This window comes from Gopherus flavomarginatus, chromosome 1, assembly GCF_025201925.1.
Source record: "Gopherus flavomarginatus isolate rGopFla2 chromosome 1, rGopFla2.mat.asm, whole genome shotgun sequence".
Classification (NCBI taxonomy): domain Eukaryota; kingdom Metazoa; phylum Chordata; order Testudines; family Testudinidae; genus Gopherus; species Gopherus flavomarginatus.
Genome location: NC_066617.1, coordinates 285577219 through 286153934, shown reverse-complemented (window position 1 = coordinate 286153934; position 576716 = coordinate 285577219).

Below are 576716 nucleotides of genomic sequence, written 5' to 3'. Positions count from 1 at the left end.
CAGGAACCGGATTGTGGTTGAGGTAGAAATTTGGTTCGTTGTCTATGTCTGGGGTAGCACCACTATGGGGTGCCTTTTGCTCATAGCTCACAAAGCCACCTTCTACCCCATATACTTGCATAACACACTAATGAACTATTGAGACTCATATTAATTGGTTTTGTTCACCAAGCAAACAAACAAAAAAAGCCAAGCAACACCATCTATGAAATGAACTTGATGTACATATCTGCAGAATGACCAGGGCAGTGGAGGCATGAGGGATCTTTCACAGGCTACTGAAATGAAAGGGCCCTGACTGAGAGTGCTGGGTTTTATTTTATTTTTTTAAGGCACATATTGAAGATCTTGTCACATTTCTGGGATTTGCAGTGCATTAGATCTCTGATGAGCACTAGTAATTTCTGAGATCAGAAGCTGAAAAAAAATAAAATCAGAGTCTCTGAAAATTACTCCTTTTGAAGGATAGGGAGAAGGAGAAAATGTGTGTTTTCCATTCCTGGATGGCCATTAAGCTCCTACTGATCACGACATCTATTTAAAACACTGAATACTGAGCTTCTGTATTTGAATCTGTCAAGCTGTGTTTTGAGCCATCTAAAAGAAATCATCTTATACTTCATCCAGGAGGATCCCAAAAGATTCCCCTGTGCAGGGCTATAACCTACGTGAAGGAACAGAAACATCCCACATCATCCCCAAAGAAATAACTGCAAATATGATGGAGAGGAAGACACGTAGAGGGGAGCATAGCCTATTTATTGGAATTACTTGGAAACCATTTGTCCAACATTTAAATGCTGCCTTCTCTGGGGTATAACGGAGCAAATGTTTATCAGTGCACAGCAGCATTACTTAACACATTTAGGACAGCATGTGAAATTGCTATATATAATGGAACTTTCATGAGGAATTTTAGATAAGCAGAATGCAAACTACTGCAACCTTGAGAGGTGTACTAGATTATAGCCTTTCCCTTTTTGTCCCTGAAATCAGAAGAATTACATCACAAATAAAGTTTCAGAATTGCAGGTTTTTCTGCAAGATTCTTGCATTTTCTGCTTTTAGCATGGTTTAAAATTCCACAACAGGCTTTCCCATAATGTATAAAGGCACATCGTCAACCACTATCATACCTGAGCTCAGTGCTAGTATATCATAGTGCTGGAATCAAGTAATCCTCTCTTCCCCCCTGTGCATACCCATTTACAGTGTTTCCAGCCTTGACTGTCATAGTAAGAGATATTTGGATTCAGGTCAATCTCTATTCTTTTGGTTCTTTGAAAATAACAAAATCATCTTCCTTCAAAATATATTTTTGAAAAGAGTTATTCTGACGGAAAAATATAGAAACAATGAAATGTCATTGATTCTAGGTCCTAAAGGTGACACTGCTTCCTTACAAAATATCTATGTTCAGTCTCAATATCATACATTTTCAGAAGAAAAATGGAACAATTAGAGGTGAGTGCTATGCATTTTATATCCCATCTGTTAGTTATCATGAGACATACAACTATGCAAGGTAAAGGCAAGAAAATCAAAAGCCATCTATAATCCACAGAACATCTTTACTATTCTTTTCCTACTAGAAATGTAAATGCACTAATACCATAAGTAATTCTTCTACTAGATTACTCAATAAAAGACTACTCCAGAGAAAAATATCAGACAAACCTCAAGACTTCTACAAGATAGCAAATGCTTTCATAGTGGGTGTTAGGTATTGATACAATTCTAAAAATCCCGCCAGACACCTATCTATATCTTTAGTGCCTAAAGACCTGAACAGATCCAGCTTTAAGAATCTAACTTACTTTTGAAAATAGAACTTCACCATCTAAATCACTTAGGCCTTGCAACACTGAACAGAACAATCCTTAAAAAAATTACCATAGTGAGTTTCAGAGACTGTTCAGTCAGCTACCATGTATACAATTTCATCTCCATTAAAGAGACATACAGCTGGAGACGGGATTAAAAATACTTTCAAGAACTGCAGAATTACTGAAAATTATCAAATTTCATCTCCAGTCTTGCAATTTGATCCATGTAGATGGAACCCTATGCCTATGCAAAACCCCATTAACATCAGTAGGACTGAGTCTGTCCGCATGGATCACATAGTGTGATCAGGGGGTTTAAATGTGTTAAGCAGCTCTCCAAAGCCTTTCCCAAGTGTCCCACTTCAAGGGGAAGGCATGTTCTTTTTAAAAAGCTGGGTACACATTTCTGTCCTGTTCTGCTGGATAAATATGTCCCCCTTCCTGAACGGTTTCTCTTTCCCTTCTACACCCTCCGGGTTCTATTGTTGGTTAACTTCCGTTTTGTCTACCTCCCAGACAACATTACCTGTTCCCATACTTTTAACTTTCACTTTCCTTTTCATCTTAGTCACTACTTGACTCCTGGGTCAATGATGCTTGGTATTCACCACAGCATATTATAAGTCAACATCTGCTCTTGTCAGTGACTCTTTTGCTAAGAATTTTTTGAAGTGGCTAGCGATTTTAACTCCCTCAATTTTGGGTGCCTAATCTGAGACATCTTAAAGATACCTGATTATCAGAAAGTGTTGGTCACTTCTCTTCTATAAACGAAGCCCTTACACTAATCACTTTTGAAAATCCTAATCTTTACATCTCTAAAATGAGAGAGTGAGCAAGAGATTATTAATGGGATAATTAGACTAGGGCTCATTTTTAATCTGAAACGCGAACAAAAATATAGCTTGGGACCAACTAGGATTACTGGCAACAAAATCCTTTTCAGGTAACAAATAGAGGCATCACAGGTGTCTCCAAATGCTCAGAACAATTTTTGTAGATGTCCTTCTTAGGAGAAGATCTATAGATGAACTCTTCTAGAGATACACAGCAGCAGCAAATGACAAATTTGTATGATACTGCACATTTTCCATCTGCTGTGGGTATTATAAACTGTTTACATACTTATCAAACCAGGGTCTCAAAACCAAGTTGTAAAAAACAGACATCATTTCATTCCATAGCTAAGCAAGTTGCCTCTGATTCAAACTATCGAACACCAGATGTAGCCGTAATATACGCATGGTTATGTCATTGTGACTCATTCTCAAGTTCTCTGATATTGCTAATAGATTTGGAAATGGAGCACTTAAAGGTAAGTAGCTACTAGGGAACTATTACCAGTTGTTTTGTAATCTTAACTTTTAATGGCTTGATTGTGCCTTTAAGGCACAGCACATCAAGGGCAGTAGTGTGGAGCTGGACATCTACAAGGTAAGCATTAGTGCTCTCCAGGGCACAGAAAGAGTTTGCACATCTTCACATTTCTGTATGAGGTGCAGCACACACCCCTGCTGCACTGGTCCTGGTCCTACTTTGTAGGACAGGGTGAATCAGGGATGGGAACATGACCTTGCCTTAACCCCGCCCCTTATGGTATGTCATGCATCTCAGAACACAAGGGCAGCATTCTGCCTATTCCTTATCAGAGCCAGAATTCCAAGCAGGTGCTTGGGATGGCAATCTGCAAGGGTCAGAAGTCCATGTATTTTTGCCCCCAAGCAGCACGCCAAATTGCCACCATGGAAGGTGGGGGCAGTCCGTGTGCCTTTAGGGCGGCATGCACATTTCCGCGGCAGCGGCAATTTGGCAGCAGCTTCTGTGTTCAGCTGTCAGTGGTGGCGCAGTTTCTGTCTTCTGGCTGAAGACAGACGCTGCCGCTCAATTGCCGCCACTGCGGAAACGTGCGTGCCACCCTAACGGCACAAAGTCTGCCCCTGCCATCTGCGGCAGCAATTCGGCGAGCTGCTTGGGGTGGCGAAAATAGTAGAACCGGCCCTGTTTCTTATGCAGGCCATCTGGGATTGTGGAAGTTCCTAATTAAAGGTTCTTAATCGGCCCTTCATTAACAATATGTAGGATTCTGCCAACTAACTGAGCATTAGATTAGTCTGTGTGACACCTCATTGAAATCACTGAATCTATTCAAAGAATAAATTAATATTTATAATGAGTAACTATGACAGAATCTGCACCTATTTTGTTTTGTTTTGTTTAAATATCAAGACTTTCCTTCTGAAAAACTGATCTTTTATAACCCCTCTTTCATTTCTCCAATTTCCCATAGCATTACAATTATATTGCATTTACAAAGAACCACCAAATTGGTTGCTGAAAATGTAGTTTGGCTTCTTTAGCTTTCTTTTTAAGAGCAATCTAGTGAGTCTTAGTAATGCATTATGTATGTAAATATCTCAGCAAATGAAATGAGATATTCTGCTAGGTAAAGCATGCAAGCACTTTTGCATTAGTGTATTTTGGAACATGGACTATTAGTTAAAGAAGTGTGAAAGACAAATGTTAAACTAAAGTTATCAAATTCTAGCTTGATTGTCCATTCACTGCATCTGTTGATCAAGTAATATGAGAACAGGATTATTTTAATAGTTCTAAAATACCAGAAAATCACTGTTACGTTTTAGTGTCTCTGGACCAAATATTGGTCCTAGTGGTCAGGTTTTACCATAGGCTGTTCAATAGAGGCAAGCAGAGAAGCAGTCATTTGCCAGGATATGGGACCTCCTGATTCCACTCCTGTCCCGGCCTCCAAAATCTTTCTGCATGCTGGGAAATAAAAAGCCTCCACAGAAGACAACTCTATAATGTATAGGGGATGTGCAACTTCCAGCGTCCTCTTCTGCAGCTCCTATTAAAGGAATCATACCATGTCCATTGCAAAAAGGGAGCTCCCTAACTGTAGAGGAAGGGTGGGGGCCCAGAATTTACCCTTATATAAAATATGCCCTCACATCAGTATTTCTTTTTTACCTGGGTCAAGCTCACCTGTTCTTATTTCTGTTTTCCTATGCACTTCTGTGTTTAGTAATAATAGTTTGTGGCTCTTGAGGGAGAAGAAAATAATGTTGCTTCAGGCAAATTCTCAACAGACATTTCTACTGAATCCTCACTCTGAGATGCAGAATTTTTTTAGAAGTGCATGTAAGTGATTTCTATATATACTGAAGAACAGTTAGGAAACATTTTGCTGCCAATGGTGCTGTGTCAATAGCTGCTGAAATCCTTGTATTAGACATGGTATTACTGACACCACTTTTTCTGCATTACCTTCCATCTCAACACAACTCTGTATTTCTCCAGGCCATTACAGACAGACCTAATGTATATTAGGATCTCTCATTCACCATATACCTCCACAATGGTGTAAGCCCCCTTTGAGGCTTGCTTTGTGTTGCTTTCTAATTCCTTTTCAGCTCCCAGGGGCTCTACAAAGTGTCCAATGCACCACTGAGATGTTCCTTTTCTTGTCTCCTTATATTCTCTCTGTTATTCTCTTCCCCAAGTGCATCTCTCTGCAGGCTCATGAGTAGTGTCGAGTGGAAAATTTTGGATGGAAAAAAAATCATCAGAAAATGCTATTTTGTCAAAACCAAAATATTTTGTGGAAACAGTTGGATGTCAATGCCATTTTTTATAGGAAAGCTTTTGCTATCTAGAGCTGACTCTCTGGTTAATTCCAAAGAGAGACAGAGAAATCTGAATCAAATAAAAAACCTGGCCTAGTCATTGGAGCAGGGACTCAAACTGGCGTTCTTAAAGCTAAGATGTGTGCCCTACCCACTGACCTATAGCACCACATGTGATGGGACTAGTAAATAGTTGTGTCTTTTATATAAAGTGGAACAGCTTCAACAGGCAAGACTTAGCATTTTTCACCTGAAAATACCCCATACCCCAGTGGTTAGGACATTCATGAGAGAGATGTGGGTTAAAGTCCCTATTCTAATATCAAGGAGAGTGAACTGCCATCTCCTACATCTTGGGTGAGTGTGCTCATCACTGTGATACTGAGTAAAAGGGAGACATCTATTCCTCCTCTGGCGTGGTTTTGTGAGGCAGTTTGATTCAGCAGATGGTCTCTGAACACTCTCTGGGATTGGACCATTCAGGCAACTTAGGTGGGGAATGCCTAACGAGGCTCTCACTGGTGCTCAGGCATGAGCTAGCCATGGGCACCAGGACTAAGGCAGCTGTGCTCATATTCACTGGTGGAAGTATAGGTGACTAGGGCTGTTTACCAGTGACAACTTAGGCATCTAGGGAATTTAGGCACTTACAGAGTTAGATGGCAGCTGAATGGGGCATTGAAGATTTTGGTACCCAAGGTGGCAGAATGTGCCTAAATCCCTTTGTGGATTTAGCCACTAGCAGGCTGTCTATCTTAAGATTTTGAATTGCCACTTATCCCCATGATTTCTGAGCACCTTCCACATAAAATATATTGTCAATATTGAAGTCTCTAGTGGACTTCATGGAGTCTCTGACTCTTCTCCTTTTAGGGACATAGAAAACTCTGCTTGGTGTAGGGAGGGAAGTGGAGGTTGGAGGAGGCTAATGGTTAATGTTGTGAACGTCATTCTATTTATGATGGAAATGTTTTATCAAATAAGAAGCTTTTGGATTGTTTTCTAAAGGAGGTCAGATTCAAGGGTCATCTAATCTCCTCCACAAATTAATTCCACAGCTAGATACCCTCTACTGTGAACACATTATCCCTGGCTCTTATGTGCTTTATTCTGGGGTTTGGCATCTGCATTATCCAAGATGAACACAGCTGTCTTGGGGGTTAGTGGATGTAAACTATTAATATTTTAATTATCTGGACACAGTTGTGAAAACATAAACTATGCATTTGGGTCCCACTTAAATAAGAGAACCACTAACTACAAAAGTAAGCCAATGAAAATGGTCTTCAGTTTGGAGAGGTATATATTCTTAAATCCAGTTGAGCTACAAGTAATATGGGTACTTTCCTAGGTATAACAACCATATAGAGACTTCTTTATCAGGGAATATTAAAAAAAATCTGCAACTTTATTATACGTGTAATAATTCAATTGTTCCTATTTTTTCCAATTACTTTTAAATAATGCATTTTGTTTCTAAGATACTAAAGCATAGACTGAAATAATTTCTTTTCTTTTTTTTTTTCTGGAACTGCTCAACTGAATTTACCAGGCTGACAGAGACTGACTAGCTCTGCTTAGAAAATAATGTGTGGCAGAGCATCATCAGTTACACCTGTTCAGAATTTCATCTTAGCCTGGAGATGAATTTCCATATTGCAACAAGAACTCATACTATGCTGTCTATCTAATCACGTGGATTACAATTTGTTATTTGCTTTCCAGCATCAAATAAGATCTATGACAATGGTGGTGAGGGAAAAATGAACAGTGTGGTTATATGCATTTCAGAACTGTCAGAAATTCCAGTTTGAGTTTCTAATCTACTCACAGCTCTGTGAACAAAATTTAATGCTGTACCCTGATCACACTGGTGACAGCTATCCAAACCTGAAATGGCTACACATCAAGAGATAAGTTGTAAATCAATCAGCTTACCATTTCAGGCTTAAGGGGATTTTTTCTTGGGAGAGACAACAAATCCTGCCAATTCTTCTGAAGTTTGATGGCTTTATCATATCGGCTATAATGCACTAGGAGAATCAGTGAGACAACCATTATCACGTCACTTACAAGATCAGACTTGACTGCCATATGATTCCAATCCAGTGATCACTGATTTATTCACTATCCTCCTATTCATCTCATTTGTATCATAATTAATATTCACTGGTACAGTGCCTCATTTCTAACTGTTGATAATATTTTCTATTTTTAGAACTGGATTGACTAACTGCCACATTAGGTGCCTAGAATCACATAATCAGACCCACTGGGATTCACAAAACCCCTGCCTAGTTGTTTCTGAGCCAAAATCACTTGAGACCTAAATTTTGTCTGTAAAATTTCCCTTAGCACCATTCTGCCTTTGGGCACATGCATTGCTGGCCTACACCAGATGTCCATATGCCTAAACTCCAGTGTGACGCAGAAACCAGGAGAAATTAGGCATTCCTCCACTGGTAAGCATGGTCAGAGCTCACCTACCAGAAGAAATGAGCTTACATGTGAAGGAGAACTTCCCTCATAACTTTTTAGACTAGTGGTTAGGGTACTTGCATATGGAGCTGACTCTGGCTTTTTTGCCGCCCCAAGCAAAAAATCATCTGCAGGCTGGCTAGAACAACGAAGGGGGCGGGAGCAGGAGTGGGAGTGGGATGGGCTGGCTGGAGCAGCGGGCAGGGGAGAAAAAAAACAAAAAGAAAACCTGTGGGGTGGACAGAGCACAGGTGCAGGGGGACTCCCGGCTCTGCAGATGTGCCCCGGGCAGCAGGGGGAGAGAGAGAAGGAGGGCAGCCAGGGCTTCCTTCAGTGGGGTGCTCGCCACGCCGCCTGCCAGGAGGACTCCGCGCCGCTCCAGTCAGCAGGCGGGGAGGACACGGGCTGCCCTGCTGGGCTTGCTACTGACTTGGCATCACTCCCAGTAGGGCGCTCCCGTCCTCTGCGCTGCTGCCCCCTACAGCGCAGCCGAAGCAGCGAACCAAAAAGAAAAAAAAACAAACCCTGCAGAAGTGGCGAAGCAAAAAAAAAAAAGGATTTTCGGGAATGCCACCCCATAGAATCTGCTGCCCCAAACACTAGCTTGCTTGGCTGGTGCCTGGAGCCGGCCCTGCTTGCATAGTATGTGAGACAACCTCCCATCCCACTTCAAGTTCCCCTTCACCTGTGTGGAAGAGGAGATTTAAACAGGGTGCTGCCACCTGTCAGATAAGTGTCTGAGTCACTAGACTATGGGATATTCTTATGGAGGGCTCCCACAAGTCTCTCCCGTTGAAGTTGTTTCACTGTGAAAAATAAATAGATAAAATAATTTAAAAAAAGTGGAGCAAGGGGAATGGATCCTGGATCTCCTACTTCAGTGCACTAGCCACCAAGCTACAACGTCTATTTCTCACTCTCTGTTTCTTTTGCTGTCTCTTTCCCCCCAGTATTGAAGCTGTTGCATTGTGGCTAAATAATTAAAAACTCATTGGGACTGAGAGATAGAGAGAGAGAGAGGGAGAAATTAATTCATATTCTGAATAAGCCCTTGTGATACAGCCTCTGACATTCTTGATATGCACCACTGATACGCAGCAGCTTCAATTTCACTTCAAAATCTGTGTGTTCTGTGTCTCCTAAATTAAAGGAACATAAGAATATTTCCAAGTGTTTGCGTGCATGCAGTAGTGTGATTTATTTTGAAACAGTAATAATCACCAAAAACTGAGGTCAATAAAATTAAGTAGGGATAGTCGGCCACCTATTGTGAACAATTCCTCAACTTGAACATACTGGATATGCATATTGAAAGCTAGTGATTCAGTTAGAATTCAGTATCCTTCAAGAATATCAATTATTATGAAATGCAATATAATGATAGGCTGATGTTCCCTATCTTCTCTAATTCTTTATGGGAGCTTATGAAAATAGAAATCAGGATGTGCATTATTTCACATGCCCAAATGACTCATGTAAGCCAGACATTAAAACTGTAAGGATTAGAAAAAATAGGCAAGATAAATAAATCACTGTAAAAATACTGGTGTGTTTATATTGAACTCGCTATATTAATCTGACCCATTTATTCTCAAATTATAATGCCAATGTGTAGCGATCTGACAATAGAGACTGAAAAAAGTTTGTTAGAACTAGAATCTCAGGTTTGGAAAACATTGTGACTATGGTCAAAGCAAGCCCAAAGGGAAATTTGAACAGGGAGGCAGGTGGGGTTCAATATTGGTAGATATAATTGAAAAGTACAAAGCACTGAAAGTTATTCCAGCAATTAAAAATAATGAGGACTAAATATAACCAGTTAAACATTTTTTTGAAGTTAACATTTTTCTCCAGATTTATAAATGTTTCTCAAATTTGTTTAGCAACTCTCACTGCAAGAGGATTTTGAGCAATTTTATCATATAATCTTAGAGACCTATCTTACAAAGGGGAATAAATTTGCAAAAAGGCCAAGATCAGTTAGAAATATGGCAAATGGTAGATAGAATTTCAAATCTGTGAACTAAGCTGCTTGCTGATACTGTAAGGGATAAAGGATTTTCACCCCCTCTTGTTGTACAGAAAAGGATTAACTTTGGGAGATACACATTCATAAGCAAAAAAAATTAAAAATGTAAGTTAAAGTTGGAATATATACATCTAGTTTTAGATTTTGTTAAATGTTCATATTCTGAACATATAAATGCATTAAGCTACAAATCCACCCCTGTACAGAATTGATAGTCAGAAAAGCCAAAGTTACAGAATTCTATGAAAAAAGAATTCTACCTTGCAATATATGACTCACTGAAAGAACGAATGATCAAAGGAATCATATATTAAACTAAAATCAGAGGCAGATCTAGGGATGAGCATAAATGATAAAATGTTGGATCAGATACTTGATCTCACTTAAACCTCTTTTCTTGCAAACACTATGTATTTAAGTTCACTGGGGCTACTAGTGTACATAGAGTTAAGCATAGGATTGGTGCCTACTACTCTATGAATAAATTAACTGGATTAATAAACATTCCTCTCTTTTTAAAGTAGCAAAAGGAAGAATTGCTTTGGAATAGGGAGAAGATATTGATGCCCCTAATTCATCCAAATCCACAAAGGAAGATAAGGATTTAAACTGTTACAAAAATGAATAGTTTAGGTTTCAAACTTTGTAGTTCATGTGTTGTTTAGAATAGACTTGTTGTCTTAATGTGATTAATATTATCTTGGTTTTAAATTCTCCCTGGTCTTATTGTTCTTATTGGTTCCTTCATGTCAAAGGAAGCCATGAAGGAAATCTACTGGCACTGCGCTAGGTTTGTGTAAGCATCATAGTGACAGCCCCCTTGCCTGATACAATGCTAAACATGTGCCTCTGAAATAGATGAGTGTGTAAACAAAAAATAAAGTTAAGGAAAAGTATAACACTCATTCACAGTTATTTTTATGCAAATAAATGGGCCATGCCTGCAAGTTGCTGATCGCCAGCTATAAGGTGATATAGACTTGATGGTGCACCCCTTGAAGTCAGTGAGTATTTTACCATCGATTTGCCCTCACCTTCCATTTTAGTTCAGTGCAAGAGAATTCAGTATCTTACAGAGTAGAGGTGCAGCATATTAATCTCTTGTCATAATTATTATCGTTACTTTTTTCTTACAGTGCCTTGCATCCAAGAATCATCCAGTACTTTACAAATACAAGTAATATTTCAGAATATGCCTAATTTCTCTTTTGATTTTGTTTCTGATGCCCAGGCACTGAACAACTAAAGCTAGATCTTTAATTATCTTACATGTCTATATACTTTGTGATGTAACAGTTGTACAGAAAATCCTTAGCATATATTTAGGAAATAAAGTTTCAGATTTTCCTGTAAATAGCTCTGACATGGAAAGCTTCACTGACAGAAATAGTTTGTTCCAATACTCATCTAGGAATCCAAGGGAGAAAACAAATGCACAAAAACAAATACTATTTTTTTTTCATTCTTTAGTGAATTTGACCTGGATTTTTCCACACAGGGACACAGCTAGACCCTGCACAGCTAACTCACATCACAATTCACACAATGCTCCAAAATGGAATGACACTCTTTTTTCTCCCCTTAGACATTCACACTTTTTAAAAACGAGATCTTACTGAATAAATTCGACATACAGACATTGGGGTATATGCTCAGCTGAGCTGTGAGGCAGACAGGAGATTTAAATGGGATTTAATACTTTGGAAGGAGGCAGAAGTTGTGTCTCTGGCATATGCTTCCCCTCACGGCACCAAGGGTCTAGGTATCATTCACTGGGACAGAAAGGAGAAATGCAGGAAGAGAAGTTGATCCCTGCAGCATGGTCCCCTCAGGAATCAGTGGGTGTCTTTGTGAAAGTTAGTATGGCTTCTTGTAGTCGTTATCCTCCTCTCTATGTAAGTTTCCTATTGCAAAGCGACTCTTTTTTTTTTTTTTTTTTTTTTGCATTGGTGGACAAGCAATTTTTCAGCATGGCTTCTGTGAGAAATGTAGTGCCAAAAATCAGGAGAGATTAAGGCTTTGCCTATACTGCAAACTGAATGACAAAACCATCCCGACGCCCCGAATGACAAAAGTTTTGCCAATGAGAATCACTAGTGTATCTAAAATCTACAGGTTTATTCAAAGAAAGAAAGAAAGAATCAAATATATACAGTAATTGCAAAGTTATTGCTTCAGGCTTGTAGCAGTAATGGAATAAACTGTTGACTTTATGTGTTCCAAATCATTGGAAGGACCTCAGTCCCTTGGTTAGAATGCTCCCATTGGTATAAGTCCATAGTCCAGAGGGTTGAGCAAGAAAGAGGCAAAATGGAGGTGTTTCCAGGGCCTTTTATATCTTCAGACATGTGGAAGGAATCCCATTGTTCCTACTGTGGAAAATTATAGTAACAAGTTAGTGTTTAGAGTCACATGGACAAGTCACATGTTCATGCATGATTACGCCTAGTCACAGCAGGTAAGTCCATTAAGAGCAGATAGGTGTCTTCCATTGCAATTTAAGTGTCCTTTAATGCAGGAGTTCTCAGTCTTTTTCTTTCTGAGGCACCCCAGCATTCTACAAAAACTCCATGACCCACATGTGCCACAATAACTGGTTTTCTGCATATAAAAGGCAGGGCTGGCATTAGAGGGTGGCAAGCCAGACAATTGCCTGGGGCCCCATGTCACACGGACCCTCACAAAGCTACATTGCTCAGCTTTCAGCTTCAGCCCCCAGTGGCAGAACTCAGGGCCACAGGCTTCAGCCCCATGCAGTGGGGCTTCATATTTCTACTCTGGGCCCTAGCAACTCTAATGCTGGCCCTGCTTGGCAGCCCCTTTGAAACATGCTCATGGCCCCCCAGGGGATCCTAGACCCCTGGTTGAAAACCACTGCTTTAATGGACCATTCTACTTGAATAGTTCCTTCAAGATGTGCAGGATAAATACCTTGTGCATGTAACCCCAGGAGCAAACATTTGAAATACAGGTATAAAGCCAATACTTACAATTTCAAATACAAAAATGATACATGCATATAAATAGCATAATCATATTCAGCAAATCATAACATTTTCATAGACATCTTACATGCCACATTTTGTACAAGATTGTACAACACCACATCACAATGAGCAAACTATAAAACAGATATAAAAATGAGGGCCCAGTAAACCCTGCAAGGTGAATCTTGCACAGTTTCTGACTTGTGCTTCACACAGTTTTAGAAAGGTGCTCTGCATATTTCCCCTGCAGTACTGAGATGCTGTCCTATGACACCTGGTCCTCCTTAGGGCAAGGTTAGCATGTCAAAGGCAGGGCCAGTATGTGATGCACTCTGAGGTCCTCACTGATGACGTAGTCCCTTGAAGACTACAGCAAATTAAGGTAGCTCTGAGGCTACCTTAATTTGCACCTAGGACTACTTTGTTTTTGTCTGCATGCAAGATCAAGAGTGCAGAAAGATGTACTAAAGCTATGTGTGCATCCCTGCCCACTTGCTAGTGTTAAAAAAATCGTAATAATTTTTTTATTTACTAGTAGAATCTATGCCATACTAGGCACTCTCCAGTCAGAAAAGAGCTAGTACTCTTATAAGGAGTTCATCATTTGCGCACACAGAAATTTGATTCATTTAACATCTTTGTTTTTTTTAATTTTGTCACGTGTATGTGTTGTTGCCCTGGATGTGTAGATAATTTGTTCCATCATCCAAGACTGCCCTGAAATTCTGTAACTATAATTTTAAACTTTATGAACTCTGTTGCTAGGAGGATAACATATTTCAGTACTTTAATGACCCTGCTGTAGTGCAGTAGATAATGAGAAAGCGTTTCATCTCTAGCTTATTTGTACTGCAAAGAGAAAATATTTTCAAAATCTGTTACAATAGATTTACTGTCAGTGTTCTGAATCTTGAAGAATTGTATAACATGTATCTATTTATTTGCAAATATTTCATAGCATTGTGAGATCCAATATGTAATTTATTCAAGTGAAAGGTGGTATTTAATAAAGGCAAGCCCCATGTTATGTGTAGGATTAATTTTTTGTGATACAGTGTAAAACAGAATGGCTTAGATAAATTAATAAAAATATAGTATATATATCTAGCTGCCTTGCTACTCTTATCCATTTTTATCCCTAATAATCACATATCCGAAAATTTAACAGAACTACAGTACTAAATATTTTGCCTATTACAATACAGTTGTAAGTTTAAACAAATACAGTTTTGAACATTTTGACAGTGCTTATAAAAAGATATTCTAGAATTGTATATTTGCTTTAGCTAATTTGATATGATAAAAGTTATTAAACATATATTGTAAGGCATTTTTGGACAAAATTCTGTTTTGAGTAGAATTTAGTCCATATTCTGTAAAATACAGATAACCGTGTCTTTAAAATTATTGGTGCTGCTATATTTTTTTGCTCTTCTAGGGGCTTAGATTTTGAAGGAAATTAGCACTTCCTGAGAGGTCCTCAACATCTTAGCCAATGGCAATTTAAGGCACTGAGCATAGCCCTAAGACATTCAGCATTTTGCTGATCAGTCCCTAAGGTAAGAAGTTTGTTTAAAATTATTTTTTTCAGGTTTTAATACTCTACACCAGGGGTGACCAACCTATGGTCCACAGGTCATGCATGGCCCATCAGAGCACTTCATAAGGCCTAGGGCCTGTTTCAACACCATATACAAACAGTAGATTAATTAGCATTTTGTCTTCATGTTTGCATCCTAGATTACACAAGTGTGTAAATAGACAATATCACACATAGAAACAAACCATCTAAATATATATGAAACAAGCTGAACTTAAAATTAGGGCTAAGCAATTAAATAATTAATCGTGATTAATCATGTGATTTTAAAAAATCATTAATCACATGAATAATTGCACTGTTAAACAATAGAATACTATTTATTTAAATAATTTTGATATTTTCTACATTTTCAAATATACTGATTTTAGTTAGAACACAAAATACAAAATATACAGTACTCACTATATATTATTTTTATTACAAATATTTGCACTGTAAAAAAACAAAATAAATAGTATTTTTCAATTCACCTAATACAAGTACTGTAGTGCAATCTCTTTATCATGAAAGTTGAATTTACAAATGTAGACTTATGTACAAAAAAACCCTGCACTCAAAAATAAAACAATGTAAAACTTTAGAGACTACAAGTCTACTCAGTCCTAATTCTCGTTCCGCCACTTGCTCAAACAAGTTTGGTCTTATTTACAGGAGACAATGCTGCCTCCTTCTTGTTTACAATGTCACCTGAAAGTAAGAACAGGTGTTCACATAGCACTGTTGTAACTGGCGTCGCAAAATATTTATGTGCCAGATACACTAAAGATTCATATGTCCCTTCATGCTTCAACCACAATTCCAGAGGACATCCACTCTGCTGATGATCAGGGCCGGCTTTAGCAAGTGTGAGGCCTGATTCGTACACACTCAATGGCACTCCGGGTCTTTGGCGGCACTTCGGCAGGGGGTCCTTCACTCGCTCTGGGTCTTCGGCGGCACTCAAGGACCCGCCACCAAAATGCCACCAAAGACCTGGAGAGAGTGAAGGACCTGCCGCCGAAATGCTACCAAAGACCCGGAGTGCCATCGGATGAATAAAAATTAAAAAGGCACCAGCGCGGGGCCCGATTCCTGGGAATCGGGCAAATCGATCTAAAGCTGGTCCTGCCAATGATGGGTTCTGCTTAATAATGATCCAAAGTGGGGTGGATCAATGCACTTTCATTTTCATTATCTGAGTCAGATGCCATCAGCAGAAGGTTGATTTTTTTTGGTGGTTTAGGTTCAGTAGTTTCTGCATCAGAGTGTTGCTCTTTTTACTCTTCTGAAAGCATGTTCCACACCTCCTCCTTATCAGATTTTGGAAGACATTTCAGATTTTTAAACCTTGTGTTGAGTGCTATAGCTATCTTTAGAAATCTTATATTGGTACCTTCTTTGTGTTTTGTCAAATCTGCAGTGAAAGTGTTCTTAACATGAACAACATGTGCGGGGTCATCATCTGAGACTGCTGTAACATGACATGTATGGGATAATGTGAGTAAAACGGGGCAGAGAACATGCAATTCTCCTGCAAGGAGTTCAGTCACAAATTTCATTAGCACGTTTTTTTAAACCATCATCATCAGCATGGAAGTGTAACTTCTGGAATGGTGATCAAAGCATGAAGGGGAATATGAATGTTTAGCATATCTAGCATGTAAATACCTTGCAATGCTGGTTACAAAAGTGCCTTGTGAACACCTGTTCTCACTTTCAGGTGACATTATAAATAAGAAGTAGGCAGCATTATCTCCGGTAAATCTCTGAGCGAGTGGCTGAACAAGAAGTAGGACTGAGTGGACTTGTAGTCACTAAAATTTTACATTATTACTGCACTCAAAAATAAAACAAAAAAATCTACATTTGTACTTTGCACTTTCATGATAAAGAGATTGCATTACAGTACTTGTATAAGTTGAATTAAAAAATACTATTTTTGTATTGTTATAGTGCAAATATTTGTAATAAAAGTAATGTAAAGTAAACACCATACAATTTGTATTCAGTGTTGTAATAGGAATCAATATATTTGAAAGTGTAGAAAAAACATCCATAAATATTTAATAAATTTCAATTGGCATTCTATTGTTTAACAGTGTGATTAAAAGTGTGATTAATCCCGATTAATTTTTTAAACCACAAATAATTTTTTGAGTTAATCATGTGAGTTAACTGAGATTAATCAACAGCTCTACTTAAAAATATAAATCAATACAGGTGACTTTAACTCTTATTAAAATATATAGAATCTCTTTGGCCCACACAAGGTTGTGCTCAGGCTTATGCAAGCCCTCTTGTGTAATAAAGTTGGGCACCACAGCTCTACACCTTAACTCAGTGGTTCCCTATCATTTCTTAGCTCTTGGCAACATATTTTCTGAACAGAGAATGTATTGGTTTATGAAAAGAATTCATGAAAGAATTTAAGAATGCACATATATTTAAACATGTGAACAGTATCATGAAATTGTATTGGAAGCAGTCTCAGTTGGAATTAAGATACCAATTTTGTGGTCCTTACTCATGTTTGTGAACTCACACAACTAGACCCATTAGAGTTGATGGGATTCCTTGCAGGAGTAATGGTTCCACAAGTAGCTCCTATTTCTTCAATTACTTAATTCTTCAATTACTGAGATTAAAGGAAGAAGGATGGATCTCAGATAAATAGTGTTTCTACCCCATCCCACCTCACTCCCAAACGATACTTGTAATAGATAAGACTGTTTAGGCCCAGATCTTGTGTATTTAATTATAGATTCTGACTGGAAAAATCTGGATTATCAAAAGCCATGATAAAGAATTTATTTTTATATTTTATTTCCCCCCTATATCTACAGGCTACTTTGCAGTAAATGACAGTAGTCTTTTTAGAAGTATAGGACCCAATCATTTGTTGGTGTAAGTTGGCAAGCTCCTGTACCAATGTATACCAATGAACAATTTGGCCCTCAATTTTGCTGGCAAAACAATTACCCCAAAGAATACCTCCTGCATAATGTTGCTTTATTTACATCAAACCTGCTTGTATTTAATTTTCTTGTCATTTAGTGATTTTCCATATGGGAAGCCTATTAACATAGATTTATATTAGAAAAGTTAAGTCATCCTTCCAATTTCCCTGAACCTAGGGATTTAAGGGTTATATTGTTTCTTAAATTGCCATATAAAGGGAGACAATTTAAGAAGGAAAGGAAGACAGAAGTATGTGAAACAATCTGCATATTATACAATAGTCAAGGGAAAAATCATCTTTATCAAAGCCACTCTGCTTATCAAGGTTAAAGGGAAAGTTATCCATCTATCTATTTAAATACGAGCCATTATTTATTATTAAATGCTGAGAATGCTTTAAATACTTTGAAGACACAAAACACTCATAGGCCTTGCTCTGAAGAGTTACACTAGCTGACGACCTGGACTTTTGTCTTGAGCTTCATGTAATTTTCTCCATGCTTAAGTCTGCTGTAAAAGTTTTACGTAAGTTGATTTAATATGATTAAACAGGTTAAAATATTAAAATGTACCTTATGAGCCAACAAGGCTGACTTTGCATTGTTCAGACAGACATTGGATAATTATTATTCTGCAAGTAAGGCAGGTGAACTTTTGACCTGACAACTAAAGAAAAATTAAGGCAGTCTTGGGTATACTAACTTTTCTTGGCAACAACCACAAGGCCATCTGTTTTGCTTCACCTTCCATACTACATCTCTACCACTTGTCCTAGTGTGCAAAGCCAGATCTAGTTTGCAGGGTCTGGGGATGGGAAGGGGAAGTGCGATAAAAGAAATCCAGACCTCTCTTTCACACAAATGAGGAAATATCCACACATGGAGGGGGAGGAGGCATGGTTTGGCTTTACCAAATATCATATACTGAATAGATATGTGATCTTCTTTACACAGAAAAATCCAAATCAAGGTAGCAATTACACTGTACTGGTTCCATCCTGACCACAAACTTTCTTCTAATATTCTGGCTGACATCTTAAGTAAAATTATAGGAAATGAATGACTGAAAATGAGGCAGAATTTGTTCCACAAAAGTAAGCAGTGGGTAATCCCTAACCACTACTTACCACTATATAGTCTATAGATAGCTTACAGACATTAGTAGACATAGCATTAAACACAGAAAAGGTCTTTGATAGCACTGAATGGCAGTATTAAAATTATGACCTAAATCTTTTGTCCAGAGTTAAAGTTAAGTTAAAGACTTCCACAGATTTGAACTGGTTTTGGATCAGGCCCATAGTGAAAATATAATACAGACAAATACCTTAAGAAATCATTTCTTTCTCTCTTGCTTAAGTAGGCAGGATTGCACCTTACAATTGCTTTTTGCATAAGTTTTAGAATGCTAGCAATCACTATCAGAAGCAGAGAGGATATATCAGATAGAGTGGGTGGCTGACTATACAAGTTACTTCTGTAGGTTGATGACATCCTGTTACTATTTTTCTATAGTTCAGTTTTGCTGAATAAAAATGTATTTCATTTTGAAATTCAGATAGAAAAGATCTTTAAATATGATAGTTCACTAAAAGTGGGATATAATCCTGGAAACTCAGTAAGGTACAGATAGAGAGTTTAAATTCTGTTTAATCCATTTTAAAATACTTTATCCAACTTCAAGCAGCCTATTCAGATATGGCTTTTTAAGGACAATCGGTATAGGATGCCTCAAGCAAATAATTCTGATATTTGCCATTTCCTATACTCATGCCTATATATACAATCAGTCTGGACTCAAGTCCTGCAAAGAAAGGAGACAATTGTGAGAAGTTATAGAGAAGCAATGACTCATGGGTGTGGCAACCCCTGCTGGTTGTCTGGGAATTAGCTCTTTTACAGCTCCAGAGCACCCTCTGCTGGCTGGTATCCCACCAGCCACTGGTCCCATGTTCCTCCCAGACCCCAGTGACCCTTACCCAGGGGTTCTCCCCCTGCAGTACCCCCACACACTGGGTCTCCCCTCACAGGGGAACCTCCACTTTACCTCAGTAGCTACTGCCACTCATCATCTAGCCACCTCACTGCAGTCTGTAACAGTTACTCATCATTGTCAAGGGGTTAGGACCTGCTGCCTTTACCTATCCCTGGGCTGCCCCTCTGCAGCCCCAGTACCTTCTGTAGGCCTTCACCAAGGCCTGCAGCCTGAGGGTTTACCAGGCTGGCACTCTCCAGCTCCCTTTGCCCTTCCCCAGCACTGCTCCACCTCAGGTACCTTTCTCTCAGGCAGCTAGCGCTTCCCACTCCAGGGCTAGAGTGAGACTCCCACAGCTTCTGGTGCACAGCCCTCTTATTAGGGCCAGCTGGGGCTGTTTCCCCAATCCGCCTACCCATTCACAGCTGCGGCCCTCTCCAGAGCTGCTTTTAACCCTTGTTATTTCAGGAATGGGCATCTGCTCCCCTATAAAAGTATAATATTTTACTCTAGTAGTGTTACTTTTGCATGATGTCATTGACTTTAAAATGTATTGCATTGAACCATGAAGTTGATTCTGTTAGCAATATTATCTACAAAAAGATTATTGTTGCATAAATGGCAGAATCCAAATTCATTGCCATACCAGGACTGAATTTGGTATATGAGATAAACCAATTTTGGGGCAGAACTGATCTACAGATTGAATAATGAGCAGGAAAAATGTCAACATTTAAGGGAACAATTTCTGAAAATACAGATTAATTTAAATGAGTGAGAAAGAAAAATTAGTCCCTAATAGTACATGAGTATTGAAACATCATTTTTTTATTTTTTTATTTTTTATCTCTTTTTTCAGTGTTCATATCATGAAGCTTTAGAAAAAGGGAAAATTAGAGTGATAGTTTCATACTGATATTATTTCTAAAGAAATATTATATATATACATCAACCTACTCATCTAATCTTAGGGTATTGAATTGCATGAAAATAGATTGGCAATGGAAAAATCCCTGGCTTTTTTCTCTTTTGAGGTTATATATAAACCAAGCTTGGGGGGAATCTTTGTTTTGTGCAGGGGTCAAATGGTGAATGAGGACCAGCTGGTGCTGTGATTGTCATTCTGGTTATGGTGGGAAAAATGGTACCTGTTAAGAAAGTTTTTCAGCATTTCCTAAAAGTGGCCACACTCTGGCACTATCTAATCTCCTTTGGAAGGTAATTCTACAGAGACCCTTTCCATTAAATGAGAATGCTTTGTTAGAAAAAATATGAAATCCAGTAGGTAATTTGAATTCCCTTTGTCTTTTTCAGTCATCTTTGGTGTTTCATTCTTTGTGCATTTTTGTTGTGTGTATACAATAATAAAAGAGAAAAGTACAAAACAAGGAAAACATATTGCAAATATATAAATTATATTCCTATGAATTATGTACCAATATACCAAGATGCAAGAATTAGACTTAATGAATTTCTATATGTCTTATGTGTGTCCAGTTTTTCTATCAATGCAACATTTCAATAATTGCCATGTCAACCATTCATTGAAAGATAAATAAAAATGCCTTTTCATTAAAACTGAAGAAGTCTCCCATTATATCTATGATGAATCTACACCTTTAGACAGGTTCTTAGACTATGAAAGAACAAACTATATTAGCAAATTTTAGGTGGGTAGCAGATATGTTCCGTTGCTAGAGATAAACCCATAAATCACTGGATGATAGGCATAGGACCCAAAAGGACTGGATGAAAAGGGCAAAATAATTATACCCATCATCATAAGTGCCAGCTGCATGGGTGCTTTGGGGCTGGAGCAGCCACAAGTAAAAAATGCTGAGCATCGACTGGCAGCCCTGCTATCAGCACGTCCCCCTCCACCCAGCAGCTACTGCCTACCAGCGGGCCCTGCCAATCAGCGCCTCCCCGTTCCTACCAGCTATGGTGACCAGACAGCAAGTGTGAAAAATTGGGATGGGGGTGGGTGGTAACAGGTCCCAATTATCGGGACAGTCCTTATAAAATCAGGACATCTGGTCACCTTACTCCTAGTGCTTCCCGCCCACCACAATCAGCTGTTTTGAGGTGTGTAGGAGGCTGTGGCAGGTAGGAGGCAGAAGCGAAGATTGTGCATGCTTGGGGGAGGGGGCAGAACAGAGTAGGAAGAGGTGGAACAGGGATGTAATGGGGGTGAGAAGAGGTGGGGCCTTGGGGAAAGAGGTGGAGTGGGGGTAGGGCCTGAGCCAAAGCCACGGGCCGAGCACCCCCTGGCACACTGAAAGTCGGGGGCCTATGCCCATGGTCACTCCTTACCTTCATCAATAAGTAATTTGTTTTACTCAGTCGTAATGTTTTCTGAGTAAACTCCCATTAATTTCAAGAGGGCCAAGATTTCACCTTTAAATTTTTTCTGGACTCTACAGTTAGTAATAAGGAAGAAGCAGGGATGTGGTTTTCATATGCACTATTTGATGTTGTCACAGATATATGAGAGAGAACTCGCATGAAGTAGCTGTTGTATTCTGATTCCATTTGTACTGTTGAAATATTATTGGCAATGCACTTTGTAAGGCAGGGATTGGCAACCTTTGGCACGCAGCTCACCAGTGTAAGCACCCTTGCAGGCCGGGCTGGTTTGTTTACCTGCCCTGTCCACAGGTTCGGCCGATCGCAGCTCCCACTGGCCACTGTTCTCCGCTCCGGGCCAATGGGGGCTGTGGGAAGCGGCAGCCAGCACATCTCTCAACCCATGCCGCTTTGCTCATTTTCTCCTGGAGGTCGTATGCATATGCCCGGATAGTTTCAGCAGGTTCCTGTTTTTGCTCAAAGAATTCCTTTAGTCGGGTTCCAATAGGTATCTTGTCTCCATACACGTCTAGGAGGAGTTCAAATACCTTTTCCTCATCTTTCTTGTGTATCATTGCCATGAACTTTACTGTGGCCTTAGCCTGGCCCTTATGGTGCTCCTCTGTGAAATCCACATGATCTTCTTCAGGTACTCTTAGCACACGCAGAGCCGCCATCACAGACTTGACCCACTCGTCTACCGTAATGTCTCCTGGCCAATCGGAAAGCCACCAAACTCTGTGACCTTCCGCTTCCGTGGGACATAAATAGTAGGGGGTTTCTTAGCTTGGTCTATTACTGCCTTAGCCAGTGATAAGGCTTCTCTCTGTTCAGTTATAGTTTGTTATAATGCCTCCCCTTGGTCTGATAATCTGCGCTTTCACTGCTAAAGCCCTTGGGAGTTTCCTATCACTACAATCAGGGAGACAACAGGAGGAATAGAAATATGCAAAAGAAGGTTAATAGAAGGTCTGTGGTTAGGGAATCCTTAATTTAAATGGAATCAGAAGCCCCACTTCTTATTAGAGTAATGACTATAGCAAGCTGAAATTATGAGAATGCAGTTTGGAAAGGGGAAAAAATGTTGTAACCCCATGTCAAGTCATTAGTGAATATGAATATAATTTGTTTTACTGCAATTTGAAAATACATGCATAAAAAGTATGTCAGAGTTCTAAAAAGTCCATATAATCAATTTCTGGTGCTCAGAGCTCCTAGATAAAGTATGTATCTCGAACAGCAAGCTCTTACCTTCAGAAGCACTTTTCAGCATGTCACCTTTTTATTAAAAAAAAGTTTCAGCTTTTTTGCCCTAAGATGACAAGATAGAATGATTAGCTACTAGAAGTAGTCTCTGTCAATATTGAGCTGTGAAGTCAACTGAAAAAAAATGCATCCAGCAAAATATTATGATGACATCTGCATATCTTGTTCATGGAGCTAACTAAAGCCTAAAATGTTAAAATCCTGTTGCATAAAGAAAATATGCAAATGCCACTAAACATGAGGGGCTACAGTTTCAAATAAAATGACTTGCAGAATACACAACTTGTCATGTTGCTCTTGATCTCTAATTTTCCCTTCTCCATTTCAGCTACCCAGTTCTTTCTGTGACAGCTTATTTTAAACTCTGGCTGTCTCTGATCCTGATTCATGTGAGTCCTGCAGTCTATTTGGGTATGTCTACACTGCAGTGTAAACCCAGGACTAGTGGGACTTAAGTCATCTGATCCCTGTTTTATGATCTGGTGCTTGATTGCCTACACTGATTCTTAACCCTACATTAATAATTTTCTAACCTGATCTTGAATGTGGGCTTCTGGCATCCACACTACAGCAAGCAAACCTGAGTGAAACCAATCATATCCCAGACTTGTTAGCATCCTCCCAAAATATGGCTGCTTTAGCCTTTTGATGGTGGTCCTCTGTAGGAAAACTTTACTGCCAACCCAGCACATTACAGGACATTTGAACAGCTGCCAACACAGTCTGCTGAACAACTTTTCAAGAAGTTCTCCAGTTTGTGCTTTCACTTCTGTATCAAGAAACACGCAGAACTTCCATGAGATGCTGGGTAGGCATTCTTGCAGTGTTTTCTGACTCATCAAAGGCACCTGACAGATCTTTGGATGGATTGGGGTGGGAGGCAGAGGATGAAGAGTATCCTGTCATGGCAGATTCACACTGGCTGACACTGCTCAGTACATTTGGTATAGCCATTGATGCCCGCTATGTAGAATGGTGCTTCTGGTACGGGGCCACAAGCACTGACTGGTGGGATCACATCATCATGCAGATCTGGGATGACCAGCAGTGGGTCCAGATTTTTGCATTAAGAAAGCTACATTTCTGGAGTTTGTGAGCAGCTTTCCCCAACCCTCCAGCATAAAGACACATGTGTGAGGGTTACAATAGCTATCTGGAAGCTGGCTACCCCGGACTGCTACAGGACACTTGTGAATCAGTTTGGCATTGGAAAGTTGCTGCACTGGGAAAATTAATTATGCCAGGATTTTTCAGTGATCAGGAGACCAGAAACATAGACAGGATGGGACACTATTCCCACCAAATGACATTGCTATAAATGGAGTTACTATCCCCACCATTATTCTGAGAGACCATGCTCAGACTCCTAACTGTGTTTGATACTCTGTCCTAACTTCAGGCCAGAGCCCCATGCTGTATGTTGCCCGGCTAATTCCCAAATGGTGGGTGACACATAGAGATAGCGAGGCAGGGTGGCCTCCCATAGACCCAGAAGGGGAAGGAGGACAACTAGCACCAACCCACTATACACACCTATGTGCTAATCTGAGCATACAAATGTACATTTTGTTCACCTACTTGAATCACTAAATTTATCTGAATGTTAGATTTTTTTTGTTTCCTTTGTCTCAAAACATATTTCTAGATATTGCAGAATATGTGGCTTTCAATAAAAAAAAAGAATTACTGCAGATACTATATACCATTGACAATTTTCTCAGAAGGTCCATCTCAGACTATATTAGATTTTGGGATTTGTTGCCTATTTGTTTTAATTATGAATGGAGTCATTCTTGAGTTATTAAATTAAAATTACACCTATCTTAAAATGACTCAGGTCTTAACTACTTCAGGGAGAGCAGGCAATCAAAATTAAAACTTGTTACACATATAGATAAGAACACAAAAGGCTTTTAAAAATGTCATTTTTTAAAAAAATATGTTTCATTAAATATACACACACAACATGGCAATAGCATATAAAAATAAAGTTCAATGTTTATCATCTGAAAAACCTGGGGACAAAAAAACCCAGAAGCCATTAATGCCATGCAAGGCATTAATTCTTGAAGTGACTAAAAAGATAAGTGATAACATAGTCTACAAATATCAGGGACTAATATACACTAAACTGCAGAGATACTCAATAGTTTCATGTGTTTCCAGTCATTCTCGTATTTCTCGACGTGTTTCTATTAGTCATTTTTCCTATTAAAGCAGTAGTAGAGAGCTCATTCAGCATATAAGGGAGGAATTGCAGATTTCCATTTTCTCAAAATATCTCTTTTGGCCACTAGAATAGTCACTATAACTCATTTCTGAATGTTCTAGTAATTCCAGCTTATCCAGTTCCCTAAAATACACAGGCTTGGAGAAGGAAAAATAGTTGTATGCTATGCTGTAGTTATGTTGCTCCCAGGATATTAGAGAGACAAGGTGGGTGAGGTAATCTCTTTTTTGGACCAACTAGCTTTTTTGGACCTAACACAGAGATGTTCTTTACATCTGTGAAAGACCTGAAGGAGAGTACCCCCTTGAAAGCTCAAAAGCTTGTTTCACCAACAGAAGAATACAAAATATCACCTCACCCAACCTCTCTCTCATGGGGAAAAAGTGACACAGTTCAAGACAGCACTGAATATAGTATTCCAGTACACATTTTTTACAGATATAAAGGATTTACAAAAAGTTGCATGTGGCTTTTTGCACTTCCAACACTCACTGTATGTTTTCAATCTAGCCTGAAACAATGCCCTGCAATCCAGTAGTACCTACTTAATATCTTGTTCTGGAAGAATCACAGGTATAAAGAACTTGAAGAATCTTTCATATTAAACCAGATACGCTCTCAGATTTCTGTTGAGATAGTAAGACTTTCATTCTCCCATTTTTCTTTTAGACTGATTGTGAGATATGTATATTTACACAGTGTCTAATGAGTGAATTAATTCCTAGATGCTTACTGTACCTTCCATTTAATGCTGTTCATCATTCTGTCCTACTTTAATAATATTATCATGTTGCTAAGTCTAAGATTAATGAGGCAGTTATTAGAATCAAAAAAGCTAGCATAGCTAGCTTTCTTCTATTAATCACATGGGAAAAATATCTTTTAATTTTTTACTTTGGGGAAATTATACCTGTAGTTAAATTCTGTAGTTCTTCTCCAAGGGAATATAAAATGTTTGCCTTGATTGTGATAAAAAGATCCTGTGCAACATAATTTTGAACTGTAGTCACAAAGTGAAACCTATGTAAAAATATATGGAAAGGATTTAGTTTGTATGCTTGGGTTTTTGTAGAAAATTAAGTGTATTCTATATATAAATCATGAACCAGGTGCTACCATCTGAACTATCTGAATTTAGCCCATAGTGTACAAAGTAAGTTTATATCTATTTCAGTAAATATATGTTTAATATATTCCATATATAAAAGAGAATCCATAACTTGCCCTAAGCAACTCAGTACATTTATTGAAATGTGCAAAAACTATTTCTGTACAGTATTATCAAATTCAGATATTTCTAATGGCAACATCTGATTCATTATTTATACATAGAATGAACTCGCTTTTCTTCAATAACTTTCACACTTTTTAAAAATACGCTACACAGATTAATTGCAGTTTAAAAATATGTTGCAGAACTATTTTAACGATCAAGGCAAAAATAACAGCTATAGATCAAACTATAAAATAAAAAAAAATACAAATTTTGAGTGCTCCAGTTTTTGGATACCCAATTTGAGACTTCCTAAAGAGGCTTAAAGAGAGGAAGGTGACAAAGAAAGGCAATTCTCTTCTCCTATTCCCTGACCCCACCCCAAAGCCCTGAATAGCTTGTGGCCCATGAAATATCTTCAACTGGATTGAGGGAAAGGGACGACCCTGCTACAGAGCTGTACTTTATATCTTCCTTCTCCACAACAGCTGCAGGTCTGTACTCTCAGTGACTCATGCAAGTAGAGGGGAGCATTTGGGATTGAATTTATTTTAAAAACTATCCCCAACTGGGGAATTGAATTTGTCACCTTCCTATGCAAAAGTTCCTTAGCATAAGGATTGATTTCCTAAACCAGCTTTGCTGGATAGATAGGAAGACTGGTTGAACTAACAATGATTATACGTATTAAAAGTATGTGTGGAAGGAAAGGTACATTATCTGACCATTATGATAACAGCACAAGAATCTTCTGCACATGCGGAGGCCAATGCAGAGTGCTAGTTTTAAGTAACTCTCATCAATCTATACAGATTCTTTAAAGGTTCTATTTGTTAAAATTTAGATGTTTTAGAGCCTGACCATTTCCTATTGAAATCAATGGGTATAGGATTAGGCCCCAAGTGTCCAAAGTGTAATTAGAATTTAAAAGCCTGAATGCAGTTGTTTCATTTCTCTACAAAGTGAGAAAAAGGTTCATAATTGTCTTTGATTAAAATTTTTATCCATCCTCAATTTTAACGTGTCCACACACCCATATAATAATATATGGAGAGATATACCTATCTCATAGAACTGGAAGGGACCTTAAAAGGTCATTTGGTCCAGCTCCCTTCCTTCACCAGCAGGACCAACTATTGATTTTATCCCAAACCCCTAAGTGGCCCCCTCAAATATTGAACTCACAAGGCTAGGTTTAGTAGGCCAGTGCTCAAACCACTGAGCTACGCCTGTCCGTGTTTCCTTGTGTGTAATTTCTGCTAAGTGTTTTCTGCATGTTGCTCTCTCTTGTGACCAGTAAACTCTGGATATAAGATGGTATTTATATTTGATGAAAAGAGGTTGTAGCAGAGTGCAGCAGGTCCCCTCTGGCTCCTAACTCTGCTATATCCACAGAGTCACTGTGGGACCCTGGGATTAGTAACCACTCACGCAGTTTATTTGTAGGCTTGTTCCCACCACCATTTCACCATGTACAGTTGGCCCTTCACTGTCTGCAGGCAGGATGGAAGGAAGAGCTACCTCCCTGCTTCCACTCCCTGCTTTTCCCCTTTCTTTCTGCTCTTCCTCCTGGTTTCCTTCCCCTGAGGCTTTTATATAGCCCCAAGCTAATTAGAAGGCAGCTGTCTCTGCCTCCTCAATTAAAGATCTCCAGGCAGCTCTAATCTATACCCTTAATACCTAGCACCCTGTCAGACCTCTCCCCCCAATTCCAACTGCCAACTTCACGTCTCAGTGTCCTCTCCTTCCTCTATCAGGGAAGGGGGCCTCTGTGGGGGAGTCTCTTATCCTTTCTCAGGTCAGTTCCAGGGTTTGCCATACAGGATTATTTCATCCACTATGCACAGATACAACTTTGTTTGGGGGCTGGACAGCTCCACCACAACCCACAGGTCCTCACATCTCCCAGCCCCGTGGGTGTTCCCATGCTTTCCCCCCTTCCTTTCTGTCAGGAGTTCAGAATTGGTCCTGGCCCTCTCCTGGATGCTCAGTAATTCCTGTCCCCCAAGCTCATCCAGTGGGGCCTGGGTCTCTTCCTTTTGGGGTCTGCTAGGCTTTGCTGACCAGTCAAGGACCCTGGAATGGATGTTTTGCCCATAGCTTCCCTTTCTCTTCTCGGGCTCTGTTGTCTAGAGGTTTTCTGCTCAGGGGTCTCTACCCCCATCTTCATGGAATCTTTCCTTTTTCTTATCTTGTGCTTTCTCCCTTTGCTCACCTTCCCTCCAGGGAAGGGGTCCCCGTCTGTACCCACTGCCAATGGATAAAGAAGACCCTTTACTATCCTAACCCATTGCCACTTAAACCTGCCCCAAAGCTTAAGGTGACCCTGGGCCATAGGGTATTGTCTCCTATCTCCATGGATGCATTCTATATCCATCTTCACACTGGGAATCCACCAGTGCAGCCTCACCAGCTTCCTCTGTATCAGAGAGCAGGCCGAGTCCGAGCCCGCCTGGCCTAGCTAGGGTTTCCTTCCAACCACTATTGGAATGGTGGAAAGCTTTGGCCCATTTCCCTACCCTCCAGCATTTGCTCAACCACAAAGCTCTTCCCATCCATATCCATGGGCGAGCAGTTCCCCTTCTTGTGCCCCGGTCATCTGCACTGTCAGCAAACAACCAGTTTGGATCCCAGGGGAGCCCCTCGGGAGTCCTCCCATTTGTTCTCTGGGCCCTTCCTGGGTGAGGGTTCTCTGGGCCTTTTCCTGGTCTCCACTTCCCTGCTCGGCTGTCCCTCCTTCCTGGGGAATATTGGTAGGGATCCAGCTCCCTCCTCACTCAGTTTCCAGACACAATTCACTAGAAAATAAGAGTCTAGCATCCAGTCTGCAGGTAATGAAATGAGTTTATTGGGGCTGAACTAGCAAGTGTATTCCAAAGCCCTTCACGCCAGTTAGGCTTATCGCTATTTCCTGATAGAGATTTCCTCTTCTCTTCCCCAAACTAGGGTTCTATACACCGACAGAACACTTTCTTCTCCTAACCCCTAGCTCCGCAAGCTAACAAAGATCCCTCTTCTTCGCAAACTTAATTATACTTGTAGTGCCCCACCCCAGGTGCCACCCCTTTCAGCATAAGGTCATGTTCCATTCCGTGGGGTCTTGAGTCTAGGGTCAGTAAGACCATCTCTTTCATATCTGATGGGAGGGGTAAGGAGCAGGATTACTTTTGGCCATAGTCACTCTCTAGCAGACTTAATGTCTCTTCCTTACATCTTCCCCTCATGTTTAGCCATGGTGGTGTGGGGGTTTTTTTGGTCCTCTGACTTTTTTTTTATTTATTATTGACAAGGGGTATATATAGCTTGAGCATCTATTATGGCATTTTTAAATATTCCTGCAGTTTTCAGGCATTTCATTCTGGTGATTGTTCCTTTTAATAGCCAATTGCTGTTTTAGCTAGCCTCAGTTTTGTGTAGTTCCCTTTTGAAGTTGAATGTTACTGTGTTGGGTTTCTTTGGTTTTCCCCCCTCCCTCCAAGGATGTTTACATTTAATTATATTGTTGTCTCTGTTACTGATTGGTTCAGCTACAGTCACCTCTTGGACCAGGTGCTATGCTCCCCTAAAGACTAAATCAAGAACTGGCTTTCCCTTTGTGGGTTCCAGAATTAGCTTCTCCAAGAAACAGTCATTAATGGTGCCTAGAAATTTTATCTCAATCCCATCCTGAAGTGACATGTTCCTAGTCAATATGGGATCAACATTACTGGGTTTTCTGTTTTTTTGAGCCTCTCATCTCCCTGAGCATTTCACATTCACTGTTATCATCCTGGTGCCAGGTGGTTGCTAGTATATTCCTACTGCTATACATGTAGTATTCAAGCATGGAATTTTGTCCATACAGATTCTAGGGTACTGCTTGAATCATTTAAGATTTGTACTCTATTTTCTTCTATGGTTCCTTTCACATATAATGTCACTACCTTACCAGTATAACCTAAACTGTCATTCCTAGACAGAAATAAGCCTGTAGGGACTGGGAACAGAGATTAAGGGGCAGACTTCAGAGGAAATAAAGGCTGAAGCACGTTTTGTTTTTTCAGATTTTTGTTATGGAGTCTTGTATGAGCTTTTGTAATAAACAAGCCCCAAGGAGGGTATTGAGTCAAGTTTCAAGAGTGCCTGAAGGACATCAAGACAGGGAGTCCCTGTAGCACCACAGTTAAGCTCAGGAGGGGTGCTAAAGAATGGGCAAGTTATATGACACCCTAAAAAAAACACCTGGTTTAGAAGGAAAGTGAAGGCAACTATAAAAGTAAAAATGGAGGAGAAGGAGAAGTATTTCCAGAGACAGGCTGATTTGTTGTGTGCCATGGAAAGAAACAATTCAAGGTTATTGTTGGCATTCGTGGAGCAGCTGCACACAGTGGATTGCCAGTTTTTGGCCTGAGAAACAAGTCTTGACTGGTGGAATTGTATCATTATGCAGGTAAGATATGCATGAGCAGTTGCTGCAGAACTTTTGCATTTGGAAAGACACATTCCTGGAACAGCTCATCCCGACCCTCCAGTGCCATGACACCAAATTGAGAAGTGAGTGTGTATTGCTGTGTGGAAGCTTTCCATGCCTGATTGCTATTGTGCAGGAATCAATTTGGAGATGGAAAATCCACAGTGAGGGATTGCTGGGTTGCAAGTATACAAAGTCATTGATCACATCTGTCATAGGTCTCACCCACACTCTGAACTTTAGGGTACAGATGTGGGGACCTGCATGGACATTTCTAAGCTTAATTACAAGCTTAGATCTGGTCTCGCTGCCACCATCCAGTTTTCTGAGTACCTGGAACACTCTCTTTACCCCCAAAACCTTCCCCTCCCTGGGAGCCTGGAGAGACTCCTCCACCAATTCCCTGGTGAGTCCAGATCCAATTCCCTTGGATCTCAAAGACAAGGAAGAATTCAATCAGGTTCTTAAAAAGAAGACTTTTAATTAAAGAAAAGAAAGGTAAAAGAAAGAAAGAAAAAAAATACCTTGAGAGACAGCATACCAGCTAATCTCACAGAAAATAGATAGAAAACACAGGATGTTCCCTTGGGCAAAACCTTAATACACACAAGAATACCCAGTTTGATAATTCTCCTAATTGCACCAAGACAAGTTACAAAAGAAAATAAACATAAACCTATTTATCCCTTTCTAAAACTTACTACTCTGATAAGAGGCTGATTTCTTGATCTTTTTCACTCCGGCTGAAACTGACTAAACAAATGAAACTTCCCTCCTTTCTTTTGAAACATCTTGTTCCCCTATTGGTTCCTCTGGTCACTTGTCAGCTAGACTAGGTGAACTTCTTAACCCTTTACAGGTAAAAGAGGCATTAACCCTTAACTATCTGTTTATGACAACATCCTACTATGAAGGACTGTGACTCTAGGCAATGTGTGCAAAATAGCAGAAGGTTTTGCAGCAATGAGGGTTCCCTAACTGCCTGGGAGGTGTGTGGGGGGAGGATAGATGGAATGCATATCCCTATTTTGGCACTAGACCACCTTGCCACTGAATACATCAAACAGAAAAGGTTACCTTTCTATGGTATTGCAAGTGCTGGTGACTCACCAGTGTCATTTCACCAACATCAATGTAGACTGCTCAGGGAAGGTGCATGACACACATATCTTTAAGAGCACACCCTACCAATGTATCTGGTGAACTAATTAAGTTTCCGTAAATAGACTTTTATTCTAAACCCATGCAAACAGACATATTGAAAACTGAATGAAACATTATAAATACAGGGAAAAGAACATTTGAAGTGGAAAGACCAGTCATTTCATTTTCACAAACACATACACCTACCAGGTCTCACAGGTCAGTATATGTGCAGCTGTGATGATCTGTACTCTTTCTTCGGATGGAGTGGTAGTGGTATTGCACTGGCCCCGGATGCCATGTGGTGTGGGTGGGGCATGTAGGGAGATGCCAGAATGCCCTTCTCCATTGGCTGCAGGGGCAGGCAAGCACAGACCTGTTGAGCCTGAAGGTCAGTCAGAGACCACAGCATGTCTGTGTGCTCCCTGAGAAGTGCAATCATCTCTTGCTGTCCATTTCTCCTATCCTCACTATATCTGTCCATTCTGTCCTTAAGTCTCATCCTCCAAGACCTCAGCTTGGTATCCAAAGCAGCAGAGGCTTGCAGGATCTCCAGGAACATGTTATTCCCTTGTATACTCATCTGGGTGAGCTGTTCTGCTGGTGGATAGACTTGACTTGTGTACTTGGACTTTCAGAAAGCCTTTGGCAAGGCCCCTTACTACTGGCTCTTAAGAAGTATGAGCAGTCATGAGTGTGATGCTGGCAGACCAGGTGCGAGTTCATGCCAAGACCCCTAGGTCTCAACTGAACATTGACAAATACAAGGCTGGAATCAGTCTGGCTAGTATTGTTAAAAAAGGAATTAGAATTATAAAATATGTTTAAACTTTATTAAATGCTTGCATATAGCTGAATCCATTAATCTCACTTATAATATCTGTATGCCATGTTATAAGGAAATATTTGAGTGTCTGCATTGTAATCCTCTGAAAATGTGTAAATCGCCAACTAAGAGAAAGAAATTAGCTTGCGTAAAATGCTGGCTTCCAGAACTTCAAGTCATCATGAATAGCTCTGTGAAAACATATGTTAAGTGTGCAGTGGCAGACAAAAAAAGCTAACAGAATAATAGGAACCATTAGGAAAGGGATAGGTCACAAGACAGAAAATACCATAATGCTTCCGTATAAATCCATGGTATGCACACACCTTAAATACTACATGCAGTTTGTCACCCTATCTCAAAAATAGATATTAGAACAGGGACAGATACAGGGGTGTGGATCAGCTTCTTTATGAGGAGAGATTAAAAAGACTGGGACTGTTTAGGTTGGGAAAGAGATGACTAAGAGGGGATATGATAGAAGTCTATAAAATCTTGACCGGCATGGGGAAAGTTAATAAGGTAGCATGATTTACTCCTTCACATAACACAAGAACCAGTCTCATTCAGTGAAATGACTAGGTAGTAGATTTAAAACAAACTTAAGGAAGTACGTCCTCACACAATGCACAGTTAACCTTTGGAACTCATTGCCAGGTGTGAAGGCAAAAAGTATAACAGGGTTCAAAAAAGAACTAGATAAGTTCATGGAGGATAGGTCTATCAATGGCTATTAGTGAAGATGGCAAGGATGAACCCCATGCTCTGGGTATCCCTAGTATCCTTTTGCCAGAAGTTGGTAGTGGACAACGGGAGATTAATTACTTGATTGCCTGTTCTGTTTGTTCTCGCTGAAGTATCTGGCACTGGCCACTGTGAGAGGGATGCGGGGGAGGAATCGCTCAGAGGTTTCAGCATTGGCCTGCGAAATCCAGCGTTGTGAGTTCAGTCCTTGAGGGGGCCATTTAGGGATCTGGGGCAAAAATCTGTCTGGGCTTGATCCTGCTTTGAGCAGGGGGTTGGACTAGATCAGGGTCAGAAAGCTCTGGCACACAGCTCACCAGGGTAAGCCCCCTGGCAGGCCAGGCCAGTTTGTTTACTTGCTGCATCACCAGGTTCAGCCAAACACAGCTCCCACTGTCTGCGGTTCACCATCCCAGGCCAATGGGGGTGGCAGGAAGCCGCATGCACTACTTCCCGCCCCCATTGGCCTGGGACAGCAAACTGCAGCCAGTGGGAGCTGCAGTCAGCCAAACCTGCCAATGCAGCAGATAAACAAACTGTCCCAGCCCACCAGGGCGCTTACACTGGCAAGCCACATGCCAGAGGTTGCCAACCCCTGGACTAGATGATCTCCTGAGGTCCCTGCCAACCCTGATATTCTATGATTCTAAGACAGGATAAAGGGTTAGATACACCATTGGTCTGATCCAGTATGGCTATTCTTAAGACCCTGGGGATCTCTGCTTCCGCTTTGTTGTTCCAGATCTCTGAGAGTTCAAACAACAAAAGAGATAAAAAAAATTCTTGTCAGCTATCTTTATTTGCTTATTCCATAATTTAAGCTGATAGGATGAGCCCTTTGGTTCTTGACCTTTTTCATGGATGTGAACAGGCGATTAATAAATTCTTTGTATTGTGATGTCCCACAATCATCCATTTAGTTTTGATAGGCCTTTTTGATGAGCAGGAGACAATCCCTCCTGACAGGTTCACAGTTCCAGAGCCATTTTTTGTTAACCTTATAAAGCAAAAACTTATATTACCTTATATTATGTGATAAAAATATTATACATGAGATTAGTGCATGCAACAATTTACAAGCATTTCATAAAGTGTATACACTAAACACATTGTTATAAGCTCACTTACCCATTTTATCCCTACTACCAAAAGTGAAACAGGCAGGTTTCCAGCAATGAATTTGTCAGTGCTCAGCTGAGGCCTAAAACCTGGGCAAGAACCAGCGCCTAGTTTGCCAGCATAAGTTATCCTTCAATCATCTGGTACAGAGGCTTATTGAATAGTTACACACCATAGTTAGTACTTCTTCGATTTCATATTTGAGTTCCTTCAGAACTAATGGATGTATACCATCTGGTCCTGTTGACACAGAATTGTTTAATTTATCAGTTTTTCCAGTACCACCTCTGTCGACACGTCAGTTTGGGAAAGTTCCTCAGATTTGTCCCCTAAAAAGAATAGATCTGTTGAGAAAACTTTCCTCACACACCCTGCAGTGAAGACCAATAGAAATAATTCATTTAGTTTCTCTACAATGACCTTATCTTCCTTGAGTTAGGGTTACCATATTTCAAGTTCCCAAATAGAGGACACTGCCAGAGGGAGAAGGAACTGGGTGTGGAGTGTACAGAAGCTGCCCTCCATTGGACACCCAGCTCTGAAGGCAGTCCCACTTCCAGGAGCAGTGCAGAAGTAAGGGTGGCAATACCAAATCACAGACATTTGTTCATATTTCAAAAATCTCCAGGATGGAAATGAGAAGACCAAAAAAAGAGGTCACATCCTGGAAAACCCAGACATATGGTAACCCTACCCTGAGAGCTTCTTTAACACATCGATTGTCCCATATCTTCTCTGATTGTTTGGCAGGCTGCCTGCTTCTGATGTACTTAAAAAATTGTTTTTGCTGTTAGTTTGTGTCTTTTGCTAGTTGCTTTTCAAATTCTTTATTGGCCTGCCTACTTACATGTTTACACTAGACTTGGTAGAGTTTACACTGATTTCTATTTTCCTCACTAGATTTTGACTTCTAATTTTGAAATAATGTCCTTTTGCCTCTGCCAATTCTACTCTGCTATTTAGCCATCATGGGATTTTTTTGATCCTCTGACCATTTTTATGATTAATTATTATTATTATTTATTATTTGGGGTATATATGTAGTTTGAAATTTTATGGTGTTTTTACAATAACTTCCATGCTGCTTTCAGGCATTTCATGTCTGTGATGGTCATTTAAATGGAAATTAAATGAATTTCCTCATTTTTGTATACTTCCTCTTTTGAATTTGAATGCTACTGCAGCAGAGTTCTTCGGGATCCCCCAAGTATATTTAAATCTAATTGCATTGTATACCAAGCTGTTCAGCTACAGTCATCTCTTGGACCAGATCCTATGCTCCTCTTAAAACTAAATCAATAATTGCCTCTTCCATTATGGGTTCCAGGACTATCTGGTCCAAGAAGCAGTTATTAATGGTATCTAGAAATTTTCTCTCTGCATCCCAAATTAAGTGAACAAGTTCCTAATCAATATAGAGATAGTTGAAATCTTCCTTTATTATTGAGCTTTCTCTTTTTTGTAGCCTGTCATCTCCCTGAGCATTTCACAATCCTTGTCACCATCCTGGTCAAGTGATCGCTAGTATACTCCTACTGCTATACTCCTAATTTTCAAGCAAGGAATTTCCACCAACAAATTATATGGTACAATTTGATTAATTTAATATTCTGATATCTGACTCTATGCTTTCTTTCACATATAGTGCCACATCCCCACCAACACAACATACTCTTATTCCTATATTTTGTACCCTGATATTACTGTAGCTCGATTACAATAATTCCACCAAGTTTCTATGATGCTTATTATATCAATATCCTCTTCAATACTAGGCATTCAAGTTCACCCATCTTAGTACATCAATTTCTTGCTGTTTGGGATCAGTCCATTCCTACTCAACATCCTGTCTTGTGAGCTGACATATGGATTCTGCTAATGCAGCCAGATGTGGACAGAACTTGGACAGAAAGCTTATCATTCCTATGAGATGCTATACTGGGCTTACATCCACTGGAGCTGGCATGTCTGACTGTCTTGATCTTTTGGGATCTGCTTTCAGTCTCCGTGCATATTCTGAGTAGCTGTCCAATGTATGTTACCTCACACTGTTTTGAGAAGCATATTTTTCTGGGCTCAGTTTTGTTTATGACCCTGCATTGCTGTAGAAAAGCTTGTCACTTTCTGTCATGGTCTTGTTCAGCTTCTTTATCGTTGCTAGGGTAAACATATTTCCCAATGCTGAATATAGGATACCTGGCAAAATTACTCGTACTCAGATAAGTTCAACAGCAATCAATCAGAACTATGTAGTACAAACATTCAAATTAATATCAAGTTGACTGAGATTCTGTTAAAAATAAATACTGTGTAGTTGGATTCTTTTTATTTACCTTCTTATATTTAAGAATGGGAAGGAAAGACCCCCCACACACACACTTCAGTACACCTCTCTCACACGGGGGTGGCGGGGAGGGGAGGGGAGGGTGACCGACCTACCTGACCATCTCTGCCAGGTGCTCTCCTCTCTCCACACCTGGCTGGGCACCTGGGACAGAACCTGCTCCAGGGGCTGCTGTGAAGTCTGCAAGTTCTGGGTGGGAACAGGCTGGAAATGACATCCTCTGATCCCCACTACAGAGCTTAGCTGAGGGCATCAGAGGCTTCCCTGTACCAGTGTTGTGCAGGGCTTTAGCACACACAGAGCTTGGCTTCTGGCCCGTGCCCTGGGCCAGAGGGTCTTGGGCTTTCCTGGGGCACTAGCCCAGCCACAGGCAGTGAGGAAAGGAAGGAGCCTGCTGGCTAGGCTGTTGGTCAGCTGAGTGCTCCGACCAGGGGCTGGCTTTCCTCACAGCACTGGGAGGGGGATGCACCTTGCTGGAGGATATAATGGAGGAGCAGCAGAGCTAGGGGGGGATGAAGGGGCAAAGCAGGGCGAGGACAGAGAGAGTTGGAGCATGTAAAGGGCCAATGGGTGTGCAGCAGAGGAAACACATAACTGGCTGCCGCCTGGCATCCGGCCAGCAGCAGGACTTGGTTGTACTGATCAGGGGAGTCAGAAAATAAGAGACAATTTGCCCATTTTAAGAAAAAGTCAGGTTCCTGCAGGAGGGCTTAAATACAGGACTTTCCCTTTAAAAGTGGGACTTCTGGTCACCTTAACCATTGCTCCCTTCACCTATAATAAGGATTGCATCTGCAATAATCTTTGCCCTAGGTAGTCATTCCTGCACTTGGGTGAGTCTCCTCTGGTGTTGTGCTCATGCCCATTGGCACGCACAGCTATCTGTAGTGACCAAATGGCATAGCAAAGGTGGTCAGCATGCTGGATTCCCTATCCAGGCTTATGCGCCAAAACCCATTCCTCACATCAGACCATAAACATTCTGGCTTTAGAAAATTCTGCTAAGATGTCATCAATTGTGGGCAGTGGAAAGTGGTATCTTTTCAATGCCCAGTTCAGCAGCTTTGGGACTATGTAGATGCATAATTTGCCTGATGGCTTCTCCATCACCATGATGCTACTTACCCAGACCCTATAGGTGCTCTAAACTAGCACTAGCCAAAGTAAAGAGTCTTCTGGGATTTAATATAATTGCAAATATTGTATTGGTTCATATGTATGCTTTCCATTCAAGAATTCAATTGGATTTGTTGGGAGCAAGAGGAAAGGTGTTGTAGCTTCAACTTTTTAATATAGATTACACATTTTCTGACTTGGTAAGAGGATCAGAAGGACTATTATAGCAGTAATCCAACCTTTATCTGTCAATATTACCTATATATAATTTATTCATTTCTGTCAAATTTTAGAAAGCACATAAATGTGTTAAATGTTTGTATTTGAATTAAATATAAATCAAACATCAGCAAATATTTGAGGAACAATCTGATAACAAAGTTAATTGATCCAGAATCACTTGTCACAGTATGATGATATTTGTTTCAAAGATTAACAGAATTATTTTGGGGAAGTTCTGTGGTCTATATTATACAGGAGGTCATACTTGATTATCACAACTGTCGCTTCTGACCGTGGAATCTATTAATCTATTTTTGGTCTTTCTTGTGCTTTCTAAGCCAGTTCCACTGTAACTTAGTTCTGTAGTGACCAGAAAAATGAATTACAATACCATATTTGCAGGATATATGAAACAGTGTTTCTAATGTGTCACTTGGGGCCCTATCCAAAGCCCATTTTGTCTACTGATTGCAATCAGGACCTTCCTGATTGATACAATTAATTTCCATATTCCTGTTGAACTGAAATCTTGAAATTTGGTGCATCTAATTAACTGTGGGATGCTGAGTACACCAGAAAATCTCAGATAGGAAATCTGATTTTCCATTAAAGTTCACAAAAAGGTCATTTATACTGTATTTGATTTTCAGCTGATCAAGTATCTTTACATAAGTAACAGGAGTAACAACTGACAAAACATGATTGATGTCTTCAGTTAGCGGGTGTCATAAAGGGTAAAGGTTTCTAGATTGGAAAAATGAAAATCACATGAGGTTATCAGTTCTTTTTATAAGATATTAGCCAAGAAAATATCTAAATGTTTGAGTGAGCAGTGACAAAACTGAAATTATTTCAGTGTTACACATTACTGTCTTAGGGACATATTCTTCCAACTTTACTCACATTAAGTAGCGGCATACTATGTGAGTCCCATCAGAATGGTAGATTCTGGTTCTCAGACAGTTTGCTTTTGGGCAGTTGTATATTGCAATAGGGTGAGTGTCATACGACCTATTAGGATGCTCTGGACCAAAAACATTATAAAGACAGGGACCTGGAGCATTCTCCGTATTTTTCAGCTTAGTCTTTCCAAGCATGTAAAAAGGCCCAAGCAATATTATACTCTTGTGATAGTTATATAATCTGTGTACCAGTTTTACAATTATTTGAGGTCTGGTGAAGTTATTTCATTACATTTTACAGTGGCTGCACTTAAATCTTTTGTTTTTTATTTATTTTATTTTAGTAATTACTGGCTTCCATTTTATTTAAAGGGATATCTCAAAAGTAGTAGAATGATGTATGGGACAATGATCACTCAGTACAATAAAGAGTCAGAAGCAGCATTACCAGGAGGCAGAAAATCTGCTAATTATAAATAAGGGACTGATAATGATATGAAGAGACAAGTCTAGTCCTCCCTCTTAAATACTGTCCATTAGTGAAGCGATGACTTAAAGCTGCCCCTATGACAGAAGATAAGGATTCCCCAGCCAAATCAGTCCTACACTGGACACTCTTGATCTGACTTAGTTGGCTGAAGAGCCCCTAGAGAACTACTTTAACGAACAATTTAGAGCAGCCCTGGGGTTGCTTGTACTTGTGCTGGAGGAATAGGAAGGAGGGAATGGCTTTCAACAGCCCTCAAAATGAATGCAAAGCCACTTAGTGCCCATTTCTCCTCAAACATGCCAAGTGTTTCACACCTAGGGATATAGTCTAAAAGCCTTGTTATGTTGACCACTGGCCACTTTGTTGTTTAGTTTCATTATTTCAATCCAATATCACAATGTACAAAAGTCATCTTATTGCAGACAAGCAAGTATGTTTCAGTCACTGATGTTGATACCACATCCACCCAAAGGCAGGATTCTCATTATAAATATTATAGAATAAGTTATTCCTGTAAAGATCCCCAATTTAAACAAGCTTTTGTTTCCTCCTAATTCTTCATTGTAGTTTCATGAACTTTAGATTGTAAGCATACTGTAAATATATCTGCATTTCTCTGCCTCAGTATGCATTTTTAAGCAGTTTTCCTAATTGTGTTTATTACATGTGACTTACCAGAATTACTTTAATCCAGAATATCAGACATTGCGTGCATAGTCACTATCATGTGATTTAGTAAGTCTACAGTTCAAATGTCTAGTGTGCAAAAAGTGAGTATATGAGGTATCCATGGCATTCGTGAATAAGAATAGCCTAGTGGCATTAAGGACCAAATACAATGTCCATTGAAGAGGGTTACAGAACTTCAGTTGACTTAATGGCCCCTAATGGTGCTGCCCCCAACTACCACTCATATCAATTCACTTGATCCTCACTATCTTTAAAACAGTTCAGAAAATACAGAAGAGGACAGAATTTGATGGGGAATCTGGAATATTGTCTTAACATGAAGCAAAATGTCAGTGCTTAATCTATTAGCACTGACCTACAGTCATTACTATAACATCAAATGTAAAAATAATTGTAGTAGGTATTGTCAGAGAAATTTAGATACAGTTATATAATGTAGGAAGATTCTTGTTCTCTTTGCGGGGGGGTTAAGAGTTGAAAAACTCTGATTTCCATGAAATATGTATATTCTGATCTGGCCAGAGGAATGATGTTCAGACTATGTGGATCTTGAGTTCAATTTATCTGGTGTCAAAATGTTTGTTGCAGTCATGAAACGCTGTGCCCTAGAGGACTTTCAGATGAATAGATGTAAAATCCCTATAGATTTTTAGGAAAGATTATGGACAGACCAAGCCTGGTCTTTGCATGGATGTGCAGGAAAGGAGGGGGGTATAAGAAGTCTCCCCTGCCATATTGCATTCTTTCCCCTACACTGGTAGAGGGCACAAAGGCAGTCCCTATATCCAGCAAAACACAGAGGCTACTTATTATTCTTATTACCTATCCTTCTTGTCTCCAGGGGAGAGAGACATCCCAGAAGGATTCCCTGATACTGACAGGTAAGTAAAGCAATGGTTTCATGTTCCAATTACTAAATGAGGTGTTATTGTGTTAAAATCCTCCTGGAGTTTTAGTCCTATTAAGATTTCGACTGTTTTCTCCTTGCATCCATGCCATTATAGTATATTACCAGCTACTATCAACTTTTTTTGCTTTGCTAAAGAATACTTTACATGTAAGGAAAGCCAGGTTGGAAAAAGAAAAGTGACAGTGTTAACAGCAGTGCCTGTGACTAAAGAAAAACTCAGCCATATAAAAAACGCAATAGTGTCTATAAAATCAGCTGTATAAAAACATCTTTTTTTTTTTTAGTTTCTATATGGCAAAATTCCTATTTTATTTTATATATGCCCCAGATCAGACACTGTTCCAGGCCATCATTTTGTAAATCTTTTTTAAAACATTGAAAAATCTTATTTTACAGTATCTGCTTTCCTCCATTGTTCAGCGTGCATCTTGAAAACATATGTCACTTCCCTATTTCTCCTTTGGAAAAAAATTATTCATACAAGACATCCTTGATCTTAGGGTTTCAAAATCCATGTTTTTATTTTACTGCTCAAAATGTGTAAGTAAAAAATTAGAAATAAAAAAGCCACTTTCTCAGACCTTACCAACTCATTTATATACAATAAATGCTCCCGTATTTCAAAACTTTTCCTTGAAATATTTTCATTTAAACCTTATTGTTGGTGTCCGTAAAACACTGATCTGCTTGTAGGAACTAGAGGCTGACATTTATGTTGCCAGAACTGGTCTTTGGAGCTAGTGAAGCCCATAGTCACATCTTATGAGGAATACCATCAATTTGTATGCCAAAATTATAGTATTCTACACAGATTAGATGTATCTTAAATGTATTGCTGACCATTTACATCAGGAATGAAGAATCATTGCGCTGAGGTTATAGAACGGCATTTACATTAAAAGAAGGAATGCCATGTAATTTTAAATTTCCCATGTAATTAGATATTTTCATGTCTATTTGTGACTGTCACATTATGGCCCACATTTTAATCATGTAGCAGGCTGAGAAGTGTGCCCACAGCTGTGGATCTCCTCTCCCCTTCATTCCAAAATTCGGATATGATACACAGACTAAGCTCTCACCTTGCATTCATTAAAAAAAGAAGTTTAGTCCTTTTCCCGATGAAGATTGCCTTGAAAATGTAAAATGATTGCTAAGCTTGAAAGTTTGTCATTGTTTGTTCAGTTATTCCCAGACAACACATCTGTTCTGCAAGCAGTGTATCCCCTGGTAACAAGAGATGCAGCTCAATGAGAGATGCAGACTAGTCCTAAGCGTGAGATTTAATGCATAGGATTCCTGTGGCTAATATCACTCTGAAATTACTAAGAACACAGAAAATGTCAAACACTTAGGCCAAAATATTCAAAAGTATTAACTACCTTTGGCTGTGTTGGTTTGAGTGTCCAGTGTGAGGCACCTTGAGTCTGATTTTCAGAAGTGCTGAATACCCACCATTCCCTTTTCGCATGAGCAGAAGTTAGCAAAATCTGGATGCACAAATAATTGTATTACAGGCCCATATCCAAAATGCTCAGGCTGGCCTTGGATGTCAGCCAAAGTATTGCTTGTGCCAGATATATTTCCAGTAGTGACATCACTGTCTAGGCACATTTGTACTGGTGGCTGAAAAGCAGTTTCACGCAGTTTAAGAAACCCTGAAAGCTAGAATGAGTCAATATAGATTGCCTTAAATGCCTGCAGGATTGTATAAATCCTTCAGTGCAAAGAAACTGTACTGTGCAACTGTTTCTACAGATGTCAATGGAACAACCAACTTCAGGCAAAGTAAGTCAACCTGTTGAATTATATGAGGGACATCATATTTCTGCTTTGTTTCTATGGCAAGCAAGCCAAACAAAAAGACACCGTGCACCTTCAACCAGTTCTGTCATCAGTGCTCTTAACAAAATATTTTGTATCTTATGAATAAAAAGTGTTTACCGTGATTGCCATTCTAGCTAGTCATATTTATTAAAGCTTTTAATATAAAAGCAAAATAAATGGCCAGTCTGTATTTCCCTCAGGGCTCCCCTTTTTGGTAAGCCTCATCTCTTTTCTCTCTTTTCATTTTCTCAGTGAATAGAGGTGTCAGACCAATTTAATCCCAGGTGTAACTCCTCTGATGACAATGAAGTTGCATCAGGGATCAATCAGCCAATCTTGCTTGTGTCTGACATTTTTTGCACTCTATTTTGGGTACATGATAAAGATACATGGGCTTGTTATAGCAAGCTGGGATCTGCCCTCAAACTTCAGAAGTGTATACATTTAGTCAGGAAATGTGTAAGCAACCTATGCTTTCCAGCATGAGAAATGACAATAAAATTAGCATACATTTCTTAACCTACACTAACTAAATACATAAATCATCAAGTTCTATCTATTCATAAGCAAAACGAATGGTGTCTGAAGGGGGAAACGCAGAAGGTTCCACGACTGAGGCATGCAAATAATTCCTATTCACTAAGAAAAATATAAGCATGGTGGAATAAGGATGACTTCTAAAAAATTGACATGATTCAAAAAATACTGGCACATTCAATTTTAAAATAGACTTTAAATTGTGGTCGTAACCACTCTGAACCCATTATTTATACTTCATGAATTCTTCTCAGTTCTATAAAAAGAAATGTTGGCTGAGTCTTGCTTAATTTGTTTAGGTATTTCTTTATAAATCAAGATGACTTTAGGATCAGTGATTCAGACCATATCTAACTAAGCTTGATTTTCTTTTTAAAAAGACTTATGACTGCAAAATTAACAGGCACAAGCCATGTGACAAAATCCATAGGTCTTTAAAATTATTAATAAAGTTCTTTGTGACAGGCCCCTACTTAACCTAAAAAGTTAATGATCCAAGGCCAGAGTACAGGATTAGATAAGGAATAATCAGAACCAGAGCATTTGTGGTAATATTTATTTAAAATGGGGTAAATAGGTATGCATGGCCCTATCCTTAGTTTTTACATATCCAGAACTCTCACTGGCTTGACTTTGCAGTACAAGGATTGCAAAATTCAGTCCTTAAACTTGTCTATGAACATAGAAAGTGCCATACCTTTTCAGACTTTGTTGCCCAGGGCTGGTCTACACTGTAACCTTACCTCAGCCGCTGTATCCCCAAGGTGTGAAAAATCCACACCCTGAGAGACATAGCTATGTTAACCTAACCAATGTAGACAGTGCTAGGTCAATGGAAGAATTCTTCTATCCACCTACCTACAACCTCTTTGGGAGGAGGATTAACTACAGCAATGGGAGAACCCCTCCCATTGCTGTAGGGAGCTCTGTGAAAGATTGAAAACTTGCATCTCTCACCAACGAAAGTTAATCCAATAAAAGATATTACCTCGCCCACCTTGTCTCTCTAACACTTAATGCTACAGCAGTAGCATTTTAAGTATAGACTTACCACCAGTAGGCATCTTATCTCAGATGGTGAACAGTATCTGATGCTTCAGAAGAAGGTGTAAGAGACCCCATATGAGAGAAAAAAAGAGAGAGATATCACTGCCTGCAGTAGACATGAAACTTGGAACAGGTTTGCTAAATGAGCTACCAAGAGACACTTAGCATGGAGACAGACCAACAAGCCGCTAGTTCCTTATAAGTGGGCCAAAGCAGTTGTTTGGGGGAGCTGACTCTGGTAAGTTTACCAGGGAGTCAGTTCTGAGCAGGAGAGCTGCAAGCCAAACTCCCAGGCATGTCACCACTAACAACTTGTAAAAGAGGATAAGGACTAGATGAAAAAACCCTCTCATTCATCCAGGCTTTGCGGTAAGAGCCCTGACTCGAGACAGATTTTTGGGACTCTGGGTTTTACTTCAGAGTTGCCATCTGAATAAACCCAAAGCCCTGTGAAGGTGGCGATTGGACAAGCAAGTGTGTGGAGTCTTTGTAAAAGGATCTAGAAGAGGGATAGAAATGGGAAAAGCAGAGACAGCCTAGCCACATGGGGACAGTCCACTCATTCACACTCCATAATAGACAAATATAGAACACCTTGTGCATGGAGACATTTGTCTAATTAGACAGACAGACAATTTGTGGTTAGTGTCTGCATTGAGGAATGCTTTATATACTTTATAAATCCTTCTATCTATGTAACTGTAGGCGATTCTGCATCTAAAATATATATTTGTTTTATTGCTGCTAACCTTTTGAAATTAATATCTTGTGATAGTGAGTTTCACACCTTAATGATTAAAACTATGTAAATAACTGATTTTGCTTTGGTGGCTTAATCAAAAAAGGTTGAGACAAACAGTGTTTTGCTTGAGCCGCTGTAAAAAGAAAATGTAAAATCCAAAATAACCATTTTAAATACAAAAAAAAATAATCAAAACTGTTTCAAAAGTGTCAAAATGAACTATTGATTTTGGGGGGAAACTGACTGAGAAAATTAATAAATTTGGCATTGATCCATGAAGTGTTTTGGGTTATACAAATCTGACTATTTTGGCTGAAAAAATTTTTCCAAGATGTATTAAGAATATCTTATAATGTAATTCTATAGGATAATTATGCATTATGTATAAAATATTTGTCAGTTTTATATTTGTCATATTTTAATTTAGTTTCCTATAAAATTAGAGAGCTAATGAATAACTTTCTTTAAAGTACACATTTTATATATCTGACTCCCTCTTTAATCTTCTTGCTTGTAGTCTTAACCTTTGACATGGTACACTATATAGCACACATTAATCCAAAATTATGTCATTTAGGACTTCCAGAGAACATATTGCTTATGCTTGGTGGGCGATAGGATATGGGTTGAGGGAATATCCTGACATCTTAGGTTTTGAATCTGTAGGTTTCACAAACTTACTTTGAATCTTGGGTCATTTTTCTTGTGACTTAAAAAGAATGTGTCCCACCCCTAGCAGGGTGACTGTTTTAAAATGTTCTTTCCGCCACCTCCACCTCCTCCAGCTAAACAGAAGTTGGAGTTGGCTCCAGTTGGCCTCCATGTGGGTACAGGTCTCTACCTATGTATATGCTGTTCAACATGGCCTTTGATTCAATTTCCCCACTTGTAAATGGGATTAAATTTATTTCCTTTTTCACCTTTTTTTCCCTGAAGTTTTTATTTAGAGTGTAAATTCTTGTAGGCAGGGATGGCAACTTACTATGTGTTTGCATGATGTCTAGTACAATGGAGTCCTCATCTTTGCTGGAGCCTACAGGTACTAAAATAAATATTTTGTTTTATACACTACAACTGTAAACGAGCACACTTGTCAGCCCATTTCAATTCAACCTATAAACATTACACATCAGTATCTCATTGTTCAATTACTTCTATAGTTTTCATGACAGACTCTGTAAGCTCTATATGAAGATGCTGTACAAAATAGATTCCTTCTGGGAAGCTTCAAAAAAAAAAAAAAAGGTAGAATCATCCCCAAGTACCACTATTATGTCAGAGGGCAATGAAGTCAATTTCTAATCCCCAGAGTGTCTGTAATCCCAAAATTTGGACAAAAATACACTGCAAAAAACAGATGTTTGAGACATCTGCACAACATCAACCACTGGCATAATTGATCAGGAAACAAGATGTTGAAATCAGCAGATCTGAAAGGCTATCAGCTAAACAAGAGCAACTACAGAGACAGATGTGCACTGAAAAAATTAAACAGCTTGCTCTAAATTAAGTATCTATGAGATATCCATCTGCTTTAAGTATCAGTTACCTATTCCAGTACAAAAAAATAGGTACAGGTAATTAACAACAAGAGGTAGGAAAAGGCAGCAAGAATACCTGTGGAACACAGCAGAGGATACTAACAACAGAACTAAATGACGCTTAAAAAATTGCCATACAATTTCTTTAACCAAATATGCAGGCAAGCTGTGGAGAATTAAAAAAGGAAAAATCCAAAAGGAACAGATTTCAGTATAAACATATCAAAATTCCAAACTGTCAGGAATATATAATAACTTTGTTTAAAACCTCTTGTTTATGATAAGTCCTGGATTCCTGTTAAAGAGACAAAACCAGATCATAAGACAAATTACTTCATAAAAATATTATATGTGTTTGGTATGTTAAGGGATATGTTCCACTAAGTGAACAACATTCGTTATGAGTCATTCAGGAATAAGTGACAACTCCTGTTACACTTTTATTAATTTCAAAATGACTTGTCAATGTCAATTTCTCTCTCTCATCTCAGCTTGAGAGCAGTGCACACAAGCTGGTACAAGCACGCACAACAATATCAAAGAAAAAACATAAAAGTGTATATAAAATCTTCATTCACATCTGAGATGCAAAACTTGCCCTACTCTTTCAGGCTGTTCCTGTGCACTGAATGCTCTAACATATCCTGGAAAATTTCATTATAGAAAAAAGAAACATTATTGAAATACAAACACTGTAGATAATACAATTCAAATCCTCTTAACTCTCACACAGCATAAGTCAGCACTTACTTCCTATGACCAACATTAATGAGTTGTATAGCTGTTCTCTGTACATCATGCTGCACATTGTTATGCATTATTTATGTAGGTTCTTTCAAAAGCTTTGAAGTATTTTTAAAGAATGAAACTGTACATAATGTCTCACCCATCACCAGTGGTGCTGCATTTATTAACAGTAATTAATACTTCTCTTTCCTGTAAAGGCTTTGGAATGTCATTCTGTAGCATCACAAAAAAAAAAACAAAAAAATCCCCCTCAATAAGCACATATTGAATTATAAAGGCTAGGGATGAATAAATAATATGAACTGAATATGAATCCAATTATTAAAGGTCCCTTATCCTCCAGCAATCCCCACAATAGTTCTATCCCATTGTTATTTCTGCATAAGGCATCTGGGGCATTAGCTCAAGGGATGAAGGACAGTTGTTTTCCCTGTCATTTCAGAATTCAATGGGGAAACATCTACCCAGTGGTTCATGACCTTTGCAATGGGACATATAATATAAATTAAATTTAGACTGATGCCCCTGAAGATCCAGAACATGAGCAGCAATGGAGTGAGTGAATAGGTTTTGCTGGTGACCAGACAATCCCTCCAGAAAGCAAAGATTAGTGTGAGAGGAGGCTTGCTAGGATCTGAGAAGAGGAGATACTGGGTTTCAGAGGGTGGAGTAGAAGCTGTGCTTTCCAGCACTTTGTCAAACCAGAAAGCTCTATTAACCACCATTTTTTATGTCTCCCAATACAAATCTTCAATCTAGTAACTGGGACTAGCACACTGCCCAGGAGGTTATGTAATTGCACATTCTGCACTCTGTTTTTATGCCAAAGAGGCAGAGACAAGTAAGCAAGCTGATATCAGGGATTTATTCCAAAAAGCAGCTCCCTGGGTGTGGCATAGGGTCATAACAGTTTCAGCCCAATCTCCTACACGTTCTGCATCTACAATGTAGATTGAAAAATAATGCAGACTGTCATTTATTTTGGAGAGTTTTGTTATACATGTGAAGTGCCTAGCACAATAAAGTCTGGCTCCATGGCTAGTGCCTCTAAGCACAACAAAACAATATCCGGAGACATTGCAACCCACCAAACAGACCATTTGGAATTTTGTATTATTTCATTTATTGATCCTTAATAAAGGTTCTCAACCTATTTATCATTGTGTGCCACATATTCATCCCTCAAAGTCCTATCTGGGCTGCAGATTGAGAACCACAGTGTCCCCCACCTAATCCCACCCTCAACCTCTCTGCCTAGCACCCTTTGCTCAGAGACCCCTCTGCAGCGTGGGGCCAGGAGCAGATACTCAGGTGCGGGTCAGGGAGCAGGGACCCTGGACCCCATCGTGCAGACTTAGGACTCAGACCCCACCACAAACATGAACCCACTGTGTGGGGCCGTGTGGCAACCAGCAGCCCAGAGCCTGGAGCCTATTGTGGGGGCTGGGCAGCAGCCCACCGCATGAAGCCAGCAGCAGTTGGCAGCCCAGGCCCCAGAGCCCGCCACGCGGCAGGGCAGGCAGGATCCCAGAGCCCACTGTGTGGCAGGGCAGCCAGACCTGACGCACATGACCTTGAGCCCAAAGGTGAGCTGGGTCACAACCGTGTGCCTATTGGGCTGCATGCGGCACACAGATCATGGGTTGAGAAGCACTCCTCTAAAGAGAAGCCCTCTAACAAAATAGCCTAGTTTGAAAACTGAAAGATAATATTGGGAAAAACTAGTAAAAGGTGTTTTGAGTGACTCTTGGTGAATTCAGGTTGTGACGTGTGGCTAGAAAGGATGAAATGGCTTGCAGGCTGAATGACCCAAAGCCCACCTTTAAAGTCATATTAGAGGGTATGGGAATGATAATTAGGATCATTCATGCTAAATAGACTAGAACTTTGAAAACCTATATTGTTAGAATTAGTACTAATTACACTGCTCTACAGCTAAAATGCTTCTGAAATAAATGTAGTCCAGCTTTACTAATTCTGGGTCACTGAGAACGAAAATGATGCTTAAAATTGTTGATTGGCTCTAGTTTTCAAGATATGCTATTGGGTCAGTATATACGACCCTTGACTTGGGAATGGCAGAGGATAAATGAGTTATTAAGGGAAGGGATCTCAGTTTAAACCAGAAATGACTAAAATACATCTTTGACTGGATCTATGAATAAATCTATGACTGGGTTTGGACAGTACTTGCTTTTTAGGCAAAACAATGAATAATGCAATCTGAAGCTGGTATTGTGTCATACATGATATGAATTGCATCATGTTATTCCTAGAAGTCATGGATGATGCAATCATAATGAAGCTTACATCACTCTGCTGAACAAATTGCCCTATATCAGCTTTAGAAATTACACAATGTCGTGCTCTCTTATTTGTCGGTGTTTGATTTTGCAAAGGAACACATTTCTGTTTAGCCAAAGTGAGCAGAGATGCCTCATACTTGTGTGAACAGTGCAGATAACGTCTGCTATGTTTGTGGTGAAGTGACTGTTGCATAACAAAAAAATGCAGTATAACCACTATGGTTAAGAAAGCCTATCACCTTTATTTTGGCTGCAAAATTGGAGATCAGGACAAGAGGTGGGCCCCACACATATGCTGCAACACTTGTGCAACAAATCTTCGCCAGTGGTTGAACAGGAAAAGGAAATCTATGCCTTTTGCAGTGCCAATGATCTGGAGAGAGCCAACAGATCATACCAGCAATTGTTACTTCTGCATGGTGCCTCCAGTTGGGAAAGGTGTGTCAAAGAAGAAAAAGTGGACTGTCCATTATCCGAACATTCCATCAGCTATACGCCCAGTACCCCACGGAGAAGGACTGCCGGTTCCTGATGCACCAGATTCCTTCTCACTTGAGTCAGACGAGGAAGAGGAAGAGGATGAAACTTCTGGTCCTGAACCATCAATGTCACAGGACCCACATTTTCTCCCATCCTCCTCCTCTGAACCACACCTCATAAGACAAGGTGAACTGAATGACCTTGTCAGGGATTTGGAACTACCCAAGAGTAAGGCAGAGCTGTTGGGCTCCAGACTACAGCAGTGGAATCTCCTGGCAGACTATCAGGGCAAATGGAGCCCATCAATGCTTGCAGACTATTGCTGGACAGTGACAAGAGATGCTCCATTTAATGAATGCAAGAGACAAGCCAAGAAGCGCCGAGTAGACACTGAATAGGACTAAACTATGTACATAATAGATTTTTGCCTTTTGTTTCATAATAAATTTTAGTTATATAACCCTTTTGCTGATTTTTAAAGTGTTACATAAACAGGAAAGGTGAAATATTATCATGTAAAGCAACCATAAACACATGAAAAGACCTAGGTTTACAATTTATGATTAAAACTCTACTATCTACACAATATACATAAACATAAAATGTAAAAACTTAAATATTTTAAAAACAGTAGCCAATCAGTTGTTTTAACTGTCATATTTGAATTCAGCACATGAAAATAGGTAATAAATAGCACATTTTATCTCTGAAGCAGACGACTTCTCAAAAATTGTAGACCAGTGTTATGTGTACCTTAGACGCTTCCCATAAACAGACAGTTCCTGTTTGTCACTATAACTATTGATTCAGAGATCAAAAGGGAATATTAACATTTGGATTAATCTTGGGTAAAATAACGTCATTGTCTATATGAGTCTTTGAAGTTTGTAATAGACTGCCTAATGGAAAAATTGTCCTATGTTAATTTGTGTAACTAATTACTCGTGGTGTTTAGAAAGCAAAAGGTTACATCAAAAGCCTATTGTTTAACCAGGATTGGGTGCTCAAGTGGATGCTATAAGACTGTATAAAAAGACCCTTGGGTCCTGATTGTGTCATCTCAGATGTGCTTAGGCTTCATCAGGGGAAGTTTGAGTTACAAGACTGAGGTCCCAGTTATGCTGATATGCCCTGAAAGAGATTTGAACATGGGACTATGACCTATGAACTGATTTCTAAAGGAACTCTGCAACTAAAAAGCTCTGCTGTGAATCAGAACCTCAGTGATTTGAACAGATGTCTGTATGTACATTGAGCTTTTAACCATACTCTCTCTATTTTGTTTTTTTAATAAATTTTACCTAAGTTAATAAGAATTGACTGTAGCATGTATTTGGGTAAGATCTGAAACATTTGTTAACCTGGGAGGTAATGTGTCCAATCCTTTGAGATTGGGAGAACCTTTTCTTTTATATGATGAAATAAGATTTACAGATATTTTCATCATATTTGACATGGGTACCTGGATGGAGGCCTGAAGCTGTATCACTTTGAGGGAACTGTGTTGTTTAGACTTCTGAGTAACCAGTAAGGTATAAAGAAGCTGTTTTATGCTGGCTTGGTGAATCTAAGTATTGAAATATCCACCAGCTTTATGGGAATTGTCTGCCCATTTTTTGCAGTTCACCCTAATTGAGTGACCACAGCTGGCTCCCCACTAGGACTCTGGTCACACAGGTATTTACTGAAGAAAATTGAAAGAACATAATTAATTCTGGCAAAGAAAATAAAGATTGAAAAATCTTTAAAAAAAACCAAACTCAATTTTATATTGAATTGTACACTTTGTTCTCCATACAGTTAATCTTCCACCAAGAAGTTCTTACATCTCACTATCAGCAAGCTGCTGGAGATTTAGTTCCTTTCTTTGTTAAAGCCACATATCTGCTGCTAAAGCAGAAAATAAAAACACTTAAACAATAATGAACTTACTTTTGAGATCCTCGAAGTCCCCTAACTTGATCCCAGTAGATTTGCAATATTGCTTTAATTAATGACAACTGTATACTTCTGAGACCATCTGTCCATTTGTACAGAATAGCTAAGCCTTATTAGATAGAAAAAGGTCAGCGGTACCATCTTCCCGTAGCTTAACTGATTTTTATATGGCTGTTTTGTGTATGAAGAGCTTAAAAGCAAATCAAGTAACTACTACCATATAATATTAATTTAGCACCAAGGAAGTGCCCTGTGATGTATAAAACACAGAATAAAGAATCTCTGCTCTGAAAAGCTTACCAGATACTATACACTGGGAAACTCACAGGAGGGACTAGCTTATTTTAAATTACTGTTATGAACTCAAACCTTATGGGAACTCCCACCCCATCCTGCTCTACCCATTTTTTCCTCCACTATGACTCCCAGTGGTTTCCTGCCAATGTGACTCCTATAGGGCTTCCCCTGCCTGCAACATTGCCAAGGGATTTCACAACAAATGGGGAAAAGGCAATAAATGTCACAGGGTGGGGGGAAAGATTTTGTCTCCATGTCTGTCTCTATATTTATCCCGCTCCTGTCCATTCCTTATGCAAACCTTCTGGAGGTGCTTCTGTGGCAGAGAGAGGTAAATAGTGGAACTCCCCAAGGATCTATATTGGGACTACAGCTGTTCAACATATTCATAAAAATCTGGAAATGGGGTAAATAGTGAAGTGGCAAAGTTTGCAGATGATACAAAATTACTCAAGATAGTTAAATGCAAAGCAGATTATGCAGAGTTACAAAGGATCTAACAAGACTGGGCAACAGAATGGCAGATTAAATTGAATGCTGATAAATGTAAATTGATGTACATTGGAAAACATAATCCCAATGATACATACAAAATGAGGGTATAAAGTAGCAGCTACCACTGAAAAAGGTCTTTGTGTCATCATGGATTGTTCCCTGAAAACATCTACACAATGTGTAGTGACAGTTAATACTGTTAAGAACCATTAGGAAAGGGACATATAATAAAACAGAAAATATCATAATGCCACCATATAAATTGATGGTACCGCCACACTTTGAATACTTCATGCCGTTCTGGTCACTCCATTTCAAAAATATAGAAAAGGGCAACAAAATGATTAGGGGTATGGAACAGCTTCCATATGAGGAGAAATTTAAAAAGACTGGGACTGTTCATCTTAGAAAAGGGATGACTGAGGTTTGAAATATAAGGAAGTAGTATGTCACACAATGCTCAGTTAACCTGTGGAACTCATTGTCAGGGGATATTGTGAAGATCAAATATATAACTGAGTTTAAAAAATAAGAATTAGATAAATTCAGGAAGGATTTCTCCATCAAAGGCTATTAGCCAAGAGAGTCAGGGATGCCACCCCTTGCTCTGGGTGTCCCTAAACCTCTGACTGCCAGAAGCTGGGACTGGACAACAGGGTATGGATCACTAGAAAATTACCCTATCCTCTTCAATCCCTCTGAAGCATTTGGCATTCGTCACTATTGGCAGACAGAATATTGGTCTACATGAACCATTGGTGTGACTCAATATGGCCATTCTTATGTTCTTATGCTAATATTCCAACACAAACCTTGTCCAGAAGAGAGCACTATCTTCATGGCTCCATATTCCTTATCTATATTTTCAAGATCTTCAAGTGGACATAATTCAGAATGAGGATTAACAAATTACAATATTTTATTTTAAAAATACCAAAAAGCTTCTGAAATCTTTATATAACATTTTGCTTCTCTATAAAATTATCAGCTTTCCCTGCACTCAATCCTGTAAGATGCTGAGAACGCACAACTCCCCAGGGCAGTGCTCAGTAGCGCTCAGGATCAGTTCCTTAAAACTTAAGGACCATTTGTGTAAAGGTTTATTACATGCTTTGCTTAGGTATGGATGAAATTAACTTTTGATTATTGGAGCATGACCTCTAAAAGAAGATGATGCAAAAACTACCTCATCAGTTTTATCCTAACCCTTTTCAAGTCCATAATAAGATAGGAAACTAGTTATTTTCTAACGTACGCTACACATTATAAAGCCTGCTCTGTTCTACTGGAGGTATATTATGCCCTCAGTCTTGAGTATAGGGCATGTGCCCAATCAGTAGAGTAAGACTATATTGGGTGATGGGGAGTCAATGTACCAATAAAGCTATTCCACAAAATGCAACAACTGCAGGTCTCTGGTTTGACTTTTGTTTTTGAAAGATCTCAAGGAAATGAGTTGACATTTTAACAAGGAACTTGCAAAATGTATAGGAACTTGTTAAAATGGCTTAGACCATAGACCAATATTCTATAGATTACAGGCTGTCACAACCCACACTTCTGTAAGCGGCACTATTGGGATCTAATGGATACCAGTCCTGGGAGCATAAAGGAAGGGTCAGATTTATTTTTTAAAGTTATTTAGGTGCCTAAAGATGCAGATCAGCATCTAGTAGGATTTTCAAACATGTCCAGGTGTGTAGCTGCATCTTAAAGCACCATTTAATAAAAAATCTGACCAGAAGTACTGCCTCAATGTCATAGAAGTGGCCTGGCCAGCGTCGCTTCCTGCAGTTCCTATTGGCCGGGAACGGCGAACCGCAGCCACTGGGAGCTGCAAGTGGATGCTGAGGTAAACAAAGTGTCTCGCGGCCCACCAGGGGTTTACCCTGAACAAGCTGTGAACCAAGTTTGGGAACCCCTGCTCTAAACTGTGAAAACTGCATATTTATTGCTATCCTTTGTTTCCTATCTTTTAACCAGTTACTGATTCATGAGAGGTTCTTCCCTCTTAACTCATTACTGCTTACTTTGCTTAAGAGCCATTGGTGAAGGACCTTGTCAAAGTTTTTTGAACATCCAAGTACACCATATCCACTTGATCATCCTTGTCCACACGTTTGTTAACCCCCCCAAAGAATTCTAACATGTTGGTGAGGAATGATTTCCCTTTTCAAAAGCCCTATTGACTCTTCCCAAACATCTTTTGTTCATCTCTTTTATCTGTTTAATCAAATCTGAAGCTGAATTGGAATTAGGGCTCCAGTTTAAATTCAGTGGCGTTAAAATCTCACAAGCTGTTTTCAGAATCAGAGCCACAGCAGCAGATCTGTATCCAGTAATTCAAACCTAAACTTATCTTTTCCAAAATTCAGAAGTTTGGATTTGTTTCCTCTTAACTCTTATTTTAAACTGGACTACTGGGTGGATGTATGTGATTCGTTATGAGATACACAACCTTTCACTTTTAGGTCACTGAAACAAATCTGGCCCAACTCACTATGGACTAAAAGTTCTTCTTCGAGTGATTGCTCACATCCATTCCAGTTAGCTGAATCCCAGTTAGGTGTGCGCGCCACGCGTGCACGTTCGTCGGAAACTTTTTACCCTAGCAACTCCAGTGGGCCGGCAGGTCGCCCCCTAGAGTGGCGCCGCCATGGCGCTCGATATATACCCCTGCCGGCCCACCCGCTCCTCAGTTCCTTCTTACCGCCGTGTCGGTCGTTGGAACTGTGGAGCGCGGCATAGCTGTCCTCCACGTCCCTAGCTCTCCTTGTTAACTACCGTTATTGTTACAGTTGTTAGTTAGATCGTTAAGTGTAGTTAGTTAAGTAATTAGGTGTAAATAGTATTGTAGATAGTTGTTCGCCGGTCTGGGCTGTAGCCCTTCCCGGCACCCGGCACCGGGCTCATGCCTGGTTCGCCGGGCTTTAAGCAGTGTGCGGCCTGTAAGAAGCCTATGCCTACCAGCGACCCCCACGACGCGTGTCTGAAGTGCCTGGGGGAATCGCACAGGTCGGACAAGTGCCGCATCTGCAAGGCTTTTAAGCTCAGGACAAAGAAGGAGAGAGACCAAAGACTCAGGACTCTCCTCATGGAGGCGGCACTTGACCCGGCAGCTTCACAGGCCGTGATCTCGGCGCCTGCACCGGATCGCACTGGCACCGGGAAGACTCCCCGGCACCGACCTTCCCCGGCACCGGGTGCAGAGGTGAGACCGTCAGCGTCTGCTACTCCAGCCAGGCAGACCCGATTGGAGCGCCCGGCATCGACATCGGCCGCGGCACCACCGGCACCGTCGACTCCGGGCCCGGTGGGTCCGTCTAGTCCGGTGCCGCCAAGCTCCCCCATAAGATCGGGGGTTGAGCTATTGGTCCCATCCACTCCGGAGACCTTCGCCTCGGCACGGGACCTTATCGCCCTAACTGAGTCTACTCAGCTGCCACCCCCGGTACCTCCGGTGCGGGTTGCATCTAGAGGCAAGCCCATGATGACGGCACCGTCTCGGGACTCGTGCTCGCGATCCAGGTCCCGACGCCATGGTCGCTCGAGATCCCGCCGCCGCTCGCAGTCCCGGCACCGCTCCCCTCGGCGGTACCGGTCGCACTCGCGGCACCGATCGACCTCCAGACGGTCGCGGTCTGACTCCAGCCGTCGATACTGGCACCGTGACTCTAGGAGCCAGTCCCGCCGTCACTCGCCGCGCCGGTCGACCTCCCGGCACCAAGCTGGTGGCAGGTCCCGGTCCCGATCCCGGCACCGAAGCAGTGGCCGGTACCGTTCCAGATCCCGGCACCGAGACAGAACCCGGTCCCGATCCCGGCACCGCTATGACTCCCGGTACCGATCCCCGGCACCGAGAAGATCTTCGGTGCCGACCCGTGCAGACCCTTACCAGCCGGGGTCGGCCCCGCCATGGCCTTCTAGGCAGCCGTCGGTGTCTTCTCAAGCAGACAGCGTGTATGCGCTGGGCACCGACAGGCAGGCGGCATTGTTTCAAGACCCTCCGCAACAGGACCAAGGTCCACAGCAGTGGGGGTTTTGGACCCCCTGGGCATACCATCAAGCCCAGGGCCCCCAACAGCTTCCTGCTAGGCCTGCAACGACGGAGCACAGGGTGCCGGAGGCTTCGTTGTCTCGCCCCCCTCCCTCCCCGGATGGAGAGGAAGGATCCAAGCAGCAAGACCCTGCTCTTGCTCCTGAGACAGAGGCGAGGGCTGAGGGGGACCCCCCACTGGACACTTTCTTGCCGGGGGTCTCCTCATCCTCCTCCCCTGATGAAGCGGTGGCTGGCACCTCCTCCAGTAGCCCTCCTCCGCTGGATCTCAGAGCGCACCAAGACCTCCTTAGGCGAGTAGCTCAGAATCTGAGCCTGCAAGCCGAGGAGGTCTCTGAGATCGAGGACCCTATCGTCACCATCCTCTCGTCTGATGCTCCCACCAGGGTCGCCCTACCCTTCATTAGGACGATCCAGGCCAACACCAATACAATCTGGCAGTCACCGGCCTCCATCCCCCCTACGGCGAGGGGCGTCTAGAGGAAGTACATGGCCCCCTCCAAGGGCTATGAGTACCTCCACGTCCACCCGACACCGTGTTCCCTGGTGGTGCAGTCGGTGAACGAGAGGGAGCGTCATGGGCAGGAAGCTCCAGCCCCCAAATCCAAGGAGGCCAGACGTATGGACCTCCTTGGCCTCAAGGTCTACTCAGCTGCGGCCCTTCAGCTCACGGTTTCAAACCAACAAGCCCTGCTCAGCAGATACGCTTTTAACTCGTGGGTGGCAGCGGACAAATTCAAAGAGCTGCTGCCACAGGAGGCCCGCCAAGAATTTGCGGCCATTCTGGACGAGGGCAAGAAGGTTGCACGAACCTCGTTGCAAGCTTCTTTGGACGCTGCAGACTCGGCTGCCCGCACCCTCGCCTCGAGGGTAACGATGCGCCGTATCTCCTGGCTTCAGGTCTCTGGCCTTCCACCGGAGCTCCAATATACCATCCAGGACCTCCCGTTCCAAGGCCAGGGCCTGTTTTCAGAAAAGACAGACCCCAGACTTAAGAGTCTCAAAGACAATCGGGTCATTATGCGCTCCCTCGGGATGCACACGCCGGGAACGCAGCGCAGACCCTTCCGGCCACAGCAGCAACAGCAGCGCAGGCCATACCCCCAGTTCCGCCAACGGCAGGACCTCAATAGGCGCCGTGGCAGGAATGGAAGGCGTAGGCATTCGGGGAACCAGGGGGGGCAGAATCAAAGCTCCTCTAAGCCCCCGCCTGGACCCAAGCCTTCGTTTTGAAGGTGCGCCCGAGGGCGCAGTAACAGTTTCCCCCACGGATCCTTCCCCCCCATTTTCCAACCACCTTTCGTTTTTCCTCCCAGCGTGGACCCAAATAACATCGGACCGCTGGGTCTTGCGCACGATGCAGACGGGATACCGCCTGCAGTTTATATCGTTTCCTCCTTCCCGCCCCCCTTCCTCGTCCCTCTTCAGGGACCCCTCTCACGAGCAATTCGTTCGACAGGAGGTACAGACGCTCCTCAACAAAGGAGCTATAGAGGCGATTCCGGAAAACGAGAAAGGCAAGGGGTTTTATTCCCGCTACTTTCTGATCCCCAAGGCCAAGGGAGGCCTCAGGCCTATCCTCGACCTGCGAGAGCTCAACAAATACCTAGTGAAGTTGAAGTTCCGCATGGTATCCCTGGGGACCATTATCCCATCCCTGGATCCGGGAGACTGGTACGCCGCCCTCGACATGCAGGACGCTTATTTTCACATTGCCATTTGGCCACACCACAGACGTTTCCTTCGATTCATGGTGGGCCGCCTTCACTATCAATTTGCAGTCCTCCCATTTGGCCTTTCTACGGCCCCGAGAGTATTTACAAAATGCATGGCAGTCGTTGTGGCACATCTCCGGCGCAGTCGTATCCACGTGTTCCCTTACCTGGACGATTGGTTAATTCGGGGCACGTCGGAGCTACAGGTTTCCAGCCACATCCGCAAGATCACCGGCCTGTTTGCTACCTTGGGCCTCATGATCAATATAGACAAGTCCACCCTGCTCCCCACGCAGAGGGTGGAGTTCATCGGGGCCGTCCTGGACTCCACCGTGGCCAGGGCTCTTCTGCCGTTACCGAGGTTCCAGGCATTGTCGGCGATCGTTCAGCGATTGCGGGCAGCCCCCTTGACATCAATACGGACATGTCTAACCCTGTTAGGCCACATGGCAGCATGCACATTTGTGACCGGTTACGCTCGGCTCCGCATGAGGCCCATCCAGTTGTGGCTCATCGCACATTACCGGCCGGCAAGGCAACCACTAGACATGCTCATCACAATCCCCCAGGGGGTGTTAGATTCTCTCAGCTGGTGGCTAGACCAGTCCGTAGTGTGTGCGGGGCTCCCTTTCCACCCACCTCAGCCTTCGGTGTCCCTAACAACGGATGCCTCAGATCTCGGCTGGGAGGCCCACCTGGGAACCCTGAGAACACAGGGCCTGTGGTCCCCGCAGGAGGTGAAGCTGCACATCAACATGCGGGAGTTGAGAGCGGTCCGCCTTGCTTGGTGACAGCTTCGAGGTTGTTGTGTCGCGGTGTTTACCAACAACACGACGACCATGTACTATATCAACAAGCAGGGCAGCACCAGATCCTCTCCCCTATGTCACGAGGCGATGCGACTATGGGACTTTTGTGTAGCCCACTCCATTCACCTCACGGCTTCCTTCCTCCCCGGAGCACGGAACACGCTGGCGGATCGCCTGAGCAGATCCTTCCTGTCACACGAGTGGTCCCTTCGCCCGGACGTCGCCCTCTCAATTTTCCAGAGGTGGGGTTATCCCCGTGTGGACCTCTTCGCGTCTGGGGGGAACAAGAAGTGCCAGGCGTTCTGCTCCTTTCAGGGCAGGGAACCCGGGTCTATAGCGGATGCCTTCCTTATTCCGTGGACGACCCGCTTGTACTACGCCTTTCCTCCGTTCCCACTGGTCCACAGGGTTCTTCTGAAGGTGCGCAGGGACAGGGCTCGCGTGATCATGGTAGCCCCGGCGTGGCCCAGGCAACATTGGTACCCCATGCTGCTGGACCTGGCCATAGCTGACCCAGTTCCCCTGCCCCTTCACTCGGACCTGATTACCCAGGAACACGGGACTCTCTGTCACTCGGACCTGCAGTCGCTGCACCTAGCGGCGTGGCTCCTGCGTGGCTGACCGGTTCTGAACTGCGCTGCTCCACCCCGGTACGGGAGGTACTTCTGGGCAGCAGGAAGCCTTCCACTAGAGCGACATACTCGGCCAAGTGGAAGCGTTTCTCCTGTTGGTGCGTGGAGAAAGGTCTCCGCCCTATGGAAGTTTCGGTGGCCAATATCTTAGACTATGTTTGGTCCCTCAAACAACAGGGCCTGGCGATATCGTCCTTGCGGGTCCACCTGGCAGCTATCTCCACCTTTCACCCGGGTGGGGATGGCCGCTCCGTTTTTTCCCACCCGACGGTGACTAGATTCCTGAAGGGGCTGGAACGTTTATACCCTAACGTCCGTCTCCCTGCTCCAACCTGGGATCTTAACCTGGTGTTATCTCGGGTCATGGGGCCCCCCTTTGAGCCGTTAGCTACTTGCTCCCTACTCTATCTCTCTTGGAAGACTGCTTTTCTAGTAGCTATCACCTCAGCTAGGTGGGTGTCAGAACTCCGGGCTCTCGTGGTAGACCCCCCGTATACAGTCTTCCACAAAGATAAGGTGCAGCTGAGGCCACACCCTGCCTTTCTCCCCAAGGTGGTCTCGACCTTCCACATCAACCAAGAGATATTCCTCCTGGTTTTTTTCCCAAAACCTCACTCTTCAGGCAGGGAGCAACAGCTCCACTCGCTTGATGTCCGTAGGGCTCTCGCGTTCTATGTGGAGAGGACCAAACCGTTCCGCAAATCCCCCCAGCTTTTCGTGGCAGTAGCGGACCGCATGAAGGAGCTTCCCATCTCCTCGCAGAGGTTATCCTCATAGGTAACGTCCTGTATCAGGACCTGCTATGAGCTGGCCCATGTTCCTACGGGCCGTGTGACTGCGCATTCTACCAGGGCGCAGGCGTCGTCGCTGGCTTTCCTCGCCCGTGTGCCCATCCAGGAAATCTGTCGGGCAGCGACCTGGTCATCGGTCCACACCTTTGCTTCCCACTACGCCCTGGTCCAGCAGTCCAGAGAGGACGCGGCCTTCGGATCTGCAGTGCTCCATGCCGCGACTTCTCACTCCGACCCCACCGCCTAGGTATGGCTTGGGATTCACCTAACTGGAATGGATGTGAGCAATCACTCGAAGAAGAAAAGACGGTTACTCACCTTTGTAACTGTTGTTCTTCGAGATGTGTTGCTCACATCCATTCCACACCCGCCCTCCTTCCTCACTGTCGGAGTAGCCGGCAAGAAGGAACTGAGGAGCGGGTGGGCCGTCAGGGGTATATATCGAGCGCCATGGCGGCGCCACTCTAGGGGGCGACCTGCCGGCCCACTGGAGTTGCTAGGGTAAAAAGTTTCCGACGAACGTGCACGCGCGGCGCGCACACCTAACTGGGATTCACCTAACTGGAATGGATGTGAGCAACACATCTCGAAGAACAACAGTTACAAAGGTGAGTAACCGTCTTTTCCTATAGTCTGACAGCTCTTCAGCAGCATAAGTGACACCTGAGATGGTGGTGTCTATCTAGTTTCTAATGAATAGTGTCCACCTCACAAATCACCATGATAATCAGGGTATTATTCATAATTTGTACTGCAGTAGCATCGAGAATGCACAACTAAGTTTAGGGTCCTATCGAGCTAGACCAGGAGTCGGCATCTTCTGGCACGCGGCTCACCAGGGTAAGCACCCTGGCAGGCCGGGCCAGTTTGTTTATCTGCTGCGTTGGCAGGTTCTGCCGATTGCGGCTCCCATTGGCTGCGGTTCACCGTCCCAGGCCAATGGGGGAAGCGGGAAGGGCCACGGGCTGAGGAATGTACTGGCCGCAGCTTCCTGCCTCCCGCATTGACCTGGAATGGCGAACAGCAGCCAGTGGGAGCCTCGATCGGCCGAACCTGCGGACGCGGCAGATAAATAAACTGGTCCGGTCTGCCAGGGTGCTTACCCTGGCGAGCCACGTGTCAGAGGTTGCCGACCCCTGAGCTAGACACTGTACAGTGTGTGAATGTACACTGTCAGTCCCTCCTCCAGAGAGAGTACACTCTAGACAAGAGAGGCAAAGCAGAAGCACAAACAGGTGAAGTGAATTTCCCAAGTTTGTGCAGCAGGACAATGACAGACTCAGGAATACAGTTCATGTTTCCTAATTCCATCTCTATGCCCTATCCATGGACCACATTGCCTCTCACTTAGTATTATAATTATTCTACTCTTGTATTATGGTAGCACCCAAAGCCCCATTGGAGATTGGGGACCTCCTTGTGCTGGGCACTGTACAAAAACTGAAAGATAATCCCTATCCTGAAGGGTTTACAGCCTAAAGACAAACAGATGAAAGGTAGACGATGTTGATAGTCTTAGCAGAATATCTAAAGCCAGAGTTATAGAACACTGGGCCAGCTTGGGAAAACATGTGAGCCTCCTTCCCATGTTGTACCTCTTCTCAGTAAACCGAGGAACTTAAAAATAGGGTTGCTTTATCTTACTGCTAGTTTAATCACATGTATTTGCATCACTGCTCAGAAATTTGGCTCTGTGCCTTGCCCTACATATCATTCTGATTATCCTCCTCCATTAGCTTAGTGCATTTGTTCATCTGGTATCACTAAAGTCACAATGTTTTATAATTCAGTGAAGTGGCTATGATGTCTTATCTTTGTTGATGTCTGTAAAATTAATGTCTGTGTTTTTGAGAAGCTTTAGTGTCTCCAAAATACTGAAAGGAGATTAATTCTCAGACACAATGAAGTTTGCCTAATGAACTTTTTATCAGAGGCCAATGCCAAATTAAACAAAGTGCTTAAAGCATTAAATCCTGCAAGGAATTATTATGAGTAATAATTTTAGCAGATTTAACTCTGAATTGATTATAGGAAATAGCCATTTTCTTACAGAAATAATTAATCTTGCTCTTTTAAGAAATCTGCCAAACTAGTTTTGGAAAAGTACAATTTGCACTTAGTTCCAGTCAAGGATATTTCTGGGTCATAACTTACTCCATGAATATTCTGATTTCAGACAGGCTAGTTGAGGACTCAGATATATTAATGTAAGGAAGGATGGTATAAATGGCACAGTTACTGTTACAGTTTGTACCCCTTTACAAAACTATGACACATTTTGTACAAAGCATGCCTTGTGAGGTATCATTCAAAAACAAATAACCTGCTAATCATTAATGTCTGGTAAAATATGTGTGGCAACATCACATGTAAGATTAGAGGATTCCTCTGTATGGTATTACTAGACATCTTCCAAGTCTGGGAGGAGCAGCCACAAACTACTTCCCCAGAGACAAAAGGCTAGCCAACTCCTCAGCTAGTTGTCAACCAAATTAAATGAACCATCAGCTGGTTAACTGGCCATTCTTTGTCAAGAGAGAGGATGTGAGTGAAAATCTACATCTTGACAAAGAAACAGGTGGGGTTCCCATCCACACAGACTTTCTCTTTCCTGAACCTCAGCTGGAGATGTTTCTCAAAGAGGAGAGCTGGGCAGTGCATGATGTACATTTCTGGTGAAAATATGGGACTGGGAATTTGCTGGTGTTTACACTGCACTGTAATGCATGAATGGCTGGATACAGCAGTCCCTATAACTGGGAGTAACTTACATTCTGAAGGCTGTGTCTGAGCAGACCAAGAGTGATAGTTCTCACAGTAAAACAGCATAAAAGGCACCTCAGATTGGGGAACTGAAGGGACACAGCTATTTATCAATCCAGATTGTATCCTGAGTAATGTCACAGTTATGAACATCAAGGGGTTATAAGCATGAACCCCAAATTCAGGGAAGAGATGTTATTTTCTATGCTTCACAGAAGAATAGTTTTCATACTTGAGAAACAATATATTGATTAAATGCAGACTCTTGCAGACAGGGAGTTCTCTGATGTCATCTGGTGTATAATGAAGTATGGAGTTAACTTTATGTAACCATTATGTCCCCAAGAGGGGACAAATCTACTGATTCCACCTGTCTCATTAATGGCTCACCTTTGGAACAGTGGGCTATGAGTTCTCTGTGTGCCTTTTTATCCCTTCAAGAGAAACCAAAGAGATGTGTCTGCTCCTGTTACTGGAAGCCAACTATGTGCAGTCAAGTCCTTTCTTCCAACGTGAAAGGTCTCTGCTCAGTTCACTTTTCTGGATGGTCCCATGATGTGTAAACTATCCAGGGCTTGCAACTGGATGCCCTGGCTTGTCAGACTTCTCTCCCAGCCCCCACAGGTTATTTGCATTTTAGGCACCTGAAAAAAAAGATTTTTGGGATCCTGGTGAGTGGGGACCGTTGTCTCTGGAGCTTTCAAAATAGCAAGGTCCTACCATTCCATAAGGATTCAATACAGGAAATTACATGTAGAATTAAGATGTAAGGTAGTAGACTCACCACCCATAGCACCCCTCTTGTGTCCTCATCTGTAGCACCTCATCTGCTTCTCGCTGGATCTTCCATGGCTAGATCCTCTAGCCAAGTCACATAAAGTTCAGTCCCCTTCCAAGCTAACAAAACATCTAAGTGAAAGTCCACAGTAAATATCCAAATAATTCTTCAACCTCTGTCAGGCTTCACTGAAACATTTTTACTCGCTCTCCCTCAGGGCTTCTCCCAGAGGACCCTAATCTACTCTTGCCTTGGGGTTTCCATGACCCATCCTCAAGGGTTAGATGGGGACCCAGGCCCACTCTCTACCTTGGTTTCCAGATCAATGACCATGTATTAAGAAACTAGGTCTACTTTCTCAGACACACTGCTGGTCCCACTCTACCTCTAAGCCCCCTTATGCTTATTCCCACAGCTTGTGTTTAACATAATCTTCCTTTGGTTCTCAGGCCTCTGACTTCTCCCTAGATTCTCCCAGCTTCTCTTTTATCTACTGAACTAATCCATTTCAGGCTTCACTGATGCACTTTTAACTGACCCTACCTCAGAGCATTCTCCACACGATCCTGACCAGCTATTTGTAGGTTCCTCTCTATGGAAGAATCCTACCTTCTCTACAGTTTCCTAACTAGTGAGCTTCCTCTGGTTCCTTATAAGGTCTAGGTGCTTAATGCTCCTTACCTAGCTCTGCCCCCTCTCACCACGAGACAGTCAGTCAGTCAGTCACAGGTGCACTAACTGGCTCTTAACTCCTTGCCTAACAGGTGATGGAAGTAAGCTGCATCACAGAAGTGTTTTGAAAGTGTTCTAGCACAGACCTCTTGAAAAAAAATTGTTGGTTTGAGGAAATTTTGTTCTTAGATGACCATAACTGCAACGTGTCAAGATTATAGTTTCCTAGCACTAAGTACAATTTTGAAGGAACAGTAATATCAGGAAATGATTAAAATAAATCTTACATTCCACTTAAATACTATGCTCTTACATAGCTTCTTTAATCAAAGTAAATCAGAGTGCTGTACAAAAATGGGTACTTACTACTGTGCCAGACGTGGCGCTGTTGTGTAATAATCGAAGAACACTGCTCAGTAAGAATTTTATGAATACTGTGTTGTCAGTGAGATAAAGTTACTGTAGAGCTATAGTGCATTACTAAAATTTCCTGTATGAATGTATTGATGTAATTTATATTGGAAATAATAGAATGTTTACTGTATGCCTATAATGCTTGAATTCAAGGAAGATTTTCCCCAGAAAGAATACAATAGCCTCAGATAAGAACATGCCTCATCACATATTTGAAAGACAATAGTCAAAAATTTGGCTTCAAGTATCTTACATTCTGTCTACAGCAAGTTTCAAACCTGTTCTGACAGTGCTGAGAACTAACATCACAGGCCTATGAACAGTTACAAAAGTGACTTGGTCTCAGGATTAAGGAGTGATCAAAAGGATTGTTAAATGACTTTTTCCCTTAGACTGATAGAGAAATTGTGAATTAAGGGAACAGACTAGGCCTAACATATTTTAGAAGTCTTCGGGGGGAGAGGCTACAAGAAGTGTAGACCTACCTGAATCCTCATGTGGAAGATGGTTAGATAACAGATAATCTACACCTGCATATTTATTAAGAGCGGTTTTCTCTTCAGTGCTTTTGAGCTAAACACATACTTTACTTTAAAGAAGTTTGGCTACAGGTTACCACTCTCATTGCTCCCAAAGAGAACAGAATTTTCGTCCTACCGTAAGTCAAATCCACCTGAGATAAGCACAGCTATCTGACTGCAACCCAAAGCCCAGGGTGAGAGTGGGAGAATTGCTTGATTCCACCCCAAGACAGAGATCACGGCTAGAGGTCTGAGGTGCAGATGTGTCCTCAAAGTGATCTGAAGGGGTCAGAGATGTAGTTAGCCCAGGAAATTGACAATTACACCCATTTTGCGATAAGAAAATTGAGACTCAGACAGGTGAATGTGACTTTGGAAGGTCACACACCAAGTCAGTGTCAGGGCTGTGGTTAAAACCTAGGTTTCCTGATTGTTAGTCTTCTGCTCTATCCACTAAACATTATTGCCTTCTTAATTACAATGCTAATATTTCACTTAATCTCTGCATAAGACCATGCTATCCAAATGTATCTCTTTTGGAGGTTAATATATAGTTAATGATAACTGCAGAGCAACTGTGTTTCCTACAGTACTTTTTTTTATTCTTAAATATAGACTGGTATCCTCATGTAAATGTTTTTAACAGTTATTTCCACTTCTTCTCCTCAGTTACTTTAGTTTCTGTAAGTCACAGCCTCTTAAAGTGCTAAAATATCTCTGCTAGTTGATATCTCTTCCTGATACCTCAAATGGAATTTTCTTCTTGAGTCATTACATTTGGTTTTCCTTACTTCTGCATCAGGTGATACCTCATTACTACATATATTAACATTGTAAATTCACTGAACCTCATATTGGTGATCTTACATGGTTTTCCATAACCAAATATACTACTATATTTAATATGCTTACAAAAAATGAAGATTTGCAGATCAGGAGTCAGGTGCTAAAAAAAATGCAAAACAAAAAACACTAAAATGCATTTATTTTGTTCAGGTGAAAGTTTTCACTGCTTAATTTAAATTAAATAAGCATTAGCAAAGATATTCTCAACTGTACATTTTAGAATTCAGTTGAAATGTGACAGGTGGGCTGTTCCGAATAATTGCTTTTTAGTTTTAAATATATTGGATCACAAGTACTGGAAAAATGGAGATAGATACCTTTAGCTACAAATATATATATAAGAAGAATTCACACAAACCTTTCCTCAGATATTAAGCCTGAGGGAAATAGAATTTGAGGGTCTAAATGTGGTTAGCTTTTATGAATTTTAGGATATATCTAGACTGTGGGATTTCAGAGCCTGGGCTCCAGCCCAGGCCCAAACATCTATACTGACATTTTATAGCTCCACAACCTAAACCCTCTGAGCCGAGTCAGCAAACCCACGCCAGTTGTGGCTGTGCAATGGGTCTTTTATCACAATGTAAATGTACCTTACTTTCATACACCTCTGTTTGTTGTCTCTAGCTAAGACCTGAAGCAAGGATGTCCAAAGTCCATGAGATAAGTTGTTCTTCTGAAATTTCTAGCCCTATTTTGCGGACAGAAGAAACTCAGATAAATATATAAACTTTTGGGGTTATATCTGAACTAAACTTCTCAATAGTTTGCATATGCACACCTGGTGAAATCTATATGTAAATCCATATGCATTCATGGTTATAACTAGAATATACAGTGATTGATACAAAACTACAATGTGATGTGATTCTGCAAATCATCATACCATCACTTTGCAACTATGGAGGGCTTAAGCTGCAAATTAGCATCAAGGTCCTACCATCAATGTGACTAAAATCCCTTATTACTGTTGTTCACTTTGTCACCTACAATAGTACGGTTCTTGTAGTAGTATTTAAGGAATGTCTTGGAAGAATGCTTCAGCCAGCCAGCCTGCCACCCTTGAATTATACTGCAGAGCCACACCAGCAAATTCAGTCCCAGACTGGTCCTCAGAATGGATGTCTTGTACTGTCCAGCTCTTTCATTTTGGATAATTCAAGCTCAAAGAAAAGTCATAATTTTATTAATAGAAAATGATAGGTGTCTGTTACAGCTATCCCTCTATTCCATTTTGTTTCTTACAGCTGTCCCCATACTCCATTTTGTTTTTGTTCTCCTCCTGTGGCCGCTCTTCCCTGGCTGTTAAGTTGTTTACCAGGGCCACTGCCCTTCTCAAAGGGAGGGCCCCTTAAGTTGTTTAACAAGAGCCATTGCCCTTCTCAAAGGGATGGCCACTTGTGCTGCGTGCTAAATGGGACCACTGCCCTGTTCAAAGGGTTAGTCCTGTTATCACCTCGTTGAACCTGGGCTCGGTGTAGGGCAGGCAATGTCCAGAGCTGCAAGACCTATTGTGTTTTTAAGATCCTGGGCATGAGTCATAGGCCTCATGTGCTTTTGAGTCACCCATTGCACAGGACTCTGCCCAGACATGTTTCTGTGCTCACCTGCAGTCTTTTTCCCTGTGCCTCCACCCCTGTGACAGAGGGAGCCTATCAGGATTACTGGCGGGAAACTGCCTGAGTTTGCCTTTAAAAACAGACATTTTTGAAACCAACATCAAAGGTTCCTGCATTGCTGCCTGGTCTGATCAGCTAGGGGTTCTAGGGGGTCCTTTCTCCGCTCTCGTTTTATTTTTTGAGCATACCCCCATTTTTTGAACCCTCTGCCACGAAGAATGAATTGCTACCCGAGAGATCTCCTGATTGTTGCAGGGGGCAACAGTTGGGGTTCGTTTGCCCGGTGTGCATATCCCCAATGACCACCCCGGAGTGGAGAAGCAAGTATCTTTATTTGAGTCAAATAAGGTGCAAGGAGATATAAAATCTCAGATCATGCACGAATCATTATCCTTTTCCCCACCTTATATACCCCACTTGTTTACAAAGATGCTCACAGGTGCCATAATTCATCATTTACAATTCATTAAGTGCCGGATCCTTTAATTAAACTATATCCTTTACCCACACTACAGAGCCCCCCTTTGCTCGATTACATTTTATACTATAAACAAAAGAACAAAAGAAAATGATAAATGATTATATGTACTCATGCTAGCTTTAAAGGAACATATTGATTAATCTAAGGGGTAATCTAAGGGTGATGGCAGGCCTGAGAATGTAAACTTTTAACCCCACGCCATATTGCCAATTATTCGGGGCCTGGCCCCCCCCAACAATCCCCCCTTTGAGAATACTCAAAGGCCTTCCGTTGAGTTTTCTCATATTCATTACTTAGAACAAGGTTAAAAGGTAGGCCACCCGATGTTGGTAGCGAGACTGCCCTAAGGGGGTACATTTGGCAGACAGACAACTTTTACAACAAGGCACTCCTAACTGCAGACCACAGCAGAAGTGCAAACCAATCGCTATCACTACTAGCAGGGAGGTAAAAATGCTTTTAAGCCACCCAAACCAATTACCAAAACCCCAAGAACCCCACCAATCATTGTCACTATTTTGAGTTATGTGAGTGACAATGTCACGCAACTTAGCTAGTCTATTTTCAATGCTTTGGCTGTGATCAGAAAGGTTAAAGCAACAGAGACCTTTAAATTCCTCACAGCCATGATTATGCCTTAAGAGGAGGTAATCTATTGCAGCGCAATTTTGGAGTACCCCTTCTCGGACCCCTGTAAGTTCCGAGGCCAAGTCAGAGATTAAAGTGGAAGTTAGATTAATGGACTTGGCAAGGGCACAGGCCACTTTAGCAAGCTGGAGCTCTGCATCTAAGGCCAGGCCTGGGACTCCGACCAATGAAGTAGCAAGGGCTATAGCCTGAGATTTAGACACCAGATTCACCTGAGAATCATATGTTTCGTCCAGAGGCAGGCCACGCCGAGCCCTCCGGGCTCGGGTAGGTCCAAGTGTCTTTAGAACTAGAGCATGGCCAAGGACAACCCCCATGGTTAATCGTCCGAGAAAACAAGGGCCTCCCGAACTGTTAGCTGGGACATAGGTGAATGCAGTTAGTCCGCAGAGCAAAAACCACCCACGGTGAATAAAGATGTGAATAAATGTGAATAAAGATAGGAAGTTGAGGTAGGAACAACAGAACAATTCATCTCATGATTTGTTAAATTAATAACAGCCTTTTGAGCAGCTACCACAATAAAACAGGAAGTAACATTTGAGGATATGGCCATTAGCCGAATTTGAAGGCGATGCTGGTTTGTATAGGGCTTAGGATGTGAAATAGAGCCAAAATCAGACAGCTGCTGGGCCTTCAACTTAATATTGTAAGTAGCAAGTTCAGTATAGTTGTGAATATCTTGCAAGGGCATAGCTACTCCCACAAAACAAGTAGTAAATACAGACCCTAAAGAGTAACCGCTCCCTACACAAAAGTGGGAAGAATTAGAGGCTGTGACAGCTAAAAGGGCCCACCAGTTATTTTCTGGGGAACGGAAAGATAAAGGGGCCAACTGTCCAGAAACAGTAAACACCCATACAAGTATTAAAAACGTGGCCAAGTTAGAATGATTTGTGTTTAAACAATAACTTGAGTCCCAAATCTTCCGATTCTCCGGTTCCCGTAGGCTGAACCGTCCACTGCTTAGTGTCGGGATTCTGCGGTGGAGGTACAGCTTTTAATCGGGAGTAGTGAATCCAGCTCTTGTGTCCTACTTTCGCTGCCATGTGGGAAACTAGTAAGACACGATAGGGTCCTTTCCACTTTTCCTGGAGGGGTTCATCCTTCCAGGTATGGACGAGGACGAAGTCACCAGGCTGTAGGGAATCGACAGGTGCATCCAAAGGGAGTGGCTGAGAGTCCCTCACGTACCTGTGAAGAGAACATAGAACAGCAGACAGAGAACACATATATTGAGACAAATATCCACACCCAACCTCCCATTCCCCTAGTAGGATCGGGGTACCATTCATATCTGTGTGCCCCCTGGGGTAATCGTTCCCCTTGACAGTAGCTTTCTTGCTTTCTGCCAGTTCCATCCATTTGGCTCCAATTTCCCCCGCCTCAGCGATATCTTTGGGATTTCCATCTTGTATGTACCGTGTGATGTCTTCAGGAACACCATCCAAGAACTGCTCCATTTGTATGAGGAGGTTCAGTTCTTCCAAGGTTTGAATGTTGTTTCCTGTTATCCAGGCCTCATAGTTTTTTGCAATGTAGTAGGCGTGTTTGGGAAATGACACCTCTGGTTTCCACTTTTGGGTTCTGAAGCGCCGACGGGCATGATCTGGGGTTATCCCCATTCTGTATCTGGCCTTGGTTTGAAAAAGTTTATAGTCATTCATTTGCTGCTTAGGCATTTCAGCTGCCACCTCTGCTAAAGGTCCACTGAGCTGTGACCTTAATTCTACCATGTACTGGTCTTCGGGAATGCTGTACCCAAGACAGGCTCTTTCAAAATTTTCCAAGAAGGCCTCGGTGTCATCACCTGCCTTGTAGGTGGGAAATTTCCTGTGCTGTGGAGCAATAATGGGCGCCGGGTTGTTAGGGTTGGCTGGCACATGCAGCACAGCTTTTGCCAACTCCAGTTCATGTTTTCTCTGTTTTTCCTTCTCTTCATTCTCTTTTTGTTGTTTTTCCATTTCTTTTTGGTGCTTTTCCATTTCTCGGCGGTGGGCCAACACTTCTTCTGCTTGTTTCCTTCGGTAGGCCACCTCTTCTTCTTCTAGTTTTCTTTTGTGTGCTGCCTCTTGGGCTGCCTGTTCTCTTTGGAAGGCTGCCAGTTTCATGCTTTCTTCCTTTTCTTTCATCTCCATCTCTCGCCTGTGTTCAGCTTCTTTGAGTTGCTCTTCGGCCTCAATTTTTGCCTTAGAAGTCATGATTCCTGTTTTTTTGTGTTGGGGTGCCTTCCGGTGTTTATCTTCTGAACTGCAGGTTCTGTTGCCTCCTGAAGTCTGCCTAGCAACAGTGCTTTTTTCCTTTTCTCTCTCTAGCTAATGTTCAATGAAAGGAAACCAGAAAAACCACTTTATTTGCATGCATATAAGTGCTGGTACTTGCCTCCTAATGGGAGGGCTATTGCATGACAAAAGACCCTCAACAGTCTCTTAATGGCTTCTCGCTTAACATGCAAGCCACAAACTGCCAGAGAGAGCAGAAAAAAAAATTCTCTCTGGTTCCCTTTTAAAACCAACTGTTTCTCTCTGCTAAAAAGCCCTTAGCAGAGAAGAGAAAAATATAATATTCCTACTGGCTTCTGGATTCTGTCTATATCCCACCAGCTGCACACCATATCATAACCTTAGTCCCAGATCTGGACCTTAGCGTCCAAAATATGGGGGTTAGTATGAAAACCTCCAAGCTTAGTTACCAGCTTGGACCTGGTACCTGCTGCCACCACCCAAAAAATTAGAGTGTTTTGGGGCACTCTGGTCCCCCTGAAAAACCTTCCCTGGGACCCCAAGACCCAAATCCCTTGAGTCTCACAACAAAGGGAAATAATCCTTTTTCCCTTCCCCCCTCCAGGTGCTCCTGAAGAGATACACAGACACAAGCTCTGTGAAACTACACAGAGGGACTCCCCCTCTCTGTTTCCAATCCTGGAAACAAATAGTACTTTCCTATTCCCCCAGAGGGAATGCAAAATCAGGCTAGCAATCCAACACACAGATCTCCCCTTGATTTCTTCCTCCCACCAATTCCCTGGTGAGTACAGACTCAATTTCCCTGAAGTAAAGAAAAACTTCAACAGGTCTTAAAAGAAAGCTTTATATAAAAAGAAAGAAAAATACATACAAATAGTCTCTCTGTATTAAGATGATACAATACAGGGTAAATTGCTTAAAAGAATATTGAATAAACAGCCTTATTCAAAAAGAATACAAATCAAAGCACTCCAGCACTTATATTCATGCAAATACCAAAGAAAAGAAACCATAGAACTTACTATCTGATCTCTTTGTCCTTACACTTAGAAACAGAAGACTAGAAAGAAAAACTACTTCTCCAAAGCTCAGAGAAAACAGGCAGGCAGACAAAAGACCCAGACACAAACTTCCCTCCACCCAAAGTTGAAAAAATCCGGTTTCCTGATTGGTCCTCTGGTCAGGTGCTTCAGGTGAAAGAGACATTAACCCTTAGCTATCTGTTTATGACACCTTCCAAACATAATCTCGAAGGGGCTTAAACCAGTTCTTCCCTTAAGAAGAGCTCGAATGTGGAGTAAAACCAAAGGTAGGGCATCGGGCCACTTTAAAGATGCTTCCTGACATATTTTGGCTAGGTGCCTTTTGAGTGTCTGATTAGTGCATTCTACCACTCCACTGGCCTGTGGCATCCAAGGGGTGTGAAGTTTCCAGTTGAGCTGGAGGATATCCGAGACATTCTGGACAATTTTTGAGGTGAAGTGTGTTCCCTGGTCAGACTCCATCCATCGAGGCAGGCCAAATCTAGGAAAAATCTCTTTAACAAGTTTAAGAGCCACAGTCTTAGCAGTGTTATTTCGGCAAGAAAAAGCTTCAGGCCACCCACTGAAACGATCCATGAGGACGAGGAGGTATCTATACCCCTGGGCTCGAGGAAGGTCCGTGAAGTCAATTTGCCACACTAGCCCGGGGCCTGGAGTGGGTTCTAGGGTAGCTGGTATAACTGGATTCCCTGGTCGAGGATTATTTTTCTGGCAAGTAAGGCACTCCGCAGATATCTGGGACGCTAGGGGCTGAAGTCCTTAGGTGATGAAATACTTTTGTGCAAGCTGAGTCAAAGCTTCCCTGCCCGCATGAGAGGTCTGGTGTAGTTTTTGTAATACTGGTCGCATCATACACCTTGGTAACAGGACCTTTCCCTCCGTGGAATGGAATCATCCTTTTTCCTTCTGAAGCCCAAGAGATTCAGCCCATTCTAACTCCTCCCTCGTATACTGTGGGGTAGGGAGGTCCCCTAGTGATGGAATCAAGGCTTGAAGATGGACACCCTCGGCTAGTCCCAGTTCTAAAGTGGCAACCCGCTTGGCTTCTTTATCCGCCCTGGCATTGCCTCGATTAACACTGTGGTCCTCCTTTTGGTGAGCCCTGCAGTGCATTACTGCTACCTCTAAGGGGAGTTGTACAGCTTCCAAAAGCTGAAGAATTTGTAACCTGTGCTTGACCGGGGAGCCCTGAGCAGTCAGTAATCCCCTTTGTTTCCACAAACCTGCGTGGACATGTAGTACACCAAAAGCATATTTAGAGTCCGTGAAGATATTAACTCTTTTCCCTTTTGACAATTCAAGGGCACGAGTTAAAGCCACTATTTCGGCTAGTTGGTCTGAGGTTCCAGGGGGCAGGCTTTTTGCCTCCACAGTTTCATGGAGAGACACAACAGCATAGCCCACCTTTCTAAGTCCATTTAAAACAGTGCTACTGCCATCCGTATACCACTCGTAGTCTGCGTTAGGGAAAGGTTGATCTTTTAAATCCTGACGGCTGGAATACTGGGCATCTATAACTTCCAAGCAGTCATGTTCTTGGCCATCTGTTTCTGGCAGCAAGGTGGCTGGGTTAAGGGAGGGGCAAGCCTGCAGGGTAACTTCGGGGTTCTCTAAGAGCTTAGCCTGATACCGGGCTACTCGAGCTTGGGTGAGCCAGAGACCCCCCTTTGTGTCCAGTAAAGCTTGGACCATATGTGGAGTGTATACTTGAACAGCTCCCCCCAAAGTCAGTTTTTCTGCTTCCTCTAACACCAGAGCTGTAGCTGCAACAGCCCGTAAGCATGCCGTCCACCCCTTAGCAACCTGATCCAATTGTTTGGAGAAATAAGCCACTGGACGTTTCCAAAAGCCCAATAACTGTGTAAGGAGTCCCAGGGCCACCCCCTTTCGTTCATGTACATACAATTGAAAGGGCTTAGAAAGATCGGGCAGACCCAGGGCTGGGGTTTCCATCAATTTTCTTTTTATTAAGGTAAAGGCATTATTTGCCTCTGTTGTCCAGTAAAATGGTTCCTGATCGGTCCCTTTAACACATTCATACAGTGGCTTAGCTAGTAGTCCAAAATCTGGAATCCATATGCGGCAAAATCCTGCCATTCTCAGGAATGCTCTGAGCTGCTTGCGATTCCGGGGAGTAGAAACTCAGCAAATAGCTTCAAGCCTCCCCCTTGAGAGCTGGCGTTCCCCCTGTCTGATCTGGAAGCCTAGGTAATGTACTTCAGGGAGGGCAACTTGGGCTTTATTTCTTGACACACGATACCCCCGCAGCCCGAGAAAGTTTAAAAGACTTACGGTTGCCCGGAGACATACTTCTAGTCCCACCGCTGCTATTAATAAATCATCAACGTACTGCAGGAGAAGGAGTTTGTTCTCATTTTCCCATCCTTCCAAGTCCCGAGATAAAGCTTGGCCGAAGAGAGTGGGGGAGTTCTTAAATCCTTGTGCCAGCACCGTCCAACACAGCTGCCTTTTATTCCTGTTCGCATCTTCCCATTCGAAGGAGAAAATTTCCTGGGACTGTGGGTCCACCGGGATCGTGAAAAAGGCATCCTTTAAATCAAGAACTGAGAAATATGAATACTGTCCCCCCACAGAGGCTAGCAGCGTATATGGGTTGGGCACCAGGGGGTGTAGAGTCTTAACCCGCTCGTTGATGGCTCTTAAATCCTGCACCAATCGATAACTGCCATCAGGTTTCTGGACTGGTAAGATAGGGGTATTTCAAGCCGAGTGACACTCCCGTAATACCCCACACTGCAGGAATTTATCTATGATTTTCTGTAGTTCCTCCCTGGCCTCCTTCTTGATGGGGTACTGCTTAATCTGAATTGGCCCCTTTCCTGGCAAGAGCTGCACCGTTATAGGACTTAAATGAGCAGCTTTTCCTGGGGTCCCTGAAGCCCAGACCAAAGGGTACACCTGGCCTTCCCACTCCTCCCATTCTGGGGCACAGGTAATTGTAGATTCAGATTCAGATTCCAAAACCATAACCCAGGCATTTTCAGGGGGTAGAGTGAGAACAATTTCATCTTGAGAGAAGTGCAACGTGGCCCCTAACCGGCATAGGAGGTCCCGTCCTAGCAACGGAGTGGGGCATTTAGGGAGATAAACAAGCCGGTGTGAAATAGTCTTCTCCCCCAGAGCACATTCAGCAGGGGCATAAACCGAGCACGAAGCTGCTTTTCCAACCGCCTCGGTTACCACCAGGGAGCTCTCTATGGGCAAGGGGAGGGGCTGGTTTACAGCAGTTCGGGCTGCTCCTGAATCTACCAAAAAGTCCATTTCGGTGTTTCCTACCCTCATTTTTACTTGGGGCTCCGGGGATAGGGTAATCCATTTCCCCTGACCCCCCTAATCTGTCAGGGTCCCTGCTGTCATCTGGGGGATACACTCCCAGTTTGGACACTCATTCTTCCAACGTCCTTCCTATCGGCAGAGCGCACACTGCTCTCAACCCAGCCATCTTTCTTGGGAACCAGGGCGCCCTTGACCACGACCCCTGTATCCACGGCCCCTTCCACCCACAGGGGGCCGCCCTCGGCCAGCCTGAACTGCCGTGACCATCATTTTTACCTGCCTCTTCTCCTTTTCTACATCCCGAAGACTATAAGCCTTGTTAGCTGTTTCCAGGATCTGAGCCATAGTCATTCCCATGAGATCTTCCTTCTTTTGTAATTTTCTTTTAATATCTGGGGCAGCCCGACTGGTAAAAATACCCTTTATGACTGCCTCAATCTCCGGGCTCTCAGGGTTGGCTGTTATATGCTGTCTAATTGCATCCCGGATGCGCTGTAGAAAGGCTACCGGACTCTCCTTTGGCTCCTGTACTATCTCATAAGGCTTTGCCCAGTTGTTATGGCGAACTGCCGAGTGACATAAGCCAAACAGCAACAGTTCTTTGTAATTAGTTAAAGGACCCATACCTTCAGGCTTATTAGGGTTCCACTGGGAGTCAGTAAAAGGGACCTGATCTTTTGCCTCCTTATAGGCAGCCGGATCTTGTTCATGTCTCCGTTCTGCCTCTGCCCGTGTCTTAGCTAAAACTTGGTTCCACTCTACTTCCGAGAGGAGTGTTCGCAGAAGTACCTGGCAGTCATCCCAGTCAGGTTTATGACTAACCAGACAGCCTTCAAAAACTGAAACAAATCGGGAGGGGTTGGTAGAGAATTCCCCTGCCTGCGCTTTAAAAGCTGCTAGATCCACAGGATTAAAAGGAACATGAGAGTACACCTGCATAGTGGTTGCATCCTGAGTACCTGTAGCATTGCGAGCGATTCTCGTTTCAGTAATTAAAGGGTACAAACCTGTGGAGGGCTCAATTGATGGGGCTGAGGGAACTTTGTCACCATACGGTGGGGGTGCTGTGGCCGAATGTGATCCCGCTCCTGCTATTACAGTGGAGTTTGGAACATTTTCACAACTCTTTCCTAAGCCTGTTGGAATCAAATTACACTGCTTCAAAATATCCGTTCTGTTCCATAATGACATAAATATCTGACCATACATATGCTCATTGCATTTACCAGTTCGTCGACAAAATAAAAGAAGTTGGAGGATCGTATTATAATTAATCGAACCCTCCGGTGGCCACCGTTCCTGATCCTCCAGCTGATATTGAGGCCAGTCTATTGTACAATATCTTTTTAGTTTACCCTTAGTTAGTGGATCCATTCCAAAGATTTTCCAGTTAACCAGAAAGCATTCTAGAGGCGTGCACGCTACCTTATCCTGTGACTGTCCCTGTCCCATTCCTTACCGGGAGACCCTGGGCGTCCCCAGGTCTTAGCAGGTGACAGATTAAACCTTTTAACTTATATCCTACCTTATCCCCGAGACCGGTTCCTCACCATCGCTTGGGACCAAAGCTTCTCCACCTTCTGGGGCGTTGCACCGTTGTGCCTCCCAGGGTCAACCGTACTAGACTTCGCCGAGGCCCACGGTGAAAGCACCGGTGCGCGCTGGGCATCAGCGATTGTCTCAGTCCGTCGGCCACCGGAGAGGGTCCGGGCCAGGCTAATTTTCAGCCTCAGAGGTCCTGCCGTGGTCACCAAAGCTGTTGCAGGGGGCAACAGTTGGGGTTCGTTTGCCCGGTGTGCGTATCCCCAATGACCACACTGGAGTGGAGAAGCAAGTATCTTTATTTGAGTCAAATAAGGTGCAAGGAGATATAAAATCTCAGATCATGCATGAATCACTATCCTTTTCCCCACCTTATATACCCCACTTGTTTACAAAGATGCTCACAGGTGCCACAATTCATCATTTACAATTCATTAAGTACCGGATCCTTTAATTAAACTATATCCTTTACCCACACTACAGAGCCCCCCTTTGCTCGATTACATTTTATACTATAAACAAAAGAACAAAAGAAAATGATAAATGATTATATGTACTCATGCTAGCTTTAAAGGAACATATTGATTAATCTAAGGGGTAATTCGAGGGTGATGGCAGACCTGAGAATGTAAACTTTTAACCCCATGCCATATTGCCAAGTATTCGGGGCCTGGCCCCCCCAACATGATTATCACAACCGTACTGAGCCTTCTGATGTTCTTGCTGCTTCTGCCTTTGCTGCTGCCTTGGGGACTGGTAAGAATCCCTCTGTGAAACTTTCCCTACTTTTATTTTATTATTTTAGCTGCTGGCTCTATTTGCCCAGCACACAGACTCAAGCTAAAACTTGGTCTGTGTCTTAAAACCTCTCTTAAACTCCGCTGCGCTTTGCTGCTAAAAATAAGTTTGTGCTGCTGCTAAGCTCTGTTCCTGTGGGCTTTGCCTCGGGGCTCCCTGCTTTCAGCTGTATCCCTTGGCTTCCTTGGGAGCTGTATCCTGGACACATACCACTCTGCCCTCTGTGACTTCCCCATAGCATAAGGTGCACCATAGGTTTAGTTTTTTTAGTTTAATAAGTCATAGTTTGTTAAAATTGTAGAGCTTGTAAATTTCACCTGCCTTGTTATACTTTACTGTTTTGTTGCTCCGTATAGTTGCTTGTTATAGTTTTGCTTAGGATTGTGATATTTGTTGTTTTGCCTAGTCGTTGGTTAAAATAGATAAGGTTTTTGCTGCTTAAATTCGTCATTCCACTGTCCCGATCTCTCCCTGAACTTTCCCGTGTCTGTTTTTCCCCCGCTCCAATCTCCCCCTCTGTGTACTTCTCCGTGTCTATAGACAAGGTTTTTGCAGCTTGAATTCATGTCTGTTTTTCCCCCGCTCCAATCTCCCCCTCTGTGTGCTTCTCCGTGTCTCCCTGTTATAACCCTTTGCTGCTCCCCCCCCCTCGGATCTGCACTCTCTCCGAACTTCCCAACTCCTTGCTGCTTGGCACCCCACCTGTGTGGTAATTGCTCCCCAAGATCCCATATGCCTGCAGACAGGGACAATAGGCACAAACCTCGTTATCTCAAATGGCATTTTCCAAACACTTCAATCCAAACACACTGGCCTAGCTAAAAAAATAAAAAAAGTTTATTAACTACAGAAAGAGAGTTTTTTTAAGTGATTACAAATAATGAGGGATCAGTCAGAATGGGTTACACATAAATTAAAGATGAAATGTAAATTAATACCTAACTTAACAGGCTAAGAGAATTTAAAGCAAACAGATTTTTCTCCTCACACCACTTGTAGCAGTCTGGCTAGATGCCTTTTAGCCAGATCCCCTTCCCCAGTCAAATATTACTTTTCTTGTCCTTCAGCATTGTGGGCAACAGGGACATAGAGAAAGAGAGGATATAGGTGATTTGGGGCCTCTGTTCCTCATTTTTATCTCTTTTCCTCCTCTTTAAAAATCATCTCCAGATGAGATTCAAGAGATAGAAAGTCTGTTTGCCAACTTGTAAATTTGTCACTCATACTATTCTTACTGCCAAAGAATAGCCATTTAACTAGGTGATAGGCCCCTTGCTTATGCTGTCACTTGGCTGAGGTGCTGCCTAGACTTTTGTCTTGGGGGAACTGGTCTGAAGCTGCTTTCCTAGACTTGGAACATGTGTGTAGGAAGTTGTGGCCTTCTCTGACTGTCAGTCTTGGAAGGAGGTTATGCACCCTCCCTCTTGTGCCCCTATGAGGGTAACGGTTGCTGGAGAATTAGCAATCTGTGAAACCCTGGCCCTTGTCTCAAGCAGTCTGTATTCTGGAGCCCTGACCCCAAGCAGGGAAGAGCACCCAACAGTCTAGGAGCTGACATCCTCACTTGGCAGATGGCAGACAAACATAGGCCTTTTGACCAAAAGTGGGGAGGCTGCCACCTCAGGGGTTTGGTTGTGTTGGCAGCAGAAATTAGGGGGACCCTGGCCCACCATACTCCAATGTAGGAGTCCCAGCCCAAGGCTCTAACAGTGGCTGATGGTTCCACCACTGGGTCAGCAGGGATCCCAGCACAACACACTGACCAATATTCTGGCCACACAACTGGACTATCCTCTGGTGTCCCTGGGACACTTCCTACAACTCCCTCACTGTACCTGTGCATCATGGGTGCCTTCTGTCTCCCCGGGGTATACTGCTATCAGCATTCCCAGCAGCTCCTGAGTTTTCTTGTTGACTGGCAATTCCAGCCATCCTTTTCAGCTCCTCAATGCTGCAAAGGTCCTCTTCAAGCTTCTGCTCTGGCAGTGGATAGGAGGTATCCATCTCCTTCACCAGCTCCAGCTGAACTGAGCTACAGTGCCCACCTTTTATACTTCCTGTCCTGCCCTTCTGATTCCAGTGGGGCAGGTGTGGCTTGCCTGGGTCCTGCCACCAGAGGTTAGGCACAGATTCCTCCCCATCAGTCTCATAGGGAAGCCACAGCCCCTTGTTACGATGTCTTAGCAATGTTAGACAGTAGAATTATATAACTTTACATACAATGTTGCTACAGATATTTTAACAGGACAATAATGATCAGCAAATTTTGATTTTTCAAATGATACCTCACAAGACATACTTTGTACAAAATTTATCATAGTCTTGTAAAAAGGGTGAACATAAGAGTAAAGACTGTCACAGAAGGCTCTCTATATGAAAATAAAGAGGAAGGCTATCAATGATTGGTTTGGAATAAGAGACAAACTGTCATGAATGAGGGAATGGTAGGTGGTTTTTGGCAAATGTGTTTTTCTAAAGCCTAATGCTTCTCCCAGTCTAGTCAGTTAGAATAATTCTGTTGGGTATAGGTTTAGAACTGTGATGGTGTATAGTTACCCTTCACTGGCCTAAAGTTAAAACAGAAACAAAAATCTTTAGAGTGTAAATATTGCCATTACTGTATTAGAAGGCAATAAGAAAGATCACTAAGGGATACATTTATAGAAAATTATCTATTTTTTATTTTAAATAAATTCCTGAAATTGACTATTAGATACCACTATGATAATATACCACATACCATATACCACCCTAGCCACAATTCTGTCCTCTGTTACAACAGGATATGCTGACAGCAGACTTTGGCCCTAGATATACAAAGTGCCAATTAAACCCTGTGACAGGGTGCTGGGCAGAGGGCTGCTGATTCAGCCCTTTGTCGTGCCAGCTCTCATTTAGGAGAATAGAATAGATCTGGCTGGAGATAACTTGGCCCTAATTGGGGAGGCAAAGACAACTTCTGCCTAATTAGCCTGGGTCTGTACGAAAGCCTGAGAGGAAGGAAGCCGGGGGTGGGGGGGGAGGAGAAAGAAAGGGAAAAAGGCAGGGAGTTGAAGCAGAGAGGTAGCCCCCCTTTCCTGTCTGCAGACAGTGAATGGCCAACTGAAACGATGACAGGAACAAGCCTGTAAATAAACTGCACCTATGGTTACTAACCCCAGGGTCTCAGAGTGACTTTGCAGACCTAGCAGAGGCAGGAGCCAAGGGAGCCCTGTCGCGCTCTGCTACACATGGTAGTTTGTCTGGGATCTGTGCTAGAGCAAGCGTTTGGCAGCCTGGAGATGCAGGAGATCCTGAAATGGCTGGTTAAGGAGCAGGAGCAGGTGCAGAAGGTAATGCAGATTTTTCAGCAAGCCCACCAGCTGGAGAGACAGGCCTTGCTTACCCTGCAGGCAGAACAGCAGACAATTCTGCCGGACTTCATTTGTGAGCAGGTCGGCATCCAACAGCAGCTCCTGCAGAAAGTGATGAGTCCCACCGGAGGGGATGGTGCTGGGCTTAGGACTGTGCAAAATGGGCCTGACAGATGACACTGATGCCTTCCTAGGCACATTTAAGTGGATAGCCTCAGAGGCTGGATGAGGTAACTAACCTGGGCCCTGTGACTGGTTCCTTACCTAGCCAGCGAAGCCAAGCAGCCTACATAGCTCTAAGTGAAGAACAGGTCAGGAATTATGAAGCGGTAAAGGCAGCCATCCTGGGTCATGTGGGGTTGTCTGCAGAGAAATTCTGCCAGAAGTTCCAGTTGGCAAGATGGATGGGTGGTTGCAGCCCCTGGAATTTGCCCCAAATTTAATTGACTGGGCCACCCGCTGGCTGAGGCCAGATACCCAAACAGTAGGGGAGATCATGGATGCGCTCATCCTAGAGCAATTTTTACAGGGCCTCCATAAGAACATAAAGTTGTGGGTCAGGAGTCACCTCCCAAATACTGTTGAGGCATCTGTAAGGCTTACAGAGGAGTACGTGTAGAAAGACTTCCCTGTTACGAGAATGTGAAGTAAGTAGGGTAACGTCTAAACAATAATAATCTTGCTTCTGGCCATGTTTTTAATTTAAACATGCTAAATAAGCAAGTAAGAGAAGGTAAGTGAAAGCACAAGGCTGCACACATAAAGTCCCTCCCCACCCCCACGCGAGCTGAGAGCCTTGCCTTTCCGTAACAAGCAAAAGTAAGGGGATGTAATCGAGCAAGGGGTTGCTATGGTAACCAAGCAGCTGGAATAAAAGACGTGGTTAGAAAAGGCAATGTCTTTTAAAGATTGGAAGTAAAAGCCTACTGACGAAAATAGAAAAGAATATAAACTCTGGTAAGCCAAGTGTAAAAGTTTAATTAGGACAATTGAGCTGCTAAATGTGCATTTAAGGAAGATGAGGCCACTGTGGAGAAGTTAAATGAATTCTTTACATTAGTCTTCATGGCAGAGGATGCGAGGGAGATTTCCCTCAACAGAGCCATTCTTTTTAGGTGACAAATCTGAGGAACTTTCACAGATTGAGGTGTCAATAGGAGGTTTTGGAATAAATTGATGAATTAAACAGTAATCAGTCACCAGAATAGATGGCATTCACTGAAGAGTTATGAAGGAACTCATATATGAAATTGCAAAACTACTAACTGTGGCATGTAACCTATCAGCCTCTGTCTCAGATAACTGGAGGATAAGTAATGTAATGCTGATTTTAAGAGAGGCTCCAGATGTGATCTTGGCAATTACAGGCTGGTAAATCTAATTTCAATAAAAGGCAAATTGGTGAAACTATAGTGAAGAACAGAATTATCAGACACACACAGTTGAACACCTATGTTAGGGAAAAGTCAACATGGCTTTTCAAAAGTGAAATCATGACTCACTATTAGAATTCTCGGAAGGAATCAATGAGAGTGATCAAGTGGATACAGTGTACTTACCATAACAATGTTTCTTAAGCAATGTAAGCAGTCATGAGCAAGAGGGAAGGTCCTACATGAGAAGGAAGATAGGTGGCAAAGGGTAGGAATAAATGATCCATTTTCAAAATGAAAAAAAGAGGTAAATAGTGGGGTCCCCAAGGTTCTATACTGGGATCAGAACTGCTCAAGATATGCATAAATTATATGGAAAAAGAAGTAAACAGTAAGGTGATAAAGTTTGCAGCCAATACAAAATTACTCAAGATAGTTAAGTCCAAAGCAGATTGCGAAGAGTTACAAATAGATCTGGGTGACTGAGCAATACAATGGAAGATGAAATTCACTTTTGATAAATACAAAGTAATGCACTTCGGGTAACACAATCCCAACTACACATACAAAATGATGGGATCTAATTTAGCTGTCACCACTCAAAAATTCTCAGAGTCATTATGGATAGTTCTGTTAAAACATCTGTTTGGTGTGCAGTGGCAGTCAAAAATACCTAACAGAATGTTAGGAACGATTAAAGGTCTAGATCATAAGATGGAAAATATAATGACAGTATATAAATTCATTTATTATAAAAATACATTGAATACTGCATGCAGTTCTGGTCATCCCATCTCAAAAAAGATATATTAGAATTGCAAAAGTACAGAGAAGGGCAACAAAAGTGATCAGAAGTATGGAACAACTTTTGGGTAAGCAGAGTTTGAATGAGCTCTACCCTGACATCTAGTGGCCAGCTATGGAAAAGGACTTTAGGATCTGATCTCATTTGAATGGACACACTCACCCTGCCTAAGTGCTCAACATGATCGGACTGCTTGCCCAAATGATCACTTATACCTAGTGTTGGATCTCCAGTATCCTTGTTATTGGGGCAGGAGTAATAAAGAGTTGTTATCCTTTTGTTAACCTAGGGCAGCAGAATTGTACCTGGCATACCCCAATGGAGGGACTCACCCTCAACTGAACGGCACTTGTTAGGCAGGGGACATGGATTCCAAAGCCCAATGAGTTGAGAAAGGGTGGGGACAGGTGTTCTGTGCCCCATTTAAGGGTCTTAGATACCATATGACCCATTCTCTCCCCCATGGTATAATAAAAGAGTTAATTTAGACTCAATTGAGAGTTTTGTTACATGCTGCAAAGCTGAAATCACTGATTCCAAGGTCTAAGTATTTGATCTATTTTGGCAAAGTGTCTCTCTTGCAAGAGACTGCCAAGTGTGCACCAGTAGTGAGGCTCCCCCACTAAGAGCTGAAATCATTGAAAGCTGTGTTAAGTGGTGGCCCCAGGGTGGCTGGCAGAGAGGGCCAGAGCTGAGGCAAGCAGTAATCAACTGTTGAGGTGATGAGCGAGTGCCTGAGCAGCAGCATGTGTAAGGTGCCTCGTACCTCTTCCACCCAGGGTGGGAGGTGAACTCTGCAGATGAACCTCTGAACTCGGGGCCTGCAACGGCCAAGGACAGCAACTGTGAGAGGGGTGCAGAGAAGGGATAGGAATGTTAAAATGACTTTTGGGTTGCTGGACTTAAGAACCTGAGGGGAAAAGGTCACTGCCCAACTTACTTGGGGTGGGTCTTTTGTTCATGAACCCTAGTTGCAGTGTTTTCCCAAATTAATGCTGAGTTACTTCTCTCCTTTTAGTAAAAATTTTTGCTACACTCAGACTCTGTGCTTCTGAGAGGAGAAGTATTGCCTCTTAGAAGTGCCCAGAGGCTGGTGTGTAATTGTCTCAGGTCACTGGGTGAAGACTCAAGCTGGTTTTGTGTTGTATAGTTGAAAAGGAACCCCTAGATACTGAACCTGGGCCTTGTGGCTGCTGGCTCCACCTGGCAGAAGGGTTACATTTGTATGAGGAGACATCAAAATAGAGGGGACTGTTCAGCTTAGAAAAGAGATGGTTGGGTGGGAGAGATATGATGGAGGTCTATGAAATCATGATTGGTATGGAGGAAGTGGTGTTTATCTCTTCACATAACACATGAACCAGAGGTCAACCATGAAATTAACAGGTAGCATAAGGAAGCCGATGTCATCAGGATATGTGAAACAAGAAGAACAAAAGATCTCACTGCACAATGTAAAAGTGGAGAGCAAGTATTCCTAGGAAGATCATTTGACAATAGAGCAAGGACTGGAGGTGTTGGATTCATTGTCAGTAAAGAAACAGTCCTAAGGATAGTCAGCTGTGACATCATATCACCCCATAGCAGTTCTCATATTTCAGATAATACAAATAAGAATGATTAAAATTATTCAAGTGTATGCTCCCATGCAGCAAGTGGAAGACAAATAAATTGAACATTTTTACCAAGAGCTGGAGGAGGTAATGCAAAAAAGATCCACATGCAAAATTATCCAAGGGGACTTCAATGTAATAGTAGGTGCAAAGGAGAGTGAGAAAGAAAAATATGGGGGAAAAATTGGTAAATGTGTAAGAAGTGATCCCAGAACATGTCCAGTTGCATTCACAGAGGCAAACAGTCTCCACATAATTTAAAAAAAAATGTGTCAGCAGGGAACATGGAAAAGCCAAGATGGAGTCACATTGAATCAGATTGATTATGTAATGATGGATACAAGAATCTTCTATGATGTAGCAATAATAGAAGAATGAATCATTTTCACAGGCTCAGACCATTGTATATTGCACACAAAACTATGCATTTACAATGTCTATGAAGACAGAGAGAAGAGTTAAGAGAAGCCAGAAACCGAAGGAAAAATGGCACTTCGACTAAGCAGAATTTGCACAGAAAGTGAATGAAATGGACCTCGAGTGTAAGGTCAACAAGGATAATCGATGAGGACGACAAACATTTTATCTCGCAGATAATCTCAGCAGCTAAAAAGGCAAGGGCTCTGAAAATGCTGGGATGCTGTCATGGTATAATTCCCCAATCTGAACCTTAGAGTCCAAAAAATGGGGTATCAGCTTGAATTCCTCTAAGCTTAATTACCAGCTTAGATCTGATAAGCTTCTACCACCTAAAAACATAGTGTTTTGGGGCACTTTGGTCCCCCCAAAACCTTCCCCGGGGACCCCAAGACCCATATCCCTTGAGTTTTACAACAAAGGGGAATAAACCATTTCCCCTCCTTCTCCTTTCTTCCTCCCAGCTCTTTCCCGCCCTGGGTACACTGTGATTTAAACTCCTTGAATCACAACATAGAGAAATCAGGTTTTTGTTTTCCCACTTCTCTCCCGCTCCCAGGCATTCCCTCCCTGGGCTATCCTGGAGAGATAGACAGATTCAAGCTCCGTGAATCTAAACAAAGGGATTCCACCTTCCTCCCTCCCTTCTTTCTCCCTGACTTCCACCAATTTCCCGGTAAGTACAGACTCAATTCCCTTGAGCCTCAACAAGGGGAAAAAATCAAACAGGTCTTAAAAAGCAAAACTTTTAATAAAAAGAAAGAAAAAAAAGTAAAAGTTGTCTCTGTAATTTAGATGGTAAAAGTTACAGGGTCTTTCAGCTTATAGACACTAGAGAGAAGCCTCCCCCTAGCAAAATACAATTTAAAATACCTCCAGCAAAATACACATTTGCAAATACAGAAAACAATCAAAAGACTAAACTCACCTTTTTCCTGGTACTTACTAAAATTAGAACAGAAGAGATTTTTTTCAGAAAGATTGGAGGAATCTGCTTACATGTCTAGTCCCTCTCAGAATCCAGGGAGAACAAAGCAAAACCCAAAAAATACAAACAAAGGCTTCCCTCCACAGAGATTTGAAAGTATCTTGTTTCCTGATTGGTCCTCTGGTCAGGTGTTTTTGGTTCTCTGTTTGTTAACCCTTTACAGGTAAAAGAGACATTAACCCTTAACTATATGTTTATGAATGACAGATGCAAGCAGAGGATCAGTGACGAAACTGTGAATCTGATGGTGAGGAGGGCACACATGAAATTAGAAGAAAAGATGGGCAAAGAATACAGAACACTGTGCAAAGAAATTAATGTGAAGATCAAAGAAGACTACAAAGACTTTAGAAAGAAGAAATTGAGAGAGGTGGCTGAAAAGAATGAGAGTCTGAAGAAGGTAGAAAGAGATAGTAGGCTGGAACAGATTATCCTGGCAGTGCTGAAAGAAGAAAATGGTGAAAGGACATCAGAAAGGAGCCATCTACATTAATAGAGAGCATGTTCCAGATGCATGGAAGAAATCAAAAACAATATATTGGTGAAAAAAGGTGATCCAGAAGAACTGAGCACTCCTCTTGCAAATGTATAAAGTTTTCACCCACATCATACTCAAATCGGATTAAGAAGGATCTTGAAATAAACGAAAGCAGAGAACAAGCTGGTTTCCGCTCATGTTATTTGACAATTGATCACATCCACTCAGTTTGACAACTCATTGAAAAATGCAAGGAATACAAATTACTATTGTGTATTGCATTTGTCAACTACAAAAAAGCATTAGACTCAGTAGAGATTAGCATTGTACTCAACACACTCAATGAAATTGAAATCGACCCAAAGTACATCCACCTGCTGGAAGAAATTAACCACAATTGTTCAACAGAGATAACATTATTCAGTGTCCCCTGCATTATTACTATATACAGAAAAGTCAGACAAGGCAACACAATCTCACCAAAGCTGTTTTTAGCAGTACTGGATTAGCTGTTCAAGAAATTGAACTGGGAAGAAGGAATCAGAATTGATGGAGAACAGTTAACATAACTTCTCTTTACTGATGACTGTGTAATACTGGCAAAGGACACAGCAGAAATGGAGAACAAATTGCAGCAACTGCAAACACTTTTGCATGATATCAGGTTGGAAGTGAATATGTCGAAGATGAAGTGCATGCGGAATGAGCATTGCGCAGAAGAAATCATTACTGTAAATGGGAAAGAAACCAAGGAGGTTGATAAATATATTTACCTGGGTCAGTAGCTGAGCAGAGGTAACTCATTTGAAGAGGAATGTAGTAGGAGGTGAAAGGGGAGGTGGGCAAGTTTAAACAAAGTAAAGATATCTCTAATGGATGATGAACTGCCCATGAAGAAAAGGAAAGAACTGTTTAACTCCACTGTGATGCCAGCAATGATATACAGAGCAGAAAGCTGGTCAACAACAAAAGCGGAGGAAGAATAATTTGCTGTCACCCAGAAAGCAATGGAAAGGCAAATGTGTAAGATATCTCTCCATGATCATATACTGAATGAGGAGATCAGAAGGTGTGCAGAGGTGACCAATGTAGTGTAAGCAATGTAAGATGCAAAGCAAAGACGGGTGAGTTATGTAGTCCACAGGCAAGACAATAGATAGACAACCCGCATCAAAGACTGGATCCCCAGAGATCACAAGCGACCACTGGGCAGAACAAAAACTTGCTGGGCCAATCCCAAGACAAAACTCTTTGGCCAGAAATGGAAAGAACATGGTCACAACAAAATAGAATGGAGTGGCATCGACTTGCGTTCATGGAGGGACGGACGAGGACAAGTTGGACAAAGGTGAAGGAGATAAGGAAGTGCTTCTTCACACAATGCACAGTCTACCTGTGGAGTTTGTTATCAAGGAATGTTGTGAAGGCCAAAAGTAGAACTGGTTTAAAAAAAATAAAATTTATGAAGAATAGGTCCATCAAAGACTATTAGTGAAGATGGTAAGGGACAGAACCCCATGCTCTAAAGTTTTACTTTGTTTTGTTTCTGAGTGCAGTTATGTAAAAAAAAAAAAACCCTCAACATTTCTAAGTTGCACTTTCACGATAAAGAGATTGCACTACAGTACATGTATGAGTTGAATTAAAAAATAATATTTCTTTTATCTTTCTTCCAGTGCAAATATTTATAATAAAATAATGTAAAGCGAGCATTGTAAGCTTTGTATTCTGTGTTTTAATTGAAATCAATATATTTTAAAATGTAGACAAAAATCCAAAGATTTATTATAAATTTAAATTGTAATTCTATTATTCTTTTAGAGTGCTATTAAAACTGCAATGAATTGTGACTATTTTTAAATCTAGTTAAATTGTTTTGCATTAATTGCTTGCATTAACTGCAGTTTATTTACAGTCCTAGTCTTTATTTAAAAATATAAAACAAATGCGGAATAACTGAAAATCACTGCATGAAACTTTTTTTTGTGCTAAGTCATATCAAAATAAAACATTCTTCCTAGCAAAGTATCCAAAATGTGCCTTATGATGTGCTTTATACCGCTGAGTGGCAGAGAATGAGTTAACTGGAGTCAGAGAGCAATTAGTGCACCCAGTTTAGGATTAGGCCCTCCTCACGAGTGTCTGGGTCGCTGAATTTAAGAATGAGTTCCAGCTGAGAGGAGTGATGGTGGTGGCGACTAGTAGAGGAAGCACTTCAGGGCAGTAGAAGGAGGGAAGTAAGTCTAGCATCTTCTCCTGGGAGAGGAGAGTCCTGTTAGAGGGCCAAGACAGACACTAGGGAGCTTTTGGGGTAAACCTTGACAAATAGGGAAAATGACAGAGAGGTATCCTGCATACTGGGTTTCAGGAGGAAAGACACATGGACACACAGAGAGACTTGAGAGACAGTTAGGAGTTGGGAGTCTAGGAACAAACTTCTGGGAGATCTTGCTTGGTACAGAATTTCCCAGAATTGTGACACTAGTTTCAGGTGGGTTTGAGAAAGCAAATAGTTGTCATAGTAATATCTCATAGCTTGAATAAAAATAGCAGTGAATGTCTCTCGCTCTCTCTTTATTGGTTATACCTTACATTCAATAGCTCTACCAAAATTTTAATTTGGATATTTCTATTACAGACCAACTGACAATTTCAAATATATTTATTCATGTTTAAAAAGTAAGTGTCTATTATTTTCTCAATAATTGCATCATTCCAAATTCTGCTTTCATATGCACATCAGAAGCTTCTATTTATTTAGATAGGAATTGTGCACTCACTTGTGGGCAAAACAAGAAATCTGATCCAAATTCCACTGAAGTCTTTCCATTCACTTCAATGGACAGTGAATCATGCCCTAAACTTACACGATGAACACCTCTACCTCGATATAATGTGACTCAATATAACACAAATTTGGATATAATGTGGTAAAGCAGTTCTCTGGGGGGGGGCACAGCTGTGCACTCCCGTGGATCAAAGCAAGTTCAATATAACATGGTTTCACCTATAATGCAGTTAGATTTTTCCTGAGGACCGTGTTATATCGGGGTAGAGGTGTAATATGATAGCTTGATGCTGAAAGGAATTTATAGGCCTGGTCCAAAGGCCACTGAAGACAAGGGTGCCTATAACCATGTACGCTGCTACAGGCTGCTATAATGTACGCTAGTTGACAAAGTTCCTCAGGCAACTGAGTGTCAGAGGAAGATCCAGAGCACACAACATTCTAGCCAAACCTGTTCTACACACTTTCCCATCCAGGAAATGCCCTTATAGTGAAAGCTACCTGGATTTATGCATGATGGAATCTCCTCCACATTTGAATCCCCAGCCTAGGAGGTTGTGATAGATCTCCATTCCTTTCATTCCACTCAGTAGTGTACAAAGAAAACAGGTGAGGGCTGAGCCCCCCCAAGCCTCTCCAAAACACAACACTGCCCCCCAGCGCCACCCACCCGATTTGTCATCTTCCCATGAAATAAGAGGAGGGGAAAAGGGGGACAGTTTGAAGGGATTTTCTGGTGCTATGAACTAAGCTGGGGAAGGGAAAGGGGGGCAGTGTGAAGGGATTGCATGCGACTGTCCAACACACAAATGCAGGGGCAGCAGAAAGCCCTGGAGTGGAGAGCAATGTGATAGGGGCTGGGGAGGGGGAAGGTCCCTGGACCAGGGAAGGAGACATGTGCTGGTCACAGCTTCCCCCCTCCTCCATTGTCCTGGGACAGCGAACTGTGGCCAGTGGGACCCGCAGTTGGCAGTACCTCCCGATGCAGCAGGTAAACAAACTGGCCTGGCCCCCCCGGGTGCTTACCCTGGCGAGCCACGTGCCAGAGGTTGCGGACTCCTGTCGTAGAGCCTCAGTTTTATGAACACCAGTCTTATGAATGACCATGTTATATGAACCATTTTTTCCTGATTGAGGGGGGAGGGAATCAAATAACAAATGGCATGAAGCCACCTATACATTTGAAGTTGGATTCAGCCAGAGTGATGTGTGTTAGCCTGGCCTCCTGAACTCCATGGAGAAGAACAAGAAGTCAATATCCTTTTATGTTGTGATACCTTTAATGCAGGGGTCGGCAACTTCTGGTACAGGGCTCGACAGGGTAAGCACCCTGGTGGGCTGGGCCGGTTTGTTTACCTGCCTCAGTTCACTGGCCACGATTCGCCACTCCAGGCCAATGGAGGCTGTGGGAAGCAGTGCAGGCTGAGGGATGTGCTGGGCACAGCTTCCTGCCCCCCCCATTGGCCTGGAGAGGTGAACCATGGTCAGTGGGCGCTGCCATCAGCCAAACCTGCGGATGTGGCAGGTAAACAAACTGGCCCAGCTCGCCAGAGTGCTTACCTTGGAGTCCCACATGCCAAAGGTTGCCGACCCCTGATCTAAAATTTGCAAAATACTCAAATCATGAACATTCAACATAAATCTTTAGTCATCTTTCCCCTATATTTATGCCTAGGTACAATTTTTTAAGAAGCCTGTGACAAGATGAAAATGTTGAGCAAGATGTGTAGTACTGTGGTTCTAAGGAAAGGTTGTGCTGTAACGTAGTATAAAATGAAAAAGCCCTGCCACCAGTAGTAGATAGTTTCACTTTAGGAGCAGTCAATTGGTTCTAGAAAGCTGTCTGGAGGGAACAAGTTGGCTGATAACTTGAAATTAGATCCATTATCAAGCACTGTTGTGTGACTTCAGTCAAAAGTAAGTAGTAAAATGTTAAAATCGACACACTATATTACGAGACAGGCAGCCAGTGGAGTTCACTTGGCAGAATGGTAACAGGGACCAGATTTTTTTTTTAATCAACTACAGTACCTAATGAAAGAGCAGCTACATTTCATATAAGCTTAAGATGAATTGGGAAGACTGCAGCAATTTATGAGTTTACGCTGCATAAGCTTTATATAGGGTAAAACGGCTTTATTTGGGGTTTGGACCCAACTGGGAGTTGGACATCTGGGTGTTAAAGACAGGAACACTTCTTAAGTTGCTTTCAGTTAAGCTGGCAGGAAAAGCAGGGGCAGAAGTAGTCACATGTGCATGCATCATTCTACTTAGACACAATAGAAGCCATTACTTACACCTCAAACAGCACATTCACCGGAAAGTCCATTCAGGGTAGTTGGGCATCTTCCATTATGTTCCATAACTTTGCACAGACTCAGTTTATCTCATTACCTCATTTGTGTACCCATTTAACACACTATGCATAAATCACTATAACTTTAATATTTTTGCTTATGCTGCTAAAATTTACTTTTATCCTCTATCAACCTGTTGCCTGGTCTTTAGATTATGTATTAATTATACATAATTAATTACTTAAGAATCCCCAGTTATCATTTTGAGGGTTGCCAGGTTCTTGCCCCAAGATCAGACCCAGTATTATTCAAATTATTATATGGTTGGGAACCTGATGTGCACAGTTGAAAGACTCACACTATAGGAATTCTTCTATATTTACACATATAGGTTATTAATACATTTAGCACAGTCACAAAAACCCAACTCAGTAAGGTAGATAGAGACACTACAGAATTTACCTCTGCACATCCATATATTCACATCATCTCCTGTAGAACAACCTGAAATGTTTGCCATCATCTTCCTCCTCCCCATCCCCCAGCCCCTCATCACCAGTGGCCATCATTCTGTCACTTCTCAAGGACTACATCTCTCCTACCGCCCCTAGACTGGGATGCCACTTTTATAATAGGTTACCCTGACGCTGCTATGTTTGATACATATTCAGTAGGAGATTTTTCCCTCTTTTCCTTATTTGTATTTCCTCAACTTACTAATGTTGGGGTGTCTTTTTCTCAACTTATTATCATATATGTCTGTTCGTTACCATGGCCCTTTTGTGGTTAGGTATGACATTTGTTATTTCTGTCCTAACTGGTTATTTCAGTTCTTTCCAAGTTGTGTCATATCTGTTAAGTTTAAAAGGGTAGGAATTTAAGAACTCCCCTAGGCCAGCCTGCTTTAAAACATCCTCTATGTTAAAGGTTGCAGCTATACATGGACCTTATGCTTTAGCTCTTCACCATCTATCTAGGTGAAAGGTCCCAAACATATGTATGCTAACTTTACCTTAGCTCACCATGCAGGATGTGGCCTGCAGGTCTCTTGTGTTTCAGCCAGAAATATACTGTAATATAGGCCCATAAACTTCTTATAAAATAATCAAACCCAAAAGAAAATAAGAAACTTATAAGAAAAGTTATATAGGCAAGCAAGCAGGCTAGCCTTAAATGTATCTTATGTACATCAGTTCATTGCCGGGACATTTCTGTGGTTGAATTATTTACCTGTGGTCAGAACTTCCCCTTGAATTCTATTTTCAGCTCCCCAAATACTTGGGGTTTTCTGTTGGGCTGTTTATCTGTTCAAAGGTCTCAAGCCTTATGTTAACTTGCTGAAGCTAATGTCTTACAGGGTACAGGCCTATAGGTTTCTTGCATTACTGCTGAATATAATGCAAAGCAGTAAATATAATTGTAGTGAGGTGAGACCAGCAGGAGGCATCGTGCCGGTGAGTCATCTTGGGAATTAGCTCTCCAGCATATGAAGTACCTCCTCCTGGCCAATGTCTCACCTGCTGCTGGCCCCCGTGTCCTTCCCGGATACTGGTGCCCATTTTCCTGGGGGTGCTAGCCCCTGGCAGTGACCCTACACTGTGGGTCTCCCCTCCCAGGGGATCCCCCAACCCTTGCTTAGATGGCTACTGCCAGTCATCATCTAGCCCCTACTCACTGGGGCAGACTCAGTCTGTCAACTACTCATCACTGGCAAGGGGAGGGTTGGACCTGCTGGCTTTCCCTGCAGCCCAGTACCTCTCTTTAGGCCTTGAACAAGGCTTGCAGCCTGGGGAGTTGCCAGCTGCAACCCTAGCTCCTCTTGCCTTTCCCTAGCACTTCTCAACCTCTAGTACCTTGCTCCAAGGCAGCTAGGTCCTTCTCTCTCCACCACTTTTAGAGAGAGACTCTTAGCTCCTGACTCACAGCCTTTTTGTAGGGCCAGCTGTGGCCTGACTGGGGTGTGGCCCCAGCTGTGGTTGCTTTCCCAATTAGCCTAGCCTTTTCTCTCAGGAGCCCCACTACAACAATAAAGGCTGTCATAAACAGATAGTTAAGGGTTAATGCCCCTTTTACCTGTAAAGGGTTAAGAAGTTCAACTAGCCTAGCTGACCCCTGACCAGAGGAACCAATGGGTGAACAAGATGTTCAAAAGGAAGGAGGGAAGTTTCCTTTGTTTAGAGTCAGTTTCAGTTTCAGCCGAAGTGAAAAAGATCAAGGAACCAGCCTCTTATCAGAGTAGTAAGTTTTAGAAAAGAATAAATAAGTTTATGTTTATTTTCTTTTTGTAACTTGTCTTGGCATCAGGGGAATAATCAAGTGTGGGTATTCTTGTGTGTAATAAGGCTTTTGCCCAGGGTAACATCCTGTGTTTTAAATCTGTTGTCTGTGAGATCGGCTTGTATGCTAGGGGATTGGATCTGGACTCACCAGGGATTGGTGGCGGGGGAAGGAGGGGGAATGAGTAATTCTTCCTTGTTTTAAGATCCAAGGGGTTTGGATCAGTGTTCACCAGGGAATTGGTGAAGAAGTCTCTCAAGACTACGCAGGGAAGGGAGTTAGTACTTGGGAGTGGTGGCAGCAAAACTAGATCTAAGGTGGTAATTAAGCTTAGGGCTTGTCATGCAGGTCCATACATCTATACTCTAAAGTCCAGAGTGGGGGTGAAACCTATGACAAAGGCAAACTAGCCCAGTGGGCTACAAACGTCACTGTCTCTAAGCAGTTTTTACCTTACAATAGTTGTTCTCCTTACTGGTCTGTTTTTGCAGCTTTCGTGTTTTGCTTGTTAGCTTATCTTAGGTGGCACTGGACGTTAATAATTCCCTTATGACACTCCTTCACCCTGCTATTTACAAAGATTTTACAAAGAAAACACAGAAACCTTTTTCAGGGTTTATACAGTCCTGAAGCAGTGTCAGCCAAGTTCTGAAATGCAGCATAAGCAGACACACACACGCACACACAAAGCAAAAAAATCTTTTATATCTTCTTATAATACTTTAATATTCATTTTTCTAACATAATTTAGTACATATTTTTGACTAACACACATCATTACACAATTTTCTAACCATCTTCACTCAGACAAGGGTCCTAACCTCTGGACTATGGGTGGGAAACTGTGCATTTCAATGATTGGAGTTGTTCCAGTCAGTATTAAATAATTTAAAAAATAAATATTAATTGGGCCAGAGAGTGACTCCATAGTCCAGTGACAGGGCATTCACCCTTGCCACTGGACTAAAAGTTTGAAGGGCGGCCGAACATCACAGTCTCTAAATCCCTTTGTAAAACTAGGCCCAAATGCCTTCTTGCATTAAATAGAATTGTGATACTGAATGCCTTACTGGACTTCATGGAGTCTGTAGCTATTATTCATTGGGTTATAGAAAGCTCTGCTTTATGAGATTTTTTTTAGTGGGAGGTAGGGAGAAGGGATGAATGGACTATAAGATGGATATAAAGCTGTCTAGATCGTTGGGCTCAACAGGTAGTGACCAACAGCTCGATGTCTAGTTGGCAGCCAGTATCAAGCGGAGTGCCCCAGGCGGTCTGTCCTGGGGCCAGTTTTGTTCAACATCTTCATTAATGATCTGGATGATAGATTGGATTGCATCCTAAGCAAATTCACAGATGACACTAAGCTGGGGGGAAAGGTAGATATGTCGGAGGGTAAGGATAGGGTCCAGATTTACCTAGACAAATTGGAGGATTGAGCCAAAAGAAATCTGAAGAGGTTCAACAAGGATAAGTTCAGAGTCTTGCACTTAGGACAGAAGAATCCCATGCACTGCTACAGGCTGGGGACCAACTGGCTAAGTGGCTGTTCTTCAAAAAAGGACCTGAGGATTACAGTGCATGAGAATTTGGACAGGAGTCAACAGTGTGCCCTTGTGCCAAGAAGGGTAACAGCATATTGGGCTGCGTTAGTAGGAGATTTGACAGCAGATCAAGGGAAGTGATTATTCCCCTCTATTTGGCACTGGTGAGGCCACATCTGGAGTACTGCATCCAGTTTTGGGCTCCCCACTACAGAAAGGATGTGGAAAAACTGGAGAGAGTCTAGCAGAGGACAACAAAAATGATTAGGGGGCACATGACTTACAAGGAGAGGCTGAGGAAACTGGGGTTATTTAGTCTGCAGAAGAGAAGAGTGAGAGGGGATATGTTAGCAACCTTCAACTCCCTAAAGGGGGTTCCAAAGAGGATGGAGTTAGGCTGTTCTCAGTGGTGGCAGATGACAGAACAAGAAGCCATGGTCTCAAGTTGCAGTGGGGGAGGTCTACGTTGGATATTAGGAAACATTATTTCACTAGGAGGGTGGTGAAGCACTGGAATGGGTTACTGAGGGAAGTGGTGGAACCTCCATCCTTAGAGGTTTTTAAGGCTTGACTTGACAGATCCATCTGGGATGGTTTAGTTGGGGTTGGTCCTGCTCTGAGGTCCTCCTGAGGTTTCTTCCAGCCCTAGTCTTCTATGATTCTAAGGGTTTTGTAGCGAGGAAGTGTAGCCTCCCTCAGAGGTGGAGCCAGAGGGAACTCTGCAAGCCACCTGGTGGGTGGAGCCATGAGGCCCAACCACCACGAGCCGGAAACAGAAGGGTGGGACAGGAAGGGGAAGTGTAAAGGGCTGGCCCAGCAGCTCAGTTGAGAGGAAGCAGTTGAAGGAGACAGATGCTTCTTTCCCGCTGCTGGAGTAGGACGCCAAGGAGAACCCCTATTTCCCCGCGGACCAGCCTGAGCTTCCAGAGAGCAATGCCACTCTGGATACTGAAGAGTTGCTACCACTACCCTTGGCAGTGTATCCCGGAGAGACTGAGGACAACTCCTGGACACAGGTACACCCTAGGGGGAGAGTAGGAAGAAGCCCAAGGGAACCAAGCAACAGTCTGGTTGGGAGCTGGCCTGAAACAAGGTTAATGTGTTGTGGTTGGATACCCGTTGATCTGATGGCAGGCCACTCTGCTTCTGTTAGGGCCCTGGGCTGGAACACAGTGGAGTTGTATGGGTCCGTGTCCCCACTGCAACCCCATCTCTAGGGTGGAAGTACTCTCCCTTCTTAGGCCACGAGGCCTGCATTCCTTGGGTGTCACCACCAGAACCCCATAGACCATGCTTGACACTCTTCTCTACCTGAGCCCCATAGAATGTGCTTGGCGCTCACCCTTGCCACAGCCTTGCTTAAAGGTGGGGTGAATAAACTACTGCAGCTTTGCCTGACTGCAGGCCAGAGCCTTGATCATTTGCTATCCTGCCCAGCTTAATGGCTGGGTGAATAGGTTGCTACCGCTCTTCTGGTTGAAGTCCAGAGCCCAGACTTTTTAGGGCACTGCCATGCTGGAAGACTGGGGTCCCTTGAAAATCACTAATTTCTTCTGCTTTTCTTTACTTGGAAAAGATTCTAACAGACCAAACTTTGAGGACGCATAGCCTCCCTCAGGGACGGAAGCAGAGGGACAGCCACACTAGCTTACAGGCTTGTAGAGGGAAGAAGTCAGTGGCTGAATATCATTCTAATTATAATGGAAAAGCTTTATGAAAAATGAAGTTTTTTTTAACGAATAGCCACAATACTTTCTTTTATTCTCTGAGTCATATTTGGAGAACTGCTGAGACATTCAACTTGGTGGCAACTATAAAATTGGTTATACTCCAGTTGGTATCTGGATTACATCCATTCAGATATCATAAGATTTCTACAACTGTATGAACAGTGCAGTAATGTTATCCTTTTATTTTGCCATGGAGTAAAAGAGTCACCGCCCAGATATTGGGTTACTGTGTAATGGCATAGCCCATATAATGGCTTATGTCAGGGGTCGGCAACCTCTGGCACACTGGCGAGCAGGGCCAGTTTGTTTACCTGCCACATTGGCAGGTTCAGCTGATCGTGACTCCCACTGTCCGAGGTTCACCGTCCCAAGCCAATGGGGGTGGCTAGAAGCCGCGGCCAGCACATCCCTTTCTGTGTGCCAGAGGTTGCTGACACCTGGTTTATGGAGACATTTTAGAATGTTATGCTATACAAAGCTATGAAGAATAAAATTATGCAATTAAAAATAAGTTCCATAAGCACACAGTGTACGTGAACATACAAAATAGAATTTAAGTGGGATATTAGTGGGGCACAGGCCTTTTGCTAATCCTCTGCAGAGAGGTACATTTCTCCTTGCATGTATTCAGATTTAATGAGTAGTATTTGTGCCCGTGTATGTGATAGGAAAACTCTTGGAAAGACTCTTCATAGTTTGGAAAGGCAATAAACTAACATTCTGAAACTCTTTAGAATTACTTTTTTGTTGAAATGTCACTGATAACACCATGACTGTAGAGAGTTACCATGTTTGATGGACAAACAGAGAACAACCTGCATTAACGGTATATAATTAAAAATTCTGTACCTTCCCTGGTAAAAGAGAATCATAATAAAATAAAATCACATGTAATACTATTTATTGTGACTTGATATTACTACTTAAGCTTTCAAATACTATGTAAAATGTTTTCACTTAAACTTTGTAAACATTACCATGTTACTATTTATGTCATGCTTTTTATAGTGTCTTGATTAAACTGGAATGTAAAGATAAATTTAAAAAGCTGCACTTAAATGAATATATGAGAAGATGGAATGGTTTACTCATTTACTTAACCAATGCCATATTAGTGCTAGTATTTTATTATGTCCACAGTACAAATACAATAGAAGAAAGCTTATTTCAGTCATATCCCAAGTGGCTAAAACTGTCTCTCTCTCTCGTCGCTTCATCCCACAGGAAGTAACGAGGTAAGCTCAAGAGAACTCAGCAGATAATTAGGGCCTTGTGTTCAGCAGACTAACCTTAAAACTCTTTCCCTCCTTGGCAAAAGAGATATGTTGCTTCTTCCCTCAGCCAAACAGATTACTACTGTACTCCCTCTACCTTATGAGCCCAAATGGGAGGACTCTCCTTACCTAACTAGCAGTTCCCACAGCTCTTCCATGGTATCTCTTTTTTACTGCAATCACTTAACCACATTCATTTCTGACAAGGGAGGATATGCATACCCACCCCAAAGAACACAGTTGCCTTCTTTCTTGCACCTTTTCTAATGCACAAGAAAAGGAAAAAAGAAGTATTCAAGATATCTGAAAAGTCCCAGGATAACTTGTAGGTAAATAAATTCATACCATAGTTATATACTGCACAGGCAGATATTCAGAAAAAAACACTATGCAAATGAATGCACAATTGTGATAATGGCATACAAACTAGACATGTGGATTCTTATCTTAATCAGATTGGAATTTTAAATATTTTAAAATAGGGGTCAGCAACCTCTGGCATGCGGCTCACCAGGGTAAGCACCTTCAGCCCGTGGCACTTCCCACCACCTCCATTTGCCTGGGACGGCGAACTGCGGCAGTGGGAGCCATGATCGGCTGAACCTGCCGAAGCGGCATGTAAACAAACTGGCCCGCCCCGCCAGGGTGCTTACCTTGGCAAGCAGCATGCCAGAGGTTGCCGACCCCTATTTTAAAATGTTCCCACATCACTAACTGTAACCCTTGGTGTAGGACTCTATGCCCCAGTCACTTGTATTTTTTTATTAAGAAAATCTGTGGTTGGCAATTGGTGTTCTCTTGGTGAGCTGAATGAGCGGACTTTCATGAAGCTCTCTTTCTCAGATTATGAAGTGAAAATGCAGTACAGCAGGCATCAGCTGCCTTTGCAGGATTCAGTAAACAAAAGAGAATTAATTTGATATTAAAAAAAGATTTTCATGTATTAGCTGGAAGAAACAGAAAATATTTATACTGCTGGATATATACATGTTTTGAAACAGGTGACAACCAACACTGCACTCTTCTACTGGAGAGCAGCCAATTATACTTAATTAGAATTTTAAAATGCACTTTGAAAAACATGAGGAACAATTTTCAGATTTGTTGTTTTCACCGGAAAGTGGGGATGGCAGATGCAACTACTCGTATCTGAAAGACTGCACAGGGGTAACTTGATTTAGACATTAACAGCAGATTTTGAAAATGATTTATTCTGTTTCTAAGGAGGAATGTTGGATAATATTTTGGTTTGATGGAGTAAGGACTGTGAGACAATACATTAAATTATTAATTGGTGTTATATCTGATTGAATTTTAAATGGTAATCATGAATTATGGCTGCTAGGAATCTGCATACAGAAACCAAACAAATCTCTTTCCCTCTTTGTTCCCACATATACACACTTAAGCTAGCTACAAAGAACTATCTTATGAATAAAATGGCAATAATGCCATCGATACCATCTAATTAAAGGGATACCATGAACTTGCAATCTAGTTACTAAAGACATGGAGATGTTAAAATCTAGTTTCAGGTTCTACACCTACCCCTTAACCACCCCTGAAAGTTTTTATGGTTTTACAATCAAATTTTTCTATTTGTAATTTTTTTTGTCTCTTCTGCTTTATGAAATACCCCCACTGTGATGTTTTCTAATTAAACTATGACCATGTAGATCATCGTTGCTACCACTGTTATATAATTGCATCAAATCTTGTATAAAATGTAGCATGTGAGATGTCTATGGAAAGGTTATGATTTGCGGGTTATGATTATGCTATTTGTATGCAAGTAATATTTTGGTATCTGAAGTTATGACTGTTGGCTCTATGCCTGTATTTCAAAATGTTTGCTCCTCGGCAGCACCCACAAGGTAGTTAGCCAGCACATCTTGGAGGGACGATTCAAATTGAGTGGCCCATCAAAAGAACATTTAACTCATAATGGAAGATGCCCAACTACCCTGAATGGACTTTCCGGTGAATGTGCTGTTTGAGGTGTAAGTAATGGCTTCTATTGAGTAGAATGATGCATGCACATGTGACTACTTCTGCCCCTGCTTTTCCTGCCAGCTTAACTGAAAGCAACTTAAGAAGTGTTCCTGTCTTTAACACCCAGATGTCCAACTCCCAGTTGGGTCCAAACCCCAAATAAAGCCGTTTTACCCTATATAAAGCTTATGCAGCGTAAACTCATAAATTTTCACCCTCTATAACACTGATAGATAGATATGCACAGCTGTTGGCCCCCCCTCACAGGTATTAATACAGACTCAGGGTTAAATAATAAGTAAAAAGTGATTTTATTAAATACAGAAAGTAGGATGTAAGTAGTTCCAAGTAGTAACTGACAGAACAAAGTGAATTACCAAGCAAAATAAAATAAAATAAAACACGTAAGCCTACAGCTAATATAGTAAGAAAACTGAATACAGATAAAACCTTACCCTCAGAGATGCTCCAGCTATAAAATGAAGTTTTGGAGTCTCATGGGCAAATCACATGTCCATGCATGACTGAGTTCCTTACCAGCCAAGCCACATTCCTGGGAAAGCTCAGATGTGGATTGGCATCTTTCAGTTCATTTTTGGCTTAAGGGTTTCTTGATTGTGCACTTACTGAGAATAGTCTTTTTTCTCAGGAAGCTGACCAACTGCTTCACTGAGGGTATTTAAAATTAAACAAGTACATAGCCAACATTCATAACTTTGAATAGAAAAATGTTACTGCATACAAATAGGAGGAATGTACTCAGTAGGTCATAATCTTTACAGGGATGTTACATGACTGCTTTGGGCCAATGGGAGCTGCTGGAAGTGGTGCAGGCTGAGGGACTTACTGGCTGCCTCTTCCAGCAGCTCCCATTGGCCCGGAGCAGCAATCCATGGCCAATGGGAGCCGCAATTGGCAAGACCCGCGGATGAGGCAGGTAAAAACACCGGCTCGTCCCACCAGGGACTTTTCCTACACAAGTGGTGACCCTTGTTTGAGAAACCCTGTTCTAGCTCTAATTTCATCCTCTTTTTGCCCCAGATTCTGGAACCCACATACTTGAAACTTTGTGTTTTTGGTATCGTCTACATTTGACAGACTGTACCGCTGTATTCACCTCTTTCATACTATTGTAATAATCTTTGTACAAGGTATACTTTGTGATGTATCATTTGAAAATTCATAATTTTCTGGTCATTATTGTCTTGGTAAAATATGTGTGACAACATATTATGTAAAGTTATAAGATTCAGCTGTACAGCATTAAAAAATTAAAAAATTAAAATTTATTGAAAAGGACATGATTATTTTGTGTTATTTTGGCACATAAAATATGAAAAATATTAAAATATTGTGCACACAATTTTTAAATTTTTGGTGTAGAATTCCAGCAGGATATATAATTCAGGCTGGTAAAAGCCTATATGTGACTGGCAGCCTGCAGGGACACATAGACCAAGACTGGAATGACTTACATGCTGAGGGCTGTTTGTGAGAGGTTACAGAGCAGAGGTGGCACAGCTGTTCAGTAGATTGTCTAGATTGTACCTTGGGTATGTCACATTACCCATCTAGTTTCAAGGACAAATCTGCAGTGGTCACATTATTGCAATTACCATATACTCTGTTTTTCCTCTGGTTATTTTGAGTCTATGTCTCTTCAACACATTTCTCCATTTATCAATATCCTCTTCTAGATTATCATTCTCCTTTGAAAACAGCATGCATCAAGGTGCTTACTTCTATATGTTCTTGTGAGGATATTCAAGACAAGGACAAAGGATAAACAAACATAGCACTGTCTTTCCAAATGTATTCATTATTTGGAATTATATTTTCATTCAGTCAGTGAGAGTACTTGCAAATATTAATTCAAAATTCACTGGCCATGAATATTCTATTACAATAGCTTGACAGAAGTGGCTTCGCTGAATGTCCCTTCTAGTAAACTCATTGACTATTTGCAGAAATCCAGCACAAAAGAGGCCCAACATATGTTAAACGGTTTTGTGTAGTTATTTAATTAATATTATGGATTTTTTCAGTGTTATCCCAGCACTAAATATTTATATGAAGTTGTATGATGTGACTGGGGTTTGATTATTTTGCTTTCATCTGCTCGTGAAAGCCACTTTCATCACTTTTTTGTTTGTTTTTGCTTTGTGTGTGTACTGGCCTAAGATTTCTGTCTGGTCTTTAAGTAGAGTTTGTAGATGATTTTAAAAGTTACATAATGCTATGATATTTGAAATAAGTACTATTACCTTTTGGCCTCTGAAAATAAAGGCTTTGCTTATAATGTAAGAGCATTCGGTTCAAAAGGATTTCTCTAAAGCAGTTAAACTCTGTTAGAATGCTGCAAAGTTTTCTGTGGTATATCTGAAAGGTCAACTCTTTCAAATAATCTTTTCCTAATTATTGTAGCAGTGCTATTGGTCCCTCTCCTTTACCCCCCCGAGTTTGAGACTCTCAGAAGAGGCAGACGATCCATTTCTAAAAATAGATACTTATTTAAAAAGTTAAAAATGTTATTTTTGAAAGTTGAATTACTCTCTGATCATTTTTAACCATTTTCTTTCAAATGAGTTGCAAAAAAAATTCAACATACATTCTAATTCTTCTGAGCTCAGATGGCCTTGTTGTAACCCAGGGGTGAGCAACCTCTGGCACATCTCTCACCAATGTAAGCACCCTGGTGGACCTGGCGAGTTTGTTTACCTGCTGTGTCAGCAGGTTCGATGGACTGTGTGTCCCACTGGCTGTGATTCGCTGTCTCAGGACAATGGGGGTGGCAGGAAGCAGTGGCCAGCACATCTCTCATCCCACAGCACTTCCTACCACCCCCATTGACCTGGGATGGTAAAGCTCATAATAAAAGCTAGTTGGATTTTTTTATTAAAAATGTTTGTTGATGGAAAAATGGCTTTTTCATCACAATTTCCTTAGGAAATATCCATTTTTTATTATATTTTCCTGTCTTTCATTAAAAATCCAAAACTAATTTTCAGGTTTTGGCTGTACAAAACAACCAAACAAAAATTCAGCTTAAAAACAATTTTATTCAGTTTGGGGGTTTAAAACACACAAAGTTTTGAAGTGAAATTCTAATAAAAATGAAAACTTTGATGTTATTGTTGTTTTTTTTGTTTTTTTGCACAAACAAGAAACATTTCTCAACCAGTTCAGCTCAGAAGTTGAACAGAACACAAAGTCCTGAAGACATGGATGTCTTTCATTCTTCTGGTTTCAGAGTAGCAGCCATGTTAGTCTGTATCAGCAAAAAGAACAGGAGTACTTGTGGCACCTTAGAGACTAACAAATTTATTTGAGCATAAGCTTTTGTGGGCTACAGCTTATGCTCAAATAAATTTGTTAGTCTCTAAGGTGCCACAAGTACTCTTGTTCTTTTCATTTCTCTGTACAGACTCCTTACCCCCCTAGGGTATTAATTATAAATCTTAATAAGTGCTTCAATTCAGGAAAGCAGTCCTCTCCATGAAACCATTTAAGCATGTGCTTAACATTAAATATGTGCTTACATCCCACTGAAGTCAATGGAACAGGGATGGACTGAAACACATGTATAAGTTCTTCACTGAATTGGGGCCAACAATTTGTCAAACCATTAACGTAAAAGGACATGCTTATAAAGAATTAAATCCAATGTTAAAATTGCAAATTCAGTTTTCCATGTTTATACTTTTGAATGTTCAGTTTCTACACCAACCGAAAATATTCTGTTTGTGAGTGCAAATTGTATGTGTACAACGCCATGCAGATTGTGTCTCAACTACTTGATTACCCTGTGTGAAAATGCAGGTTTTTGTTTTTTTTTTAACAGAACCTTTTTTTTTTTCATGCATGAAGTGAGGACATATGTCTGGTATTTTACAGACTGCTTTCAAAAAAATTCATTGTATATCATTTTGCTCTTGCTTTGACACATGTAATTCTGATTTGAGAAACAATGTATTATGATGTTTCACTCCAGATAAAGAATTAAATCATTATTTTGGATCAGATTCAAGGAAGTGTAAATGTCAGTGTACGTGATCAATAAGAAGGTGTGCATATGAATGAGTAACTTTAATACTGGAAATGGACAGGAGAGCTTGGTTGTGGCAGAAAAAGGAATCAATGCCTTAACCTTTAAATTCCTTTTCATCCTATAATTTCTCCTGTTTTCCCACTTACTAAGCAGGTTACCAATACGTAACAAATATTATTTTAATATTCAATATGTTGTATTTGAATATGGCTTTTATATCCATCAGTGAATTATGACAATACTTCATATCTACCAAATTCATCAAATTATACTGCCCCAGGGATGTTGTGCAGACTTGTTAGTGTGTACAACACTGTGAAAGATTTCAAGCACTGTGAAAGTGTTATGCACTATTGTTATTATAATTACTACAGTATATGTCCTTTCCCAGTGGATGTGTTTCCAGATGTAAATGCACTACTGAATAGCAGCATCAAATCATTGACAGGTGGACTAAAATATCGGTATTGATCTTTGATGAAAATTTGCCGATATGAACACTTCTATCTATTTAGATTCTTACTGTGGCATAGTGTTTAAGCACCTCCCAAGAATCAGAGTAAGTTATATTTCTGTCTTCCTTCCCAACCACCAGGGAGCAAGCTTCATGGAGTATGATTTTTTTTTTAATTTTATATAAAAGTGAGTGTGTTGGTGTGTATCAGAGTTCTAGTCTGTGAAAGCACAAGCAGAGAGTTGTGTTTTGCATCTAGTTCTTAATATTGTGAAGTTGTTGTTAGTCACTTTCATTTCTTCTGGTAGTGATTTCATAGTCTCAGCCTGACTCCTGTGAAGCTTCTGTCTCCTTCAGTCATGAGTTTCAATAGCTGGTTCACAAATGCAGGTTGATCTTGGAAATGAGACCTTAAATGAACACAGAAGCAGCTAGAGTAGCATGTTTTACATGCCTCTAGTTTGCTCATTCATATTGCTTATAAGCTTTTTCTTCATATTATCTCATTTTCACTTGTAAATGTATTATTATCCAATTTTCTCAATAATGTGCAACTTAATTATCTCCTGTTTTTAGTGCACTGCTGCAGGACAGTGTGCAACTCATTACATACAATGCAATATCTTCCTATTCATAAGGCTGTCAGAAAATAGCAGGCTACAACTTTCAATGCTCACCACAAATTTTTCCAATGCCACACACTCAAATATGATATGGCCATGGCTGCCTTTCTGTCATGACAGAGGGGCATCTGAGAAGAATTTCAGTGAGTGCGGTTGTTATCCAGCACACGTAGTAGAGACAAAGGCAGCAAGGATTGGGCCATACCCTTCACGCAGTTGGGGATGGGCTTCCTGTGGAGCTCACCCTGTTGGCTGCCCAGTTCCATACCCATCTCCAACCCCTGAACTCAGCCTGCTGGCACTGGCCTTGCACTTCACATAGGTGCAATTCTGCCTCCGCTGGGTGGCATGAGCTGGGCCCACCTAGTAGCAGCAGCAGCAGCAGCAGCAGCAGCAGCAGCTCCTGCATGACCTTAAGGACTGGTGTTTCACAGCCACCAGTGAGTGCGGATAAGATTTGTGCCTCCTGAAGGGCAGAAGGATGGAACAATGGAGCTCCATCAGTACCATCTCCCCACAGGACATCCAGTGATCTCTGAGCTGGGTTGGTTCTAGGGTGCAGGGGTTTGAGGCACCCCACCATACTCAGAGGACTGCAGGAATAGGGAAGGCGGGTGGTAATCCAGCCCTGTTGGAGGACCCTGCTACCAATTTGACATCTAGTCAGTTACAACATAATTTAGGTCCTGCCCTCCTGCAGTCACTCACAGACACCTGCATCCTCCACATCTCTGCCCTGAAGGCAGAGTATGATACTTGAACTGACCACAACAATATATAACTATAACAACTGTGGCTGCAACTTTTGAACCAAAAATTTCACAACTTTCTTATAGCTTCCCTTATTTAACTTTTCTGTAACTAGTGACATTAAGACCCAGAGGTAGGAGGAAGGTTTATTTGCCTACCTCATTTACTTACAAAAACATCAGATGGGCTTGAAAATCAGAGTCTGAGAAATCTTCATGTGCTTTTATTTTTTCATTGATATCAAATCAGCACTCAAAAGATCTCTACCAGAAGTAGATATGTATCAGGATGGCAGCTGTTAGTTGCAAGCCCAAATAAAGAATCTCCCTTTAGTCAAGTATTAAATGGAAGGATATTGAATTTTTTAGGAGCAGAAGACATATCATAGGAATGGGATTCAAGGATCAAAACTCTGAGTTAACTGCAGTGAGAGAGGAAACAAGGAAAGAAACAGAATATATGGCATTAAAATGGATTTTGATGGGTTAGAAACAGAACATGAAAAAGTCATTGCAGCAGGTCTCAACAGCATCAGCAGCCATGTTTGAACATTCTATCTCTAAAAAGTTAGCAGGACCCAATGGCCCAAAGGGCTTAGGCATCTTAGTTCTAGATTTAGGCACTGCTGAGATCTACCTCCCCACACACCACACACTTAACTTGTTGGTGCCTAAATTCACTGGGTTGCTAGACCTTTGCTATAAAAGTCCAGGGCACCAAAGTTTCTGACTCTGGTCATATACATAATGCTGAACTCTAGAACAGAGGTTCCCAAACTTGGTTCACGGCTTGTTCGGGGTAAGACCCTGGCTATCTGCGAGATGCTTTGTTTACCTGAGCGTCTGCAGGTATGGCTGCTCCCAGCTCCCAGGGACCGAGGTTCACTGATCCTGGACAATGTGAGCTGTGGGAAGTGATGGCCCAGCAGGTAAACAAACTGGCCTGGCCCGCCAGGAGCTTTCCCTACACAAGCGGTGACCCCAGTTTGAGAAACACTGTCATAGAAAGAGAGCTAGGATGACAGGTCTGGTAAAATAGGACAAACTATGATACAACAAATTAATGTGCACACACAACAGCAGCAGTTGAGACAGTCACTTCTGTTTATTGGCAGAAAGGGATACTCATTTACAGTTGTTAAAGTATAGTGGACAGAACATCCTAAATGAAAGTGTAAATAAAATAAACTGATTCCAAGAAAATGAGGCCGCTCATAACCACCATGTGAAAATAAATCTTATGTGTTTGAACATAAGCTGAATACAAATCTGTACAAATCAACACAATGCATGTTGAAAGAAATATAAGAAAGAAAGAATGAGAGATTCAAGCTGATAGTTGCAGCAGAAAGTTACTCTCTCTCCTCAACCTCATGAAAGTTAAAAATGCCCATGCATCAAGTTCTGGCAGGAGGAAGAACCAATGATCTGGTGGCCAAATTTTTTAAGGCTAAAAACCGGTTGAGAGTTAAACGCCTATGCACCTAGTGGGATTTTCAAAAAAGCTCGTCTGCATTTTTAGACACTTGAAGCCCTTTAAAAATATGGCCATAGGGTACTTTTGTACTATAAGTCTCATTGCAAGTCACTCTAGAAAATAAGTTTTAGGCTCTTTAGTCCCTGAGGCACTTCTGAAAATTTTACCCACACTTTTTCTAGTTGCATGGACACAGTCTTTAGTTTTCAATTACAGATAATCTGTCACAACATGTCAGTTATTAGTAAACATACAAGATGCTTCAGGTGGTGTTTGAAACAGTTTTGAACTGTTTTACAAAACTGCTTTCGGCAATAGCTCTGCTGCTAGTGCTGTCAGCACGTGTTAATGGCTATTTGCCATGTTTTGAAGGCTGAAGTCGTTCTCTTTCTTAGAAATTAGATTTTGTTCTTTACTAGGAAAAAACAAAACAAAACAAAAATCTTTACTTGTGTCACTGCTGCCATCAAATAATACAACTGGACAGAGTGGACACAGAAAAAGGTGGAAATTATTCTGTGCTGGAAATGAGATATAATTATAGAATCACAGGGCTGGAAAGAGATCTTTATTGATAATCTAGTGAGGTGGAACAAAGTATATCTAGACCTTCTCTTTCAAGTGTTGACTAACCTGTTCTTTTAAAAACCTTCACTTATGGGAATTGCACAACCTCCGTCGGTAAACTGTTTCAGCGCTTAACTATTCTTTAGCATAAAACTGGACACAGTACTTTAACTGAGGTCTCCCCAGAAAGATGTAGAGTATTACCTCCTGGGTCTTACATATGGCACTCCTGTTACTACACCCCAGAATATTAGCCTTTTTTGCAACTACATCATATTATTGTCTCATAATCAATTTGCGATCCACTGTAACCCCAGATCTTTTTCAGCAGTACTACCACCTAGCCAGTTATTTCCCATTTTGTAGTTGTACATTTGATTTTTCAGTCCTAAGTGTAGTTCTTTCCACTTGCTTTACTGAATTTCATCTTGTTAATTTCAGGCACATTTATCAAGATCATTTTGCTTTCTAAGGTCATTGAAAGTGTTGGCAACCCCTCCCAGCTTGGTTTCATTTTCAGATATTATAAGCACTCTCTCTAGTGTATTATTCAAGTCATTAATGAAAATATTTAATAATATAGGACTCAGGAGAGACTCTTGCAGGACCTCACTAGATGTGTCCTCCCAGTTTCACAGCAAATCATTGATAACTACTCCGTGAGTATGGTTTTTCAACCAGTTGTTCATCCGCTTCAGAGCAATCTCATGTGGAACATATTTCCCTAGTTTACTTAAGAGATATCATGTGTGGCTATGTCGAAGCCTTACTAAATCAAGACAAGTCAAATTTACTTCTGATGTTGGATGTTTCTGCTGGGTACCTGTCCTTCCCCTACCCCATCCATACACACACACACTTAAAAGTCACATGGACTTTTGTGCTTGTTGGCATCATTTTTTTCATATTTTTCATTACCGTGTTGTTGACAAGAATTATTCACATACAGTAATTCATTGCAAAGGGTCCAGGAGACTAGGTACATGCTTGGAGACAGAAACCTAATGTTTTATTCCTGATTCTTCTGCTGACTTATTGTACCATTTTGGGAAAATCACTTAATTTCTATGTAACTCAGTTGCCCTAAGTATAAGGTGGTGATGAACTTTCCCCACCCTCTTCTCCTGAAAGAAACTGTGTCTGCCGGTTAGTGTGAAATAGGGGTGGGCAATGCCCCTCTCCATCTTTGGAGAGAGGCTAACAGTGGTAACACGTAACTGTGACACTGCTCTGAGATGCACTGTGGCTAGATCCTTATCAGAGACACAAATCTAGGGAATAGACGAGCATCCTTGCACTCTTTCCCCCCAGTCCACAGAAGGCCACATATATAATATAGTCTTTCAAATATACTTTCTATATTTCATGCAAACAAAAAATAAAATATGACAATTAAAATATGCACAGGAAGATTTAGACATAGTGGATTTTAATTATCCAGCCACTTTTGTTCCAAATTAATCCCACTGATGTCTAGAGATGCATCCAGGATGAATTGAGACCATTGTGTCTTACTGACATATTGTCCTGACAATCAAGGTTTTTGTAGTATTATAAGCCAGTTTTACATAATTAAATTATAAAAGAATGTTTATTAAAAAGAAAGGAAGTTGTGTTTTCTGGTGGAAAAAATTAAATTATGTGTGCTGAAAGAGGATAAATGTGTGAGTCTGGTGACGGAACTTAAAGTCAAAAAATTCTCTACATCTGAATTTGTAAAAAGAAAAGAAAGGTTGCTCCTCTTTTCTCAGAAAGCAAAACCCAGTGGCAGGTGGAGAAGATACAAAGAAACAATTCATTTTAGATGTCATAGAATGTTACTTGTCTTTCAAGCTTTTAAGCTACACAAGCCTTTATACTTAGAATGCTTGCAATGCTTCGCAGTTTGCATATGAAAATAATTTGGGCAGTTTTGAAAACTGAAATGAGGAGTGTACAAGTCTACATAGCAATAATTAGTTTCAGTGGAGAGGAAACTTGCAGTTGCTCAGATCCCTGAACAGAGTGTAAAAAATATCCACCAGTACAGGCATCAAAAGCAAACAAACTGACTTCCAGATGTTATTGTGGACCAGGCAGAGTGAATACAAGCAGCTTTTTAAAAACTTGTCCACATCTGCTAGAGCTATCTGAGCAAACAAGAAGTTATCATTAGGCACTTTTGTATGTACATAACTTCACTCACTGTATTAACAAATTAAAATTAATCCATTATAACAGGGAGATGTTTCCTAGGAAGTGTGTGAACTTAAAATCACTCTTCAACAAATCACTTACATTTTGAGTGACATGCACATTGTGGATTTATACTTGAATAATGAGAACTGAAGTACCTTTTAGTGATGGTGAATTGCCAAAAAAAAAAAATACCAGTGGAAAATGGTCTTTCTAACAAGTGTTTGCAGACAGAGCGTAATCACTGGTTATTCTGTGACAAGAATGATACTGACTGTGCGATTGGGCGTATTTCTGAACTAATATATTTGTTTAGCAGCAGAAAAGGTTTAGGCAGTGGAGTATAGAAATGGAAAGTGAAAATATTAATCTGTATAGAGGTTAGTCTAACATTTCAACTTTATTACTTGAACAAAATGTTCAGTTAATTTTTCGAGGATCAGATTGGCCCTGTCGACACTGGTTCTCCACTTGTGAGGTACTCCCTTCTCTTCGTGTGTCATTATATAATGCATGCATCTGTAACTTTCACTCCATGCATCTGAAGAAGTGAGGTTTGTACCCAAGAAAGCTTATGCCCAGATAAATCTGTTTAGTCTTTAAGGTGCCACCAGACTCCTTGTCGTTTTTGTGGATACAGACTAACACAGCTACCCCCTGATACTAGAAAATCATGAGATCACCAATGCCATCCACAAAGCCAAGTTAGGTGCCTTGGTTCTCTAGTTCAATTTCAATAAGAATTTGACATACTCCCACTTGACATTCTCATAAGTAAACTAGAGAAATGTGGTCTAGGTTAAAGGTGAATTCACAACTAATGAAAGACCATTCTCAAAAAGTATTTATCAATGGTTTGCTGTCTAAACTAGGAGGATGTATCCAGTGCGGTCCCACAGGGGTCAGTCCTAGCTGTGGTAATATTCAATATTTTCATTAATGATTTCAATAATTGAATGGAGAGTATGTTTATAAAATTTACAGATGACACCAATCTGGGAGGTGTTGCAAGCACTTTGGAACATAGGATTAGAATTCAAAATAACCTTGACAAAGTGGATATGGATGGTTGGTCTGAAATCAACAAGATGAAACTCAGTAAAGACAATTGCAAAGTACTTCGCTTAGGAAGGAAAAATCAAATGCACAGCTACAAAATGCTGAATACTTGACTACATGGTAATACTTCTGAGAAGAATCTGGGGATCATAGTGGATCACAAACTGAATATGAGTCAACAAAGTAATGCAGTTGCAAAAAGTGTCTTGCTCTCTTGCGGGCTCAGTGACTGTTCCACTGTGAATAGATATTTAAATAGCTATTAGGACAGAGAGAGATGACTTTGTAGTCTAGGGGTTAAATCATGCATTTGGGACATGTAGGGTCCAGTTTCTCTACTTCAATCACTTTTTCATTTTTATCTTCAATGGAAGAGCTTCAACAGGGAAGACTGAGGAAGAGTCACATCAGAATATCCCATAATTCAGTTGTTAGTGCACTCTCCTGAGAGGTGAGAGACCTCTGTTAAAATCCTCTCTCTCCCTCTAGCAGAAGGGGGGAACTGGAGCTGCATCTCCCATACCCCAGATGAGTGTTCTAACCACCTGGCTAAAAGTTATAAGGTAGGCTTCAACACCACTTTCTATTCTTCTCCTCCTGGTGCTGCAGCATCCAGATTTTGAACAGGACTCGATCTGGTAGGCTAGTTCAGAGGTCGCCGGCTAGATCAGGCCCTGCACACAATATTAGTGGACAAGTGCCTATTTTCCTCTGGTTTGTGAATCGCTCTGGACTTAGGTAGGAGAAAGGTATCTTTATGGCTAGAACGGGGTTGGCAACCTCGTCACATGGATCGCCAAGGTAAGCACCCTGGCAAGCCAGGCCAGTTTGTTTACCTGCCACATTGGCAGGTTTGGCTGATCACGGCTCGCACTGGCCGTGGTTCACCATCCCAGGACAAAGGGGGTGGCAGGAAGCTGCGTGGGTGAGGGATATGACGGCCGCAGCTTCCCACCATCCCCATTGGCCTGGGTCGGCAAACCGCAGCCAGTGGGAGCCGTGATCTGCCGAACTTGCTGACGTGGCATGTAAACAAACTGGCCCGGCTTGCCAGGATGCTTACCCTGGCGAGTCATGTGCCAGAGGTTACCGACTCCTGGGCTAGAAGGAGGATGCAGCACACAAGCTCAGAGGCAGAAACGTAGGCTTTGAGGGAATGTTTACCCTCCAAACTTAAGTGCCAAGTGAGTTTAGATGCCTACATAATTCAACAGGAATGGACCCAAAACTAGGACTTAGGTGCCTAAACCTTAAACTTACTTTTGTGGACCTGGGCCTTAGTAAGATTGATGGAAAGACTCCTAATAATTCAATGGGCTTTTTTTTGAGAGGCCCTAAAATATATAAGGATGAAATGGAATAAGGATAGAGCCATGAGGTCAGAAAAACAGCCTTAGGAAAGTTTTAGAAATGGTAGCAATTCCCCCCAGTGCGCACACACACACTCCATACACTTTGACAGCTAAAATATAAAAATTACATTTAAGATATTCCCCTTATCAGCCTTGCACTTGCTACCTGCATTCCCTTCACGATCAGTAGATGTGATGACGTGTGTGTGTGTGTGTGTGTTGCCTTCCCCCTTATTGCATCCTCCTCCCTGTTACTGTTTGTTTCCTGGTTCCTGCTCCCTGAACTTGGTGTTCATGTGTCTGCATAGCACTGGATGTGTTCAGTTACTCAGGGCCTGCTGCTACCTACCTGGTATTTAGACAGTTGTTCTGTTTTGTTCAGACTGTTGCTCACTGAACTGGTTCATGGTTGTTATTATGTTTTGACTGACCACCTACTTGCGTCTTGCTTCAATTTGCTTGAGATTTGGGATTGCTGTTCTGGTGTGCATCAGAGTTTAACTGTAGAAAACATCTTTACTTCATGGACTATTACCTGCTTTTAACAAAATAAAATAATTATTTCTGTGCATGTAGCTGAGATCTCAATTAACAAGCAGAGACACAAATTAGAAAACTTTAACACGTTAGTGCTTAGAGTTGTTCAGGTTCTGCTGCAGGCAACAAAACAGAACGTTTTCTAGCAGAACTTCAGTCAAACAACGAAAGTGAAAAGAAAAGTAATGGAATGCAAAAAAACCTAAAATAAAACAAAAATCCCCTGTACAAAATCAAATCATGTTAGTCAAATATCTTCACTATTAAAAAGACATTGTAATTCTTTAGTTCTAGTAATCCCTTTATTTCAGTGGAGTGTCTTTTGATATACTGCTCCTGCACGTATTTATGACAATATAGTGTATAAACCGTAAAAGTAAAAATATCCTGAAAAATGCTTTTCTCAATAATTTCTGCTCTGCAGAAATCAGAATTTTGAGATAAGGAATATAGTCTTTCCACTTGCAGTGATGAGATACTTCATTATCCTCTGTCAATAAAGCAAGGGTCTTGGGGAAAAATATTAGATGATCGCACAGTTAGTCTATATCATAATGTGTATGCCTGGGAGTTGAATAAGGTTGCACAGCCCATCTTGATTACATTATGATTACAACCAAATTACATAGACTCATAGACTTTACATCTCTTATGACATTCAATGGTGGTTCAGCAAGAGGGAACACTATTGTGCTTCATGGGAGATGTAGTCAGCCAGGGAGCCTAGGCCATAGAGGTGAGTGAGGCATGAGACACCAGAACTACGACTTCCATGAGGTATCACTACAGTATTTGTGAGGAGGGGAACAATTTTCTGACCAGTATGACATATGAGCAAATGGAGTTACCCACTGTCATAAACAGATAGTAGGAGTTAATAGAACAGAAGTACTTTATATTTATTTGCCTGTAAAGCGTTAACAAAATCAGTGAGCCTGGCTGTCACCTGACCAGAGGACCAATCAGGGAACAAGATACTTTCAAATCTTGAGGGAGGGAAGTTTTCGTGTGTGCTGTTAGTTTTTGGTTGTTGTTCACTCTGGGGGCTCAGAGGGTCCAGACGTGAAACCAGTTCTCTCCAATCTCTTTGATACAGTCTCTTATATGTCCAGAATAGTGAGTACTAGGTAGATAAGGCAAGTTAGGCTTATGTTTGTTTTCTTTAATTGCAAATGTGTATTTGGAAGGAGTTCAAATATGTATTTTGCTGAAAGGATTTTAATTTGTACTTGTAAACTTAGGCTGGGAGGGTATTCCCAATGTCTATAGCTAAAAGACCCTGTACCTATTCCATCTTAAATTTACAAAGATAATTTTTACTGTTTTTTTCTTTCTTTAATTAAAAACTTTTCTTGTTTAAGAACCTGATTGTTTTTTATTCTGGTGAGATCCCAGGGGACTGGGTCTGGATCCACCAGGGAATTGGTGGGGAGAAAGGAGGGAAGGGGGAGAGGAAGGTTAATTTTCTCTCTGTGTTAGGATTACTTTCTCTCTGTGGGAGAGTCTGGGAGGGGGAGAGAGAAGGAGGGGGGGAAGGTGGATTTTCCTCTATGTTTTAAGATTCAAGGAGTTTGAATCACAGGGATCTTCCAGGGTAACCCAGGCAAGATTTTGGGGGGACCAGAGTATACCAGGCACTGGAATTCCTGATTGGTGGCAGCGCTACAAGTACTAAGCTGGTAATTGAGCTTAGAGGAATTCATGCTGGTACCCCATCTTTTGGACGCTAAGGTTCAGAGTGGGGAATTATACCATGACACTCATAGAAAGGATGTATAGCAAAAAGAGAAGAATACCAAGCACAAAACACTAGAGGATAACAGCTGAATGGGGGAAAAGATATATTGCCTAGGGAGATCTGATTAGAGTGGTAGAAGAATGCTCAATTAATCACAGAGCCACTAAACCCAAGTGAGAAAAGATTCAAAGAGAGTGGTCAATTGTGTCATAGAGTGGATAAAAGATGTAGTTATATGAAGTGTTTCTGGTAATTCTTTCTCCCCCTTAATAACTATTTTGTGCACTTTAAATTGATTAGTCTGAATCATCTTACCACAGTCCTTTTGCCAATCACTGTTGGACTACCTGTTTCAGTTTGTTCATTGTGTAAAGTAAAATGATTAGTAAAGTAAAGGGGAGGGATAGATCAGTGGTTTGAGCATTGACCTGCTAAACCCAGGGCTGTGAGTTCAATCCTTGAGGGGGCCCTTTGGGGAACTGGGGTAAAAATCTGTCAGGGGGTTAGACTAGCTGATCTCCTGAGGTCCCTTCCAACTGAGAGAGTCTATGATTGACACTATTCTTATCCTATATCCAAGGGTTGGCAACCTGTGGCATATGGCTCACCAGGGTAAGCACCCTGGTGGGCTGGGACAGTTTGTTTGCCTGCCGTGTTGGCAGGTTTGGAAGATGGTGGCTCCCATTGGCTGTGGTTTGCTGTCCCGGGCCAATAAGGGCTGCGGGAAGCCACAGCCAGCACATCCCTCACCTGCGCTGCTTCCCAATGCCCCCATTGGCCTGGGATGGTGAACTGCAGCCAATGGGAGACGGGATCAGCTGAACCTGCCAACACGGCAGCTAAACAAACTTGCCCAGCCCTCCAGGGTGCTTACCCTGGCGAGCCGCGTGCCAGAGGTTGCCAATCCATGCTATAGTTCAAGGATTTTGAAACAAAAGTGGACAGTGAGATCAGTGATAAAAGATTTGTTAATTGGAGATACTCAAAATAGTTGTGTTAAAATAAGATTTAATGTGAAACTGTATGCCTTAAAAAATGCAAATGTTTTTGGGATTTCCACTGTTTAGTTAAGACATCTTCTCTAGCTCCTCCTTTGAAGGTGTCATTAAAATGTTTTTAATAACAAAACAATGACAACTAGAATAATAAACTTATGACAGCAGTACAATAGGATTACTTTTTTCATGCATTGTTGGCAATAGCTGGAAAATCTGTTCATAGGATGAAGGGTCCAAATCCATGAGAAAGTGGAGGATCTGTACTTTTTCTTCTTTGAAACACTCCACACATATGTTGTGATGAATCTGTTCTACTGCATGTATGTATAATCTGAAGGGACACTATATTCTTCCTTTGAATATTTGACTGCACCTCTAAGGAGTTCAGGTCAGAGAGGTAAGAGTGTTTAAGAAAGTGCTGAGTGAAGGAAGTCTGTTAAGAGAATGGAATTTCCCCTGCTGTCGTAATATACATTCGTATGTGCCTTTACTCTTCATTTTTAGTAGAAAATAGGCATAAAGTTGTGATACTTGCTGCAATCTAAGACAGTTAAGAAATATAAATCATGAAAGTTACTGTCTCTGTTTAAGTTTAGAAAATGAGCCAGATTATGATTTTGGTTACATCAGTGTCAATGAGATCATAATTTGGTTTACTGATTTCCAACACACAAAATGATCCATGTAAATGACATGAGCCGTCACAACCACATATTTTTATTTGCTTTTGCTACTGTCATTTCTAATGTTCAATTCTTATTTTCTTAAATTGATCAAGCCAAGAAATGACTTGGGATTTGTCTGGCTGTTCCTCATTTTCTCAGTATAGCTTCCCTGATTTATAGTCAGGAGACACTCCCTTTAGTTAATTAGCAGATCAATGCATAATAGCCAAGTGCCTTTTAAGCTTTTCAGAGTTTATTTATTTGAATTCTCTTGCCCTTAATGAAAATATAGTTTGGATAACACTTACATGGCTCAGTCATTTCTAGTTAGCATAAAGTTGGTAAAGGTAAAGATGCTAGGACAAATCTAACTACCTTTCCCAAACTACTATCTTTGTTTTCTATTATAGCAATTATAGAAATTTTTCCCAGACACACTCAGGAATTAGACTGTGTTCAAAGAAGTTTTTTATTTGTTTGGAGAATCTAAAGTAACCTCTAACATGATATTTTATTTTTATAAAATGGAGGAAGGAAGAAGGGTATGTCAAGTAGATCACTTGGTACTCTTAACTGATTGTTCAAAAGTGGTCAGGGAGGGATTTCTGGTACATGTAACAATGTGGATGAAGATCAAAGTCACAAATCCACTATCCTAACTTGGTAAGAAGCAAGAGGAAGAGGCAACCACTTTTTAGGAAAATGATAAGTAGTAATTTTTGAAAATCTTGCTTTAATATTATTGTACAGAAATTAAAAGTTTGAGGAAGAACATATTTAAAAAATGTTGGCTGTACTACACAAAGCACTAATGTGGTTATGGAATTGCTTTTTCTTATTAACAAACAAGTGTCATTGTTTACATTATATTAGAACAATTTATATTCCAATTCACCTCATGGAATATCCTTAATTATTTTAGTTGTTAGAAGTCCAGAACTCAGTTTGGTGATTGTTGCACACTTTTGGACTAGGCTTTTCAAAGGACCCTAAAGGGAGTAAAGGGTGCCTATCTCACTTAGGATTTTGTGAAAGTGCCATCCTTTACAATAGGAATATTCAAAGACCATAGGTGAGAAGGCTTTGTGCCAATATGTAAAAGGAATGTGCAATCATACACATGTATGTATTCATAAACTGATGTTAGATAATAATAATGTTCATTCTGTTACCAAACCTAAAGTATGTATTACAGTTAGCTGTAAATTGGCACATTCTCTAGTGTTTAGAACAGGGATTGGCAACCTCTGGCATCCGCTCACCAGAGTAAGCACCCTGGCAGGCTGGGACAGTTTATTTACCTTCCATGTCCACAGGTTTAACCAATTGCACCTCCCATTGGTCACAGTTTGCTGTCCCAGGCCAATAAGGGCTGCAGGAAGCGGTGTGGGCCAAGGGATGTGCTGGCCACCGCTTCCCGCCACCCCCATTTGCCTGGAGCGGCAAACCGCAGCCAGTGGGAGCCGCGATTGGCCAAACCTGTGGACGTGGCAGGTAAACAAACTGTTCCGGCCCGCCAGGGTGCTTACCCAAGTGGGCCACGTGCCAAAGGTTGCCAATCCCTGGATTAGAATACAGTCCTGGAAGTCAGATTCCTGGGTTCTCTTCCTGTCTCAGCTGCCGATATTCTGTGTGATTTAGAGTTAAATCATTCTGTGATTAAACTTCCCCATATGTAAGACATGTGTAATATTAGTTACTGTAACTATTGAACAAAAGTGTTGTGAGGCTTGTTTATTTGTTAAGTTATTTGAGTTCTTGGGATGAAGAATGTTCTCAATGTGAAAAGTAGCATTGTTACTAAAGGAACAAAAGAACTTTTCACTCCTTTTTTCCTGGCAGACTTATTCCAATCAGTTTTGCAGTAGTCATAATCCATAATAATAAACTACTTACAGACATGTTAGCGAAAGAGGTTGAGTCTAGACAGTATTCGGTCCTGCCATGAGGGCAGGGGACTGGACTCGATGACCTCTCGAGGTCCCTTCCAGTCCTAGAGTCTATGAGTCCTCTCATCTCTTAATGACTCAAGTAGACTGAGGGTGTTCAGCAGCTGGGAGGGTCTGAGCTGGGGTGATTATGTAAAATTTGAATCTTTCATTATTACAAGTTAACATCAGAATCCCCTAAGTGAATGTGGTATGTCGAACACTTCTGAGTGCACTTTGAGATGCTTCCAGAAGAAATTCTCCATGTAACTGTAAGGCCATTTATACACACCCTACATGAAATAAAAGAGAAAAAATGTCAGAAACTGATATAATTTTAGTGGTCTACAGTAGACAAATAGGCTTTGAAACTGGTGAGACATACAATAGTAGGGAACAATTTTTTAAAAAACAAGCATACTTTCAAGTGAATTTTTAGAAGCCAAGAATGGTGGATGATTGCCTATCCTCAGAGTCTGGATATCACTTTTGCAAACAGGAGTGAATTAATAAAGATCATATTTACATTTGTAGGATACAAATTGTTATCAGTATTTTTGTATTAATAATAATTAGTGCTTATATAGTAGTTTTTGTCCATAGAACTAATACTTCAAGACAAACGTACATTTTCTAGTGATTTATTTTGCACAAAAGCCACAACTTTAATCAGTAAATGTTAATAACTGACATCATCAGAGTATTAAAATCTCAAATGAAAACCCCAACAAGTCAAATCATCAGAGTGAATAGTTAGAAAAAGGAAGGCCATCTTACAATATTTGATTACAAGAGCTTTTCCTGAACACGAGTGGCTTAATTTTGTCAGATGGACAATGACTTGTAATTGACAGACCAACTTTTCTAATCAAGTATCAGAGGGGTAGCCGTGTGAGTCTGGATCTGTGAAAGCAGCAAAGAGTCCCGTGGCACCTTATAGACTAACAGACGTTTTGGAGCATGAGCTTTCATGCTCACGAAAAGCTCATGCTCCAAAACGTCTGTTAGTCTATAAGGTGCCACAGGACTCTTTGCTGTTTTTTCTAATCAATATGCTTATTATTGGAATCCTCTCATTACTCTGCAAAAGCTGAATATTCTTCTACAAAACAGCAGGAAGGGCAAAAACTGACTCCAAGTTGCTTGAACCTCTTCCACAGTATTCTAAAACCTAGCCATAGCAGTTCATATGTGTTCTGAACTGGGTAACCCTGCAAAAATCCCCAAAACAAAGGAAATTATTGTGGGTAGACCTGCTTACCCTTAAAGGGTTCCATTTTGAGCTCTTGCAGCTTGTCTTCATAAAAGGTACATATTCCACTGACACATCAAAAACTCAGGTATATCAAAGAGCATATTAGGCTAGAGATATTTATACCTCTTGTGCATTATTTTTCCTTCTTTAATGGCAATTTCAAAATTATTTCTTGATGTCAGCTACCAGAAAATCCTAATTTTCATTTGCTTCCCTCTCCGATGAATTCAGCCTTTTGAAATATTTTGGACATGAATGCAGAAATTTCTTTAGCACATGAAATATATCTTTTTCTTCTATATTACCAGCAGAAATAAGAGTTACAAGTTTATTCAAAGAATGAAGCATCTGCTTTACAACACATTACTTCCTGCAAAGAAAAATCTTATAGAAAAATCACAATTGTCATTGATTCCCCATAATTCTTCCTTAAATTAGCATCTTGGTATTGTAATTAAAGTTCAAACCCTACAGACAGATTTTAGCAATCATCTTTCTTTCTCTGGATTCACCTATCTTGCCAACTTTACAGAAATATGTAAAACCCAAGAAGACTCACTTTGAAGTAGTTTATCAAAGCAATATACTACTCTGTTATGTTTTCTAAGCCCCAACTAATGGTTGTAATCTCCCAGGATTGGATAATAGCTTTGATTCTTCATATTAGATATTATAACAATTGGAGAGAAGAGATGATTATGCTTCATACTTCATTAATTTTATGTGACTGATTAGAATGAGCCATATGTTCATCAGATGTTATGGGTCTAGAAACTCAAACTTATTCCTCATAAATTAGTCAAAAATCCCGCTGCATACTAGCAATTAATTTTGTGTTAAAATGGCATTTGTTGATAACGTTGTCAATCTTGTCAAAAAATAAAATGGTTAGTGAATGTTGAAGCTTCAGAAATGTTATATTAAAAATAAACAGAAATTAATTGGGTGGAAAGCCAGTAGGTTTACCAAAAATGCTTGAGCTATGTGAGAACATATGAACACAAAAACTACAACATCATTTTCTGTCATATTGTCTCCTTTGGAAAATGTTAAGTTTCCTGTACTCAAAGAACAAAACATTTATTTTCAATGTAGATGAGTTTTAATTTTACCTAAAGGGTAATAATAAATAAAAGGAAAACAAACAAGATTTCCATGAGTAAGAAAGCTTTCCATCTCCCTTTTACATTCTCTCTCAATCCTGCCTCCTAGATGACAAGATAAAGGGCTTCTTATATTTAATTCTGCACACAGAAATCAGAGTTGTACACAGAAATTGGTATTTTGGAGAGTAGTGTTTTATCTGCACCCAGTCATGGGCTTTCATTGTTGTTTTTTTTCAAGAAGCTGCAGAAGGAAAGTTATTTGTACATGTGCATAATATAATAACAACTATTTGTTTAAGTAGATGTAATGTGCACAATGTAAGGAAACTATCCAGCCATTTGTGGTCTTGTCAGTTTGAATATTATTTCCTCAAGAATTTTGAGAAGTTCAAATTCTTTCAGAAATATTGGCCTTTAAGGTGCACTGTACTGGCATTTTATTTACCTTCATGGCCTCCTATGAAATGGGAAGCCTGTATGCAGAATTGTAAAAAAGGAAGAAGAGGGTAAAGAGGAAGTTATGATTGATAGTTGCATCTGATCTCACACCAGGAGTTCAACAGTAGTCTTGAGCTAATGAAAAGGGCAGGAAGATCTAAATATAAGATAAGACTTGAATATTAGACAAGAGGAAGATGATCTGAAAATAAGGTGGGTAGATAGCAACAGAATGAGGTAAAGGGCCTAACATCAATGACAAAGTGGTCTGCACTGCTTGATTTTATCCACATTCATTTCAGTAGGAATTGGATCAAACTTTAAGAAAAGATCAGGCTCTGCATAGAAAAGGATCACACCTTGGGACGTCTCCATTAAAGTGTGTGTGTGTGTGTGTGTGTGTGTGTGTGTGTGTGTGTGTGTGTGTGTGTGTGTGTGTGTGTGTGTGTGTAAACATTAACAGACAAACCTGGGAGACATTGGAGAATTACTAAAGGAGTCTAAAAGTGACCAAAATGTTAAATATATTTCTCATATTTGCTCTGGAATAAATGATCCCTTTGTAACACACTCTAAAGGAAGCAAGCAGCTCCCAACCAAGATACATACATTTACAATAACTGTCAAAGATCATGTAAATCTCTGATTGGACCATTCAATCACATGAGACATTGCAAACCATCTACATCATAGACTGCAATTCCCACCATCTCTCGCAGATGTAAGGATGAGAACATAAAGGTTTCACAAAACCCCAGGTTCTTCTTCTCCCTAGGCAGCATATCTTTTGTGATTGCCTTTTGTTCCCCTCTACATGAGCATGCCAGAGAGAAGAATTTGGCTTCACTTCAGGATAACCAGCAAGAGCAAAATTTCTAATCTGTATCTTCCAACTTGTCCAACTTCTGCTCTGAGAACATCAGTGATGTAAGGAGAAAAAGAAAAGAAATCTTTGTTTTATGTCATTCAAATTTCAGTGTAGCTTTGGCAAACTCCTACTCATCTCTCACACATACTTTCTCTCTGCCAGAATTTTAACTTGTTGTGAGGTGCACAATTTAATGCTATACAATCACACTGCCAGTTTGAGTATTCTACTTTGAATTCTGACTAGCCCATATTCAGATTTGAATACGTCTAGTTCAAACTGGATAAGTATTTACAAAAGGTAGAGAACATTTCTCACTACATTATCAATATTAAAGCTGCACTGTTCTTTTAATAAATTCTTTGGTTTTTTTCTATCTTTTAATACTATATCATTCTTTCAATTCTTCTACCAGAGAACCACAATGTTCTCATTTTCACTGCATATTTTGTATTATAGATATGTGCATGTGCTGTAATCGTTAAAAGGAATGAAAAAATGCTATAAGGAAAGGTACTCAGTGGGCACTTGTGTTGAAACATTTAGTTGATAAAAAAAGACATTGTTGTATTGGTGTGGGATTTTGGGGGGTGGGAATAGAACATATGGGACATCAGCTGCATGTAGAGGTGGTGAGAGGAAAAATGTTAATGATAAGAGAAGTTTTTTTCATCTATGATCTGCAAACTTTATGCCAAAATGGAGGAGGTGATAAATAGGATCTAAGTATATCATTAGGATGAGCACATATAACCCATGCAACTTATAAAATGGAAACACTTTCCTTTCTCAAGTTGATAAAAGACTAAATGATCTGTAAAAAGTGTATTTTTTTCTAGAAGATGTCAGCTTGGATCTTTGAAGTAGGTGATTGTTATGCTGAGATTTACATATGAAGTAGTAGAGAGATGTTATTAATATTAAATTCCTTTAGTATCTGATTAAACTACACTGTAGTCTATGGGAGTCTTTCCATTGACTTCAATGGTAGCTGAATGAGTCCCTGAAGAATAGGAGATCCCTACACTTGTATTCATGATTATGTCACAGGTAGTTTCACTGAAGTCAATGGAAAGCTCTAATAATCTGGCACATAATGACCAAGGACTAGATTCAACTCCGTTGAAGTCAGTTGACTTAAGTAGGTGTGGGATCAGGCCCGAAACCAATAACATATTGATAATCTATTATGTATTATGGTTAAGGCTGAGATTTTGTCATGGTTCTTTTTAGTACAAGTCATGGACAAGTCATGGGCAATAAACAAAAATTAATGGAAGCCCTTACCTGTGTGTGACTTTTGCTGCTGCGGTTCCATGGTTTCCCTCACCACTATGGTGGCTGGAAGCTGTGGGGTTCCCCCTATGCCAGCTGAAGCTGGAAGCTGGAAGTCTCCCCACAGCATCCCCTGTTCCATTCTATGCATTGTGCCCCCTTTGAACATAGAGGCCACTTAAAGGTTTCTGTTCTCTTATCCAAAGCACTTTGTGGGAATGATGATAGATCCCAGGAAGATACTTCTCCTTTTGTGAGTGTTATCTTCCAAAAGAAGTACATTCCATTGGTACAGTCAACCAATACAGGGAAGTAGGGGACAGAATTTTCTTAGGAATTGGATCTAGACTAAGGAACTCACTAAATGAAGAGATAAGACTGACCACTAAATTTGATATGTTTCTAACTAAATGCAAAAGTGGCAATTTAGCTTTCCATCAATAAGTTCAATAACTGGAGTGTAGGTGCCACAGAATGTACTGCTTAAGGGAACCAGAATGACTGATCTGTCACACTGATTGGCCAAGCATCCTATTTAACCCTAGAGGGCCACCTGGGAAGTTGTCTGGATAATTACAAAAGTTTTTGGCCTTCTGCAACCCTAGATGTCCTCTGGCCTCTTATCCTAGCCTGAATCCAGCCTGGTATTACCTCTGACCCTGGCCTAATTCTTACTCCAATTCTTGCTGAGGGAACCTAGCTCTAGCACAGGGGTTGGCAACCTCTGGCGCATGGCTTGCCAGAGTAAGCACCTTGGCAGGCTGGGCCAGTTTGTTTACCTGCCTCATTGGCAGGTTCGGCAGACCACAGCTGCCATTGGCTGCGGTTCACCATTCCAGGCCAATGGGGGCGGTGAGAAGCTGCGGCCAGTACGTCCCTCAGCCATGACAGTGGGGGAGATGGTGGAATCTCCATGCTTAGAGGTTTGACAAAGCCCTGGCTGGAATAATTATTCGAGGTTGCTTCTCCTTTGAGCAAGGCATTGGATTAGATGACCTGAGGTTCCTTCCAGTTCTAATCTTCAATGATTCTTTGCTGTGGGGGGAGGGGAGCCATGCCTCTGCCTACTGCCCATCCATTACCCCCCACTCCTTGATCACCTGTTTGGAAAATGTGTACATATGGGGAATGCTAAATGTGCAGGTCTTCTTCTCCCCCCTGCAGCCTACACAATATGGAATCAGAATCATAGAATCATAGGACTGGAAGGAAACTCGAGAGGTCATCTAGGTGGAAGACTACATAGAAGGCACTATCTGTGGTATTCAGTAATCACAGGGTAGGATCCACAAAAATACGTGGGGGGCCAAGTCACCTTTTTAGGTACCTAAGTCACTTTTTAAGCACCACTGTGATCCATAAAACTTCCATTCAAATGCCTTCTAACCCTATAAGCACCTCAACTTATGCAACTCCTAAGTTTCTGGAGATAAATTTCCCTACGTACCTATGTTTCTGCCCCTGAGCATGCACATTGCTACCTCCTCTTAAGTGCCCAGATTCCTATATCCTCCCTGAAGCCCCACAACAATTCACAAGCTGGAGAAGATAGGTGATTCAGCCACTTAACATTGCATGTGAGGCCTGATCTAATATGCATGTTCAAAGGCCACCTGCTGGAGTGAGCCATTAAGGCAAATTCATAGAAAACAGAAACTATGCCTATTTAGCACAGTGGATATGCTAATATGCAGCATGTGGGAGACCCTTGGTTTAAATCCCCCTGTCTCCTAAGGGGATGAAGGATTGTTTCTCAGGTGATTACCCTAACCATTAGACTAGAGAGTCAGTCTACCTGTTTTACTAGCCTAATTAATATTTAATTATTCCATTTTTAATTAAAGTGAAACAATTTCAACAGGAGAGATTGAAGGCACCATACCCCAGGCCAGGGGTTGGCAACCTCTGGCAGGCGGCTCACCAGGATAAGCACCCTGGCGAGCCGGGCCAGTTTGTTTACCTGCTGCATCCACAGGTTCAGCAGATCGCGGCTCCCACTGGCCACAGTTCACCGTCCCAGGGCAATGGGGATGGTGGGAAGTAGTGCGGGCTGAGGTGCTGCTTCCAGCAGCTCCCATTGGCCCAAAGCCAAGATCCGCAGCCAGGGGGAGCCATGATCAGCCGGACCTGTGGAAGGGGCAGGTAAACACACCAGCCCGGCCCACCAGAGGCTTTCCCTACACAAGTGGCGACCAGTGTTTGAGAAACCCTGGTCTACACTATCTGCCAGATCGGCGGGTAGTGATCAATCTATCGGGGATCAATTTATCAAGTCTAGTGTAGACACAATAAAATTGATTCCTGATCGCTCTGCCGTTGACTCTGGAACTCCACCGTGGTGAGAGGCGCAAGTGGAGTCGACGGGGGAGCAGCAGCGGTCAACTCGCAGCCATCCTCATGGCCAGGTAAATTGACCTAAGATATGCTGACTTCAGCAACACTATTCAAGTAGCTGAAGTTGCATATCTTAGGTCGATCCCCTCCCACCCAGTGTAAACCTAGCCTACGCTGCCTGTATCAGACCATTCATTTTATAGGGAGCATAGGCATAGGTGTGTCTTCCCTTTGGATGGGAGCAAGATTCCTAGCCTGAGAAGATAGAGTTTTGTTAATGGAGCTTGTCCTAGTGAGATAAAAATAGCTATGTGATTGTTGTAGCACTGGTGGAGGTTTGGCTTAGCCACTGGAGCTTGGACCCAGGGGGTACAGTGGGCTTAAGTTTGAGTAGCTAGTCCAAGACCCTGCTGGTGCCACAATGTCCACACAGCTATTATAGGGATAACAGAAACATAGTGGAATAGTAGTCATGAATGGAGTACAGGTATTGAAGGGTATGTGCTGTTTAGGAAAGACAGAAAAAAAGGCAAAGGTGGTGGAGTAGCATTGTATGTCAATGTTGAGGTTAACTATAAAGAAATAAGAAGTGATGGAATGGATAAGATAGAGTCTGTCTGGACAAAAATCACATTGGGAAAGAAATCTACTAGAGCCTCCCCTGAGACAGTGCTTGGTGTGTGCTACAGACTACCGGGATCTGACTTGGATATGGATAGAGACTTCTTTAATGTTTTTAATGAAGTAAACACTAATGGGAATTGTGTGATTATGGGAGACTTTAATTTCCCAGATATAGACTGGAGGACAAGTGCTAGTAATAATCATAGGGCTCAGATTTTTCTGGATGTGATAGCTGATGGATTTCTTCACCAAGTAGTTGAAGAACCAACAAGAGGGGATGCCATTTTAGATTCGGTTTTGGTGAGTAGTGAGGACCTCAGAAGAAATGATTGTAGGGGACAACCTTGGTTTGAGTGAGATAATTCAGTTCAAACAAGATGGAAGGATAAACAAAAATAGATCTGGGACTAGGGCTTTTTATTTCAAAAGGGCTAAGTTTAAAGAATTAAGGAAATTAGTTAGGGAAATGGATTGGACTGAAGAACTTGTAGATCTAAAGGTGAGGAGGCCTGGAATTACTTCAGTTCAAAGTTGCAGAACTATCTGAAGCCTGCATCCCAAGAAAGGGGGGAAAAAAATCATAGGCAGGAGTTGTAGACCAAGCTGGATGACCAAGTATCTCAAAGAGGTGACTTAAGAAAAAGCAGAAAACCTACAAGGAGTGAAAGATGGGAGGGATTAGAAAGGAATGCTACCTTACTGAGGTCAGAAAATGTAGGGATAAAGTAAGAAAGGCAAAAAGCCATGTAGAGTTGGCCCTTGCAAATGGAATTAAAACCAATAGTAAAAGGTTCTATAGCCATATAAAAAAGAAGAAAACAAAGAAAGAAGAAGAGAGACCACTAAACACTGAGGATGGAGTGGAGGTTAAGGATAATCTAGGCATGGCCCAATATCTAAACAAAACTTTTGCCTCAGTCTTTAATGAGGCTAATGAGGAGTTTAGGAATAATGGTAGGATGACAAACGGGAATGAGGCTATGGAGGTAGATATTACCACATCCGAGGTAGAAGCCAAACTCAAACAGCTTAATGGGACAAAATCAGAGGGCCCAAATAATCTTCATCCAAGAATATTAAAGGAACTGGCACATGAAATTGCAAGCCCGTTAGCAAGAATTTTTAATGAATCAGTAAACTCAGGGGTTGTACAGTACAACTGGAGAATTGCTAACATAGTTCCTATTTTTAAGAAACGGGGGAAAAAGTGATCCAAGTAACTATAGGCCTGTTAGTTTGACACCTGTAGTATGCAAGATCTTGGAAAAAAATTTGAAGGAGAAAGTAGTTAAGGACATTGAGGTCAATGGTAATTGGGACAAAATACAACATGGTTTTACAAAAGGTAGATCTTGCCAAACCAACCTGATCTCCTTCTTTGAGAAAGTAACAGAATTTTTAGACAAAGGAAACACAGTGGATCTAATATACCCTGATTTCAGTAAGGCATTTGATACAGTTCCACATGGGGAATTATTAGTTAAATTGGAAAAGATGGGGATCAATATGAAAATTGAAAGCTGGATAAGGAACTGGTTAAAGCGGAGCCTACAATGGGTCGTACTGAAAGGTGAACTGTCAGGCTGGAAGGAGGTTACTAGTGGAGTTCCTCAGGGATCGGTTTTGGGACCAATCTTATTTAATCTTTTTATTACTGACCTTGACACAAAAAGTGGGAAAGTGCTAATAAAGTTTGTGGATGACACAAAGCTGGGAGGTATTGCTAACACAGAGAAGGACTGGGATATCACACAGGAAGATCTGGATGACCTTGTAAACTGGAGTAATAGTAATAGGATGAAATTTAATAGTGAAAAGTGCAAGGTCATGCATTTAGGGATTAATAACAAGAATTTTGGTTATAAACTGGGGACGCGTCAGTTGGAAGTAACAGAGGAGGAGAAGGACCTCAGAGTATTGGTTGATCACAGGATGACTATGAGCTGCCAATGTGATATGGCCGTTAAAAAAGCTAATGCAGTTTTAGGATGCATCAGGCAAGGTATTTCCAGTAAAGATAAGGAGGTGTTAATACTGTTATACAAGGCACTGGTGAGACCTCATCTGGAATACTGTGTGCAGTTCTGGTGTCACATGTTTAAGAAAGATGAATTCAACCTGAATCAGGTACAGAGAAGGGCTGCTAGGATGATCCAAGGAATGGAAAACCTGTCTTATTAAAGGAGACTGAAAGAGCTTGGCTTGTTTAGCCTAACCAAAAGAAGGCTGACGGAGGATATGATTGCTCTTTATAAATATATCAGAGGATAAATATCAGGTAGAGAGAGGAATTATTTAAGCTTAGTACCAATGTGGACACAAGAACAAATTGATATAAACTGGACCATAGGAAGTTTAGACTTGAAATTAGACAAATGTTTTTAACCATTAGAGAAATGAAGTTCTGGAACAGCCTTCCAAGGGGAGCAGTGGGGACAAAAGTCATATCTGGCTTAAGGACTAAGCTTGATAAGTTTATGGAAGGGATGGTATGATGGGATAGCCTAATTTTGACAATTAATTTGGCAATTGATCTTTGATTATTAGCAGGTAAATATACCCAGTGGTCTGTGATGTGATGTTAGATAGGGTGGGATCTCAGTTACTACAGATAATTCTTTCCTGGGTGCTGGCTGGTGAGTCTTGCCCACATGCTCAGGATTTAGCTGATCACCATATTTGGGGTCGGGAAGGAATTTTCCTCCAGGGCAGATAGGCAGAGGCCCTGGAGGTTTTTCGCCTTCTTCTGCAGCATGGGGCACGGGTCAATTGCTGGAGGATTCTCTGCACCTTGAGGTCTTTAAACCACGATTTGAGGACTTCAATAACTCAGACATAGATTAGGGGTTTGTTACAGGAGTGGGTGGGTGAGATTCTGTGGCCTGCATTGTACAGAAAGTCAGACTAGATGATCATAATGGTCCCTTCTGACATTAAAGTCCTTGAGTCTATAAGCTATTTTTTGTGTGCCAGAAAAAGTCCCACTTGCAGCACAATGTGTACCCAGGCTGGGAGTCTCACTCCCAGCTTCAGTATAGATGTATGCTCAGTGTTTGTGGATCACAGTGTTGTTCCTGTGATTTTCAAGGCATCACAAAGCTCAGCACCACAACACATAATTCCATTTCTGGACCTCACCCACAGAGCTTAAGGTGCTTGAGAGGGCTCTGCTTTATTGTGTGTCCAGTCCTTTGTGCATAATAACAGCTTCACAGTGCCCAACCTTGTCTGCAAAATTCAGCCTTTAAAAGCACAGTCCCCAATACCACAGTACCATACTCCCATTTATGCTCCGCCCTCCTAGGCCTTTGCATAATCTGGCCCAAAACATATTCTGAAGCCAGCTAGAGATATGCACGTTGTTTTAGAATAGAAAGCACATTTGTTTGCTCATTTTAATCTTTTTTTTTCCTTTTTTTTTCTTTTTTCAGTTTCTGCTGGATGTTTTTTAGTAAATAACTGGAGCCTAGAAGTTTTATACGCCATTATACCTCAGATGTGATATATTGGAGTTAACTTGGGAAGTCTTCCCTCTGGTACTGCATATGGGATTACCACACACATACAAATTCACAGCATTAATCAAAATAATAATAAGTGTACTCAGGGAACATCAGTCAAAACTGACCTTTTCCAATGAGTCTAATTTGAGGAGTGCCTCCACAAGTAACACTAATTTATTATTTATCACAGAGCACTGTCTGTCAGTGAGCTATGGGTGTGAGGGGAAATCATGAGAGAAATTTGTACCAACCATAAGAAAAAATGCAAACCTGGAGGTGTCAACATTTGTCACAAGGAAAATCACTCAGATATAAATACATATTCTCATACCATGTTAGCAATTTAAAACTGTCAAGCTGAACCACCAAAAAGTAGAGATGAGTGAAATGTTTCAGAAATAATATCCTCCACCACTGTGCACTGTGACAGACCCAGGCCAGTGGGGTACAGAAGTCTGGTCCTATTGGTATCCAGGAGGTGGGTGGGCAAAGCCCGTCCACTTCTAAAGGACCTCTCCCCAGCCTAAGGGCAAGATCCACAGGTCCGTGACACCAGATAAGTATGGGGGACAACTAATGAAAAACAGGATCAGGAGTGAGGTCATATGGCTAAACGAAGGGAACCTGATGGGGACACCGAGCAGAGAACCCCAGACAATGCCCACTTCTCCTTGAAAGCGTCAAGGGTGCCAGTGGACGCTGCCCAGAGGAACTCTGCCTAGAGGCGTGAACTGTCGGAGGAGCAGAAATAGGCCCCACAGTCGCAGGAAATCCCGTCGGCCAACCTCCTCTCACTGGTTTTGTAGATGGCTAGTTTGGCCAGGGCCAAGAGGAGGTTGACAAGGAGATCCCGTGTCTTTGTGGGGCCACGGATGGGGAGTGCGTAGATAAACAGGTGAGGGGAAAAGTGCAACCAAAAATGCAAGAAAAGGTTCAAGAGGAGACAGAACCGGGGCTGCAGTCTGGCGCACTCTAAATAAATGTACGCCAGGGTCTCTTTCATGCCACAAAAAGGGCAGGTGTTGGGGACAGGGGTAAGCTGCGCCAAGTACACGCCCGTGCTCACGGCCCCGTGAAGGAGCAGCCAACTGACTTCCCCCACAGGCCTCAGGACCAGGGCAGAGTATAATCTGGCCCACCGGGGCCTCTCACCCTCGAGTGGTGGCAGGAGGCCCTGCCATTTGGTATCAGGGCGGGATGCGAGGGTGAGGTAGTGAAGAGTGTGGAGCACGAGCATGTACAGGTGTTTCCGTGGCGCGGCCTGGAACAGAACCAGCTGCAGATCATGCAGCTGGCTCACAGTGAAAGGGTGAGGGGGCCAATTGGGTCCACGGGGCAGGGGTCCGATAAAAATGTCCATGGAGCCTGGGGTGGAGGGTGGGCAGGGTGTGCCCTCTCGCAGGACCCGGTTGAGGTAAGCCCGAGCAGCAGGCAGTAAAGTGGCCTTCACCTCCTGAAGTATGCGCCGGGGAGCATGAGGTCTGGAGAGCCCCATGCGCTGAGCGAGCTTCAGGGGATCCAGCCAGTCTCCCCGGTCGTACTCCAGGAGGTCTCCAACGCTGGTAACTCCCACCAAGACTGGCCTCTGGCGCACCGCGGGGGACTCCGCCAGCTGCACATGAAGCTGGGGATTGTGTAGCAGGGGCTCCACGAGGAGATTGGCCCCCATGGTGGCCGCCACAGACCTGGTCATTGAAAAGAGCTTCCAGGTCCGGAGGAGGTCTTGGTAGAAGACCGGCAGCCCAGAGAGGTCTCTCGGAAGACCTCTCGGATGGAGGTAAAAGAGCTGCCGGTCATATCGGACCCCTTGGAAGCAGTGGAGGAAGGCGTACGCCAATACACTCCACGCCAGACTACCTGCACCACATAGGAATCTCTGCAGGGCCTGGAGGCGTAAGACATGGACCTGGGTGTGTAGGCATTTCAGGCCCTATCTTCCCTCCTCCAGGGGCAGGTGGAGGACCTCTGCAGAGACCCAGTGCATCCCTGGCCAAAAGAACTCCAGAATCATCATCCGGAGGTTGAACAGGAAACCAGGGCCAGGACCAGGGTGTTGAGCCGGTACCAGAGCATGGACAGGACCAGTTGATTGAGCACCAGCCCCCTCTCTGGAAGGGAGAGGCACTGGAGTAGTCCCGTCCATTTCCAGAGCCGTTCCATCACCCTGCCCTCTAAACCATGCCAGTTCTCTGGTGGAGACGGATGCATGGCAGAAAGATAAACGCTGAGATAAAGCAGCGGACCCGCGCTCCAACAGATGGCCTGAAGAGCGGATGGGAGGGAGCTTGCCTGCCACCCGTCTCCGACCACCAGGCCAGAACTCTTGGCCCAGTTGACTCGGGCGGAGAAGGCCGCCGAGTAGATGGCCTGGCAAGCCTCCACCCTCACCAAGTAGTCCGGGTCCTGGATCACGAGTAGCACATTGTCGGTGTATGCCACAGAACCAGCTGCAGCTCAGGCTCTGGAGGCACCAACCCCGTCAGCCTCCGACGGAGAAGACAGAGGAAGGGCTCAATCTCCAGAGCATACAGCTGAAACGAGAGAGGACACCCCTGCCGCACTCCTCACCTGAAGCTGACCGGCTCAGTCAGGGTCCAGTTGAGCCTGACCAGACACTCCTCAGAAGCATACAGCACCCGGAGAAAACCCACAAACTGGGGTCCGAAGCCGAACGCTAGCAGAGTGCTCAGGAGATACTGGTGGTCCACCCTGTTGAACGCCTTCTCCTGATGCAGGGACAAGAGGGTGAATGACAGACCATCCCTACACCCTAATTCCAGAAGGTCCCGGACCAGATGCAGGTTATCAAAGATTGTGCGGCCCGGGACGGTGTAGGTCTGGCCTGGGTGGATCACGTCCGCCAGCACGGACCCTAGCCGCATCAAGATGGCCTTCGCAATGATTTTGTAGTCCATGCTGAGGAGCGAGACGAGACGCCAATTCCGTAAGTCGCGGAGGTCCCCCCTCTTAGGCAATAAGGTGAGCATGGCTCGCCTGCACGAGAAAGGGAGGACCCCACCCTGCAAAGACTCGGCTCAGACGGTGACCAGGTCTGGGCCGAGGACGTCGCAGAACACGCGGTAGAACTCCACACTGGGCCCGATGGTCTTTGAGGGCCCGGAGCTCCTCCCGCTTCTCCCGGCATGCTCCGCAGAGGGATGGATCCTTGGGGCTGGCAACCAGACACCTCTCCAGCTCTAAGACCTCCTGTTCCAACTGCCCTATCGCTGCATCCGTCCGTCAGCTGGCGCCCCAGATCCCACCACCGCTGCGCTGAGGGAAAGGCGCGCCTCTGCCCTTGCCAGGCCAGCCAGAACTCCCGGAAGGACGACACGAAGCCCGCATCCTCCAGCAAACTATTATTAAAGTGCCAATAGACCGGCCCCGGACTCTCCGCGCAGAGCGAGGCCGTCACGGTGGCAAGGTGGTGATCTGAAAAGGGGGACGGCCGAACGCTGGAGGAGTGGGCCTGTGAAAGGTGGAAACGTGACAGGTAAATGCGGTCCAGCCAGGAGTAGCGCGACCAATGGGCCTCTACCCGGACGAAGGTGAACGTTGAGACGTCGTCCGGGTGGTGGTCGTGTCAGACGTCCACCAGGGGGTGGCGATCAATGATCTCTTGGAGGATGTTCGTGGCAGCTGGGCACTGCTCAGTCCCCGAACGGTCTCATTCCTTGAGGGTGGTGTTAAAGTCCCCACCCAGGACCAGGCACTCACAAGGATCCAGGGATCAGAAAAAGACGGATGCCTGCTGATAAAAATGCGGCCCCTCAGGGCCCGATGTCAGGGCGTAAACGTTGACAAGGTTAACCACAAGCCCCTCTATACGGACCCGGAGGTGCAGCAGGTAGCCCGGCACAGCCTCAGTGACCCCCATCACCTCTGGTCATAGGTCGGGGAAGAACAGGGTTGCCACTCCAGCAGTGCGAACCGAGAGGTAGCTAAAGTAGACTTAGTCCCCCCACTCCAGCCGCTAGCTAGCTTCAGTGGCCTATCCGTATAGGTCTCCTGCAGGAAAACCACAGAGTACCCCCGCTCCCGAAGGAAGGAAAGCACCTGGCTCCTGTGGAGAACCATCCTACAGCCCCGAGTGTTTAATGTGGCAAAGATGATTGGTGCCATGAGGAGGGCTGGAGGTGGGATCCTCGCCGGAAGACACGCCCACAGCCTCCGTCAGGCCGCGCAGAAATCCGTGACCTACCCCGTAGGTGAGTAAAGAGTTGCGGAAGAGGAGGACCGGCTGGTAGGCCGCGGTGGCCTGCTTCCCGGTCCTCTTACCCTCCCCCACAAGGGCCCTTGTGGCCCAGAGGACCTGATGAAAATCCCCCCACCGCTGGAGCGCAAGCTGTACTTTGTTACGGGAGCCACGGAAGTCCTCAAGGAGTTCCCGCAGCTCCTCCTTCAGCGCATGGGGGGGCGGGTTCACTGATCTGCAACTGTCCCCCAGTGGGGCCCCTGTCACAGCCCGTGGACCACCAAGGCGGGCAGGCAGGGGGCAGACCCCCGACATGGCGTCCGATGGGCTGACACTACACGACCTGCCCCACTCCCTGGTTCAATAGGGGGTGGTGTAAGGAAAACAGCAGCCCCCGATGAGTCAGGACAGGGAAAAACAACTAAAACCGTTCCCTGGGGAGTATCCCCAGGGCCGGCATTGGCAGCACGGGAGATGGTGGGGACAAGGACAGGACTGGCATCAGGAATAGGGTAGGGGACAGGAGTAGGGCAAGGATCAGGAAGGGAACAGGGGAGGGGGGCAGAAGTAGGATCCTGACCCTCAATAGTCGGACCACTGGAAGGTGGCCCCTTCTGGTTAGGCTCAGATATCTGAGGAGTGGGAAGGAGACCCCCAACAATACCGGGATCAACCACTATGGTTTGGGCGGTAGCCCCGGCATCAAGAGATGGATGGTCGTCAACGGTGTCCCTGCCCGGGAAGGAGATTGGGTACTCCACACCCAAGAGGGACACACCCTGGGACCCGGGTCCCGGCAGCAGGGCACCTGCCGTCGCCTCAATGGGCTCGGTGGCCATCAGCAGGGTGCCACCTGCAGCCGGGCTGATGGAAGATTCCAAGGGACCCTCAGAGGCGAGAGCAGAACCAGCAGTTAGGGGAAGGGAACACGGGGACAATGGGACCGGGGTGAGGTCGCCCAGATCGAGGCCCACCGGCAGAGGGTGGTCTTCCCCCTGCGTGACCGGGATCAGACCCAGGGCCTCGATCTCCTCGTAGATGGAAGAGAGATCACCATCCACCACCCCAGGGCCCTCCCCACCAGCACCTGAGGTGACGCCCACCTCGGCGCTAGCAGGGGCTTCGGATAGGAAGGGGACGAGAGAGGCTCCCTCAGGGGCTTCCATGGGAAGGGACCCTGGAGGAGGGGCAGTGTCACCTTCCGGTGCTGCCACGGTGTCCCCAGCTGGCACCACAGAATGGGAGTCATCAGGGGACAAGGCAGAAAGCTCGTCATCGGTACCCCCCTTCCTGCTCTTCTGGGGGGTATCTGAATCTAAAGGATGTAACGGGTCCCGAGCCTTCTTCTTGCCCCGCTTCCCCTGCACTAAGGACCAGCCCTCCATGGCATCATCCGGGGGCTGGCTAACAGAAGTCGGGTCGGGGGGCAAAGGCAATGACTCAGGGACTCGGGGAGCCAATGGTGGGGTAGCAGGAATGAGGGAAGATCCCCCCTGGGGCGAGCCCTCTCTCATGCCTGGTGGTATCTCTGCCGCACCCTCCTCCACAGTGGTGGACCAAGGAGGAAGGGCAGCTTCGGGTGCCAGGCAGCCAGGAGTATTGGCGGTGACAGGGCCGGCGCCTTGCTGGGGCTCAGGGGTCTCGGACACTCCTCCGTGCTGGGCCAGGGGGCAGTCCCTCCGGACGTGCCCCATCACCCAGCAGAGGTACCACCGGCCTCCCCCATAGAATAATTCACCTGGTAGTGGGCTTCCTGGTAGGGGACCAGAGAAGACCCCTCGAGCTCCTCTCCGCCACGTGCCTTTCGGCGGCAGTTGACGCTGCACTTGCCGGCGGAACGAGAGGACGTGACGGAGGGCGGGGTCCTTGCAGCCCAATGGGAGAGGGCTGATGACGGAGAAGGGGTGCCCCAGGGCTGAAAGGGTGGGCAGCAGGATGGCATTGGGCAGGAAGGGAGGGATGGAGGTCAGGATCAAGTGGACCCCCAGGTCTTCCAACGGCTCCAGGGAGACAAACACGCCCCCAACCGCCAGGCCCGTCTCTACCTCCTCCTGGGCGGAGGCCTCCGATGCCAGGAAGAAGACCACCCTCCCAAACATTTTGGAGGCCGCCATGATGGCCGTGGGCCCCACCACCCTTGCCAATGCCTGCACATAGGTCTCCACATGGGGGGAAGCGTGCACCAGGAGGCAATGGATGCTGTGCTTCCTGGTCAAGGTGGGGAAGGGGCCCTGGATGCTATAGATGGTAGTGGAAGTGGCGTTCGGCGGGGCAGCGGCAGGCGGTGGGGCCGCCGCCACCTGGGCGTATGCCCTGGGGGCCGTGGGAGGGACACCCACGGAGCTGGTGGAGGGAGCAGCAGGGAGGGAAGCTGCGGCCGGTAGCGGGGCTGCGGCAGCGGAGGCAGTCTCTGCCATGGAGGCCCTGGCCTTTTTAGCGGGGTCCTTACTCTTCTTCCCACTCTGACCTTTCCCACTGGCTGGGGGGCTCCCCCCCGAATCGGAAAGGGTGAGGGACATGGCAGCAGCGGTGGTCTCCCTGGTACTCGCCGCTGCTGGTGCCCCAGCACGGGCAGTGGTAGGTGGATCAGCAATGGCGGTCGAGGTAGAGCCTTGGGAAATGGACACGGGGGCAGGTGGAGGAGGGGCGGTGGGAGCATCGCGAAGGGTCTCCCCCGCCGCCTCCCCTGCCATAACGAGAGCAGGGAGGGGGACAAACAGCGAAGGGAGGGGAAGGAGAGGAGGCGACCACCCCTGCCCGCTAGGCTGTAGGCAGGGGAGGAGAGTGCCAGAAAGGGAAGGCTAAAGGGGTGTGGGGAGCAACTAAGGACTTAAGGGCGGGAGGGTGTCAGGTGACCAACTCAGAGGGGAATTCCGGCTTCTCTAGCTGCACTAGGGGATCAGAGGGGATAATGGCATAAGGGGCTGCAGTGAACAAGGGCAAACTCAAACCGGGGAAGGGCACAAGTGCATGGGAGGGGGTGTGGGAGCATGAGGGGAGGGATAATCAGGGCTGGGGGATCACGGGGAGGGGGGGAAAAGGGCGAGCTAGGAATGGGGTGGAGAGACCATGGGAGTAACTGCAGGGCTGGGGCAGGACAATGAGGGCTGCAGAAGGAAACAGGTGGGGCAGACAAATATGGCATAGGAAAGGGGGTCAGCCCAGGGGGCAGAGGGGAGTGTGCCCATGAGCACTTATGCAAAAAAGTCAGTGCTTGGCTGCTGTTGCTGCAGGCTCAAATGGTGGAAGTGGGTGTCGTGAGCCAGGCGAGCAGCTCAGTCTCAAAGGCAGGAGGTCAAAGTAGAAGGAAAGCAGCCAGCAGGGGTGGTGGAGGGGGCAATAATGGTGGTGGGGGTGAAGGGGGACACAGATGGACTGGGGGCAGGCTCCACGCCACACCCCCAGTGTCCCAAAAGACACAGTCCAAACCCCCACCACAAGAGCACAGTTCGAAAAAGACTCGGTCCCGTAAAGCACCCTCCATAACAGTCCTCACATGGTCTTCCAGCAGCAGGTGGTCCTTTTCTCCTCCTCCTTCTCGGGGCTCCAACAGCTCCCCAGCAACAGCCACAGTAGTCCCAATAGCTCCATATGGTGGTGGTCTGGTGTCCAGATAGGAGGGACCCCGCTCAGATGGTGGTGTCCTCAGCAACAAGAGCTGGGGTCCGTCATTCCCCTCCTTCTCTGGAAAGCAGGCCTTCAGCAGCCTTCCCAATCCCCACCCCCAGGGCTGTAGGCGGAGTAACAGCAGCAATTGAGAGTGGTGGGGGGGGTGAGGGGATCAGCAGCCAGCCAACGAGGGTAGCAGAGAAGGGGAGAAGCGGGGATGGAAGTGGTGGTGTCTGGCCCACCAAGGGAGCAGCAGGAAGAGCAGCAGCAGCAGCAGCAGCGAGGGCCCAGTGCTCAGCAGGAACAGCAGCAGCAGCCCTCTCTTTCCTCCCCTCTACGGCAGAGGAATAGAAGGGAGATCTACTGGCCACAGGAGAAGCAGGTTTCTGTTCCCTGAGTGACCAGAGCAGGGACTGCACTAGAGTAATCAGGAACCTGCTAGAACCAATTAAGGCAGACAGGCTGATTAGAACACCTGCAGCCAGTCAAGGCAGGCTAATTAGGGCACCTCAGTTAAAAAGGACCTCACTTCAGTTGGTAGTATGCATGCAAGGAGCTGGGAACAAAATGCACTAGGTGCTGAGAGTGGGAAGGTGTATTGCTGGAGAGATTGAAGAGGACAAGTAGTATCAGACACCAGGAGAAAGGTCCTGTGGTGAGGACAAAGAAGGTGTTGGGAGGAGGCCATGGGGAAGTAGCACAGGGAGTTGTAGCTATCGTGCAGCTGTTCCAGGAGGCACTCTAGACAGCTGCAGTCCACAGGACCCTGAGCTGGAACCCGGAGTAGACGGTGGGCCCAGGTTCCTCCCAACTCCTGATCAGACACAAGAGGAGTTGACCCAGACTGTAGGGAAGATCACTGAAGTGAGCAAATCTGCCAATAAGCACAGGACCCACCAAGGTAGAGGAGGAACTTTGTCACAGCACCAAACCTCATTTGAATCTTTTAAAGGATTTTTTAAATATTTAAAGCTTGACTTCAAAGAGAGGTTTGGAAAAGTTCAATATACCTGTATGTCTGTTCATTCATATGGCCCTCATCACCATATTATTTGAGCACCATATCATCTGTGCACTCCAGTCACTTTCTTCCTTATTTTTCTCACATGTAGCAGTAAAGCATCTTAGTAAGAGGACTACAGCAGTTTTGGGGACTAACTTCCAGAAGATGATTGGCTGCCTTTCGGTCATTACAATATTTTCAAAGAATGTGCTGGCAGGCCCACTCCACCTCTCTCATGGTGTTTGACATGGTAGAACCTCTCTTTGTGTCTTCAGGAAGCAGTCAGCACACCTGATTCCCTTTGTGGTTGTTCAGAGTTGGCTTTCTCCCTTCCTACTTTATCTTTTGAGGTATATGGGGCACCTGGCTGGACTGGTCCAACATTCTACAGCAGGGATCGGCAAACTTTGGCTGTGGTTCTCCTCTCCACGCCAACGGGGGCAGTGGGAAGTGGCGGCCAACACATCCCTCAGCCCGCACTTCTTCCTGCCGCCCCCGTTGGCCTGGGACAGCGAACCGTGGCCAGTGGGAGCCGCAGTCTGCCGAACTTGCCGACGTGGCAAGATAAACAAACTGGCCTGGCCCGCCAGGGTGCTTACTGGCGAGCCGCTTGCCAGAGATTGCTAACCCCTGCTCTAGAGTATTGAAATAAAGACATTATTTTGTAAGGTCCCGTTTCTCTACTATTTAGGGGACCAAAGGCCCCAAAGCAGGAACATGTACAAGGAAGGTGTGTGTGGGAGGCGGGGGGGAAGTGAGGGTTGGAAGGAATGAACTGTGTAGTTATGGTTTTAAAAAAAAAGTGTGTGGGGCAACCCTCTCAAAAAGTTCTGATACTTCAGATTAGCATCAATTGCTTAGGGAGTAGGTTGACAGTAGCCCCAACATTTTCAGCTTTTTGTGGGCTTCTTTACCCATCACATTCAACTCTCTGCTAACCTACTGCAACTTGACATGAAATTCAGTCACATGTTCCATAAGATTACTCTTCATTTTTATGAAAAACCTACTTCTTTTCAATAGAAGTAGAAAAAACAGACAAATGCCAATTATTTTCCCCTAAAATATTAATTTGTCAAGTATTTAGAAGCTTCTAATATCTGTTTTGTTTTTAAATGGAAAGTAATGCAGCTTGAATTGACAACTATGAGTTACTTTTATTTACCAATGTCTGATAAAATAGAAAATGCCAGTATCTAGTACGGATTCCAGTCTTAAAGTTCAAAGACATATTTTGCAGAAACAATTTACTACAAAAATAACAGTGACATGAAACATTTCCAAAACTGGACTAAACCTTCACCTTAGTCCTGTACTCCGATGCTTATTTTTTATTTGTTTGGGTGGAAATGAATTCAGTAGATCCTTTCCTCTTCCTTTGGCTGAAGTATCTCTTCCCCCATTGGTTACCATCTGTAGCTTCCTTGGAAATTGTGCATTTTTGTACTTAAGAAATAGAGTAAATGAAGTAAATCTCTCCCTACTTCCCAAAGATTTCCTCTGTAGTAAAAGGTGTGTGTATGATAGCAGGGAGAGAACCGAGTACAGTGACCTTTCCCTGAACAGGAACATCTGGGAAAGAAATGCAAATTAGGGAAAAGCAAACTTCTTAAGCACACACCAAAACAAAAGCCAAAGCAAAACAAAACATAGCAAGAAATTAAAGCTATAGGAATATGGTGGACCTTGTGTGGAAAAAAACTAAAGTTAAGGGGAGAATGTAAAACTCTGAGGTTTTTTTGTCACAAATAAGTAGTCAGAACTTTGGATGCTTATATAAAGTGAAAAAGAAATTTAAAGGAAGTTCACATATCATTCATTCTAATGTGAATTTTTTTTAACCTCATCACATCTTCCAAAGAAGATCTTAGCATCTCTTTTTTCCAGCTGTGATTAAAAATATAGTAACAAATCTATTTCTATTCAGGAACCTAAGCTTGGCTTCAGACTGCTCATTATGGTTACCTAGAACTTCTCTGCATAGCAGAACAGATCCAAGGTTCTCCTGTGGAAACTACTACCACTTGAGCTAAAGGATAATTTCTGTTAGCTGCTAGAAGTTATAAGGCATAAAGTTCTGATTTAATCCAATAGAGAGCAGTGTCACATTTAGGTACTAACCTGATGTAATAATATGCATTTAATTGTTCCAGCACAACTGAGATTTAGATGCTATGATTTTGTTTTTTAAATTTAAAGCATGCTTAACTTGAGAAGTACTTAAATGCACATAATCATAAAGTGCTACTGTCACCCTTCCACTAAGGCCTTTATGGCAGCAATAAGGACATAGTTCAAGAAATGTATGTTCTCTTTTGACAAATAACTAAACAATCTCAAGCCTTCACCCAGAAACCTAGGAAAACTAAAAGTTCCCTCTCTGAATGCCCTTAACAGGCAGAGGTCTGCCCCATGCACAGGCACTCTGGTACTGTGCAGAAACAAGAAACAACTTTATTGGGGAAAGGGAACACAGTCATAAACTTGGGAAAACAGAACAGCAACACAATATATATACAAATAAAAAGTAAAGTACCCCGCACCCTCTTCCAGCAACAATCGACCTATGTCCCTTCCTACCCACTAATGAGAATGTCCCTTAGCTGCAGCACTTTATTCATCTGCCATCTGCCACTCACTTTTTGGATTAGCAAGGAGCATTTATTCAAGTATTCATCTGTAGGTCTGTTTCCAGTCTCAAGGGAGCTGTTTGGCTGGTCTCACTGGTAGTCATCACTACTTCTGCCAGCTTACTTATTCAGCTTTATTAAGGTGCTACATGATCAGAGCCTTACCCAAGTCCACTCAGTTCTGCTGCTGTCTTCTCCATCATCGCTCAATGCAAACTCCTCCCTCTGCATCATCTCTCAACAGGAAGTTCTTATGAGCAATTAAGACCCTTGAGCAGAATCCTGGTTACTTGGAAATAACCTCCTTGCCACAAAGTAGAAGCTCTTTCCTCTCCTCTCTTTGAGCTTCTCTAGAACCTCTATCTGCCAAATACAAGTTATGCTGACTTTCCAAGTGTGACTAGAATAACTGTGAACTGTGGATAGGTAGCCTATGCAAATGAGGCCATCTATGGCAGTGGTTTTCAAACTGGGTCTTGGCAGCACTGGGTCACAGTGGCTCTGGTCAGCACCACCAACCGGGCTGTTAGAAGTCCCATAAGCGGTGTTGCCTGGCTAAGGCAGGATAGTTCCTACCTGTTCTTACACCACACTGCGCCCTGGAAGCGGCCAGCAGTAGGTCCGGCTCCTCGGCAGGGTGACCATGGTGCTCCACATGCTCCTCAAGCCCTGAACACTGGCTCTACGCTCCCATTGGTTGGTTCCTGGCCAATGGGAGCTGGGATTCCTGCTGACGAAAGCCACATGAAGCCATTTGTGCACCTCCGCCTAGGAACCAGACCTGCTGCTGGCTGCTTCCGGGGCACAGCGTGGTCTGTGGTGCCAGGACAGGCAGTGATCCTGCCTTAGTACCCTCACTGTGCTGCTGACTGGGAGCTGCCCGAGGTAAGCCTGCACCCTAACCCCATACCCAAATCCCCTGCCTTAGCCCTGAGCCCCCCCAAAACCTGGAGCCCCTTCCTGCATCCTAAACCCCTCATCCCTGGTCCCACCCCAGAGCCTGCACCCCCATCCCAGAGCTCTGACTCCCCCCCACACCCCAACCCCCTGCCCCAGCCCTGAGCCCCTCAACCCAGAGACCATCCTGAATCCCAAACTTCTCATCTGCCCCACCCCGTAGCCCTACCCCCTGCACCCCAGCCCTCTGTCCCAGCCCTGAGCCCCTCCCACACCCCAAATCCCTCATCCCCAGCTCCACTGGGTCATGGGCATCAACAATTTTCTTCAACTAGGTCGCCAGAAAAAAAGTTTGAAAACCACTGGTCTGTGGTATCACTATTCCCTTTTCAACAATAGAGGGAGTAGAGAGCTCTTCACCTTCTGGAGCTCCTGGCCACATGTTTACACTTCTTCAGGAAATAAATGCTTTTGAATGTAACATTTTTGTATGTATGACATTCTCTCTCTCTCGCTCCCCCCCCTCCAGCCCCAACAATTTTATTCTCTAAAAAGCAACGAGTCCTGTGGCACCTTAAAGACTAACAGATGTATTGGAGCATAAGCTTTTGTGGGTGAATGCCCACTTTGTCCCACAAAAGCTTATGCTCCAATACGTCTGTTAGTCTTTAAGGTGCCACAGGACTCATTGTTGCTTTTTACAGATCCAGACTAACATGGCGACACCTCTGATATTTTAGTCTCTGTAATTTTCACACCTATCTCTACCCTCCCCACTAAGAAAGGACATCTTTTTACACAAATAATAATAATCATTTTCTGAGATAATAAATGTTATGTTCTACCTCCAAATAAAATAAAATCCTTCTTTCCCTATCTTTTAAAGTTTTTGGAGCACCTGATCCTGCCAAGCCTTACTATGCCCCAAAGGAATTTCAAAATAGATTGCCATTTGAACTCCTGAACAGTTACGCCCAGATTCAGGAAGGCATTTAGGCACCTATGGATCAGGACCTTACTCCCTGTGTATGGCTACTTCACCAACCCATCGCACCCCAAGTCAAGGACTGCATTAATATTTATGTGTTTAAGTATTAATTTTAAGAACACTTAATGGGAGTGAAGAGCTAAAATGAAAATTTTGTTGCTGTTTAGTTCTCTTAAATTACATAAGCAATAAAAGTGTAATGGACTCCTAGTAACAGATTAAAAAGTAAAGGATGCCAGCATTTTATTGATGTTTAACACGATAATTAGAACAAGTAAATTTCCATAGGTATTAACATAGTTATTAGAAGTCAGTATTTACAGATTGCTACCACATCTACTTACTTTAGGCTACCGCTACCAATGTTAATTAAGGCTCTAATTAGCAAACATAATGTTAATAGGTCTGTAGGCCAGTGGGCAGAAGCGCCAGCCTCAGAAGATGAATTACACTCTCATCAGTTGCAGACTTGCAAGTCTTTTCGTCAGGGCTTTCTTTTACTCATTCATAGAATTTCAGATAAAAGAAGCCACTCAAAATAGCAGCCCCAACTGCCAGTTTCTTAACCAGCTGGGAGGGGAGAGGACAATCCTTTTCCCCACACTTAGATAATATCACAGTTACCTCTCTTTTACCTTTATATCCCCAGCTACTTTCATTCATGTGGCAGGCAGGGGTCTGAATTAGCCCCTCATGAACTGGGGCTTCTGGAGCATCTTTCCATCTTGTCACAAGTTCCTATAACATTTGATGTGAATATTTTGAAGAGGTAAGATACATATTCTGGCTCTGATCCAATGCCCAATTAAGTAAGTGGAAAGACTCCCATTGATTTCAGTTAGAAAAATGAAAAACAATCTCTGAAACATATTGCCTAGTGAATAGGTCTAATCCATTGGCTACTGGATTTGCACAGCACCAGCTGTACATGACGGTTTAATCTACTAACCTAACATTGAACTGAATGAGAGATCAGGGTAACATGTTCAGAAGCACATTCAAATATATTTTTCAGGTAGGTACTTGTGCAATCGAGCAACAGTCATGTTACTAAGGAACAGCATAGACTCCTTGAAAAGTTTGACCTGAATATTACTTGCATTTACAGGGTCAGATTTTAAAACGACTCAGCTCCCAGTTAGGCAGTTAAAGTGAAAGCTGCTGGATGTTAAGCACTTTCAAATTCTAGCTATTTAATTTAGTTGCTAAAGTCAGAGTTGATGTCTTTGCAAAGTCTATCAAGGTGCTGGACATGAAGTGAGTGCCTACTGCTACTTTAACACTGTAGTGTCACCAAGTCTTAGAAGCCTGAAGACAAAGAAAAATCCTATTTGTAATTATTAAATATACTGGGCCTTATACAAAAGTCTCTGTGTCAACCTTAAAAAAAACAATGAGGAGCCCGCTGGCACCTTCAAGACTAACAGATTTATTTGAGTATAAGCTTTCTTCAGATGCATGGAGTGAAAATTACAAATGCAGGAATAAATATTCTGAGACATGAAGATAATGGAGTTACCTTACAAGTGGAGAACCAGTGTTGACAAGGTCAATTCAGTTAGGGCAGATGTGGTCCACTCCCAATCATTGATGAGGAGGTGTCAATACCAAAAGAGGGAAAATTGCTTTTGTAGTGAGCCAGCCCCTGCCCCTATTCAAGCTCAAATTAATGGTGTTAAATTTGCAAATGATCTGTAGCTTTGCAGTTTTTCTTTGAGGTCTGTTTTGAAGCTTTTTTGTGGAAGGATGGCTACTTATAAATCTGTATGTGAATGTCCAGAGAGACTGAAGTGTTCTCCTACTAGCTTTTGTATATTACCATTCCTGATGTCTGATTTAGCCCATTTACCCCTTTACGTAGAGAATGTCTGGTTTGGCCAATATACATGGCAGAGGGACATTGCTGGCACATGATGGCATATATCACATTAGTAGATGTGCAGGTGAATGACCTCCCAATGGTGTGGCTCATGTGGTAGAGTCCTATGATAGTGTCACTAGAGTAGATATGGTGAAAGAGAAGTTTGTTACAGGAATTGGTTCCTGGATTCATGTTTCTGTGGTGTGGTGTGGTGTCTAGTTGCTGGTGTTTGCTTCAGGTTGGGGGGGCTATCTGTTAGCAAGGACTAGCCTGCCTCCCAAGGTCTGTAAGAGCAAGGTATCATTTTCCAGATTAGGTTATAGATCATTGATGATGTACTGGAGAGGTTTTAGCTGGGTGCTGAATGTGATGGCCAGTGGTGTTCTGTTATTTTCCTTGTTGGGCCTGTCCTGTAGTAGGTGACTTCTGGGTACCATCATGTGCCAGCAATGCCCCTCTGCCATATACATTGGCCAAGCCAGACTTCAAAGAGAAACTGCAGAGCTACAAATCATTTGCAAACTTAATACCATCAATTTGGGCTTGAATAGAGACTGGGAGTGGCTGGCACACTACAAAAACAAATTTTCCTCTCTTGGCATTGACTCCTCCTCATCAGTTATGGAGTGGACCACATCCACCCTGACTGAATTGGCCTTCAACTTTGGTTCTCTATTTGTAAGGTAACTCCCTTCTCTTCATGTGCCAATATATATTTATGCCTGTATCTGTAATTTTCACTCCATGCATATGAAGAAGTGAGTTTTTAACCCATAAAATCTTATGCCCAAATAAATCTGTTAGTCTTTAAGGGGCCACTGGACTCCTTGTTGTTTTTGTGGATAGAGACTAACACGGCTACCCTCTGATATATAATTACAGAACTGCAGTTTCCACTTTTAAATTCTCAGCCCTGCGGTGGAGGCTTTTTCTTAATATTTTAACTCTTCATGAAACGATTCTCCCCTAAGAAGTCTAACATTAAGTTTGAGTGAATTAGAGCTATAATCCTCCTTCAACAGGAACATAATCCTTCTTCAAACATAATTAGAGCTGTAATCCTTCTTCAAATCTTTTCTGGAATGTGTACAAGACATTAGTCAACTAATGATGAATAGGTGTGAGGGTACATGATCAGTTCATATTTATTGTTTTATTTTTCAAAATAAGAATGTATAATGCATATATTTATATATAAACTAATTGTATCTCTCCCATCTTTCTATATGTTGCTTGTTTCCTCAGTTAAAGTCTTCAGGGCAAGGATTGGGTCTTCCTATGTGTATAGAAAGCCGTTAGTATATTAGAGAACCAAAAACAAGTATAGGATTATTGCTTACCATTTTTGCTCACAAAAGAAAAAACAACAACCCACAACATTTTCGTTATAAAAAGTGGATGGGGGGGGGTGTCTTGAGATTTTTTTAATAGTGTATTGATTTCATTTATGCAAATAGTAACAATTGCATTATAGTGCCTTTTTCATGAAACCAGCTAAACTGAAAAATGTCATTTCTAACAAAAATGTATTTGGACAGCTGTGATGTTACTAATATGATGTTTACATATTAGAGTTTGTGCCTCTTATGTTAAAGACATATTTAATATAAATAGAAAATATAAATGCCAGCAGAAAAATTACTGTGAAGTTACATATACGCTAGTATTTGACTTTATGCTGAAGAAACGTACTGCTTTCCTGCGAGGATATAAATGTTACACTAATAAAATAATACCAACAGGATCTTATAGGAGGGATAAGACAAAATGCCACATTTATTGCAAACACATCAGACAGTTGTTACATTTATTCATTCACACAAACACTCACACAGGTTCTGCATTAATCAGTTTATAGTTACCAGCCTGGAAGTTGCTCGTGACAGAATACTGGCCAGGTATCCTGTCCATGAGAATGGAGCCGAGTCTGTGTCAGATATGCACCTGATGCTCCTGGACGGTGTTAGCAGAACCAGAGACTCAAATTTCTTAGTCTTTAGAGTCCACTTTTATAGGGATTTATCCGTATGTCAGTCTATGGGAATTTCTTCATCCTGCTGTTGCTGAATCAAACAGCAGGTGGCACATTCCTGATGGCTTCGTGCTGTCAGATGTTGGTTTTTCTCATCCTTTGAGATGGTGAGGTGAATTCCAGTTTGTCCTCTGGGGGTCATCTGGTTGTTCCCACTTGACACATTCTTCAGACGATGGATACTTCATTCCTAGGCTGGCACCTCCCTGATTATTCATGTAAACCAAGCATTCATTCACATACATTCCTTCTTTTAATCACATTTATTTTACTGTCTCCACCACTTTTGGGGTGTTACTAATTTATTTGAGACTCTCTGCCCTTTGATTACAGAGAGAGGGCCGTTACAATGTATCATTTTGAGTGGAGAGTTAATTAACGGCTTACTGCGTATCAATTACAGAGCATGCTCAGAGAACAGAGTCAATTGACTGTTTGCAAGTTTTACATAGCAATAAAGTATCTTTCTGAGAAGAGATGCAATCAATGGCTTATAAGTTTTATACAGACAGTAGCTTGTAAATTAACAATAAATCCCAGAGATCTTTTACTTGGTAATGCTATGAGATTTAAATTATGGATTTAAATTATGGGGGAGCAATTATGGGGAATCACTTCCATTTCTAATATAAACCTTCTTTAATATCCCTACATAAATGTACCTCTGGATTCGAGAAAGATCAATGAGAGTCAGATACACTTTTGATGTAATGAACCTATTTGTAATGGTCACAGTTTGCTATTTTAATATGCTATAGTATCATGTATTATCACTGAATAACTGACAATACATAAATGGTTGATGAATGTCTGTGAATGAGAGTTCATATACATTAAAGGCCTGATCCAAACCCCATTGAGGTAAAAGGAAAGACTTCAATGGACTTTGGATATAGCCCTAAGTAATCAAATTTGCTATAAAGCAAGACAACTTTATCAAAGCATTAAGAATAATGTAGTATGTTTTTTAAGAGTTAATAAACCTGGAGAACAATGGGGGAATTGGTTCCTTTTTGTCCATATAGTGAGGTGGTGTGGCCTCCCACTGATCCAGAGAGGGAGGGACCACTCGCAGAGCCCTGATGAGTGGAGCTTGGCTGTGCTTACTCCTCCCACCAGAAGTCAGTGAGTGGGACAGGAAGTACAAAAGGCAGGTCTTCAATCTCAGTTGGGCTGCAGCTGCTGAAGGAGCCAGATGCTTCCTGCCCGCTCCTGAACTGGGAGACTTCTGCAGAGACCATTGTGGCACTGATGACTGGCCGATGCTGCTGGAGCCACACAGTGACCAAGCCGAGGAGGAGTTCCCAGGTCTGCCACTGGCCTTCTATCCAGACAATGAAGAGGGCCCCTTCTAGACCCAGGTATGCCCCAACAGGGAGATATGAAGTAACCCAGGGGAACTAGAGAAACATCTGGTTGAGAGCTGGCCTGTGACCGGGTCACCTTGTTGCTGACCCTCTGCCACTGTTAGGGCCCTGGACTGGGATGCGGTGGAGTTGGGTGGGCCCATGTCCCTCTTGCCACCCCAACCGTGGAGTGGCAGTACTCCCTCTCAATAGACCGGAGGGCTTGCATCTGCCTACTGCCCTCCAAGTGAGAACACTAGGCTCTAACCCTGCCTGAGCCTCCATAGATTGTGTTTGGGTGCTTGACTTCTATCCTAGACTATATTTGGGTGCTCTATCCCAGCCTGAACCTGGACGACTTGCTGCCTCACCCTGACTAAGGGCCTGGGCTCTGAACCAGTTGTTTGCTGCTTGGCCTAGAGTGCAGGCCGAGACCCAGACTCTGTACTGCCCCGCTTCAACTAAGGGCTTGGCTTACTGTTTGTTTGCTGTTTGGCCCAAGTGACCGACGCTTCAACTGCCCTGATTGTGGGCTAGAGTCACTAACCACCTATCGCTCTGCCCAGAGGGCCGAGCAGAGCTACAGGAAGAGTGACTCAGCTAATTCCCCAACTGTGAGCAATGTCCTGTGATGTAGTGAAGTGGAGTAGCCTCCCACTGACCCAAAGGGGAGGGACCACTGCTAACCCACTACAGTCCCTCATAAAAGTACATCTAACAATAACTGCTGTCTCTACATTATTTTCTAATTAAAGCTTTGGTTATATTAGTCTCTTCCAAACCAACTCATCTTTATAAACCTTTATTCTGAGGGATTTATAACCTTATAAAAATTACCTCTGTGCTGATAAAGAGTAATAAAAGCAAGAAGGAATTGTATACAATTCGGAAGCATTTAGCAGTTGATAAAGAGATATGGGAAACCCACAAAATCCTGTTCAACTTTTTTCATATTCATTTGATCTCTTGCAATTTAAAGTAATTTATTTTTTAAGTTGAAGAGTGAAAGCTCCTCGTCTATAATACATGTTAATCCCTTAGGCCAAATCTTGTGATTCTTGCTGAAGAAAAACTCCTCTCAAAAGCAAATAGAGTTTGTCAGCTCCTTGTGCCTCTTGCTCCCAGCTCCTCACACACACTTCCTCTCCTCTGGCTCCTGCCCGCCCGACTTGAGTAAGCTCCTTTTTAAACTCAGGTGCCCTGATTAGCCAGCCTTGATTGGCTGCAGGTGATCTAATCAGCCTGTCTGCCTTAATTGGTTCTAGCAGGTTCCTGATTACTCTAGTGCAGCCCCTGCTCTGGTCACTCAGGGAACAGAAAACTACTCATCCAGTGACCAGTATATTTGCCCTCTACCAGACTCCTGTACCCCACTGGTCTGGGTCTGTCACACTACCTAAAGGCAATTGGACTCAGAATGAAAAAGCAAAAGTCCTGGTCTAAGTGCCTGATCTTACAATCCTTACTCATTTAGTCCTTACAGGAAATCAACAAGACTAATTATGTCAGGACTACTTATGTGAGAAAAGGTTTCAGTATCAAGACATAAATACAAACAAGACTGAGATCAAGTTAATAGGAAAGGAAAAACACTTTAATAAACTAGCTGGTGTTATGACTTTACTGTTTGTGGGGAGCATCCTAAGCACAAATAATTAAATTAGTGCTTTGTGTCATGGCCCTGCTAGTGGATTCATTGCTATTCCTGAATACTAAAACAGGGGATGAGCAGAAATAATCTTCTTGTATCTTTGGCAGCTTAGAAGATGGCACTTGTTTCTCCTTGATACAGACCTAGACCTTTAACTTCCAGACTAGATTACTTTTTCTGTGATTTACTGTGAAGGCTAGACCAATCCTGTAACTGGTCCATAATACAGGAGTCCATCTCCTGAATGTAATGAAGCATACTAATGCTACACATTCTGCACTGTCTCCCAATCTAATTTTAGATGCCTTTCAAAGTGTTTCTTATTTTTAAATCCCTTAATGCACATGGATATACAAGCATCCAATGAAGTGGGCTGTAGCCCATGAAAGCTTATGCCCAAATAAATTTGTTAATCTCTACGGTGCCACAAGTGCTCCTGTTCTTTTTGCGGATACAGACTAACATGGCTGCTACTCTGAAACCAAGGATATACCAGTGACTGTCTCGCATACTGCACCCCTCACTGGTAAATGTGATTAATGGGGAAGCTGCAAGTGATTCAGCGAAAGGTGTCCATCTGTAAAACACATAAAGGATTTTACTAGTATAGTATATTATAATATCTATATTGTTCCTGCCTGATAGTTATGTGGGTTGCTTGAATTTTCAATAAATAATGCATTTCTTCAAGGTTTATAAATTATTTTTTCTTTTGTTTTAGCAAAAAAACTGAAACTATTTCTGGGATTTGTTCTCTAATCTATAATTCAGTTTTATTCCAGTAAAATCAGGCTTTGTTTGAGACCCCAGGAATAAATTTATTAAATATCTGAACTTTTTATGTTCCAGAGTACCGATTTATATTCACTGCACACTTCTTAATGCATGCAGAAAAAAAATTGATCATGTTACTATCAGACTTGGTAACATAGTTTTTTCATAGTTAGTTCAAGGTGTTGATTACTTTTGTAATAGTAAAGCTCATCCATGCAGAACAATTTTGTTCCATCATCTATACGATTTCACCTCTGCACAAGATTTCTTTCTGGTTGACTTATGTATATACCTTGGAGTAATATGTGAGTTTTTAAGAGAGACAGTACAGAAGGTTAAGAAAGCCATCAGAGTTTTGTCTGTTCTGTTTGTTTGTTTTTGGTCCTTGAGCAATTTTAAATCTTCATTAATGCAAATACGAAGAAAAAGTTCAAATCTCAGGTTTTGGGTTTTTTTTTATTTTTGAACATTCTAACAACTGAGAAACCTATAATAACCCACTGAGAGCAGAGCTTTTGTGACTTAACCAAACAAGTTTTTTTTAATCCATATAAAATTATTTGCCTGAGTGTGCCAATAAATATGTTGCTATATATTTGCTAAACCTTGCCAATTTGTGTTAGAAGAGATAGTGTACTCCAAGGATGTAATCACTTTCATTTCTGTTAATAAAGATAAAAAAATTAAGTAGAAGCACTCTCAGTAATAAATAGCTGTCTCTAAATATTTTAACATGCATTGGGTATCTCAGTTCAGCCTTCGTTCATAGACAAACCACGCACCATGAATATGAATGAAAAGGTGTATATGGGGAATATTTTCACTCTGATGTAGTAAGTGGGGTTCTAAGGAGGTGATGCCCTATTAAAAATAGACATGAGTGAACCATTGGACAAAATAAGAACTATGCCCTACCCCCAAAGACTTTGCTCATGGTGAATTGAATATAAAATCTCTGAGTTACTTTAATGTTCCTGTAGCTATTTTTAACTTCCAGATTCTCATCCAGACATCAAACTGGAAGAGTCACAATAATTCAGTAAAGTCTGTTTTCTTGATAGCTTGATCTACCCAGTTTATAGTAGGGAGCTATATCTTAATTTCCAATGAAAAGACTATTTTGTACAATATCCTTGTCAAGGTATGATTCCCCACTCTGAAACTTAGTGTCCAAAAGATGGGGTACCTGCATGAACCCCCCTAAGCTTAATTATTAGCTTAGAAATGATAGAGCTGGCACCACTCAAAAATACAGTGCTTTGGGGCACTTTCTGTCCCCTAAACCCTTTGGATCTCAAAACAAAGGGAAATAAACCATTCCCCTCCTTTCTTCCTCCCAGATTCTCCCCTCCCTGGGTAACACTAGGGCGATTCCTGTGATTCAACTCCTTGAATCTTAAAACAGAGAGGAAATTCACCTTCCCCACCTTCTCTCCCCCTCCCAGACTCTCCCTGAGAGAAGACAGTAATCCTAACACAGAGAGAAATCAGGCTTTTCCTTTCTCCCACCAATTCCCTGGTGAGTGCAGACTCCCTCCCCTTGGGTCTCACACAAGAATAAAAAAAATCAGGTTCTTAAAAAGGAAAACTTAATAAAAGAAAGAAAAAAGTAAAAATTGTCTCTGTAAAATCAAGACGGAAAATGTTACAGGGTCTTTCAGCTTATAGACACTAGAGAGAATCCTCCCCCCAGCACAAATACAATTTGCAACAGAGACACAATCCTTCCAGCAAAATACACATTTGCAAATAAAGAAAACAATCAAAAGATTAAACCGCCTTTCTAACTGGTACTTACTAAATTGAACAGGAGAGGCTGTTTCAGAAAATTGGAGAGTCTGTATACATGTCTGGTCCCTCTCAGAACCCAGAGAGAACAAAGAAAAAACCCAAAAAGCACAGACAAAGGCTTCCCTCCACCGAGATTTGAAAGTATCTTGTCTCCTGACTGTTCCTCTGGTCAGGTTTCCAGGTTTACTGCTAGTTAACCCCTTACAGGAAAAAGAGACATTAACCCGTAACCATCTGTTTATGACAAGCCTATTAAGCAAATAAGAAAAAAACAGTTACAAATTACAATTCCTACCAGAGAGAATTTAGGCACTGAGTCAAAGAGAGGTTAATTTTCTGAGTTCCCATACCAACATCTGCGGTATCCAACTGTCCCATATGTCACAACCAATTTATTCAGTCAAAACAAGACAACAAACTGTTCCAAATGCAAAACAAAACTATTCCTCCACAAACTGAAGTCTCAGTCCTGCTCTCATTGAAGTCATAAAGGAGTTTTTTTTAACATGGACTTCAATGAGAAAAATATGAGGTCCCAAATCACCAGCTAATACTATTCATTGTAGTTTACACAGTTGCTACAATATCTTATACACTTTCCATTTGTAAGGTTCCTGGTTTATCAAGTCTTTCAAAAATATGGGGGCTTTTTTATTTATTTTATTTTATTTTACATCTTATCTATAACAAAATCTTGCAACAACATACCATTGTAAGCCTTGCTATTTAATGACTTCTAAACTTTAGAGATGTAATAAATATAAATGAAATTAAAGGTTGCATACTGTAAACATATTGTTACAGTTTGGGTTAGACCTTGCTGAAACTGGTCAGTTTAACAGCCACCCTTCATTTGGGTTAAAAGAGAGAAACAATAGGGGCCTCAAACAAAGACACAGGCTCATGTCACAATCCAAAGCAAAAAGAAAAGTGAACTGGTATAGAAATCAGAACTATGTGTGTGGATTGTTTTTGCTGGGTATTATTTGGTAGAACTATGTTTGTATGTGTGGGGGGGAGAGGAGAGAAAGAAAAGAAATTTAACCAGAGAAGGAATGAGACAAAAAGGACACTCCCGACAGAGCCTGAACAAGCCCTGGGAGCATGGCCCTGAGAAAAGTCTAGAGAGAGACAGAAAAAAGATATTTTTGGACACTTTTTCAAAAAGTCTTATGTTTTACTGCTGATGGAACAATCAAAAAATATTTTTAAGACAAAAACCACAGCTTTGCTGATTGAAGTCAATTCAACTATATTTTAATTGTCTATGATCTTATTATATATTAAAAGGAGTTTTTCAGTAGCGATGATTTTATCTGGATTAAAAAGATCCTCTGAGTTTAGAAAAAAAATAAATCCTTCCAGATATATTTCCTTCTAAATGCTCTATTCTGCATATTCTGCTTTTGAATCTGTATCTCTGCCTTTTTTCATGGCAAATCATTTCTTATTTTTTATTGTTCACTCTAAATTTATGAGATAACAGAAGTGACATCTTTCTCCTGTTGTTGTTAACAGGAGAAAAGGAATCCACTTCTTAAAACTCTGCTGCTCCCTCTAATTTTGCTACACTGGGACACATTATGGTTTGCACCTGCTCTTCTGGGAGTCTTTCTGCATGATTTCAGGATAACCCAGAGACTCTGATAAACACTTCTCTAAACCACTATGCTTGTTTTCAGAAATGGCTGAATGGCTTTGGTTGAAAAAGAAAAATAAATCTAACTGTGGCAGACACCTGTCATGGAAAATGTCAGTTGAAAGATTAACACTTGGCCAAGTTTTAAGCACCTGAAAACAGGGTCTTCTAGGAAGCATTGGAGAACCTGAATAGGCAAGACTGATTGCACCGCCTATAATATATGATATAAAAATACCCCACTTGTTGAACAGAGTACTGATTCAGGTTGCTGAGTGGCACAATATCCATGTTGCACATTAGCCACCAATGCTTTAGCAAGTTCCTAATCTATTTTGATATCTTCTGTAATTTTCATTATTGGTGGTAATAGCAAGCATGTCTTCCAACACTTGTACGAAATATTTTCTGCCTCACAATATTTAGTAAAGATTTTTTTTCAAAATGAGAACAATTAAAATACTTAAACATAAATAAGGCTTAGTATGAATGCATTGTGGATTCCAAAATGTCATCACTTCCATGGCAGAAGCTGGATAAAAGTTATCCATCAAAGTAAATTTTGTTCAGTTTAAGCCTTTGTTGTTGTTGTTGTTGTTTGTAAATCATTCGAAAAACAATCCTGATGGTCAAACTGTAAGTTATCAAAAGTATTTGCAAACTTGGAAGAATAATTTTTACAGTCTGGATATTTACTATGATTATTCATTGTTTATCATGTAGTGAGGGATTGGTCACATGGTATTCCTTCTACTCCCTGATTGCATGACTAAAACTGTTTAAGATGCAAAAGAGGAATCAGCAAAGAGCTAATAACTCCCTTGTAGTATGACATCATAAAACTTCTGGGATTTGCCAATCTTTTCATGATATATGTATATATATTTCCCACCACATTTATACAGTGTTCCATGGACTTGAAGATGGGTTCTTGTGCACCCATTAGACAAAGAGTGACTCCACTGACTTGAATGGAGTTACTGTTGATTTATGCAAGTGTCATTAGATAAAAATCTTTTCCAATGTTTTCCTTACTTGTCCAATATTACCAGTCAATTCAGCCTTGCAAAATCTGTCATTAAAATGTAACAGCTCAAGAAAGAAAAATGCTTGTTTGCCTTTTACCATAATAATGGTGGGGAAAAACACACACACTAATATCCATTCAAAAGTAAAAAGATACTTGTCCCAAATGTGAGAGGGAGTCAAATTTTATAAGGCTACGTTAATGTATTTATTCCCCGGCTATATTTATTTAATTTATTTTGCCTTTTTTCCTTCAATTTATATTTCTGTTTTTGTTGTTATTTTTAAGCTGAGAAAATATATTAGAGTAATTCTTCTACAGGAATAATTTTGTATACTGCTTTTTTGTTACTTTTGCTGCCTTTGCTTTCAGAATTAATGAACTGACAGTTTAAAACCAGATACTATATATTATCTCCAAATTCTGCTTCAAAATTGGATGGAGAACCAGCCTTTCAATGTGACTAGGAAAAGTATGACCAAAAAAACCCATGATGCTTAAATGTTTAAAACCTGTTCAGCCACAAGGAATAATGTAGAGGAGAATCCCAGAAATGAGGCACATAAATTGATACGCTGGGAATGACTTGGAGAGATAACTAGGAAATAGACTGAAAATGACAAGGGATAAAAAAGGACCATGTGATCTATTCTTAGTATAATATAGGAAGCCACATGTAATTCACCATTTACTGAAGGGGCTGGCAAGCAGAGAAGGCCCAGAGCAAACCATTTATGAAAGAATTAAACTTTCTGATAGTATGCCAATCACAGAAAAATCTCCCTTTCTTCTTAAGATAAAATAAGAATATGGAAGAAATGGAGTCAGCAAAGATTACCTGACTGCTAAATCAAATCACTTAGCGTTAAAGGGACAGGCACATTAAATTTTATTTCCTGGACTGTAAGTAGCAGTCCATTATGAAAGTCAGCCTAAAGCAGGGGCACAGCAGCACAAACTGCCCACTCATCATTCTTCTGGAAAGCCTAGTGCAGAGGCATAAGAAAGTTTTTAATGAGTGTCCACCCCACATCAGCCCCTTGAAAGGGTTAATGAGGTGGGGGGTGGGGGGTGGGGTGACTAACGCGATAGGCCGCATCTGAAGGGATTTAGTCTAGATAAGTAAGCCCTGATTGACAATAAATCCCAGCGAGAAGGAATAGTTGAGGCCATGATAAAGCCAGGAACTTGGCAACAGAAGAGGGCTTCAGTGTGGAAGTCTGCAATCACTCCCTAATCTCAAAGAGGGAAAGGTGGTAACGGGGGGGTGGGGGTGGGGGCGGATAGAAGCCCTGGGATCCTGGCCCTGAGGCTAGTGCATTCCAGGAGGTGGGTGGAGAAAGAGCCTGATATAGCTGAAGTAGGAGCAGCCCAGGGAAGTAGCAAGCTTTGGGGACACTGCAGACCTTGGCTGCCGGTTGTATGGTCACTGGGCTGGAACCCAGAGTAGTGAATGGGCCTGGGTTCCCCTACCAGCCACTGGTGAGATAGGCACAGACCAGACAGTGTAGCACAGTGGTGAGTAACCTGCAGCCCACGGGCAGCATGCAGCCCATCAGGGTAAGCTGATTGCATGTCCCTGTAGCCTGCCACTTCCTACATCTCCCATTGGCTGGAAACGGTGAATTGTAGCCACTAGGAGCTGCGGGGGGAGGAGGGGCATGCCTGTGAATGGTCACTGTCCGCAAAATGTTTCATGCCCCACAGTCAGCTGATGTAGCAGAAGACTGCCTAGGACAGTCATCCAGTGAGCCTGTGGTACTCCAGAAGGGGGAAACATACAGTGACTTGGCCGGAGAGCCAAGCCATAAAGAGAGAACACCCTGAATCCCAAAGAGAGAGAAAGAGAAGCAGCAGGGTGCATAAATGAGCAACAGAAAGGGACATCAGACTTAAGTGGAGCTAATCCACAGAGCAGCCGGGAGAGGTGCTTTTACTGGTGAGTGTACCCTGAGACAGTGAGGAATAGGCCAGCTTTACTGCTGCTGTTAACATACTATTCCATTTGTGCAGCTGCAGAATATTTCTATTCTTAATTTTACATGTTACTTTGACCTATATATTTGATAAGAATCTGCCTTAGTTTTGCACCTTTCACTATGGTACATTTGTCTTATGTAGTAACTACGTGCTAAATATTGAAGCAGTTTTGCTTATTTTTATCTGTCCTTACCATTGCCATGTTAGTATTTTAGGTTTTGGTTTAGCACTTTCTTAGATTTCATACAGTTTAAAGCCAGAAGCAACCACTATATCATCTAATCTGACCTCCTGTAATCACAGACCATTAAATTTCACACAGTTCCTTCTGGGTTGGGATGAATAGCTTGGATTAAACTAAAGAATTTTTGTCCTTGGGAGACTCAGTTTTTGTACGACTCAGGCAGAGAACAAGAGAGGTAGAGGTGCCATGAAAGCTTCTGTAATGACAAGGAACTGACTGGGTGGATGTGCCCAGATAACCTATGAACCATGCTGCAGAGAAAAGTGGGGTGGCGTAACAAGGTCCCTGCCAATGGGGTCTGGGAAAATTTTCTTCCTGACCATAAATCTGACCATCAATGAAACCCTGAGCATATAAGCAAGAGTCACTAGACAAGCATCTGTGAAAGAGGATCCTCTGTACCACTTCAGAGCATTGGCCCAATAGTCCTGTGCCCCATATCCAGCTGTGGCAATCCCTGAAGTTTCAGAGGAACGGTGGAGGGAAAGGTCCAGAATACATCAAGGGGAAAAAATCATTCCCGACCCCTGCAGGTGACCAGCTGAAGTCCTGTAGCATGAGATTTAATTATAGTCAATCACTTTATGGAGAGCTGCAAGTGTTGAGCATCTTGACAGCAGTGCAAACCTTCTTGTTCTCGCCATTGCCAATGAAGGAAGGAAACAAACAGGAGAACTTACAGATTTACAGATGTCAATGGCAGAAGGGACTATTATGACCATCTAGTCCAGGGGCTGGCAAGCTCCAGCACACGGCTCACCAGGGTAAGCACCCTGGCAGGCTGGGCCAGTTTGTTTACCTGCTGCATTGGCAGATTCAGCTGACCACGACTCCCACTGGCCGAGGTTTGCTGTCCCAGGCCAATGGGGGTGGCGGGAAGCCACGGCCAGCACATCCCTCACCTGTGCCACTTCCTGCAGCCCCCATTGGCCTGGGAAGGTGAACCATGGCCAGTGGGAGCTGCAATCAGCCAAACCTGCCGACACGGCAGGTAAACAAACTGGCCCGGCCTGCCAGGGTGCTTATCCTGGTGAGCCGCGTGCTGGAGCTTGCCGACCCCTGATCTAGCCTAACAGACACACAGCCCCTCATGCTTTAATTTATGTTCTGGGGGAAATTATATAGCCTCTCTTTTAGAAATATAACTAATCTTGACACAAGGTTGAAGTGAGTTCAGCACTTTCCCTAGTAAGCTGTTCCAATGTTCAGTTATCTTGCCTACTAGGAACTTGCATCTTATTTCAAGGTTGAATGTCTTACTTCAGCATCCATCCATTGGATCTTGCAATGATTGAAAAGCCCTTCACCATCAGCTATACTCTCCCTGCATTAGTACCTATGCACAGTCATTAAGTTACTTCTCCACTTCTCTTTGATAAGCTGAATATGTTGAGCTTTTTCAGCTTCACATCATAAAACTTATTTTCCAGCCCCTAGATCATATTTGTGGCCTTCTTTGAACTCTCTCCAGTATTTCTACATCATTCTTGAAGTGTGTATATAAGAATTGGACACAGTATTCTAGGTTTGGTCTTACTAACGCTGTATATAGAGGCAAAATTACTTCCCTACTTCTACATTATATTTCTCTTTTTATATAACCTTTTTTACTACAGCATTGCACTGAAAGCTCATGGTGAGGTGGTTATCCATGTTGACCTCTCTATCCTTTTTGAGTCATTGCTTTCCAAGACAGAGTCTCCCTTTCTGTTGTTATAACCTGTGTTCTTGTTTCCTAGATTGATTACTTTGCTTTTGGTTTTATTAAAACACATTTAGTTGGAAAGAGACTGTGACATATTGGACTGCAAAATAGCACCCTGAGACCCCCACATTCATTGATTTAATACGGTTCTCATATTTTGTACCGAGACTGCCTTGTGAGGTATAATATGAAAAAATAAATAATTGGACATATACCAATCTCTTAGAACTGGAAGGGATCTTGAAAAGGCATTGAGTCCAGCCCCCTGCCTTCACTAGCAGGACCAATTTTTGCCTCAGATCACTAAGTGGCCCCCTCAAGGATTGAACTCACAATCCTAGGTTTAACAAGCCAATGCTCAAACCACTGAGCTAAGATCTGCTGAAACTCATTGTTCTGACAACATATAGAGAGCATCATTGTATATGGAGTTATGAGCTTTTACTATATGGTTGTTATTGAAATGTGTTGTGAGTCAGGGAGACACCCACAGATAGCTGTCCACTGGCAACAATGGAGGTGACCTACACCCAGATGGGTGTTAAGCGACCATCACAAGCTATTGACAAGCAGAGGAATTGTAAACAAGATATTTACAATTCTATAAGAGACAGTTGCTCAAACCCCACACAATGGGGATTGGTTAACTCGGTGGCTCAGCAAGGTATCAGGACATACGATAATTGACTCCATGTTTCAGCCTGTATTTTTCCAAGTACATGATATAAGAATATAAAATAAAAGTACAGTGGTAGGAGTCCAACTCTCTCTTCTCTCACCTACTCTGAAGGCAACAAAAATGTTTGAAAGAAAAGCCTTTGGGCTGAGAAGATTTGTTCTAGGCTGAGCAGGGAATTCAGCCTGTGTATAAAGAACTGTGAACTGCTTACAATGCCAAGTGGGATGAGAAAAACTGATTCAAATCTTCCTAAGTCTGATAATTTTTAGGATTTAGACTGTGCTTTTTACCTTTTATTTCTTATGTAATCAGTTCTGACCTCTGTGCCTAACACTTCAAATTACTTAAAATTTATCTGTAGTTACAGTTATTGTAATGTTTTACATTTACCAGTGAGTTTGTCTAAAGTACTTGGGGAATCTTCTCAGATCACGAAGGCTGCTGTATGTCCAGTATTCTTTCATGAAATGGCAAACTAAATAATGAGCATTCATTGTTCAAGAAAAGGTCTTGAGCAGTGTAAGATGGTACATTTCTGGGGTTCAAGGCTAGGGCTAAGGTTATTTGCTGGTATCTCCCTGTGTATAGTTCATGAGTGGCTGTGAGAGCCTGCATGTAACTTTGGGTGTGCCTTCACATGTTAATGTCTGTGGGAGAGAGAAGACTGAAGGGGCTGCTTGTCACTACCAGAGCAGTGTGAGAGGTATCCTGATCTAGAGAGTTTAACCAGGCAATTCAGATTCCTCTAAAAGTAAAATGTCCTCATTATTTTGTACTCCATCTGTTTCAGTGTCATCTGAAAATTTTCCCAGTAAAGATTTTATATCGTCATCTAGATTGTTGATTAAAAAAAGATTGAGTAACATTGGATTCCTGGAGGTTTCTTCTAGAAATGGCACCACTCATTGGTAGATCCATCTTAGCAACTACATTTTGAGGTCTGTCAGTTTTTGGTGGTGATATTTTCTCCGAAAGTGAGAAGGCTTGTGGTGTTTGGGTGTGGGAATCATGTTAAGGAGGAATATATTATCTTTTCTATTTGGTGTTAGTTTTTGTTTTTGTAGTTCTTTGAGGTGTAGGGAATGTATGCTGCTTTGGCTGATGTGGCACCGGATCGTCAGTGTCCTTCATGGTATAGTAATTGCTGTTGAAGTTCCTGGGAAAGTGTAGTATTTATTTTAGAACTGTCAGTGTTTCTATCTGCTTTTGTCCCAACTGATGTTCGTGTTGGACCCCTGACTCTGCTGCCATAGAATGAATTATATCACTGAATAGTTTTAACAGTAACTTTATCTACAGGTTATAGTTATCTAGTTATATATAATTACTCCAAAATATTTTCTTAATATATTGTGATCGCCAGATGAAATTTCTTGATGCATTTTAATGAGGCCCAAATGTGCTTAGATATGTATAATTTAGGGTGTGTTCAAGATTTTCAGTTAAATTGAACTAAATGTTCATAGTTAAAATTATGACTTTAAAGATGTTTTTCTTCAGTGTTTGCTAATCTTGTTATATTGCTTTTTATCACACTTATTAGAGTTAGATTGTATGAGTTCATCAAATGTATTAAATGTCATTAAAAATTGCAGTGTTCTCAATAGTATACCAACCTACAAATACGTAATTCAATAATTACAATTAGGATGTAGAAATAATCATTTAAATGACTGTGAAGTTGTAACATATTGTGCTGTGGTGGCACACATCTGTCTTAAATGAACAAATTCTCAATAATGACTGCAAACATCAAGAACAAAAAAAACGTTTTGGGAGATAAAACTAATTGCATTTCCAATCAGAGCTGTGAAATGCAGCTATAATAGTTATGACATTCATTGAAAATGAAGCTGTCTGCTGAATCTCAGGACACAGTAAACAACTTGAAATCCAAGCAACTATGCCAAGTCAGTTTAATAAAGTCATTTTCCTTTATTTTAAGAAGAAAATATTAATCCCTGAGTAACTGCAAAAGAGAAAATGAGTGAAAGAAAACTATAAAAATGAACTCACAACTTTAACTTCTGTATCGAGAAACACCTACAACATTGCAAACATATATACTAAGGAAAAGATTAGAGGTTTACGTGCCATAACTCTTGCCTGTGTTCTGTTGACTGGTCCCAGTAATCACATTCCAAGTTTACTGAGGGCATCGCCAGGTTTGCTTCATATTGCATGTAGGTACATTTAACTACCAGTGTTCCAGTGGAATATAGAATAGTACAAAATCAAAAGGCATCTTGCCATTGTGTTACAGAAGCTGAAGGGAAAGGGTTATGATATTAAAGGATAAAACTTAAGCTGACAAAAGAAACAACATTCAGAGTTAAGGCTTAATGACATATACTGCACCACTGTGTATCACACAGATGTCATCAAAAGTGATATAGAATTATGGAAGCATTGCAATATTGCCCCTAGCTTCCCAATAATAACCTAGCAAATCCCTGAAACTATCAGTTTTTGCTACATGTATCACTCTCCACCGGTTCAAAAAGATAATACCTTGGATGGTTTTGGATGCCAGCTCATTGCTCACATAGAATGACCATCTGCTGTATTGTTTTTCAAGATGTTCTGGCTGAAATATACTACTTTGCTGTATATTTTTGAACAAGCAGCATTTGTAGTACTCTGCTCTTGTGATATATTCATTGTGAACAAGATAATGAGCAGATTGGCTGTGCCACTTATTATCAAGTTTGCCCAACAGTTCCTGTTATAATACTCTCTGCTTTCAGTTGCTTATAGTTTTGCCAAATCTCAGCTGTTTGCATGAAATTTTCCATGCAATATGTCTGCCTGTGCGTTTTTTTCCTTCAGCCATAATGATTCAGACATTTCCAAGAACTAGTCTGAGGAAAAATTTGCTGCTTTGCCCATGTTAAAAAATTATGATAACCTTTTCTTTGAACAGCTCTAGCTCACCTATGCTTTGGAACACAGACTTGAAATTTGGCACAGAGGCTGGCTTTTATGCCAGTGATGTGCCTTGTACCATCCCCATATGGATGTGCATATGCATTATGATACAAACTTCAATCATATGATCCATTAGAGCCGGTCAGGAACTTTTTTAGATTTTTTCTGTCAAAAATACTTATTTATAGAAATAAAAACCTTTGTGCAGAAACATATCTTTTTCTCAGGTCCTGGATGTAATTTCTGGTCACAACCAGAGAGAGAGAGAGAGAGAGAGAGAGAGAGAGAGAATACCCTCTGTATAGGGTGCTCGCTTGGAATGTAAGAGACCAAGGTTTGAGTTCCTGCTGTACATGACTGCTGGAGTTGTTACACTTTATACAAATAATTATATATTCATCAGGCCAGTGAGGAAGAAACTGACTCTATAGTATGGTGGTTAGGGCACTTGCCAGGAGGTGGGAAACTCTGGATGAAGGTCCTACTCTGAATTAGGTAGTGTAAGGACTTGATCCTGGTTTTCTGCTGCTCTAGATGAGTTTCTACCCACCATATTATCGGCTATTCTAGGATGGGGCACTCTTTTTCTCATTTTAAACACCAAAAATTACTGGTAACTTTTGACTTTAATTTCTGTTCCTCAGTTCCTTTTCTTAAAATGAGGATATCATCCCCCTCCCCCCCACCTCTCAGAGTTGTTGCAAAGATAAATTAATTAATATTTGTGAAACAGTCAATACACTGATCACTGATGAATGTAATAGAAAAGCCGTCCAGGAAATTAATCCTCCTCTAAAGCTCTTTCCTCAGCATGCCTATCGTACCAAGCTTTCTGATCTTCCTGACTTTTTCTAAGATTTTGCTGTACCAAATCCATCAAATCCCCTACTGACTGTTTTGTTTCTTCAGTATTGCCTTCCCAGGAGTCACGGATCAAATTCAAGTGTTCCCTGACCTGCTCCCATATAAGAGATCAAAGAGAGCAAACCCTTGGGGAATGCTTCTAGATGCAAGCAGTAGATATGGAAGCAACACATCCCAGTCATCCTTGTGCCTGGAAACATACATCCTTTCAGAGTTCCATTGAAACTTTCAACCAATCCATTAGTCTCAAGGTGATAGGGTGCAGCTTTTAAGTGCTTTACGCACACAATTCCCACAATCTCTCAAACACCATAGATATAAAATTAGTACCATGGTCTGTCAGCATTTTCTTGGGAAAACCCACCCTGCTAAAGTTGGTAAACAAAGCTGCGGCCACAGTCTCACCTTCAATGTTAGATAATGCTATGGCTTCAGGGTATCTGGTAGCAAAATCCACCACCACAAGAATATACCTTTTTCCATTCCTAGAAGGTCTGGATATAGATCCCACAATGGTCACAGATATTTTGGAAAAAGCCTCTGCTATAATGGGTAAAGACTGCAGGGGTATCTTGCTAGTCCTCTTAAATCCCTTACACTTTTGACACTAGTCACAGCTCCTTCAGTAGTTTTTTATTGAGTCATACATAAGTGGCCAAAAGAAGTTCCACCTTAAACTGTCATATGTTCTTTCTATTTCTAAATGACCTCCAAATGGCCCATCATGAGCTAATTGAAGTAGATCTCTCCCCTATACTTTTCTGGCACAACTATTTGCTGACAAAAGTTCTCTATCAGAACATCCACTGGAAGTTTATCTTGAATGCCCACCATCAGTTCACCACTAAAATCCCCCTACTCCAGATGAATCTTCGCTAAAGGAACAGTTACAGGAAACTCGGCTAAAGCCAGAACAGTTATATTCTTGCCTGCCAGCTTGTCTTCCTCTTGGACATAAACACTCCTTAACCAAAGCAATGTCTGACGCTGTGTAGCACCAACCATGACGATATACACGATTCACTTTTGCAGTTCTAATAAATTCATCCCTACCCTTCCACGACTCAGTTCTGACATATTCATGAGACACTGTCCTTCCTCTACATCCTTCTTTGGGGCTAGGGACAGCACATTAACATTTACAGGGTTTACATCAGAACTCATAGTTATGGCATTGGCATTCACAGGGGTATCAGGTTGTGGGGTGGTTTGGAATTTTGGACAATTTGGCTTTATGTGCTCAGGCATTCCACACTGATAACAGGTAACCGGCCTCCTTTTAGGGTAAGACATTCTGAACTCTGGGCTCCCATGAGCTTTATCCACGTTAGGGTTAGGTTTACTTCTAGACCCTTCCTTTTTTAAAAAAAAACTGCAGTGAATAGTGATTATTCTTTCCCAGGGGCTTACTTCTTTCATGATTTCAATTCTGCACAAATTCATCTTCAGTTTCATCAGCCTGCAAAACAGAATTGGGCTTTCCATCACATATAGCAGCCCAGACCTCATCACATTTGTTCAAGTGTAATTAATTGCATTAACTGTTCAAAATTACCTCAAGCTTTCTTACCAGTAATTCACTTCCTTACAAAACCTAATAGTTTATGAGTACATTCCACATAAGAAATACCAATAGACATTTTAAAATTTCTAAATTTAAACCTGTAAGTTTCAGAGGTAACCTTAAAATGTTTTAACGCAGTATCTTTATATTTTACATAATTCAAGGCTTTATCCATACTCGTTTCATTGAACACGTTCCTAGCTTTCACAGTCAATCTGGTTAGCAGGACAGGCATATGCTGCACCTCTGGGATATAGTGAATTTCACACTGACAACCAAAGGTAAAGAGAAATTCCTCTATGTCCTCAGAATCTTTGTAAATGGGGCAAATTCTTTCCCAGTTTTTATTGTCCAAAGGGGATGGATTTCCAGGTTATGATAGCTTTTTCTGCTCTTCTAACACTTGGACCTAAAGTCTGGTAGATTCCTGTTTCATATGGTGAGCCTTCTCCTCAGTAGCTAGCTGTTCTATATGCCTTAAATCAGAGTTTCTCAAACAGGGGTCGCCGCTTCTGTAGGGAAAGCCCCTGGCGGGCCAGGCCGGTGTGTTTACCTGCCCAGTCCACAGGTCCAGCTGATCACAGCTCCCACTGGCTGTGTATCGCTGCTCTGGGCCAATGGGAGTTGCTGGAAGCGGCGGCCAGTAAGTCCCTCAGCCCAGGCTGCTTCCAGCAGCTCCCATTGGCCCGGAGCAGTGATCTGCGGCCAGTAGGAGCTGCGACTGGCAGGACCTGAGGACGGGGCAGGTAAAACACACTGTTCTGGCCTGCCAGGGGCTTTCCCTACACAAGTGGCGACCCCTGTTTGAAAAACCCTGCCTTAAATGGACTTCTTTTTCAATTTATCAATCTTTTCTTTAGCCTCCTTTTTCATATCAGCTTTTTTTGCTTCTCCAGTAAACAAAGATCCGTAAGCTTCTCTTCAAATTCAAGTTGTTGTTTGTTTGTTTGTTATTGCAAGCATTCTCACTGTGTCTTTTTGCTGATCATTTGCCATTAGCAGATTTTTCAGTTTTTGATCTGCGCCTTTTTTCTTAAGACAATCCTCTCTATAATCAAATATCTTGAAGGCTTTTTCTATCGAGTTCTTCATATGATTATTGCACACTCATTGTAACTGATTTTTCACCCTTAAACTCTCCAATATCAATATTAAATTTTGACAAACATGTGGTTCTGATCCAAAACCCAATTAACCTGTTGTAATATGCATCCAGCTCCCTCAGTGCTGTTCTTGTCTCTCTTAAGTTCTCTTCTAATGTCACACATTTGTAGTATTTCATTTGTGACACGGTTTTGTCTTCTTATGATGTTTCCCAAGGATGTCCATTGCTGCCTCATTCATTACAGCATTGAAATTGTTGGTCATTATTTCTATGTCTTCCTCTAGAGCAAAGAGCGGGGCAAATTTTCCACTGATTATTGCTTGGAATGACTCTGCAATGTTTTAGTCTCTGAGTCCTTCTAAGTCAAACTTGGTTATAGTGAACTTTGGCTTGATGATTTCTCTTAGCTGCAGCCAAAAAATTAGCATCCCTAGGTCGTGATCACTTCCAATATTAGCACCGGGGAAGTTCCTTGTTTTAACTCTGTTAATATCAGAACAAAATGGGTTTTGCACCACGATGTCGATCTAGCTGTGAGGTAGACCATTAGGTTGATCGTCTGGATGCTTTACGTTCTCCTAATGTGTTTGCAAGAACCAGATTGTTATAGCTGGTAAACTCCAAAAGTCTCAATCCTCTCTCATTGGTTACCGCATTACAGAAAGGGCCACCCTAATCTTGCCGATCTTTCTGTGTATCAGTACCCACTTTAGCATTCCAATCTCCTTGTACAATCAGGATGTCTTTCTTGTGTACCTTATGTCTTGGAGTTGATTGTAAAAATCAATTTGCTCATGGTCATAGTCACACATACTACAAATGTGTGACATTAGAAGAGAATTTAAGAGAGATGAGAACAGCACTGAGGGAGCTGATAAATACAGAGAGATTGGCAGAAAGGTCAAGAAAGGAATGAAGGGGGCCAAGCAGATATGGATTGAAAAACAATGCTCTAAAATTGAAGAGTGTATCAATAATAAAAATAGCAAATGAGCATTCCCGGTTGTAAAAGATCTGTTGAAGGAAAAATGGACCAAAGCTAACACAATTCAAGACAAAGAAGGGAACAGTCTTACAGAAGAAAGGAACATCATCAATAGGTGGACAAACTACTGCTCCGATCTATACAACCACATGACAAATGGAAATCCTAGTGTCTTAGACATCCCAAATTCAACAGAACAGAGGAGGATGGCTTTCCAATAATACATAAAGATGGGACAGCTGTGAAATCACTCAAGAACGGAAAGGCTACAGGTATTGACAACATCCCAGCTGAATTGATGAGATTCAGAGGAGAATAGTAATAGATGTACTCACCAAGACAAGATCTGCAACTAGATCTGGCAGACCAGTGAGTGGCCCTCCATGTGGACACAGTAACTAATCATCACTCTGCCAAAGAAAGGCAACCGGCAATTGTGTCAAAATTATCTGACCATACGCTTAGTTAGCCATCCCAACAAAGTGACGTTGAAAGTCATATTGAACAGATTGAAGCCACAACCAGACAATATCATTGCTGAAGAATAGTCTGGCTTTCATGCTGGAAGAAGTACCATAGAACAGAATTTTAACCTTTGTGTTCTATGTGAGAAGTACTTACAACACCAGCAGGACATCTATACCATGTCTTTGATGACTTCAAGAAGGTGTTTGGCAGAGTATGGAATGAAGCTCTTGGGGCAACCATGAAGAAGTACAATGTTGGTCATAAGCTTATTCTTACCATTAAACAACTGTATGCCAAGGCTAGCAGTGTAGTTCTCATCAATGGCACAATAGAAGAGAGGTTTCGCACCACTGTTGAAGTCCAGCAAGGCTGCCTTCTTTCACCCACAGTGTTCAACGTCTACTTGAAGTGCATAATGACTGAGGCTGTAAAAGATCACATATGCACAGTCAGCACTGGGAGGCAAACAATCTCAAAGCTTCGGTTTACTGATGACATTGATGGCCTGGCAGTCAGTGAAGATGAATTTGCCAACCTTGTGAAATAATTGGATGAAACCTCCACAAAATATGGCATGGAAATCAGTGCAGAGAAAACCAAGCTGATGACAAATAAATATGATGGGATCAGCTCACATATCACTGTCAGTGGATAAGAGCTGGAGACAGTGAAACAATTCAAGTATTTGGGTACAGACATCACTGATGAAGGATCCAAAGCAGAAATTCGGCAAGAACTGCGCAAACAACAGTGGAAGCGGCAAAACTCAAGTCAATTTGGAGGAATAAAAACATTTCCTTGAAATCCAAACTGAAACTGCTGCACACATTGATCATCTCCATTTTTACGTTTGCATGCGAGAAATGGATCCTTACAGCAGAACTTGAATGGAAAATACAGGCAGTAGAGATGAGGAGATGCTTCCATTAAATCCTGGGCATCTCCTATTTCGACCATGTCACTAATGAAGAGGTCTGCAACATCATCACCCAATATGCTGGGTCATATGAAGACCTCTTGATAACCATGAAGACGCGCAAGATGCAGTGGTATGGCCATGTAACAAGATCATCCTCCATGGGACAGTACAGGGGAAGAGAAGAAGAGGTAGACAGAAGAAGAGCTGGATCGACAACATAAAAGAGTGGACAGGAATGGACTTCATGGAGACTCAAGCACTGACACACAATCATCAAGGATGGAGACAATTGGTTGGTTTCTCATCAATGACAGTGCCCCAATGACCAATGCGGTTATGGGAGTAGTGATGATGATGATGAATGTGCATCCAAACATGACTACGCCACTGTGACCAGGGTCCTAGTGTGGAGCCAACTGTGGTCACTCAGGTAGGGTGAACTTTAAAGAATGGGGCAGACAATCCACATAAAGCTGGTGGATATTTTAATACTTAGATTCATCAAATTCAGCAAAAAAAAAAAAAAAAAAAAAAAGCTTTTTTATTACCTTACTGGTTACTCGGAAGTCCAAAAAACAAAGTTTCCTAAGACACTAAGACAGTTTCCTTAAAGCGATCCAGTCTCAGACCTCAATCCAGGTACTCACGTCAAATATGATAATTTCTGTAAATCTTATTTCATCATAAAAAAGAAAAGGATCTACCAATCCCAAATGATCAGACATATTACCTCCCAATCGTGACTGTTTCAGATTTTACCCAAATACATGCTACAGCCAATTCTTATTAACTAAGCTAAAATTTATTTAAAAATAAGAGCGAGCATATGGTTAAAAGATCAATATACATACAGGCCTGAGTTCAATTCATTGACGTTCAGACTCACAACAGAGATGGTGAGCTTTGTAGTTGCAAAGAGTTCCTTTAGAATTCAGTTCATAGATCATAGTCCAATGTCCAATCTCATATTCTGGGCCTTCCAGCATAACCAGGACATCAGTTTTGTGATTCAAACTTCCTCTGATGAAGTCTAAGCAAATCTGAGATGACAGAATCATGACCTAAGGATCTTTTATACAATTTCATGTATTTTGACAAGCTTGAATTTCTCAGGGAACAAAAGGTAATTAGGATGACTTTGAAGGAGGTCCATTACCAGTACTTAGCTATATGAATTAACATAAGACCATTTGCTTGTTCCTCCACCATTCACAGTACATTTCAAAGAGAGATGAATACTGAGATATCCCATATTTACAATTCAATTACATAATAGGATTTTCTTTTGAGCTCTGAATTATCAGAATACAGTATAGACAGGGACTGTTGATTACATTGTCCACCCTACTCATACATATGTAAATACACAAAAACACAAATATTATCTCCCCATATGTCTTATGAGGGATGTTTAACCCTTTCTAGCCATGTCTCAGAGAGGCATGAACAAGAGATAAAATATTGAATAGCTGCACATTAAGTGAGCACTGTCCACCCGATGTATTGAATGGGGCACAGGAGCTGTGCCAAACATACTACGTGATCTTGTAATTAAAGATTGTATCATATATAATGCATGAGCACAATGGGGCCAAATTAAGGTTGCTTTTGCTGGCATTTCCTAAATTTTGAGTGCTTGAGATTGTAACCTTCATATTATCATTTTAACATAGATATTTTGTTTGTATTTTATGTAGAGTGGCATTTTAATTTGTTATTAATATGTCTTGTTAATTGATTTGACTCTAAAGTGCCGTGAAATATTCACATGAAATACACACTGTGGGTCTGATTCTCCTCTTTTATAGCAATGTAACATCACTGACCTCAAAGTTGGAATGATGGAGCTTCTAGAATCTGGTAGGGATGAAGCACAAGGTCTTTGATACAGGGTTTTTGAAAACAATATGGTGATGGGGGGGTGAAGGAGAGGGTCAATACTAGGACAAGACTACACAAGAGTCTAAGGTGGTCCATTTTAGATTTGTATTAAGATATGATTTATAACCATGTCTGAATACAAATCGCATGCGCTGGTATTTATATCAAATGAACATAAGGAATATTTTGCATTTATTTATAATGTTATCTGAATATGAACAAGGCAGAAGAAGTATGAATTGTCACCATGTTTGTAGATATCAAAATTTCAACTGTCCATTGCAAAAAATGAAAACAATTGACTTTTTTTTCCAATGAGAAGTAGTCTTTACCATGGAAAATTTATTTTTCACACACACAGACACACACACACACTGTGACAAAGTTCCTCCACTGCCTTGGTGGGTCCTGCGCTTATTGGCAGATTTGCTCACCTCAGTGATCTTCCCCACAGTCTGAGTCAGCTCCTCCTGTGTCTGATCAGAAGTTGGGAGGTTTAGGGGGAACCCGGGCCTGCCCTCTACTCTGGGTTCCAGCCCAGGGCCCTGTGGATTGCAGCTGTCTATAGTGCCTCCTTTAACAGCTGCATGACAGCTACAACTCCCTGGGCTACTTCCCCATGGCCTCCTCCAAACACCTTCTTTATCTTCACCACAGGACCTTCCTCCTGGTGTCTGATAACGCTTGTACTCCTTAGTCCTCCAGCAGCACACCCTCTCACTCTCAGCTCCTTGTGCCTCTTGCTCCCAGCTCCTCACATGCACTTCCTCTCCTTTAGCTCCTCCCTGCCTGACTGGAGTGAGCTCCTTTTTAAACCCAGGTGCCCTGATTAGCCTGCCTTGATTGGCTGCAGGTGTTCTAATCAGCCTGTCTGCCTTATTTGGTTCTAGCAGGTTCCTGATTATTCTAGTGCAGCCCCTGCTCTGGTAACTCAGGGAACAGAAACCTGCTTCTTCAGTGGCCAGTAGATCTCCCTTCTATTTCTCTGCTGTAGAGGGGAGGAGGGAGAGGGCTGCTGCTGCTGTTCCTGCTGGGCACTGGGCCCTCGCTGCTGCTGCTGTGCCTGCTCCTGCTGCTCTCCTGGCTGGACTAGACACCACCACCCACCCCGCTCTCTGCTTTCTGCTTACTAGCTGGGTGTAAGATCCCCCTCCCCCCCTCAGTTACTGCTGTTACTCCACCTACAGCCCTGGGGAAGTGGGGAGGCTGCTGGCCTGCTTCCCAGAGAGGAGGGGAGTGAGGGACCTCAGCTCTTGTTGCTGAGGACACCACCCTCTGAGCGGGGTCCCTCCTGCCTGGACGCCAGACCACCACCACCTGGAGCTACTGGGGCTGCTGTGGCTGTTGCTAGGGAGCTGTTGGTGCCCGGAGGAGGAGAGGAAGGAGACGAGGACCACCCGCTGCTGGAGACTGCGTGAAGACCAGTGTGGAGGGGACATTCTTGGACTGAGTATTTTTCGAACTGTGCTCTTGTGGTGGGGTTTGGACTGTGTCTGTTGGGACACCGGGGGTGTGGCGTGGAGCCTACCCCCGGTCCATCTGTGTTCCCTTTTGCCTCCACCGCCATTGTTGCCCCCTCCACCACCCCCACTGGCTGTTTTCCTTCTGCTTTGGACTCCTGCCTCTGGGACTGATCTGCTCACCTGGCTCACCATGCCTGCTTCCATCATTTGGGCCTGCAGCAGCAGCAACCTAGCATTGACTTTTTGGCATGAGTGCCTACATGGGCACACCACCTCCCCCCTTCCCTGGACTGGCCCCCCCCCCCCCCCTTTGCCACATTTGTCCATCTCACCTATTTCCCTCTGTGGCCTGATAGTTCTGCCCCAGCCCTGCAACTGTCCCCATGGTCCCTCTACCCCATTCCCAGCTCACCCTTTTCCCCCTCTACCCTGTGCTCCCCCAGCACTGATTGGTCCCTCCCCTCGTGTGCCCATGCCCCCTCCCATGCGCTTATGCCCTTCCCCATTTGGTTTCCCCTTGTTCACTGCAACCCCACTCTCCCGTTGTCCCCCTGATCCCCTAGTGCAACTAGAGGAGCCGGAACTCCCCTCTGCGTTGGTGCCCTGAAACCCTCACACTCCTAGGTCCTTGGTTGCTCCCCACGTCCCTTTTAGCCTTCCCTTTCTGGCGCCCTCCTCCCCTGCCTGCAGCCTAGCAGGGAGGGGTGGTTGCCTCCTCTCCTTCCCCTCCCCTCGCTGTTTGTCCCCCTTCCCGCTCTCGTTATGGTGGGGGACGCGGCGGGGGAGACCGCTCATGATGCTCCCACTGCCCCTCCTCCACCTGCCCCCGTGTCCACTGCCCAAGCCTCTGCCTCGGCCGCCGCTGCCGATCAACCTACCACTGCTCCTGCTGGGGCACTGGCAGCGGCGAGCACTGGGGAGACCTCCACTGCTGCCACGTCCCTCGCCCCTTCCTATTCGGGGGGAGCCCCCCCAGCCGGTGGGAAGGGTCGGGGTGGGAAGAAGGGTAAGGGCCCCACTAGAAAGGCCAGGCCCTCCATGGCGGAGACTGCCCCCGCTGCTGCAGCTCCACTACCAGCTGCGGCATCCCTCCCAGCTATTCCCTCCACCAGATCTGCAAGTGTCCCTCTCCCAGCCCCCAGGGCGTACGCTACCATCTACAGCGGCCGGGTCCGCTTTCCCACCTTGAACAGGAAACACGGCATCCATTGCCTTCTGGTGCCTGCCTCGCCCCACGTGGAGACCTACATGCGGGTGTTGGCGAGGGTGGTGGGGCCCACGGCCATCGTGGCGGCCTCCAAAATGTACCGGAAGGTTGTTTTCTTCTTGGCATCAGAGGCCACCTCCCAGGAGGCAGTAGAGACGGGCCTGACGGTGGGGGGCGTGTTCGTCCCCCTGGAGCCGTTGGAAGACCTGAGGGTCCGCTTAAGCCTGACCTCTGTCCCTCCCTTCCTGCCCAATGCCGCCCTGATGCCCGCCCTTTCTGCCCTGGGGTGCCTCATCACCGTCATCAGCCCTCTCCCCTTGGGCTGCAAGGACCCCGCTCTCCGTCATGTTCTATCTTTCCACCAGCAAGTGCAGCTTCAACTGCCGCCAGCGGCGCGTGGCAGAGAGGCACTCGAGGGGTCCTTTCTGGTCTCCTACCAGAGAGCTCTCTGCCGGGTTCATTATTCAACGGGGGAGGCCCGGTGATACCTCTGCCGGGCGATGGGACATGTCCAGAGGGACTGCCCCTTGGCCCAGCACGGAGGAGTGTCCGGGACCCCCGAGCCCTGGCAAGGCGCCGGCTCTGTCATCGCCATTACCCCTGGCTGCCCGGCACTCTAAGCTGCCCCTCCTCCTTCTCGGTCCACCACTGTGGAGGAGGATGCGGCAGAGATACCACCAGGTTTGGGAGAGGGCTCGCCCCAGTGAGACTCCTCCCTCGTTCCTGCTACCCCACCATTGCCTCCCCAAGTTCTTGAGCCATTGCCCTTGCCCTCCGACCCGACCCCTGTTAGCCCCCGGATGATGCCATGGAGGGCTGGTCCTTAGTGCAGGGAAAGCGGGGCAAGCGGAAGGCTCGAGCCCTGTTACATCCTTTGGATTCGGAGACCCCCCAGAAGAGCAGGAAGGGAGGCACCGATGATGAGCCTTACGCCTTGCCCCCTGATGACTCCTGTTCTGTGGTGCTGGCTGGGGACATCGTGGCAGCACCGGAAGGTAACGCCGCCCCTCCTCCGGGGTCCCTTCCTGTGGCAGCCCCAGAGGGGGCCTCTCTCGTGCCCTTCCCACTCGACGCCTCTGCAAGCGCCGCGGTGGGTATCGCCTCGGGTGCTGGCGGGGAGGGTCCTGGGGTGGTGGATGGTGATCTCCCTTCCATCTATGAGGAAATCGAGGCCCTGGGTCTGACCCCGGTCACGCAGGGGGAGGACGACCCTCTGCTAGCAGGCCTCTATCTGGGCGGCCTCACCACAGTCCCCCTGTTCTCGAGTTCCTTTCCTCTGACTGCTGCTTCTGCTCCCACCTCTGAAGGTCGCCTGGACTCTTCCTTCGACCCAGCTGCGGGTGGCACCCTGTTGACAGCCGCCGAGCCCATTGGGGCGACGGTCGGTGCCCCGCTGCCGAGACCCGGTTCCCAGGGGGAGTCCCTCTTGGGTGTTGAGGACCCGCCCTCCTTCCTAGGCAGGGGCCCCGTTGACGAACATCTATCTCTGGATGCTGAGGCTGCTGCACGTACCACAGTGGCTGAGCCCGGCATCGTTAGGGGTCTCCTTCCTACTTCCCAGATCCCTGAGTCTGGTCAGGAGGAGCCACCATCCAGCGGCTCAACTATAGAGGCTCAGGATCCTGCCTCTTTCCCGATTCTCTCCCTGATCCCCGCCCTACTCCTGTTAGCCCTGTCCTTGTCCCCCCCACCTCCTGTGATGCCAGTGCGGTCCCTGGGAATACCCCCCAGGGAGCGGCTTCACTAGTTTTTCCTTGTCCCTACCCACCAGGGGCTGCTGTTCTCCTTCCGCCGCCCCTTGTTGAACCAGGGAGCGGGGCAGGACGCGTGGCGTCGGCCCATTGCACGCCACGTCAGGAGTCTGCCCCCTGCCTGCCCACCTTGGTGGGCCACGGGGCTGTTACGGGGGCCCCACTGGGGGACAGTCATCGATCAGTGACCCTGCCCCCCCATGCACTGAGGGAGGAGCTGCAGGAGTTCCTTGAGGACGTCCGTGGCTCCTGTAACTAAGTCCAGCTTGCGCTCTGGCGGTGGGGGGATTTCCATCAGGTCCTCCGGGCTGCAAGGGCTCTCATGGAGGAGAGTAAGAGGCCGTGGTCATGTCTGCCGGCGAGGATCCCCCCCAGCCCTCCTCATGGCGCCAATCATCTTTGCCACTTTAAACACCCGGGGCTGTAGGATGGGTCTCCGCAGGAGCCGGTGCTCTCCTTCCTTCAGGAGGGGGGATACTCTGTGGTTTTCCTGCAGGAAACCCATACGGATCCAGCCGCTGAAGTTAGCTGGCAGCTGGAGGAGGGGGGACAGGGCCTACTTTAGCCACTTCTCGGTTTACGCGGCTGGAGTGGCGACCCTGTTCTCCCCCGACCTACGGCCCGAGGTGCTGGGGGACGCCGAGGCTGTGCCGGGTCGCCTGCTGCACCTCCGGGTCCGCATGGAGGGGCTTGTGATTAATGTTGTCAACCTTTACGCCCGGACATCGGGCCCGAAGAGGTTGCATTTTTATCAGCAGGCATCCTCCTTTTTTGACTCCCTGGATCCTTGTGAGTGCCTGGTCCTGGGTGGGGACTTTAACACCACCCTCGAGGAATGAGATCTCTCGGGGACCAAGCAGAGCCCAGCTGCCGCGGACGTCCTTTGGGAGATTGTCGATCGCCACTCCCTGGTGGACATCTGGCGCGACCGCCACCCAGAGGACGTCTCGACATTCACCTTCATCCGGGTGGAGGCCCATCGGTCGCGCCACTCCCGGCTGGACCGTATTTACCTGTCACGTTTCCACCTTTCACGAGTCCACTCCTCCAGCGTTCGGCCGGCCCCCTTTTCGGATCACCACCTTGCCACCGTGATGGCCTCTCTCTGTGCGGAGAGGCCGGGGCCGGCCTATTGGCACTTTAATAATAATTTGCTGAAGGATGCGGGCTTCATGGAGTCCTTCCGGGAGTTCTGGCTGGCCTGGCGAGGGCAGAGGCGCGCCTTTTCCTCAGCACGGCGGTGGTGGGATGTGGGGAAGGTGCGCGCCTGGCTCTTCTGCCGTGACTACACACGGGGCACCAGCCGACAGAGGGATGAGGCGATAGGGCAGTTAGAGTAGGAGGTCTTGGAGCTGGAGAGGCGTCTGGCCCCCAGCCCCGAGGATCCATCCCTCTGCGGAGCGTGCCGGGAGAAGCGGGAGGAGCTCCGGGCCCTCAAAGACCATCGGGCCCGGGGGGGCTTTTGTTCGATCCCGCATCCACCTCCTTCGGGAGATGGATCATGACTCCCGCTTCTTCTACGCCCTGGAGGGGGGCCAAGAAGCATATCACCTGCCTCCTGGCGGAGGATGGCACCCCCCTCACGGATCCGGAGGAGATGTGCGAGAGGGCCAGGGCCTTCTACGCGACTCTCTTCTCCCCGGATCCGACCGATCCTAACGCTTGCAGAGTGCTCTGGGACGGACTCCTGACAGTCAGCACGGGTGACCGGGACCGGCTACAGCTGCCTCTCACTCTGGCCAAGTTCTCGGAAGCCCTGCGTCGCATGCCCACCAATAAATCTCCAGGCTTGGACGGGCTGACCGTGGAGTTCTACCGCGTGTTCTGGGACGTCCTCGGCCCAGACCTGGTCACCGTCTGGGCCGAGTCTTTGCAGAGCGGGGTCCTCCCTCTCTCGTGCGGGCAAGCCGTTATCACCTTATTGCCGAAGAGGGGGGACCTCCGCGACTTACGGTATTGGCGTCCCGTCTCGCTCCTCAGCACGGACTACAAAATTGTTGCGAAGGCGATCTCGATGCGGCTAGGGTCCGTACTGGCGGACGTGGTCCATCCAGACCAGACCTACACCGTCCTGGGCCGCACCATCTTTGATAATTTGTATCTGGTCCAGGACCTTCTGGAATTGGGGTGTAGGGATAGTCTGTCGTTCGCCCTCTTGTCCCTGGATCAGGAGAAAGCATTCGACAGGATGGATCATGGGTATCTCCTGGGCACTCTGCGAGCGTTCAGCTTCGGATCCCTGTTTGTGAGTTTTCTCCAGGTGCTGTACGCTTCTGCGGAGTGTCTGTTCAGGCTCAACTGGACCCTGACCGAGCCGGTCAGCTTCGGGTGGGAAATGTGGCAGGGGTGCCCCCTCTCAGGCCAGCTGTACGCTCTGGCGATCGAGCCCTTCCTCTGCCTCCTCCGCAAGAGGTTGACGGGGTTGGTGCTTCGGGAGCTGGGACTGCAGCTGGTCCTGTCGGCATACGCTGACAATGTGCTCCTCGTGGTCCAGGACTTGGGCGACTTGGTGCGGGTGGAGGCTTGTCAGGCTGTGTACTCGGCGGCCTCCTCCGCCCGGGTCAACTGGGTCAAGAGCTCTGGCCTGGTGGTCAGGGACGGGTGGCAGGCAAGCTCCCTCCCACCCACGCTTCAGGCCATCCGGTGGAGCGCTGGTCTGCTGCTCTATCTCGGCGTTTACCTTTCTACCATGCATCCGTCTCCGCCGGAGAACTGGCAAGATTTGCAGGGCAGGGTGACGGAGCGGCTCCGGAAATGGACAGGACTACTCCGGTGCCTCTCCCTTTGGGGGAGGGCACTGGTGCTTAATCAACTGGTCCTGTCCATGCTCTGGTACCGGCTCAACACCCTGGTCCCGGCCCCGTATTTCCTGGCCAACCTCCGGACGGCGATTCTGGAGTTCTTTTGGCCAGGGACGCACTGGGTCTCTGCAGGGGTTCTCCACCTGCCCCTGGAGGAGGGGGGGCAGGGCCTGAAGTGCTTATGCACTCAGGTCCATGTCTTCCACCTCCAGACCCTGCAGAGGCTCCTGTTTGGTGCGGGTAGTCCGGCGTGGAGCGTATTGGTGCACGCCTTCCTCCGCCGCTTCCGAGGGCTCCGAAACGACCGCCAGCTCTTTTACCTCCATCCGAGAAGTCTTCTGCGAGACCTCTCCAGGCTGCTGGTCTTCTACCAAGACCTCCTCCGGACCTCGAAGCTCTTTTCAATGACCAGGTCTGTTTCGGCCACCGTGGGGGCTGACCTCCTCGCAGAGCCCCTTTGTTACACAATCCCCAGCTACCAAATGGCAGGACGTCCTGCCACCTCTCGAGGGTGAGAAGCCCCGGTGGGCCAGCTTGTACTCTGTCCTGGTCCTGAGGCCTGCCAGGGATGTCTGTTGGTGGCTCCTTCGTGGGGCCTTGAGCACGGGTGTTTACTCGGCACGGTTCACCCCTGTCCCTAACACCTGCCCTTTCTGTGGCAAGAAGGAGACCTTGGTGCACATTTATTTAGAGTGCGCCAGGTTGCAGCCCCTGTACTGGCTCCTCTTGAATATCTTATTGTGTTTTTGGTTTCACATTTCCCCTCACCTTTTTATCTACATGCTCCCCATCCGTGGCCCCACGAAGTCGCGGGATCTCCTTATCAACCTCCTTTTAGCCCTGGCCAAACTAGCCATTTACAACACCAGGGAGAGGAGGTTGGCCGATGGGATTTCCTGCGACTGTAGGGCCTATTTCCATTCCTCCGTCTGTTCACGCATCCGGGAAGAGTTCCTTTTGGCGGTGTCCACTGGCTCCCTTGACGCCTTTGAGGAGCAGTGGGCATTTTCTGGGGTTCTCTGCTCAGTGTCCCCATCAGGTTCCCTTTGTTTAGCCCTATGACCTCAGTCCCAATCCTGGTTTTCTCATTGGTTGTCCCATGCAATTATTTGGTGTCACAAACCTGTGGATCCTCCCCTTAAGCTGGAGAGAAGGTCCTTTAGCAATGGGCGGGCTTCGCCCGCCCACTTCCTTGATACCAATAGGACCAGAATCCTGTACCCCACTGGTTTGGGTCTGTCACAACACACACAAAAAAAGTTCAGTTGAAAATCTAATTTCTATAAAAAAAAGTTTTGATGGAAAATTGTGGCTCATCCCTAGTCAGTATCGAGGAGAATTAGCTTTAATGATTGTGCCGAAGAATTAGGCAGATGCATATTCTGCATCCAATCCTGTGAGGCACTGAGCTTGAAGTCAATCAAAACTACTGAGGGTATTCAACCCCTCACAAAACCAAACACCTTTTCACCTTACTGGCATTTCAAATGAACACTGTATGTCCTATCTACAGTACAGCACTCTAAAAATATACAGACTGCTATGATGATTAACGTTGGGCTCACAAAACAACTGATAGTCTGGAATGTTTATCTACATGAACCTAAGTATTGATATAGTCACCTATTATTTTCAGTTTATTCTTGCTCATCTGTTTCCCCACCTGCTGCTGTTGGTTCAAAAAGAGCTAATCTGGACCATCTAATTACATCTCATATGTAGTATCTAAGTATCAGGCTATCTCTCTGACATAACTTAGAGCTTTCAAAACATTTAAATTATGTTTTAATTATCTAAATGAATTATATATCTGCTTTTGGTTACAAATACTAGGAAGCTGTTGCTTGATTAGTGATGATATAGCAATTTTACATTTGTTTCAGCTGATAATGATAACTTTCTTTTCTATTTTATCTGTTTGTGATGAGTGAATAATTGCTAACACCTGGCTTACACACCAAGGATATTCTTGAAAAACAACACTGAACTATAAGAAAATTACTGGTGTCAAAACTTAAATAGGTAAATTAGTTTAACTGAGCTGAAATTCTGTGGTTTTGCTGCAGAACTGTGCCACCCTTTGACATCTGTTTTTATATGACAAACAATATATTTGACTGGGAAGAAATCTTCATCACTTCTAATGTGTCCATCTCATATGATTTCTGAACTACGGCACTATCTATCCTCTTCTTCAGACTCTATCCAAAGACTGAAACAAATTAATTGTGTCTAATTTATGGTTGTCATGGTATAATTCCCCACTCTGAACCTTAGCGTCCAAAAAGGTGGGGTACCACCATGAATTCCTCTAAGCTCAATTACCAGCTTAGTACTTGTAGCGCTGCCACCAACCAGGAATTCCAGTGCCTGGGACACTCTGGTCCCCCCAAAACCTTGCCCGGGGACCCCCAAGACCCAGTCCCTCTGGATCTTAACACAAGGAAAGTAAACTCTTTCCCTCATCGTTGCCTCTCCCAGGCTTCCCCTCCCTGGGTTACCCTGGAAGATTACTGTGATTCAAACTCCTTGAATCTTAAAACAAAGTGGAAAATTCACTTTCCCCCCTCCTTCTCTCTCCCCCTCCCAGACTCTCCCTGAGAGAGAAAGTAATCCTAACACAGAGAGAAAATTAACCTTTCTCTCCTCCTTTCTCTCCACCAATTCCCTGGTGGATCCAGACCCAGTTCCCTGGGATCTCACCAGAATAAAAAAACAATCAGGTTCTTAAACAAGAAAAAGCTTTCAATAAAAGAAAGAAAAAACAGTAAAAATTATCTTTGTAAATTTAAAATGGAATAGGTACAGGGTCTTTTAGCTATAAACACTGGGAATACCCTCCCAGCCTAAGTATACAAGTACAAATTAAAATCCTTTCAGCAAAATACAAATTTGAACTCCTTCCAGCCAAATACACATTTGAACTCCTCCCAGCCAAATATACATTTGCAAATAAAGAAAACAAACATAAACCTAACTCGCCTTATCACCTAGTACTTACTATTTTGAATCTATAAGAACCTGTATCAGGAAGATTGGAGAGAAACCTGGTTGCACGTCTGGTCACTCTCAGAACCCAGAGAGAACAACAACCAAAATCTAACAGCACACACAAAAACTTCCCTCCCTCAAGATTTGAAAATATCCTGTCCCCTGATTGGTCCTCTGGTCAGGTGACAGCCAGGCTCACTTATCTTGTTAACCCTTTTCAGGCAAAGGAGATATGAAGTACTTTTTTCTATTAACTCTTACTTATCTGTTTATAACGGCTACAAAAATGTCTTTAAAAGATGTGAGATTTAACTACTTTATTAATTAATGTCTGTTTAATATTAAAGCTGATCAGATTATTTGCGCACAATATTCCACACAAATATAGAATTTTTTTTTCTGTTTGGAAATCATTGTGAGCTGATAATAATTTCTAAGGGAGAAAAAACTTAACTAGATGTTTCATAGTTACATGAACTATGTGAGCTGACTTGTTTGCAAACAGTTCAGCTGAACTTGTCACAATCCTTTAGGAGATTCATGGTGTTTGACTAGATAGAGATATTACCCTCTGTGATAAATGAAGGGGGGTAGGTAGCTCCCTTTTACGGACATTCAGCCAGCCAGTAACTACAAAATCCTTCTTAGTAACTGTTCTCTAATTGCTCTACCTATAAAGGATTAAAAAGTCTCACTGCTATGCATAGATAAAAGGAAGTGAGTGGGCACCTGTCAAAAAGAACCCATGGGAAGGCTAGAGCTTTTTAAAATTGAAGCAAGATTCCCCTTTTGTCTGTCCGGTGTTCTCCTGGGGGGAGGCAGACAAGGTAACAGCTATGCTGTAAGACGCTTTGGGTCAGGTGTGAAATATCCTCGGTATCATACCTAGAAACTACTTATTTGAAACCCCGGATATGTAAGTAGATCAGGAAATGTCTAGGAAGAGGCAATTAGGTTTATCTCTTTTTATTTCTTTATGGCTTGTGGACTCCTTTTTGCTAACCTCAGGTGCTTTTGTTTTGCTTGTAACCTTAAGCTTGACCTCAAGAAAGCTGTTCTTGATGCTTAATCCTTGTAGTTGCTCTTTTAAAATCTAGCAATAGCCTGAGTTCCCAGATGTATTTCATTTTTTAAAATGTTATTAATGAAATTTACCTTTTTTAAGAACAAGATTGGATTTTTATGTCTTAAGAGGTTTGTGCACGTTGTTTAATTAGCTGGTGGCAACAGCTGATTTCATTTTTTTCCCAGCTCTTTCCCGGAGTGGGAGTGGAAGGGCTTGAGGGTACCCCACAGGAAGGAATTCCCAAGTGCCCCTTCCTGGTGTCTCAAAGGGGTGCTGCACTTGGATGGTGGCAGCATCTACCAATCCAGGTCAGAGAGAAGCTGTAACCTTGGGAGTTTAATACAAGCCTGAAGTGGCCTGTATTAATTTTCAGACTCCTTGTGAGGGTCCACCTTCTGCATTCGAAGTGCCAGAGTGAGGAATTAGGCTTGACACACTCCCTGACTCATAGGAGGCCTGACACTTCTGGTAAAGTGTATCTTGCAGGATTAGCCTGGATTGCAAACACTTTAGGAGAGGGAACAACTTTTTGTTATGTGTATATGCAGCTCCTAGCACAATAGGGCCCCATCCTTACTGGAGATTCTAGGCACTGCTTTGAAAAAAATTATACTAATAGTTGTTGTAGTCTCAGGTAGTCCAATCACTTTAAACAGGCTGCACAAGTTTTACTTCTTCTTCCAGGCTGTAGTACATATAGCTCCAGTTGGGTAACTCTTATCCCAGGTAGCACAGAAAGTGAGCCATTTGATTAGAGAAGAGAGTCAGAGTCCAGCAGGTAGAGTAGTATACCTGACCTCATCTTTTATCTGTTGAATATCTTGAAAAATATGTGTCCTCTTAAAAATCAGGGGCTCCGCTGGGATAGGGGAGAACGTGCTGTGGCTTGTATGAAACCAAGTATATGATCAGGAGACAGGGTGAAGTATACAGTTGGATGAGAGAGAGAGAAAGGAAGAAGAATATTAAGAAGGGACAACAAGGACTGGACAATCTAGATATTCAAATTGTCTATATAGATATTTTCAAAAGTGAATAGCAATTGTTGAGTGCCTCTTTTTTTCGGGTGCCCAACCTGAGACACTTTAAAGCAGCCTGATTTCCAAAGGGTGAGTGCTCAGCATCCAATAAGAGGTACCCAAAATCACTTGTTACTCTTGAAAATATTAGACGCTTACATTTAATGTCAACTTTTAGACATTCTTTCCTCACTAGAATTTTCCCCTTTTACCAAAATTTCCTTCTGAGACTGATTCAGTTAGATGTTTAGGTTCTGACAGCATGACAATTAAGTACATAATCAGGCACTCAGTATAAATGAATTGGCAGATGCTAACATTTAAGTAATTTAAGCAGCTTCCACCCACTTGTGAGAATCCTGTTTTCCAAGTGCCTTTCAGTGATTAATGTCTGGTACCATGTCAAAAGTCTTCTTCAAATAATATTTTTCTTTTACAGTAGAAACTAAAGACATGATACATTTTAAGACCTTTTAAAACATACCTTTCTTATTAAGTTTTAAACTTGTGTAATTTCTCCCAGGAAAATGATCATTATACTTTCCTACAACCCCATGTTTCTTTGCTTCAGGAGTTATTGTTAAACCAAACAGTAATAAATCAACCTAAAATTATTTTCTGCTAAATTTCATTGGAAGTATTAGAATAAATTGTTTGAACACAAAATCTGCTCTTGGATAGTTTGATTTATTGCTCAAGGGTATTTATTTTCTACAATAAACACACACACACACACACACACACACACAAATTGAGGTCACCACTAAACGCTTGAAACTGAACAATAGTACAGTGCTTATAACAACTTTTAGAGCTTCATAAAACAGTATGAAAGAGCAATTCTAAAGGACAAAAGAAAAGACCATCTAATATAGTCCTTGTGCTAATAAAACACAAAAGGTTTAGGTGGCAAAGAGCTCGGAGTACAAATGCCACTCATTTAATGATTTTTAAAAGGAAAGCAAATAGGTTAATAATTGTGTGACATTGATTTTTGTATACAAGTTTGTGAGGCTTTATTTTATGTTTACTTGCATTCTGTTAGTTCTTAATTCATTGACTAACAGGTACAATAATATAATAAACATGCAAGAGAGAGTAACAGAAAAAAAAATGTTTCTCTGACTAATACTGATGGGTCAGAAAGAGTGTAGAATGGCGGATGATAAAAAGAGAAATATAGGCCCAAAAAAAGAAATCAGATCAAATATCCCTGCATTCTAGAAAATTAAAATCTGATATGAACTGTGTAACAGTGACACATCTTTTCAATATTGGTATCTAAACATTAGAAACAAGAAAATAACACAAAATTTATTCTCTTTCTCCTCTTTTTCTGTTTGTTCACAGTTAGTCACATCTGAGAATACCTATCAGATCAGGTCCCACAAACAAGATAGGTGGGGGAATATCTAGATTGAGAAACCCACTGGGTCTTAGGTGCCAAGTTGCTCAGCACTGGCAGGACCTAGGCACCTTTGCACATGCCCACCAGGAGAATTTTAGTCACCTAGGGGGCTTTATCAATGGAAACTTAAGTGCCTTTACAGTTAGATGGAAGCAGAGCAGGAGTTTTAAGGATCTAAATTTGGACTTAAGTACATAAAGTGCCGGTTAAGTGCCTACATTTCTTTGTGGATCTATCGCATAGTGTCTGGTGACATCTTGTACAACAATAGCAAGCCTTCTTGAAGCATGGACATAAGGCATTTTCAATGAGGATGGCTCTAAAGGGAGGGAGAAAAAAACAATTACACTGCACAATGACTCATCAGTGTGAAGTCTCCTGACTCTTTGTGTGGCATTTGTAGTCCTGACTTGACATCCTGGACTACAAACCATAATTAAATTTTGAAATTGGCCCTCTCTATTAAATGAGTTTGATACCCCTGGACTGATAGGCATAAGCAAGGAAGAAGAGATAACATTTTCATATATTCTAGATGGCAGGAAGAAGGGCTGGAACAATTTGTGTGGATGGGGTGCTGAGAGCCATTGAACCAAACTGTAATCCCTAGATATGATGGAAACCACTTTAAGACAGGAAGTGTTGCCGCAGCCCCAGCATCCCTAGTTCCAGCACCTATGATGGCAGGAGCTGCAAAGAAGAGGGGTCTCTCACAAACAGTGTCTAGAGTGCATGCAAAGGGAGAGAGAAGATCTGTGCCAGACTAGCAGGGGCAGCAGGGATGATATGGCATCAGCTTTCTTACTGAGCAGTGGTCCCTTCTGAACAGAGAAAATAGTGTCTCCAATTTCTTAATTGCAGGTTATTTAAACCCACTTATTTTTCAATTACGGTTAGCTCGGTAATAGTTTTGTTTTTAGGGAGATCACTCTATCTCTCAGAATGTAATACTCAAAATAACTTCCTTACCAATTTTGTCATATTTAATAGTTTAATAGTTTATTGGGCCCAATCCTCAACTGCTGTAACCTGGTGTAGTTCCATTGGCTGATAATCCGCCCACCATAATTTTTCTAATGAAGAAAGCTAATTGGAACTTGCATCCTAGTCACTTATCTGTGCAGAGTACGTAGACTTCTATTTAAGGAAAATGATGTTATTTATATTAAGCCATGGACTTATAAACTGAAAATATAAACTAAACAGAGTAAAGATTAATAATCCCTTCCATTTTATTAGATCTCTTCAAGGAATTCAGTAATGTCTATAAACGTAACAAAATGCATATATTAAAATAATAATTTTACCCGTAAAAACAAATTGCTCACTTCTATTTTAATATCAGTTTTTTACAAAAATCCTTATGGGATATTTTGTACTTTAAAAAGATTACCCAGTCAGTGTAATGAGGGGAAAGAAATATAATGCCATCTGCAAGCCTCTGCTTTTAATATTCATAATTCCACAGTGTTGTGTGTTTGCTGTCTGTGTACACATATGCAAGACAGAATGTAACTGCTAGTTTTCTACTTTGACAAGAGTCAGAGCTGAAGGCTTATTGACAAATAGGGTGTGTATGACCTTTCATTAGGTTACAGTGATCAGTAAGTATGAAGAAGAAAAGAGAGCAGATGGAAAAATGTAAGTCTATGGAAATCACAACTAAATTATTAGGAATAAAAATGTAACAGATAATTTTCAATGTTTCATAGAATAGAATATGTTTTGTTATGTGAACAAAAGATGAAGCAACAGTCATTGGGAGTCTAACATCTGCTAAAAGGCTGATAAGATAACTTTAAAATGCACCTGGGTCTAAATCCAGAAAGAGATTTAGGGCTGCAATTCTGTGCATTGCATCACCTAAATTTTAGGCACCTAGCCACCCAATGAAAGCCACAAACCCTGAATCTGACATTTTGGTTCCCTTTAAAATACATGGGGAGAGATAGATGCCTGAGAATGACATCCACAACAGTCAGCATGCTAGGTGGGGATCTGCCTAAGCTAGCCAATGGGAGATGCCAAGCACAGTGGTGTCTTAAGCCCTATTCCTCTCACAGAATTAGGTTGTCTAAGTGCAGTCTGGAGGGAGGCACCTATTTCCATTTGGGATACAAAGCTGGCACGCCTCCAGGAATCAGATGCCTAAGCCATTGCAAGCCTGGCAAGAACAATGGCAGCACAGGCCTAATCACCCACACGACAGCCATGTGGGGGAAGGGGAGGAGGAAGACACACCTATAGGCTTTGGCTCAGCAGTTAGGGTGTTCACATCTATCTAGCGGCCTGAGCACCTATCTTATGCTTAAACCCCAGCAGGATCCCCCCAAACGAGAGGAAGGTAGGTGTTGCCCTGCCTCTCTTGCCTGAATGGCTCAATCTGAAATGTGTGCTTGGGGAACACCTAACTGCTCACCAAACAGCCTGGAGGTGGGGGAGAGTGAGGGACCTCACTTGTGAACTTTACCTTAGGGGTTAGGGTACTCACCTGGGATGTGGGAGACCTCTCATTCCATTTTTCCACTTCTGCCTAATGTTCAAATCCCTTCTCCACATGTTTCTTCACTCTCAGGTGTCTGACCTACCCACTGGACTATAGCATCATTCTCTCTCTTATTCTTGGCCAATGCATATTTAATTATTTATTCACAGTGGAACAACTTTAATAGCGATAGGGACCCACATCAGAATATGCCATAGACCAGTGGCTGGCCCTCACCTGAGAGTTGGAGAACCCCTGTTCAAATCCCTTTTCATCTGTCAGAGTGGGGTGAGGGAAACTGAAGCAGGTTCTCCCCCATCCCAGGTGAGGGGCCCTAACCACTGGCCTAAAATGCACAAGGGAGACCACTATTATTGCCTTGTTGTCCCCATCCCCACCCTTATCCCCACCCCTAAGGCTGTTTTGTGTGGATTTATGAGGCCTTAAAGCACACCTATCAGATTAGGCCCTGCAGAGAAGACGGGCTGGGCAACACGTATCTTCACCTGGATTGAGGATCCTGCTGGGCTTAGATAGGCACTCGAGTGTCTAGGCTGATGTGTTGTATACACATGGAGGGGCTGAAACTTAAGTGCCTAGGGAACTTCTGTAGCAGAAATTTAGGCACCAAGGGATTTTAGATGCCTCCAGATTTATGTGGACTATAAGCAGGGGTTTTGAGGATCTCAGTGGTATCTAAATTCTGGACTTAGGTGCTTAAAGTTGGAGTTAGGAACCTAAGTCACTTAGAAGATCTGGGCCAAATTATAGATCTCTATGTAGTTTTGTTTTCAGAGCACTTTGGACCCTTTCTTATGGAATGCTGAATATCTGCAAAGTGCGGCATCCCCAAAAGTTATATCACTGAGAGTTTGAATGGCTCTTCAGTTCAGGGCACTTCTGATAGCTTTCAGTGTGAAGTTTGCCCTTTCTGCTTTCTCTGGTCGCTCTGTCTCAATGCAGAGCTGTCATAAACAGATAGCTAAGGGTTAATGTCTCTTTCACCTGAAGCACCTGACCAGAGGACCAATCAGGAAACCGGATTTTTTCAACTTTGGGTGGAGGGAAGTTTGTGTCTGAGTCTTTGTTTTCTGTCTGCCTGCTTTCTCTGAGCTTTGGAGAAGTAGTTCTGCTTTCTAGTCTTCTGTTTCTAAGTGTAAGGACAAAGAGATCAGATAGTATGTTATATGGTTTCTTTTCTTTGGTATTTGCATGAATATAAGTGCTGGAGTGCTTTGATTTGTATTCTTTTTGAATAAGGCTGTTTATTCAATATTCTTTTAAACAATTGACCCTGTATTTTGTCATCTTAATACAGAGAGACCATTTGTATGTATTTTTTCTTTCTTTTTATATAAAGCTTTCTTTTTGAGACCTGTTGGAGTTTTCTTTTCTGGGAAATTTCAGGGAAATTGAGTCTGTACTCACCAGGGAATTGGTGGGAGGAAGAAATCAGGGGGAGATCTGTGTGTGTTGGATTTGCTAGCCTGATTTTGCATTCCCTCTGGGTGAAGAGGAAAGAGCTTTTGTTTCCAGGACTGGGAACGGAGAGGGGGAGTCACTCTGTTTGGATTCACAGAGCTTGTGTCTGTGTATCTCTCCAGGAGCACCTGGAGGGGGGAAGGGAAAAAGGATTATTTCCCTTTGTTGTGAGACTCAAGGGATTTGGGTCTTGGGGTCCCCAGGGCAGGTTTTTCAGGGGGACCAGAGTGCCCCAAAACACTCTAATTTTTTGGGTGGTGGCAGCAAGTACCAGGTCCAAGCTGGTAACTAAGCTTGGAGGTTTTCATGCTAACCCCCATATTTTGGATGCTAAGGTCCAAATCTGGGATAAGGTTTATGATATGAGTAGCAGTGGTGGGATGATAGACAGAATCCAGAAGCCAGTAGGAATATTATATTTTTCTTTTCTCTGCTAAGGGCTTTTTAGCAGAGAGAAACAGTTTGGTTTTAAAAGGGAACCAGAGAGAATTTTTTTTTCTGCTCTCTCTGGCAGTTTGTGGCTTGCATCTTAAGCAAGAAACCATTAAGGTGCTATTAAGAGTCTTTTGTCACACAATAGCACTCCCATTGAGAGTCATTACCAGCACTATATACATGCAAATAAAGTGGTTTTTCCGGTTTACTTAACATTGAAGATTAGCTAAAGGCACTGTTGCTAGGCAGACTTCAGGAGGCAACAGAGAACCTGCAGTTCTGAAGATAAACACTGGAGGGCACCCCAACACAAGAAAACAGGAACCATGACTTCTAAGGCAAAAATTGAGGCCGAAGAATAAATCAAAGAAGCTGAACACAGGCGAGAGATGGAAAAACACAAACAGGAACTAGAAATAAAACAAAAAGAGATGGAGCTGAAAGAAAAGGAAGAAAGCCTCAAACTGGCAGCCTACCAAAGAGAACAGGCAGCCAAAGAGGCAGCACACAAAAGAAAACTAGAAGAAGAAGAGGTGGCCCACCGCCGAGAAATGGAAAAACAACAAAAAGAAAATGAAGAGAAGGAAAAACAGAGAAAACATGAACTGGACTTGGCAAAAGCTGGGCTGCATGTGCCAGCCAACCCTAACAACCCGGCGCCAATTATTGCTCCACAGCACAGGAAATTTCCCACCTACAAGGCAGGTGAGGACACCGAGGCCTTCTTAGAAAATTTTGAAAGAGCCTGTCTTGGGTACAGCATCCCCGAAGACCAGTACATGGTAGAATTGAGGTCACAGCTCAGTGGACCTTTAGCAGAGGTGGCAGCTGAAATGCCTAAGCAGCAAATGAATGACTATAAACTTTTTCAAACCAAGGCCAGATACAGAATGGGGATAACCCCGGATCATGCCCGTCGGCGCTTCAGAACACAAAAGTGGAAACCAGATGTGTCATTTCCCAAACACGCCTACTACGTTGCAAAAAATTATGAGGCCTGGATATCAGGACACAATGTTAAAACCTTGGAAGAACTGCACCTCCTCATACAAATGGAGCAGTTCTTGGATGGTGTTCCTGAAGACATCACACGGTACATACAAGATGGAAAACCCAAAGATCTCGCTGAGGCGGGGGAGATTGGAGCCAAATGGATGGAACTGGCAGAAAGCAAGAAAGCTACTGTCAAGGGGAACGAATACCCCAGGGGGCACACCGACCATAAACCCTACAACCGAGGACAGCCAAAGACCCCACATACAATCCAAGTAAAGCCACAGACGCCCTACTCTTCCACCTCACCAGTCTCCAGTAACTCACCTCGGCCCAGTGACCAATCAGATGAAAGATGCTTTAAGTGTAATGAACTGGGACATATCAAGGCCAACTGTCCAAAGAACACCATGCAAGTGCAATTCATTACACCACCATCACATCAAAGATCCCCAGGCCCGGATGCCTCTCAAATACCCTTGGAGCGAAGGGAAAATTTGAGAGTGGACGGAAAGAAGGTTACTGCGTGGAGAGACACGGGGGCACAAGTGTCAGCTATCCACCAATCCTTCGTTGACCCCAAATTCATCAACCCAAAGGCCAAAGTTACAATTTACCCCTTCATGTCACAAGCTGTAGACTTGCCTACAGCTCAACTGCCCGTCCAGTACAAAGGCTGGTCAGGAATGTGGACTTTTGCAGTCTATGACAATTATCCTATCCCCATGCTACTGGGGGAAGACTTGGCCAACCAGGTGAGGCGGGCCAAGAGAGTGGGAATGGTTACACGTAGCCAAACCAGGCAAGCTTCCAGACCCATTCCTGTTCCTGAGCCGTCTACAGAGGACTCGTCTGTGTTACCAGAGACCCAGACAGAGGTAGTGGATCCAGATTCCATGCCAACCACTAAAACAGCCACAGCACCTCCAGTCCCAGGCCCGGAACTGGAACAGCAACCAGCACCAGCGATTGCAACCCCATCTTCAAACTCAACGCCAGTGGGCACCAGCAAGCCACAACTGGCAGAAGCAACAGACAGCCATACCCAAAAGGCTCAGCCAGAGCCTGAAATACCCTCAGGTGCACCAGCGGAGAGCGGTTCACCAGCAACGGAAACAACCCCATCACCTACATCGCTTCCAGAGGGACCAAGCCCAAGTCCACAGTCTGAGGAAGAACTGGTGACCCCAGCCTCAAGGGAACAGTTCCAGACTGAGCAGGAAGCAGATGACAGCCTTCAGAAAGCGTGGGCGGCAGCACGGAGCACCCCACCGCCTCTCAGCTCTTCTAATTGATCCCGGTTTGTTATAGACCAAGGACTTTTATACAAGGAGATTCTTTCTGGTGGACACCGGGAAGAATGGCAGCCGCAAAAACAGTTGGTGGTTCCAACTAAGTACCGGGGGAAGCTCTTAAGCTTAGCCCATGATCATCCCAGTGGCCATGCTGGGGTGAACAGAACCAAGGACCGGTTGGGGAAGTCCTTCCACTGGGAGGGGATGGGCAAGGACGTTGCCAAGTATGTCCAGTCTTGTGAGGTATGCCAAAGAGTGGGAAAGCCTCAAGACCAGGTCAAGGCCCCTCTCCAGCCACTCCCCATAATTGAGGTCCCATTTCAGCGAGTAGCTGTGGATATTCTGGGTCCTTTCCCAAAAAAGACACCCAGAGGAAAGCAGTACGTACTGACTTTAGTGGACTTTGCTACCCGATGGCCGGAAGCAGTAGCTCTAGGCAACACCAGGGCTAACACTGTGTGCCTGGCCCTAACAGACATCTTTGCCAGGGTAGGTTGGCCCTCCGACATCCTTACAGATTCAGGGTCTAATTTCTTGGCAGGGACCATGGAAAAACTGTGGGAAACTCATGGGGTGAATCACTTGGTTGCCACCCCGTACCACCATCAAACCAATGGCCTGGTGGAAAGGTTCAATGGAACTTTGGGGGCCATGATACGAAAATTCATCAACGAATTCTCCAATAATTGGGACCTAGTGTTGCAGCAGTTGCTGTTTGCCTACAGGGCTGTACCACATCCCAGTTTAGGGTTTTCACCATTTGAACTTGTGTATGGTCACGAGGTTAAGGGACCATTACAGTTGGTGAAGCAGCAATGGGAGAGGTTTACGCCTTCTCCAGGAACTAACATTCTGGACTTTGTAAGCAACCTACAAAGCACCCTCCAACACTCTTTAGCCCTTGCTAGAGAGAACCTAAAGGATGCTCAAGAAGAGCAAAAGGCCTGGTATGACAGACATGCCAGAGAACGTTCCTTCAAGGTAGGAGACCAGGTTATGGTCTTGAAGGCGCAACAGGCCCATAAGGTGGAAGCATCATGGGAAGGGCCATTCATGGTCCAAGAGCGCCTGGGAACTGTAAACTACCTCATAGCATTTCCCAATTCCTCACTAAAGCCTAAAGTGTACCATGTTAATTCTCTCAAGCCTTTCTATTCCAGATACTTACAGGTTTCTCAGTTTACAGTCCAGGGAGATGAGGCTGAGTGGCCTGACAGTGTCTACTACGACGGGAAAAAAGACGGTGGCGTGGAAGAGGTGAACCTCTCAACCACCCTGGAACGTCTGCAGCGGCGACAAATCAAGGAGCTGTGCACTAGCTTCGCCCCATTGTTCTCAGCCACCCCAGGACGGACTGAACGGGCATACCACTCCATTGATACAGGTAATGCTCACCCAATCAGAACCCCACCCTACCGGGTGTCTCCTCATGCCCAAGCTGCTATAGAACGGGAGATCCAGAACATGCTACAGATGGGTATAATCCACTCATCTACCAGTGCATGGGCATCTCCAGTGGTTCTGGTACCCAAACCAGATGGGGAAATACGCTTTTGCGTGGACTACCGTAAGCTAAATGCAGTAACTCGTCCGGACAACTATCCAACGCCACGCACGGATGAGCTATTGGAGAAGTTGGGACGTGCCCAGTTCATCTCTACAATAGACTTAACCAAGGGGTACTGGCAAGTACCGCTAGATGAACCTGCCAAGGAGAGGTCAGCATTCGTCACACATGCGGGGGTATATGAATTCAGTGTCCTTCCTTTCGGCCTTCGAAATGCACCCGCCACCTTCCAGAGGCTGGTAGATGGTCTACTAGCTGGAATGGGAGAATTTGCAGTTGCCTACCTCGATGATGTGGCCATTTTTTCAGACTCCTGGCCCGAAAACCTACTACACCTGGAAAAGGTCTTTGACCGCATCAGGCAGGCTGGACTAACTGTTAAGGCCAAAAAGTGTCAAATAGGCCAAAACAGAGTGACTTACCTGGGGCATCAGGTGGGTCGAGGAACCATAAACCCCCTACAGGCCAAGGTGGATGCTATCCAAAAGTGGCCTGTCCCACGGTCAAAGAAACAGGTCCAATCCTTCTTAGGCTTGGCCGGATACTACAGGCGATTTGTACCACACTACAGCCAAATCGCTGCCCCACTGACCGACCTGACCAAAAAGACCCAGCCAAATGCAGTTAAGTGGACTGATGAGTGTCAAAAGGCCTTTACCCAACTTAAGGCAACGCTCATGTCTGACCCTGTGCTCAGGGCCCCGGACTTTGACAAGCCATTCCTAGTAACCACAGATGCATCTGAGCGTGGTATAGGAGCAGTGCTCATACAGGAAGCAACAGATCACAACTTCCATCCTGTCGTGTTTCTCAGCAAGAAACTGTGTGAGAGGGAAAGTCACTGGTCAGTCAGTGAAAAGGAATGCTATGCCATTGTGTACGCCCTGGAAAAGCTACGCCCATATGTTTGGGGACGGCGGTTCCAACTACAAACTGACCATGCTGCACTAAAGTGGCTTCATACTGCCAAGGGGAACAACAAGAAACTTCTTCGTTGGAGTTTAGCTCTCCAAGATTTTGATTTTGAAATTCAGCACATCTCAGGAGCTTCTAACAAAGTTGCTGATGCTCTCTCCTGTGAGAGTTTCCCAGAATTCAGTAGTTAAAAAGTGTTCTTAAAATGTAGAAGTCTGTTAGTTATATACTTAGTGGTATATGTAAAGGTGCATGTGTTGTATTAATCTGTTTATTTTCAAGTTCTAGAAAGAAATCGCTGCCAGTGAGCTTCCCCACTGTCTGCAATTTGGGGGGCGTGTCATAAACAAATAGCTAAGGGTTAATGTCTCTTTCACCTGAAGCACCTGACCAGAGGACCAATCAGGAAACCGGATTTTTTCAACTTTGGGTGGAGGGAAGTTTGTGTCTGAGTCTTTGTTTTCTGTCTGCCTGCTTTCTCTGAGCTTTGGAGAAGTAGTTCTGCTTTCTAGTCTTCTGTTTCTAAGTGTAAGGACAAAGAGATCAGATAGTAAGTTATATGGTTTCTTTTCTTTGGTATTTGCATGAATATAAGTGCTGGAGTGCTTTGATTTGTATTCTTTTTGAATAAGGCTGTTTATTCAATATTCTTTTAAGCAATTGACCCTGTATTTTGTCATCTTAATACAGAGAGACCATTTGTATGTATTTTTTCTTTCTTTTTATGTAAAGCTTTCTATTTGAGACCTGTTGGAGTTTTCTTTTCTGGGAAATTTCAGGGAAATTGAGTCTGTACTCACCAGGGAATTGGTGGGAGGAAGAAATAAGGGGGAGTTCTGTGTGTGTTGGATTTGCTAGCCTGATTTTGCATTCCCTCTGGGTGAAGAGGAAAGAGCTTTTGTTTCCAGGACTGGGAACGGAGAGGGGGAGTCACTCTGTTTGGATTCACAGAGCTTATGTCTGTGTATCTGTCCAGGAGCACCTGGAGGGGGGAAGGGAAAAAGGATTATTTCCCTTTGTTGTGAGACTCAAGGGATTTGGGTCTTGGGGTCCCCAGGGAAGGTTTTTCAGGGGGACCAGAGTGCCCCAAAACACTCTAATTTTTTGGGTGGTGGCAGCAAGTACCAGGTCCAAGCTGGTAACTAAGCTTGGAGGTTTTCATGCTAACCTTCATATTTTGGATGCTAAGGTCCAAATCTGGGATAAGGTTTATGATAAGAGCTTTCCCTGTTTGAATAGCCTGGTATTTCTCTCAAAATACAAAATGTTCTCTACCTGGGTATTCTAAGCAAAGTCCCAAGACTCATTTTTATATTGCCCCCCGTGATGGTAGACACCTTGGCTCATGTAAGATGTGTACCAAAAACCATCACTGAGATTTAGGACATACCAAACCGTATAGGGAGAACTTCCCTCAGGGCAAACTCACCACACAACTTGGAAGAACTTCCAAACCTCCATATAGGCTAGTAGGTCCTGATCCAGAAAAGCACTTAATCAAATCCTGGAGAGATTAACATACGTTTTTTTTTTTTTAAGGAATGTTATTTACTTCTAGTGAAATCATTTAAGAAGTACATTGGATGCCATTTTGCTGGATGCCTTGTTCAATAGGAACTCTCTCTTACTCTGAAAGTGCTTTCATGTTCTGCCATCTCAATATTTTCCTTCTGGACAAGTCCTAAACAATGTAATACAATATGACAACCTTTCAGTAGGTGTTTTTAACCCTCCTGTGAAACTCAGTGATCAGGGGCGGCTCTAGTCATTTCGCTGCCCCAAGCAGGGCGGCATGCCACAGGAGGCGCTCTGCCGGTCGCTGGTCCCGTGGCTCCGGTGGACCTCCCGCAGGCATGTCTGCGGAGGGTCCGCTGGTCCCGCGGCTCCACCAGACCCTCCGCAGGCATGCCTGCAGGAGGTCCACTGGAGCTGCCCTCTCCGCGACCATCACAGCGCCCCCCATGGCATGCTGCCCCAAGCACTCGCTTGGCGTGCTGGGGTCTGGAGCCATCCCTGTCAGTGATCAGCCATTAACTAAATATGGTCCCGAAGTTGAAGCTAGATAATTTCAAAGTAGAAATAAGGCATTCCTTTTTACCAGTGAGAGTGATTAACCACTGGAATAACTTACTATGGGTCATCTGAAATCTATAAACCAAGGCTGGACATCTTTCTGACCTGTCATCATAGGGATCATTTGCCCTTTCAACCAGAAGATGCAGGAACAACTGGTGGAGTTTCATACTCCAATGATCAAGTCCTTAAAAAAAAATTCTTCCAGGATTACCCAGATATCATATAAAAATATCAAACTTACCTTTGAATATCACTTTTCTATTTCTTGTAAGCAACACAATAAACATGACAAATTGCCTGTGCACTTTTTATCACTCATAACATCTTCTTTACCCACAGAAACAAAACATCAATTGCCTATCCATGCTTAGATATAGGGTTTGGTGGCTGGGTATGTGTCTGAATAGAGGAGTGGAGTTTGTGTCTAATTAAAGATAGTGGAAGGAGTGTGTATGTGCAGGAGGGTAGAGTAGGTGGGTGGGGGGGGAAGGTTGTGGATGGCTGTGTCAGTGGGGGGTGTGAACGAGTGAGACCGTGTTTGAAGATTGTGGTAGGTGGAGTGAACTGAAGATATAATGGTGATGGCAGAAATTGTTTGGGATGGGCATCAGGACAAGGGGGAAACAGTGGGTGGGTGAGTGTGGAAGGGGCTATTGGGGGTATCTATTGTGGGGATGTGTCCTAGGGAATGAGTGTTAGGGGTATCTGTTTAGAGGATGTCATGAGTGTGTGTCTGAGAGAAGGAGATTTAGGGGAGGGGATGTTGTTTAGGAGATATAGTGAGATGTCTGGGGATTGTCTATTTATTGGATACAGTGGGATGTGTAATTGTTTGGACAAGGAGCATGGTGGCTGAAGGGCTGAGGAAGGGAGGAAGTGTGATAGGGATCTGACCGGAGAGCAGGAGGGTGGGGGGTGAGAGAAGATTAAGATGATGCTTTGCTGCTTGGAAGGGCTTGGATTGACCAGCTCCGATGTTGGCACTAGCACACATATCATGAAGTATGGCATCACCTCCTCATGCTGTCTCCTCCTCATCATCTGCTTCCAGGCCTGCTTTGGCATAGCTCAGGTTACCGAGCTGCCATCTCTTCTTCCTGGGCTGCTCAGGTTACCTAACTGCTATCTCTCCTTTCAGAGTGGGCAGCCAGAACCACAGGGTCCTATTGTTCCTGTTCTGGATGGACATATGGCAGCTTGGTAATCAGAAGTACTAGAACATTGTTCCAGCTCCCCAAAGAAGCGCCAGAATGTGATCCAGAGTGTTTAAGCACAACTTGAGGGTTGCAATGCTCAAATTAAGTGATCATAATGATGCCTTCTGGTATTAAAATCTAAGAAATTTATATCGGATGACTCAAAAATCAATAGGATATTTTTCTCTATTAAATTCTAGAGTGATAGCTAAAGAATAGATACTTTGGGAGAAGGGATTATCTTTTTATGATGCATTTACAGTGCCTAGCACAAATGAGGCCCTGAAATCTGCTCAGAGGTTCTACATGAAAAGAAATAAATAATAAATATAATAATAGAACCCTATGGGTTTAATCCTTATTAAATTGTACATTAATTTTCCATAAGGCTCTGTGGTATTTGAGAAGGCTGCAGGGTAAGTGAGCTCAGTCCACAGGATATGGAGGCATCTGAAGTCACGCTCGTGTCATCCCATCATGGCCCACGTAAAATAAAAATTGAAGGACTTCTGACAAGTCCTCTGGCCGTAAGAACAGGTGTATCTAATACAGTTTTACTGGCAATAGGAGTAGTTCCCAGAGTGGGGGCAAACTATTCTTGAACATAAAAGTTGTGGGCAAAATTCCCCTCTCAGATCCACAGGGCAGATCTTGACTTAGGCTTTGTGCTCTGTTCACCATACACACAACTTTCATAAACATATTACACTTTGTATGAAGGGAGTATAAAACATCACAGTCTAGAATTGCAGTGCAGACCACAGAGAGTATTTTGCCCTTTTTGCTGTAGAACAAGTGTCTTTTTTTTAAAGATACATGCTTTAAAGTTCTTAGAAGTACACATATTATGAGGGCTGCAAGATAGTAACAACAGTTCAGATCAGAAAACATTAAGATGTTTAAAAATACCTACTTTTGAAATGAAGAAAAATCCCAATTCAATTACCTTGTTAGGAAGCCCTCTTTGGGACTGAGTATTCCTTGTGGAGAGGCTGACAGCAGTATGAAGTGCAGGTGGCAGTCAGACTGGGCTACTTGTTGCATAAAAAAATTTTAGACAAAGAAGTTAGCATCTAAGAATACAATAAAACAAGTTCAGAGTTTCACCATCTGTGTTTTTCTTCAGAAATTTCTTTTTTCACTTAATGACTAACACTTTTCCAAATAATTGGGAAGAAGTAAAAATATTTTCCCACATCAAGAACCCAACTTTGTCAATTATGATGACATCATACTACCCATCTCCACAGGCGCAATGCCTCTTTGTGAAAAAAGTGATTAAATCCCAGTGTTTAAACAGTAGAGGTGTGTATTAGGTTGAAGGAGATTGCAGGTTTAGTTCTCATATAACTAGACTTGGCAAAATCTGATGGGTTATTTATATCATTTCAACAGATAATATCCTGGTTTTTTGTAAGCATTTTTATGGATTTAAATTTTCACAGTTGTGCAAAATTATGGGTTTAAAGCATTATTTGCTATTTAAGTTTTCATGTATGTGCGTATTTAAGGGGGCAGGCCAGAAAATAAACAGTCAGAAAAAATTATTTAATGACATTAAGTATTGAGATTCAAAAAGGTTCAGCTTGATAACCCTTAAAACACAAATTGTCAATATCACATGTCTAAATATATAAATAGCAGCTACTAAAATTAGATTTTTTTTAATTTAGCAGGTCTACAAAACTTGCATCTAAGATGTTTAAAAGACCTGATCGAGGAATTCACAAGCATTTAATTCTGATTTTCAATAACTCTTGGAATACTGGAAAAATTTCAGAGGACTAGAACAGAGCTAATTGTGAGGGAGCGGAGAAGTTGCCATCCAGCATAGCGGGGGTTAAAGAAAACTTTTGGGTTCAGCTAGCCCTATCCTGCTATACCTGAAGCCAATGCCAGACCTGCACAGGAGAGAGAAAGGGAGACTAGCTCAGTTCGGGACTGACTGGCGAGGAGGCAAGAGCTCTTTGTCTACCCAAATCCATCAACCTCATGAAGAAACTTGCACAAATACAGACAGATATCATCTTCCTTTCCAAATGCAAACGGATGGACATCATACCAAATGGACTAAAGGTAAAAATTCCTCTGCTATCTACATACTACACAGACCATAGTGAGAGATTATGCCATACTCTATCAAAGAAACTGAGGAACCACCTGATCAGCATCCTATACAGCAAACAGGAAAACCTCAAAAAAGAGCTCTCCAACCTGGAGATTCTCATTAATAACCAAACTTCCATGCAAACGGATTTCACTAAAATAAGACAGGAGATCTACATTACTCACTTCACATATCTACAAAGGAAAAAGGACTGTAAGCTGTCTAAACTCCTACCTGCCACATGGGGCCACAACCTTAGTACCCCCAACCCACTCAGCAATATCGTCAATCTATCCAACTACACACTCAGCCCAGAAGAAAAGTCTGTCCTCTCTCGGGGCCTCTCTTTCTGCCCTGCCACCCCCACCAACATGATACAGTTCTGCGGTGATCTGGAAGCCTACTTTCGCCATCTCCGACTCAAAGAATACTTTCAGGACAACACTGAACAGTGCACTGATACACAGGTACCCTCCCAGCAACAGCACAAGAAGAAGAACTCCACATGGACTCCTCCCGAGGGTCGAAATGACAGTCTGGACCTCTACATTGAATGCTTTCACTGACATGCACAGGCAGAAATTGTGGAAAAACAACATTGCTAGCCTCATAACCTAAGTCGTGCAGAACGCAATGCCATCCACAGCCTCAGAAACCGCCCTGACATTATCATCAAAGAGGCTGATAAAGGAGGGGCTGTTGTCATCATGAACAGGTCTGACTACCAAAAGGAGGCCGCCAGACAACTCTCCAATACCAAGTTCTACAGGCCACTTCCCTCAGATTCCACTGAGGAATACACTAAGAAACTGCACCATCTACTCAGGACATTCCCTACACTAACACCAGAACAAATCAACATATCCTTAGAGCCCCGACCAGGGTTATTCTATCTACTACCCAAGATCCACAAACCCAGAAATCCTGGACATCCCATCATCTCGGGCATTGGCACTCTCACTGAAGGACTGTCTGGATATGTGGACTCTCTACTCAGACCCTATGCCACCAGTATTCCCAGCTACCTCCGTGACACCACTGATTTCCTGAGGAAACCACAATGCACTGGTGACCTTCCAGAAAACACCATCCTAGCCACCATGGATGTAGAGGCTCTTTACACAAACATCCCACACACAGGTGGAATACAAGCTGTCAGGAACAGTATCCCTGATGATGCCACAGCACAACTGGCTGCTGAGCTCTGTGCCTTTATTCTCACACATAACTATTTCAAATTTGATTACAATATACATCTCCAGATCAGTGGCACCACTATGGGCACCCGCATGGCCCCACAATATGCCAATATTTTTATGGCCGACCTGAAACAACGCTTCCTCAGCTCTCGTCCACTCACGCCCTTTCTCTACCTACACTACATTGATGACATCTTCATCATCTGGACCCATGGGAAGGAGACTCTGGAAAAATTCCACTATGATTTCAACAGCTTCTACCCCACCATCAACCTCAGCCTGGACCTATCTACACAAGAGGTCCACTTTCTAGACACCATGGTGCAAATAGGTGATGGTCACATTAACACCACCCTATACCAAAAACCTACCGACTGCTATGCCTACCTTCATGCCTCCAGCTTCCATCCCGGACACATCACACGATCCATTGTCTACAGCCAAGCACAGAGGTACAATCGCATCTGCTCTAACCCCTCAGACAGATACAAACACCTACAAAGCTCCACCAAGAATTCTCAAAACTACAATACCCGCACAAGGAAACAAGGAAACAGATCAACAGAGCCAAACGTGTACCCAGAAGCCTTCTACTGCAAGACAAACCCAAGAAAAAAACCAACAGGACTCCACTGGCCATCACATACAGGCCCCAGCTAAAACCCCTCCAACGCATCATCAGGGATCTACATCCTGGACAATGATCCCACACTTTCACAGGCCTTGGGTGGCAGGCCAGTCCTCGCCCATAGACAACCTGCCAACCTAAAACATATTCTCACCAGTAAGTGCACACCGCACCATAGTAACTCTAGCTCAGGAACCAATTCATGCAACAAACCTCGATGCCAACTCTGCCCACATATCTGCACCAGCGACACCATCACAGGACCTAACCAGATCAGCCACACCATCACTGGTTCATTCACCTGCACGTCCACCAATGTAATATACGCCATCATATGCCAGTCATATCTCAGAGGATTTGTTCCACCAATGCGTCCAGGGAGAATGGTACCCGCCAGGAGCCCAACCCCATCTAGTCTCCCAGAAGCTGTGGGACTCATGCTGGAGGTGGCTCAAGCCAGAAGTAAAGACAGGAGTGCAGGTTACTGATCCTACTAGAGAAGTTTGTCCAGATCTTGCCCCCTGGGGGAAGACAGTGAGTATTGTGGCACCATCCTGAAACCATGACTGATGCCATCCAGCTTCTTGAGAATTACCTAGCTGCTAGGTTTCCTGTGATAACAGTAGGGGCCTGCAGGGACCAAAAATGCCCAGACAGGGAACCACCCACACCACCCAAGATCAAGATCATGTGTGGCCATTTTGGGCCCTGGTCCAGAGTGTGTCCCTATATGAAATGCACTTTGGGGAAGATCTGGACACCGGGGACATGAGCATATCAAGGAAACCCAGCAAAACTGACATTGACAATCCCAGTGTGGGTAAATGGGAGAAAATTGATGGGGCTTGTAGATTTGGGGTGTACCTAGACCCTTGTACGAAATGCTGTGGTTCCTAACACAGGGCCAACTCAGGGAACCATCAGGTTACAGTGTGTACATGGAGATGTGAGGACCTGTCCAGAACTGAAATGACTTTAATAGCAGGGAGACAGGAAGAGGCCTTGATGATCAGTCTGGCCCTGACACTCACCTACTCAGTTATTTTAGGCAGAGACTGGAGCTATTTTGGGGAATTTTTGGCTAAGCTGATGGGACCCCCTTCTGAGGGCCAGGACCTCAACCTCTGGCCACAGACCATCTTGAAGCCATGACCCTGGTGAAGGGACATCCCAGTCTTCAGCAACAACCCAGCCAGACCAGACCTTGCCCCTGCTGGATGAGGAGTCCACCCTGCTACCTGAGTAGCAGATTCTGATTCACCTCTCTGACTTTGTGAAAGAGCAACGGCTGACGACACATTGAGTCAAGCATGCACCCAGATGGCAGCAGGAATGGGGAGATCATCGACCTCCATCAAAGGGCATGCTTTAAGATTTATGGTGATCATCTATACCACTTGGAAAAAGACCTGCAAACTAAGGAGGTTCAGAACCGGCTATTGGTGCCCTGTTCCTACCGGAAGGAGGTTATGTGAATTGCCCATCCATCCCTGTGCTGGGCGCCTTAGAGGAGAAAAGACACTAGCCTAGATTCTGGCCCAGTTCTTTTGGCTGGGGGTCTACAAAACTGTGGCATATTTCTGTACTTCTTGCCCAGAGTGCCAGCTCACTGCAGCTCAGCCAACTTGAGAAAGCCCCATGGATCCCCCTCCTGCTTATGAGTATATCCTTTGAGCAAATTGGAGTCAACATAGTCAACCTTCTGGAAAAGAGCACTGCCAGATATCGGTTCAGTCTCGTTGTAGTAAAGTATGCAACCCTGTACCCAGAAGCTATGTCATTACGCTCCATGAACACTAAAGCTGTGGCTACGGAGCTTGTGAATTTCTCACTCAAGTTGAGGTGCCCTGGGAGATTTTGACAGATCAAGGAAAAAAATGTTACGTCCCAGACAATGAAGCAACTCTGCCAAATACTAAAAATCAAGACCCTATGGATGTCCATATACCACTCCTAAGTGAACAGCTTGATGGAATTCTTTAAAAGAACATTAAAAATGATGCTCTGAAGGTTCATCCTGGCAGATATCTGACATTGGGACCAGCTACTCTCTCCCTTTCTGTTCATGGCCCAAGAAGTTCCCCAGTCTTCCACTGGCTTCTCATCATTCAAGTTTTTATATGGAAGGCAACCTGAGGGATTTTTAACCTCGTTTGGGAAATGTGGGAAGAGCAGCCATCTCATACTGACAATATAGTTCAGTATGTCTTAAACCTGTAGGAGAAACTTGAGGCTATAGGCTTGTTTGCCAGGGAGAACCTCCTACATGCCCAAGAGACCCAAGAAGCTGCTTACAATAAATGAGCATGCCACTGGGAATTTCAGCACAGCCATCAGGTACTGTTGTTATTGACCAGCTCAGAGTTGATACTCCTATCCTGCTGGCAGGGGTCCTGTGAGGTGATCCAATGTGTGGAACAGGTGAACTGTGAAATCAGGAAAACCAACAAGTGTAAGAAGTGACAAATCTACCACATGAATCTTTTAAAACCATGGAAATCCCAGGAAATCTTACTAATAGCTTCCTACGCATCAGAGCCTGAAGTAGGCCCTCAGGTGGAAGAAGCCTCAATGCCTGGGAGGGTCAAGATTGGAGATAACCTTACCCAAGAGCAGAGATGTCAAGCGCAGCAACTGATCACCTCCTTCTCCTCCTCCTTTTTACCTGACCAGAGTGGACTCGCCTGATAACTCATCATATCCAGAGGTATGCTGTTTCCGGCCAATGCGAGCTGTGGGAAGCGGCACGGGCCGAGTCACTGCTTCCCACAGATCCCATTGGACGGAAACAGCAAACCGCAACCACTGGGAGCTGTGAGCAGCCGTACCTGTGGACGCTTTGGTAAACAAAGTATCTCACGGCCTGCCAGGGGTTTACCCTGAACAAGCCACGAACCAAGTTTGGGAACCCCTGGTCTAGATGATCACAGTGGTCCCTTATGACTTTCTAATCTATGAAGAAGAGCAAAACAATTACAGGTATAGGTGTGCTATTCATTTCATATCGTGGAAGACAATAAAGGAGGGGAGGAAAACACTGGAGAAGTAATGAAAAGGTTTGAAGATAGAGTCAGAGGATCACTGTATCTCTAGAAAAAAAAATTAATATCTATGAAAGATATATCCTGGAAAAAGATGTTGAAAAAAGTGAAACAGATAAGGCGGGTCCTACAAGTCTTTTCCTCTGACATAATTCAAAAGACCTGCAATAATCACTCACATTGTTTTGTGTCCTTGGTCAGTAAAAATACTTCTTTAACCTGTCCTTGTTTCATTGAGCTCCCAAGTCACCAGCAAAAAGACAATCATATATGTGATAAATGAAGGGGGGAGGTATCTCCCTTTTATGGACACCCAGCCAGCCAGTAGCTATAAAATCCCTCTTAGTAGCTGTTCTCTAATTGCTTTACTTGTAAAGAGTTAAAAAGTCTCACTGCTATGCATAGGTAAAAAGAAGTGAGTAGGCACCTGGGTAGAAGAGCCATTGGAAAGGCTAGAACTTTTTAAAATTGAAACAAGTCTCCCATTTTGTCTGTCTGTGGTTGTTCTTGGGGAGAGGCAGACAGGGCAGCAGTTATGCTCTGAGAAGTTCGGGCCAGGTATGAAAAATCACCAGTATCACACCTAGAAACTACTTATTTAAAACCCCAGCTATGTAAGTAGACCAAGGAAATGTCTAGGAAGACATGATTAGGTATATCCCTTTTATTTCTTTATGGCTTGCGGATTCCTCTCTGCTAACCCCATATGCTTTTGTTTCACTTGTAACCTTTAAGCTGGATCTCAAGAGAGCTATTCTTGATGCTTAATCCTTGTAGAGTTTTTGTTTGTTTGTTTGTTAATTTTTAATCTAGCAAAAGCCTAAATTCCCAGATGTATTTTCTTTTTTTATAAATAAAATTTACCTTTTTAAATAACAGAATTGGATTTTTGTGTCTTAAGAGGTCTGTGCACGTTTAATTATCTGGTGGCAACAGCTGGTTTCCTTTTTTCTTTCTTTCTCAGCTGTTCCTGGGAGGGAGGTGAAAGGGCTTGAGAGTACCCCACAGGAAGGAATTCCCAAGTATGACTTCCTGAGTTCTCAAAGGTTTTTTGCATTTGAGTGGTGGCAGCATCTACCAATCCAAGGTCAGAGAAAAGTTGTAACCTTGGGAGTTTAATACTAGCATGTAGTGGCAAGTATTAATTTTAAGAGTCCTTGCTGGCTCCCACCTTCTGCACTCAAAGTGCCAGAGTGGGGAATCAGTCTTGACAATATTCTAGCAACATTAACACCCAAAACTAGTTGTTTGTAAGGTTTCCCAAAGTTTTAGTCTTTGCCCATGGGTTCTTGTCGATACAAGTTTTGATGATGCACCCACAGATACTTTCAACATGGGTCTGCTCTCTGTTCATTTGTAAAAACCTGACTTCAGACAACCTGAACAGCCTTTCTAGTTAAAGGGGACAAGTCCTCTCCCTTTACCTCTGCATGCTTGCTACCTGCCTCTGATATGCAGGAGCTGGCCTCCGCCCTTTCTACACCTGAAAGCATGTTGCTTTCCCCTATGAGCTGGGGCTGGGCCATTCCCTCCCCCTACAGTTGCTTCTATGTCCGCACAATTCTCTTCTGAGATTACAGAACAATATTCCCTTTTTCTGAGAGTTATGACATTAACCGCTTTAGGCCTAGACATTTCCTGCAAGAATAGCTGTTAGCATACTGTCCAACACACAAAATCTTAAAGATCCCATCCATATCTTCTCATTCCACAAGTACTTCAGCCAAAGGTACAGTGATATATTATATAGTCCCAGTGCTAGGAGTTCCACATTCTCTCCAGGGAACATGTCTGACTGTTTAACCATGATTCCCCTGCTTAGGGTATTCTGTGCCCCAGTGTCTCTCCACCCAAGGCATTCTTTGCCATTTATCTTGGCAGCTTTAACAAGTTCCATGAGTACCCCCTACCGGTCAGATCTTACAAAATTGATCATATGACATACTGGTATCTCTTGATACCTTGATAGCTGTGTTAAGGACAGCTGCATTAACTTGGGCTGGAATGGGAGTGGGCGTAGCTTCTTTCAGTTTAGGACAATTATTCCTCAAGTGTTTAGTGGAATCACATGTGAAACACCTTCTTGGACAGTTCTCCTGTACAGAAGGTTTGCAAATGAGATTTACCCAGGGGGGATCTATTCTGGGGAGGAGAGTGCCTGGGCTTCGGATCACCCTCTCTCTTCCCAGGAAAAAATAAGCCCCCACTCCCACCCCCACTTAACACTGGCTGGCTGCCCTTCCTTCTGTGGCTTGCAGTCACAGGATGCTTTACCTTGCATATATGAATCAGCAAGATCTGCAGCTTTTTGGACTGAATCTAGGGGTTTATCCATGATAGATTGTCTGATTTGTTCATAACATAGCTCAGGGACTGTTCTTGAGCAAAAAGATCATACAACTGATCACAATTCTCTTACCCTTCCCCATGCTCCATTTTTTCATCATATCACGCAATTTATACACATATTCTCTATGACTTATTTTATCATATATTTTGAAATCTCTACATTTCATTTAATATATTTCAGGGTTAATTTATAACCTTTGCAATACAGTCCTTTTAAACTCAGCATATTTCAAAGCCTGTTCTATTGGCATTTCATTAAATGCATTCAATGTTTTCCCCAAGAACTTATTAATCAAAATTCTTGTTCTCTGGAACTTTATGCATCTCAAATAAGTTCTCAAAATAAGTGAAGTATTCTTCAGTACAGTCTATTTCTTTTTATGCAGGGCACAGCTTGCCCAAGCTGATCATTCATCAGATGGAGGAAGTGCTGGGGGACTGTGTGATCTGCCCCAGCCTGTCCATTATGCTTTGGATATGCAGCCTTTCCTTCTCATTTTATTGTGTTTCATTCTCTTTTGGTGTGCAGTAGCCTCATTCTCCTCTTTTTCCCTCTCAGCTTCTAAGGCCTGATGGTGTCATTCTTCTTGTTCTTTAGCTCTCTGGGCAGCTTCCCATCTGTGGTATTTATGCTCTTTGTCTTTCTCCTAATCATTTTTCATGATCAAATTCCTCTTCTATTCCATTATTCTGCAACCTAGATAGATCTAACATTTTGGTTGCTTTACTGATGCTCATGTTTTGAATGTTACAATTCTTGATGTCTGATTTGTGTCCATTTATTCTTTTGCATAGAGACTAACCACATCAGCTACACCATCAAAGGCTTGTTCACCTGCACATCTACCAATGTGATATATGCCATCATGTGCCAGCAATGCCCCTCTGCTATGTACACTGGCCAAAGTGGACAGTCTCTACACAAAATTCAGTAGGAGAGCACTTCAACCTCCCTGGACACTCAATAACAGACTTAAAAGTCACCAGTCTTCAACAAAGAAACTTCAAAAACAGACTTCAACGAGAAACTGCAGAACTGGAATTAATTTGCAAACTTCACAGCATCAAATTAGGCCTGAATAAAGACTGAGAGTGGCTGGGTCACTAAAAAAGTAATTTTCCCTTTGTAGATACTCATCTCTTCTTGTCAACTGTTGGGAATGGGCCACATCCACCCTGATTGAATTGGCCTCATTAGCACTGACCCCACACTTGGTAAGGCATCTCCCATCTTTTCATGTGCTGCATATTTATACCCACCTACTATATTTTTCATTCCAGGCATCTGATGAAGTGGGTTATAGCTCACAAAAGCTTATGCCCAAATACATGTGTTGATTTCTAAGGTGCCAGAAGGACTCCTTATTCTTTTTGCTGATACAGACTAACACGGCTACCCCTCTGAAACCTTTTTTCTGAGACAAACTTGAACAAGAATTTAATATTATGCAAAAATATGTGGACCTACGGTTTCAGAGAGTCATAGATTTCTCTCTCCTGCCTAGGGAGAAGGAGAAATATGAACATGACACATAAAACACATACATTTGCTGTCAATGGGAGCTGCAAATGCTCAGCAGTCCTAATTGACCTGGTGTCTAAGTTCATTCAGCAGAGTCCTGGTCTAAATGCCATATTTGTTTGTTGTTTTTTTTTAAATGTACATTTAAAATGATAGTAAACAAAATCCTCAGATAATGTCCACTGCCCTAAAACTGACTATGGCCTGATGGGATGTCTTGGAAATAATGACCGCAGGTATATTATCTGAGAGATTTAGGCAAATATTCATTATGCATTACGTGACACAGAACCTGTTTGAGATTATCTTGCCATGCTTTTATTTGGGTTTTCAGGGTAAGTAGCACTACAGTGTTAAAGTGGACTAAATTCCTGACTCACAAGCTATCATGGTAATGGAAGGTAGAAACAATTTTATTTGAGGTTCAATGATTTTTTCCCCTGTAAGGATTTAGCAGCAATGAAAAATCAATATGCAAAGCCTCAGGATGACAATTTAAGTGTTTAAAGTCTACATGTGGTAACTGAACACTTTTAGGCCATTGAGGCCATTAAAAAACTCCAGTGATTGTTTATGTGTCCTATGTTCAGTACAAGAAATATGAAATATTTACTGAAAACCTTGGGCTTAGTTCTTCATTTGGTTATATGAGTTTTCTCAATTTAAATCCAGGTAATGGAATGAAAAATGAGCTCCCTTAACTCTAATTCCCCTTACATGATCTTTAACTTAACCAACAAATGATATTCAGGACCAAAATAAATACTGCACACCTAACTGGGAAAATTACAATTAGATTGTGGCCATGCATTTAAACATGTGAGTGAGTACTCAGTATAAACAGGCACCTACTTTTAAGAAGTGTATACTAAAATGTATATAACTGTAACCTAGCCCTGAGGCACAGCTATACCCTTCTCCCTTTCTCCTCCGCATTAAGCAGGGGCAGCTCCAGGCACCAGCATGCCAAGTGCGTGTTTGGGGGGGGGTAAGCCGCGGGGGGCGCTCTGCTGGTTGCTGTGAGGGCAGCAGGCAGGTTGCCTTTGGCGGCATACTTGCAGAGGGTCCGCTGGTCCCGCAGCTTCGGCAGACCTCCTGCAGGTCTGCCGCTGAATCTGCGGGACCGGGGACCTCCCGCAAGCAGGCCACCAAAGGCAGCCTGCATGCCGTGCTTGGGGTGGCAAAATACCTAGAGCTGCCCCTGGCATTAAGGGTTCATTTATAAGGGTGCCAAGTGCCTCAACCCAAGGAAACCCCTCCTACTGCAGAAAACACAGAAGGCTTGTCCCTTGGGGAAATATTTAACACAAAATCTCATAAAGAGAAGTGTCAAAGCACAAACAATAAAATAGCTATCACAATTCCCAGAGTAACAGAACAGTAATCGAGGCTTTATTAGGTATGGGGAACTTGTGATAGGGGACAATGAAAACAGAGAAAAGGATAATGAAAGACAAAATTAATAATACATAATCTCTGCCCCTTCCAACAGTTACAGTACAAACCACCCTATGCTCCCTCCCTGCACTGCTTAGGAAAATAGTGAATTTAGGCTCAGTATTCGATAGATGGTGCAGAATTGAAATTAGTGGCTGGCTTAAAACACAATATCAAAATGAAAAAACAAGGGTGTTCTTACAAAGTATTGACACTAAAGATAGTAAGATCATCCTTATTGCTCTCTAGTCTGGATTCTAATGTGCAGTTGGACTGGCTCTGGACCGTGACTCTCTCCTCAGCCTCCTGGGTTTCTGGTTTCTGCTGAAATGACACTGTTAAATATCCCAGAAATCCCAAAAGGTTCAAAGTCTTCCCTTGAGTAGAAATGTGGAGGGTAGAAGGATCCTCCATGTTGCTTCTCTCCCTGTTCCACTCCACAACACAGCCAAAACTGAAAGTAAAAACAACCTTTTTGTGTCTGAGTTCTGGCTTATTATTAGTTCTGTTAGTGTAGCTAGCCAGTTCTATCACTGCACTGGACCCTAGCTAATCGAGGAAATGGAGTCCTAAACCTCTGTCACCATTGCTGAGACAAGTCCCCTAGAGGCTCAATGTGGTATTTCAAGAGCATTGCCTCAAACCATATCACATAATTTATTGAAAACTGCTCCTTTTTTTTATTTCCTACAAATTAGACACATAAGTGATGCTTTTTAAGTTGAAACTGTATTGAAAAGATGTATTTTTGTTGTTGTTTCAAGTTCTTTTTATTAAATGTTTGTATAGTGAAAAAATATAAAGAACAAAACTAATTTTGACAGAATAATATTCTGCTATTTGGTATCATCTCAAAATGACACAAGGCTTAGATAGCTGTATAATTCATAAATGCAAAAGCACAGAAAACAAATTGCCAATGGGGGGGGAGTGGGCATCTCTCTGAGTGCCAACAAAATTATTATATCTCATCATGTTTTGTCTTTCTGTGCCAAACTACCTTTTACATGTTTTAGATGATGTGGCAACTATTAGTAACTGAACAAATTTCACATCCACAGAACACACTCACACAAGGGCTGACCATAAACTGTTCCTCTTTTAGAAATTGTTAAAGGTGTAGATAATCAATTTCAGAAAAAAAAAGGAAGAAATACGATGCATCAACAAGGCCAAGAATACTGAATTTAGCTGTTTGGGCAAGAAATGGGACTCCAGCTGAAAGGTTTGTGTATTTCAAGGCTACATTCCAAATTTTTAAATTTTAAAACAGATGAGGCAGATACTGTATAAAATGAACTAACAGGCTCTCTCTGCTAGGAACATATCCAATTTTTTATTCCAGTGTTGGATCTGCCTTATTTGAATCCACTAATAGCTATTTAGGAAGGACCGATAAGTAGTGAACTACAGATGTGACATTAGACCAGACAGGACCCAATTTTCCATATGTTATATGTAGCACTAATTCCTGGTCCCACTTGGCTTTCATTTCTGTGGTTAATAGTACAAAACAAGATTCAACCATCTGAATGTTTTCCCAGAAAACTGGCTACCAGATGACAATGTTTCCAGGAAATCTTGTAATGTTGATATGCCAGATTTGTGCTAGGCCAGATCTATATTCCTATCCAAAATAGCATACAAAACAGTACATAAACCAACTACTAACTGACTAGGATTAGGAAGAAACTTACCCAAAGAAATAATGGTATAACATGTCCATGAGGATCCTAAAGCATCTGATAGTGGGCACTGTCAGAAACAGGAGACTGGACTAGGAAGGCCTTTTGTCTGATTTGGCAATTATCATTTATTTTTTTAATAAATTTGTCATATAAAATAAGGTGCAAAGGAGGCCATATCTTAATACACAAAGAATCAAAACTTGTTTTCTGTTTGATTCAGTCAAATCAACTCTCTTTATTCATGCAAGTAACTTCATTGACTTCAGTCAGGATACTCATGTAAGTGCATTTGACTCCAAATATCCTTTCTTTAAAGCTGATTTTGTTTTCTTAGTATATACTTGCAAATATCCCACCATTGTTAAAATTAGGATAGGAATTGGATAGACAAGATCTATATGTGGTCAACATTTTATTTAAAGTATCCCATGAAGCATATAATATTTATGTATCAGCTGGAACAATAAAGACACATAATACTGATGTAGGAGTATTTTCAGTTCCATTGGTGTGCCTTATAGTTCTTACAACACTTTTAAATGTATTTGCAGGAATATTACCTGAAATACTCATAATCATAATCTTGTTCACTTATGAAAACTCCTCTTGAACAAGATTAAGGTTAGTGACTGACATCTTGATATAACTCCCTATATTTTTCTAGTGAATTAAGATATATTTAAACTGATAATATTAAGATAGTTCTTTGTAGTTTGATGCTTAGAGATAGTGTTTGCGTGAATGCACATGGCCTCACATAGCTGCACCTCTGAGTAACACTTTCTACCATCTCCAGATGGTGATGGTAGACTCCTTCCTAATCTAGTGTACTAGGATCTGTTATACACATCTTCATCACTGCTTAGCTGTACTACAGCAATGTGACATACCTAGTCACGAAGCCTTCAGTGGTTAGGAAACTCCAACTAGTACAGAAAAGTGTAACATGTCTCCTCAGCAGCATTAAACCTGTTCTCCACTTTCTCTTGAATACCAAGTGAACTTGAAAGTTTCAGTTTCCTTCCTAGGCAGTCATTTCCCATTTTGTATGCATGCAACTGATTGTTTCTTCCTAAGTGGAGTACTTTGCATTTGTCCTTATTGAATTTCATCCTATTTACATCAGACCATTTCTGCAGTTTTTCCAGATCATTTTGAATTTTAATCCTATCCTCCAAAGCACTTGCAACCACTCCCATCTTGGTATCGTCCACAAACTTTATAAGTGTACTCTCTATGCCAGCGGTTCTCAAACTTTTGTACTGGTAACCCCTTTCACATAGCAAGCCTCTGACTGCGCCCCTCCCCCCATATAAATTAAAAATACTTTTTTATATATTTAGCACCATTATGAATGCTGGAGACAAAGCAGGGTTTGGGGTGGAGGCTGACAGCTCATGACCCCCCATGTAATAACCTTGTGACACCCTGAGAGGTCCCAACCCCCAGTTTGAGAATCCCTGCTCTGTGCCATTATCTAAATTATTGATGAAGATATTGAACATAACCAGATCCAGAACTGATCCCTGCAGTACCCCACTCATTATATCCTTTCAGCATGATTGTCAATCACTAATAGCTACTCTCTGGGAATGGTGTTCCAACCAGTTTTGAACCCACCTTGTAGTAGCTCTGTCTAGGTTGCATTTCCCTAGTTTATTTAAGAGAAGGTCATGCATGCAGTATCAAAAGCTTTACTAAAGACAAGAAAAGCCACATCTACCGCTTCCCCAATATCCACAAGTCTTCTTACCCTGACAAAGTAAGTTATCATGTTGTTTTGACATGATTTGTTTTTGACAAATCCATGCTGACTATTACTTATCACCTTATTATCTTCTAGATGTTTGCAAATTGATTGCTTAATTATTTGCTCCATTATCTTTCCGGGTACAGAAGTTAAGCTGACTGGTCTGTAATTTCCTAGGTTGTCCTTATTTGCTTTTTAATAGATGGGCATTATATTTGCCCTTTTCCTGTCTTCTCGAATCTCCATGTCTTCTCAAAGATAATCACTAATGGCTCAGATTTCTCCTGAGTCAGCTCCTTGAGTATTCTAGGATACATTTCATCAGGCCTTGGTGACTTGAAGACATCTAATTTGTCCAAATAATTTTTAACTTGTTCTTTCCCTATTTTAGCATCTTCTGATCCTACCTCATTTTCACTGGCATTCATTATGTTAGATGTCCAATCACCATCAGCCTTTTTGGTGAAAACCAAAACAAAAAAGTCATTAAGTACCTCTGCCATTTCCACATTTTCTGTTATTATTTTTCCCCCTCATTAAGTAATGGGCCTCCTCTGTCCTTGGTCTTCCTCTTGCTTCTAATATATTTGTAGAATGTTTTCTTGTTACCCTTTATGTCTCTGGTCAGTTTGATCTTGTTTTGTGTGTTGGCCTTTCTAATTTTGACCCTTCATACTTGTGTTATTTTTTTTTATATTCATCCTTTGTAATTTGACCTACTTTCTACATTTTCTAGGACTTCTTTCTTTTTTTTTTTTTTTTTACTTTTAGATCATTGAAGATCACCTGGTTAAGCCAGGGTGGTCTCTTGCCATGCTTACTATATTTCCTATGCAGTAGGATATTTTCCTCTTGTGCCCTTATAATGTCTCTTTGAAAAACCGCTAACTGTCTTCTATTGTTTTTCCCCCTTAGACTAGCTTTCCATGGTATCTTACCTACCAGCTTCCTGAGTTTGCTAAAGTTTGACTTCTTGAAATCCATTGTCTATATTTTGCTGTTCTCCCTGCTATCATTCCTTGGAATCATGAACTTTATAATTTCATGATCAAGTTCACTCAAGTTGCCTTCCACTTTCAAATTCTCAGCCAGTTCCTCCTTATTTGTCCAAATCAAATCTAGGACAGCCTCTCCCCTGGAAACAGTCTCCACCTTCTGAAACAAAAAAAAATGTTTCCAATGTATTCCAGGAACTCACTGAATCTGTGCCCTTCTGTGTTATTTTCCCAACAGATGTCTGGATAGTTCAAGTCCCCTATCACCACCAAGTCCTGTGCTTTGAATGACTTTATCTGTTTTTTAAAAAGCCTCATCCGCCTCTTATTCCTGGTTAGGTGGTCTGTAGTAGACCCTTACCATGACTTCAACCTTGTTTTTACCCCTTTTATACTTACCCAGAGACTTTGAACAAGTCTTTCTCTTATTTCCATCTCAACCACAGTCCAAGTGTACTCATTTTTAATATACAAGGCAACACCTCCTCCCTTTTTTCCCTGCTGGTCCTTCCTGAGGAAGCTCCATCCTTCTAAACCAATATTCCAGAGATGTGTATTATCCCATCAGGTCTTTGTGATGCCAACTATGTCATAGTTGTGTTTATTTACTAGCATTTTGAGTTCTTCCTGCTTGCTTGCTGTACTTCTTGCATTAGTATACAGAAATCTAAGATACTGATTTGATTCCCTCTCTCAATCTGTCTTGTCTCTCCTTTATCCCTGCTATAACAGCCCATGCTCCCCCTCAAATTCCAAACCTTCTCCCAAGTCTCCATGTTCTTGACTTACCTGAGGGCTAACTAAAACCTAGTTTAAAGCTTTTCTGACTAGGTTAACCAGTCTGTATCCAAATATGCTCTTCCCCTTCCTCGATAGATGGACTCCATCTCTGCTTAGCAGTCCTTCTTCTGGAAGAGCATCCCAGTAGTGTGACAGGAATCCTCTGTAGCTGGATAGCTTCCTCAGCCTTGGATGTCTCCATGTTTAATACTGTCAATGAGTTCCTCATGGGCATGAATGCTTCTCAGCCTAGCCACCTTCTCCTGTATTTCTCCCACCTGCTGCCTGAGAGATTCCACCTGCAGACACCTTTAGCACTTGATGGCTCCCCCAGCTTGGCTTTCTGAGAGTAGGAAATGCAGGCCACAATCTCTGGAAATCCACACCAGGATCTGGGTAGAGGCATCCATGGTTAGGTGGTCTGTCTGGATATAAACACAAGTGGAGGAGAGAAGAGCAGTGTTAGCACTGGTGATGCAGACCTTCCTAACTTTGCAAGATCATGTTCAGCTGATTACCCACCATGAATCCCAAAACATTTTCAGAGTCATTGCTTCCTGGGATGGAATCCTCCATCCTGTAAGTATGGCTTACATTTTTTATTCCAAGATGTTTACATTTACATTCAGCTATACTAAAATGCATATTGTTTGCTTGAGCCCAGTTTACCAAATGATCCAGATTGCTCTGAACTAATGACCTGTCCTGTTCATTATTTACCACTCCCTAATATTTGTGTCACCTGCAAACTTCATCAGTGATGATTTTATGTTTTCTTTCAGGTTGACATTTTTTATCAATAAAAAGCAAAGGGCAAAGAACTGATCCCTGTAGGACTCCAATGGAAACAGACCCATTTGATGATGATTCTTGTTTACAGTCACATTTGGAGACCTACTAGTTAGCCAGCTTTTAATCCACTTAATGTCTGCCATGTTAATTTTACATTATGCTACTTTTTTAGTCAAAATGTTATGTGGTGCCAAATCAAATACCATACAGAAGCCTAAGTATATTACATTGACACTAATTCCTAAACTTGTAATTTCCTCAAAAAATATATCAAGCTAGTTTGCCAGAATCTATTTCTCAAAACCTCATTTTGATTTGCATTCATTCATTACCCTATTTTATTTCTGTATTAATTGAGTCCAATATAGGCCACTCCATTATCTCATCAGGATTGACGCAGGCTGATAGGCCTATAATAATCCAAGTCATCTTGTCTACACTTTCGTCCAGTCTTCTGGAACTTCTCAGAGATACCAGTGGAATGGAAAAAGTATTATCAGCTTATGATGAGATTATATTATCTGGTTTTCCCCCAAATACAGCACAGAAACATGTATTGCAGATTCATGCATTTTCTGAATTATTATTGATAATTCTTCCCTCTTCATCTAGTAATGGACCAATTGGAGGTGAATGCCTGGCTGCAAGAATGGTGTCATGAGGAGGAGTTCAGCTTCCTTGGCCACAGAATGCAGTCCCAAGAAGAAAGACTGCTGTGCAAAGATGGAATCTATCTATTGAAGAAGAGGAAGATCACCTTTGGATACAGACTGGTGAACTCAGTGGGGAGGGCTTTAAACTAGATTTGATGGGGATAGGAGAGAAAAGCCCACAAGTAAGTCAAAAAACTTGGAGACAAGGGTGAAAGTTCAGAATCTGGGGGGAGCATGGGCTGTTATTATAGGGATAATGGAGAGAAAAGAGAGAACATAGAGGGGAAATTATTTAAGTATCTTAGATGTTTGTATACCAATGTGAGAAGTATGGGGAATAACCAGGAAGAACTAGAAATGCTGGTTAATAAATACAACTATGACATAGTTGACATCACAGAGACTTGGTGGGATAATACACGTGACTGGAATATTACTATAGAAGCTTGCTTAGAAAGAACAGGCAGGGAAAAAAGGAGGAGGTGTTGCCTTATATATCAAAGATGTATACATTTAGACTGAGGTTGAGATGGAAAAAGGAGACAGACTTTTTGAAAGTTTCTGGGTAAGGATAAAAAGAGTTAAAAACAAGGGTGATATCATGGTAGTGGGTCTACTACAGACCACCTAATCAGGAAGAATTGGTGAATAAGGCTTTTATTAAACAACTAACCAAATCATCCAAAGCACAGGACTTGATTGTGATGGTGAACTTCAACTACTTAGATATCTGTTGGTAAAATAATGTAAGAGGGCACAGATTATCCACTAAGTTTTTGGAATGCATTTATTTATTTATTTATGAAGGTGGAGAAAGCAACTAGGGGATATGCTGTTCTATTTTGACAAATAGTGTGGAACTCGTTGAGAATTTGAAAGTGGAAGGCAGCTTGGGTGAAAGTGATCATGAAATGATAGAGTTCATGATTCTAAGTAATGCTAGGAGGGAAAACAGAACAATAAAGATAATGGATTTCTAGAAGGTGGATTTTAGCAAACTCAGAGAGTTGGTAAGTAAGATCCCATGGGAAGCAAGTCTAAGGGGGAAAAGCAATTTAGGAGAGTTAGAAGTTTTTGAAGCAGACATTACATCACATTGATGGCTCATAGTCATCCTATGATCAACCAATGCACGGAGGTATTTCCCCTCCTCTTTCACTTCCAACAGATAAGACCCCAGCTTATAGCAAACATTCTTGTTGTTGGTCCCTAAATGCATAGTCTTTCACTTTGCACTATTAAATTTCATCCTATTTTTATTACTCCAATTCGAAAGGTCATCCAGATATTATTGAATGATATTCTGGTCCCCCACCATATTGGTAATACCTCCCAACTTTATGTCATCTACAAATTGTATTAGCGTAACCCTTCTGCCCCTCTGAGTTGGCAGCAACAAGGGCTGGGTTCAGTATCTAGGGGTTCCATTTCAATGATGCAATGCAAAACTGGCTCGAGCCCCTACCAAGTGACCTGGGACAATTACATACCACCACCCCCCCGGGTGCCTTTAGAAGCCAACATTTCCCCTCTCACAAGCACGGAGTCTGAGTGTAGCAAAATCCTTTTAATAAAGGAGGGAAACAATGCAGCAGTATGTTGGGGAAACACCACAAACAGGATTCATAACACAAACCATGAGCAAAAGACCCACCCCCAAGTAAGTTTGGCAATGTCCTTTTCCCCTCAGGGTCTTAAGTCCAACCACCCAAAAGATCATCCCAAAGTCTCAAAAGTCTCGAGTCCAGCAACCCAAAATCACCCAAAAGTCCAGCAACCCAAAAGTCGTTTGTCCCTGCTGAGTGCAGCCCCAGAGTTCAAAAGTTTATGTACAGAGTTTTACCCCTCCCCTACCCCCAGCGCATGGGGTGTTAAGGGGCACCTTACATGGTCCGAGGCCGACTGCCCCGCATCTCTGTGGGGTTCTGCTGCAGTCTTCACCACGAACTGCTCCATGCTACCAGCTGCTCCACTCCTTCAGCTGTCCCGTGAGCCACTCCAGCCGTCCCCGCAAACTGCTCAGCTCCGCTCTGCTCACTGTTCCATGGGCCGCTCCAACCATCCCACAGACTGCTCCGCTGTGCCAGCCGCTTAGCAATATATCTTCAGGCTCCCCCACTAGTTAACATAGCACTCAATGATCTCACCATTTAGTAATTTTAGCTCTTTATTGATTTCAGCTCTTAGTGATTTCTGCTTGTAGTAGGGGAGCCCCAGTGCTGGTGCACTATTGGCCCAAAATGAATTCAGCACAGTAGCCTGTAACTAAACTTTTAATATAATCAAAATTAGTTCTGCTATTCAACAGTGGAGAGAGATGGTGAAATTGGTGTTTCAGGCCCTCAAAAGGGGCCCATACCATCAGGTACACATACCTGTCCCCAGTCTCTCTTAATTCACTGGGTTTTGGAACCCATGTCCCTTGTGAGTGCTACTTAGTTGATGGTGAGTCCCTCTGTCATAAAACATTTCCACTGGCCTTGATTTACATTATCAGAGTAACAACACTTTATTCTTCCTGCCACAATAACAGAGAAACTGGGGATCCCACAGCAGCCAAAGTGACCATTTGGGCAGCTGTGGGCTCATGCTGGGTGGGATGGGTGTGCCTATGCAAACAAAACCAGCCCCTGAATTTCTTTTCCACACTCACCCCAATTCACCACCACATGTCAGGGTAGAGCTCATCCTGACTCTGCTTATATTAGCATACACTCACTTTTTGTGCCAAGGTTGGTATAAAAATGTGAAATAAGATTGCTGTCAGGATAGTTAAGCATTGGAATAAATTGCCAAGGGAGGTCGTGGAATCTCCGTCATTGGAGGTTTTTAAGAGCAGGTTAGACAAACAGCTGTCAGGGATGATCTATATAATACTTAGTCCTCCCTTGAGTGCAGGGGATTGGACTAGAAGACCTCTTGAGACCTTTATTAATCTATGATTCTATGAATACTAATATCAGGATTCTTTTTGTCCTTAATATATTTAAAAGAAAAACTCCTTATTGTCCTTGAGTGTGCTGGCCATAGATTTCTCTCTTTGTTTCTATTAGCAGGTTTGTATATACTCCTGATTTATATTCAATATTGTTAACTTTGCTTTCTTCCATTTGTTATACACTATTTAATTGTTTTATATCTTCTTTCATTTCCCCTTTCAACCAGATCATTTTTTTAAACTTGCACAGTGTCCTTCAGTTGTGGGATTGTGGCTGTGAGGGCATCTAATAAAGCATTCTCAAATGATTCCCAATTATCATTCACATTTTTTCTGATTACATTCTTCCTCCTAGCTGATTTGGCTTATTTTTTTTTCAGCTCTGTGAAATCAACCCTATTAAATTAGCAAGTACCATATTACCAAGTACCATATTACTGGTATGGATTTTATTCTACTTACACATGATAAATGCAATCAAGTCATGATCACTTGAAACTAAGTTACCATTTACTTTTAGTTCTGTGATCATTTCCTCTTTTCATGTTTATACAAGGTCTAACACAGAATTCCCACATGTTGGCTGCAACAATCTTTGAGTTAGGAAATTGTCATCTATTATGTTTAGAAATTCCAATTATGTTTTAATATTGGCAGCCTGAGACCTCTAAAATGTGTTACTCAGACTGGAGTCTCCCATGATCTCACTGCTTTTTCCTCTACATATTGCAGATAGGTGCATAAGGAAGTGTTCTTCCTTTTCCATAGTGTGATTTGGTCAATTGTAGCAGCAGTAACTAGTACCTATCTTGTGCTTTATCTGTTAGGACATTGATCCATAAACATTCCTGATCATTTTCTCCTGAGTTATCAATGACTCAGAAATAGGTAATGACATTTCTGACATAGAGTGCCATTCGCTTCCACTTTTGCCCACTCGATCCTTCCTAAATAGGTTATAGTAATTGATTGAAATATTCCAATTGTGCAAATCATCCCACCTGGTGTATAGGCGATTAAAGAATTTCTTCTCTTCATGTGCTTTGGTGCCTTTGTCACACCCCAAGGCCCCCTTCCTCAGGGAGTCCCTTGGGAAGGCAGATCAGCATTTTATATTGCTAACTCTGTTGCTATCATCACAAAGCATTTTGGGGAGGGTCAAAGACATATGAGTTGGGAGTGGAAATTTCCTCTGCAGGTACAAGAAGCTGAAGGGGGGAGAGAAAGAAGAAAGCAGAGAACAGGTTAATTCAACACTGCAGCTGGCAAGCTCAGTCTGAAGATAAGAATCTAACTCCATCCCAAGGCCAGCTGCTGCCTACCAAGACAGAAGGGGGGAAGTTCAACCCCGCCAACCAGCCATGAGAAAGGAGAGTTATTGAACAAAATGCAGGGGCCAGGAAAAGGAGACTGACAGTGAAGTCCAGCCAGGAACAAACAGAACTGTCTCACAGCCCTGAAACCAAGTGTTTTGAGAAAGCTGAAGAAACCATGGAAGGCCGATTTGGACTGGCACAGAGGACAGCAGGACCAGAGGTCCCCAAACAGAGCACCTCTTTCCCACCCACACTTCCCCTTCCCCCTGAGGAGCCAAGACTTAAAACCCTTCTGAGAGCTGAAACAACTTGGAGATCACATCAGATCCTTGGACTATCCGGGCACAGGATAGCTCTCCCATCCACCTCCCCCTGCACCCTATCTGATGTTACACTCTGACTTGGCCAGTCTGAGTCATGCATGAGTGAGTATGAAAGTAGGTTAGGTCTTGGGGCATTAACACTTTCTTTCTTCCCCTGAGTGATGTGGGAGCATTCCCAGAACTCTCTGCTGTTATTTTATAATTTTATCAATAAAGCTTTGAAATTTAGACACTTGGTGTGCTCGTCACCTCCTCCTCAAAGAGACCTCGTGGCCCCAGCCTGGTCAACTGTGGCCCAGGTAGAGTGATAATGAAAATCGGCCACATCTTGAGTAATTTTGTTGTCAACATCTTGGTTTTGTGCAAAATGAGTGCTCATATTTTCCCTCTTGTTACCTCCTCTTTTTCTACTAGTTTAACACCTTCCTGCAAAAGGGGAAGATAAAAAGAAGGAAGTTAATCTCTTTAAGACAATTGTAATAGCATCATCTACTCAATCTGGTTCAAGATAGCTGATACCTCAGTTTTCCTTCTCACAGGTTGTTTTTCCCAAACTTCCCACACAGTTTGGTTGCTGTCAGAAAAAGTCCGCCCCTTCTACAGGGCACCAAAGTCCAAATAAGCATAAAAAGAAAGTGTTCACTCAAGCCTCCAGCTGGCCACAGCCCTTCCATCTTGAGGGTCTGTCTTCAGTTCCAAAAGAGTCTTCTATTCCTCCTGGGTTCAGTTATCAGCCCTTCTTTGGCTCAACTCAGTTGTTCCCTGCTTTCTACAGAACATTGTTTTCCAGGGCCACCCTCTTTGGAGTCCGTCTTCCATTCTACCTGATTTCCCCATTTTTTTTTGACAAGCTACTTGCCTGGGTTGCATGCTGCCTGCAGTGCCTACCACAGGAGATAAACTGCTTCCTGTCAGCCCCCCTTCTGCCATTCACCTCTTCAGCTGAGTTCTTGTTGGCTTTTATAAAGATCAGGTATTCTTCATCAGGCCCTGGGAAGAAGGTAATTATTCATAGATGGGACTGCATCCATCTCCCCTGAAAGAGTCAGTCACCTTTTCACCACACTCAATAACCTAGACCCAGGATATCTAAAAGATAGCCTAAAATTTCAGGATGAAGATTGTGATCACTTCTCTGGCCCAGTAAAGCTTTCTACCATAAGGGTTAAGCTCATCTTTGTGGAAGACAGAACTTTCTCAGGGTCTGGTCCCAGACTGTGGAACACACTCTCGCAAGAATGAAGGACTTTCCCAAACTTTACCACTTTCTCCTCCAAGTGCAAAGCATTCTTCTTTGACCTTGCCTTCTCCAACATAAATGCGTAGCAGCATGTACATAACAATGTATATAAGAAAGAAAGAAAAAAAGAAAGATCTCTGCCTCCCCCCTCGCCTCCCAGAAAAGAAATAAAACTGCACACATTATATTGTACACAGTTTTCTTCATCTGGGAAGAAAATGAGAAAAGAACAAACCACACATGACAGTCATGTTGCTTAATACACTACTGCAGGGTTTCTCAAACAGGGGTCACCACTTCTGTAGGGAAAGCCCCTGGAGGGCCAGGTTGGTGTGTTTACCTGCCCCATCCATAGGTCCAGCCGATTGCAGTTCCCACTGGCTGGCATGAAACCAAATTGATAGTCATAGATCTCTACTTCTCTTTGTCATGTCTTATCAATAGCTTTCTCCCAGATCTTCATCATGTGGCTCATGAGTTTAATGCCACAATAGTTATCACAGTCTTGTCTGTCTTCTTTTCTCTTAAATATTGATATTAACTTGCTTTTTGTTTAGGCATCAGGCATCCCCTCAGTCCTCATGGAGAAATTAAACAGTTGTGGCAATATCGTTAAGCCTACTTGTTTCTGGCAGTTTCATACTTCTGCTGAGATACCTTCATAGTTGAGAGCTTTCTTATTTTTCATGTTGCTCAGTACTTATGTAACTTCCTCTAGGATTGGTGCAACCACACCCCCCTGGTTTAGTTTTCACATATTGCATGGTCTCTCTTCATGCATAAGCTTTCCAAAGTAATTTCTCCACCATTCCAGTTCTTATTGATTGCCATATTTACATTTTAATCTTTAATGACTTTGCACTCAACAATAAATTTAGTTTTCTTACTATGGGTTTTCCATGGCTTTTATCCTTAGCAGGTGCTACCTCTTTCTTTGCTATCTTTTTGGCTTTTTTATGCTCCTGAAAATGCTTCTGTTGGAGTGTCCTTGCCAAAGTTTTAAACACTTTTTTTTTCCTTTGGCTGTCTGCACTTTTAAATAAACAAACACAACTCCAAAGGCAAATGCTTACTTGCCTTTGCCCTGGTGGTCTGGATTAGCAATGGAGAGCTCCTCTTCTGCCCAGTATCACTCTGCAATTCCCCCAAGAAGAAGCAGGCAAACCTTAACTGGCTTGTTGGCTTCCATTTGGTCAGCGTCCCCTCCTGACCATTAAAGGCCTGTGGAGGACTAAGTCTTCTGGATAGCCTAGTTGCAGTAGTTTTTCCTTGGGTGTCATGATGCCAATGTGCCAGCAGGCCTGATAGACCTGTCACAATAGTAACAGTCATTATCCACATGATCATCACTTCAAAACTTGATCACTGTAACTTTTTCTACCTAATCATATGGGTCAAAGCCAATCAGAAACTTCAGTTTATAGAACAGACAGCAGAGGCCTCTTCTTGAATATAATTAACTCCAAGAGTTCATGAAATCAGTGTTCTGAGCCGTCCATTAGCTAGCTGTTTGCTTCCAGATGTGACTGGAGTTCCTAGTCCTTGTCTAAAAAGCTGTGATTCAGTAAAGTACTTAAGCATGTGTTTAACTTTTAAGCATATACTTTGAAGTCAATGGGACTTAGTTAATCACCTGATTAAATGCTTTGCTGAACAGGGACTTCCCTGTGGATTGACAGAGTAAATGCAGGAGCTGGAGCATTGATTGTTGAAGCTCTGTGTCTGTGTGTGGAAGAGAGAAACAGCAGAGGGAGGGACACAGAGAAGAAACCAAGAATTCTCGTACACAGCCACAGAAGACCTCATGGAGTGACCCTGGAAAAAAAATCAGAAAAATTTGGAGTTGCATGCTTGCTGAAAGTCTCCAGTTGTTTAGTTCCTCCTGTGTTGAAGGAAACAGGACTTCGTGAATTCTTTATAGATAAACAGGAGTGGATCAAAGAAATCCCTGACTGCATCATCAATTTCTTCTTCTAACTGAAACAGTTTGATTTACCTCCAAAACTGACTAACTGTTCAGGTCAAATAGGAGTAATACTGCAATATTTAAAAGCTTTTAATAATGTACTGATTTTATAATACAGCATTCCATGTGAGGAACATTATGTAACTCACAGCATGCACAGCACCTTGAGTTTCATTTGCTATAATGTGTATCTAATATGCTATGGATATATGTCTTGCCAGATGACATGATTCCCAAACTTCGATCTTTTCAAAAACAGCATGCTTGTCAGTCAAGTAACTTAAAGATGTTTTTAAGAGTCCAGAAGCTGGAGGCAGAGCCCAAACTACACAGCAGATTCTTATCGTTTTTTCAACGGTAATTGTCAACTGCATGCTATTAATGCAGAGGAGACAACTCTGTACCTAGTATCAGAGGGTAGCTGTGTTAGTCTGGATCTGTAAAAGCAGCAAAGAATCCTGTGGCACCTTATAGACTAACAAACGTTTTGGAGCATGAGCTTTCGTGGGTGAATACCCACTTCCTCAGATGTATGTAATGGAAATATCCAGGGGCAGGTATATATATGTGTGCTAGCAAGCAAGCTAGAGATAACGAGGTCAGATCAATCAGGGAGGATGAGGCCCTGTTCTAGCAGTTGAGGTGTGAAAACCAAGAGAGGAGAAACTGGTTCTGTAATTGGCAAGCCATTCACAGTTTTTGTTCAATCCTGAGCTGATGGTGTCAAATTTGCAGATGAATTGAAGCTCAGCAGTTTTTCTTTGAAGTCTGGTCCTGAAGTTTTTTTGCTGCAGGATGGCCACCTTAAGGTCTGCTATAGTGCGGCCAGGGAGGTTGAAGTGCTCTCCTACAGGTTTTTGTATATTGCCATTCCTAATGTCTGATTTGTGTCCATTTATCCTTTTCCGTAGAGACTGTCCAGTTTGGCCGATGTACATAGCAGAGGGGCATTGCTGGCATATGATGGAGTATATTACATTGGTGGATGTGCAGGTGAATGAACCAGTGATGGTGTGGCTGATCTGGTTAGGTCCTGTGATGGTGTCGCTGGTGTAGATATGTGGGCAGAGTTGGCATCGAGGTTTGTTGCATGGATTGGTTCCTGAGCTAGAGTTATTATGGTGTGGTGTGCAGTTACTGGTGAGAATATGTTTCAGGTTGGCAGGTTGTCTGTGGGCAAGGATTGGCCTGCCACCCAAGGCCTGTGAAAGTGTGGGATCATTGTCCAGGATGGGTTGTAGATCCTTGATGATGCGTTGGAGGGGTTTTAGCTGGGGGCTGTACGTGATGGCCAGTGGAGTCCTGTTGGTTTCTCTCTTGGGTTTGTCTTGCAGTAGGAGGCTTCTGGGTACACGTCTGGCTCTGTTGATCTGTTTCCTTATTTCCTCGTGCGGGTATTGTAGTTTTGAGAATGCTTGGTGGAGATTTTTTAGGTGTTGGTCTCTGTCTGAGGGGTTAGAGCAGATGCGGTTGTACCTCAGTGCTTGGCTGTAGACAATGGATCGTGTGATGTGCCCGGGATGGAAGCTGGAGGCATGAAGGTAGGCATGGCGGTCGGTGGGTTTTCGATATAGGGTGGTGTTAATGTGACCATCACTTATCTGTACCTGACATTTTAACTGCCAATGAATTTTATAAAAATCCAGATTGACATATGTCATTAAGGAGGATTTCTAACACACTAGAGAACATATAAAGAAAGGGCTTATATCAGGTTGAATGTGGGGAAGGTTTTTGTTTGCATCAGAAAATTAATCTGTAATGTTTGATCAGATAGCCAAATGGCTGTACTTTTCAACTCCCTCAGGGAATAGCTGACTGTACCGCTATGATCCACCCCCACTTGTTCTTCACCACGCCATACTAAACTCTCCTCTGAATAATTCAGTTCCTTTCTGAAATGTATAGTTTGGAACTAGCCACTTTTCTGGTGCACATGCTGCCCCTGTCATTTCCCCTCAATCTCACACTGGTTTTTGTGTCATGAATGACAGAATGTGATTGAAAAGTCTGTGGGTGCAGCATGCAAAGCTTGATTACAGAGAGTGGCCATGTCATTTTTTTTCACTTTGATTCTTAACTGTAATTATAATGTAGAGTGCACCAATGGTGACTGGTGAACTTTACAAAGTGTACCGGTTCAATATTGTTCACAGGGTGAGGGATTATGTAAACCAGCGGTTTTCAAACTTTAGCAACCTGAGGACCCCAATTTTGATTTAAAACTTTTCCGAGACCCCCAAATCCCTCTGCTCAGCCCCAGGCCCTGCCCCCATTCCACCCCTTCCCCTAAGGCCCCACCCCTACCCCACCTCTTCCCATTCTCTGCTCACTCCGTTCCCCCTCCCTCCGTCGCTCGCTCTCCCCTACCCTCACTCAGTTTCACTAGGCTGGGGCAGAGGACTGGACAGGGTTCTGGGAGGGAGTTTGGGTGCAGGGTGCAGGCTCTGGGCTGGGGCAGTGGCTTGTGGTGCAGGCTCCGACCAGGCAATGCTTACCTCGCAACCAGTACATCTCTCTGGCAGCAGCTCCTAGGCGGGGGGTGGGGGGCGCTGGGGCTTCCCTCACATTGCTCCTGCCTGCAGACACCGCCCCCACAGCACCCACTGGCCACCTGGCCCACCAGGGGTCTTACCCTGGTAAGCTGTGTATCAAAGGTTGCCTATCTCTGCCTTATACCTTGATCTGGTTCCTTTTCATCCCTCTGGATACAATTATCTCTCTTACTTTTCTTACTCCTGTTCTCCCAAACTATATTCTTCCCCCTCAGTTTTCCTCTCTAAAACCCTTGCTGATATTTTGCCAAATCAGACTTTGAATCTTAGAGTTTTATCATAATAATGAAATAGCTGTAATGTCTGTACACACAAAGGAACTTTCTGGCTGGATAGCTAGGATTTAACACCAGTGTTAATGCCCTATACAGCCTACAATGTTGAAAATGTACAATTTACAGATGAAAATTATGAATTTTCAATCCAAATATTATTTTCACCTTAACATATGAATGTGAAATATGGAAATCCATGCAAAGGTATAATAGATGTCTAAATGCCTACAATAGCAAATTCCTTGGGAAAATAAAAGGATTAAACAAAGGTATTATGACAATTGTTGAGATTCATCAGAGAGGTCATCAATCCCTTATCTCTTAAGTTGTCCAAAAACCAAGATGGAAATATCTGGAATATGTGTTGAGAATGATGCCAGACCATCCACCATGGCAGGTGAGGTATAGGGTAACTGGAACAATATGCATAAGGGGCTGACCAAAAGAATCCTTCTGACAAACAGTACTCATAGAGGGAAAATGTAAGGGACTTAACATAGAGGAAATGCAAAGAATGGCCACAGATAAGTATTGATGCAGAGCTTTGTTCATGCCTTCAGTGACATTAGATGGCTTGGCAAGGATTCAGATTAATGCCAATAAGTGCACATGTTGAATTTTGCAAATTACAGGAAAGTACAGACCAGTCAGCTAAACTTCAGAACCTGGAAAGATAATGGAGCAAATACTCAAGCAATCAATTTGCAAACACCCAATAAAGTGATAGGTAACAGTCAACATGGATTTGTCAAGAACAAACCTAATGCATTTCTTTGACAGGGTAACAAGATTTGTGGATGGGGGAAAGCAGTAGTTGTGGTATATCTTGACTTTAGTAAGGCTTTTGATACTGTCTTGCGTTACCTTCTCCTAAACAAACATAGGGAAATATAGCCTAGATGCAGCTACTATAAGGTGGGTGCATAACTAGTTGGAGAAACATTCTGAAAGAGTAGTTATCAGTGGATCACAGTCAAGCTGGATGGGCATATCGAGTGGGGTCCTACAGGGATTGGTCTTGAGTCTGGTCCTTTCAATATCTTCATCAACAATTTAAATGATGGCATAGAGAGTACACATATACAATTTGTGAAAGATACCAAGCTCGGAGAGTTTGCAAGTGCTTTGTAGGATAGGATTAAAATTCAAAATGATCTGGTAAAACTGGAGAAATGGTCTGAAGTAAATAGGATGAAATTCAATAAGGACAAATGCTAAGTAATCCACTTAGGAAGGAAAAATCAGCTGCACACATACAAAAGAGGAAATGACTGCCCAGGAAGGAATACAGTGGAAATGGATCTGGGGGTTATAGTGGATCACAAGATAAATGAGAGTCAACATTCCAGCACTGTTACAAAATACAAAAATGTCATTCTGGGATGTATTAGCAGATGTATTGTAAGCAAGACCCAAGAAGTAATTCTTCTACTCTACACTGTGCTGATAAGACCTCAGATGTAGTATTGTGTCCATTTTTGGGTGCAACATTTCAGGAAAGATGTGGACACATTAGAAAGCAGAAAAAAAACAACAAAAATGATTAAATGTCTAGAAAACATGGTCTATGAGGGAAGATTGGAGAAAAAAGGGGGTTGTTTAGTCTGAAGAAGACTAAGGAAGGGGGACAGGTTAACAGTTTTCAAGTACATAAATAGTGCCAAAAGGAGGAAGATGAAATATTGTTCTTGTTACCTCTGATGATAGGAGAAGAAGCAATTGGCTTAATTGCAGCAAGAGCGGTTCAGTTTGGACATTTCAAAAAACTTCCTATCTGTAAGGGTTGTTAAGCACTGGAACAAATTTCCTAGGGAGCTTGTGGAATCCCTATAATTGGAGATCTTTAAGAGCAGGTTAGACAAACACCTGTCAGGAATGCTCTAGTTTTTATGTAGTCCTGCCTTGAGTGCAGGGGACTGGACTAGATGACCTCTTGAGGTCCCTTCCAGTCCTACGCCTCTATGATGCTATAATTCTATGTTTAACTGATTTTCATGCAGCACATGCAAAGGGCTTATTGTATTTGTCAAGTGATTAAAGCCACTTGGCCATTAATCTCATGTCCTATAACATTTCTTATTTCCTCTTGTAATTATCCAGAAGTGCACTTTTGGTTGTCACATTGCTTAATTAGAGACTGAGCTCTAATTTTTCAAGACTTGTTAGGGACAAATATTTAATTACATCATTCACTCATGCATGGTAGAGAACTTTGTAAAGCTTCCTCACAGAAAAGACAATACTAAAACAAATATTCAAATATAAGTGAAAAATACTACACTTAGGAATTCAGAATGAAATATATAAGTACAAAATGGGCAATAAATGACTAGACAGTAATACTCTTGAAAAGGGTGTGGAGGTTACAGTGAATCATAAATTGAATATGAGTAAAAAATGTGATGCTGTTGCAAAAAGTGTCAAGTGTTATTCTAGGACAGGTATCAGCAACCTTTGTCAGACGGGCTGCCAAGGTAAGTACCCTGGTGGGCCAGGCCGGTTTGTTTACCTGCTGCATCCGCTGGTTCTGCGGATTGCAGCTTCCACTGGCTGCAGTTCACCGCTCAAGGCCAATGGGGGTGGCAGGAAGTGGTGGCCAGCACATCCCTTGGCCTGCGCCACTTCCTACAGCCCCCATTGGCCTGGGAAGCTAACCGCAGCCAGTGGGAGCTGTTATCAGCCACACCTGCAGATGCAGCAGGTAAATAAAGTGGCCCGGCCCGCCAAGGTGCTTATCCTGGTGGGCCATGTGCCAAAGGTTGCCGATTCCTATTCTAGGATATATTAATAGGAATGTCCTAATTGAAACAAGTATCAGAGGGGTAGCCGTCTTACTCTGGATCTGTAAAAGCAGCAAAGAATCCTGTGGCACCTTATAGACTAACAGACGTTTTGGAGCATGAGCTTTCATGGGTGAATTAAGACACAAATAGCTGTTGAGGTAACTGACTCAATTTTACTTAGCACTGCTCAGGTCTCAGTTGGAATACTGTGCCCAGTTTTGAGCACCACACTTAAACAAAGAAATTGGAGATATTCCAGAGAAGAGCAACAAAAATGATAGGTTTAGACAACCTGATCTATGTGGAAAGTTTGAAAATTTATTTAGTCTAAAGAAGAGAAGATTGAGGAGGGATATGGTAACAATCTTATAAATGTTAAGGGTTGTTATAAAGAGCATGACGATCACTTGTTTTCCATGACCACATGTAGAACAAGAAGGAATCACCTTAGTTTTCAGTAATAGAGATTCAGGTTAGATATTACGAAAATCTTTCAAACTATGATGACAGTTAAACAGTGGAACAGGCTATGGTGGGAGGTCATAGAATAGCATCACTGAAGGTTTTTAAGAACAGGTTTAGACAAACATCTTCCAGGTATGTCTAAGTATACTTGGTCCTGCCTCAGGATGGGAGGATGGACCTCTTGAAGTCCTTTCCAGTCCTATATGTCTATGATTCTATAATACTCTTTCTTGCTCGGGCTTTTTCCCTATGGACCAAATTTCTTATAAACTAAAGTTTCAGTCTTCCTTTATGTGAAGTAAATTCTACCTACCCAATATGTGAGTTCAAATATTCAATTCTTTATTCTTCTAGATCATTTTTTGTTTCTCATATAGTTTTTCCTCTAAGTATCTAATCATTCTGTTCTTTTCTTCTTTCCTTTCCTTCTCTCCTTTTTCTGTTCTTTGACTGGTACCAAAGTTAGGCTTACCATCTTGTAATTGTCAGGATCACCTCTGGAGCCTTTTTTTTTTTTAAATTGGAATCACATTAGCTATCCTCCAATCATCTGATACTGAGGCTGATGTAAGGTGGCGTACATACCACAGTTAGTATGTGCAGTATTTATATAAAATCTCTTTCATTTTCAACTCCCCTCCCCAATATCTGAGAGTCAATATCACATTTTCAGCTGAGTTCTCCCTCTTTCTTCAAGATATGTCCACTTTTGCCTTCCCCTTTTCCATCCTAGCTCTCTGAAAACCCACCCACCACCCAAAAAAGAGGCAGATAAATTGCCGATGACATTGAGTGTCCAGAAACATCTTGAAAGATAAAATTGTAAAGTTTGTCAAGAGCTTCATTATGAATTGTAGGCGGAGGTGATTTGATCTATGTTTTTTCTCTTACAAGATTTTACAAACAGAATTTAAGTTGCCTGCTTGAAGCTCCCCAAACACTTGATACTGTTCCAATTTGTTTTCATGGACATGAGCTTTTGACTTCCAGGTATGAGGTGGCTGGGAGACACCTGCTACACATAATCAGATTTAACTGTGTATATATGAGCTTTGGCAAGGACTGGGGGGCAGATCTGTTGCCACCTAGGTTTTCTGTCAGACTTTATACCCTTTTCTTTTTTTTTTTCTTTTATATCTAATTTGTCATATTTTTCATATTAGATTTACTTATATAAATTAGTCTCCCCAAGAAATTTCAATAGTTTTTACGGTGTTTGCAGACTGTATACCTGGTTTAAATTCATTCATTATTTCACAAATATATTTTTCATCAATAAAAAATAAAGTACTGTATCTTTCAGCACTGAAAATATTCATTCAACCTCAGGATGCCATATGTTCATTCTGGCTGTTGAAATCAATCTTACTACATGGATCACACCCACTGGTTTGAAGAGGAGATTTGCTCCTTTCTTAAGACATTTGGGTAGAGTTTGCCACCAATTAAAAAAATATATCTATACAAACCAGAGGTTTTCAAACTTCATTGCACCACAACCCCCTTGTGACAACAAAAAATACTACATGATCCCAGGAGAGGAGACCAAAGCCTGAGTCCACCCAAACCTCGCTACTCTGGGTGGGGCAAAGTCAAAGCCTCAGCCCCCACCACCTCGGGCAGGGGGCCAAAATCCAAGGGCTTCAGTCCCAACTCGGGGGGCTGTAACCTGACCCCCACCACACAGGGCTGAAGGCTTTGGGCTTTGGCTTCGGCCCCAGGCAGTGAGGCTTGTGCTTCAGTCCTGATGACCCCATTAAAATGAATCTTGACCCAGTTTGAGAACTGCTGGTATAAACTACAAATGCATTACATTAGCTTGAAAAAAAAATTAGTTCTTTCCCTATATTAAAATATACACTGGCTCATAAGTCCAATGAGTGTTTTACCATATGTGTACCACTGATCCACCACTTTTTCTAAGTGGTAGTAGATAGGTGGGAGAGTAAGTGGTAATATAATGCTCAGTATGGTCCCAAACTCTCACTGATGGAGCCATTATAGGAAAAAGCAGACATTAAGCCTCTCAAGACTGCTTATGATATCAAGTTTGATTCAGACCTATGACATATGCCAGGGGCAACCAACCTGAGCCTGGGAAGGAGCCAGAATTTAACTATATATATTGCCAAAGAGCCACAGAAATATGTCCGAAGCCCCCCATCAGCTCCCCTACCCACTGCAAGCCTCGCCAACCAGTGCTTCACCCTCCGTCCCTGCATCTCCCCATCAGCTGTTTTGTGGCATGCAGGAGGCTCTGGGGGGGAGGAGCGAGGGCACTGCAGCGTCAGGGGAGGGCACAGGGAGGGATGGAGTTGCGGGAGGGCCTGTGGCAGATCCAGGATTGAGCAGTGAATACCCCCCAGCACCAGAGGCGGCTCCAGGCCCCAGCACGCCAAGTGCATGCTTGGGGCGACATGCCGCAGGGCATGCTGGTAGGGCTGCAGGTGGCTCCGGTGGACCTTCCGCAGGCAAGTCTGCGGGAGGTTCACCAAAACCACGGGACCAGCGGACCGCAGGACCAGCGGATCCTCCACAGGCACGAGGTCCACTGGAGCTGCCTGCCACCCTCCCAGTGACCGGCAGAGTCCTCCCTGCGGCACGCCGCCCTGCGGCGACAAAATGTCTAGAGCCGCCTCCGCCCAGCACTTTGGAAAGTTGGTGCCGATAGCTCCAGCTTTGGAGTTTGTGCATATATAAGGAGCCACATATTAACTTTTGAAGAGCTGCATGTGGCTCCAGAGCCATATGTTGGTCATCCTGCCATATGCTCAGACTTTCATTACCTAGCATGCCATGAAGCTATTTCAGAATAATTTTGCCTTTGTTTTTCAGAGAGGCAAATGCATTTCTTTCTCTGTTGAATAAAAAAGTCTCAAGATATAGCTTAGTTTTAAAAAACAAATACTCATAGAAAACTAAAAGTAGAAATCTATGGATTCAGTTGAGCTTGGCTTTGAGCACAAGTTCCTATACACTTATAAGTCTGTAGAAAACAAAATTGTGGTATATTGTAATGAACCTGTGGATTCATGATTGCATCCCACATGTGCCCAGGTTAAGATGCAGGGCCTAATTTGATCCTAGAGACTGAGAGTAAGACATGGTCAGAGAAAGAGATTAGCATGTAGCCAGTAAAGGGCAGTGTGTTATCGAGAACAACCAAGAAAAGAGAGTAACATCCTCAGAGGAGATGATAAAGCTCAGGGAAAGAGAGACTGAAGACCAGGCTGTGTAAGCTGAAAGTTGGAGACCGCAGCCTGTGAACTGTTCCTGAAGGGAAGGCCGGGGGGATCAGCCAGCAATCTGGAGGCATAAGGCTGTCATTAAGATGACAGATGAGGAGGAAAATATGGAGGAACCTCTAGTGAGTCTACAGAGGGCAGTCAGAACTAAATTGATGAACTAGAAGGGGCACTGTTGTTGTCAGGCCTAAACAATCTAACAAGGCAAGGTCACCATTATAACTCTCTTTAATGGTATGTACAGACACCATACTGGAGATGAAGGGAGCTGCTTTGGGCTTAGCCCTTCCACATCTGCAATGAATGCTCTGGTTGGAGGTTAAAAGGGGAGAAGGGTAGCTTGCCTGCAGGCAGCCAGTGGAGGTAAGCTGACCTTCACTCTGAAGCTCTGCAAAAGTAGCACTGTTACTGGCCCAGCTTCTGAGGACACTGCATTTTGATGCTGTACCAGATCTGCTGAGGGAAAAGAACTCCGTGTATTTGCAAGGTCAGACATTCTTCTATGATATATTTCTTTTATTCAATTTTGCTTTTCCCTCTTGTGTGGGAAGGCTGGTAGGAAGTGATCCAGAGAGACTGTTGCACAAGTACATAAGTACACCAGTGTGCAGGACTACCTATGGGCCATGATCTGGAACCTAGTGGAGAGGATGGTTCTGAGTTCCCCATACCACTCCCTGATGGTACTGGAGGCAAAAAGCCTGTCCCTGATACTAGAGACTCAGGACTAGGAATACCCCATATCCTAGGAAGTCACAGTTCTGAGACTTTGATCAGATGAAGCCTGAAGCCCCTTGCTGGACAGTGGAACTAACCTTAGTTGGTCTTTTTATGTGCCCTGGAAAGGGTGGACACAACTTGTGACCCTGCTGGAGGGCTGAGTAGTAGATGGAGACAGATTAGTACAGGATTGGAGGAACTATTAACAGAGGCCACTAAGACAAAAGAGTGCTGGTCACACCTGCACCTGATCACTAGGTGATGCCAGTGAGGAGCAGACAGCTTCACATCCTCTCTTGCACTACTCTATATGATTAATTTAGGAACTTTTTTGTTTATATTCCATTGTAACTGTCTAAATCATTGTGCCTGGGGGATTTGTTTCATGTTCTTTCTGGTAATAAAGAAACTTCGCTTGCTCACTGGAAGTCTGTAGATATTTAATGAGGAAAAAACAGTGAGGTAGCAAACTTTGCAGATGATACAAAATTACTCACTATTGTTAAGTCCAAAGCTGACTGTGAAGAGTTACAAATGGATCTCACAAAACTTGGTAACAAAATGGCAGATTAAATTCAATGTTGGTAAATGCAAATTAATGCACATTGGAAAACATAATCCCAACTAGACAGGTCTAAATTAGGTGTTATCTCTTGTCACGGCTGAATCCCCACTTTGTCACTTTGAGTACAGAAGGTGAGGTGGGGGCCCACAAGGATTTTAAAAATTAATGCTTGCCACTCCAAGCTTGTATTAAACTCCCAAGGTTACAGCTTTTCTCTGACATTGGCTTGGTAAATGCCGCCACCACCTAAATGCAAAAAAACCTTGGACAGAGGAAGGAGCACTTTGGAATTTCTCCCTGTGGGTACCTTTTCAGACACCCCCTCCCCCAGGAAGAGCTGAGAAAGAAAACAAAGGAATTTAGCTGTTTCTACCAGCTAATCAAACAACATGCACAAACCTCTTAGGACACCAAAAATCCAATCCTGTTCTTAAAAGAGGTAAAATTGATTAAAAACAAAAAGAAAGGAAGTACTTTTGGAACTTAGGCTTTTTGCTAGATCTTAAAAGAAACAATTATGAAAATTAAGCATCAAGAGTAATTCTCTTGAGGTTCAGCTTAAAGGTTACAAGCAAAACAAAAGCATCTGGGGTTAGCACAGAGGAGATCCACTAGCCAAAATGAAGAAATAAACCTAATCACATTTATTTAAATTTTCCCTGTCCAATTATTTCTTCTAGGTATGGAAGAATTTTTATACCTGGTTCAAGCCTTACACAGCATTCCCACTTATAGCATTACTGCTCTGTCTCTCCTTCTCCAGAGAACAACAGAGAGACAAAGGGGAAACTTTTTTTCCATTTTAAATAATTCTAGCCTTCCTATTGGCTCTTTTGGTCAGGTGCTCACTCCCTTTTCTTTGCCTTTGGACTTTTTAATCCTTTACATGTGAAGCAAGCAGCCACCAAGAGGGATTTTATAGCTAACTGGCTGGCTGGGTGTCCATAAAAGGGAGCTGCCCACCTCACCTCTTCATTTATCAAACCTCTCAAAAAGAAATCTTGCAGTCATTGTGGATAGTTCTCGGAAAACATCTGTTCAATGTGCAGCAGAGGTCAAAAAGTTGGCAGATTGATGGGAACCATAAGGAAAGGGATAGATAATAAGACAGAAAATATCATAATGCCTCTATATTAATCCATTGAACACCCACACATTTAATACTACCTGCAGTTCTGGTCACCGCATCTCAAAAAAAGATATATTAGAATTGCGAGAAAGTACAGAGAGTGCAACAAAAATGATTAAGGATATGGGACAGCTTCCATATGAAGAGAGATTAAAAAGACTGGAAAAGGGATGACTAATGGAGGGCTATAATAGAGATATATCAAATCATGAAGGGGAAAGCGAATAAGAAAGTGTTATTTAGCCCTTCAGATAACACGCAAACGAGGGGTCACCCAATGAAAGCAATACTCATCAGGCTTAAAACAACTTAAGGAAATACTTATTACACAATGTGCAGACTAGCCTGTGGAACTCATTGTCAAGGGATGATGTGAAAGCTAAAAGTACAACTGAGTCCAAAAAGGAATTAGATAAGTTCATGGAGGATAAGTCCATGAATGGTTATTAGCTAAGATGATCACGGATGGAATTACATGCTCTGGATGGCCCTATATCTGACTGTTAGAAGCTGGCATGTATGTCGGAGATTACTCGGTAATTGATCTATTCAGTTCACTCCCTCTGAACCATCTGGCACCAGCCAGTGTCAAAAGATAGGGTACTGGGCTCGATTAACCATTGGTGTGACCCAGTATGGTCATTCTTATGTTCTTAACTTGCCAAGGGCTTGAGTTCATAGACTCTAGTACTTGCAGCATGTGCAACTTTTGCTACCAACGTACCACACTACTAAATATTTGTGAGGGATGGGTGTTCTACAACACTGTAGTAACACCTGTCAGTGGGGTTGTGTATAGTACTGTATTGTAGGGGAGAGGGTTTGAGAGCATTAAACTACATAATTAATTAATGTACATACACAAGGGGGCAGAGTTAATATTGTGCATGCAACCTTTACTTTTACAATTTCTGACGTTGACAAAACAATAATTTTATTTTAAGATAGATTATTTTTAATAGAAGTTTAATGAGATTTTTCCCTCCCAAACCATGATGAGGGAAGTTCTAAATACTTAAACAGGTCAGACTTGATAGAGTACTCCCTTGATGTACAAGTTAAACTGACAATATACTATCCCAAATATTTAAAACCTTTAGTGGTTTCCTGGGAAAAGTAGTCTTTTGACTCTCCTTCTCACTTTCTCCTATAGATGATAATCTACATATTATGCATGCTAACATATTGTCAAAGGGCGCTATAGGATGAAGGCATATTTGGAAGTGACCCTAAACCTAGGGAATTTGTCATTCAGATTACATTTACGTGAAGCTTTGCATAGTAACAATTAATCCAGGTAAGAAATGTGTTTTCACACACACACACAAAAAGCCATTTAACATGGCACGACCGGAGAGAATTGCTGATACTATTTTAGAGGAAGTGACAGAATACATCCATGTCTTCCGCTTAAATGAAATATGTGCATTGCAGTGATTTGAAAAGCTGAAATTCAAACGAATTCTGTGTTGTGCAGTATGATTTTTGCCATCTGAATTTTATCTTATGATTGAAAGCACTTACAATGATAAAAGCAGAGCATGAATTTGTTTGAGTGTCTTAAGTTAGAGAATATTGAGTAATACTTGAAAATTCACTGAAATATGGCAAAAATCTTGCATATTATTAAACTTACCCTTTTGAAATAAACACTTTCTTTCAAAGTTATGTTTGCTTATTCAGGAAAGGGAATGAAGAGAAGTTCCCTAGCAATCACACAAGGCTTTAAGGGATCTGAAATTCTAGTTGATGTCCTTAACTATAGGGAATGGATTTTGACACATCCCACAGCTCTATATATGGAAAGGCGGAGGCATGCTACCATTTCTTGGAACATCTTCGTTAGATTGTGAGGACAGTGGCTTGATTTTACAGTCACCAATGAGACCCAGAGGCAGTCGGTTAAATAAACTACAATTCTTAAGTCCCCCCCTGTGTGTCTAACCATGATAACCCAGATCAAACAAATGTTCACAAGCCAAATAAACATTCTGTAAATAAGACTGTTCTCTTTTTCAGATTGTGGTTCCAGAGCACATTATCCCATGACATGGCATTTCAGTCACTTTGCCTCCATTCCCCCTTGGTTCTCCAATCAGCTCACATATCCAGGAATTTTAAACACTCCTCCCCCTGGGGACTAATTTATTAATCCTTTATAGATTATGCACACAGTTCCTTTGGTCCTTCCAAACTCAAAAGCTTCCTTCCTCAAGGCCGGGTTCTGCTTTCTCTCTCTATCTAGTTCCCTCTGTGCAGGGCCGGCTCCAAGCACCAGCTTAGCAAGCAGGTGTTTGGGGCAGCCACTCCGGAGAGGGGCGGCAGGTCCAGCTATTCAGCGGACAATTCGGTGGAGGGTCCTTCGCTCCCAGTTGGGGCGAAGGACCTCCTGCTGAATTGCCGTAGATCGCGATCATGGCTTTTTTTTTTTTCTTTTTGGGCTGCTTGCAAAGGCAAAACCCCTGAAGCCAGCACTGCCTCTGTGCAGCGGTGCTCTTCTGGTTCCAGACTGTGCACCCAGTTTTTGTTAATGTCTTTTCCTAGCCCCGGTGCCTGGGCCTAGACTCCTTCTGACCTTGGTGCAGGATCCCCTTGGGGCTGTGTTTGAACACCCATAAGCTCTCTCAGTCTCTCACACAATCATCCTAGTTCTTCCACAGACACAGCTCTTCAGGTCTCTCCTAACTATAGACTCCTCTTAACTATGCTAATAACACCCTTTTATAATATTCAGGCACATAGCCCCATGCCCAGGTCGATTTGGTGATCCTTCTCAAAACTCTCTGATCTTAACAGCATCCTGGATTTGAATAAAAGGTGAATCTCTCCCAGACCTCCACTGACCTGAGAGGGGTCACATAATACAGTGACAGCCAGCTTTTCCCAGGGACCCATCTTCACACCAATTCAATTTTTCTGCAAAACTCAGGAAGGCCTCAGTTATAAATATATATACATATATTTCTGCCTCAATTAATATTTTGTCAGCAAGGAGGTTTCTTTGTATTTTTTTCTAATCAAAACCTTTTTTATTGAAGGGAAATAAAAGCAAAAGTGTAGGGAGAAGACCTCAATATTGATGCAAAAATAATATTAATAGAATTATTGGCTTTTAAATTAATTTATTAATGACTATTGAATATTAAAATATAGTTATAAGTATGTTATAGTCAAAATGTTTAAAAACATAACAATATATATTATGTTTGATTATTTTGCAAAATGCTACAACTAATCAAACAACTTGCAACACAGTTCAATCTTTGTCTCCCAAGCACAAGCAAATGCTGTAAAAGTTTATTACCCTCAAAGTTTTTATACAAACCTTTATTTGCTTTCATCTGAATACTATTCTTCTTTGTGCTATGTTTTTTAAATATATTAATTATTAAAGTTTGTTCTTTTTATAAAATATTTAATAATGTTAATTGCTATAGCTACTGAAAAGATTGGGTCAATATTTTGTAGCTGAATCTTGCTAAATGGAGTACTCAAGTAGTTGAACACTGGCCTTTCTCATATAATAATGACAGTGCTTAATTATTTATTATAGCTAATATATATTTATAATACATATATTTATTATCAAAATTAGTAATGCACATACAAAGGAGTAAAATGGATGCCTTTATGTAAAAACTGCAAAAGACACAACATAAAACAAGAACATTTGAGTATAACTAAAGAAGAGGGAAATTCAATGCAAAAAGCAAAAATGTATTCTAGCAAAGGATGCAAGAAAAACGATTAAAGACTAGAACACAGCTCATGCTTCTGTCATATACTGTAGAGAAGCATAACTAGAGTCATAAATAACTTATTACCTAGTACATTGTAAATAAGCTAAGTTCATTTTACGGAAAACAAGAGAAATGTGGAGAAAATTTGTGGGATTAACCAATTTAAGCTGTTTCAGGATTCGTCCCACAGAATTGAGACACTGGAATATATAGTGCACAGTGAAGAAATCCCAGTGGTGTTCAAAGAAAAAAAGCCCAACAAATAACAGACTCGTCAACTACATTTCAACCTACCATTTATGGACAATTAAGTATTCAATCATCTATAGAGACATTATGAAGACCACTAGATAGCCCAGGTTTAACATCTATTTAAATTATACAATATTAAGCAAATCAAGTTAATGCATATACCTGTTGTTTTAAATCTCTCTAATTGGAATATGGCTGAATTTGGTTATTGTGTAAAAGGAAATGTATCATTGTTGTACTTCTTTGTTAATTGATATAATAACCTCATATCAGGAATGTGTGTAAGACTCAATAGCTGAACAAGACACTGTGCCACAGTGTGGTATCTTTTGAACTAGGTGGCTCGAAAGTTTAGAAGGAATTATTGATTCCATCTCAAGATGATTTGGATCTGGAATGTCCATTTGGAACATGGAAAGTATAAAAAGACATATTAACTATTATGAGCATCAGATAAAGAAAACAGATTCAAAATTCATATTTGATGGCGTTGAGGGCCTGGCTACTGAGGAATGGTATATAGTGTTTTATATTCATGACTTTTGCTCAGTGGTTTAACCAAACACAGGGAAAAGTGAATGAATTGATTACAGAAAACAATAAGAAAGTGAGGGGAAATTGTTATATAGAGAAATTATTTGCACTGTTTATGAGAGTTATGTGTTAACTGCCATAACCAGTTCATTAGGGGATATAAAAAAGGGAAGTTGCTTAATCTTATTAATGATAGGCAGCTAGCTAAATGATAATGTCTTCACTGTATTTCAGAGGCTCCTTTAAACTGACAGTGTGTGCAGTTGTGTGAACTAATTCCCATTAATACAGTTTGTAATTTGGGGCCTGTGACACTGCATCTTAACTGAGGCATGTGTTATTCAAAACAATGATACTCAGTGTCAGGTTCAATGAATATGCATTTATGGTATCTTTACTGCTAGTAGATCCTGACAGAGCAATATCATACATTGGCTACTGTCAATTCAGTAGGTTCTCTGAAAGATATCATCTTCAAGGAATGCCTAGATCTACATCAGCAACACAAATCTTGAGGGCATTGTACACAGCTTGTTGCTCTGTTAAGGGATATTAATACATGTATATATGTGATGTTTTTGACATCACAACTCCAATGTGTGGCCATGCCAACCTAGACAAATGTAGTGAAGACAGGAAAGTTCACCAGTACTGTACCCTGTCCTGTGAAGTTCACCAAGTGGCAATGCCCAGAAATAATAGTAACCTAATATATGGGTTGATAGTATTGAATAGTAACTAATTATAAGAAATGTATGTGCAGAAACCTCATTTGCAATGTCACAGCTCCAAATTTCTGTTTCACTACTCAGGTATGTAGCACTGTGGGTATGACTATTATAATGCCTATTCCAGTTTTTCAAAATGAAACCATGATTCAAAGTAAGCCTCAGCACCAGGAAGTAGCTGAAAAATACATATCAGTTTTTAAAATATGTATTGATACACTAACCTTAAATTCTAAAGCATTACTAGATCAAAAAGACATTCACATTATTCAGGTTAGCAATGACATGCATAAAGCAGACTAAATCTGGAAGACCTTATCCACAATAAAAGCAGCAAAGAGTCCTGTGGCACCTTATAGACTAACAGACGTTTTGGAGCATGAACTTTCTTGAGTGAATTCGTCGAAGTGGGTATTCACCCACGAAAGCTCATGCTCCAAAACTTCTGTTAGTCTATAAGGTGCCACAGGATTCCTTGCTGCTTTTACAGATCCAGACTAACACGGCTACCCCTCTGATACTTATCCACGATGGTTATCTTCAGATAAGTTGAACAGAAGTTGCATTTAAATCTTTGCTTATATTATAGAGAGAATTAATTTTAATTGTACTGCTCATGTACTGCTGCTTACACAGTTTTCTAAAATAGCATAGGTCTCACATGAGTGCATTTACTTTTGCTTCATGTATCTGTTTAGCAAAGGTGTCGCCCTGATACAATAATAATCGTGGCACCAAGTGGAGGACTGTTATGCTACACACACACACAAACACACACACACACACATCAATAGGTGTTATATACATGGTATTAATATTGTATTATCTCCATTGGGGTTGCACAAGTATAGCAAGTCAGAAGGGTAATTCCCATTAGCGTTATAGAATCAATACAGCTATAGTAAAGAGAGAGTGATTATTTTCTATCTTGCATATCCCCAACAATACTGTCAATTAAATTGAAAACAGAGTGTCACATTCTAGTCTCTTTCTACCTTTGTGCAACCTCAATTAAGAAAATATAATTGAAGAGGTGTAATTGTCCTGCCGAGTCTGTATTACTTCCAGAAATAGTACACAACCCAGAAAGAACCAAGTTTTGCTCTCAGTATCCTGGCTGATTTTGTGGAAATGGTTTTTAGAAAAATCATCATTTAACTTGGACGTTGAACAAATTTGTTCCGAAAGCAATTAAAGTACAGAAAACATAAAACCGCATGCCTCCATTGTATATGTTTGCTTGTATGAATGGAAATACACATTAAAGTCCAAGGAAGTCTCAGACACTGCATAAGTAACCAACTTCGCAGTTTTTAAAGGATAATAGGGGCATGTTTTGTTTTCCAGAGCAATAAATTGGCTCTCTAATGGTAATTCCCTAGTATTCCAAATGAAGAACTAGATTATTGCCAAGAAAAATCAAGTGTACTGTGCAGTCTTTCCCTCACTAGAACAGCCTTTTTGACAGGGTAATATCCTCCATTTATAGCATCATTAAAATTAAATATTTCACTTTTTAGTGTTACTTGGACTTGATAATGCATACAGCTAGAAGTCTGTATTTAACAGCAATTTATAATAATGACAAATTAATTGATGCATAACTTACTAAACTAATTCCAATGAAATTATGACTTCACCCAATATTTATTGTTGATTTTTTTCTTCAACTAAGAACACTTGCTGCATATTCCTAATTACTTTTAACCGGTATTCCTTGCTGTAGTTTTTTCATCATATTTCAGAGGGAAAACTAATCAATTTATACAGAAGACATGGTGCAGTTACAGTGAAGTCTAATGTATCTTCACTAATTTGCCTAAATTTGCAATATATAATGTATATATTTATTTTACAAAATTACATATTGCCACAACTGTTTAAATAATACCTGCAACATTATGGCTTCTGTATCTTCCTAGAGATATACTGATGGTAAACTGTAAGGACAGAATGTAACCAATATCCAGAAATATATGGATTTTATGATAGAAACATTGAGGTAGTTATGTATTTTAATTATTCTATCTCAAACACGCAAACCTCAGTATGTTTTCAACAAAAGTTGTGGAGATAAGAGCTCCTCAACTAACTTGACCCTTAGACAGATGATAATATATTATTGCTATTTGTATTGTAGTTGCCACTAGATGCCCTAATTAAGAACAGAATTCCATTATGCTAGACACTGGCTAAACATGTAGTGAGAAACACTCTCTGAGGAATTGACAATCTTATTAGGAAAGACAGACAAAAGGCAGGAAGAGAAACAGACACACAGACAGTCTGGATATAGAATTCAGGTCTCTAGAATAACAGTTCAGTGCCCTACCCACTGGACCAAACTACTTGAAACTCTAATCTTTGTGATGACTTTCCAGAGCGGGTTCACTCTCTTATGGGAACCTTCTCCAACATGATTTTGTAGTAGCTTCTTCTTTAATTTTGGGACAGATGTAGTTATAAGGTTTGCATTTAAATCTGACTGCTTATATCTGACTGTACCATTGTCTCTTATTATTTATATTACCATAGAATCTAGAGATGGACCAGAACCTCATTGTGCAAGACCCTATACAAACACAGAACAAAAAAGACAATCCCTGCCCAAAGAGTTTACTGTCTCAGCACATATCAAGAGTCATCATATGGATATGGACAGACAGGGAAGTGCAAGGTAACAGTGAGACAATACTATTCAGTGATAAGTGGTGCTCTCACCACACCAACGGCCTAACTGTTGCCTTCTAAGTGATGATACTTTTAGGTCTTATTGTAATTTCCTCCTTTATTATTCCCAGAAAGAATTTTTTGGATTATTTTGTAATTGTAAGTCTGGAGTGAGAGGAAATTATCTGAGGTGCCTGAACAGAGCTTAGAGCTGATAGAGTTCACCAGGTGACTGCTGGATGTTACTACAGAAGGTTTTCATAATCTGAGAGTTTTCTTAGAGTAATATTCTATTAGAGCTACATCTGCTTTGTCTTGTTTTGTTTTGAGGATATTGCCATCAATGCTATAGCCACGGTCTCCAGTATTATTTCCTTTTATATCTTTGTTTTTTAATTTGATTTGATAGGAGAAAGATAGTGTTTATAAATTAGGGTCTTTGTGCTCCATCTGACTTATTCGTTTTCCTCCTCTCTCCATATTTATATTATGATTATCTTTCTTATTCTGGCATCCTGACATCTCGCTTCCTCTTCCTCCTTCCCCCCCGCATCATTGTTGAAAACATGTAGAAAAAAACCTATTAAAATGCAGCAGCCACCTCCATAAACTGCTACATCCTCAACACAAACAATACAGTTGCTTCTCCCAAGGTTTTTATTGGTAAGATTTATAAATTAAAACCTTGTTTTGCCAGAATAGATCACATTGAAAATATTAATGATGTATATGATGACAACACAGTGCATGGACACAATATTCCTTCCAAATAGTCTGCTCAGTGATTAAAAAATATAGTCATTAGAATTTGACTTCCAACATGCATCTAACAGGTAACCAATCCAAAAAAAAAGAACCTACCATTTTAAGATGTTTATACATTTGTTAAGGCAGAACAAAAGAAAGAAGCTTTGTGATTTATATCTCTTTAATAACTTAAATAGATGGTAGGTCCTAACCAGGCCTATGTGAAAAATTTCATAATTTGTCAAAATTATCTCCCTAGTTTAATTCACCATTTTTATCCACAAAATGACCCAAAATTCCAATTTTCTGTCTATCTTCAAAGTGAAAACAATATTGCTAGACATTCAGAAATTTTCACGTTAAAACATGTGACCGATTATGGCAAAACAAGAAAATCCTCACATTTTAAGTACATTGAAAATATTTTGCACATTTCTAAACCTAATAATTTATTTTCAAAGCAAGATCAGTTGCCAGCATGACTAAGCCTTACATAGCACTATTAATTGCTCCTGCCAGATGTATTGTAAAATGTGTAGTATTAAACTCTAATTGCTCAGTTTCTCTCTGAAAAAAAGATAGTATTCAACAGATTGATCAGATATTTTGAAGAGGCCAATGTCAACTTCAGGACATAGATAATATGGAACTATTTTTTCCAGAAGATAACATTTGTGGAATAGCAGCAGGTTAAATGTGAATATTTTACCAAGCTACAGTATGAAATAGGGGGAAAAAGACAAATGACTCAAAGTTGTACTGCATATATGGTGAGCCTGATTTTCAGAGATACAGAGCACCTTCATCTCCCATTGACTTCAGCATCCTCCTGTCACTTGCACAACCTCCTTGACATGCAGAGGTGTAACTGTGGGATGAATTTGTTCCCACATGTATACTCAGTAAGATTTTTCTAATGGATCCAATAATGATAACTAAACATATGGGAAAATACACATATCATAACCCACAGGTAATATATGATACACAATTTTCCCATTACAGGTCATGATAAAACATGTATGGAGCATACTATGGTTGGATGCTGCCATTTAAATAGTGAAGTGAATTTCTGTGCCTCAAAATTTCTGCCGCTATAAAATAATAATAGGAAAATAGAAATTTCCAGATTAGATTGTGCTAGTGGTTCATGTAGTTCAATATCCTATCTCTCACAGCAGCTAGTAGCAGATACTTCAGAGAAAAATGCAAGAAACACTGTAGTGGCTGATTCGGAGATAGCTTCTCCTATGGGGCAGACTATCTCCTAATATCTGTCAGCTAATAGCTGGCTCACAACCTGCAGCATAAGTGTTTATATCTCTTTAAAACATATCTAACATAATATGCAGACTGGGAAAAGTAAAGAGAACATCAGATATCTCATCAGTTTCAATGAATTCAAACCAGTGAGGCCAGATACTGTTCACCAGAGGGTACTGAAGGAATTAGCTGAAGAAATCTTGGAGCCACTGGAAAAAATATTTACGAACTCACGGATCACAGGAAAAGTCCCAGAAGACTAGAGAAGAGCTAACATAGTGTCTATCTCTGAAAAAGGGGAAAAGAAGGAGCTGGAGAACTATAGACCAGTCAGGCTGACTTTGATACCTAGTTTGTGGTTCTCCAGCTCCTCCTTTTCCCCCTTTTCAGAGACTGATACTCCTAGAGCAATGCATAAAACATGTAATCTGTGAATGCGTGGAGGATGAATGGGTAATCACTAGCAACCCAAATGGATTTACCAAGAACAAATCATGCCAAACCAGCTTGAAAACCATCTTTAACAGAGTAACTGATTTGGTGGATAGGGGAAATGCAGTAGACATAATATACCTGGATTTCAGCAAGGCTTTGACATTCTAATAAGCAAGCTGGAGAAATGAAGGCTCAAGAGAACTACCATTAAGTTGATACATAATTGGTTAAACAAACACAAACAAATAGTAACTATTAATGGAATGATGTCAGTTTGGAGGGAGGTCTCAAGTTGTGCTCCACAAGGATTTGTTCTGGATCCAGTATTGTTTAACATCTTTACTAATTACCTTAATGTAGATATAGAGAGCATACTGATCAAGTCTGCGGATGACACAAACTAAGGGGGTTGCCAATACATTGGAGGATATAGCTAAAATTCACTGGGATATTGATAAATTGGAAAATTGTGCTATAGACAACAAAATAAAATTTAATAAGGATGAATGTAAGGTACTACACTTAGGGAAGAAAAAACAAATGCACAAATACAGAATGGGAGGAAAATGGCTTAGCAGCAGCACTACTGAGAAGGATCTGGGCGTTGTGATGGACAACAAACTCAAAATGAGTCAGCAATGTGATGTTATTGCAAAGAAAGCAAATGCTATTTTAAGTTGGACTAACAGAGTTGTACCACTCTACTTGGTGCTGGTTAAGCTTCAGCTGGGGTGCTGTATCCAGTTCTGGTCACTGATCTATAGAAAGGATGTAGCAAAACTGGAAAGGATCTAGAGGTAAGCGACAAAGATGAATAATGGGATGGAATTCAAGCCATGTGAGCAAAGGCTTAAGGAACTGGATATGTTTAGTCTGGAAAAGAGAAGGTTGCATGGAGTATATGATAGCGGTCTTAAGATACTTGAAAGACTGTCAGAAAAAAAGATGGAGAAAGTTGTTCTTTTTTGCCAGAGAAGGCAGGACAAGAGGTTCAAACTACATTATAGCAGATTTTGATTAAATCTCATGAAAAACATCCTAATTGTGAGAACAGTAGGACAATGGAACAGGCTGGCTCAAGAAGTTGTGGAAGCATCTTCTTGGATTGCTTAGACACTGCAAATCCTGCATCATGTCAAAGAGTTAGACTGCGAGACCCCTGTGATCCATTCTAACCCTATAATTTTATGATTCTAACTGGACGTCCTCATTATCAATATACTTATCTAAACTTTTTTTTTAAATCTTACTAAAATCCTGGTCTTGCAGCAGTTAGTTCCACAGGTTTATTATGCACCATGAAAAAGTCAGCGTCTTTTTTATTTTTTAAATTTATTGACATTCAATTTCACTGACTGTCCACTAGTTCTTTTACTGTGAACAAGGGTTAATAGGAGCACCTGATTTATCTTCTTTGGGTACAATATATTAGTTTGTATACCTGTATCAGGTTCCATCTAAGTTGTCTCCTTTATGAGAAACTGCACCCTCCTTTTAATCTCTTCCCCATTGGAAATTTTATTCCATGTTTGTAAACATTTTTGTAAACTTTATCCCATGTTTGTAAATATTTTTGTAAACATTTTTGTTTACAAACATCAATTTATATAATACTATTATATTTTTGCAGGCTTATTTATGCATACTAACCATCACTTTTGTTTACTGAACACCACGCCTCTTGGAGAAAATGTTTTCATTGACTTCTTAACAGTGGGGCTATAGGACTGGCCTACATGCAGATTTCATAGTGGAATAACTATTTCAGTTAGGTGTGGTTTTTTTGTTTGTTTGTTTTTAACCAACAGTTATACTGGCAAAATTCCAAGTATGGACACAGTTATACTAATATACAAGTGCCTTATACTGGCACAGTTTATTCCCCTTTTCAAATGGGAATTGCCATATCAGTAAAAGCAAATTAATATTGATATAAGCAGTTTTGGAATTAGATTTTATCAAAAAATATAGGTAAATATTGATTTTCCAGCACACATGCAAACTTACAAAAATATTTCCATTTATGATAATTGAAACTGACAGATGGGTAAAGCATGTAAAATGCTGCTTGAGAACTTAGATTTTGACTTAAAAATATTTACTCTCTGTAGCTTGACATGTGATGTTGGCAATTTGTATTTTAACATTTATAAAGCTTGAACTTTTTGAATCTCAGCATCTACTGTCATTCAATATTTATTGCTGAGAGGGTCTCAGAGCTTGGGCTGCAGCCCAAGCCCAAAAATCTACAAAGCAATGAAATAGCCCTACAGCCTGAGCAAAGTATGCCCAAGTCAGTAGACATGGGCCAGCCATGGGTTTTTATTTGCTGTGTAGACACACCATGAGAATCCAAAAAAAGTTTCTGATTTATTCTGATATAGTTCTATACTATTCTTCCATCATTTATTGCTGCTCTGTCCACACAGCAGTTCATTATTGCTTTTTGCATATGGCTGTATTTTTAGGAGTATGAAACTGTTTGCAGATTTAGAATTTCATGTCTCGTCTTTATATAGGGCCAAATGTCACCATCACTTACTTCTGTAGACTTAACTGAACATGTAATGATGATATTCAATGTTCAGTACCTAATCGTTATTATTAAATAACATCATGGTGACCTTCCACAAGTAATCAATAACCTTTTATTGAACTACAAAAGTAATCTTCATTGTTTCTACTCCCATTGAAGTCAATGGCAAAATTATCATTGAAAATTCAGGTGAAGGAGAAACATGACCCTATATGAAGATGCTTATGCTACTCCTGAGGGAATTCTGTGCAACTGGACATGCACAGAATTCATATCCTGCACAGATTTTTTTTTTCTGCAGAAAATACATTCTGCTGGAGAGAAGCTGCAGTTACGCTTTTTGACCACCAGAGGCTGTTGTGGCACCAGAACAGACAGCAGCTGCACCTGGGTGCGAGCAGCTCCAGCTCTGGATAGGGAAGGGAAGAGACTGCTTTCCTCACAGCAGCCTTTTAGGCCAGGTCAAGTGGCACAGGTTATGGTGGGAAAGACAGCATGTGGCACATGGGGCTAATGTGGGAACAGACTGGGGTGGGTGCTGAATGGGAGTGGGAATGCAGGGACATATGTGGACAGGGGTGGGGGTGGCTGAGTAGGGGTTCAGGGACACATGGAGGGTGGGGGTGGCTGAGTGGGGGGTGCAAGGACACATGAGGAGAGGAGGGTACAGGGACATATGGGGACAGAGCACATGTGCCTGACTGAATGAGAAAGGCAGGGGTAGGCAGGGTCTGTATGGAGGAGGCTCCCTAATAATCCACCCCCAATAAAAATGGTCCATACTTCTCCCACCTACCCACAACAACCCTCCAAGTTCATGCCCAAGCTCCTTCCCAGCAATTACTTCTCTCTCCCTCAGCTCCTTCATAACCCTGATGCAGCCAAGCTTTTGCACTACTTCTGAGGATGTGGGAAATATGTTTATGTAGTTTAGTTTAAATGAATTATTACTCAAAGTTCTGTATTAATATGCCTAGTAAGGAATCAGTCTGTCAAAAAAACATAACCAGAATTTTTGTTGTTGTGTGTATGTGACGTTCCCCTGGTGTTATCTGGATCAGTGATCTGCTAGAGTTCTCCAATTTTTGACTCTGGGAGCCAGCCTTACCCTGCTCTGCTGTGAGAACTGCCACTCCCAGGCTGTTCACACACAGCCTCTAGCATGTAAGCTGCTCCCAGCTACGTGAGTGAGCACTTTTAGCCAGCAGCTGCTTGGATTGTGCAACCAAATGACATTAGCCAATATCTCCAGTCCCAGACACAACCCTAGGAACCTCATAGACTCATAGACTCATAGACTCCGTCTTGCAGTGTCCAGTTATGCCCAAATTTATATGAGTTCGCCAATTTAACAAAGAAATTCATATATACCAGGCTTCTGATACCAAGGGAAGTCTCTGACATGCTTCAAACCAAACACACTGCTTTAGGTAGAATAAACAAAAACACATTTATTAACTACAAAAGATAATTTTTAAGTGATTATAAGTCAAAGCACAAGAAGTCAGATTTGGTCAAATGAAATAAAAGCAAAATGCATTTTAACCTGATCTTAACAGTTTCAGTGCCCTTACAAACATGAATGCTTCTCACCATGGTCTGGCTGGTCTCCTTTCATCCAGGCTCTGCCCTTTGATCAGCACTTCAGTTGCTTGGTGGTGGTGTAGGAAGATGGAGGTGGAAGAGAGAGAGCATAGCAAACATCTCTCCCTTTTTTCATGTTCCTTCTTCCCTCTTGGCTGTGCTCCCCGTTCAGAGTCAGGTGAGTGTTACCTCATCGTAGTCCCAAACTGACCAAGGGAAGGGAGGTGACTCACATGATAGTCCAACAGATCCTTTGGTGCTACCCAGGCAAGTGTCCTTTGTTCCCATGAAGTTGGGCTGGGTTTGTCCCTAATGAGGTGTGAACTGCCCCTCTGCTCCTAGAGAGTTTTACCTGGGCTTGTTTTAAGCAATGAGGACACATTTTCAGCCTCATAACTATATACATGAAATTACAATCTGTAGCATTACTATGATAAGAATGCTTAGTGCATCAGGGGCCTTCCAAAGACATCTGACGTGACAAACCTTGCATTGGATAAACACAGTCATATTATAAGGATGAATATGGGGGTGCAGGGTGTTTCCCTGAGTTACAGAGTGTCACACTGTATCATTAGAATCATTACAAACATACTTTCTGACAGGTATTTTGAAATAAGTTACCAAAATAATTGAAACTGGTGTGATTATATTGTGTTATTTTGACAAATAAAATATGCAGAATTTTGCACAGAATTTTTAATTTTGGAGGGCAGAATTCCCCCAGTGATAATATGTTTTAAAAGCCAGAAAAGACACACTTTAGGCCAGATTCTCCACATCTTCACTGACAAGTAGAAATTTTCAGCAATGGTTAGAGACTAATATATAATGCATGCCTGTAGCAAGGGGGCATGACCGACCTCACAGATGGGCAGAGGGACAGCTGTGACCACTCCCTGGTGGGCAGAACCAAGACACCCATGCCTGCCCCACCAGAAGCAGAGGGATGGGACAGGAACCAGAAGTGTAAAAGGCAGGCCCTCCAGCTCAGTTGGAGAGGAACTGCTGGAGGAGAAGGATGTCTCCCACCCTCTGCTGGAGATCAGACAGTGACCACTACAGTGCCCAAGACCATCAGAGACTGCCAGAGCTGCCAGGCGCTGGAGACATCAAGGAGTTACTGGGGCTGCCATTAGTTGTTTATGCCAGTGAGAGGAATGACAACCCTAGGACCCAGGTATCCTCCCCCCTCAAATGGAAATGTAGGAAGTTGCCCAGGGGAGCCAAATATAGTTTGACTGTGTTGCTAACAGTTGGCCAGCATGTTGCAGTTGGATTTCTGTGCTGACCTAGTTGCAGACTACTCCGCTATTGTTAGGGCCCTGGGCTGGGACCTCGTGGAGTTGGGTGGGCATGGGTCCCTCTACCTCCTGCCACCCTAACCAGGGATTGCAGGCTCCACAGTCTAGGCCAAGAGGCTTGTGTTCATCAGCGATCCACCAGAGCCAGGACCCCTGATTGTTTGGTGCTCCGCCCTGCCTGATGACGTGGGCTTATAGCAGGGGTCGGAAACCTCTGGCACGCAGCTCGCCAGGGTAAGAACCCTGGCAGGCCAGGCCATTTTGTTTACCTGACATGTCAGCAGGTTCAGCCGATTGTGGCTCCCACTGGCTGCGGTTCACCAGAGACAGGCCAGAGACTCCTAACTGCTTGCAGCCCCACCCTGGGTGATGACCTGGGTTTATAGACATTGCTGCTCAACCCTGGTTTTAGGCCAGAGCCCTCTAATGGTTCAGTGACCTACCCAATCAGAGGGCCTGGGCCCTAGACTCATTATTGCTCTACCCTGCGGAGTGGCCAAGACCCTTGTGCTAATTCCCCCCAACTGTTCCTTTCCACAGGCCTTGTAGCAAGGGGCATGGCCTCCCTTCCAGACTGACGGAGGGACAGCCATGACTGCCTTGCAATGCCACTGTTTCTTATTACATTCTAATAAATATGCTCTTGTAGACTTTTCCTCAAGTACAATGAAACTGCAACAGAAATGTTATAACTACCCTTATTGTCGTATAATTTATATGCAAATAGCAATAATCTTAGGTTAAAATTTTTTTTTGTAAAACAATTAAATCTGATGCATGTTATAAGGTAAACAAACCTCTGAAGCATGAGTAAAACGTAAATGTGGAAGAGATGTGTTATGCTCTCAGTCCTTTTACTGGCATGAAGACTTTTTAATGAACCTGGGCTCTGCAGCTTGTAAACTCAGCTACTCTAAAACCATCTCAAGGGCAACATTGGTGTACTGGAAAATGTCACTCTGGCATGTGCAATAAACATGTAGTTAAAGTATATTGTAGTTTATGAAGAACTACATACTGTGTTCTAATTTTAAAAACTGCACAAAAGCATATTATTAACTACATTATTACAATTATATTTTAACGTAAACTATCTACTTTTTAATTGTTTCATTAAAAGAAGAGAGAAATGCTTGATTAGGAATTCTGTTCAGTTTAGTGAATTGTATTACACAAAAGCAAAGGTGTTTAACACAGTTAAGAGAAAAAAAAATACCTAAACCAAATCCTCAGGTTATGTTTTCCATAACAGCACAGAGAGTGAAGAGTTTTATTTATTTATTTTATTTTTTGTAGACATTTCCATTTTTAAGAATAGTTAAAAGGAATGTAATGTAATAAATTAAGGTTTTAGCCATGTTAAGTAGAATCTTGAAGAATGACATCATGGCTTCTGCAAGGAAACAGGCATATATGTTTCAAAATATATCTATGTATGTAGACCAACTAATCTTGATGAAACTGACCTTGAAATAAATAGGTGTGTCTACTAATTTGGAGTCAGATATACTGTAATTCACTGAGGTTTTGGTTTTATTGTGTGAAAATAATTACGATTGTCTGTCATGTATCAGAAAAGGGAAGTTGGAGTTTAGTATTTACAAAATCTCTGCCTGATATACTAGAGAAAATGAGAATGGTCACTAGAGGTATTCCAAGTCACTCAGCTAGACAACTGGGGTGAAATCAGTAGGACTTTTGCCACTGACTTCGGTGGGGCCAGGATTTAACCCTGGTGGATATCACTTGGGTGGTGAGAGAGGGATGTTATGAGAATTATTCTGGAAAGCGTTTTTAGTCCCTGTTCACCATAGTAGGGATTGTAGGATGAGACTATAGATGGGGCCACTTTGGAGACCATCCAGAAGCTGGAGCTCATGCAGAATAGAGCTTAGTATTACTTAGCACTGTCAGTCACAAAAGAGTGCATTGCACCACCTGTCCTAAGAGTCCACTGTCTCCTCTTTGATTTTGCCTGCAGTTCAAGCTGTTGACACTAGTCAGTAGAGTCCAATATATAGCTTGTACCTGGCTGGCTAAGATATTGCTTCTCTCCTTATATTCATACAGGTTATGTCATGTGGTTAAATTAATATTGTTGTAGAAACCTTGAAATTTGCATATTAAACTAAGTTTTTAAGCCTTAATGTTGCTGTTAGGACATCACAGTTGCATTAATGCTTTTTTTTACATTTTACAATTATGTCATGAACAGAGGGCTGATTGTACCTCTGTCCTTTTCTGGTCTCTCTGAGTGCACCCTTTTATGTGCTATGGATCATGCCATTACAGATTAGGTACCTAAATTATTTTGTTCATCTAATTGTCTCTTCAAGTGCCTAAATCCAACAATCAAACCCACTGGGATTCATAAAACCCCAATCAGCCGCCTTGAGTCCTATTGGCACTTAAAATTACTGAATGCCTAAATTATGGCTGTAAAGATTCTCTGAGTGCCTAAGTTTCTGTCTCTGGGAATGTGCACTGCAGCCCCACACCAAACATCCAGATGCCTAAGCCCCAGAGTGATTCATGAACCAGGGGAAGATAGACATTTTTCTGTCTAACTCACTTGCAGGGCTTGATCCAGTAAGTGCGCTTAGAGATTGCTAACAAGATCAGGGTCATACAGGCATGCTTATACAGAATGGTAATGGGAGGAGGAACTCCCTTCCTCATAAATTTGGCTCAGTGATTAGGGTACTCATCTGGGATGTGGGAGATCCCCAACTCAAGTTCCCTTCCCCCATCCACCTGGAATGGAGAAGAGATTTGAATTGGCATCTGCCATCTCTTAGGTGACTGTCCTCATTGCTGGGACATTGTGATGTAGAGCTCCTTCATTCTCTCCTGGTAAAGCTATTCCACTTTGGGTATGAACTGGGTCTTCCCAGGTGAGTACACGAAGGACCAGGTTACAGAATCATTCTCATGTTTTTTTCTCTCTTTGGCCCAATGGTTCTTATGCTATTTATCCAGACTGGAGCAGCTTCAATAGGAGAGACTGGAGGAATCCCACCTCAGAATATTCCATAGCCCAGTGGTTAGGGAATTTGCTGAGGGTGTTCAAATCCCTTCTCCCCCACAGGTGGAAGGAGAACTCTAGGTGAGTACTCTAACCTCTTCACTAAAAATATGAGGGAGGTACTCCTTCTGCCCTGCCCCCTGCTTCTTGCTAAAACGGAGGAGGTACCTAATGGCTAGAGGGCGTTTGCAGCTGAGAGTCCAAAGCACAGGGAAGTGCCTCCCTGCAGCTTGGATTGAGACAAAAGAAGGGTGAGGCTTATCAACATCCCCTCAGCTTGGCATATCCTAATGGTTTTTTTAGGCAAGCAGCCACCTAGTGTACTTGCTTTTGTGAATCTCATTCTGAGAGTCCTGTCTCTCCCACTTCCGTACAGGGAGCCAAAGCACCAAAGCTCAGGCCTTTTCAATTGCAAGTAATTTTCTAGGTGCCTAAATGTTATTTGCGGCAATGCTGAACAACACCAGGCTCCCCCACAACTCTTAGACTGATTGGGTTTGGGATTGATCCTTTCTTCATGAGTTTGTGAGTTTATTAGCAAAGAGAACAAAGCATTGGAAAAGCTAAGTTAGATAGGTTTCATTCCTGAGTTAAAGAAAATAACCAAACCAACTTATCTTCTGTTAAAAAACCAACAACTTGGAAAGCTAGGAACACAGCCTAGTCCCAGTTTTTCTCTCTCAGTATCTCTCCCAGGCTACTTTTCCCTTTTAGGGAAGTCAGGTTTTCACCAAAGGAAACAAAAACATACACATCACACTCTGAGTCTGCGCCCAATTATTATATTGCTCAATTATCTTTGTTACAGTGCCCAGGAATGATGTCTTCCTTTTGCCTCAGACTTTCCCTCTTCTCATCTCCATTTAATCGGGGAGGCCATCGTAGGGTATGTTTACGAAGAAGCTAGACACCCATGACTGGCCCATGCTAGCCTATTCAGGCTCATGAGGCACGGCTTCAGCGCTATTTCATTGCTGTGTAGACTTCTGGGCTCAGGCTGGAGCCCAGGCTCCAGGACCCAGTAAGCTGGAAAGGTCCCAGAATTTGGGCTCAGGCCTGAGCCCCGAAATCTACACAGCAATGAAACAGCCCTGCAACCTGAGCCCCATAAGCCTGAGTCAGATGGCACGGGCCATCCACGGGTTTTTCTTTGCTGTGTAGACATACCCTAACAAAATGCCCCTGTGATGGTTGCTTCTTTGTTTGGCACTTAGATCCATTCCACTTTAATAGCCTGGAGTCACAAATTTTGCGACTCTGGGGGACTGTGCTGAAACTATCTGCTCTTGCTGGATGTTCCAATACCCCATTTCAGAAATCCTATAGATAAACTACATTTTGGGTTATAGTTCAACATATCCTACTGAGCCCCGTCTACATTTATCAGAGTGCACAATTTCCATAAATATGAACTTCATGTAAAACCAGTTAATTTTGGTTAAATATGACATCTACGCAGTGCAGCTCTGTAAAAGGAAGGAAATACCAGGTTACAGAGAGCATTTTAAATGTATCCTAAAGCCCACACTGCCTGATTCCACCAGAAGTGACAGGTTCTGAACCTCCACAAGACCTTTTCTTCTGCCTCCAACAGCTAAGGAAACACACTGTACATGATACATTAATCTCCTTCACAGTATAAATGCTGGATCTTAACTACTACCTTAGCAACACCAGCAAGTATTCAGTGTTGACATATGTGCACTGATTAAGTGTGTGGTGTGTTTTGGGTTTGAGGAAGAATGATGTTGTTAAGGTTCTGTGTAATGTGTTGTGTACAGTGTGTTTTCAAGTATGAGCTAACAATGTTTACGCTGGAGAACAAGTTGCTATAGGAGCTACCTATTTGTCCCTTACCTACCTTATAAAGCTCTGTCTACAGAACCTTCTGTGAAGACTGAAACTAAGAAATCTAAGACCATGGTGCTCAAAAGTTTGCAGCCTTTTTCTCCAGTAACTAGGGTTCACTTCAATGCCTCACTGATTTTGAATTGGATGTAATGATGAAATAAGAGTAAGATGCTTGTAAAACAGAATATGATTTTAATATACCCTAAAACCTACATGGCCTCAGTTTTTTTGTGTGTTTTTGGAGAGATGGTGGAAGCCAATAAACGGCTTTTGAAATAATAAAACTAGACACTATGAAGAAGGAAGATAACTCTTTTGTTACCATAAAGATACAAACCAATAACATTATAAATTTTGCAGCAACTTAGGAATTATGTATTACAAAAGCAAACATCAAAATCCTAAATGCCAATCAAAAGAAGTACATTGAGGGAAATCTTCTGGGTCAGTAGAAGTAAAGAGGACTTTTATGCTATTCTGGCCTCTAATATAGGACTTAGTTCTTTGAGGTCAAGCTCTTCCCACAAGTATTTTGAGATTAAAGAGATTGAGTCGGCCCGCCAAATAGTTAGCAGGGTGGACCAACTTGCCATCCTGAATATGAGGGAGTTGGGAAGCAAAAATGACTGAAAATGTTTCATAAAAAAAGATAGAAAGAGTTGAAATTTGTTAGGCCTCATTTCCATTTTTGAAAATCTTGACCTAGAATATTTTGAAAAAAGTGCTATTACAGAGGCTAGCAGGGGGAATGAACTGAATGAGAGCACATACAATCTGGGAAAAGTTTGTCTTGGGTTGCACTGGAGGACACTGGTAATAATGAAGGCCTGAAACCAACCCTTACATTTTTTGTAATTTTAAAATACTTCTACCCAGTTACATCAATTTAATCCTAGAATAATTCTATTAATTTAATCAAAAATACAGTAGTCTGTACTAGGTCAAGTGTAACACTAAGCCCACGTCCAGACTAACCCACGGCATCGGCGGGTTAAAATCGATTGCTCGGGGATCGATATATCGCGTCTAGTCTGGACGCGATGTATCGATCCCCGAGCGCGCTTACATCGATTCCGGAACTCCATCAACCCGAACGGAGTTCCGGAATCGACACGGAGAGCTGCAGACATCGATGCCGCGCCGTCCAGACGGGTGAGTACCTCGATTTTAGAAATTCGACTTCAGCTACGTTATTCACGTAGCTGAAGTTGCGTATCTAAAATCGATTTTAATACCCTAGTCTGGACGTGGCTTAACAGAGCCCGCTTGTCGCCAGGCAGGATCGAATCTGAGACCACTGGAGTTTGGAGCATGAGCCTCTACCGCATGAGCTAAAAGCCATATGGCCCTTAACTAAGGCTGTAGAGCAGTCTTATTAATCTCTCTCTAAGTGGTCTCGTTGACACTAGATGGGACAGATCACCACATCCAGGAGTTGTGGGGGTTTCACAAGACAATCAGAATTTGGCCCATTGTCCCTGATTATAAACTGCTCTGTCAATGAGGTTGGGTCTTATTTTTCTAATAAGAAAAATAGCTGTAGCTTATCTAATAGCTGTAGACAGCTCCATTAGGTTTGCAAGAGAATAATACTATCATGTATTTCTCTTTCTTTCTTATATCTAGATGGCAAAAGTTAGCAAGCTTGCAGTAACCAAAGAAAGCATCTAAGGTTTCACACTTGCATTTTGGTTTCAGAGCATTTTGCAACTATGTTCAGTTTCATTGTAGATGCCATTACTAGGAAGTCATTAGCAGGAGTTTTGCAGAGCTGTATACCTATGCTTAATTATACTTTGAATAGCATTTTCCTTTGATTAACTTTTATTCAGTAAATTAGGTACACTTTGAGAGCAAGATCAAATATGAATCTTTTTAAGAAACTATGTGAGGGCTGGGTTCGATGGCTATCTATATTTGGTTCATATAAACCATATCTGTCAAGTGAATAGCGTCCTTGTTATTCTGTATGGATAAAAATAAAGTCTACAGCACTTCTACTGGGAAAATTCTACTTTTCATGGTATCTCTGTGTAGGGATATTTTTGAGAATAAAGGAAAATAAACAGGCTAACTGCAGTATTGGAAGAAAACAACAAGAAATCATGGGTTTCTGTTCTATAAAACTGTTCTTTTAGTCTTATTGATCCATTAGGATGGAAAATCTAACCCCCACCCCCGGTCTTTACACACAAAGTGTTGATTTATTTATTCCCATATCCTGAAGGTAAAAGCAAGAGATATTTAAAGGGAACTTGGGTTAGTCTTTATAACCTCTTTACCAACATAAAATACACCAACATTTTATATACATATAAAAACCCAGTGCAATTCCTATAGGAATGTATGGGCTAGGTCTATATCCATATTCAGAGGGGCTCCTCTTATGGTGAAAGTTACCACTCAGTGTCAGAATGGGTGACACAATCTGTCCCTAATAACCAGTAGCTTCTAATAGATGTGGGAAGATTCTGATTTATTTAATCATATTGAAACAGTACCTTACACCAAGAATAGTCCAACTGAAATCAGTGAGGCAACTTGTGAATAGGGTAATAAATGCTTAGCTTGAGTAAGTGATCAGAACCTCTCTGAACACAACCATCCATATGCAATATATAGGTATTTTCTGGGGTGATTTTCAAAGATTATTAGTATCTCGAGCTTCCATTCTCTTCATTGAAGGATGCAGGTGCTCAGTACAGAATTTCAGGGAGTCAGGCTTTTCTTCTCTACAGTGAAAAACAGTCTCTACAGTTGAGGTGTTATATGCAGAAGAGCACTAATGCACATCATAACAATTGCATAACAACAGATTGTGATCCCCATGTTCACAGTTATGAGCAGTTCCTCATACAGGTGATGCTGTTGATTTCAATAGGATTACTCATTAATGAGAGTAAAGGATTCAGTTTCTCTTAATGTTTCTTACATCCAGATCTGTTCTACATCTGTTTTACTGCCTAAAATAGATGCAGAAGGGGACATTAACATACAGGTGAGAAGGCACTTTTTATAGTTACCACAAGAGTTAACAAAATCTTTAATTCAAAATCTCACTTAGTAAATGAACAAAATTGTTACCATGTGCTCTTGTGGGCTCCTGAAATTAATGTCACATCAGTGAAAATTGAACTGACAAAATTTGTCATAATCTGCAAATGTAAAGTCTTAATATTAGAGAACCTTAAGTGAGTCTATGAGTTACAGAAACATCTTTGACATAATGGTATTTCTGCCTAAAGTAATAAAATCCATGAACTAGAGAAGAAGGCAAATTCTGATCTTGGGTATGAAAACCAAGAACTCCAGGACTCTAATCCCACTTCTGAAAATACCTCCCTGGATGGCTTTTGACAAACCACCCAAGACTCTATCCTGCACACACATACATATTCGGCCAAGATTAATTGACCAGATACAATTGTTAAATAGAATTTATATTAGATATTAGATTGTATAATTTGTATTGTATTAATTTATGATTACTAGCAATATGCTAAGATGTGTGGTAACTGCTGCTCATACAGCAGAATTTTTCTTTATTATAGCTCTGAATGTGCCCATTAAATTTAAGGGAAAACTGAAAAGAAGAGATGTAGGAAATTATAAAGCTCTTTAATTTTTTTTCTGTTTATAAAATGGGATCATAATAATCTCTACGTGCATATAAATAACCCCATGCATATCATAAATACAATTGCAACTAAAAACCCAAACTCCTAGCAGAAGTGTGTGTGCCATGAAAGTTAGCAATTTTGGTATCTGTTGAATCAAGTAGGAAAACCAAAAGCAGATGTGAGAGCCACTCCCCACAGATAACACCTTCCCATCAGATTTTGACTAAGCAGCTCTAGGATTTCTAATAAAGAAGTTTCTAGCTAGCCAGAACCAGAATCACTCTTTATACTTCAGGCTTTATAAATAAAAAATCTGTAGCCAGAAACAATTTGGAAGCCAGTGTAGTCTTTGGAGCATTGGTCTGTGGAGCAGTCTTTCTATGGAAAGACTTTTATTGACTTCAGTACAAGTAGATCAGGCCCCAGGAGCAAAACACTGTTTATTTGGCGCCTGCACTGTATGCTCTCAGACGTTCCTGTACAGTCTTCAGCTAGAGCACATGGAAATAATCCAGGCTGGAAGTGCCATATGTCTGGAGACAGGTTTACGCCAAAGGACCGTAAACTGAGTTCATGTACCTGGGTGAAAACTAGAAACAATTCCACTGAAATGAATGAAGTTACTCCACATTACAGAGACAAGATCAGAATCTAATATGATAAAGTAGGCAGTATGGTGTTGTAACTGAAGTATAAACCCCTGTAATTTTTTTTGTTTTGTTTTTTGTCTTCTCTCTTGGATGTCTAGCTCACTAAACCCTGCCTCTGCTGTCTCCCTCCCACTCCCACCCCCAAAATAAGCACGATTAGAATGAATAAATCCAAGACACTGATCTCAGTCTCAGCATTTTGTAATGTTAGTTGCTCAATTTACTCCTCTGTTTAATGCAGCTGAATTCTCTTCAAGGCATGGTGAGTACAATTATTCAGGTTTTTTTTAATGCTCTCTCTTTCCATTCCAAGCCTACCCAATGTTTCCCATGATGCAGCTCAAGCCTTAATGGAAATGGCAATTATATTAGATAGCAAGATTGCAGGGATTTGTTCAGCACAGTTTGCATCATTTTTAAACATCTCCTTGCAGCTTTAATTTTTAAGAAATGTACGCTTATCTCTGAGCGTGTACAGAAGATTTGTGTAAACTGTATGATTCACAAAAGATTGCAATAACAGATCCCCAGTCCTGAAGGAGCTGAAATTTAAAATGGGGACTTTTACTGGAAAAAGGTTTGTGGTAGTTCATATTAAAGTGAAGTTGACATTTTATTTTTCCCCCTTTCATTACTTTCTAAGACAGTTTCACAGCATACCACCAGAAAATAAAATCTTAAAGGTCAGCTCAATGTGCATTATTATCAATAGGTCACATTACTAGAATGTTTACAAACTGTCCTTAAAAAATCCACTTCCAACTAGTAACAATTGGTCATTTAAGTGGGTTTAAAAAAGAACCAAAAAACCAACTTTGCACACTGTTTACAGAAATCACTAGATGGTGCCCTGTTTCCATTTAATCAAAAGATCTTTTAGCTAGATCTGGAATCCGTACCTTCTGTAGACCACGTGTTGAGTACCTGAAGACTCTTTTTGGAAGTAGCCTACTGTAGACTGACCTATTCAGAAATAATGTCAGATATTTCAGTACCATGTGCCATGATAAACATGCAGGGTCAAATGCTCATTTCTAAGCCACTAGCAATGTTGGAGTGACCATGCTGCAATGGCAGTATCAGCAGGAATTTTGTGATTCTTGGCCAGAAATCCTCAAGAGATAGGGGAAGCTCATATTGGAGCTGCAGCCCTACCACTGAATGAAAGGTTGTGTTATGTACCTTCTGCCCACCCTGCCCTGCCAAACTATTCCAGCTCCGCTGTTCAGCGCAGAGAGAGCATCTGAGACAAGGCCTTGCCCTCACCCCACCTCTTAGCACTCTCAGGGACCTAGTGCCACTACCCAGGCTATCTATAGACTTGAAGGTTGGTGTGTGATTCTCAGCTCACATAGACATATTCTCACTAGTTGTCATTGAGCAAGTGCACTAAAATAACAACGTAGACATGGTAGCACAGGCAGTGTTAAGCAGCATGGGCTAACCTCCCCAAAGATGTATCCCCAGGGTCCAGGCAGGCAGCTAGATCCTGTTTCTGTTCGCCACTGCCCATACCACCATGGGTAGATTACTATTTTTAGCACACTAGATCAATGGGAGCTAGCATGAATATGTCTACTTGAGCTAGGACTCATACCCATAGCTCCAAGTGTAGATGTAGCCCAACAGAACTAAGCAGTAAATGTGCCTCTATTCCCCTACTGGTGTATGGCTGTCTCCTGTGTATAAGAAAGGCAACAGGGCTTCTTAGATCCTTTCCACACCCACCTCTGACACACTTTGTTCAGCCACTATCTATTCCATAGCATATCTATGCAGGGCTAGATTGTGAATGAAAGAGAACAAATGACTGACTGGATTAGTGAAGAAATGAATGATTCTTAATTAAAAATAAGCATATGCAATATGGCATTATCTGTCGCAATAGCAGAGAATGTAAAATATAAGTTTTATTATGGTATTCACCTTGATCAGCTTGATCGATAAATCCTTCAGCCCTCGTGTAGATTGTGCCGATCACAACATGTCTTCCATTCTTCTCGTATCCTGGCCTTTCTTTTCCATGTGCGGCCAAGCCTTCTCACGATAAAATCTTCCCATCTTTTTGGAGGTCAGGTGAGTCGTCATTTCAGTTCCCGTGGGTACCACTCGGTGACAGCTGCAGTCCATCGATCGTCAGTGAGTCTTGCTATATGCCCAGTCCATCACATTTTACTGTACCTGCTCTTAACGATGATATCCTGCACTCTACTTTGCTGTGTAATCACTTCACTGGGGACTCGGTTGCAGACTGAAATTCTCAGAATTCTTCTTTCCATAGCCCTCTTTGTGTCAGACAGTTGCTGCTTCTCTGCCTTTGTCAGAGCTTTGTTAGTATTGGTATTACCTTCCTTAATGCTCCAGTTAAGGGTAATGTGAGTACTTCTATTAAATACCTTATTTCCAAGGGTTTATTTACTATCTTGTAAAATCTGCCTTAAGCTAAAATCAGATTTAGGAACTCCCGAGACACCTTTCTCCCCACCAATTTTATTACTGTTTAAAGAATTGTATGACAGCTTCACACAGGAAATGCTTTAAAGAAAATTAGTAAATTTGTTTTTGGATTCCATGGTTGTGTGCCAAACTCCCTTCTGTGGAAGCTGGGCTGATCATATATTTTTACTGAAATAGGCCATCATATTCTGATTGAAACATTTCTATCTTATTTTACTTTATTTTTACACTTGTAGAAATACGAAAGGAAGTTTTACATGACCTAGAGAAGACTCATTCGGTTAAATTTGCAACCATTAATAGAAGAAAACTGCATCCAAGAAGCTTTAATCCAACTAATTTGTATGACAATTATGTCAAGATCAGTGATGGGTAAAGTTATTGCAAATTCATGTAATGAACATTAGCATGATCTTTGTCTTTAACCTCTAAATGGATCATTACATCAAGGTGAATACTTTAAAGACTTCTAACAATATCACTGAAATTGATTTTTCTACAGCACTCTTTAAGGAGAATAATTTATATATTTGGTCATGCCAAATCCAAATTCCCCATGAAAAGCTTAGATTGCTCACAATATTTAATATTATTGTTAAATACCAGTTATTAAATAAAAAAGCTTAAACTATATTTTTGTTATTGTTCACATGCAGCTCTCTCCTTGGGAATAAAACAAAATAAACCAACCTACAAAACAAAAAAAGCCTGTTTTGAATGATAAACTTGCTCCGATATAAGTCAATGGCAAAAGTTCCATTAACATAATGGGAGCAGGATAAGCCCTTTAATCCAACAATGTAGTCAAGGCATATATGTTATATCATCTCAAGCATAACTATTAGTGGAATTTTTCTTTTGTCTTGCTAGTATTAATTTTCGCAATCTCATAAAAATAAAATAAAAATATAAAATTAGTTTTAATCTAATAGGAAAGCAAGGGAAACATTAACTGGAAATAAATTATATTCAAATACAATCATAATTGTCTGTATAGTAGCTATTTCTGCATTTGGGGAGGCACCTGAACAGCAGGTAAAGTCCACACAATATAAATTGGATTGCAATATAATCTCATTTCTTTTTTCTTCAGGGTCCCATTATACACACAAAGAGTATTCAGTCTTTTAGGGCATATCATTCCACTTATTGTCTTTGACTGTGCCATCAGGACCAATCCATTGTAAACCTACCTAAAATAAGGATCACACTCACTAATTTTAATTTTCCACCCTGTTTGCTTATTTTCCTCTGTTGCATCATTGGTCTTGATCCTGTGAGAGACATGCTTCTTCCTGACTGCAATATTTTGCCCACTGTAATAGTTTGCAATTTCTATGTACCTCAGGTATGCTTATGCTGGAGTTGCAAGACAATATATAGTTTTCCCTTTGACTATTATCAGAGGGTAGCCGTGTTAGTCTGGATCTGTAAAAGCAGCAAAGAATCCTGTGGCACCTTATAGACTAACAGACGTTTTGGAGCATGAGCTTTCGTGGGTGAATACCCACTTCCTCAGATGCATGCGTCTGAGGAAGTGGGTATTCACCCACGAAAGCTCATGCTCCAAAACGTCTGTTAGTCTATAAGGTGCCACAGGATTCTTTGCTCCTTTGACTATGATAAAAGTGTCTTGTTTCTTTATCATGTTAGTGCTCTTTGAACTCTTAGGCTCATGTCAGGAAAAGTGGTACTTCTCATGTGTATCATAAATGTTTTTTTTTTTTAATTGTTGTAGCAGTGTCAGTCCCAGGTATTAGAGAGACAAGGTGGGTAAGGAAATATATTTTATTTGACAAATTTATTGGCAAGAAGGACAAGCTTTCATGCTGCACAGAGCTTTTCCTCTGGTCTGGGAAAGGTACTTAGAGTGTCACAGCTAATCACAAGGTTGAACAGATATCTTAGCATAAGTAATTAGCATATATTCCAAGGGCCACTTCTCCTTGAATGCTCCCTTAGTTTGGCATAAGTAGTTAGCAGATAGTCTACCTGTTTGACCCTGTATTTAGCTGTGACACTCTGAGTACCTTTTCCAAGACCTGAAGAAGAGCTCTGTGTTGCTCAGAATCTTGTCTCTCTCATCATCAGAAATTGGTCCAATAAAACATATTAACTCACCCACCTTGTCTCCCTAATCAATCTTTTTATTCTATTAAATGTTTATGCAGTGTGAAATCTCATGGTCCCAAAGTGCACAACCACATTGGAGCTAGGGTTAGTATTGGTACTAAAGTGTACCACCGGTTATTGGAAAAACTCCTGAAAAGTTGAACATAAATGTCTGCGTTGACATTTTTCTTGGAACAAAGGCACAGCCTATTGTCATCTAAAAAGAAACTGAAAAAGTCTAATGGTTTTCTTATATCACTGTGTGGGAATAAAACAACAGAATATCAGTGTACATATAATGTTATAGAACAGTATACTAGCGATCATTTAAATGCTTCCTTGTTCATTACTCTTTATACAGGAAAGTGAAATGAAATATTTGCAACTTTGCCAAATTATTGGCTGAGTGGCAAATATGCCCTTGAATATATTTAACTAATGTGTGCTAAGATATTTTGGATCCTGATTCAGGAATACACTTAAACACATGCTTTTAACTTTAAGCATGTGTTTAAATATCTTTCTGAATAGGGATATTTCCTTGAATCAGAGCCTTGATTAGTAGTGCCTGTACTTTTTTTGGAAGAAGAAAAGAAAAATATTAGTAAGTCTCCTTAGAAAAGAAGCCATTAACATCTTCCACTGAGTAAAGATAAGTAGAAGAGAAGAGCTGAAAAATATAAAAAAATGAAAATCTGCTTAATAATTGTCTATATCCATGCCTTTTAGACAAGCATTACTGCTTAATTCACCTCCTAAATTTAAAATATAAAATTAAATTAAAAAAATGTAAAGATTTGTTGAAAAGTTGAGTAAGCTGGTATAATGCCACTTGGAGATGAAGTATATAAAAACATATACTAAAGTGCCTAGTAGATGCCTGATGTATAGTCAACATTTACAAGACACTATTGGGGAAATGAAGAAATTGCAGAGTGAGAGTAAGGTGCTCTCATGGATTAGAAATTGCCTCCAGGATACAGTGACCATATTTCCCTGTGCTAAATATGAGACACCTGGTAAAATTACTCATATTCAAGTGAGTTCAATGGCAATGAATCAGAACTATGCAGAATGAATGTTCAAATTAACATCAAGTTGACTGAATCCCTGTTAAAAAAGAAATTCTGCATCGTTGAATTCTTTTTGTATACTTTCTTATCTGTAAGCTTTCACGTGGGGAGGAGTGACACACACACTCCTACCACCAACCCCCCTACACACACACAGACAAGAAGGGGTGACGCACACACTGTACCATTCTCTCACATGGGGGTTTGACCATCCGATCCAATTCTCCCTGCCTTGCACTCTCCGTCCTCCATGCCATGCTGGGCCCCTGGGACAGACCTGCCTCTCTTGGTATCTGGTGCTACGCCTTCCCAAAACAACATGTGGGGAGCATGCAGGGTTACGTGCCAGGGTTTCTGCCAGTGTTCACAGCAGAATGTGACCAGCAGCAGCCTTTCGGCACTGTGTGGGAGGGAAGGGATGGGAGCTGCTTCCAGACACAGGAGAGGGAAGGGAAAGGGATGACCTGGCCCATGTCTTTGCAGAGCTCACCCTTTTCCCCTCAGTCCCCTGTGACTGGAAGCAGCTTGTCTCTTCCTGCCTATACAGTGCCAAATGGTAACTAACATCTCCAGGCTGCTGCTGAACTCTGAAATAACCAGCCACCTCCTGCCTGGCTACAGCACAGGCAGGAAAGGGTTAAGCCCTAAGGTTGCATTGTGCACCAGGGCCCTGGGAACTTGACTGGAGCAGCCTCACGCTCCCTGGGAGCAGGACCCAGGGTGGCAAAGGGAGGGAGGGTGAAGAGGGTGCTAGCCCCTGCCCAAGGGCTGCTGTAAAGCCTGCAGGTTTGGGGTAGGATTGGGCTGGAAATCACTTCTCCGCCACACTCCAGAGCTTGGCTGAGGGCAGGGATCAGCTCCTCCTGGCCAGTGCTCTGGGGCAGGAGGGTGTTAGGCTTTCCCAGGACACCAGTCCAGCCAGATAATGGGGGAAAGAAGGCGGTTACCAGGCAGGCTGTTGGTGACCTGAGTGCTCCAACCAAGGGCTGGTTCTCTGCATAGCGCTGGGAGCGGGACGCGCTCTGCCAGGTGCAGGGGGTGAGGGGAATATAAAGGTACAGTGGGGCTGAGGGGAGGTAAAGAGGCAAGGCAGGGAGGGGACAGCAAGAGATAGAGCATGTATAGGGCTGATAGGAGGCCAGCAGAGGTGACACATAACTGGCTGCTGCCTGACACCTACCCACACTGACCTGCTGCAGCAGCTCGCAGAGCACAGCCAGTGCTGGCCAGAAACGGGATGGGGGTCAGGACCTGATAAAAAATGGGACATCTGGTCACCCTACTCAGAGACAGAAAAATGAACAGTAAGTATAAATGGTAAAATTTCAGCACGATAGAATGTTAGCAGCAGAGGTGCCCCATAAGGTTCCACTGTGGAACCAATGAGATAATATATTAATGATGTTGGGGAAAGAGTGAATAGTGAGTCAGCAAAATTTAAAGAAGAGAGAAAAGTATTTAGGTTAGTTGTGAACAGGGAAAGCTATAGGACCTAATAATCTTAGGGTTAGCATTATAGCAGATGAATTTCAATCAAATGAAAGCTAATGTACACTGGAAGAAGTATTTTAAGTAACTATTCATGCATGTTGCTGGATTCTACATTAACTGCAACTACTAAGGAGAAAGACCTTGGCATCACTGTGGACAAGTGAATGAAATGTCCAGCTCTTTATGCAATGGACTCAAGAAAGCAAAGGAAGAATAAAAAATGGCATAGAAAATAATATTGATCTTTTCTGGTGATTCTTACACAGGGTATAGAATAGGGTAACGTTTTTAGAGTTGCGTGAGGTTTTATCATGGTAGCTAAATCGTTGCATAATGGTTTAAGTTTAGGATTCTAGATCTATAACATAAGTATTACAGTTTGAACACAGTGGATGGGAATACAATTTTTAAGAGTCATTTATTTCAAGTTCAAAATGTATTATTTGGTATTCTACATTTTTCATAGCATTGAATGCATGCAGGAATTGAAACATTTTGATATAAACAGCTACTTTAGTAGTAAATCAAAAAGGGGTACATCATGGCTGTTTTATCTGTCTTATGAGGAAATAAATTGCATTGCTACTGGTGTGGAATGAGTTAAATTAGTCTACCTTATATTTCAAAAGCAACAGACAATTTTATGGACAACCAACTAGTAGTAAATGTAAACTAGTACAATGTTTTCAACATTCTACATATTTTTGTACACCTTCATTTTGCAATAGAGTAGTTTCCTATGAATGATGTTCATAAACTGGGGGTGGAGGGTAGGGGGCATATGTGAGTTATATTTGATTGCCTACGTTTGGCTCATTCAGACAATCTTCTTATCACTTGATGAAAAAATACTGCAATGCAGCAGAGTTTTAAGCTTAATTCTGTTTTATTTTAATTATTGGATGCATGTAAAGCACTGTGATACTCTTAGAATAAGAGGCAAGTACAGTAGCAGCACCCAAAATGGTGTTAAAAAGAAGTGAAAAAGGAAAGAAAATCTGTAGCATATCATTTTACCAAAATTGCATTCATAAAACGATTGCTTAAATGGACCCAAATGAAAACTAACACATTTTCATTACAGCACTGATTGTTACATTTCAGAAACATGTAAATATGCTTTGAATTTTGTCAAAACCTATTAAAAATAGTTTCATTATTTGTAACTGGGTCCTTCTTGAAATACAAGTTGGCTTTATTATATAGATAAATAAATTAAAGTATTCCAGACCTCAGCATCTCTGTTATTTATCTACATTCTACCAACCCAGCATATTACTGGTGTTCTGGAGAAGAGAAATTTACTTCCGGTAACATCTTCTCCTGATTTTAAGATTGTTTGTTTTTAAAATCCTTGTGAGTTAGGATGTTCATTACGTGTTCTCTTGACGTATTTTTCAGTAGTCTCCCTACAATCCTCAAAGTAAGGTTAGTCTTTAGTTCTACTACATATGACCAAATATTCCCCACTTATATCCTCATGCATCAGTACGATTAAACAGCTCTTCACTAGGAATCTAAGAGGGTCTGTGGAAAAGCAATACTTCTCAGCATGGTGGCTTAATGCAGAGAAGATATGCAGATACTCCCTTGCGACTACTACAGCCTATTGGGTCCCTATGGGAAATGCACAGTCTAAACTGAAGTATTTAAGCTTACTGAGTTATAGAGTGTATAGAAAGTATATAGCTACTCTCAAGGCCCAAACCTGGCAGATACATTTAGCCGTTAACCAGAACACAAGTCTAGGGAATATATCCTTAGCTGGTATAAATTTCTACCAGATGAGAATCTCCCCCTGGGAATTTTTCAGAGATGCTTGTCTTTCATGGAATTTGTTTCTGTTTGAAATTAGGCATTCAACTTTTCTCACTACTTTTGAGTCTAGATTGAAGACTTATCTGTAACCTGATTTAGTATTGAATTCTGTATTTTTTGTGATTCATCTTTGCATAGCAGGTATTGAGGCATTGCATCTAAATAACATTGTTATATTTCTCCTTTTCAAATTTTCACAGGGATGGCTATTGTATTCTTCATAGATATTGATCCCTCTCTTCTTCTCTTTTATGTAAATAACACAATTTTACACAGAAATAAACACTATATTGGATTGCAGTGTATCTTTTTCTCTTGTAAACAATATCAACATGGTAAGAAGGAAAGATGTCACTTGGAAGCTTCCTATTGATATGCTTTCTCTGGATATTATAATACATATTTGCAGCCTTAATTTCCTCCATTTCTAATGCTATGGCTGTTCATCCTGCTGTTATGGGATTAATAAAAGCAAAATCCAAGGCTTCTTAAGATAATATGCAAAACAATAGATAGAAGTTGGCAGCTAAATAAAAGCACAGTTGAAAAATCTCAAGATAGAAAAAATAATCAATACAATGATATAAAGAAGTATTTTCTGTCTCAATGTCATAAATAGGGCATCAAGGTATAAAATAAGACCAACTGTGTAAGTGTCAGGGAAAAGACTGAACCTTTTAGGGATGTTTCACCAAGACTAAAATTCATGAATAGTTTTGGAAATATGTCTTTATTTGGAAAATATTGTCATGGTTTCCTTTGAGCGTGTCTGATGGGGAGGTGCTTTTTTACTCCTCTACCTCCATGGAAGAAGTCTAAGACTGTTTTATCTGCTGAGTAGATTACTCAGGGTTTGTGGGGGGACAGAGAATATATGTTTGCTAGTTTGTTCCATACCTGCCCTATCCACATGTGTGTCAGGAACCCTCTAAAATGCCTTATGTGGTATCCATGGAATTGGGGACAATGCTACAGGGCAACCAATAACATCCTTCGATACAGGCATGGACAGATCCATGCGAAGATGATCTCTTCTGAATGCAGATAAAGAAGGAAACAGCCTGGCCTAAAGAAACATTAGAATAAAGCTCATAATTGTTTTGAAATATCAGAGCCTCATTAGATGAGCTTTAGTCTACCCCATTTTGTTTATATCTTAAAATATTTATAGTTTTGAATATCTTATGCCTCTTTATATTATTAAATCTTATTTTTTATGTGTCAGAATTATTCTGAGTAAGTTCTATGGCCAGTTTTATTCATGAAGTCAGATCAGATGATCACAATTGCCCCTTCTGGCCTTGGAATAAATAAATATATTAATTTTTCAATTAATAAAATATAAAATATAATATAAGCTGGCTTTTTTTTTTAATTCAGTCTTACAAACAGTGAGTTATAACACAACACAAAAGAGGACTGATTTTTTTTATCTCTGTTACAGCTGGCCTACCCTAAATCCATTGAGATAGGTGGAGCTATTCTAAATTTACCATGGTATAACTAGATCAGAATGGATCTGTCTCACACTTTTCTGACTTGGCTTGATTTTTAAATTTCAGTGAAATCTAAAAAAAAAAAAAAATCTAAATTTGAAGAAAGTATGGATGTGACACAAATATGACGAATACTTAAACTTGCCAAGTTGACACTTTTCTAAATAGTTTTCTAGAGTGGTTTGGTAGATTGGACGACTGCAAATCAGTCTCAATTCCAGATCATAAGACTGAGGATTTAGAATGTTTTGGAGAGCAGAGTTAAAGATGAAGAAAAATGATACTGTGTTAAGGAGTGAGGCTGAGAGTGGAGTCTGGCTTGTGCCACAGATACTCTATTTGGCTTTGAATTATCCACTTAGCTTCTATTTACTCATCTATAAATGAGAATAATTATATTTATTTACTTTATTCATTAATATTTGGAAAGTGCTTTGAGATGCTCTAGTACCATGTAAATCTCAAGTATTTTTTTATTATAAAGATATCTCAGAATGATGGGCAATACTGAGTTAGACACACGCTATTTAAGAATAGGCCAAGGCTAAAAAATGCAGGTTGTTGTTTTAGAGATAATTAAAGGAGGGTGATTTTTGTTTTTTCTTGGATAGTAAATTGCTGGAAAATGCAATTACATTGTGAGGAAAAACTACTTATGAATTTGGGTAACATTCGGCAAATAGTTTCAGCAGAATAAAAAATGAGAAAAAACATTTGAAAAAGTCAAAACAGTTCATTTTGTAATATTCAAAATTAAAATTTTGTTTTGAAACTGTTTCATTTTGAAATGTTGAGTCAAAATTGATGTCTTGCTCTGAAATGTCAATTCAAGTCAAACCAAACCAAATCTGCAGAAATTCAGGGTCGCTTTGCTACAACCCAGTTTATTTTTAGTTTTAGTTTTTGATTTAGCTACCAAACTGAAAAATCAATTGACTGAGATCTTGATTTACCTTTACTGAAGCAGAGGGTGGGAAGCTGGGACAGCTGCACCTGATGGGAAAAGGCAAGCCAAGTTTGTATAAACATCCTCCCTTGGTATATGGCCACAGAAGAGCAGCTTAAAATGTGTCCAGGTTTCTCTACCATATTTAATTTCTTATGCTACTTGTAACACTTCCAGACAAGTCATCAGCTCATGCCAATGCCCCTAGGTCTCAGCTGAACACTGAAAAAATTCATAGATAGAACCAGTCTGGCTCACCTTCAGGGGTGTGCACAAGAGAGGCAAGCAGGGGCACCACCACACCCAATAACCATCGGGGCACAGAACTCCTCTGGCCCTGCGGCCACAGGAGGAGAGCAAGATCCTCCTGCCCTGGGGCTGTAGCTGGAGCCATAGGGGGGGCACAGAATGTGCCCCTCCAAAAGTGGCCAAATTTGTATTCCTCTGCATGCCTGTGCTCAACTGTTTGTTAGTGTTGTTAAAATAGGTATTAGAGTTACAAAAATGTATTTAGTATTTGGACTTCATGTTGTACATTGCTGCATGCATTAATCTCACTTATAATATCTGTATCCCATGTTCCTATTGGGAACCAGGAGCTAAAGGACCCTCCTCCCAGCCTAAGGGGAGGATTCACAGGGCCTGGAAACTAAATAATTCCGGGGGACAACTAATGAGATAACAGGGATGGGAGTGAGAAACAAAGAGTACCTGATGGGGACACTGAGCAGAGAACCCCAGACAGCGCCCACTGCTCCTCAAAGGCATCAAGGGAGCCAGCGGATGTCACCCAGAGGAACTCTGCCCGGATGTGTGAGCGGACGGAGGATCGGAAATAGGCCCCACAGTCACAGGAGATCCAATCGGCCAACCTCCTCTCCTTGGTTTTATCAATGGCCATTTTAGCCAGGGCCAGGGGGAGGTTGACTAGGAGGTCTCGTGACTTTGAGGGGCCATGGATAGGGATTGCATAAATAAAAAGGTGAGGTGAAAAGTGTAACCAAAATCTTAACAAAATATTTGTGAGGAGCCAGAAAAGGGGCTGCAGCCTGGTGCACTCCAAGTAAATGTGCGCCAGGGTTTCCCTCATGCTGCAAAAGGGGCAAGTGTCCGGAATAGGGGTAAACCATGCCAAGTACATGCCCGTGCTCATGGCCCCATGAAAGAGCTGCTAACTGATATCCCCGGCGGGCCTCGGGACCAGGGCGGAGTATAGGCTGGCCCACTGGGGCTCCTCACCCTCTAGAGGTGTATCCCATATTATAATGTATTTTTTTGGTGTGTGTTCTGTTACTGTAAATCACAGGACAGGAGAGAATCATAAACAAGTGTGAAATTCTTGTTTACAAAAGGAGGTGTTAGTTCTTGCCCAACAAAAGAAGTCCATCAACACCAGATGAATCATTGCGGAAAATCAGAGGACAAAAGGTTTTGTTGTTTGCTTATGGGGAGACAGATGTACAACAGAATTCCTCCCAGCAGCAGAAATGGCAACTAGAACCAGAAGAAGGGAAAGAATAAAAAGCCCTAACAAGGAGGAACTGTATTTTTTATGCTGCTTGGACTCTGAGGAGTAAGAATAACTAAACATAAGCAAAAGATCCCCAGTGGTTGTCCTGAGTTAGCCCTAAAGCTTCTATTACTTCTTGAAACATAAGATTGGGACTAATTTATATGGCTATGTTTACCTGCTTTAACCTTGTAAATAACTCCTTTATTTCCTTTTTCTAGTTAATACATATTTGGGCTGTTTATTATGGGATTGGTCACAAGCATTGTCTTTGGTGTGAGATCTAAGATGTAATTGACCTGGGGTAAGTGGCTGGTCCTTTGGGACTGGTAGTAACCTGAATATTGCTATGATTTGTGGTATAAGGGACTGTCTATCATAAAAGTATGTTCACATAGATGGTGAGATAGATTGGAGTACCCAAGGGTACTGCTTGTGATTCAGTGTTAAGTCTGTCATAGTGTTCTCGGAGTTGACACTTGATAATTGGTTGGTGACATGTAAATATAGAACCCAGGGGTTTTGTCCTCTGCTTCTTAACAGTCTGCCCTGAGGTTGGTATTCATGCTTTGAGCCCCTGCAGCACAGCTTGACACTACACTTATCATCATAGTCTCTGAGTGCCTTCTAGCAGTACATTAAGCAATGTGAATAACATCTGTCAGTGTGGTTTGTTCTTTCTCTCATCCTCTCCCGAGGGGGTGAACTGTATGTAGCATAGTGTTTTGGTTTTTTGTTTCCTTCTTTTCAGTATGTGCATGTTGCTCTGTGTTTATGTTAGAGAAAACAAGGTCAAAGAACTGCACTTTTCACTTGGAGTGGAAGGTGACAAGGTTTGTGATGGTCTTTAAGTCTAGCTGGAGTTTGTTTCACTGTCTCACACCATCCCCCAGTAAAGCTCTGTCTCCTGTGCAACTAAGCTTCATCCTTATGGTGGAAAGTTCCCTTGTGTCTGAGAGGTAGCACTGTTGACCCAGTCCTTATTCCAGAGCTTTGGGGCAATCCTTTAGATGTTCTGTGCCCAGGCTATTGAGTACTTTGAAGATAAGGACCAAGACTTAAACTCAATTTGATGTTCTATGGGGAGTGAATATAAAGAGTAGAAGTCTCACTGTGGTGTCTTTTCTTTGTGGCACTGTAGCAGGCTTCACTATGGGGCCAGCATGTCTAGTGGACAAACCACAGGCAAACAGTTTCTCCAAGCTCTTTCAGGCCATCTGAGGTGGACTCAGCAGCCACGGCACAGTTTGTCATTCCCACCGGAGTCCCCTGGGATCTCTCAGGTGCCATTAGGAAGGAGGGAAAGGCTGAGGGACCCAGGAACATCTCTCGCTATTGGATCCCATCCCAAGACACCAGGGAAGAGAGGCAAGGGGTGGCTCAGTCACTACTGGCTACTTCTCTAGATCAGTCTCCCTTGGGACACTTCTTTCATTCTCTATTTTTTCTTCAGTTTGGGCCACGGCCCCATCCTTCTCCTTGTACAGTCTCAGTGATTCAGAGCCCCAGCAGGCAGAGGTGGAGGGAACCTTCCCAGCTCACTCTCAGAATCCAGTTGTTCCCCCTGATCAGGGAGAAAGGGAAAAGGAGGCACGATTAGGCCTCCAGTCTCCTGGCTGAGACTTACTCTCATCCCCAATCTTCCCCCTGTAGATTTCTGTACTTCAGCAGCTACCACCTCTCTGCCTTCTTACAGCCACTTTCTTTTTTCCTGCCTGGGTGCCAGAGCTCTCTTTTAAGCTGGTCCTCCATAGAGAGCATGCCCAGCAGCTGCGGAGGAGTGGAGCCTTCTTCCTCCATATTGTTCATTTAACTTTAGTATGGGCACTGTAAACCCCATCACAGGCACCTTTACCATCCTCATTTCTGGCTAGTGTTGTTCACTTTTTAATCTCTACCTGGCAGAGGTACTTGAGGGGTGGAATGGATTCTAGGTTCTTTGGAATTAATTAATATTCTTAATACTTGTAACTCTTCATTGAGACATGAAAAGGAAGTAAAGTTTGAAAACTGTATTTCCTATATTCTGAGGTTGTACTCTACATATAATAATGTTATATAAGACATTTCAATTTGAATTACAAGAGCTAGTCAGAAAAAAAGGAAAATACATACCTTTTATTTGTCAGAAAAAAAATTTCCAACAAAATTTGAGAATTTTTTTTTTCAGCGAAGAATTTTGAAATGTGATTTTTTTGACCAGCTCTATTTATAACCTTATAAAGAGAGATCATAGTTTAAGTGCAGAGTCAAGGTTGGATTCACCTTCCAGTGGGATTTGGTTTTGAATTTTCAAGCCTGATGAATTTATTTTTTTGAAACATTTTTCAAGCACTGGTAAAAGCATATAGCATTAAAATCTCCTGACTTTTAAATCTTTTAAACCTTTAAAGTTCTTTCTAGAAAGGAAGCTTGTGCATTTTTACTGGAACAGTTTATTCAATGGAATTGACTCTAAAGGGTATAAAATCCCTGCAGTAGAGAGGGAATTTGAATGAGTCAGTATTGTGTGCTATTTGCATTTGAAATAACTGTACAAAGATTATTCTTAAGGAATTTGTTAATATATCATTACTTCATTATTTATTTATATAATTAAAGTACACTACAGTGTAATTTAAAGGAATTATTCTGGATATAATCTACATAGGGGCTAATTAGAGCTGCACAAAACCTTGAGGATTTCATTTGAATGGGGTATATGAACCTAATCTGCAGAATACACATGAAGATTAGCCGCATGCTAAGCACTGTTGCTTAGCTTGGAGTTTCATGTTCTGCAAAGAGTGCCTTAGCTATCATTAAAAGCCATATGGCAAATTACTTTTTATATGGCTGGTTCAGCAGCTGTAGCATAAGCTGGAATGTTTTTCCTTTCCTACTGAGGAGTTAGGCACTTCCTACTCCACTTTAACATTTGCATGATTGGGAGAACTGTAACACTGATTGGCATAACTCTCAGAATAGGAGATGGGAATACCATTAAAGGTCTCATTACAAAAATGTGATACTGCCACCATCTCCTTGAAAATAATAAAGGCAAGGTTGGGGGTATTTTTACGGTGGATTGTATGAACTATATCAGCCCATATCCATGAATATTCATTAACAAGAACTAATAGGTTCTGAACTGGGCTAGAATCAGAATCCAACCTAATTGCAGCTGGGTTCTGGTCATATCATTCACATTGCTATATTCTGTTATCCAATATTAGCGTACTTGTGAAGGAATACAATGTATCCTGGAAAATTTCTCAAAAAAGTGATTACCATCCAACTCCAATAATATAAACAGAAAGTGGTGTTACTATATAGTGCTCATGGATTAAAGGGAATAAAAGTATTTGAATCCTTTCTCCTGTTAAAAAAAATGGAAAAGGGTTTTAATGTTTTTGCTTTTATATAGATCTATATTTTGTTGCTCACAATAATTTTAATTCAGTATATCTGAAAGGCACATCATATCAGATTGAAGTCAAATAAAAATAACAAAAATTAATAACAGTTTAGTTATCATTAGTTATGTGATATATAACATCCTAATCACCTTCAACATAGAGTTTTGTCATTTTCATTTTCCATGTTAGATTTTACTTTGACTTCAATACTACAAAATACAAAATAGATTAAAAATGTAGAGTGAAATTCTGTTCTTGGTTCCCTTTGGCATAAACCCAAATTTACTCATTTGATGTCAGTTGAGTTATCCTAGCTTTATTCCAGTTTAACTGAGATCAGAATTTGACCTCTATGAATATTAATATGGTGTGGTTCCTAGAGATTGTTTTGCAGACTGATTCAAAGAAACTGAACTAATTTGCTGGCAAAGCCAACTAGTATAAAGTTATAAGTAATAGTATGTTTTCTGAAAAAGCTGTAGGAAAAAATAGTGGTCACCAAATGGCAAAAATAGTTTGAAATATTAGTAAATGCAGATAGACTCTGAATCTGAATGTCACCGTTGATAGTTCAGTGAAAATGTGTGACCATTGCAGTGACATTTAAAAAACAAATAGGATGGCTAAGTGGTTTTCAACCTGTGGTAGGAGTCTGCAGACTATGTCAAAGGCAGGAGTCGGCAACCTCTGGCACGTGACTCACCAGGGTAAGCACCCTGGCAGGCCGGGCCAGTTTGTTTACCTGCCACATTGGCAGGTTCGGCCGATCACGGCTCCCACTGGCCGTGGTTTGGCATCCCAAGCCAATGGGGGCAGCACATGCCTTGCCCGCGCCACTTTCCACGGCCACCATTGGTCTGGGACGGCAAACCGCGGCCAGGGGCAGCTGCGATCAGCCGAACCTGCTGATGCGGCAGGTAAACAAGTTGGCCCAGCCCGCCAGGGTACTTACCCTGGCAAGCTGCACACCAGAGGTTGCCGACCTCTGATCTAAGGGGTCCCAAAAAGGTTTTTGTTATCAGAGCATAATGGTTTTCAACCTGTGGTCCAGGGACCCTTGGGGAATCTGCAGACTATGTCTAAGATTTCCAGTGGAGTTCACACCTCCTTTTGATTTTTTTTAATGAAAAAAGGTTGAAAACCGTTGATATACAATATATTATAAAGACATTAAACCAAAGTCTTAGCTATTGCAAATTGACTCCATTATCTTAAACAAAATACTTCAACCATTCTGGGAGAGTACTGTGTTCAGTTTTTCTCCCCTCACCTTAAACATACACAGTAGCTCAGATTGAAAAGAACACAACAAGGACAACAAAGATGGATAGAAATCTGAGGAACGATTGCAAAAACTAGCCCTTTAGCCTTGAAACTGGTCAATTAGAGAAACTGGTCTATTAACTGAGGCATTTAGGTTATTAAGGATATTATATCTATTAATTCAATATCTTAACATTGTCTCATAATTGAAGAACCAGAGGTCACTCATTTTCTTAGAACAAACCAAAAAAAAGCACTTCTTCACCCAGCATGAAGTCAGTTTGTGGAAATCACTCCTCAAGGATATCATAGATTCAAATATTGTACCCTAACTTGAATAATTGTATAACCACAGATAAATTAAATGGTGAACAAACTTCATAATTAAAGGTTTTATTCAGTCAATAAACTCACAAGTTCTGGATGGATTTCCCCAACTCTACCTCTCATGTACAACATTAGTCTAATGCATTGTGAATTAGTTTTCATCTTCTTCTGAAGTTTTGGGTACTGTAGTATCCATTCCTTTGCAAAGACATTTGAAAAAACAGTGGTCTGATCCAGGATGCCAAATCCTATGTCCCTCTTCATTTTAAGATACAACACCCATTGAAAATATGCATATAAAATGCAGTAATTTTATTTTTCAAAAAAATCTTTGTAAGCCACCTTTAAAGAGCTGTTTTCATGCTGAGCACTTATGGCAAAAGTCCTGTTCCCTTTGAAGTCCAATGGCAAAACGCTGATTAACTTCAGTGAGAGCAGGGGCAGCTGCATATTTTATTTTGCTTATTATTCTCTTTTTTCCTCATTAAATTGTTGCAGATATTTAGGCCTATATGTGATTGTAAATGAAGAATGATCTCTCTCACAGTCCTGCTTCTCCTTCTGCTTATTTATACAGCAAAGTCATCATAGCAACATACCATAAATACCATATTTATGAGAGTCTGTCACCATGGGAATGCAGGTGATGTCAGAAATGCAATATTAGTATGACTTAACTCTAGATTCAAGCTGGAGGAAAAAAATTGGCTGTGATGATGATAAAGGAAATCTTTACTTGACTACACACTTACTTGACAGCATAATAAAAAAGCTAGAGAAAACTCTGATAATCATGTGAAAGGAGAATGGATTTTAGTAAGATATGTTCTATCAGAACGTATCCTCCAATTGGACAGTTCTGTATACTAATTTCTGTTCTGGCTGGATTAGCTGACATGGTGACAGTAGGAAGTTGAAGTGTATTGCTACTAAGCACCCATCCTATCCCCTGGATGTGGCTACCTAAATGTCGGGAGATAGTTTAGAGATGGTTCACCTCGCCATTACATTTTCTGACAATAATAGCCAGTTTTCTAAATCATTTTCATGCATCAGTAAGGATTCTTTCAGCATAACTGGCAAACAATACAGAAAAAATATAATTAAAATATGGAAGTCAATGGGTCTTGGAAGAGTTTCTGTTTATCAGTATTAAATGCTGCTAATCCAAAAGACAAATATGGTAAGTGTGTGTGTTTGTCAGATAAGAATTTTGTATAATTAGTACTCATAGGATTAACATGAAGGGGCCTAGAGGTATACCGCCTTCCCTCCCACAAATTCCAAGTCAAGAGAATGAAATAAAGAACAACATGAATTCCAAACAAAATAAACCCTAGTAAAATAAAATAAGACAAAGAAATGAAATGAACTTTGATTTCAATGAAGGTAATTTTTAAAAAAAGGTTTCTGGGGTTTTATTTTAATATATCAAAACCACATTACATTTCTGAAAGTAAAGTAAAAACAAACCCACAAAAAACCCACAACTAATGCAAATAGTTCATTAGCTGTTGCTTCTGTCATGTAGTAAGATTCTTTATACAACTAATGTGTTTTTTAATAGATAAGGCTCACATCTGTTTTACATATGTATTCCTCATTTTACACTTATTTCTTCTGTTTAAAAAAAGGAGTTTGGGATGAGTAGCAGTTAACTAGGTGTAAATACATTAATAACATTCTGTATAATTGCTACATTTTTTCCCCCTACATTAAGTACAAGAATAGATTTGCCTTTTAAAAAAAAATAAAATAGAACATGTGGGTTATTCTAGTGATCTATCATATGAGAAAGTCACTTCAGAAATAAATTCATCACCAAGCATTAAAAGACTAGTTTAGAAATCATGAATTAAAAATGATACATGGGGTTCTTATTTTTTTCCTTTAGTTTGCACATGGTTCATATTTTCAGGGCTTCTCTGAAAACGTTAGGTCTGTACCAGGGATTGGCAACCTTTGGCAAGCAGCTTGCAAGGGTAAGTCCCCTATAGGCCCGGGCCAATTGTTTACCTGCGGTGTCCACAAGTTTGGCCAATCACGGCTCCCACTGGCCATGGTTAGCCACTCTAGGCCAATGGGGGCTGCGGGAAGCAGCAGCCAGCACATTCCTCAGCCCATGTCGCTTTCTGCAGCCCTCTTTGGCCTGGAGCGGTGAACCACGACCAGTGGGATCCACAATCAGCTGAACCTGTGGACGCGGCAGGTAAACAAACTGGCCCAAGCCGCCAGGGTGCTTACCCTGGCAAGCCGCATGACAAATGTTGTTGATCCCTGGTCTAGACACTTGTTTTTATTGTTAATGAAAGCTGAGATAAGTACTTGCATGAGTATGTCAAGGAGCTGGGGCATTAAGAAAAAATAGTAAATACAATAAAAATCCCTCCCCCCCAATTCTCTGTCTCTTCCCCATCACAAAAACACAGAGTCCAAATTATCTTCCCCCTTCCTTTGTTTATGTAATTTCCCTCCTTTTGATATTTTTTTAAAATAATTATGGCTATTCATACAGTGAAAATATTATATAGGTAGATATAGATTAGTTAAGATACAGGTCTTGTGCATGTATGTCTATTTATTGAGGTGTAAATTACTGTTCTACAAATTATTTTTATATGATTTATGTTACTGTTTAAGGGAAAATGAGGATGCCATACCCAGACCCTTCCTAGTAGCTATGGTCAGAAGAGTTAAAATGTGAGGCTTTATCATGGGAAAGATTGTAGCCGTACTTTATTGTGTATACGTGATAAGAAAGTATACACTCAAATTTGTAACTAATCATTTTATATAATCATGCCATTGTGTTATATATGGTTGTGGTCAATTCATATGTAAACAGTGAGTAATGAATAGATTTAAGCTGCAGGTATACATGTAGGATTAAGTAGGATAGCATAATGGGGTACAGGATTGATAACCCTATATTAGTGGTAAGAGCGAGTAAGGTACATAAGTAAAGTAAGGCTCTAAAGAAAGGTCTACATGCCCGAGGCCTGTAAAATTTCAGCTTCAACCATATCAAGCCTTAGACCTGAAAGGCTACTTAACCCAGGAGTAATCCAGTACCAGTAAAGCTTCATGACTATTGTAAAAGATGTCTTAATGGGTGATGCTTGCAGAAATATGCCACAATGATGCCCAATTTTAACATCATGTTAAATTCTGCAATGGCTGCAAGTTACCATAGGGACTTGTTGACATAAATCTTAATGAAAATAAGGGGGGAGAAAAATAGCCTCTGAAAAACAAGGCAACCCAACACTTATGGGGTATGGAAGTGCAGACAAGGAAAAAGGGGTTGGAATTCTCCTGCATATGCATAAGGGTTATGGATGTGGGTATGACATAGGATAAAAGGGGTTCCCCAGCATGAATAAGGAAGAATCCATGATGATACAATCCACAAATGAGAACATAAGAATGGCCATACTGGGTCAGACCAAAGGTCCATCTAGCTCAGTGTCCTGTCTTCCAACAGTGGCCAATACCAGGTGCTCCACAGGGAATGAACAGAACAGGTAATCATCAAGTGATTCATCCCATGTTGCCCATTCCCAGCTCCTGGCAAACAGAGGCTTGAGACACCATTCCTGCCCATCCTGGCTAATAGCCATTGATGAACCTAACCTCCAAGAACTTATCTAGTTCTTTTTTGAACCCTGTTATGGTCTTGGCCTTCACAACATCCCCTGGAAAAGATTTCCACTCGTTGGCTGTGCATTCTATGAAGAAATAGTTCCTTTCTTTGTTTTCAAGTTCCTGCCTATTAATTTCATTTGGTGACCCCAGTTCTTCTGTTATGAGAAGCAGTAAATAACACTTCCTTATTTACCTTCTCCACACCAGTCATGATTTTCTACACCTCGATGATATCTCCTTTAGTTGTCTCTTTTCCAAGCTAAAAAGTCCAAGTCATATTAATCTCTCCTCTTATAGATGCTGTTCCATACTCCTAATCATTTTTCTTCCATTTTCTGTATCTTTTCCAATTCTAATACATCTTCTTTGAGATGGGATGACCACATCTGAACACAGTAATCTAGATGTGTGCATACAGTGGATTCATTTATAAGCAATATGATATTTTCTGTGTTATTATCTATACATTTCCAAATGATTCCCAACATTCTGTTTGCTTTTCTAACTGCCACTGCACCTTTAGTGGATGTTTTCGGAGAACTATCCAAATGACTTCTAAATCTCTTTTATGAGTGTTAACCACTAATTTAGACCCCATCATTTCATATGTATAGTTGGGATTATATTTTCCAATGTGCATTACTTTGCATTTATCAACATTGAATTTCACCTGCCATTTTGTTGTCCAGTCATTTAGTTTTGTGAATCTCTTTGTAATTGTTCAGAGATTCCTTTGGACTTAACTATCTTCAGTAGTTTTTTATCATCTGCAGATTTTGCCAGCTCACTGTTTACTCCTTTTTCCATATCTTTTATGAATATGTTGAAAAGCACTGGTCCCAGTACAGATCCCTGTGGAACAGCACTATTTACCTCTCTCCATTTTGAAAACTAACCATTTATTCCTACTCTTTGTTTCCAATCTTTTAACCAGTTACCTGTCCACAAGAGTACCTTCCCTCTTATCCCATGACAGCTTACTTTGCTTAAGAGCCTTTGATGAGGGACCTTGTGAAAGGCTTTCTGAAAATCTAAGTACACTATATCCACTGGATCACCGTTGTCCACATGCTTGTTGACCCCTTCAAAATATTCTAGTAGATTGGTGAGGCATGATTTCCCTTTACAAAAACCATGTTGACTCTTCTCCAACAAATCATGTTCATATATGTGTCTGATAATTCTGTTCTTTACTATAGTTTCAACCATTTTTCCCAGTACTGATGTTAGGCTTACCGGCCTATAATTGCTGAGATCGCCTCTGGAGCCTTGTATAAAAATTTGTATCACTTTAGCTATTCTCCAGTCACCTGGTACAGAAGCTGATTTAAATGATAGATTACAAAGCAGAGTTAGTAGTTCTGCAATTTCGCATTTCATTCCCTTCAGAAAGCTTGGGTGAAAACCGTTTGGTCCTGGTGACTTATTTCTGTTTAGTTTATCAACTTGTTCCAAAAACCTCAGCTAATGACACCTCAGTCTGGGACAGTTGCTCAGATTTGACAGTTGCTCAGAATGAATGGCTCAGGTTTGGGAATCTCCCTCACATCCTCAGTTGTGAAGACCAATGCAAAGAATTCATTTAGTCTCTCCACAACAGCCTCATCATTAAGGCTATGATTTAGTCACTGGTATTTTTAGTAAATGTCATGGACAATTCATGGGCAATAAACAAAGAGTCACAGCCAGTGACCTGTTTGTGATTTTTACTAAAAATATCCCTAACTAAATCTTAGCTGCTGGGGGAGATGGGGCACTCCATCAGACACTGCTGCAGAGATTGTGTGCTTTGGTAGTCACTGATGCTCCTGAGGAGTGGCCCGGGGCCCTGATGCCACTGCTCCTCTGTGGGGCAGCTCATGGCCCCACTGTTGCTCCCAGACTGCTTCTCTGGGGCAGTGCCCAGAAACAATTGCCTGGGGCCGCTGGAGCAGCAGTCAGTAGGCTGGCATCGGTGCCACTCCAGCTGCTTGAGTTTCCCTGGGGTTAGCCATACCAGCTGCTGCAATTGTGGAAGTCAAGAAGGGCCCAAAAAGTCAAGGATTCCGTGACATCCATGAAAGACTTTCAGCCTTACTTATCATCCCTGAGTGCTCCTTTAGCATTTCAATTGTTCAGTGGTCCCACTGGTTATTTAGCAGGGTGTGATGGGATCCCTGGGGGTCAGCGTGGGACCGTGGGACCACTGTGCCTCCTTAACTTTCCAGCCTGGCTGCCTCTCACAATGCTTTGCTATTGACAATCAGCAAGCCCCTCCAGGCACTGTTATCACTCAGCACAACCGCATGTGGAGCCCCACACCCATCTGTTTTGCATGGATGCTCTCAGAGCCACTAATGAATCACACAGAGAAAGGCACCAGCCAAATCCCCCCAGCTCCCAGCCTTATACCTCAGGAATATACTGTCTTGCACTGCTCATCTTGGTTCACTGCTTCATGGTTAGAAAGTGGATATGCACCAGGGGTGGGCAAACTATGACCCAGGGGGGCCACATTCGGCCCTACAGACATTATAATCTGGCCCTTGAGCTCCCTCCAGGGAGTGGGGTCCAGGGGCTTGCCCTGCTCTGTGCGTGTCATGGCTCTGCATGGCTCCCAGAAGCAGCAGCATGTCCCCCCTCCATCTCCTATGTACAGGGACATCCAGGGAACTTCACACACTGCCCCTGCCCCAAGCGCCACCCCTGCAACTCCCATTGGCCAGGAACTGTGGAGACTGCTGGAGACTGAACTCCTGACCCCCTCTTGCACCCAACCCCCTGTACCACTTTTCCCCTCACCTTTTTATCTACACGCTCCTCATCCATGGCCCCACAAAGTCGCGGGATCTCCTTCTCAACCTCCTTTTGGCCCTAGCCAAACTGGCCATCTACAACACCAGGGAGAGGAGGTTGGCCGGCAGGATTTCCTGCGACTGTAGGGCCTATTTCCGTTCCTCCGTCTGTTCACACATCCGGGCAGAGTTCCTCTGGGTGGCGTCCACTGGCTCCCTTGACGCCTTCGAGGAGCAGTGGGCATTGTCTGGGGTTCTCTGCTCTGTGTCCCCATCTAGTTCCCTTCGTTTAGCCCTATGACCTCACTCCCGATCCTGTTTTTTCATTAGTTGTCCCCCGTAATTACTTGGTGTCCCAGACCTGTGGGTCCTCCCCTTAGGTTGGGGGGAGGTCCCTTAGAAGGGGGTGGGCTTCGCCCTCCCACCCCCGCTGGATGCCAATAGGACCAGACTCCTGCACCCCACTGGCCTGGGTCTGTCACAATTTGCACTAATGATATACATATTGAGATAGAACAGTGCCTTTCAGCAGATCATAATCTTTCCCCTAATACCTTACATTGCATGGATTTGCAAGATCACAATTATATATAAACAAGGAATATGGGGGTTACAGGATGGTCCCCCAAGGTACAAAATGCCACAGTCTTCCTGCTTCTGATGTACTTAATTTTTTTTTGCTATTACTTTTTGTTTTTCATTAGCTGTTCTTCAAATTCTTTTTTGGCCTTCCTAATTATATTTGTACACTTCACCTGCCAGAGATTATGCTCCTTTCTATATTCCTGAACAGGATTTAACTTTAATTTTTTAAAGGATGATCACTGTTTTTAGTGAAATGCCCATCTCCATTGTACCCTGAGGGATGTGAGTATGAAATCTTTGATGTTAAATGTTTTTATGGTTTATTTCTATCTCTGTGTATGTCTCAGTAGTTGCAGCTTTGTTTATCTGCTTAATTAAATTGTTAATAAAAGGACAATTGATAACTTGTGAATGGTGTGGTGGTCATTGTTATTATTCCTCATCTGTTCCAAGAGTCTCTAAGCCTAATGATATTTCTAATAGTGTGTCTCACCAGGATAATTCTGATACCATAGCCCTTAGGAAGCACAAAATTTTGGCACAGGTTTAAGACACAATTGGCAATATTAGCCCATTAGTATTTTAACACTAGTTTAAAGCAAGGTTTTATACTGAGAAGTGACTGCGGAAATGGCACTTTCTTACTAAAGAAATCTGTTTCCTGTATGTATTCAGAGTAAATGTTTTCTTAAAGACTGAATCATATGTTTATCTTTCTTCTCCTGTTACCTCTGCAGTACTAACACAGTGGAGGAAAGTTGGACTCTATTCTTTCTTGTGCACCATCAGCATTCTTACAAGTCAGTTTTATTCATGTACTTCTTCAGATTTTCCATAATGCCACAGTAAATTGGTCCACACTTCTACTTGCCTACATTCACGTGTATTTTGATTTCCACATCCATATCCTTTTTCCTCTCTCATTCTCTGAGTTTATTCAGTCACATACATATTCTGATAACCACAGGCTCATTTGCTTCTTTGTGACCCATGCAGCTTCACATTTGTTGTTGGCTTGCTGCTTTTCTTCTCAGACTACTTCCATATGAGAGACATAGTGGAAAGATTAAAAAACAAACAGAATACTTCATCAAAACACGTCTTATCAGTTCTCAATTGAGTTAAAAGAATATTCAGAGATGCTTGATTTTTAAACTAAAACTTCAGCTTAGCCAGTCTCCTAAAATGTAATATCTTATATACTTCAAAAAGACAGAAACTCCAGCACTATCTTCAAAAGTAACTCCATAAGATATCATGATTACCATTTTTTTTATTTGATTCACATTCTTGGGTCGATATGCTTTCATGCAATCCTGGTAAGAATTACCATAAATCAGAAGTTCCAAGCTGTTGTTTCCAAGTCTTGCACCATCTTTGCTGAGGTTCCTAAACTGCTCCTTGTACACCAGTCAGTATTGGGCTGATCACAAAGTAATTCCCAAGGCAGTTCAATCTGCTGTTTGTCAGTGTTCAGTTCAGCTCATTTAGTCCTAAGGCACCAGCTCCCTGCTATTAGATCCCACTGCTGTTAAAATCTGTTTTAAATCTGCTTCTTCCAGATATGCTGTAAATTAGGCAATAAACAGCAGCCACCATGAAATATCCTGTAGGTGTTGTCTTTGAAGATGAGACTTTTTTTTCATACAGTTAGTGGTAGTTTTGTAGATATGTCAAACTAGAAGAGCCAGAGAAACACAGACAAACATATTCCTCTTTTATACAGTCCTATCTGGTTGCTTGTGCATTCTTTCTCACACTAAACACAGGCCTGCTGCAGACCACCATCTGCAGGAAAAAGGATCCAATAATTGGTTTCTCAATCAAGATTAATTAGATCTCCTCACGAACCTCAGCTTTAGGGCCAAAACACTGTTACTGATTTAAATTTGGCTTCCTAATAGAATCCAAGCTGTTTTTCCAAAGAAACAAATACAGTCCTGGATGAACTGAAGAAGCCTAAAATGGGCAATAATAGCTTCTAAAAATGAATACTGGGGTAAAGGCAACTGGTGAAAAAACAGAATCTGTCCTTGACCACGTGGTCGAGGCAAGAGTACAAGAAGTGCTCCCCAGATACTGTCAGCTGTCATATAAGAATGGGGAAAGTTAGTTGACCATGAGGAATGGCAGAAATAGGGAGAATGGGAGCGACAAGATCTATATTTATAAAGATTTGCTTTGAACACGACAAGGTTAGACAAAACAAATGTATACAAAATGAGACCTGGGAGAAGTTAAGATTTCTATCTTGAATATTGAATTTTATCTGAGAGTCTTTCCTTGATCACTATCTGATCATCTGGTTCTATGCTGTTCTGTCCATTGTAAAAAATTAGCAGGAGCCATGGCTCAGATTTTTAAAGGTACCGATATTTAAATACCTAGGCCCATTTGAAAATGCCACTAGGAGACTATCTTCAACTTTAGGCACCCAAATACCTTTAAAAACCTAGCACTTAGACATTTTTTTGCATGTAGAGTTGACCTCAAACCAGGAAAGGAGCCTGTCTATGTTTTTATGAGATTTATGATATGGGAGTTAGGAAATTAAATCCTATTTCAAACAGCTTTCCAAGTGTGTACAACAACAAAACTGTACAAAACAGATATTCTGAATTTATCATAGATTTTAAACTAATGATCCTCTCTAGCAAACTTGCAAACTTCTTCAATCCTTTCTAAGCATCACAATATCTAGCTCTTTCTTCAGGGTTGCTTATTCATTTTAAATTCAGGTGTGGGGGATCCAATTAAGGAATATATTTTAACAATGAATTTATGCCTGTTCTGGCTCATCAAACAGAAAACTCTAGGGAAAGATCAAGTATAGAAGGATTCTATGTGTTTTATCACAATGGAAATTTTGTCAGTTTGATCTATGGAAATAGTTTCAGTGTAAAATCCTGGCGCTGACACGAATGTCTACAGATTAACATTCACTTTAGAATTCTTATATCTACGATCTTTGAACATAAAATGTCTGGAGGGCCTTGGAGTCTCTAGTAGTTTTTTTTTCAGGGAACGGGTTAATTTTAAAACTTCGCTAACAGTCCCTGGGAGGCTGGTCATTGGCTCTAGCTCTAATTGTGTATGCCTTTGGTTTGCCTTGAGAATATTTATTGGATATGACCTTTTCAGGGGCAAATAGTGCTCTTTTTATGATTTTGTGGACTTTTAGATCTGTGCCTACTTGGCTGTTAGTTTAAAAGGGAGTTCTCAAAGAAGAAACTATGTGAAAGTGGACAGGAGGCACCAGTCCATCTCCTTTTATAGATAAGAGCAGAACAGAAAGGCTGGACAAGATCTTCCAATCCGTGCAGCTCAATCCACATAAGTGGAGTTAGGGTGACCAGATGTCCTGATTTTATAGGGACAGTCCTGATTTTTGGGTCTTTTTCTTATATAGGCTTCTATTACCCCCATCCCCTGTCCTGATTTTTCACATTTGCTGTCTGGTCACCCTAAGTGGAGCTATGTTGATTTACAGCACCTCAGGATCTGACCAAATCTTTAGCTTATGGTTTATCTCTTGCACAGTAGAGAATGGGAAAAGTTCCATTGTTTGCTTGAGTGCTACTCTGGTGAATTTAAAAGCAAACAAGTATATTAGCTTGATATTTCTGCTAACATTTTTCCAGTTACATACTCAATGTTGACATTTAAATATAACTAAATGTCAGAGTTCACACCTTATTAAGGTATATTTATGTGGCTTTGAAAAGCACCAAGCATAGTTAGGTCCCAGTTGGGGCCTCTGTTTTTCTATTGTAATATAAATATTAATTAAGAATATTGGAGACTCAGACACATGTCACTGCATCTTTTTTTACCTTTGATTCATGTTTCAAAGATTTTCTTCAGAACTATCAGAGTGAGAGACTTAAAAGAAATGAAAGTTTAGATACGGGAGCAGAAGTAAGTGGCAAATTATGAACAATCCATTGTTTTTATGGGAAATTAGGTACCATTTAATCACACTATATATAGCGCTGACTATAGAATACAGAAATTAACATGACTGAGGATAGATTTTAGGTGAACCTGGGAAATAAAAATAATTATTGGTGAAAAGTCCTGAAATGTTTTGTATGAAAAAAAATTAATTGTACCACCTGTGATTCACTCCCTGACCTGAAAGGAACTGGGAATTATATAGAAGCCATTGGGGCTGCAGGAAAAGATTATAGGAATGTTTTTTTCCACTCAATAGCAATTCCAAAGACTGATCAGGGAATTATATTGATGCACTTCAGAAGAATTGTATCTATAACATGGGAGTGTTGCAGGCTAGCTGGGCTTTTGAGACAAGCTGGATTCTGCCACATCCATGATTTAGCAGCTATCCCTAAGTCTCACTGATGAGCTAGCACCATAGGACTAATTAGTGACCCCTGCTGGGGATGATGGAACTTAATTAGAAGACTGACCCAGCTTTGAAAGATCACAAAATGCAGTACCTAAACAGAGCTGGGAACTCAGCTGGAGAGAGAGTGCAGAGGAAGCAAGACTTCCCTGCAAGGGAAGCCCAGAAGCTGGAGGCTGGCCTGCTGTGCCACAGGAGTAGAGCTAACTTCTGTGGTGGGCAACAGTGTCCTGGGAGGCAGTTCTGGGGTTGGTGTCCTGGAAAGAGAACAGGAACAGAAGTAACCCAAAGAGATATTGAAGGAGGCTGTACTTAAGAGGTGATGTGGCTAGAGGGCCAGGCCATGGAATACTCAGGGAGAGACTGTTCACTGCAGAGCTGAAGAAGTGACCAACAGGGAGTGCCAGAGATGAAGTCCCTTACATTATTGCATCCACAGAGGAGGGGGTACCCTAGAGGTGAGGGTGCACTCTGACAGGGTGTCACAAGGTGCCTTCATTGCTATCTGGTAAACTTCACTGCCTGGCCTGTTCAGATGGTGTCACAATCACAAAATTGCACTAGGCTGTTTATCTTACACTAAGGGATGTATTTATTTCCCTCTTACATATGTAAGGAGACTGTTGCCCTCTTATTAACATTCAGTTGGGGTGTTTTGGTTGGCTAGCTCCCAGCACTAAAAGTTTGGGGAGAGGGCAATGCTCCAGGTCAGCCTCAGACTCTGAGCCTGATTGACAGGGTGGGCAGGCTAATCAGGGAGTCAGGAGGCCGGGGGGGGGGGGGTCCCATCCTCCATGTGATCTGGAATTGCCTGAGTCAGATAGAGGGGGGCCCAAGCTGAACTGGAGAGCAGAGACATGCCAGATCCAGAGGTGCCAGAAAAGCAGCTCAGGGTTGGGAGCAGAGTCAGAGACAGCCCAGGGACAGAGCAGATCCTGTGCTGGGAGCAGAGCTGCAGCCATGGAGCCAGAGACACAGCCCAGGGAGAGCAGATCCTGTGCTGGGAGCAGAGCTGCAGCCAGAGAGCCAGAGGCACAGCCCAGGGAGAGCAGATCCTGTGCTGGGAGCAGAGCTGCAGCAACAGAGCCAGGTGTGGTGAGCAACTGGGTCCAGCCAAGGGGGGACCTTGGGCAAAGGGCTCAGCACAGAAAGACACCCCCACCCAAAGGTCCTTGCAGGCCAGACTGAAAGGGGGATCTTAACCCAACGGGGGGCTGACACTAGGAAGAAGAGTCCCACCACCCAAAGCCCATAGGTGTGTGGCCACCACCATTGTAAGTGTCCAACCTGCAGCATCCCTGCAGCACAGCCAGGGCCTGAGAAGGAGACCTGTGACCTACAAGGAACAGCCTGTGAAGTGCCCTGACATTCCAGAGACACTGTTTGTAATGTTCCCTGCCACAGAGCAGGGTGATGTGTTTTCCTTTAACCTTTCCCATTTTTCCTTATTTTTTTAATTGTTAATTAAACAACTTGTATTTGCTTTAAATTGTATATAATGATTAGGGAGGTGCCGAGTGCAGAGAGAGTATCCCAGAGTGGGGACACCCTAACCCCTGTCCCAGGCGACCACAGCAGGTTTGGGAATTGAGCCCCCCAGGAATCCTGGGCCCAGCCTTGTTGGGGTTACGAGGACTCTGCCAGATAGGAGAGTGGAAGGGGAGTCCTCAAGGGCAGGGAGGCCTCTAGGTAAAGGAAGTGGGAGCGAGGACTCAGATCCTTTCGCTAGCCCACTTCACCGGGGTAGTGTAGAAGCCAGGAATGTTCCCCACAATTGTGGGACTATTCCCCCACTTATACATAGTAATACTGTGGAATACAGGCTTACAGCAAAGGTAAGCTGCCCTGTAGCTCTCATTTCCCAGCCTCGGCTCATTCTCTGAGCTTCTTTCTGAGCTCATCCTTTTATATTCTCCTCGGTTACCTTGTTAGCCAGTGATTGTCATCCAGGTGCTCACAATCCCTCACCAGAAAGTGTAAAATTGCTCTCATCTGGGCCTGCAGCCTCTTCCAGTCTGCAACAATGCCAATGATCAGTGTGCTGCTGATAGCAACCTGTCACAGAAGGACTAACGTTTTCAGAACTTGCACGTCTGCAAGGTACATGCGCCTGCTGTTACAGCTATTAAATGTGTGCAGCGCACACTTTACTATGTGACCAGACAGCTCTGGTGTGGAGAAATAAGGATTCATACCCCCTGTCTCTCCCCATCCTTTGGTTTAGGTAGTGCCTTAGGTGTTGCTAAAAGGAAATTGCAGGCAATTTAACCCTGTCTTAATTGTCCATCTTCTCAAAGGCCAGCCACAATCTGCCCTCTTGATTATATATTTCACTAACATATTATATAGTCCTAAGAAATAGAGACTGTATTATTTTGCCTTGCACAGCACGAGCCACACACTTCATTAACACTTTAAATTTTGCATATGTAAAATTAAAGGAAATAAATTAATAAATTCAAACTTTCCAATCTTCAGATTAAAGATATTGACCATGTAGAATGAGATGCACATTCAGTATACTTTTGGATCCATTACTGTTTACCTTATTTATAAAGGCAAGTGATCCGTATATTTCCAGAGAAGTGTAATCTGTATATTGATTAGTTCTCACAATTATGAAAAAAATTAAAGTTTGTGATAATCATTTTAATGAAGACTTTTCTCACAGTCTGTGCTGGTAGAATCAATTAGATATAGGTATATTCCCTCTTCTTCCCCACAACTCTGATTGCCAGAAGCTAGGACTGGACAACAGGGGATAGGTCACCTGACAATTTCTCTTTTCTGTTCATTTCTTCTGAAGCATCCACCATCAGCCACTTTCAGAAGACAGGATAATGGGATAGGTGGACTATTAGTCTGACCCAGAATGGCCATTCTTATGTTCTCATGGTCTTAACTTCAATGAATTACTAAAGAGAACTGAGGAGAATGTGTTGTACATTGAGTCTAAATAATTTGTTTTGTTTAACAGAATTTGGATTAGAGATGTCTTGCTACCAAAATAGTTTCTCTTTAAAAACAGCACTTCTGTAGTTGCAGCATGATGTCTTACATTACATATCATTACGTGAAGAAAAGTGATATAAGCAGGCAACAACAGCAAAACAACAGCAAGAACAAAACCCAGCCAAATGCAAGGTCAGCTACCCGGGAAGAAAGATTGCAGGCATCAGTTATAGCATGAGGGACTATATTTTGCAAAGCAATGACTCTGAAATAGACTTATAGATCATGGTTGATAATGAATTTGACATGAACTCCAAGTAAATGTGCAATGACTCAAAAGCCTAATACAGGGGTTGGCAACCTTTCAGAAGCGGTGTGCCAAGTTTTCATTTATTCACTCTAATTTAAGATTTTGCATGCCAGTAATACATTTTAACGTTTTTAGAAGGTCTCTTTCTATAAGTCTATAATATATAACTAAACTATTGTTGTATGTAAAGTAAATAAGGTTTTAAAAATGTTTAAGAAGCTTCATTTAAAATTAAATTAAAATGAAGAGCCCCCTGGACTGGTGGTCAGGACTTGGGCAGTGTGAGTGCCACTGAAAATCAGCTCGAGTGCAGCCTTCGGCACCCGTGCCATAGGTTGCCTACCCTTGGCCTAATATCATTCTTGGCTATGTAAGCATGGGAGTATCAAGTAGAAGTAGGGAGATGGTTGTGACAGGTTGTCATCCCAGGGGTGCAGTCTAACCACTCAGCTGGGCTGGCCCTTCCCACACTACTTTGCTGGTGATTCAGCATCTCCAGGCCTTGTAATCACAACATAACAGCAGGTGGTCCCACACACCCAAACTGAGCTACCTGGGTGCTGAACCTAAGCCACTCAAAGCCAGGCAGGAGACAACAGCCAATTTCCTGGTTCCTCCACCTTGCCTCCTCGCTGGAGTATGCACCCATAATTATACCATCTGGCACAGCACAGGGATCTGTACAATGTAAGTTCATTGATAAAATTTGCCTTTCCGTAATGTGGGAAAGATATACAACAGCCTTTGTTTGCAGTGCTGAGATTTTCCCCACACACTTAACTTAAAGGAACACTGGTTTAGATAAAACATAAAACAATTTTATTAACTACAAAGGCTAGTGTTTAAGGGACTATAAGTGATAGCAAAGAGATCACAGCAGATCACCTAGTAAATAAACAAACACAAATTAAGCCTAACATACTAGGTAGATTGGTTATTAATTAGCAATTTCTCACCCTAGCTGATGATACAAGCAGTCCACCAGATTCCCATGCAGAGGTTATAAATCCTTTTAGCCTGACACCAGCACTTCCCCCAGTTCAGTTTTGTTCCTCAAGTGTTTCCAGGAGTTCTCCTGTGCAGGGAATTAAGCCCCTAGATGATGCCCCCCCCCCCTCATTTAACTTTACCATATGGAGAGAACCCTTTGTTCCAAACTCAGCTCCCAGCCTAGTGTATGGAAAAATACAGGTACCAAAATGGATTTCAGTATCATGTGGTCTGGTCACATGCCTTTGCTGGGTCATAGCAGCCATTACTTAACAGGCTGATTGAAATATTTACAGGAAGGCTAAGCTCTTCCAGAGTTCATTATATTAGCTGATTGGCCATCAGCACCATCTAGATTCTTCATTTTTGTACTTGGAAGGCTAGCTGATAATTTTTTTTTCCAGAGTAAATACAGATACATACTCAATATGCATAACTTCAGATACAAAAATGGTACATGCATACAAATAGGATAATCATGTTCAGCAAATCATAACTTTTCCAATTACACTTTGCATGACCCATCTTGTACAAAATGCATCATAATTATGTCATAATTATATCATAATCATACAACTATAAAGAATGTGGGGTGCAGTTTTACAGTGGTCTTACCACAATATATAGCATTATAGATGCCATTCCTGGAATGTGATGTCCAGATTTCAAAAAGATGTTGAAAAATTGGAAAGGATTCACAAAAGGACTAAAAGAATTATTGGATATCTGGAAATACTGTCATGGAGCTCTGCGTGGCATGGAAGCTCGTCCCTCTCACTAACAGAAGTTGGTCCAATAAAATATATTATCTAACCCAGCTTAGCTCTCTAATAACTTGGGACCAATATGACTACAACTACACTGCATAGACTCTTAGTGAGAGACTAAAGAAGTTCATTCTATGTAGAAAAGAGTAAGAGCTAATTTGATCAGTCTGTAAGTACCTACTTGGTCAACGATTTCTGATATTTGAGGACTATTTAATCTAGCAGACAAAGGCTTACCAAGATCTAAGGCCTAGAAGCAGAAGCTAGACAAATTTGTGCTAGAAATAAGGCATACATTTTTAACAGTAGTGAGGGTAATGAACACTGGAACAATTTACCAAGGACTGTAGTGGATTTTCATCACTTGAAGTCTTTAAATCCAGATTGGATTTTTTTTTCTGCAAAATGCTGTATTTCAGCTAGAAGTGATAGGTTTTATATAGGAAACACCTGGAGAAATTCTATGATTCATATTATTCAGAAGTTCACATTAGATGATCATAATTATCACTCTGGCTCTAAAATCTATGCAAAGAAATGGTATATCAGCCATTTCAAGCCGAGTGAGAGAAAACAAGTTACTGAGTAAGATGCACCATTAGAAACCATGTGCCCTCCCACACACCAATGCTACAATCCAAAATAAGAACTCCTGAAATCATTCAATTAGAACAAGTAACAGGAGAAACCTGAATACTTTCAAATTTTTAAAGGTCAGAAGATAGATTTGAATTACATGATCCAAATATCTCCTCATGGTTAAATCCAAGTTAAAACCAACCCAATAATAAACCTATTTTCTGACTTCTGTTTGAATGTGGCTAAAGTCTCATTAAAATGTATGTTCGCACATTTTGAGCAGAATGGTGGAAGTTTCGTGAGAAAACCTGAGCTCATGAAACTTCTGATGATTAAGGCCAAAATTTCAAAGAGGACAGTGGCAAGAAAAACTATACACCTATGTGTATGCTAAAAACATGTAAGCCTGTAAGCCCAGACATTTGATGTAATAAGACTGGTTGGAAAACACTTGTAAAAGGCATAGTGAGTCATGCTTGCTTTTCCAGTATTTAGAAACTAATATCATGAATGTAGCAAGAAAAGAAAAAAAAATGTCATGTCACAATGTCCATCCCAGATTACAATTCACACTCAAGACAAGAAGAAATCACTGTTTGGATGAGACAAATACAGGTCTGTCTCATCTTACGTGGGGGTTCGTTCTGCGGTTAGTGCATAAAGCAAAAACCGCGTATAGTGAAAATTACATTGAGTTCAATGGTGGACGGAATCGCCCACACTACAGATACAGTATTAAAATTGTTATTTTTCTCTTTTTTTGTTTTTGTTTGGTTTTTTGCCCACCATGTAAAGCTGAAATTGCGCATGTTAAATGCGCGCCAGATGCGACAGACCTGTATATGCCCAAGGTATGAAGTCAGGCAGTGGCTGCAGGAGATGACAATACCAAGGAAGAATCTGATAGAGGTTATACCTGGCTGAGAGCTCTTCCAGGAATATAAAATTCAGTGATGAAGATGAGGGGAAAAAGAGTCTTGGTTTGTTATTTGTCCTCACTACTACCACCAATGATCCAAAAGAAGTGAAGAGAAATGAGATACTCAGTTGAGTAAAATCCCATCCAATCATACACAAAAACAAAATTGCAAACCTGTGAATTTTAAGGGTACACTGTCTTGTCTAGGAACCACATCCCTCCTTCCTCCTCTCCCTCTGGTTGCTTGTTACATCAAATTGATTTATCTGTAAGATCTTTGGGGCGAGGACTGTAACTTGTTCTTTATTTGTACTGCCATAAGCTCAATGGACTGGAATCTCTGGGAGCTTCTGTAATAAAAATAAGTTGATTAATATTAGGAGTAGCAATAGAAGGTATCCCATGAGCAACTGGAGTGGGAGTCTTCTCTGTGGATATCCAGATTCTACTCCAGTGATTGTGAAAATTAACAATCATTGTTTCATTTTTAGAATTTAAATGCTTATGCTTCCTGTGCCCCAAAGTAGTGTCACTTCAAGACCTTTATTATACATAATTGCTGTTGATTTACTGATCATAAAAATGGAGGCATCTTTAGGGCATGTTTAAATTCAGCTGAAAATATAATAGAATTTTAGAAGTGTCCTAAAAATGTAATGAGCAAAAATTCATATTCCCTTGAAGAGGGGTTGTGCAAAAGCATTTTTTTCCAGAAATTTTGAATTCACTAGGTTTGACATTTTCTGACATAACTGAACATTTTGAAGTTTGAGTCCAATTGAAGGTTGTGGTACCACGTCACCTTCTCATAAATACCCTTGAAAAAATTTCAGTCCATGAGGGAAGAAGAAGGATAACACACAAAAGGATGTCAAGGAAACTAAATAGCAGCTCTCTCTTTTTCTTCTAGCGTTTCTATTCCTAAAATAATTTTTACAGCAACCTTTTCTCCCCCATTTCTCGAACAGCCTTCCTCCCTCCATCCACTTGTTGACTTTATTTTTCATTTTTCCCATGTATTTTTTTCATTACAGTTTTTATTCTTTCTTTCTACGTGCCATATTGAATTCATATTCACTAATCTCTGTTGAGTATGGGACTCAATCAGAATGCCAGATCTGAACAACTTTGAACCTTGTGGTATTCAGATCTGGATCAAATTCAGCTTTATGAATTTGGTAATTAACTGAGTTAGTAAACCAGAATAGTAAAATTTCTGATTCCAGGGTTCAGAAGCAGAAATTGGTTGCGTCCCTTCACTCCTCTGGATGCTTTGCCTCTGTGAAGACGCCTTTCCTCAATGCTACCTCTTGGTGAGGCAAAACCACTTTAAATTACTTTTCTGTCTCCACTCAGTAAATATCAAAAAGGTCATAGTACCTATGAAACAGCTTCCTAAAAGTTGATATCAGGGTTAGAGTACTTCCCTGAGAAAACAGTTTTCACTTGTAAATGCAGCTTTACTCAAGTCAGTGCATGCCCTGGACAGCCTGAATATGCTTCCACCCTAAGGAGTACTGCTCACTGTGTGAGTTGCAGGTGCCTCATCCTTTCATAGCCTCCTCCAAGTGTACCTTCTTTCTAGAGGTCTTTGTTATACATGTACTTCCTCTGTGAGGGCTTGAAAATTCTCTGTCTCCCTCAGAAGTAAATGGTATGACACTGAGAGCCTGGTTAAGATAAGTAACTGTTGAAGGGCAGGTTTTAAAAATGAATAATTATTTGAGAGCTACTTTTTAAAGTGAGTATTTCTAGCAAGTGGTCCATGTGGAAAAGAAGTGACATTACTGGACATACTTTTTAAATACATAAATAAGTGTCACTTGTAAGGGGTCAATGTTCAATATTAATGGGTTATGACTGAGAGCCTTCTATAGACGGTAAAGTAAGCAAATATTATATAACAGAAGTGCAAGTTAAAAAGTGTATTTGAAAGGAAAGAAGTAAAGTATCCAAACAAATCCACATAGAACATACTTTAAGTCACTGAATACCGCTGAAGATAATGGATAATGATATTTACAAGGAGGTTGTAACAAGAAGGTTGAGAGAGGAGGAATAGCTCAGTGATTTGAGCATTGGCCTGCTAACCCTAGGGTTATGAGTTCAATCTTTGAGGGGGTCACTTAGGGATCTGGAACAAAAATCAGTACTTGGTCATGCTAGTGAAGGTAGGGGGCTGGACTCAATGACCTTTCAAGGTCTCTTCCAGTTCTAGGAGCTAGATATATCTCCAATTATTTTAGGCTGGAGCAACATGTTCTGAGACTTATGGATGAGCTAAACTGTAATTGAACTGTAAGTAATATTATTATTAGGACCAGTCTCCATTCCTGAACCCAAAATGCTCTACTGTGATAGGGTATGTATCATACACAGAGTCCAAAAGTGTTAATGTGTGCCTGAAAGGCCAGTTAACATACAAAACTGCATCTGGAGGGAGTGGAGGCTTAGTGGATGATGATGCTCAGCTATAGATGGTGTAGATCAGGGGTCGGCAACCTCCGGCATGCGACTCGCCAGGGTAAGCACCCTGGCAGGCCGGGCCAGTTTGTTTACCTGCCATTTTGGCAGGTTCGGCCAACTGAGGCTCCCATTGGCCGCAATTCACCATCCCAGGCCAATGGGGCGGCTGGAAGCGGCACGGGCGAGGGATGTGCTGGTCGCAGCTTCCTGCCACCCCCATTGACCTGGGATGGCGAACTGTGGGCAGTAGGAGTCATGGTCTGCCGAACTTGCTGACACAGCAGGTAAACAAACTGGCCCAGCCGCCAGAGTGCTTACCCTGGCGATCCACATGCCAGAGGCTGCCGACCCCTGGTCTAGATCAGAGGTTCTCACATTGAGGAATTAATCCTCCTTTGGGGTACAGAATGTATTTTAGGGGAAGAGGGTGGGAAGCGTTAGGAGGGAAAAACTTACAGAGTATATTCAGAGCTGGACAACCAGAGAGCAGCCACTGCTGGTTGAGCACCAAGTTCTGAAGGCAAAACTACTTCCAGCAGCAGGGCAGAAGTAAGGGTGGGAATACTACACCATGCCACTCTTATATCTGTGCTGCTGCTGCAGGAAACTCTAGCTTCAGAGCTTTGCACCCGGCCAGCAGCCGATGCTTTCCACTTTGCCTTCAGAGCTGGGTGCCCAGAGAGCAGCGGCTGTTGGCTGGGCACTCAGAGAGGGAGTCATAAATTACTAAAGACACAAAGAAGGGAGGTATGATCAAATATGTTTGAGAACCGCTAGTCTAGAGGGTTAATATAAAGAAAGAAAGTTGAAAGCAGAAGGGGGCTGCAATAGTTGCAAATGTTGATATGATCCAAGGCCCTGAGAGAAAAATTGAAGTGTCCATGAAGAATTCTAACAGAGTATTCCATAGTTTATTTCTAATTAATAAGCATAAAGATGGATTATGTGTAACCTGTAAGGACCAGGAACTGATAGCTCATATCCTTTGGGATTATAAAGACTGTATCAATGCAAGGGGGTGTTTATATAGAAAATTCAGTGGTCTTAAAATAATAAAATTTTCCTTCCAACATATATCAGAAATACCAGGAAAATGGAGGCCAACAAAAAACGCTTTTCTTCAATTCTTTAAGAATACTGGCAAAGGTGTGAGACTCTAAGTCATGAACAAGATGCAAAGTATAGTGCTTGATGGTTATAAATTCCAGAAGAGAATGTTCTTCATCACAAAAATCAAGAAGAAAAAAAGAAAGAAGAAGAAAAAAAGAGGGCTGTGGGGAGAGAGGCTGTGATAAAGGAAATAGCCCTCTGGGGATGGAAAAGAGTTAGCCCTGGGATCCTTCCTTGAGCAGAGAAGACTAGCAAATGGCCAAAAGAGATGAAGTAGCCACCGAAAGTGGAGAAGGGTCCAGTGGAAAGTGCTGATGAAAGGGCAGGATTTGGACATGGGTTTGTTTATACATTTGGCTTTGGGTTTTTGTTAGGAGATTCCAGGTGGGGCTCTGAAAGAAAGATGTGCCAGGAGAGGTTGTAGAGGAGAGATCTAAGAAAGGCCCCTATAGGAAGAAAACCAGAGAAACAGTAGCAAGCTGTCTGAAGAAGCAGACCTTGGCTGCTGGTTATAGGGTCCCTAGGCTCGAACCAGTGTAGGGGGAGGGTCCAGGTTCCCTTACCAGTCACAGCTAAGGTAGCAATGAGTCCAGAGAAGGAGACGAGGACAACAGAGATCCCTGAGAGAAGGATATGAGGACAACAGCACCTAAACATGGGTCTGAAGGCTTTGCTGTAAGAGCATTAGACTGTCTATTTGTGGGACTTTGTTACCTTGGAAGGGGTAGGCTAAATTGTGACCTGGCTGGAGAGCCAAGTCACAGGAACAGGCAGACCACTGAAGGACCAGAGCAGCTGTTAGAAGGTGGTGCAGACTAAGACAAAGTTGCTATGCCATGTCTGGCCATGAAGAGGCATTCCCGCAGTGAGCCCACCCTTTAACACTTGTGTTCTCCAAGAACACTGCCTATCTGAGGATCCCAAAGCACTTTACAGCTCTAAGAGAATTCCATCTCCCTTCCTTGTGCATCCAACAGGAGATAAAGGAAATTAAGATTAATTACAGTCAGTTCCTGCTGTCTTGATTTGCTCCTGCTGCTCCCTTTGTACCAGACCCCCTCAACACCCAAGCTTGCAACCTCTATTATCCCTTTTATGTCCCTATGTTCCCCCAGACATAACCAGTCTGCCATTGAATTCTCTCTATTCTCCATCCCTGGTTTATCCCCAACGTCCTCCCACACTAAACCCTCCTCCCTTCCTTCTTCATATCTCTTGATGCTTGAAGCTGCCTCCTTTGACCTTGCTGCCTTTCAGCCCAGCCAAAGGACTGCTGTTAAAATCACTTTCCTCCCCTGCCACTCTGTTCTAGTCACTCATTTCTTCAGATCTCTGCACAACCCTCACCATGACTGCCACATTAAGATAAAAGTTCTCTTCACCTGTGAGGTGCTAGCCAGATACATTCCCACCTGTATATCCTCCTGTTCCCCTTGCTCAGCCCAAGCCTCCCTTCTTACCACCTCTTTATATTCTTCTCCCTGTTACCTTTACATTGCCTTCCATGCCCCACCCAGTTCTGTGAGGAAAAGGCTCATGCTCTTCCAATGTGTAATGTGACTTCCTGCTACTCCTCCTTCACATCCCCCTCCAGTGCTCACTCTTCCCAGCAGTGAGATTCCCAACACAGCCCCTGATGAGTTCTGTGCACCTGTAGAGTTGAGTGTAGGTCTTTGCTTCATTCAAAGAGTTATTTAACAGAATTTACTCTCATAGCTTGATGTGGTGGTGGTTTAACAAAAGAACATCTTGGATCCAATAATCCCACCTGCATGATGCAGCAAGAGCCAATGGGAGCTGAGTGTGTTCAGCATTTAGCAGCTGACAGGTTTGAGTGCCTTCCCAGTATAATATGTCTTTATGTCTGGGAAAACGGCACAGTGATCTAGAATATCCACTGCACTGCTAAATCATATTTACAGAAAGAACAAGAGAGCTGGCTTTAATTCGTCAATGGTGGAATTAAAGACATATCAGTCAAAGCTATTAAGTATTATGTTTTTAAAAGAACAACTTAGTGCTTATTCAGGCTTTTTTAATGCTCTGGGTAAAGGAGTAGTTTGAGTGGGTTATAAATCACTATTAAAATGTTATTTATAATTCTAACAGCTGACGGAAATACTTCAGGTGCAATCCATCTGAAATCAACCCTTGCAGCCTGATGCATTAAGCTTTTGATCTGAAATGCTTTCTACATAATGCATCACAATATATTTTTAAAACTTGATATGCATGAGTATGGATAAATTTAAAGTTTCCTTAAGAGAAGCATAATGGTTAACTTTCTATCTTGGTTGACTGTAATTTTTTATCATGTTTTTATATGCATTTCTCATTTAGGAACAGACACAGTTACAATACAATAGACTTGAAACTTATAGCATTCAGTTGTTTTTCTGACAGATGCTATAGAAATATTACATCAGCTACACTGCAGCTGAGTGAGTACATTCTGCTAATACAAAGCAGGAGAGCCTCCTAATAAAATAAAATATGTATTTCTTATTTAGATTTCCAATGTACAAAAAGAGGCCTTTGTCTTGCAATCTAGATGTTTTTGCCATGAATTAAAGGAACAATTAGTCAAATGACAAATCCAGTGGCTAATCTGCCAGCAGCCTCTAATTCGAGAATCTCTGTCCCCCACACAAATCACCCAGCTCCCTCACCAAAAGCCTGAGGAAATAGATAGCCTTTGCAGTGTTCCCTGAAGGTTAACAGATCTGAATTGTATTTTGGAGGAGGAAAGTTTCAAAAGCTTGCAGTCCACACACAGAAGCTGGCAGTAGTAGAAAACTGAGTAATGGTCTCAAGTTGCAGTGGGGGAGGTTTAGGTTGGATATTAGGAAAAAAACTTTTTCACTAGGAGGGTGATGAAGCACTGGAACATGTTACCTAGGGAGATGGTGGAATCTCCTTCCTTAGAAGTTTTTAAGGCCTGGCTTGACAAAGCCCTGGCTGAGATGATTTAGTTGGGGATTGCTCCTGCTTTGAGCAGAGAGTTAGACTAGATGACCTCTTGAGGTCCCTTCCAACCCTGATATTCTATGATTCTATGATTGTGTTTTAATTCTAAGTGGTTCCAACTCAAGAACATCTGCTGATGGTAGCAGGGAGAGAAATATATCTCAAACCATTTAGGGCTCTATAGATGAAAACTAATATGTTAAATTCAACCTGGAAATCAATTGGCTGCCTGTACAGATCCATAGTACAATATTTCTGTCAAGATATACTGATTAATAAAAGGACAGCTGGGTTCTGTACCAGCTTAGGTTTCTGAATTGCCTCTGGGAGTCTTAATGTAAGAGTCTAATTTGAGGTGACAAAGGCATGAATCACAGGGACAAGGTCTGCTTCTAGAAAAGGGATCGGCAACCTCTGGCAAGTGGCTCAACAGGGTAAACACCCTGGCAGGCCAGGCTAGTTTGTTTACCTGCCGCATCAGCAGGTTTGGCCGTGTCATAAACAGATAGCTAAGGGTTAATGTCTCTTTCACCTGGAAAGGGTTAACTAACACCACCTGACCAGAGGACCAATCAGGAAACAAGACTTTTTCAAATCTGAGTGGAGGGAAGCTTGGGGTGTGTGAGTCCTTTGTTCTTGGGCTGTTCTCTCTCTGGGCTCTGAGAGGGACCACACGAATCTCCGGGCTCTCTAATCTTCTGTTTACAATTTGTAAGTACAACGGTAGAAAGACAATATAGGCTTTTACATTGTTTTTCTGTATTTGCAAATGTGTAGTCTGCTGGAAATAGTTTAAATTGTATTTTTTCTGGATAAGGCTGTTTATCCATTTTCTATAAGCTAAAAGACCCTGTACTGTTTACCATCTAAACTGCAGAGATAAACCTTTTACTTTTTTCTTTCTTTTTTTATTAAAAGCTTTGCTTTAAGACCTGTTTGATTTTTTTCTCCTAGTTAAGGCTCAAAGGACTTGAGTCTGTGTACTCACCAGGGAATTGGTGGGAGAAAGGAAAGGGAGGAGGGAAGAAAAGCCTGCTCTTGGCATTTATCTGTGTATCTCTCTCCGGGGAAGAAGCGAGGGGAAGTGGTGATTCAAGGATTTGAATCACGGTGGTCTCCTAGTGTAACCAGGGAGGAAGAAAGGAGGGGGGAAGGGAAATGGCTTATTCCCCTTTGTTGTGAGACCCAAGGAATCTGGGTCTTGGGGTCCCCAGGGAAGGGTTTGGGGACACCAAAGTCTATCAGGCGCTCTACTTAATTCCTGATTGGTGGCAGCCTATCAGATCTAAGCTGGTAATTAAGCTTAGGGGAATTCATGCTAGTGCCCATATTTTGGACTCTAAGGTCCAGATTTGGGAATTATACTATGACAGGCTGATCACAGCTTCTCTTGGCCACAGTTCGCCATCCCAGGCCAATGGGTGCGGCAGAAAGCGGTGAGGGTGAGAGATGTGCTGGCTGCAGCTTCCTGCTGCCCCCATTGGCCTGGGATGGTGAACCATGACCAAGGGATCGGCCGAACCTGCTGATGCGGCAGGTGAACAAACTGGCCTGGCCTGCCAGGGTGCTTACCCTGGCGAGCCACATGCCAGAGGTTGCCGACCTCTGATCTAGAAGAAATGGTCTCAGTCTTCTAACCAGACAGGTGGAAAAAGGCTATATGATCATCTAACAGTAGTTGGGACCCCAACGATACCTCCAATAACAAATGACAGATACACACAAACCCTTGTTAAAAAGAGTAGAAATTGTCTTCCCTGTGTCTGCCAAATCATAGAATAGTAGGACTGGAAGGGACCTCAAGAGGTGTTCTATTCCAGACCCCTGTACTCAAGGCAGGATTAAGTATTTCTAGACCATCCTTGATAGGTATTTTCCTAACCTGCTTTAAATATTTCCAGCGATTGAGATTCCTCAATCTCCATAGGCATTTTATTCCAGCGTATAGCTATCCTAACAATTAGGACTTTTTTTCCTAATGTCCAACCTAAACTGCTTTTGCTGCAATTTAAGCACATTGCTTCTTGTCCTATTCTCAGAGGTTAACAAGAAGAATTTTTCTCCCTTCTTCTATGGGAGATGATTTCCCATAAACTAACAATATCATCTTAGTTTTATCTGGATTTGCCCTCAGAAAATGTATTCCTCTTCATGCCCCATTCTCACCAAGACAAGATGAGGTAAGATGGACAGCAATTTTAGAGTATTTTTTATCTGTCTCATGACACCATCTCATATTTCAGTCACTGGGGCTGACACCACCAAGATGTCTGCAATTTCCCTACAGTCTCTCTATCTATAGAAGCGAGGCCACCCTCAATAAGGTTAGAAGCCATTGCTCTCTGTTTTCAGTAAGATTCAAGTTGTGCCCATAGTCAAAATGGCTGTCACTTGATAGTTCAGGGGACTGGACAGGACATATGAATTGTGAAGAGCAGCAGAGGCACTTTGACAGGTGGATGGGGAGAATGTAAGGGATGATTAAGGGGAGTTAGGGGCTGCTAGAGGATGTGGGGACAACAAGAATGAATGGGGTTGGAGCATGGGGAAATAGAGGTAGAGTGTGCGGGTGAGGGGTGTCCATAAGCACCCTGGTGGGCTGGGTTGGTTTGTTTACCTGCTGCTTCTGCAGGTTTGACAGATCGTGACTCCCACTGGGTGTGGTTCACTGCTTCAGGCAAGTGGGGGCAATGGGAAGCAGTGGCCAGCACATCTCTCAGCCCGCACACTTTCCACAGCCCCCTTTGACCTGGAGTGGCGAACTGCATCCAGTGGGAGCCACAATCGGCCAAACCTGTGGATGCAGCAAGTAAACAAACTGGCCTGGCCAGCCAGGGTGATTACCCTGGTGAGCCATGTGCCAAAGGTTGCCAATCCCTGGGCTAAACAAATCCCATATTGTTTTACTGTGACATTATTGTTCATATACATTTAATATGCTTTAGTATGTTTGTCTGTAACTCATTAACCCTAAATGTAATATAAATACTGTGTGGTAGTGTGAATCATGCTGCATTAACGAGGTAAATAGCTCTCAAACTCCCTTCTTTTATCAAAGGCAATACACTGCGGGATGGTCCACACTACAGGGGGAAATCGATCTTAGATACGCAACTTCAGCTACGTGAATAACGTAGCTGAAGTCGAATATCTAAGATCGGATTACTCGCCCGTCCTCACTGCGTGGGACCGATGTTTGCGGCTCTCCCTGTCGATTCTGCAACTCCGTTGGGGTTGATGGAGTTCCGGAATCGATATAAGCACGCTCGGGGATCGATATATCGCGTCTAGATGAGACGCGATATATCGATCCCTGAGCAATTGATTTTAACCCGCCGATACGGCGGGTAGTCTGGACGTAGCTTGGGAGTGGGGGACTTAAGACAATTATAGGAAATGGATGGCAGTTTCCCCATCTTAGGGGTGAGGAGACGGTAAATGTCTTCATCTGAGCAGCCAGGAAGAGGCATGCATTGTTGTGTGCATTAAAGGTTGGATTTTCACTCTTTAATCTCTCTTACACACATTAGTAGAGGAATAGAGGGGAGTTAAGCCAAAAGCCAGACTCAAGGAATGATTTGATGGTTCTTTAAATAGCCTGATTTTTGAGCTCTTGAGGCTGGAAATGCTGGATTTTAATTATGGACTATTAGGGACCTCAGGAGGTCATCTGAGTCCAACCTCCTGCTCAAAGCAGGACCAATCCCCAGACAGATTTTTACCCCAGTTCCCTAAATGGCCCCCTCAAGGATTGAGCTCACAACCCTGGGTTTAGCAGGTCTGTGCTCAAACCACTGAGCTATCCCTCCTCCTGGATGAAGAGACATTGTTTATTTATGTAGCGCCTATAAGCAGATTCAGGATCCCAGTTGTGCTAGATACTTGCATATACAGAGGATGGTGTGGTTCTTCCCTGAAGAGATGGAAATATAATGAGAAAAAAAATTCTGGGTAGGGTGAAGAGGTACAAGATATACAGAGTGGTCAGGGTGATGGTAGCTGGCAATATTGTTTTAGTTTCATGTCTATATTTTATGAAAATGTGGTTTGGGTGATATGGAGAGTTGAGGGGAGAGGTGGTGACATTTGGAAATATAACACTGGAAAGAATTGTGAAAGTATGATAGAGGGATGGATAAGAAGAAAGAGAGCTCTGGCGGAGGGAGGTAGAGAGGGGTGACAAGAGAATGGGTAGAATGGTGAGGTTGGTCAGTGAAGGGTTGCAGTGGTAGGAGAAGGGTAGGATTAAGGGCAATCAGTAGTGATACAGAATATGATAGACAAATACCCAGGGTGAAATCCTGACCCTTTTGAAGTCAGTGGGAATTTGAATTGGGGCCAAGATTGCTCCTCTGGGGTCCAAATTTCAGAGTTTGTGAGTGAAGTTATCAGGAAGCTGTGGGGACTCCTTCCATTTGCTACTGTTTCCAATGTACAAGGAGTGGAGAGGTTGCTGGACCTCATAACCCAGGCACATCTTTCTAACCTGTTCAGGGAAAGGCAGAAGTTGAAAGACCTAGACTGGTGCTCACTGTTGCCTACATCAGCCTTTGTATCTACATTGTACATGACTTGTCATTCAGCTGAGATACTGTAATCCATAGCATCATGAGAACAGCAAGACAAAATTATTGTGATAAGGCCATGCACATGGGGCCAGTACAAGGGATGAGTTACTAAAATGAGTGAAAAAGATTGAAGTCTTCACTGGATTTCAAGCATGATTAACACCAAAACATTTCAAATAATTGAGGATAATAGCATGAACTCTCAATGAGATCAGAATTCTGCCATCATGTTTGTACTGTTCATGTAGACACCTGGAGCTTTTATAATTTTTTTCACCCTATATGGTGCTGATTGTTGATCAGGGAAAGGTGGTCCTTTTTTCCTCTCCCTCCTTCTCTTGTTTTGAACAGTGGGATTACAACTAATCATGGAGACTTCTCCTGATTTTGTGTGGTCTGGAGACTCCAAAATGGAGCTGTTGTTCCCTGGTTAATTTTGTATCAGAAACAAACATCTGAGCAAGATTTTGCTAGAGGAAAATTTTACAAAACATTTGATGTTATATGAACCGCCAGTGTCTATTCTTACTAGTGCTATGTATTGGTATTATAGTAGCACCTACAGACTCCAATAAAGAAACTTGGTCAAGGTCACACAGAGTAAATGACAAAATCAGGAAGTGAAAAGAGATCTCCCAAATCCTATTCCAATGCCATCCTTATAGAACTTTCTTCCTTTGCTTGAGCCATTATCACCAGATATAAACTCCCGGTATGCCACCAAGTTGTGAGCAAATTAAGACATGATCTATTAGGAGAGATTTTTCAAACTTTCTGAGAAATGTTCCTGTAATCCTGATACACTAAGAAAATTCAGCTTTCAGTGACTTTCAAACAATATTCTACTTATGTCATTCTTTTTTAATATATTTATTTGTTTTGATGTTTTTGTACAAACATTCCTTACTCTAAATGCTTTTGACAATTTTTTTTAGTATACAAATCACTGTAAAATTTCTAGCAATGTAAAATCTTTTTACCATCATAGACCAAATTAACTAAAGTAGTAGTTTAAAATAATACAATCATGGAGTTTAGTTAGGACCTTGTCATACTCTCAGCTTTAAGACAAATGGCTTGAGGTACTAAACAACACAAACAAAAGTGGCAAACATTCAAGGAGATACATAAATGCATTGGTGCAGTTACAGAAGGGCATGAAGGTTTTCCTTTCTCTCTCCCTCTGAAAACAGGCTCTTTTTCCTTCTGGTTTGTTGTAGTCTGAGTGATGAAATCTGTCAGTAAGTTTTGTGCCAAAGAAAAACTAATCAAGAGCGGATGGAAGAAAGTTTCACCTAGGAAACATGTTGATATGGGAGAGTAAATATTACAGTAGGTTATTTTGATAAAATCAAGCATTCATTGTGATCAGAGTAAATAAAATACAAGACAGATTATTTTTTATGTATTTGCTGTAGAGAGGTTGTGAGGTTTGGGGGAGGAGATTATCATGTTCTTTTGTAATTGTACCAATCCATTCAAGTATCTTCTTCAATGCTTACTACTTGTACTGAGTATATCTCATCACTTTTTCTGTGCTACCTTTCAGATATCTTTGGCATATGGTCCAATTCATTGCTGTTTTTGTACAATACTCTGCAAGCAGTTAGCAAAGTAATTTCAGTAGGAAATGTACAATAATTAATGACAGTTTTATTTGGTTAGGCCTCTCACTACACAGTCAGTGGAAATAATCCTTTCAGATTCTGCATGATTTATTAGAAAAGAGCAGGAGAAGAGTTTGACTTATTACAGAAAATTAATCAGTTCAATTAAAACAATTCCTCTGAGCTGCAAGTCACTGGCAGCCAGGCTTCTAATATTTCCCAGGAAGCGGATGTTTATGATATTAAATAATTTAAATAAAACATTGCACATTTCCATATAGACAAAGGATTTTGAATATATTGTGTTTGCTGCAAGACATATGCTGATAAACTATTCAATAAGATATGCAATGATTCAATTAACCATATAGTTCCTCTTAAAGTTAATAGGAACTGCATGGTTAATGTCTACGCAATTCTACTGGAAATTTACCATGTAGTGCTTAATTCGAAAAACACAAGCACAGAATGAAATACGTGCTGTAAGCTACAAAGACATCAGTTGAAAAATGCTTGTTCAGGATTGTGTAAGCAAATATTAGTAGCGTGACGGAATGACCATTTTAACAAAAGTTATATTTGAGCTGGCTATCATAAAAATAACACTGGTGATGGTGTGACATGTTAGATAGAGGGATGGTATTTTAAATGAACTAATAGAAGCGCTATCACTTGACAAATTTAAAACAGGATAAAAAACTAGAAACGATATTGTAGAGAACAATCCCACATTACATGTACAAATTAACGTGACATCAGCAAATACACGGCAATCAGCAGTTTGAAAGAATAGCTCTCCTAGCTTTTCCTCCAGATGTTCCAAAATGGAAATCAAGGCTAAGTGCAAAATGCTGGCCTGCACCTCCCCCAACCTAATGCCCATTCAAAATAAAGCAGTATACAAAGCCAGGGACTAATCCGTCAAGGTGCTGAGTGCTCTTGACTTCTATTAATTTCACTTATAAGCTCTCTGTGCCTTGCAGCCTCAGATGCCTACTGCTCTGCTGAATGATGGTGGGGTGTGTAACTGCTGACATGGATATTGCCATTGACACCAGATAGTAAAGAGTGATTATGTTGCATCTTTATATAGTAGTCATAATGCAGTGAACTGTGGAGACTGCCTCTTTGAGCCATTCTGCCCTGCTCAGAGACCCTCCACTTGGGCAGTAACAGCCTGTTCCTCATCTCAATGAACGATCCCAAAGGTTGGATTTTTCCTGAAATTATATATTTCCCTGTTCTTTCTTGAAAAGCATTGAGGAGGACAGAAGAGAAGGAAAAGGTTGGGGGTAGGGGGCAAAGACTGCACCCACAACCATGCCTTCCAAGAATGGCACAAATTCAGATATGGCTCCCTGGGACCTACAATGCTCAGAGCCCAGCCCACAGCAAATGGAATAATGTGTTGAGAAGTCTTCAGTGTTTGCATCCCTTTAGCCCCATCTGGTACGGATTATCATGAGAGGAAGTGAGCCATTCCAAATTCTGAGCATCCTACTGCACAGCAAGTTATAAATGGTTTTGTACTCCAAAAAGTGCTGATAACTTTTAACTAGGACTGAAGCATCGGAATGTTAAAATTCTTGCTGAAGTTCACTGATTTCCCAGATGGGCTTTTTAAAAGCAATTCGAAGTTTACTGTCAAGAAAACCTTTATAGAAGAATAAAAAATGTTACAGCAGAAATAAATTGAAATGGGTAGTTTTAGTTCACAAAATAGTAATGATACGAATCTGTCTAATGATCATATTTGTGTTCCCTTTTTTCCATTGCTTTTTACCATTTTAAAATGACTTTTGCCTTCTCTTTAACTAAGAATAGTAGAGTATGGGGTAGTTTTAGTGCTGATTAAGATGTAGTTTAGGATAACTTGACTAACAATAAGAAATAATTATAAAATAAACCAATTGGAATCTAAATATTGTACTCACATTTCAGTATATAATATATGGAGCAGTATAAACAAGTAATTGTCTGTATTAAATTTTAGTTTGTACTGCCTTCTTTAGTGTTTTTATGTAGCCTGTTGTAAAACTAGGCAAATATTTAGATGAGCTGACGTTCCCCGTAGAAGATTTCTGCATACCCCTAGGGGTATGTGTACACGTGGCTGAGAACCATTGCTATAGGTCTCTGACTGGTTATGGATCACATGGGATATTCTGACGTGGGTGTCTCATTCTCTCCTGTTGAAGCTATTCTACTTTGTATTAAATATTAATTGGGTAGGAGAAAGCCAAGGAAAGAATTACTCTTTAGTCCAGTGGTTATGGCACTTGCCTGAAAGGTGAAAAACCATCATTCAAAACCCTTCTCACTAAGCAGAAGGGAGAATTTAACAGGGGTATCACACAGTTGATATAAATACCCTAATCGCTGGGCTCAAGGTTCTAAGGCAAGCTGCCACTTTGTCATCTAACACCTCAGAGAGGGGTTCCTATCTGTCGATCACAAGCAGAGATAGGTGCATCTTTGAAGCTTGGACTTAGGTACCTAACTCTATGAGAGAGACAGGGACTAGGACACATTCCTCTTGTCAGCATATCCCATTGGCTAACTTAAGCAAGGAACCCCTTATCATGTTGGCTTTTGTGGATTCCCATTCTCTTTCCTGATTTACTTATAGAGAGCCTAGGTGCCTAACTTGGGCTTTGTGGATTCCATGATTTTTTAAGTGCCTAAAAGTTTCCATTGTAGATATGGATATTAATAAAGTTACTGAGCTGCTAATGAAAATATACAATCTCTCATTGAAGTCATCTACCATATTGAAGCATTGGAAGTCAGCAAAGATGTAGCATCTTTTTGAAAGATAGGTATAATGTGATTCTGGGAATTACAAACCAAATGACTCTTATTCTAGTACAACACAAACTGGGTGAAAAGATCATTTAAACTGAATGATAGAAAACATAACTATGATGATGTGATATGGATAGAATCAACACAGCCTCTATACAGGAAAACATGCCTCTCCAACCTATGCAGAACTTCTGCTGGTGTGAATGTCCATATACCACTGAAGACAAAAGCTAAAGATCTGTTCCTCATTTTTAGCATTTTGCTCTTACAGGAGATCTATAGTTTCCAAATATCTCTTCCTATTATAAAATATCCCTCTATGTTATATTACTTTACTCTTAAAATTGGTTCCAAAATTTTGAAGCTTGGGGTTTTGTTTTAAGACCTGTTTCTGTTGTTTTTTTTAGCCTATTTGTATTATATTGATTATAATTTCTGGACAGTTGCAGCCATAGTAAACTAAAATATTTCTCTGCTTTTCCAACCTCCCTCCATTTCTAGATATGACATTTTTAGCTAACTTAACTAAAACCATGAGAGTAACTATTTCTTATTGTTAAATACAGAAAGGACAGGTGTCTACTTAGTGTCACCTATCAGTTTATATGACTTATAAAAGAGTTTGTGGCAATGATCACATGAATGACTTTCTATTGTAGCTCACCCAGTTGTTTTAGGACAGAGGACAGTTAGAATCCTTGCAGGCTGGTTTACAGTGTTCTTACCACTGGTTTCCTTGGAGTTTCTTCAGCTCTTGGAAGTGGAAGGAGGTGACAATACAGAGAATGTTTCCTATTCAAAATTCTAAAATTATAATGCATCCACAAAGAGAACAGATTGTCAGCATATTTAATTAACAAGGAGGTATTTTTGAGGGCAGTGAGATCTAGAGGTCTGTGTTGGGAAGGCAGTGTTCAGAGAATTCTTCAGCTACATAAGAATAGCCCTACTGGGTCAGACCAAAGGTCCATCTAGCCCAGTATCCTGTCTTCCCTTACCCATCTCTAGCCAGAGCAATCTGGATATTTGCCAAGACATGGGACTTGCACCTCATCAGTTATATTTGAGCTTTAGAAGCTAAAGCATTACTGACTTGAAAGTGTAAGGATTAACACCTACTAAAAGTTAAACTTCCCCTTAATCCTGGACTGATAAAAACAGAAGTTGGGTGTCTACATTTAAAATATTCAGCACAATTGACCAGTTTATATGAAAGGGCTCATTATGAACCAAAGTAAACTAAATGATGTGATTTATTCCCTGTCTTGTGTTTTACAATCCACAAGTATAATACTATGATAAAAGTGGTTGCATCGGTAATATCTATGGAGAGACCACTGAATTACATTCCTGAAATGAGATGCTGCAGAGGCTACATCATGCACTATCATGGTCTTGAGCCAGAAAATAACCAAGTTTTATCATGATGTCTCATGACAGATATCAAATCAACCTACCTGATCAATGTATTCTGAATAGGTTCAATAAAAGGAGATGCTGTTGTCAAAGTTAGAATCAGGACTCACAATTTGTCAGACCACTCTGTTTTATTAGCGCAGCGCTTCGCCAATAACACCCAGATAATGTGAGTGGCCATGCAAGACCCAAACAGTCTTATTTATACAGGTGAAAGAGCGGGAATTAGACAAAGGGACAAAGAAAGCAAAACAGTAAAATTCACCAGGGGCACAGCATGCATTTCCTATTTCCTTACTAACTCTTATCGATCTAAGGCTAATACTTCACCAATTGCCATTAAATGGTGCAATTGTTCTATGTGAATGTCTGTATTCCTGACACCTGGATTGCAGCTTTCCAACAGTTTTACTTAAAAGTATAGACAGCATTTTTTTAATCCTTCCTATTTTCACAATATAATTCATTCTACTTTCACACTGTTTTTTGTTTTTGTTTTAATATCTCTCCTGCTCAAGACAATGGTGAAAGCGAGCAGTCTCCCAACCAAGTTCTCATTTTGAATAATACTATCTGTATAAGCCTTGCTGCTGAACAGTAGCCATTATGATTACTACGACTGATTTATTGTTCCTCTTCTACTCTTCTAGTGTCAAATATATCATTAGACTGCTATAACATTTAATTTCAACTGCCATTGTGCTGCCCATTCACCAGTTAGGTTGATTCGTCTGAAATTACTCATGTCTTGTGCAGCCTCAACTAACCTAAATAACACTTGTATAAACTGTACATTTTTGCACTGGTAAGGAGGGCAGGTCCAGGCACTTATCCAACATCATTTTCTTCCAGATTTAGACAAGAAATTGAATATCCATATTATCTTAAGGCTTGACCGGACCAATATTTAGTTCACTGCAAGTTGGAGTGCAAATTTACAACACACTAATCTGCTGTGCACTATCTGTATGGACTCTGCCACTATGTATTAAAAGTTCCCTTGTGCACACTGATCTACTCAACTTTGAAACAGGTGCACAGAAGCAGAGTCCACGTGGACACTTATGGTACATCTACACAGCAATTAAACACCCGTAGCGGCCCAGGTCAGCTGACTTGGATTCATGGGTCTCCACCTGCAGGGCTGGTAAATTGCTCTGTAAATGTTCAGACTCGGGCTGAAGCCCAAGTCCTAGGATCCTGAGAGTGGGGAGGGGTCCAGAGCCCAGGCTCCAGCCCAAGCCCAGACATCTACACAGTAATTTTTAGCCTTGCAGCCTGAGCTAAAGTCAGCTGACCTGGGCCAGTCCTGGATATGCAGTGGGTCTTTTATTCCAGTGTAGATGTACCAATAGTGCATGGCAGGATAGTGCACTGTAGTTTTACACCCCAGCTTGCTGAACATTAACTGTCTAGACAAGTGCTTAACACTTCATTTTTTTATTTTCATTTTAATTTAAACATCATCTATATGTTTCTGTGTTGGAAAAAATGGATTTCCTTGGCCGCATGTCTGAAATGACTCTCAACAGTGCTTAGCGCACTGATTGATATTTCAAGTCTTACTTCCAGATAAATGCTGTTCAAACTGTATTTGTATGAGGCCAGGTGTGAAATGCAATGCCTAATTAGATTAAGTGCAGCCTCTCTGTCCCTAAGGATAAGCCATAGGATATATCACACTCTCTTTCCTACGTAAAGTGAGCAATGTGAAATTAAATTTCATCTACTCCCTAATATGCTTTGTTCATACTGGTCCAGATCTTCAAACGTGTGTAAATCTGCATAGTTCTATGGATTTCAATGCTGAGCAACTGCCCCAAAATCTCTAATTAAGGTTATTAAAGTGGTGATATGTATCATATCTTTCTAGATGCTACATTCTGGGAGAAAAAAACCTTTGCTTTGCAAATTATTTTTTCTGCAGTTTTTAGAAATGACTATCAAAAGCAGAAAGCCCTAGTCAATAACTGAAGCTTTGGTCTGTTGCCTATTTCAACTCTTCATAGAGATAAGTGAAAGACTAATGAGCACACACTTGACATTTTCTTCATCCATAGGTATTAAATATACATAAAATGTCAATGGCTAATTCACATGCCACGTATCCTGTGAGAGAGATTCTGAAAAGTGTGTGTGGGTTTCTGAGAATATGGTATATGCTTTGGTTCTGTGTTTAATTTCTCATGGGCTTTGATTAAGAAATTATTAACATAGGCACTAATTTATTCTGTCTGCAAAGCAAAATATTTCCCTGGTGCATTTTCTATATAATTGTAAAGTTCCAACTATAAGGAAAAAGTGAACACTTATGCTTATATAAATAATACAAAAATAACTGCAAGCAACAAATCTGGTGCAGGACTATTGCTAGCTTGCAGTACTTCAGACAGGCAGATGGATGAAAACATTGCTGAAGCCTGACATTGCTATAAACCTTGCACTCAAGTTGAAAATCATGAAGACCTTTTTATAATGTTTCTTTTTATGCTTACTACAGTTATGTTGTTTTCTGCTTTCACATTTTAATTCTAGTTTCCAGTGCTTTATGACTTTGCAGTATCAGCACAATTTGTGATGGAAGTCAACATATAAGTTCTTCAAATAATCAATTAAAAATGGACACAATTATTGAATGTGTATGGTTTACTTGAAAATGCAATATTGGGTCCGAATCCAGCAAATACATATGCACATGCTTATTTTTAACATATTGGTAGTGGCCTTAATTTCCTCTTATACTTATCAATCTATCATGTCTACTCCTAACCAAAGCTGAGTTGCCTTTACTCTCAAAGGCACTGAACTTCTGCCCCACCACAGAACTGATACCATACTAACATGTAGAGAACTAGAAAAATTTCTCTGAGTCCACCTCAAAGAATTCTTTCACAACAAAGATGACATCACCCACAACTACCGCATCCCTTCTGTTGTCAGATGCTACCGGTGTGGTGCTCTGCTCTGTTCAATGTTGATATTACTCAGCTGCGTGCGTGTGTTCCCTCTGTGCTGTCCCAGCTCTGCGCAGATAGCTGACACAGCAGACCCGAAGAGAACCCCCAATGACCACAGGCTCTAGTAAGGTATGAAGGCACGTCGGCCAGGTTTATTGTCGAGGAGAAACACAGTCTCCAGCTCCCTGGCAAACTTAGTCCAAGGTGCTGCTAAGGTGCACTTATGTGCTCTCTGGCAATGGACTCAGCTCAGTCAGTGGCGGGACTTCCCACTCCCCCCTAGGCTGGACAAAGACACTGCCCCAGGGATACATTCTTATACACAGGTACAAACAAGTTACACATCACTCCTGACGTATTGAGGTGCAACCCCTCTACATAGCAAGGTACAACCCCTCTACGCAGTAAGGTGATGCCTCTCACCTTGTACATGTTGGTTGGAACTAAACAACGCTATCCATCATATTACCCTTTTGGCCCTGTCATTGGGATGGGTCAGCTTGTTCCTTGTTATCTGTGTGGAATGTACAAGTATGCAAATGTTCTGATATCTAGTGTCCAGTACCTTTTAGGTATGTCTCTTTTTGCCGTATCAGCCCTTTCCTTGCCAGTTTCTGTGAGCAGGGCCTGCCTCTGGCTCACAGCTTAGCTTTGCTTTATGTTAGCAAAGTCTTGACCATTACTTTAGTTCAGGCCTCAGGCCTCACACCGGGCCTCTGATACCAAGGTTTATATCTTAGGGCCTCCTCTTATTACATCTTCCAACAGTCAGAATTAAAAAGAATCATCTGACAGGCCGCCAAACAGTGGATGAAACCACAAACTTGTTGGTTACATTGATTGCTTCAGGGGAAAAAGAAGATGGAAAAATGCACCACAAAATCAATAGTATCCCAGAGATACATCAATTACATTTTCATCCTCGGGACAGACAATCAAAACTCCCTAATAGATTTCCACTACCACTTCGACAAACACCACCCATCCATCAAACTATCTCTAGAACACTCCCACAAAAGCATCATTCTCCTGGACATCATGATCAACTTGAACAATGAAACCCTATGGACAACTATATTCATGAAACCCATGAATTACCACACATCTCCACAGATCTAAAAACAATCCCAGAGACACAAATAAATCTGTTATGTACAGCCAGGCACTAGGATACCACAGAATACAATGTGAGTATAAAATCTAGGATACATACTTTAACACATTTAAACCTGCTGCCATCAAACAAGGTATCATAACTTAGTCCCAGATTTGGACCTTAGCGTCCAAAATATGGGGGTTAGCATGAAAACCTCCAAGCTTAGTTACCAGCTTGGACCTGGTAAAGCTGCCACCACCCAAAAGATTAGAGTGTTTTGGGGCACTCTGGTCCACCCAAAAACCTTCCCTGGGGACCCCAAGACCCAAATCCCTTGAGTCTCACAACAAAGGGAAATAAACCTTTTCCCTTCCCCCCTCCAGGTGTTCCTGGAGAGAGACACAGAAGCAAGCTCCGTGAATCTAAACAGAGGGATTCCACCCTCCCCGTTCCCAGCCTTGGAAAACAGAAGTACCGAGAGCTAATCTCTCTTCCCCCCTCACCCAGAGGGAATGCAAAGTCAGGCTAGTAAATCTAACACACACAGATTTCCCCGACTTCTTCCTCCCACCAATTCCCTGGTGAGCACAGACTCAATTCCCTGGAGTTCCCCACTAAAGAAAACTCCAACAGGTCTTAAAAAGAAAGCTTTATATAAAAAGAAAGAAAAATACATAACAATTGTCTCTCTGTATCAAGGTGACAAATACAGGGTCATTTGCTTAAAAGAATATTGAATAAACAGCCTTATTCAAAAAGAATACAATTCCAAGCACTCCAGCAACTATAGACGTGTAAATACAAAAAAAACATATAAATCACTATCTGATCTTTTGTACTTACAACTGGGAAACAGAAGATTAGAAAGGTAGGAGACAGAAAAAATCACTTCTCATAGCCGAGAGAGTACAGGCAGAAGACAAAGAACTCAGACACAAACTTCCCTCCACCCAGACCTGAAAAAGTCTGGCTTCCTGATTGGTCCTCTGGTCAGGTGTTTCAGGTTACTTTTTTTCAGGTGAAAGAGACATTAACCCTTAGCTATCTGTTTATGACACAAGGACACTGCATTAGTGAAATAAATATCATCATGGAACTGCCCACCTTAATACCTGAAGAGAACCTGTTTCAGTACGTGTGAGTGTGGATGGGGCAGGGGACACTGACTGCACATCTCTAGTGATCACCTAAAACAGCACATTGGAACCCATACAAGGTATCATTAAACAGCTACAATCCATACTTGATGTGGACCACATCCTGAAAGAAATCTTTCCTGAACCCCCTCTTCTGGCCCTAAAAACAAACCTGAACCTCTCCAAGCTTATCATAAGAAGCTAGCTCCCCACAGACCAGGATACCAACTAAAAGTGGCACAGACCTGCAGCCATATCTCCGTTGCTACAGTGATTAAACTCCCTACAGAACACCTTTCAAGATCCTTCACAATGTGGTGTGCCTCATGCAGTGCATCAAATACCCCAACAACAATTATGTGGGTGAACCTAGACAATCATTATGTTCTCAAATGAACTCATACAGAAAAATGATAAAAGATAAAAACATCCTATCACCCATGTGTGAACACTTTTCTCAAAATGATGACTCCAGATCTGACCCCTCCGTCCTTGTCCTCAAAAAACAAACAAACAAACAAAAAAAAACCTGCACAACACCTGCAAAAGACAATCCAGGAAGTTTAAATTCATAACTCTGATAGTCACAGAAATCACGGTCTCAATAGAGATGCTGGTTTTATGTCTCATTACAACAATCTGTAACTCGCTCACTTTCCTTTGTTCTATGACAGCATAGGTGTTAATTACTCACTTACTTTTGAATGGTTTCTTGCAACATGTGTTAACTCCTTATGCTTAACAATCTATTACACCATGTATTTAGCTGGGGCACTCTGATTACCTTTTTCAGATCTGAAGGAGAGCACTGTGGAGCTTCAAAGCTTGTTTCTTTCACCAACAGAAGCTGGTCTAATAATAGATATTACTTCACTCAACTTGTCTCTTTCATACACTCAGAATATGCAGGTTTGAAGGGTATATACTCCATCTGCCTCTTGATGGCTATAATTATTACATTTGGTGAAATATTCATCATAGAAATATTTTTTATAAAAATTGACCTGTTTTCAAGTTCACAGAATTGAACCAATTTTACCACCCCACAAAGACATTCAGAAAATCTTTTTTGCAAAAATGTTGTGACAAATGTTTTCACATTTCAAATTGGGATAATTTTTTGTGATTAGTCAGATAAATCACATGATATTCACTCTGTTCCTCAGATCTACTCATTGTTCTTAAAAGATTTAGCTGAAGCCTTTTTTACTTTTTAAACTCTGTTTTCAAGAGGGAAGATCTGTGTATCTGTTAGACAAAGACACAATAACATCCAATGACTGGAAGCTGTAGTTAGACAAATTCAGGCTAAAATGGGGGTTATGAACATTGGAACAACTAGGAATATAGTAGATTCTCCATCACTTGAAGTCTTTAAATCCAAATTGGATGTCTTCCAGAAAGCTATTCTTTAGCTCAACTTGAACTTATGGTCTTGATGCAGGAATCACTTGCTAAAATTCTATGGCCTGTATTATATAGGAGGTCAGACTACATGATAATAATAGTCCTTCCTGGCCTTAAAATATATAAATCTATTAATTTCTAGTGTGCTCAGCTTTCTGAGGTCTTCCTGTCAGTAGATTTAAATGTAGTTTGGCTATGGATAGATTGATAGTTTCATGGACTTTAAGACCAGAAGCGATCATTATGATAAGGGCTGGCTCCAGCTTTTTTGCCACCTCAAGTGGCGAAGAGAAAAAAAAAAAAGCCGCAATCGGCGGCACTTCGGCGGCTGTTCTCCCGCGCTGCTTCATTCTTTGGCGGCAATTCAGGGTCCCGGACCTTCCCTCTGAGAGGGACTGAGGGACCCACCGCTGAATTGCCACCGAAGACCTGGATGGGCTGCCCCATTCCATTGGCCGCCCCAAGCACCAGCTTGCTGCCCTGGTACCTGGAGCTGGCCCTGATCATGATCATCCAGATTGACCTCCTGCACATTGCAGATCACAGAACCTTACTCACCCACCCTTGTAATAGACCCATAACTTCTGGCTGATGTACTGAAGTCCTCAAATCTGATTTAAAGACTCTAAGTTACATAGAGTCCATCATTTACACTAGTTAAAACCTGAAAATGACCCATGCCCAATGCTGCGAAGGAAGGCAAATCCTCCCACCTCCAATACATACCTCATGGTCTCTGGTGAGACAGAGGGCTCAGCTGTATTTCAGTTCCATGTGGCACCCCAGAGGTGGGTGGGGGGCCCACTGGCCACAGTATTTATTTATCCCCAAGCACTATCCCAGGGGAACTTCTGGTAGCTTTCTCCCCCAAAGTGATTTTGACCCAAACAAACTATTTTATTCATTCCATTACTCCAATTTCTTTATCATTAATATACAATTCTGCTGCACCACTTTTACATTTATTTCTGTCTTTCTTGAACAGCATATTCCTTTTAATACCTATACTCCAGTCATGACTACTATTCCATCATCATGTTTCTGTTCTCCCTATAACACCTGGTTTTACTTCTTGCATCAGTAGTTGTAGTTCCTCCATTTTGTTACCAAGGCTCCTTGAATTTGTGTACAAACATCTTTGCTTTTTATGATTGGCTTCACCCAGTTTCCTCACCAAATTAGGTACAGTCATTTTACTTCCAGTACCACCTATCTTACTGTTAGTGTCATTGGAACTGGAAGTATCTTTCCTCTTAATGTCCATTCTCCTATCCATTGTTGTTCCTTTCTCCATTGTTGTATTCTCTTCTTCTTGATTTTCCTCCTGGTCAATATTAGAATCAGGCACAGAGTGTACATGACCATCTCCCAAATTCCTAGTTTAAACTCTTTTAATCAGTTTTGCCAGCCTCCATCTCAGAAGTCTATTTCCCTCTCCACTTAGTTGGAGTCCATCCCTTTAGAACAGTCCTCTGTCTGTGAATATCTCCCAGTGGTTAAACATCCTAAAGCCTCCTTATATCACTACTGCCTGAGCCATCTGTTGGTCATCGTCTTGTCTTGCCTTCATTCTCCTCCTTTAGGGACTAGCAAAATCCCACTGAAGATCACTTGAAACGCCATCTTTTTAAGATCCTCCCCAGCTTGGCATAGTCTTCCTTGATGTGTTTCAGCGATAAGCTAGTAGTATCATTTGTTCCCACATGAAGGACAATCAGTGGATACTCTCCTGTTCCCATTAGGATTTTCTTCAATCTCAAGTCCACATCCCATATCTGAGCTCCCTGCAGACAGCACTCCCTTCTGTTCTCCAGATCAGCTCTGATGAAAGGTCTGTCTGTTCTTCTTGGTAGGGAGTCATCAATCACATAGATGTGCCTCTTCCTAGTGTTGGTGTAATTGTCTGGCTTTCCTCCCATTCTTTCTGGCTGCAAGTCTTCATGTCTTTTATTCTCTCTTGAAATATTCTGTGAGTCATCCTCTATCCTTTTGGGACTGTGAACTCTGGCTATCTCTCCTCTTTGCGTCAACTTGTAGGACTAGCTGATCTTCTTTTTCTACCTTGTCCTCCCACATTCTCTTACTGCCTACTGTGCCACTTCTTCAATTTCCAACTCAGCAAACCAGTTCCTGAACTTTATTTCTCCTCCACCTTGTTCTTGTAGTCACATACTTCCACTAGACACTTTCCACACCCAGCAATCTAGCCTCACAATTCTACAGTCCAACTTATATCTATGAGTCTTAATTTTTCCCTTCAGCCTCCTTTCACCTTCCCTTCATCATCTGCTCAAATCGCCTTTGAAACATAATAATAATTTCCACCTGCATCTCCAAACCTTGGATCTTCTTTTCCATCAGCTCTATCAGATGGCACTTCATACAAATGAAGCTCTTTTCAGGTACCTGATCCAAGGTTATGTACATACTGCAGCTTTCACAGCTGGTCATCTTCATTTTTAATTCCACTCTATGGGTCACTACCACTGCTGCCTCTGTATGTATCATAGCCTTTCTGCCTTTCCTGCTGTCAAGAAAAACAAAAAATGCGAACACCACATATTCTCTCTCTCAAATGCTTCTTACAAACTCTCTAACTAACTGCTCTGTTTTCAGCTCTATTTTCTGGCATCTATGCTTCTGGCTCAGTGTTTCACTGCCTTTATAGGTTCCCTACTCACAGAAGCCCCACCCCCTAATTGGGGCTCAGCTGTGACCAAAGATTCTACTTTTCTCATAGCACATTTTATAGGTTATTAGGGACCCTCAGAAGATCATTTATAGTCTAACCCTCTGCTCAAAGCAGGACCAATCCCCAAATGATCCCTGCAAGGATTGAACTCATAACCCTGGGTTTAGCAGGCCAATGCTCAAACCACTGAGCTATCCCTCCCCTCATTGCTTATATATGTATTTATAGATAGCTTGACAATATTAACTCTGGTGTTTGCATGTTTTTAGTTTATTCTCCTTGTTGTAATTGCATGTCAGTTTAATGGATAAACTCATACACAGTCTTCTTCAGCTGTTCTTTCTCTATTTTAAAATCAACAACACAGAAACATTTATCATACCATGTCTTTTTCAAATCCTTGTCACTTCTACAAAAGATGAATATGATAAGTCTATTGTATGTATCTGAAATCTCTATTTTTATGCTGCTTTCAGCTTGCCAGGTAAATACTTTGTGGAATATGCTCATCTTTCTTGGTAACTTTAACAGCATTGGTAATGCTGGAATTCAGATTATATTTCACATGTCTCTGCATCACACTATTTCCATTCAGAGTATTTATGGGAAAGTCTGGGAGTATGTGTATGTTCAGGGACTTTAATTACCCCAGTTTGCTAGCATGTTAATCACAAAACAAAGATACTCACTTTGCTAACTAGGTTGCAGCTTTTATGGGTCTGGGGACAGTGGATATTGTGATACAGCATGGCCAGAGGGCAGCAGGAGAGAGTTAGAAGGGAGCCTTATTCCCTGTAGAGCGAAGAAAGTTTGCCATAGATTAATTAGAGCACCTGAAGCCAATTAGAGCGCCTGCAGTCAGTCACCTGATAAAAAACCCTGCTTCAATCAGACAGGGGAGCAGTTAGAGCAGAAAGGATTGATGTTGGAGCAGAGAACTGTTTGGAGGAGTTGGAGCAGAAAGGATTGGTGTTGGAGCAGAGGAAAGTTTTGGAGAAGTGCTGTGGTGGGCTAAGAAGTCCAAGACCCTAGGTAAAGGGGCACCTGGCTTGTGCAGAGGGAGGGCAGGAAGCTCCCCCACAAGCTGAAGGGCAGGAGAGGGAAGTAGCCCAGGGGAAGGAATCGTCAATTCAAGTGGTTTACCACTATCCTCGAGGCCCCTGGGCTGGGATCTGGAGTAGAGGGCAGGCCCAGGTCCCTCCCTCTCCACTCCCCTCCTCTAGGGGGTAGTTAATAATCCAATTCAGGGGCAAGAAATGGTGCCCTGAACTTGCCCCCCCTCCCCCCCCAAAAAAAGAGAAAGCATGAGACCCATCATAATAGTGATGGCAATTTGCCACAATATATTCTTGAAGTGTGGAGGGAAGGGATAGGCTCTCAACCAGGAGCAGCTAGGATAGTGCTCTAGGTGCTCCCTCTGCTTCCCCATCCCCTTCCACTTGTCCTTGGAGCATGTGTATGTATGGGAGGGACAAGCTATTTTTTTCAATTTCCCTTTCCCCTCCACCTTCTTTTTGCTGCAGGGCTTGGGGAGCAGGGAATGGTATTGCGTGCTGAGCTCAGGCACCAGAGGCTGTCCCACCAACCTTTGCCACCATCTTTTATGATAACTTTTGGAGGGTTGGTAACACTGGAATTCAGATAATGTTTCACTTGCTGTACATTATACTATTTCCATTTAAAATCATATGGTAATTGTGGGTATATGTGTTTGTTGATAAATTTTACTTAACTCAGTTTGCTAGCTTGTCACTACAAAAACAAAGTGAGGATTTATCTTTAATGTTACTGCTTTTCCTTGTGCTGGGTGATACATCTTCCTACTGCCTAGAATCTTATGGAACATGAATGAGTCATTTACCTCACAGCACTGAACTACTGCTAGGCCAACGCATCATAGCCCTGCCACAAGGCTGACACTCTTAATACAGTGTTGATTGATGTGCATGGATGTAAGATTTTCTTGAGCTGCTACTATCTGTTAGTGCAGAACTGTTATTGCAACTTGATTTTTTTCTGATTTTGTGTACAATTATTTATTTAAAAACAATATTTTCAGACAAAAATGCAAGCATATAGAATATTTGAAGTATGATTTCTGTAGTGTTACACATTTTTGAACAAATAACTAGGCTAACATTTCATTGGAAATGTTTCAGCTGAAATTATGCTAATATGATCATGTGATAGTGCTTTTTCTTCTATTTCTTTTAACAAATAACTGGCACACCCTCATTCACTGTAACATAATTTGTCCAGCCATTGAATTATTCTTTGTAGCTCTTTTCTGTGTCTTTTTTAATTTCCCAGCATCCTCCTTAAAACATGGATTCCAGTGCTGTATACAGAGGAAAAATTACCTCCCTACTCCTACCCACTACTTTTTATATATCCAAGGATCACATTTGCACTTTTTGCTACTGGGAATTTATGTTGAATTGCTTGTATGCGAAGACTTCTAAATCCTTTACAGAGTCCCTTTTTTTCCAGGATACAATCCTCCCCTTTGTGTAGGTATGGCCTACATTTCTTGTTTCTAGCTGTATGTTATTGCATTTAGCTGTATTAAAATGCATTTCGTTTGAATGAATCCAGGTTACCACATGATCCAGGTTATCCTGTATGACTGTGTGTCCTCATCCTTATTTACCACTCTGCTAATATTTGTTTGATTTGCAACCTATCAGCAGTGATTTTTATATTTACTGCCAGATCATTGATGACAATGATGAAAAATGAGGGATAATGTCAATCCCTGTGAAATCCCAATCAAAACTCTCCCATTTGATGATGATTCTCCACTGATAACTATTTTTAGAGATCTTATATTCCCATACTTGGTCACTGAACTGCTGTATGACTTTGGGCAAGTTACTTCACCTCTCTGTGCCTCTGTTTCCCCTCCAATGCTTTTTTTGCCTTTCCTATTGAGATTATAAATTTATTGGGGGCAGGGATTGTTTCTTAGTAGTTGTTTGTACAGCAATTAGTACAATTGAGCTGTGGCCTCAGTTGGGACCTCCAGCCACTACAATATTACAATAAAAATAATCAACTTGATTTATAATCGAATAACATGAATAATTTTGAGCCTGATCCTGAAAGTATTAAGTGCTATTAACTCATTCCATTCCATTATTGGCATTTGAGATGCTCAGCATATCACAGGATAAAGCCATATAGACCTGTGTCTGCCCTAGCACTTTTCTTCATATTTCCTACCATTGCACAAGCACTATTTCCGTTCCAAAGGAGGTATCAATGGTATAAATAATAGTGTGGACCCTCTTGAGTCATTTTAGCTACTGTTGAGGTTGAGCAGACACAATGATTAAAATGCTAACAGCTGCTGATGCGTTCTACAGTTGCTACAACAGGTGGAGTTGCACCAGGGATAGTGGAATGCTGGTGCATTCAGAGAATAATGCTCAAGTCAAGCCTTTGAGATGAATAACTATACAAGTGATTTCTGGATTCTCTGTTTTAAACTTTTGCAAGATAATGAGCTCAGGTTCATTACTATGGCCTCAGACTAGCACATGTGTCACTATATATTTACATTTAAGTGCAGTATCTTATAAAAATGAAAGTTCTATGCAATTATTAAATGTTAATTCTTTTCTTATTTCTTCTGTGTATTTTACTTTTTATAATCTTGCTTGAAGGCCATTCCCTTTGCTAAAATGAACATTTTAAATATGTTTAATTATGAACACTCTGGACCAAATTCATTCTTAATGGAATTACAATGCAGGAATGAATTTGGCCCTATACTTTATAATTAGAATATAATTTAAGGTTACAGTAGGTTATTATAGCAAGGATAATTGCCATTGATAAACACACTGTGAGAATTATGTTAATTATAGTTAAATATGATATATAACTATGATCCTTTTCTCATTGTCCAGAGAATTTTAGAAATCTAGGTTATTAAAATTAATGAAGAGTAATTTTTTTGTAACCAAAATTAGTGTAAACCAAAATCTGTTTATTCTTTAAGTCTCAACCAAAATATTCCAGAAACTGGGTCACAGAAAGAGAGCCAGCGGAGAAAAAATTAAAAACTGCACACATTAAAAATGAATGAACGAAAAATCATGTAGAGGTTATTCCCACTGCCATACTACTAACAAAGCTCAAAAGCTACTTTAGAATGACAAGACTCAGTTATTCATAGCATTAAATGAAATCGGTGCTGTTAGCATCAACAATCCTTTTCTGTTTTCTCTTTCACACTCTTAAAACAAATTATTATCAGAGTGTGTGTTTGTTTTGCCCATGGAACCAGTGACTTTTTCTTTAACAACATCAGCAAGCAAAAAATGTCTTAACAAACTGCAAAAGGCTAACGTGGGTGATCTGTGGAGCAGTCTACATTTGACATGTTCATTATATAAAGGTTCAGAAATGATTATGTCTTGTGATGTTAACTTCCCTATATCATCACACTACCCAATCTTATTTATGCCTGTGAAATATAAAAATAGAACTGCTCAGAATTCTGAAAGGAACCACTGATTTGGTGGCATGACAGCCCCATATAATATAAGAAATTTAATAATAAATACTTGGTAAGCCAGTGAGGGCTTCAAAAATTGTTTTTAATTACAACTCTTGGAATTACCATTTTTAATTGCTTTTGAATGCAGAAATGCATAGTTTGTGGAAAAGTTCTGATATTTGTGAGGCAGAGTTGGATGGTTTTGGCTGGCTGGGCTGACTCTCCAGCTAACTCCTTCCACTGAAGAGCCCCTCCAGAATGTTCTATACCTCCAAAGCTTCAGAGCCATGTCTTCTGTAGATTGTCCTGATTATTCTCTTATTTTTCCCAATTACTTTTTTTGTCAGCTCTCCAATTTTTAGTGTGGCATTACTGGCTATAAGGGTCATTCAAATTTACCTCATGGACAACTCTGGGGCCCCCTAATAGCTAATACAGCAGAAATGAAGGAAAAGATCACGTTCTGTACCCTGTGCTCAGCTCCCTTCATTGAGCCTATTGAAAAGGAAGAGTGTTCATTGTGTTCTTCTGGCCTTTGTGCTATTGCATAAAATAATCAGGCTGTCAGCCTGCCCCGACAGGACAGTGTGACTGTAGACAAATAAGAGGCTCAGAAAGGCATTGAACAAAAGGGCCAGTATCCATAGCCACTAATGTGGCCTGCTACCTCCCCCCCAGAAGGGTGACCCACAGAGGACTCAGCAGCTCCAGTCAGCACAACTGGCACAGAGTAAAACCTTGGGTCCCTGGACCTTCCTCCCACCCCTCTACCAGCAAAAAGAACCACAAGGCAGGGGGCAGAGGTTGCATGTGTTGCCAGAGACCCATGCCAGTGGGTGTTCTGTGATCAGGTCACCCACTCCGTTCCTCAGGGATCACAAGAACTTCCAGCAGCATAGAGAAATAAATAATAATAAACAATTATTATTATTTATTTTCCATTGTGCCCTCTTTCCTTCATAGTGGAGTCAGGAGCTCATGTTCCTCAGGTAGCCATTTTAGAACAGACTCCTGACACTGCCTCCTTGGAGGCCGCCTTAGAGTCCTCACAGCAATATCCAACGGAAAAAAAACAAAAAACAGGGACTTAGGAGAAAACAGACATAGAGGCTGTTCCTCATCCACTTCCCCCTCCTCATCCCTGGAGCCCACACAGAGTAGAAAAAAAACCCAAAAAGCACTGGGACAGATTCAAGGACCTGTGCCCCAAATTTCTTCTTTTTCTCTCTGTGGTATGTTCAGAAACAGCATAAGGGTTATAAAGCACAAGCATTCCTCCCTGAATGCTTATTACTCCCAATCCTCATCTCTCACTCCTGCTAGTCTTCCCATTAAGTGAAGTAAGGGTGACTGAGATTGCTCAATCAGGGCAAACTGTAAAGAATGGGGTAGATGTTCCCCAGAACTGGTGGTTATCTAATAATTAGATTCACCAAGCTAGTGAAAAAACAGCTTCTACAATACCTTAGTGGTTATGCAGAAGCCAAAATATGGTTCGCTTAAAGCCATCCAGCCTTGGGCTCCCACCCAAGACAGCCAAATCAAATATGATCAGGATTACTGAAAATCTTGTTCATCATATGTAAGGTTCTACTGATCCCAAAGGATTGGACACATTACCCTCCAGGTCAATGAATAGTTTAGATATTACCTAAATACAACACTTGCAGTCAATTTTTATTAACTAAACTATGATTTATTAAAGAAGAGAGAGTATTGCTTAAAAGATTATACATACTGATATGAATAGAGTTTTTAGGACAGTTTCATAGCAAAGATGGTGAGCTTCAGAGTTGCAAAGAATTCTTTCCAGAGTCAGTTCATCAGGTTATAGTTCAAAATAAGCAACCATGTCCAAATCAGGGTGATACAGACTGCAGCTGGAGACATCACTCTTGTGACTCAAAATTCCCTGATGAAACTTAAGTAGATCTAAGATACAAGATTTGCACCCTTGAGTTATTTTGTAGATCTCTGGCAAGCTATCTATAACTTCTTGACAGCAGATATTCCTTGGGTGAAGCATTGTGGCTTTGAAGTAAAGCCTTCTGTGATAAATGAAGGGGGGGTAGCTCCCTTTTATGGACTCCCAACCAGCCAATAGCTATAAAATCCCTCTCAGTAGCTGTTCTCTAATTGCTCCACCTGTAAAGAGTTAAAAAGTCTGTTATGTATATTTAAAAGGAAGTGAGTAGACACTTGGCCAAAAGAGCCAATGGGAAGGCTAGAACTTTTTAAAATGGAGAAAAAACTCCCCTTTTGCATGTCTGTTATTCTCCCAAGGAGAGGTGGAAAGAGAAGAGCTATGCTGTAAGAAGCTTGGGATGGGTATGAAAAAATCATAAATATCATACCTAGAAACTACTCCTCTAAAAATCCAGATCTGTAAGTAGATCAGGAAATGTCTAGGAAGACATGATTAGATTTATCCCTTTTTATTTCTTTATCGCTTGTGGATGGGTGAGATTGTATGGCCTGCATTGTGCTGGAGGTCAGACTAGATCATCATAATGGTCCCTTCTGACCTTAAAATCTATGAGTCTGAGTAACCCCAGCTGTTTTTGTTTTGCTTGTAACCTTTAGGATGGACCTCAAGAAAGCTATTCTTGATGCTTAATCCCTGTAGTTGCTTTTTTAAAATCTAGCAATTGCCTGAGTTCCAGATGTATTTTCTTTAAAAAATACAGGATTGAATTTTTGTGTTTTAAGAGGTTTGAGCACATGTTTGATTAGCTGATGGCAACAGCAGACTGCCTTTTTTTCTTTCTCAGTTTTTCCCAAGAGGGGTGATGAAAAGGGCTTGTGGGTACCCCACAGGATGGAATTCCCAAGTGAATGTTCCTAAGTTCTCAAAGGGTTCTGCACTTGAGTAGTGGCAGCATCTACCAATCCAAGATCAGAAAAAAAAAGCTGTAATCTTGAGAGTTTAATAGAAGCCTGGAGTGGTCAGTATTAATTTTTAGAAGTCTTGCGGGCCCCCACCATCTGCATCCAATGTGCCAGAGTTGGGAATCAGCCTTGACACCTCCTATTTCCTCTGTATACATAGGTAATTAGTTATATTCATCAGCATAAGGTAATTATTCATTAAGCAGTTCATAGACAATTTACTACTAACATCAAAGAAAAATATAGACAATGATATTATTATACCCAAGTTCTGTCTAAATATTTATATCCCCTTTATCTGTAAATCAATAGAATATAGCAAAAGACAGGAACTATTTGGTTACATTGTTAACCTCTAACAAGAAATAGGTAAACATAGACCACTACAATCACTGTCTTCTTCCAATTCTCTAAAAATACCAGTCTACTTTTCAAAACTCTAGTCTATCTAACATGGCTATGCTAGCTATTTATACGGAATGGCCTTGATTACCATTTATATAGTTCTCTAATAGGTCTTTAATGTTTGAATTTGGGTCATTTAGCATGCTAGTTGCTTAAACCTTTCTGCCTCAATGTCACACAAGAGCAGTCATAAAGCAAAGAAATTATCTAAGTTTAGACACTCCTCCTTCTCCTCCTTGGAACAGGACAAACTTTCAGAATCTGAGGCAGAGAGAACTCAGGAGGATCTCCAGGAACTATTGTTCCCTGCACAGCTTTTTAAATCTATTTTGAGAGAGGCATTTGCTTTCTTGAGTGTCTCCCCTGAGTATTCAGCCAAAAAAGCTACAATACCGGACAAACAAGAGATCAGAGACAGAAAATACCCACAATTATTTTCCAGCAGGATCAAAATCTGACCGTTATGTTCCCATCCCAGCTGCCCTGGTTAAGGCCACAAAGGCGGAATGGGAAAGCCCAGCATAGGCCGTGTCTGACCAAAGAGAACCAAAAAAATTTTATATATGTCCACAAGTCAAATGCAATCCTGGTTGCTTTATTTAACATGGATACAGCCTTGCCAACTCTCATCAATGACAGTCTCCTTGCTGCCAAACAGGACTTCCTTCCCAAAAATAGCTCTGATGGAATGGTGGAATCAGCTCTCAAAAGGGGCTATGAAATAGCTTTGGCAGTCCTAAGAGCTTCAGCAGTGGTCAATTTTATTCACCAGAGCAGTTCTTGCTTATACTGAGTCCCTGCTTCCTGACATCCCCTAAAAGGTTATAAGAGTCAAGGGTTAGGGTCCTCTAAAGAAAATTTCCCTAAAATCTGCTCTAGTTTTAGTTGTCTCACTTCATGCTTTCAGGTTCTCCTCTAGATTGCTGTCATCCAATGAGGTAGAAGACATCTATGCTTACAGACACGGAAGGCACATGTTTCCACAAAACATGTTCTTTCTATTTGAGAGCAATTTTTCATGGAACCACTAGCAAAAGCTTCTCCTGGAGCACAGGACAAAAACAAAATATCTTTCTCCTCTGCTAATGATGAGAAACACAGAAAAGTTTAAGTCATTTTTCTGCCCTAGACAGTCAACAAATATATATGTGGTAGGAGTGTCATAAACAGATAGCTAAGGGTTAATGTCTCTTTCACCTGAAGCACCTGACCAGAGGACCAATCAGAAAACCGGATTTTTTCAACTCTGGGTGGAGGGAAGTTTGTGTCTGAGTCTTTTGTCTGTCTGCCTGCTTTCTCTGAGCTTTGGAAAAGTAGTTTCTACTTTCTAATCTTCTGTTTCTAAGTGTAAGGACAAAAAGATCAGATAGTAAGTTCTATGGTTTCTTTTCTTTGGTATTTGCATGAATATAAGTGCTGGAGTGCTTTGATTTGTATTCTTTTTGAATAAGGCTGTTTATTCAATATTCTTTTAAGCAATTGACCCTGTATTGTGTCACCTTAATACAGAGAGACCATTTGTATGTATTTTTCTTTCTTTTTATATAAAGCTTTCTTTTAAGACCTGTTGGAGTTTTTCTTTTCTTCAGGGAAATTGAGTCTGTACTCACCAGGGAATTGGTGGAAGAAAAAAATCAGGGGAGATCTGTGTGTTGGATTTGCTAGCCTGATTTTGCATTCCCTCTGGGGGAATAGGAAAGTGTTTTTGGTTTCCAGGACTGGGAACGGAGAGGGGGAGTCACTCTGTTTGGATTCACAGAGCTTGTCTGTATATCTCTCCAGGAGCACCTGGAGGGGGGAAGGGAAAAAGGATTATTTCCCTTGGTTGTGAGACTCAAGGGATTTGGGTCTTGGGGTCCCCAGGGAAGGTTTTTCAGGGGGACCAGAGTGCCCCAAAACACTCTAATTTTTTGGGTGGTGGCAGCAGGTACCAGGTCCAAGCTGGTAACTAAGCTTGGCGGTTTTCATGCTAACCCTCATATTTTGGACACTAAGGTCCAAATCTGGGACTAAGGTTATGACAAGGAGCAACCACAGATTCTCTAAGGATAGATGAGGTAAAGCCAGGTGCAATAAACACAGAGTTGGCTCCTTCTTCAGGAATGCCCCTAAAAACAATTAATGTCTTCCATCCTCCCTGCTGCCTCCTGGTGGGCCAGTTACCTGTGTTTGCTCCCCTCTGGTTTGCCATAACCATGGATAAATAGATCAGAAACATCACTTCCAAGGGGTATGGCATACAATTCTAAAAGATCCCCCACACCAGATTTCTCACTTCTCCATCAGCCCTTCAAAGAGGAAGGCAATATGCAGGCCAATCAATCACATTCTCCAAATCAGGGTAAAAGAGCCTGTTGCAGACCAGAAATGGTTGAAAGCTTATACTCCTGGCTATTCCTGAGTCTGAAGAAACCAGGGGAGGACAATGCAATCAACCACTCAATTCACTCTCACAAGTTCAAAATTGAGACCACTCATTCCATCATGCTGTTCACTACCTGAGGGAGGGAAGAGGGCAGATTTCTTGATATCAATGGACCTGAAGGACGGATATCTCCATGTTCCAATCCTTATGGCCATAGATGGTACTTGAGATTTGCATACAGCACTTAGCATATGTAGTACAAAACACTTCCTTTTGGCATTATCGCTTCCCTCAACATATTCAAAAAGGTCCTGGTGGTAATAATGACACCCCTGCATCAGAAAGGCACAGTACAGGTGTGTGACTTTTCTCTCTGACAAGAAATGTCTCCCTACATAAGTCAGTCTAGGACACACAGCTGACAATGCAAATGCTTCAACAATGTTGATTTATAATCACTCTGAAGAAAAGCCAGCTTGTCCCTACACAGACAGTACAACATGTGGGGACTTGGCTGAATACCACATTCCACAGGACCTTTCTCTCAAGAGACAGACCATCATGGATACTGGAGCAAACATACCAGATCCTTCACAGTTGGCACTCCCACTTTCTTCATCTACTAAGCATGTTCATTCATGTATATACCTACTCCGATAGGTTAAAATTTAATCTCAGGTTTCTGCAGTATTACCTGCTAAGTTTCCCTACTCAGATTCGCAGTTCCAACTCTGACACTGTAAGACAGGTCTCCACACTCCAAATTTTCATTTAGCTTTTGGAGAAACAAGAGCAAACAGATCAATAGTTCAGTTCTCTGGCTTTTGTCAAGTTGTTTGGGATAAAATGGAAGATAAAATGCTGAATCTTTCCACTCCCTCTTCACATTTCTAAAAGATCTATATTGGTTTCATTTCTAATAATTGCAATAGGTTTTTCCATAAGGAAGGAAAACTTATGGGTCATGAGCTAATAATTCATTTCTACTTCTTTTTTGGTGGGAGGGAGTGGGTGTTACAAATCTACATAATCTATGTCTGTCTTCTTTGGAGTGAACAATTTTCTTCTGCTATCCATGTTACAATTATTTCCTAAGGAACCCATGCGGTGTTTGCATCTGTAAACTAATATCCAAGCTTTTCATTAGTGACATATCGTTTGACTGTTTTCTTGCATGGTCCGTCTTCCATAAAAATTTCAAATTATAATTTTCTTGGTATTCCCTCCTCTTGTTCAATTGTATTCAATCCACTGAAATCAGTTCAGACTGGCTCAGCATGGCATCTCTGTCTCTTATCTGTATTAGTTCTACTAAATTTTTTTGTAAAAAGTATAAGCTTCTTAGTTGAATTGTTTACAATAAAAATGTCTCAAATGTCACTTTTCACTAAAGCCTAAACCTTTATTTTGCTGCCAGAAGCTTTTTAGTCTCCTCCTTCTGCCAAGTCTACTAAGGGCTGAAATTTACATAAAATATTCAGCATAATTTTTATTGGCAGATAAAAATACCACAGATAAAAATATTTTAGTGAAAATTATTTATTTATCCAGGCACTTTGGGCATTGTCTGCAATGGATTTTCATTGCATGCTACTCATAGGATAATAATTTTATAGTCACACAATTGAACTAAAGGAAAAAGAAAACTCTACAATTATTTTATTTGAATATTGTAGACTGTACATTTTGGACATTAAATTCATTTTACCACAGTTCATTCCTGTATCTCAATATAACCTCTATAACTAGCTAGTAACAAACTTGTAATTTCATCTTTATTATTATTCTCTATTCTTAAGTCTCATTTAACTTTCTCTGCACTGCTATAGGCTTAAGGTAGGGTGACCACATGTTCCATTTTGGCCACGACAGTCCTTTTTTTAGCCCTGTCCCACCCATTCTGACTTTTTTTTTCTTTCAAAAGAGGGCATTTGTCCCATTTGGTCTTGCCAACTGATTATGTTGGCAAGACCAAATGGGACAAATTGCCACTTTTGTCAAAAAGTGGGGTATAGTGCGGAGAAGTGTGTAGGTGGGAGGGAGAGCGGAAATGCCAACCATGTGCAGGGGGAGGCTGGGCTGGATGGGGACAGAGAAGGATTTCAGTGCGGGGAGGCTCCAGCGAACAGTGACAGCCTCAAGCAGGAGGCTGGCAGGGTTCGAGCATCTAGCAACAGCCTCACGTAGAGTGCCGGCAGGATTCAAGTGACCAGTTACATCCTCATTCAAGTGACCAGTGGTGGGGGGGCGCAAGCAGCTGGGGCTAGCCCCACAGGGGAAGAGTCTCAGGAGAGCATCTGGGATCAGACACATGGGGTGGGGAGCTTTGGGCCAGCCCCACGCAGTGTCCCATTTTCCCTTTGGGAAATATGGTCAAAAATAGGCTCTTTGTTATAGATAACATTTAGACTGAAAAATGTTGAACATAATGGGAAAAAAAAAATGAAGTTGGCCCAACTTGGAGTTTCAGGCTTGATTTTCCACTGCCCTGATACTTCAGAGTTAAGTATAATTCAGTTGGGCTGCTCACTGATACTGAGAAACAAAGGGTCAAAGTCTTGAAAAATTCCTTTTTTCCATCAAGGGGTGGGAAGAAAATTGGTATCAAATTTTGAATTGATCACCTTGTCCAAATCTTTCATGGGATGCAGGCTAGGTGACCTTAATTCTCCTGGCTCAAGAATGAGACTGACAACTTAAAATAAAACAAAACTCCACAACTGGTTCAGAACACAGCAGCTCATAGGAACAGACCCTGAAAAGCACATCACCCCTGTACTGGACATGTTCTCCTGTTTATACATGGAATACTGGGTTAAATTCAAGGTCCTCATCTTCTGTACCCTACATAGGATTAACCCATGTTAAACTGCCTCACTCTGTGATCATCACTGCCCAGGACAGTTATATTCCACAGAGACAATGAAGTATAACTCTAGAGCAGGGATCAGCAACCTTTGGCATGTGGCCCATGAGGGGAATCCATTGGTGGGCCAGGACAGTTCATTTACCTGTAGCAGCCACAGGTTCTGCCGATTGCAGCTCCCACTGGTTGCGGTTTTCCGTTCCAGGGCAATGGGGGCTGCGGGAAGCAGTGACCAGCACATCCCTCCGCCTGCATCACTTCCTGTAGCCCCATTGGCCTGGAACGGTGAACCGCAGCCAGTGGGAGCTGCAATTAGCCGAATCTATGGACGCTGCAGGTAAACAAACCCTCCTGGCCTGCCAACGGATTTCCCTGGTGGGCTCTCTGTGCCAAAGGTTGCCAATCCCTGCTCTAGAGTAAAACTTGCTCAGAAAACTGTCTTTTGCACACACACACAACTGGACCACAACTCAGGATGACTACAACCATCAACAGCTTCAAAGCAAATGCACTGTATTGACCCTAGCTCTTCTACAACACCGCATGATAAAACTGAACTATAAATACAAAATAAAGTCCAGTTCCTGCTCATGGAAGAGAAGAGAGAGAAATATACTATTCTTTGCTATTATAAGAGAGGGGGCAAAGTGCCCTGTCATAGCCTCTGTAAAAATGCATAACAAAGAGATGGTTCATGGGTGCACTTCATAATTTTGGGAGTCATTCAGAGTAAAGAATGATGGGACTCTATTAAACTCACAGGCCAGTTCTACCTGCGTCTCCTCTTTTGGTCTTTCAGAGTCAATCATTTTGCCACTCTTTTCCATTCTTGGTCAAAGACCAGCAAATAATTCAAACAATAGATAATAAAAGAGCTCTGTTTGTCACAGAGGTATATGCTGTAACCTAGATAGGGAGAACAATCAATTGGTTTCATATTGCAAAATCTGAAAACCAGACAATGTAAAGATATGTCATATTTGTAAATACTAAGAAAACAAGAAATGATGGTGGTACAAGAGATGATTGGATGAAATTGAGAATAGAAAACTGACATTAAATAGCTAAAGTAAATCTCTAATAGGCAAAACAATTAGGGTGGTGTTATGGTTCATAGTGAGTTGTAGCTTTACCCTCTCTGTGGGAATCATGTCCAAGAAACAGGCCTACACCTGCACTTATCTCAGAAAAGATTTCCATGATCTGCCCCTACTTTTAGATTGGACTGACCATACCATAGCACCCTAGGTTTACCAACTGTGTTGCCCCACAGGTCCAACTTTGGCCCTTGCTATAGACTTGTCTCTGGGAACTTATGATCAGTATGAAATTGCAATCTTTTGTAATCTGGGTAAAAAAAGAGTTAATGTTGCCTCCTAGTATGAGTACTACTAGAGTCTAAAAACTGTCTTGCCAGGGATATCAGAGAAAAATAAAGTCAGATTCAGAGTGCAGGGTAGACAGGACCACTAGTTCATCTAGTCTGGCTTCCTAAAGGCCAAGTCACTAAATCCCACCCAACTACCCTAGCATTCATCCCAATAATCAGGATTATGTTAAAGTATTACTGCCCCACAAAGACTAAATTATTGTGTTCCATAGGCAGAGCAGGAGAGATTGAGGCACAGCAGTGCCTGAAGCCCCTGCAATGACGAGATATGCCCAGTTGATCCTGACAAATGAACCATACCCTGTGCTGTGGAGTAATGTTAAAAACACCAAGGTTAGTACCAATCGACCTGGGGGGAAATTTCTTCCAAACCTTGAAAATGACAATCAGATTAGAGCAGCCCCTATCCTGCTTTCATATATGCTATTTGGATATGGTCTCCAAAGGATCATACACCACCTGATGACTGGTGGAATGCAGCACATTTTGGACACATCCCCTCCACATTTCCTCTCCACCACTTAAACTGCAGTTGAAGGAAGAGTGGGGAGGCTGGTATAGGAGGCCACTACATTGTCTCTCCACCAGGTGAGGAGATAGTGGGACTTTCCACCTCTTATGTACCAAACTGGCTTCCTCTGTATCAAGCTGGATTCCTGTTCTTCAACCAAGACTGCCTTCCTCCAAGCTGTTCCTCCACCTGAACTACTGCCTTGTATCTGAGCTTCTGAAAAAAACAGCCAGAGTTCCTAAAGTGGAGGATATTTAAACTGGAAAAGGAGGAAAGGCAGCCGGTCACCTGCATAACAGGCAGCATCGCTGCCCTAGTAGTCATGTGTTGGCATCCTTTTGTCTAAGAGAGATGATGGGAATTGTAGCCTATGATGTAGATGGTTTTCAAAGTCTCATGTGACTGCATGGTTCAATCTGAGATTCACAAAATCTTTAGCAGTTATTGAAAATGTATGTATCTTGGTTGGGAGCTGCTTGCTTCCTACAAGCTCTTTTCTCTTCAGCCTGTTGGAGACAGCTTCTGTCATGGACTTTGATACCCTGATGGGGACGATGGCACCCCTTTTTATGATCACTTGCCAAGATTTCCCATTAGTCAGGATCAATTCCAAATTCCTTCATATCTCTCTTGCATGTGTCTTTATAGTAAAGCTTGGGACAGCCTATTATTCTTGTTCCCTGTACAGCATGTCTGTGGGTATGTGTCTGTCTTCCAACCTACTCAGATGTCCCAGCCAGTGCAGTCATCTTTCCTTGAGCAGGGCTGTAATACTTGATAAATTTGCCCTTTGAAGAACTTCTGCATTGGTGACTTTATCTTGCCATTTGGTATTGAGTATTTGATGCAAACAGCATAGGTGAATACTGTTTAACCTTTTCTCCTGATGAGCATAAGTTGCCCATGTTTCCCCTCCACACATGAGTGCTGAAGATACAAGCTTGGTACACTAGCATTTTGTTCTTGATGTTAAGCTATGAGTTGTTCCATGGTCTTTTAGTTAGTCTGCTGAAGGTGGTGGCAGCTTTTCCAATGTGAACATTGAGTTCTTCATCAGTTGAGAGGTTGGTGGTCACTGCAGAGCCTAAATAGCTGAATCTTTAGACTACTTCTAACTGGTTTGTATTTATGGTGATTGAATGATCTTGTGGAACTACCTGTCCTAATACCAACTGTTTTGTTAATGTTGATGGCAAGAGCAAATTCCTGACAAGCACTTGAAAGGAGGTCTATGAGTTCTTATAGTAAATCTTCATTGTGGGCTATGAAGGCAGCAGCATCAGAGAATAGAAGTTCCCCGATTTAGCACCTTTTTGACTTTGGTCTTTGACAGATTGAAGAGTTTCCCATCTGATCTTCTGTGGAGATACACGCCATCTTTCATGTCCTAAACGCACAGTTCAAGGGTACTACTAAGAAGATTCTGAAGAGTGTAAGGGCAAGAACACATTCTTGTTTCACTCCACTTTTCATCTCAAATCTGTCCAAAGTGGACCTGTCAAACTGGACAGTTGCTCTCATGTGGTTGTGGAATGAACATATAAGACTTAACTGGGTTGGTGGACATCCTATATTTCCTAGTGTTGCAAATAAGCCTGCTCTGCTGACTGTGTTGAATGCTTTGGTTAGCTCTACAAAGGTGATGTACAATGATCATTTTTGCTCTCTGCACTTTTCTTGGAGTTGAAAATATCATGTCTGTAGTTGATCTTCCAGACCTGCATCCTTACTGTGATTCAAGGTAGACATGATTTGATAGCTGTTGTAGACATACTAAGATGACTTTTGCAACTGCTTTTCCTGCTATGCTTAGTAGTGAGATACCCCTGTAGTTGTTGTAGTAACCCTTTTCACCTTTATTTTATACAAAGTGATGATTTTTTCCATCACACATCTCTTGTGGTACCTAACTCTTCTTCCAGCATTTAAGTAGCGGCTGATAAAGGTATGGTAATAGGCTGTCTTTCCTGCACTTGAGGAATTCTGCTGGGATGCCATTTTTTCCAGAATCCTTGCCACTTGATAGCATATAAATGGCCTTGTTTAGCTCTTCTACAGTGGGCTCCACATCTAGCTCTGGCTGACCTGTAGAGTTGGTATTAGGTCCAGTGATTCGCTGGCGATGTTTCTTTCTTGCGCATATAGCTCTGAATAGTGTTCAATCCCATGAGACAACTGCTTGCTTTTATCTCTAATGATTTCACCACTCTGCAATTTGAGAGGGGCAAGCTTTCTTCAGGCTGTCATGCATAAATTTGAGGTTTCTTATGTCTAAAGCTGTCTGTATTTCTTCACAAAGCTTGATCCAGTAATGAATTGCACAGCATCTGCTTGCTCACTATATCTCAGTTTTTTCATGTCGAAGTTTCATTTTGATGCTCTCTGTTGGCTTCTTGATGTGTTCCAGATAGGCTGTGTTCTTAATGTTGATGAGAGGTAATAGTTCCACTTCATTTTTTTCAAACCAGTCCTTTTTTGATGGTCTCTTTCTCCTGACCGTAGTTAAATCTGTTTCATGGATTGTAGTTCTTAAATCTTCCCAAAATTTCTCTGCCTTCTCAGGTAGTGACTTCTCATTCATGCTATGCTCAAAAGCCTTCACAAACTCTTGGCATTCCCTCTGTTTTTTAGCTTTTAATAGAGCTGATTTTTAGCTTGCTTCTAGGGTTTGATCTATGTAGTTTCTTGGCTGTAATCTGAACTTTGCCAATAATCAAGGAGTGGTCAGTGCCACAGTCAGCATTGTGAAACATGCGAGTGTTCTGCACTAAGATAAGGTCTTTCCTTTTGAGGATAACAGGGTCTAATTGGTGTCAGTGGCCTGATTGAGGATGCCCTCATGACACTGTGGTGATTTTTTTCTGTAAAATGTGAATTGGTAATGCACATTTGATTTAGGGCACAGAATTCAAGAAGTTGTTGGCCATTTCCCATTAATTTTGCCAATGCTAAAATGTCCTAGGCAATCTGACCATGAGTTGTTGTCTGCCCCAACTCTTGCACTGAAGTCACCAAGGAAGAAAACTTTCTCAGTTAATGGTATTCTTTTGCAACTTAATGCAAAGAGTCATAAAATATATTTTTATCCTCGGAGTTAGATTGGAGTGTTGGTGCATAAGGCACTAATGATCACAGAGCCAATGGTCATCTGAAGTTTAAGCGAGATGATATGCTCTGACTTCTCAAGGGGTGTTTCTAGGAGCTTTACCCACTTGTTTCTCACAATGAAACCGACACCATGCAGAACATTTTCTTCACTGCTTTTACCTTGCTGAAAGAAGGTGTAATTGGCCTCTTGGACAGAACAAGCATCTGCAAGTTTTGTTTCCTGGAATGCTGCAATGTCAACATTGAGTTTGTACAACTCACAGTCTATCAGATCTGACTTTTGTATGCTGACATCCTGACAATCCAGCTTCCAAGCCAGAAAGTTCTTGCTTGCTTAGGTTTTCTTGGTTTTTTTCTCAGGTACAAGGTTTCCGTCTGTCTTTCTAGCTCCACTAACCCCATGAGACAGACAAACCATGGTGGGTCAGCACCTACTGTACAGTGGCTGTCTGGCTTTTTGGTGGGCGGTGGCTGCCCGCCAAATGTGGTGATTCTTCCCACCATCAAAGGTGACCCATGGTGCCCTTTGGACCAGAGGAAGGACAGGAGTTGATACATTTGGAACCAGCTATGATGCAAGAGTTTCCAGAGCACAGGAGATCTTCCAGCTGCATGTCTTTGGGGCTCCATTCCTCGACTGGTTATCAGGCATAGCTAAAAGGGCCAGTCTGTCCCTTGTGGATGTCATTGGCAAAAATACTGAGTGAATTTGCTCATCCTAGTAATCAGGGATAAAATTATTCCTCTGCATGGCTTCTGATGAGGTTAGGAAATAGTGGTGATGGTGGGGAATATGTTTCTCTTTTCTAATCTCCTCCAATAACACAATAAAGTGTTGGGAAAGGAAGCCTGTTGGTACTAGGACATGCTTTGGTTTGGATGATGGAAAGGTTAGAAACATTAATTATGTGTGGTGGCAAGGGAAAATAAATAATGGGAAAGGCATTCAAGAGGCCCAGCCCGTATTAGGTGGTTTGGGATTCTGAATTTTGGGTAGGTATATTCCAGAGATTGGGTCCAGTTGTGATATTCATATGAGGATTCAAATGTATCTGGAGTTCAAGATGCTTTGAGATAGAGTTTTGATTTTAATATAAATATGAACAGAAAGATGTGTTATTTTTTTGGTAAATGCAATGTATAGTGATCCCTCGCTCTCCAGTGGGGAGGGAGGCCAGTCTGCCTTATTGTATTGGGCGATAACCATTGGGCTCAGGTTGCACCAGTGGGCCCAAACCATAAGTAGTCTATAGTTCTGGGCACACCTGACAAAGGCAAACAATCAACAATAGTCTGGTGCTCTTGTCCCCACCTTTGGGTAGGGCAGAGCACTGGGTAGTCATTAGTTTGCAGGCCTGAGCTGGGGCTGGCAGTACTTAACTGTCTGGAGCTCTAGCTCTTCGGGCAAGGCCAAGCTGGGAGCAGGCTGTAGCCTAAGCCTCCTGGCTAAGGCAGCCAGAAAACCCTCCGTTCTGGGTTCACATAGGGATGAGCACCCACACAGTCTAGGGGCTGTGGAATAGGGTCACCTCCACCAAGGCTAACATCCTAGCTTGATGGATGGTAGATTCACACAGGCCTCCTGGCCTGTGGTGGTGAGTCGGCCACCCCAGGGGTGGGGTGGCAGAGGGCAGGGAGACATGGGCTAGCCCGACTCTACTGCATCCCAGCCCAGGACCCTAACAGTGGCAGAATGGTCCACCAATGGGTCAGCGGGGGGATCTAGCCTCAACACGCTGACCTAGAAGCAGTCAGCCACCTATCTGCATAGTCATCGGCTGTCCCTGGGCTACTTCCTATCTCCCCAGGGTTTGGTACCTCTGGGATCCACAGGTCCTCTGGGTACACAGCAGATGGTAGTCCCCGCAATTCCCCTTCTGAGTCCATTTCCTCCAGAGGCAGGGTGCTGCAGAGTGCAGATTCAGCTCCTGGATGCCACAGCAATGAGGAGGCATCTGTCTCCTTCCCTGTCTCCCAATCCACTGAGCTGCAGAGTCCTCCCTTTATACATCCTCTCCTGCCCTGGTACTTATAGCAAGGGGGGACAGGTTTGGCTTTGCCTACCGGGGGCAGTGTAGTGATCCCTTGTCTCCAATCTGGAGTGAGGCCACTCTATCTCAGTACTCAATGATTCACTACAAATGTTAAGCTACATTTTGGAATAAAAAACAAAGTCTAACATGCTGAAAACATCAAAACAAACACATTCTTTACATAAAATATGCAATAGCCCAATAAGCTAAAGATATCTTACCTTCATATTAGTGAGTCCTTGGATGTGATTCCCAAACACTCAAGAACGTTGGAAAGCATCTGACATTGCCTTTTCTCAAGGGCATGTGAAATAACTTATTTAGTGAATCCAGGAGAGTATAGATTTCCATCAGGGAGCAGCCTCTGAGGAAGCCAAAAAGTTCAGTGAATATTTTTGGGCCAACAGCTGCCAAAGTGTATTTGGGCTGGATAAAACCCAAAATCTCATTAGCTATTATATTTGCTCTTGCTCTAGACAGGACAACTAATGCACATTATATAATATTTCATTTGTTAAGTGATTTGTATGGAACAATTAAAAAGCTAATTAAATTAATAAGATTTGCATTGGTTCTTTCAAGGTTATTCACAATTTATGTGGAATTTTCTTGCAAGCTGTCTTTTTATGTTTTTTATTAAGAATTAAAAAAAAAGTTTAAGAGATTTGATGCCACAAATATCTGTAGAAGGTACCAAAAGGTAACCTTTCAAACATCTTATGAGTTTGTTACATTATCTAGACCTTTAATTTTAAAAAGATCCAATTAAAACTAATCTTGCATGATAGTTCAGTGTTAACTTGTTATACACTTTTTGCATTGAATTGGGAACACAATCATTCAATAGCTTTTAACTAGAGTTAAGCGTCATTCCCTTTTTCTGAATGCCTTGTGTTAAAGGAGGCACACAGGAAGCCATTGAAGTGTATAATAACTACTAAACCTCCAAATATAGAGAGAACAATAGATACTATTTTATGTGTCATTGGATGGCAATCTTTATACATAATAACTATATATTTCTAGTTTTATAGTTATACTCCACAGGTTGTGGGAAATTATTGTTTCACGGGAAATGCAGTTTCTGCCAGATCATTTTTTTTTTCTGTGGGAAAATGTTGATTTTGACAATACACTTCAGTGTTCCATCAAAAAAACCAGAATGAAATATTTTGTTTTCGGATTGGTTTGACCCAGTTCAAAACATTCCACCTTGAGTAAATTCAGCCTTAATCTGAAATCTGACTATGATTCCATGCTGCCTCCAGTAGCAGTACTCCAGGTGCCTCATGCTCCATTCTCCCGTATAGGCTGGACAGCTTGGACACACTATATCTCCCATGGTGCACCACAGTTTCCCATCTCACTGAGCTGTGAAGTACATCATGGGAGTCACACAATTGTGGGTGCATTGTAGGAGATGTAGTCCAGTCATAGAGCTCTGCTCATGATATCAGTAGAACTATGAAAATGTATATCAGTTGAGGATCTGTTCAAAACTTCGTGTAGGAGTCCCTCGGACACAGGCTTGGAGGGAAGCCACTCTGCCACTGAGTCAGGTAACTTAACAGTCAATTAGCGGCCTATCACTCTTAACCTCTGGTGGGAAGAGCAGTAAGCAGGCTCTTGACTATGCTACTTGGCAAAGGCAGCCAGCAAACACACAGTCTGGAACTCTGCCCCCCTGCATGGGGCAGAGTAGGGAGCAGGTTTTAGCCTTTTGGCCTCCTGGACAGCAAATACACAGTCTGGGCCCACAGTCTCCTGGCACAGGCCTTTTGGCCTGGAGTGAATAGGCCTCCACTCAGAGAGTGCGGTTGGCTGCAAGGGGTAGGGGGCTGTGGACCTTGAACCACTTCTTTTTCCCACAGAGGGCTGGTCACCTCCTCCCCACATTGTGCTGCCCAGTGCAGTAGTTTGAGAGCTGAGCTTGTTTGTGAAGACGGAGGCAAAAAAAGCATTGAGTACATTTTTCCACATCCTCTGTCACTAGGTTTCCTCCCTCATTCAGTAAAGGGCCCACACTTTCTTTGACCTTCTTCTTGTTGCTAACATACCTGAAGAAACCCTTCTTGTTACTCTTGACATCTCTTGCTAGCTGCAACTCCAAGTCTGATTTGACCTTCCTGATTTCACTCCTGCATGCCTGAGCAATATTTTTTATACTCCTCCCTGGTCATTTGTCCAATCTTCCACTTCTTGTAAGCTTCTTTTTTATGTTTAACATCAGCAAGGATTTCACTATTAAGCGTGAGTCAACAGTGTGCCCTTGTTGCCAAGAAGTCTAACAGCATCTTGGGCTGTATAAGTAGGGACATTGCCAGCAGATCGACGGACATGATCATTCCCCTCTATTCAACATTGGTGAGGCCTCATCTGGAGTACTGTGTCCAGTTTTGGGCCCCATATTACAAGAAGGATGTGGAAAAATTGGAAACAGTCCAGTGGAGGGCAACAAAAATTATTAGGAGACTGGAGCACGTGATTTATGAGGTGAGGCTGAGGGAACTGGGATAGTTTAGTCTGCAGAAGAGAAGAATGAGGAGGGATTTGATAGCTGCTTTCAATTACCTGAAAGGGGGTTCCAAAGAGGATGGATCTAGACTGTTCTTAGTGGTAGCAGATGATAGAACAAGGAGTAATGGTCTCAAGTTGCAGAGGGGGAGGTTTAGGTTGGACATTAGGAAAATGTTTTTCACTAGGAGGGTGGTGAAGCACTGGAATGGGTTACCTAGGGAGGTGGTGGAATCTCCTTCCTTAAAGGTTTTTAAGGTCTGGCTTGAGGAAGCTCTGGCTGGGATAATTTAGTTGTGGATTGGTCCTGCTTTGAGCAGGAGGGTGGACTGGATGACCTTCTGAGGTCCCTTCCAACCCTGATATTCTATGATTCTATGAGTCTATGACCCATCTTACACCACCAGGTCTCAAGGGCCCTAACAGTGGTGAATGGTTCCACCATTGGGTCAGTGGGAATCCCACTGAAACACACTGACTAGAGCTCCAGCAACAAATCTGAACTAAGTGTGGTTTCCCTGGGCTACTTCCTACTACCGTCCAGTGGAGATGTCCATAGTCCAAGGGTCATCTCTCTCCGCAGGGTACACTGCAGACAGCAGTCCTGGCAACTCCTCTCCAGGGTTGGTTTTCTCTGTGGGCAAGGTGCTGCACAGAAGAGATCAGCTCCAGAGTTCTGCACTGGGCTGAGACATCCTTCTCTGGCTTCAGCCCAACTGAGCTGCACGGCCCACCACATCTGGAATAAGGGGAAGCTCAGGGTTGGAGAGAAGCCACTCTACATTCCCCCCCACACACACACCATGTCCAGCTCGCAGGCCCCAGGGATGGCTATGTCCCTTTCTCCTAATTCTGAAAAAAAATCCACATTTTAATTACCCTTACCGGCTTTCTGGCGTACCGTTAATACATATGGTTGGAGGGTGAGATACGACCACATCAGCTGAAAATTCATTTCCTTCAGACTACTTTGCCACTTAAGGGAAGCATAACCTTGCACAAGCAGAAAGGGCCCCCCTCAGGAGGTAATAACATAGGGCATCCACTGCCCACTTGACTAAAAGGTCCTTCTTCTCAATTACGGAGTAATTCCATGCAAGTTAATAGCTGTCAACTCAATTTCAAGATGGAGTGTTCCTTCTTCTCTATCACTTGGGAGAAGAAGGGTCCTAGTTCAACCTCCAAGGCTTCAGTTTGTATGCTGAACTGCCTGGTGAATCAGGGCTAAATAACACCAGTTTTCAGGACAGGAGGTCCTTGAGGTTCTGGAAGACCTCCCTTCATTCAGCTGTCCAGAGCACATGTCAAGGGCTGTCCTTTGTCAGGAGCTCTGTCCAGGGGCCATGATCATTGCAAAGTTGGGAATGAACCATCAGTAACAGCCAGCCAATCCCAAGAATTGCCGCACTTGTATTTTTCTGGTTGGTGGTGAGCAGGTCTGTAGTGCCTGGACCTACCCCATGGGGCTGTACCTGGCCTCATCCCAAGGTATAACCAAGAACGGTGGCCTCTTGCCATAAGATCCATCACTTCTTTAGATTCACCTTCAATCCAGTGTTGTAACAAGCACTAAGGATGGCCACCACCTGATTAAGATGTTCCTCCCAATGTTTCCTGTATACCACCATATTTTTCCAGTTAAGCCATGTCATAGGCATTGTGGGATTGTAGAATATGATCCGTCAGTCTCTGGAATGTAGTGGGGGCTCCATGGAGACCGAAGGGCATCCATGTGAATTGGTAGAGCCTGGCCAGGGTGGCAAAAGTGGTTTTCTACATAGAGTCTCTGTGTAAGGGGATCTACCAATACTCATTTGTGAGGTCAAAGGTGCTGATGAACTGGGAACCATTAAGTTGATTGAGGACTTCATTGATCTGGGGCATCGGATATGCATCAACATTGAAAATGGCATTGGCCTGCTAAAAATTGATGCAAAATATCAGGGCCTCATTAGGTTTTGGAATTAGCACAGTGGAACTAGGCCATTCACTGTGGGACCTCTCAATGACTCCTAGCTCCACCATATCATTCCTCTGCCACAGAAGGGGTTGGTAAGCTCACGGATGACCTCTCCTGAGCTGATCAGGATGTTATGCTGGATGAGTATGGTTTGGCCTGGGAGGCTGGTGTTGGGTTTGGGAAAAGCCTTCAAACATACTCCGGGCCTGTTTCTGTTGCTTTTCTGTGAAAGTGTCTCCAAATTGCGGCTTCCCCAAGTCTATCAACACAAGGACTCAGGGACCCAGGTCTAGCTTGGGGAGGATACAAGGTGATCAACAAGCCCTCACATTCCTGCCATAGATTCAATAAATTGTTGTGATAGATCTGGTGTTTCTTCCAACAGTCAGGTTGCCATATTTCATAAGTAACTGGGCCCACTTAGTTGAGGACTTCATAAGTTCCTTGCCAGCAGACCAGGAACTTCAACTCATCCAAGAGAAGTAGAAGGAGGATCCTGTCACCTGATTTAAAGGTCTGGCTCTGAGCTTGAATCTCTTTATAGGTCCACTCTTTAACTCTAACCCTAACCCACTCCTCTTCAGGAGTGGTCTTATCTGGGGTTCAGTTCCAGGGTTCTGCAGCAGGCTGGAGATGTCTGCATCCTTCCTTGGCTCCAGGTCCTGCCTTTTCTTCTTCCTGACATGCCCTCTGCTTCTGATGCAGGAGATGGGGCTGGTCCGGCTCTGTCTACCTGGGATAGGGTAGTGGTCCCTCAAGCTCAGAGGGAGGCCACTCTGTCTCACTACATCTACTTTTTCTCTTTCCTTACAAATACGACTGGCTCTATGACAGGGAATTTTCAGATCAAAATCAAGGCCTGAGCTTTAGAGTTCAGACCCATCTTTAATTGCTTTTAGCTTTTCCCACACATACTTTATCAGCTAAAGTAACATATTTTCTACTTTTTTGCAGATGTTATGAGCATTAGTTATATTTTATTCAGTATCATAAATGTTTGGCATGTTACAGAAAATTTTAAAAAGCACTTGTTGATAGAAACTTAATATTTAAGCTAGATACACAAAGGACATTTACATAGTTTAAGGTTGGGAGATTACTTGTTTTACATTGTGTACATTGTGTTTGCTCTTTAAAAAGAGTAAGGTTCAGACTGGGGAGTTGGTCAAAAGAAGTAGATTTTGAGGAGGAATTTCAAGGAGAAATGGATATGTATGCGTATGGTTTCCTGTGATAGGCAGGACCTTACTGTAATAAACTATAAAGGAAATGTTTATTAAGAATGATGGATGTTCAAACACGCTGTAGCTCTTCCTGGATCTCTAGGCTGCCAACTGAGGAATAGTGTTTGTGCTGCATTTTTACCACAAAGGAGCTGTATTAATTCTGGCCAGGATAAAATAGTCATGGAATGAATTGGTAGCAACATCACAGCCAGGCACATGGAGGGAGCGGAACAGGAGGAGTGAGAGGGGTGGGTGGATGCAATATGGGAGAGAGATTACTTAGACTGTAAACTCCATGAAGCATGGATCATCTTTTTTGAGTTGATTTGTTCAGGCCCTAGCACAATGAGGTCCTGCTCCATAACTAGGGCTTCTAGGTGGTATGGAAAGCAAATAATAAAATAATAGTTATAATGTGCCAATTCATTTGTGGCAGGAGACTGGCAGCGCACAGGAGAAGAGTGGAGGACAGTGAGATGCAGGCAGGGACACAGCTGTGGACAATCACTACAAAGAGTTGGAAATGATGCAGGAGAGAAGCTAAGGAAATATGAAAGTAGAGGTAACATGTCAGGGGGTAAAAAAAAAAGATAAGGATTTCTGGTATTGCCATACTTAGCTTGAGTAACTGTAGGACATCCAGTGACAGATATAAACAAAAATATTAGTGCCTGTTCTTTGGAGATTAGTCTCTATATACTGTAATGACAGAAAGTTTTCATATTATAAGCAAAAGCTATTATTTTTCCTACACATATTGAAGCTTGTTTTATAAATCAAAGATAATACAATTAAAAAAACCAAAAGGCGTACAGTAGCATTGAATTATTTAACATATGGATTCAAGGTTATTGGGCCCCCCTGTTTTTGTGAGGTTTTGATCTTGATTTCTATGGTGGCAAAAAGAGAATATAAAGGAAAAAAAAAAAGGTCGCCTCTCTTTATGTTCTAAGGATAACATAAAAAATATCCAGAACTGTGCTACCAATATTTTAAGAAGGACACTCACAAAATTTCTCCTGTAAAAAAATCCAGTATATTAAGGGATCATGTGATTACAGAGAGAAAGAGTAGAGTATTAGAAAATGTCTTCCCCGTCCCCCAACATGGTTAAGAAGGGAGGCAATGTGACTTGGCAACTAAGTAGCAGTGATTCACTGAAAATGTTTATGCTTAATTCCAGAAAATATAGACCAATCTGGAGCTGAATGAATAATTTGCAAGTATTGTGTATTACAGAGATAGTATCTGCAAATTCACAAATAGGCACATCCATCTGTTCTCCATCAGACCTCTATTACCAGTCACCTGTCAATACCACAGTAATTGCCTTCTTACTTCTTCTGTACTAGTAGTATGAGTCACATAACAGATATGAATTTTTCTATATGGATCCAGTCCATAATGGCTGCATGTAACCATGTTGTGGCATAATGTAAGTACAGTATACACAAGATTTAAAGCTTATAGTATCGATCTCACTAACTTTGACTGATTGGAACCAATAGCCTAAAGTGGAAATGAGGAAGGTGTTAATGAGGAGGGAGCAATTAAGTATGTAAAATGTTTGGAAATACATAGAACTTGGTGCAAATGAATACATTTCAAAGGCAAAAAAAAAAGTGCTCTTCAGAAGTATTTTTATGAGTCCCAGGTACAACATATCTCTGGCAGGGATGATTTAACAGTATCTAAAGAGGGACTGAACTCTATTTAAAAAAACCCAGAGAAAAATCACCTCAACCGCTCCCTTCAAATTTTTGCTATGATCATAAATTGCATATAATTTAGTAATGCTGCACACAGTACCTGCCCAGGACATATTAACGCATTTTGTTGCATTCTGTCATTTGCTTTGAGAAAAATGAACATGTATTGCAAGCTGACATTTATAGAGTTCTGTGCCACACACTATGGGGTATAAATCCTTTGAGAAACTTGACATTCTTTTCACCCTGTGACTACATCTGTAGAGATGCCCAATGCCACAAAATATTGTACTCACATTTTACTAAGCAATTTACATTATGGTGGTGTCTCTCATACATCAAGTTCTCAAAAAGTTAAAATAAAATTAATAAATTTGTCTAACATGTTATGAATTTATATTGTATTTTTGCTTGGATTGCTTGTTATATTAAAATTACCTGTATTTTATTATTCAAAAATAAAAAAAACAAAAACAAACAAACAAAAACCTCTTCATAAATAGTGGAGTTTAATCCACTCACTGGTTTATAGATTCTAGTCCCTCAGAGAGCGTAACCCACCCAGTGTCCCTGTAACAGCATGGCAACCACCTCTCACAAGTGCCCCTTCTGTTTAGATGTTCCTGCAGTCTTTAAACCATCCTGGCCCTGGTATTGAGCTGTCCCCGAGGACTTCCTCCCTGTAGGAAATGGTTTTGTCCTCTCTGGTTTGTGGTGGACCCAGCTTGTCGTCATAACAGTTCAGTTCCCCTTCTGGGGAGTTATTGCTGTCCACTTGTAGGAGTCCTTCCCAGTGGCCTATGGGGTGGTGGTGGGGATGGGAGCTGGCCTGCCTACTACTCCAGGTCCCAGCCCAGGAAGCCTAACAATAGCAGCCGCATGCCACCATATCCCGTTAACTAAACTGCTTTCTGTTCCTTGGCCCCCCAGACTTCACCAAAGCTTCACCCTTAGCTCAGGTCTCTTCTATGTTCAGGCCCAGCAGCCATGCAGAAGCTCTTCCTCGCTTCCTGGGTTCCTGCCAGCACTGAACTGTCCATGATGCTGTAGTTCCCGTTAGCTATCAGCATTCCTCTGACTTGACTGCTTCTTTTTATATGGCCCTCCTGGGGTCTGATTGGCTGCTGCCTGCAGCCTCTCTAATTGGCTACTTCCCCTGAAGCCACTGTAGTCTGTTTTGGAGGACCTCTACTGCTCTTTTCCTGGGCCTAGTCCAACCCATCACAGTCCCCAGCTGCTGACATTTTTATCTGGATATCTAAGTTACTTGATACGTGTAAATCACAGGTAGTTCTTTATTGATAATGCATCTGAAGAGGCTCATATTCATTGTTTATTTCAGCAAATGCATGGTATATTGCACTCATGATAGGTGATCCACATGTACTAGTTTCAGAGTGCAGTGTGCAGATAACTACTGTTGTTGGCTAAAACCTACTTTCAGCAAATTATGTACAATTTTAGTGTTATTTGGGAATCAGAAATGAGACCAGAGCCCGGGAAATAGTATAAATGTTTCCACTGCTTTTTTGTTTTTAAACAATATGCTTCATTTTTTCCCTGCCCCATACATTCACATTCTGTTGACTGAAATACATTATGTAAATAAACAAACAAATAACTAAATAAATAAGTTCTAAGTTTTCTGCAATTGACATAGTATAAATTATGTGAGACTGTCACTCTACCAAAATAACCACCCAGAAAAAACTGTTCAAAGTGATGTGTGTGAAAGCACAACAGACACAGTGTACTCAAGTGCACCAGGGCTATATGACCTCAGAATAACTGTTGGAAAAAGGAGAGCAGTGAGAGAGAGGGAAGGGAACATCCTAATAATAACAATAAAAAAGAATTACTTGAGAATTAATCGTTCTGTCTCTCTATTTATTCCTAAAATTTCTGTTGATAGCCAGGAATATTAATAAATCCAAGCTACAGCAGTTACAGATTTCTGAAGCAGGAGATGAGTTTAATCAGACTGTAATAAATCATTTAAAGATTGCTGAGAGAATTCTGCGAAACATGTCTGTTACAAATGGAGAACATAGAGGAAAACTAAAATGCCACTGCCACTGAGTATGGGTAAGTGCTGTTTTCCTCTACGCACACATGGCTCCTGGCATCTGTTTTAATGTACGCACTATTCTTCACCCAGGGAGCTTCTATACTGGAAAAAGGAGAACATAAGAACATCCGTACTGGGTCAGACCAAAGGTCCATCTAGGCCAGTATCTGTCTACCGACAGTGGCCAATGCCAGGTGCCCCAGAGGGAGTGAAGCTAACAGGCAATGATCAAGTGATCTCTCTCCTGCCATCCATCTCCATCCTCTGATGAACAGAGGCTAGGGACACCATTCTTTACCCTTCCTGGCTAATAGCCATTTATGGACTTAACTTCCATGAATTTATCCAGTTCCCTTTTAGACATTGTTATAGTCCTAGCCTTCACAACCTCCTCAGGTAAGGAGTTCCACAAGTTGACTGTGCACTGTGTGAAGAACTTCCTTTTATTTGTTTTAAACCTGCTACCTATTAATTTCATTTGGTGACCTCTAGTTCTTGTATTATGAGAATAAGTAAATAACTTTTCCTTATCCACTTTCTCCATATCACTCATTATTTTATATATCTCTATCATATCCCCCCTTAGTCTCCTCTTTTCCAAGCTAAAGAGGCCTAGCCTCTTTAATCTTTCCTCATATGGGATCCTCTCCAAACCCCTAATCATTTTAGTTGCCCTTTTCTGAACTTTTTCTAGTGCTAGAATATCTTTTTTGAGGTGAGGAGACCACATCTGTACACAGTATTCAAGATGTGGGCGTACGATGGATTTATATAAGGGCAATAATATATTCTCAGTTTTATTCTTTATCCCCTTTTTAATGATTCCTAACATCCTGTTTGCTTTTTTGACCGCCTCTGAGCACTGCGTGGACATCTTCAGAGAAGATGAATATCATTTATTTTCACAAAAGTGGCAATGTTCCATTCTAGGGTTTCATCTCATTACCTATTTTTGAGGCAGAATGGACATGGACTTTTTATGTTGTCAAAAACATACAGTTAAGAGTTAATTCCTCTTTTACCTGTAATGGGTTAAGAAGCTCACATAACCTAGCAAACACCTGACCAGAAGGAAAAATAAGAGGACAAGATACTTTAAACTCTGGAAGGAGGAAAAAGTCTTTTCTCTGTTCTGTGTGTTTTTGCCGGAGTCAGAGATCCAGAAAACAACCATCTAACTCTTGTTTAAATTAGTGAGTATTTAGATAAGAATGTGGTAGATTTCTTTATTTTTCTCTTTGTCATTTCTTTTGCAAACATAGAGGGAGAATCAAACTGGGATTTGTGTAACTTTAAGGTTTTGCCCAGAGGGAAATCCTCTGTGTTTTGAATCTGTTGTCTGAGAGATCATCTTGCTTTCTAATCTCACAGAGGTATTCCTTTCACCCTTTTTTTTTAAGTCTTCTTTTGAGAACCTGATTGATTTTTTCCTGGTTTTAAGATCCAAGGATTTTGGTTCTGGGTTCACCAGGAATTGGTGGGGGGAATTTTCTTGAGTAATAACAACAACAATTGGAGATAGGTATATCTCCTAGAACTGGAAGGGACCTCAAAAGGTCATTGAGTCTAGCTCCCTGCCTTCACTAGCAGGACCAAGTACTACCCAGGAAAAAGGGTGTAGAGACTTGGGGGAGTGAAATTAGTCAAATCCTGCCAGAAAAGGGGGGATAAGAACTGGGGGAAATTGGGGGAAGGCAGAGTTCCCAAATGGCTCTCCTTCAAACATTTTGTTAAAACATTTGGTGGTGGCAGTGACTGTTTTGCCTAAGCTGGTAAAAATAAGCTTAGGGGTTAATCATGCAGGTCTCCACATCTGTACCCTAAAGTTTGGGGCGGGAGGTGGGCTTAACATATGTGTTGCCTAATTCTGTGCTATTACTTATAAAACATTAATTTTGACTCTCTCATGACTTATTGGACTTGGTCTTTGCTGTTCTTGTGAGTAAGTCTGCTACATTTTATTTCATTTTGCTCTTACATAAACTCTTATGTTACAGTTAGCACACTAAAAAAATCTTCCAGAGTTTACCACACAGCATTATGCTCACTTAATCATAGAATTTTCCATAGACGCAGCAAGACATTGTAGCATAGTCTGATAAGTTGTGTTAACTATATTGACTTAAGTGCAAACTATGGATTCTGTATTCAATTCCTTACTGAATGGTGAGAGAGATGTTTATATTTTTATTAGATATGTTATATTTAAGCTTTTTTCTGTAAAAATATATTGTGCTGGAGAATTGTACCTCCCATTCTTCATTGTGGATGGACGTTGAATCTTGATGGTACCAAGAAATATATATTGAGACAAGGCTCAATTATAGCTTTGCCAAATGCCTTGAGCAAGCACCAATACATTGATGTGCTGCCCCATGAGAAGAGCAGGAGGTAGATTGTAACTCTGATTCAAAATCAGCCTCCTGTGTTTCTCTCGCTTCTTTAGGTAAAAACTTCGCCAGCAGGGCCAGCTCCAGGCACCAGCAAAGCAAGCAGCTGTTTGGGGCAGCCCATTTGCAGGGGTGCCAGCTAGCAGAGATCGAGCCTGGGAGCTGAGAACCAACAGGGGCCCTGGGAGCTGTAGTTCCTTGGTTAGCTCCCTGCCTATAGAATCAGCCCTGGAGCAGGGAAAGAACTACATTTCCCAGCATTCCCTTGGCCACTACCAACAGGAAAGGGAGGAGGAGGGAATATGGTAGCTGAAACGTGATGCTGCAGCTTGAGCTGACTGCTAGAGCAGGGTGGCACTGTGAATGGGGAACAAGTGTGCCCAAGAAGTAGAAGGCTTTGGCCCAGATATCCCCTTTAGAAGACAGCCCCAGGCTGGCTTAGGGATACTGTTGGGACCTCACCTTGCAGCCCCCAGAGAAGGAATTGGGTGGACTAAATGGACAGTGACCCTCTCTCTACCTGAAGCCTAGCAAGGGAGGTGTGTGGATCCCACTAGAATTTAAAATGAAAAGTAAGGGAGGGGAGGCTCCGCTGGACCTGGGCAGCTTTAGATGCAGAACCAGGGACACAGGAGGATTTCCACTTCTGAGCCATGGAAGCAGAAATTGACTGTTCCTTTCCAGATTTAGCTAATATTCAGAAAGGGAATCTAGCACCTGCCTTCCAGATTTGAACACCTCAGAATTCAGGAGTGCTCAAGCTCAATTTGGGCAGCTGTTACTTCATTTCTCCCAAATCAAATATACTGATCCACTGTAATTTGCTGTAGAAAAAGTTGGATAAAATTGAGCAAAAAATGCTTCCCAGTGGTTCTTAGGAGTGGAATTGCTATTTTCAACAGCCATTGCCTTTTTGTTTTGTTTTGAGTTGTTTAAAAGAAAGACAGTGATATTGCATTGGCAAAGTCCCCATAAAAACAAAGAGTGGAACAAAAGAATAATAAAGGCACCTAGACTTTTCCTCATTTATGGAGGACAGTCTTATAATATGCATCCAGATATCTTCCAATCACACAAGCTGAAAATTGTTCCACTTTACTACAGTTCTGTAACCATATGGGAATCAATCCTGTCTGTTCTGTGCACATCCAAAATTCCTGCTGAATGACCCGCCCTGCGAGCAAGTCACCAGTGACCCAGGGCTGGGGCAGAGGGAGGGTGCAGGTGGGGGAGAAGTGGAAGAGCCCAGGGCTGGGGTGGCAGGGGGTGCGGGTGGAGGGGGCAGAGCCCAGGGCTGGGATGGCAGGGGGTGGGAGGGGCACTGGTGGTGATGGGGGTGCCTGGAGCTGGTGCAGCACGGGGTGTGCGTGAGCCTAGGCCTGGGGTGCCAGGGGGTGCAGATGGGAGAGGGAGAGCCCAGGGTTGGGGCGGCAGGGAGGTGCAGGGGGGAGCCCCGGGCTGGGGTAGGGGCATCCAAATTTTATTTTGCTTGGGGCAGAAAAAAAGAAACTTAGAGCCAGCCCTGTCTGCCAGGCCTGTTCCTGGAGAAGCACACTTCCGTGATGTGCCATCGTAGCTGTACTAACCAGCATATTCATGGAGAGGAGGAGCCAAGGCTCTGCCTATTTCCATCTACTTGCCGTGATGTAGCAGCCCTGCAGAGTCCTGTGATCCAGGTAGCTGGTGGAAAAAAGTGAGAGACTGCCTTACTCACTTGCAGAGCTGCACAAGCCAAGCCACAATCTCATGCAGAATGACTACTGTTACACCAATTTTGCATTGTATTTCTGTGGTTGAACTGTTAAAGATTTGCTCTCTGAAATCTGAAAGATTAGAACTATAATTGATTTATCAGGTGTATGTAAGGCAGGAGATTGCACCGAGGGTTCTCTGATGGGTCTCTGAGTTGATTGTGTATTGGTGTAGTCTTAAAAATAAGAACTTTTTTTTAAATGCCCTAAAATATCAGTTAAACTGGAAAAAAAGTTAGAATTACTTAGAGGTTCCTGGCACTTCAAAGTTGTAGTAATTTATGTGGCAGAAAGGAAGACATTTTCACTAAGCATCTGCATTGTGGTTATCAAACTACAAACTTATTATAGTTATTGGAGTCACTAAACAACCTTGCCTTCCTCCATTACCACTAAATTCACAAGCTGTGGTTTACTTGAGAGACTCAATTTATGTAAATAATGTTGCGAGTAGTTTTAGTTCACTGTTTATTCCTTAGAGGAGAAGTTTCAGCCATGCATGCTTGTAAAATGAGCACATACCTGCTGAGGAGGCATATCCAAAGCTATTTCATATTCAGGGATGTCTTCACTACTGGAGAAAGTAGAACTAAGTAACGCTGCTCCAGCTACATGAATAACGTAGCTTAGGTCGACTTACCCTGGTGTTTTCACTGCGCTGCATTGATAGGAGATGCTGGTCGACTTAACTTACTCTTCTTGGAGAGGTGGAGTATCGGGGTTGACCACAGAGTGATCTGCTGTCTTTACTGCACCAAATAAATTGACCCCTGCTCATCGATTGCAGCAGCATCAATCTTCATGTAGTGGAGACAAGCCCTCAGTCTTGCTATAGGATGTTATTCCTTTAGAAATATCTGTGAAGGGCCCACTTGCCCCTTCATATGCTCTGTGTACAATACACACCGATTAGGTGGAGCATAAAATGGTTTAGTCCTATCCAGATAGAAGTCCAGACATTACCTGACATCTAATGTATGCATACATTGCTTCTCCAGATATTAATGTATCTTAGAAAAGAACACAGGTAAATATACATCCTGGTTTAAATGAAAATGAGACATCAATTTAGAAAAAAAAAAAGTTGGGTGTGGTGAAAAAAACTTTCTCCTTAGAGTCTTGCAAATAAGGAGGCTCTTCCATCAGGGCCTGCCACCTACAGACTCTCTTTGTGCATGTTATTGCTACCAGGAATGCTATTTTACAACCTAAAAGTGGAAAGGAATAACATGTCAGGGGCTCTAATGGCAGTCCCCTTAAAGCCACTAGGACTGTTTTAAGGTCCCACCGAGGAAACAGCTTTCAAATCAGAGGATGGAGATGAAGAAGCCCTTTTAAGAATCTTGCTACTATTGTATTGGAGAAGACTAATCTTCTCTGAAAGAGGAGACAAAACATTGATATAGTTGAGAGATGTACTCTCAGTGAATTAAACAAAAGGTCTAGTGACTGAAAGTGCAGAAAATACTCCAATATATCCTGAATAGAAGCCAGCATCAGCTGAATTCTGCCTGGCCAACAACCACACTGAAAACCGCTTCCATTTTGCCAAATAGATCATTCTGGTGGAGGGCTTTCTACTGCTGAATAGGACATGTTGAACAGACACCGAACACTGCACTCCCTTCTCATGTAGCCACAAAGCACCCTTTCTGTGAGATGCAGGGAGCTGAGCACAGGATGTAAAGTGTGGCTGTGATTCTGTATGAGTAGCTCAGGATGGAAAAGAAGGCGTATGGGAAGCTGAACTGGAAGCACAAGAAGGTCAAGAGAAACAGTACTGCTTTGGCCACACCAGTGTAATGAGAATGAGTTTGTCCTGATTCGCCTTCAGCTTGAGGACAATCGTGTGGGGTGACTGGGATCAGATGAAAAAACATACAAGCAAGACAGCTGAGATGGAAAGCGTGAGTCAGGGAGACCTAACGGAGGCCCCCTTGAGAGCAGAATGGGTGACTTTTCCTGTTGTCCCTCATAGCAAATGGGTTGATTGTCAGAATGCTCCAAGCTACAAAGATGACTCAGAGGATACTTGTCTTCAGGGACCACTCATGGGAAAAGTCCTGCTGAGATTGTCCGTGAGATGATTCTGAACCATGGGCAAGCGGTCGGCTATTGGAGTGATACTCTCTTTGATGCAGAACTGCCACAACCTGATAGTCTCTTGGCAGAGCATCCTGTGGTGTACTCCCCCTTGTCTGTTCACATAATACATTGAGGTGCTATTGTCAGTAAGTACCCAAACCACTGAGCTTCTGACATGCATTGTAGGTGGCCTGAAGCTCCAGCACATTGATATGCAGTGAAGACTCCTGCTCCAACCATAGACCTGGAACTTTCAGTGACCCCAGATGTACATTCTGGCCCGTCAAGGAGACATCAGTGACAACATATGCTTGGTAAGGGCTGGACAAAGGAAACACTCTGGCAAACATCCTCTGGAAGCATCCACCATGGCAATGAGTCCAGGACCGGTAGAGGATGATGAATCAATCTGTCCAAAAAGTTATGAGTCAGGCAGCAAAGTGTTCTGAGCCATATTTAAAGGGAGCGAAGACCCAGCCTTGCAGACTGGACCACCTACATGCAAGATATGAGACTATAGACTAAAGCAAAGGCGGCAAATCATCTAAAAATGGTCAGTTGGCAAAAATGCTCTCAAACAAATAGATTCTATTAGGGCCCCAGTGAACTCAGTTTTCGGAGTGGGAACCTAAGTTGACGTCTTAGTGTTTAGGATGAGACCCAGATTGTCAAGAAAACACAAAGTAGCGTCAACATTTGAAAGGACAGCCATTCTGGACCTGTCCCTCAGTAACCAGTCATCCATGTATAAGAAGAAATAGATTCCTTTCTTCCTGAGGTATGCCATCATCATGAACATGCATTTGGTAAAAACCCAAGAGGTAGAAGAGAGGCTGAATTGAGGCAGTTTCTTCAAAGCAGTAGTCTTATTCAGAATAGCAAATCTAGTCTTCTAGAAGGTGTAGTTTGTGCCTCAGTACATAAAATGATAAGAACAGATTTAAAAATTGTATTAAAGCTAATGTTAAAGTATATAATACATAGGTGAGAAAAATGTGTCTGTACATCTGGGTATAGTGCTTAGATTATCAGCAAATATAAGGTTTGTTTTAAAAGTCATAAGATACACATAATGTATAATCAACAATAACCCAAACTAAGGTGAATACATTTAAGAATACAGTTGAGATATTGGTTCCAAGTATTTGGGTACATCACTCATGAAAAGTTATATAGAGAGTTGGTAGTGGAAAGCAAATATATTAATGAGTGAAAATTTGGTAGGTTGAAAAAGCAGACTTTGACACCCTCAGAGAACTGAGGGACAGGATCCCCTGGAAGGTTAATATGAGGGGGAAAGGAGTCCAGGAGAGCTGGCTGTATTTTGAAGAAGTCTCATTGAGGGTACAGGAACAAACTATCCTAATGTGCAGAAAGAATAGCAAATATGGCAGACGACCAGTTTGTCTTAACAGTGAAATCTTTGGTGAGCTTAAACACAAAAAAGAAGCTTACAAGAAGTGGAAACTTGGATAGATGACTAGGGAGAAGTATAAAAATAATGCTTGAGCATGCAAGGGTGTAATCAAGAAGGCCAAAGTTGGATTTGCAACTAGCAAGGGATGTGAAGGGTAACAAGAAGGGTTTCTACTGTTGCGTCAGCAACAAGAAGAATGTAATGGAAAACCTGGGACCCTTACTGAATGGGGGAGTATAGACGTGCCGACTCACCCCTGCAGCGCCTCCTGCTGGTCGTCCTCTGGAATTAGCTCAATCCAGCATGGACCGCCCTCTGCAGGCCAGTGATCCGCCTTCTGGCCCCTGTGTCCCTCCCAGAACCCTGGTGCCCCTTTAACTGGGTCTCCCCCTCCCAGGGGAACCCCCACCCCACTATCCCCACTTTGCCTCAGTATTGGCTACTGCCCAGTCTCCATCTAGCCCCTGTTCACTGGGGCAGACTGCAGTATAAGCCACTCATCAGCAGCAAAGAAGTTTGGACCTGCTGCCTTTGCCTACCCCTGGGCTGCCCCCTGCAACCCCCAGTACCTCTTGGCCTTATGCTAGGTCACAGCCTGGGGCTCTCCAGGCAGGAGCTCCCCAGCTCCTCTGCCTCTCTCCAGCCCTGCTCCACTCTAGGTACCTTGTCTAGCTCACTGCAGCCAGGCCCTTCTCCCTCTACAGGCAGAAGGAGAGCGTCTGGGCTCCTGGCTCACTGCCTCTTATAGGGGTCAGCTGGGCCTGATTGAGACCTGGCTGCAGCTGGGCCTGCTTTCTCCCAATTAGCCCAGGCTTCTTGCCCCAACTACAGCCCTCTCCTGGGCTGTTTTAAGCCCTGAAGGGCAGGAACAGGTAGCTACCCCGCTACAGGGAGGCAATCTAGTAACAGATGATGTGGAAAAAGCTAAAGTACTCAATGCTTCTTTTGCCTCAGTCTTCACAGACAAGGTCAGCTCCCAGACTGCTGAACTGGGCAGCGCAGAATAGGGAGGAGGTGAGCAGCCCTCAGTGGTGAAAGAACGGATTAAGGACGATTTAGAAAAGCTGGACATGCACAAGTGCATGGGGCCAAATCTGATGTATCCGAGGATGCTGAGAGAGCTGGCTGATGTGATTGCAGAGTCATTGGCCATTATCTTTGAAAAATCCTGGTGATTGGGAGAGGTCATGGATGATTAGAAAAAGGCAACTATAGTTCCCATTTTTTTAAAAAGTGAAGAAGGAGAATCTGGGGAACTACAGACCGGTCAACCTCACTTCAGTCTCTGGAAAAATAATGGAGCAGGTCCTCAATCCATTTGAAGGAGAGGAGGTTGATCAGGAACAGCAAAATGTATTCACCAAGGGCAAGTCATACCTGACCAACCTCATTGCCTTCTATGATGAGATAACTGGCTCTGTGGATATGGGGAAAGTGGTGGATGTGATATACTTTGACTTTAGCAAAGCTTTTGATACTGTTTCCCACAGTATTCTTGCCAGCAAGTTTTAAAAGTATGGACTGAATGAATGGACTATAAGGTGAATAGAAATCTGGGTAGATTGTCGGGTTCAGTGGGTAGTGTTCAATGGCTCGATGACTAGTTGGCAGACGGTATCAAGCAGAATGCCCCAGAGGTCAGTCCTGGAGTTTTGTTCAACATCTTCATTAATGATCTGGATGATGGGATGGATTGCATGCTCAGCAAGTTCGTGAATGGCACTATACTGGGGGGAAAGGTAGATATGCTGGAGGGTAGGAATAGAGTCCAGAGTGACCTAGACAAATTGGAGGATTGGGCCAAAAGAAATATGATGTGGTTCGACAAGTGCAGAGTCCTGCACTTAGGATGGAAGAATCCCATATACTGCTACAGGCTGGGGACTGACTGGCTAAGTGGCAGTTCTGCAGAAAAGGACCTAGGAATTACAGTGGAAGAGAAGCTGGATATGAGTCAACAGTATGCCCTTGTTTCCAAGAAGGCTAATGCCATATTTGGCTGCATTAGTAGGAGCAGATCGAGTAGGAATGGATAAAGGGAAGTGATTATTCCCCTCTATTTGGCATTGGTGAGGCCACATCTCCAGTATTGTGTCCAGTTTTGGACCTCCCACTACAGAAAGGATGTGGATAAATTAGAGAGAGTCCAACAGAGGGCAATGGAAATGATTAGGGGGCTGGGGCACATGACTTATGAGGAGAGACTGAGGGAACTGGGCTTATTTAGTCTGCAGAAAAGAGTGAGTGAGAATTTGATTGCAGCCTTCAACTATCTGAAGGAGGGGGATGGGTGTCCAAAGACGATGAAGCTAAGCTGTTCTCACTGGTGGCAGATGAGAGAAAAAGAAGCAATGGTCTAAAGTTGCAGAGGTGGAGGTCTTGGTTGGATATTAGGAAACACTGTTTCACTAGGAGGGTGGTGAAGCATTGGAATGGGTTACTTAGGAAGGTGGTGGAGTCTCCATCCTCAGAGACTTCTAAGGCTCAGCTTGACAAAGCCCTGATTGAAATGATGATTTAGTTGGGGTTGGCCCTGCTTTGAGCAAGGGGTTGGACTAGATGAGCTCCTGAGGTCTCTTCCAACCCTAATCTTCTATGATCTGATGATTCTATGACTGTATACTAAATATGAGGCTCTGCTATGATGAATCGAAGGAATTTTCTGTGGCTTGGCAAAACTGCCACATGCAGATAGGCATCCTGAAGGTCCAGAGCAGCAAAACACTCATTCTGAGACTATGCAGGGAGGATAAAGTGACCATTTGGAACCTCATGTATCTTGTATATTTGCTGCAGATATGAAGGTTGGGAATGTGTCTTATCACTCCCTTGAATTTGGGCACCAGAAAGTACTGCGAATAGAAGCACTGACGCTGGTGTTCCAGCAGAATTTCCTGCAGCGCCTTCAAAGCCAGTAGAGAAAGAACTTGCTTGAGGAGCAGTATCTCATGAGAGAAGTCATTGAAAAGGGATGTGGAGGGAAGTGTGATGGGAGAACGATAGAAAGGAACTGGATGGCATAGCTGAATCTGACAGTGCTTAGGACCCAGTTGTTAATGGTAGTTGAGCTCCAAGCATCGTGCAAGCAAGCCAGCCTGTCCCCAAATGGAGGAGACAGGAAGAAGAGGGAGGGATAGCTCAGTGGTTTGAGCATTGGCCTGCTAAACCCAGGGTTGTGAGTTCAATCCTTGAGGGGGCCACTTAAGGATCTGGGGCAAAATTAGTACTTGGTCCTGCTAGTGCAGGCAGGGGCTGGACGTGATGACCCTTCAAGGTCCCTTCCAGCTCTAGGAGATAGGAAGGGAGTGAGAACTACAATGCTGCTCTGGACCAAGGAATCAAAATGGGCACATGGTGGGAGCTGAGGGAAGGTGATTTAACTGGCCAAACTCTGGACTTGAATGCCTCCTCTGCTGATCGGAGGGTGATGAGTGCTGCCATGGTAACATTGACAGCAGGGTGCCAAAGATGTTCCCAGTGCTGAGGTGCTCCCTTGCGCTGAGCCCAGCCCCTACCCCACTTCTACTGACTGTGAGAAAGGGAAAGATTCTACTGCATGAAAGAGAAGCATCAGTGTGGTTCCAATAAAGCCACAGGTTAAATAGCCGGCCCAGCCAACAGGGATATAAATGACACAGCCTTGGCAAAGTCCTGGACCAAGGGAGGGCTCAGAATAGAAAGACAGAGGAGATCTGTTGCCACCTGATATGCCATCATCATGAAAATGGCTGGTGCTGGCATTGCATGAGAATACTGGAATCAGTGGATTCTCTGAGGCTGGAACCAGAGTCAATGGTATGGGGTCTCTGACCCCTCTGTGTGGTGCCAGGGGCCTACTCCATCACACACACCAGCATTCAGATTGTGTCAATCAGCACCCCTTCTGAAGGAGGCAGAGGAGTCCCACTGTGACCTGGAGCAGCCTCGATTGGTCTTACGAGACCTTTTCCTTAGTAAACTCAATGTGGAATGTTGCTTTGGAGAGGCACGAGCTCCAGAGCACAAAACGGCAGCACTCTCAGACCTAAGAATGGCCTATGATCCATTCTAGGCCTCGGTACTGAAGCAGGCTGCATGGCCTGTTTTAGCAGGTGCTGCTTCAGACAAAGGTACTTTGCCACATGAGTATATTTCATGAATGACCTGTAAATCAAATGTTGCTCCTTGATATGGGCTTTGGCTAAGCACAGCAAGCATTGCATGTGTGGATGGTAGTTGGTGTTCACACCCCAACACAGTGGACAATGTTTAACCCTGGAGAAGACACCCCCAGGGAAATACTTTAGATTCAGTGTTAAATTGAAGATAACTAAGTAACAGTATACTAAGGGTACTAATTAACTAAATATAACAAAGGAAGTCACTAAAAATAGAGGTTTTGAGCTTAGAAACCACTCAGAGCTCTGATGCCAGCCACAGGCGGTAAGAAGGAACTGGAGGTAGTTGAGGCAGCACCACCTCATATAACCAAGGGAGGGGCTATAAGCACAAGGCAAGAGCCCTACTTCCTATGGGTATTGCTAGGCAAAATTCACTTAAGTGAAATATAGGTTTGAATCATATCTCTACATTACAAACAACACACTGTTTTAGGAAAAAATATAAAAAAGATTGATTAACTACAGAAAGATAGATTTTAAGTTGTTATAAGTAGTAGCATACAGATTAAAGTTGGTTACTTAAGAAATAAAACAAATTCGCAATCTGAATTGTATTAACTAGACAGAATTGAATCAAGCAGTGTCTCACACTGATAATACAAGCAGTTTACAGATCCTCCATACACAGGCTGGAACTCCTTTCCAGCCTGGGATAACCGTCTCCCGTTCAAAGTCTTTTTCATCCGTACGTGCTTCCATGTGTTGAGTTATGGAGGGAGTGAGACTAAGTGATGATGTCACTTCCCTCTTTGATAGTTTCTGCCAAGTGGACGGAACTTCATTGTCCCAAACAAAACCCCCAGCATGGTTAGTGGAAAAGTAAAGGCACAAGATGGAGTCCAGTGTCACATGAACTGGTCACATGCCCTTGCATGCTTTGATGAATCATAGCAGGGGTCTCTGACAAGTTCCCCCCGGGTGCAACCTGGAACTGGGGTACCACTGAGCCCTCTGACTCACCAGTCTGTGTTCCCTCTCAAACTGTGCTGCTGTGACAAGCTGCAGACCACTCCTGGTACTGAACTCCCACCCGCATTCACACAGGCAGGGACAAACCCAGCTGCAGTTACATGCAGGCTTTGGCCAGCTACTGTATGAACCAACAATAGAGAGGCTACAGCCAAAATAGCCCCAGCTACTCAGCCTAGAACCCCAGAGCTGTACTGTCCTGATCTGGTCAAAAACCAGCCATTATGCCCAGTTCGCCCCTCCCTCGATGTGGAGAGGAATATGCACAACATCTTTGTTAACTGAACTGAGATTTTCCCAAGCACTTCACTCAAAAACACACTGGTTATGATAAAACATAAAACAAGTTTATTAACTACAGAAAGAGATTTTAAGTGATTATAAGTGACAGCAAACAGGTCAAAGCAGATTACCTAGCAAATAAACAAAACCACAATCTAAGCGTAATATACTATGCAGGATTTGGATCAGCAATATGTCATCCTGACTGATGATACAAGCAGCCCATCAAGCTTCCATACACAGACTAAAATCCCTTTAGCCTGGGGCCAGCACTTCTCCCAGTTCAGTCTTTGTTCCTCAGGTGTTTCTAGGTGATCTCTTGTGTGGGGAGTGAGACTCTGAAATGATGTCACTCCCCATCTTTTACAGTCTCTTCATATGGTGGGAACCCCTTGTTCTAAGCCAAGTTCCCAACCCCCTTTGTGGAAAAATACAGGTATTAGAATGGAGTTCAGTATCATGTGGTCTGGTCACATGCCCTTGCATGCCTTGCTAAATCATAGCAGCCATTATCCACAGGCTGTCTGAAGCGTCTGAGGTGAGGATACGCTCTTCCTTGGTCCATTCTCTTTTGTTGGTGGGCCATTATCACTGTCTAGCTTATTCATTCTTGTACCTGAAAAGCTAGTTGTAGGTGTTTGCAATTTCACAACATATTTCAGTAATACGTACATAGCAAAGCTTTATAACTTTGCATACAATGACAGCACATACAATCCAATGAGATATTAATGCTTAGCAGATCAAGACTTTTAGAATGATATCTCACAAGGCATACTTTTTACAAAAATATCATAATTACATCACCAGGGGTGCTTTAGAGTGCAAAATGTTGTAGGGTGATTACTCATGCTCTGGCTAGAGCATCCACAGGGAAGTCCACCAGGCAGGGATAAGCTTCTTCCATGGCCCATTGTGTTTATTGATAGGCCATAAACTTGAATAGTTCATTCACAATGTACTGGCTAGAGTGGATGTAAACTACTTTGTGGGAGTTACCACAGGAGCAAACACATTTGAAATATGGGTACATAGTCAATATTCATAACTTCCGATGCAAAAATGATACATGCATACAAATAGGATAAATCATGTTCAGCAAACCATAACTTTTCCATTGATACCTCATATAACATAATGTTTACAAGATTTGTTGCAATTATATAACACTAGTGAATATGGGGGTGCCAGCGTGTTGATCTGGAAAACAGAGTGTCACAGCGTGCATATGTGTTCTCTCTGTGTGTGTGTGTGTGTGTGTGTGTGTGTGTGTGTGTGTGTGTGTGTGTGTGTGTGTGTGAGAGAGAGAGAGAGAGGAAACGGAATATCATACAATATGGAAATGTCATTACAAGGTACTTTTATTTCATTATAGTTCAACAGAGGGTGAAACAGTAGTGTTTATAATAACAAATGATTTCTACCATCAACGCTTGAACACTGGAGGAAATTGTCTAGAAATAATTGATTAGTACGTGCATACATGCAGAGGATTACCTAGAGTCCTCCACTAATACTATATAGCTTAGAGCTGGGCAAATACTGCAAACAATTCCCACAAACTTTCATTTGAGATTTTTTGAATTCGCTTTGTCTGGCATTCCAAGTCCTTAAGTAAAAAAAGAAAAGATCTTGTAATACATTTAATCATCTTGTTACATTGGAACCAAAATTTATCATACCCCCCTCTATTTTTTCCCCTGTAAGTGAGAACTTTACTCCCAAAATTTCAGAAAGCCATCAAGTTCTAAGGAGCTGAATAATAGGAATTGTCGAACATATTCATCCTTCATTGATGTTAGCTGTGAGGGGCTGGCTGTATCTGACATTAAGTCTGTCTGGTAAGCTGCTGGCAAAAGACACACAGGGAAAACCCCAAACCCACAAGCCTGCAGGTGTTGACTGACTAAAGACACCCAAGTGCTCAAAACAGCTCTTTAAATGGCAACAAAAGGACAAAACAGGCGGAGGATTTAGCATGGAAATTAGAGGGCAATTTTTGGGCTGAGAATGAGACCAGAACTGTCCATCTGGGGAGAGGGAGGGATGATGATTACAATAAAGAGGAAACACAAAAGGATCTTGGTGCTCACTCCTCAGGATGTGGGGGAAGTTAACAGGTGGTACAGCTGTGCTTCTGCAGGATATAGTTGAGTTTCTTCTACAATAAACTGAGCTGTAACCAAAGATTCCAGTCTCTGTGTGTGCCGGTGTGTGTATCCCTTGGTTATGTCTGAAGACATAGGATACTCCAACACTAGCACCTTCACCTTCTTGACTTACTTGTCCGGATGTGTCCCAAACGACGATGTTTTTTGTTTTTTTTTCTATTGCTAAAGGTCATGCAATTGAAGTAATGTAATACAAGAGTATGTATAGTACTTATGCCATGAATGATATTCCCCCTGATTTTGTGTATCTCCATGATGAGTCTGTGACGTTGCGGTTCTGGCGGGACCCAACTGAGAGTGCCAATTCAGGACCAATTGCTCAAACAGGGCAGTCACAGCCCAAGGCTGGGGTTTTTCCACCTCTAAGGCAAACCAAACCAGCCAGACAAAAAGGACTTCAGTTTCACCCCACTGGCTAACCACAAGTCACACAAGCAATTTCCTTAGACACTCCAGTCTCCCAGTATCACCACCAGTGCCACCCGTCCTGGGGATGAATGGTTATGAAAACCAACACCCCAGTAAAAGAAAAAGGTTCTCTTGATCCCAAAGGACCAAGCCCCAGACCCAGGTCAATATACACATCAGATCTTACCCGCAAATCACGCTGTTGCCAATCCTTTAGAATCTAAAATCTAAAGGTTTATTCATAAAAGGAAAAAGATAAGAGATGAGAGCTAGAATTGGTTAAATGGAATCAATTACATACAGTAATGGCAAAGTTCTTAGTTCAGGCTTGTAGCAGTGGTGGAGTAAACTGTGGGTTCGAATCAAGTCTCTGGAGAACATCCCCCACTGGGATGGGTCCTCAGTCCTTTGTGTAGAGCTTCAGTTTGTAGCAAGTCCCTCCAGAGGTAAGAAGCAGGATTGAAGACCAAATGGAGATGAGGCGTCCGCCTTATATAGGCTTTTTCAGGTGTAAGAGCACTCCTTTGTTCCTGATGTGGAAAGTTACAGCAAAATGGAGTTTGCAGTCACATGGGCCAGTTTCTGCACACCCTGCTGAGTCACAGGGCGTAACTGCCTTCTCTCGATGGGACTATTGTGTAGGTGATGGTCCTTAATGGGCCATCAAGCAGGCTAAACAGAGCTAACACCAACTTGTCTGGGATCTTTCCCAGTAACACAACACAAGTTTGAAATACAGACAGCATACAGCCAATATTTATAACTTCAACTACCAAATGATACAGACAGCATAATCATAACCAGTAATCCGTAACCTGGTCTTAGACACCTTATATGACCCCCTTTACATAAGATTTGGTGACACTACAGAACCTTGGTTGCAAACCATGTTCTATATGGTCCCAGTTTATATCAATAACGTCACAGAGCCACTATTTGATATAATTAAAAGGAAACTTAGAAACAATTATGTCTGGCACTTGCAACATTATTTTGAGATTGGCTTTTGGGAATGTCATCAAATAATGGTGAGTCAGCACAGTAAGGCTCTAGATATTAGTGAAGGACTGGAGGGCATTATCACCTGAAAGACAGTAGATCTGTCTTATAGTATAACATTTTTTTTCACCATGCAATTTATCTATAAGCTAAATTCTGTTTTGCAAACAGATATGCACTGAAATAATTACATAAGAACATAAGATCTGCCACACTGGGTCAGACCATCTTGTCCAATATCCTGTCCCTGACAATGACAAGGATTGGGGCTTCAGGGGGAGCATAAAGAAATAGGGCACTCTTGGAGAGATCCAATTCTTTCTTCCCCTCTCATCTCCTGGAAGTCAGAGGTTTAGGGTCACCCTGAGCATGGGGTTACATCCCTGGCCATCTTGGCTAATATCCAGTGATGGATCTATCCCCCATGAACATATCCAGCTTTTTTTTAACCCAATTACATGTTTGGCCACTACAACATCCCATGAAAATGAGTTCCATAGGTTGGTGTTGTGTGAAAAAGTATTTATTTTGATGCCCTCACATCAAATTTCTCAACTGAACTACTTAGTTCCTTTCTTGGGTGGTAATATTAACCTTTCCATACTCAGAGAAAATTCTCAGAAAATTGTGTACTTTCTACTCTGTTTAATCTCTCTGATTCACAGTATAGATAATATAGGTAGTGCCTTATTCTGCTCTCATTTAAGTGATTGTTTCGCCCGTAGGGGTAACAATACATTTTTTTTCTTATATCTGAATTGAAACAAAAAGATAACATTAAACAGATTGTGTAACTTTACTTTGCAGATTAACAATATGCATGGTCACAATTAAAAAGTGAGCATTTACCATCAGTTACCACAGCAGTATCCAAGATGTTACAGATTTCCTCCCCTTATATTTAGAACAAGAAAGAATGGGGGCAACTGTGTTGTATCTATGTGCAAATGTTGATATTTTAATGGCAACTACTAACTTCCATCACAAGCTTCATTTAACATGACAGTTTTAGCACATGCAATCCTGAGTGAATTTACAAGTTTTCAGATAGTGTCACCTAGTCCTAAGTAAATGTACCTGTAATTTCTCTTGAAAAAAAAATTATTCCAGTAACCACTTTTCCTTTTCTTTTTATATTTTTTATAAAGATGCAGACCCTAACAGTTTCTTCAGGCAGCTTAGTAGCCTTTATGGTTTGCATCTGTCTAATAAATTTGAAGTGTTTTCTGCTCATCAGTTAAGGCAACCTTTGCCATTTTATTTATAACTTGGCTTTTAAGATACTGACAGCATACCAGACAACATTTATAAAGCATGTCTGGAAGCAATATGTTTGTTCGCCTTAACTGAAATCCATTCACCTTGAAAGTATGAGCTCATGAAGGATAAATTACCCAGAAGAGAAGAATGATCTTATTAGTAATGGAAAAATTTGCCTCACATGGACATAAATTAAAGGAAAAGTATGTTTATTATTGTAACTTAACTAAGTGAATGTAAAACATACTAACTACTCTAGTGTGTGTGTGTGTTTGTGCATGAGTATTTGATGTCCATCTGATTAGGGCTGCCAGAAATAATCCCATTAAACCTTTTATTTTTTGTTTGCTGAGCAAGAATTGTATTCTACCCTTGGCTATATATGGGCTATTCCTATTGAAGCTGACTAGGAGTTGTGTGCACAAGTCCTGTAATAAATGCTTGCCCCTAAGGAATTTTACAAAGCTGTTCCTGATTCTTGAACTGTTCAGTTTTGTTAGCAGTTTCTTTCAGCTACTACAATGGTTCCCAGCCATTAAGGTTAGAAGCCTCCTCTAAGTGTGAGGGATCTACACCTGAACTCGTATGTCCCTATCATCCTTGCTGCATCTCACCTGGTTTTTGTCCCTTTTCTCTCCATTGCTGCCCCTTTTTCTTTTGCATTATTTTCTTTCTCTTCCTTTTTGACTCTTTTTTTCTTTTCTATGTAATTTTGCAATTTTCCTTTTTATTTCTCATGCTTTTTTTCTCCTCTTTGTTCCCAGATCACTCCTCCCCTTTCTCTGCTTCTGTGTGAGGACGTCTCTTCTACAGAGCTCCCTCCCTTCTTCCCTACAATCTCTCCAGGTCTGTATCTTCCCTCTCCCAATGAGTTGCTATACATATCCATGATGAGGTGTTGTCATAAACAGATAGTCAAAGGTTAATAGAACAGAAGTACTTCATGTCTCTTTTGCCTGTAAAGGGTTAAGTTCAGTGAGCCTGGCTGTCACCTGACCAGAGGACCAATCAGGGGACAGGATACTTTCAAATCTTGAAGGAGGGAAGTTTTTGTGTGTGCTGTTAGATTTTGGTTGTTGTTCACTCTGGGGGCTCAGAGGGACCAGACGTGCAACCAGGTTTCTCTCCAATCTCTCCGATACAGGCTTTTATAAGTTCAGAGTAGTGAGTACTAGGTAGATAAAGCGGTAGGCTTATGTTTGTTTTCTTTATTTGCAAATGTGTATTTGGCTGGAAGGATTTTAATTTGTACTTGTATACTTAGGCTGGGAAAGTATTCCCAGTGTCTGTAGCTGAAACACCCTGTAACATATTCCATCTTAAATTTACAAAGATAATTTTTACTGTTTTTCCCTCTTTAATTAAAAGCTTTTCTTGTTTAAGAACCTGATTGGTTTTTTTTTATTCTGGTGAGACCCCAGGGGACTGGGTCTGGATCCACCAGGGAATTGGTGGGGAGAAAGGAGAGAAGGGGGAGAGAGAGGTTATTTTCTCTCTGTGTTAGGATTACTTTCTCTCTCAGGGAGAGTCTGGGAGGGGGAGAGAGAAGGAGGGGGGAAGGTGGATTTTCCTCTCTATTTTAAGATTCAAGGAGTTTGAATCACCGGGATCTTCCCTGGTAACCCAGGGAGGGGAAACCTGGGAGGGGCAACGGTGAGGGAAAGGGTTTACTTTCCTCATGTTAAGATCCAGAGGGTCTGGGTCTTGGGGGTCCCTGGGCAAGGTTTTGGGGGGACCAGAGTGTACCAGGCACTGGAATTCCTGGTTGGTGGCAGCGCTACAAGTACTAAGCTGGTAATTGAGCTTAGAGGAATTCATGCTGGTACCCCATCTTTTGGACACTAAGGTTCAGAGTGGGGAATTATACCATGACAAGTGTCCACTCCATACAAGCTGTAAATGGGTTAATGTGGACCAGGAGGGATCAGTACTGCACCTGGAGGGGAACTGAACATTGATAGGACCTAACGGCAGATGAAGCCCAGCTGGGGAAGAAGCTGGGGTAAGTTGTCCCCATGATGTGCCCTCAGAAATAAGTTGCCCTTAGAGGGAAAGGGAGTTGATAAGGGACAACGAGAACATCAAGGAGAAGAGAAAGCCCTGGGCCCTTGTCCCGGCCTAGGGAGTCTGGCAAGAGACCAAAACGGGTGAAATAGACAGGGGGAGCAGAGAATCTCAGATGGGAATTCCAGAGAAAAGCAAAAAAACAGACAGGTGAGGTAGATGAGATCACAGAAACAGCAATGAGATTTGAGATTATTCAGATCTAGGTTCCTAGTCATAGGGTCCCTAGTCTGGAGCCTGGAACAGTGGATAGGCCCAGGTTCCCCTACCAGTCACTGGCAAAATGGCACAATACCTGGATTTGGAACAGAAGATTTTCTGAGGTTGCATATAGATAGATTGTCTGGGGGGATTTTGTTACTTTGAAAGAAGAGGAGACTAATTCGTGAATATGGATCGCCTCAATTTAGAAAGAGAGAGAGAATGGTTACACTTTGTGTAACCAACAGAAGTGGGTATCAGATGTGGTAAAAGCTAATTCATAGATCTTGTTACACACACAGCTACACCTGCAATGTGTGAAACTCCTTTACAGTATCTCAGTAACAAAAGTGTTTCTTCTGGACAAGATGGGTATTATCAAACATAATTCTCTCCATGCCTTTTAGACTCAGACCTTGATTTTGCTTTCTGTAAACTGAGGGTATGTCTTTGCTAAAGAGTTAGCCCAGTCTCTAACCTGGTTGTTGCATTTAAGCCCCTGTTGTCCCCACAGTAAAATCTCTCACCTGGCCTTGAGGGTGCTTTAAACCTAGGCTAGCATAGATGCTTCTAGGCTTGAATGGATGTTTTACTTTATCCTGGTATGGCAGCCTGCAGTGAGAATACAGGCTGCCAGTGAGGATGCAAATAAAACCCAGTCTAATAATCCTTCAGTGCCTTCTACCTGGAGCATATTTTCTTACCCAACCCCTCTCTACCTCCTCCTTTTTTTGACATGGCTTAATTTTTAGATCTCATTTTTGCATACAGTTCTTCTGATGCAGTTCCATAGCATTTGTAGAGATGTGCCATCTGAGAAATCCTTCTCTCAGAGTGCTGCTAGCTGGCCAGAAGTTGACACCAAGCTTTCGGTCTGATGTCAGTTACCCCCATAATTTGGGGAAATGTAACCAGAATCAGTGGCACTGAGGAATTGTCCAAGCAGCTAGCAGTGGAGGGGATCCATCAAATGGAATTTCAATACAAAGAGAAAATAAAATCCCTGAAGACTATGTACAGGGTGGCTAAGGATTACAAGACCACGTTCAGCAAATAACTGAAACCGTGCCCACTCTACTATGACTTTGCCTGGGTGCTCAGCCGTGTCTAGTCCATGGACCCTGCTTTCTTGTTAGATGTGCTCTATTGGAGAAAGAAGAAGAGGTAGAAGGAGAGAAGCAGCTGCAGCTGGGACTGGGGGCAGAGGAAGGAGCAGACATGGAGCTGATGCGGACTCCTATACAGCATATTGATTTGGGGCACAGCTACATCTTTCTCTGGACAGATTCCTAGGATCACTTCTGGAATGTATGTGGTGGGAGGTGGTGTATGACAGGTTCAGGAGGAAACAGTGCAGGAACCAGAATCAGGGAAGTTGTGTGAGGAGCAGGAAGACCAGTTTGTTATTGAGATGGGGGATGCTGTGGATTGGATTAAAACATGGTTTAAAATGATTAATGTTACAACTGCCCTTCATGTAAGAAAAAAACTAAAAAAACAGTTGTCTCTAAGACAAAGGCATGCTAAAGGCTACTCAGGGATTCAAATAAATTGGGTGTAGGGAATTTAGCTAGGCATTGTTTTGGGTAAGAGTGTGTGTGTATAAGAGAGCAGGAGACATCAGAGATAAACAGCGTGGACAAATAGAGTATAAGACTCTGGAACAGGGGTTGGCAACCTCTGGCACGCGGCTCACCAGGGTAAGTACCCTGGCAGGCTGGGCCAGTTTGTTTACCTGCTGTTTCAGCCAAACGTGGCTCCCACTGGCTGCAGTTCACCGTTCCAGGCCAATGGGGGCGGCGGGAAGCTGCAGCCAGCACATCCCTCACTCACACCGCTTTCCGCCGCCCCCATTGACCTGAGATGGCGAACCACGGCAAGTGGTAGCCTCAATTGGCTGAATCTGCCAAAATGGCAGGTAAAAAAAACTGGCCCGGCCTGCCAGAGTACTTACCCTAGGGAACCATGTGCCACAGGTTGCCGACCCCTGCTCTGGAAGAAAGAAAAGGAGGAGACTTCTTGGTCTGGATAAGATGACCAAAAATTTTAGTGCTGTGTGGAAGAAAGCTATATCCTGGTTTTAATTCCTCTTGTGTTCAGAGAAACAGGACTTTGACTAGCTACTTGGGTCAAAAGCGGTAATGAGATATTACAATATGAGATGGAAGGTATTTGCCTTGCTATGGCCAGTCTCATTAATATGTTATATTTTGTTGACCATGTTATGCCTGTTAAGCTTCAGTTGGGGGTGGAAGAATCCCCTTTTCCCTGTTTCCCCCACTTCCACCCAGTTATGTATGAAGGGCTGTTGGGGTGGAAATGGGAGAGGATGAAAAGTCATATCTGTGGTTATCTTAAGCATCTTCATTCTTGCTCAGTAACTTGTTCATTTGCTGGAATTTTATTCCACCCTTTGTGTATGAAATTAGATGGATTAGAGGCAGCCTAGATATTAAGTCCACTGCATGACCTGTGTGTTAAGTCCAGAGCGCTTTCAAAGTGAAACTGCAGTACTAAGAGTATGTCTACACTGCAATTAAAATCCCTCACCTGGCCTATGAAGGTGACTCAGGCTTGTGGCTCAGAGCAAAGGGGCTGTTTAATCAAGGTGAAGATGTTCGGGCTTGGGCTGCAAAATGGGGAGGGTTCCATAGCTTAGGCTTTAGCCTGAGCCCAAATGTCAAGAAGTCAGTTAAACAGCCTCTTAGCCCAAGTTCTGCATAGGTCAGCTGAGGAGTTTTAATTGCATGTAGACATATGCTGAAGGGTTGTTGGGATGGAAAAGGTAGAGGATAATAAGGCACATCTGTGGTTATCTTAAGCATCTTCATTCTTGCTCAGTAACCTGTTCGTTTGCTGGAATTTTATTCCACCCCTTAAGTACAATGCAGGAGAACTTTTCTTAGAAAATAAATTCTAAACAGTTAATGAGGTTACTTGGCAGAGAAAACTTGCTGCAACCACATTTGTATCTTACTAGACCTCTTCATGAATTAATCTCCATATCAGTACATAGGTGACAAAAGACCTCAATGGCATAGATGGATGGCAATGAATTGTTACTATGAGCAATTATTGGCCCAGGAAGAGTGAGTGTGATGCTGTAGCCTGATGGCTTCACAGTTTCTTTCAACCCAAACAATTTTTTTCCTTTCCCACATTTTTTCACAATTTGTGGATTCAATTTATTAAAACAAACAAAAACAAAAAAAACAAAAAAAAACCTGCCAGGGAACTAAAAATTCATTTATTTGTCCAGATATAATTTTGACTCAACTTACAAAATGCCACTGCCTGATTTTCTCCCATAAAGAAAAAAGATGACATCAGCCCTATCTTCAGTTCCAGTGCTTTGCATTCATTTTAAGATCAAATTCAAGCTTTCGCTCTTTGAAGAGAAAGAACACAGAAACAAAAAAAAAACAACCAACCATAAAACTCTCCAGGGATCCTTTTCAGCCTATCTCAGAGACCTTAGGCCAAATTCTGAGAGTAGAATTTTGCCCTATGACTTCTCCTTAAAAAAGAGAGAAAAATAATTGTCTCTAGAATTCTGTATACATCAGAGGCTAAATTCAGTCTGGAACTACTTGAGTTTACGTTGGCATTATCATAGGCATAGGGAGTGGGATGCTATTGTTAGAAAGCCTAGTAAGGGTTTCAGCACTACAAGGCACCCATAACCTTCTCTCTTCTGTGAGGTAAGCATATGGGAAGTATAGCCTAAAACAGTGGTCCCCAACCTTTTCATTTGGCGGGCACCAGACAAAGGACCGTGGCAGCGGTTGAACAGCCGCTGAAATGCCGCACATTTCTGTGGCATTTCGGCGTTGCTGCCTCTCGATGACGTCACCACCAAAATGCCACAGAAATTCGGCAGCATTTTGGCGGATGCTCGACCGCCGGGCCAGGACGCGGGCACTGCACTGGGGACCCCTGGTCTAAAAGATGTAGAGTGTTGGATAGGGAAGAGTCATCCTTTTTTGTAGGTCCCCAGGATATATGATTTTAAAATCCATTTCTTCATCTTCATAAAAAAAATAGATACAAAAGTGTTGGTGTCCTGAATAAGCATAGACTTTTAAAAAAATACACTGTGAATTTTCTAAAATATTTGTCAGTTCTCTTAAATATCTCAGCATCTACAGATACTGACAAATGGATAGCCTGCAGGGATGAAGGAGAGAGAGAGCTTGCCCACTTCTTGGAAGCCTGTTTGAACAGCTATCACTGAGAGAGGTAAAAAATAACAAGATTAGGTGATGTGACTCGCTCCCCAACTCTTTTATATATTTATAAGTCTATGAGATCTAGGATGTACACATGTGCAGTGGTTACAGATGCACTTCACTCTCATGTTCACATAATACAGTTTAATTGGGATCTTGGCCACTGACAATGCAGCTCAGAAAGAAGAAAGACAAACAACAACAAAAACCCACAAAGGACACACACAATTAGTACACAGGAAACAAAATAACGGTTCAAACATGTGACAGGATGTCCCTGATGTAAATGGACAAAATGGAGCCACTAACGTTGGGTCTGAATTTGACCTGTGCCCATATTTCTAATGTAAATTGGTTAGATAATTTATCAATACATTTAATAAATGGGAATCCTATCATCTAAATCTGTCATAAAATATCGTACAAGCAAATCACTTTTAGTGAGATGTTGATTTTAAAAATGATTAAAATTTTAAATGGCACGAATGGCCACATGTAAAGCCATATTCTGCAGGGATATGAGCAGGTATGAGGAGTTCAGCTCTTAGCAACTCACAGGGTCAAGTCTTAATAAAACATGATCACTTACTTGTTTACTAGCCACAAGTTATACCCATTCATTTGCGGAAGAAGTCACAAAATGTTTTCAAGGCTTTTGAAATGACAAGGAGTTTATCAGGTCAGAGATATGCATGAAAATATTATGTGTAGCTGCTTGTTAATAATGAAAACTCAGCTAAACCAGACATGTCCCTTGGGGAAATGTTCTTCCACTTTATTCAGGAAAAGCCAGCCAAGGTGAACTTAATTGACTTAGGGCTCAGTCCTGCAAGGTGCTGTGTGATGCTTGAGAGATGCTGAATACCCTCAATTCTCATGGGCTTCTTTCGGTATTGCTACCACTCAGTATCTCTCAAGAGGTACTCAGCACTCACAGGATAAGGCCCTAAGAAAACTGCATCCAAATACCATCTACACTAAATGTAAAACAACATTTATAAATAGTCAGTTCTAGCACTTGTAGCAGCATGGAAGCGATGAATCTCACAGCAGGCAGTCTCACAGGCTTTTATAGTTCACATGGCAATACTACTCAGAGTAATAGATAATTGTAATGACTTGTCTGAGGACACAGATAGGACCCCCCAAAGAGTCAACGTGCCATGCCATTTAAGATAAAATAGCCCTATTATCATTAGAGGATTATGCAGACAATGTTCCATCTCTGAGCAAGATAAGGTTGAAGAAGGCAATTTATAGCCACATATAAGGCTCTCAAGTTCTGCAGCCTGAAATCTTTACCATAACCTGGGTACTTGCCATTATCACTCAGTTGCTGGGAAGGCATACAGCAACAAAAATTTGCCACATTAGTGTAAATTTGGGTTAAACCAGATCCCTTACTAAGTACTTTTTGACTGTGTGATGGTGTCATAAACAGATAGCTAAGGGTTAATGTCTCTTTCACCTGAAGCACCTGACCAGAGGACCAATCAGGAAACCGGATTTTTTCAACTTTGGGTGGAGGGAACTGAGTGTCTTTGTCTTTGTTTTCCGTCTGCCTGCTTTCTCTGAGCTTTGGAGAAGTAGTTTCTTTTTTTCTAATCTTCTGTTTCTAAGTGTAAGGACCAAGAGATCAGATAGTAAGTTATATGGTTTCTTTTCTTTGGTATTTGCATGAATATAAGTGCTGGAGTGCTTTGATTTGTATTCTTTTTGAATAAGGCTGTTTATTCAATATTCTTTTAAGAAATTGCCCTGTATTGTGTCATCCTAATACAGAGAGACCATTTGTATTTTTTCTTTCTTTTTTATATAAAGCTTTCTTTTAAGACCTGTTGGAGTTTTTCTTTACTTCAGGGAAATTGAGTCTGTACTCACCAGGGAATTGGTGGGAGGAAGAAATCAGGGGAGATCGGTGTGTGTTGAATTGGCTAGCCTGATTTTGCATTCCCTCTGGGGGAATAGGAAAGTCCTTTTTGTTCCAGGACCGGGAACAGAAAGGGGGAGTCACTCTGTTTGGATTCACAGAGCTTGTGTCTGTGTATCTCTCCAGGAGCACCTGGAGGGGGGAAGGGAAAAAGGATTATTTCCCTTTGTTGTGAGACTCAAGGGATTTGGGTCTTGGGGTCCCCAGGGAAGGTTTTTCAGTGGGACCAGAGTGCCCCAAAACACTCTAAATTTTTGGGTGGTGGCAGCAAGTACCAGGTCCAAGCTGGTAACTAAGCTTGGAGGTTTTCATGCTAACCCCCATATTTTGGACGCTAAGGTCCAAATCTGGGACTAAGGTTATTACATGGTGTGCAGCTGGTGGGACTAGAATCCAGAAGCCAGTAGGAATATTATATTTTTCTTTTCTCTGCTAAGGGCTTTTTAGCAGAGAAAAACAGTTGGTTTTAAAAGGGAACCAGAGAGAAATTTTTTTTTCTGCTCTCTCTGGCAGTTTGTGGCTTGCATGTTAAGCAGAAGTCGTTAAGGACTATTAACAGTCTTTTGTCACACAATAGCACTCCCATTGAGAGTCATACCAGCACTATATGAATGCAAATAAAGTGGTTTTTCAGGTTTACTTGACATTGAAGATTAGCTAAAGGCACTGTTGCTAGGCAGACTTCAGGAGGCAACAGAGAACCTGCAGTTCAGAGGATAAACACCGGAGGGCACCCCAACACAAGAAAACAGGAGCCATGACTTCTAAGGCAAAAATTAAGGCCGAAGAGCAAATCAAAGAAGCTGAACACAGGCGACAAATGGAGATGAAAGAAAGAGAAGAACAAATCAAAGAGGCAGCACACAAAAGAAAAATAGAAGAAGAAGAGGTGGCCCACCGAAGGAAGCAAGCAGAAGAAGAGTTGGCCCACAGAAGGAAGCAAGAAGAAGAAGAGGTGGCCCATAGAAGGAAGCAAGCAGAAGAAGAGGCAGCCCACAGGAGACAGATAGAACTCCAAAGGGAAGCCCACCAACAGGCCATGGAATTAGAAAAGGCTAAGCAACAGACTCCAGCCAACCCTAACAACCCGGCGCCCATTATTGCTCCACAGCACAGGAAATTTCCCACCTACAAGGCAGGTGATGACACCGAGGCCTTCTTGGAAAATTTTGAAAGAGCTTGTCTTGGGTACAAGATTCCCGAAGACCAGTACATGGTAGAATTGAGGTCACAGCTCAGTGGACCTTTAGCAGAGGTGGCAGCTGAAATGCCTAAGCACCAAATGAATGACTATAAACTTTTTCTAACCAAGGCCAGATACAGGATGGGGATAACCCCAGATCATGCCCGTCGGCGTTTCAGAAACCAAAAGTGGAAACCAGAGGAGTCATTTCCCAAACACGCCTACTACATTGCAAAAAACTATGAGGCCTGGCTAACAGGAAACAACATTCAAACCTTGGAAGAACTAAACCTCCTCATACAAATGGAACAGTTCTTGGATGGTGTTCCTGAAGACATCACACGGTACATACAAGATGGAAATCCCAAAGATATCGCTGAGGCGGGGGAGATTGGAGCCAAATGGATGGAACTGGCAGAAAGCAAGAAAGCTACTGTCAAGGGGAACGATTACCCCAGGGGGCACACAGACCATAAACCCTACAACCGAGGACAGCCAAAGACCCCACATACCACCCAAGTAAAGCCACAGATACCCTACCCTTCAACCTCACCAGTCTCCAGTAACTCACCTCGGCCCAGTGACCCATCAGATGGAAGATGCTTTAAGTGTAATGAACTGGGACATATCAAGGCCAAGTGTCCCAAGTACACCATGCGAGTGCAATTCATTACACCACCATCACACCAAAGATCCCCAGGCCCGGATGCCTCTCAAATACCCTTGGAGCGAAGGGAAAATTTGAGAGTGGGCGGAAAGAAGGTTACTGCGTGGAGAGACACGGGGGCACAAGTGTCAGCTATCCACCAATCCTTCGTTGACCCCAAATTCATCAACCCAAAGGCCAAAGTTACAATTTACCCCTTCATGTCACAAGCTGTAGACTTGCCTACAGCTCAACTGCCTGTCCAGTACAAAGGCTGGTCAGGAATGTGGACTTTTGCAGTCTATGACAATTATCCTATCCCCATGCTACTGGGGGAAGACTTGGCCAACCAGGTGAGGCGGGCCAAGAGAGTGGGAATGGTTACACGTAGCCAAACCAGGCAAGCTTCCAGACCCATTCCTGTTCCTGAGCCGTCCACAGAGGCCCTGTCTGTGTTACCAGAGACCCAGACAGAGGTAGTGGACCCGGATTCCATGCCAACCACTGAAACAGCCACAGCATCTCCAGTCCCAGGCCCGGAACTGGAACAGCAACCAGCACCAGCAAGTGCAACCACATCTTCAAACTCAACGCCAGAGGGCGCCAGCGAGCCAGAACTGGCAGAAGCCAAAGACAGCCATACCCAAAAGGCTCAGCCAGAGCCTGAAATACCCTCAGGTGCACCAGCGGAGAGCGGTTCACCAGCAACGGAAACAACTCCATCACCTACATCGCTTCCAGAGGGACCAAGCCCAAGTCCACAGTCTGAGGAAGAACTGGTGACCCCAGCCTCAAGGGAACAGTTCCAGACTGAGCAGGAAGCGGATGACAGCCTTCAGAAAGCTTGGGCGGCGGCACGGAGCACCCCACCGCCTCTCAGCTCTTCTAATCGATCCCGGTTTGTTATAGACCAAGGACTTTTATACAAGGAAATTCTTTCTGGTGGACACCGGGAAGAATGGCAGCCGCACAAACAGTTGGTGGTTCCAACTAAGTACCGGGGGAAGCTCTTAAGCTTAGCCCATGATCATCCCAGTGGCCATGCTGGGGTGAACAGAACCAAGGACCGGTTGGGGAAGTCCTTCCACTGGGAGGGGATGGGCAAGGACGTTGCCAAGTATGTCCGGTCTTGTGAGGTATGCCAAAGAGTGGGAAAGCCTCAAGACCAGGTCAAGGCCCCTCTCCAGCCACTCCCCATAATTGAGGTCCCATTTCAGCGAGTAGCTGTGGATATTCTGGGCCCTTTCCCAAAAAAGACGCCCAGAGGAAAGCAGTACGTACTGACTTTAGTGGACTTTGCTACCCGATGGCCAGAAGCAGTCGCTCTAGGCAACACCAGGGCTAACACTGTGTGCCTGGCCCTAACAGACATCTTTGCCAGGGTAGGTTGGCCCTCTGACATCCTTACAGATTCAGGGTCTAATTTCCTGGCAGGGACCATGGAAAAACTGTGGGAAACTCATGGGGTGAATCACTTGGTTGCCACCCCATACCACCATCAAACCAATGGCCTGGTGGAAAGGTTCAATGGAACTTTGGGGGCCATGATACGAAAATTCATCAACGAATTCTCCAATAATTGGGACCTAGTGTTGCAGCAGTTGCTGTTTGCCTACAGGGCTGTACCACATCCCAGTTTAGGGTTTTCACCATGTGAACTTGTGTATGGTCACGAGGTTAAGGGGCCATTACAGTTGGTGAAGCAGCAATGGGAGGGGTTTACGCCTTCTCCAGGAACTAACATTCTGGACTTTGTAAGCAACCTACAAAGCACCCTCCGACACTCTTTAGCCCTTGCTAAAGAGAACCTAAAGGATGCTCAAGAAGAGCAAAAGGCCTGGTATGACAGACATGCCAGAGATCGGTCCTTCAAGGTAGGAGACCAGGTTATGGTCTTGAAGGCGCAACAGGCCCATAAGATGGAAGCATCATGGGAAGGGCCCTTCACGGTCCAAGAGCGCCTGGGAGCTGTAAACTACCTCATAGCATTTCCCAATTCCTCACTAAAGCCTAAAGTGTACCATGTTAATTCTCTCAAGCCTTTCTATTCCAGAGACTTACAGGTTTGTCAGTTTACAGTCCAGGGAGATGATGCTGAGTGGCCTGACGGTGTCTACTACGACGGGAATAAAGACGGTGGCGTGGAAGAGGTGAACCTCTCAACCACCCTGGAACGTCTGCAGCGGCAACAAATCAAGGAGCTGTGCACTAGCTTCGCCCCATTGTTCTCAGCCACCCCAGGACGGACTGAACGGGCATACCACTCCATTGATACAGGTAATGCTCACCCAATCAGAACCCCACCCTACCGAGTGTCTCCTCATGCCCAAGCTGCTATAGAACGGGAGATCCAGAACATGCTACAGATGGGTATAATCCGCTCATCTACCAGTGCATGGGCATCTCCAGTGGTTCTGGTACCCAAACCCAATGGGGAAATACGCTTTTGCGTGGACTACCGTAAGCTAAATGCTGTAACTCGTCCGGACAACTATCCAATGCCACGTACCGATGAGCTATTGGAAAAGTTGGGACGTGCCCAGTTCATCTCTACAATAGACTTAACCAAGGGGTACTGGCAAGTACCGCTAGATGAACCTGCCAAGGAGAGGTCAGCATTCGTCACCCATGCGGGGGTGTATGAATTCAATGTCCTTCCTTTCGGCCTTCGAAATGCACCCGCCACCTTCCAAAGGCTGGTAGATGGTCTACTAGCTGGACTGGGAGAATTTGCAGTTGCCTACCTCGATGATGTGGCCATTTTTTCAGACTCCTGGCCCGAACACCTACTACACCTGGAAAAGGTCTTTGAGCGCATCAGGCAGGCAGGACTAACTGTTAAGGCCAAAAAGTGTCAAATAGGCCAAAACAGAGTGACTTACCCGGGTCACCAGGTGGGTCGAGGAACCATAAACCCCCTACAGGCCAAGGTGGATGCTATCCAAAAGTGGCCTGTCCCACGGTCCAAGAAGCAGGTCCAATCCTTCTTAGGCTTGGCCGGATACTACAGGCGATTTGTACCCCACTACAGCCAAATCGCTGCCCCACTGACCGACCTGACCAAAAAGACCCAGCCAAATGCAGTTAAGTGGACTGATGAGTGTCAAAAGGCCTTTACCCAACTTAAGGCAACGCTCATGTCTGACCCTGTGCTCAGGGCCCCGGACTTTGACAAGCCATTCCTAGTAACCACGGATGCATCTGAGCGTGGTATAGGAGCAGTGCTCATGCAGGAAGCAACAGATCACAACTTCCATCCTGTCGTGTTTCTCAGCAAGAAACTGTCTGAGAGGGAAAGTCACTGGTCAGTCAGTGAAAAGGAATGCTATGCCATTGTGTACGCCCTGGAAAAGCTACGCCCATATGTTTGGGGACGGCGGTTCCAACTACAAACTGACCATGCTGCACTAAAGTGGCTTCATACTGCCAAGGGGAACAACAAGAAACTTCTTCGTTGGAGTTTAGCTCTCCAAGATTTTGATTTTGAAATTCAGCACATCACAGGAGCTTCTAACAAAGTCGCTGATGCACTCTCCCGTGAGAGTTTCCCAGAATTCAGTAGTTAAAAAGTGTTCTTAAAATGTAGAAGTCTGTTAGATATATACTTAGGAGTATAGGTAAAAGTGTATGTGTTGTATTAATCTGTTTATTTTCAAGTTCTAGAAGGAAATCGCCGCCAGTGAGCTTCCCCACTGTCTGCAATTTGGGGGGCGTGTCATAAACAGATAGCTAAGGGTTAATGTCTCTTTCACCTGAAGCACCTGACCAGAGGACCAATCAGGAAACCGGATTTTTTCAACTTTGGGTGGAGGGAACTGAGTGTCTTTGTCTTTGTTTTCCGTCTGCCTGCTTTCTCTGAGCTTTGGAGAAGTAGTTTCTTTTTTTCTAATCTTCTGTTTCTAAGTGTAAGGACCAAGAGATCAGATAGTAAGTTATATGGTTTCTTTTCTTTGGTATTTGCATGAATATAAGTGCTGGAGTGCTTTGATTTGTATTCTTTTTGAATAAGGCTGTTTATTCAATATTCTTTTAAGAAATTGCCCTGTATTGTGTCATCCTAATACAGAGAGACCATTTGTATTTTTTCTTTCTTTTTTATATAAAGCTTTCTTTTAAGACCTGTTGGAGTTTTTCTTTACTTCAGGGAAATTGAGTCTGTACTCACCAGGGAATTGGTGGGAGGAAGAAATCAGGGGAGATCGGTGTGTGTTGAATTGGCTAGCCTGATTTTGCATTCCCTCTGGGGGAATAGGAAAGTCCTTTTTGTTCCAGGACCGGGAACAGAAAGGGGGAGTCACTCTGTTTGGATTCACAGAGCTTGTGTCTGTGTATCTCTCCAGGAGCACCTGGAGGGGGGAAGGGAAAAAGGATTATTTCCCTTTGTTGTGAGACTCAAGGGATTTGGGTCTTGGGGTCCCCAGGGAAGGTTTTTCAGTGGGACCAGAGTGCCCCAAAACACTCTAAATTTTTGGGTGGTGGCAGCAAGTACCAGGTCCAAGCTGGTAACTAAGCTTGGAGGTTTTCATGCTAACCCCCATATTTTGGACGCTAAGGTCCAAATCTGGGACTAAGGTTATTACAGATGGAAATACCACTTATATGCTCAAATTATCGCTTTATATTGTAGACTCAAAGTGGGGAAGGTGTGCTTGATGTGTGAGAGGACCACACCCATCCCAGTGAATAAAAACCATGTTGCTGAAAACTACTGACTTTAATGATTTTGTGTAGACCTTATTGGAACTAGACAGGCAGATTGAGGCAGTAAAAGGAAAACTCTTCACAACCAGAAATTCAAATTAGCAGCCAAGACAGAGATAATTCCCCAAGCTCTAAACAGCTCAGCTGCCTGAGACTTTGTTTCCATCATAATATCTGCAAAGAAACCTCTCTTACCTTCCAGCAACTTTGGGTGCTGCAAGTGGTCAGATTATACATGAGTCATAGTAGCATGATACATCTTGGCTATGTGGTCTCTGTGCTTAATCCTGTGCTATATTGTGGGAAGTGATGACAAATTAGTAGTTTGAACATTGTTGGTTTCACATAGTGTGACTTAGTGAGCTTCTTTTGCTTTAACCTAAAATGTGGGAAGAATGCTATTATACTATAGGCAACCTCTGGCATGCGGCTCGCCAGGGTAAGCACCCTGGTGGGCCAGCCCAGTTTGTTTACCTGCCGTGTCTGCAGGTTCAGCTGATCGCTGCTGCGGTTCACCGCTTCAGGCCAATGAAGGCTGCGGGAAGCGGCGTGGGCTGAGGGATGTGCTGGCCACCCTTCCTTCAGCCCCCACTGGCCTGGAGCGGCAAACTGCGGCCATTGGGAGCTGCAATCGGCTGAACCTGTGGACACGGCAGGTAAACAAACTGGCCCGTCCCACCAGGGTGCTTACCTTGGAGGGCCAGAGGTTGCTGACTCCACTATAGACAAATGACGCACAATTTTCAGCAACACATCTGAAATGAGACATTGAAGATTAGTTATATTTGTCATCATAATACATTAATAGTGTCATAACAGCAGACTTTAGCATTAGGAGAATATACTATTCATGGTAAAACTTTAAGAAAATGTCTACTTCCATATTGGATGTTCAGCTTGTTTAGGAATGTGATTTATCTCCTAGCTCACAGAAAAGGATGGCCAGTTAGTAAATTGTTGTATTCTCATAGTTGGCAGGTACTCAAATCTTTAGTTTAATCAGATGAATAGATACATTAATATACTGTACATAACATGATATGTGATTAGTTGATAGAAAAACAAAAGAGGCATAGTAAGAAATAAAAGTAAAGAGTGAGAACATTTAAACCCTCAAACAATCAGAGAGGTTGACCTTGGTCTATGGCACATATTGTTATTAATCTTTTATAGCGTTTCAAAAGTGTACATAATTCGAGAGTATTATGACAGTGTCACACAAATAGCAGGCCTGTACTGTAATGGAAAAGGGAGAACAGAACAAAACAAAGAGGATGGAACATACATATAGTAGAATAAGCCTAGGAAACCTTAATATTTTCCATTGAAGAGATTAGCTTTAGTAATTTATTGACTGCAGAGAGGAAGAGAACTTGTCTCTGTTAGGGGAATGGCAATTCCAGAAATATGGGATGTCATGGAGTGAGTGAAAGAGACAACAGAGGCTGCAAGGTGACATATATAGAGATAATTGTCCAGATTCTTAGTTACTATAAATCCCTATCCCATTATATCAGTGTATTTATTTGCACATCCAATTGCAGCTTTTTAATCTCTTCATTTTTAAATTGTACTGTATGCATACACAAATGGATGCATTCCCCAAACAGAGGAAATTATTTCCTAGATCAACTCTCACACAAATCCCTCTCTGATTCTGAGATAACAGTGTTTTTTCTTAGTCAGTTATGCTGAAAATGTGGAGTAAAAATCACAGATAGAAGATATAAAGTGTTTTGAATCAAGGAATAGTACATATAGTTTGATTGAGTAACAATATATCCAGTAGTTTGGAAAAAAATATCCACTGTAACTCCAATTAAAGAAGAGGAAAATATCTCCAGAAGAGGTCATGCTGTTTCGGTCTGCATTTCCTGTGATAAGTAGGAGGCCATCTTGGAGGAATGTCAGAGGACCTCGTGAGCATCAGTCAAAGCATCTCTAGATGTCTTACCCACTTTCCAGAGGCACTGATGCATTACACAGTTAATTATTTTCATTTTCCCGCAGCTACACACACAGATAACATAATGGTAAAGTGCAATTTAATACAGTGGTACAGTTTCTAAATTAATTTCTAGTTACCAGAGACTTTATGTGTATCCACTGTTGCCCTTGCACATGATAAAAAGGATTGCAGAGATATTAAACTCTTTCACAACAGGAACAAGCAAGCTGATGGTAATGTTGCAGTGGCTTACATTGTAAGTGTCTTATACATCTGTGGAAACCAGACACTATTTTTATTAGATACAGAAAGAGTCTGGATGTAACCTATTGACAGCACTCATTTGGAAAGCAAAGTGCTTATGCAATACTCAACACAAAGGCATAGTCATCCAAAGAGATAAGGATGTTAAACTAGGGGATGCTCTACATTAGAAATTTACTTTGATATTGCTACGCCTCTCAAGGGTGTGAAAATCCACATGCCTAAGAGACATAGCTGTACTATTCTAACCCCCAGTATAGACTGAGCTAGCCTGAATTCTTCCATCAACCTAGCTACAGCCTCTTGGGGAAGTGGATTAACTGCCCTGATGGAAGAATCTCTTCAGTTGGTATAAATAGTGTCTATACTGAAGCACTACAGTGGAGCAGCTGCACTGAAGCATCTGTACTGCTATAGGGTTTTATGTGTAGATATACCCTAAAGATCAATAATAAACAATTGCTAGTCTCATTATGTTTCACAGCATTATGGGTTATATTTTCAGCCAATGTAAATTGGAGTAGCTCCATTAATTGCAATTGAACAATTCCTATTCATGCCACCTAAAAACCTGGTCCATGAATCTTTCCTTTTTGTTATAACTGTTTGGATTATTGTAATACACACAATGTTCTAGGCACTTTCCAAACATATGTTAAAATACTGTCCCTCTCCCAGAGAGCTTTTATTTTAATTAAATCCATTGGAGTCTTTCAATTGACTTAAATGACCTTTGAATCAGGATATTAGAAGACAATTTATGAAAGGTGAGGAAAAATAATAGATTTAAATTCAACACAGTTGTAGTGTTTTGGTTTTCTAATAAGCATCAAACTATTCTCCATGGCTTTCTAAATATCTGTTACTAGTATTTTGCAATAACTAGTAGGTATCACAGCAAAAGAGGGATTTGAAGGAGCAGAGGGCAGTGCTCTTATGGATTCTTTCACAGAGGGCATTCCATGTGTATGGAATGGCTTCGAAAAAAAGCACAAAAATAGTTGGGGAAATTTATATTTGAAGCAGGAAACAATAAGAGACGAGTGAATAAGTAGAAAGGATACAATAGGCATTTGAACTGTATTTATGACTATAACCTCATTTAATTCCCTTTGAGAATATTAAAGGTGCAGATATATAGCTGCACAATATTGTGTTGGTTTTTTGTCTTTAAATGTGCCCTGGAAAATCTCTATCTTTCATAATGTGCTGCATGTTACCCGAGAAATAGGCAGCAGGCTGATCATGTTTTGTTGCATGTCATGGGGATTCCCATTCATGAGGAAAAAACTCCTGAATACCAATTTAATAATGTTATCACCTATGGTGACACTAAGGTTTGCTCTGGCTGCCTCTGTCATGACATAAAGGGAAGTGAAGTACAAGCTTCTATGCTTCAACATGCCAATGGATATCAGTCCTGACATGCAAAAGCAATGTTATTTCAGTTGTGATAGATCCACATTTACTAAAGATACAGTACGCACAGGACTCGTCTTTCTTTAAATTAGAGTTCTTAGCAATTGCATCATTATACGAAGCTGTAGTGATTAGTTACAATATTACAGATAAGTACATATTTACTCTGTACAAATGTGCTATGGTGAAAGAGAAGTGCCTCTGTCATGATGGGAGGCAGCCAGGTCAAATTTGAATTTGAGCTATGTGGTGCAGCACACAATGCTGCAGTGTTGCTGGAGTTTGTCCTGGCCACCCATCTGTCACGACCACATATCTCCCTGAAATTAATTTGAAAATGATGATTAGTATGACAGGCAGAAAAGGAACCCTGATCACCTGACTCCCAGACCAGCTCCCTAGCCAGCAGATCATGTTACCACCCTATAAACTTAACATATCAATTTTGTTTTGGTAGTTAAACTGGGCTGAAAGCAGACTAAAAACTGTTTAATCATTGTCTTTTGTGATTGAAAATGACTTTGCTTTCAGGCAGTGTAGGGCTGCCAGACTAGATGAAATGTTTTGCTTTCATATAATGCAGTGACTATAGTGCTAATGAAAGAAAGGAATTAATAGCACTGTTTCTAGCCAGACATAATAAAGGGAGGTGAAGTACAAGTTTCTGTGCTTCAATGTGCCAATGGATATCAGTCCTGAGTTGCAAAAGCAATGCTATTTCAGCTGTGATGGATCGACATTTACTAAAGATACAGTACCCACAGTACTCCTCTTCCTTTAAACTAGAGTTCTTAGCAATTGCATCATTATACCAAGCTATAGTGATTAGTTACAATATCACAGAGTGATCAATACACATTTACTCTGTACAAATGTGCTGTGGAGAAAGAGAACTGATTTACTGCATATACATTCGTATGTCACTTTGCTATGGTTTGGCTGTTTTTTTTTAATACTTTTATCTGCAGTTTTTCTAGGGCAATGCTCCAGTTTATATGTTTCTTTTATTGTATTACTCTTCTAGCGTAGCAGCAAGGAAAGAGATTTTTAAATGGAAAAGGAGTCTGTTATTTCAGGTAGGCACTCAGACTTTTCTAGGGAAAACTAGACAAAATTAAAGTTCTCTGTTTTCTTTTAATAGAAATCTTATGTTTTCTCTAGTTTTTATGTAGCTGAACTGTTCTGTCTAAAGATCAATAATAAACAATTGCTAGTCTCATTATGTTTCACAGCATTATGGGTTATATTTTCAGCCAATGTACTGTGTACTTAGCAATAGTCTTTGCATGAGAGAATGGAAGATACCAATTCTCATTTTGGTTTCTATTATTTAATTACAGCAGAGCTCTGTTCTTGCCTCCAACAGAGCTCTACTCTGTGCAGGAGAGAATGAGGATGGAGAATGACTCAAGGTAGTCAGCTCCAGCTGCTTGTTTTGAGGGCAAGCCTAACCATTTAGAATTGCTGAAAAAAGAACCCTGAACTAGTGGAGATTTGGTGCTGTATAGCCCCACAATGCCCTACCACATATTTTTCTTATTTACTTAAATTAGTGACATTTCACACACACGCACGCGCACACACACACACACACACAAATTCTGCATACAATTTTTATAAGCAAACACAGACATTTTCCCCATTTCCCACAGCTATAAGGAGGCACTATTTTATAATAATAGATTAGCCCCTGTGACAGTTGTCACCAGGGTGCTAACTGAACTTCTGTTCCAGAGGTCTGTGTAGTATTGTAGAAAAGAAATGCAATCATTGGTACAGTTCATAATTGCTTACTGTCTGCTGAAGTGATTACCTGTATATTTCTGAAGTTACAATGAAAGTGATAAACATGGCCAGCAAAAAGTCTCAGCAGACAATCCATTTCTGATGGTAGCTCTTTTGAGTTTAATTAATTATTGGTAAAAGAACACGTCATACAAATTTGCAGTCTATTTTAGGTATGATAGAATATATGTTGTTTCATTCCATCCTCCCTAGGGGAACATATTAATTACCTTTTAAACTCCACTTCTACTGCAGCTGTTTGTCACAGATTTTTTCATTTTACATCTGAGTACATGACACTAGGTGAAATGGGATCGTTTTCGTGCTCAGTTTGTGGTTCACAGGGTTTAGAGGTGTTTTATAATGTAGATTTTTTTAAAGAATTCACAAACTATTTCACAATATATTGACGAGAATTGAACCTTGGAGGATGATTACTTTTTCTACTAATGTTTCTACTAGAGGAAAAACTAACAGGGGGATATATAAAAATGTATGTTTTTATATATATTAAATGTATGTTTAAAGCCCAGTATTTCTCTATATATGAACTTAAAAGTAGCTGTTTTCCCAAATATTTCTTCCACTAAACATATTAGCTAGAGAATCTTGGAAAGATGACACAGAAAGATGCATGAATGATGCTGAAGTGAGTCCATTTAAACAATTTGAACTAAGATAGATGGAGAAATAGTTGTTGTGAGCAGTTATATTAGAGGAGAATAAAAATAGAAGTTTAGAATGATGGTGCATCTTAACACTAATTACTACATAAGCATCCTTTAGGCTGAGATACAGAGTTTTACATTCAACATCCGAGGTATCAAACCAAACCAAATCCACCATATCACAAAATCATTCTCATAGCATTCCCTAGGTGTAATAAGTTTAATGATATATGAATACAATTAATACTAGGAATGGCACATTTTCAAGGATGTGTCATGAATGTGGTTTGGATTGACATAATCCCCAAGAGATAAAAGAAGATAAAACAACCTCCTTTGAGATTCAATATTCATAGAGACTATATCATTAATGCTTGTTGCCTATTCTTTATACTAAGGCTATGTCTACATTGGTGCATATACTCAGTTACTTCACTATGTATACACTCACACATATTTCAATACCCACGATGAGTGTCTATATATTCTGTGCTGGACAGGGGTGTCCCATTTTGTATATCCAAATATCTACATCCCCATTGCCACTGTTCATAGATTCATAGATACCCAGGCCAGAAAAAATCATTGTGATCATGTAGTCTGAGCTAGTGTATAAAATTTCCCCAAAATAATTCCTAGAGCATAGCTTATAGAAGAAAAATCCAACCTTGATTTAATAATTGTCAGTGATGGAGAATCCATCCTAACCCCTGGTAAATTGTTCCATTGTTAATTACCGTCTCGTTAAAAATATGTTTTATTTCTGTCTGAATTTGTCTAGCTTCAACTTCCAACTATTGTATCATGTTGTTATACAACATTAGCACTTACTATTTCAGGGGCATTATCCAAGGGTTCTGTGTTTCATGGAGAGACACTCTAGGAACCACTTTGCTGTGTGTTGTTGTTACTGTCCTCTGCCTTCACATTTGCTGAGAGCAGCTCCTGCTTACAACTCCTTTCTGCTGTGCTGAGTGGAAGACATGGAGCAATTGATGATGCTGTAGTTCTCCTGCTCCTGATTGTAGGACAAATGTTTTTGCAGTGCAGTTGGTGATTGGCAAGATACTGGATGGAATTTGGGCATAATTTTCAGACATGTCAAAGACATCTGACCTTGAGAGTGAATGAAAATTTATTCAGCTTTCATGGTACAGATATGGTGAATGCTAGTATAGTCATGGTGAGTCTATGGGTGGACTATCACTTCTGGTCAGGAGAACCAGCATGATGCGATGGGCTCATATAGTTCTGAAAACCTGGAGAGACCCACAGTGACTTCAGAACTTCTGAATGTGGAAACAGACCTTCATGAAGCAGTGTGAGGAGTGTGCACCAGAATACTTGATTCAGGGAGCCATACTGTGTACAAAAGAGGGTGTCTATTGCCCTGTGGAAGCCAGCAGCACCATCGGTCTATTGAAAATCTCTCTGGGGTTGGAATGTCCACTCTTAGGGTCATGGTTATGTAGTTTTGTGAGGCAATTAACACTGTGGTGGTGACCATAAGAAAAGTTCCAGAAATAATAACTGAATTTCAGAGAATGTGGTTTCCAGCCTGTGCAGGGGCCAGTGAAGGCATCCACATCCCAATACTTATCTCACCAAAAGTGGTGAATAAGTATATAAGTCAATAAGGTTACTATGCACTCATTCTGCAAGGCTTAGTGGACCTCAGTGGCAGATTTATGAATACCAACATGTGGAGGAGACTGGGACTGTACCTGAAGAGGGAAATGTAGAAGAGATACTGTCTCCTCCTGAGCACCCCCTTTTACCTGAATGTGGCTCTGCTGTGTCTTGCTTTAGTTTCCTCCATCAATGATGTCATGTAAACAGCCCAGAGAAGCCAAACACTTTACTTTATAGTAGTCTATCTCCCTCTAATAAAGCCTTCTGAAAACAGCTTCTGTGCAATGGTTTAAAGACTCTCTCTGCAGAGCCCAGAGAACACTTGGAAGTCCCAAAACAAAATTTTCTAGGTTTTAGCAGCAGCTCCTTCTGCTGTAAGCTCTCAGGCTTTTCTGCCTCCTGCTAAGCTTTTCAGCCTCTCCACTGCCTGTTCAGGAACTATCCCAGGCCTCCCTGCCTGCAGAGCTTTGCATAGTTCAGGATGCCCAGGAACTTCCATCCTTTGGATCTTCCTTTCTCTTCAGGAATCCATCTCTTACTGAGAGTGTTAACGTTTTATCATGCCCAGGTGCTTCCCTGCTTAATTAACTCACCAAATAACTGAGAGGCAATTATCTACTCCCATGGAATTGGAATTGCCTCATTCCCGCATGCAGAGCCTGTCATAAATAGGTTGGGTCCTACAGGTAGCTTCAGAGGGCTAGCTACTGTCTGACAAGGAAGAAGGGACTTTGTTCCCCAGGAGCAATATGATTGTCTATGGCATCTGTGTCCACTGTTGATGTATATCTGCTCCTAACTTGGCTTATGAAACCATATCCCAACAGAATTGACCCTGGAAAAAAGGAATCCAATTATAAACTCAGTTGCTGCAGAATAGTCATAGAGAGCATGTTTGATAGGCTGCTCTCAGAGAAGTTGTGGAGGATGGTGTACTCTGACCACACATTGATCAACACCTGACTATGGTCAGTGGGTCTGATGGCTGCTCTTGGAGCAGGGATCCATGTTCACCTGCATTTATCTGTAAAGAGTACAGTGGGAAGTTGTTCTGATATGGTTAGTGCAACTTACTACTGCCAGTGAAATTGGGGACAGGGACAGGGACCTTTTTATTTTGGTTAAGGGAGGAAAGAAAAGGGATCAGTGGATTGTGAGAACTGGGGTTGATGACAATTAAAATACAAGACCTGGTACACTCCCATTATCCTTTCTGCACTACACACGCATGGGTACGGGGCACGTACTTACACCCTTCAAGCATGCCAGCTTACTGTCCCTCCGCTCACCTTCAGATATGTTTCTGGGTTTAGATGTGAACAATAAGGGGGCTGTGGAACAGCCATGCTCATGCACATATATACAGTTGCTAGGGCAGATGTAGCCACAGGCATCAACAAATGTCACAGTTGATTTGTATCATGCATCTTGCTCTTTTACTACACCAAATACAAATCTCCATATGAAAATACAAAAGAATTTAGCGAGTACAATATTCTTATCTCCTGTTTACAGTAAAGTTTTACAAAACTATAGGCTATGATGTACAAAACCAAAAACAATGTATATGTAAGCCTGAATCAAATATAAAATGGTATTTTAAAAAAGCACATTGTCTTCATAGCAGGTCAATAATATTTTTGTGGATAAACCGTATTATGCATGCCAAAATTCTCATTTTAAAGAAAAAACAGACTGTCCATTGTTAACAAAGTAAATAACTTCATTTGGTACCATCATCATAAACTGCTCGTCTCTTGCTGCATCTAAATCTGCATTTCAAGACTGGGAAGATGCCAAGTCTAAAAGATCACCCTATAATCAGTTCAACAAACTATATCTGCACAAAAAATATACATGAATGTGCATTGTCACTTTGGGCAACAATAGACCTGGCCACTTGATAATCTATTTGTACCAATAGACATCTCATATTTATCTCTGCACTACAGCATCTTTGAATTGTGTGATTATTCTTTACTGGGTTGGTACTAGCAATGTTTGTGATAAAGAGTGACTGTCAAATAGTGATCCTACTGCTCTGCAAGCAAATATTCTGGCCAGTGCTCTATGGTCCACCTAGGCCCAGTACCTGTGAATGCTACTCATGAGGCAGGCCCATGGCTGCAGAGATGCTATGTGGCCACCTAACCCTATCAATTCCCTGGCTGTGGTGTCCAGGATTTTGTCCAGACATGGTTGTTTATGATGTAGCAGCCATTTCAATGAGATGTGAGATCGGGGAAAGTGGCCTCTCTCCTGATATTCCTTTGTGAGGTCATAGTCTCTGTTGTTGACTTAAGTCAGAGAGACACTGAAGAGAGAGATGATCTGAGCAGGCCATTGATGGTAAGGCTTTTTGTTCTATGTTTGCACAGTGCCTGCTCTCTGACTACTGCTCCTAGGTGCTATGGTAATACAAATAAATAATAACAATAAAACTTAGGTAGGCAGGGCTGTGGGGTCTTCAGCAGGGTAGTTGTAAAAACAGTACATACACCACACAGAGCTAGCCATGGGATCACTCCCAATATTCAGAGTTTGGCAATGTGGAAGTAATAAGCTAAAGCATCCTTAAAGACCTGAGTCTGTTACTGTTAGAATTTAAATGATAAATAAAACAACACCATAAAATAATTAATACTAATGATGATAACACATGATATTAACTAACGAAAATTGTCTACATTTTAATCAAATCCAATCATCATTGGTGCTGTCTCATAATCATTTTATAAGTGTCATAATTTGAGATCAAGAGTCCCGTTGGTAAACTTCTTCGATCTCCAAAATAAGAACATTTTATCTATTTTTAATGTATTTCAAAGTTGTAAAAATGCCTCTGTGATCCAGTATAAACATATTTTGAATATTAATGTTGAAGCTAAACTACTAATATGTATTTCCATATATGATACGTGACACTTCCATGTACACTGCTCTATGCTATTTCCAGATAACTCAGCTACATCATGATACTTTAACAATCAGTTTATTTTATGATAATAGGTTAAACTTAATTTTACATATTTAGTTAGCCTGGAAAATATATAATGCCTATTTTGTGCGCTCCAGACAAAACTAATTGTGATATGTTAATGTTGTGGATCAAGTCTTTGTTTTCTAGTTTAGATTAGAAAAAATATCCTCAGTAGGCTAATAAAATTCAGATGTCAAGGTTTTATTGTCAGAAGCAGTAGTGTTCCAAATAGAAATGACTCATTACTATGCAATAGTTTAATGTCCATAAATGTATTGGATAGAAAATTGAAGGGGTAAAAATATAATTGCTCAAGTCCCTTTATGTAACCTTGCTTTGATGATCACATAAGGACCACTGACATGGATTATTTCACACATGCCCTGGGATCTCAGAACAGACATATCACTGCTTGGCTGTGACTATAAGCCATGATTTCCAATGAAAATGGAAATAAGGGCTTGTTACATCATGACCCCATTGTAAGAATCATGATGGGTGTTAAATTCATACCCTGTATCGTGAAGCCATTAAAATCTTTTTAGAAGTCTAAAAATACATCAGTTCTGATCAAAGTTCCTTCTAATTTTTTTCACCCATATGAAATTTATTATGTGCACCAATATTGAGATAATGTGCAGATGTGTGCCACCAGTAGAAACAAAAAAACCCCTAGATATAATATATATTTTTAAACAGTTATAATAGCTCTCTTAACTGTTTTACTTGCTTACTTTTCATGAATTACAAGAGACTTAGACACAAAGTTTTACTTTTGGACAAAAACGTTATACAATCCTAACCATGGGTAGAAATGTCCTTGCAATTATTTGTAAGGCTTAGTTTTTTTTAATTAATTGTTCCTTTATAGTAAATCATACGAAAGTGAAATATATATCTCATCAGCACCTCTGTTGCCTCTAAGGTGCATGCCTGCAGGACCACACATGAGGCCATCAGGGGCATGCAGCAGCTGCACAGGGTGTGAAGAGCTGTGGGGGAATAGATGTTCCCCTCCATAGGGATAATTACTCCACCCAGGACAAGTTTGGCATTTAAGAACTCACTACTCAAATAATTAAATTTAAGCATAAGAGAGAAATAAAAATTATGAAATGAATAGACCAGTCAAAAAAATAAAATAGAACTTTGAAAGACTAAAATTACATAAAATATATATGCATTGCAGGAAGTATCAAAAAGTAACAATAACACAAGTATGTGTTGGGAGGTGAGTGTGAAAGACTATGTGTGTGTATGTGTGTGAGACAGAGTGTGTGTGTTTGAAAGAGAGAGTGAGAGAGAGGTCTCTCCCCTCTGCAACCCTGGGGACAGAGGCATCTCTCCCATCCCCACTGCAGCCCTGGGGATGGGGATAGGGCCAGGGCCAGGGGAGAGAGGCATCTCTCTCATCCACCCCGCAGCCCTAGCCGGAGGAGAGATGTGTCTCTGTCATTCCTGCAATATCCCTGGCTGGAGCTGGGGCTGAGACAGCAGCACCTCTCCCATCCCTGCTGTAGCCAGCCCTGGCCAGAGCTGGGAACAGGGGAGGGGAACATCTATCCCCCCACAGCTCTGCACATCCTGTGCAGCTGCATGCCCCTGATGGCCGCATGTGTGGTCCTGCAGGCATGCACCTTAGAGGGAACAAAGGTGCTGATGAGATATATATTTCACTTTCATGTGATTTACTATAAAGGAACAATTAATTAAAAAAACTAAGCCCCACAAATAATTGCAAGGACATTTCTCCCCATGGTTGGGATTGTATAACTTATTTGTCCAAAAGTAAAACTTTGTGTCTAAGTCTCTTGTAATTCATGAAAAGTAAAACAGTTAAGAGAGCTATTATGCTATATGGTTATTAGTTCCTTGGTTATTATCAACTCTGACTTTGAGATGCTTGAGCAGTCCTGTAGCGCTAAATCCCTTTGATATTTCAAAAGCACACCTTCAATACTTGCTTTCTCCCTCTGGCTGCCTCTTCTCCTTTGGCTCCTGGGAGCCCTCTTCTCTTCAACCCTGCTGTCCACTGGCATGCTTCTTTTTCTGGCCTGAGAGTGCTTGCACAAGTAGTTCTCTCTCCCTCACTACTGTGCCACTGCACATCCTCCTAGCTTCAAGCTTCTAGTACTTTCATAGAATTTCACAGAGTTTGAGGCTACAGGGAACCATCTATGATTCTATAATTCTATGATCTGACCTCCTGTATATTACAAACTGTTAAATTTAATCCAGATACCCCTATGATGAAGCAAGTGACTTTAGTTAGACCAAAGCATTTCAGCTCTCAGGAGACTAAACTGTTATTTGCCACTTGCAGAGAACAGGAGAGAACAGGGTGCCACCAATGCCGAAGACCTCTGCAATGGCAGGGAATTGATTAGGATAGATATACCCAGATAATCTTAGCAGGTGATCCCGCTGCACAAGAAGGACACAAAAACAAACACAGGCCCCAGACAAACTGATCTGGGTAAAAATTCCTCCTGACCCCAAATCTGGTGATCAGTTTGACCCTGACCATGTGAGCAAGACACACAGACAGGCATTTAAGAAAGCACATCAGATCCCCAATCTATTCCTTTTGGTGTCCATCTCTAATTGTGACCAATCCATGATGCTTCAGATAAAGACAAAACAAAAACCTCACCTGGCTGTCCCCAGCCACTTGTCTCATCTCATTCTTCTGCCCAACCAGCAGAATGTCCTGTTACTGCTGTTTTCTCACATAGTAGTCTTTGCTCCCCAGTCCTCATCTGAATCTTTCCCAGGGTTCCAGCTAACACCCCCCTCTTCTCTGCACTTATCCTACTCCTGTTCCAGAACTTTTGCCCACCCAGATCTCCTTTTAGCCCTTCGCCTCTCTCTGAATTGCCAAACATCCAATGCACTTCTCTTCTTCCGTGTGGATCCCTTTCCTCCACCCCCTTTTCATCAGCTTTACATCACTGTTGTCAATCTGCTGCGGAAGCTTATGCCCTCCTCCTATTTCAGTTCATCAGCCCTTTTCATTCCTTTGACAGGCCCCATTCTCCTCTTCAATTCTCCTCTTCAATTGCTACCAATTTTCAACACTCCTCAGCAACACATAGTATTCAGAATGACCACATTAAACTAAACTCTTTTTCATCAAATGCTTCCTTTAATTCCCATTTAAAATATTTTTCAACTACTGTATTCTTAATCAGTATTCAGTGATGTTTCTTTTCCTGTCAGGGGCTGATCTATGAGAGATAAGAGATATTGTGGATAATACCATTAAATGGGGCTATGCTACTGCTCCGGCCCACCTGTTCCATATTAACAGTCTTGATGGGGCCTAATGGAAAATAGGTGTTGTCTATAAGACCAGCAGGAAGGTGCAAAGAGAGGGAGCCCTGAATTTGGAATTTAAGAGATATGTAAGACTATCCATTTTTGGGGCTCAGACCCTCATCATTGGCATTAATTACTGTCACTCATCCTTTTTGCCATCCAAGAGGTGCCCCAAGCATCATCAGGATTCCCCCAATTCCATGGGAGACAATCATGCATGGTCCTGGATCTTCTCTGCGAGTAGCAAAGCCTCCGAAAACTAGTGTGGTACAGTATGTGATCCATTTGAGGAAGAATTTGGAAACACTGGGGGCTTTTCCAAAAGAAAACCTGCTGAAGTCCCAGCAGAACCAGGAAAGGGCTTAAAACTTAGGGGCCAGAATGTGAGAATTTGGATCTAGGTATAGGGTTTTGTTGTTACTACAGACAACAGAATCAAAGCTACTGGCCAGGTGGCAAGGTCCATTTGAAGTATTAAGGTCCATTTGAGCAAGGTGGAAATGCTCAGTTATGAAATTTGCCATCCAAGGAAGAGAAAAGAAATGCAAATCTATTGCATGAACGTGCTAACGTCCTGGGTGAGACCAAGAAGGCCTCCTCATAGCACTGGCTCTGCCCAAACTCAAGCTTGGCCCACAGGCACCCGTAGGCCTTGATACTGGCTAAATATACATGGGAGAAGAATTTCATCCTTAAGAAAAACTACAGTTATGACAGCTGATGGAGGCCTTTCCCTCAGTATTCTCAGTGCTGCCATGATGCACCTGTCCTACCATCACATAGACACTGAACTGGGAAAAAGAGTCTGAGGGAGCCTACAATACCTGCCACACAAGATATTGGAAACAGTCCACCAAGAACTTCAGGCCACGTTAGACTTGGGGGTGGTTGAGGAGTTTCATAGTGAGTCGTGGAGCCCAATCATACTTGTACTGAAGGCCAACAGGTCAACCTGATACTGCATCCATTTCTGGAGAGTAAACACACTATGGAAATTTGATGTGTACTCTGTGTCTAGGGTAGATGCGCTTTTAGACTTGCTTAGAGTGCCAATTATATCCACTCTTGACCTAAAAAAGGATAATTGGCAGACACTTTTGACGACTGAAGAATGAGAGAAGACTGGCTTCTTTACAATGTTTGGTCTTTGTCAATTTAAAGCTACGACCTTCACAGAGTAGCACCCATCTTTCTGTGCCTCATGTACCATGTACTTTGACCACACAGGAGGTATGCCATGGCATAATTGGACAATATTGTCATTCATAGTTATGACTGGAACAGTCACCCAAGACACTTCATGGCAACACTGCAATCCCTCAAAAAGGAAGGACTGATGGCCAACCCAGCCAAGTGCAAACTGGCCACCTGCGAGGTGACTTACCTTGTCTATAGGGTAGGGGGTAAGCATTTGGGTCACTAATTAATAAGGTACAAGCCTTGGAGCAGTGCCCCATACCAAACACAAAAACCAGGTGTGTTGTTTCATAGGCATCACTGGATACTCAGGCACTTTGTACTGGGTTTTGCTATCATTGAAGCCTCCAGTGAACCTGATAAAAAACATGAGCCCTAAGAAAATTCTTGGTCCGAAGCCTGTGGCAGGGCCTTTAGGACATTGAAAGAACAGAAGAGCCAAGAACCAGTGCTCTCATACTCAGATTTCACCCTTTCCTCGTAGGCCTGGTCTACACTACAAAATTAGATTGACATATGCTGTGTTAGGTCGAGTTAATAACGTATGTTTCTACACAACTGAGTCCCTTCGGCTGACCTAAAGTGCTTATAAAGTCAACTTCTGTATTCCACCTCCATGAAAGACATAGGTCTTCAGTTGATATCCACGTGTTGACATGGTGATAGCGTAGACACTGTGCTGTGTAATTTGAGTGAACTGGCCTCCAGGAGGAGCTCTGCTGTGACCACTCTGGAGAGCATTTTAAACTCCACTGCACTTCAGCCAGGTACACAGGAAACAGCCGCCAACTTGTTGAAACCCTGGGAAAATTTGAATTTTCTTTTCCTGTTTGATTGGCATGAAGAGAAAGTCAGCACAGCTGGCCATGGATGCCCAAGACCGCAAACATGCTCCAGAATGGAGCAGACAGGAGGTAGTGGATCTTATTGCTGTGTGGGGATACGAGGCCGGGCAGACAGAGCCTCTGAACCAGCAGAAGAAATGTTAACATCCATGCTAAAATCATGCAGGGCACTGGGGAGAAGTGCTACACCAGGGACACACAGCAGTGCTGCGTGAAAATAAAGGCATTTCGGCAAATGTACCAGAAGACAAGGGAGGCGAGAAGTCACTCTGATTCTGAGCCACAGACATGCCACTTCTATAGGGAGCTGCATGCAATTCTTGGCAGCGACCTCACCACTAACCCAAAATGCTCCATGAATACTTCCCAGGAGCCCTGGGCAACTTTGGTCAACCATGAGGACATTCTGGAGGACAATGTGTGGCAGGAAAGTGGAGGATCCATTCTGCCCGACAGTCAAGAGCTTTTTGTAACTCTGGAACCCATCCCCCCACAGGACCAAATGTCAGTGGAGCGTGATGCCGGGGAAGGCACCTCGCGTGAGTACAAATTTTGAAACTCTAGGGGTTATATGCTATTATTTTAAAGATTGAATCTGAATTTAAAAATTGGGATAATAGTTATTGATGGACACTCCAGCTACACAAAGGGTGCTCTCCCAAAAGAGAGTGCTCTCCATGGGCTGGGAATTCTCCCTTGAGATCTCCACCATCAACACCATGATACAACACTTTCCTGAGCCACTCCAGTATTAACTCTCCTGGCATCATTGTGGCACACAGCATTACAGCATAAAGACCAGGTCTGTACCAGACGCTTGCAGTATCTGCTCCCTTTCAACCTCTGCTACCCTCAGGAGAGTTATATTGCATGTGGTCACCTAGGGAAAATGAGAGAAGCTTTAAATGCTATCCCTTAAACCACAAGCAATTTGATAAGTAATCCGCCCATTTTGTGAATTCTGGGTCACACAACCATGCTTCCCCGGTGTGCCCTGGTTGTGGTTGGAAGGGATCACTGTGTATTTCAGCCAGCATTTGAAAAAGGGGAGGGAGACGCATCCTGTTCATCTCCCTTCCACCCCAACCTGGTGCCTTCTTTGTAACAATCAAACTATTTGCGGGGCTTTATGCTGATGCCTGTCCTCAAACACCATCCATGTTGCTAGGGGAAAGTGGGTTTTGCTGAGGTTGCAACCATTCATCCCAAAGATGTCTTAACAAAAGCTGCAGCACAAGACCTCTCACCCATGCCTTGTGGCCTTACTCATCATTGCTAGAGCAGCAAACTGACTCTTGCAGCAACCAGTGGTTCTGCTTACATTGTGGCTTGCAGGGAAGTGCATTGAGGGCTGATTCTTTTATTAAAAGATTTAACCTTGCACCAGAAACAATATATGCACTGTCATATATTTGTGCTTTGTATTCTTTCAGCTGAGACCTTGTCCATCAGCACATCCTCCATACCAGGACAGAAACTTTCCCAGATTAGAAGGTGGAAAAAGAAGACTCAGGAGGACATGTTCAATGAGTTAATGCAGGGTTTCTCAAACAGGGGTCCCCACTTGTGTAGGGAAAGCCCCTGGCAGGCCAGGCTGGTGTGTTTACCTGCCCGGTCCACAGGTCCAGCTGATCGCGGCTCCCACTGGCTGTGGATCACTGCTCCAGGCCAATGGGAGCTTCCAGTGGGAGCTGTGATCAGCCAGACCTTCAGACAGGGTAGGTAAACACACCGGCCAGGCCCACCAGGGGCTTTCCCTACACAAGCAGTGACCCCTCTTTGAGAAACCCTGAGTTAATGCATGCGTCCGAGAGTGACAAGATGGAGTTCAATGCATGGACGATTGTACTGTTGGAAGGGCTGCACAATGACCATGAGGACAGCAGAGCATGAGGGAACATGAGCATGAGAATGAGATGGTGCGGATTATTAGGGAGCAAACAGACATGTTGAGGCATTTTGTTGAGGTTCAAGAAAGGCAGCTGGATGCTAGAGTCCCACTGCAACCTATGCTGAACCTGCGGCCATAATCGCCAAGGTTCACATCCTCTTCTCCCAGATGTTCTAGGATGCAGGGGTGGGGGCAGGGGTGAAAGTAACTCACAGGACTTACCGGTGCTGCTGGAGTCCTAGGGGGGCGTGGCCTCATCCAGAAGAGGCGGGGCCTCTTAAGATTTAAAACAACCAGGGGCTCCCAGCTGCAGAGGTGGCTGGGAGCCCCCTAGGGCTCAGGGGCAAATTAAAGGGCCCGGGACTCCGGGTGCTGCAGGAAACCCCGAGCTTTGCTGGGCTGGGGCCGGGATTTAAAGGGCTCTTGGCTGCCTGCAGTGGCGGGGAGCTCTGAGCCCTTTAAATCCCAGCCCCAGCCTGGCCACAGGAGCTGCAGGCAGGATTTAAAGGGCTCTTGGCTGCCCACAGTGGCGGGGAGCTCTGAGCCCTTTAAATCCCAGCCCCAGCCCGGCCGCCTGAGCCACGGATGGGATTTAAAGGGCTTTGGGCTGCCTACAGCCATAGGCAGCTCAGAGCCCTTTAAATCCCCGCTGCAGAAGCCGGTGCGGTCCGGCACGGTGTACTGGCTCTTGCCGGTACACCATACCGGACCGGACCAGCTTACTCTCACCTCTGGGTGGGGGGAGAATTTTGGTATCTTTCTCACATGCAACTGTGGGGGAGGATAAAAGGACCAGAAGGTGCCCCTTCCCACACATTTGGTTGTTATTGCAGTGCTATTGTAAGCAAGCTTTCTTTGTTTCTCCCGCACTCAGTGTTATCAGCTATTTTGCCCCAGCTTTTCTTACTTTTCTTTGCTGTCTCTCTGTGTTTGTTAGCATAATAAAAATTAATGGATTGAGGAGAAAAGGCTTTTTATTCATTCAGCACACTATGAATGAATATGGTTGGTGGGGGTGTAGTTTACAGAGGAATACATGCAATAAAACGGACAGCTTGGTAAGGAATAGCACACATAGGTGTCACATTACTGTGGGTCATTCATGAAACTAGTTTTCAAAGTCTCACATAGATGCAAAGCCCATCAATGTGCTCTCCTTATTGCCCTGGTGTCTGGCAGCTCAAAATTGGTTGCCAGGCGATCTGCCTCAGCCCCCTATCCTGCCAGAAACTTTTCTCCCATGGTTTCACAAATATTAAGGAGCACACAGTGAGATGTTTTGCAGTCTATATGGTTTCATAAAAAATTAATAATAAGAGACTATAATGTAACTGGAATATGCTTCATGCAAAAGGTCTCTTGTAAGCTATCATTACAAAGCTTATAACCTACTGAGTGTAATCATCCTATTTGTTTCAGAGTAGTAGCCATGTTAGTCTGTATCCACAAAAAGAATAGGAGTACTTGTGGCACTTTAGAGACTAACAAATTCATTGTAGCATAAGCTTTCGTGGGCTACAGCTCACTTCTGGTCCTTACGTCCGATGAAGTGAGCTGTAACCCATGAAAGCTTATGCTACAATAAATGTGTTAGTCTCTAAGGTGCCACAAGTACTCCCATCCTATTTGTATAAATGTACTACTCTTATATCTGAACCTAAAAATTTGAAATATAACTCTGAGGGCCTATTGTAATTATATAAAGTGTGGGCCATTAATGGTGGTTTGGAATCTTGATGACCCCCGTTAACTAGGACCATTGTCTGCAAATGGCTGTGTTTTACCTGTAAGTCTTTTTGTATATGTGTGTGCTGGCAAGTGGGTAATAATGAAGTCTTGCAGTGACATGTGATCCTGTCACCTGAAATGGAATCCATTTTTAACTTTTCCATTGAGAAGGATGGGGTGGGAACTCAGAGAGGGACAAAAGGATTCCCGCCTTATGCAAAAGGTATATAAAGGGGTAGAAGAGAACAAATGGAGTGAGGAGCCATCATGAAGAATCCCCTAGCTACCACCTAAGCTGGAACAGGAGCTGTACCAGAGGAAAGAACTGTGCCCAGGCCTGGAAGGTGTCCAGTCTGAGGAAAAAACTGACTGAAGCCTCTCCCAGGGTGACATTATCTGTATTCAGTTTGATTAGACATAGATTTGCGCATTTTATTTTATTTTGCTTGGTGACTTACTTTGTTCTGTCTCTTACTACTTAGAATCACTTAAATCCTACTTTCTGTAATTAATAAAATCACTTTTTACTTAATTAACTCAGAGTATGTATTAATACCTGGGGGAGCAAACAACTGTGCATATCTCTCTATCAGTGTTATGGAGGGCAAACAATTGATGAGTTTACCCTGCATAAGCTTTATACAGAGTAAAATGGATTTATTTGGGTTTAGATCCCACTGGGAGTTGGGCATCTGAGTGCTAAAGATAAGTACACTTCTGTGAGCTGTTTTAGGTAAACCTGCAGCTTTGGGGCAAGTAATTCAGACCCTGGGTCTTTGTTGGAGCAGATGGGAGTGTCTAGCTCACAAGACAGGGTGCTGGGGTCCTGAGCTGGCAGGGAAGACAAGAGCAGAGGTAGTCTTGGCTCATCAGTTGGCAGCTCCCAAGGGGTTTCTGTGATCCAACCTGTCACACACAGCAACAACAATAGGGATATTGCTTTCACTGAGGTCTAACCTAGTAAGCAAGCTATGCCAGTGGGCTTGTAAATGTCCAAAGACACATTCCACCACCATTCTGTACTTGCTCAGCCTATGATTGAACCAGTCCTTACTGCTGTCCAGGCTGCCTGTGTATGGCTTCATTAGCCATGGGAGCAAGGGGTATGCTGGGTCTCCCAGGATCACAATTGGCATTTCAATATCACCAATTGTTATTCTGAAGTCTGGAAATAAAATTCTTGCTTGCAGCTTTCTGAACAGACTGGAGTTCCTAAAGATGCGCGCGTCATGCACCTTTCCTGACTATCCCACAGTGATGTGACGACATGGCCCATGTGATTCATCAGCGCTTGCAATGCCATTAAGAAGTTACTCCTTTTGGTTTATGTACTCGTTGGCAAGGTCGTCTGCTGCCAAGATACGGATGTCCATTCCATCTATCGCCCCACTGCAGTTAGGGAACCCCATCATAGTAAAACCATCCACGATGTCCTGCATGTTTCCCAGAGTCACTACCCTTTTTAGTAGAAGTCTACTGATTGACCCGGCAACTTGGATCACAGGAGACCCCACGGTAAATTTACCCACTACAAACTGATTCTCCACTAACTTCCAGCATGCTGCTTGCATGGCATCACAGTGTTCTGCAAGGTGGCTCCTGCTTCAGCTGAGCAAATACTGCAGGATAAGGCGCAAGGTGTTTGTAATGTTCACAACAAAACTGTACAGCTGAGTGGGGTCCATGCTTGCTTTCACGACTTCCGCACAGGTAACCAAAACTTAGGAAAAAGAGTGCAAAAAAGGCTTAGATTATTTGCAGTTGATTTCAGGGAGGGAGGAAGGGAGGTAAGTGCAACATGGGAGCCTAATGCCATGTTACCATAATGATCCGCGCAAATGTTTTGGTCCCATGTGGCGTTTCAAGCCCAACTCAACATTCCACTTGTCTCCATGCATTGTGGGATAGCTACCCACAGTGCAGCACTCCATGAGTTGATGCAAGCCCTGCTGGTGAGGATGTACTCTGCCGACACAATGTGCATAATGGAGTGATGCAGAAATGACTTGCTTAAATAGGAGGCTCAATGTCGACTTACATAAAATCGACTTAATTTTGTAGTGTAGACATACCCTTAGTGACAGACCACACTTCCCTCCATTGGCTCAACTAAATGAAGGATACCAACCCCTCACTGATGTATAGTTTTCAAGTACTTCACTAAGCGGGAAGGGACCATAAAAATGCAGATTTTTCCACAAGCTGGGGGAGAACAAGAATCACAGGTAGGTCCCCCAACAGTGACCTTCAGGGGGAAGACGTGTGGTGGGATGTACAAACCCCACACTAAGACTGAAGGGGTCAAACAACAAATCTGAGCCCAGATGACCACACTCAGCTGCACCGATAGAGCATGCTCTTGGTCAGGGATCTGCAATCTTTGGCATGTGGCTCGCCAGAGTAAGCACCCTGACGGGCCGGGCTGGTTTTTTTACCTGCCATGTCTGCAGGTTCAGCCAATCGCGGTTCCCACTGGCTGTGGTTCACTGCTTCAGGCCAATGGGGGCTGTGGGAAGTGGTGCGGGCCAAGGGATGTTCTGTAGTTTTGCTACTTATATGAATATTGCAGAGGAGATTAACTATTCAAAACTTGAGCTGTTTGCAGATAAATACATTGGTGTTACAGTTTTCTTTTCAGAAATGCAGTTGAAATCAAAATGCTTTGCAAAATATTGTAAATTTCACAGAAATTTTGTTTTGGAAGAAAAAAGTTTCAGAAATATCAAAATATTTACTTTTGATATTGTTAGAATGAAACATTTCAATTCTTCTTTGCAGAACTGCTTTCATTTTTTATTTTTTATTATATATTATAAACTATACAATTTTTAAAGCTGAAACAAGTGCAGCAATTTCATTAAAAACAGTTTTGGTTGTTCCGAAATGATTTTGTTCCAAAATTTTCTTTTGTAGAGATATAATGGAATCTCATTCTGAATTGCAACAAGGGCAAATTTTGAAATTTCAAAATCTTGAATGAAATTTCCATTCTCCTCAACCTCTACTCAAATACAATATGAATGAAATCTGACCAACAAGCTGATTGTATGAGGCAAAATTAATCACTGATGCTTATCTGCTGTACTTGGTAGAGTCACAACTTTCCCTCCAAGCTTTCTAATCCACTTTGGGCCAGAATCTTAGTTGGTATAAACCAATGTAGCTTACAGTGTCATCAATGGAGATGCTCCAATTTACACCACATGAGAAGCTGGCCCATGGACTCCACTTCTTCAGGAAGAGATTATATCCATGGCCACTTCTGGAATGAATTCAGTCATATATGCACTCAAACCACCATGTGAAAGTCCCACAGAAAACAACATTATACCTGCATAGCAACAGAATGTTTTCTTTAGTGAATAGAGACCTGTTAGACCCCCAAGTTTGGCCCCAGGGCCATACAACAAGTGCTTCGGCCTCCACCCCCCAACGGAATTTTCCCCCAGCCCCCAGAACTGCCACTGATCACATAGCTGCTCAGAAAGCAGAACTTGTAACAGGAAACAGCACCTTGCGGTCGACCGACCTGAGGAGGGGAAGTTTCCCCCAGACGGTTGCTTCCTGAGTAGAGATGCTGGGGGCCGATTGCCTCCCTTGTATGGGCATGAGCCACTCGCGACCCTGCAATTGGCTTATTGTAAATTATGACGAAAAATTCGTTATATATTGTTGGCCCCCCCCCGGGGACGGGCAGAGAGAAATCGAATTCCCGTCGAACCGTATCCAGGATTGATCGCCCTGCAGTCTCTCTCCGGGCTCACGCGTTTCCTGAAGCCTGACAGCTTGCCGGCCGTAATGAAACTTTTGTGGTTTGTATGTGTAAGTAAGATTAGCTGTTAAGGATATCTGTATTGCTAGATAAGAGGCAGAGACTGGTTCCAGCCGCCCCAAGGCTCCTGCTAGGGGAAACCCGTTGACCAGGAAACCTTGAACGCAAGGGGGACCAGTTGAGCCTCGCAATTTGTGTTTAATAAGATTAGTTGCTGCATTTATGATTACTAATAGCACCAATATCACTTTTACTAACCCCTGGGACGACCTGAATAATTACTGGGACTTAGAAAAATACCAGGGCCAGCTTCTATTTGTAATTGTAGTGTTTGTGTTATTTGTTCTAGTATTATATTGTAAGCCCAAGCTGTAACTAATTGTGTTATCCCTTATCCTTATCTGTGACTCATTTAATAAATCCTTAATCTTTAACACTACGACTGATTGCTTGCGTTATCCCCGTCACTACCCTTGGGCACTTGTCACCCCCCCCCAGGGCATCCAGTGATCGAACCTCCGCCCTATTCCAACGCTCATTACCCGGTAGATAACGGGCACCTGGTGGCCATATCGGTGGAGCGAGGGGCGAGAGCAATCTGTAATCAACATGGCGTCACGAACAGGATGCCTTCGGGAGGGTCAGTGCCCGTGGTCTAGTGGGGACCGTGAACAATCTGAGCTCGAGCAATTTCAACACCTGCAATTTCACCAAGTGGCCAGCAGACAGTCTGCGAAGCCCACCCTAGATTGGATTTGTATTATAGAATCAGGGTCAGGGTCAAAAAGCTATACAACCTCATTAACCCTGCCTGCCGTAGGATGTCTCCTCCATTGCCATCCCACCTTTAAATGTCAGCCGGCCGATAGTTCCCTGCAATCCCAGTGCACGGGGGTTGCGGAGACTAGTCGGACCGAGACACCGTCTGGCATTTGGAACGAGTGTAGCCGTATCATAAAAAGATCCGGGGCCACCGTTCCCAAATTCATATTCCCGCCCCGGGTACAGCCGGGTGATCCAGCCCACGGGTTGTTAGTCCACTTAATGAAGGAATTGGAACAGACCAGGCGGACAAGGAAACTTAGACCAGACGAGTATAAGTTGGAAGACGTGTCCACGGTCTTGTTCAGCGCATTAAACAAAACGCTGGACCTCTGTGCGGTCCTTCATGGAAGCACTATGTTTGCTGCTAAACAAGCCGCTGCTAACGACACCGACAGCGCAGAGTGTGAGATAAGTGGCAAAGAGCAGGAGGATGGGAGACCACCCCCTTATGAAGCCCCCCCTTGCCCTTTAATTTATCCCGCACTCCCCTCAGCCCCACCTGCGCCTGAGAAGAAGGGGCAGATGGAGGCCATGCCTGTTGCTATCACCAAAAGTAAGGTGGATTATTATACAGGTCAGACAGTTACGACTACCGAGTACCGAACTCGCACCAAGGCGGAGATGAAGGAATTCTTAGCAGACACGAGGCGCAGGGAGGGCGAGGCACCCCTAGTGTGGCTGGGTCGTCTGGCCCTGGATCACGGGGCAGAGATGGTGGATAGGGAGGAAGCCGCTGTTCTGGCCAAAACGTCCAATTGGGCGTCGGGGTTCCCGGGTCATCATCTCTTGGGAAATGAGGTATGGCCGCTCACCACCCCGGCCGCGGCCGTCTTGGCCATGAAAGGCAGTTTTAAGGGACTGTATGTACCTCCCGGCAGCGTAAATACACCCCATGAGATCATCTGGGCTATTGCCGGAGCGTCCATCATAGTGTGGAACCCACAAGTGGTACCGTTAAATTTAGACCAGCAACAGGTTCAGTCAGGTGTCCCCTTTATTTATGTCACAGATCCCACTCAAATTCCGGTCCAACGGGACGCGGTGGACTTGGCCGTAGATGGCGCCCCACCGATTGACACAGGGGGACTCCTGCTGTTGCATGGTTGGGTTGGGCAACCCCTTATTACCTTATATGAGGCCGTGTCCCGGCTCCGAATGCCACCAGCCCCGAAGAACCCCATTTCAGCCCTTCCAGCTGAGAGCCCTGTTAACAAGGGTCAGCATAAACACCCTGAACGAACCAAGGCTGAAAAAGCACTTTTTGGGTTCCTGTTACATAAGGGGATCCCCAAGGAAGCACTGCGGAAGATGTCCACTTCCCAGCAGCAAGATTTGGGGAAACAGTTAGGATGGAAGGACTGGGATGACTATTTGAGGACAAAAAACGAGTAGAGGCCGGGTGCGCCCCGGCCTCCACAGACACTTGGGATGATCGACCATATCACACCCTATTGGTAGCCGGTCCTAAACCCCCTTACACCCCTGTATCTTTTTTGTTGGACACCGGAGCTCAAATCTCTGTTATAAAATCCGATGTGCCTCATGTACCCACAAGTTCTATTATGTTTATTCAGGGTCTTAACAGTATTGAAGAAAAGCCTGTAGTCAGCTTTACTTTGATTCATAAGGGGTATAAGCGAAAAGTAAAGGCTTTGTTGGGAGGAACAAATTTGTTGGGGGTTGGGGATATAAAACGACTGCGATTACAAAAACAAGTCTGTCAGGCTCTGCCTGTCACCCTGTCGCCCGAAGCCCCCCCCCCCCTTATTGCCCCGAGCTTGTTAATAACAGTTCATGGAAATTCTCTCCCATTCCCACGAAGCCTGAAGGCATCCCCCTGATTAAGCAACTCCTCGACCAATTATTAAAAGAGGGACGGATAGCACAGGCGACCGCGTCAAATTATCTATCTCCCGGCTGGGGTATCCCCAAGCCCGGCAACCCCTCTGAATTTCGACTGGTCATTGACTATAGGCAGGCAAATAGCCGAGTCCGACACCTCCCATTCGCAGGCCCAGCCACCATTCCAGAAATACGGCAACAGCTAAGCGATGCCAGTGGGAGGTGGGCCTGCACCCTAGATTTAAAGGATATGTTCTATCAAATCCCGTTGGAGGACAAACCCCAAATCCTAAATTTTGCTTTCCAGGGCGCACAGTATCAGTGGAAGGTGTGCCCTCAAGGGTTCTGTAATTCCCCCGCCTTGGCCACGGCCGCTCTTGCAAAAACCTTAAAGGGGATAGAAGCCACTGGGGGCACCACCATTCTAGCCTATGTGGACGATATAATCATAATTGGGCCCAACGAACACATAGTCCAACACGTAACTAACACCGTGGTAGCCGAACTAAGGGCCAATGGGTGGCGAATTAATGAGAGAAAAAGCCACCTCGTGCCCTCTCAAAGCTTTTCCTTCTTAGGCCAACATTATGACCCCTATAACTGTGGCCAACCCACCTCGGGGATTTTAGACCCTTGGGTTAAAGACCCACCCGAGAATAAAAAGCAACTATAGAGACTTTTAGGCCTGATTAATTATCACCGACACTTCATTCCAGATAAACACCTTGTAGACCTGGAAACGATCCAGGAACCCCTCTCGTCCAAACGGAAACGGGAAATATGGAGTCCTGAGGCCCAAAAGAGCTTGGAACGAATAGCCACCTGGTTTGCCTCTAACCCACGGCTAGCGCGATATAAAAGGGATTCACCTTTTATCATTACCCTGTTCCTTACACAACATCACTATGGGTACTCGGTATCACAAGACGGGCAACCGGTCTATAACTGGGCCCGACGGCTCAAGGGTCCTCAGTATCGATATGGACCCATAGGACTTATGTTACTAGCCGCAGGCGAGGCACGCATTTGGGCCCCGCTATCTAGTAAAGGGACCCTGATCGGCCCCGAGGTACACCTCATTCCTTGGCTCACGCGGCTGCCCCCCCCCAGTTTTCACGGGACCAGCCTAACTTGGCAACAGCTGTGTTATTTGGGGGAAATCACGTGGCGGGAATGGACGCTTAAATCGCTGCCAAACGATGTCCGATTCCCAGGAGTTTCGGAGCCCTTGTGTATAGAAACAAAATATGACCCCTGGATTGTGTCCGACGGGGGCACTTCCCCGACCCCCCGGGCAGGAGTTCTCTGTGCTAAATGCGACCATTTCCAGGTTGATCTCCTTCCCCCGGGTTTATCGGCCCAGCATAGCGAAGTCCATGGGGTCCTTCTCGCTGCCCAGCACGTTACCCAGGCCCATTCTGTTTCTGCTCAGGTCGTATTGGGTATAGACTCACAATTTTGTCTCAGCATCCTCACGGGAGAGGCTAATCCCACAGCGTTCATGCCACTGTGGGAGACTATTTTTGACCTCGTACGTAAGTTCTCCCGGCCCTGGTTTATAACCCATTGCCCGTCACATCGTCCTGACTCTAATCCCCTCCACTCCGAATTGGATCACAGAATGAGGGAAATTCAAGCCCCCCAAGTGTGCCTGGGGCAGCAGCCCCAGCTAAACACCGACCCATTCCTCCAATGGCTTCATGAGGATTGGGGGCATTTGCCTAGCGGCCGCCTATATAATCAGTTAGCCCTAGGTGCTCAGGGAAAACCTGAGGTACGGCGACAGGACTGTGAAAGAATCGTGCAGTCCTGCCTTAAGTGTGCACAAATCAAGTCCCAAAACCGCCCACGTTATGAGCGGTGGGCGTACGCTGCGGAGTATTTCCCTCCTGGCGCGGTGTGGCAAATAGATTTAATGGGACCCCTACCTGGAGCCCGTCGCCACCCAAAGGCTCTGGTAGTGGTAGATTTGGGCTCCCGTCAAACTCACTGTATCCCTCTAAATACCACCAAGGCTGCGGCTGTGGCTGGGGCACTGCAACAGGTAGCCGCAGCATGGGGTGTGCCCTCCGAAGTTCAAGCAGATGGAGGACCCCCGTTTACCAGCAAACGTTTTGAAGCATTAGTGCTGGGATGGGGGGCTTCCCTCCATATTCACTTGAAGTATCACCCCGAAAGTAATGGTGTTGTAGAGCGGAAAATCGGGGTTCTGAAAACCATGATACGTTCAGTTAATCCCAACGCTGACTATAAGGGTTGGAGTGCACTATTACCGCAGGTTCTAATCTCTCTCAATGCAAACTATTCTCGTTGGCCTGAAATCAGCCCCAGACCTAGAGGCCCCTGGACTCCCGTATATCAGCCTGACCAACTAGTCTGGGTGGCTGAGCCACAGGCCTCAGGTCACCGAGAACCCTACGCTGCCCAAATTGTAAGTGCAGGTAAATATCCTAACACCTACACGATTGTGGATGCCCGGGGCACCCACACCTTGGTCCATCATAACTGGATAAGCAAGCGTTCCGAGTCAGGAACGAACTAACGGGGGCCAATAAGGCCGCCTTCTGTTCTGTCTTACAGTTCGCCATAGCGGCGGGAGGCCAGAACAACGATCAGAGGGACCCACCTCTGCTGAACCCGAGACGGTATCGTGTGGGCGAAAATATCCATCAGCTTCTGTTCGCAGCCTATTGGATCCAGGAAGCCCTGGGAGGAAACATCGACTTATCTTCGCTGACCTCTGATAACTGTCTTGCATGTTCCAACAGGCTGTCTGTAAATAGGCCTTTGTTTGATTTATTGCCGTTAGTGTTTAACTTTAGTAGTATTAATAATCCCCTCAATTGTTCTTCCCCCTTTGCTCAGTGGCTCCCCACCGTACAATGGACAGGTTGCACAAATGATCTTTTTGACCCCATTTCCCCCCTTGTTTTTCCTATTTTTAATGAAATTAGGGTACGTCGTATGGGCCCACTCCCCTTGTCACCTGGGGAAAGGCCCATGGCATCCCACTGTTGGGCCTTTTTGGGACATAATCGAACAGAAACTAGTTGGGTTGGGGCCTACCCCAATTGTTCCCAGTGGCAGCTGGTAGATGGAAATGAGACGGCCAGCAGCCCTATTTTCAATCGTACGTCCCCACCCCCCGTTTTATGCAGTAACCGCGGCCGGAAAATTGGGTCCGGCGGCAACACTTATAACGGCAAAAACTTCTATCAGCCCCTTAAGCACACATATCTATCCCACAGCCACATTAAGAAGTTAGTTTTTAAGGGAGGCTCGGCCTGTCAGGACTCGACCTTTTCCCCTTGGTTCCTCAGACCCGGGCACTTTTGGCTGTGTGGCAAGGCAGCCTATGCGGTGCTTCCTCCCAATCCTAGAGGTGTATGTACCATTGGTTCCATTTTAATAAAAGGAGGTGGCATTTATGTTAAGACCTGGCAGCCCAGTTCAGCCGGGCGGGTTCGACGTTCTTGGGGATGGTGGGAGAGGGCAAAGGGTGCGTTGTCCTCTGTAGTATCTTCAGTGGTCTCATTTAACCCCGTAGGATATATGTTATTGCGTGAGCAAGTATTATTCCAATCGTTAGCTATAGAAACGCTAGCCAACACCACTGCAAAGGGCTTTAGCTTAGTTAATCAGCGATTAGGTGAATTAGCAGATTATTCTTTTCAGAATCGCTTAATGATACAATTTTTGTTGCAATCACGGGATTTTTGTGAAACCCTCATATCTATGTATCCACAGTTTAAAGATAAGTGCTGTATCTCTCTGTCTTCTATTTCTGGAAACTTAACTGAAGTGATTAATGACCTTCAGGCCTTGGGAACTGCTGTGCGTGAGTCCAGAGAGACCTTCCGCTTCTGGTCATGGCTGGAGTGGCTGGGCCTTGGAGCCTATAAGTCTTATTTTCAGGCCCTTTTTGTGTCGCTTGTGGTGGGCCTCTGCCTCCTCTGCCTCGGGTGTGCTTTTGTTAAGGCCTGTGTTCGGCGGATGGTGGGAAGTGCCCTTATTGCCTCGGCCACTGAGACGCGTCCGCTCGTAGGAGCGGACGCTGACTCGGACACTGAGGTTTAGGTATGTTGGGCGTTGTCGGCCGGAGCATGGGGGCATGTTAGACCCCCAAGTTTGGCCCCAGGGCCATACAACAAGTGCTTCGGCCTCCACCCCCCAACAGAATTTTCCCCCAGCCCCCAGAACTGCCACTGATCACATAGCTGCTCAGAAAGCAGAACTTGTAATAGGAAACAGCACCTTGCGGTCGACCGACCTGAGGAGGGGAAGTTTCCCCCAGACGGTTGCTTCCTGAGTAGAGATGCTGGGGGCCGATTGCCTCCCTTGTATGGGCATGAGCCACTCGCGACCCTGCAATTGGCTTATTGTAAATTATGACGAAAAATTCGTTATATATTGTTGGCCCCCCCCCGGGGACGGGCAGAGAGAAATCGAATTCCCGTCGAACCGTATCCAGGATTGATCGCCCTGCAGTCTCTCTCCGGGCTCACGCGTTTCCTGAAGCCTGACAGCTTGCCGGCCGTAATGAAACTTTTGTGGTTTGTATGTGTAAGTAAGATTAGCTGTTAAGGATATCTGTATTGCTAGATAAGAGGCAGAGACTGGTTCCAGCCGCCCCAAGGCTCCTGCTAGGGGAAACCCGTTGACCAGGAAACCTTGAACGCAAGGGGGACCAGTTGAGCCTCGCAATTTGTGTTTAATAAGATTAGTTGCTGCATTTATGATTACTAATAGCACCAATATCACTTTTACTAACCCCTGGGACGACCTGAATAATTACTGGGACTTAGAAAAATACCAGGGCCAGCTTCTATTTGTAATTGTAGTGTTTGTGTTATTTGTTCTAGTATTATATTGTAAGCCCAAGCTGTAACTAATTGTGTTATCCCTTATCCTTATCTGTGACTCATTTAATAAATCCTTAATCTTTAACACTACGACTGATTGCTTGCGTTATCCCCGTCACTACCCTTGGGCACTTGTCACCCCCCCCCAGGGCATCCAGTGATCGAACCTCCGCCCTATTCCAACGCTCATTACCCGGTAGATAACGGGCACCTGGTGGCCATATCGGTGGAGCGAGGGGCGAGAGCAATCTGTAATCAACAAGACCCAAGAACTATAGTTCAGACCTCAGTTAATTAAGCATTAATCTCTTCATTTTCTGTGTGCATACTTAATTACAAAACTAGTTTAAGTAATTTATCATTTATGGAATAAAAAATAAAGCTGCTTAATCATAGTTTAATCAAATAAGCAATTCATCAATTAAATCAGCATATCACACCTACTCCACAGTGCTCTACTGAGGAATCAAAAATTTGCAATTCAGAGTGAAATAGCAATGCCTACGCTGATAACTGGGAGTCAAACTTTAATATCCATCTGTATGTTGTGACAACCATTTTACAGCTAAAGTGACAAGTCTCTTCAAATACCATTAACATACTATTTTCTTTTTTAAAAAGTTAACCAACCAAATAGTTTTTGTTCTATAGTCCTTTACTTATGTTTTAGTTTCTCATTCTGGCTCTAAACAAAGTAACCATCTGCCTTTACAAACAGTATAAACATCCAATTTCTTGCCATAGAGGTCAAAGCAGGCACTATTATCAAAGCTATAGAATCAATGGTAACTACCCACAAAAGATTTTTAGATGCTCAGAGATTAGGAAGAGTGGCCAGTCATTTTTTTCAAATCTTTGATGTCTGTACTCACACTTTCTGGTGCCAACTGTATATGGTTCTACCTCTGAGAAAGACTCTTTAGCCAGGCATAAAGTGTGGTTATTTATTCAACTACTATGACACAGTATCCATACCCAATGCATAAAAAGTTAATAGAAAGAAAGTATTCCCACCACACATGTTCAGTATTACTAGGGATCCTACATAAACTAAAAACAGAGACCTTGAAAATACTACAAATCTGTCTTTATTAAACTTTGAGCCTAATCCAATGATTTTTTCTGTGCACAAACAGTGTGCCCCTTCTGGAATGTACATCTCATGCTGTCTCATAGAAATCCATTTAGGCTATGTGTAATGATTGGTTGAATATACTCCATGTGCTCAATAAAATTAGCAGAAGTCATTTTGACTTATTTTCTCCATGAGATTGGCAGCATTGGGGTTTTTCTGAGACAGTCTGCAAAGCACTAGTATCTCTAATATCTTTCCAAGGTCACGCAGCCTGGGATTTACCTAGCAATCATTTACAAGGGCATAATGAGTCTGTCTCTGACATAGATCCCAGCAAGTCAGCTTCAGGAGCAGAAATTGGCTCTGTGCTGCTCCGTGCTATAGTGTGAGAGAGAGGGTCACTTATTCTCACTTGGATGGGAGGGTAATACCCCAATTTTCAGTTTCCCATGAAGGCACCAGAAAGGAGAGTAAATCTGTCCTCTACCAAAGATGCCAGAGGGGGATGCCAGGTTGTTAGCTCTCCCCGTAAGAAGACACAGGAGAGGAGGAGGGGGTGTGATGTTGTAAAAGGCATTCATCCCAGATCTTGCCAATGGGTAGAGAGATTGTGCAGAGACAGAAGGCCTTGCAGGTGTGGATAATTCAGAAAAGCATACCAAGTTGTACATGCTTATCTGAAGTGAATTCATCTTCTAATTGTAGTTTTGTTCTGGTGATGCTAACTTAATACATGGTATCATAAGTAGTACCTAATTCATGTAGGAACCATACTATATGTATGATTATATGTATGAATATTATACGTTTAATAATATATAGATACCATATTGAATGTTTCCTATGATGACTGAATGCTCCCAATTCCTTTTGAACTCAAAGCAAGTTGGACTGCTTACCTTAAGTACTCCTCCCTCTCTCTTACAGAATCAGGCTTTTAGGTTGGCTGTGTAAAAGTTAAACAGGGTGACAGAATGATATATATTTTTCTTCATAATGTAAAAAGAAGGCCTGAAAATGGTTTCGGGTTGTGGAGTTTTTTGTTTCTTTTCTGTGAGTAATGAATAATTAATTAGTAAACAGTATCAGAGGGGTAGCCATGTTAGTCCGGATCTGTAAAAAGAGACAAAGAGCCCAGTGGTACCTTATAGACTAACAGACATATTGGAGCATAAGCTTTCATGGGTGAAGTGGGTATTCACCCATGAAAGCTCATGCTCCAATGATTCTGTTAGTCTATAGGGTGCCACAGGATTCTTCGTTGCTTTTTAGTAAACAGTGACATTACAAAAGCCAAAGGAGTGGAAGATGAGCAATTGAGAGGGGAAATGATTTTAAGTCAGACTTTTTAAAACTTAGTTTATGTAAACAGCTGTTTAAATCAATGAATGATGTTTTGCAGATATAACTTAAAGTTCCATTTCCCTAATCCCTTCATTTAAGTTGGGAGAATTAACAACATACATCCTCAGACAGCCAACAAATTCTCTAACAAAGCCTGGGGAGATGAGCTGATGTTCCTGGCTCTTTTCAATTCTCAAAACAAACAGAACAATCCCCAAGAGCAAGTACTCTGGCCACCACAGGGTATGTAAACTGTTATACCCAACTGTGTAGTTGGAGTTTGTGTTCATTACAAGCTATGCCTGTCTGTGTGTTTCAGGTTTCGTTCACTAATGATTTCGCTTTTTGTAACGTCTCTGAAAAAGAGAGAGGCAAATTTCCTCCTACCCTCTCACCCTATCTTGCTAGATCTATCCCTTCCACAGCTTACAATGTTAAAAAATTCACATATTTGTGGGGGAGGTATAGCTCAGTGGTTTGAGCATTAGCCTACTAAACCTAGGGTTGTGAATACAATCTTTGAAGGGGCCACTTAGGGATCTGGGGCAAAATCAGTACTTGGTCCTGCTAGTGAAAGTAGAGGGCTGGATTCAATGACCTTTCAGGGTTCCTTCCAGTTCTATGAGATAGATATATCTCCATATACTATAATACAGAAAAGCCAAATTTTGATGGCATAAAACATAATGATGATTATTCTATAGGGAAAAATCAGCACTTTTGGATGCTTATAGTTTTCATACACAGTTACAAAGGGGCTTACTTTATCCTGATTAGGCTGGATGGATCACTCATATTTTACTTGGAATATTCATGCTATTAGCAGAATGGCAACCTGTAAACACACAGATGACTGAAGTGAAACAATCATTCAATACAATATTGTAAAAAAAAATGTGGTAATATGTCTGAATCCTGGGATATTCTCTGCAGAGCAGTTGGATACTCTTTGTCATGTTACTAATACACTTTGATGTATTTTTATTGTGCATTTTTATTGTTTGCTTCCATTGCATGCAGTGATCCTATGATGCTTACTTTTCAATGTGGAAAAATCTGCAGGGCACAAATTGAGCTCCTCAGCCACTTAAAAACCCACCAGTGAACCCCCTTGGTAGACATCATCGTCACATTGAGGGATGGCGGAAGACTTTTCAACGTACTGAACAAAGCTGCTGTAACAAAGTTGAAGCAATAACAGAAGTTGCAGCAATGAAGCTGGATTGATTTATGCCTTGTTTGATAGAGGTTAAGAAACCTTATGTATTTTTTTTCAGTTTCTATATGCATTATATGTCTCAATTTCAGTAAGTTGAAAAAAAGTACACAAGTCTTAATGAGGGAAATGAAGGTGTGTCTAGTTTTTATATAACTAACAAAAAAGGGTCAGGTTAAATAATAGTCACTGGGGGCCAGATCCACAAAGGGACTTATGTGTTTGTTTCAACAGAAGTTAGGAGCCTAAATACCTATGAGTATCTGGGTCTTAATGCTTTTTATTAAAGTTTAGTATGGTATAGATCAGGGATCAGAAACTTTTGGCATGTGGCCCATCAGGAAAATCTGCTGGTGGGCCAGGCCAATTTGTTTACCTGCAGCATCCACAGGTTTCACCGATCACAGCTGCCACTGTCCGTGGTTCACCATTCCTGGCAAATGGAGGCTGTGGAAAGCGGCACAGTCCGAGGGACCCATTGGCCTGGAACGGTGAACCACAGCCAGTGGGAGCTGAGATCAGTCGAACCTGTGGATGCGGCAGGTAAACAAACCATCCCGGCCCACCAGTGGATTTCCCTGATAGGCCAAAGGTCACCAATCCCTGGTATAGATGCAGTTGTAGGGAGATGACACTGCGCACACACATACCAGTCAAGAATGGGGTAAAGAACTCCAGTGGTTCAAAATTAGTCCCAAACTACTGCACCTGTGGGACTTGTCAGGACCAAGATTGGGCATTTAAAAGGAAGGAACCCTGCCCAAATGGGGTGGCACCCTGAAATAAGCAGAAATGGAGCTTGGTGTTATGGACTGGGACTCTGGGTTATAAAAGAATGGCTTGAGGGTGCTACCTGCCTGAGCTTTCTGAGGAAGGAAGATGGTGTGCACTAAGCTGTGGTTTTAGCTGTGCAGGAGAGTAGGAGCTGAGACTTCCTTTGAGAGTCTGAAAAACTACTTCCCCTTCCTTGAGTGAGACTCTGGGTGACATAGCCTCTTGTGCTCTGTGGACATATCTTCCTTTTGGTTGTACTGTTTTCCACCAGCGGAAGGAAGTGGACTTGCTAACAGGTTCCCTGGATCCAGTCCACTGGATTTCAGTCACTCAGGGAATGATGCAAGAGTTGAGTGAGATGTTTGTTCTCACCCTAAGGGGTGACTGAGCAACACAACCTGGCAGATGCCTAGACAGGAAAGTAGATTCTGACCTCAAACTGCTTGTATCAGATTTTCATGTATTTTAAGATGTTCTATTTAAAGTAAGCAAAATCATTACTCTGCTCTCCACATTTCATATACAAATAAGGAAATGTTAAATTTCTGAATTTTCTAAAAGAAGAGGGACGTAAACTGTAAAGAGATTGCACATATGTTAATAAATTATGCAAACAGTGTCAAATAAAGACTTTAAATAAACATTGATTTCAATGGAGCTGTACTTGCATACACTAACCTGAAATTAGACACTATTTGCGTCTTTTGAAGCCTACAACTAACATTTAAATTAAATTAAAATCACTAATACACTGGAATTGTTTGTGGCTAAAAGATGGTGATCTGCTATACCCTGCTTTCTTTCCAGAATATTGTATTATTTAGGGGTCTAGTCAGCTGTAATGACCTGCAGCTTTCCACACCACCGAATCTTTGAAAAGTCATAAATCTTAGCTCTGTTGCTTGTCCTCTTAGTCAACAGAAAGGTCAGACATCCCCTGGCAGCTATTTCCTTCTCTTAAGAAGGTCAGGGCTGCAAAGGCCCATAGAAGAACATATTTTTGGTTATAAGACTTGCCCTTCATTTCCCCACTTTTTCTCTTGTTTCTGGAGGGATGTTGGACACCCCAATCCATCATCTCAGTAAAATTTCAAAAGTTAGGCAATTACTCAAGCAATAGATAGAATATAAAAGCTGGAATAATTGCCTTGAACTTCCACATTTGATCAGCTAAGCTCCATCCAACCAACATGCAAAACCAGTAAAGCATATTTTTGTTGTAGACTCTTTTTCAGCTTGAAAGAAAGCAAAATGACAGTGTTTGAAAGCTGCCTTAACTTTAATAATGCTCCCTGCTGAATGTAAATAACTAGAGATAGGCTCAAGTCAGGAATATTTAGTTCTAGATCTAGGTTTCAACTATCCCGGTTCATGCTTGTCATCTGCAAGAGAAATGATCACACGCACTAGGCCAGTATATTACACTGTAAAAGCAGCAAAGAGTCCTGTGGCATCTTATAGACTAACAGATGAACTGGAGCATGAGCTTTCGTGCGTAAATACCCACTTCGTTGGATGCATGTAGTGGAAATTTCCAGGGGCAGGTATATATATGCAAGAAGGAAGCAGGCTAGAGATAATGAAGTTAGTTCAATCAGGGAGGATGAGGCCCTCTTCTAGCAGTTGAGGTGTGAAAACCAAGGGAGGAGAAAATACTTTTGTAGTTGGCTAGCCATTCACAGTCTTTGTTTAATCCTAAAGTGATTGTGTCAAATTTGCAGATGAAGCTCAGCAGTTTCTCTTTGAAGTCTGGTCCTGAAGTTTTTTTGCTGCAGGATGGCTACCTTTAAATCTGCTATTGTGTGTTCAGGGAGATTGAAGTGTTCTCCTACAGGTTTTTGTATATTGCCATTCCTAATATCTGATTTGTGTCCATTTATCCTTTTCCATAGGCACTCTCCAGTTTGGCTGATGTACATAGCAGAGGGGCATTGCTGGCATATGATGGCGTTACATTGGTGGACGTGCAGGTGAATGAACAGGTGATGGTGTGATTTGATTAGGTCCTGTGATGGTGTTGCTGGTGTAGATATGTGGGCAGAGTGGGCATCGAGGTTTGTTGCATGGATTGGTTCCTGAGTTAGAGTTACTATGGTGCAGTGTGCAGTTACTGGTGAGAATATGCTTCAAGTTGACAGGTTGTCTGTGGGCAAGGATTGGCCTGCAACCCAAGACCTGTGAAAATGAGGGATCATTGTCCAGGATGGGTTGTAGATCCCTGATGATGCATTGGAGGGGTTTTAGCTGGGGACTGTATGTGATGGCCAGTGGAGTTCTGTTGGTTTCTTTCTTGGGTTTGTCTTGCAGTAGAAGGCTTCTGGGTGCACGTCTGGCTCTGTTGACCTGTTTCCTTATTTCCTTGTGCAGGTATTGTAGTTTTGAGGATGCTTGGTGAAGATTTAGTAGGTGTTGGTCTCTGTCTGAGGGGTTGGAGCAGATACCGTTGTACCTCCGTGCTTGGCTGTAGACAATGGATCATGCGATGTGCCCGGGATGGAAGCTGGAAGCATGAAGGTAGGCATAGCGGTCGGTAGATTTTTGGTATAGGGTGGTGTTAATGTGACCATCACTTTTTTGCACTGTGGTATCTAGGAAGTGGACCTCCAGTGTAGATTGGTCCAGGCTGCCATTGTAATAAGTAGGTCCATATCCTTATTTTCATCCAGATCCAAATTCAGATTTCTTACTTATTCCAGTTCCACAAAACATGGATTCAGGACCATCTTTAGAAATGACATTAATAAGCAATAAAGTATTATGAAATGATTATTTAAATTTATGTAGGAACAATGCCTGGAGCTGACCATAACTCATGCAATGATGCCTTCCACCATCTTCTCCCACATCAGTGAGGGTTAGGCTTTGAGTTGCTGAACTGCAAAGCTGGTTTTGTAAAGATGGTTTTGTTTTTTTACAGGCTCAAATCTTTGGAAAGCGCTGTGTCTTACCTATAACAGATTTACTTGATATTTATGCCAGTGTATTGAACTGATTCTTAGAATAAGGAACAGGCATCTTATGAAATGCACTTTTCAGCACACAAAGAACATATGGTTGCCAAGATACTGTTGATCTGAACACTTCTGCAACTTACTTTTAATGCAGTAATGCATTTTCTTCAAGATGTTCAAACCTCATTGGAAATGACAAACATTGAAGCAGCCTGGAGATAAATTACACTTTTAAAAGATTAAAACAATGAAATAACTTATTTTTAAGAATGGTCATACTGGGTCAGACCAATGGTACTTCTAGTCCAGTATTCTGTCTACAAAATATAGCCAATGCCAGATGCTTCAAAGGGAATGAACAGAACAGAGCAATTACCAAGAGATCTATTCCCTATTGTCCACTCCCATCTTCTAGCAGTTAGAAGCTTAGGTCACTCAGAGCATGGGTGATCATCTTGTCTAATAGGTCTATCAAATGTCCTCTATGAACTTATCTAATTCTTTTTTGAACCACAAAATTATTATAGTTTTCGACTCACAACATCACCTGACAACAAGTTCCACAGATTGACTATGCATTATGTGAAGAAGTACTTCCTTTTCTTTCTTTTAAACCTGCTGCATATTAATTTTATTTGATTACCCCTGGTTCTTATGTTATGTGAAGGAGAAAAAAAAACCACTTCCTTATTCTCTTTCTCCACACCAGTCAGGATTTTATAGACCTCTATCATATCCTCCCTGAGTTATCTCTTTTCCAAGCTGAAAAGTCCCAGTCTTTTTAACCTCTCCTCATATTCCATATTCCATTCCTCTAATCAACTTACTGCCATTCTCTGTACCTTTTCCAATTCTAATATATCTATTTTGAGATGGGACAATCAGAACTGCACTATTAAAAATGTAGGTGTAACATGGATTTATACTGTAGCATTCTGAAGATTTCTGTCTTACTATCTATCCCTTTCCTAATGGTTGCTAAGATTCTGTTAACTGTTTTGACTGCCACTGCATATTGTGTGGATGTTTTCAGAGAACTATCCACAAAGGTTCCAAGATCTCTTCCTTAAGTGATGACAGCTAATTTAGACTCTGTCATTTTGTACGTATAGTTGGGATTATGTTGTTCCAATATGCCTTACTTTGCATTTATCAACATTGAATTTCATCTGCCATTTTATTGCAGTCACCCAGTTTTGTGAGATCCCAAACTATAAGTCTTCGCAATCATTTTTGGATTTAAATATCTTGAGTAATTCTGTATCATCTACAAATTTTGTCACCACACTGTTTACCCCTATTTCCACATCATTTATGAACATGTGGAACAGTACTGTCCCAGTACAAATCCCTGGGGGAGCACCAGTATTTACCTTACTCTATTCTGAAAACTCACTATTTATTCTTACCCTTTGTCTCCTATGTTTAAATCAGTAACTGATCCATGAAAGGATCTTCCCTCTTATCGCATGACTTCCTACTTTGCTTAAGAGCAGGGGTCAGCTAACTCTGGCACGCAGCTCATAGACTCATAGACTCTAGGACTGGAAGAGACCTCGAGAGGTCATCGAGTCCAGTCCCCTGCCCTCATGGCAGGACCAAATACTGTCTAGACCATCCCTAATAGACATTTATCTAACCCACTCTTAAATATCTCCAGAGATGGAGATTCCACAACTTCCCTAGGCAATCTATTCCAGTGTTTAACTACCCTGACAGTTAGGAACTTTTTCCTAATGTCCAACCTAAATCTCTCTTGCTGCAGTTTAAGCCCATTGCTTCTTGTTCTATCATTGGAGGCTAAGGTGAATAAGTTTTCTCCCTCCTCCTGATGACACCCTTTTAGATACTTGAAAACTGCTATCATGTCCCCTCTCAGTCTTCTCTTTTCCAAACTAAACAAACCCAATTCCTTCAGCCTTCCTTCATAGGTCATGTTCTCAAGACCTTTAATAATTCTTGTTGCTCTTCTCTGGACCCTCTCCAATTTCTCCACATCTTTCTTGAAATGCGGTGCCCAGAACTGGACACAATACTCCAGTTGAGACCTAACCAGCACAGAGTAAAGCGAAAGAATGACTTCTCGTGTCTTGTTTACAACACACCTGTTAATGCATCCCAGAATCATGTTTGCTTTTTTTGCAACAGTATCACACTGTTGACTCATATTAAGCTTGTGGTCTACTATGACCCCTAGATCTCTTTCTGCCATACTCCTTCCTAGACAGTCTCTTCCCATTCTGTATGTGTGAAACTGATTGTTCCTTCCTAGGTGGAGCACTTTGCATTTATCTTTATTTATGAACTTATTCTTTTTATTTATTTAATATTACTTATTTATTTATTTATGAACTTCATCCTGTTTACCTCAGACCATTTCTCCAATTTGTCCAGATCATTTTGAATTTTGACTCTGTCCTCCAAAGCAGTTGCAATCCCTCCCAGTTTGGTATCGTCCGCAAACTTAATAAGCGTACTTTCTATGCCAACATCTAAATCATTGATGAAGATATTGAACAGAACCGGTCCCAAAACAGACCCCTGCGGAACCCCGCTTGTTATACCTTTCCAGCAGGATTGGGAGCCATTAACAACTACTCTCTGAGTACGGTTATCCAGCCAGTTATGCACCCACCTTATAGTAGCCCCATCTAAATTGTACTTTCCTAGTTTGTCTATAAGAATATCATGCGAGACCGTATCAAATGCCTTACTAAAGTCTAGGTATATCACATCCACCGCTTCTCCCTTATCCACAAGGCTCGTTATCCTATCAAAGAACGCTATCAGATTAGTTTGACACGATTTGTTCTTTACAAATCCATGCTGGCTATTCCCTATCACCTTACCACCTTCCAAGTGTTTGCAGATGATTTCTTTGATTACCTGCTCCATTATCTTCCCTGGCACAGAAGTTAAACTAACTGGTCTGTAGTTTCCTGGGTTGTTTTTATTTCCCTTTTTATAGATGGGCACTATATTTGCCCCCTTCCAGTCTTCTGGAATCTCCTCCATCTCCCATGATTTCCCAAAGATAATAGCTAGAGGCTCAGATACCTCTTCTATTAACTCCTTGAGTATTCTAGGATGCATTTCATCAGGCCCTGGTGACTTGCAGGCATCTAACTTTTCTAAGTGATTTTTTACTTGCTCTTTCCTTATTTTCTCTTCTAAACCTACCCTCTTCCCATAAGCATTCACTATACTAGACATTCCTTCAGACTTCTCAGTGAAGACCGAAACAAAGAAGTCATTAAGCATCTCTGCCATTTCCAAGTCTCCCGTTACTGTTTCCCCCTCCTCATTGAGCAGTGGGCCTACCCTGTCCTTAGTCTTCCTCTTGTTTCTAATGTATTGATAAAAAGTCTTCTTGTTTCCCTTTATTCCCATAGCTAGTTTGAGTTCATTCTGTGCCTTTGCTTTCCTAATCTTGCCTCTGCATTCCTGTGTTGTTTGCCTATATTCATCCTTCGTGATCTGACCTAGTTTCCATTTTTTATATGACGCCTTTTTATTTTGTAGGTCATGCAAGATCTCAAGGGTAATCCAAGGTGGTCTTTTGCCACATTTTCTATCTTTCCTAACCATCGGAATAACTTGCTTTTGGGCCCTTAATAGTGTCCCTTTGAAAAACTACCAACTTTCCTCAGTTGGTTTTCCCTTCAGTCTTAAATCCCATGGGACCTTACCTATCAGCTCTCTGAGCTTACCAAAATCCGCCTTCCTGAAATCCATTGTCTCTATTCTGCTGTACTCCCTTCTACCCTTCCTTAGAATTGCAAATTCTATGATTTCATGATCACTTTCACCCAAGCTTCCTTCTACTTTCAAATTCTCAACAAGTTTCTCCCTATTTGTTAAAATCAAGTCTAGAACAGCTTCCCCCCTAGTAGCTTTTTCAACTTTCTGAAATAAAAAGTTGTCTGCTATGCAGTCCAGGAACTTATTGGATAGTCTGTGCCCTGCGGTGTTGTTTTCCCAACATATATCTGGATAGTTGAAGTCCCCCATCACCACCAAATCTTGGGCTTTGGATGATTTTGTTAGTTGTTTGAAAAAAGCCTCATCCACCTGATTAGGTGGCCTGTAGTAGACTCCCAGCACGACATCACCTGTGTTTTTTACCCCTTTTAGCCTAACCCAGAGACTCTCTACACTTCCGTCTCCTATGTCCATCTCCACCTCAGTCCAAGTGTGTACATTTTTAATATATAAGGCAACACCTCCTCTCTTTTTCCCCTGTCTATCCTTCCTGAGCAAACTATACCCATCCACACCAACATTCCAGTCGTGTGTATTATCCCACCAAGTTTCAGTAATGCCAATAATGTCATAGTTGTATTTATTTATTAGCACTTCCAGTTCCTCCTGCTAATTACCCATACTTCTTGCATTTGTATATAGGCATCTAAGATACTGGTTTGATCTTGCCTCCCAGCTTTGCCCTGACCCTCCTTCCTCTCTGCCATTATAGCCCGTGCTCCCTCCTGTTTCCAACCCATCTCCCAGGTCTTGTTCCCCACTTACCTGTGGGCTTTGCTCACCTGTCCCCGTCGAACCTAGTTTAAAGCCCTCCTTACTAGGTTAGCCAGTCTGTGCGCAAATAAGGCCTTTCCCCTCTTCGAAAGGTGAATGCCATCTGTTCCTAGCAGTCCTTCCTCAAATAGGATAGTCATGCTTAACCTCTGCTATTTCCACACTTTCTGTTATTTTCTTTACACTTATTAAGTAACGAGTCTCTGTCCTTGGTCTTCCTCTTGCTTCTAATTTATTCATAGAATATTTTCTTGTTTCCTTTTATGTCTCTAGCTAGTTTGATCTCATTTTGTGCCTTGGCTTTTCTAATTTTATCCTTATATACTTGTGTTATTTGTTTATATCCATCTTCTGTAATTTGACCAAGTTTCTACTTTTTGTAGGATTCTTATTTTTTTTTAATTGTAGATCATTGAAAATCTCCTGGTTAAGTCAGTGTGGTCAAATCCTGCTCCCATTGATGGCAGTTCTGGGCCTAATCCTGCTCTATTAATATTAATAAGAATTTATTTGCTATTTACTTCACTTGAGAAAAAAAACAAAAACCAACCAACCAAACAAACAAAACATGCTGTATTAGACCTTGGCAGAGATCTCCTGTCTCTGAGCTGATAGACTCAAATTTTATCCAATGATTTGATCATTTTTCTTCCTTAACTAAATGTAAATGGTGTTATAGGTAACTAATGGTCACAGAGCAACCTTACCTGGGTTTTGAAACAAAGTTGTGTCTTCTTATTTGTTTCTCAGTTTCTTAGAATACTGATAGTAGGTTACAAAGTTCATTTTCTGCTATATGAAATAGAATACACAACTATTTTTTAATAGGGGAGGAAGGATTGTTCTCTCAATGGAAAAGTGTTTGCAAATATTTGATGCTTGTGCAATTTGGTGTATTGTAAAAGAAAAAAAAACCCTCTTTCTCTTCCAAAGTTTTTTTGTGAGCTCAAGGGAGAAATCACTTTTGAAAGGTATGATTAAGGCTACAATTATGTAACAGAGATCATGGAAGTAATGGAATCTATGACTTCCAGAGACTTCCATGACATTTTCTGCTTCAGCCTCAGGGCCACGGCTAGAACTGTCAGCCAGCAGAGGTCCCAGAGCTTTCAGCTGCTTCAGATGTCGGGCCCTGGGCAGCGGGCAGTTGCCATTCCCAGAGCTCTGAGCCATGGTATAGAGAATACTGTGGCTCTTCGTCACTAAGCCTGGATCTCCCAGACATGGCTGATGGTGGGCAGCCCCCAGAGTTCCCAGCTGCGGCGGGCGGCTCCCAGAACTCACAGTTGACACAGGCAGTGGGTGGCTTCTGGAGCTCCAAGCTGCCATGGCTGGCAGACAGCCCCTGGAGCTCCAAATCGCTGTGCATGGCCCCGCAGTGCTGAAGCTCTGAGCCTCCGCACATGGGTGGTGTGGGGACCCTGCAGCTCTCAGCCTTTGTGAGCCACAGCAGCAGTGGGTGCTGAACCTCCCACTCCCCATTATGTCACCATTAGTTTTAGTAAAAGTCATGGAAAGGTCACAGACTTCTGTGAATTTTTGTTTATCGTCCATGACTTGTCCATGACTTTTACTAAAAATAACTGTGACAAAATCTTAGCCTTAGGTATGATGTAGCAGTATCTAAAGAGTGAACTTCATCAAAAGCAGGGAAGTAAATTCATTCATCTCTTCAGTTTGGTTTGATTTCAAAAAGAGACTCCTGAGTACAGACGTGCAAATAAAAGATTTGAAATTCTTGAGATGATCAAAAAATAAAAATAACTTATTTTGAGTTGAATGAAATCTTGTATTCAACCAACAATTTTTCTTTTCATTTTCAGGTTTTTTAATAATATTGAGGTACAATTTGAAACAGAACATTGTTTTCATATTGATTTGAAACATTTTCTTGATAATGTGAAAGCAGCTCAGCTTTATTTTTATTTTTCATTTCATTTCAGTAAAACAATTTGCTGAATTTGACACAAACATATGAAATGTTTCAGTTGACCCAAATCAGCATTTTTCAGTGAAAAAAAATTGATAAAAACATTTCACTCAATTCAAACCTGAATACTGCATATAGGATGTCAGAGCCCAGCGATTTGGAATATGTGTCAGATAATTGAATAAGTCATAGACAATTATTTTTAAATAGAACTATAATATAAAGGGGAAGTGATCAACCTTTACTAAACTGGAAAGAACAGTAGCAATTGGCATACTTAGATGGCTGCTTAGCAAGGCTGAAGAAAGGGCATGATATTGTCTTTGTGCTAGATTGTTACTCAAATCACAAAATGAGGTAAAAGGAAATAAAAACACCCCCTCCTACCCCCAGGGCTGGCCCACAACATTTTGGCACCTGAGGTGGGGAGCTCAAATAATGACCCCATGCCCCCTTTCTTGGGCCAAAACTTTGAAACGTCTCAATTCTGCCTTCTTCCCGTTCTACTCCTCTCATGGTATTGCTCAGCTATCTACTCCAATAAAGGAGAACTGACAACTTAAAATGCCTTGTTCAAAAATTTTAAGTAACACTTAACTTTCAAATGCCTGAACAGCAAATGTAACTTTTCTTGTCTGCTAGTAAACACTGGCATTTTTATCTGTCTGAATAATCAAAGTGGTACTTTCCATGCCTTCTTGGTTCAAAGATTTGAACTACTTCCTGAAGGTCCCCAGTCTGGGCCAGCTCATGCTCTGTTGAGATGGTTGAAAAGCCGACCAGCCTCTCCTGTGTCACTGTGGAGTGTAGATGTGTTTTTATTAACTTCGGCTAACTTCTCCACTAGCAACTGTTACAGGAAGTGTTCGAAGTATGCGCAGAGCAACAAAAGCATTTGGAAAGAGCATGGTCATCTTATTTTTGCACATATATTCCAGAACAGCCTTTGGAGTTGATCCTGCTGAAATGTATCTTGAAAGGGCTTTCAGTTCATCACCTAAATCACTCGTATCAATATCACACATGTCATCATGTGTCAACAGTGTCTCTAGTGCCCTGCATTGCTGGTGTAGGTCTTCTTCAGCTATAGTGAGTAGTTTTGGAATATCATACAACATCCCAAATATATTGCTGTGTTCATTGAGCTGCATGAAATGTTCTTCAACTGACTGTATTGCACAATCTAGCACCTGGTTAAAGAATTCAACTTTGAATTGTTGTTTGGGGTCTCTTATGGGATTATCCCATGCCTAATAATCAAAATGTCTTCTTTGTTGACTCTTGTATTCTTGAATGGGTGGAAAAATAGCTTCAGTGTGAAGTTCCACTGTCAACTTCTGTGCACTCTTCAGAATGTTTTGAAATCCTGCATCTGACCTGTAAGCCTGTGGGTATGACTTTGCTTTGTCCAGTTGTACAATTGCTCCAGATATATCAAAGTCAACACCTTGAAGTGTCTTGCTTACAACATTTATTTCAAACACTATGTCATGTAACAACACTAAGCCACACAGAAATTTGAAGTTATGTATGTTTCTGGTGATTCCATTTCCCTCTGCCACTGTTCTCCCACAAACAGTTCCTGTCATAGCATTATCCTCCATAATGGCAACTATGGCATCATCTATCTTCCCAATTTGGTGTTTGACAGGCTTTATCACCTCCACTTGACTTTCCCATCATGTGGCACTTGGTGTCAGTGTCAGAGAGGATATTCACAGATGTTGCTTCAAAATTTGCCATCAATGAGTTGATGCAGAGAAAAATACATAAATGCTTTGAATTATATTAAGAAATTCAGCAACTTCACTAAAAGCTGATGCTGCATCACTGACCACAAAGTTCAATGAAATGAGAACTGCATGAGACAAAAAAGCTCAATGGTTTAACTCTTGGATCTGTGTCTGCAGTCCTCTGTTCTTTCCTCTCATGTTGGCATCATTATCGTAGCCCTCATGTCAGCTATCACAATTTCCGTATCTTCCAGCTTTTTAAGAAGCACATTTGTCATACCAGCTCCTGTAGTATCATCAATGTCAATAAATTCTATAAAATGCTCTCTGGCAGTCACCATTGCAGGAACATTTTCACTAGGTTATGCTGTTGTTACAAAACACACCATTAAAGTCATTTGTTCCATATGGCTGATGTCAGGTGTGCACTCCAGATTAACAGAGTAATTTCTTGTTGATTTCAGATCTGACACAATCTTCTGTTTGACTTTTGTTGCCAGTAACTGTATGATTTCATTTTGAATTGTTTTTCAAGGTAGTGGTGTGTGTACATTTCTTGGGTGGTGACTCTTCTTAGATGCTCCTGGAGTACAGCATCAAACTCAGCCATCAGGTCCCCAGTTTTAAGGAAGTTTCCATTGTTTGGCACATACCACTGATCTGAAGTGCCATGCAGTGCTAGGTTTTGGGTAGCAAGCATTCTCACAATGGCAATGAGCCTTTTCAGAACATTTTTCCAGTAAAGAGACTCTGATGCAATCTTCTCTCGATGCTGATCATCTACAGTGGCCTTTAACCTTAGTCTCATCTCTCCCTATGGAATGCTCTCTGGTGATTTGCTGCCTTCTCATGGCAAGCCACATTTCTAGCCAGATTTTTCCAGTCCTTTGTTCCTGTAGAACCCAATGTGGCTGGAACATTAGACTAGAAGAGTTTCCAACAAAACCAGTATACAGCATTCTGGATTTTTGAATATATAAGCCATGGCCTCTCCACTTTGTCACCATTGGGGATTTCACATCAGTAATATGTTGGATGGAAACTTCTCTTTTCATTGTTTTTGGGGAACATGAAGTTTTTCACTTGCTGTGGCCCATGCAGTACAAGGAAGTCCCTCAAGCTACTGCTCAACTGGGTCCCCAGTCCTGGATCATCTAGACTTAAGGAACTAAACTCAGCAGCAGCTGTTTCTTGCACCTCCACCACACTCTTCTCTGCTCTACACTTTTCTTCAGGAATGTGCATGGTTACATCCATTCGAGATGGAGATATGGATCCTGCAGTAGCTGCCAGGTCACCTGCACTCTAACTGGAAGATCAGGCATCTCCTCACCACTCACATCCTCACTGGGGCCGGAAGGCTCACCATGAACGTTTGTGTCTATGTATCTCAGAAGAGCTCCTTTCTGCTTAGATAGAAAAGCTTCCTTTGCTTGCTTTCTTTTTCTGAATGCTGCCCCAGAGGGGCGTTTTCTCCTTTCACTCATGACTGCTGTTCTGTGCCAGCTATAGTGGTTCTCAACACTGAATTGAAGGGGACAAATAAATAGGCTGGTAGCAGGGCCTGAGTGAGGGAAGATATCAGTGTCTCAAGGGCCTAACTGGCTCCTACTATTTCAGTTGACTGCCTATTCTCTTCAAGTGGGTTCAGGGAAGCAGCAGGAAACAGGAAGCTCCCTGAGAAGCTGGTGTTAATCAGTCCAGGCTCCTGGGGGTGCTAGAGAGGTACATAAGAAGCTCCTCCTCCTCTCTCTCCCTGCAGCTCCTGCTGCTTTCTGTTATTCTCTCTTACCTTTTCTCCTGCCTGCCTGTTATGTCTCTTGTGCCCTCCTTCCTCCTGCACAGCACTCCACCATCTCTGTGCATCTAGAGCAGAGAGAATGAATATGCACCAGCAGCAGACACAATTTTCTACACTCTGGGTCCTAGTGGTGCCCCCCCCCTCACAGTTTGGCACCTGAGGTGGCCTTCTCAGTTGGCCTCATGGTAAGGCCAGCCCTGCCTGCCCCCACCACCAATGCTCTTGCACCAGCTACACAGATTTTGGGTCTGGGAGTTCAGGAATAAGTGAGATACATACTCTCACCCTCTCCTGACCAGGTGGGCAGGGAGTGGGCTAAAAATAGGTAGAGTCTTCAATCCACCCCGCCCCTTTACTTGCTGGCCAGAATAGCTGAGTTACCATGCCGAAGGCAAAGGATAGTAATTTACTGTTGGTATAGGCCAACAGTAATTTACCGCCTTCTGTGAGAAAGTAGAATAAAAAAGAGACAGAGATGTGTGAGCTCCTGTAGCTGCTAAGGCTTATTGTAGAGTAGTTTAGTTCATGCATCATTCCTTGCTTACATCTGTGCCTCAAATCAAAATCTAGCCCTTTAAGAAGGAACAGGGATGAGAATGTTAATGCTGTGTATAGCTGATTCTTAGACACATTGCCAAATCTGATAGTCTGCTATGTTCCAGATAAAATAAAATAGGACTATTTTATCAAGAATGCTCTGATAATAGTCACATGCCAAAGGACATAGAGTTAACGGGTAGAAGAAAAAAGTAAATTATGTAATCTCTGAGCTATGCTCTACATATTGCAGATATTACTGGGAAAAGTGAACAGATCTGATGTGTCCTGAAAGACCTGAAAATATTCCCTGTTATAAACAAAAAATCTATGAATATGGGGCTGACAGGCAACTATTTTTTACAAAAATATATCGAGTTTTAGATAATGAGTTTAGACATGCAAAATGAAATTAATGGTGGAACATCTTGATCATAAGAGGTGATACCATGACATTTTTTAAGGTTTCCAAATACAGTCTACTGTGCATTATTCAGTCAATGACATAAGAGCTCATTGCATTTTGAAAATCGTTCAAAGGCTCAATCAAAACCTGACAAACAATAGACAAGCTGCTTCCTGCATCATGCGCAGAAGATGAAAGAATGCTCTGCATGCTTTTGAGTGTGATGTAAGCATGACACTGCAGCATTTATTCTAGAAAGAGTACTTCTGTTGTGTTATCCTTGCTAGCTCTCTTGTTGCTATTACTTTGGAGCTTGACAGCGGAGACAGCTGCAGAGCAATCCTCTGCACTGTTTTTGCTATGCAAAGGGATGCAGTGAAATTTTCCATCAGCTCACCCTCCCATTGCTTATGATCTTACAGGGAATGCTCCCTCTGTGCTTCAGATTGAGACTGGTTTGGGGAAGACTTCAATTCCTGAGGGTAAAAATCTATCCCCAGTGAAGTCATAGTAAAAATTCCCATTGAATTTAACCTCTAGGATTTTGCCTCTGGTGTAATGGCTAGACTGTTGTGCTCTCAAATAGTGTCTATACAGTAAATGCACTTGCAGTAAAAAAGAAAAGCTATTTGGAATAAAGAATCTTCTACAGCTTGCAATAACTTCTGATGCTAAACTGTAAAATCATATTTTTATAGCATACAAACTTTTCAGTTTTCAATGAAATGAATGAATTTTATGTCATACATATTTTATAGTAGTTAGAAAATGAATTTAACTGCATCTTTAATTTTAATATGCATAGTGAAATGAGTGATAGACCATAAGAAAATTATACAGCATAAATATTTTTATAGTTCATAGTAAATGAATTTATACAACTATTCCATAATATAGGACTCTTAAAATCTTCTTTCTGTTTCTAAATTCAATTAAATACATAGAAAATACAATTGCTCAGTCGATGGGTGAGGATTTTCCAAGCTGAAGTGTGTGCCACAAAGTTTTCAACTTCTGCTACAAAATTTAATATAAACTACAATATAAGTGTAATATATTTATGAGATTGAGATTATGCAAAGCAATATTTTCTATGCTTGGTTTGTGTCTTTAGACACTAGACTTCAGTCAGTAGACAGAATACTAATTGGAACAGACACAATCAGGAGCGGCACGAGAGTTCTTGGAGCCCTAGGCGCAGGGCCAGCTCGCCGGTCCCGCAGCTCCATGGACCTCCCGCAGGTGTTCCTGCGGATGGTCCGCTGGTTCCATGGCTCCGGTGGACCTACCGCAGGCATCCCTGCGGACGGTCCGCTGATCCCGCAGCTCCGGTGGACCTGCCACAGGCGTGCCTGCGGATGCTCCACCAGAGCCGCGGGACCAGCGGACCGTCCACAGGCACTTCTGCGGGAGGTCCACCAGAGCAGTCTGCTGCCCTCCCAAATCCTGATGCCCTAGGCGACCGCCTAGGTCGCCTAAATGGAAGCGCTGGTCCTGAACACAATTAATTAGAAGTCCTATAAGAAGATCTTTAGACTGTATAGAACCAGTCTACGGGTTGTCCCTATTTTTTAGTACAGTTTCTTGGCACTCTGACTAACTAAAGCCCAGTTCACCATTATTTGGGCCACTGCTTACAGGAACTAAATTTGGTTTAATATTTTAACTGCCCCTGGATCAGAATGTTGTCAGTGCACTAAAAGAAACAAAACTGATTTAAATCTGATTTGATTTGCCCCTGAACACTGAGCCAGTAATTTCACACTGGACAGAGTGTTTTACCCTTTGACAACATCAGCCAATCCTGTTGGTTGCTTTTATTGTCCTAGCGGGGATGAGGTCTGTCAGAGGTGGATGTCCCTCAAACGATTTATTCTGCATATTTCACCTGTCCAGATTCCCCACTCAGTGCCTTCTTCTATCTATAGCCCTATTCATATGTACAAACATTCAGTGCCTCATTCCCACTCTGTGCAGAATCCATACCCCATGGCCTCCAAGCCTACCCTTTATTCTTACAGCACAGAGTTTCTGCAAGCAAGAAACTGTCTCAAGTTAGCTGTTATCTGCCAGTGTCTGGGCTCTCTCTCTAGCAGGCATCAGAGCATGATCTGGTGCAGAGAAAGCAGTTGTATCTCTAGCTGCTTACTTCCTACTCTCCACAGATAAGTATATGTCTGACTTTTTTTGTGTCGTTTGGTACTATTGATACTCCTGCCCCACCTCTAAGAAACTGCAGGGGTGAATGAATGTGTCTTGCAGTGGTAATTTTTCTCAGACTGAACACAAAAGGATATGTTGGGCAACTGTGTTTTCCACTGCTAAGCCCCCACTCTTGGAATTCCCAGGGCTATTTCCCCCCATATATATGAAGCTGTGGAGAGAGTTGTTGAAACATGGTCTGAAGTGCTGGCAGTACAAATGATACTGAGCTCTACCTCTCTTTAAAAGCACCATCTCCTGTCATTCTCAACGCCTTGCTAAAATCAACACTTGGATGAGTGGCTGCTGCCTAAAGCTGAAGCCAAGTAAAACTGAAAGGAGGCTGTTAGGAAGAGAGAAGTGTTTTGAAGAGTATGGTATGCCTAAAATCTCCCACTATTGAGTATACTTGTCCTCAAAATGGTCCCTTCCATAGGTTTCCAGACTTGGTGTCCTTTGGGACTCAATGTTATTGGTTGCCCAAATAACTTGGGCAGCAAAAATTCCCAACTGCTGTATTTTCAGATTAAACCTCTATCAGTGTCAATAAAATTGAGGAATACTCAATGGCGTGTTGACCTATGAGAGATATTCACATTATTTTTCAAATTGTGTAACTTAGAAGTAAGATTTCATGTGGTTCCAACTCTGTGAAGAGGATATTCCATCACAGTATAAGCTGCAAAATATATTATAATGATATTAAGAGTTGTCAAAAGCAAAGGAAAGAGAAGTACTTTCAGTGGTGACTTATTATGAGGTGAAACCACAATAACTTTCTCAATAATGCTGCATGCAATGAGGCCTCATTACCAAAAGAAACTACCAGAGGGCAAAGAGTTCAGATTGCCAGAGGTCTGAACAGCATAAAATCTTGAATGAGGGTTACTGAAGTAATGTACACATTCTAAACTTTATGCTAAATCAATAGTGAATTACCTATCTTTTGCCTTATTTTTATGTCAGGCATGAAAAACTAAAAACATGCTAACTTGCAACATCCCTTCTGACCAAATGTCAGAATATTTTTTAAAGTAAGCAATTTTATAGTAAACCATGTGCTTAACTAGATCCACTGACCTATGCCCTCTTTGGACTGCTAATCATGAAGGAGCAAAGGTCATACATTTCCATAAGGATGATGGCCTGAAAGTGTTTCCTGTTGGTAAATATACCTATTCCTTTGCTAAGGCAGATGACTCTGGTGACAGTCTCCCCAGGCAATAAGGAGACTTCCAGTGCTTTCTCCAATGATGTAATGCATTGTTTTAAACATGCAAAATTAAAATGAAAGAAAAGAGCTGCTTTGCAGTATAGAAGGTATGTGTCCCAGGTAAATTACGCACAGCTTTCTCTAAAGTCTGAAGAAAGGCTAACCTACCAGATTTCAAATTTTCTGGGAATTTTGGTATCTCCCCACCCCAAAGCCTCACTGTCCCCCTTCCACATACACACTCAGGTCAGGTTTTGTGAGGTTTACAAATCTAGATCAGTCCTTTTGGACCTCAACAATGTTCCCCCTATCTTTCTGCAGCTAAAATGACTCACATAGTGTATGGGTGCCATGGCTTAACAAAAAAATTAGTACAGAGAAGAAAATTCTGATCTTGCATGGGGTTTTGAGAGGGAACAAGCCTTTTCACATTTAATTAAATTATGTGAAAAATAGGTTCTTAATGGAGCTAATATTGCTTCCAGATATGTTGTGTGTCTGTTGATCTGGTAAATAATTATAGAGCTAATATACTGTAGTTAAGACATAAAATTAGAAGGGATCTCTTGGGTCATCAAGTCCAGACCCCTGGTATTGCAGGTCACCTTGTCATATAATCCATTCATAAATTATCAAGCTTCATATTATAACTAATTACGTTGTTGGTTCCACAAATCCTGTTGGGAGGCTGTTCTAGAATGTTACTCTTCTGATAGTCAGAAATCTTTTAATTTCCAGTCTAAATTTGTTTATGGCCAATTTATACCCATTTTTTCTTTTGCTAATATTGTCCTACAGTTTAAATAGCTCTTCTCCCTTAGGATAGGTTTTTGTTGGCACTTTTTTAATGGTGGGGGGAAAGGGATAGGTTTGTGAAACATTACAAGGCTTAAAAATAAATACTAGCTGGATAAATTAAATTAAAATTTTTCTTTTTCCATAAAACTTTCTTTGTTTGAGAGTCCATAACATTCCATTAAATATAATTTGAAAAGTAGCTAGCAAAACAGCTTGTAATATACAATAAAATTAAACTGTTTAAACTTGTCTACATATTTATTCATATTGATTAAAAGAAATCTGTATGTGGAACTGGCATTCCGTTAATGTAGCATTGCTGAGCTCATGGATATTCACAGCTAAGATACGTGTTACATAGTCACCTGACAAGTATTATATTGGCACTCTGAAAAATAGTCAGAAAATACTTAACACTAAATTATTTACAGAGTGTGAGAAAACAAATAAGGAAACAAAGTCTTGGGAAAGGAAAGGTCATTTAACTAGTGTAAAATTTTAACACAAGGAAAGAAAAGTGCTTGAAATAAGAAAAATAATACCAATATAAACAAAAATTAACTTATATTGAAAATAGGACCTATTACTTATTGGTTATAAATAGTTAAACAAAATCAACTTTCCCGTTTTCCTTGCAGCGTTTACCTTAAATAAAACTGAGTCGGCTACTCTGGAAGTGCGATGCATTCACACTGGTTCTACACTGATGCAACTCTCACATGGAGACTTAGGGTGTGACTACACTACCCACCAGATCGGCGGGCAGTGATCGATCCAGCGCGAATCGATTTTATTACATTTAGTCTAGACGCAATAAATCGATCTTCAAGCACTCTCCCGTTGACTCCTGTACTTCAGCGCCATGAGAGGTGCAGGCAGAGTTGACAGGGGAGCAGCAGCAGTCGACTCACTGTGGTGAAGACACCATGGTAAGTCTATGTAAGTATGTCGACTTCAGCTATGTTATTCACGTAGCTGAAGGTGCATAACTTAGATCGATCCTCCCCTTGTGTATACTAGGGCTTACTTTGAGTGAGAACTGAGATAACTTTCATCAATAGATATTCTGAAAACCACTGATGGGAGATAATTTTGTGTGAACAATTGGCTCTTCCCATCAGCAGTAGGTGAATTTTGTTGGTGAAACTGTATAATACAATCAGACCCTCAGCCTTCTCATTATCCTTCTCCCCAAATCCTTCATACCAGAGAAAAAAATAACTACTTATACACTGTGCTAAGAGTTTCCCCTTGAGGAGACAGGGTGAGGTTAATTTGGAATTGGTGAAGGAGAGCAGAAGGACAGAAACTAGATAGCCATTTTTGTTGTGTGAAGGTTTTCTTGGACAGTGTTCAGTAACTCAGTCAGAGGTCAAGGACCTCTTGCTGGAGTTCATGGGTGAGGTTCTGCAATGTGCAGGAGATCAGACTAGATGATCATGGCCCCTTCTGACCTTAAAATCTATGAGAAGATGGATTGCAGTAGGCAGTTAGAGTAAGGAGATTTGCAAAAATCACAGTATTAAGAAATAATCCCTTTGTCCTGAACAGCTAATGAGAGCCATCTGCCAATCCAAATACAAGGATTTGCATAACATACATATTTTTGAGATACAACCATGAATCAATATGCAAATCAGAGACACTATCAACCAGTTAGACTGCTAGGAGTAGCATAACTAAGAAATAGCTGTCTAGTAAAGAACTGTGTAGCATCCCTGTGCTCTGGTTGGCTGGAACCAATCTATCTCGGTACATTTTAAAATAAAGAAACTTAACAAGCTGCTATTTTTATATAAATCTTTTATTCTGTCATTCATCTCCCTTTGATTTGTATTGCTTCATCTGTAGGAATTTGCCATTTGTGAGAATTCCTGACAATACTCGGGGTGGGGGGTCAAATATTATCCCTTTTTTGGATGCTGGAGTATTTGGAACTAAAGGGAGAAATTCTAAATCATGCCTTTGAACATCAACACCCTTTAGCTACAGACTATCTTGATAAAGGAAAAAAGTCTTTAGTTCTACTGTATGGACTAAAGCAGATGTCTGGACTATTGCTTTCATTAGTCTTTCTTTTGCAGTCATTTTACAGAACAGTAATTGATTTCTGACATTTCTTTTCATTTTGCTTTATCACCTTGAAACTCATTACTTTAGCTTTTAAAATGATTTCCTTTGCTTTCATTACTTATTACATGGTTCTTAAATGGGATTGTTGATAATATGGTGGTGATAAGATGCTAAGCAATAGCACTTGGTGCCCTTTTTCACCTAATTTCTTATTATGCCTTCAGTACATTGACATCTGTTAAATGAAAAACACCTTGAAAGGCTCTAAATATTGTAAATAATGTAGCTGAAAGTATTATTAATATTTTTAAAAGCTCTCTCCACTTTAAGTCACCTATGTAGACTCTACAAGCTTCAGCTAGATTGTCACTTTTCTACTATTCTTTTACCAAAAAAAAAACAACTTTATTATGAAAACTCATTTATGTTGAAAGCCAATTTACATTAAGATGGTCATTGATAACCCAGTTATAATCCAGGTTGTGTTCCAGCTTCAATTCTGGCTTGATTTTACAGCTGATTATGACTTTCTCCAACAAATTTCATTTCAACTGCACTCTTCCATTCTGTGTTTTATCTTAACTGATAGGTGAGCAACTGGAAACTTTAAGCAAACTCGGCTCAGATATTTTAAACACACACATAGTGCAAAAGTAAGCAAACTACTCTTTCCCATGTTCTAATCAAATTTCTTTTTCTATGGGTAGTTTATATAGAGCTAAAAGTGGAAATACCAACATTGACTTTTTGCTTGTTTTTAACATCACTGAAACCTAAGAAGTGAAATGAGTTTGAAGAAAATTGATTCTGTAGTTATAAGTATTTGAAATTTCACGCATGCAAGGAAAAAATTGTTGTTAGCTTTCCTACTTTCCTTTAACCTAGGGCTTTTCTACAATTACCATTACTGCAACTATTTCCTCTCTGGCATGTCTGATTTTCAATTCATTCTCATTGAGTCCATCCAAAATGAGGGTATTAAAGTTATCTTCCTCGCTATCAATCAGATCACATCATTCCCTTCTCTGAATTTAACTAGTGTCCTTCTTATCTAAAACTTCCAGTCCATTAAGGGTCATACCATTCTCTACAAACCCATCTTCCTTCTACAGTCATAAGATCTCACAAGCTAAACAAGATCATCTTGCATCACTGCTTGAATGGGAGACCTCTAAGAGAGGGATCCATGAAGAGACTTAGACATTGAGACAGTGCACCTCACAGTACTTAGAAAAATCACAGGAACAGTATTGTGATCCACAAAGCTTAAGTTAGGTGCCTACATTCCCTATACAATGAATGGGGAGAGATAGGTGCCCACGCATGTGATCTGTAAAAGCTAGGTGGGGAGCTGCCTAAACTAGCCAATGGGAGGTGCTGATGAAAGGGGTGTATCCTAATCCCCACCTTTCTCTTAGAGATAAGTGACTCTCTGCTGCCCAGATTTAGCAGTCCATGAACAGGAACTAGATGCCTAAAGGTGTTTCTTGTGAGAAAGAGTTAGGCACCTGACTCTCTCCACACAAAATGGTCCGAGTATGTGGCGCTGGTGATGCCCACCTTGTAACTTTTAGCACAGTAATTAGAGCACTCATCTAGGATGTGGAATACCCCTGTTCAAACCTTTTCTTCCCCTCTTATACAGAAGGGAATGGAACCAGATCTCCCACATCTCAGGCAATTGGGCTAAAAGCGATAATTAGGCTTGGCAGAATTTCATTATTTTAATGAATTTCATTGGATAATATCAGAGTTTATTTTGGGGCACTTCTTATTAATTAAAATTTTTACAGTTGCAGAAAATTTTTCAGGTATCAGACAATACTTATTAAATAAGAGTAGATGTTGGAATTCAGAAAATTAAAGCTACCCAGATGGCTCCCCTGGTCCAGCTCCACTAACATAGCATTACAACACATTATATACATGTTAAAGTGAGATTGTAGTAAGTTCCTAAGGAGCATTTATCTGTCTTTATCTCTCTGTACATTTTGATTATTATTGATGGAAATAATTTTTCATCAGTTTGTGTGCATGCAGTGACATTGATGTTTGACACTTATCAATAAAAAAAATCAAAGCCTTCCAAGCCCAGTTATAAGGTGGACGCCATCACTTCCTCCTCTTCCAGCCAGATTTTGAATGGGAACCACACAATCCAGTACATAGACTCTCAAAAGGCCTACCAGATCAGGTCTGGCAGCTGAAGGCCTATCTTTTCCCAGATTTGTGAATTGCTCTGAGGCTTAGGCAGGAGATGGGCATCTGGATGCCTAGAGGGAGAGAGCAGTGAAAAAGCTCAGAGGCAGAAACATAGGCAGCTAGGAAACTTTTACATTGAAAACTTAGGTGTCGAGTGAGTTTAGGCAACTACAGAGTTCACTGGGAGTTTTATGAACATAACATAAGAACATAAAAACGGCTGTACTGGGTCAGACCAAAGGTCCATCTAGCCCAGTATCTGTCTACTGACAGTGGCCAATGCCAGGTGCCTCAGAGGGAGTGAACCTAACAGGCAATGATCAAGTGATCACTCTCCTGCCATCCATCTCCATCCTCTGACAAACAGTGGCTAGAGACACCATTCCTTACCCATCCTGGCTAACAGCCATTTATGGACTTCACCACCATGAATTTATCCAGTTCTCTTTTAAATTCTGTTATAGTCCTAGCCTTCACAACCTCCTCAGGTAAGGAATTCCATAAGTTGACTGTGCACTGTGTGAAGAAGAATTTCCTTTTACTTGTTTTAAACCTGCTGCCTATTAATTTCATTTGATAACCCCTAGTTCTTGTATTATGAGAATAAGTAAATAAATTTCCTTATCCACTTTTTCCACACCACTCATGATTTTATATACCTCTATCATATCCCCCCTTAGTCTCCTCTTTTCCAAACTGAAAAGTCCTAGCTTCTTTAATCTTTCCTTATATGGGACCCTCTCCAAACACCTAATCATTTTAGTTGCCCTTTTCTGATCCTTTTCTAGCACTAGAATCTCTTTTTTGAGGTGAGGAGACCACATCTGTACACAGTATTCAAGATGTGGGCTTACCATGGATTTTTATAAGGGCAATAATATCTTCTGTCTTATTCTCTATCCCCTTTTTAATGATTCCTAACATCCCGTTTGCTTTTTTGACCACCTCTGCACACTGCGTGGACATCTTCAGAGAACTGTCCACGATGACTCCAAGATCTTTTTCCTGACTCGTTGTAGCTAAATTAGCCCCCATCATTAGCACTTTGTATGTATAGTTGGGGTTATTTTTTCCAATGTGCATTACTTTACATTTATCCACTTTAAATTTCATTTGGCATTTTGTTGCCCAATCACTTAGTTTTGTGAGATCTTTTTGAAGTTCTTCACAGTCTGCTTTGGTCTTAACTATCTTGAGCAGTTTAGTATCATCTGCAAACTTTGCCACCTCACTGTTTACCCCTTTCTCCAGATCATTTATGAATAAATTGAATAAGATTGGTCCTAGGCCTGACCCTTGGGGAACACCACTAATTATCCCTCTCCATTCTCAGAATTTACCATTAATTCCTACCCTTTGTTCCCTGTCTTTTAACCAGTTCTCAGTCCATGAAAGGACTTTCCCTTTTATCCCATGACAGCTTAATTTACGTAAGAGCCTTTGGTGAGGGACCTTGTCAAAGGCTTTCTGGAAATCTAAGTATACTATGTCCGCAGGATCCCCCTTGTCCACATGTTTGTTGAACCCTTCAAAGAACTCTAATAGATTAGTAAGACATGATTTCCCTTTAGAGAAAACTATTGCTTAACAGTTTATGTTTTTCTATATGTCTGACAATTTTATTCTTAACTTTTGTTTCGACTAATTTGCCAGGGTACCGACGTTAGACTTACCAGTCTGTAATTGCCGAAATCACCTCTAGAGTCCTTTTTAAATATTGGCGTTACATTAGCTAACTTCCAGTCACTGGGTACCGAAGCCGATTTAAAGGACAGGTTACAAATCTTAGTTAATAGTTCCACAACTTCACATTTGAGTTCTTTCAGAACTCTTGGGTGAATGCCATCGGGTCCCGGTGACTTGTTAATCTTGAGTTTATCAATTAATTCCAAAACCTCCTCTAGTGACACTTCAATCTGTGACAGTTCCTCAGATTTGTCACCTACAAAAGCCAGCTCAGGTTTGGGAATCTCCCTAACATCCTTAGCCGTGAAGACTGAAGCAAAGAGTCCATTTAGTTTTTCCGCAATGACTATATCATCTTTAAGCGCTCCTCTTGTATCTCGATCATCAAGGGGCCCCACTGGTTGTTTATCAGGCTTCCTGCTTCTGATGTACTTAAAAACCATTTTGTTATTACCTTTGGAGTTTTTGGCTAGCCGTTCTTCAGACTCCTCGTTGGCTTTTCTTATTATACTCTTGCACTTAATTTGGCAGTGTTTATGCTCCTCTGTATTTGCCTCACTAGGATTTGACTTCCACTTTTTAAAGGAAGTCTTTTTATCTCTCACTGCTTCTTGTACATGGTTGTTCAGCCACAGTGGCTCTTTTTTAGTTCTTTTACTGTGTTTCTTAATTTGGGGTATACATTGAAGTTGGGCCTCTTTTATGGTGTCTTTAAAAAGCGCCCATGCAGCTTGCAGGGATTTCACTTTAGTCACTGTACCTTTTAACTTCTGTTTAACTAACTCCTTCGTTTTTGTATAGTTCCCCCTTTTGAAATTAAATGCCACAGTGTTGGGCTGTTGAGATGTTCTTCCCACCACTGGGATGTTGAATGCTATCCTATGCTGCTTTCAATCCCTCCTCACTAGTGTGGAGTGAACACCCTATCACAGTAGTGAAGCTTAATTAGTTAAATACTTCATTAGCTAATGTCTGTAAAGCGCTTTAGAAGCTTTTAAGAAGAATGGTGCTGTATTAATGTGAAATATTACATGGGATGTCAACATGATTCAGCTCACACTTGTGCCAAAATAACCCATTCATAATAAATTCCACCAAATACTGCATAAATGAATATTGTAAATTAGCAGGAACAACAGGATATGACTGAGAATGCTATGGAATTGTCACATGCTGACTGTACAATATCTCTGGATATGTGTTTCTTTAACAGGCTTCAAACTGTTATTGGTATTCATGAAGGTTCACAGGCTCATCTTCCTGGCTTTTCTGACAATGGTATATTATTTTTAATGTTCAAAAGCAAGGAACATTTAACAAACACACACACACACACACACAAATAGAAAAAAAGTGTCTATTGTCCCCAAAGGGACAGTTCTGGGATTTAGCTATGAAAGGTTATGTTAGCTATACAGAAGATACATCAAGTATATTTTGGTTTGATTTGGGTTTTGTTCATTTATCCTCTACTTTCTTTGTTCACTTAAAAAATAAATGAGCTTCCAATTCCTTACTACTAGAAAATTCAAACTTTCAGTTTAATCTGGAATCTTTATCAATTCAATAATCCTTCAAGAGGAAAAACAAACTATTTGAATTTTAAATGAAATGTAGATAAAGACACAAACGTTCCAAATGCATGAATATGACTAAAATGATCGTGATGGTCCTGAAAATGTCCTGATTATAACTGGTCCTGATTATAAATGAAAGACTTATTGTATTAGTAATGAACCAGGACTGTATAAAACACTAACAATAACAATGCACCAAGCATACTGGGGGAGCTAAGAGAAGATATTCAACTTGGATTTTGAACCTTTCTATCAATATCACTAGTTCTATCCAGTGAAATGATTGTTGTGCAAAAGGAGACCCAAATAATTGAATAAGGTGATACTTTCCCTTACTTCTGCTATCTGTTGTGAAGCTTTTGTTACCTACCCCATTGCTGTTTGTTGAAGAAACTGGTAATTCCATAGGCTACAACAGTCACTCCTGATTTATGCTGGCAGGAGACCAAAATCAGCCCTGCATATTCTTTGTACACTCATCTCCACCATGCAGAAGTGCATGGATGATTTATGTGACCAAAATCAGAGCTCTTATTTGAAGGTAACCTGCAAAAGTTGGGGAGAAGGGACAGACACATTCATTTTCCCAACTGCTGGAAATATGGAGAAAGCAAAGCTCCAACCACATCTGCAGCTGAAAGGGAAGATAAACACAGGCTGCTGTTGAAAGGTAGGGACAACAAGACAACCAGGAGTTTGTTTCCCTCAGTGATCCATGTGCACTGTACCTACCACCAATAAAATACAATCAAATGAGGATAACATGCAGTTGGCTTGCACATTTTCCCCCAGCTCACATCACGGAAAGGGAACCCAGACAGCTGCCCACCATTACAGGGAACAAGTAGCATCTGGTGGCACATAAATCATGTGGGTTCTCAGTTGTTTTGCATGGTATTTCTTCCTCTACTATTGTTTGATGGGCAGTTAAAGTAGAGGTAATTAATAGTACAGGTAATTGATTTTTATCATTGGCATATGGTAGGAAAAGATGTCACTGTTGCTAAGATGACTAAACTGTTCTTAAAATGTATCTTTTAAGTTTTGAAAACTTTGAAAGACACATGGGGCAGCTGAATGCTTCATTATGTAAATGTGTCTATTCATATCTCACAAGATAAATAATGGATATCTCTCTAGCATGAAGTAAAATGACAGGAGGGTTATATAGACTTAATTTCTACATAAAGTGCAGGATGAAAGGTGAGTAACTGACTAACTGGTAGACTGAAAGAGTGATTATGTTAATATTCATAATTGTGATTATGGGTGGTATGCAAATTGAATTGTAAAAATGACTGAAGATGAAATGTAAGTACATTTCTATGCTTCTTGTATCAGAAACCATTTTAAAAGTAGATCTTAAAGGACTGGAAGTATGGCAAGAGAAAAGTGGATATAGATTATAAAAAAAATAGTTGATAGAAGTTCTTGCTCAGCAGAAAAGTCCGTTTGGTTTATTCGTGAGAGCTTTGAGGATTTCCCATCACTAGCTCATGTGAATTTGATGTGAGATTTTCTTCGTAAAATATTTCAAATTATAAAGCTAAAAGCCAGAAGTTGAAAATCTTAGAAGATAGTTGCTAAAGTCACAAAAAGTCACTAGTAGCATTACTGTAGAAATGTGAATGTATTACGATCACCAAATTGTCAGGTCTACTAACAAAGTCAAAATGCGCTAAGATTCCTAATTTCAAAATTTAATTGTTTCAGAGTACTTCCATCATGAGGATATGAAATCATCATTAATATTAAAAATAAAGAGCCATTTCAATAAAAAAACACAGCAAACTGGTACTTAAGGAATTAGTAGAGAATTCAGGAACTAAATCCATTTGCATGGACCATTGTGACTTATTTACTCTTTACAAGCAGAAAAGGGGCAACCACATTGTTCATGTCCAAGAACTGTTAATATAAAAAAAAAACAATTGGAAGTTGTCTATCTGCTGCCAAGCAATGGAAATCCTTACATTCATGTACCATATGGTCTGGTAAAAATCTAATATATCTAATACAGGGATCAGCAACCTTTGGCACGCGGCCCATAACGGAAATCTGCTGATGGGCCGGGACAGTTTGTTTACCTGCAGTGTCTGCAGGCTCGGTCGATCGCAGCTCCCAGTGGCCGTGGTTTGCCGTTTCAGGCCAATACGGGCCGCAGGAAGCGGCAGCTAGCACAGCTCTTGGCCCACGCTGCTTCCCGCAGCCCCCATTTGCCTGGAACGTTGAACCATGGCCACTGGGAGTTGTGATCGACTGAACTTGCGGATGCTGCAGGTAAAAAAACCATTCTAGCCCAACAGTGGATTTCCCTGATAGTCCGTGTGCCAAAGGTTGCTGATCCCTGATCTAATACAATAAAAGATAAGCTTTCCACATTAAAAATTCCCTGCAAACAAATAAATAATTAAATAATTGAGTTTGATAAAGTTCCTCTCAATTGGAAAACAAAAGGGTTAAATTATCATCTCCATTCCTAAATCAGGAGAAAACAAATTTTCCCAGACTTCATAAAAATCTAAGCAATCATAGTTTATAAATTATCTGATCATTTTAAACCCACCCTAAATTCAAAAGTAACTCATTTTCACAAGCTATAGGCAAATGAATGGATAAAACCACCCTGGCTTCTTATTACCATTGTTTGGTTTGTCCCTTACCGCTTTCTTTTTCTCTCTTCTTTATCACCACACAATAGCTTGGGCTGGATCCCAATATCACCAAATAGTGAGGGCCTGGGAACTGTCTTCACTGGGAATCATATACCTGGAATGAAACCTTGGCCCACTGAAGTCAATGTAAATTTTGCCATTGAAGTCAATAGGGCCAGGATTTCTTGACCCCTGCATAGTTTTTTGAGGTTAGTTTGGTGTGTTTTTTTTCTCTACTCTTTACATACACCCATGGGGATGCACGTCATCTGAAAGGTATTTGGGCTATCGTGCCCATCACCAGTCCACAGAATGAGCCAAGTGCATCAGGGGAAGCAGGTTGCACCACACATCCCCACCTGTTCACTGCTCCATTCAGATAAGAAATACACTTGCCTGAGAGAAAACTTGCCCCAGAACTCCCCTTGCAAGTGGGAATGTCTCCACATCACCCCCAGTAAGGGTCCATGTCACAGTTCCATAATTTGGCCCTTTGAATATTAATGTTTTGTTCTTAATGCCTACACAATCTCTCCTTCCTGAACAAGTTCTGGCTGCTGCTAGAGTAGGTGAGATGACTGAGGGTATGTTTAAACTGGCAGAGTGACAGCACTGGCAGCTACAGCGCCTCTCAGAGAGCACTGAAGGGAAACCGATGTGTGTTCACACTGTCAGCTGCCGGCACAATAGCATGATCACACTTGCGGCACTTGCAGTGGTTTTTGGAGCGATGCACTCTGGGCAGCTATCCCACAGAGCATCTCTTCCTCTTCTGCTGCTAAGAGTTGTGGGAAGGCGGAGAAGGTCATGGGGCATCCTGGGTCCTGTCCCAATGCCCCGTGATGTGCTGCTTCGCATCCCAGCAATCCCTGTGCTTCCGTCTGCATTTGGCACCATCTTTCAATGGTTTGTGTACTGTGTGCTCTGCCTCTTCAGTCTGCAGGAATGAATCCTGAACTGTTGACCAGTATGCTGCTCACTCTGACTAATATGTCGCAAGTGGCAGTGGAGTTATTTCTACAAAGGCAAGAGGAATGCAACATTGATCTCGTCATGCATAGTAGCTATGACACAAGATTGCTTTTGGGCTCAGGAAACAAACACTGAGTGGTGGGACCACATCATTATGCATGTCTGAGATGAGGAGCAGTGGCTGCAGAATTTTCGGATGAGGAAAGACACATTCATGGGACTGTGTGATGAGCTCGCCCTAGCCTTATGGCACAAGGACATGAGAATGAGAGCTGCCCTGCCATTGTAGAAGCATGTGGTGATTGCATTGTGGAAGCTGGCTACTCCTACCGATCGGTCACTAACTAGTTTCGGCCATTGGAGTTGTGTTGATGGAAGTGTGCAAGGCCATCCTGCTCCAAAAAACTGTGACTCTGGGCGATACGCATGACATTGTGGATGGCTTTGCACAAATGGGCTTCCCTAACTACGGAAGGGTAATAGATGGCACGTATATTCCAATTCTGGCACCAGATCACCTAGCCACCGAGTACATTAATTGGAAGCGGTATTTGTCAATGGTTCATCGGGTGCTTGTGGATCACCACAGCCATTTCACAGACATTAAAGCAGGCTGGTCCAGAAAGGTGCATGACACACGTATCTTTTGGAACACTGGCCTGTTCAGGAAGCTACAAGCAGGGACTTTCTTCCTGGATCAGAAGATCATTGATGGGGAAGTTGAAATGTCCATTGTGATCCTGGGAGACCCTGCCTATCTCTTAATGCTGTGGCTTATGAAGCCATTGACAGGGTATCATGACAGCAGCAAGGAGCAGTTCAACAACAGGCTGAGCAAGTACAGAATGACTGGTGAGAGTTCTTTTCTTTTTGCCATTTAAAGGCCCACTGACGCTGACTATATGGGAAGTGTGACTTGGCCGATGATGATATTCCTATGGTTATAGCCGAGTGCTGTATGCTCCATAATATTTGTGAAGGGAAGGGTGAAAGCTACACTCAGGGCTTGATTGCTGAGGGTCAGTGTCTGGAGCCTGAATTTGAACAGCCAGAGACCAGGGCACAGCGTAGGGCTGTAAGGATCAGGGATGCCTTGAGATAGAAATTTGAAGCTGAAAGTCACTAATATTTTTTGCTATGCTCGGGAGTGCAGTGCTTGTAATGCTAGGAGGTGATTGTGATTGGTGCAGACCATCTTGCTTGGCTCAGCCCCCACCTTGCTTGGCTCTGGCCTTAGGCAGCTGCTCCCTACCTTGTGGCTCAGGTACAACACTTCTGCCACCCCCACCTTGCACATCCCAGCTTTTACAGTCAGCCCTACATCCTGGAGGTGACTCAGCCCCCTCTTCACCTCCCAGGTATGGCTAATGGCACAAATATCACCAATGTATGCTAGGGTAAAATTCTCCTTCCCTCTCAGTAATTGATCCACCTGGTACTAGAAGGAGAGTGGAGCCTCCTTGAGGCCGAAAGGTAGGACCAGGGATTTGTACAGCCCCACAGGGTTGACAAAAACAGGTTTCAAACTGGCACCTGGATCCAAAGGCACCTGCCAGTAGCCTTTGGTGAGATCTCTAGTTATGAGGTATAGAAACCCCCACAACTTGTCTATGATCTCATCAAGCCTAGTATGGGCAGGCACCGGACATGGCGATGGCATTGAGCTTCCAATAGGCCACACAGAATTGGATCAACCCATCTTTCCCAGGGACTAGCACCATGGGAGGGGCCCCTGGTGCTGGTGGATGGCTAGATCACCCCTAAAGCCAGCACATATGTGACCTCTCCCTCCAGGGCCACGTTCCCAGTTATTCTGAATGGGGAACACCTGATAGAAGGGCCATCTCCACCCTAGTGAGCCCAGGCTAGTTGGAAAACAGCTGTTGGTACGAATGCAGCATCTCTCTTATCTCTGCCTGCTGGGCAAGGGTTAGCTGGTCAGAAAGGGGACTAGATTCCAGTGAGGTGCTGGCTCCTGTCTCAGGGAAGAGACCCACCAGAGGATCTTCCCCCTTCTCCCACTGGCCACATACAGCCAATACCAGCCTCTCCCTGTCACACTTTGGCTCCATCATGTTGACCTGGTCCTGCTGGTGGCTGTGAGCCTGATTTGGCAGTTCCACCACATTGTTCTCCTCGTTCAGCTGCTTGATGACCTTGAAGGGACCATCCAGGCAGCTTACAGCTTATTCTTCCTCACCAAGACAAGAACCCTCATCTGGTTCCCGGCCCCATAGGCTGAGCGGTTGTACCAGACCTTCTGCCTCTCTTGGGCCCTGGCTACGTCCTCCCTGGCTGGACCCATGAGCTCAGCAAGCTTTTCCCGAAAAGTCAGTACATACTCCACCACTGATTCTCTGTCGGGGGAGGCCTTCCTCTCCCATTTGTCCCTCACCAAATCCAGGACCACCTTCTGAAAAGGCTCTTCTATGACAGGCAGGTTTTTTCAAGGCTGCTTTACCCTTGTCCTGGGTCTTTTGCACCACTGGACAAGGCAGCTCTGGTTGGCAGCTGTAACACGCTGGCTGTGGTTCTCCACACTCAGCTGGGGTCTCCCATTCTCCTGTGCTCAGCTTTGTCCCTGCTGTCCCAGAGAGGGCAGGCTGCAAGTCTGCTGCTTTTCTCACAACATTAGAGCCAGTGTAAGCCACCTCCCCCATGTGCAGGGGGTGGGAAGTATCTCTCTGTCTCACTCAGCTCCAGGGCTCTGGTTACAGACAGGCAGGTATCCTGAGCTTAGCAGCTCCTCCCCGCTGCCAGCCAGGTCATTTGCATTTCAACTGACCACTTCAGTCTCAGCCAGGTGATTCTCTGGATTCAAATTCAAATCCTCGGCTTTTACAGGAGCAGGGCCTGGATTCTGTCCCAAGTAGACACAGTCATTTCCCAACAGGAGGTAACAGCTGATATCTTGGAAAACCCCAACTACCAGCCAGCCCAACCCCTCCTGTGTCTGCACAGGGATCTGGGCATAGGCAGGGTGAGGGGCTTCAACAGTTCTCTCTGTCCCAGGATCTCGCCACCCCAGGAATGTCTCCCCATTGACCATCACTTTCTGCTCCCACTGGGGATCTGAGGGGCCTGAACTCAGAAGAGTCCACGCAGACATATATGCTGAGGCCAGGAGTGGGAGCCAGTTTGCTGCCCTGCCCATCTGGCTAAACAGATCTATGGCCTTGGGTCCCAGGAAGGGGGTCAGACACCGGAGCCTTTCCGGAGGGTCAGCCTGATTCCAATTGCCAGCCTTCCCAAAGGCCAAGAGACAGGTATCTATATCTTCTCCCTCCTTAACCTGAGGCAAAAATTTAGTGTAGAGGTTCCCTGTGGAATTGGAACCCTGGGGTCCATCTCTAATCATCTCTGGAAGGGTCCTTCTGCCTCCCAGCTCAGCCATTGCCAGTTCATGCTGCCTCTGTCTCTCCTGCTGTTCTAGTTCATGACTTCCCTGTCTCTCACGGTCCTCTGACTCCTTCAGTCTCAGCTCCAATTCCATTCCTCTCAGATCCACTGATGGGGGAACCCAGTGGAGACCTCCTGCTGGTCAGGGACACGGGTTTCCAGAACACCCAGCTGCTCTGAGCCTCTCTCACAGCACCAGCTGGGTCAGGAACCAGCTCCTTAGAGCAATTCTCCTCTTTCAACTGAGCAATCAGCTGTGCCTTACTGAGCTTTCCAATGTGCAGCTTCTCTCTCCCCACAGCTCTACAATGTCTTTCTTAAGGTGATGGTTATAGGCCATCTCCACGCTGTTCCCAAGTGGTCACGGACTCACAGGCCTGTGCTCTCTCAGCTCCCCACAATCCATGGGAGGAACCCCTTCAGTGAGACAGCCCTTCTCGGGGGTTCACTCTCTCTCGGGGTTAAGCCATAGGCTCCTTCTCCTCCTGGAACCGCACCTCTCGGAGCCTCCAAAACACCTATCTCTCGCTAATCCCCCTTCATTTTACTGCTCCCCAGTCACTTACTGCAGGATGCTCTGTCCATAGGATGCAGTTTTTCCCATCTCCGCCACCAGGACTCTGGGGGAGCATGCCTCCTCTCTCTGAGCATACTGTCTCCAGGGCAAGAAGCTTACACAGCTTTGACATTCCTGGTCTGACCTCAGAGCATTCAGCATCCCCTTCCACACCGTGTGCTTCCTGCAGTGAGTCTACTCAGGTAAGGCTCTTGGGGAAGCCAGAGGGCCCTGCATCCCAACTCCACAGTCAGACATGACTCTCAGCCAGCCGGTAAATTGAAGGTTTATTAGTCGACAGGAACACAGCATAGAACAGAGCTTCTTAGCACAGAAATCAGTGACTTTCAGCCAAGTCCATCCTGGGGGAAGGGGGACTGGCCCTCCCTATGCACCACAAGCCATCTGAGAGTGACTCGCTTTCAGATGCCTGGCCCCTGACCTGCCTGTTGCTCCTCCTCCAGCCTTTGTCTTGCTGGCCTTTGCCTAACTTCCCAGACCAAGAGTCACCTGCTCACATCCCCCTCCTGGGTCTCAGGTTATGAAGGTGACATAGCATCCATGCAGGCAGGTGGAGCAGCCCCAGCAAAAATCACACTCCCTTATTCCCACCACCTAGACATTGGTGCAATACACAGGGAAACTGAGACACCCTACCCGCCATTCATGCAAAACAGTAAGACTCACATACAACATAATAAGGGAAAATCCCCACTACGTCACACTGGGCTCCCAAGGTCATCTCTGTGAACTCAAAATGCAGCAGTATTGTTTGCAACACTCAGAACACTACTATTCACATACCTGTCACTAACTAGCTAACCTCAGGCATGCACGTGTAACCCTTCTGCCCCTCTAGTTGGCAGCAACAAGGGCCGGGTTCAGTATCCAGGGGTTCCGTTTCAGTAACACAATGCATAACTGGCTCGAGCCCCCACCCAGTGACCTGGGACACTCACATGCCACACACCCCTGGGCGCCTCTAGGAGGCAATACTTCCCCTCTCGCAAGCACGGAGTCTGAGTGTAGCAAAATCTTTTTTAATAAAGGAAGGAATTAATGCGGCATCCCATTGAAGAAACACCACAAACAGGGTTATAACACAAACCATAAACAAAAACCCACCTCCAAGTACGTTTGGCACTGTCCTTTTTCCGCTTAGGGTTTTAAGTCCAATCACCCCAAAGTCCAACAACCCAAAAGTCTCTGGTCAATGCCACCCCAGAGTTCGAGAGTCTATCTGTAGAGGTCCCTCCCCCCAGCCTGGGTAGAAAGGGGCACCTTACGTGGTCCAGGGCCAACTGCCCTGCCTCTCCGTGGGTTCGGCTTCCGCCTTCTCCGCGAACTGCTCCGCTTTACCAGCTGCTCCACTCTGCTCCTCCAGCCGTCCTCAGGAACTGCTCCGCTCCACCAGCTGCTCTGCTCTATGAGCTGCTCTGCAAAACTGCTCGGCTCCGCTCACTCTGTGGGCCACTCCACCCGTCCCACAGCTACTCCACTCTGCCAGCCGCTCTGCTGCCACCAGCTGTCCCGTGATCCACTCCAGCCGTCCCCGCAACTGCTCCACTCCGCCAGCTGCTCTGTTCCACAGCATATCTTCAGGCTCCCCCACTAGTTAGCACAGTGCTCTCAGCTCAGTCATTTCAGCTTTTTTGTGATTTCAACTCTTAGTGATCTTAGCTCTTAGTAGGGGAGCCCCAGTGCTAGTGCACCATTAGCCCAAAGTGCATTCAGCTCAGGAACCTGTATTTAGATTCTTGAGGGAATAAAAAAATCAACTCTGACATTCCACAGTGGAGAGATGAGGGGGTGCAACTGGTGCTTCTGGCTCCGCAAGGAGACTGCACCACCAGGCACAGATACCTGTCCCCAGCCTCTCTCAATTCTCTGGGTTTTGGAACCCATGTCCCTTGTCTAGCAAGTACCACCCAACTGAGGGTGAGTCATTTGACATCGAGCAGTCCCACCGCTCAGCAGTCTGGGATAGGGTAGGCGTGCCTATGCAAATACACTCTCTGACATTCTTTCCACCAGATGTCAGGGTAGAGCTTATCCTGACTCTGCTTACACACGCATGAACCACAAGACCCCCACAATGGTGAGTAGCCGCAGGGGCAGGGTTAATCAGTGTTCCTGAACCCTACTCTACACTGGGCACGTGGCTCTTGGGGAAATCCAGCACTCTGGGGGGCCTGATAATCATTCCTGTCCCCACATTTTCCACAGGCTGCGTTCATTATGGAAGATATCTCGCTGCTGAGGATGACTCAAGGGAGGGTCTTCTCCAAGACTGCGGTTTCTTCCCTGGGGCCCTTCTGTGGCTTGCCTGTGTGCTGCAACACCCCCAACACTCCACCCCCTAGTGATGGCATTAATGGGAAAAGAAACAAAGCAGCTCTACCAAAGAATCTACAGTGTCTCCACGAGAGGTTCCTGGAGAATGGCAATATACAAAAACCTGTAGGAGAGCACTTCAACCTCCCTGGCCACACTATAGCAGACCTTAAGGTGGCCATCCTGCAGCAAAAAAACTTCAGGACCAGACTTCAAAGAGAAACTGCTGAGCTTCAGTTCATCTGCAAATTTGACACCATCAGCTCAGGATTGAACAAAGACTGTGAATGGCTTGCCAACTACAGAACCAGTTTCTCCTCTCTTGGTTTTCACACCTCAACTGCTAGAACAGGGCCTCATCCTCCCTGATTGAACTGACCTCGTTATCTCTAGCTTGCTTGCTAGCATATATATACCTGCCCCTGGAAATTTCCACCACATGCATCTGAAGAAGTGGGTATTCACCCACGAAAGCTCATGCTCCAAAACGTCTGTTAGTCTATAAGGTGCCACAGGATTCTTTGCTGCTTGAAGTGAGGGAGTCATTCAACAGCCTGTTCCTCTGCTCAGACTAAGCATGTGGTCGTACGTGCATCATACAGACATAAGCCTTCTTTCTGCAACCCTCCTGCCCCCAACAACTTCTTCAGAGATTCCCAAAATCAAATCCACTTACCAGGGGCCTTCTCTCCTATTTGTGCTTTGCCAAGATCCAACAGTTGTGACTGGCCTAGCCTCCTCCGGGGTAGAAAAGAACTCCTGGCTGCACACATCTATGACCTCTGAGTCATCCTCTGCCTCTGGGTCCCCCTCCCGCTCCACATCCTCATCCAAATTTCCTTCTCCTGGCTCAGTCCACTCTCAACTGGCATGCAAGCCATCAAAGTATCCATAGTGGCCTTTGCAGTGGAGGTGGGGTTGCCACCAAGTATTGCGTCCAGCTCTTTGTAGGTCTGGCAGCTTGTGGGTGCAGCACCGGAGCAGCTGTTTGCCTCCTGTGCCTTATGGTAGGCATTCCACAGTTCCTTCACTTTGACCTTGCACTGCAGTGTGTCCCTGTCAAGGCCCCTTTATGTCATGCATCGTGAAATCTGTCCATGAGTATCATAATTCCTACAGCTGGAGCTCAGCTGGTACTTGACAACCTCCTCTCCTGAAATGGTGATGACATCCAGCAGCCTGGCATTGCTCCATGTGGGGGATTGCCTGTTGCATGGAGCAGGCATGGCCACCTTGAACAATGCGCTGAGACCACCACACGCATCACTGAGCAAACACGAAGTAGCTTGGCAGTGTGTACACCTTGGGAATTACAATGAAGAAAGCTGCCTTACTGCACAGAAACTTGCCAGTGTAAACAAGGCCTGAGAGACATACATCTTGATCTGGAAGTGTGACCCTAAACACTCCTATATTCACACCTTACATGTCATTTGAAAACTAACAACTCACTGATCATTAATATTTGTGCATGATGCATGTGTATGGTGTGTATTAAAAGTTATGATTATATGTTGGAATAAAGACTAAAATGTGTTTAAACTAGGGCTGTCAGTTAATCACAGTTAACTCATGCAATTAACTCAAAAATTAAATGTGAATAAAAAATTATTCATGATGAATCATACTGTTAAACAATAGAATACCAACTGAAATGTATTAAATATTTTTGAATGTTTTTTTCAGCTTTTTCAAATATATTTTCTATTATGACACAGAATACAAAATGTACACTGCTCACTTTATATTATTTTTATTACAAATATTTGCACTGTAAAAATGATAAAAGAAATAGTATTTTTCAATTCACCTCATACAACTACTGTAGTGCAATCTCTGTTGTGAAAGTGTAATTTACAAATGTAGATTTTTTTTTTGTTACGTAACTGCACTCAAACACAAAACAATGTAAAACTTTAGAGCGGGAATCGGCAACCTTTGGCATGCGGGACATGCTGGCTGCTACTTCCCACAGCCCTTATTGGCCTGTGCGGCGAACCGCAGCTGGTGGGAGCCACGATTGGCTGAACCTGTGAATGCAGCAGGTAAACAAACCGGCCCGGTCCACCAGGGTGTATACCCTGGCGAGCCGTATGCCAAAGGTTGCTGATCCTTGCTTTAGAGCCTACAAGTCTACTCTGTCCTACTTCTTATTCAGCCAATTGCTAAGACAAACAAGTTTGTTTACATTTATGGGAGATACTGCTGCCAGCTTCGTATTTACAATGTCACCTGAAAATGAGAACAGGCATTCTCATGGCACTTTCATAGCCGGCGTTGCAAGATATTTATGTGCCAGATATGCCCTCGTGCTTCAGCCACCATTCTGGAGGACATGCTTTCATGTTGGTGATGTTCACTAAAAAAATTGTGAGTTTATTAAATTTCTGAACTCGTTGGGGGAGAGTTGTGTGTCCCCTGCTCTGTTTTACCCACATTCTGCCATATATTTCATGTTATAGCAGTCTCGGATGATAACCCCACACATGTTGTTTGATTTACGAACACTGTCACTGCAGATAAGACAAAATGCAAAGAAGGTACCAATGCGAGATTTCTAAGGATAAATACAGTGCTCGACCCAAGGTTTAAGAATCTAAAGTGCCATCCAAAATCTAAGAGGACGAGGTGTGGAGCATGCTTTCAGAAGTCTTAAAAAGAGCAACACTCCAGTGCAGAAACTACAGAACCTGAACCACAAAAAACAAAAACAAAATCTTCTGCTGGTGGCATCTGACTCAAATGATGAAAATGAACATGAATCGGTCTACTCTGCTTTGGATTGTTATTGAGTAGAACCAGTCATCAGCATGGATGCATATCCTCTGGAATGGTGGTTGAAGTATGAAAGGACATATAAATCTTTAGCGCATCTGGCACATAAATATCTTGTGACGCTGTTTACAGCAGTGCCATGGGAACGCCTGTTCTCAATTTCAGGTGACATTGTAAACAAGAAGCTGGCAGCATTATCTCCTGCAAATGTAACTGAATTTGTTTGTCTGAGTGATTGGTGGAAGTAGGACTGAGTGGACTTTTAGGCTCTAAAGTTTTACATTGTTTTATTCTTGAATGCAGTTATTTTTGTACATAATTCAACATTTGTAAGTTCAGCTTTCATGATAAAGAGATTGCACTACAATACTTACATTAGGTGAATTGACATATACTTTCTTTTGTTTTTTACAGTGCAAATATCTGTAAAAAATAATATAAAGTAAGCACTGTACACTTTGTAATCTGTGTTGTAATTGAAATTGACATATCTGAAAATGTAGAAAATGTCCAAAAATATTTGACTAAATGGTATTCTATGTTTAACAGTGCAATTAATCATGATTAATTTTTTTAATCGCTTGACAGCCCTAGTTTAAACCAGGCATACTGAGGGAGTTGGTAAATGAGTCTGTCCTAGATGAAGGAATATGCATTTTCTCCTCTGACCAACCCAGTTATTAGGCAGAGACAATGAAGATCTGTTTACATATTAAGTAAACAAAGTTATCAGGTTAAGTGAGTAGAAGAGACAGTTTCCAGCTGGGAAGAGAAACTTTATCTGTGCTGTAAAGACAGGGCCTCTGACCTCAGGGACAGGGAACAGAGAGTAGATTCTATCTCTGCCACACTCTCAAATTTCTTCCTGCTGATGCCTGTTTTTTTCCAAATCTTTAAATGTTTGATTTGAAACCTTAATATTCTTTCAATGTAGCTTTAAAAAAATAGTAGTTCTTTTATATATACACATAACAGGTACATAAAATATATTGCCCCCCACAAAACTTACGTTAAAAGAATGCCAGAATTAACATTGCCCAGGCAACCTCAGTTTTGCCCCTTCTTCATCTCCATTAGGATAGTCACGTTTTTCTGCACAGAAGACTCATGTCTAATTCAGTGCATAGATGTTTAGAGAACAAACAAGATTTGTATAGTTAATGAGCCTGTTGTCTGACTCTTGTCTTGTTACCTGTAGAAATTTGAAAGTTGTTGAGTCAGGCAGAGGAATGCAGAAAGAATAATCTTGCATGGGCATCCTACAAGGACATTTCACAACTTTGGCAAACTGAGCTTTGCAACCTTCATAGTATTTTAACATCATTTTTAAATGATTTTATGTGTTTAAAAGAAAAATACATTGTTATGTTGTCACAGACTCTCTGGCCCTTTTAGGGGGAGTCAGATTCAGCCTCTTCCGTGATCAGCTACCCTCCCAGCTGATCCTAATTAGCAGGAGATTAGTGGGATTTACATAATGATTGGACACAGCTGAGAAAGTGAGAAGGCTGGGTGGACAGCACAAAAGGCTAAGAGACCACAGCTGGGTGGAGAGCAGCTCAAAATTGAGTTTGTACCCTGATAGGAGAGGGTAGCAGGGATAAAGGAGATTCCTGAAGCAGGCATGACAGAAGGTCTATCCACAGGCAGATGGCCTTGGATAAACTTAAGTTGAGGATCCAGACTAGGGGGAAGGACACCAGGGAAGAAGCACTGACAATTAGCTGCTTGAGAGGAGCTGGTCTTCCATGGATAAAGCCCTGACAGTGGTAACTTAACTGTTTCACTTTAGGCAGTGTCAGAAGGAAATCAGTGGAACATACCAGTAGCACTTTTGGCTGATGGAAGATTGATACAAGTAATTAAACTACTATTTATTAGATATAAGCACACACAAACATAAGCAATAGGTTTAGAACATCCCAAATAATTATCTAAAATCTGAAATGGTATTGAGTGATTAGCAGCAGGTCAGCAATGGACCGTAAGGTGTCAGGACAAAGTATCTCAGGGTAGCCGCAGAGAAGTGCTTCAAAGTACACACTATTACAGGGGTCAGCAACCTCTGGCATGCGACTTGCCAGGGTAAGCACCCTGGCGGGCTGGGACAGTTTGTTTACCTGCTGCATCGGCAGGTTTGGCTGACCGTGGCTCCCACTGGCTGTAGTTCACCGTTCCAGGCCAATGAGGGCAGTGGGAAGTGGTGCAGGCGAGAGATGTGCTGGCCTTGGCAAGCACATGCTAGATTGCCAACCCCTGCTCTATTATATAGTCTTTTTATAACTAACTTTTACAAAACACATCCCTCATAGTGATCCCAACTGGGGCATCTCCTCTCCTAACTTCAATAAACTACTTATCAACAAAGCTTTCCTAACAGTCTTAGTCATAATAAGTTTCTATATCAAAGGTGCCCAAACTCAAGGTTTCCATCCATTTATTTTCTTTCAGTCTCAAGCTGTTGACTCTTTTCTCCCTTCCTCCCATTCTGATTAGCAGAAACTGCAAACCTGCAGCTAGCTTTGCTCTTGCCTCCAGAAGCTTGTTCAAATTAACCCTTACCTATGTGACGTTCTATTTTATTAATTCATGGCGGCTGAATGCACACAATATGGTTGTAATTATTTTGATTAAAATCTGGGGTACACACACACACCCCTGAAATCTGAGGCAACATCTGTAATAGAGTGGGAATGAACTTTACGGAGCCTGGGAGTTTGGACACTGTCCACCTGGAGGAAATGAGAGTTACATGTGACCTGGTCACAGAAATGAGTCATGAGAACAGGCCCCGGGCAGCTCTAGGCACCATCAAAGCAAGCAGCTGCTTGGGGCAGCCCATTTGCAGGGGTGCCAGCTAGTACGGATCGAGTCCGGGAGCTGTAGTTCCTTGGTTAGCTCCCTGCCTATAGAATCAGCCCTGGAGCAGGGAAAGAACTACATTTCCCAGCATTCCTTTGGCCACTACCAACAGGAAAGGGGGGGAAGGTAGTATGGTAGCTGAAGCATCATGCTGCAGCTTGAGCTCACTGCTAGAGCAGGGTGGCACTGTGAATGGGGAACAAGAGTGCCCAAGGAGTAGAAGGCTTTGGCCCAGATATTCCCTTCAGAAGACAGCCCCAGACTGGCTTAGGGATACTGGTGGGACCTCACCTTGCAGCCCCCAAAGAAGGAATTGAGTGGACTAAATGGACAGTGCCCCTCTCTGGCTGAAGCCTAGCAAGGGAGGTAGGCGGATCCCACTAGAATTTCAAATGAAAAGTAGGGGAGGGGAGGCTCTACTGGACCTGGGCAGCTTTAGATACAGTACCAGGCACACAGGAGGATTTCCACTTCTGAGCCATGGAAGCAGAAATTGACTTTTCCTTTCCAGATTTAGCTAATATTCAGAAAGGGAATCTAGCACCTGCCTTCCAGATTTGAACACCTCAAAATTCAGGAGTGCTCAAGCTCAATTTGGGCAGCTGTTACTTCATTTCTCCCAAATCAAATATACTGATCCATTGTAATTTGCTGTAGAAAAAGCTGGATAAAATTGAGCAAGAAATGCTTCCCAGTGGTTCTTAGGAGTGGAATTGCTATTTTCAACAGCCATTGCCTTTTTTGTTTTGTTTTTAGTTGTTTCAAAGGAAGACAGTGATATTGCATTGGCAAAGTCCCCATAAAAACAAAGAGTGGAACAAAAGAATAATAAAGGCACCTTGACTTTTCCTCATTTTTGGAGGACAGTCTTATAATATGCATCCAGATATCTTCCAATCACACAAGCTGAAAATTGTTCCACTTTACTGCAGTTCTGTAACCATATGGGAATCAATCCTGTCTGTATTCTGTGCACATCCAAAATTCCTGCTGAATGATCCACCCTGGGAGCAAGTCACCAGTGACCCAGGCAGAGGGAGGGTGCAGTTGGGGGAGAGGGGGAAGAGCCCAGGGATGGGGCGGCAGAGGGTGCGGGTGGAGGGGGCAGAGCCCAGGGCTGGGGTGGCAGGGGGTGGGAAGGACACTGGTGGGGGGGGAGTGGGGTGCCCAGAGCTGGTAGCACGGAGTGTGTGTGAGCCCAGGTCTAGGGTGCCGGGGGGTGCGGGTGTGGGGGGGACAGCCCAGGGCTGTGGCAGCAGGGGGGTGCGGGAAGGGGGAGGCCCAGAGCTGGGGCAGCAGGGTGTGCAGGTGGGGGAGGGAGAGCCTAGGGCTGGGGCAGCAGGGAGGTGCGGGGGGGAGCCCAGGGCTGGGGTGGGGGCAGCCAAATTTTATTTTGTTTGGGGCAGCAAAAAACCAAGAGCCGGCCCTGGAAGAGGCAGACTATTGCTGAGCCAGAGCAGCTGGCAGCTGGGGTCATTAGATGAGGAGAGCCTGTAAAGCCATATCACACCATAAGGGGTGAGCCAGCAGTGACTCACCCTTTCTCATATGTGTTTTGTCTGTTCCGCTCCAGCGGTTGTTACAGGTAGCTTCTTTAGAATACTGCATGCAGATTTAGTGGAGCAGAGGAACACGCTCAGTGCAGAAGGAGATTTGGCAATTTTAGCATCTAACCCCTACCAAGTCCCACTGAGCACAATACATACTGTCATTTTTGACGGGTTACTACTTGGTCAAATCTGACTGGATTTTCATAGAGAGAAAAAGGTGCCTTTCTGACTTACCTCCCTGACAAATGTCAAGCTCCTGCAGCAAACCGTGGAGGCCTAGGCAGGAAGAGAAAAGTTGGAAAATTCCTCACTGCCCCGATGTCAATGTAGGTCTCAATCTGCCATGTACAATCAGATCCAAATACTATACATCCTTTCAAGATCTATGAATGGCAAATACTATAGAAAAGCAAACTAATTACATTAAATCCTTTATAACAGATCATTACAAAGTCAAGGTGCATAGTTACAAATACCCTGACTGCCACTGACATCCGTTGGGATGAACCACATAACTGGCTTTTTCAGATCATAACTAATAGCTGATCAATACTTATTTTTAATAATATTTTTGATTGATTACAGAATAAAAGTTGCCAGGTAAATGCTCGCTACCCAGAGCACTTTCATTAGGCAATTACCTGAGAGAGAGAGAGAGAGAGCTTCAAGATGCTACAGGTTTGACACCAATCTGATTTCCAAGTAGCTTGACTCTCCCATCTCCAGGTATCTGATATTGCTTATTATAACCAAGTGTACATTGACCCTTAAGAGACTTGTATCTAGCGATCATGTGACAGTCATTATGTGACAGCCAGACTAATAAAGAGTTGAGGATGAAGGGGAAAGACTAAGGAGATGGCAGACCTCAAGTACTGCTTTTCACAATAAGGGCTTGTGAAGCAGCTAGCAAGGGTTGTAGGCAGAGAAGAAAATGAAGAGACCTGGTGGTGGGCAGGGTTAGAGAAAGTCCCCTGATGAGAGGGTGCTGCGAGAGAAGGATGAGGCTTTACTGATAGACTGGTGGTGAGAGATTGTAGGCAGCTATCTTTGTTTATGGATGGCAGGCGTGGACTTCCAGTGAGGGTCTGAGAAAGTTCTCCTGCTTCAACAGGGTGAGACTGTTCAGAGAGGGAGAAGAAGTTACTTTTTCTGTTTGGACTCTTTTGTTGCCCTCCAGGATAGAGCCAAGCTACTCTGCCTGTTTTCCAGTTCCAGAGGAAAACAAAGACAGTGGTGCTGGAAAGATAAGACGCTATTACAGTTATGCACTGGTAATTGTGAGAAGAATTAGGTCAAACTCGGCAATAGTGTAAGCAGGGGCAGCAATATAGACTACAATGCAGTTACACCCATTTACATCAGATTAATATGGCCTATTCTATTTTATTTTTGTAGTTTGCTTGTTTTTCAAATTATTGTGGGCACCATAAAGAGCCCTGTGGAGAGACAGAGCACAGCAGCACAACTTTGATATACTGCCAGCAGCAAACAAGTGCCATGTGCATGCCAAGCGATGTTAGAAGCCAAGTTCAGATAAAATAGGAATGAATAGAATGGATAATACTACTCTGACTGATTGATTCAGTTCAACCACCAGCCAATAACTCTGAATCCATGCTCCCTGCACAAGCAAAGGTTGAAAGTGTAGGTTCCTGCTGTTTCTCATCCCAGTGGTTTTCTTTCTGTTGAAGCAACAATGGCAATGAATAAATGAGTGGTAAACAAAACCCTCTTTCTTTATTAACTTGTTTCCTTGTTTGAGGATGGACCACTTCAGAAGCTGCTTGTCCAGTCCTTAGATTCTCCTGGCAGATCTTAAACTAAGTTGGGATTCCTTTTTATTCTAGTGAACTAAAATATATCCCACTTCATACACTATTCATATTCAGATTCTGTTTGGTGCTTCGTCTAAAATGAGTTGTCTTGCAATAGATAGCAGTCCATGTAACAAATGTCACCATGAAATTTGGCACCCTTATTGACATTCTTGACACAGGGCAGGGACTGAATGGTCCCTTACCACAGAGTAAGGCACAGCTTGAATATGGTCTCCAGATAAAGGATTTCAATTTCCTCTCTTGTCAATAAAGGACTTTGCATTGGCACTAACAGCCTGAAGTCAATGGGAGACTTTCACTTATACATGGCAAAACTGAACAATGGATAGAGGCAGTTGATTGACAGTAATATCTCCATGTTTTATGATGTACCTAGCACACTGTTGGGGTGTTTCAAAAATAATATATTAAATGCTTCATTAATTTTTTGTGCCTTGACAATGTCAAAAAGAGAAGATGGATGTGAAAGAGGTAGAGAGGGATATCCCTAAAGCAATAATTGTTTAGTACAAAACATAACAATGCATCCTGCTGTTTCTGCTGCTGACTGAGATTCATCTTGATGTAGCATGATCTCGAAATGAAATAACAGTGACAGACTGTGAAAAGCTTTCAGTCATATATATCAGGATAACAATTAAAAGGAAAAGCAGCAAAGAATCCTGTGGCACCTTATAGACTAACAGACGTTTTGGAGCATGAGCTTTCGTGGGTGAATACCCACTTCTTCAGATGCATGTGGTGGAAATTTCCAGGGGCAGGTATATATATGCTAGCAAGCAAGCTAGAAATAACGAGGTCAGTTCAATCAGGGAGAATGAGGCCCTGTTCTAGCAGGTGAGGTGTGAAAACCAAGAGAGGAGAAACTGGTTCTGTAGTTGGCAAGCCATTCACAGTCTTTATTCAATCCTGAGCTGATGGTGTCAAATTTGCAGATGAACTGAAGCTCAGCAGTTTCTCTTTGAAGTCTGGTCCTGAAGTTTTTTTGCTGCAGGATGGCCACCTTAAGGTCTGCTATAGTGTGGCCAGGGAGGTTGAAGTGCTCTCCTACAGGTTTTTGTATATTGCCATTCCTAATGTCTGATTTGTGTCCATTTATCCTTTTCCGTAGAGACTGTCCAGTTTGGCCGATGTACATAGCAGAGGGGCATTGCTGGCATATGATGGCGTATATTACATTGGTGGATGTGCAGGTGAATGAACCAGTGATGGTGTGGCTGATCTGGTTAGGTCCTGTGATGGTGTCGCTGGTGTAGATATGTGGGCAGAGTTGGCATCGAGGTTTGTTGCATGGATTGGTTCCTGAGCTAGAGTTCCTATGGTGCGGTGTGCAGTTACTGGTGAGAATATGTTTCAGGTTGGCAGGTTGTCTGTGGGCAAGGACTGGCCTGCCACCCAAGGCCTGTGAAAGTGTGAGATCATTGTCCAGGATGGGTTGTAAATCCTTGATGATGCGTTGGAGGGGTTTTAGCTGGGGCTGTATGTGATGGCCAGTGGAGTCCAGTTGGTTTCTTTCTTGGGTTTGTCTTGCAATAGGAGGCTTCTGGGTACACGTCTGGCTCTGTTGATCTGTTTCCTTATTTCCTTGTGTGGGTATTGTAGTTTTGAGAATGCTTGGTGGAGATTTTGTAGGTGTTGGTCTCTGTCTGAGGGGTTAGAGCAGATGCGGTTGTACCTCAGTGCTTGGCTGTAGACAATGGATCGTGTGATGTGTCCGGGATGGAAGCTGGAGGAATGAAGGTAGGCATAGCAGTCGGTAGGTTTTCGATATAGGGTGCTGTTAATGTGACCATCACTTATTTGCACCGTGGTGTCAAGAAAGTGGACCTCCCGTGTAGATTGGTCCAGGCTGAGGTTGATGGTGGGGTGGAAGCTATTGAAATCGTGGTGGAATTTTTCCAGAGTCTCCTTCCCATGGGTCCAGATGATGAAGATGTCATCAATGTAGCGTAGGTAGAGAAGGGGCATGAGTGGACGAGAGCTGAGGAAGCTTTGTTCCAGGTCGGTCATAAAGATATTGGCATATTGTGGGGCCATGCGGGTGCCCAGAGCAGTGCCACTGATCTGGAGATATATATTGTCATCAAATTTGAAATAGTTGTGTGTAAGTATAAAGGCACAGAGCTCAGCAGCCAGTTGTGCTGTGGCATCATCAGGGATAGTGTTCCTGACAGCTTGTATTCCATCTGTGTGTGGGATGTTCGTGTAGAGAGCGTCTACATCCATGGTGGCTAGGATGGTGTTTTCTGGGAGGTGACCAATGCATTGTAGTTTCCTCAGGAAATCAGTGGTGTCACGGAGATAGCTGGGAGTGCTGGTGGCATAGGGTCTGAGTAGAGAGTCCATATATCCAGACAGTCCTTCAATGAGAGTGCCAATGCCCGAGATGATGGGGCGTCCAGGATTTCCGGGTTTGTGGAAATAAGTATTTAATATATACATGGGTGCATAGTTATGCCTGGTTAAAATTGTCTGGGCTACAGGACAAGGTATTTTGAGAGCTTTTTTTTTTTTTAAAGGAGGTACAAGATGAGAAAGTACATCCACTGGTGTACATGTAGTTATGACAATTATGCATGCAGATAGTTAACAATGCCAACATAGATATGCATGTATGTAGCTGTTTGCATGTGCAAATGCATTAACTGTATTACCACTTGTAGTACTTTTTACATATGGACTTGTTCTACCTTCTGAAAAGCTAGATTTCTTTCTTTCTCATTTCCTTGTTTAATGTTACTCTTTCATTCTCTCTGACTTCTTCCTTCCAGGGGTGATATTATATTATGTAAAGCTGTATGTCTGAACTCAGAGAGATGTTCTGTTGTGCATACAATAAAGAGACATAATAAAAGTTAACGCACAGTTCAAGTAGTATTGTTTGAGTCCTGCAGTTTTACAGTAATACCAATGAGCAAAAAAGAATAGTGTATCTGTGAGAATTTGTAGTACAGTACTCTAGCACTTTAAGACGTACACTTTAAGGACCAAATGCTGTCGTCTTAATCACAATTATGAGCAGAATGGCCATAATGAAATAAGCATGCGGTGGGAAGCGTTGCGGGCCGAGGGATGTGCTGGCCGCAGCTTCCCATCACCCCCATTGGCCTGGGACAGCAAACCACGGTCAGTGGGAGCCGCAATCAGCTGAACCTGCCGACGTGGCAGGTAAACAAACTGGCCTGGCCCGCCAAGGTGTTTACCCTGGTGAGCCGCGTGCCAGAGGTTGCCGACCCCTGTACTACTGTTTAGTGAGTAATAGCCTTATTAGAGAGAACACATGAGTTTCTAAGTGTATGTCTCCTGCACACTTAAACTGAGTTCTGACTAAGATTTATCCCCAAGCTCCCCTTCAGTCCACACACAATTCAGTCTGACCCTGGTAAGTAAGCACTCAGGAGCTGGGTCCTAGAACCCTGCTAGAGGTCAGAGCCTGAGTCCAGCTGTAACTCTTGTCCAAGCCCTGTTATTTTGTAGTGTGTGGACAGCTCAAGCGACAGACTCAAATCAGAAGGTCTATGTAGTTCAGTATGGATGCATTAGCATGGCTGTGAGACCCAGGTCCAGAAACTGTAAACCCAGGTGCACAATGCAATCTGGACACCCAAGGTTGGGCATTGAAACACCATGTACACAAGCCCAGGTCCCTCAGATCCAGATTTACAATGCACTGTAGATATGGCCTAAGAAGTTATTTGTTTTAAAAGTTTTGTATTCATTGTTAGGTTGTGGAATCCTTGTCACTGGAAGTTTTATAAGAACAGGTTAGACAACACCTTTCAGAGATAGTCTAGGTATGCTTAATCCTGCCTCAGTGCAAGGGAATGTAATAAATGATCTCTTGAGGCCCCTTTCTGCCCTACATCTCTAATTCTGTCACAGTCCTCATGCTGAAATGGCTGCGTTCATGGCCTCTCATATGGTTTCACTCTGGGGCTTGTACTCATGATTATATTCTGCATAGTCCTTGAGGTTCAGATGTTGAACACACTCGTTAATATAATATTGACTTTATCTGGGTAATTACTAGGAATCACTTTGGTGTCTGAGCTTTTACAAGGGAGGGAGGGGAAGTTGTTTGCCTTGTGTAAAGCTAATGATATTTCTCCATTACAACCCTTTGGATTATGCCTGTTATTTCATCCCTTTGCAGCACAGCTAACCATTGTAATCAATATTTCATGAAGCTCGCTATTCCTTGATAGACAGCGTTTCATATTTCTTCCAGCTGACATGCACTACTTCAAAAGAATCCAATGAACCTAGGGGGTGTTTGGCAAATACTCCTATAGCCCTGTTGCCAGCAACTTCATTTAACACTTTCCAGAAGAGGTCTTTGATAGCCTAAGAGCTATTTGCATGTTGATAATGCATCCTCTCAGGCAGTTAGTTTTCCAGTCTCGAAGGTTAGTTTTTGCATACTTCTTTCAGCCACAAGCTTAAATTTAATCATGCTTCAAATAATCCTACAGTGACTTTTGTGCAGGTGCAGCAGTCTGTTTGCAGAATTGGGGTTATAGATTTTCATGTGGTTTCTACTCATAAAAAGACTGATAGTGCTGGAGGATAGATGGCAAATGTATTTTTGTGTGTCTTCCCCTACCCTCATAATTTCTCAGAGAGAGCAGGCTCCATCCTTCCTTAAGGTTTTGAACCTGAATGCACATCTGTTGAAGTCAAAGGCAACTCTCCTGTTGGCTCCAGTAGGTGCAAGATAGAGCCCTTTGGCTTTTGTTGCTGTTGCTTTTAGGATACACTTTTGGCTTTAATTTTTCTTCCCTGCTTACTATGGAGAGTACAATAATATTTTCTTTCAGATATGTACCTTATTTACAGGATACTTTTATGGTGGTCATTAAATCTTAATTCCTCTATCAAATGAAAATTCTTTTGAATGGAGCAAAAGGCACCTATGTTGACTAGCAACTAAATCCCTGACCAATTTTGTGTTAGTCAACCCTTCACATAAATTGCATATTTATACTCCTAAAGAGAAGTGTTAGCAATCTGAATAGTATATGGTGCTGCCACGTTCTCTCATAATTATACTACTTGGATTCTGAATGATGCTTTACTAATTCATTTAAATCCCTCATTTAGACTGCTTCCTATATTTTTTTTTACACCTTGAAAGTTAATTGGTAAACCTGAACCAGATGCGTAATTACAGAACATCACACTTATGCAAAGGATTAAATACACAAATCACAACACCTATTTGTGGTGGATTGATAAAACATGCTATCTTTGTTCACAGTTTGAGACTAAGATAAAAAGCTGTAAAATGAACAGCATTACTTACACTTGGATGTAATGGCCAATAGGTGAAGTTTAATGTTGGCATGTAACTTGCTGGAACTAACACGCATCTGGCAGAGAATATGAATCACCAGCTTAGCCCATAACTTTCAGGTGGACTCTTTGTTCTAAGCAAATCTTATAGTATGCCCACACTACCTATTTGCAGTTACTTGTCTCTCCAGAGCTGGTCAGAAAATTTCTTCACTGAACTCTAATTTACCATAATAATTTGCATCTGTGTGAGAAAAATGAGGTATGACTGTGGAACAAAAATCAACCTGGCCAGTACAGTAATTTACAAAGGAGCTAAATATATAAACAAGACATTGCATGGATGAGAGACTAGAATTCAAAATTCAATAGGATGAGACTAGGAAGATTTTAGGAAAATAAGATTTTGTTTACAGCAACTATCAACCTGAGATGGGGCAGAACTGAGGATATGATTGATATGATAAATAATTGCTTTCTGACTCATTGTAGCAGAAACTGTACCAAGAAAGTTCTAGATCTAGTCCCAGCCTACCTCTGAAGTAGTGTTCCAAAAAAAAATTAAAACGCAAAGGTGTCACTGAAGGTCAGTGGATCATGAGATAATGAATTTAATATGTTTTTAAGTATCTAAATGTCTGGGTGGGAAAACAAAACAATAAAATTATGACCTTGAATTGATCAACTACAGAGAGTAAAAAATGAAGACAACATATGCAATATCCTGCTCTCATTGCCCCTCCTGACACAGTATTACACTGTATTATTCCTTGCACTGTTTGACAAGACTACATAATGGACTGATTCCACTTCTAAAGATAATGCATTAGAGAGGGATGCAGCAATAAACATCTGATTCATGGTGGACATTGTAGCAAAGGTGTATTAAACTGTTCGAGTGTCTGAAAATTGCTGCTTTTAGTTTCTTCCATAAAGGGACAAACAAAACCTGTTAAAAAACACAAGATACTCATAGGTTTTACAGGAAAGGTTTAGTTTAGGCTACTTCAGTTATGAAATCCATCTCCTTATTATGGCAGCATGTGACCTATGCATTGCTTGAGTCCCATTTAATGCCCTGATTCAGGGGTAAACTTCTCCCTTAGTGAACACTAATACTTAGAGATGAACTCAAACCACAGAGGCCGGAGCTGGCATCAAACATTGGGGATTTTCTGATGGGGAACCAACTGAGACATATGATACTAATATTGAGTGACATATTTATATATATATTTAAATGAAGGTGCTAGGATTCATCCTAAGAAAAGAGACAAGATGGAGGCAGAGGAGTATGTGTGTGTGTGCATGTGTTTGTGTGCACATGTGTGCACGTGCAGCCACTTCGTGCTTCTTTTGAAGCATGCATAATTTTTAGAAGCCTTTATGCTCCTTTCTGTTATATGGGTAAAAGGCAAACCACACTGTGTGAGAAATCCTGGAAGGGGATAAATCCTTCTTCTTCTTCTTCTTCTTCTTCTTTATTTTTTCTTAAGGTCATGATCAAGAAAACATTGATGCACAAAAATAATTTTACCCTGGCTTATGAAAAGGTAAAGAAGCAATGTCTTTCTTGCATCTCTTCACTTGCACCAGTGCCAACTTGAGTCTCTTCCTTGGTTTTTAGGTTTCTTTCCCGTGTGTACCTGTTGCAGCTGTTCCTGACACTTTAGTGAGGGGAGAGATGGTTGGTGCCCTATCTGACCAAACTCATGGGTAGGAGGTCTGGTTTCAGAAACTGATGTCAGTTTCTTCTTCTTGGAGGTTGAGGGTTTCTCATACCTGTGTAACCATCTGTGTAAAGTTATCAGAACAACAGTTATCTTTAAACAAGGTTTATCAATAGCAAAACAGTTTTTGCATAACATACCTATATTTACCCTCCCAAAATTTAAGCTACACAGGCATTCTCATCTTAGCTATACAGAAATGAGCATCTTACATCTCTGGACTCAGCAACAGGAGGGTGTGCCAGAGCTAATCAGGGAGATGTTTTCCAGAAAAAAATCACCTTATTCCTCACCCACCCTGCTAATATACCAGGCAAAAATCTTTGCCCCTTAAAAGGACTGTTGTGGAGTTTCGCTCACATTTTTGTGTTTAAGATCTGGTGAAAACACAAGTTGCTCTAGTTTGATATTAAATTGGATTAAAAACAGACTCAGTGAAATTGATGCAACGTTGTGTGGGCAATCTTATATTGGTTTAAATCTGGTTATATCTATTTAGATTGCACCTGTACATTTCCATATGCAAGTTAAACTACTACAAGCCAGGTTTAGACCACTAGCAGCATCCCCCCATGACACTGCACTGATTTAACTGAAGTGGTTTAAAACTACATCTGTAGGTACCAACAGTTCGTGTGTAGGCCAGGCCCAAATCCAGTATTCCACAGGCCCCTTCAATCTTCACTTCCTTAGACACCACTCACATGTGAAAGATAATTTGTGCATTCATTGTTCTTGGTATTACATGTTAGATCATGCTCTCATGCTGGATGTATCCGGTTTCTAGCTTGGGCTTGGTTTATACAGCCTGCAAACTGGTCTAACTATTTTGTTTGAGTGTGTGGGCATTTTTTTTTTGGCTTTTGGGTTTTTTTAACCCAAAGAATTATAATATTACAACCCTTAGCATGGATGCAGTTATACTGGGATAAAAGTGCCTTATACCCCTATAACTCCATCCACCCACAGGGATTATAGGGCTCTACTTGAACCACTAAAGTTAAAACGCTAACTTTGGTGTACACAGAGGCCCTTATCTAATCACAAAGGTAGCCTGGATTTGCCCATTGTGCAAAAATCTCTCTTGTCTCATTTAAAGTATAGTTTTCAAACATATGGCTCCTGATAAGGACTCGTGAAAGTGTTTAAGGACTGTTTGTCTGTATTCCCAAATCTACTTGTGTTTCTTTTCAATTTCTTTCCCACTGACACATCTAACCTCTAATTGAAAAATCCTACGAGGTAGAATATCCTAAGCATCCGTTTTATTTGCAGGGCTTGAATGTCAGAAATGGATTCCATAGAAATTTTGAAGAGGTTGAAGCCCAGACACTCAAACTTGTTTCTGTCAGCAAATAGAGTTGAAGCTGCAAAGAGATTATGGCAGGGAGTGTAGCAGAGGTGTAAGGGGAGTTCCCCTCTGAATCTCTGTAAGTCTGAGATGCCAACAGAGGCAATAAATTCTCCACCCCTGTTTGTTTTGGAGGCATTATAGAGTCAATGATTCAAGATTAACTGGCCTGCATATCCCATGAGCGCAATAAAGGCGCGTCTCATCTTACGCTGGGTTATGTTCCACTGTCAGCGCGTAAAGCGAAAATCAAGTATAGTCAAAATTACATTGAGTGTAACGGTGGGCGGAATCGCCCGCACTACTTGTACAGTATTTAAATTATTTTTCTCCTTTTTTGTTGTTTTTTGTTTTTGCCGACTGCGCAAAGCATGTTAAATGCACGCAAGATGAGACTCACCTGTATTATAAGCTCAACTATAACAGTATATTAAAACCTGTGGTACCTAGGATGGGCTGTAAACTGCTGAATATATCCTCATTCCCTCAACAGATATTCCAGTGCCATTCTGAGAACAAAACATTGAAAAACAAGGTTAAAAAACTATATCATTCCCCACAGGAGGCAAAAGTAGGCATGATAAGACAGTCAAATATTAATCGTAAATGTGAAAGCTGCAGGCTCCTGATGGAGAGGCTAGCAGCAGAAGCAGTGTTGGGGAATTCAGGTCATGGCACCTCTGGCACCACAATATTTAGAAGTGGACCTGGATTGTCCTAAAGATAGGGAGGGGGAAAGGTCAGATCTCCGGGATGGGCCAATGCTGATGCCAAAATGTCACAGTTTGAAAATGTGTACTGCAATCATAGTTTCCTAAAGTTAGCTTTACAGGAAAATATGTACAGTGAAGATATCAGTCTTTGCGATGGGTTGAAGGTGTTTAGATCCAACGAGCAAGCCTTCTGGCTGCTGAGCTCTTGTGAATGCATGGTAGTAAATGGCAACTATAATTGGTTGAAAACAACATGGAAGGGCAACAAACTGGGAGCTGTGATGATCTAAACCTGACGCTATAAAATTATGAATGAAATAAAAGCTGCATATTCTCCAGAGACTGTAATAGTGACTCTGTAAATTCCTGAAGTAAAAATTATGCTTTAATAATGTATGATCATTTTTTCCAAAGGAAAGGTCAATATGAAAAATGATGCTGAGATTATGGGATGATTAAAAAGATCATCACTGTAATCTCATAAAATGGCATTTCAAGTAAAGAAGCAGTAAAAAAAAAAATTAATTAGATGCTGGGGCCTGACCAGAATCTAATTTATCTCATGTAAGCATGTAAAAAATTGGCAGACTTTTATGAGCAACTTCCCACAAGCACAGGACTGAGGTGCATGTTTCAGTGTTTAGGTGAGCAGGAACAGAATGATTAACATATTCTGAATACCTACACTAACTAAATAATTGAAAGCACACAAGGTCAGTGAGAGTCACATGAAAATTCACATATTACAATCATAACAGTAGGAAAATGCTCTGTACACAAACTTAAATGAGAAGGGTGATATTCAGGAAAAAAAAACTGATCAGATTTAGTCCATTCCATATTTATTTTCTTTAAACCATTGTTTCCATCTTCCTAATCCTTAGATAATTTGGTAAGAAACTGATTTTTTAAAAAAAACAAACCTTCTTTGGGTTCAATTCAACTTTCTTGACTTTTTAAAAATTAATCCAATAGTGATTACATTGTCAGACTGTTATTCCCAGAGACCAGTCATCTATGTGCATGAAAGGTATTTCATGAGTAATGATAATAGAAGCATCTTTGCGGTATCCAGTCAATGTGTCTGAATCATAACCTGAATGTTCAAAGGAGCAACTAAATGGGGTTAGCATAGTTCACTACCCTTCATTCAATCCTGTGACTAAATCATTACTGACAATAGTGATTGTTGTTCTATGGCCCCATTTATTTTTAAGAAACCCAAGTTGATCAATGTTTTCAGCAATAAAAGGTGTCATCAGATTTCACCATTTTTCAAAACTTTTGAATAGTAAACATGTTATTTTGAAACCAACTCTAATTATATCTATTTTACATAAAACCTATTACACAAGGATACTGAGATTTAATTAATGTTTGCAAAGTGCTTTGAGATCATTAGATGAAGGACATTAGAGGTAATGTTGCTTTTATAATGCAGAGAGTCAAGTGTTTTAAAACTGATTTAACTCCATTAACTTCAGTGGAGCTATGCTACACCAGCTAAGGATCTGGCGTGTTATTTCCTGATTTTATTTTGTAGAGGTGATTGCAGACCCAAGCTGTTTGTCATATAAAGATAAAGCAAATATATATATATAAAATTGTTTTATCTTTTGATCTGCTAGTTAGTTCTTGTCTCAATACATTTTGCTCCATTTCATTTTAGCAATTTTTAATTTTATTGCAATGTGATAAAATAACATTATTCTTCTATAATAAATCTCTGGAAAATATTTTAAGTCAAGCCATTTTGTCACTCTTTAGTTAGTCTGAAAGAGAAGAAAAGTATTAATCCCCCCCCCCTTTTTTTTTATATCAAGCTAGCTCTTACACCAACTTCCTAAGAGTGAATAACAGATTGAAAAACAAGATGTTTATAGAATATAAATGCTGTAAAACAGGGATATGGAAGATCAGAATAGGACCTATTTGTCCTCTAGATTCTTGTACATGGAGTTACTTCTGATTCGCAGCCATTAAGCGTGAGGAGAATCAGACCCACTGAAAGAAGAATTCCATTTCATTTAAATTTGGTACAATTGTCATTGCGTTCTTTGTAAAACAAAGTCACCCTCTGTAATATTAGTATTCTGCAGTCAGAGGGTTTTAAAAATTCTGAGGAAGGTTGTAGGCACCTTGAAGTTGGTTAATTTGCTCAATTTCAGCAAGGTTCATTTACAACTCTTAAGTTGTTGCTGACTATTACTTAGGATGCAAGTATTTGTTCCTTTTAAACAATTTGAAGGTAAATTTACTTATCAAACCTTTGAGAGAAAAAAAATCCCTAAAAAAGAAGCTTATTCATATTTAAGTTGCATTGATTTCTTAACACATTCATTTATTCTGCTCTACCTGCCAGGCATATTCAGTGTCAAAACTGGAGCCCAGTCACATGCCAGTTCACCATGTGGTCTTCAGGAACTCTCTCAAGAATAAAGCTCGTAGTTATTGTGCAAATTTCCCACTTTGGAGATCTTTTAATTCCTTGTTATTCAAAAATGGTGATATTTTCAGTTCATGATCTGATCCTGGGCTGGTGTCAGTTAGCATAACTGCACTGGTGTAATTTATGTCATCTGAGAATTTGGCACATGTGTGTATGTTGGGGGATGCAACAAGGAATTACTTGTAATTATCAGTGTTCCAGTATAAGTTATTGTGAAGAGCTATTTTCTTCAGATAATGAAACCTTTACAAGGCTTTCTACAGGGAAGCATTTAAAGCTAAGAACATTGCTCTACTCATTTGAAAAACCAAATAGACTTTAACATTTTGTTCAAATGATAAAATAAATATGTGAGGCAGTGGACAATCAGGCTCATGGTCTCACCTACCACTGAGTTTTCTTTAGGAACAAATATAAGAGGATGCCTGATTGCCATTTTGGAGAAAGGGTGAATTTGAGGTGGGAGGAAGCGATGGCGTTATTCCAATTGCTGCCCATAAACCAAGTTCCACCCCCTTTGAGATATCAGAATGAGATATCATTCATTACAGATTATGGAGGTGCTGGGCTCAGCTCTCCCTTTGAGTGCTGAAAATGCTCTGCTAGCTCTGTGGGCTTAACTTCATGATGGGGTGGGGGAATAAGTGGGTGCCAAGAGCTTTAGGCACATGCAAAGACCATGTAATTATAAAAGAATAAATGAAATTGAGCAGCTCTTCTAATCATAACCATTGAAGACAAAGCTCCCAATTTTCTAGGTAAGAAACATGGGTTTTTTAGCTGCACTTATAGGAGAAAGACAGAGCCTGGTGCACTAGGCCTGGTGCAAGATCTGAGGCCTGAACCAGAGGCTGTGAACCAAAATTAAGTATTAAGGTAGTTGCTTACAAGCTCAGTATATGACCTTGGCAAAAGTACTGCTAATCTGACTATAACACAGGCACTCCTTCGATGCAACAGATACTGGATATGTGTGAGAACATACTCCAAAAGATTAGTTTGGGGCTATCTGGCCTAACACCAGATAAGAGGGTCTGAAGAAGAGGGTAGAAGTAATGAATAAGGATGTTGTGCCTGAGATACATGGAGTACAATACAAAAGGAGGCAACAACTAGATGTCATGAAACATGTATGAGAGATGTTTGTCTTATAAATATTGGTGTGCCTCATCTTAACCCTTTGTGCAGCCTTGAGGACAGCAGAAATTCCCACAGCTGACTGAGCTGCTCCTTGCCACTGGACACTCCTGTGTTATACCTGTAACCATGGACAGAGGGCACCAGTACTGTGTCTTGAGGGCAATAAACCTGGCTGAGTGCCTTTGTCAATGAACTGTGCCAGGCAGGGGCAGCTCCAGGCACCAGCACACCAAGCGCGTGCTTGGGACGGCAAGCCGCGGGGGGCGCTCTGCCGGCGCCGTGAGGGCAGCAGGGAGGCTGCCCTCAGTGGCTCACCTGCGGAGGGTCCGCCGGTCCCACAGCATCGGTGGACCTCCCGCAGACACGCTGCCGAAGGCAGCCTGCCTGCCGTGCTTGGGGAGGCAAAATACCTAGAGCCACCCCTGGTGCCAGGGATCATTCTTTACAGGTGTACTGTTGAGATGTGCTGAACTAACTCTCTGTGAAGGGCTGGGACAGCATACAGAGAGAGCACACACATACCTAACTGACAATAGCACTAATAAATATATTGTACCAAATTTCATTTAGGACTTCAGAATTTTGAATTACCTCTTGGGCTCATATTATCAATTCAATAGTAATAAAAATGGAATATAAAATTGGATTTGCTGGGAGTATATGCCTAGTAGTAAAGAGACGGAAAAAAGAGAGTAAATGTTCGTACAATTAGCCCCTTTGGCCCTGGTCCTCCAATCAGAGCTGTATAAATGGATCTTTGCAGCCACATGGAGACCCAATGAGTTGGCTCCACTGGGACATGATAATCCATCTGATTGCAGGATCAGGGCATTAATTTTTATATTGTACAGTATACTGGCTACACTGAACATGTGAAGCTGGAGGCAAGTCTTTGTTACTTAAGCATTTTTTCCATTACTATTTTATTCTGACATGCGGGTAGGGAGAAAGACTGCAAAAGCTTTCAATATTTTCTCATTAGCATGAAGTTCCTCTTATATACAATTAGGATCTTGCAGTGAAGAATTGTATGGTTACCATTTCTAAATGCAATACTTCAAAGTATTACAGATGCAATTTAGATATCATGTAACTATATATGTCCCTCTTTGTGAGGAAGCACCAGCTATTCAATTTTCAAAATATGCTCTGGTAAAGAGGTATTTATTATGGAGCTACTGAAGTAATGTTACTAGAAAAGTACAGAAATGGAGTAAGAAGAGAAATAAAATGCCCCTAGACTCTACAGCCTTGGGGCAGGGGTGGCTCCAGGCCCCAGCATGCCAAGCACATGCTTGGGGCAGCAAGCTGTGGGGGGTGCTCTGCCGGCGCCGTAAGGGTGGCGGGGAGGCTGCCCTTGGCGGCTTGCCTGTGGAGGGTCCGCTGGTCCCGCGGCTTCGGCGGACCCTCGGCAGGCAAGCCGCAGAAGGCAGCCTGCCTGCCGTGCTTGGGGCGGCAAAATTCCTAGAGCCACCACTGCCTTGGGGGTGGGGAAATGACAAAACATAGCCTAATTTTGTCATACATATTTGTCAACTTTTGTGCATGGAAAATAAAGTATTGCACACTACAATTTTAAATGTAATTTTACACAAATTCATAGGATGAGTTTACCCTATAAATTTTGATATTACATCAACTGCTCCTGCAAAAGAAATTTCCATTTATATAAATTTGTATTTTCTTGTTACAAAGAAAATAAATTGAAAGTATTGGTTTTCATTCTACTCATCTCTTGTGAAAATATAGAGCCCTAGTCTCTTGTTGCTAATGACTAGCACATGTTGACTGATAAAAAATTGCAGTCACTTCTGATTGGGGCTTTCAGGTGAAAGTTTCTATATCCTATTTCTATTACCCTGAGCCATCTAATTCCCCTATATTGTTTGTTGATGGGTTTCAATATTGACAATCAAGTATTTTTCACTGTGCTGGAATAATCAGTATTATATTGTCTTGTGATAACATACACACTTTGTACCTCTGAACCTGTAGGTACTTTTTTTTTTTTTTAAAGTTACGGGGAATTTCTTCATTGGTGATATCAGTCAGCACCTAAGAAATCTGTTCCATGAATAAAAGGAAAATACTGAATTTCAGAGACATCAATAGCCAATGGCACTTGTTGAATACCTGCAGAGTACAAGGCCAGGATGTGTCCCCAGTTTGGTCTATTCCTAGAATTGAATCCATTATATATAAATAATATTAGAAAACACAGTTGAAAGAAGGATGGGCACAGAAATGGCTTTAATTGGCAGGCTGCAAATGTATAAACTTAATACCTTTTCCCATTGTTATCTACTCACTCTGTCTCACACACCTGTCATTTAACAGGTACCACTGCAAGTTACAGAGCCCTTGCCATATAGCCAGTAAGTCAGGGTACCCCTTCTTCAGCCAAATGCAGTGTCTCACCTCAGCTTCTGAGTACTCTTACTGAGTGTGTGTGTGTGTGTGTCTACTAAGACTTCAGTCCCCTCCTCCCTATGGCAAATCCCGAACATTATTTACTCCTGGGAGCTATTACTTTTAGCCTTTATCCACACTGGACATCAGGCACAAGTTGTGATGCACTAAACATTCCGCTACTACCTCCTAATGTTCAAATTCCTATTTTTACTCCTTTAACCTAAACTGTGGTTCCACCATACCGTGAAGAAAGGAAAAAACCCTCCAGACCTCTGCCAGTTTAGCCAACCAAGAAAAAAAAATTACACATTCCTGGTCTGAAAGCATATATACTGACCCCTGGAAAAACAGCTCAACCTACTTCAATTATAGGGAGGGAGGAAGGGTTGAGCACCAAGATGAGCCTGGATGCCTGACAAATCTTTAATTTGAGTCAGGGGACAGGGTGTTAAAGCCAATCAGCTCCCCTCAAGCCCCCTTGCTGGTCAATGGGAGGCAGGGAAGCTCCTCCCTCAGCAAACCATGGATGCACTTCCAGACATAAGGAAGGGTTTGGCTTCAGCATATCTGGGCATGAACTCTCCCTTCTCCGCACCCCTTCCCAGGAATTTGCCATGTCCCTGCTAATCTGATCAAACTAAACCTCCTCTCCCCACACCAAGATAGGGAGGGACATTTTCTCCCACAATTTTAATTGCTTATGAAGAACAGAAGTTGCATCAATTTTACTATATCTCCCTCTTCTCTTTGTGGGGTTAGATTTTGGTCCTTCTGCAAAGATTTTCTTTAAAGCAACATTACAATAAACATCCTGGTTGAGATTTTCCAGGCTGCACTGAGGATTCATCCATAAATTTTTCATTAAAATGGGTGGTGTGTGGTTAAAAGTAATGGAAGATGAGTGGCTACATCCCCTGCATTGCTTTGAAAATTTCAACCCCAGACATCTTTTTTTTTTCCACTAACAATCATGAAGTGTCAAAGGAATTCAAAAATAAACAAATGTTTGTATAATACAATATTCTTCATACTGAGAGCATATATGCCTCACCCACCCCAGCTGAGTATGCGTAAATAAACTTTGAGTAATCTATAAATATCTTACTCCTATTTAGGTTAATTCACTTTTGTATTGATTTAATTTACAATGTTTTTTATTTCATGGACACAAAAAGAAATCTGTAATCTGATGTCTGTTCTTCAAATAATTTGCTAGTGTTCTTCATTTTATCTAGGTTTTGTTTTTACCAACATCCTCAACTGATGAATAATCATGCTTTTGTTCCCCTCTTCCATTGAAGCTATATCTTTCTCTTCTGTTTGTGACATATATGCCCTGTAGGTTTTTTCCTCCTTATTCTTTAATTTTATTTATCTTTACTTCCTGTATTTCTAATTATACAACAGTCTTATTTGTAATCACTGTCACAATCTGAGAATGATTTACACATAGCCAGCACCAAAATCTTAATCTTTCTCCATAATGATGAGGTTAGCAGATGTAGCTGAGGTGAGAATATCTGGAAAAACTGTCTGATTTTAGATAACTTATGTACCTGAAAATGGAAAGATCTTTCAGAAGCATTCTCTGTCTTAAAAACTTCAGATACAGCATGTTCTTTTATTTTATTTCCTTTTAAACGAGACAGTAGCCAAAAGGACAGATTTTTCTGAAGTTGACTGACTACTGCAGTGATTCACATTGGTTTGAAAAAAAAATTTTTTTTTCAAGCCATGCAAGGGGCTGTACGGGAGAAATAGTAACATTGCTTAGACTCATTTGAAAAAAAAATTATTTCTGTGACTGCTGTTGGAAATTTTTGTTTATGTCTTCACAGATATAAAGCCCACTGAAGATACTGGATGTCTTCTTGTGGATTTTGCATCAGCATCTCTACAAGCAAGGGTTCATATAACTTTGAGTTCATTTTTTCACTGTCAAGCTTGCAAACACAAAATACAACTCAATTATTAGAAGACACTTTTGTATGTACAGCTCAGTGTATCATTAGTTTAATAGAGAACTTAATTTTCAATGATTTGGGCAAGAGTTGCCTACAAATGGCAAAACTGCAAATTCCAAATAATTATTGTTACCCAATTTGATATAGGCTAGTTAGCAGAAGATATGACTTCACTAGATAGATAAAGATAAATAACTCCATAACAGTGTTTTTATTCTTCAATGAACTGTACTTAACTCACACTTTCAATTTCAAGAATAACTTCTGAAAATAAGGTCCTTCCGCAGTTATGAGTTACTAGTTATAGTACTTCAGAAAACAACAAGCTCTTTCTCTTTCAGCCAAAATTAGCAGTTGGCATGGATAGCTTTTATTTCTTAACATTGCTTCTATTCAATTCTCAAAATTAAACATGAGGTTACTATAAAACAATACTCCCATTTACAAGTGTGCCTAGTCTATTAAAAATGAATGTTTCCCTCTTTTTCTTTTCCAGAAGATTTTTATATAGCAAATGTAAGAATCTTATCTCAAAGTTAGTCCCAGGACTTTAATCAAGTACAATCAGGAAATTGTTTCTCTGTCACTGGATATAATTTAGCACCACTTCAAATTTTTAGAAAAAGAAATTGCACAGCTTAACTATTAACATCAACTGATCTCCCAAATAATCAGCGTCTCAGTTACTGTCTTTCCAAAACAACCTGCACTGACTTTAACAATAGTTTCTGCTAATCTTGAAATGTAATGTGAGGCAGGATGTTTTACCAGCAGGATCAACAATAATGATTTTTCTTTCTCACTTCTCTTTGCTGCAATCTATTATATTAAACCCCTGCCTTTGCAATCTCCAAATAGCACAGGGTGGTTGGCTTTGAAATTAATCAGTGTATTGCTTTCCAAAGTTATTTGGAGTTACTCAGATGCCATTTAAGGATCATCTTGCAAGTAGAGTCTGATACTTGCGTGCTGGTTGTAGAAAACAAAAGGGGACTATCCAGACCCTGATGGTTCCCATTGGCCTCTAAATATGACCTTTCTCTTATCTGTCATCAAGCAGATTCTTGAAAATGGTATTCAGACCTCTCAAAAGCTTTTCTGACATGACCTCCTGCATTCCCTGCTTTCTGCAATCTGTTCTCACAGCGCTTGGGTCTTTGTCATGTCAATCTTTTCTTCACAGGATTCTGGCTCTTCTTTAGTCATAGCCTCTTCATTTGTGAAATACACAGTCAATAGTTTATCAGAGAGCTGCAACTGGTGACTCCATAGTTAAGGCTGAGTTGAGTTTGCACTTAATAAAAAGGTTGAATAATGCTTGACATATGGAAAAAAAATTCAGCATGTCCTCTCCAAAATGTCAGCACTTACTTATTCACTGTGTTCTGTTTTGTCGCCTCTTTTCACATCATGTTGTCTTTGGGACAGGACCATGTCTTTTTTTTTTTATTGTTATGAAGCGACTAGTACACCTTATACCTCTATATTATCTTATTGGTTAATAAGGTGGAATCTATTTTGTTTTATGTGAGATGTCTTGCTTTTCTCCCTGGCACCCAAGTTACTTGCCTGAAAACAAGGTGTTTGCCTGAAGATTCTCTATATAAAAGTGGGGTACACCAGAAGGGGCAGCCAATTCTTTTCTGTAGCTGCAGTAACAAGTATAGAGTGGTGTCCCCCTGGCCTGAGTGGGAGGGAGGGAGACCCAGCAGCTCAGACTGCAACCCAATGAACCTGGCTACATGATGGTTCAAAGATTTGGCCCTAAACTTATAGGCTGGAAATTGAAAAAGACACATCCTTGGAGAGTGTTTCTAGGTGCTGCTGTACAGGAAAAATAAGAAAAACATCATCTCAGTACTAACATCTCTCCAAATTGATATATCTGTAACATATACATGTTCATAAAAAGTTCAATAACACAATTAATCCTTATTAAACTTCAGAAACCTACATCAGCACCTAAAAGCTCAGTTATCTGCAACGGTCAGAGGGAAGATACTGAACTGTATGGACCAAATGATCTGATGCATATAGCACATCATTAAATGTTTCAATCCAGATGCAATTTTTCTTTTAGAAAAGGTTTATGAATGGGTTAAGATTTCTTATTTCTGATGGCAGTTAATATATAGATATGGCTTAAACTGTTTGTTCCAAGAATCAAAGAGTTGCCTGAAGCAAATTTTTATGTACAGACAAGAGCTGGTTTGAACATGTACTGTATTCGTTAGAAACACCCCATTGATTTCTGTGAAATTAATAGAGCATTTCTGTCAAATCTTGATTCCTTGTACATTTTTTTTAGAATTACATTTAGTCTAAAGGGAGACAAAGGAGCTATTTATATACAGAAAAATTCACAGATAAAAGGTCAAATTTCAAAGTGTTAATCAAAATGGGACATCTTTCCAGAATTTGTGGAATCAACTCTATGGTCTGCTCTTATTCTCTTAATCTGATTTTTCATAAAGAGTATAACAATAATAAAACATAGACTCATAGACTCTAGGACTGGAAGGGACCTTGAGAGGTCATCGAGTCCAGTCCCCTGCCCTCATGGCAGGACCAAATACTGTCTAGACCATCCCTAATAGACATTTATCTAACCTACTCTTAAATATCTCCAGAGATGGAAATTCCACAACTTCCCTAGGCAATCTATTCCAGTGTTTAACTACCCTGACAGTTAGGAACTTTTTCCTAATGTCCAACCTAAATCTCCCTTGCTGCAGTTTAAGCCCATTGCTTCTTGTTCTATCATTGGAGGTTAAGGTGAACAAGTTTTCTCCCTCCTCCTGATGACACCCATTTAGATACCTGAAAACTGCTATCATGTCCCCTCTCAGTCTTCTCTTTTCCAAACTAAACAAACCCAATTCCTTCAGCCTTCCTTCATAGGTCATGTTCTCAAGACCTTTAATCATTCTTGTTGCTCTTCTCTGGACCCTCTCCAATTTCTCCACATCTTTCTTGAAATGCGGTGCCCAGAACTGGACACAATACTCCAGTTGAGGCCTAACCAGCGCAGAGTAAAGCGGAAGAATAACTTCTCGTGTCTTGTTTACAACACACCTGTTAATGCATCCCAGAATCACGTTTGCTTTTTTTGCAACAGTATCACACTGTTGACTCATATTAAGCTTGTGGTCTACTATGACCCCTAGATCTTTTTCTGTCATACTCCTTCCTAGGCAGTCTCTTCCCATTCTGTATGTGTGAAACTGATTGTTCCTTCCTAAGTGGAGCACTTTGCATTTATCTTTATTGAACTTCATCCTGTTTACCTCAGACCATTTCTCCAATTTGTCCAGATCATTTTGAATTTTGACCCTGTCCTCCAAAGCAGTTGCAATCCCTCCCAGTTTGGTATCGTCCGCAAACTTAATAAGCGTACTTTCTATGCCAACATCTAAATCGTTGATGAAGATATTGAACAGAACTGGTCCCAAAACAGACCGCTGTGGAACCCCACTTGTTATACCTTTCCAGCAGGATTGGGAGCCATTAACAACTACTCTCTGAGTACGGTTATCCAGCCAGTTATGCACCCACCTTATAGTAGCCCCATCTAAATTGTACTTTCCTAGTTTATCTATAAGAATATCATGCGAGACTGTATCAAATGCCTTACTAAAGTCTAGGTATATCACATCCACCGCTTCTCCCTTATCCACAAGGCTCGTTATCCTATCAAAGAACGCTATCAGATTAGTTTGACACGATTTGTTCTTTACAAATCCATGCTGGCTATTCCCTATCACCTTACCACCTTCCAAGTGTTTGCAGATGATTTCTTTGATTACCTGCTCCATTATCTTCCCTGGCACAGAAGTTAAACTAACTGGTCTGTAGTTTCCTGGGTTGTTTTTATTTCCCTTTTTATAGATGGGCACTATATTTGCCCCCCTTCCAGTCTTCTGGAATCTACCCCGTCTCCCATGATTTCCCAAAGATAATAGCTAGAGGCTCAGATACCTCTTCTATTAACTCCTTGAGTATTCTAGGATGCATTTCATCACGCCCTGGTGACTTGCAGGCATCTAACTTTTCTAAGTGATTTTTTACTTGCTCTTTTTTTATTTTCTCTTCTAAACCTGCCCTCTTCCCGTAAGCATTGACTATACTAGACATTCCTTCAGACTTCTCAGTGAAGACTGAAACAAAGAAGTCATTAAGCATCTCTGCCATTTCCAAGTCTCCCGTTACTGTTTCCCCCTCCTCATTGAGCAGTGGGCCTACCCTGTCCTTGGTCTTCCTCTTGCTTCTAATGTATTGATAAAAAGTCTTCTTCTTTCCCTTTATTCCCATAGCTAGTTTGAGTTCATTTTGTGCCTTTGCTTTTCTAATCTTGTCTCTGCATTCCTGTGTTATTTGCCTATATTCATTCTTTGTAATCTGACCTAGTTTCCATTTTTTATATGACGCCTTTTTATTTTGTAGGTCACGCAAGATCTCGTGGTTAAGCCAAGGTGGTCTTTTGCCACATTTTCTATCTTTCCTAACCATCGGAATAACTTGCTTTTGGGCCCTTAATAGTGTCCCTTTGAAAAACTGCCAACTTTCCTCAGTTGTTTTTCCCCTCAGTCTTAATTCCCATGGGACCTTACCTATCAGCTCTCTGAGCTTACCAAAATCCGCCTTCCTGAAATCCATTGTCTCTATTCTGCTGTACTCCCTTCTACCCTTCCTTAGAATTGCAAATTCTATGATTTCATGATCATACTTATGTAACATATTTTAAAAGTTGTAGAATTAACAAAATCCCCTTGTTTATTGTGTACTCACTGTACTGCACGAGGGATGTAGTTATATTTATTTCTGGGTTATGACTAAGGCTGGTCAAATGGTTAGTTACCAGTAAAATTCACTGCAGATTTGCCACTCTTTTGGTTAAAGAGGTTCAGTTCACTACTAATGATTATATTCACTAGTCTTAAATATTCATTCAATAATTTAAATGAATATTTTTCAACCTATGGGGTATAACTCTGTAGCACCTAAACAAGTTTTGGACAACAGTACAATAAAAACAATACTTATGAAGTCTGCTTTGTGAGTTTCCGATTAATTACTTTTGTTGTGTGGCTGGCCACGTAAGTTGCAGGGAAATGAAGCAGATATTCAGATCCTGAAGTCCAAGTTATGACCCCTTTATCTTTTATAAACACTTTTTTATTTTGAGTGATGGGAGATGACTCATCTATCATTGCTTTTTCTAAGATGAGCCTTAAGGATTAAGACTTCCCCAAAAAAAATGTTACCAACCCATTCCTCGATCCAAAGACTCACAACATCAGTATATCTCACTAATTTCTAATACCATAGTCAATAGATTAAACAATATTCAATTTAATTAATTACATAAGCACTAATAGTTGTTTCTTGTTCAAATGGGCTAGCTATGACTATGACTTCTTTTCCATTTTGTACAAGTAAGCAGTTATGTGTTTATTTCCCATCTTTACCCATGGAGCTAAAAACCTGACAGATTAATTCTTAATGTGGCAGAGTCAATCACTCTATAGCCACACTGTCATCCTTTTCATAGGAAGTATTTGGGTTCTCTGTTTCATGGGGATATTTAGAATTTTCCACTCTTCAGTGTTGTTGAATGACTCTTTGCTCTACTACTGAGAGGGTGAACTGAAGTTCCTAATATACCTTCTCTGTATCATTGTTTTGCATACTCATATTATGTTCCTCTTTAACTTATCTCCTCTGAAGGTAAACAGTCCCAGTTTCTTCTTATAAGTTTTTCCATACCCTTACCCATGCTCCTAACTTATTAAATACACTAATTTAAGATAAGAGTAATTCTTTTAAATGCATGTATAATTAAAGAAAAAAAAAACCTCTGAAGAACAAAAAACTTATTTTGGAAGAACAGAAATAATTAGCATCCATACTAATTCCAATGGCGCTCCTACGAACAAGTCATTTTTAAAAGTACCAAAACCCTGAAGAGTACAGTATATAAAGCCTCTTGGTGAACACTAAAGGTGTATGAGTGAAAGGGGAAATCTGATACAAGAGTAGCCAAAATGCATGCTGACCATTGAATTTGTCCTTCTCCATGTAAGCTACTGGCTACAGCTGTGTGAGAAATGGTTTTTCTGTCCTGTGAGTGAGTTTGAGATTTTGGAAACTTTTCCCATTCCTCATTGGGACAAAACTGATTGCTTTCAAATTTTGATTAAAAATGAGATAAGCAGAAAAAGATACTCAGAGCGCCTATCCCCAGTATAGAAAATCTGATAGCATGGTCATTCAGGTAGTTACCTTAGGTGTAGGAGAATTGGGTTCAAGTCTCTGACTGTTTAGAACAGGCATTTAACTTATATCTCCTTGGTGCAGAACCTGGTTTGAAGTATAGGAGTGCTGTGCATCTATGTAGCTCCTCACTCTAAGTGTGATCTGTACATGAGGTTGTAGCATCACTCAAGTAGGTCCCTCTATAGATGGAGAGGTGGATGGACCTAACTTGATTAGTGTTGTGACTCGGCAAATGGGGGTTGCAGTGCCACTTGGTTTGGGGTCCTTTTCAAACGGTGAGTGTGTGTGTCAAATGACTACTTTGGGTATTTTATCCCCAGATGGCCCTGATAACAGACCAATCATACTGACTGTCAAAGCAGGTGTGGGTTATTTATACGTTTCAATTTTGCAAGAGTCATTCAGTGGTTAGAATGCTTTAGACACAATATGTAGTGAATAATGGCTTTTGAAAATTTTGTCAAAGTATTGGATTTTTTTTGTAAATTCTTCAGTGGAACTACCTACTAAAATCAGCATGTCAGGAAGCCCACTAACAGAAAATACAAGACACTCTATTCCTGTAAAGGAATCTCCTGCCTGTGGTCCATCTCAGTCAGTAGTGAGTACTGCCATACAGGAGCTACTAGATCAGCCTTTTCAACCAAAGGACTACATTTTTCCTACAAAGTGCTTTGGGAGAGAAAAAAAATCACCTGATCATGTAAGTCTGTTTGGTTTGGAAAATGGATGTAGTTGCATTACGTGATGGAAAAAAATGGTTTTATTAGCTTTATAAGTTTAAACGCAATGTGAAAAAATTAAGTGAGGCTGCAAGCATGAATTTATTTTTGTGAAGATGGCTTTTCAAACTGGCAAAAAGCATCCTAAAAGCTTAAGGAACATGAAGAATCAAACTTTCACACAGCAGTTGTGAAAAACATTGCTGTGCTGGGTTGTATACCAAGTAATGTGATTTAGTTCAAACTTGTTGCCAAAAAATAAAAGACTGCAAGAATTGGTATTAATTTTGTCAGGGTTGATTAAGTTCCTTGATTGCCAAGGAATACCTTTTAGGTGCCATCAAAACCATGATGGAGTACTCTGGCAGTTAATGCTAGAGTAACTGGACAATTAACCAAGTGTAAGGGACTGGCTGCAGCGATGAGATAACTGGATGTTGCACATCATCCAACATTTGATTATTGTATTCTTTGGTCCTGCAGTTCAGCAAAAGGTCATTTCACAAGCCCTTGGCCTGGACTCCACTACAAAATTAGGTCAACCTCAGCCACATTAGGTCAATTTAATAATGTGTGTGTCTATACTGCCAAGTCCCTTCTGCCGACCTAAGGAGCCTGTAAAGTTGACTTCTGTACTTCACCTTCACAAGCAGCACAGCACTTGATTTGACATCCATGGGTCGACATGGGGAAAATGTAGACATGGCATTGAATGAATTGGCCTCAGGAGATGTCCCACAGTGGTCCGCTGTGACTGGTCAGGAGAGCACTTTCAACTCCACTGCATGACAGCCAGGTACACAGGAAAAAGCCTTTCTGTTAAAGGCTTGGGAATTTTTGCATTTTCATTTCCTGTTTGAGCAGCATGGAGAGTTAACCAGCACAGCTGATCATGGATGCTCAAGGATGCAAACGTGCTCCAGCCTGGAGTACATAAGAGGTGCTGGATTTTATTGCTGTGGGGGGAGAAGAGTCTGTGCCAGCAGAGCTCTGAACCAGGAGAAGAAACGCTAAGATCTATGCCAAAATCACTCAGGACATGGGGGAGAAGGGCTACACCAGGGACACACAGCAGTGCCATGTGAAAATAAAGTAGTGTACCAGAAGACAAGGGAGGTGAACAGTTGCTCTGGTTCTGAGCCACAGACACACCACTTCTATGAGGACCTGCATGCAATTCTTGTTGGTGACCCCACCACTACCCCAAAACGCCCCGTGGATACCTCTCAGGAGACTAGGGCAACCTCAAACAACAACGAGGAGGACATTGTTGACGAGGAGGAAGAGGAGAATGCGAGGCAGGCAAGCAAAGAATCCATTCTCCCTAACAGCCAGGAACTTTTTTAACTCTGGAGCCCATCCCCTCACAGGATCAATTATTGGCAGAGTGTGATGCCAAAGAAGGCACCTTTGGTGAGTACATATTTCCAATCAAACTGTAGGAGTTACATGCTATTATTTTTAAATGTTGAATCTGAACAAAAAATAGGTATAGTGGTTATCAGTGGCCACTCCAGCTATGTAGACTGTTTATATGCATGGGGATGGCCCTGGAATCCTCCATGGAGATCTCTAGGAAGCTTTCATGGAGGTAATCTGCAATACTTCGCAGAAAGCTTACGGGGAAGGGCTGCCTTATTTGTTCGCCATGGTAGGAAAGTTTTCTGCACCAGTCTAATTTTAACTCTTCTGGCATCATTATGGCACACAGTATTACAGCATAAGTACCAGGTGTCATGGTATAATTCCCCACTCTGAACCTTAGCCTCCAAAAGATGGGGTACCAGCATGAATTCCTCTAAGATCAATTACCAGCTTAGTACTTGTAGCGCTGCCACCAACCAGGAATTCCAGTGCCTGGTACACTTCGGTCCCCCCCCCCAAAACCTTGCCCAGGGACCCCCAAGACCCAGTTCCTCTGGATCTTAACACAAGGAAAGTAAACCCTTTCCCTCACCGTTGCCTCTCCCAGACTTCCCCTCCCTGGGTTACTCTGGAAGATTACTGTGATTCAGACTCCTTGAATCTTAAAATAGACAGGAAAATTCACCTTCCCCCCTCCTTCTCTCTCCCCCTCCCAGACTCTCCCTGCGAGAGAAAGTAATCCTAACACAGAGAGAAATTAACCTTTCTCTCCCCCTTCCCTCCTTTCTCCCCACCCATTCCCTGGTGAATCCAGACCCCTTCCCCTGAGATCTCACACCAGAATAAAAAAACAATCAGGTTCTTAAATAAGAAATGCTTTTAATTAAAGAAAGAAAAACAGTAAAAATTATCTTTGTAAATTTAAGATGGAATAGGTACAGGGTCTTTCAGCTATAGACACTGGGAATACCCTCCCAGCCTAAGTATACAAGTACAAATTAAAATCCTTTCAGCAAAATACAAATTTGAACTCCTTCCTGCCAAATACACATTTGAACTCCTCCCAGCCAAATACACATTTGCAAATAAAGAAAACAAACATAAGCCTAACTTGCCTTATCTACCTAGTACTCACTATTCTGAGCACATAAGAGCCTGTATCAGACAGATTGGAGAGAAACCTGGTTGCACGTCTGGTCGCTCTCAGTACCCAGAGAGAACAACAACCAAACACTAACAGCACACACAAAAACTTCCCTCCCTCAAGATTTGAAAGTGTCCTGTCCCCTGATTGGTCCTCTGGTCAAGTGACAGCCGGGCTCACTGATTTTGTTAACCCTTTACAGTCAAAAGAGATATGAAGTACTTCTGTTCTATTAACTCTTACTTATCTGTTTATGACACCAGGTCTGTACCCAGATGCTTGTAGAATCTGTTCCCTCTCCACCCCTGTTACCCTCAGGAGCATGATATAGCATATGATCACCTGGGGGAATCAGGGAAAGGTTTAAATACTAGCCTTTGAACTGCAAGCAATTCGACAAGTAATCTGCCCCTGTTCAGTGAATTCTGGATCACGCAACCAGGCTTTCCCAAGCATGCCCTGGTTGTGGTTGGAAGGGATCACTGCTTATTGCAACCAGCATTATAAAAGGGGGAGGGAGATGCTTCCTGCTTGTCTCCCTTCCCCTCCAACCCAGTGCCTCTTTTGCGGGGCTTTACATTGGTGCCTGTCCTCAAGCTCCATCTATGCTAGGAGAAAGGGGGCTGTGCTGAGGTTACAACCATTGATCCCAAGGATGTCTTCACAAAACCTGCAGCACATGACCTCTCGCTCATGCCTCATGGACTTACTAACTATGGCTGGAGCAGCAAACCAACTCTTACAGTTGTGATGATGTTATGACTTTAAAAAAGAATGAACCTTGCACCAGAATCAATGTATGACTGCCAATGCTACCCTTGTGCTTTGAATTCTTTGCAACTGAAACCTTGTCTGTCAGCACATCCTCTACACCTGGACAGAGACTTTCCCAGATTAGAAGGCAGAAAAAGAAGACTCTGGAGGACATGTTAAATGAGGTAATGCGTGCCTCCAAGAGTGACAAGACGGAGCTAATCACATGGAGGATTGCACTGTCTGACAGCCTGCACAAGTACAGCGAGAACAGGAAAGCATGCACGGAACATGAACATGATATGGATTATGAGGGAACAAACAGACATGTTGAGGCATCTGGTTAAGGTTTAAGAATGGCAGCTGGATGCTAGAGTCCCTCTGTAGCCTATGCTGAACCTGATGCCATTGTCGCCAAGTTCCACATCCTCCTCTCCCAGACATCCCAGGATGCAGGGCGATATCCCTTGCACTCAACTCCAGAGGAGGATACAAGAACCAGAACGTGCCCATTCCCACACCTTTGATTGTTATTGCAGTGCAATTGTAAGCAATCACTCCTTGTCCATCCCTCCTCTCCCCCCCCGCAAGTGTTATCAGCCCTTTTGCCCCAGGTTATCTTACTTTTCTTTACTGTCATTATGTGTTTGTGAGCATAATAAAACTTAACAGATTGAGCAGAAAAGGCTCTTTATTCATTCAGCACGCTGTGGTTAGTGGGGATAGAGCTTACAGGGGAGAAAATGCAATGAAAGCTTGATAAGGAACAACACATATAGGTGTCACATTACTGTGGGTTATTGCTGAAACTAGTTTTCAAAGTCTCACGGAGACGCAGAGCCTCGCAATGTGTTCTCTCTATTGCCCTGGTGTCTGGCTGCTTAAAATTGGCTGCCAGGCGATCTGCCTGAACCCCCCGCTGGAAACTATTCTCCCTTTGTTTCACAGATATTATGGAACACACTCTAGGCAGCAACAACAATGAGATCTAGCCAAGTAAGCAAGATCTTTCACTGAGATCTAGCCAAGTAAGCAAACAACACCAGCAGTCTTTTAAACATCGAAAAGCACATTTCATCATCATTCTGCACTTGTTCAGCCTATGGTTGAACCAGTCCGTACCACTGTCCAGGCTACCTGTGTACAGCTGCACGAGCCATGGGAGCAAGGGGTAGGCTGGGTCTCCCAGGATTGCGATTGGCATTTCAACATCACCAGTGGTTATTTTGCAGTCTGGAAAGAAAGTCCCTGCTTACAACTTTCTTAGTAGACTAGATTTCCTAAAGATGTGTGTGTCAGGCACCTTTCCTGACCATCCCATGTTGTTGTCGGTGAAATGGCCCCTGTGATCCACCAGCACTTGCAAGTCCATTGAGAAGTACCCCTTTTAGTTTATGTACTCTTTGTTCAGGATGTTTCAGTGATCTGGCTCTGCCAAACAAAAAATTGATAATAATAATAGAAGATATACCTATCTCCTAGAACTGGAAGGGACCTCAAAAGGTCATCAAGTCCAGCCCCCTGCCTTCACTAGTAGGACTAAGTACTGATTTTTGCCTCAGATTTTTTTGCCCTAAGGGGCCCCCTCAAGGATTGAACTCACAAGCCTAAGTTTAGCAGGCTAATGCTCAAACCACTGAGCTATCCCTCCCCTATCTGTTTTTAACTACAGTGAAGCAGTGGGCAATATTTTAAATCCGTGCTACACTAGATGGTTCATTCATACAATGGCAAACTCCAGGTTTATTCTGCTTACAGTGTACTGCCAGAGACACCATAAACACTTCACCAGGCACTTTTAGAAGCAAAATGAGAACACTAAATGCTGGGTGTTTAAAATGCACTAAAAATGTAAGGACATACTTTGATTTGTTGTTATTGAATAGAAAGCACACATCAAAACTAGTGACAGTGTACAGTACCCCAGAAAATAGTTACTTCACACTGCCTCAGACTTTGGATGATTCAGCAGCAGGGTTTCAGAGACTTTCTCTTAGCTGCTGGGGAGCTTGATGCCAGTCTCCTTGCTCATAGAAAATCCAAACGTCTCCAAAGCACATTCTCTAATTAACCTATTTATAGGTTTTCTTAAGACAAAGCACATAACTCATAATGCCCCCTAGCAATCTCCCTAACAGCCTAGCAATAGTGAATAATAATTTTGTAGTCTACTTAACAACACAGCAACTGGAGCAAGAAACATATAGGCACCCAAAGTGAGTTTTTCACACCCTTCTCCTATCTCCCAATGAATCTGTCCTTCTTAGTAACACACTTCAATTGTAGCTGTTTTGTCTACCTACACATGGCCAAATTCTTTCTTGCTATGTGGTAGCCTCAGGGTACATCTTCACTACCCGCCGTATCGGTGGGTAGCAATCGATTGCTCGGGGATCGATATATCGTGTCTCATCTAGATGCGATATATCGATCCCCAAATGCGCTTATATCGATTCCGTAACTCCACCAACCCAAACGGAGTTGCGGAATCGACAGGGGGAGCTGCAGACATCGATCCCGCGCCATGAGGATGGTGAGTAATTCGATCTTAGATACTTCGACTTCAGCTACGTTATTTACGTAGCTGAAGTTGCGTATCTAAGATCGATTTTCCCCTGTAGTGTAGACCAGCCCTCACTTTCAGCTTATGGCTGAAGGTTACGTCAAGTCCAGTTCTCTTATAACAAAGAGACTATGCATGTCAAATGATAACGCAGGACAGCAAGTTAAACTTTGGAACCTTCTGACTGTCATTGTTTGCAACAAAATTAAAATACAACTGTTCAACCTGTGTTTACAAGTAAATAAGACATTTCTAAGGCCTGGTCCCCCCTTGCAGGGGAGGAGAGGGGAAATCGACCTAAGATACGCAACTTCAGTTATGAGAATAGCATAGCTGAAGTCGACGTATCTTAGGTTGACCTGCCTCACATCCTCAGGAGTACAGGAGTCAACAGCAGAGCAATCGGGGATTGATTTATCACACCTGCACTAAACATGATAAATCGATCCCCGATAGATCGATTCCCTACTCGCCAATCCAGAGGGTAGTTTAGACGTACCCTAAATAACCATACTTAAATGGATCATAAATTGTGCTTAATATATGGTAAGCATATTGTAAACATTGTAACAAAGACTGTGGTTAAAGCATTTTTTAACTTAAATGTGTTAATGCTGGCTTCATTTTATTGATGTTTTAATATAATAACAACTGAAAGCATGACCACCATCATATGCAGGCTTGACAGTTTTGTGCAATGGATTTCAGCACCCTCACTACGGAAATTGTTCCAGTAGGTCTCCATATCCAACATGTTCACTAAACATTCTATTGGCCCCTCTTTTTGACCAGAAATTCCATCCTGGACCTACAAAACATTTTCCAACAAGTTTATTTTTTTTCTGGAAAGTACCTGGTTCAAAGTTTGTGTTTCAATGAATCAGCATTTTCTGATGGGAAGGAAAATATTTCATCACAAGATTCTTGACTAGCTCTAGGTATGGTCAGGTTTTATGGATGCCATACGAACACACAGACACATACAAGTAGAAGCTACATCAGTTGCACTTATGACATTAATAGGCCCAGGATTTCATTTTATGTTCTAAAGTGTGTTCCTCAACCATAGAGGTACCCTTCTGAATGGAAGATGTTTTGTACATGTAAATATTTAACATATTTTAAATGCATTTTTTTATTTGATTCTTCCTTAAAAAAATTCTGTCTCTGTAGTTTATCAAAAAGAGCAAATATATTCTGAAATCTCTGAACTCCATGCTCTTTTTATTTGTATGTTTTTTTCCTGATAAGATGAACACAAACTCCATTATCACTTGCTCTATCAAATCATTGTTACAATATTTTAAAGTATTTTGTCAGACATGATTCAACGTTCTAAGTTAATGTTTGCTTAGTGTTATCAGACACAGAAAAAACAGGTAATTAGAAAAGCAAAGGTCAGAGATAGGAGCATTACTTGTATTAACGTGGGGTTTCTCTGGCAAAAGAGAGGACATCACTACAGGAATAGAGAGCACAGGTGTTACTGTACTCCATCAAAGAAAATAAGCAAACTAAGTGACCAAAGAAATTAATGCACTTATAGTAGGCTTACATTGCATAAAAACTAATGGCATGGGGTGCACAAGGATGTTGCCATTGTGTCATTCGCAAAAAAGTGAAGGTGAATGTGCCATAGTGCAGACTACAGGGATGTGAATTCCAGAGCACACCAAAGTGTTGTGCTATAACTGCCTTGTGTGGATGCTTCTGGTGAAGACCAAAAGATACCTAGTTTGCGTTAACATAGTCCTGTTTGAAAGAGGACTACGTTAATGCAAACTTAGTATATTTTGCTTTCCTCCTGCAGTTTCCATATAAGGCAGTTAAAGCACAAGAATTTGGTGTGCTCTAGAATTCATATCCCTATTGTGGCACAGCATAGACAAGCCATTAGTTGATCAAGTGGAACTTTATGAAACACTCCGGACTGCTCTGTTCATGTAGCTCAGTTATTACCAGCCTACTTCCAAGTGTTTCCCATTTACCTGGGGTCCCATCAATTACAACCCCTCCAGGGAACATGGGTCCTCTCACTCCAGTTCCACTGATCATGATACATTCCCTATTTTACAACATGTTAATATAACTATTAAAAACAAATAACTGTCACCCAACCCCATGTCCACATAGCCAAGCTGGAGTCTCTTCTTGACTACTGATTAAGCTGGTTACCGTCTTTGAGAGTTTGGTAACCTCAATAGGAAACCATACCAGGAGTGACCTATCTCTGTCTCTCTGTCACCTGTCTCCAAGTCTAGCAAATATCTCTGAGGAATCTCCTCCCTACCTGTGGGATTGGCCTCTCCATGGTTTTCAGTCTCTTCATTCTTTATATGTATCTCTTCTGGCTCTCTCTGCATATTGTGTCTGATGGCTCATGAGTGTCTCCTGTTCTTCTGGATCACGTATCCCTCTTTGCATAATCACCTCATAGCACCCCTCATGACTCTTTTAGTTCACTCCTTCTGGTATCCCTCTAATGGCTGGATTCTCACAGGAGTGCCTGTCTCCAGGGCTGGTAGGTCCTTGGCTGACCTGACATATTTTAGCGCCTGCTGTCTGACCGTTGGCCATCTCCTCTCAGCAATTCTTCTATCTTTCTGGTTGTAACAGATCTTCCCTCATTGGTAGCAGGGTTTTGGTCCTTCATCCCATCAGCACCTACAGTGGACTGTTCTGGCACCCCAGTGATGGGGTATTCCTGAATGCCAAAAATTTGAATAAGGGGTCTGAACTAGAAGAAACAGCCTTGTGTAACAGCCTTTTAGTTGTTTCTGGAGCTGATTCCACTTTACCATTATTCTGTGGGTATGCTAAAGGGTGTGTGTCAAATTCCCATTTGCATGCAAATTCCTCAAATTCTTCTGAGGCAAATTGGGGTTGGTTGGTGAACGCAGTGTTCAGAATGACATATCTCACACAGTGGGCCTTTGGTTTGCCAGTCTCTGACTTGCTTTTTGTAGCAAGCAGCACATCAACTTCCCAAAACTTTGAATAGTTTTTACCACCTTTTTCTTGCAGCTCATGGACTGCTCATTTGGTAACAGTCTCTCTCTAAAAGCAGCAAAGAATCCTGTGGCACCTTATAGACTAACAGATGTTTTGGAGCATGAGCTTTCGTGGGTGAATACCCACTTCCTCAGATGCATGCATTCACCCACGAAAGCTCATGCTCCAAAACGTCTGTTAGTCTATAAGGTGCCACAGGATTCTTTGCTGCTTTTACAGATCCAGACTAACACGGCTACCCCTCTGATACTAGTCTCTCTCTAGTGGTTTTCACATAACCCTTCTGTCAGAGGAAAGGAGTTGTGTATTCATTCCTGCCCAGTAAAGTGTCCATTGAAACTATCTAAGACAGTGGTAAATACCCAGGTCTGAAGTATGTATTTTGTAAATGACATCCTTACATAATCAAGTGGTGACAACAGCTCTCAGCCCTAAAATATAAGTCCATCCTTCACACTCATGTCATCTTAATTTAAAAATACGGTTCTGATCCTAATGGTACCTGACATGTGTCTTCTGAACACCCTGCTAGTATTTCTCTCTTGACTGACTGTAATTGGATGTCCTTTTCCATAGTTGTTTCATTTCCATCAGTTCCACTGCTGAAACTAGGAGACTGCAGCATTTTAATGGATTTAATGCTCTAATCCCCTTCCCTAACTCAGTTATGTTGTCTATATATGCCCTGCTCAGCTAACATCAGTAACTTTCCTGAACAATATCTTCTCTTTAGGTGGTAGCGCTGAAGGTTCGTTAACATGCACTGTAGTCTTTTTGGACCACGAAGAAGGGGCTTTGCCATGCCTGTCACTTGATGTATGTAGTCTGATTCCACTGTTCCTATTGGGAACTAGGAAGTGGGCGGGCAGAGACCACCCACTGCTAAAGGACCTCCCCCAGCCTAAGGGGAGGATCCACAGGGCCTGGAAACCAAATAATTCTGGGGGACAACTAATGAGATAACAGGGACAGGAGTGAGGTCAAAGGGTCAAACGAAGGGAATCTGATGGGGACACCGAGCAGAGAACCTCAGACAGCACCCACTGCTCCTCGAAGACATCAAGGGAGCCAGCGGACACCGCCCAGAGGAACTCTGCCCAGATGTGTGAGCGGACGGAGGATTGGAAAAAGGCCCCACAGTCCTAGGAGACCCCATCAGCCAACCTCCTCTCCCTGGTTTTATAGATGGCCATTTTAGTCAGGGCCAAAAGGAGGTTGGCCAGGAGGTCCCGTGGTTTTTTGGGGCCATGGATGGGGAGTTCATAAATAAGGAGGTGAGGGGAAAAGTGCAGCCAGAAGCTTAACAAAATATTCATGAGGAGCCAGAATAGGGGCTGCAACCTGGTGCACTCCAAGTAAACATGTGCCACGGTCTCCCTCGTGCCGCAGAAAGGGCAGGTGTCCGAGAAGGGGGTAAACCGTGCCAAGTACATGCCCGTACTCACGGCCCCATGAAGGAGCCGCCAACTGATATCCCCAGTGGGCCAGGGATTCCACTGTTAGTAAGTAGAAATAGAGGGACTGATGGAATTGCTTCACTCCAAATAGCACAACCAGAAGTTGTACTACTTTCTGGGTGTACCCCTGCTTATTCTCTGAGAGGATTTTGCTGGTGTGACAAGTGAAGGGGGGTTTGGAGGGGTAGTTCCTTTTATGGACCAAGCCAGCCAGTTAGTTATAAAATCCCTTTTAGCTGCTGTTCTATATTTGCTTTACCTGTAAAGGGTTAAAAATGATGCATAAGTAAAAGGAATTGAGTGGGCACCTGGCCAAAAGAGCCAACGGGAGGGCTAGAACTTAAAAATTGAAACCAAGATTCCCCTTTTGTCTGTCTGTTGTTCTCAGGGAGAGGCAAACAGAGCTGGAACTATGCTGTAAGAAACTTGGGGCCAGGTATGAAAAATAATTGGTATCATACCTAGAAACTACTCACTGGAAACCCCAAATATGTAAGTAGATCAGGAAATGTCTAGATCAGATTTATCTCCTTTTATTTCTTTATGGCTTGTAGACTCCTCTATGATAACCTCAAATGCTTTTATTTTGTTTGTAAACTTTAAGCTGGACCTCAAGAACCTTGGTTAATTGATGCTTAATTCTTGGGGGGGGGGTTGTTGTTGTTTTTAAATCTAGCAATAGCCTGAGTTTCCAGATATATTTTCTTTCTTTTTGTTTTTGATAAAATTTACAATTTTTAATAACAGAATTTGATTTTTGTGTCCTAAGAGGTTTGTACACATGTTGTTTAATTAGCTGGTGGCAAAATCTGATCTTCTTTGTTCTTCTTTCTCAGCTTTTCCCTGGGAGGGGAGGGTGAAAGGGTTTGAGGGTACCCCACAGGAAGGAATTCCCAAGTACGCTTTCCTGTGTTCTCAAATGGGGTTTTGCACTTGGGTGGTGGCAGATCAGGCCAGAGAAAACCCTTGGGAGTTTAATATAAGCCTGGAGAGGCCAGAATTAATTTTTAGAATCCTTGCTGGCCCCCATCTTCTGCACTCAAAGTGCCAGAGTGGTAAATCAGCCTTGATATGGTGGCAGAGCAGTGGGATCATTTTGAACCAGAAGCAAAGACCTCAGGATTTTAAAAGGACACATTTTTCCTTTTGGCAGCCAACAAAGCCAGGGAGTTTTTTTCTTTTTGTTCTCTTTTCTTTTCTTTGCTGCCTGAGGGGGAACAGGCACACAAAGGGTTCAGCCTGCAATGTCAGGGAGTCCAAAAAGCAGTTTATTTTTTTTTCTTTTCTAGATTCCTGGCAATGTAATAGCTAGGCTAGAGTAGGGCATCCCTGTGCATGAGGTTGTGGTCAGGCACCAAATCCAAGAGCAACAAGTCCTCCCAAAGTGGCACACCATGGAGAAGACAGTCCCAGATCAAGCCCAGACACCCAGCTCCATGACAGAAATGCAGGGAGAGGAGACTTCCCAGGAGGGAAAGGTCAGCCCTCCCTCACCTGAGATACTGGTGCCAAGATGGAGGGATGCCCTTAACCCAGAGTCAGTTCTAACTGTGGAAGAAAGGAATTTCTTCCTAGAGATGAAGCGCTTGAAGGCAGAGGCAGCGGAGAAGAGAGGCAGAGGAGAAGCACTTGGAGGCAAAGTGCTTGAAGGCAGAAACAGAGCTGAAGCACTTAGAGCTGGAAAAGGCTAAGCTGGGTCAACCAGGTAGCCCTAACAGTCCTTCTCCAGTTACCACTTCCCATTCCAAGAAATTCCCCACATAAAAGGTAGGCGAGGCTACAGAGGCTTTCTTAGAAATTTTTGAAAGGGCCTGCCTTGGGTACAACATCCCTCCAGACCAGTATATGGTGAAGCAGAGGCCACAACTCAGTGGACGCTTAGCAGAGGTGGCAGCTGAAATGCCTAAAGACAGATGAACGAGTATGAACTTTTTTAACAAAAGGCTAGAATTAGGACTAACACCGAAGCATGCCTGTTGGCGGTTCAGATCCCTAAGGTGGAAACCAGATGTGGCATTTTCCCGACATGCCTTCCACATTGTAAAAAATTGGGATGCCTGGATATCAGGAGCAAATGTTAAGTCTCTGGAAGATCTGCATCTCCTAATACAAATGGACCCCAGACCGAAGTCTATGGCAGCAATTGTAGATCCAGTTCCTGGGACTCAGCCAGAACCAGTCCAAGGATTGGAACTAGCAGAGCAATCAGCTCCAAAGCCCAGGCTTGCCACCAAACCAGAGTCAGGGGAGCCAGCACCAAAGGGCACCATAGACCCTGCACCTACAGAAGCAGCTAACCTGAAGAAAAAAGCTGAACTGGAGCCTGAAATACAACCTAGTGCACCAACAGAGAGCAGTTCACAATCGATGGAGAAAACCCCATCACCTGCATCGCTTCCAGTGGGACCAAGCCCAAGTCCACAACCCAGCAAGGAACTAATGTCTCCAGCATCAAGGGAGCAGTTTCAGGCAGAGCAGGAAGTCGATGAAAGCCTCAAGAGAGCTTGGATGGCAGCATGGAGCAACCCACCACCTCTCAGCTCTTCCAGTAGGTCCAGGTTTATTGTATAAGGAGGACTCTTATACAAGAAAACCCTTTCTGGTGGGCACAAGGAGGACTGGCATTCTTAGAGACAGTTGGCAATTCCAACTAAGTATAGGGAAAAGCTCTTGAGCTTAGCCCATGATCACCCAAGTATGCTGAGGTGAACAGGATCAAGGACCATTTGTAGAAGTGATTCCACTGGGAGGGAATGGGCGAGGATTTTTCTACCTATGTTCAGTCTTGTGATCTGTGCCAGAGGATGAAAAAGCCCCAAAACCAGGTCAAGGCCCCTCTCCAGTCACTCCCCTAATTGAGGTTCTATTTCAGCATATAGCAGTGGATATTCTGGGTCCTTTCACTAAGAAGACACCCAGAAAAATGCTATACATACTGACCTTCATGGATTTTGCTACCCGATGGCCGGAAGCAGTAGCTCTAAGCAACACCAGGGCTAAAAGCGTAACCAGCCATTGGCAGACATTTTTTGCCAGGGTAGGGTGGACCTCAGACATCCTTATGGATTTGGGAAATAACTTTCTGGCAGGGACCATGAAACGTCTTTGGGAAGCTCAAGGGGTGAACCATCTGGTTGCCACCCCTTACCACTATCAAACAAATGACCTAGTAGAAAAGTTTGGTGGGACTTTGGGGGCCATGATACATAAATTCATGAATGAGCACTCCAATGATTGGAATCTAGTGTTACAGCAGTTGCTCTTTGCCTTCAGGGCTGTGCCACATCCAAGTTTTGGATTTTCACCCTTTGAACTCGTTTATGTCCAAAAACTTAAGAGGTCATTAGAGTTGGTGAAGCAGCAATGGGAGTGGTTTACATCTTCTCCAGGAACTAACATTTTGGACTTTATAACCAACCTGCGAAACAGCCTCAAGGAGTCTCTAGCCTTTGCTCAACAAGAGCAAAAGGCCTGGCATGCCAGACAGTGTTCTTTCAGATTAGGTGACCGAGTAATGGTCCTAAAGCGCTCCAGGCCAATAAGATGGAAGCGTCATAAGAAGGGGCATTTATGGTCCAAGAGTGCCTGGAAGCTGTTAATTACCTCATAGCATTCCCAGACCCTACCCTAAAACCTAAAGTATACCATGTTAATTCTCTAAAGTCCTTTTATTCCCGAGAAATCAAGGTTCTCCGGTTTAAAAACCAGGAGAGAGACGAAGCTAAGTGGCCTGAAGGAGTCTATTATGAAGAAAAAAAGCAATGGTGATGTAGAAGAGGCGAGCTTTTCCATAACCTCTGGGTGTAAGCAACGACAGCAAATCTAGGAGCTGTGCACCAGCTTTGCACCACTGTTTTCAGCCACCCCAGGATGGACAGAATGGGTGTACCACTCTATTAACACAGGTGATGCTCATCCAATTAGAGCCCAACCCTACCAGATGACTCCTCAAGCCCAAACTGCAATAGAAAGGGAGATCAAGGACATGTTACAGATGGGTGTAATCCACCCCTCTGAGAGCGCATGGGACTCTCCAGTGATTCTGGTTCCCAAACCTAATGGGGAAATCTGCTTTTGCATGGACTACTGGAAGCTAACTGCTGTAATCCATTAAGAAAACTATCCAATGCCATGCACAGATGAGCTATTGAAGAAACTTGGATGTGCCCAATTCATCTCCACCTTAAACTTAACTAAGGGGTACTAGCAAGTGCCGCTAGATGACCCAGCCAAGGAAAGGTCAGCCTTCATCACCCATGTAGGGCTGTATGAATTTAATGTGCTCCCATTCAGGCTGCAAAATGCACCCACCCCACCTTCCAGAGACTGGTATATTACCTTCTAGCTTGATTTGGGGAATTTGCAGTTGCCTACCTTGATGATGTGGCTATAGTCTCAGATTCATGGGAAGAACACCTGGAACACTGCCAAGCTGTCTTCCAGCACATAAGGGAGGCAAGATTAACTGTTAAGGCCAAAAAATGTTAAATAGGTCTAAACAGGTAACATACCTTGGACACCAGATGGGTCAAGAAACCAAATTTGCCTTCTTTTAAAAACAGAATTTGATTTTTGTGTCCTTAGGTTAGAGGTTTGTGCATATGTTGTTTAATTAGCTGGTGGCAACATATGGCTTCTTCTGTTTTTCTTTCTCTACTCTACCCCAGAAGCAGGGTGAAAGGGCTTGAGGGGAACCCACAGGAAGGAATTCCCAAGTGCACCTTCCTGGGTTCTTAAAGGGGTTTTGCACTTGGGTGATGGCAGCATCTACCCATCCACGGTCAGAAAAAGCTGTAACCTTGGGAGTTTAATATAAGCCTGGAGTGGCCAATATTATTTTTTAGAATCCTTGCTGGCCCCCACCTTCTGCACTCAAAGTGCTAGAGTGGGGAATCAGCCTAGATAGCTGGTATAGGCAACCAGCTACTCCTGCGAAAGAGCACCTAATCCTTTCTCCAAAGCATCACACTGGCATGTCAGTGGCTCTCTTAGCTGATAGTACGTTCACATGGGGCATGTGTTTATCATTTGTTTCAGTGCTTCAAATTCTTACTGTTTGGGAACTCCCTATGAACTGATGTATTGGTTCCACTACTGCAGCTGGGTATGGACAGAACTTGGACAGAAAACTGGCCAGTCTTCTGAAGCACTGTAATTCTTTTTCATCCACTGGAGTTGGCATGTCTGATTGCTTTGATCTTGTTGGGACCTGCTTTTAGTCCCTCTGCTATGAGCAGAAGCACAATGCATGCCCCCTCATGCTATTTAAGTAGCATTTGTTCTGTACTGAGTTTTATGTTATTGAACCTGCCTTGCTGTAGAAAAGCTTGCTGTTTTCTGTCATGGTCCCATTCACCTACAATAAGCATATCATACAATATTGCTCCCTTCACCTACAATAAGCATATCATCTGCAGTTATTTCACCCCAATCCGTCCTTTCAGCACTTGTATGAGGGTTTTTGTTTGTTTGTTTTTTTTCCCCCAGACTCTCTAGTACTGGGCTTATGGCATGTTAGCTATCTATAGCAATTCAAGAAAGATTAATTCAAACTGGAATAATTCAGAGAAGAGACAGTAGAATGATGAAGGGAATTCACATATGTTTATGTGATAAGACAGTAATAATAATGGATAGTGGAAAAAGAAAAACATTACATCACATCACATCACAATTTCCAATTGTGTATATACAGTTGTGTATATTCAGCATTACTTTCAGTAGCCTAGTAAAACTGAAAAAGAACTCAGATGATAACTGAACATATATACATATATAATAGACATACTGGAAACTCAATACATTATATAGGATGCTTGATATCATGAGAACACTGCTACCATTATTCCACATTTTCTTCAGTGTAGTCTTACAACTTACCATTACAGGGGAAAAATATTCATCCTCCTGAGCATGTCCAAATATAATTGGCCTCTTCTATTTTAAAACATTGATAAATGCATTTCATTCTTTTTTTCAATGTTTACAATTTGGCAAAAATTCTCTATTTTTTTCACTGGCCATTCATAAAGTATTAACAGAATGTCATAGCATTGTGAATCACACAAGTCAAGGATGCAGCCAATGGAGTCAAAATGTTACATAAAGCAAATAGAAAGCCCAATAATAGTTTAATGGACTATCATATTTTTAGAACCTACTGTTCTGTGGTTGAAAACTGTTTCCAGTAATTGTGGATTTGCCATATATATTTTCCCATTTGATTCTAGTCATGTTTATTGTTCTTCAAGTTCAAAACAGAGTTTTATAATCTAAACCTAAAGTATGCTGCATTGCAGCTTCCCATAAATTCAGAGAAATAATGCCTGAAAAATAAGGAACCATCTGGTTGGGTTTTTCAGCTTCCAGGGAAAATTATGTTGTTTTATAAAACCTGTATTTTTCTAATTGGATTTAGATTTTGTAAACTTCAGATAACATTGCTTTTGGATCTGGAATCTACATAAAATCATATTTTAGTATTGTCTTGATCACTGGAAAGTGTTTAGGACAGAAATAGCATCCTGTAAAGACAGGGCTGTATCTTATGGAGCCCAGACAAAACAAAATTAGAAAATCAAACAATGGAGAAAAAAGTCATGGGAACGCCATACTAGGGTCATTCTGCTTAAAAAACTGATACCATAATACAGTCCTATGGTTGGGAGGATTCAAAAATTGCATTGGTCTGAGGACTAGGACTCACTATATTTGAGTCCTGGGCCATTGCCAAAAAAATGTATTGCAAATCTGAGAGATCAAGAACAGTTTTAAAATCTGATATTTCATGATCAGTCCAGGATAGAATTTAATGCTGCCTATGGGTTTGAACCAGCACCCACTAAAGTCAGTGACAGAGAAGAGAAAAAATCAGCCTTAAATGCAAAAGAACAGTTGAAAAGGAGAAAAAAAAAGTGTTAGGAATATGATTCCTGAAACACATTAATAGTGTGTTTTAATTATAGAATAATTGAAATGTAGGGCTGGAAGGGATTTCAGTAGGTCAATCTAGTCTAGTCCCCTGCATTAAAGGAGGTCTAAGTATTATTTAGAACAGGGATCAGCAACCTTTGTCACGTGGCCTATCAGGTAATCTGCTGGAGGGACGCGAAACATTTTGTTTACACTGACCATCCACAGGCATGGCCCCCCGCAGCTCCCAGTGGCTGTGGTTTGCTGTTCCCGGCCAATGGGAGCTTTGGGAAGCAGCAGGCCGAAGGGACGTCCTGGCTGCCACTTCCTGCAGCTCCCATTGGCTTTGAACAGCAAACCACGGCCACCCTGAGTTGTGGGGAGCCGTGCCTGCAGAAAGTCAACATAAACAAAATGTCTCATGGGCCACCAGCAGATCACCCTGATGGGCCATGTGCTGAAGGTTGCCAACCCTGATTTAGAGCATCTCTGAGAGGTGTTTTTCTAACCTGTTCTTCAAAACTTCTGCCAGATTCCACAACCTTCCATTTGGTCCAGTGTTTAACTACCCTTACATTTACAAAGGGTTTCCCTAACTAAAGTTCTCCTGCTGTAATTTAAGCCTGTTACTTGTCCTTTCCTTCCCACCACCTACTCAGCAGGGATCCTTCAGAAACATGATGAGTCAAACCCCAGTTCTATGACCAATTCCCCATTAAGGACCCTTGGGTTACTTCCGATTGTTCCTCTTGGGGGATCCCATGGCCTCTCCTCCCTCTGAAGCGTCGGTGCCTGGCAGATGTCGGTCATCACAGTGTAGCCTCCGCGTCCAGTAGTGTGTCAGCAGTCCCTCTGCAGGAACCTTCAGGGCACCTCCATTTTCTTTGGTGTTCAGCCCTGACTGAACTGAGTTGCAACCTTTTCTATCAGCGTTCCAGGTATAGTATGCTCAGCACAGATGTTATGTTCACATTACGTTAAAGGAAAACAACTACTAGTGCTGTGAAGAATAAAATCTAAATGTGTGAGTAACAATTGACCTGAGCTCTGAAACTCAGTGCAATGGGATTTTTATTGCAGTGTAAACATCTCCTATAAGACTAATGAATTTTCACCATTGCCACCCCATCAGAATATATTATGTGCTTTCATCCGTGCCTATTCCCAGACATTGTGTTTGACTGATTTTAGGAGACAGTGCCTGTCATATTTATTACCTTCTGTGTTTCCTTTAGGACTTGTCTGACTGTCTTAACATTTCTTCCCAGATCTGGACCTTAGCGTCCAAAATATGGGTGTTAGCATGAAAACCTCCAAGCTTAGTTACCAGCTTGGACCTGGTAATTGCTGCCACCAGCTAGGAATTATACAGTGCCTAGCTCACTGTGGTCTCCCCAAAACCTTCCCTGGGGGACCTTGAGTCTTACAACAAAGGGAAATAACCCCCTCCCCTTGTTTCCTTGTTACTTCTTCCCAGGCTCCCCTCCCTGGATGACCCTAGGAGATTCCCTGCTTCCAGTCCTGGAAACACAAGTACCGAGAGATCTAATCTCTCTTCCCCCTCACCCAGAGGGTATGCAAAGTCAGGCTTAGTAAATCTAACACAAAGAGATTTTCCCCCTTGACTTCTTCCTCCCACCAATTCCCTGGTGCTGCAGACTCAATTCCCTGGAGTCCCCACTAAAGAAAAACTCCAACAGGTCTTAAAAAGAAAGCTTTATATAAAAAGAATGAAAAAGACATTAAAAATAGTCTCTGTATAAAGGTGACAATATACAGGGTCAATTGCTTAAGAAAAAAAAGTGAATAAACAGCCTTATTCCAAAAGAATACAATTTAAAACATTCCAGCAACTACACACATGTAAATACAAAAAAAAAAAAAAAAACAATATAAACCTATTGTCTTACTATCCTTGTACTTACAACTTGGAAACAGAAGATTAGAAAGTCTGGAGATTCCTGTGTTCACTCTCAGAGCCGAGAAAAGAACAGACTAAGAACAAAGGACTCACACCCAAAACTTCCCTCCACTCAGATTTGAAAAAGTCTTGTTTCCTGATTAGTCCTCTGGTCAGGTGTTTGGTTCCCTGTGTTAACCCTTTACAGGTAAAAGAACATTAACCCTTAGCTATCTGTTTATGACACTGACTTATTTGTTTTCAAATATAAAATGAAAATATTCCCCACCTTTATAAGAACTAAGGTATTTATTTTCTATTGATATCTCAATTTTTGTGCCCTCAGACTGAAATGTATTACTCCATAGATAACTGGAGAGCATGAGGTTAGGAGGGGAGAGCCTTTAATAGCCAGTACATTTCATCCACCACGGTGTCAACGATCATATCAGATGTGTCTGTGTTTAATTTGTTTAATGTTTTTGTATACTAGCTGAATAATAGTTGGATCAAGCAGCTCAATTATATGTAAAACCATCTTCATGTCTGTGGGAATGTCCTTATTTTTCTTTTTGGTTCCCATTGCTTTATTTTACACCATCCATTTACATTCTGTCACTAAAATACATTTTATTCTCTAAAACACATTTTATTCTCTAAAACAGTGGTTCTCAAACTTTTGTACTGGTGATCCCTTTCACATAGCAAGCCTCTGAGTGTGACCCCCCTAAAAAATTAAAAACACTTTTTTATATATTTAACACCATTATAAATGCTGGAGGCAAAGCGGGGCTTGGGGTGGAGGCTGACAGCTCACGACACCCCAGGTAATACCTCGTGACCCCCTGAGGGGTCTCGACCCTCAGTTTGAGAACCCCTGCTCTAAAACATCTGTGGTTTCTCTACTGTGGAGAAGAGCCTTATTGCCTCTCTCATTACTGTAATAACTTGGACTTGTTCATCTTCAGTCACATGATTCTAAGAGCAGTGAACAAGTCAGATTCAGTAATGTGTTGGCTATAAAAGAGATTCTGCAAACTAAAGCAAACAAACAACCTATGAATTCACAACATGCTGTGAGTAGGAACGTGAGAGTTTGTATTCATGGTCATGCATTCACTGGATTTTTCATCTATAGTAACTTGAAGCATTTTATGAATTCATAGCTTGCAATTTGCACACAAATTGGGTTGTTCATAGAAACATGGGTGAACTTTACTTGGTCAGGTTTTACAGCTGCAGTCTACATGAAGTGGCAAAATAGGACAAGATCACAAAATAAACTACTGTAGCTAATTTATGGTAAGCAGAAACTGAAATTATTAGGCAATGGAAAAATCAGCCTGTTAAAAGACTCTACCATTTGGTACACCAGTAATCAATGACTTTTTTTCTGCAGTGTGTTCTACTCTCTTTTCTTCAGTGGTGTCTAAAGGTCATAGCTACAAGTGGCCAGAAACTGGAATAACCATTCTGCAGGATTATTTTTTTTAAAAGGAGGTTCTGAATCAAAATGAAAAGCAGATCATTTTAAAATTTCCTACAGAATAAAAATTCTGAAAAAAATCTGATTTGGAACTAGTGAAACATTTTATTTCAATACTGTCAAAATGCTTTGTTTTAACTTGTATATTATATTATAATTAAATACACCTCAACCCCGATATAACATGACCTGATATAACATGAATTTGGATATAACGCGGTAAAGAGGTGCTCTGGAAGAGTGGGGCTGCGCACTCCGGCAGATCAAAACAAGTTCGATATAACACGGTTTCACCTATAACGCAGTAAGATTTTTTGGCTCCTGAGGACAGTGTTATATCAGGGTAGAGCTGTATAATATATAAATTAATATTTTAATATAATACAAAAGCGAAAATGAAAAGAATCAAAAAGAGAGGTATACAAAACAAAACATTTCAAAATTTCAACATTATTGAAATGAAACATTTTGACATTTTCAAAATAAGAAAGTCAAAAAGAAATGTTCTGGCTTTTTCCCAGTGAAAATTTGATCAAAATAGATACATTCCAACAAAATGTTTTGATCATGATGAAAATGCATATTTCAATGGAAAGCTGTTTAGTCAAAATGTTTACTTGTTTTAATCATAGTACTTTATTTTACAGTATTCAAATAACTATGGGCAAGGTCTTTGTCACTTTCACAAAAGGTCATGGGCCCATCCTGGCACCAGGAGTTCCTCAGGGAATCAGTGGAAATCCAAGACCATCCTTGCAGAGGCCTTATGTGAAATGAGTCTGTTTGTGTTTTTATGGCAACATTATGGCTGGGACCCTTAAATCTGTGTTTAGCCTCAGTGTGTGAAGTCTCTAATATGTTAATTCCTCAGTTATGGAGCTAAAAAGCAAAACCATCTCTCTGTCTCTCACATGGTAGTTTTGGAGTTTTGCAGTAGGGACTATGAGAAGCTCTCTTTCTAGTTGCAGTTCTATGTTCAACATTGTGATGGCTAGCAATGGAACTATGTTTTGAGCAGCAACAAATGTGTTATGTTTTATTTTCTGCTGAAGCCAGAAGGGATGTTCACTGTATGAAATACTAGAAGAACAAAATGGTTTGACAGGATAAGTACAGATACTACAAAACATCAGAGAAACTGAGGAATACTTGGACAACCAGATTTGGGAAGCATCATTCAGATTCAAGTAAGAAAGGAATTGGCAACTGAGAAGCCAAGAACAGTGAATTTCAAAGAGGAAAACTGGTGGTTTTTAAATCATCAGAAGGAAGAGGATTAGGAAGCATTCTGCATGGCTGGATTTAAAGGAAGATGGACTGGCTATGAGAGAGATAAAGACCAGGAGGAATTCCACATAGCTAGAAGTAGCCAATTTTTGTCATGTTCTCAGAGTGGAAACTGAAGAAAATATCTCTAAAGGAATAGAGAACCCAACTCACAAGGCTATCAGATGTGCCCACAAAAGATCATCCATCCACAGAAGACAAATGCTCCTTATCAGAGATTCTGTGCTAAAATGGAAAGAATGTTTTACCAGGGACAGGTGGACAACAGGACTGTGTACTCTCTTCCCAGTGCCAAGGCCAGAGAATCACTGGCTAGGTAAGTAGTTTTTTGGTTTTGTGGAAAATTGGTCCATCTTCTATGGGAAGAGTGGAACGCACAGTTTGGATGGCTTCTATCTTAGTAAAAGGGAGACCATTCTTCTAAAGGACAGACTGGTTAGGGGTGCACTGAACCAACAACAAAAGAGAAAGAAGGAAAAGAGGAATAAATAAATGCTCATTAATCACAAAATCAATACATTAAGAAGAAAATTAAGCAAGGTACCTAGGGATATGAAGAAATAAGTTCTTTAATTGCCTGTACACAAATACAAGAACTATGTGTAAAAAGCAAGAAGAATTGAAATTGCTAATTTATTAGTTCAAATTCAATCTAGTTGCTATTACTGAAAACTGGTGATAATATTCACATGATTGCGATGTTAAAATCAATTATTATAACCTGTTTAGGAAAGATAAAGTGGGCAAAAGGGGAAGAAAATGACACTCTGTGAAAAATGGCATACCTGTTTCCAAGTCAACTTACTGAATTGTCAGTATCTTAAATGCTTATGGATCAATGTCCTGACAGATAAAGTTATGGTAATAGTTGATGTCTGCTACAGACCATCAAATCAAACTAGAGAACAGAATTATTTTCCTCTTATACACCTACCTACCTGTACTGTGTAGCAGAAAATAGCTGCATTATAATGGGGGACAGCAATCTGGGCAACATATGCTGCCAGTATTAAAATACGCTTGGAATTTCTAAAAACTATAGATGACAGTTTCCAATTTAAAGTTGTAACACATGTAAGCAAGTCCCAACTGTCTGTTACAGCTATCCCCTATTCCATTTTGTTTCTTACAGCTGTCCCCAGGCTCCATTTTGTTTTCTGCTCTCCTGTGGCCGCCCTTCCCTGGCTGTTAAGTTGTTTACCAGGGCCACTGCCCTTCTCAAAGAGAGGGCCCCTTAAGTTGTTTAACAAGAGCCATTGCCCTTCTCAAAGGGAAGGCCACTTGTGCTGCGCGCTAAGTGGGACCACTGCCCTGTTCAAAGGGTTAGTCCTGTTATCACCTCGTTGAGCCTGGGCTTGGTGTAGGGTAGGCAATGTCCAGAGCTGCAAGACCTAATGTGTTTTTAAGATACTGGGCATGAGTCATAGGCCTCATGTGCTCTTGAGTCACCTATTGCACAGGACTATGTCCAGGCATGTCTCTGGGCTTACCTTCAGTTTTTTCCCTGTGCCCCCTCCCCTGTGACAGAGGGAGCCTATCAGGATTACTGGCGGGAAACTGCCCAAGTTTGCCTTTAAAACCAGACATTTTTGAAACACACCTCGGAAAGGTTCCCGCATTGCTGCCTGGTCTGATCAGCCAGGGGTTCTGGGGGGTCCTTTCTCCGCTCTCGTTTTATTTTTGAGCGTACCCCCGTTTTTTGAACGCCCCCCCCCACGAAGAAAGAATTGCTACCTGAGAGATCTCCTGATTATTGAGACTGTACCGAGCCCTCCTTGCCTCTTCTGATGTTGCTGCTGCTTCTGTCTTTGCTGCTGCCTTGGGGACTGGTAAGAATCCCTCTGTAAAACTTTCTATACTTTTATTTTATTATTTTAGCTGCTGACTCTGTTTCCCCAGCACACAGACTCAAGCTAAACCTTGGTCTGTGTTTTAAAACCTCTCTTAAACTCCAGGGCTCTTTGCCGCTGAAAATAAGTTTGTGCTGCTGCTAAGCTCTGCTCCTGTGGGCTTCGCCTTGGGGCTCTCTGCTTTCAGCTGAATCCACCGCTGTAGCCACCATCCCTTGGCTTCCTTGGGAGCTGGGTCCTGGACACATACCACTCTGCCCTCTGTAACCTCCCCATAGCATAAGGTGCACCATAGGTCTTGGTTTTTTTAGTTTAATAAGTCATAGTTTGTTAAGATTGTAGAGCTTGTAAGTTTCGACTGCCTTGTTATAGTTTACTGTTTTGTTGCTCCGTATAGTTCTTTGTTATAGCTTTGCTTAGAATTGTGATATTTGTTGTTTTGCCTAGTCGTTGGTTAAGATAGATAAGGTTTTTTGCTGCTTAAATTCGCCTTCCTGCTGTCCCGATCTCTCCCTGAACTTTCCTGTGTCTGTTTTTCCCCCGCTCCAATCTCTCCCTCTGTGTGCTCCTCCGTGTCTCCCTGTTATAACCCTTTGCTGCTTTTCCCCCGCATCTGCACTCTCTCCAAACTTCCCAACTCCTTGCGGCTCCCACACCTCCCGCGTCTGCATCACCCTCCGAACTTCCCAAACTCCTTGCTGCTTCTCCCCCTGTGAAACTTCCCAAACCTTTTTTTTTTTTTTACCTTTGTTTTTGGTGTCCGCTTGTTGCTTAAACCTCTCTCTAGCCCTTCTTTACACTTCTCCGCTGCCCCTCCCCTACCAAAGATCACCATCACACTGCTCCGTTGTCCTTGCCCTGCAGGGCTTCAGAGTCTCTCGTTGCTTCCAGCTGCTCGTCTGCATACCACTAATCACTCACCCCCACCCCCTCCTGTTTCTTGACCCAGCCTTTATATTGATATTGTATTGTTGTACTGTAACTCACATTTTACTTGTAATTATAACACCCCATTGGTTGCCTCCATTTTTCTGATATACTTTGTATTTACATTGATGCCACTGTGTTACATTGTGTATCTAGCTATTAACTCATATAGAAGCTACCATTTTATTTTGCATTTCTTTTGGGTACGCTTTGCATTTCCACACTGTATCTAGAGTTGTTTATTGACTGTACTGTATCCCATTGTGCTGAACCCCACTTGCTGTAGCCCACTATTAGAACTCCCTACACTGTTCAATATGAAGAACCCCCCCATCATTGTCTATTGTAAACACCCTATACACCCCATCCCATCGTATTTCATTATTAAGTTCCTACCACTTCCTTTTTTTTCCTTTAATAAAGAAATTAATTGGAACCCCAGCTGTGTGGTAATTGCTCCTCAAGATCCCATATACCTGCAGGCAGGGACACCAACCAGACATATATACACTTGGTGCTTTAAAAGGGCCAGTTTCACAACATTGAAAAGAATTTTAAGTCCATTCAGATGAAAGGAAAAATTTAAACAGAAAATGTGAATTATAGTTTAAGAATATTTTATTAGATGACCAAAAAGCCACAATGGCACAAATGAGAAAGAAGGTTATGCTTTAAAAAAATACTGGTTTAAAAAGGGTTTGAAAACAGCATTTTTTATTTAAAAAAGAAGTTTATGGCAATGCATATGAACTAGTCACTAGGAAATATAGAAAACTGATAAGGAAGCAATGAGACACAAGGAACATCGGGAAATCTAAAAAAAAAAAAGTCAGAAAAAGTTTGTATATTAAGAACAATAAGAACCTTAACCATGATACTCCCTGTTATGGTAGAATCTCAATAATAATGTTCAAAAGCCTGAAGTGCATTCAGTACATATTTCTTTTCTGTATTGGGGGGGTGGGGAACAGATTATTTATTCATATATTATGATGACAAAAGTCTTTCTATTCTAAAAGAGGAGGAATTTAAACCACACTACTATAGCTAGCTATTTTAAAATTAGCAGCTCTGGATAACTTCCATCCAAGAGTTTTAAAATATCTGGCTCAGGAACTACTGGACTGTTAATGATTTTAAGGTGTTTTAGAACATTGGGATAGTTTCAGAGGAACAGAAGAAAGCTAATGTTGTGCCAAAAATTAAAATGGGTAAATGGAACTTCCTAGGTAATCATAAATCTGTCAGCCTTTCACTGCTCCTGGACAAAGTAATGGAATTGCTGATACAGAAATTTAATATTAAACAATTAAAGGAGAGTAATACAATTAATGTCAATCAAATTACTTTATAGAAAATAGATCATGTCTAACTTGATATAGTTTTGATCAGACTATAAATGTGATTGAAAAAGGTAAAAGTGTTGATGTAATTTACCAAGACTTCTGTTAGGTATCTGATTTGCTTAAGAAACTAGAATGATAAAGAATTAAAATGTCACACATTAAGTGGATGAAAAACTTGATATCAAATAGATCTCAAAAGTAATTGTAAATGGAGACTCATCATTGAGTGGGTGTGTTTCTCATGGGTCCCAAAGGAATTGGTTCTTGGCCCTATGCTATTTAACACTTTTATCAGTACCTGGAAGGAAAACTTAAAATCATCACTGATCGATTTTAGATTACACAAAGATCGGGGGGAGTAATGAATAATTTCCAAGTGTTGTGCATTATCTTGAATGCATTTGAGGATATACCCTTAGAAATCCACCCACAATACATTGAGAAAGTCACCCATTTCATCCTCACAACAACTTCACATTTAAAATAAAACACTTTGTCCAAAACATGGGAACAGTCATAGGAACTAAGATGGCTCCCAGTATGCTAAACTCTTCATAGGCCAACTTGAGGAAGAATTTCTGAAAAAAATGCACTAAGAAACTAATGGTTTACCTGAGGTACATCAATGATATTTTGATCCTTTGGACAGAAGACTTAAAGTCCCCCATAGATTTTCACCACAACTTCAAAAGTCATCACCCATCCATTAAATTATCTGTAGAATACTCCCGTACTAGCATCAACTTTATAGATGTTTAGCTTAACAATGGAACCCTATGAACAATGATATACAAGAAATCCACCAATCACCATGCTTACCTGCACAGTTCCAGCAACACTCCCAAACACACCAAAAAAACTTGCTATCTACAGACAGGCACTCAGATACCACAGAATTTGTTCTGAAGAGAAAGTCAAGTATATACACCTTAACACACTTAAAACCATCTTCACTAAAGAAGGGCACTCCACCAGATCACATCATGGAAAGGGCCACTCAAATACCCTGGAAGAACCAGCTTCAGTATAGGAAAAACAAAAACAAAACTAAAAACAGTGACTGTATGTCCTTATTTATCACATATCACCCTACACTGGAATTCATACAGATTATCATCAACGATTACAACCCAAATTTGATGGCTATCACATCCTGAAAGAAATATTTACTGACCCCCCCTATTTTGGCCTTCAAATAACAGCATTGCCAAGCTCATCATCAGAAGCAAGCTAACCACAAACCAGGATGCACCAACTCAAAGTGCCACCAGACTGTCAGAAAAACAGATGCAAACTTGTAGACATATCTCCACTGCTATGATGATCAATACCCCCCATAACACACCTTTTAAGATTCATGAATCGTACACATGCTTATCATAACATAGAATCATAGACTATTAGGGTTGGAAGGGACCTCAGGAGGTCATCTAGTCCAACCCCCTGCTCCAAGCAGGACCAATCCCCAGATTTTTTACCCCAGTTCCCTTAATGGCCCCCTCAGGGATTGAATTCACAACTCTGGGTTTACTAAGCCAATGCTCAAACCACTGAGCTATCCCTCACTCCTCAAACTTACACAGACAAATGATAAAAGACAAAAACACCCTATCATCCATTGATGAACACTTTTCACAAAGAGGTCTCTCCATATCTGATCTTTCAATATTTGTCCTCAAATGAAACCTGCCCAACACCTTCCAAAGGTGAGCCTGGGAACTCAAATTCATAACTCTGCTAGACAACAAAAATACTGGTTTTATGGCTAATTAGAACAATTTATGGCTCAATAGAACACACTACACTACCTGCTGCCCTTAACTGCCCACTTCAAACCCTTTATGCATAACCATTTAATCCTCAATTGCCCACTTCTAGTGAACACCTCCAAAGGCATTAAGCCCTTGTGCTTAACAATCTGTCCAAACTTTTAGTTTGCTTAGACACTCTGCTTCCCTCCCTAGACCTGAAGAAGAGCTCTGTGTAGCTGTGAAACCTGTACCTTCCACCAACAAAAGTTGGTCCTGTAGCAGGTATCACCTTACTTACCTTGTTTCTAAACAGGACAATCTTGAGGAGGAGTAAGGAAGTTACATTACCTCTATTTTTGGCACTGATGAAACAACTACTGGAATAGTATGTCCAGTTCTGGTGTCTGCAATTTAAGAAGAATGTTGATGAATTGGAGAGGGTTCAGAGAAGAACCACTAGAGTTATTAAAAACATTAGAAAACATGGATTATAGTGAAAGACTCAAGAAGCTCAATCTATTTTGCTTCACAAAGAGAAGGTAGGGGTGACTTGATCAGTCTAGGGGTCTCAAACTCAAATGACCACGAGGGCCACATGAGGACTAGTGCATTGACCCGAGGGACGCATCACTGACACACCCCCTCGCTGCCTCTGTCCCTGCCACTACTCCACCCCTTCCATTAGGCCCTGCTCCATTCCAACCCCTTCCCTGAAGTCCCCACCCCAATGCTGCCTCAGGAGGTGCAAAAAGGGTGCAGGGTGCGGTGGGGGCTCAGGGCAGGGAGGTGAGGTGCAGGAGGTGTGCAGGGTGTGGCAGGGGGCTGAGGGCAGGGAGATGGTGTGTGGGGTGCCAAAGGTAAGGGGTGTGGCATGGGATTGGGGTGCAGGGTACAGCAGGTGGCTCAGGGCAGGGAGTGCAGAAGGGGTGCAGGACATGGCAGGGGGCTCAGGGCAGGGAGTTGGGGTACAGGAGGGGTGCGGGATGTGGCAAGGGGCTCAGGGCAAGGAGTTGGGGAGCAGGAGGTTTGGAGGGTGTGGCAGGAGGCTCAGGTCAGGAGTTGGTGTGTGGGGTGCAAGAGGGTGAGAGATGTAGCATGGGGTCAGGGTGTAGGGTGCAGCAGGTGGCTCAGGGCAGGGAGTGCAGGAGGGGTGTGGCGGGGGCTCAGGGCAGGGAGTTGCGGTGCAGGAGGTTTGGAGGGTGCGGCAGGGGACTCAGGGCAGGAGTTGGTGTGTGGGGTGCAAGAGGGTGAGGGGTGCAGCATGGGGTCAAGGTGCAGGGTGCAGCAGGTGGCTTAGGGCAGGGAGTGCAGGAGGGGTGTGGCAGGGGGCTCAGGGCAAGGAGTTGGGGTGCAGGAGGGGTTCAAGGTGCAGGCTCCAGTCCGTCGGCGCTTACCTAGAGCGGTTCCAGGGTGGCAGCAGCGTGCATTAGGGCCAGAGCAGGCTCCCTGCCTGCCTGTCCTGGTCCCCAGCCCCACGCTGCTCCATTCCAGGAAGCAGCTGAAACCGTGTCCCTGGGGCAGGGGGAGGGGCAGGAGCTCAGAATTCTGTGCATCTGCTGCTCTTGCTGCTCCTCCAGGTACCTCCCACAAAGCTCCCATTGGCCACAGTTCCCTGTTCCCAGCCAATGGGAGCTGCGGGGGGCGGTGCCTGGAAGGAAGCAATGCAGGAGCCCTCTGCCTCCTTTCCCCTCCCCCCCGGACTGAAGGGGCATGCTGCCAGCTGCTTCAGAGAGCGGCGCAGGGTCGCAGTGCCACATAGGGGCAATTCCACGGGTAGGCAGAGCGGTAGGGAGCTTGGTGGGCCACATGCAAGAGTCCCGCGGGCCACTTGTTTGAGACCCCTGGTCTAGACATAACTGTACACTACAATAAAACACCCATGGCTGGATCCTCCCTCGTAGGGTCTCACAGACTCATAGACTCTAAGGCTGGAAGGGACCTCGAGAGGTCATCAAGTCCAGTCCTCTGCCCTCATGGCAGGACCAAATACTGTCTAGACCATCCCTAATAGACATTTATCTAACCTACTCTTAAATATCTCCAGAGATAGAAATTCCACAACTGCCCTAGGCAATTTATTCCCAGAACCCAGTTTCCAGCCGAAGGTCAAATGTTTACACTGCAACTTTATATCCCCAGAGTCTGAGACCCACCAGCCCAAGTCAACTGACGTGGGCCAACAACTGGTGTTTTATAGCAATATATACATACCCTATAAGTACCTACATAGGGAGCAGAAATTTGAACATAAATGTCTCTTAAGACTAGCAGACAAATGTACAACATTCATTGGTTGTAAGATGAAGGTGGGCAACTTCAGACTAGAAGTAAGCCACACATTTTTAATCCCAAGAGCAATTAAGGCAATTACCATTGAAACAAGTTACCAATGGTTAGAGTAGATTCCTCATCACTGGAAGTTTTTAAATCAAGATTGGATATTTTTATAGAAGATATGCCCTAGTTCAACTACAGCTGTTGGCCTTAAAACAGGAATTAATTCAAGGAAGTCCTTTGGCCTGTATTACACAGGAGCTCTGACTAGATGATTATACTGGTCTCTTCTGGCCTTAAAATCTATGCACCTCTGCTACAGACAGTAGCCTCTACTCCTCCTTGACAACGCAGCTCTGCTGGAGGATTAAAGTTTGTTACCAGGCCTTGAAGGAAGCTCACCTACCATGGAACGGGTCAAATAAGAAGATTATAAAGGCGCAGGCTGTATTATCTCTTCTAGACCACCCCCGAAGAGTAAGTGGGTGCATAATATTGTCCTCTAGATCTGCCTTCCCGCAATGTGGTCCAGTATTGCAGTTCCCCAGCCACCCCTTCCCTATATATGAATACCACCTCTCAGAGTTCTGCACAGGATCCTCACAGCCTGGAGGAGGCCATGGAATGGTGAGATATCCACGTGGAAGTGAAACCCCAAGGGTAGATCTAGGGGACATGATCTTGCCCTTTCTAACAGCTCTGAAAATGATTCCTGGCCACATGAGAATTTGCTAGCTACCACGACAACCATCTAGATATGTTCTAAATTATCCTGACAGGGCCATGCTCTACCCTTATGCAGACCAGTTTACTTTATTTGATTTGTATGAGTGTAATGGAGGGCAGAATTGGGCCCATAAAGTCTGAAAGTTACATAATGGTACTTCATTTTCAAAATATTTAATAGCTTCATATATAAGTACAGAGTAAATTCAAAGAATATGTATAGTTGTTAATGTCTATTCATTAGCCGTTGCTATGAATTACGCAGTAGTTCATGGATATATTGAAATTTCCCTGAACAGTCCAGGCAGATAATCTAAAACTGCCTCCTGAACAATGACATTTGGAAAAATGAATACAAGAGGCAAAGGTACATTGAGATAAAAATGACTGATGTGGGGCAATGGGTACATGCTACCTAACTGGAGCTTTGAAATAACAAAAAAGGTGGAATGAAGCAACTATTACATTTCAATATACATTAAAAAGACCCTAAACAAGCCAACTAATTTTAAAATTGTACTGTCACATTAGAATTCATAGTTAAGGGAAGTTTTATCTTTTTTTAATTAAACATATGTTTCAAATAGCACCATAAACTGCAAACTTTGTTTTTATTTTGATTTTTTTAATCTAACTTGCTTTTCACTGTCTACAGTATGCTTGCTTAGTTTCTTTCTCTCACCTGGGCAATAAATAGACATCTTATTTTCACTTTAGTTTATAGTTTGTCAGTTTCTAGTGCTTTTTAAATGCAGTTCTTTTTGCATTAGATAACTGATGCAAAATGGGTTGCCAAACCAGCAAAGGAAATTGTGGGTGGTGATGGTTTTTTTTTCTTTAAAAATTCCCCGTGCCAAGGGAAAATTAATCTTGGAAACATTTCTCTTGGCCTAAACATTTGCTAAAAATAAGCTCTGACAGAATCCTAAATTTGGGGCTCAGTTTGAATTATCTGAATCCCTTGAAAGTATGATAGTCAAACTGCTAGAAGTTGGTCCTAGGATGGAGATAAGAATTAATAATTTGAATACAGGGCAGATCTCTCTGTTCGTCAGAAAAAAAAAAAGTCAACACCTTTCCTTCCTATGGTATTCAGGAGCATGCAACACTCACCTATCTGCTTCAGCAACACTCACCTGTGATACCGTCAACAATACAGGCCTCAGATTCCCTGTGGTGATGTTGGATAGGTGCTTGCAACTTTTTTACTTATAAAGGGAATTAACATTCATAGTGCCTCAATCTGGCAGGCCCTGTAAACATTCACTGGCATGCCTTGGGACCGTCTAAGACAGGGGTCGGCAACCTCCGGCACGTGGCTCGCCAGGGTAAGCACCATGGCAGGCCAGGTCAGTTTGTTTACCTGTCGTGTTGGCAGGTTTGGCCGATCGCGGCTCCCACTGTCCACGGTTCGCCGTCCCAGGCCAAAGGGGTGGTGGGAAGCTGCGGCCAGCAAATCCTTCAACCCACGGCATTTCCTGCCTCACCCATTGGCCTCGGACAGCGAACCGCGGCCAGTGGGAGCCCTGATCGGCTGAACCTGCTAATGTGGCAGCTAAACGAACTGGCCTGGCCAGCCGGGGTGCTTACCCTGGCGAGCCTCATGCCAGAGGTTGCCAACCCCTGGTCTAGGTAAAAACCTGAGCTAGTCTATGCAAGGGGTCTAACTGAAAATTACCAAATTATAAACAATGTACAAGCAATATACTGAGTTCACCCACCTTTACTTAACAATTTAGAAAAACATGACGTAACAGATTGGGATTAATTAAATGTCACAACCACTTTAAATCATTAGAGGGCACTTCAATAATTAAATTAATAAATGCAGTTTACAGTAGTAAATGAAACTTAACCTATTTACATTTACACTGGCAACACTAACCTTTCCCCTGAGTGTGCAATCCTCTGAATTTCAGAGTTCTGAACACTCACTTGGGTGGGTGTGCTTGAAAATCTGCAAGCTGGAGGCAGTTGGTCCAGAAAAGCATCTCAGCTGAAGCAAAAAGGGGCAGAACGAGTCTATAACCAGATCATTCAAAGCTGCACAAGCTGTGTGAAGATGGGAGTTGTTATTACCAGAGGTCAGCAATCCTGGACCCTAGTTAGACAATAAGACCTCTTTGACTCTTCTCAGAATCAGGTAAACCCATTACAGTCTCTTTGCTGTCCACTTTCCCCTACAAGCACTTTCCCAACAAAGATGGTGGTTACTCGTGCTGCCTTCACTACAGGCTAACCTCAGTCAGCTCTGGGCACAGCAACAGTCTCTGCCTTGGCTCCAGTGAAACCCAGCAATAGCCTCCATGTCTTCCTGCTTGGTCCGAGCTCCAGCAATTTCTCAATAGCAGCTTCTGGCTTTCTAGCAGCATCTTGGCAGCAGCTCCTGACTTAGACAGGGTAGCACACATCAATCTCCACTCCCCTGACCAGAATCTCACCTCCCCACCAAGATGGAGCCAAATACATGCTCTTCCTGCATCCTGTGGAAATCTCTCATCCCCAAGGCATCTTGGGAGGTGTAGTCTCCAAGACTGAATTGCAGCACTCAGGATCTTCGCAACTGGAACACTCCCAATCAGAGGCCCCTCTAGTAAGGGGTGCCTACATTAGGATAAAGGATCACTATGTAATGGATCTATCTTGTTCCATATATTTTCATTTGTGGGGAGAGGAGGAAATGAATGAGGGAATTGTGCCTGGTAGCAATGTTTGTCCCCTACAACTCTCTTTAAACTGGAATCTACACTATGGAGAAAACAATGGAAGTAATAGAACCTAAACGTCCTTGAAAAACTCCAGTGGTCACAGTGGAGGGCAAATCATGTCTCTCCTCACTTAGGCCCTGTGCTAGCATACTTCCTCAGACTGCACATTCCATTCCCAGATGGATCTGTGGACCAGTGAAGGTCCTTTTCAGGGCTCCAAGATAAAGGCAGGGAACACTGCCATGGAAGTTGTTTATTTTCCCTGCAAGAGTGTTGTGATCCATTCATGAACTGAGGTGGCATAATGGAAAAGAATTAGAACTTTTCATTTGTATTTCTCAATGCAGTTTACCAAGGTGGGTAAATATAATTGCCTCCATTTTGGAAGTAGTGAAAATGAGCTACTGGAAGAACAGACTATGAATTATGTAGTGCCTTGGGTATACAGAAGCAGGAACTAAACCAAAAGATGAGAGTATACCAGACGTTGAGATCAATCAATGCCTAACAGCAGAAACAAAGCTCAATAAATCTGAGTAATAAACTCTTTCAGCTTAGACTTCACATTTAGAGGAAATGTCCATTTCCCCTTAGTCATAATTAACCACATAATACCTGAAGGATAACTTCTTTAAGCAAGTTAGGCATGAATAATATAATTTCAAACTGACTTCATGGAACATCTTCATCTTCCATATCAGACTGTCATTCAGCAAGCCATTTTCTGGCCAAAGAGCCTCCCCACCACGAATGCCTGATATTCTATCAGGATTAATCTGAATATTAACAAGATGGTGACACCGCCTTAATTTTTTCAGAGCTACAGCAAGATCCAGTTTTGTAGAAAGGTCTCCAGCCAGCAACAACTTTCAGAGAAGACGATAATTAAAAATATATGCAGTAACAATAGTACATAGAGACAGACACTAAGTAAAGGAAGTTGCACTATAATGTGATCCACTCACAGGTTATAACATGTTTGACTGAACAATCTGTCTTGGAGCATGTTGGTGAAGCAAGCTGGAGTGTATGGATAGAGAAGTATCTGAACTCTCACCACTGCACCAGGTAATGTAATGTAGGGAGAAGCAGCTTCAGTTGCTATGATCTGGTCAATTCACAGAATGTATGAATTAGTAATGAAGCAAAATACCGTACTGTGCCAGCACTAACAAGTAATAGGTATAGCCTTCCTATACCTTATGTTGTCTTTGCAGAAAAATATTCTTAAACAAACAAAAAAACCTGGTAGGAACTATGTAGCATTTTTGTGAATCAAATTATATTACAAATTATGAACACAGGGTATTTGATCACCAGCTGAAAGATCACTAAAAACAGCAGAAAAAGCAGTTATATCAGATAACTCATGTGTACCATTAAACATAAATTCTGCAGTAATTTTTTTGTGGAAGAATGTATTTAACACAGCTCTTAAGTGAACAGAAAAGGTCTGTGCAGGGGATTGGTTTAATGAGAAAGGGACATGACATAGCCTTAAAAATTGATATATAGTAGAGCTGGTTGTTCTCGTCTCTTCCACTTCCAATGAAAAGTTTCTGCAAAAAATCAAAATCCAAAATATTTTTGGCAAAAAAACCAAAATATATTAATTCTAAAATGCTATGTCAGTGCCTCATGAGATATGTAGTTTGGGTTCATGAGTTCTTCTCTTTAGAAGGATTCCCTGGTCACACTATATCTTTCATGATGCATCATGGTCTCTCCTCACTGTGAGGGAAGATGGTACATCAAGGTCATATAATGGCCATAGCAGTGCGTCACAGGAGATGAAGTCTTACTGAGGACCCCAGTCCACAGAGAATGGAAACACAGAGGAAGCAAACTACAACTCCTATGAGGCACCATGGCATGATATCTGAATCAATTTTATATATATATATATATATATATATATATATATATATATATGTTCATTTGTTCATTCATTTTGCTTTTTTTGAAAACCAAATTTTTTGTAATTATGGAGTTTGGTTTTTGACAAAAATCACATTTTCCATGGAAAACAGATATTTTCACAAAAGAAAGTTTTGTAGAAAGCCCAAAACTCTGTCAAAAAATAGCTTTGATGGATATTTTCCAACCAGCTCTAATATACAGAAATGTGCCATAATTGTTCTAACACTAATGAGGTGTGCTTGAATATGAATGGAAATGACTGGTAAAAAGAAAATACTGGTGTGGACCAAATTCTCTGATGTATAATGAAGCAGCTCTATTGAAGTAATTCCCAGCAGAGGATTTGGCCTGTGTCTTTATTTTAAAACTAAAACTAACTAACTAAACCACCTAATTTTAAAAACAATAAATTCTATTAATCACTTTGTTAATCTCTTTATTACAATGGACTTATACTGAAACACTATATATATATATATATATATGTATATATATAATTCACAGCAGTGAATTAGGCACAAGTTATTACTAAAAAGCCTTTGAGATATGTTACTGTAATATTATAAAGTAGGGAGATAAAAAAAAAAGTAGATTTTATTACCTGCAGCTCTAAAGACAGTGTGGCTGATAATAACACAGGAGTTTTTGCTTACCCACTGTTTCACACTTAGCTATTTGTTAATGAATCAAATTTAGAGTTCTGGTTTTAACTTCGAAAGGTAGAAAGGATGCTTTGTATTAGAAAAACTTTGCACTGATTTAATTAATTATTTTAATTTGGGAATTATTCACTATTTTATGTTTCAAAAGATTTTTTTTAAACACTGGAGGGGACCTAGCATGTTATATTACCTATGTAACAAAAACAATTAGAGATTAACTCTACCATTCTTTCATTTACTTTCCAGTAGAGCTGTGCAAATAATGGATTTTTCTGTTGATTGGTAATTCTGACATACTGAGAAAAGAATTTGTTTTGGGTTGAATCAAACCCAATTTTTGTTCAAATTTTTTAGCAAATCTAAAAGATGGAAAAAAATTTTGAACAAAATATTTTGTTTTGATTGTAAGCATTTTTTTTAAAAAATGCATTTTTTAAATAAAATTAAAGGAAATGTCTAATTGAAAGGTGATTTTGAAGAAAAAAACCAAAATGTTTCATTTTGAAAATGTAAAAATGAAATGTTTTGATATTTTCTGACTTTTATTTTGGTTACACAAACAATCTGATGAAAACGACATGACTTCGCAAATTGTCTCACTGTTCACAGCTTTGCATGTTTTGCCAACAAAAAAATTAAATGAAAAATTTCACCCAACTCTACTTTTTAATACAATGTTTGCTCTGTTGAGTATATTAATGCAGCACTTCTTATCTGTAGATATCAAAGCACTCTAAAAAGGATATTAATATCCTTATCCACATTTTCTATAAAGAGAAATGTAGGCACAGGGAGACTAAGTAACTTGTCCAAGGTCATGCAAAAGGCCAAAGACAGATCTAGGAATAGAACCCTCCTCTCTTGGATCACAGTCCAGTACTTATTCTACTGGATTAAAAAACAGACACATGAAAAACACAGTGAATACATCTCCATTCTATAGAAAAGATTGATGACACTATGAACATGAAAATGTACAAAATAGTCTTGTGTGCAATGATTTTAAGTGCTCAGAAATGATAAATATGTGGTTAAACAGTATTTCATATCTGAAATTACTATGATAGAGAAAAGGTGGTGAATACTAACACCCACATAGGTCACAGATGGGTGGGAAAAAATAGTTTTCACTCCCCAGATCACATTTCAAGTTTATATTTAATATGATTTTAATTATTAAAATGCAGTACAGCAAGTTCTGTAAAAAATAAAATATGCCTATGTATTTAATGAGCACATTTGTTTACAATTTATAAAACTGAGAGAGGAGATTAGTTTTTACTTCCATAAATAAAGAACATGTTTCTTGCATGGGAAATAATTAGGTTAATATCTTTGTGAGGAAGTACTTTCATTCACTTATTTTTTTAATTATTTTGTTGAAATTATTTCTTAAAATCATTTGTCCTAAAATTAATGAATATTCAAGCTATTTTTATATCTACGAAAAACATTTTATATTAGTTTTCAGTATTTCAGACACTCAAGGTTGTAGCTGCTGGGACACTGAAGAAGAAATGAAGCTGTTAAAGAAATCATCTGACCCCTAAGAGCCAAGCTGGAGTACGAATTTACTTACTACTATTTTTAAAACGTGCTGGTGCACAGACACACAATGGCACAGACAACTATTGCTGAGCAAAATCATGCAGGAATTGCTTCAGCTATGTCTGATGATAATGCAGGTTTAACTGAAAGAGTAAAAATGGCTAATAATGAGTTATTTACTGGATGGTTTAAAATCATCTACCTGAAGAGATACACTAGAGAAGACACATATGCTGCTAATCATGATTCAAAGCATGCAAGCCAAGCCTATTGCCTTCCTCTTACACTACAGCATTTTAACACATCTAAATCAAATAGAACATTTAAATCACTTTGAATGCTGGCAAACACTGCAGAACTGAATGTACTGGCCACAGCCCATGAGGTTTTCTTTTCAGTGGTCTAAGATTGGTCAGATGAATTTGGACCCAATGGTGGTGGCTGGTTTTTGTTTGTTTGTTTTAATTTGGTGATTACTGCATATTCACAAGTAATGTGGAGACGGCTTGCCAGTTTCTATGGTAGGAATAGGAAACTTTGTTTGTCTCATTGTTTAGATGGCCAAATGCCTCACTGCGCCAAAACCATACTTTCTTGGTCCTGGCAGGCTTTGACAGTCACTAATCCACTTCTGAGTGATTACCAACAACGCCATTGGTGTCCTTTAGACAGCTTAGTACCATAAATGAGTGCTCTGATACTGTTTCTACTGGCTCTAATACTGCTTTAAACTTTAAGGAGAGGGAGACCCTGAGTGTCTAAAGTTGAGATCTTAAAACAATATTTAGAGACTTAAATAAAATTGGGATGATTTTCAGAAGTTCTGAATTCCCAGAAATCCCAGAGGATACCTCTTGAAAATCAGTTTTATCCAGTTTCATTTGTGAACTGAACTAAAAACACTAAGTCTTAGCTCACCCAATTCAGCATTTATACAGTAACAACTTTTAAACACTGTTGGTCTTGTCTGATTTCTACAGATTCTCTTCCTCTTTTTTCCCAGGTTGCAGTTTTGGCTCCTTCCTTATTATCTTTTTATTATAACTGTAGTTTTGTGGAAAGAAGAGACCTTGACGATAACAGCAGAACATACTGTAGTTTAAGTAAAAAAAAAAAATCTTAAGGCTTAAAAAATTACTTTGGGGGATGAATTACATTCACTCATCTAAGATAAGTTATGTCTGCACATCTAGGCAGGAAGGCCAAAATCTTCAAAGGTATTTAAGTGCGTAACTCCAACTGAAATCAAAAAGAGTTAGGCGTGGTCAAAGAGTGACTGGCCCCTTTAAGTGGGAGTTGGGTCCAGTATACCTGTGACTCATCAGCTGTCTCCCACTTGGGTTTAAGTGAAGGCATGTAAGCTAAGAAGGAGTCAGACAGAAAGAGGCAGGGGAGTGCAATCTGGAAAAGAAATTGAAAGAATCAGGAGGAGCAGGTGAGAGCTGCTTGAAAAAGAGGGAGACAGAAGTTGCAGCAGTTAATTGCTTGAGGGAAAGAGCTGCAGAACATGTGAAGGAAAGCAGTAACTCAGAGCTGCCAGTGATAAGATCTGTGGAAAGCTATGTGCAAGGTGGGGAGGGTAATAGCTGGGGAACACAACCAAGTAGTGGGATGGCTTGTGAAGACGCCCCTGGGAATGAGGGGGAAAACCAGAGTGGTCAGTGTAAGTTGATTGACTCTGGAGGGAAGTCCCAAGGAGCAGGTTTGGACTAGCAGGCAAGAAGACCTGTGGAGTGTAATGCTGCAGGGAGCCCATTGGCAGAAGACCCAAGTTGGGGGCAAGAGCTAATGAACAAATGGTTGGTCTCAGAGGGAGGTTGCCTCGAGCTTGGTTAGGACTCACAGGTAAGGAGGTGTGGAGGAGTGAAACACTGCAGGGAACCCAGTGATGGGAAACCTAACTTGGGGCTGTAGAAGAAGACCCCAAGTAGAGAAATGGGGTTTTATCTCGCAGGTGGCCTGGAGAATGAGGCCCTGGAAGAGGGGCTAAGGGAACTGGGACAGGGATATGATAGAGGTATATAAAATCATGAGTGGTGTGAAGAAAGTGAATTAGGAAAAGTTATTTACTTTTCCCCATAATAAAAGAACTAGGGGCCACCAAATGAAATTAATGGGCAGCAGGTTTAAAACAAATAAAAGGAAATTCTTCTTCCACACAGCGCACAGTCAACCTGCTGAACTCCTTGCCTGAGGAGGTTGTGAAGGCTAGGAATATAAAAGGCTTTAAAAGAGAACTAGATACATTCGTGGAGGTTAAGTCCATTAATGACTATTAGTCAGGATGGGTAAGGAATGATGTCCCTAGACTCTGTTTGTCAGAGGGCGGAGATGGATGGCAAGAGAGAGATCACTTGAGCATTACCTGTTAGTTTCACTCCTTCTGGGGCACCTGGCATTGGCCACTGTCAGCAGACAAAATACTAGGCTGGATGGACTTTTGATCTGATCCAGTATGGTCATTATTATGTTCTTATATAAAGCAGTTGGTGAGTTGCAGGTGAGTCACCTGGAAATGATGACCATTGAATGAAATTGAAGAGCTGTTGTGTTGTAACCTTGCTTTCTTTGGAGGATTTGAGTGTAACTGTTTATACTATGAGGTATCTGTGGATTATGACAGTTTATATAAATCTGCTGCTGAGACATGGTATTCCTTTGCCTGGGTATAAAGGTAAAACTGAGGTAAGTGTGTGTGTAGTGCCCCAGGCAGCCACAGGAGAGCACCCCGTGCAGGAATGCCCTTTCACAGGCATTTAAATCTTTCCTCAAAAGAGATCACTCTATTGATTGATCGATCTAGGTTCTTATATGTTCTTTGTAGTGTTGTTGTAGTCATGTTGTCCCAGGATATGAGAGAGCCAAGGTGGGTGAGGTACTACTACTACTACTATAATCTTTTCCATCAACATAAGTTGGTCCAATAAAAGATATTATCTCAGCCACCTAAGTTCTTATATAATATTGAATGACTTTCAAGTACTTAAAAAGGAATTAACTCTCTCAATCTCTTTCATTCTTTTGATCATCTGAAATTCAAAAAGGAATCCTACAAAAAGCGGAAACATGGGCAAATTGCAAAAGATGAGTACAAAACACTGGTGAAAGTATGTAATGATAAAATCAACAAGGTTAGAAAACAAATGAATTATATCTAGTAAGGAACATAAAAGGCAATAAGATGAGATTCTTTGAATACATTAGGAGCAAGAAAAGGACACAGGAAAGTGTAGGTCCATTACTTAGCAAGGAAGGAGATATAATAACTGATGCAAAAAGTCTGAGGTGTTAAATCCCTGTTTTGCTTGACTTCACTAAAAATATTAATTGTGACCAAATGCTTAACTTAACTCATGCAATATTGAAAAGACTGAAGGCACAAAAGACAGAATAGGGAAATAACATGTTAAAGAATATTTAGATAAGTTAGATGTATTCAAGATGGCAGGGCCTGATGAAATCGGTACTTAAGGAACTAGTTGAAGCAATCTCAGAACCATTAACAATTATCTTTGCAAATTCATGGAGAATGGGTGAAGATTGGAGGGAGTAAACATAGTACCTATCTTTATAAAGGAGAACAAAATAGGACCAGGTGAATTATAGGCCAGTTAGCCTAACTTCAATGTCTGGAAAGATCCTGGAACAAATTGTCAAACAATCAATTTGTAAGCACCTAGAGCAGGGGTTGGCAGCCTCTGGCATGTGGCTCGCCAGGGTAAGCACCCTGGCGGGCTGGGCCAGTTTATTTACCTGCTGCATCAGCAGGTTTGGCTGATTGCAGCTCACACTGGCAGCAGTTCGCTGCTCCAGTAGGTTCTTTTATTGTTTTTAATGTTTTCTCTTTAATGCTTTGTACTTTAAGAACAAAGTAGGCTTGCTTAGAAAGAACTATGGGTAACTTATAATACCTGGGGCAATTGCAGCTATTAACCATCTGTAAAGAGAAAGCAAGCAGGTGTCCTTGGACAGCCTGCCTGTGCTAGGAAATTCTCCGTGAAGGCACAGAACTGTGCAGCCTGGAGATACCCTGTTAGAAAGGAGAGATGTGTGGATCTCCACCCAAGAGAGGCAAGTGGAGCTGGAAGCCTGAGACTAGTTTCACAGTTGTACCCATGAGGGGAAATACAGATGCAGCTGCCCTAAACTCTCCCAATGCCCTTCATTCTTTGTTTTTAGATGTATACATTTACATGTAGCCATATTAAAACACATATTGTTTGCTTGTGCCTAGCTTACCAAGTGTCGCAGATTGCTCTGTATCAGTGATCTGTATTCTTCATTATGTACCACTCTCCCAATTTTCATGTCACCTACAAACTTCATCAGTTATAGTTTTATGTGTGCTTCCAGGCCATTAATAAAAACGTTAAGTAGCCTAAGCCTAAGAATCAAAACTTACTGAACACATTAGAAACATTCCGATTCTATGATTCCACACTTTCAAATACATTTTGAGACCTATCAATAAGCCACCTTTTAATCCATTTAATTTGTCTAAGTTTTTTTAATCAAAATGTCATGTGGTACCAACCCAAGTACCTTACAGAAGTCTAAGTAGCAATGCTATTACCTCTATCAATCACACTTGTAATCTCAATTCAAAAAATATTGAATTCATTTGATGAGATCTATTTGCACGAAACCTGTGTTGATTGCCATTAATTATATTGCCCTTCTTTAACTCTTTATTAATTGAATTCATATCAGCTGATACATTATCTTGCCCGGGATCAATACCAGACTGAAAGACCTGTAATTATTCAGGTCATCCCATTTACTCTTTTTAGAAATCGGCACATTAACTTTCTTCTAGTCTTCTGGAATATAATTAGTCTTTCAACTGTGTGTAATAAAATGAGGAGGGTGATCAAAAATTGGTTCTTTCATGCCCTAGTAATTATGACTAGAGCCAGACAAATTTTTTGCTGGAATATTAATTTGTAAAAAATGTAGTTTAGGAGTACCAAAAACTATTGGTGAGTTCAAATCACTTTTGAAAAATAGCTCTTGTGTGATGGAGAGGAGAAGATTTTTTTAAAGTTAAAATATATTTTAATTTTTCAAAACTGACTTTTTTGTTTTGTAGCTAGATTTATTTAAAACAAACAAGTAAAGAAAAACACTCAGAAATAAATGAAACAAATTAAACCAAACAAACAAAAAATTGATTTTAGACAAATGAAATTTTGTTTGACCCTAAATGATTTTTTTTCATATTTTTTGGTTCAGTCACCAAATTGAAAAAAAACAGTTATTCACTGATCTCTAGTTATTAACCCATAAGCTGACATGTTGTTTTAGTATTTTCTGTTATATTCCCTCTTCTTTGCTGTACTATTAAACACCTAATAGAAAGAACTTTTATTCCCAATCAACTTCTTTCCCACTACAATGTCAAAAACTGCAACAAGAACAAACAAAACAAAAAACTCCTCACATTAGACCCAAATTGCATAGAAAAAATAAGAAGAGCATTCATACACTCTTCAGAACAGCTACTCTAACATTAACATTATTTTATACAATGTGCCTAAGCTAATAATAGCAGTTGATGCTTTTAAGACTATCTGAAATGCATTAGTAAGTTCTGCTTTTGTTCACTAAGATAAGGCAAAGAAAAGGAATAGCTGTTATTAACTAGATAGTCTCTTACTTGTTTCAATAATTAGGAAGAGTTTTATGAGTGCAGGCGACAGAACATTCATAGGACATGGGACGGCACTATGAACTTCATTAATAGTAGAAGATATATGACTCTGAGAGAGGTTAAATTGTTTAGGATCATAAACAAAACTATTTTGGAGAGTGACAGTGGAAAGAGGAAGCCATAATAGACAATAACATCTTTATGTCTCAAATCCTAAATCTGTAGAATGGAGATAATAACATTTAGCTTTCAGACTTGGTGAATTAATAACTGAGAGCCTGTCCTTTCTAAAATGCCTTTAATTCCATGATCACAAAATACCTCATAGCCTAATTCTGCTGCCATTAAATTTAATGGGAATTTTGTCACTGATTTCAGTGGCAGCAGGATTTAGTTCTACAAGTACATCGGTATAATCGAGTAAGACCCACAAACTTCAAGGTAGTATTAAAAAAATTTGCCAGCGTCAACTACAATGAAGTAATTATATCCTAAAATACTTGGCTTTTTAGTATTAAGCTTGCTGGATATCATTGGAAAGAGTTAAACAAATACAATTTAACAAAACCAAAACCACACAAAAATGATTAAATGGAAATCCTCATTTGCCATATTTTTACACCACTACCCTGTATGTGTTCCTCCATACAAACACAAATATTCGTGTTCTTTTCCCAAGATCTCTTCTCCCAAGCCATGACTGTGATTGATGCTTAAACCATTCATCTCACTCAAAGGTTTTGCAGCTAGCAGAATTTACAAGTACATTTTGTCCTTCAGCTTTCCCATCCACTGTGACACACCCACTTCACTTGAAAAAAATATTTTTCTTTACACAGCACCTACAGTAAAACATGCACTTTCAGCTCTTCTCTACGATTAAAACGTATTGTCTTTTGCAACTCTAATTCCCTCCAAGAGTCTGAATACTATGCTACCATATCACATGGTGATTTCATTGGTCCGAAGGCTTCTACACCTAGACATTTCCCAGTGAATCAAGGTCCCCCAAATTAATAACATTATGCAAATCTGCTTTATTATATTTAGGTATTATCCTAGTTGCAGTTCTGTATATAAATATGTTCATTTAACCCTAAACACAGAAAAGGAATTAGTTAACCAGAAACAAAGAGAAAATACTAAATGTTTTATTTATATTTTTATTTATTGTAAAGCACTTTAGGCCAGATTCTACCTTTAGTCACAATGGACTAGACCCACAAAGGGACTTAGATACCAAACTTTTACTTTAGATGCCTGAACCAAACAGTTTGACTCCACTGAGATCCTTAAAACTCCCACTTAGTGGCTGTCTAACCCTAAAAGTACCTGATTTCTCTAAGCTCTATATCAGGGATCAACAACCTTTGGCATACTGCCCAGCAGGGTAAGCCCCTGGTGCGCTGGGCCAGTTTGTTTACCTGCTGCATCCGTGGGTTTGGCCAATTGCAGCTCCCACTGGCCGTGGTTCTCAGCTCTAGGCCAATAGGGGCTGCGAGAAGCTGCAGTCAGCACATCCCTTGGCCACACCGGTTCCCCCATTGGCCTGGAGTGGCGAACTGCAACCAATGGGAGCTACAATCGGCCGAACCTGCAGACACGGCGGGTAAACAAAGCGGCCCAGCCCACGAGGCTTACCCTGGCAAGCCACGTGCCAAAAAGTTGCTGATCCCTGCTCTATATTCTCTATATTCTCTAAGACTTATATTTCTGTTGCTGGGCAAAACCACGTATCTCCTGATTCCACCAAGCTGCTTGGTGCCCTAGGTAGTAATCAGATCAGGAATTTGGGATCTGGTTGGTGTGTGTCCCCTAGAGCCCAGTGGTTAGGGCACTGACCTAAGAGGCAAGAGACTTGCTTTCAGATCCTTGTTCTGACTGATTTGGAGTAGGAACTTGAACTCAGGACTCATACTTGGTGTGAGTGCCCTAACCACCAAGCTGTTAGGCATTCTGGGGTGGATGTGTCTCAGTTGTTCCTATTGATTAATTATATGATTAGTGTAGACTATGCTTCAATGCACTTAATTAAGTAGAACAATTATATTTGATGGGTAAAAAAAACAAGAGGTGAACAGGGCAGTGTAAATTTATCACTTTGATGACAAGAGATATTTTTTCTTCCATTGTGAGGCAATATGTAATATACATGGATATAAATCACAACTCAGCAGCCCCAACAGCATCTGAGGCTTGCACATCCGGAAAGCCCTGCAAGAATCTCTGCTCCTGAAGGGAACAGAAGGAGGCTCCCAAGCTGTCTCTTTCCTCTGTTTCGAATTGATTTTTTTAGACGGGGCAGAGGAAAAGCAGCATAGAGGAGAACAGAGAAAGAGCTGGGGCAAGGAAAGCTTCCAAAATTACTTCCCTCATTCAAGAAAAATCTTTTTGCTACTAAGGAGTGGAGAAAGTAGATTCCTTTAAAGCTGCTTGCCCATTCATTTCTCTACTTGGTGCCACATCCTCAATTTCTCTGCTGGAGCTGCCAAACACAGGAACATGTTGGATATCAGCCACTCAGGGAAGTAGCAGATATAGGAATCTTTTGTAGATGTAGGTCTCTTTTTGTAGATGACTCTTTTGCCAGCAAAAGCAACAACCAGCACAAGAAGGCAGACAAATTGGCATAAGGAGGGATGGGACCGAAAGATGCAAAGCCACTGAGGAACTGGGAATAATGAGAAGATGTGCAGAACAATCAAGGACTGGGATGAGGGAAGTCAGTGTGGGTTGAGATGGACATTTTTGGTTGAGTGGCTATAATGGGAAAGGGTATTTCAAAGATGCTCAGAGTTGTATAGTAGTGTCAACCCACCTTCCCTTTGGAACTTCACTCATGATAGAGAAGGAACAGGTCTGACTATATATATATATATATATCCTCTGAGCTATGCAAACAGGCATGGAACAAATAGAACATTGTCAGCAGTCAGTAGATTGCATTACAAAATTTTGTGTACACGAGTAACATTCTCTCTTAAAAACCTTTACAGTACTACCACTGAAGAGCACATCCACAACCAAGAGACTAGAATTTTGCCTAATGTCAAATTTCTGTCCCAAAATAGCTGAGCTTCCAGAACTGTTCAAAAAAGAAATGATTGTCATTGTTAAAATAATGGACAAAGTGTATTCTGTTTGTCTTTGTTCCTGAAAACAGCTTAACCCTATTGCTCAAACTAAAAGCAAAAACCCAACAACTAAAACCTTCTCCTGAGCTGTGAATGAACATGGGGAATTTGAGCCTGAAAGGCAAAATATTAACAGAATTATAGCATTTAAGAATGGCTCATTAGAATGAAAAAACTTTGTGTACTATTAACTGTAAATGTTGCTATGGACTCCACATATTTTTTTTACATAGTCTGTGAGATAGTAGTCTGCAATTAAGGGCAGTAGTCTGCAATTAAGGGTCTAGCGGTCAGCCCACTCCACCACCTAGCATGGCAAATTTAGGTTTGAAAAATCTAATAGGAAGATATAGAGATATCTATAATAGGGAGAGGAGGAAAACAGCCTTAGCAGTGGGTAATGCTTGGAGAGGGAATCCTGGTATTATAACTTCAAGAGCTAGGGACCAGGCACTTTGCTGAAAGGGCAGGACAAGGTTCTTTTCTCACCCAACCAATTCAAAAAGTGTTGGGAGAAGGGAAACAGCATCAAAGCTGCCTTTTCCCTCACAGGAGGGCAGACACTGGTGGAGAAAGCTGGTCTGCTGAACCCTCCAGGGAGGAAGGCTAACTGGAGACGGTGTTCAGCTGAAGGGACCTGGCAAAAGACTTGCAGCTGTCTTAAACTTAAACCAGCTCCTGGAAGGTAGGGTAGGACTAACTCAAGGAAAAGTGGCCTGAGATTCCACCCTAACTCTGGGAAAAGAGCTGGAAGTCTGAGCTACAACTCCAAGTCCAGAGACAGGGATGAGGGAAAATCTCTGTTTGAAGGAGAGAAATATTGCTTCAGACTGTATAGAATGTAATTCCCAGCAAGGAGGTGAGAAGGCTGGTGGAGCTCTGGCTCTAGATACCAGCGTTCCAAGCATGTGCTTGGGAAGGCCATTTTCAAGGGGCGGCACTCCACTTTTTTTTTTTTTTTGCTTTGGCAGCAGCACTCCGGCTTTTTTTATTTATTTTTTTTGCTTGTGGCAGCAAAAGCTCAAACAAACCTGGAGACAGCCCTGCCTGTTTAAAGGAGGGGTAAAACAGAATACCTTAAAACAAGAACCAATCCAACTCCAAAGAGTGTATTCTACTGGGAAATGTATGTTCATAAGGGAGAACAACTGACAATTCCCATGCAAAAGCTAGAGAAGTTACTTGTCATAGTCCAGCTACATGATTACACTCCACCATTAAGAAAACAGGTGTAAATCTGTATCAGCCGAGACTATGTGGCACTGATTTTCCATGTCCTTTAGAGAATCATAGAATCATAGACTATCAGGGTTGGAAGGTACCTCAGGAGCTCAACTAGTCCAACCCTCTGATCAAAACAGGACCAATCCCCAACTAAATAATGCTAGCCAGGGCTTTGCAAGCCTGATTTTAAAAACCTCTAAGGAAGGAGATTCCACCACCTCCCTAGGTAACCCATTCCAGTGCTTCACCACCCTCCTAGTGAAAAACTTGTTCATAATATCCAACCTAAACCTCCTCCACTGCAACTTGAGACCATTACTGCTTGTTCTGTCATCTGGTACCACTGAGAACAGTCTAGATCTATCCTCTTTGGAACCCCCTTTCAGATAGTTAAAAGCAGCTATCAATTCCCCCTCATTCTTCTCTTCTGCAGACTAAGCAATGCCAGTTCCCTCAGTCTCTCCTCATAAATCATGTGCTCCAGCCCCCTAATCATTTTTGTTGCCCTCTGCTGGACTCTTTCCAATTTCTCCACATCCTTTTTGTAGTGTGGGGCCCAAAACGGGACACAGTACTCCAGATGAGGCCTCACCAATGTCAGATAGAGGGGAATGATCACGTCCCTTGATCTGCTGGCAATGCCATTACTTATACAGGCCAAAATGTTGTTAGCTTTCTTGGCCACAAGGGCAAGCTATCGACTTATATCCAGCTTCTCATCCACTGTAACCCCTAGGTGTTTTACTGCAGAACTGCTGCTTAGCCATTCAGTCCCTAATCTGTAGCAGTGCATAGGAGTCTTCCGTCCTAAGTGCAGGACTCTTCACTTGTCCTTGTTGAACCTCATCAGATTTTCTTTTGGCCCAGTCCTCTAATTTGTCTAGGTCTCTCTGTATCCTATCCCTACCCACTAGTGTATGTATCACTCCTCCCAGTTTCATGTCATCTGCAACTTGCAGAGGGTGCAATCCACGCCACCTCTAGATAATTAATGAAGATATTGAACAAAACCGGCCCCAGAACCAACCCTTGGGGGACCCCACTTGATACAACTATGATATCCACCTGCTGAACTGAAGAAACAGATTGACAGAGCCAGAAGAGTACCCAGAAGTCACCTACTACAGGACAGGCCCAACAAAGAAAGTAACAGAACGCCACTAGCCATCACCTACAGCCCCCAACTAAAACCTCTCTAGTGCATCATCAAGGATCTACAACCTATCCTGAATGACGATCCATCACTCTCACAGATCTTGGAAGACAGGCCAGTCCTTACTTACAAACAGCCCCCAAACCTGAACCAAATACTCTTCAAGTTAACTGTTCCCTTGGTGTACATTTTAGCATAATACCCTATACATATCTGATCTAAACCTTGGTACAGGTGCCATCACTCCTGTGACCTAAATGCTAGGTTAACTTGTATTTGTGAAAGAGCACCACACAACAAAAACACTAACCCAGGAATCTATCCTTACAACAAAGCCCATTGCCAACTCTGTCCACATATCTATTCAGGAGATAACATCATAGGACCTAATCACATCAGCCACACTATCAGAGGCTCGTTCCACCTGCTCATCTGCCAATGTGATATATGCCACCATGTACAGCAATGCCCCTCTGCCATGTATATTGGCCAAACCGGACAGTCTGTATGTAAAAGAATAAATGGATACAAATCAGATGTCAAGAATTATAACATTCAAAAACCAGTTGGAGAACACTTCCACCTCCCTGACCACTTTATTACAGACCTAAAAGTCACAATATTACAACAAAAAAACTTCAAAAACAGACTCCAACGAGAGACTTCTGAATTGGAATTAATTTGCAAATTGGACACCATTAAATTAGGTTTGAATAAATACTGGGAGTGGATGGGCCATTACACAAAGTAAAACTATTTTCCCATGCTTATCTTTCCCACACATACAGTTCCTTATATCTCCTTGTCAAGTGCTGGAAATGGGCCATTTTCATTACCACTACAAACAGTTATTTTTCTCTCCTGCTGACATCAGCTCACCTTAACTGATCACTCTCCTTATAATGTGTATGGTAACAACCACTGTTTCATGTTCCCTGTGTATATATATCTATATATATCTTCCTGCTGTATTTTCCACTGCATGCATCTGATGAAGTGAGCTGTTGCCCATGAAAGCCTATGCTACAATAAATGTGTTAGTCTCTAAGGTTCCACAAGTACTCCTATTTTTTTGCTTGTACAGACTAACACGGCTACTACTCTGAAACCACTTGATACCATCTGCCAACTAGACATGGAACCCTTGATCACTATGCTTTGAGCCTAATGATCTAGCCAGTTTTCTATCCATCTTATTGTACATTCATCCAGCCCATACTTCTTTAACTTGCTGGCAAGAATACTGTGGGAGACCATATCAAAAACTTTACTAAAGTCAAGGAATAACACGTCCACTGCTTTCCCTTCATCCACAGAGCCAGTTATTTCATCAGAGAAGGCAATTAGGTTAATCAGTCATGACTTGCCCTTGGTGACTGTTCCTGATCACTTTCCTCTCCTCTAAGTGCATCAGAATTGATTCCTTGAGGACCTGCTCTATGATTTTTCCAGGGACTGACTTTATTAATATTTTTGTGACACAGTTCTATTCTATACTGAAGCAATATGTCCCTTTTAATGTCATTGAAAAAAAAAATACAGTCCTGAACCACTCTAACTTCCCTATTGCTGAGAGAGACTTTAAATATGTTTATGGATGGATAATGGTCTTTGTAAATAACTAATGGAATGCTAAATCCAACTCACTGCATCTGAGGCAATATAAAAATCTATGAATATGCATTAACATCTTCAAATGAACTCTCCATAATCTTATAAGTGATAGATAGGAGGGAAACATTTATCATTGCACTATTTGTACATCATAAGTGATTGCATTCTACTCAAAGTATAAAAAGATCCTCATTGGAACAATGCTTGACTGGGTCATAACTGTAAATATAAAAGTGCTCTGGCAAAATTAAGCCAATCAGTATTAGATTGTGCCAATTATTGATTGGTTAGAAAGCAGCTACATTACAAAAAACAAACAAACAAACAAAACCACAATGTTTTGTAGAATGATCAGGAAAGCAATTAGAAAGTCTTTTTAAAAAACTCTCAATATTGACCCCTTCCTGCATGTGGAACAAATTAAACTGAACTAAGGAAACAAATTAAAAGACAAGAAAAAATGTATAATGTGTCTCATTGAAGAACAATTTATAATCCTCTGGTTTTAATAATTTAAAACCTGAAATCAGTTCCTTAAAGCAGGAAATAGTTCATGCAAATAGATAGATACAGTTTGGGGGATCCATGCTTTCAGGCAGAGATGGTGGGCACAAATTTTACAGAGGCAGTTGAAAAATGGTGTGAAATGTAGTCGGAAGCCCTTTGAATTATGGGATAGAGAAAACTGCATCATATGATGGTGATCATAGAATCATAGACTATCAGGGTTGGAAGGGACCTCAGGAGGTCATCTAGTCCAACCCCCTGCTCAAAGCAGGAGCAATCCCCAACTAAATCATCTCAGCCAGGGTTTTGTCAAGCCAGGCCTTAAAAAGAAAAAAACTTGCAGAGGGTGCAGTCCACACCATCTTCTAGATCAGTGTTTCCCAAACTTGGGACGCCACTTGTGTAGGGAAAGCCACTGGTGGGCCGGGGCAGTTTGTTTACCTGCCGCGTCCACAGGTCAGGCCGATCGCGACTCCCACTGGCCATGGTTCACTGCTCCAGGCCAATGGGAGCTTCTGGAAGCAGCATGGGCTGAGGGATGTACTGGCCGCCACTTTCTGTGATCGGCCAGAGCTGCAGACGGGACAGGTAAACAAACTGCCTTAGCCTGCCAGGGGCTTTCCCTACACAAGTAGCTCCCAAGTTTGGGAAAAACTGCTCTAGATCATTCATAAAGATATTGAACAAAACTCGCCCCAGGACCAACCCTTGAGGCACTCCGCTTGATACCAGCTGCCAACTAGACATGGAGCCATTGATCACTACCTTTTGAGCTCGATGATCTAGCATGCTTTCTATCCACCTTATAGTCCATTCATCCAGCCCATACTTCTTTAACTTGCTGGCAAGAATACTATGGGAGACCATATCAAAAGCTTTGCTAAAGTCAAGGAATAACATGTCCACTGCTTTCCCCTCATCCACAGAGCTAGTTATCTCGTCAGAGAAGGCAATTAGGTTAGTCAGGCCTCCAAGATGCACTGCAATCCATTCCCAGAACTCCTTGCAGCAGAAGGGATTGATTTGCACAGTGGGATAGCTACCCACAGTGCACTGCTCTCTCTGTTCATGCTAGAGCACCAACTATGGATGTTCTCCATTGACTGAAGGAGCATTCTGTGAACATGCGCAATGTTAGAGCACTCTCCAAAACAATGGAGAGTTTATGATCATTGATGTAGCTTAACTTACAGATGTATTGTGAGGATAATAATATTAAAAAGTATGAGATATTCAGGAATTTGGGCTGAACATACAAAAGAAGTTAGGCATTGTAATACTAACTCTTTGGAGTTAGGCACCTATTCTGTTTTTTGCAAGAAGCTGGGAGGGGAAAAGTGGAGAGGACTTTTAGCCAAGTGGTTAGGGAACTTATCTGGTATGCAGAAATCACCTCTCCCTTCATCTGAGCAGGAGAGAGGATGTGAACAAGGATTAGCCATTGTTTTGGAGAGTGCTCTAACATTAGGCTATTGGAAATTCTGATGTAAAACACCCTCAATCTCTTCTGTTCAAGCTGTTGAACTCTGGATAAATAAATAGAGTGCAACATCCCATATCTCAATGGTTAGAGCACTCACCTGAAAGGCAGCTCGTACCTGTTCAGATCCATTCTCCATCTCAGGTGGTGGTGGGGCTTTGTTTCCTACAACTCAAATGAGTATCCTAACCACTGGGTTAAAATTTTTGTGGGAAGTACTCCTCCCCCCACCCTACTTCCCACCTTGACTTGTGTGAACTTACCTGAGGGGTCCAATCCAGTAGATGCCCTCTAAGCATGCCCAATGGATTGGGCCCTACATGTGATTTAGACAGATGAATGCTTATCTTCCGCTGGTTCACAAACCACTCTGAGGCTTACACGGAAGATAAGTGTCTGGATACCTAGAGGAAGGCAGAAGTATGCATGCCTGAGGCAGTTAAGAAATTCTTACTGTGAAAACTTAAGTACCGACAGGGTTTGCTGGGAGCCTAAAACTAGGACTTAAGAACTTAACTCCTTTTGTGCTTCCAGGTCTATGATACTACAGTAAAGATAGCCACATAATTACATCAGATCAATAAACTGAAGTCAGTTATAAAACTCCGGTTAACTTCAGTGGGAACAGAGTTAAGAAATACTGAGTGTTCCCCCTCTCCCCACCTCACAAATCTTACTCATATAGAATACATGGTGGTATGGTGTTATTTAAAGATTTAATTTACATGAGTTTAGAATGGGTGGATAATTCATAAGTGGCAAAGACACTTACCTTTCTCATGGTAAAATGCTCCAAGTCTAAATTTTCAGAAGAGACTCAAAATTTTGAGTGTGTCCATTTTTGGGTATTTGAGAAGTGTTAAAGGAGTCATATTTTCACATTCTGTAAATCAGTCCCCTTCTAAGGAATCTCTAAGTGAACATAGATGCTTTTTTTAGTCTTTTTTTGAAAATTTAGCCATTACCATTTCTAGCTGAGTAGGATCCAAGATAGTGTAGCTTAAACGAGCTACTGGTTAAACAAGGACTGAATATTTCTGTTCTGAATCTTGGATAAATGTGATTTTCAAAGGAAATTCTACATTTTAGGAGAAACCTGGAAACATTTCCATACCAAGTTGCTTTAAAAATAAAAACAAACAAACAAACAAACAAAAAAACCTGCTGCCTGAACCTGCTCAAAGATTAAAATATAGATTTTTGGACATAGTGTGCTTGATAAATGCAGTTTATCACATTTCTCCGTACCTTATCAAATGGATAGCCCCTCTACATATATGTATTATATGCTGGGGAGAATCACGTGATAAATTGCAGAATCGTGTATTAAATTGAACTATGTACTGTCATTATGGATAGTCTCACCTGCTCTCTGCTCATTGATCCTGGAACTCGTTCTCACATCTCAAACGCCTAAGCAGCCTCAAACAAGCACCATTTTTTAAAAAGTCAGTCTGGCAAAAAATCACCACATGTGGAAATCCAAATTACCTGGCCCTAGTCCTAGGACAGGTAAGATTCATTTCTAGACAAGTGACAATTTATCTATACAGATAAAGATATCAAGGACCTGTTGACAGCAGTGCAAATTACATTAACCCCCAATTTAAGGCTCCTTTACACTGTTAAGCAACCTTAGAGTAAGTGAGAATGAGGCCTCATAACTTCAAACTATCTCATCCTGTAAACTCAAAGGGCTGAAAATTAGAGCTTAATGACATTAAAAATGATGAAATTCCCAGTTTTTCAATGGATCACACATCATCTCTCCCTAGTCCTGGAAGGTTAGGAGATAATAGACTGAACACTTTTATTCACAAAGAAAGCTACTGTAATTCAGTTTTATGGTTCCCTCTCTGAGTCCTGTGCTCTGAACCCTAGGCTTTTTTTACATATGGGAGCGAGGAGGGATTTCAGTACAAATGATACAGTCAAAAGCAATTTTTTTTCATGATGACTACATTGTAATATATATGTTTATTTAAATGAACTTGCTAAATATATTAATAGATTTTTAAGGGCATAAGGAACAATTATAATTATCTAGTCTGATCGGCACAACACAGGGTAGCTGGACGCAGACCCCTCTTCCCCCTCCCCATATTTGCTCTTTCAAATGCAATCTGCACAGTTTCTCTTTTGAGTGCAGTCTGCACAGTTTTCTGTTATGCTGTTACAAAGCCACAAGCAGCAGGAGCTCCCCATGATGTTAGGTGATTGCTTAAAGCTGCATTGCTCTATATTACCAATTGTATTCATGCTTATAAATATATAATCAATTCATGTAAGGAATGAGTGAGAGAGTGTGAGTGACAGCCAATGGCAAAACAAAGAAGCAAATATTGCTTTTATGGAGCCATGGGATTATCTTAGTGAAGGTATACATTTTGAGACAGGTGGCCAGGTAGGGTACCAACAAGGAAATGTAACAGCTCGCTAAACTTGGGACTGGAATGGAAGCAGTAGAGCCCTCCCACAGATCTGAAGGGACTTCGAGAATTCTCGTTGCCTCGTGGCTGATCTGCAGGCAGTTGTTGCCTGGCCAGCCACAGCCACCTGCAAAATCAAAACCAACATCCAGGCCTGCAGCCTGCCAGCAAATGGGTTGTGTGTGTGATTATAATTGCACAAGTAAGGGATGCCAATAAATCAAACCTCAGTGCTGCTCTAGTTCAACCTTTGTTTATGGTTATTTCTTAGCTGGTTCCAAGAATGGGTAACACACAGGTAAAAGTATATTAAATAGAATAAACTATCATTTATTTTCATATTTTCCAAACCTTTGTGGTTTTAACTATTTGTGAAGTAACTACCATGCTGCTCTATATTACTGTAAAACTGGATTCTCAGCAAAAACAACTTTGGAACTTTTTAATATGGAATTTCAATATATTGTGACACTTATATTCACATTAAATAGTCCTTTACACTCTGAGTAGTCCCATTCAAGACAATGAGACTTCTTAGTGGAGTAACGCACTAGCTCACTCCTCTTGGGGAGTAAGGCACTAGTCAGCATGAGAAAGGGTATCACAGTCTAGCCCATATGTATTAGCTACAGGTTTGAATTAAACCCAAGAACTGGATGGAAATTATCTGGATTCAGACTTCATGGTTAATATTTGTAAAGTCTACAATTGACCTAAACTAAGCCCTAGATTTGAATACCTCTCTATCCTGGAATAATTTTGACCTGTTTCCTCACTTTCTTGGCTCTTTCTCACTACTTTTATAAAAATATTTAAAAAGAAACACATATATAGGAAAAGTTAAAGTAATACTTAAAGTCAAAAAGCAAGGCAACTCTGAGAAAATAGTACATCAGTTCAGTTCCCTTCTCCCTCTTCGCTGTTGCTCTCCCCTTCTTCAATAGTCAGTATCCTGTTTCCTCAGTTCTTGTCACACAAAAATTCTGATTATCCAGTGCACATAGACTTCGTGGACCAAAATCTGTTCTGTTGGATCTGTGCAAATCTGGCTAAGCAGTACTGAGATCCAGGGAGTTAAATTTATGCACCCACTAAGCTACACTGTTTTTGGTTTCTAAGTGCTCTATTCATATACTAATATTAATTTAATATAATTTTAGGTTAATTACATAATATATGTTGCTTCAAAAATATTACTATACTAATCTCCTCTCCACTGTGTTGTATAAGTTAAAGTCAAGGTTGTCCCTTTCTTTCTATATTCAAAATATCCATTCAGTTTAAATGAAATAGAGCCCCAGCTCGAGAGCTGAGTATAAACTCTATCCTGAGTTCTCTCTCCACATTTCTGGAGATTAATCTCAGCTCCATTTATCCATGGAGTAACACTAATATGAAGATATGAACAAAAACCTGAAACTGTTAAGGATCATTTCCTAAGAGAACCAGAGCTGAGGGTGATTGAAATTGGTGGTTACAAAACAGATGTAGCTTGTTCCCAGGAAAGTAAGGTGATAGTAGCTATTTGAGGAATACTAGAAGATTGTGATACATTTTAAAATATGATGATTTTTTATTTATTTAGTCTGGGTATATTTTCACATGTACAACAACAAAACTAAGAAAGATCCTTTATGCTAAAACAAAGGTATTGGATTAGAACCTGATCCAAAACTCAGTAAAATCAAGACAGTTATTGACTTTAGTGAGTTTTGGATTAAGTGGTAGCAAAATTAATTGAAGTCATCTTCACTTTACCTGTTTCCTTGTTTAAATGATGATGATAGAAGAAGAATGTCATTAGTACATTTTTAATCACACATAAATGATAACGTATACAAGCTAAGGGATCAATTCTGCCATTAACAGTGTCCAGAGTGTAACTTCTCTTTACAGTTATGTTTACCATTCTCTAAGTTCCTGATGTTAGTTCTGGAAATCTTACGTATGGTATATTAGGTTTTCAAATTCTTTTCTCATTAAACATTGGTAATGCAACTTTCTTAGTACAGAAACTGTAGTTGTGACTTTTTTAAAAATAAGATCATTCAACTGTTCTGTTTTTTTTTTAATTCTGCAATTAAATATTACAGCCTTTTGAGAATGGGCATTTTGCGAATTTATAATACAGCCCGGTAGTAGATTTTTTGCAGTAATTCTCTCAAAAAATGTTTTAATTATTTCAGGCAAGATACAGTTGTACTACTGTAGTTGGTGTATCCACATTCAGAGGAAGCAAGCTGATGCTTTTTGGCTCCATTGTCATAAATTGTCCAGTGCAGTCTGCAGTCTCTGCAAGCAGGGCTATGTGGCCATGGAGTACTTTGGAATAGTAACATTTATTGAGGGTTCATATTTTGACATAATTTGCAGAATTTTGCAGAATTTTAAAATATTGATATATTTTATAGACACAGAATTCCCCAAGTAGTAACTTGCAAAATATATACACATAGAAAATGCCTAAGCAGAAAATACAAATATAGCTTCATCACTAAGAATTGGCCACTTCACCTTGAATAGTGTCTTACCGTATTTGCTATTTAATTATGCTAAATAATCTGGTCCATTTTGTATTTAGCTATGGCACATTGAATATCTTTGCCAGACCTGAAGAAGAGTTCTGTGTAGCTTGAAAGCTGGTCTCCAAACTTTGGTCTAAAGATATTACCTCACCCACTTTGTCTCACCACTAAGAACTGGACATTTATCATTAAATTCAATTATATTTTTTCTCTCTAGAATATTATTTTGGCTTTGACAGGCAGAGAGTATATTAGTGCAGCAGTACCACTGAACAGTAGAAATACACTAATAGGACATGCAATATACTTCAATAGGTTGCAGGATGTCTTCTCTCCCATCATTGATCTTGCTCTTCTCTGATTACCCAAAGCACTTAACTACATGCTTATTTTCTAAGGATGTGCATAAGTCCCATTGAAGTATCTCTCTAATATTCAGAAGCAGATGTGATGCATAGGCAGAAAATGGAAGGTCAAGTGCCCCCCAGATTGGCCTACCAGGGGCAGGCTGTCTCAGGCAGAAGCAGCTCCGTCCCAGCAGGCAGAGTGCTGTTGACCCTGGCTGAATGCAGGGTAGGAGGAGTCACTGGGTAGGAGAGACACATGGGGCCATCACATGTCCTCTCTTTTAGCTTGCACCCCTCCCCTCCCAGTATAGGGAGGCACCAGTTGTCTATGTTCAGAAGCATAGGATGCAGGACCATGTGAGTTTAATTATTGCAAGAATGGGAATAAGAGTTAGGCATCTGAAAGAAGGCTCTTAAATGTATTAGTGTACCTAGAAGGGAAGCTGGGGGGAGGGGGTGAAGGAGAGAGCCAACACATTTTACTGCAGCAAAAGTGTAGTCCTTTACAGGCAGATCTGAATATCTATAGTCTAACAGTCAGATCCCAAACCATTATTTATCTGGCCCCAGAATGTATAGGGAGGCCCTGGACTGCTGTGCCTCTTGCCTGGATCATCCACTAGCTGCACCATAATGAGTTTTCAATGCTCAGTTGGTCTCTGTCCCCTTGGTCAGCACCCCATTTGAGAGTATTGGGATGTACTTGGTCAGGCCACTTGAAAATAGTGCATCCTAGTAATCCTAGTGCATCCTAGTAATCATGGATTATGCCATCAGATATCTTGAGGCAGTGCTATTATGCTCCAGAAATGCAAAAGCCATCACAGCAGAACTAATGAAGGTCTTTGCATGGGTGGGGGTGCCTCAGGAGAGTCAGGAAAGTCAACCAGCTTTACATTCTGGGAACTAAAGGATTTGTGCAGAGAAGTTAAGATAGTTTCTCTGAACTTCTGTCTACCATCCCTAAACAGATGGGTTGGTAAAGGGCATCAATCAGACACTAAAAAACATGTTAAGGAAGTTCATTTCCATAGACCCTTGTCAACTGGGACTAACTGTTCCCACCTCCTTCTTGTTTGCAATATGGGAGGTACTGCAATCATCCACAGGTTTCTCCCATTTGAACTATTATATGGGAGGCAGCTTTAAGGGATTTTGGTGTGGTTTTGGAAATGAGTGAGGAACAGGACTCAAAAGCTGACAGCATTGTGCACTCTGTGCTCACCCTTTGCAAGAGGCTAGGAGTCTTAGGCACTTTTGCAAGGGTGAATGTCCTGAATGCTCAGAGTACCCAAGAGGTGGCCTACAACAAAGGAGCTTTCCTCTGACTGTTCAGACCTAGGGATCCAGTGTTTCTCCTACTCCAGAGACAAAATGTTGAGTCAACTGTCAGGGTCTTTTTAGAAATTATTTGCAATGTAGGCCTGGTAAGTAATGACAAAAGAAAAACAAATGTATGCCAATCTTTTAAAGCCATGGAAAACCTAGGAGGGCTTATTTATTGCCCTCTACCCTCTGGAACCAGAATTAGGGCCACAGGATGACAGCATTTCTGTCTCAATTATGGACCATCCTGGGGGCTATCTCACAGCAGAACAGAAGGTCCAAGCTCAACAATTGATAGCCACCTCCTCATTTATGTTTTTTACCAATCTGTGGCAAACACAATTCATCTTCCAGTGAATCCAAGCTGAGTCTGTACAACATGTCAGAGAGTCCCATTGCCTGTTCCTCAGAAGTTGAGAGAGATTGTGAAGAAGGCACTCCAATCCATGCTGGACCTTGGGATGATTGAAGGGAACTGTAGCAACTGCAGTCCAGTCATGTTGGTCCCCAAGTTGGATGGGACCACCTGCTTTTTTTTCAGTGACTTTATGCAAGTCATTACTATCTCAAAGTTTGATGCATACCCATGACATGTGTTAATGAGCTACTAGATTGTTGTGGGGGAGGTGAGACTGAATATATTACCACCCAGAGATTGAGGAAGCTTACCTGGCTGGATGAGCCTCCTGCTAGAAGGGACGACTAAAGCCTGGGGCTTCGACTGAAGTATGAACTGTGTGAAGATGAGGTCTGAGTAAAAGGAGGAGTCCCATAAAGTGTTCATCATTTCTTTCTCTTTTGAGTTGTGGGTCTTTTGTTCTTGATTTCCTTTGGACCAGAAGCGGCAGGACTGAAGTGTGCCTTGGTCAAAGAACCAAATTACCACTTTTTCAAATCTCAGAGAGACAGAAGACCTACCAGCAGAGACCAACAGCTTGGTCACTTGCACCCTAACAGGCCACACGGTAGCACTGTAAAGACAATGTGGTCAAACTGCTATGAAGTTATGATGACCTGAAAAGTTAGTAACATTTCCAGAAGAGAAAAGGCAAAGTTTAAAACCCCGTCTCTGATTTTACCAGACTGCCAAGAAGAACTCTGGAGTTGAGATGTGCAAAATTTCAAGAAAATCAGTTTCATAATATGGCAGGTGAGAGTTTTTTGTTTGTATGTTTTGTTTATAATAGGGAACTATCTGCCACCTTAAGTAGGGAGCAACTACTGCCACTTCATGACAAAAAAAAATCAGATTTTTTCTAGATATTAACATGTTTGTGAAACATGACTGAGTTATGGTTGCTGTGAGAACTTTGAATTTTTGAAAAAAAATGTCAGTTGCATTCTTTCTAAAACAAATTAATCCATTCTGTGCACACTCTTAACTTCCTCTCCATTCATCCACTTACACCTCCCTCCTTATTGCATTTGTAGACCACCCTTGTATATCTTTCAACCTACTCCTCTCTGTCGACAGCATATCTGCAGCATTTGTTCATTCCCTTGAAAGAGTTAATCCACTCAGCTATATAACTTAAGAGAAGATACCAAGAAACTTCTTTACTGTAAAAGGAATCATCATATAAAATTGTATTATTTCCTGCCTTGATCATTTATGGGTTAACAGAAAATCTAGGAAAATATAGCTTCATTTTCTGAAGATCAACAGAATGCACTGGCAATAATGACCCCAGAGTGGCAGCTATATTCCATTAGTTGTCCCTTTTTAATTGAATCCTCTGCTCTCTGAGCAAAAAGTGATGGACTGAGTCCCAGTACTGGGCAGTGTGGAACTGGGCAAAATAAATGATTTGATATGATCAGCCTAGTGTTTTATTGGAGAGATAATAGTTCTTTCTTTGTATATAAAGCTCTTCCCTGAAGGCTTCCTGGGGATGTCCTGGTTCCTTAAAAAAAATCCAGCTCAAATCAGCAGTAGCCTAATTCTTCCTCTTAGCATACTCCCTAATTATCTGTAGCAAATAACTCAGAGCTGAACAAAGTTTACCTCAAAAACCAACCAAATAAGAAATTGGAAAAACAATCAACTTCTCTTGCATGGAATTCTGGGTGAAATTCCTTTATGAAACTGTAAAAGCCGCAAAAAGTCCTGTGGCACCTGATAGACTAACAGACGTATTGAAGCATGAGCTTTCGTGGGTGAATACCCACTTTGTTACATGCATCCGACGAAGTGGGTATTCACCCATTAAAGCTCATGCTCCAATACGTCTGTTAGTCTGTAAGGTGCCAGAGGACTCTTTGTTGCTTTTACAGATCCAGACTAACACGGATACCCCTCTGATACTTTATGAAACTGTTTCAATCAGCATTTAACCTCCCTATAAAATTAATCAAGCCCTTTTTTTGCCAGCTCTCATTACACTAGAAACATCTCAGCTCAAACCCCTATCAAGGAAACTCATCATTTCTCTTTAGCAGTAAGTGCAATAAACATTGCTTTCCCTTAATAAATGTCAGCCCCTCCTATAGCGGCGTGGACCCTCGCTCCTGCCCTGAAGGGGTAAAAACAGCCCTGGAAGGGGCTGTGGCTAGAGAAAGCAGCTTTTAGTCTGGGCTGATTGGGGGAAGTGGCTGCAGCTTGGGCCACATCCCAAACAGACTCAGCTGGCCCTATAAAGGCTGAAAAACCTGGGGTAGACAGAACTCTCTCTCTGTTTGTAGAGGGAGAAGGGCCTGGCTGCTGGGAGCTAGACACAAGATACCTGAAAGAAGCAGGGCTGGAGAAAGGCAGAGGAGCTGGAGAGCTCCAGCCTGGAAAGACCCAGGCTGTGGCCTAGCATTGGGCTAAAAGGTACTGGGGGTTGCAGAAGGCAGCCCAGGGGTAGGCCAAGGCAGCAGGTCCAAACCCAACCTTGCCAGTGATGAGCAGGCTGACACTGCAGTCTTCCCCATGGCACAGGGGCTAGACAGTGACTGGCAGTAGCCATACACTGAGGCAAGGTGGGGATAGAGGGTGGGGGTTTCCTGGGGAAGGAAGACCCTGAAAGAAAGGTTACTGCCAGGGGGCAGTATCCCATGTAAAAGGGCACCGGGTCCAGGGAGGGAATTGAGGGCCAGAGGACAGGCGGATCATTGGCCTGCAGAGGGCACTCCGGAGCTGGAACCGAGATAATTCCCAGAAGTCACCAGCAGGAGGTGCTGCAGGGGTGAGTCTGCAAGTCCACACCCCTCCAAATCTCTCATTTTGTTTAACAATTTTTAAATAGAAAAGAATTTCGTTCAAACTTCTATCCTTTTGGAAGAGTCTGTTCTCACAAGCAGTGGATGGGAAATCATGGTTTTTAAATCAATCTCATTATCCTGGGGAGAATGGGACTCCTGATTATTAAATGTTTATGGTCTGCATACATATACTTAAGCCTGGTCTACACTACGACTTTAGGTCAAATTTAGCAGCGTTACCTTGATTTAACCCTGGATCCTTCCACCCCACTAAGCCCTTTTTTTTCCAACTTAAAGGGCTCTTTAAATCGATTTCTTTACTCCACCTCCAACAAGGGGATTAGTGGTGAAATCAGCCTTGCCGGGTCGAATTTGGGATAGTGTGGATGCAATTCAATGGTATTGGCCTCCAGGAGCTATCCCAGAGTGCTTCATTGTGACTGCTCTGGACGGTGCTCTCAACTCAGATGCACTGGCCAAGTAAACAGGAAAAGGCCAGTGAACTTTTGAATATCATTTCCTGTTTGGCCAGCGTATTTGCAGAGCTCATCAGTATGATGGGCACATTGCCAGGGCACATTGCCCAGCCTGTACTTTATGAGAAGTCTATGACCATGTCCCTCTCGTCACCAAGCTGCCGTTGCCTCCCTGCCTGGTTTTGCGCGAAACAATTGTGTGAAATGGAGGGGCGACTGATGACATGGCTTACAGGGAATTAAAATCAACAAAAAGGGTGGCTTTGCATCAAGGAGAAACACAATCAACTGTCACACAGAATGGCCTCTGTCATAAACAGATGGTTAAGGATTAATGTCTCTTTTGCCTGTAAAGGGTTAAGAAGCTCAGTGAACCTGGCTGACACCTGACCAGAGGACCAATGGGGGGACAAGATACTTTCAAATCTTGATGGAGGGAAATCTTTGTTTGTGTTGTTTGTTTTGTTCGTTGTTAGCTCTTGGGGCTAAGAGGGACCAGACATACACCCAGACTTTCCCAATCTTTCTGAATCAGTCTTTCATGTTTCAAACTTGTAAGTAGCCAGGCAAGGCGGATTAGTCTTATGTTTGTTTTTTTTCAACTTGTGAATGCTTTTCCTTTTGCTGGAAGGATTTTTACCTCTGTTTGCTGTAACTTTGAATCTCAGGCTAGAGGGGGGGGAGTCCCTCTAGTCTATATGAATCTGAGTACCCTGTAAAGTGTTTTCCATCCTGGTTTTACAGAGATAAATTTTACCTTTTCTTTCTTTAATTAAATGCTTTCTTTTTAAGAACCTGACTGATTTTTTTCCTTGTTCTAGAATCCAAGGGCTTGAGTCTAAACTCACCAGGGACTGGTGGGGGAAAAGGAAAGGGAAGGGTTAATCCCTCTTTGTTTTAAGATCCAAGGAGTTTGGATCTGTATAGCCTCTCCGGGTAACCCAGAGAGGGGAGAGTCGGGGGCGGGGGGAGAGGGGATGGTTAATTTCTCCTTGTTTTAAGACCCAAGGATTTGGATCTTGGGTTCCCCAGGGAAGGTTTTTTGGGAACAGAAGTGTGCCAAACACTATATTTTTGGCTGGTGGCAGCATTACCAGATCTAAGCTAGGAATTAAGCTTAGAAGGGTCCATGCAGGTCCCCCACATTTTTACTCTAAAGTTCAAAGTGGGGGAAAAAACCTTGACAGCCTCCTCAAGGATTGAACTCAAAACCCTGGGTTTAGCAGGCCATTGATTTCACAAAAGAAATTGGGTCAATTTCTATTTTTGATCCATTTATCTTCTGTATCTTAGGCTGGCAGCAGACAGTGCAGTACAACTGCAAGCCATCTCATCTCCTGGGTGCTCGGCAGGAGATGGGAATGATCTGGCTGAGTCACTCCCATGTTTGCCCACGCTCCCCTGACTGATCTCACCGAGGTCAACTAAAAGAGAGTCATACCTGGGAGTATGACTACGATGGCTACCAGTCATAATGCACTGTTTGCTGCCAAAAGGCAATGAGCTGCTGCTGTGTAGCAATGCAGTCCCATGTCTGCCAGCACCCAGGGAACGTATGGTGATGGTGAGCTGAGCGGGCTCCATGCCTGCCGGCGTATGGTATCTGCTCAGGTAACCCAGGAAAAAAGGCGTCAAACAATTGTCTGCCATTGCTTTCACAGAGGGAGAGGGGGGCCTGATGACGTGTACTCAGAATCACTGTTTTTGCACCATCAGGCATTGGGATCTCAACCCAGAATCCCAATGGGCAGTGGAGACTGCGGAAACTGTGGGATAGCTACCCACAGTGCAACGCTCCGGAAGTCAACGCTAGCCTTGGTACTGTGGATGCAGTCCACTGACTTAATGCACTTAGAGCATTTTATGTTGGGGGGGACACAATCGACTGTATAAAAACCATTTATACAAAAATAACTTCTATAAATTTGACCTAATTTCATAGTGTAGACATACCCTTAATCTTGCTACAGTACTGTTAGGGCTTGTCTAAACATAATTAGTCAGGAACAGCTATTTCTATGTATTCATCTTCTTATTCTGAAGTAAGGGTGCTTTGTTCATGTTTAGCACTCTAGCTTAACCCACTTTGAGTTGTTCAAAAATAGCTATTCTTGAATCACTCTGCCTGTAGATGAACTTTTGGAGTCCTATGGTTACCGAGTAGCTTCACAAATATTTCCAATATTTCTAACATTCCACTGGAAATTGGTTGACTAGTAATCACACATGAAAAAATCAGTTTGAGCATACCCTTTAGCCTCAAATTTGTTCTCATAGTTGTACACCAAACAATTACAAATATCAAAGGTGTTCACAGAAATAGGCACAAATAGCAAAGGGACTATATTTGCTGAATAATTATTGACCAATAATGTGACCAGCTCTAGTAACATTATACTAACAGCAGCTAAAAAATTAAATTTTACTCCCACTTTTTTCAGTGTTTCAGCCAAACTAACTTACCACCAGATTTAAAGATTTTAATATCCCAATAAAACATTTAATTTGTCACTATTAACATTCATTCTATGGTAGGATGAAATTAGTGGGAATCATGTTCATATTTTTTACACTGTCAGCTTACAAGGCTCAATTGTCCCCTGGCAGCTAAGCCTTACTCAATGTAGATGGGGTAAGGAGGTGGTTATGCCTGGCCATGGCATGAGTCAAAAGAAACCAGGGGTTGCACTAAGTTATGTAACTACACTACAGAACCTCACATCATTGGAGGATCAGTGGTGTACTCCAACTTTTCCAAGGTAGGGAGTGGGGTGGATGGTATAGGAGCCACCTCTGCTGAGTTTATACCACAATGGTATATTTCCATAGGCTGTTTATAGCCCAAATTCATCCTTTGACCTCCTCAAATGACAAAGTCACAAATGTTTGCTATTTTTAGTCATAGAGCTACCACCAGTGATAGGAACAAAAACATTAATTTTAAAATATCCAAACCCTCATTTTAAATCTGTCTGAGTTTCTTTATGGGGAAAAATCCAAGAAAGATGTTCAAAAGACCTGTAGACTCACCACCCAACACCTCCTTCATAATGGGCAATGTTTGAGAAGATCACTGGTGTGGAGGGAAAAAAAGCATGTGCATAATTATATTTAAACTGGGTAACTGACCTGCCGCAGAAATCAGAATGCTTCCCTCTCCTCAGGACTCCCTGCAGATACACATACACCACATATTCCATCTTATTTGTATTATGTCTGTACACAATACACACACATCCCTCCAAAGAGCCAATGTATATTTCTAAAATAGAGCTGAATTATCTGCAGTTTTATAACTGCTCTGTGTTGGTGGTTTGATGCTGTTGCTAATTTGTGGTGGAGTATGTTGATAGGAAACATTTTCTAGTGATCATCTGGATAATGTTATGATTAATTGTAAACGGGTTGCCTGTGCCTTTAAGGTCTAGAATTGGCCATCACTGTACAATTAGCCCTGTCTGCCACACTTGGGATGAGGCAGGGGGTTTAATTAGGACCAGCTGGGTATGGAGGAGCTGATTGCCCTAAAAAGGACATTAGGAAGCTGCAGACAGGTGGGCAGGTCAGAAAATAAGAGCGATTACAGAGAATGGAAAAAAGTTTCTACAGGGAAGACTCTGATACCAAGGGAGTTTGCCCAGCTATATAGGTCTGGGAGTAGCCTGCAAACACAGGGATGATACTAAGACATCAGGGGATCTTGGGGGTTGTGCTTAGCTTAAGGCTGGAGGGAAGACTTTTGTGTTTATTTTTTGGAACTTTAAGTTAATAAACCAAATGGAAACTGAATGATGGTCTGCTTACATGTCTGCCCTGAGGTCACAATGGGGTGCTCAGGAAGAGGGCACATGTGAACAACAATATTCTTAAACTGAAGTAATCAAATCTCTTTCATCGGAGTGTAAAATCACCACCCCAGGGTTAGAAAGGAGTTTATGCCTCATGTCCAGCACTGCACAGTTGACCAAGTGCATTATATGAGCTTTCCTCTTTCATCTGCAGCATCAAGTAATGGCTACTGTTAGAAGCAAGACACCAGACATGATGGACCGATGTGCTGATCTGCTGTGATGATTCCTGTGTTCAATTTTTCATGCAGCTCCGTGTTATAAAAATTCCCTCGTCACTTGAGATCAAGATAACCTTTATTGTGAACACAGAAACTGAGGCTTTATTGCTAACACAGTAAAGCAAAAGCTGCAGTCATGCTGCCTCATGGCCAAGTAACCAACTGTTCAGCTCTGGGCCTTCAGACAGGTACAACCTGTCACAACGAAAGATGCAGCATGAAATTCAGAGCAAGCCTTAAAGCTACAGTGAATTGCTCAGTACATGTCTATCACACAACTTGCTGCCTCAGGTCTGGGTTGTTTTTGATTTGTTTTGGGCTTCTGCATCATGTTGACCTTTCCTCTGAATAGGTCAGACTGTCACAGAGCCAAGATCTACTACCTGCTGGGGTTTGCTGGATTGAGTCATTAGTGACTTTAAAGGCACCTATGATTTTTTTTCTGCATTGTTAATCAGCAGAATGTAGCATGAAGTCTCCTATCGTGCACTGAGTTACTTGGTCTTTAGACAAATGGAATGGATTTCACCATTATTAACAGCAAATCTTTACTTCTGACAAGCTTTTACATTGCATGGATATGTTTATCAATAGATATTGTTTTAGCTTTAAACATAGGACATTCTGCATTTCCAATGTTAACATGCTACATTCTGCTGATTAGCAATGCGAAAAAAATCATAGGTACTTTAAAGTCACTAATGACTCAATCCAGCAAACTATGGCCTTCAGTCGATGGCCTTCAGAGCTCTGAAAACCCGCACAGTCAGTAGATCTTAGCTCCGTGATAGTCTGACCTATTCAGAGGAAAAGTCAACATGATGCAGATGCCCAGAACATATCAAAAACAACCCAGATCTGAGACAACAAGTTGTGTGATGTCCATTTTAAGGCTCCTTTACCAAGTCAGAATGGTGTAAAGTGACTTTAGTGTTAATGATAATCAGGCTTCCATTCCATGGTACGTATTGTCATGCACCTCGTATGTAAGGCTTAAATGGTTGGCCCTCTACACCACAGATCAGTTTAGATACTATGCATGACATTAAATTTCTCACATCATCCATGCTCCTAACCACAGGAGGGGGAGGGATAGCTCAGTGGTTGGCACATTAGCCTGCTAAACCCAGGGTTATGAGCTCAGTCCTTGAGGGGGCCATCTAGAGCAAAAATCAGTACTTGGTCCTACTAGTGAAGGCAGGGGCCTGGGCTCAATGACCTTTCAAGGTCCCTTCCAGTTCTAGGAGATAGGTATACCTCCTATTATTTATACACATTTTTGGCCTAATTTCTGTTCCCCCTTTGATGAAATTTTCAGTCAGTTGAAGTCAATGCAAAACTCCCATAGATCTCAATGAAGCCACTACTTCACCTCTAGTCTTTAATTTAATATTTCTGGTAAATCATATTGAAGAGGGTTTGTGGACCTAATAGCTGAATGGGAAGGACATTAAAAATGCCCACCATGCTGGCACGCATTAACAGTTTGTTTTCATATAGTACTGTTTCATAGAGGACTAGATTAAAGCACAATAACAAACTGGGGGTGAGCAATGTCCAGCTGTAGTATAATTGTAAATTCACTCCCCAGTTTGCTGCAAACTAAATATTATAGACAAATGTAATATTATGTCTACACTACACAGCTTTTAGGGACAGGGTCAGCTCTTCTGCCAAAAAAAACTTCTTCCCACAAGAAGTGGAATTTGCGTTTTCTGCAAGAGAGCGCTCTTGCCATCAACATGCTATTCACACTGGCACTTGTCAGAGCAAAACTTTTGTCTTTTGAGTGGTGAGGGGGTTAACATCTCTGAAAGACTGAAGTCTTGTCCTTCAGTTGCCAGTGTAGACATAGCCTTAGAAGCACACAACTTTTCCATTTTAAAAACAATTATAAAGCTTAGGGAGAACTTGATTGTTCTGATTCACAGCTGGAGCTTTTACCTTTGTTATTGACATTGCCCTTGTACCTCTTGATATGCTGCTTTTAGCTGAAAGTGGAAAGCAACTGTACCACAACAATTTACTTGTTTCTGCCAGCTTTATTCTGAAACTTAGTACATTGTCAAGACTTCCTAAATGCTCTTTCAAGCTTTCTTGACACATCTCTATTCAATGGGAGAGCAACAATGAGAAGGCATTATTTGTAGAAGTCTTTTGTTGTAGCTAGTGCAGCTGTTAAGTAGTTATAGTTAGGTCTTCCAAAGAAAGTAGTTGAGAGAAATGTTATATTAACTATTATTTGTTATTGTTGTTATATTTCCAAATTGACATTCTCCTTTACTTTTATCTTGGGACCTCAAAACCTGAGAACAAACAGCACAATCTTTTTATTTGTTTGCTATTTGCTATGCACCCAGAAATTACTGTATTTGCATTCCTTAAAAGCAGACGGTTTTGCTGTCAAAGATTTCACTGGCCTTCTCCCTGTGGTATTGCTTTGTTTTTTAAAATTATTTTTTAAGATGAAAGGAGGGCATGGAGTTGTCTCTGCAGATGGTCTGTTTAGCTATTATGTGAAACAGTCACCTGGAAGGCAGAATTTCCAGGGCACAGTTGTCAGCCTTCTCCTGATATTGAACACATATATACATTATAATCCCAACAATTAAATCAGTCCTATGCTTTTCACAACCAGAAGCTCCAAGTTTATTTTCTTTGTAACTCTTCCAGTTATCTGCATGCAGACCTTTCTTTTCTAGTATGCTTGGCTCTATTTTAATTTTCAGTTGACTTCAGTAGCTATCAAACACTGCATCCTTTATGGAAGCTCCTACTGTTTAAACAAAGACATCTTTTCTTTCTCTTTATATTTTCAAAGCATACATTTGCTACCACTAAAAGATGTTGCCTAACATTTCTATTTGAATACATTTCCACTTAAACATTTGTTAGGTATGCATAATGAAAGTCTTGGTACTGCTAATTTTCATCAGTAATTTAAAAGTGATCTTGATTGCTGAATTCCTAAGGATGTAATTTGTAACAGATGTATTGATTTGATTAGTTGCAGCTTGCTTCTTTCAAATTTTCTGCACATTAAATTTAACAAAGCCGGTAAATGTTGTTGTTCCTTTAAGGGGAGAAAGTGCTCAGTGTGGAATCCAGATGAATTATTGGCAGGGGGACTTGCATAGCAGTCAATTCTGAGTCTGATGTGATAAACTTTCAGTTAGTTTGGACACACATTCTGCTTTGCTCTTATTCAGGTGTACATTAGGTGGATGGGGAAGGTGCAGGGAGCCATTCTATCTCTCCCTTGCATGACTTTTAGCAGAAGGAAAGCTAAGGCAGAATTGCAGTCCTGAACTCAGGTGACCACAGGGATTGTTCCACCAGAGGTGTATGGTACCCCAGTGGGAACTGCAAAAGTAGGGAAGAAGTGTGGTAATGGGCCTGTCCTTTTCACTCTCTGCACTGGCCCACAGAGCTGTACTGGTGCAAAAAGTGCAGAAGACTGCATTACTCAAAATAAAGCACTTTTCTCCCACACAGTGAGGAAGTATTCAGTGAGGAAGTCTGATTTCCCAAGGCAGATGCCTCTCAGGGTATGTCTACACTGCAACATAAGTCAAGGGTTTGTGGGACTTGAGTCAGATGACCCATGTTACGGAACCCTGGACTTGAGCATCTACATTGTATTTTAACCCTATCATAAGACTTTTGTAACCTGAGCTCAAACCTAGGGCTCTGGTGTTCACACTGCAGTGCTCAGATGTGAGTCAAAGTAGCCATTTCACAGAATCTCTAGCACACCCCCACCCCAAATGTGACCACTCTATCCATAGGACCATGGTACACTGTAAGACAATTTTTCTGCCTGTCCAGCACATTACAGGAAGTTTGAAGCAGCTCTCTTTACAAAAAGCTTGATCAGTTTGCTCTGCATTGCAAACCCAGGAGGCTCTGAGTGTGCTTGAAGACCAGTGACCAGAAGAGAATGAGTTAATGATGACCTGAGTTACTGCTGTTAGCAAAGGGAATGTGGCTTTCATTTTCAATAAAGTGGATTGCAGATTGTTGTTATAGAGAGAACTAAGGAAGTTGTCCCATGGAATTGTAGGATACTTCCTGCTGACTCCTGGGACCCAAGTCAAGAGGGGACTGCATCTACACTGAAAAGCTATAGGGCTTGTACCCTAAACTCTGGCTTAATTTGAGCTCAGACTCTCCAGCCTTGGAGGGTCCTGGGACCTGTTTCTGAACCTTAGGTTAGTGCAATTGCAGTGTAGACACAAAGGGAAGGGGGCAGGCTTGAACGCCGGGCTCAAGCACAGGCTTATGTTGTAATATAGATACATCCTCAGTCTCATTGTTCCCCCTGGGTGGGGAAGCATTAACTTGTAACTAAATGGCATTTAATGGCTCTGCACTGACTAACATCAGTCCTGTAGAAAAAACATCTTGCCTGGGAAACTACAGATTTAAGTTATTTCTAGTACCATGGCATATGGCTTCTGCTCATAAATTAACATAGTAAGTGTGCATATTGCCAGTCATTTAAGAAGACTAGACTTATATTCTTGGATGAAAACAGTTAGGCAGCAATTGCAGTGCACTTGCATCAGGAGGAATAAAAAACAGGATACTGGAAGGCAGCAATAAGCAAAGAGATATATTTGTGTGTGCTTGCAAAATCTAGCAGGAAGTTCTGTGCGCTACTTAAAATAGAGAGAGAATTAATATTAACCCTGCAATCAGCTGTCTAAGTGAATAAATAAGCATGAAGATAAGAGAAGAAAAACATTTTGGAGTTATTTTTTAATGCAATCCAGCAATCATTCCATAGTGAAAAAGCACAATGCAGAAAGAACCTTTGGGGGGAGGAAATAAAACTATGTAACCAGTTCACCCATACAATACAATAAAATAAAATAATAATAATAGACAGATAAGCCTAGCAATCTTACTAGATTTAAATTATTAGCTTCAGAATAGTCACTTTTTTACACTTAAAGTCAGATTTTATAATTGAGAATTTTGTTCCAGGAGATGAACCATGAAGGACAAAAAATTCAGCAAATTTCCACAGATCACAGGCTTTTCAGACATAATGGAATAAAGAAATAGGGATTGTTCTAGGACAGTTAAAGTCCTTCATAAATGTTGGAGAGGAGTGAACAGTGTAGCAAACTCTTGCCCTGCACCCGACTATACCTGGAGCCCAGTTACAAAATATGCTTCGAAATTCATATAATTCAACTGTAACTCCCTAAAAAGTTTCAGTGAATTAAGGAATGGAAAGTAAGGAATGATTATACTATTTTTATTAGTTATATATTATATTTTGTTACTTATACTTCAGTAATGTCAGTCATAATTAGGATCCCATTGTGGAAGGTGCTGTTCAGAGTAGATAGATGCCTTGTCTTGTAGATTTTAAAATTTAAGATGCATCCCAAAGGACACTCTCTAAATATGAACAACAGACTACAGTTCCTCTTTAAAAAGAAGATTGCAAGAAATAAGAATGGGTCTTCCTACCTGAAGAAGGATCTGAATATACAAGGGCAAGGGGAGGATGCACCCAAAAAGAATATTCAGTCAGGTGAAGCTCACAGATAAAAATGAAAGAAAACAAAAATGTAATAAGATTTAATGCTAGCCAAAGGGGTTTAAGTGGAATATGAAGGGATCTAAAATTGCATCAGGGAAAATTTAGTCCAGGACTAAGAAGAAACAAATCTGTAACCCTTACACATGTAAAATAGTAGTAGCTGAGTAACTCCTTTGGTATTCATGCTCACTTCAGAACCAGGTAAATTAATTGAAGCATTAATTCAAAATAAAGTGATAAAACACATGGATGATTGTCATAGGATATGGACAAACCAACATGGCTTCTGAAAACGAAAATCATCCCTCTAATCTACTAGAATTAGTTGAATTTGTCGACAAAATTATGGATGAAGGCAATCAAGCTGATAGGATTTATTTGGACTTTCAAACATCCTTTGACAGAGTGCCTCACAAGAAAGAAAATAATTGAAGGAAGCTAAGTAGTCATAAGGCAAGAACTATTCTCTACTATGTTCTCTACTATGGCTGCGTTTTAACATATTTATTAATGATCTAAAAAAAGGGTGAAGAATAATGTGGAAAATTTTGAGAAGATGCAAAATTGTTTAGGGTAGTCAAGCCTAGTGAACAGTGAAAGCAACTTCAGAGGAACTGTAGGTCAATAGGCAGCCAGGTGACAAGTGAAATTCAGTTGTTGATTAATACAAAGGAATAAATCATTTGAATTACCTATTAACATTTCTGAATTCTACATTAACTGTAAACACTCAGAAGAAAGATCTTAACATAATTGTGGAAAGCTGTTCCATCATTGTGGAACCTCCATTAATTGTACAGTGATGGTCATAACAGCAAACTAAACATTAGAATGCATAAAGAAAGGAATAGAAAAAATACTGTAATCCTTTTAATTTATTATATAAATCATTGTTATGCCCTGTTCTGGAATATGATATTCATTTCTAGTCTCCATATCTCAAAATGGAACAGAAGGGATCCAGATACAGGTGACAAAAATACAGTATTGAAAGCATGCAATGATTTCTATCTGAGAAACGATGAGACTCTTTAGTACAGAGAAAATTAATAAGAGGGTACATGATGAATGTATACTATAAAATGGATGGCATAAAGAAGCTGAGTTGGGTATTTCTGTATGCATGTTCGCATAATACAACTGGAGACATTCAATTAAACTGATAAGCAACACATTTCAAATTAGTGGAAGAACATACCTTTTTAAACACAACACACAATAATTCTGTGGAACTCATTGTTATAAGATATTTTGGAGGTCATATCTTAGCAACAAGATTTGTGGAGAGGTTATATAATAATGAAAACATCCAAAGTTACAGTAGATTTTTTTAAAGACTGAGAAAAGCATCTTGTTTCTGATAATAAGGTAACCACTAATTTATGGAGTTTAGGAATAAATTACCCTGTGGGAACAATGGTCCACGATAATCAATTATGGGATTTCTTCTGCCTTTCTCTGGAGCATCTAGTAGTGGCCAGTGTCAGAGATAGGAAAGTGCACTAGGTGGTCTGGTGGTCTGATCCTGTCTATAATTGACTATATTCCTAATTGGAGAAAAGCAAATTTAATACTAATTTTCAATGAAGAAAAGAAAAACAATCCTTATAATTACCATTCAATAATTCCAACTTCTTTCCAAAGTAAAATAATGGAACAAATATTAAGATAAAATCACTAGCTATTCTAGAGGTTAATGAAATCATGAACAATAGGCAGTAAGAACTTGTAAAAAGTTAATATATAGAAAGACAAACACAAACAAACTTGATTTTTTAAACTGCAAATTTCTTGAGAGAATAGATGTAATTAATGAGTATTTTAATAAAGAATTTAATACTGTCTGCATAAATCTTAGCTAGAAAAATGGTTATAAAACTTTGTATAATGGGAATTGAAAGCTATCTAAAAGGCCATAGATTATGTGTAATGATAACAATATTTTGTATGCTCTGTACCCTAACTACAGATGCAAAATCCTCCATAAAAGTTTGTGATACTGCTAGAAGCAGGACTCATTGGTTAGGCCTGGGAAAAAAAACAACTCTTCTTCTGTCCTGTGCTGAAGGGGAATTAGGTTTGGGAGGGAGAAGGCTAGCAGTGCCAATCTTCCAGATCATGGTCTGGACTTAACTTCTCAGACAATATATTAGTAAGTAAGAGATCTTAATGAGATAATCTGCTAGTATGGGAGGCACTGATCCCTTCGTACCATTCTTCACTTGGATGCTCTTCTCGGACTTCTGAGCACTATAGGACTCCACTGGACCAAGTTAGGAGAAGAAATTGGAGCTATACGTGTAGATCTCAGCTCTCATCATACCGTTTATTTCTTTATAATAAATGCGTTAGTTGATATTTTAACCAGGAAAGGGGAAAAATATGATTCACTGTTTACTTTTGTTTCTTCCCCCTTCACTTTTTTCCTTTAATATTTCCTCTTGCTCTCTTGTGATGAATCCAAATAGTGGAAGATATGGACTATCAATGACTCAGCAATGATTGCTATGCCCAAAAGCCCTGATAGAGCAAAATACCAATTAAACATGGGACTCTTCACATGTTTAAAGTTAAGTGTTGAGATGTAAGAATTTTGAGCTGCTCTATTTTGTTTCTTAAGCCCTGAAATATTGCTCTACCACCATTAACTGAAAATAGGGACAGAACTGAAATATAATTAACCAAACTGGTAAGAAATGGGGCCAGAGCAGTAGACCATAACATTAAGGTGCATAAGTTAACAATTAAGCATATACTAAAGAAATAAGGTGATGGTTTATATTTTCAAAGTTTGGTAATTTGTGTTCATACAATGTTGGCACACAGCCAGGGATAGTGAATTGACAGCTTCAGCAGGATAGTCTGTACTATGGACTGAGGTTAGGTAAAGGTTGCTCTAAAACTGAAGAGAGGGGTCAGTCAGGCATGCTCAGTCCCAGACTAGGTGAGGCTCTCCAGACCATAATAGTAAACTATAATATAACTTGTTGTGTAACAGATTTGATTATCAGTTAGACTTAGCAGTTATGATTGGTAAATAAGTATGGACCAATAAGAGAGGGGCTGAAGGTGATTGTGGGATAGGCATGCTAATGCTAGCATTGGGAAACAAGCTAATCATAACAGGCCAAAATAGTATAAAAGAGAACAAGCAGGCAAAAGTTGGTCAAGTCTGGAGCAGCAGAAGGAGGAAGACCAGTGAGGATCAGAAGAAACCTAAAAGAACAAAGGAATCAGAAGAAACAGCAGAAGCAACCTCAAGGTGATGACAGCAACAGTGGTACAATTGCTAGGGCAGAGCAGAAGGACCCTGACTGAACAGGAAGTGAAGCCTATGGAGAATAAGCATGCTAATTGTAGTATAGGATATAGAATAGAAATAGAGTTAACAAATGTGTATGGTGGGGTTAATAAAGAGGAGTGTCTGTGATGTGTATGTCTTTTACTATATATGGTTCATAGTTTATAGATTGCTGTCTGTGTCCTGCATATGACTGATCACCATGTGCAGAACATGATCACTTAAGCCATTCCAACTGTATGACATTATGGTCTTGTATATCTAATTTGTGTACCTGTGCTAAGGGATTTATGTTTTAATTTAGGTTTAGATTAATTGTATTAGGAAAGGTTAGTTATCCGAAATAAAGAAAACACTTTGTTTTGGAAAAGTGCGGCCTGGGTGTCAATCCTTTGAGTGGAGGACTGTATCCATGTCCTCCCGGGGTGAACAGTTCTAGTTTGTTCTGAGGAGTTTCCTGAAGGGCACAGGGAGATCCTTGGTAAACCCTGGCAATTCTACTAAAGTGGACCCCCTCCTTTCACCTTGCAGGAACAGATTAATAGGTCAACATCATGGAAATCTGGAAGTAAGCAATATGAACGCTTCTCTGCAATCCCTGAATCTTTTCTTGGGGTAACAGCATGTGCTTAAATGCCTTACTGAATGAGTCCTAGTCAACTAGCCATGTGAACTCTTTCTTGGAATAGGAATCTATACATTAGATTTAATCACAGTAGTTTCATATAGAATGCACAATGAGAAAAATGGTAGTATTCTGAAGTCTGTTCATATGCAAAACACTCTGAAACTGGCACTTATATGTGAAGAAAGAGGAAGAAGCAAAGATTGTACAGATTAAAGAAGCATGCTTATTATACTGCAAATGTAAAACACAATAATTGATGAAGTACATGGTATGTAACAGAATCAATATGATATTGCTCTTTACAAATATATATTACTAGAAGTTTAAGCTGATTTCTATTTTGTGGAACCCCTTTTGTTGCTTTTTTTGTTTTTGTGCAACCTTTCTGCCAGGTGGAAGTCAGCAGCAACAAGGGCCAGGTTCAATATTAAGGGGTTCCTCTTAATAATACAAAATAGAATTGGCCCAAACTCCCACTCACTAGTCTGGGAAAACCGAACACCACACCTAGGTGGCTCTAGAAGACAATTCTTCCCCTCTCACAAGTACGGAGTCTGTGTGTGGCAAAAGAGAACTTTTATTAAAAGAGAAAGGGAACCCAGCATGAATTTGGTAAAACATCACAATCACATTCAAAAGCATCTGACCATCAGAAAATTCAACCTCATATGTGTTTGGATGTATCCTTTGACTCAGTTTCCCACCTTGTGGTGGGAAAGTCTGAACGACTGCCCTTTAACATATCACTCCTCTTTCCCTCCACTGCTCGCCACTCACAGTTGGCTGTCCTTTGGTTAGCAAAACCCCAGAGTTCAAAGGTACATTCACATGGTTCACTTCCCACCCCTGGGTGGAATGGGGGGGCACTGAACAATGCCTCTGCTGCTGCCTGTACAATTAGCTTATAGCTGCCACTTTTTTCTGCTACTACTGCTTCTCTTCTGCCACTAACTGCCACTGCTTGCTGCTCCCACTACATCGTATTCTGAGGTTCCACCATTTAACCCATCTCTTAATGATTTCAGCTGGGTGGGGAACCTCACAGCCAATGCAGTCTCTCCCCTCACAAGGTCTAAGGCAGTGGTGGGAAACCTGTGGGCCGCGGGCTGCAAGTTGCCCACCACTGGTCTAAGGCATAAACCCTAGATCAATGGTGGGCAATCTGTGGCCCATCAGGATAATCGGATTGAGAGCTGCGAGACATTTTGCTGATGTTGACTGTTCTCGGGCATGCCCCCACCCTAGAGCTCCCAGTAGCCACGGTTCACCATTCCCAGGCAGTGGGCGCTGTGGGAAGTGGTGTGAGCCTCAGGGACATGCTGGCCACTGCTCCTGCAACTCCCATTGATGGGGAACAGTGAACTGCAGCCACTAGGAGCTGTGGGGAGCATGCCTGCGGATAGTTAACATCAACAAAATGTTCCACAACCCTCGATCAGATTACCGTGATGGGCCTCAGGTTGCCTTTCACTGCCCTAGATTGCTCAACAGTGATATCAGCTCTACAACTTCCTAATCAGAAACAAGGATTCTTAATTGCAGGGCCGCCCTGGGGGGAGAGGGGCAAGTGGGGCAATTTATCCCATGCTCCTCAGGGGCCCCCACGAGAATGGCTGAGGCTCCCTCCCCAGCCCCACCCGACCCCATCTCTGCCCCTCTCCCGGAGCCTCAGCGTATCCAGCAGCATCCCTGAGCAGCTGCAGCCTGGCTCTGGCAGGTTCTCTGAGCTCTGCCCCATTCAGAGCCGCGTGGTCAGGGAGCGGGGCTGAGCTCAGCTCCCTCAGCTCTGCCCGGAGCTCGCAGCCCCGCCCCTTTACCACGTGCTTCTGAGTGGAGCGGAGCTCAGGGACCCCGCTGGAGCCACGCTGCAGCTGTTCAGGGATGCTCCTGGATGCCCTGAGGCTCCGGGTGACGGGGCAGCCGGGGGTAAGGGGCCAGGGCTGAGGGGTTGGCTAAAGGGCAGGAAGTCCCAAGGACAGTCAGGGCACAGGGAGGGGGCAGAGGTTGGAGGCAGGGCAATCAGGGGACAGGGAATGGGGGGTTGGATCGTGGGCGTTCCAGGGGTCTGTCAGGACTCAACGGGAGGGTAGATAGGGGTCGGGGCAGTCAGGGGAGGGGATTGGAGGGGTCCCAGGGCGGTGGCTAGGGAGATCTCTGGGGGATGGTGAGGAGACAAGGAGCAGGATGGGTCGGGGATTCAGAGGGGGGTGGGCAGTCAGGGGGCAGGAAGTCGGTGGGGGTCAGATAGGGGCAGGGCCAGGCTGTTTGGAGGTACAGCCTTCCCTACTCTAAAGCTCATTCAGCAGTTTGAGGCTTTCAGAAGAGCCAAGCTGTGTTAGCTTTTCCATTAGGGCTACCATCCCTTTCACTTCTCAGATACCAAATTATAGTCTACATTTAATTTCAGTGCTATAGGGAGAATTATGTCAGGGGAGGGTCGCTTCATTTAAAATTAGCCACTGGGGGAGGGATCACATGAGAAGAGCAATATGCTATACCACCTACCTTCTTCCCAACCCTACCAAGGGAGACCTTCCCTCCTTTACATTCTCTGAGGCTTCAGAGGGGTTAATTTAGTGGTTCTCAAACTTTTATACTGGTGACCCCTTTCACATAGCAAACTTCTGAGTGCAACTCCCCCTTATAAATTAAAAACACTTTTTTATATATTTAACACTATTATAAATGCTGGAGGCAAAGCAAGGTTTGACGTGGAGGCTGACAGCTCGCGACCCCCAGTAATAACCTCATGATGTTGTACCAATTATATTAGACCAGTAAAAGCCAGCAGGATCTGATTAAAGGGGACAAGGCAAAGATGCCACATTTATTATGATAACAATTTATGACTAATAACTAATATCTTAATTCTTATACACACACATTATACCTAATACCTACACACACACACACACACACATTCACATTATACCTAATACCTATACACACACACATACACACATTCACACACACGCACCCACATTCATCAGGTGTTCTGCAGCTGCTGCATAGTTACCAGTCCTGAAGATAGCTTAAGTTCATGGCTTGATTTTGCAGCTTGGGTTCGTAGCTTGTGGCAGCTAACTGGCCAGGAAAGCTAGGCACAAGGCTGAGCTGGATCTCTGTTGGGCAGGCACCGATGTTCTTCCATGTTGGCAGCAGAATATTACCCATAGTCTCTCATCTCACCCTTCTTTTTATAGGCTTTTAGTTTGGATTCAAAGTCTATAAGTCTTGCTGTGTCACACTGCCTCTGGGTTTAGATTGATCACCCATCAATTGCAGGCGTGACTTTCAGCCTTGGACCTGGCTTTGATCTTCCTTCTGTTGTTCTGTTGTCCTTTTCTTTTTAGGGTGGATGCTTCTTACTTTGTTTAGGGCTGTTGTCTAGGTCTTCAGCCGTTGGTATTTGAACTTTATCTCATCAGGACAGGCTGGGGCTGGAGGTTGATTCCATCATTCATACATACCTCATTCACACATCTAAACTAAACTAATAAGATTACAGCAGGGTTTGCAAAAATGAAGGTTGGAGGAAGCTTTTACAAAATGGAGTGAGTATTTTAAAATGGGGTTTGAATTACAATATGGAACAGAAGTTACAGTGTAGGCAAGTGTAGTGAATGGTGAACAGAAGTTACATTAATAAAGTGAACAATTAAAAACAATTTCATTTATCAGTTCTACAATGACTCCCTGAGGGGTCCTGACCCCCAGTTTGAGAATCCCTGGGTTAATTTAATTTTAGCACCCTGTGTCCATTCACATGCCTGTGCTATTTTGAGCATTTCAGTTTTTACAACATAGGTTCATCCCAGATTCTGGAACAAGCTCAAATGCTCAGTTCGTGGAGTATGTGCATGACCTATACTAAAGACAAACCCACAGTAACCGTCTCCAGTTTTTGAGGAACCCCATGAGCCAGTCTCTAGGAAACAGATAAATGCATGGAGGTTAAGTCCATTAATGGCTATTAGCCAGGATGGGTAAGGAATGGTGTCCCTAGCCTCTGTTTGTTAGAGGGTGGAAATGGATGGCAGGAGAGAGATCACTTGATCATTATCTGTTAGGTTTACTCCCTCTGGGACACTTGGCATTGGCCATTGTTGGTAGACAGGATACTGGGCTGGATGGACCTTTGGTTTGACCCAGTATGGCTGTTCTTATGTTCTAACATTAAATGAACCCAAAGTTATGGAGACAGATATGAGCCAAGGAAGTCAGAAGTGTATCAGAAACCTGGAAAAATCTCTGACTGTTTGGGCTCAGGCGTTTGGTCACAAGCTGAGGTGGTTCAAAAGTTTTAGAATTTTTTAAGCAGAATTTTTTTTATTGTTTCTTTAAACAATCAAACACAGCAAGCAGCAAATATTTGGCCACACACTTCTGAAATCCCAAACCATATTCAGGTTTTGGCAGACTAATTTCAGCTTTTCAATTTAAAAAACCACAACAAATTTTGAAGGAAAGCAGACAATGTCCATTATTTTTTTCTGCTGTTTAAAAGCCCCTAGTTTTCGATCCAGAAAAGGTTTTGACAGAAAATATTTGTCCAACACTTTTAATGAACTTTAGTGCCTTTTAGCACTAGCTGATGCTGAGAACCAGTGATATCTTGAAAAGAAGTTTTCTCAAAACTGGGTTTGTGCCGAGATGCAGAAGGTTTATTTTTCCCAGGGTCACCTGTGGTGGGGCAAGTGGGACAATTTGCACCCGGCCCCACAGGGACCCCCACAAGAATATAGTATTGTATAGTATTGCAATTTTTTTTATGGAAGGGGCCCCCAAAATTGCTTTGCCCAAGGCCCCCTGAATCCACTGGGTGGCCCTGCTCAATTGAGTCTAAACACTTGTGAAGGCCTGATCAAACAGCATCTAGAACTCTTCAGGCAAAATCTACACCACAAAATAAGAACATTTAACCTCACCCACTCTCATCTTCACTGGGTTTTACATTCCTATCCCCTGCTTGGCAAATAAGGTTCAATTTAGGGCATGTTAAGTACAGTCACGTCAACATGACAACCAGGGCATGTAAAGTACAGTTCTGCTGCCCTTACTCATCCAATAAGGAAAACAGCATTTCATTACATCTGTATTCATTACAAGTACTACAGAGACTTGTAACTCAAGAGCAGCCAAAATTCATCATTTTGGCAAAGCAGGTCTGTTTGCTGCTCAGCGAGTTAGAGAAGGCATGTCTATGCAAACACCAGGGGCGGCTCTAGACATTTCGCCACCCCAAGCACGGCGGCATGCAGCGGGGGGCCGAAGCTGCGAGACCAGCGGCCCCTCCACAGGCACGCCTGCGGGAGGTCCACCGGAGCCGCGGAATCAGTGGACCCTCTGCAGGCAAGCCGCCGAAGGCGGCTTGCCTGCCGCCCTCCCGGTGACTGGCAGAGTGCCCCCCATGGCATGCTGCCCCAAGCACGCACTTGGCGTGCTGGGGCCTGGGGCTACCCTGGCAAACACTGTTTGCTCCTGAAGTCTTTCCCCCCAGCTCATCACTAAATGTCAGGGAAGAGCTCATTCAGGCCCTGCTTCCATTTGGTTAGAGACATACTACCTATCTTGGACCGTGACTGCGTACCAGAATAAAAACAAATAAAAATGTAGATGTTAGTTGTATCTTTTCAAACTGAGCAGGGATCATAGCCAAAACGGAACAAATTATATTTAAGTAATTGAAAGCTCTTACTAGGATAAAATTCAAACAAAGTTCAGAGACCTTTAATTTTGTTTATTTTATAGCATCATAAGACTCAGTGAAATGAAATGTGATGATCACAACCTGCTATGGTATTCAAAAGGAGTGCCTAGAGAAATTACAATGTGAACATAATTCCCCATGTCCTCTTCTGTTTTTTTGTTTTTTTTTCAAATAAAATAACTTTTTTCCTCTTTGAGATGGTGTAAAGTGAGCCAACAGTAAACAAAAATAAAGAATATAATATAGAGATCTCTTTTCAAAATGAATTTAATTGTTCACAAAGAATTAGCTTCATCTGAGAATTTGTGATATTAAAGTTTACTAATTACTTCTTGAGAAACACTGTAAAAAAAGAAGTAATATTTCTACTCAGACCATTCACTGAAAAATAATCCAAAACAGTCAAAATGTGCTAATTCGCACTAATAGCTAGAAGACTCATTTCAGATCACCAAATGCTGCAAATTGCCAAAGAAGCAAGCAAACACAATCAAACATGGAGGATGCTTCACATTTAAATGTACTTTATTCATCTATTTTGACAAATTTTTATAAAAAATATTTCTGATCCTACTGCATATCTTTCTAATAGTCCAGGATAGTATATTTTGTAAAAGTAAAGACATTTTAGCAACATGAGCTCTCACTACAGTTTTCTTCTGCTATTAAAATTTTCCTGACAAGTGGGGTGAGACCACTGAGGGTTTTGTGAAAGTTGTTATGTTTGTGGAATGATGAAGTGAGAATTAACAAGTTACTAGATTGAAAACAGGATCACACTAAAATAGAAAATATTGATATGATCACTAGAAGGAATGAACATGAACCGAATACATATGAAGAATGCTAATCTGCCCTTCCTGCAGAGGCTTTGGTATCATGGTAGACTGAAATGCCTTCCATAATGAGAAGTAATGATTTGGATTAGGCTGTCTTTAAGAAGATAGAGTGCTAAACAAATGTATTTAAAACTCACAGGGATATTGATCATTAGAAGTCAAATTCCCAATAGTCATATCCCTTATTATGCTTTATTTTTGGATGTTCTTCTTGAGACTTCTTTTGCTCAATTTTCAGAGGTTCTTAGGATTGACAATAATCTACTTTTTACCATCTCCACACTGCACTACTCTTATCCGTTCTATGAAGGGCCTAAATAGAAACTTCAAACTTGTACAACAGGTGGTAGTCTGCCTTTTGACCAGAACTAGCCCCTCTGGTCCTAGTGTATTCTTCACGAACTTCCTGTTTGCTTTTGGGTCCAATTCAGTTCCTGATTTTTATCTTTAAAGATCTCTTTGATCTTTAAGTAGGTTGCCACCTCTCCATCGGCAGCTCGACAAGAAGCCTACTGAAGACTTTGCATATGCTAGTACCCAAGTTGACATTTTTGAGGGCTGCCATATAACATTCTCAGTGTTGCATTCTAGACTCTGAAACCCTCCTTCAGGGGAGACCAGCAAGGGTCCTAACTGGATTGTTTTAAAAGCATGGTGAAAACAGTGCCTTTACTCAAGAACAACCCACCCCCAATATAAAAGTGAAGAACAAATACCATGATTCCTAACTCTAGTCTGCATTAGAAAAGTTGTACCAGTTTGACTTGGTCAGTTTTAAATTGATATTCTTAAAGTGGTTCAAACTCGATTAGTGTGTTTAATTTAGTTTAATTTGGTAATTTACTGATGCAAGATAAACCCATCAGCTCTTCATGAGAGCTAGCATGAGTATAAATAGTGTTGCCCTGGTAGCACAGGCAGTGACAACATGACTTAGCTTTGATGAAAAACACATCACAGACTTTGAAATCTAGTCTCCCACATGAAATCTGGCTATTTTAGGGAGTTGTGGGATAGCCACCCTTACTTCTGCACTGCTGATGATGGTGGCACTGCCTTCAGAGCTAGGCAGCTGGAGAGTGGTGGCTGCTGGCTGTGATCTCAGCTCTGAAGTCAGCACCACTGCCAGCAGCAATGCAGAAGTGAGGGTGGCATGGTATGGTATTTCCACCCTTACTTCTGTGTTGCTGCCAGCAGCAGCTTCCTGCAGCCAGATGTGGGAGCGTGGAGCCTGATGCATGGGTGAAGCCCTGGGCAGGATTGCTCCCATCTCTGCCCTTCCCTGGCTTCAGGCCCAGTGCTTGGGCTGGCTCTCTGTGTGTGTGAGAGGGAGGTGACCATGGTGCTCCCCTTGACCACAGCACCCTGGGTGGTTGCTCACTTGTAAGGCTGGCCCTGCCTCCCCACACCAAAAATGACAACCTCCCCATACCATACCACCCTCATTTCTGCGCTGCTGCTGGTGACAGCACTGCCTTCAAAGATGGGCTTTCAGCCAGCAGCTGCTGCTTTCTGGCCACCCAGCTCTGAAGGCAGCACCACTGCTAGCAGCAGTGCAGAAATAAGGGTGGCAATATTGTGACCCAGTACAATAGCCTTGCAACCGCCCCCAAACGTCTTTTGGATCGGAACCCCCACAGTTTCAGCACAGTGAAATTTCAGATTTAAATATCTGAAACCGTGAAATTTACAATTTTAAAAATCCTATGACTGTGAAACTGACCAAAATGGACCATGAGTTTGGTATGGCCCTAGTGATGAGTAAGTAATTATATGGTTTAGGTGAGTTTCTGCTTGGCTCCGCTAAGCCATGTCACCACTGCCTGTGCTACTGCCACTACACTACTATTCATTTTTGTACCAGCTCTCACTGAGCTAGTACAAATATGTATACAGGAGCTTGGAATCATACCTCTAACTTGGAGTGTGGAAGTAGCCTAAATTAAACTTTATTAAAAAGAAAACAATTTCCCTTCAACCATCTTCCTGTTGACCTATTACCCTTTCGGGCGGATACATGGGCACACTCCACTCCCCTGGCTAGTAAGGGGAGAGGATGGATTATCTATGAAAGACTCTGGACTATGCAGTAACCTCTTTGTGGGAGAAAGCAATGGCCAACTAAGAGCAGAAAAAGGGAGTTAACTGTAGGGACAGATGCTGATCAAGCACATGGCAAGCAATAAGCCAAGCAGGGGAGGAGGCTGCATGTGGCCAGAGAGCAATATGCAGAAAAATGTGGGAATGGCAACCATTGCAGTCAAATTCAGATCAGTTCCCCCCGTTTTTTAGTGTAGATGTACCTAGCAGAGCCTGAAGAGAAATCTTGGGGACAGAGAACCAACAGTCAACCATAGTCAAGTGCCATAGTCACTAGGGATTACTCTGGGAAGTGGTCAGTGTCCTCTAACCAGGTGTTGGACTTATGAGACTATATACAGCCAAGGGCTATGGTAGTCTTGGATCCCAGCTGCAACTGCAGAGTTGGCCCTAGGCCAAATGACACTCACCTCTTTTGTTAAATTTTTGAATACCTTTATTTTTATTGCATTTGTAGCTTATTTGCATGATCTGCATTCATTATTTATCCTTGTCATATAAGATGATATATTTGCATACTAGGGTCTATAAATCTGTATTTATTCATGCCATATGTAAGCAAATATAAATTTTGTTTCATCCAAGCATTTAGAAACTTTTCAATTTTAAGAATAACTTAAATATACTAACATCAATAAATTGAACTGTGCACCAGCATTGGGTGGACCAGTATTAAATAGTGTTAAAGTAAGAATTTGGGGTTCTCTGTAATACTATTTAACACAGAATGTAAACCCTTTTCTCGCCTTCCCCCTCATGAACTGAAGCAGAACATCAGAAAGATCCAAAGACTGGCCAATGGCATTTCCAAGCTGTCATAAACAGATAGCTAAGGGTTAATGTCTCTTTCACCTGGAAAGGAGTAACCTGAAACACCTGACCAGAGGACCAATCAGGAAACAAGACTTTTTCAAATCTGGGTGGAGGGAAGTTTGTGTTTGAGTTCTTTGTTTTTGTCTTCTGCCTGTACTCTCTCGGCTATGAGAGGATTTTTTTCTGCCTCCTGCTTTTCTAATCTTCTGTTTCCCAGTTGTAAGTACAAAAGATAAAATAGTGATTTATAGGGTTTTTATTTTGTATTTACACGTGTGTACTTGCTGGAATGTGTTAAATTGTATTCTTTTGAATAAGGCTGTTTATTCATATTTCTTTTAAGCAATTGACCCTGTATTTGTTACCTTAATACAGAGAGACCATTTTTATGTATTTTTTCTTTCTTTTTATATAAAGCTTTCTTTTAAGACCTGTTGGAGTTTTTCTTTAGTGGGGAACTCCAGGGAATTGAGTCTGTAGCTCACCAGGGAATTGGTGGGAGGA